The 559,082-nt window shown below is 43.1% G+C and overlaps 15 protein-coding genes and 1 long non-coding RNA gene across 48 annotated transcripts; 7 read left to right on the top strand and 9 right to left on the bottom strand.

Moving 5' to 3' along the window:
• Positions 1-24,417: 24,417 nt before the first annotated feature.
• Positions 24,418-37,564, bottom strand: mtpn (myotrophin). Its single transcript, XM_020092468.2, has 4 exons — positions 37,171-37,564; positions 33,179-33,292; positions 32,418-32,501; positions 24,418-25,748 (listed from the first exon to the last, which is right to left on the bottom strand). The coding sequence occupies exons 1-4, from the start codon at positions 37,240-37,242 to the stop codon at positions 25,662-25,664; spliced, it is 357 nt and encodes a 118-aa protein (XP_019948027.1). The 5' UTR covers positions 37,243-37,564; the 3' UTR covers positions 24,418-25,661.
• An 80,943-nt stretch (positions 37,565-118,507) lies between these two features.
• chrm2a (cholinergic receptor, muscarinic 2a) lies at positions 118,508-181,748 on the top strand. The gene is made up of 3 exons (XM_020092344.2): positions 118,508-118,667; positions 142,934-143,083; positions 173,913-181,748. The coding sequence occupies exon 3, from the start codon at positions 173,954-173,956 to the stop codon at positions 175,457-175,459; it is 1,506 nt and encodes a 501-aa protein (XP_019947903.1). The 5' UTR covers positions 118,508-118,667; positions 142,934-143,083; positions 173,913-173,953; the 3' UTR covers positions 175,460-181,748.
• A 43-nt stretch (positions 181,749-181,791) lies between these two features.
• Positions 181,792-216,549, bottom strand: ptn (pleiotrophin). Of its 3 annotated transcripts, XM_069519734.1 has the most exons (6): positions 216,124-216,549; positions 195,227-195,386; positions 192,758-192,852; positions 192,074-192,247; positions 189,249-189,410; positions 183,826-184,332 (listed from the first exon to the last, which is right to left on the bottom strand). In XM_069519734.1, the coding sequence occupies exons 3-6, from the start codon at positions 192,849-192,851 to the stop codon at positions 184,220-184,222; spliced, it is 543 nt and encodes a 180-aa protein (XP_069375835.1). In that variant the 5' UTR covers position 192,852; positions 195,227-195,386; positions 216,124-216,549; the 3' UTR covers positions 183,826-184,219. The 3 variants fall into 3 exon arrangements, with proteins under 3 accessions (XP_069375836.1, XP_069375835.1, XP_069375834.1); XM_069519735.1 differs by lacking the exons at positions 183,826-184,332; positions 195,227-195,386 and adding an exon at positions 181,792-182,641; XM_069519733.1 differs by lacking the exon at positions 195,227-195,386.
• A 17,065-nt stretch (positions 216,550-233,614) lies between these two features.
• Positions 233,615-236,466, top strand: LOC109643135 (E3 ubiquitin-protein ligase TRIM35-like). Its single transcript, XM_020108156.2, has 7 exons — positions 233,615-233,726; positions 233,920-234,356; positions 234,501-234,596; positions 234,682-234,912; positions 235,007-235,029; positions 235,113-235,231; positions 235,513-236,466. Exons 2-7 carry the CDS (start codon positions 233,928-233,930, stop codon positions 236,055-236,057), a joined length of 1,443 nt encoding a protein of 480 aa, XP_019963715.2. The 5' UTR covers positions 233,615-233,726; positions 233,920-233,927; the 3' UTR covers positions 236,058-236,466.
• A 534-nt stretch (positions 236,467-237,000) lies between these two features.
• Positions 237,001-240,172, top strand: LOC109646351 (protein mono-ADP-ribosyltransferase TIPARP-like). Its single transcript, XM_020112088.2, has 6 exons — positions 237,001-237,144; positions 237,502-238,346; positions 238,428-238,587; positions 238,662-238,849; positions 239,011-239,280; positions 239,387-240,172. The coding sequence occupies exons 2-6, from the start codon at positions 237,520-237,522 to the stop codon at positions 239,826-239,828; spliced, it is 1,887 nt and encodes a 628-aa protein (XP_019967647.2). The 5' UTR covers positions 237,001-237,144; positions 237,502-237,519; the 3' UTR covers positions 239,829-240,172.
• Positions 240,019-260,404, bottom strand: tulp3 (TUB like protein 3). 9 transcript variants are annotated; one of them, XM_069519346.1, is made up of 12 exons: positions 254,580-254,760; positions 252,667-252,708; positions 250,385-250,436; positions 246,740-246,902; positions 245,827-246,078; positions 243,287-243,420; positions 243,009-243,200; positions 242,797-242,909; positions 242,372-242,489; positions 242,193-242,291; positions 241,921-242,092; positions 240,019-241,748 (listed from the first exon to the last, which is right to left on the bottom strand). In XM_069519346.1, exons 1-12 carry the CDS (start codon positions 254,633-254,635, stop codon positions 241,615-241,617), a joined length of 1,527 nt encoding a protein of 508 aa, XP_069375447.1. In that variant the 5' UTR covers positions 254,636-254,760; the 3' UTR covers positions 240,019-241,614. The 9 variants fall into 9 exon arrangements, with proteins under 9 accessions (XP_069375447.1, XP_069375449.1, XP_069375450.1 ...); XM_069519348.1 differs by lacking the exon at positions 254,580-254,760 and adding an exon at positions 259,613-260,404 and having other exon boundaries at positions 241,046-241,748; XM_069519349.1 differs by lacking the exon at positions 254,580-254,760 and adding an exon at positions 259,613-260,404 and having other exon boundaries at positions 241,046-241,748; positions 245,827-246,075.
• An 18-nt stretch (positions 260,405-260,422) lies between these two features.
• rhno1 (RAD9-HUS1-RAD1 interacting nuclear orphan 1) lies at positions 260,423-261,960 on the bottom strand. The gene is made up of 3 exons (XM_020092312.2): positions 261,820-261,960; positions 261,499-261,686; positions 260,423-261,420 (listed from the first exon to the last, which is right to left on the bottom strand). Exons 2-3 carry the CDS (start codon positions 261,661-261,663, stop codon positions 260,710-260,712), a joined length of 876 nt encoding a protein of 291 aa, XP_019947871.2. The 5' UTR covers positions 261,664-261,686; positions 261,820-261,960; the 3' UTR covers positions 260,423-260,709.
• A 65-nt stretch (positions 261,961-262,025) lies between these two features.
• Positions 262,026-268,438, top strand: foxm1 (forkhead box M1). Of its 3 annotated transcripts, none has more exons than XM_020092309.2 (9): positions 262,026-262,256; positions 263,455-263,951; positions 264,036-264,184; positions 264,666-264,857; positions 264,961-265,089; positions 265,236-265,295; positions 265,646-265,694; positions 265,836-266,008; positions 266,164-268,438. In XM_020092309.2, exons 2-9 carry the CDS (start codon positions 263,498-263,500, stop codon positions 266,983-266,985), a joined length of 2,028 nt encoding a protein of 675 aa, XP_019947868.2. In that variant the 5' UTR covers positions 262,026-262,256; positions 263,455-263,497; the 3' UTR covers positions 266,986-268,438. The 3 variants fall into 3 exon arrangements, with proteins under 3 accessions (XP_019947868.2, XP_069375446.1, XP_019947869.2); XM_020092310.2 differs by lacking the exon at positions 262,026-262,256 and adding an exon at positions 262,877-263,058; XM_069519345.1 differs by lacking the exon at positions 265,236-265,295.
• Positions 267,920-276,338, bottom strand: LOC109632829 (cystine/glutamate transporter). Of its 3 annotated transcripts, none has more exons than XM_020092311.2 (14): positions 276,076-276,338; positions 273,210-273,292; positions 272,884-273,129; positions 272,436-272,562; positions 271,733-271,848; positions 271,489-271,614; positions 271,286-271,385; positions 271,100-271,144; positions 270,665-270,788; positions 270,466-270,569; positions 270,273-270,369; positions 269,922-270,071; positions 269,631-269,808; positions 267,920-269,238 (listed from the first exon to the last, which is right to left on the bottom strand). In XM_020092311.2, exons 3-14 carry the CDS (start codon positions 273,110-273,112, stop codon positions 269,174-269,176), a joined length of 1,461 nt encoding a protein of 486 aa, XP_019947870.2. In that variant the 5' UTR covers positions 273,113-273,129; positions 273,210-273,292; positions 276,076-276,338; the 3' UTR covers positions 267,920-269,173. The 3 variants fall into 3 exon arrangements, with proteins under 3 accessions (XP_019947870.2, XP_069375458.1, XP_069375457.1); XM_069519357.1 differs by having other exon boundaries at positions 272,884-273,122; XM_069519356.1 differs by lacking the exon at positions 276,076-276,338 and having other exon boundaries at positions 272,884-273,122; positions 273,210-273,414.
• A 437-nt stretch (positions 276,339-276,775) lies between these two features.
• On the top strand, positions 276,776-449,300 carry ppfia2 (PTPRF interacting protein alpha 2). 13 transcript variants are annotated; one of them, XM_069519339.1, is made up of 32 exons: positions 293,489-293,834; positions 343,227-343,482; positions 415,893-415,994; positions 417,228-417,392; positions 418,284-418,358; positions 420,443-420,553; positions 422,605-422,826; positions 423,916-424,062; positions 425,700-425,834; positions 426,517-426,600; positions 427,277-427,408; positions 427,509-427,571; positions 427,937-428,028; positions 428,515-428,647; positions 429,457-429,674; positions 430,541-430,781; positions 431,550-431,579; positions 431,694-431,824; positions 431,962-432,143; positions 432,259-432,349; positions 435,482-435,563; positions 436,078-436,278; positions 438,379-438,441; positions 439,290-439,322; positions 439,405-439,580; positions 439,703-439,800; positions 439,900-440,075; positions 440,633-440,701; positions 441,586-441,739; positions 441,990-442,046; positions 446,797-446,834; positions 447,953-449,300. In XM_069519339.1, exons 2-32 carry the CDS (start codon positions 343,234-343,236, stop codon positions 447,962-447,964), a joined length of 3,762 nt encoding a protein of 1,253 aa, XP_069375440.1. In that variant the 5' UTR covers positions 293,489-293,834; positions 343,227-343,233; the 3' UTR covers positions 447,965-449,300. The 13 variants fall into 13 exon arrangements, 10 of the variants coding, with proteins under 10 accessions (XP_069375434.1, XP_069375433.1, XP_069375435.1 ...); XM_069519336.1 differs by having other exon boundaries at positions 446,797-446,888; XM_069519333.1 differs by lacking the exon at positions 293,489-293,834 and adding exons at positions 276,776-276,919; positions 286,059-286,143 and having other exon boundaries at positions 441,990-449,300.
• On the bottom strand, positions 449,297-480,594 carry acss3 (acyl-CoA synthetase short chain family member 3). Of its 3 annotated transcripts, none has more exons than XM_020105463.2 (16): positions 479,776-480,594; positions 477,844-477,988; positions 477,016-477,204; positions 475,985-476,119; positions 474,048-474,188; positions 473,284-473,364; positions 472,869-472,964; positions 471,401-471,552; positions 466,249-466,352; positions 452,452-452,547; positions 452,144-452,207; positions 451,005-451,086; positions 450,520-450,642; positions 450,335-450,434; positions 449,860-450,035; positions 449,297-449,703 (listed from the first exon to the last, which is right to left on the bottom strand). In XM_020105463.2, exons 1-16 carry the CDS (start codon positions 480,048-480,050, stop codon positions 449,620-449,622), a joined length of 2,043 nt encoding a protein of 680 aa, XP_019961022.2. In that variant the 5' UTR covers positions 480,051-480,594; the 3' UTR covers positions 449,297-449,619. The 3 variants fall into 3 exon arrangements, with proteins under 3 accessions (XP_019961022.2, XP_019961023.1, XP_019961024.1); XM_020105464.2 differs by lacking the exon at positions 479,776-480,594 and adding an exon at positions 479,423-479,553; XM_020105465.2 differs by lacking the exon at positions 479,776-480,594 and adding an exon at positions 478,969-479,094.
• A 6,448-nt stretch (positions 480,595-487,042) lies between these two features.
• Positions 487,043-509,597, top strand: lin7a (lin-7 homolog A (C. elegans)). Of its 4 annotated transcripts, none has more exons than XM_020105473.2 (7): positions 487,043-487,231; positions 496,996-497,114; positions 503,030-503,101; positions 505,212-505,421; positions 505,595-505,806; positions 507,432-507,479; positions 507,611-509,597. In XM_020105473.2, exons 1-6 carry the CDS (start codon positions 487,195-487,197, stop codon positions 507,457-507,459), a joined length of 678 nt encoding a protein of 225 aa, XP_019961032.1. In that variant the 5' UTR covers positions 487,043-487,194; the 3' UTR covers positions 507,460-507,479; positions 507,611-509,597. The 4 variants fall into 4 exon arrangements, with proteins under 4 accessions (XP_019961032.1, XP_019961031.1, XP_019961034.1 ...); XM_020105475.2 differs by having other exon boundaries at positions 487,050-487,231; positions 505,595-505,810; XM_020105472.2 differs by having other exon boundaries at positions 487,044-487,231; positions 507,432-509,597.
• Positions 509,598-512,772: 3,175 nt separating this feature from the next.
• myf5 (myogenic factor 5) lies at positions 512,773-515,760 on the bottom strand. The gene is made up of 3 exons (XM_020105470.2): positions 514,437-515,760; positions 513,428-513,500; positions 512,773-513,272 (listed from the first exon to the last, which is right to left on the bottom strand). Exons 1-3 carry the CDS (start codon positions 514,890-514,892, stop codon positions 513,082-513,084), a joined length of 720 nt encoding a protein of 239 aa, XP_019961029.1. The 5' UTR covers positions 514,893-515,760; the 3' UTR covers positions 512,773-513,081.
• Positions 515,761-519,631: 3,871 nt separating this feature from the next.
• myf6 (myogenic factor 6) lies at positions 519,632-521,055 on the bottom strand. The gene is made up of 3 exons (XM_020105452.2): positions 520,470-521,055; positions 520,047-520,143; positions 519,632-519,963 (listed from the first exon to the last, which is right to left on the bottom strand). Exons 1-3 carry the CDS (start codon positions 521,034-521,036, stop codon positions 519,860-519,862), a joined length of 768 nt encoding a protein of 255 aa, XP_019961011.2. The 5' UTR covers positions 521,037-521,055; the 3' UTR covers positions 519,632-519,859.
• A 1,603-nt stretch (positions 521,056-522,658) lies between these two features.
• LOC138406815 (uncharacterized) lies at positions 522,659-524,516 on the top strand. The gene is made up of 4 exons (XR_011240212.1): positions 522,659-522,698; positions 523,348-523,508; positions 523,681-523,772; positions 524,087-524,516. It is a non-coding gene; the product is annotated as an uncharacterized lncRNA (long non-coding RNA).
• Positions 524,517-544,027: 19,511 nt separating this feature from the next.
• Positions 544,028-545,953, bottom strand: rps16 (ribosomal protein S16). 2 transcript variants are annotated; one of them, XM_020109105.2, is made up of 6 exons: positions 545,844-545,951; positions 545,702-545,753; positions 545,077-545,178; positions 544,641-544,737; positions 544,482-544,529; positions 544,028-544,214 (listed from the first exon to the last, which is right to left on the bottom strand). In XM_020109105.2, exons 2-6 carry the CDS (start codon positions 545,747-545,749, stop codon positions 544,069-544,071), a joined length of 441 nt encoding a protein of 146 aa, XP_019964664.1. In that variant the 5' UTR covers positions 545,750-545,753; positions 545,844-545,951; the 3' UTR covers positions 544,028-544,068. The 2 variants fall into 2 exon arrangements, with proteins under 2 accessions (XP_019964664.1, XP_069375562.1); XM_069519461.1 differs by lacking the exon at positions 544,482-544,529 and having other exon boundaries at positions 544,028-544,240; positions 544,616-544,737; positions 545,844-545,953.
• Between the last annotated feature and the right edge of the window lie 13,129 nt (positions 545,954-559,082).

Here is a 559,082-nt window from a genome sequence, read left to right as displayed (position 1 = left end):
AGCCTGGAAGAAACTAATACATGAAGTATAAAAAGCAGGGATTACATTAATCTTAGACCCACAGTTAATGTTTGCTTTTTAAAAACATAATCGCAGATAAACCTTTCCTTATTTCAAACGCTGTTTTGTTTAACAAACCTTTACTCTGTGGAAATGTGAATATTATCATTTCTGGGGCTTTACAGAATCGTCTAATATCAACTATCTGTCTGGAGTTTCTCCTGAAGGTCACTGGACTCACAACCTCAGTGTTTGGACAAACCTGGCTCCAGGCCCAGTTATTTGTTTGGGTAATAAATTCACCATCTGCCTTTATTTTGTACTTTTAGAAAACTTTCGGAACTCTGAATTAAGTGTAACACCCGAAGCTGTGGCCAAACCCAGAAAGATAAGCTGCGTTTTCCCTTCACCTAAATCACTAACAATGGAAATCACATCTTCCTCCCTTCTCTGTCGGCCTCGCTCTTTCGTCATTTTGACATTGTCCTTGCAGTTGTGCTCTTAAATTCCAGGTTAATTAACAAAAACAAACCCCAGAGGCTGGTTTGATCGCAGGTGGCGTGCACGAGCCTGGCGACGGTGAAACCCAGACGGAGGCTAGCGGCTTTGTGTCAACGAGTCAACTCCGAGAACGACCCACTCAAGAGCATCTCGATTCAAGGCTGTGAAGACTCTCCCCCTCATTTTTATAGACTCTCCTCCGCCGCCTCCTCTTCAGCTCTTTGTTGCCACAGAAAATGTGCAATAAACACACACAGTCCCTGTTCCGCTGCCAGAGCATTAAAAAGAGTGTGTAGGTGCACTGGGTTTCGCTTTCTTGGCTCGGCCTCTAAAGTTGCACCTGCTAAAATAAATCACAGTTAATATTCCTGTGTAGAATATAATTTAAAAAATAAAGGCCTATCAGAAGATTAGAGAGCAACAGAAATCACACTTAAACGTTTACTCTCACATTGTAACGCTAATACAATAATAAACGCTGACGTCCACTTGTTTAAAACGGAAAAGCCACAAAAGTCAAGTCAGCAAAACGATTCCCCACGTTGACAAAAGCGTCAGCTCCCCGTTTCATTTCAGGGGCGGTAAAAGTATTGAGTGCACATGTGGGAGCCGTAACTCTGTTTATCTGGACGCTCCCCGAACGATTTGATGTCTCCGTGTGACGTAAAAAAAAAAGCTGTCAACAGCGCTGCGTCCATTTTTATGACTCCATGTTGGAAGAGGAGGGATTTTACAACAAAACATGGCGTGATTGGGAGGTGTAAGAGATATTCCTGAAAATCTAGTTAGGCTCAAAGGTTTCATTGACCTACACAGCTCGGCCTGACTTTCATTTTCTTTGACTGACGCCATATGTTTGATTTGATGTTCGCTGCTGGCAGATGAGCGCCACACGGTTTGTATCCTGTTTTGTTTTTTTGTCGTCTGTGGAACATAAAACACATTTACATTGATTATAAAATCTTCATTGCAGATAAACCAGGTGGGATGAACACAAAACTTCACTCTGCACCGTAGACTGTTCATAAAGAAAAGCTCTGCACTCAACATCGAGCACATTAACATTAAAAAGTGATGGTCTGTTATAAAACAGTTTGATAAGGACTCACTAATGATGAGGAATAATTCTGAAGCATCGACACAGCAGCGAACAGCTCATTCCAAACAGGCAGGTTTACGAGGGCCCCTGCACTGGAGCATTATGATATACTACTGATGTTTCCTGTTGTGACCATGGGGGGGCAGTGTTAAGACACACATCCCGCCTGATGCACAACTGCCCAACTCATCCTAAGATCCTGCAGAGATTGCTCCGGCGCCCCGACTCTTTTGGTGATGCTGCATGAATTCAGAAATAATTGAATTCTATTCAGATAAGGTCTGGGAAATATGAATGCGGCCGCTTAGCAGAGATCAAAAGGCCTGTTTGGGTTCAAACCAGGTGGGGACCCTCGAGACGTCCTCTGGTTTAATTGCTTCTGTGCAGTAAATCACTGGAATGCCTCAAATATGCAAAGTGGACGTGAGGCCACTGTACATCTGAACTTGCATGAGGCTCGTTTAATAGTCAAATTGGTGCCAAAAACAAAAAGTCTGCAGCTGCAGTTTTATATCACAATGCTACGAGTCGGAATAATGAGTAAACACCTGACCCGATTCTGGCAAATAACAAAACGCTGAGATTTGTGCTGCTACCTCTTTTCAAGCCGAGGGACTGTGACTCATGCTTTGAATAATAACTTTAAGTTTGAGCTGATTATTGTTTCTGACAATTTACAGCCGAGGCTGCGTGTACTGGCTGTAAAACACTTCTTCCTGGAGCGATGAAGTATGAGCAGCAACATACAAAAACTGTGTTCTCTGTACTCGCAGTTCACTTCTGCCGTCTGTGTTGAAACAAGCTGTGGCATTTAAGAGGTTAGGCATTCGAATTTGTAATTATTTTAAATCCCCAAACAAAGCTCTGCTGAAAAGCTTTCATACGCTCTTTCATCGGTCCGGTTTGTTTGTTTTGTGCTTGATCCACAAGGTTGCAGGTTGCAGTGAGGAAAAAAAATACCAAGGCAAGTTAGAAAACACAAGTAAAGGAGAGAGAAAAGGCAGAGAGAGTCTGCAAGAGAGATTTGTAAGAAAATATGGACTTCTTTGTCTTTCAGAAAACCGGAGCAAGAGAGAAAAACTGAGGGAGAAGTTGGAAACAAACTATTTGAAAGTCGAAAAACCAGCATCTGTTGATTGACCACAGTCAGTGGCAGCATGGCAGCACACACAACAAGAGAGAGAGAGAGAGAGAGAGACAGACAGTCTGCATCATCTCTACCTGGAGCTGCAGCGAGGCGACATCACGCATCACAACAACTCAACAGAAATACTGAGCTTGCGCTACATTGGACCACAATGCCTAATAATCACACCTCCTGCAGAATAATTACCTCGACTGTCCATCACACCTCTGCAAACAATCTCATCACGGCTCATCTGCATAACAGCACCGTCACAGCCCAGCGCCGAGTCTTTAAATGGAGCTGGCATGTCTCGGACAGCTTGCATTATCTTGATTGGTCCTGGTGGGCGCCGGGCGTCTCCAAAATCTACTCGTCTGCCTGATTTATATTTATATACCCACACTCCACTACTGTCTAGTGCCGAGACGACAGCTACAGTCACAGTCTGGCCCAAACAGGCCTCCTGTCTCATTACTGTCCTGGTTTATTAGCACACACATATTGTAATCAGTCATTAGTACGAATAAAGATTTGGGTCACGTCGCTAATTTCCTGCTTCGTTCTCCTGCTGGTGCTTCGATTATTTTCTAACGAATTGTTTCATTGTACGTGAATATTTGTAACTTTCTTCTCGGCACGATGTTTCGATCGCAGTTGACAATGAGATGGTGGATTTTTATAAGATAGTCATCAGTGGAAAACATGAGGAGGCTGTTTAAAGTGCTTTATCACCTCCACCAAGAAGTTTTCATTCACGCTGAAATTTTGTTAGTGGGCAGGATTATACACAAATTACCGAGATGATTTCCTCAAGACTTGGCTTCTTGCCCACTCTGCACAGCTCCTCGGTTGAAACTCGGCTGCATCACTTTCACAGAGGATGATAAGACGGAGTTAAAAGTTCTACTTGATTTTTTACCTGAATCAAATTTTACCTCTTGAACTTATTATCTGGAAACTGACGGCGATACTAAAAGTTTACAGGCCTTGAAGGCTGTTCAGAGAATTCTCTTCTCCAGTGTCGGTCGAGCCAAACTCGAAAGGTTTCGACTGCAGCACCTGCGGTAAAAATTACACAATGGTTACATGATGATTTATTGAGGACCAGCATCAGTCGGAGCTCGTAAGGATTTAGTGTTTTGCTCAAGGGCGCTTCAGCAACGTAGATCCTTGCCAGCCTCCGGGTTTGAATCCGATTCAGAGCGTCCCTACGCATCATCGAGCTGCCAGTGACTGCTGCTCGATAATCAGAATAATGACGGATGTGTATACTTCATTTCCTGTGTAATCACTGCGCCGCTCATACTTGAGCTGGAGCGTTGGCGGGATTCTGCCCGTTAATGAAAGGTGCTTATGGAGTCGTGCCGCGCAGCGAACACACGGACAGAGCGATAACATCTGTCACCGTGAACATGACGGATGCATGATTTGGACTCAACGATTTCCAGCTACCGTCATCAGCTGGTCATGAGTCATTAGGGCGTGTTGGCCCGGCTCGATCATCAGCGCCTCCGCATTAGCGCGCTCCAGAGAGGGAGCCGTCACGACTCCAGCCAGAGGCACCAAAACAAGAACGGGCCCAGAGAATGTGAGCCTATATACAGGAAATGAAAAAGCTCTGGCTCTTGTAAATGCCATCAGATGTATATGCACACTGAGGGAGCGTCTGCCTTTTATATATTCCAGGAGAGAAGAAGTTCAAGGAAAAAGTTTTTAACAGGAAATATGATTTAGACATCAGTCTGGTTCTGTTTCTTCTGGTGTCTGTACATTTCCACTTGGTTATAAGTAGATACAATCTTGATTGCTCTAATTATCTGTAGATAATAGTTATTCAAGACCAATGTTCTTTTATCCTGATTCAGTTTAATGACATAAACACTCGAGACTGATTAAAACTTGAAATCGTGTCAATCAAAGAGTTTAAGGTTTTGAGAGAGAAGAGTTCCATGTCCCAGTTTTGATGTTTCATTTCCTTCACAATCGAAGTTTTGTTTTCACTCCTGTTGGTTGGTTGGTTTGTATTTGTGGGTTTTTTTGTTAGTTGGCAGGTTGAAATCATTGAGTGTGTGAAACATCTTTATTAACTGTTGGGCCTCGGAGGTGGCATGTGATCTGCTGAGTTTATTTCTTTATTTAACTCTTTCATTTCTTTCCAAATGCTTCTTCTCTGGATTGTTTTATGTCATTTTAAGAACTTTAAATTGCTTTTCTGTTGAAATGTGCTGGACAATGATAGGGGTGTGTACTTTTATTTCGTGGCTGTTGTCGGACTGAACAAGGAGCAGATTTTGTGAGCGACATATAAAGTCGGTGAAACATGCAAATGGATGCAAAAAGACGTAAACTTGCCCTGGGGCTGATGCAACGTGAGTTGAAGAAGCAACCGTGCAAAATGATGAGAATGTTTCAGCCTGAACTAAAAATTTCCCACCGATCCTGAAGCTGTATTCAGTAAATCTAACTGATGATGACGAGACGAGAGAGACTGGAAGGAAATAAGAGAAAAAACTAAACACTGCAATACAGGCAGCCACATATTTCATATACTACTTCTGCAGGGTTTTTATTTTGTTTCCTTTTTTTATTTTGTTTTCATCTCATTTTTGGGAAACTTAACAAAAAAAATAAAGGATTATATTTTCCTGCGTGTCCTTTCCTGGAGCTGTGCATGCATGGCAAGAGAAATCAAACCTGCACAAGACCTGAGACTCTGCATCAAACATCTGACATCTGCGCCTCTTGTGGCAGCTTCCTCCACCTCAGGGGACAAACAGTTAGGCCAGGCAGAGTTCATATATGGGATGGGTTGTTTGGTTTTTGCATTAGATAGCTGCACAGCGACGCCTCCTATGGACCACTTGATAGAAATACACTGACATAACATAGATTGAAAAGACAGCAGAACTATTTTAAATTATTAATAGAGAATCTGAGGCCCTGTGTAGTCGTATGATAATAATCACAATAGACTGGTAATAGTATTAGTGTGACCACTGTGCATGGCCACAGTTCATGATAAAGCTGCTGGCTACTGTCGGATTTGAACTTTGTTGACCTGCAGTCAGAATCGACTGCTGATATGTGACACACACACACACACACACACTGAGAATCATTGTCAGAGCATTGATAAAACCCACAAACATGACATGCCCCCTTTCTCTAAATCCAATTCCACCAGGCGACCTTGTCAATATTATTAATAAAAAAAGGAACGAGTCATTAAAAACATATCAGACAAGGAGAATTATTGACAACTTATCAATGTTAACCGTGTCGGTTTAATATCCGCAGCAAGAACGGGTGCGCCGAACAGCTGGGAACAAGAAAACCATTTTTCTCACACATCATATCTCGGCTTGCGAGCTTCGTCTTTTCAGCTGCCGTCTTTGCCTCGGTATCCGATTTCAAAACAACATCTAGAGGGAGGGAGGGATGGAGCTCGGCTTGAACCTGCCTTTCTCTCTTCATTGTGCGTGCGTCTTTTCGACTGTCAAGCAGTCACAAAGGCGACCAAATCCAAATCTCTCCCTTGTTAAAAATCGCACACTTCTTAGTCTCCCCAATCCTCTCAAAGCTGTCTACCGCAGAGCACTGTGCCTTGTTAGATCAGATCTGTTGCCGGTTCTCCTGGCTCACAAAGTCCGGATTATACAATTAAACTCCACATTTTTGCATTTCAAAGCTTAAGCTCTCCATCAAACGACACACACTCGGTTTTATGAGTGAAGGAACCTAAAACATGCCTACACACACTACATGAGACGCACACATATGACGGAACATGCATCTTTATCGCAAATGCAAACAACTGGTTGTGTGTCACAGTTTTGTGCCCGTAAGCCGTTCCCTTCTTCTCTGTTTTTCTCCTTTCAGGTTGTTTACTGTGAATGTGATTCTCCCCCTCTCCTCTCATTAGTCTCATTAGTCGTACCACAGTACAAGCCACCTCTCAAAGCTTCCTCCATCAAGGAGCTTCCTCCATCAAGGAGTTTCCTCCGGAGCAGCCTCGCTCTGGTAGCTTTGCTCATTTCCTCACATCCTCAGGACCAGTCAGTGACAGCAAATAGCCGGGGATCTGCTTCGCTACTCAGCTAAAGCTCTGCCACAAAAAAAGCAATAGCTCAGTTGTTGTGTCTGAAAGTTAAGTCTTGATTCCCTCTGCGGCGAATACCTTTCTCTCTTTGCTGCCTCGTTTAGACAAAACTAGGAACATCCGATAGAGCTGTAGACATGTCACAAACTAATGGGGACATCTTTGCAGAGACACAGACTCAGTGAATCAATAGAGAGTCACCACGCATGTTCTGGGAACTGTATATTTACTGGAACAAATTGTACTTTAAATGTACTTTGTTTGAACCGCACTGGCTGTTTGCATCTAAAGATTGAAGTATGCTTTTAACGAAGTCCCAGTTGGATCGTTGGACGGTATCTGAAACCCCTGAACCCAAACTTTTCCAATGTCAGTGATCGGCCAAATGTGCAGAGGTGATATAAGCAAAGATTACAACTTCTCCTTCAGGCTCTCGTTTCATTTTTTATTCAACTACCTCTTATGTTTTTTGTGAGTGCAACGCATTGAATGCCCGTAAGGAGAAACCCATCTTGCCCCTTCTCTGATAAAACTGTAGGTTTTTATACTACTGCGATTCAGAAGAGGCACGAACACATACTTAGTATGTTGAAATACCTCATTGTGCCGTCTATCCATTATCTATAGTGCTTATTCTTTGAGGATCGCCTCGGGGGCCAGAGGCGATGTGAGCTGAGATTGGCTGAGAGGCGGGGTTCACCGTATACCACTAACAAAGCTTGCTAATTAACCTACATCTCTTTCTCATAGAGTCTTTCATTCATTCATTTGTTCCCAGGCAACAGGTTATGACATTTTAATTGGAGAGATGGACAGAGTGAGGCTAGCTGTTTCTTCTTCTTCCATTCTTCTGCGAAGCTAACCTACGCTAACCAGCTAGTGGCTGTAGCTTCATGTTTAATGGACAGAATTGAAGTGGTATAAAAAAAAAACGTTCCGCTCGGACCGTTCGCTGCCTCAACGTCCTCCTGTCTCATCGCGTCAAAGAAACTTCCTCCTGGATTTTCTTTTTTCTTTTTTAATTCTGATGATCCAAACTGATTTAAAGGGCAATTGTGTATCATAAGCTTCCCTCTGACTTTTCGCCTTCAGCATTTCATTTAGCTTCTTCTACAATACGGGGGAAGGAAATAGCAACAGAACAAAAGAAGAGACTTTACATGCACTAAAAAAACTGGGATTTACTCAATCAAAATCCACAAAATGTTGAAGCTACATATTTTTCTTGAAGGATTATCTTTTGGATTGATTTTAATCTTTCTCTGCACCAACTCTAACCAACCCAGGCTGTGAGTGAGCTCTGCCCTAGATGTTCCTCTCTTCCCCCAGCAGTCCTTTCTGTTATTTATCTCCTCCTGGTCTCTATCTGCCCATCTTGCCTACTCATAACTTATTCCATTATGTCTCTCTGACTCTCACAGCCTTTCCCTTTCCGTTTTTCCTGCTGCCTTTGTCTTTTTTTCCCCATTATCTGTCAGTTTCCCTCCCTTTAATCCTTCCTCTATGTATTAGGATGCAAGCATTTCTCACTTGCAGCCCCAAGGTCAGTTTGGAGTTTTAATCACAGACGAGTCCTCACAACTGTGGCGGTGACCCAACCTGAAGGCGCAGCACCGTGTCAGGAACACACTGCAGATGCACGTGCACGTCAGGATTCATCAGAGTCATGAGGGGTCATTATCCTATGAGTTTGTTTGTTTATTTGTTTATCATCGTTTGTCCTCCTCTCTCTCCCTGACCCCTCCAGAGGTTGCATTCAGGGCCCCTCTGGCCATGAGTGTTCTGACCACAGCATCTAGGCACAGACACTGCAATCCAGCTGTGCATACTCATCCCTCATCCACATGTGTGCGCTCATGCCACATGCAGGCGAGGGATTTGCGAGCTGCAGCAAAGAATCTTCTGTGAATTCGTGCATGCTTGTAGGTCTGTGAATAGAGAGAATGAGGCCACCAGTGGGGCCGTATAGATTTTTTCCCTCCTCTCTCTGCAGCGCTCAGATGAACACTGACCCTGGTAGTTTGCTGGGGCCGCCATCGATCACCTCTTACACTATATAACAAAAAAACTCAGAGCACACCACAGACTCCAGGGCACAGACATGCAACGCTGGGCCCCACCCAGCTGATTGCTTTGAACTGATAACACTTGAGGACAACATACAAAATAAATCATGTAAGGAATTAAATCCGAGGGTATTATCAGCACACACAGCTTCAGCATCCTAATAAAAAGTGTTTTAGCAATAGATGAGAAAAGACATTAGGTTGGAGGTAGTGAAGATAAGGTTTTATGTTCTGGTCAATACAGTTGATAAGTTAAGATGATGAATCATGAGTTTTGAGTTGAGTCTTCACTTTTGCAGACGCATGCACCTCTCTCCTCATGCCTTCAACTCGTTCGCTTGTTCAGAAAAAGTTATTTCGATCTTCTGTATCAATGATGAAAACCTTTGCATTTGAAGAGACCAGGGTGGAGCGCCCAAGGAGAGGCCTCCTGACGACATCAGAAGACGGGAGGCTGACCTCCCAGCTTCTCCTCAGGAGCTCCCTTTGTTCAAAAAACTCCCAGCCAGTGATTCAAGCCTCCCACCCAGAGGTAGGCAAACTCCTCCCTGAAGACACCGCACTTTGTCCAATGCATAAATATTTAATTGTGTTGAGCACAAAGGCAGAAACTCCGACTCCAGCTCTGTATTCAGAACACTTCCACCCATGAGGACGAATTTGCATTAAAGTTTAGGAAAACTTTCTCAAAGATGGGAGAACTACAGATAAACAAAATACTCTGTATAATTAAACTCAGAGTAGCTACTCTGTAATTAAGAGCTACACTATATAAATGACACAAACCTTTTACTTTATAAAACGACACGATAAAAGGAGCCACGTTCTCTTTGTGAAGCTCTATTTCTGGCACGGAGGAAAATACAGTCTCCTTATTTGCCAGTTTCCTGAATTGCAAGTGATGTGACAAAGTTCTTTGTCTGCTCAATTGCTTCCTGGGTTGCTCATTTTCTCCTCTCACAGGGATGTCTTCCCCGGGATCAAGATGAATCTGAGAGAGAGAGAGAGAGAGAGAGGGAGGGGGGAGAGGCAGGGAGAGGGAGAGAGAAAGAGAGCCACCAAACATTATTTGCACTCGCGACTCTTCTGCGTTCGACAACATAATTACCAAAGCAGAGGCCTTGTGCAATTAAAAACCAGAGACTGGTGACAGCGAGGGCTTGTGCAGCGGGAGCACGGCAGGGATGAGACAGGATCTCAACAGAAACGGGATGTCCTCAGAGAAGAACCGCTCCAGTGTTTTGAAGCAGGTGAAGTTTTTTCGTCTCAACAGGAATAGCAGAAAAGACGATGATCCTGAAATGTCCCTGAAAATATCCAGTCTCCCAGGAACCTCGTTTGTGGAGTTGAGAGAAGAGGAACGAGTGGAGGTGTGGATTGCGAGGAATCTTGGAAAGGTTTTCCTAAAGTCCTCAGATTTATTGTTTTGAAGTTTACCTGTTGGGAAACTAGTCTTTCAGTTCTGGTTCTTGATCCTTCAAAGCACACCACCCTCAAACGTTGGTCCTCCAGAGGACTGAAGCCAAACACTCAAACCTGACAGAGCCTTAAATTGATGATGCCTTCAGGCATCTCTCAACAATACCAGGATTTTCCACTTGGAAACTGCCCTCTAAGCCCTGAGATATACCTTCTTTTAACTATGAGCATCACGGCTGGCTTGAGTGTCCTGTGTCCGTTCGGTGCTGCCGTTGTGCCTGTCCTCAAAAATGACACATTTGTCTCACACAGGTCTACTCATGTGCAGGGACAGAGGGAAATAACTGTCACCTGCGATGTGCGTTAAGTCTAAATAATTGTCTACCTGCGCCTTGTTTCCCTATGGTAATACGCTCAGCCCTTCTGTGCATTCAACATAAATCAAAAATATAATTTCCACTTTTTAATGAAGAGAAATTACTGTCGGAACAGCTTGTTAGACAAACAAAACGACCGAAGTTCCCGTCGAGCAACACGGTTCCAACCTTTCCAAATGAGCTCTCCATCACATGCAATCAATAACGGTCAGCCCTTGTTTCTGTGTTGGAGTGCCGCGGCTTTCACACAGTTCAAACTTGTTCCAAGCCGGTGTCAACCAGTAGCAGGTTACAGCTTAATCACTAATAATTTAGCTGTAAACTCTTTAGAGAAAATAAAACGAAGAGGAAATACTGGAAACAAAGCACCTGTGAACAATCACCACAACCTCCAAAGTTCACGTCGAAGCCGCTCCACGCTAATAACGAGAAAATATTCAGTATGCATGAGTTGCTGAAACCCTTCATCACAGTATTAACTCCTGTTTCCGTATAGTTTTAAAATCTAAAGCAGCGTTTGTTTAGATGAGAGCAGATCCGTGCTGCCACAGTGTCACAGCAGTCCTGCAGAAAACAGTCCGCCCAGAAATAATAGAAATTAAATATTTCACCCCCTTGAGCGCGAACTCGCGGTGCGGCACGGAGGAACGTAATAGCATTTTCATTAGCGAGTTTATTTGTTTATTGGCGGTTTCTGAAGAGATATGATATTTGTTTAATTATGAAAAAGCAGAGAATGGCAGTTTGTAGAACAGCTCATGAAATGAAAAGGGAGGCGGCGAGGCGTTCAAAACAAAATGTTCTGCATATCAAGTCTGCCATGGTGCTTAATCATCCTTGTGTCAATAGAGCAGCTTTCTCTGGGCGTGTTAACTGTTTACTTTTGTTCTTGCCTCTATTTTTTTGTGTGTGTGTCCAAAGCTGTCGTGACATTTCAAACTCTATAACTTTAAAGTCTATTCTCAGAATCTTTTCCAACAACACCACCAACGACTTTCTTTATCTTTAAAACCCGGCCGCTTCAATTTACAAATCAGGAACTGTTCAGACACTTCATCTATAAAAGATGTTTATTCGTTTTTCTTTCTTAACAAGTGGGTGATGAAAACCATTAACCGCAGAGCACCGGCGAGGACCTCATCAGTCAGACTGTGCAACAGTTCAGTGCGTGAGACGTCGCCTGCTGCTGCTAAATGTTGGAGGAAAGTTTGCCGGCGATAAACACAACAACAGATGACCTCCTCTGTGGAGTTAATAGAAAGAGTCTGAGAGGTGAGTGTGGTCAGCAGAATACAAAGGGTTTATTAATAATAATCATTATAAGAATGATAATGAAAAGGAAAACCCTGGTCATGAGTTGACTCTGGCTCCAAATGTGCAAAATGGCGTATCAGCTTTATTTCTGGACAGTGGGAGGAGGTGGAGACGCATCGTCCACATATTTAGGATGTGACAAATAATAATATGAATTTATGCAGTTTTCTCATTAATCTTTCAGACATAATGTTGAAACTTAATACATAATGATGCCCCATTTCAAATAGTATGGAACTAGTATTAAATACCATATTAAAAAACTAATTTACAGGAGTTAAATGATGCCGACTGTCTCTTCGATACAGCAGAATCCTCTCAGTAGTATTGAGCTGAATGTATTCCATTCATCCAGAGCAAAATGACCTTGTTTGAGGAATGTAAGCAATTTAAAACAAATGATCAATAGCAGGGTGCACCTAACGACGTATTGATTTAGAAACGGAGATATCAGCTCCGATGATTTCAGTGTCATTTATTGGAAATGGCCGAGGAGTAAATTACAGCAGTTTTTCAACATGAGAAAATCACACATTATGTGATTTTCTACAATTGGTGCCAGGATTTGTTTTCATCTCTGGAGATGCTGTATCTCTCCATTTAGTGATATTAACTTCTATTTTTAAACAGGCACCTCCTCCTCCTCCTCTTCCTCCCGCTGCCATCTTTTCTTCACTTCCTTGTGTTATCTCATCGTAGAGCACAGAATCTTAGCCAGTCGGAAAGAGAGGCCACTGGCCTCTGAAGCGAGGAGAGGGGAAGTGAAATTTCTTCTTTCATCTTTCAGCCACCCACTCCTCAATTTAAAAGTAAGACGCTGGCTGGCATCCTCCGCCTCTATAGGCGTCCGCTCCATCCCATTTGTTCTGAGCTGTGTGGAGGTTCAAGCACCATGTGTTTGTACATGATCCTGGGAAATGGAGGCCGGAGAGGTAATGACAGAGCTAAATGGTTGTAGTGATAAATGTGTCATCGAGCGTGGGGAGGGAAGGGTGCACGGTGGCTATAAGGCCTAATCGGCATGTTGTACGTCTTGCAGATTGGAGGGAAGGCTGAGCACCTCTGAGCTTCAATAACCTATAACTCCTCATAATATAACATGTTCACGGGGTCAGAAATCTGCATGATACCGACATGTTCCCATAAACTTCAAATGGCCACATCACGCGTCATAATCAAGGTCAGCAGTTTACATAATGGTGCATTTGTCATTGAATTAACCTCGGAGTAAATGATCCACATGATGAATGCAGACAAACTGAAACCGATGTCTGCCGCTCAGTTTTACCGAGCAGACAGATGGTGGAACCACGAGGAATTAATGTGAAGATATTTTTAGGAATGAATGATTTTAAAGGAGAGGGACGGGTGGGTGTCTCAACCCTCCTGTTGGTGGAAGACTTGAACCAAAGTGAGAGTTAGTTAAAGAAAACAGGAGGAGGCGGTTTGAGGACGGAGAGAGAAAACAGACTGATGCTGCTTTCAAAGATAAACAGGAGCTCAGATACTTTCCTGAGACTTTTCAGAATACGCAAACGTCTGAGTCAATGCTCCGGGACATTTCCTGGGACTTTCTCTTCCACATATAAATGAAATGTAGATGCAATAAAATGTCAAGAAAATTCACAGCGAGAGTGAAAGTGTTGACGTTGTTTCTAACCTGGAGAAAATGAGACTGAGGAGCTTTCATTGATAATAACCGATGCTGGTGTCGATGTGCTGTAAACACAAACACGTGATTCCTGCAGCGGAATGTAACCGTCATGTTCTGCCTCCTGCTGCTCTCCTCAGACGCCTGAATGTTCTGGAACAATTCCTGTTGTTGTGAATGCGTCTGAGCTGAATAATCTCCCGCTGCGTTCTTCGGATGTGAAAGACAAACTCACGACGGAATGAGGAGGTCCTGAAAGGTCAGCCGCTCCGCTGCGTGGGCAGCTGGGTGTCAGAGCCGTAACAAAAAACTTCTGTCACGCTCCATTCGTTTTTGCCGTTCATCTGCAAATATCAACACAGAAAATCTTCAGTCCTCAGAAGTTCGGTCTGTTTAAAAGTTTTGTCAAATCTCTCATCAGCCTGATTGTCCTCTGGTCATCAAACCCAAACCGTTTGATTAAAAACGCGGCTGAACTGACTTCTGATTTCTGACTCTTCTGTTATTTTATTCCTCTGGTCTGACGTTACCACACCAAACACCAACATGTCTCTGCAACTGAGACCTTGATTAGAAACCACAGGTCGACATATTTGGGCAATAGGGGGTGGAGCCTAACGTAACTCACAAACTGGACGTCGTGTTGTATTGAAGTACCCACACACTAAAGTCCAAATCAATGAAAACATACTTATCCATTATGATTGAGGGATATTTCTGGGATTATTATAAGAGCACCTCCATCATGTGACCACTGCGTCAGGTGTCCTCAATCAGCGGAGTCAATGTCTCTGCCCCATTTCACAACAAATCCTAATTCCAAGCTTCCTCTGAGTGCGTCACGTGTTTCCACTTGATGAGTGACAAAATTACGCATAATCAGAAAACTCAGCGTGCGTTCTGACAACGCTTGATGTTTGATTGTGTTGTTGAGTAATCTCCCACAATGCAGTGCACCGAAGACATGATGAGAGCCACTCACAGCTGCGCGGCGTGAAAACAAATGCGGATGGTGATGAACACGGAACGTCCTCGGAGATCGAATATAAATATATAAAGTATAAAGGCTCCAGAAATAGCATTAAAAACACAAAGATACAGAGCTACTGGTGTGATGGAGCACATGTTGCATCACTTCCTGTTTTTTGTTTTTCTTGATCATCGTACGTTTATCCAATTATCGTGGAATTAGGACACAGAACATGTCCCACAACGTAATGCAGTGTCACAGGAAATATCAACGTTCCAAATATAACCTGCAAAAATAAATGGAACCAGTCGTGCTCAGTGCAGAGCTCGTTATGAAAAAAGTGTCCATCCAGCCTCCAGAGTCATTTTCAAAAGCAACACGACTATTTTTAGCCCAAGTCCCGTCACTGGATGACGTGCTCTGCAGTAAGTGAATCGACATACAGATCTGATTCCGCGTCTGAGTTCTTTCAAACTTTAAGTTTCTCTTTTCTTAACACGGCAAGGACAATGAAACGCTCGTACGCTCGACTTGGATGCAGGTGACGCACCGTCTCTCCTTGAGCTCGGCGTTGGATTGCTTCTGAAGACAAAGTATAGATTTTACTCTGCGAGAGAAAGTCACATGAAGTTAATCTTTCCCAGTCGCCTCTGAACAGTGTTTAAAGAGAAGTGAACAAACACGCTCTCAGAAACACATTTCAAATTTGCATATGATTCATTAAAAAGTGATTAGTAGTTTTGAAAGCCACGAGCCTTTCACTAATAACACTCGTAAGCCTCAGTGAAGATAACAAGAGCAAAACAATACCAAAGAAAAAAAGCAATTCTTTAAAAAAAGAAAAAAGAAACAACTGCACGCACTGTGGTTTCAGAACTGAGAAACAAAAGGAGGGAATATTTCCATCAAAACGCCCAAAAATACATTTATTCTTTTGGCATTTCACCAAACCTGAGGCTCTGTGTGAAGCAGATGTGCGTTGAAACAACTGAATTGACTTTAATTGTCGAGCGAAACATTTGATTCTTACCCCGAAGACAATTACCACAAACGAACCCTGTGCAGATCCAGCTGTTGCCAGTTTCCTCTACAATCCATTACAGAGCAAGACGGCGATAAAGGCAAACACGGAGCATTGATATTCATAAAGTGTACAGTAGAAGACTAAGGTAGTGAAAAGGTTAATGGAGTGCACATAATCTATTCTTCTCCAAAGATTACAGCTGAATTACCCTCCGAGCCGGCGGAAAACGACAAAAGGGGAAAATGTACAGGTATTTGCACTGCAGCCACTTTGCACAAAGACCAGCGCGGCACGTAAATACTTCTTCTGCTCGCAGTGCCACCGCCATCAGTCGGGCCTGACGCTGTAATTCCAGCCCAGTGTTTTGTTAACCTGCGCCCGTGATGCACGAGTCCTGTGTTGTTCAGTCCATCGGGAAGTGAAAGGAAAAGGAGACAGATGTAAACAAGCATAATCAGCCCCCCTGAGAAGCTTTTTGCTGAAGGGTTAAACAAGTGCCAGCAGCTATTAGCCACTGCAGCTAGTGTCGGCGCAACCTGACAGCACACAGGGATGTTTAGGGTTCAGAGATAATTTGAAAAAACTCCTATAATTGGCTGCGATGGGTCTGACAGCTTTGAGAGGAAGTCCCCGGGGGCCTCTGTATCGATGAATCTCCCTGATTCCAGCCTGAATCCTCGCCACCGCCTGCCGGCGGTGTGAAGGCTGTTTCAGAAATCGAATGGACGCTGGCTGGAAGTTACTTACTCCTCGAGTCGCTCTAAACTTAAAGAGCCACTGTGTATCTAGTGAAGTGATCGGTTAAAGGAGCAGATACAGGAAATTCAGTCGTGGCTCTGTCTTCTCAACAGATAGAGGAACAGGGAATAATTCATATGGGAATCCAGACCACCAGTTGCAGTGTACAGCTCATCTGACTTTGTACGTCGCACAAAACACGAATTATCCTCAGAAAACATAACCTCCGGTACGGAATAATGAAATATCCTACGTTGCAATATTTAAGAAAGTTAATTTGATCCCCAACTAAGTTTAATGGGTTGTTACTCCTCCCTGTCCCTTCATGAATTCATGGTTCCACCCAGATCCAGTCCAAAATATGTAGTTTCCTCTTCTTCTTGAGCCCAAACCCTCGACAGAAGAAACTAGGAAAGTTGGTTGACAAACAGATAAATCATTTCTTAGATATTTCCCCAAATGTTTTATGTGCTTCCAGTTGTTATTGTGGATAATATCATCCACACTAACATACTCTGTCCCTCTCACTAGTGATTTAAAGTGCAAAAGAACACATGCATGCAGACACACAGAAACAATCCAGCTAGAAAACCACAGGGGAAACGTTAGAACCCTCCACAACCAAGAAACCGAGTCCAGCAACACAACGTGTGTTCCAACCGACTCTGAACGCTGCGAGACCGGGAGCCACAGAGAGTTTCATGGTGCGGCCTCACTGGAGCCGAGCAGGCAACTAAATGTGTGTGTCCCATGACACAGCATGATATCACAGTGTGACCCTCCTCTCACGCTCACACGGCTCCTGGCTGGCGTAACGGCACCTTGGCCTCAATATAATATAAAAACTTTATTAACGGAATAACCATGATAAACAACTCTCCACTGACTCTGTAATGACTTGATCGATGCTTTGACGCACGGCTTGTCCGAGGCCGCCGGGAGGACTCACTGCCGCCTTAGCGCGTCTGCGTTAGAGGAATAAAAAGAGCGCTCCACACTGTAGGTGAGCACTGATCAGGGGCTCTTCTCTCACCCCCTGGGGCAACGTATAAAGCTCGAGTATATGTTGATTTCTCATTTCTTAAAAATCCATTCTTCCTTTATTGTGTTTCTTGGGTTGCCATTACAAGAGTCTGCAGCCGCGCTGCTGGATAAAGGAGAGTCTCCGTGTCTGAAGGACATTAATGTGCTTACTGTGCTGCTCTTAATGAGGCAACACTCTGCCACTGAGGCCACAATGCTCCTTGATGATTAAGCTCTCTCAATGTCGCATGTCCTCAAGAGCGCTCCCTCTTATTAAGACTATCTTTTTTATTCTGCACCTAGACCACAGACATCAGAAACTCCTCCCGTTAACATGACAGGGAGGATTCTGTGTGTGTGTTAATGAAACAGGGACCATAATGACTTTCGGCATGTGTGTCTTCACCGTCTCCAAAAAGACACAGGCGGGAGGATGGAGACGTACCGTCACCGAGTGGCAAGAAGAGAGATGATCATAACGCATGGCGGTGCGGCAGATGCCGACATTAGTCAAAGGGGACGATATAAGTGGAGACATCAGCCCCGTCGTAATAGACTCAGTCTTAGCCTCAAGTGCTTCTTGTACGATTAGTCACCCCGTCCCCTCCGTCACTCTGCCACAGACAAACAGAGCCTTGAGAAAATGAATTAATCAATAGGAAAAACAAAGATCCCTCAAAGATTTCACAGCACCACGGGCTACAGGGCTACTCGCACTAACGTCCACCTGAGCACTCAGAGGGGGCACGCTGTCCTCATTCATCGTGAGGAAGAGGAACGGCAGAAAGAAGTGTGTCTCAAGTGTTTGCGAAGGGATGTGGTGAAACAAGTCAGACAGGAGAGCTCACAACTGCTGGAAAATAGCCTGAGAGGTGAGTTAGTTAATGGTATTCAGCATTTAATCAGCATTGGTAATCAGAACGAGGTCATCCTCAAAGAATAATATAATGATTCACATCTGTTCCTAGAGGAAAAAGGCTGCCTTTTCATTTTTATTATAGTTTAAACAAATATCAGAAAGAATAGCTTTCTGCTAAAACACGCTGATGGGTGAGTTAGGGATTCACGACTGGTTACGACAGAGGCTAAACTCTCAGAGGACACCGAGTGTGGAAAGTGCGTTCAACCCTTAAAGAAAGCAAATGACCGACCAACCAGAGCAGCAGGAGGATCGATGTATTTGACCACCATGTGTAAATCAGACTAATGTAGCAGCTGGTAACTGGTGGTGCAAAAAAAAAACATATTCTGCACTCGCACACAAACTAGTTTTCAAAGTGGAAGTTGTCCAAAGAGGAAGTTGTCAAAGTGGAAGTTTTCTTTATTTTAGACAAAAAGATCCATTGATTCATTTTGTTTACACCATATTCTCACGCTGCCATCAACACGTCACGGTAGAGATCGATACTTGCACTCTGTGGTTCTTCCCAGTGATAAATCTGTCACGGCACACCTCTCCCCAGAGATCAGACCACGGTCCTTTAACCACTGTGACACGTAGTTAAACAGCTGCTCGGCTCTGGAGTGAGAGGTAAACCAAAACTACCTGACTGCACTTTGCATCGGCCGAGCGATTGGAATTCATGGGGCGGCCTGTCTCGTGCTTTTGAACAGATTAAAAAACCTGAGCAGGTAGCTCAATGGTTTCAGGCGTTCGATGGAATGATGATTACTGAACGTATTTGTTATGACCGGATCGCTTGAGGTGACTTTGGAATCAGAGCAAATGACTATGGATTAGTTAAATTAGGAGCAATGGAGCAGGGAGACATTTAAATTCAACATTTATATTCTTTATATTTTAATACTGCATATATCCCTATGAGCTGTGCAGGCGTATGTAGAAAGTTAGAAACCAAATCATTGTCTCTAACTTCACACAGAGTTTGGGAATCTGTTTGTGGACAACAGGAACTTTTTCAAAGTTTCGAGATTCAGCGTCTTCAGACACAGTGCGCTGGGCCCGCCCCTGAGCCCAGCGGGTACACGCAGCCGTGGCCGGTAGTCATGCTGCAGTCAACCTACTAAGCCGTCACAACAACAGTAATAATGAATCTGCTTTTATTTCCAATTAAAAATGTTCCAAATAGCATTGTGGTCTCATTGATTTCTCTGCAAATGGTTGTTCGGGCTTCTAGAGGGATTTGGATTGGGCTCATCGCACACAGGCTCTGAGTACAAACAAAGAGCGGCTGATAAGTAAATAGCCCGTAAGAGATTTATGCTTATGCACGTGTATATGAGCATGTCACAGCACAAGTGTCTGCCGCTGTTTCTATAGCTGCTGCTCAGTGGACTTTGGAGACACTGATAATGATGTCAATCCCCAGCCCAGCATGTTCTCCATCCTTCTCTCCCCGACTCGTGTTTTCCTGAGGTACAGAGATGGAGACGGGCGAAGGAAGAGAGGCTCATATCATTTCTTTTACTTGACAGCTGCTGGAGCTGGCAGTGAAAATTTAAAACGCAAGAGCTATTCTTGATATGTGGACCTCCTCTATCCCATCTGCTCCTATCACCAACCAATCTTATGTTTCTAAATAGTTTAGTAATACAGAGAAAAGGCGTTTATCTAGAAATGTCATAGACACGTCCACCGACTTTGACATTTTTACGAGGTTTTAACTGTGGAGCTGGAAGGAACACCTCCGGAAAAATGGCCATAGCAAGTGACATGAAGATTTTGCATTCTCACATTCAGCCTCTCCGGATAATTTCAGGAGCATATCCAGAGTGAATCATATTTCTGAAAGCAGCTTGTGTGAGAAGTCTGTTTGGGGTTTCTTTTCTTTTTCCCATGTAATACCTGAAGATTATGTACTTTTGTAAATGTAGTCATGTATCATGTATCCCACAAAAGGGACGAGCCAGTTGGATTGACAGAAATGAAATATATAAATACATGTAATACATATAGTACGCCTTCATGCCCTTGTATATACAGAAGCAAGGACACAGTGTATACAACAGCTTGACACGATCACAACTGAACTTAATTATTTTGAGGTTGGTGGTTGATAAAAAGCTAAACTTGAAGTGAACAGGATGTTTTAGCTGTTGCTGCTACAGAATGTGATCATCTTACAAACAACCACAGGCTAAACTTCACTTAGTTTATACTCAGCCTGTCTTCCAACCGTGACAGGTGTTGTATTCATAACACAGTGAAAATCCTGCCATAAAATACCCACTACGACACTCTGCATCCAGGAAAAGAACTGCTTGGCACCCCCTCTGTTAATCTATCATTTACGCAGCCCTCACCATTTCCCTGCATACTTAAACTACACTGTTAAATACACACATACACACTTGGCTCCTGCGGTCGTGCAGGTTTACAGCCAGTTTGTGTCCACTTAGAATGAGTCCCATGCAGAGAATAGATGCTGTGGCAATTCTGGAGCCTGTTTGCATGTAGAGGCTCCGTACAGAGCTGATGCAGGGGTTCAGAGTATCTACGATAAAATCTGTGCTCATGTTGATGGGAGTCATAAAAAAACATCTGATATCTTGGTTGCAGAATTAATAACTTTCAGTGTATAGACGACTTTACATTTCTTCACCGTATCGAAGGTTGTGCGTTGGGTTTCGTGGCATCTATAGTGGTGAGGTTACGTGTTCTGCAGCGACCTTCAGCTAATGCAAAAAATATGTTGTGTTGGATTTGTCCATTGGGGGCTTCTGTAGAAATATCACGGTGCAAAATAGTGGACTCCAAAAAAGTAGACCCACTCCTGATACAGATATGAAGGTCAAATATCCCAGATATGCGAATGGTGCCATTTTGCTCTAGTCATATCCCACCTGCTAACATGGAGGAGGTAGGGTTTAGGACCTTTAGTGCAGCCAGGGGGTGATTTTGGCATCACTATGGTTCTGGGTGGGCTACTAGGAGAAATATGGAAGTGCAACACGGCAGATTCCATGAAAAAGGATGTAGATATATTCCTATATACATTCCAACCTTTATTTGTTGTATATTATTATGAATACTAAATATTTCATTTCAGAAACTGGAGGATTGACGACACTATGAACCCAACACGTCCACACCCCCCCAGCTACACTTATCTGTCCAAAACAACACACACCCACAATATGACCTTCATAACAAACAGTACTTTTCTATTTGTCTGGCTCCTTTTGATTTAATGGTTGATTTCATGGTCGGCTTACCCCCGGGTCACGTGACCGCTGAACCACAACTAAGGAAATAAGTTATAGATTTGTCGAAAATTCAGTCATAAGCTCAACTAATGCACGAGACGGGGAGTCAATAATAGATTAGAGAAAGAGAGAGAGAGAGAGGTACCCATAAGGCAATCAGTAGTCCATATTAATTATGCTAATGATTTGGATTTGCTACTTCATTAACCACCATTTTGAGCTGGTTGATCACAAGGGTAGTTCTGCATAAAGTCTCCGTAGCAACCGTGTACTGTGTGTGTGTGTGGGCACATGTGCCAATTATCTGCATGTGATTATTACTGTTGTGACAGTCAGCAATCAATTAGTTTCTAATCCCAGATAGACGTAAGGGGAGAGTTCTCTATGTGTTTCAATTGGCTGATAATTCATCATTTAGCCAGTAGATTATTTTTTACTGTAAGAGTTGTTTTGTAAATATCAACAGTTGCATTGATTATTTGTGGGAGAGACTCCCCTCGGATCCAGGAGATAATTTCCCCCGCAGTTTTCTTGGGAGAACAGCAGGTGGGAGCAGAGTTCAACTGAAGTGTGAATGACTTCTCATCACTCTCTTCTTCTCTGAAAACTCTGCTGGAACCAAAGATAAGTTGCATTCTGGGATGTCATCCGTGCATTTTTATGGATTAAATACACACTACGGGTTCTGGGAACGCCTGATCCACACAGAACGTAAACATGATTCTAAAGTAACGATCTAAGCAGGAATTACCCAGGGACGAGTGGACAGCCTGTGGAAAAGCAATTCACTGACTTAATGAAAATGCATGGCACAGAATCATTTCACATTTATCATCAGCCTGAATCGCAGGCTTTCCTCTGCAGACATCAAGATTATTTGCTGGCTCAACAAAGACAAAAAGGGGGAAAATGATTTTCTTTTTCATATTAGAAGAATGTCACTGTCAACCTATAGCAGACCTCAGCCGGTCCCTTTAAAAGCAATTTAAATGAGCAGAAGTCAGGAGGTACGGCCGATAGGAAGCAGGGAGACGAGGCTGTCAAAACGTGGCCAAGTCATTTTATCTTGATGGTTGCCCACGCTGCAATAATTGATTTGTCTTTGTACTCGGGCGTTGAGTATACAAACATGGCGAGTGGCCTGGAGAAGCATGTGTCTGTCTGATTAGCAAAGCTCTGCAGCATTCACCGAGACGTGCACGGACCTTTTTCCTCGTTGTGCCTCCGTCTGCAGCTTCCCTCTGGATGTGCTCATTTGACAGGGCCTGATGCAACTCTTCACCACAGACTACAGCTCAGTTGCAAGCCTCCATTGATTTCTCCCACTTGTTTCTACCCCCATAGACTTTTGGCAGGTCCATCATTACCAGCGCGAGTCATGTGGACAAGCCAGCGTGTGTGTTTGTGAGCACCCACAGTGTTAGAACCTCACGAAAGCTTATTTTGAATTCTGGTGAAGATCCCGAAGGTTTTTCCAAACACCCCAAGAACGTGTTGGACTGAATTACAAGGAAATTTGTGATGTGACGTACAAGAAATTTCCATTTTGATCCACAGAGGCAGTATTTTTTGGTTTGGATTTTAGATTCTGACTCAGTGCTTGAAAGAGTAGATACTATTAAAATATATATGTGAAAATATCCAACAGGAGAGGTTTTAATTAGAGCCACAGACTGCATATAAAGACGACGACATGACCACTCCCCAAAAGTGAAGCCAAATCTTTTTTAATCTCCATGTAAGATGATAGTACACGTTCATTATTTTTCCCCAAGATGGTTTCTGGAATGTATGTCGTCCTGATGCATCGTCAAATCTTTATTTACAGTCTATGGCTAGAACTGAATGACGACAACATTTTCCTCAGTCTCCTCGTCCATGTAGGGCAGAAAAATACAGCGTCTAATACAAATGTTTGCAAGTAGCTACTTAAAGTGTGATTTGATTGAGTTTTTGATGTTCGGCCTCACGAGGAGATAAATTTGTGACGTGGTGAACGCGCAAAACCAACTGATATAACTGACTGTGACAATTCTTGGAATGATTTCTGTAATTTCCTGTGGATAATGTCGCGTTTCCTGTATTAGAACTGACTGCTCTATTAGAAAATGGAGCTGATTTGACTGCAGACAAATCTAGTGGAAGTCAAAGTCAGTCTGTGATTCATAATAAAGCCGCTCGAGGCAGAGGAGACGTACGACAACAAAGATTAGTGCTGTTTTTGTTTGTTTGGGATGAAGTTGCTTAAGTTCACAAATACTGATTAGATGGCCCGAGGCTACGAGTGCAACAGAAGTGAAACTTGTCAAACAGCATGACGTCAGTTATTTATCTGGTACGATGGTACAGGGTGTGTGGAAGCACAATTCCACCACTTTGATAAGAAAAGAAATCCACTGAAGTCATTACAAGAAACAAATAAATGACCTGTTAACACAAAAATAACTTCTTAGTAATTCAAACAATTTGCTATCTCAAAATGATGACTAGCTATCTGAAGTATAACGACAACATAACGACTTATTCTCTCAAAATAATGACTTAGCAACACAACATAGCAACTAACTAGTATATGGACGTACCAGTCAGCAAGTTAAAACCATGAATTACTATCTAAAAATAATGTCTTGCTACCACATAATGAAAAAACGAGTTAGTATCTCAAAATACTGACTTAGTGCCTAGTGATTACAATCTAAACCATAAGTTTGATTTATTGACATCATCATTTTGATTTAGCATTAATCACTTTTCTTTCACTTGATGTTATTCACTCCTCAGATCACAAACATCTAGCTACATGAGTTCTGATTGGTTTTCAAAGAGAACTGTTCAAAACAACAACAGTTTTAGAGATATTTTTATTTCTATTTTTACAGACTTTTTGTCACAACAAAGTCAGCAAGAGCATCTTTTTTTTTCTTTTTCTTCCCCAATTACATTGTAGTAATTCTTTTGAAAGCAAACGAGAAGGGACAGCGAGCGTTTCATAGCGTAAAAGCAAGAGGCAGTTTTGACATGCAGCGATACAGGCGGCGGGGGGGGGGGTTTAACCAAATCCAAGGCGAGGGGAATACTAACACCCCCCGCCATCCAGTTTCAACACAAACCCCCCCGTTTATCCCTCAGATGATCACAGCCCCTTGGAGCCCGTCAATTACAAAACACACAGAGAAGCAGTAATGAAAAAGAATCTGAAATCTCACTCCAAGGGGCGACAAAATAAACCCAATTCTTAAAATTGCCCATCCTATTAAGTGACGTTAAGATTGCTTCGAAAAGGGATTCAGTAACAGAACTGCAACATTCAAGTCTTTCTAGTTAGCCAGCATGGTGATTGGTCAAATAATACAGAATATCTTTTATGCACTACCAACATAAAATTTGTCAAAAACCCCCCCACCATTTGATATGTAAGTGATATTGGGCCAAGTAGAAAAGAAGAGTCGAACCTCTGGACCTCTCTTACCCAAACTTCCCACAGTTTGTTCTAATTAAATGAAATGAACGTTGAGGAAGAGGCCACACAATGAAAGGTTAATGTAATTTAACTTTTAAACCTTTCTTTTCAATATATCTAGTAGAGTACAGTGCAAGTTACTGTTCATGAGATTAGGTCCTGGCCCGAAAATACTTAAGAGTGAAGTTGTCATAATATAAACACACGATTGATCTTTGTTTCCATTTGATTACTGCAAAAAAGTGAAGTGGATTTAAGTGCTAAGCTTTGCGTTGACATTTTATTCATATCTATTCAGCAGTGTTTTAGGAAGTGGGTGTAAGAGTGCTCCCCCAGTGATTGGTCCCCAAGGGAGACATTACTGTCTTTGTGTTAAATGACTACAAACAAGAGGCCAAAGGAAGAGAAAGTCCTATCCCAAAATAACTCAGGGAAAAGAAAATTTTAAAAAAAGGAAAGGAAAGTCACCAGACAGAGAAAATGACCCTCCAACAAACAGACAAAAGCAGTGTGGAGACAGAGGTTGATGAGGGTAAAGTGATGCGTCCGTCTTCTATCAGGGGACCACTGCGTCCATCTGTCTGTCCGTCCACCCACCTGTCCAGCCACCTCCCGCACTATGGGGTCTCACTTGAGCAGGGCCTTGATATCTTCGCACTCGGCAGCTTCAAAGGCACTTATGCCGTTGGGTCCTGTACGGTCTTTGTCAGCTCCCTGTGGTGGAGAGAGGACATGAATATTAAATATGCTGAGCAGGTGCGTCAGAGACGTATCTCACATCTGGTCAGGGGTTAAAGTGAGAGGCAGAACTCTTTGTGAACCGGGTACGTTAGCAGATATTCAGGGGCAACATCACAATCGAGACCTAAAACATCTTTTATAAAATTCCAGTTTGTGAACATTCCCATGAGGATTAGGCAAATTAATACTTTTGAATTTGCAAAGTAGTGTTATCTGTCATGTCAAACTTTTCATACCGATATCAGCTCCTTCTCCTTTTCTATCACATTCACTCTGCTTTTATCTTCTTTCAGTTGCCCTCATGTAAAGTCCCTGCCTGTATCTGTGTCGTGTGGAAGGACGTAAGGTGCCGTTCCGAGGATAAAAAGTGTTGCCATAAAGCACAATGAAAGATCAGATGAAACCACAGACATCTTTCTATTGTTACATAACCTCTGTTTTTGCAACGGCCTTAAATTAACACCACTTCCCATAAGCCCTTGACAATCATGTCACCAACTCTTTAAAAGAGGCGAGTCCAGATACCATAGTCATTACAGCAGCTGACTAGTACAGACAATGTAGATGGAAGTGATTAAAGGGAAGAAGAGGAATGGAATGAGAACATGTGGTAAACTAATAAATCCTTATTTCAGAAATACTAATAAAAGAAACTAAGTTGGGTTAAACACATCATGGCTTGAAGTTCTGGTTCCTCTGGTTAAAACACAGGTTCCTGAAATGGTTCTTGGGTGACACTGTGTTGGACAAACTCAGGGGTGCATGGTTCCCCTCGATATTTCAACAAATATTTCTCTTAAAGTGGTAAATCCTTCTTGTTGAACAGTTGAACTCTGGTAAGTGACTGAATCAATTAAAGTGAAGATCCTGTCACCTTTATTTTTCCTACAGTTAAGTCACTAAGCACTTGCCTGTCAGCTTCTCTTTATCTGGAGAACATGTGCAAAAAAAAGAAAAAGTAACAGAAGCAGAGACACAAATCCATTGGAGCTGTGAGGGATAACAGAGTGAACGTGAAAGAGAAGGGAGTGGGCGCAATCATTCGGATTAAACAGGACAAAAGCAACTGTAAAAAAAGAGAGAGGGATGAGACGGGCAACGTGTTGAATGTAGTGACAACAGATTTAATGGGCAGCAGAGGAGTGGAGGGGCATGTTGTGGAGAAACGTCTCTTTGTGTGGCCTGCCAACTTTAGCCTCTTAGCAGAGGGCTTACACAGTCAAGACAGAGAGAGTGTATTGTTGCGTGGAGAAAACGGGCTTCAAAAACAATGTGACCCAGTTCGAGCGCCTCAAAGTGTGAAGATGGTCGTCTACGTGCAAATTTCATGGCACAGGGGCAACAGAGCACATCCCGAGCAAGAGATTTACCAGGGCTGAGCGGGTAACCTGACAGATCGAACATCTCTAATGGCAGAGAAGGCGGAAGGCAAAGTAAAATATGTTTTTTTTGACAATTTACAAGTTGCCTCACATGTCGAATGAAGCCTGCACCAGTCAACACTCCAGTCATATTAGAGCCCTGCTGTGCAGCATTATGAACTTTGAAGTTGTTGGTGACCTCAAGTCCCTTTGTCATCATAGTTTCTTTCATATGACAATTGAAAGGTTTATTGGATATTGTTCATTTCAAAAGAACAAAAATCAACAACATCGGAAATACACTTGGGCTCAGAGTTAGATGAGAAGATTAACGTCACGCTGAATATCCCCTTTCATCGACTAACTCACTATCCTCTTTAATTAGTTTGTGGGGGGGAAAAGCTAAGTAGAAAGAAGTTTGAGTTTCATCTCCAAGATCTGTTAATCTTCTTGCCTATAATAAAAATGTCAAGTATTCAATGGAGTTGTAAGTAGTCTTAAAGCTAAGAGATTTCAGAAATCTCATAGCATAGATTCAAATCCACTAAACATGAGTAATTTGTGAAGGGTTACTAATGAAGTTTTTGGTTTCAAAAAATAAGCTATCATCCATCCATCATCTGCACCGCTTATCTTTCAAGGGGTGTGGGGGGCTGGAGCCGGATCATCCTCCCTTTAACGTGTCTATAAATACTCAGAGGGTTCCTTCAGGGTAATTTGTCTTGTCAGATACAGGACGAGTTCCTCTAGGAAAAACCTCAACACTTCTATAACCTGATATTGTTTCTCTGATACGAGCTGTCTCTAAAACAATGCTGAACAAAAGTATAAACCATGAATAAGTATTTACAGCTGACTCATTCATATCAGGCACCTGGTAAGTAATCATTGTGTGTGTCTCTGTACTGGGGGAGGGAGGTAGTAGGAAGCAACCCTTCTCTCCTTCCAGCTCTGGGGGAGTCATTAGGAGCTGGTTCAAGACTATACCTGGTATCCCAACTCTGCAGGCCTCAGTTAGATGGCAGAAAACAGCATTACACATTGACCCTCGGCCATTTTCACCATCACTATACTCAATCATACACCCACGGTATACGGCTGTTTCTGAGGTAAAACAGAATGATAATGATCAATGTCTTTTGGTTGCCACACACTAATGTTGACCTGAAAAGTATTGCAGGGTGTCTGCAACAGATTGATTCTCCCTGTGGGAATTTATGGTGGCGTTACAATAATAGCTCTAAATCTTCCTCCTCCCTGTTACTGCCTCTCAGAATTCACCATGATATCCCCAATGGCCATGCAGCTCAGTGGCATCCTCCTGACACCACTTACAGTAATGAGCTTTCCCCCCAACTTGAATAATGACCTCTTATGAACACCTCACTGTCCAAACATTACACAGTCAGAGAGAAGCTACTTGCCAAGTAAGAGGCAGCCTAATGAGTAAGAATAGACTCCCATGGTGTCTGCAGCCAAACTAAGATGCATCATCATCTTGGATTTGGATGATGGAGTCACACAAAGAAGCACTGGGTCAGTAATGTAATGCCACTGACCTGCCAAGTGTCCATTAAGTTTTCATTAAGCCACCGGTGAATGGAACTGAAAGGTCTCCCACACACAAGTCTTAAAATATTGGGCCAAACATTGCTTGAAGCCTTTTTGAATTGCAATGCATCAGACTATTGACCTGCTTGCAGAAATCAAACTACTGACCCGCAAAAGGGCAGATATTGTAACACTGTGCAGTAATGGAGCATCAGCTCTGGTTGTGGTTGAAATGATAATGAGTTCACCAGTTGAACATAATAATGCTGAGTAGAATAACTGATTAAATTATGATTTTGAATGTGGTTTATTTGAACGATCCTTACAAAACAAATAAGGTTTGTTTACCTGTTTGCAGGATTACCCAAAAACGACTGAACCCATCTCCATGAAATTTTGTGGAGGGATGGGACATGACTCGTTAAAAACCCACTGGATAAATGAGCACATCCAAGATTTTAATTTTTAACTTTCATTCTTTCTTTCTAGCATGACAAGACAGGGTGTTAGCCTTTGTGAAGGGAATGTGGTCTACGAGTGCTCTTCTGGTTTATAGATTGACTTCCTGTAAAACACAAATTGGCTTCTATAGTGCTGACTATCGAGCATAACTATAGTGCAACATTTAACAGTATAACTTTATAGCTGAACTCTGTTTTTGTTTCAGAAATCTAAAGGTGTTCTACCTGAATCTTTATTATTTGGGTATCATTATCCAGCCAATAGAAATGTAAGATGGTACCATAGTAGCAAAAACGAAAAGGAACTTGACAAAACGATGCCGCATTACTTCTTCGTAAACTGTGTGCACGGTTCCTCATAGAGTAGGTGTGTGTATTCATGAGTGAATGCATTTGTGCCCTTTCATTGTTGACTTTAAATGAACTGGCCGGCCTCCACAGGCTGTAGTCAGCACTCTTGGCCAGGATCTTGCGGTTAGGTCACCTATTGGGGTTAAGGGGCCTTTAATAATTTATTGACAAAAACAGCATAGCATGCAGTCGGGAGGCAGGGGGCAGCTCCCATGATGCAACAGGGTACTGAGCCATTTTTGCTGCCAACACAACAATGTCGGACAGTACAATAGCAACAAATCAGCGATCTCAGTGGGCTCCTCTTATCCACTGGGTGCTGCCAGACAGAGTGGGTATGCAGCGGCACAGTCGATGGTGTGGCTCTGGGACAATCTATTCATCTAATGTCATGAGCTGTCAGGGGTATATGTATTGAGGTATTGTTCTGTGGTGACTGATGACCTTTTGGCTGCATCTGGGTGTTAATCCTTGCTGGTACTTAGTGGAGATGAGTACAGAGCCATGAGAGGAGCAAACCTATGCCTTAGTTCACATGTTCTCATCCCACCATAATCCGTTCAGATGAGCTAGGGCTGCCTGTCTTGTGTTATATGATACCCCTGTTTTTTAAAGGCCATTTCATTTCCAGTGCAGGGACTGTTCTTGCATAGCTGCCTATTTCAGGTTTAGACAAGCCTCTGGCTTTCAAGAGAATGAACTGTGACTGTGCACGTGACTCGCAGCAGAATAAAATATAGAGGAAAATCAATGCAGGGTGCATTTTACAATCTACTGCAATTTGTGTTTTTCTTTTAACTCGAGAGGACAAATAATGAAAAATATACTTTGCATATGATTAATCACAATTCCAAGACTGCATATCACAGTATAGACTGCGGGACATTATAGAAGTTTTGTACCCTTTATATACAGTACAGTTTTAACTGAGTTAGATATAACACTGTACTATCACCAGGCATTTGTTCTAAAGAACCTGGCACATGTTGGACTTCCTGTTAACTGTTAAGACTTTCTGCTGACTGTCATCTGACAACTGTCAGCCACACCATGAGTATTTATTCACTGTGACAAACTGGTGACTTCCTGCTGCACTTTGAACAAACTAACAGCTCTCTGGGTTACTCACCTCTGCTAACAGGCTAACCAGCTAGAGCCCATGTTAATACACTTAAATATTGATTAAGGATATATATATATATATAATAAACCGAACAGGGAACAAGAAAAAGTTTAGAATTTTTTCCCTTGCTGAACCATTTTAAAACTTTTATCCTCTTTCTGTTGGCATTGGCTGCTTTCTTCAGTTTATCCCTGAGCCAAAAGCCCTGATGGCCAGCAGATTCAAGTAGCCAGCTGCAGTCCAGCTGCTGGCCAACTTCAAACTGCTGGTCAATCGATGCAGCGGCTGTGTTTATAAGTAAGTAAGCAGTTCGGTGTCTTTCCTGTGTTTCTTTCACACATCTCACTAATTCCTCTTTTTAAACATTTGCATTTAAGTGCATTTGAACTGATTGAAAAGGCTTCCTGAATAGAGCATTGCAGTTTTATAGAATGAACAAAAGGTAAGGACTTCCCTTCTACTGTGTGACTGAGCTTCTCTAGCCCCCTCTTCACGTTACTTCTCTTAAGCAAAGATGATGCTACTACGAAACAACTTTACAGAGGACCATTCATTTACACTGCCTAGTTTAGCCTGGCTGGGAACAGGCAGCTGCTCGCAAGCCCCATATATATATATATATATATATATATATATATATATATAACCTGAGTAGTACATATGGGGAAGATATACATATAGATATCTTCCCCATATGCACTACTCAGTTCGCAGCAGACTTTACTTTAAAGCACGCAGGCCAGCTACATGACATCATGCTGTGGTCTCCGTTGCAGACATAGTTCTCGGTGTAGTTGACCTTGTGCAACTATCAGGTTTCAAGCAAAAATTTTGACTGCTAAGGAAAACTAGCCTGCAATTCTAAATCTTTGCATGCTGGACATAATGCACGTTAAAATATATGCATCTTCCCTTTTATTTAAATGAACATAAACATTGCTACGCTCCCAATATTTTTCACTGCAAACTATTCCACTGCAACAGTACAACCATGCAGACAAGCTGGAGATAAGCTACAGATCAGCCACCCAGTGCACTCCTGTGTTATTCTTTTGAAACTTCCTGACTGATGACAGTTGAGTGTCAAACACAAATACACCAACAAAGGTGCTGAAAGACAAGAAGCTATTCTGGCCCTCTTGTGTGACATTGATCATCCATGGGGCCATGAATTCCACTGACTCATCTGGGCTACAACTCCACCGGCATAGATGAATAGATCTATCATTTGTGTGCTTGTGAATGGTGTGCTTGTGCTTCACAGTCAAACATTCAGGGTAAACACACAGAAAGAGGCACAGACTTTCCTACAGAAACTCCTTGGAACTGCAGTATGAGCTTGGTTGGATTGGACATTTATTATGGTATGCTTGTATTCCAGCTGCAAAACAACAACCAATGCCAGCTGTGCCTGACACAGTGTTGTATCTCAGCTCACAGCAGCTACTGTGAGTGCACATGCTCTTGTGCATCTCTCTGACAGATGCCGCATTTAAGATCGCTCCATAGCTAAACAACGAGGGGAGGCTGAGATGAAGGATGGAGTGAACATTTACATGGAGACCCATGAATGGAACTGCTTAAAAACACAGCACAAAACAAGTGAACTGCAGCAAAACTGTTTGCCACTCAATGAAAATTCCAGCAAAGCCTCCACGGGACTGTGTTGAAGGGCCTTTTGTCCGCCGAGTTACCTCATCAGCACTCATGGAGCCTCTGACACTTCACCATGCACTGTCAGGTGCAGATGCACGTATACATATGCAAAAATGCATTCTCAAATCAGAATACCAACCTTTTCTAGCAGGACCTTGACACAGGAGATGTGACCCTCTAAACAGGCAGAGATCAGTGGAGTTAACCCGTGTTTGTCAGGAGCCTGTGAAGGGAGGGGGAGGACAACAGAGGGACAAATTTAATACAGCTATTTGTTATCAAAATAAATATGAAAAATTAACTCCTGTGAGAAAAGTTTCTCTTACTCTCTTATCATGTCCAGACATTGTAAAAGAGGTGCTCTGCACTTCAACTCTATATCTTCCATGTTTCAGTTACTGAGTTACTGGTTAGCAAGAGTAATATACAAACACTTTTGGGGACAAATTTTACTCCTTGAGTTTGTGAAGACCAGACCAGTGGTGATCTTATGATGATGAGTTTTTGTGCTTAGCCAATGTAAGACCAGAGGTTAGATGCACCTCGGTTATTTGGGTGTCCTGAGTTAGGAAGCACACTGGAAACGTTTCAGAACAAAAGAGCTCTCTCCAAATTACAGATGCTACATCAGTCTACCAGCACAACACTAGAGCAGACTACTGAAGCTCAGGGAGCCAATCAGGCTAAACGTGAGCTCTGGTAAGCCTAGACAACTGTTGAATGAGAGGACGGACAATGACTGAAATAGCATATGACAACTGGTTTTAGCAGCCAGCCTGCAATTTGCTTAATCAAACTGATAAGGCTCACATGACATCAAGCAGTTTGACTGTGGGCATTGCAGGCCTGGACAGCAGGCAAAGTAATGCAAAAAAGGTTGTGATATGTTGTTGTGCTTACATTGATATCTGCTCCCTTAGAAATGAGGAACTCCACAACATCTGTCTGACCAAAGTCAGCAGCATAGTGCAGAGGCTTCCTCCCACCATCCAGGGTCCGGTTGGCATCTTCAGCCTGGAAAGAGAGATAAACAACACATTGACAGGGCTGAAAAAAAGCTCAGTGCTGTAGCAAACCAACACTGTGCATAACAATATGCACTGAAGGGGGATGGGAGGGCTCTCTTTCACCTAGAACAGGAACAATCACTGTTGATACATGCTCCCACTGAAATTTAGTGTCAAACAATTACATGCACACCCCTTCGCTGTTGTGGCGTTGTTAGATGTCAGACTGTCAGCCTCGCAGCCAGGAGAAAACACAGACACACTCAACGCCACCCCTTTTTTAATTCCCTTACCACACTAACCACACATAGGGCAGAGTGTGTACTCGGCGGCACTCCACTGACAATACCTAATGGAAGACACATCAATCACAGAGGTGGCTGTGAGCTCCAACTTTTCTCAAGACTGTGCACAATTAAATAACTGTCTGCATAAAGATGGAGAAAAGTGAGGGGGGAAATGTCTGGTCTTATTGGCTGAGGTAAGAGAATATTGGAGTGGAATTTGCTGTAAGTCCCAGCGAGGTACAGATATATCTTGTTACACAAGACCCTCGTTATACAACAAGTCTGCTCGGGAACTACCTGAGATATCTGGTTCCCCAGGGACAACTGAGAGATAATCAAATAAAGCTGAGATGCCAATGAAAGGAAGGAAGAGGCGATGGCAGATTTGATAGTGTATATTGTTAATATAATAGAAGAGGGGAACTTAATTATTTTTTCACTTCATTGTTGCATAAGAATTTGTAATAACAGTAACAGTGTAAAATACTTTTTAAAGCACTTCTTTGATGCATCGATCTTCGTTTTATAATCAAATCAGAAGGTGTCTAGAGAGTACCACCCCTCTCATATACTATTGATATGCTGTCGCACGTGATCTGGATTTCTAGTTATAATAAAATAATGTTCCTGTTTCTTTCCTGGTCTGAATTCAAACATTACAGTCAGGTGATACAAATTCAAAGTCTCAACTTATTATGCTTGACGGTTTAATAACACTGAATTCCTCAGACTTTTCGACATGTGGTGGCAGGAAAAGCATTTGTGACTTGGTTGTAACCCATCCCAGCTGACACTGAAGCTATGTTGTATTGCATGTCTTTACACTGCAGGAGCATGTAAGTGTACCCAGAGAAAAACCTGATTGGGATTCAACAGTGAGGACAATCACTGCAGCAGAGTGCCACCCAAAAATTAACATCCTTTGACCTAAAATGACCAAGCGTGTGTGGAACCTCTTTAATTAAGAGTCCAGCTTTACGTCCAGATATATTGAATCAGGATTTCGGGGACTTTTCATGTAACAAGAAAGACAAATGCTTTGAAATAAAGTGTTAAGTTGACAAAAATATAAACTTCACTTCTAACTTATCCTTTAAGTATTTTTAAGGTTGTTGAATCAATTTGTTTTTACACCTTCGGACAGTATACCCATCTTAATCAGTATTCCATTTTGTGTGCAGATGAATTATTGTATATATTCAATGAGAAATATTTTATATTACATCTTTTTTTGTCCCCTGCGTCTTATTTCTCTTTCCCCCTTTACCAATGGTCAAATGGATGTGATGACCACGCGCACACTGACTCTGCTCATGTCTGTAACTGCTCCACCGCCTGACTCTGATTGCCACTCACTCACCTTCATCACTAAATCCACTGAAGGTCAAGTACAACACACTGAAGACAATTCATTATACACTCATTTCCACTGAATCCATTAGCAATGATGGATATTGAACCTCAGCCCCCTTCTAATAGGGTTGAAATATTACCTGCAATGACTCCAATTCCGATGGCTGATAAAATCGAAATAGTTTCATTTCCACAATAGAACAGGGATAAAAAGCTGAAGTTGTTTATAACCAAACCTTTTTTCTAGATAATGAACTGGATATGAGATATAATAAAACTGTCAGAAATAAGAAAACCCTCCTTGTGATTGGGAAATTTCTCCATGATGATGGTAGAACATCAAATGCAACAATTCAGCCACTGTAATCACGATTTGATTACTTGTTTGTCATGGTGGTTTATAATTTAAATGAGCCTTTTCGGGGTCTATGCACCCATCTCTTACGTGCAGGTGTATCTTGTAATTGGACATCCTGTAGTGTAGCTTATGAACAACAACCACGGCTATCAAGAATATTTCATTTTCAACAAAATATGTATGTTTTATAATGTGGGAACAAGGAAAACTACACTAGGAAACTGTAAAAACACAACTTTTGAACCACCCAAAAAAATCTTTGATTGTTTTATGGCAAAAATATGAGCTTTTGTGTGACACTGAAAATGTGGATTAAGACAGTAAAAAGTTATAACACAGCTAAAATTCTGGAAACCACAGCACAGCCTAATACAGACATGAACTCTGGAAAATGTACAGAAAATTGGATGTGAACATTTCCAGTTTGCCTGACACGTGAAAGCAGCAGCAGATAGGTCAGAGGCGTTCACAACAGGAAAACATTAGGCACATTCAGGAGAGGGATGTCTCCTGGGTAGAGTAGCAGGAGGCATAACATGATGTATAGATTGTGCTATGGAAAGCATATTTAATTGTTTACAGCACATGGACACAGAGCGTTATCATCAACACCTCTTGTGTTCTCACATCTTCCCTCTCTCTGACATTATGCAGGCATTTAACAAGGGAGCTGGTGGGACATTTGCATTCACACATACAATTTTCTCTGGAAAATTACTGAACATTTGCATAAATTCAGTCAAAGCCTGCAGTGGTTAACGTGTTAGTCATTCAGGATTTGGGACAGACTGTAGAATGAGGAGTATGATTACAAACGGATATCTTGTGTGATTTGAGTTATTGAGGTAATAAGTGCTCTTTACAGATGGGTGCACATCACTTTGAATTTGGATAAATGTACAGGGATATCTGGCTTCGTGACTAACCTGAAATAAAGTGTAAATGACTGGTGCAGAATCTAATGGAGCATGACTGAGTGGAACTCCCATGTGCAAGTACACGTATCGAGTATAATCCAATGTCCAGCGTGTGTTGACAATAATTTAATGAAGGACTGTGGCCTCGTCCTTGTAGCAGCAGGGAAACAAGCTTTAATGTTTTAAAGAGAGACCATTCAAACCTCTGTGGTGAAACATGTGGGTCCACACAAAGCTCCCCATCAACAGGTTATGCTGCTAGCATGGTTCTCCCACCGGCTGAGAGACCCCCGCCCACCAGCGTTAGCTCCACACTGCCCGGGCCCGAGTCGTCGGGTTGACTCGCTAGCAAATTAGCAACACTTGTGTATCCGTGCGTTGGTAGAAACGCTGCCCCCTGCTAATAACAACCACATTGTCCAGCAACACAAGTATTGTTAAAAAAGTCTATTGTCGCTAACACAACAATAGACTCAGCTGTTCTGCGCGCACCAGCTGATGCTATTGTTGGCTAGCTTACCAACAGGTTGCTAGCTCCGGGGGGGGGAGTGATGATGCTAACTGGGCTTCACGGTCCAAACCAACACGTTTCAGGCACAACGCTAATGACTGATTATTATAAACGCTGGAGCCGAGCAGGTTAGCCCGGACCCTACCTGTTCTCTGCAGTGGCAGCTAGCACGGCACGCTGCTAGCTATGCTAACACGGTGTCCCAGCTTTCTTGTCAGGTCAAAAATATAAACGTGCTGCTGCAAACTGGTTTCACACAAAGCTAACGAGCCTAAGATAACGCCAATGATTCACATGCTACATTAGCTAATTAGCAATACATCACCCAACTCCAGCAACAGTTAGCTAACTAGCTAGTTAGTTAGCTAGCTAGTAGCCTACCACCTGGCGTTGGTTACCTCGGCTAAAAGGGTCGCACACAACTCGCGGGACAACCAGTCAAATCTTATCCCGTCTCACCGTCTCCAGTTTGGCTTTGACCTCGTCCAGGTCTCCGGTATTCAGTGCCCACATCAGCTCTTTGTCGCCCATCTTCTTGTGTTTGCTCCGGTGCTGCCTCTGTCTCTTCTCCCCTGTTGTGCTGCTGCTGCTGCTGCTGCTGGAGGGCAGTTGTCAACTTAGATGCTAATGCTAAAAGTTAGCTAGCCCGAGCTGGAACTGTTGTCGGTCGTTGGACAGGAATAAATGAGTGTAGCGTCGTTTTAATGCTTTTAAAATCTCGTCTAGCGAGTAGCTGGGACCCGTCGGTGATAAAAAAAATGGCTGTGGAGAAGTTGTGAGAAGTGTCGGTGAGGGATCCGCCTTTTTACAAGACGGGAGAATTTCCGATGCCGAACCCGGAAATTAGCTACATGTTGCGTTTACGCTCCGACGTTAAAAAGCAAGATTTTCCAGTTTTCAGCTATTCTTATTTCAAAAACACACTCAACGATCCAAAGCATTAATATTAAAGAGCAAGTGATAACTCGATGTTAGTGTTTCCAACCTCAGCTCAATAAAGTCAACGATTGGACACTATTTTCTCGCAGCCTCGATGTTACCATTTACTCACAAAAGTTGAAATTCCTACGCTCGCATGTGTATTTTAACGCATCGCTGTATCTAATAATGGTCACAACTTTAATAAAACATTTTCATGAATCAGTTTCTCAACAACCAGAGACACATCACACATATTTCATTTCTCTTATTTCTGTTTCATGTACATGAGGAGTGGGGGCAGAGTATAGAAATACATTCCTCCGTCTGAGAAAACAGCGTCGATTAAGTTTAGATAGTTTCCTGGAGCTGTAAACCACTTTTTTTAAAAGATAAATTATTCACATAATTATAAACTTTATCCAAAATGACTTTACAGACCACATTCTGCTGTATGAAACTGCAAAATTCAGTTTCATGTGTCTTTAAATACCTGTGATGAGTAGTTTTGATATTGTGGTCACACACTTCCTTTTTTATTTACACAGTCTGCTGCCCTGCATGTGCTAAATTATTTCCACATTAAAGGTTCAGTGTGTACAATTTGACATGACAGAGAACCTGTGGCAGCCCTCAGTTGTCATAAAAACTCAAAAGGTTTGAACAACTGTAGAAAACATGGCGGCCTCCGTAGAGAGGACCCCCTTGATGTAAATATAAAGTATTTCAATATAAAGGCCCCATTCTAGGGTAAAGAAAACAACAATTCATACAATTTAGATGATTAGATGACACAAAAGAGAAAAAACTGCTCTTCTCAGACAAGTCACAATTTGGACATTGTGTCATGTCAATAAAAAACAACACAATTTAGATGCACGCAATATCCACTGAGATAATAGTTGCAAGACTAATAATTAGTTCATTGTGTATATTGTTAGCCTTGTGGATATTTCTGAGACACAATTCGGCCTAACATAACGAGCTAAGACAAGAAGTTCCTGTATGAGACCCACTATGGGGTAATTTGTCATGTTGCAGCAGCGAAGAGGACAGTAATAATAGAAATGTCAGTAAAAGTAACAATATAATCATGAGGAAATGTAAAAATTTGAAATAAAAATATAGAATGTAAACAGAATATACACAGTGTGAATGGCAGTGTAACAGGATTGCACATATAATATTGAAATTGCAGGAAAGAAAATAAGAACTGCACAGTTCATTTCTTTAGTCGGATGACCTGTGTGTGAACCTGGTGACATCCTATTGTAACAAGACTTTATGAACAAGACGTGTGTGTTCAGCTTCTGCTCCTGAACGTGCACTTTGACCTCCCAGCTGCGATCAATGAGGAAGCCCATGTACATGCATATGTATAAGCGAGCAAGAGCAGAACCTCGAAGAACCAGTGGTCCTGATGACTGATGATGTTTTAGCCAAGTGTGGCTCGTGCACCATCATTTTCAAGGCACTTGGGAAATCAAAGCATTCAATGCAGGACCCATTGGAGGCAATCTGCACTTTCAGGGCCACCTCGATTGTCATCCCCCATTTGAAGAATTCCTCAATCAAACCCTGACGAATAGCAGATTGGTCGCAGAAAGTCAACGTGGCAGGAGGGGGAGGAAGAAACAATCATTTCTTTACCTTGATCTGTGAAGAGTCAAGGGCAGAACAAACAAATCCAATGCCAAAGAGCTGCCTTTTCACCATCGAGGCGCCACTGGAGTCTCCCATTCTCCATCCCTCCCCTCATATTCCTCCCTGCTAATCTCATCCTCCCATGAAACTAACTCTCTCCTGCCTCCCCTGAAATATAGGTGATGCCGCTATCATTACATGAAATCAGCAGCCCCCTGGAAACAACCAATCTGTCCAGAGGATGAAGAGGACAATAAAATACACCATTTCAAGAAAATTCAATATGGCAGTATGATGAAAAATAAAAATGCCACTAATGAGATTCAACCGCTCTCCCATCCTCCTCCTTATACAGCTCCCCTTTACAACACCCTACCCCGCCGACACCTCTCACCTCCCGCTCACACACACACTCATGCATTACACACTGAGCCGCTGAAGCACAGGTATTAAAACTCCTTTATGTGAGAATATTAAACTGTCTTGCAAGTGTATACTGGAGATTTTTACACTCTAATGGTCAGGACACAGACGATTACTGCCCAGGTTTCTCCTGCTTGTTATGCTAATGTGACATACTGTGTGACGGGGATGACTCCCAGAATGGGTAATTACAAGTTCATATGTGGCTTAAATCAATTGCAGCCCAACTATTCATGCCCGTTATAATGATGTCCGCATACAGATAGACTCTGGGCTTCTTAGCTTCAGGGATTTCATTAAGTTCTCTCAAAACTGTTTTGATCAAAAAGTGAATTACTTCAGGTGTTTACTCAACTGTCAAAAGGCTGAAAGGTAATTTAATGATATTTTCATCCATTGTTGAGTTGTTGTTTTTTTTGCCCCAGTCCGTTTGTTTGATTGCATTACGCCAAAATCACTTAATCACTTTATTTTACATTCCCAGATTGGATATTTTTTAAAACATTTTTTCTAATATGAACAAATTAAATTTCCAAGGCAATTTTTTACATTTTCCTTGATTTCTTAGGGAATAATTCTTGGCTTTTGATGAAAACAATAAGGCATATTTGCAGGATTTATCAAATTCAAGGGAACTGTTGGGCCTTGGTGGATACTGTTTGATACCTGAGGTCTAAAATGCACTTTTGTAGCCCGAATACATCTCACTTGTATCTGGTAATGTGGCAAAAATAAGCACCTGTTATGTGAGTGAGCAGCACAAATTTTTTTTTTTTTCATAAGCAGACACCAGAGTGAAAGTTTTTCGCTTGACAGAAAGGTTAGAGTAATTCTATCCATAGGCATGACAGCATGGCACCTCCATTTCTCAGTCTATTAGCGGCGCTCAGGCAGCAGAACCACATTATGCTACTGTGTCCATTAAAAAGTCCAGAAGGGGCTCAACTAAAACAGACTCTCCCCTCCCCGCGCTACTCACACACTCCTGAGCTGACAGCACACTCGTACTCTCCCATTACTCACAGAACATTCAGCCCTCACCGATGATTTTATGTAAAAAATAAAAGAACTGACATAATTAACTTCTGCAGGAAGTCAATTTCATATTTTCTCTGAGGATTGAGACCGTCCATTCTCTTCAATGAGACGTTATAATTGATGCTTCAAAGCTGAAATGGTAAATTTTGGATGTGAGTTGTGGTAATTGTGCATGAATGAGAATGAGACACGTTATTGGATGTTTTCCAGCAGAGAAAACGCTAAAGTGCAATTTTAAAAGTAGAGATACTTTATTAAAAAAGTTTGATTCTTTGAGGCTTCATTGGGAAATACTTTAGCTTTTCTGCGATGCTGTTATCTGACAGCTGTGATCGTCAATTACTCTGCAGATTAACATCTCACATGCTAAACACATAATGAGCTCATAAAATGTGATGAGTTTAATATAGCCGGCAGAACGTGGGGTCACTGGAGCAGCTGCACTATTAAAATACTACTCAGAGGAAAAGGTGGAATTACGTACAGCACAATTTCTGGCCCTGGAGTGGAAGGTTGAAGAATTTGTGCGGATAACACTCGATGTTCAAAGAAAGTGAATATAACAATGTGAAACAGACTTTAATTGACTGTGTTCATCTGTGTGATGATGATGCTCCCGCTACAGATTTCATGCTAGTTTATCTCTGTAAAGTTACTTAACGAGAAACCAACCCATCAACATCTCCCTTTAATAATACAAAAAAGGTTACGCAACCAAAATAATCGATCATTTCTTAAGAATAACTACAAACACACAACAGCTTATATTGTTTCAATCTAACACAACTTTTTCTTTTTACCCACAGTGCACTTGTTGCTGACATCTGCGTTGGATCACGTTTGGATCGAAAGAAGCAGGTTGGGGTTGAAAGTAATTTCCAGAACTCCCCCTGTAACACGCCAGCCGTGATTGATTCAGACCTACAGCTGGCCTGTTGTACCCAGATATTACACATGGAGCAAATATGGTTTCTAAACTGGGAAGGCTTTATGATGGAGGAGCGGAGCATCATCTGGTCTCTCAACGGCACGATTTCAAAAGTTTTGATAAAGGGGAAATAAGCACAACTCTTTCTGATGAATTTATGGAGCAGGGATTTCAAAAATAAGTAATAAAAACTGGAAAGTGCAGGAGAGCGTGTTGTGTTTTGAGGGCAGACAAAACATTTCTAGTAAATAATTTCCCATCCAATAGACCCAAAGGCTGCAGAGCACAATCTCAAGAGAAATCTCAATGCCTGCAATGCAGAGATAAAACAGCGTTACTACATGAGGACAGTTAATGGTGGATATAGCTGCAAACATACTGTAACTAACATATTGTTGGACAGATTGCCTGTGGAAACACCTGCACACACACACACACACACACACACACACACACACACACACACACACACACACACACACACACACACACACACACACACACACACTGCTGCCTCTGATTTCCTGGAAAACGCATCTTTAGAAATTGAACACACAAGCTGCGAGCGAATGATCTCAAAGAAAGCTTGAGGCTTTTCTATAAACGTAAACCACTAATTCTCAACATATCCGGCGATGTGCACTGATCCCTGCGAGGTCGACTGGTCTTTGTGGGCAGACACGCTGCCTCCCTCTAGAGGTCAGGCCGAAGATACCGTTCTCCATAATGGCTGTCTGGGCAAGAGGGGAAAAGGCGAGGCAGAGGACAGGACCTGTCTTCTCAGCCAACGCTCGCTGACATGAACCACATTCACATGGAGCGTGGGTTTCGAGGCACCGCAGTCCAGGAAATATTCTCTGCCGCTCAGAGAAAGCAGACGGATCTCTGAAAAAGAAATTCACTCTGCAGTCCGTGATGAAGTTGCAAGGTTATCACAGTAATTCTCGGATGCTTACAACCCCTAATAAATCGAGCAGGGACACCAGTGGCAGTCCGCCGTTCACCCGTATCACCCTTCATCATCTGGCCCTCACTCCCATCAGGCAGCGCTCTCTCCCATCATCCATCACTAAGAGGTGTTGTCTACTGCCGGCTGCCCCGATCACCCCTGACTAGCCCTGACTGGGGGCCTGTGCTTTCTGTAGTCGATGTGAGTCCTGATAGGATGTGACAACTTTATTAGGCACAAATCAGGCAGCGGCGGATTCATTCTCTGCTGGATGTGTGAGCGATGTGTGCCCCGAGCTGTGCTTTTCATCACCGGTGGGATTCTCCCTCTCTCTCTCTCTCTCTCTCTTTTTATCAATCTTTTTTTTTTTTATTCAAAGCCTTTCCCATGGATGTGCAGTCCCTCTGTCTTGACCCTTCACCAGAGCAGCCTTCAGGGGACGTAGCTCAGACTGTTCAAGTCCTGCCATTGGTCGATGGCGTCCAGCCCATCACAGAAATGACCACACGTGCCACATCTTACCATCGTTAGCTCCGAGTCACATCCAGTCACATGACACAGTTTATCAATCTGCTCATATGCTGCCAGCTGCAGAGGCTCGTCGTAAAAATACGTTTCGCTCCAAATAAATTCCTGCGACTGTCACGGATCAGAGGGAATAAATCTGAAGGCAGTGAAAACAAGATTGGCTTTAATGGTAATAAATGAGGACACAGATGAATAATGATTTTTCATATCTCCAGTAAATTCCGTTCTGCGTCAGGTGATGATTTATTTCGACGCAACGGAGGAAGGAGAAATCCCCCCCTCGTCAGCGTGTCACAACACTGTGTCAACTGGAGGGAATCCTGGGGAGATTAGCAAAGCCATGTTCCCAAAGCTCCGCACTTGAGGAGAGCAAAAAATGGAAATGGTCCAATTTCCCCGACAAAATGTTGAACAGCGCCGTGGACGGCGGGAGAATAAAGGATTTGGCGCATAAACATTTTCCCTGCACTCGAGCAGCATTCACTCTTTGTTAAGAGTTCATCCCTCTGGGGGGAGATCAGGGAAGAAAGACGCAAGGACAGAAGGCATGGACAATTTCCATAAGTCCCTTCTTCTCCTCTCGCATGTACATTCAAGTGAACGTGTATTGTTTGGAAACAGTGATAAGTGCCAGGGTGTTTTCTATTTTAAGATCTTGATGGATAGACGTTAGCTTGTTGATTTCAGCTAAAGCAGGAGGAAGAAAAAAACACAACAATAACCCTGTTCCAGGAGGAAAATTCATTGCCAATAAACAGAGTCTCCAGTGAATCTTGTAGCAGAGATTTACCGCATACCTCCAGGATTTTTTAATGCTGCATTGGCGGAGAAAGCACATTTCCTTTCCATGCTTTCCACCGCCTGATTAAAGCGATGGATCAATGCACTGCGATGGAGACCACCACCACCGTGAGCCCAGAAAGAACATCAAGTGTTCACAAGTATTCACACTTACCTTGTTTGATCCGGAGCTTCGGGCTTTTCAGTTTTGTCCAAACCAAAATAACAAGTGTGACAGATTTCCCAGAAAACCAAAGAGGTGGTCTTGTTCCGGCTCAAACTGAACCATGGTTTGGATCGTTCATTAATTGGATGATTGCAGGAAGTTGAGAAGAAAAAGAAGTGGAAGCAGCTTGTCTCACCTCCGACCTTTTAATGTTTGAAAGACAAGAACGGTTATTTTGCTAATATGGACAACATAATTACAGAGGCAGCGAAATCAACAAAGTGAATCAGTTAATTCGTTTTCTCCATTCAAACAGGAAGAACAATTACCTGCTGAACTCACAACACAGCGACATCAGGCGCACGCCCCTCTGTAGACCAATCGATATCAAGTATGGGTAGAAGCCGCCTACGCAGGTGATGATGACAGGACGTACGTATGTCGTAACTTAAATTACAAAGTGAAATAAAAACTAACCACATTAAATGTAACCAAGACAAGATGCTTTGTTCTAACTTCAGGGCGACTGTGAATGTAGACTTGACATGAAAATAGACGCAGGGTCCGGTAAGTGAAGCCACGTGAAGAGGTGCATGAAAGCTGCATCACATCGAATGACAAGCAGAGGATGAGAAGAAATCGATGCATTGGGGCGTGGATGCAGTGGGACTGAACAGCAGACTCCTGCAGGGAATAGTTTCTTCTCCCCGAACTCCACATCTGTGACGTGTTACCCCTCTTCTCAGGAATGACCTCCGAATGATGAAAACACAGAGCATCGGATTTTGAAAGGGTGCAATTACATTTTCTGTTTCCTTCTCCCTCTGTTTTTTCAAAGTGGCCGCTCCATTTTGACATTATCAGTCTGATTTTGGTGTTCGGGGGGAAAGAGTAATTTACGATCAAAAATATTCATTATAGTGAAGCACTTTATCATTTTCTCCAATCTGGTTGTGATATCAGAAATGCTGAGAGTGAGCGGATTGTGGATTTTTTTCCCACTCTTGACCTCCGTTGCCATTTTTTCAAGGTGACCCGTGTTGAGTTCTGCTCTGCTGATTCGGCGATGATTCTCAGGTGATGAAGGCCCCACGTAAGGGATAAAGGGATTGATTGGTAGATAAGGAGCGTTACCTTTGGAGACCATGAATGAAAAAACACCTCTCTCAACATCTTCACCGTCGTATTGTTGCGGAGATAAGTGAATCCAACCAGATTACACAGGTGTTCATTAGTGAACTGCGAGTGCGGCGTTCTCAGAGGATGTTTTCTCGTGTGCTGTAGATTTTAACAGCTCTGCATTGTGTTTGTTGGAGGGGGGAAGGCTTGTAGATGACTATCTGAGTGTGCAATTCAATGTTGTGCAGAGTGTGCATGTAGCAGAGGTGGGCTACAACTGCAGCAGACTTCAGAGCTGCATGCATGTTCCACACCCTGCAGCTGCGAGCACCAAACCGGGAGGAGACTGTCCAGGTGAGACACGTTCACAACTACAGAGAAATGTCCACAACACTCAGGCGTTGGGTGGAGTCTGAGGAGAGCTGCAGGAGGCGGGACATGATGTTAAAATTCTGCTGCGGAAATCAGGTGGTTTTGTCTTCAGCGCATCGACGGCCAAAAGCTCTCAAATCCTGTCTTCTTCCCAAGATGACGTCTTCGTCAGTGGCTTTTACGTGAATGGTTCCTCTTTTTCATCCTGAGATATTTGTATGTGGACTTTTTTTTTCAGTTTTGCATCCGTCATGTGTTAGAAAGTTCATCTACACGTTCACTGGTTGGCTGTGAATTCTTCTTTCTCACATGGGCTCACTCTGACATTTATGTGAGGGCGGGAAAAGAGCGACCAACTGAGACATTTGTGTTCTAACACGGCACTGTGTTCTATAAGATTTAATAAAAAGACTTGAGATGCAGCACTGAATCATGTAAATGTGGCTTAACGTCGTGTTGGGCTTGTTCACACTCCACGCTCCATCATGCTCCGCGGTGTCGTCACCTCACCGTGACTTTCTAATGAATTAGAAAAGAGAGCTGTCCTTTCATCACCTGAGCCTCACAAGGTTCCAGTCCAAAAGCTCATCACCCCGTCCCAGCATCCTCTCTTTCCCTCCTAATCTCCCACTCCCACCCTCTGCGGCTGAAGCAATCTAGTAAACTGATTCCGGAACAAGAGCGAGGAGATTGCAGTCCATTCAGAGGGTGAATCCCAGGGAGGACTCATGATTTCCTTCCTATACATCCGTTCGCACTGACCGTCCACATTGTTTATCGCAATGAAATGATGATTAACCCAACTATTGGGTGCATTAGCATGATAATACTCAGGGACCTGCTCTTGAATGCATTTGAATGTACAGGTGAAGCAGCTCCAGGCTCGCATACATGGGCATTGCTTTTGTTCCAGGGCCTGCCTGTGTGCTTCATTTGCATAATTGTAATTACCTGTGTGAGCCGTGGACCGGCTGCTGCCCCAGGTAACTATCAGCTGAGCCTGTTTTCCTCCCATCTTCCTTTTTCCGCGGTGAATCACTTGAATTGCCCGGTCTAAACACCTGGCACAATCTGGGTGAGTTCCACCTACAGAGGCCCCACTTTCCTTAATGGCACATTTAGCTGGATGCTGGTTTTTGAGGAAGGGGAGAAGATGGGGGCAGGGGGGGGGGTAGGCAACGTTTTTATTCCTGCTGACCAAACACTTCTTCCCTGACTTGATGCATTACTCCTGGTTTCCCTCCAGCCTGCTCCACTGTCTGTTCCCACCAAACATCCTTATTAGTGGCATGCACCGAGCTGATCTCATGCCAGGGCTAGTCCGCTCCCAGCCGCTGTGGCTAATGAGCAAAAAATATTTTCTCCAAAAGATAAATCATAGTTGTAAACAATGGCCTTTCTGGAATGATTGTCTTTGTGTCACCAGAAGATGAAAACAGTCGCTGGGGCCGTCGCTGAACCTTAATTCAAGCTCTGCAGCACGGACTTAACAAGCTTTTCATTTATGCCCTTTCTCCTGATGAAGAGGCTTATGAAAGAGAATGATTTAGATTTATTTTGTTTAAATATCGCTCACTGTGGGTGGAAATAACCACGCATAGTAAAAAACTACCAGCACTCAAAGAAGATCCCAGCTCCCTCATTTGATCCAACTTTAACAGAATGAGAAAAAAAAACGATTCAGAGGCAGATTCATCACAGCTGAAAGTGAAAATCGGATGAGAACAGCATTAACCTCGAGAATGCAAATCAGGAACTTTTTGACGTGAACTAATCGGCTGGAGCACCACAGAGCGAGTGTGCTCATCACTCAGCGGAGCTCGGAAAATGGAGATAAACACTGTCATTTTTTTTTCTCCTCCAGAATTCGCCCACCCACACTTAAGAAATGAAACCTGAGAGAGAGAGAGAGAGAGAGAGAGAGAGAGAGAGAGATCTCAAATATTTACTGAGCTCCGCGATGTCACAGATACTTGGAGATGGGAGAGGACGAGATGATGAGAGGAAGAGACGGAGACTAATGGACGGATAAATATGCAGGTGCATATTTCCCGTGAGGCTCTGGGAAGTTTTATCTGGAGAAGTGCTCCGCCATCAAAACACCTGAACTCGAAGATTTTACAGAACAGACTTCAATCCTCACCTCAGTTCATTCATCTCACAGACACTGAAGTTTCTGGACGTTCGATGCCTTTGCAGCAGGAGAAACCAAGAGAGAGAGAAAATCTTTATCAAACAGTTTTAAGCCTGCCAGGCTGACGAGCTATGAGATGAATGGGCGCAAATAAAATATTAGAAAATGGAAAAGAATCAAAAGGTATAAGACTGTGTCCTAATTATTTTAATTGAAGGGACTACGTATCCCATAAACCATTGCAAACACTCTTTTTCGAATTTCTTAAAACCTGAAGCACCGGTTGTGGTGAACATCCCCATGCTAACAGCACCAATCACAAAAGAAACGGCTAACAGAAACATAATAGCTAAAACCGAACGTGTGTGTAAACACCAACTTTGTGGAAGTCCGACATGTCTCCGTGTCTCCACAGGCTGTGAAGCGAAGCTGTGTTTCGCGGCACCTCCACTAGGAGGTTTTCAATGTGTTTGCTGCTTTGTCTGCTAAATTTAGCCACATGAGAACACCCAGCATCTCCACTCCCCCCCACATACAGTACATATGCTGCTTCTCTGTGGGGATAAAGCACTCAACTCCCAAGCAATCAATATTGGATGCACCTAAAGGGACTAACCAAGCAAACGGCTGTAGGCTAGACCCAGTCCCTTCCCACCCATGTTCTATATATAAAACCGGCCTGGCATATAATGAAAAACATTACCTGCCACCAGGGCACATAACTCTACCGGCAGCAGATGGAGGAGTTATGGAGTGCGGGCCAAAGAATGATCCAATTACACAAATAATATTTTTACACCGGAGCATCATTTATCACAGCGCTGTATAGAGATAAATCATCCCAGCGTTTTACTTTGAGATAAAATCCCCAGAAATCACTTGATAATGGGAGATAAAGAGTCCACAGTGAAATACCTGAACCTGGCCCCAGTGTCGCAGATTTGGAGTGTGAGTGCATTTCTCCGTGTGTGTTAGTATTTATTGGTTGAACAACATGCCCTGTGCCGTATGTGAGGTCTGTATGAAGCAGCAGCGGACCTGCTCCCTCCTCCTCCTCCACAGAGAGAGAGAGTGTAGGCTTCAGCTCTGTCACTCTCTGGAGAGCGGCCGTCTCTCTCCTGTGGCGTCGCCTTGTTCGCGATAAACAAACACACATGACAGATGTCAGCACGTTACCCACCAGCCCTGCCGTGCGTCTGTATCCACCCGACACCACGCTGCGACACGGCCACTGACAGAGGAGGGGATGTGGAAAAAAAAAATCTATACATATATATCTATATTTATATACATATAGGTATATACAGTATGTACTTCTGTTTGAAAAGGAAACTCTCCATCCACACGACCTCAGTTTTACAAAAACACAAAAACAACTACAAACCAGTAGGTGGCGATAGTACGTAGGACATTTCAACAAAGGCAAAACTTTTTGAAAAGAGACTTTACAAGTTGGTAAGAAACTACAGGTGTAAAATACCCATGAGGAGAGTCATGGTTGTGTCATTCGAAAATGACGTATTTCTTTTCATAAGTGAAGGTAGCATAAACAAGCCTTTACCTTTATTTTTTGTAGTTTGGGCCTCATCTCTGTAACAACATTGTTTTCTTTAAGATCCCCAAGTAACGTCCTGCAGGGGAAGAAGATGTAGGGTCAAAAGATCACACAGGTTTTTAAACAAACCTCTGGGTCAGTCTAACTCTTTCAAACTAGCTGAGGTTGTGCACAGTCCAGGGATGTAAACAAATATAAGAAATGTTGTTGGGATATGAATCGATAGTTTTTTGCAAAACATACAAACAGCATCTTACGGTAGACGAGCCGGAGTAAGAGATCGTCTCAAAAGAGCGCGAAGAACGAGATCTTCGTTTAAAAATCTTTCAATGGCTCCGATTACAGTTCCATGGTTGTTTTCCTGGCTCAGATTAATTCTTGCTTTTTTCTGTCATTGATTTTAAGTGACTCTAAATGCAAATGATCTTTTAATTTGGATTAATGTAGATACAGATAATTAAAACCTTGAGCTGTTTTGTATATTTTACTTGTACATATATGTATGAGGCATGTATTATCATTAGAAGAAATTAACCAAAGAAAATTAAATAGTCAAGATGATTAACGACTTCCTGTTTGCATACCTCCGCCACGGCCCAACTGCCCCTTTAAATTCAATCAGGCTGAACCAAACTGCACAGAGAGACTCAGAGGTATGAGTCCACTAAACACGTTGGCCTTTTTTCAATTTTAAAGTTTTGTTGAAATCGGGAATTTTTTGAATAATCCTTGACAAACAAACATACTCACAAAGGGGTGAAAAACATAACCTCCTTGGCGCCGGTGAATAAAACAAGTTGTAATGAAATCCAATAATTCTTTCATCTCATAAAAGCACATTTTCTGTCACCTTATACATTATTCATCACAAACAGATGTTGTTTTTCCTTTCATTGAAAAGTTGCATACGGAATTTCCTGAAATCACTGGGTGGTGTCTGCACTGCGGGAATAGAATCAGTCCACGAGTCAACTAAAGAGGAAATGATTGCCGCCGTATTACCCACTGTTAATGGATGATGAGGTACGTCTAATGGCCACGTCTCAGGGTCTAATGCAGTGGATGCTAATCAAGAGACCTTTGACCACCAAATGAATAAGTAATAAAGTTGTCTGGGAGCACAGATCAATACAAACTGATGTTTTTCCAGAACATCTGGGAACAAGAACAGATTTCTCCTTTACAGGACTGAAAAGAAGATTTAAGTGGAGCTCGATCTTCTTCAGCTGTCAACATTTTAGTCAAAACCACGGCTCTTTATTTTCCCTCCTCGGGGCAGCGGTGCCTTCACCGGATCAGCATTTCTTTGCCTTCACACGTGCCGCTCTCTCCGCACGTAGCGGGCGCCCCCATTGTTGAGTTACGATCAAGCCTCTGTAACGAGCAGGAACTCAGATCCCGTTGAACACACATCATTCCCCGACGAAGTGGTGGTGGGGGAGGAAGGGGAGGAGGGAGGGTTGAATATGCCACAGCGTGGTCCAATCTCGCCAGGCTTCAGAGAGTAATGAAGCGGCGCCGCAGATCCACCACATACGCCGCTATCTCCCTGCCTAATGAACGAACGAGCCGCGCCCAGGTGAAAAATGAGCTGGCTCAAGCAGCCCCCTTAAGAGAAAAAAAAACGGGAATTCTTTTCCACGCAAAACAGCCCACATCCCCACGTACCGCCGCTCGCTGTCCCCCTCCTCCGAACCTCTGATTTCACCAGGGGGTGATTGATTAAACTCAAAACACCCCCCGTCATACCCCAACCCTCCTCACTGCTGCATCTCTAACTAATTTGGTTTGTGCTGTTGGAGTGGGCCGAGTTTCCAGCGTCACGATCTCACCCACGGAGACGTTCATCCAACTTGGATAAACAGCAGATCAGGAATTCACTGGTGAGATAAACATTTAACATCATTAAGGCTCGGTCAAAGGTTTTTTTGACCGCTGACTCAGTGTCAAGCCGTTTTCAAACACTACTTCCACAACAAAGTCGGGCTTGGATATCATCTGGAGATTGTTCGGTTCAGACACATTCACGACAACAGAGAATACCAGTTGTTTGGGATTTAGTTTGATCAATAAAATGCAATAGGAGCCTGAAGGGAAATAAAGTATTTGAAGCAGCAAACAGGAAGAGAGAAAAAAAGAAAACAGCATCAACACAAACCTGGTTCTGAAAGTCAATGAATGCAGGAGTCAAGTCCCTGCAGCCTCAGGCGATGCCCACATGCACATCACCGGGCGTCGGCATGCCCTCTTGACATCCTGTTGAGGTCGGCGTGCAGCTGGGCAGTGGCATGTGACGTAACCTGTCTCTTCACGCTCTTCTTCATATGGGTGACCCTCACCTGGGGTCAGCTGACTCATTGTATGTTCCTGTGAATGGATGAAGCTGCTGAAAGGCTGAGGGGACTGCTGGTCCAGAGACACCAAGGCTCGTGGCCTATTATCAGAGTGATGTGTTGTTATACAATTGAATGCAAATTAAATGTAAATCTTGTATCTCGGTGCATAAGAAGCAGGAAAAAAGCCTTTATATTATTCAATGATGTAAAAATCAGCAGGAATAACTTTCGTAATATACTGAGACACCTTGGGTCCATTGCTTTAACTTTTTATAATAATACTTTGACATGATATTTTCCCAGTTCCCTGTTTGAGATCCTGTGAATTTCTAATCAGGGACACACGTTTAAATTAATGTCCCTGAGATATTCTGACCTTGTAGCTCAACAATGTTTGACTTTTTCATTTGGTTCATGTCCCCTCTGCTAACATGGAGGGTGCAGGGTTTATGACATATACTGCAACCAGCCACCAGGAGGTGATGAAGAAGCTTTCCTCTCATGTATCTTTACATACCTGGACAGCCCTGGGCTATTTATAAATTTACATAAGTCTCTGCCAGGAGACATGGATATATGGTCTTTTTCAACATTAATATTTTATTTTGCTGTACAGCATATTGAGCTGTTTTTAATTGGCATTGTGCAGACTGTACTCCCAGCAGCACCTTGGAAACCTGGGAACACCCCGTACCACTTTTTTCATCGATCAGCGGCGAGCAAACACGCTGTCAGAAGAAACTGCTCTGATACCCAGGGGGTGAAACCAGGACTGGACTTTAAAATGAATATGGAGTGGGGTTCTTCATTTACTCTTGCTTAATGGTATTGGATGTGCACCATTAGCCGAGCTGTGTTTTGTGGTGTAGCACCACAATGACAGGGAGCAGTCTCTATTGCAGCGCATGTCCTCCGACAAGTCACTGTGCTGAAAATGAATTGCAAACCTTCAATTGGCCAATAAATGTCCACAGAACTATAACTATGGCTTTTATAACAAGTGTCTCCTCTTCATTCTCTTTGGAGGCCAGATGATGGGATGCTTCTCTAAATGAGTTCGGGGAGCGAGTGTGCCGGTCACAAAGTGGAGAGGATGAGGCCGCTCACAGATGAGGCCATTCTTCACCTGAATAAGGGCAAAGCTCTGGTCTGCGTTGGGATGCGCTGCGTGGCCGGTGCCTGATGTGGGCCCATTATCACCACATGCTCGGTATCCGAGAGGAGAGGTGTCAACGTTCGGCACATTTAGGTGACGTGCTCGTTAGATTACCTGGCTGTGTACAGCTGCCTCGCAGGAACAAGGAGCAGTGACTTCTTGCTCACTCTTGGTTCACTTTACAAAAGTGTTGTTGGACACGCCAGTCACAGACTTTATGTAAACATGGACAGCTGCCCAAACATTCTTATCACACCAAGGTTTGTCACTACACACACTGAGTTTTGATAATATCGTCATTGTGTCGCAGCTTTTTTGGCAAATGACCAAATTTATAATGGACCGGGTTGATTATTTTGTGCCTTGTTTTCATTCCCATTTATTTTTCAATCCACTGTCATGGTTTCTTACTGAACTTTCACTAAAAACGCATGTGGTCTGTGGACAAATGCAAAAGTAACTCAGTACTCAAATACTGTAGATGCTGCGGATGTTTCCCCCCTTGCATGTTTGTGTGTGTGTGTGTGTGTGTGTGTAGTTGTTTTGTTACCTCTCTGTTGGACCTTTTCCAGCACAAACACTGATCTTGTCAGGATCGGAACAGGTCTGGGCAAATGGTTGGAGGTGAATTGTGGTTAGGTTAGGCTGTCAACAATGAGTGGAGGTCAGTGCAAACCTGTGTGTGTGTGTGTGTGTGCAAAATAACTCTAAGGGGTGTATCTCCAGGTGATTAACTTTTGGAGCTGGTGGTTCAAAGGTCAAAGATCAAGGTCAACAAAATGATGGTCTGGAAAAACACATTTTCCAAGATATCTCTGCAAAAATAGAGCCAAAGATAAAATCTGAGGTTTAATCAGATCATATATATATTATATAGATCAAGTTATTCCCCATCATTATGTCCATGAAATAAGAAAACAACACAACACAGTTGTTTCCCTGTGTAGATAAGCAACATCATGAAGAATGACCACTCTCATCAAACAAGAGTTGAGACTCTACAGATTCTGACAATCATCCATGGTCCCCTGAGGGTCAACAAACAAAGAAGAAGAAGGTGGAGTTTCCCTCAAGACAAAGAAGAACAAGTTCACTTTCCTGTTTTGAGCTGGAATGATTTTGTATGCAGGCTGAGGACACCCTTGGCCAAAGGACAAAGATGTTCGGTATCCAAATATCCAGCTTCACTGTATGGCTAATGTATTTATATGACAGGCATATCTTTCATTGTATTCATCATATAGGGATCTATAAGGGTCCAGGACTCGGGCCTTAGCTGAGAGGACGCACCACTGACACGCTTATCTGTGCCCTGGCAGCCCTTCTCAGAAACGCAATCACACTCCAATACATTCTGAATTACTCTGAACAAAACAAACGACATTTACCATTCGCCGAGATAAGCACAGGGGGCATGTGTGAAATAAACAAACCAACAAAAGGGGAGCCTCGCAGGCGGCAGCAGCAGAGTTAATCTTGGGCAGGGGCCATATTAACATCCATGCTTGCATTTTCTCAGAGAATTATCAAAAGGGTCCCGTCCGGAAAACAAGAAAAGAAAAGAGAGGCACTTCTGGCTATGGAAGCTGCAGAGAGTCAATGAAGAGAGAAATAACTGAGAATAAAGGGGACAAGCTTTGACTGGTTCAATCCACATTTTCATTTCATGGCCGGTGAGGGCAACTGCAGACTCTTAAAATCACGCTGAAAACACAAAGCAGAGGCTGATTTCATATCAGGACGTCTCAAACAGCCTCTTTTCTCTGACTCACAATGATGCATGCGTCTCTTTCTATTTCATTTCACCGTAGCCTGAATACTATTCTGTGAAAAAGACTTCTTTAACGCAGCCTGATTTTAGTTAAGCTCGAGCTGCCTGTCAACACCGCCCGTCCTCACATTTGCCTCCCATTTTGTGTGAAGCTCTCTCCGCCTGAGACTTCCCGATAGACCCCCCCCAAAAAATGGCAGCATCCAATCAGCTGCCATCCTCGGCAGCACGATTTCTCAGAAGAGCCACAGGAGGCGCGCTGATTAAGAGCAAGTCAGTGGGAGGAGCGGAGGGCCGGACCTTCCAGTCGCTCCAACCTGGAGGAAACATCAGTTCAAAAAGTGATGCCGGCTGCAGAAAGACAAATGTGGATGGCAGAGGAGCGAGTGAACCTCTCTGACGTTTGCTATTCTTGTTGTTGTTGCTGGCCTTGGTCAATGATCAGGTCAGAATCATAGATCTATGCTTTCCAGTTGATCGTTATTCCTCAGCGAGCATGGAATTACAATTAGTTCCTTTTCTTGGACTAATTCTTCTTTATGGCTTGAGGTGGTGGACAGTCCTCTCCCACCCTGTGTCCTGCAACACTTGGCCCCCATCAGGTCCTCATCTCCGGTATATAACCTCAGCTGTGCTCCTAACAAGCTCGGCTTCTTCTTCAGCTGACATAATTGGAGCCAGTGGGGCCTGCAGCTTAGACGAGGCTTCTGTTATACCCGTAGAATCAAGGGTCATGGTCGGAAACTAGCCCTCTATTTCATGTAGGCTTCATCCTCTAGGAGCTGTCGCTGTTGGGATACGACTGGATGTGGTCAATGTCCCACTGGTCCAAAGTACTGAGCAGCACTGATCACAAGCACCGAGAGATAAGAAGTATGAGGCCACTGCTCTTTCCTTGTACTGAGCGCTGTCTTAATAATCAGGGCAGTAACCTCTTGCAGTCACATAACATGTCATGATGATGGGGAAAAGGGACCAAGCAAGACTGGGAGAGAGAGGGGAAAGAATACACCTCCAGGTTTGAACCTGCAACCCGAGCATTGTGTTGTTCTGCTGCACACAAGAGGATTTTCAACTCTGATTTTAAAAACTTAAAATATAGCGACAGATGAAAGCGATTATAAATTTTAAATATTTTAGTCGTGAGAACACTCACCAGACGATCCAGACTAAATTATTTCTGACGGGCGACTCCGGAGACTTTAGAACTGATGGAAACTCGATTCTGGAACAGGACGTCTGGAACAGTTGGTGACACTTCCCGATCAGCTCGACTATCGTGGGTTTCTCCAGGGGACGTTTTGGCTCATCTTAAAAAAAACAGTTATCATATGTATGCAGATAAAAAGCAGATGCATTACAATCAATGTCGTCCGTCTCTTTCTCTCACCAGACACTTCTTAAATGTGACTGGTTGAACTAGAAACAGAAACCGGAAGACTTCCAGCCCCAACTGCAACAGATTCTCCGTATTCACCTGCAGAATGTGTTAACAGAGAGTAACTCCAGCAAATTAAATTTTAAGTTGGTAAAACAAGGACAGAAATATCTACACATGCGCTAAATGAATGAAAGAAAAATGCTCTAATGTGCAGCATCTTGAAAAGGAAAACAACGAACATTATGGAATTTCATCTCTTTTCTATCAGCTGCTCACAGACTTTGTTAAACACTTTCCTCATTAGCGAACACTCGCTGGAGCAAATCCCATTGCAGTTTTATTCTCCTCCATGCGACGAACGCAGGAGAAATTAATCAAGCGATGAACCATCCGCTCACCTCTTTATTCCTTTAAGTTGAGGGAAAACACTTTTGTGTCTTCTCCTTTTGCTGCCGTCATAAATCAAAACGTGTGCAGCGGCGAGCAGCCGTCCGGCGTGAGGTAATTAACGCAATCATGGCCGCCTGCGTACACCTTTCCTCTTGTGCGGAGCCGCTCGGCTTCTGACTGGAGATAATTACAATTACTCAAAGTGCGTCGAGCACAATAAACATTTTGCTGATGTTTGGGCGGCGGCTCCGATTCGTGATGAATCACAGCTCGGCCATATTGTTTAGCTTGGCGTGATTAATGGTGATTTAAATAAATCAACTTGTCCTCATTGTTGTGCAGTTGCATTCTTCCCCCCGCGCTGCGCCGGAAATTGGTTTGTAATACAAGATAATAAGCAAAATGAAAAATGCGTCAAATTGAAAAAGTGACTCTGACAATGAACGCGAACATTTTGCCTGTTTCTTTTCTGTTGTGAGGAATTGAAAGCCATTTGGGAAAAGCAGCGATGACGTCTGAACAATTGCGTACTCGCTAATGATGGTGATTCCAGTTCCCCGGAGAACGTCGTGTTGTTCGCTGAACGAGGCGCTGGCCCCTCCGAGCGCAGCATTTTTATTGATGATGTAATCTCTTTCGTGGTAAGTGATCGGACCTACACTGACCTTGGTGATAACAACACCTTTCATTCCTTCGTTCTCATTTAAAAAAAAGCCTCAGCACCCATCAGTCTGATGGATGAAGACCTCAGCGCCTGTACAGCAGGACGCCTGCAGCTCTGAATAAGACCTGACGCTGGCTAAACTGCGATGCAATAATCATCCTAATGCCACTAATTATGAATATTGTCGGCTAATGAGTGGATGAAATAAGAGAATTACAGTTCATCGCTAATGAGTGTATCTAATTAGGGTGTTAATTAACTGCAGAGGAGGTAAATTACAGGAGGGGAGCTTTGCTGCACAGGCAGTTTAATGAGGAGAGCCAAAAAAAGTGGGTTTGACATGAAGGGCCACAGCATGACGGGAGCGAAAAATATATTTTCTTGTCTTGAGCAGTATTAAGGATTTATCTTAAATTGAACGTGGTCTAGTTGTGTTTTAAGGGGCTTTGGGGGCCCTGGGCCAAAGATACCTGGGGGCCGTTCTACAAACCAAACCAAAGTTGTCCTTGCTGTGGACTAACGTCTGTCAGCCATGTGTCAGCCGTTTTAAATGTTTTGTTTTTATTTATATTTTCAGCAATTTTAACTTGGATCTGCACCAAATTTCCCTCATAGATATCAGTCACTTAAATCTGTTATTCATTTTATTATCAAGATCAATTATTATCGAAGGAATTGTCAAAAAGTGCCCTAACTCGAAATCTTAAAGAAAGAGATAAACGATTCCTGCAACTCGTCTAAAAATTTGAATGGGTTCTTTCTCTGCCCACGTCTCATCCTTTCACAAAGTTTATTATTATTATTATTTTTTGCGTAATCCTGCTGTCAAATCAACAAATCACAAAGGAGGTGAAAATAAAAAGGCTTCAACAGACAAGTCTGTAACATAATATATTCAAGTCAGTCAAACAGATTATGCACGAAGCTGTGAAACAGTTCAATTGATTAAATTACAATAACTCAACTCGTAAGTGACGCAATTCACTTGGATGCTATTTCCGTGCAGCTCCACCGCAGAAGAGCTTGTGAACTATCCCCCGTGTCCCCACAGACACTTACAGTAGAAAGCCAGATAATTGTCCAGGGACCGCTGATCGCCTCGGGGGTCAACGCTGCTCCACACCAGTGTATGTACACCATTACGCTGCCTTTAATTGAATTGCAGAAAGTGCTGGTAATTAAGCGATTAACGCAGAGAACATGCGAGCTATCAGAGTACAGACAGACCCCCCGATGGTGGGCCATGCAGCCGCTGACCTGGGTTCTGTATCTGCCTCAACTGTGATGATGCCACTGCTGTTCACGGAGTTGAACAACATTATATGCACAACAGTTTGGCAGAGGATGGCAGCTGAAATTGAAAATACACTTTATTTATATTAGGTTTTAAAACGAGAGGAGGCAGGATATTCACATCTACAGTATGATCACATATTCTTACATTTCACTTGCACTGTCTCTGCATTTAGATGAATCTCTGCTCCGATGCTCAGGGACCAGCTCCTGAAGTAAGACCAGCACCTCAGTGAAGTGATGTGTCAGAAGCACATCCTCACCCATCCTCGAGTCTTTTGAAGTCAGAGAAAACTGGAGCACCCAGAGGAAATCATCGCAAACCAGGGGAAGAACACGCCAACCCACAGAGGAGGGCCCCAGTGGGGTTTGAACTGGGGTCTCTCCCGCTGCGAGGTTTCAGTGGAAACCACAGCGCTGAGCACAGAACCATAAAATGACTTAAACTGATGCATTAAGAACCAACATGGCCTCAGCAGCAGTGGGAGAGTGGTGCACCAGCCAGTTTGTGGAGGGATATTTGAATATTAAAGCAACACTGTAACTCTCACTGAGTAACAGCGCCCTCTGCAGCCACTGATCTGCATTCAGCACAAAGCTTCAACAACCTGGTTCCGACACTTGACCCGTACCAGAGAACTGAGGCTCAGGGTGAAGAGCGGGAATGACAGATGAAACATTCTCTTTATTCCAAGTCACTGAACCGTCAATCCAATATAGAAGCTGCTATTTTAAAGTGAAGAAGTCGCTTCACAGTTTTTGAAAAGTTTCTTCTTCACACCATTAATGTGTCACTCTGCTAAAACCTTATACCTTTTTTTTCTAATTGCTAACTCATATCACTTCTGTTCCTCTCAACTCCACCGTTCGAGCACCTTGTTTCTCTGACAATTATTTTGGATTTATTGTCTGACTGCTGCGTACGTGATTTGCTGTCCTTTCTGACGGAAGTCAAAATAAAAAATAAATAAATAAAGCTTTTAGTTTCAATTCAATCAAGGAGATTATTCTCTTCACACTCTCGGGAACAACACAGTTTGTCATCGACTCAGACTTCCACCCGACAGTCCTGCTGTCAGTTTGTATTGAAATTGCTCCAACTGATACACAAGTTATTCATTTCACAGAGTGAGAAAAACTCTGATTTATTCCAGAATGTTTCAGTGAGACGGAGCCTCTCTTTGGCAGTAAAACACACAAGTACAAGGACAGTGTGATTAACCTCTATTAACAGATTCTACATGTGAATACCTAGATTTTTTTTGGGCCGGGAAGCTTCTGGTTTCCGTTTCTAGTTTGACCAAACACATCCACTACATATTATATTGTGATCTGTGTGAGCGAGGAGACGTATGAAACATTCTCCTCGCGGAAGAATCGCGGCGTGGCAAAAGAGCGGAAACAAATCCACCCAATCTTCTTTTTGATTTATCTGCTTTCATACGCAGATAACTCTTCATAGAGATGAGCGTAAAATGTCGCCTGGACATAAACCAACCTACAAAAACTATCACCGTTAATGTTCTTTTGTGGAGAAACGTTTGACTCGTGTGCAAAAAGAAAGTAGTTGGTCTGTAAATAGTGTGCAGTGAAGGGAAGATAAAGGAGTCTTGGCCCGGGTACCCACCATCTACACCGGAAGCCCCCGGAATATTGCCTGCAGGCCAGGCTCATTCATCATCAGACGTTAGCCGAGGTCCGCCGGTCACGGAGCAGCTCCACTGGAGTGGTGCTGGGTGGTTAAGGTCCTCCCTCAGTGGCCTCGTAATGAATGAGGATCGGGTTCTGCCTTTTCACTTTCCCCTCACCCACATTTATCCCTGCACAACAGGGAGTGAACCGACAACCTGCCGGTCACCAGCCGGCGTCTCTACCTAAAGACCCTCTCGATTGCTCCGTACGGGGGAATCATCCCACGTCAAATCATTTACGGCGTTTTTAATACCTATCAATTATTCCTGCAAGGGTATCAACAACGTAGCGCTCGCCTTGTATATTTTAATTAGCGTCTGAGTTTGTGCTCCACTTCCTGCGTCTCCTTTGACTTGATTCAAACTCCCCTGACAGAACACATTCACACTTTGTTGTTCCTATGACCGAATATGTTTGGCGGTTCCTCCGCTGAGGTTCGGATCATCAGATCTTCGGTGCCTCTCGGGTGCATCCACGCCGAGACTCCGCTCCCTCTGATTGCGATGATGCATTTTAAAACCAGGTGAAAGTGAGGTCAGTGAGGAAGATGTTTCAAAAAAGGAGAAAGAGGGCTGCTGGGAGATTTCAGGCTGGACACACACACACACACGCTCTCTCACACTTCCATACAGATTGCGCCTGTTGGCCGGCTGCCTGTCTTCATAATGAAGTATCTGGAGAGGGGCTGCGGCACCATTAGGTCGACATGTGAGGGATGGAAGGAGTGACACAAGGTGAGAATGAGACGGTGGTTTGAGAAGACGGGAGGATGATTGGCTGCAGTCAGAACAGGATCAAGAGACGCGGGTGTCAGAGCTGAAAGATTAGATTGACTGCAGACCATGCGAATGTGGGAGGGCAGGAAAGATGTCATCATGTGGTAACTAGCTGCAATCCTGCTGAAAAATGGCCGGTCCCTGTCTATATATACACACAACTGGGAGGAATGATGAAATCTGCCAATTACTGTTTGATTAATGAAATGATTGCTCAGTGTGTGAAACGTCAAAAAAATTGTGAACAAATGTCCATCACAGTCCGGAGGTGCCAAAGTGATACGTTTTAAATTAGGTAGAGAAACAGAAAATCTTTACATTTGAAAAGCAGGAGCATCAGAACTTGTGATGCCGCGCTGGTTTAAAATAAATGATCACTCATCAGACGAGCTGTTAACGAACTGATCCCCTCCGGTCACATTCAAAGATTCTCTGCTTGTGTCTGAAACTAAATAACATCAGTTAAAAACTCTGCTATATATCAGACTGTGCATGAAGATGGACAACACGATATCTTCCGCAAAAGTGAAGCCAAATTATCTTGATCACCCCCTGGTGGCTGGCTGCAGCAGAAGGTAATAAACCCCGCCTCCTCCATGTTAGCAACTGGGACTAAATTGAATTGGATTCAAACAGAAACTCCCCTCCACCGATTGTCTTTTCAAAAACACTTTTGCAACTGTCAAGATGAGAAATTTCATTTAGTTTGACGGCGTTATAAGTTGGTAAATCCCCATTTTTCAAGACTCCCTCCTCCTCTCTCGTCTGATGATGACTAATACGACTCGTCCCTCACCCAATCGTAATTTCAGAAATGACAAATGTGCGTTATACTTTTCACGCACTTCCGTCCGCCTCTCGCCGCAGCCGAGGGTGTGACAGCGACTGATGCGCGGTGACTTCCGGCTGCGACTCACCGGCTGTGAGTGACGTCTGTGTCATTCAGTGGAAAATTCAGTTTAGAATAAAAGCTGGTTAACATGTATAATTAATTAGGCTCATCTCTGGGCCGAGGCATGGCAGGTAATCATCAATGGCAACCGCTAGGTGCCTAAATGAGAATAAGTCAGCGGCCTTCACAGAGACTCTGTGTAGATAAGGTGCCGTTTTTGAAACATCTGGAAAATAGCCCAGACTTTCTCGCTGTCTGCTTCTCTTTCATTCCTCACCTCAACTTCTCACATGACTGGGTTTCGTAGATTAGACTTTTTAAGTGGGGCCTCTCAAGGTGGCCTCATCTCTTCAACCGAGGCGTCTCACGCTGCACGTGATGGCTGCTGCCTCATTAGGGACAGGACATCCTATTCATGTTGACTCTAAGCCGGAGCGCTCAGGCCTCTGCCTCCTGTGATCGGGGCAATTTCTCCATGCACCCTGACGCAGCCCCTCTGACTGCATGAGATGAAAAGACTGGAGGTCTTGACAAATTGCTGCCAGAGTATCAGAGCGCACGGAAGCTCCTCTCGGAACAGGTCTGCTGACTGACAGAAAAATCTCAGGGTCAGCACATAAACACATTAACCTGTCGCCCGTGGTCACGCCTCAAGATTGGCGTAATGAAGCAACATTTACCCAAACCTGACTCTGAGCCGGAGTGGGAAATCGTATGTGTTTTGATGGGGGAAAAGTCCGCTTTAGAAGCAGTTTAGCATAAAAACATATTTTTCTTAAGCCCGAGGCGGCTTTGAATAAAAGGCTGAATGTACGATGTGTGTGTGGGATATCATTCAAGTGGTAAACATCTATTATAGAGGATAAGCACCGTCTACACATTGCAAAGTAGTTTATACAAAATAGCCTCGCCGCCGAAATGCAGCAAATGGTAAATAAACCCCAGGGGCTCCAGAGGGCTACACGGGCTGCTAGTGCATTAAAATCCACTGAAACAATAATTGCCAGCATAAAGTAAAAACACACAATCTCTGCTCTATTTGTTTAAATAATTATGATGCTCCAATGTTTTTACTTTAATAATGTTTATCAGGGTATAATAAAAAATGCATTTCCGTATTTACTTAAAGTAGCCTGCAGATAAGAAAGATATTGAAGCTGAGGGCTGGTGGTTAAAGTGTGAACATCGCCTTATCATAACCTGCAGCACGGAAACCTGATCCTCGCTTGATGTCCTTCTGTACATGGGTGAAGCATGGAGGGTAAAACCTATACACATGATTGTTGGTGTCTCAGATGTACCGCAATGGCGTGACGTCTTCACGCCGCCACAAAACTTTGAAGCGAGGAGGATAAATGGAAACTTTAACATCCCGGTTCATCTCCTGCACCAACATTTAACATTGGTTTCTTTGAACCGTGCAGAAAATCTTTTCTGAAAGTGCCATGGTGTCGTTAGCGTCTGGTTCAAAGCACAGCCGGTCTCAGAATTGCCGTGGGCTCCAGGTGTGATACCTACAGTAGATATGGACTTAATGTGGAGAATAAACAGCAGGGAAACAGGTTTGGACTGTAAATAATCATGAACGTCACATCTCTGTTTCTTGTTATTGTAAAAAAATGAAGCCAAAATATCTACAAGTGTCGCCATGTTGCACCGTCAGTCGTGACGCTTCTGAACTAAAGTTATCAGAAACACAAACGTGTAAACTATATTCACTAAAAGTTGTATTTAACATGTACTTTGACTTTTTACTGTGGTACATGTCCCATCTGCTAATGTTGAGGATTTAGGACCTATACTGCAGTCAGCCACAAGGGGGCAATTAAGATGATTTGGCTTCACTTTGGGGGAGTGGTCATGTCGACCATCTTTGTAAACAAAGTGGAGTCTTCGTATTTCACAATAAAACAGGAAGTAATACACAAGAAAAACTAATTAGACGTTACGAGGAATCTTGATTTATTGAAGTCCAGCTTTTCTGGAGCTTGACCCACATATTGTTTGTTGAGCACATTCCTCAACACTTCAACAGAATATTAAACACAAGTGGAAGAGAGGACGCGGCGTCTTCTCCACGCAGGTGCCACCACATCACATACATGAGATGTGACCCGAAGGCGGTTCTCCACACAGGTTCCTCCCTCCTTCGTTTCCGAGCCGTGAATTCATTTCTTTGAAAACAAGGTTTGTTCAAGGTTACGACTGCTTCTTTCATGAATAACAGACAAGTTATTAAATGGCTGCTGTGACACAGAAAAAAAAAACAGCCTACTCATAAAGGGATCGTTTGAAGTCACATTGTGATGCTCCCTCATTGTTATTTAATGAACTCGCTTCGCTTTTTTTTTTTTCCTCCAGCAAAATCCATTAAAATCAATCATTCCCCCCCCGTCTTGTGTTTTTTTTCTATTCTTCTCTCCTGTAAACCAAACTTTGGTGAAAGAGATGAGAGGAAAATAAATCTCAGAAAGTAAATCAGCTAATCTAAGCGCAGCCTTCATTCAGATCCAATTCATTACCGCAGCGCATAGAGGAGAGGGAACAGTGCGTCCCCCGCTCATCGCCCGCTAATAAAACACCGGTGCATGTGTGAGCAGGGGGAGGCATTGAAAGAGCTTGCATTCAGATCACAGCTGCCCCCTACCTTTGTTGTAGATGGCAAACGCCATTCGGATAAACGCTTGACACACGTTGCTGTTTTAACCCAAATTGCCTCCGCGCCTCAGATCTCTCAATTGCCTCATTAACGGGGCCGGAGTCTGAGGCCTTTCAAGTTCTGCACTTAAAACAAAGCGACGTGGGGAGCGTGTTCTTCACTCCTGCACCTGGAGGGAGGAAATCACTGGTGATGTAAGAAAGCAAAAGGGTCATCGCTTCCCCTTGTTTCTCCTCCAGTGTCTGTGGTTTAATGATATGTGAGGTCTGAGGGTCCCTGAGGGTGCTCGAAGGGGCTGGAGGGGGGGAACCAGCAAAATGAGGGAGACATTTCTTTATATTGGATCACAGGACGGTGAGAGCGATACAGGAATACAATCAAATCAGTTCTCCCCATGTAATTTTCTCTCCTCCTCCCTCATCTGCCTCACGCTCCACATTTGTTGTGACACTTGAAGTAACACGACACGAAAGCAGATTTGATTTCACTGCATTTAATTCCCAGTGTTTTTCCATTACCTCGTCGTATTGTCGTAACTATTTCAACCATTCAATTGATAAATAAAAGAACAAATCTGTTTTTCTGTTACCTGAAGCTCAGTATGTCGACTTTTCTGTGAATGATGTATTTGCTCTTGCAGGCAGTTTACTGGTTAATAGAATAGAACAGCACAGAGTACTGATGCTGTATTCACACACATCGGTCAGTTATAAAGAATGAGATGTACACAAATATAAACAGATATTAAAATATGTATGTAATGTATGAACACATAGAGATAGCTGGTGGTATAGCTTATGTGAAATTTGTTTTTACCTGATTATACCTGTATGTAAAAATTATTATGACACAAAAAATCATTTTTCAACATTTAAAAGTACTGACATAGTTACTGACCTTTCATAATATTATATATGCTTTGTTTTAGAGCGAGAGAGCCTGAAAAAAAACCAGTCGACGACTGAGAGCAACAATGTGAGAAATGGCGGAAATCGATACGGCATTTCAGCTTATCCCCTCCTCAAGGATGTCGGGAGAAGAAAGGATGACGGAGAAGCAGCAGGAGTCTTAACACACGAGAGCAACCAGATAATTGAAGGGAAAAGAGCTCAGCGTTTAATTCTATTATCAGATGGTCCCTGTTGCAGACGCTGTGCCGCGTGCACGCGCTTATCAAGGAGAGCTGGAGGTGACGGAGAGAAACACGGCTCTGTGGGGTGTCGTCTTCAAACCGTCAGAGGCAGCAGCACAAAATAATTATTATATAAGAAAGTCAACAGGCAAACTTTTCATGAACATGCAGAATTTAGAAAAAAGTTTAGTTTCGGGTTGTTTTGGTTCATTCCACCTTCTGTTGGTCCTGATGTCGGAAACAAATTCTATTAATACAAGTTGAGTTTTACAAAGTTAACATTACTGAACATCTCTGCCCCTGAATTAAATTAAAGACTCTCTCAATCAGCAAACATGTGAATTTCCACTAAAGGCTTCATTTTGCAAAACAGTTTTTGTTGTTGCATATAACCTGGTTTAAAAGATAATTGAAATTTCCCTTTTGTTTACTGCTCTGCAGCGCAGGTCACCTCAAAGAACTGATAAGCAAAAAAAGTTAAAATAGATAAAAAAATAGTTTTTCTGTATTTGGAAGAAACAAGTAAATTTACTCAGAGAGTGAGAAAGCAAGTTTTTGGAGATAAAAAAAAAGTTAATATCCGAGCTGTTTGTGTTTCGGGAAGACAAATGTCTCCGATCGCAAACTGCAGGAAATTACGTGATTAAAATATGAAACTGCGACCGCTCACATCTCGTTTGGGTGAATCACAGTGACAGGTATCGTCCCCGATGCATGACGCAGGGATCATTATGTCATTACACTAAGTAGGTCTCGTGTGAGTGAGGCCCAACCAGGCAGAGTGATGACAAAGTGGAAACAAAATGTCACACAGAGACTTGCAGTGAGACACCATCTCTCCATCTCCACACACACGGCGAATAAATCCATAAGCACCATGTTGGAGCGCTCTGCCATTTTCTGCTGTCACCATCACTTTATCCTCCCGTTAATATTTCCCCTCCCTCCCTCCCTCCCTCCCTCTCCGTCCTCCCTCTCCTGCAGGCCTCCGCCGCCACATTTGCTCCACAAGCATAATATCCACCTGCTCCTGTCACGCCGACTGGCATTTCACAGCCAGCTTGGGCCAGGCACCGGGGCACGATTGAAATTCTGTGCAGCGTACGTGGACACAAACAATTACTGTACATGCAGGAGCTTAGGTGCATGTGTAAAAAAGGCAGCTGCATGTGGACTCCGTGAATGCACATTGCTGCTGTGTTTCTGCACACGTGATGGATCCAGTCATCACCCTGAGATACAGGCTCTGGATCCTAATAAGGCGACAGTTGACAAATATATGCGTCACCACTGTGGGTCACACTGGTGTCCCAGTTAGTAATGAGCAGGAGGAAGAATAAGGAGCGAGAGAGGGGACAGAAGTCACGATGTTCTTTACTCAGAAAAGAAACTGCCAGATATATTTAGTCCTGTTGAAAAATGTTTACAGCTGAAGGGAGCAGAAAATTGTGGAAATGTGCGTCTGTTGGGAAAGTCTCCAGATGTGGAGCTTCGGCAGCGCAGCACGAAACTAACAGTAAAACAGACACGTCTCCATGTCCTCCTGTTGCACAACTATTAAGGCAAAATGTCTCGGGTGCTGCCGTCCTGCGCTGGTCGTCGTTTGGATTGTGTGCAGCGCTGATTGTGATGTTGAGCCATGATATTTACTGAGGTCCCCACGATTCGTGCACTCAACAAAGTCTCATTCTGTAGTGGAGCCAGCCACCAGGGGGCTCTGGAGAATGTTTTGGCTTCACTTTTGGGAGTTACTTCCTGAACACTACATGTAATCACTGCTGGGGCTCGGTAGTTCTAATCCAGCAAACCCTTTTGTTCCCATGTTGTTATATATATATAAAGTAATCTATAATAACTAACTGGAAGATGGTGGGTAAAGACGGAGGGGAACGACTTTGCCTTGAGGCCACTTTACAGGTTAATGTGGTGGTTGTTAAAATCTATTTTTATTCTAATAAACATCAATTCTTCTTCTGTCTCCAGTTTGTCTGTGCTACTGGTAAAATACAATAAAATGCAATGTTTAATTAATTAAATTATTTCCCAACTATTATATCTAATATTTTGACAGTGAAATTCGTCCTTCCTCACACCAGTTAAAAAATTCTGAATGCTTCCTTTGCTTTTGTTGTCTTCCTGTTCGAACCAGGCTCCTCTTTATACTTCAGCTTTATGAAATCAATGAGCAAGGTTATTACAGTAAATGAAAAGAAAAACTAAAAAGGAAAAATGATAGAAAAAGAAAAATCCTTGGCATAAATGCAACACTTAGCGCACGGACAACAGTTTGTAGAGATGAGAGCGAAACTGGATGATGGAGGACGAACAAAGATCAGATTTTGAGTGAGTCAATTTGGTGACGCCACTGTCGGCTCTTGTCCTGCTGCTGTCAGTCAATCATCTGTCCTGCAGATCGCAGGAGACGACGTAAAGCTTAAGCTCCTCTCACGTAGAGACGCAGCTCGGGAGCGTGTTATAAGTGCGAGTCGACTTTTAAAAGCATCAGGGCCTGACCCCGAGGCCATTAATGCACTAATTTGACTGATAAGTGCTTCCGGCTGTTATCGTCTCTTAATCCTTATCGTCCCGTGCCCACCTGATTGTTTCGCAGCGGGTTGGTTGATCAAAGGGAAGAGGAGGGGGAGGAAAGGGAGGGACGAAGATGGGAGGGTGGGGGGGCTTTAAATAGACGAGCAGCCATACACGGCGTCCCATGAGATGCACCTTCCTCGCCATTTTAGGAGAAGAGGTGATGATGACCACTCAGGCACACTCGCTGCTTATTCAAGACTTGAGTTTCGTGCCGGTGAGTCAGGCGATCCCAACAGACTTCACTAACGAAACCGAGGAGGTGGAGAGGGAGGAAGAGCGACACCACCTCCCACGGCCGGAGGTGGTGATCATCAGAAAGTGGGGTGGGAGTGTTGAGGGGGTGGAGGAGGCGGAGCGATGGCAGGTTTTTTAGCGGAGGTGCAGCTAGTCGACATTAAAAGACTCCTTTCAACCCCCCCCCAACCCTCTCTCCGTTCCTCTTGTTCTCCATCTCGGCGTCTCTGTGGAGAAGTGTTGTTGGTGGCGGAGGGAGGGGAGGAGGGATAATTGGTGTTAAAAATAGTAACTTCGATAGTAGGTCACTGTATCACACACTGCCGCCTTAAATAATGCATAAAATAAACCCAGGAATGAGTTCAGTAGTCACAGTATTACAGCGCGGCCTCATTCTCTCAGTTCGTCCTCTCAGCTTTGGCTCGTTTGTTTTTAAAAGCATGAAAAAAACGATGATATAATCTGATGCGTCACTAAACGAGGTGATTAAGTATAAGAACTCTAGACTGGGGCGCCCGCTCTATAGAGAGGTTTCCAATAGTTTAAATTCTTTATTCAGCTCCAAAGCTCTGAAACTACTTCGGGCCAACTTTGGCACCTTTGGTCACTTGTGGCTCGTTCCCGGCAAACAGGAGCAGCCGTCATCCCTCTCAGCAAGTGGGATGTGGGACATGATGTGGGTTAGAAAACAGATTTATGAGGAGGGACGCCAAAAAAGTAATAGAATCAGCAATTGGATGCAAATCCATCCAGTCGATGTATTTCACTGAATATATGAGAAGTTGGACAATTTAAGAATTCTCTGGGCACCGTGCATGCACCACATTTTATGGCAATCCTGTGAAATACGTGTGTGGTGGTCAGAATGAACGAGGGACTGTCACTGCCCTCTTAGGCCTGAGCTGCTGGCATGGCTAAGACCACTGAATCAAAAACACGGAGCCATAACTATACATTATGTTCGATATACACAGTGGGGTCAAAGGGCAGAGAAGAAAAGCACTTGCAGGCGTGGCGGTTTTTCAGCTTCACTCTTCACGCCCGGGTGGAAACGGCCGAGCTAAATCGAGGGTCACGACTTCAAAACAATAACCATTACCAGTCAGAAACGGTGCGGACCCGCAGGAGCAAGGTCAACTGCATTAGCAGGCGTAAGCCGTGATATTACCGAGAGCTCTCCTTGAATCAAGGTCAGTGAAATACAGAAATACAGAAATACAGAGTGGCGAGGAGCAAATTAGGAGAATAACTTCTGGCCTGAGGAGTTGTAACCCAGAGATTTTCATATCGGGCACAGAACAAATTAAGAATAAATCATGGACATGCAAACACATTACGGTCTAATTCAAACATTCACGTACAGAAATAAAAACTTACGCTTTCTGTTTTATCTTTAACCATCCGTTCATTAGATTATTATTATTATTGACAAGTGAATGCATCTTCGATTGAATCCCATTCCCCGCTGCCTCGTCCGACGCCACCTCTCTGCAGCTCTCTCAACACTTGCTCCACTCAGTATTTATCGAAGCGCAGGAGCTCAACTCTCAAGCGGCCTTCAGTGTCTGCGCGCGCGAGAAAAAGGAGCCCGGATGACGAGTAAAGGAAAAAAAATATATGTCGACATCTTGTTTTATCCCTGCTGCCGTCAACAACAGTGTTTACAGTGTGAATGAAGAAAAGGACCACACATATAGTTGGGGTTCTCTTCCTCTGAGGACACTTGAGCTCAGCTATTGATCAACAGGCTGTCTGACAGCAGAGCCGCAGCCATTAAGATGTGTAGGTGTAAATGCTGTTGTAAAAACACCCCGACTCGTTCCTGTTGCATCAATCAGTTCTGGCTGCAGCAGATGATCTTCTCCAAGGAGGAGAGCATCAAAGCATCTGGCGAGGGATCCACTGACAGTAAGAAATAAAGACCACTGCAGTGTGCATGTGTGTGTGCGAGAGGAGGATTCTTCCTGAGGATGCCTTTTAAAGATCCAACGAATAAAAGTAACTAGAATGAGAGCGTGTACCTCAACCAAGGCAAATCAGTGTTGCAGCTTTTGCGTAACCCTGCTTACAGTCAGACAAACAGCAATGAAAACAACCTACTTGGTGGAGGCAATTAAACCATGAAACATATGGAAAATAAACATTTTCCTTTGCGTTGCAGATGCTCTCTGATTCAAATTGCCTTGGAAAAGCACCTAATTGTTGACTTCACTCCCTCGGGTGTGTGCTCCACCTCGGGGGAGGCTCAGCCACAGGCGGAGCTGGAGCGTACTGAATGTATGAAATCACTAATGTGGCAGTAAATGGCTCCGACTGGAGGAAGCGGAGCGCTCCTCTGTCTTCCATAGGTGCAGAGCAGGAAATCATGCAACATTAATTCCACGTATGGCTCAGCAGTCAATGTGTGCTTAAAGGTGTCACTCAGGGCCATGCCTCAGCTTCACGGTGTTACAGGTTGAGTGTGTGTGACAGTTCAGGTGAAAAAAACAATATACGATAGTTCAGTGACATGGGGATGGAAGAAATGTGGCTTCACGGTGATTGGATGAAGAGAAAGTTTTGTAAAAGAAAGTTATCGTCGTCCAGACGCTGCTGTTGATCAATCTCCTGTTGGTGTGAAGAGGAAAAGGCTGCAGACTCTGTAGCTTCTGTTTCTTCCCAAAGTGCAGACAGAATCACACGAGTGTTAAAATATCAAAATATCACGATTTAATTCTCTAACTCATCTGTATTCTTGCTGCATAGTTCCAGTGATCTATTTGGTGATGTATCCTCCGAATAGGAATTTTAATTTGATTATTCTGGCTTTATTATTGCTTTACAACTTGAATCTCATAACTTTATGTCCTTTTCCTCAATTAAGACTTTATTCACGTAATATCATGAATTTATTCTTGAAGTCTCATGTTTTTTCTTCGATATGACCACAAATACTCCGTATTTGAGCAGAGACACATTTCAAGCAGCGATGCTCGTGGAACCATGTTCGAAACCTGAGCACCTGTTTTTAATGGCATTGCATTTTATTTTTTCGGTCAGTTAATCAAAGTGATCCATTAGTTTGATGACATTGGTGACGTAGCTTCTGTGCACAAGTGACCACAGTTGTTTGTGACTTGGCGGCACACTGTAGAATAGAAAATAATAAAAGAGGGGGGAGTCGAACAGTGTTTTTCCATTTTGAAAATCCAGTTTGGTGCCAGAGTTTGCTTTGGCACTCAGAACAGAGCTTTACACAATCAAGCCTCCATTTGTTTGCTTGGCTGCAGTGAAACGGAGACGCTCGATGAGGAGGAAGTCGGTGGGATGACGGCTGCTTCTCCTTCCTCTGGTGACACACGCTTTGAGTGGAGAAGAAAGAAGAAGCATCTGTAAAATCATCTCAGGAGCCACAGGCACCAACGAGAACTTCAAGCTGTCTCCTGAAGCTTCATCCTGTTTGATACGATCGCTCATGTTGGCTCTGGAATTCAATCACAGGAGAGAGTGAATTTATTCTTTCATAATTCAGCTTCCAGTGGCTCCGCCGCCTCCGAAAGTCTGAGGCACTGGAGCATGTGTAAAACACCTCAGATTTGAAGGCCCTCTCAGCTGGATGACAACAGTTGTGGCCACGAAAGAGCGAATTGAGGCTCGCATGCTTCGGCCACGCCAAGCTCTTAGTGATGAATCCATACGGAGAGGCATTTTCTGCTTCCTCCCCCCCCCGTCATCACCCTGGGGCACGATAGCATTAGCTAAACGCCTCGAGAGCAAATACTGACACAAGTGCCAGAGCTCGCAGATGCACAGAGAGAGAGAGAGAGGGGAGCCAGCTGGAGGGAGAACACAGCGGGGAGTCTGGGAAAGGACGAAAGTGGCGACGCCGGTAGATGCGTGTCAAATTATTTCCTCGGACCCTGTGGAGCTGCAGCCAGGATGCTCCAGTATAAGCAGATGGACTCGCTGTGAGGCATATTTTCTGTATTTCACACCACAACTGGTCCAGTTTCTACGACAAGACGCCGGGTGATGTCTCGTGACAACACTCCGGGGTGTGTGTGTGTGTGTGTGTGTGAGCACGTTCGGCCTGAAAATTAAATGCAGGTCTTGAACTCACTTCCTGAGGAAAACACGACTCCTACAGATGTTCAGGAGACGGGTGGTGCAGCAGGCAGAGGCAGGACATTGTATATATATTCCCCTGCAGAGTTCACGGCAAAATAAAAATCCTTTTTCAAAATTCCAAAAATTTCACTAAATCAGAGCTTTTTTGCGGTTATATAATTACACAGGCTAACATTGCGATTGGGATTTGGATCAATCGTGCAGCACTAGCCTCCGCCCTGCCAATTTACCAGCTCCCAGGTTCGAGGGTGGACAGGTGGCTGGTTGGACGCCCGGCACCACAGTGGAAGATCTCAGCCTCTCCCACTGGGCAGATGTCAGGTATTTGGCAGGACTGGTACATAGACTCCCCGACAGAATGTCTCCAGATGGGCCACCGCTCTTCCCCAGAGATAAAACCGTCCTCCCCGAGTCTGTTTCACACACGTTCCTCCTCCTGTCTCCTTCCACTTGGCTGGTTCCACTTTTAATGGCTCACACAGTGGAGGGATGAAGGCAGACCGGTGGCCAAGTCACTGATCACTAATGAGGGGTAGTACTCTGACTTATCCACATCCTGCCTCTCCTGTCTGGATCACAGCAGGGAGCCTCTCAACTTGTCCTAACAATCCTCATAACGCCGTGTCTCAGACCCACTTTACTTTTCAATCGCCCACATCTTTTTTTCTCCTCCCTCCCTCCCTCCTGTGGCGAGATATTGTGTATTAAATCATTAATGGTTGTCCTAACAATGCAAATTCCCAGAGAGCACTCCCCCTTCTGTGGCAGCTCCGAGTGGAGGCAGTGAACGTCACACATCGCACCATCTCCGTGGTAATGAATATTTTCCACTTCTGACTCAATTATTTTCTCGAGAAGTTCAACTCCTCCGCCCGCTCACACTCAACCTACAAGCTTTACTTTGCCCAGTTCATTATCGCAATAATGACAAATCACAACAGTGTGTGTCGGTTTTTCACGTCGGTTCATCTCAGACTCCCCAGGTGGGAGACGCACCTCACTGGAATTTCTAAATAACACATATTTTGGGTCTGAGCAAAACTTCTGAAACTGTCATTGTGTGTTTCCCTCCCTATTAAACCTAAATAAATCCCTCGTGTGTATGTGCGTGGACCCTCGAGACGGAAACCCGCCCTGAATCCAAAGCTGCTCTTCCTGTCAGCGTTTTAGATTAGTGGCCACCGAGTTCATGCGATTTCAAATTGTGAAGTTATCACGCTACATTGGCTCTGTAGGCGCGATGAGGGAGAAATGCAAATTGTCAGCGGCGTGCTCTTCCTCGGGTTTCAGGTTCCGTAGGCAGCTTCCTCTCGCCATATGCTCAGCCAGCTCAGCTCCGTCCTGCAGGAGCCACCTCAGCCCTGCAAGTCTGCAGAGGAAGTTGACATAATAGCCCAAAGTTACGCATGACACAAAAACCTGAATCATAACAGAAACTCTGCCACAACCGCTTCCAGCTACACAGGGTGTGTGTGTGTGTGTGTGTGTGTGTGTGTGTGTGTGTGTTGTGTACACCAGGGTACTAATGTCTTAAAACAGGAGCAGCATCTGTTCAGTACCATTTTCTTTTTCACACGCAGTGAGCTGTGTTCAGTGATGAGGACCAGAGACGCAAACTGAGAGTGATCATCTGGCTCCTTTTGTTCTTAAACGTGACACAACGACAGCAATCACCATGAGACGGTGAAGATACTTCAGTCCTGAGAGGCTGATTGTTGGTTTGTTTGTTAGAAGCATTATTTTATTTGAATGGAATCTGATGGAGGGGTGGAAGGAGGAAATGAAAAATCAGAGCATCTGCATGAACGGGTGGATCCAGGTTTTTTTTTTCTCGAACATGGATTTGGTGTTAGTGTTGGTGGAGGTATAAGCAGGATTATGCAGAAACTACTGAACCAGTTTCCACCAACTTCTGTGGAGGGAGGGGGCCTGGGTCTGGAGAGAAGAATATTTTGCTGCAGATTACAGCAGATTTTTTAACTTTCTTTAAGGACATTTTCCTCAATAATTCACAGATATTGATTTAAAAAATATATTTAGTGGGCTGATACGAGATAGATGTTGATATTGGGTGTGTGCAATGATGCAAATCCAAATTAAATCAGAATCTTGCAGATTTTAATGAAGGTTTTATGAAGGTCTTGTCTTTTTTCTACAATTCCCATAATGCAAATGAGCATAATTTTGTTAAAAACCCATCACTTTTCATCTGCCTCCTTCCCACGTCCCATCTCCATCGACAGAAAACAAACTGCAGGACGAGGGCGAAGCAGGTGCCTGTCGGATCACGTCGGCATCATCAGCCGTCTTTCACTTGGAATTTACAACAGCAATATAATAAGAGAAGCTTCCTGCGAGAGTCGCTGGGCAAACCCCGAGATAAATTTGCTCTGCTGGCTCGGGGAAAAACCAAATCACAAGACTGACCTGAGCAAACAGATCAGTTCAGCTGCTGGAGGAGGGGGAAGACTTTAACAGGTGTTTAGTCGATTGAGTGAATGTAAATATAAATGTTACTCAATCATATCCAATATTACAGCAACCTGGTCTATAATGAAACTGTTATACGCTGATAAAACTTTCTTATTCAGTCCAACAACATCGTGACAGATTCTTTGGATGCAGGAATATTTTTCCTCATCACTTTCTTAAACGGCGTTTTTCTGTGGAGCTCCCGAGGGATCACAGCGATGGTGAGATTTATTTTGAGGTTTACTTTTGTGTTACCTTGCAATTCTTTTCCGCTCGCCAGAGAAGACTTTAGCTCTTAAACTGAATGTTGGGTCAAAGTGAACTGCAACCAGCATCGTAGCGCTACAATTACAACCATCTACAGCAACAACATTCAGAGCTTCTCCCAAAAAAATCATGGCTGGATTCTCTCTCTCACAGGGAGCGTGTGAAATGTGTGCAGCACAAAGCGCTCCCTGTGAGAAGGTGAGTTACAAAGGTGCACGGTGAGAAACTACCTGAGGCTGCAGCCCGTGGGCAAGGAGGGTCGGTGGGGGAGGAGGTACGGGGTGAGGCAGACAGTGAGAGTTGCGATCAAGGTCAAAAGGGATAAAAGAGAGCGAGGAAAAAGACGGCAGTTGATAGATCTGGTGAAGTGCGGAGAGGTGGGGTTTAACACAGATAATGTTAAATCATTCTCGGCAACCAGTCCTTTACTCCGAGTTCCTTTAGTTTCTCCCCGGAGAGCAGTTAAGAGTCCAGAGCGTGACCCACCCTTACAACGTTTGCGTAACCAACTTAGAGGTTTAGTCTGCTGCTAAGACAGGGGAGGGTTTTTACTGCTGAAGCAGAATATACAGTCATGTACACTGTCCTCCATCATCGTCTTGAAAGGCTAGAGTCTGTGTGGAATTAACTCTAACTGCTGTTCGCTAAAAACAGACTAATGAGGCGAAAGTGAAGACCTCCAGTGTTTGGACATTTGGATTGTAAACGAGGAGGAGATGGACGATTTAAAGACCCATGAGTCAAATAAAAGATTATTTCATCCTGAAGGCTTGAGATTCATCACAGGACGCCACCAGAGTCCGTCCACGGAGAACCTGTCCACTTCCCTTTAATGCCGTTGCACCATAGTTGTCTAAAATCGATCAAGAGGGCAGTCGCCAGGTTGTCCTAAATGAATTGTGTTTGATTTTGGAAAATATAGTATTTATTTGTCAGAGGTGAAATGAATAAACTCCTCATGACCCTTCATTTTCCAGAGGTTTTGTCCATGCTAGTATTCTGCCATTGTCTGAAATTCTCGGATGTGACTGAGGTTTTCATGCTCAGTGCTTCACCCCAGCTTTCTGGCACACCTACCAACTGTGGCCTAGAAATTTCCATTCTTGCATGCACACGTGAGCGATCTCCCTCCTTAACAGCCACAACGTGGATCAAGGGAAATCGTAATGAAAGTGGAAGAATCTATACAGGACTGTGAACAGACGAATTTCACCCAAGGCAGAAATCCTGCTCCCATCAAATATAAAACACAAAGGATTTACAAGGGTCTGTTTTATAAGGGAGTGTTGCAAGAATGCTTGGTGTGTGTGTGTGTGTGTGTGTGTCTTCTCTTGAATTCCTGTCCGACTGGACAGATGCATCGCAGGATAAACAGAAAAAAAAGAGAAACCGGCTCCGAGGCTCAGATGAACTGTTTTTGTGCGGAGGCCAGGTGGCAGATTGTTGGAGTTGGGAGATGAAAGCAGGAGAGGACCAGTGATCTACTCCTCAGAACACTGCTGCAGGAGATGGATAGCACCCCTCTCTTCTATTTTCTCCCTCCATGCCTGTGAGCGGGTGATGCATCAGGGTCAAGCGTGGTTGGGTGTTGGGAGGATCAGAGCGGACGACGCCCACTCGCCGGGGCTCGAGACACATGAGGAGGTCAGGAAAAAAAAAAAAAGGGAGTGATGAGTAAAGAAAAAGAAAAATGTGGCGAGAACAATTCAATACGTCTGGTATTTTTAGGTCATTCTTTATTTTCAGACAGGGATTTGTAATATTAATCAAATGTAGAAGCTAAGCGGCTGAAATCTGTCGAAACCTTTGAGCTCTCCCGTGAGCTCTCCGCTCCACGCTGCAGGACGACGGCCTCACCTGCGATCACACACATTTATACACCCACGCTCATCATCGTGCAGAAACGAATGAATGACAGGGGCTTCACTACAAGGTATCAGTAGTCTGCCAGTCAAGAGAAAACTTAAGACGCTGCGCATCAATTAGCATCACTGATGAGCTCTGGGGTATCTGGCGGGGCGGGCGCTTCATTTTCCTGTTTATCAGAGCTCATGCATGTTGTAAATTCTCACCTGGGATCCAGCTGTTCACGGAGCTCGCTTTGTTTCCACCCACTTCTCTCTCTCTCATACAGATGTACATTAATTCAGACTTGACATGACATGGAGTTTTTTTCTGCGTCTCTCATCTCGGTGTTAGTCATGACACGTTTTTTCCTCTGCTTCAGTTTGAAAAGTATTAGGCTGAAATAAACTTCATAAAAACTCTGACTGTGTGTTTTGCCTTTTCAGATTATCTCATTTACATTTGGCCCAAGATCAAATACCAAGATAAATCAATTTAAATAGGATAAGTTGAGTAATGATTGAGTAATGATTTCAAATTTCATCAATAGAATTTGGAAATTCTTCTGGTAATTAACTAAAGTGCAGTTTCAGTAATTAGAGGGGTGATTGAGTTCATCATTTTAATTTGTTTTCATGCTCTGACGTTCAGAAAACACGTCACTTTGCTCAGACTGTCTGATCGCTGCAGCTCCTCTTTTCAGCCTCTGTCTGAAACATGTCCTCCTGTTTCTTTAAGACCCCCCTCCTGATAAAACCCTCTCTGTTGTGATTGGTCAACTGCTTGCAGCGCGTGAAGGAAATGTCGGCCTCCACTCTGGCTTCACCCAGCTTTGTTAGATTTCTATGCAAATGTCTCGAAAGTGCAGGAACAAACAGCTTCAATCTAGTTTTCAGTGTTTTGACCAGCAGCCTCTTGAGACCACACAAACACGTGTCCGTCCCTTTGAGCACCTGACTTTAACACTTGACACCCTGACTGACTTGCATCTTAAAGACCATTTCTCGTAGTTGTAGTCATAAGTCTGTTTCCTGCTGTTCCTCCAGGTGTTAAACGTCAGGCACCAGCGCTGCACTTTGTTTTTGACCCAGTGTTTCAGTTCATGAGTCTAAAATACTGCTGGAAAACCAAAAAAAGAACGATAAATAAATAAGTGTGCCTTCTTTACTCTTTCCTGACTTCATAAACACTCACTCTGACGCTTTTCCAGACATTTTATAAGAAAAGTTCCAGTAAACATCTGGAGCAACTGACTCACTGACACTATTATTTTCTATTGTCATTTGGCTGTATGACGATTTTCTTCCTGCATTTAAGGACGAATTCAACAGCTCCGACTTTAGAAATCAATGTACAAAGCGGTGAAACGCCTGATCCCTCCTCTCTGACTCACAAGTTTAGTTCAGTGTTACATCACACGAGTGCACCACGTCTCTGGGGAGCCACCGTAAGACAAAGGAAGAAAAGGGTGAAAAAGATTTAGCAGGAGAGATTAAAATCTCAGAGGGGGTGCGAGGAAAACGATTTCTTTTGCTGTTCGGTTTAACCAAGCTTGGCAGGGAGACTTCATTATTTATATTCTTATTTACGGGAGGCGTTTGACATTTTTTATCTCCATTCCCACTGGCCAGGCACAGTCAGACCATTGCTTTCGACCTTGGAGGGAGAATTCCTCCAAACTAAATGTTTTCTCACAGCTCTTTGCAGGTTTTTTGGTCACAGCAAAAAAAAAACAAAACGGTGATCTGCTGTGCTTTTGTGCATTCCACTGACAGCACAAGAGCCTATTACACAGCTGAATGACTAATGCTTCATATTGTCAGAGGACAGGGGCGCCAGAGATGAGCATCACCATTGTCCCCTCCATTGTGCGTCTCAGCTATTGTCATCAGTCGCTAATTAGTAAATAAGAGCTGTTGACACGCCGCTGCACAGTGCTAATGAACACAAAAGGTGTTAAGCCACAGGAAAAGCAGCCGCAGCTATATTGTGGAGGTGGGTGGTGAAATAGCAAAATGGCTGCGTGTATTCATGTTGCTTGAAAAGACGGAGAGAGAGAATTTGTGTGTGCAGGACCAGCGCATCTCCTCTGATTGGACGCCACAACAATGGGCCATGTATAATGTTCCTCTGGTAAATCTGGAGCTTCAGACAGAGAGCTTATGGGATTCACGAGTCGAGCGCCCTCCCAGAGCTTTATGAGGTGGTGGCGATGTGACTTTGGAGAAGGCGCTCTGATTGAGACAATAACTTGTGAGCTGCGCCCACTGGCACCGTGGCAGGAACGGATGCCTCTCGGGGAGGGAGAGGGGAGGGAGGGAGGGAGATAGGGAATCTGTCAGGTATAAAAAGAGGCAAAAACAATGGTGCGAATGAGGAACAAGGCTGCCTGGGAGTTGACAGAGAGACATCAGTCCTCGGTGACAAGGACAGAAACCCTTATCAATGAGCTGCACTCTGCAGGGCTGGCAGAAACAGACGGGGGGGGGGGGCACTGAACTCCGAAGAGTTTGTTTGTCACTGATGAAGATCCACTCAAAACTCTGCCACGTCTCAACAGTATGGATTACGTCCAAAGAGTCACCTTACAGCGATACTACGGGAACAGAGACATTAAGGGAAATATGATTTTTGAGTGTTAATAATACGATTAATAATATATTTTCATGGAACAGGAATTTAAGCATGACCAACTCACTAAAATGTGGCATGAAAGACATTTGCACAAGTTACAACAGTCCTTGTGCATGAGATCTATATTTGCAGGGTACAAAATGACCCAGGAACATAAACAACCAAAAGATTAATGGTTGATAAAGTAATTATTAGCTGCAGCCCGAACCAACACTCTTCCAAAATGAACTATAACTCAATTCATATGTTCCACAGTAAAAAAAAGAAAATCATATCTGCAGCCAAAGCTGAGTGATTTGTGCAGCATTTTCATTTTCAGCTGAGCTCGGCAGGGGTTAACAGCTCTGAGAGTCTGGGTGACTCATCTCCACTTCAATGGTAAGATAAGCTCTGGGATACATCAGTCTTTAATGAAGGAAAGATTCCTGGCTAAAATAAATGTGGTAAAACTCCAGTGTAAAAATTACATATATTAGTCTGAATGCACATCTTAAATTCAGAGGTTTGAAATTGAACATTTTGATATATTCAGATCTCGGGGTGCGGACGTCCGGAGCTCAAATCACAGAAGCTGCACGCCGTCCGTCATCAGTATTCGAGATGGGTCCTTGGCCACTAAACTGAGGGCCAGTCGGCAAGTGTCTGTAATCTGCTGTGAAAGCTGAGTCCTATGAAGGAAACATCTCAAGCGTTCAGCTGTCTGCTCCTTTTGCTAAAGTCAATCTCCCGCTTGACTCTCCTCTCCTGCTCCGATGGATGTGTGTGTGTGTGTGTGTGCAGCAAGAAACACAACCACCCACACACCTACACACAGACAGATGGGAGCACACGCACAAACACAGAAAATTCAGGGAGTCATCCATGCAGGGCTTGTGCCCACGAGGCTGCCAGTGGGAAGGGTGCAGGTTGACGTTGGGAGGTCTGGGGTTGGGGGGTGGGTGGGGGTGGGATGACAAATGTCCTCTTTTACTTTCAAGCTCCTGTGAGCAGGTGATTGATCAATCCGAGGACGTCGTTCAGGGGCTCCGACAAGAACACGCAGTGAACGAACGTGGCCTGTCGACAGATTCGTCCCTGAGATTGTGCAACTTCACAGATTAACTGTGGCCTTTCATGCAGGCACCTGAGACCATGATTGTTTGACGTGTTGGACTGGGGACAAAGTGATAATCAGTGGCGCTCATAGGATGATATTTTTTCATTTTCAGCGATATCTGGTTCTTTTCCATTGTTTTGAAGGAAAATGAAGTTGTGTTAAATGAAGCAAGAAACACAGAAAAGATTGATGTTCAGTATTTATTTGAGAATTTATCGTGTGTAATGTGTTTTATCTGTTGAGTAACTTCTGTTTTTGCAGTTATTATCTGTTGAGCTAATGCCGACACATTTACACAGTTTTCAAAACGTCACCGTTGATTAATGTGCACTGTCTCTAAAAACAACAAGAAGAAAAAAATGCACACCCGCAGTAAAAATGTCTCGAAAAAACGTCCTCTGCACAATTTAAAGGTGCAGCTGAACTCGGCTTAATCTTGTGTTTACAAGACAAGTCGTGAGAATTCGTCCTCTAATTCTAATTCTCGGCGCAGGGCCGGATGCTAAAGACTCATTTTTGGAAAGTGAGATTGGTTGGCCATACCGGGGCGGGCTGGTTAGCATGCTAACTTAATTCGAAACTAGCAAAAGGCCAAAGAAGAGAACTCTTGGTGACGTTTGATGCTGAACTCACAATGTTCCTGCAAAGTTAAAAAGTTCATGCTATAGCAAAAAACCCACACATGGCACCTTTAATGCACGTCCATGACAAAGAGACTTGTAAATAAAAGTATTTGCATGTTTGGCTGTAATCTGAGCGAACCACTGACTCTATGTATAGATGGACGACTTTCTACAGCTTTCACAAGTGAGGTTTATGATGACGTCATGGAAACAAGGTGGCAGCATTTCTATTTGGGATATTCTGGATGGTGAGCAGTGTCGTCTTTTCGTCCATCTTTATATACAGTCGCTTTAATCCCCTCTACTCTCTAAGAAACCATCGTTCGTCATGAGCAGGGCGGAACAACAGCAGCTCAATCAGCTGTAGACACAGTCCAACTGCGGTATCAGGCTGTGGTGACACGCAGGAGGGAGAGGGCAAAACAAAAGGTCTGTGAATGACAAATACAACCTGCGCTGCAACTCAATTAGAAACATGGCTCCGGGTGGAGAGTGGCTGTCACAAGCCAACCAAGTCTATACGAAGTGTGTGAGCGTGTGTGAATTTTAGGAAACGCATCAATAAAACGGTAATAATAAATAAATGGCTCACCACCTGGAGTCTGCATTGATGGATTGAAGGTTTAATTACCCAGGCGGCATCGACAAAAGGTGTTGTCTGTCACTTGGGCATCTTTTTTTCTTAGAAGTGTTGGCTGCCACACAACAAACATGAGACTCCGTCGGAATTCTCCAGCGAGGCAACGAAATGAAGGTTTTATTCTGTGTCAAGGAGCTTGTCAAAGACTGAGACAGAGAGAGAAACATATAGAGGAAAACGTGCATGCAGGGGACACAGTGTACACACCATGATAGGAGTGTGTGCAGTGTGTGTGTGTGTGTGTGTGTGGGGGGGAATGTGTGAGGTGCTGGCTGACAGTGTGTGTCGGCGAAACCCAGAGGAGACTGACAGCTGGATGGAGTGGAGACTACTGTCTTACATTCACAGCACAGCACTGAGCAGCTGGCCACCTCTTCTCTCACTGTCACACACACACACACACACACACTGGCAGAGAGAAGGCATGTATGCTCAGACAAGCACAGTGATACAAGCCGAGGGATGGGAAAGCCTCAAAGTGCATTCTGAGATTTGAGGAGAAGTGCTGTCCCTCACCGTGCACACAGATTGGTACTGAAATACACCGCCCGCCCTTTGGCCTGCCTCCTCTGTCAGGTGAAGCCAAACAGCTGGAAAGATGAAGAAGACAGAATGGACAGATAATGGAGGGGGGGAAAGGAGGGGAAATATTGAGTCAGTCTTCCAGAGAAACTGATTCCAACATGAAAGCGGTACAGCGTCACACCGCATTAGGTTGGGTGTAGAGTGAATAGGACGTGCATACCAATATTCTGCACGATAAAAAAAAAAAAACCTGCCTGCCCCGAGGGTGTGTGCACGAGGCCTCTGCAGACCTGACAAAACTCCCCACCCACAAGTGAAATCAGCAAATTGTATGCTCTCATCTGTCATGCTCACATCAAAGGCAATTTCCTGTGTTCACGCCGTCTGGAACAATCCCTTTTTATTTTCAGCAACGAAGCGAGCGGACGGTGAGCGTCACCTGCTCTTTGTCCGTCTTCCTCTACCGTGGGCTGCCCTTTCCCATCAATGGGAACCTGAATAATGAAGTGGCAAAGTAAAAGGGTTATTTTGGTCGCCCCTCGTTCCTGGGGGTAAAATGTCCGATAAGACACTCGCAGATGACTGACAGGAAGCTCGAATGTAAAACCCATCATTGCATCATCATTACCAGCTGACCAGGAAGAGTCGTCGACCGGATGTTGTGTACTTGTGTTTAGAACATGAACATGGCTGCCTACAGCGTAAAGAGGACTTTTGTTTCCTGTACCAGATGGACAGTAGGAACAGGAACAAGAGCTTGTTTAACGTGTCCAAGTCTCTGGGATGCCGTGCATTCTCTCGACTAAAGGAACAAAGATCTGTTCCGTCTGTTCCGTCTGTTGTCCGTCACGTTTTTAACATCAGTTAAGATTTGATAATCCTCCGGTTGTGCAGCCAGTATTGGAGAAATCCCAGTTCTTTGATTAAAAAAGTCCAGAGTGCAGTTGAAGCTTGCGTATAAAAAAGAGAAAGAACTTAACTATCAATCCCACGGACCACTGCATTTCGAAACATTCAATTAGAGAGCTTGAAGGGCCTTTGTATACCCTGCTAACAGCGAGCTAAGCCAAGGACTACTCTAAATGTGAACACCCTGTTTGGAAGTTTAAAACACACAATTTAGCATAAATTGAAGAAATAGCGTGGGACTTATTATTTGTGATTGCTATATATGGCTGTGGCAGGTAGAGCCATTAGGGCAAGAAGGGTTGAAATAATCAATGGCCAGACTTTAGCCCTATACTAGCAATAAATTACCCAGGGGACATCCATGCTACTACAAGGAACAGCCAGCTTATCTTTAAGAGAAGCCTTTTAATTGTTAAAATGTAAAATACTTTCGGAGCACGTGGTTCTGCGCGCCTCGTTTCTCTATGGTCCGTGGTGTGTTCACCAAAGTGAGGCACATTTGAAAAGCACATTTTGTGAAAGATTACATAATCTCACAGAGCTTGTTGCAGCCTTCTTTGATATCTGGCCGCTCAGACAAGGGCACTTTCATCTTCCCCCATGTATCTAATTAGCAGTGGCTGGTCCCTGCGGCGGGGACTGTGAGGTGGTCTCACCATTGTCATTAATCCTCCAGTCCTCCTGCTGAATACCGCTGGACTAAACAGACCCAGCAGGGTCACAGGTCAGCTGCTGATAGCCGCCCCGAAACACACAGAGTCATGCTCGTGTGCAGACGTGCACACACACTCTTTGAAAACAGCATCTGGTCAAACACAAGGTGAATCAGGTCTGTTCAGTCTGTGTTTTTTTATTCTGTAATTGGGTGGAGCTGCCACTAATGTGAGGAGGTTTAATCCGTTATCACGACAGCATTAAAGAACAGGATGCTGTACTTTCACTCACAGGGTTTTAAGAAAGATGTGTGTACTGTATTGCTGACAGTATTTGGTAAAGGCTTAATCTACCAACTGGCGCCGCTGGCCATGTCACACATTGACACATTGCTGTGATTGGTTGTAGGTGAATCCAATCGAGTCCAGAGGCCCCTTGAAAATGGAAAATGAATTCAGAGTTTCCAGACGAATTCGCTTGGCGTCGCCAGTTTTCACCGTTGACTCTGATCAAATACATGCTGGGAGGAAAGAAAAGCTCATAACTGCACATTACTTATGTTAGATATTTTGAATCCTCTCCTTGTGCAATAAAAACCTTGTTATGTCTCTGAGACATTTCCATGAAGAATCGAGAATAGAATCAAGAATATCTTGGCCTCTGGCCGAAAAATTCAAGGTTCAACGCTAATTGGCGTGCAAGCAGTAATGGACAGATAAGCTGTGTGTGAACCAGGAGTGTAATTCAGGTATAAATATCTGGTTTATGTGGTGCATAAAGAGGGAGGCTGCAGAATGAGAATTTCTGGCAGACTCTGTGAAACTGATACCGAGCTGGAGGGCTGAGGCGAGGTGGTGGCTAAACTGTGAATCTGGATATTGCAAACACACAGAAATGGGGGAAGGGGTAGCCAGGTCGGACAGACAGACAGTAGAAGACAGGAGGAAGAGACGGGGGAGAGGCTGAGAGGAGACTTGGATGAAGGCGAGATGAGGGGGAACAGTGTCCAGAAACACTGCAGGGTAAAAGTGCAGAGGTGCGGTTAAGATATGCTCACAAATACAGCAGGAGCCAGTATTTTCTCCAACTCAGATACAGTGTGTGTGCATGTGTGTGTCAGACGGCAGAGCAGACCCCGAGGCTGTACCTGCTGAGAGCAGTTAAACCTGGAATCAGACGGCTCCCTGGAAACAGATCTGCACAGATCGGAAGCGGAGAGAGATTGTTGTATATAAGCCTCAGAGGCTGTGCATCCTATTTCAAGCACATATTATTAACACTCAACATCCAACGTGACGGCAGTTTTCTCATAACATAAGACCGGGCTGATCATACAATATACTGTTTGCCAGCTGCTCCCATCTCAAAATACAGCATCCACTGCACGTCAGGCAGCTTGGAGAGGGATAAAGATAAGGAAAGGAGACGGGACAGCAGGAGCAGATGGTGTTTTTGCATGCAGGACTGAATGTGTGTGTGCTCGAGTGTGTGTGACCGAAAAATTCCAGAGGAGGGTCATCGGATCTCCGAATGCATTATTAAAAACCTGTCGCATTAACACCTGTCGCACGGGCACAGCTAGAGAGTGGGTGCTCTCTGCTTAGTGGACAATCAGAGAACAATTAACTTTTGAGTAAGTGACACAAAGTGAAATGTCAAAAATAACATCCAGAGAGATTTAAATGGAGGATTCGGGACTCTTGCATCAACCAGAGTTTATTTGAAGGTTTTCTCATCAGCATGTTTATGAGTTGGTTCTGAAATCAAGACACAGAGCGCTTGTGAAGTTTTACAAACTCTTACACTGAATCCTTGTTAACATCAGTTAATAAAATTTAATCCATTTTTGAATATCCTCTCCTGGCAAACTACCTTGGGGTTGTCCAACTGTCAGAGAAAGTGCATAAAATGTTCATTTAATAAAGCATATCTATCTTAGATTTTTGCCCAGTCCTCTAAAATGCCTCAATCAATTATACATGGCTGTTGCCAGCAGGCTGAGAGCGAGTCTTTCCTTTCTGAATTCTGCTGCTCCCTTCCTCCGTGTGTGGTTTCCCCCGACAGAAGGGCTGAAATGGAAACTAAGTGGTGCCCTGTCTCTTCAATAGTCACCCATAGGCCATTTCATTAAATTCAGGTTTACACAGCAAAACTACAAGTCAATAATATTCATTGTTTTGTCTCTAAAAACCCCTTAAAATGACAAAGGAGTATTTCTTCTGTGAGGCTGCACAAGAGCTAAATGTGACAATGCGAGCGTGACGATGTTTATCAGGTCAATTTGTTGGTTTATTTGTGAGCAGGATTTCGCAAAAACTACAAAATTGATTTCCACCCAACTTGGTGGAGGAATTCTCCCTGGACCTGGAAAGAACACATTTGATTTTGGTGTGGACAATAAATCCTGTTTTGTCTTATATTTCTATAAGAACTAGACAAATTATCGTCGGGTCATTGGCGGAGGTTTGCCATTGTAGTTCTTCCATGTGGTGGGGCACAACATTTTGCCCTGATGATGGAATTACAGATGGAATCCACAATTATTACAACTCATTCTGAAACAGGCATGAAAATCTACAATATTTCCCATAACCTTATACATGCAGGGTTCTAGGGATCACTATAGTCGTTAAGATGCATCCTCTGGGGACCATGACTATCAAATTGTCACGGTAGTCCATGCAATCACTGTCAAACATTGTGGAACATCAGACTATATTTGACATGACACGCACAACAGAACATTCATATCTCTAGTGAAGATACTATATGTGGTTGCTCTTCACCTAAATCCACTTTTACCCTTTCGTTTTGTGAAGGAATACGAGGAGCCCCATCTTAGTTTAGTCCCGCCCTCTGTGCTGCCGTAAAACAAGCATCTTTAGTGTCCTCCACCGAGCCAGACCTTCGCTTTCTGTCTTAAGGCGCCATATGGTTCAGTATAAGAATTCTTTTATACAGAATCTGGGAAATGTTCCCTACAAACTATGATTTAATAGACACAGTGTTACGGGCTGGCAGCCTGGACAAAGATTTTATGAGTGTCCCTGCGGAGAAATATAACCGTCACCAAATGAGATAAATGTTAGCACTAATAAAAGTCAAAGTAGCTCCCTCTCTTCTTTATCTGCCGATAACGCTGCGCCAAATTTCTCCTGAAGAGGGTAAGAAATGTCAGCTTTGCTCCTCTGCTGTGAAACTGGAAGTGAAGTCATACTGGTTTATTACAAGCACCAGGCGTGAACAAGACAATGCAGATGGAGTTGAGGTAACAAGAGAATAAAAAAATGACTTGAGAGCTCTGGAGAAAAATATTTCTCCTTATTGCAATTTACAAGAATTTACAATTTAGACGCTTCACTTGAAAGGACATTGGCTGCTATTTTGGGTTTGGCACTGACGGAGGAGGAGAGTGACTCGTCACAGTGAGGACGTTTCAAAATTGAGAAACTCACAACAAAAGAACTTGCTCAGAAGTCACGATGACTCAATAACGTTAAGACCACAAACTGGACCCAGTCAGCTGCCATTTTGTTTGTCTGGGAAGAATTTAAAACCTATATAAAGTCAAGCAGCTGCACAGATTTGTTTTTATTGTGAAAGCCGGCGAACCTTTCTCTTCAGAGTTCATCAAAATAGATCACATTTATGTTGCTCGCCTCTTTATTGAAGAGCGTGATCCTTCAGTCTGAGAGCAGGGGACTTGAGACTTATTGATTTCAGATTTTGTAATTCTTTCACTCAAAACCCGGCACTCACACTCATATCGCTCCTGCCTGTGCTTCGATCTGCTCTGCCTGTGCCAAAAAGTATCAACTCTTGATTGAAGCTGGGCACGTCGTTGCAGGAAGGAAGGAAGTTGCAGGAGGAAGTTTGTAATAACGGAATCGTGCATCAGCTCTTTAACCAGCTGCAATTCTCTGACTTGGATCTGCACAAGAGGCGGTAAACTTTTAAAGGATATTCATATTAATATTTGTCAAAACAAGAATGCTTGTCTTCGGACTTTCGTTAATTTCTTCTGGCTGAGAGCAGACACAAGCAGCGATGTACTAATAAGCCAAGCACGTCATTGCATTTATTTTATCTGACATCACTTTGGGTCCACTGGGCACAAAAGAATTCACACAAAAGTTTTTTTCTGCTGCCCAAACCAGAGTTTGGAGAGCCTGTGGTACGCAGCTTCATCTGTTCTGTCACTATTAATGGATCCCAGTGGGCTCACTCATCTCACAATACAAAGGGCTCCTCTAAACAATGCATACGGTGGGTTGCTGGTCATTTCTAGTGTTACAGGGCATGAATTAATGCGTAAAGCACTGAAAAACCCACATATGACCAATCAACCATTGCGAGAGCTGTCTGCATGCAGAGGAACGCGGTGTCCCGGCTCTGCCGAGGCCTATTAATGGTGTCAGTTTGGTAAAAATCAGAATCTGAACTTTGGCCATTAAAATTGTTTAGCATAGGAAGTTTTGTGCCACTTGAGACTAAAAGAAAACATCAAAAAGTTTCGGAACATATATTACGTGTATTTGAGATATTGCTGATATATGCAGCGTTTTATTAAACACCCAAGTGAGTAGCAATCTTTTCATTACTACAGCTGGTCATAGACAGAGAGTCCATTATCTGGTGGAAACATTACAATGCAAACTTGTGTTTAATACTCATTGCTCATTTTGATATGCACATTATAGTTGTTATTATGCTGTGACTTTATTTTATGAGCATTGAATGTCTTGTGGCTCAGTGTTCTCCCCGTGTCTGTGTGGGTTTTGCAGATTTCCTGTGCATATGACAATAACATTTTTTTAAAATAGTGATTCAGTCAACCGTCTGCCAGCTCGTTTCCTCCAGGAGCACCACTTCTGCGGCTGTACACATTTCTTTGCCTTGACAAACCGGTGGCGAAGGTTTTTCCACAGTTCCCTACAGAATGACTTGTCTTTCCAAGCTTGTCTCTGTCTCACTCCAGGAGCCGTCTGAGAATATGGAGCACAGACCTGTCCTCAGTCCATGTTGTACGAGACGTGCCGGGTCTAAAAAGTTGTTGGGAGGTCTGACACGACGCTGTGTGCCAGAGGACTGGACGGGAGAGGGGAACATAAACGATCGTGTCCTTCTCATGCACCTTTACTTCTGGTCGGTTCAGGGGCGACTGCACTGGTGCTTTTTTTTTAAGCACAGTGTGAAATTTCTTTTGTAAAATCCGTGTTCTAAAAAAGTCTTCTCTTGCTAGAAGTACATGTACATTTTTACATGCGAAATAATCCAATAAGGATGTTACTCCTTCGGAGCCCTGGGGGGTGTCTCACTTTCAGAACTCCTCCCGCTCCGTCTCTGAACCCTGAGGTGAAGGAAAAAACTCTGATTGCTCTCGGTCATGAATGATTCAAGAGCTCCAACTGGCTGGGATTTCTGAGTCTGCAGTAAAAACTCGGGACTCACAACCGCCATTTTATTTCTGTTGTTAAAATAACTGCAAACCTTTGAGTGGTACGGTATTTACTTCACTGCGATGTCTTCTTCGTGGACATATTGTCTGATATACCTAACCCTCATTATTGCCTGAAACACCCTTGACTCATTTGTAATGATCCTCCTTCATCACTCTGAATGGGCTCTGTGCTGCTTGTGTATCCAGCTCTGAGTTATGAGAAATCCCTCGCTTCCTCCACATAATATAGTCCCCCGCAGCACTCAGGCATGGAGATTAATCTGTCAATTCTCACTATATTAACCTGCACCTAAATATGTAATGTATGAACGGAGGCCGAGCTGCAGAGACGTCTCGGCGGAGCTTCTCTGCATCGCAGCTCCATGACCACTTGGCCTCCGACCCGCGTGAGCCTTTAGGCTGCGAATGCTCGTCAATAAGAACACTGCTTCTTCTGCTGCACTAATGCTGAGCGGTTCCTGTCCCTGCAAGAAAACAGGCACTTTAGATAAACAAGCGTTGTCGTGAAGGACGTGGGTTTTCTGCCACGCTGTCACAAACACTTCAACAAGTTAATGGCTTCCATGACGGCTCTCTTCAAACGTCACAGGAATTTTCTGATGTCCATGAAAATCCATGAAAAGAAAAAAATTGATTAACATATACTTTTGTGTTTTTGTCACATCTACTAACATGGAGGAGGCGGGACTCATGGCCCATACTACTTTGAGTTCACTTAACAATTTGTTGTTTTTCTTGACGTTTTCCCATCTCACATCTATATAATATGTATATTATAAATATAATTCTCAATGATAAACATAAGAATCTACAAAGTGAACCATGACAGAAGTAAATCAAACTTTATGTTATTCTGTAGAGTCTGAGAAGAATCTTCTGGTCGTCAATTCATGCTACAAGTGCTTTGCTTTACATTCACTGTGTGAGCACGGTTTAGAGTAGAAAAATGCAGGATTCTGATGTTTATTCTCCTTTTTTCTAGCTTGTTCTTCCACTCTGTTGTTTTCCTCCATTGCACTCGCTCCACTTTGGACAGCATCTTCCAGTTCCCCCCTATAAATCGTCTTTTAGAACAGCCCCTAATCTGCAGTACTGCTGTGTCCGTGAAAACACTGTAACCTCATCTTTATAAAGGATGCGAGGAGGAATTTCCAAAGAGCGAGACGACTATTGTCTCCGTACCCCTGGGTTGTGTTTAAGCTGCTCACCCTCTGTCTTTCTGGACTCATAGCTGCTGCACTGGGCTTATATTAGTCCTAGTTTAGGGGACACTTGCTGACACAGCTCAAACAGCAGCACGACGAGGCGCTTGCAGAGAGGTGAGCATCAAATATCACAGAGTTTAAGGCTGGATATAAAGATAAGCAGCAGAAGAGAGGAAAAGCATTTAAAGACTTAGTGCAGCTTTATTTCTCCAGGTGTGTGTATGTGTGAACGCGAGCCCACTTTTCTGTAACTTATATCAACTTCTAATAAAATCTTCTGGGCACAGATGCCAGATTTAACCACCACTAGACTTCCCCAACTGGCACATGCAGCTTACAAAACTAAGCAAATGTGGGTCAAAGTAGAGACGCCTCTGGAAGATGAAGCATTTCCTACTTCTTTTTTTTATTGCTTACAGCTGACGGGAGGAAAGCCGCTGCAGCTGGTTTCTGATGCGACTTCTGCGGAACAGCAGGCGTCTATAACTTCCCCGTCTGAATTAGCCCCAAACACCTGCCAGAGGATTTTATGCAGCAACGTCGTAAAGTGACGCGCGAAGATCGTGATTTTGCATCAAAAACAAACCAACAATACAAAGCATCTGTCAGTTACAGTTTCACATTCAGACCTTATGTGTCTGCATGCATCCCCAGCCGTCTGTTTTGGAATCTAGTGGTTTCATGAGAGTTTAACTGCCTGTAACTACCAGTGAAATTGTGTTGCTGAAATTTTGGGCCTTGACGGAGGTATGCACTCCACTGAGTGCAATTCTAGTTTCATATACCTCAGCAGCAAACCCTCTCACCTAATAGCCTCCCTTGTCTTTTTTTGCAGAGCTGCCGTCTGACTTCCTCATTTTCTCTCCTGCAGGTTTACATTCGTCGCCACCCCCCTGCTGACAAACTAATGGACAGGACGTTGCCTCTTCGCTGAAATAAAGATAAAGGCCATTATCTCGTCATCGCTTGCACCAATAATTGTCAGATGTCCAACGACCTCCCAACAGGTGCAGTCCGCTTCCCCTCCCCTGCTGCTCCCGACAGAAACGCCTCGTTGCATCGGTCAGGAAGCTTCTGCAGCAGACAGCTCGAAATAAAGAATCTGGCTTTTAAAAACAAGGTGGTTTCTATTTATATGCAGAACCTGTGTTTTTTTTATGCTTCAGTGACAAAGCTGGAGGGGATATCGAGAGTAAGCAGTAAACAGTCAGAAGAGTGTGTGTGTGTGTGTGTGTGTGTGTGTGTGTGTGTGTGTGTGTGTGTGTGTGTGTGTTCCTTCAAATGGAAAATGAATCATTGCAATAGGAGGAGCTTAATTTAAGTGTTTCAAAGCTAATTCTTCTTTTGTTCTTAAGAGGGATGCAATTGAAACGGTATCAAATGCTGTTGCTAGGAGACAAACAGCGGCCGTCCACATATAGGGAGCAGGCGAAGTGAGCGGTAACTGACTTCAGACCAGTATCACCTGACAGAAAGTACGTGGACCAGAGCTGTGGAAAATATGTCCTGATCCAGAATGATAAAAAATAATGAGGAGAGTAAGCAGATTCAAACAGCTTCTAATGGCTGTTTAATGTACCTGTGTGATTTACATAAATAGGAGTCTATACCTTTGGAATTTGAACTTCAGCAACCTAGACAAGCATCGGCTCCCATGATGCACCACCTCCTAATAAATCCCTCACATATGGCAATCAAATGAGCATGAATTATTCAGCACTGCCAAACAAGTCTTACATAATCATTTAATGAGTTTCACTCCTATCTTTTTGCTCCGATATACTTGGATGGAGACGGCTTCCTGTCCGCGAGAGAACTTGGCCGGTTTGTCTTTGAACACGAGCGCATCACTTATCGCTCAGCTTCAAGACTGATCCGACTTTTCTGGGCTTTTAATGGAAAACACACAGATTAATGGAATTATGAGATTAGTCCGAACTCCAAACTGTAAACATTCAAGACAATTAGCTGAACACCAGCCACAGCGTCTGTTTAAACATCAGCCGACCAGTTAAGGTACTTCTTTTTTTTTTCCCTCCGCCAGCGCTCATCTCATTTGTCACACAGGCGGCGACCGGTTGGGATTCTGGGAGAGGAAAACACACAGTTATCTCTGGTGCTCGATATATCATAACCAAACATGACAAGATTTTCTGCAGGAGCGATTTAGCTACTGGTTTTAATACAAAGAAAGAAAACAAAGATTAGACTTTATAATATCAGCCGTAAAACTAGCATGAAAATATAATACATGCTACACAAGGATAATGGAAAATACTCCACCTCGGTGCCGTGAGTGGATTTTAAAGTTTTCAGTTAAGTGTTGCATCTGTACGCAGACTTGCAATAGATGCTTAGAAAGTAAAACTACAAATATTGCTATTGAAATAACAATAAGGTTAAATAATATTCACAGTTATTGCTATTTCATATTGAAACATATTGTGTTTGGCAGCTCATGAATAAATGATGAAGTGATCGATTCAGAGCGTCAGATGTTCGCTGTCAACTGGCCCCGACTGGTTTTTTCCGAAAAACTAAGACATTTCTTTTCTTCTAGGAAGACGGATTAGTTTGATGCCTTTAGAGAAAAAAATGTTGGAATATTAAAAACTTTTTTCTAAAAGAATCCTTTGATACATAATCATGGGGTGTTATTTTCTGTTGTGTAATGAAAACTGTGCCACAGCTGAAAGAGCAGGTCTCTCATCAGAACAGCTTTCCAACTCCACTCCCTCTAAATCAAAGCACGGCAGCTAAAGGAAAAGTGAAGGAGGTGGAGCCGCGCTCACGTTACACGAGTGTTTTTGAATTAACAGATATCGAACACGACAACAAACATTTTGACAACGACGGCGGGATCCTGGGGAATATGGCTGCTAATTAACTGGAAGTGTCGGGGATGCCAGCGTTCCCTCACTCTCAGCGTCGAGCCAGACACTGTTCTGTCTCACACCCTCCCTCCAACAACACAGTGCAGGTGAGAGGAGAGGGAGGGAGGCAGACGTTGTGTAACGCTGTTTTTCATGGTTTGAAATCACAACGAACGAGGATGACACTCGGCAGAGCGAGTAAACTCAAGTCAGGGCTCAACAGGCTGCACCAAGGTGCACACATTCACACCAGTCCTCCGAATATGACTGATGAAAATCAACATCGGTGAATTATTCCCTGAGAAACAATCAGAGAAATGTCCCAAAACTAAACTTTCTCACAATGTCTTAGTCCATGTGAATGATAATAATAATAATACAAACTCTTTCTCACTTGTCTTTGGAGAAGAAGGGCTAAATAATAAAGATAATAATGAGAAGAAGGTTAGAAGAAATAAATAATGGATCTTACAAACACACTGAGCACAAATAATAGTTCAAACATGATGTGACTTTATTATGGCTTCAGTTGGTTTGACTATGGGTCATTATTGTGGCAAAACTATTGACGAACGTGAATCTAAATCCGTCGCTTCATGAAATATGTGAACGTAGAAAGTGTTTGATTAGAAAATGGGAACTACACGTTTTCTAATGCGTTCACACACAGACGGATCGAGACTCACATCTGAGACGCCCCAGATCTGACAGCTGAATCGATGGATGAACTTTAACTACACGGCTCGGCTGTGTGGTTGTTTGCAGAAAATAAGTTCTCCAAATTAATTCAGGAGGCTTTTTTCGTGCCAGCTTCTTCTGTCTCTGAACCATTCCTGCTTTGTGGAGCAGAAACCAACGGCACGCAGGGTTAAATAAAAGTTAATGGTGCAAGGCAGCTAACAACTTCCTACATATTCTGGTGGATGTGGCGACTTGGGTTGATTACAGATGTTTGCCCTTGTGATACGTGTGTTTCCTGGTGTGTTCTGGCCTTTTTAAAAGAAAGTTCCACAAACTCTGAAGTCCCATAATGCTCCGTGAAGCCAAAAGCTTTGGCTCAACTGATAAAAACATTTGCTTCAGTGTGGGTTTTCTCCCAGTACCAGTATCAGTTCATCTGTTATTTCTTTACAAATTAGAAAGTTTAAAAAAGTTAAAGATTTTAATGTTTTATTTTTTCCTAAAACCTTTAATCTCTCACTTGCATGTAATGAAATTTAATCAATGAAATAAAACCATGTGGACGTTTGGAGTGCGTGTGCAGCTGTGGAAGCGTCAGTGCGGCTCTCATTAGTCGGACATTGCAGAGGCTGATGTGAGCGCTGGGGAGGGAAACTACTGGAGCTGCTGGAGCGGAGGAGGCAGAGCAGCTCTGCAGACAACAGACCGAGCTAACGGAGGATAAACATCATTATTTATTAATGGACTAATATGATAACGAGAGTAGAGCTGCACCGTTGCAAGTAACAGTACAGTCAAGGTCATTAAATTTCACTTAAGTAAAAGTATTACAAAAGAGGATGGCAGCGTTGCATAATAAATACACACAGGTTGTATAATAGATGACAGCCAGGATTATTTCTTCAGGTTATAAATTATGTATGTGACTGAAATATCTCTCGAATGTTTCTTTATGTCCTCACATCCACATGAATCTTTTTTAAATCTACTGTAGATCCAATGAAATCATGTTTGAGCGAGTGAAAACTATAATCTCAGGATGATTTAAACCAGCCTGTGGTTCATTCAGATCCAGGTTCTACAAATCAGAGGATTTTATGAAAGTGTTATCATGGCCTGCGGTGGTAGAATCAAAAATGGAACATCCTCGTCCGGTGGGGGAACAGGTATGTGCTCGGTAAATATTTGATGTCCTCTGTGTAAGTGGAACACTACATTTGAAATGTTCTGTACATTGTTCGGGTTTCTCAGATACCTGTTGGCCCTGACATGTTGTTGATTGTTAGGAATCGTGAACTCCAAGTCGTCCTCTGCGGACTGGGAGAAAACTCCAGTGTTGTCAACATGTCACGCTTGGTGATGGAAGGACGAACAGACCCAGCAGCTGACTCATCGTCCTCTGGTACAACTCCCAGCAGGAGGCAGAGAGACAAAAGGATAAAAACATTTAAAAAAAGGGAGTAAACCCACATGAACAGGAGGAGAGAGTGTCGAATCAGCACACACAGAGTGACGGTGGTTTCATTATTGTCCGAACATTCATCAGTTGACCAGTAAAAATCAGCTGATGTGAAAAGACAATAAAACAAAGTGAATGTGGGAGAGTTACATTTACCATAGTGTTATTGTGCTAAAAATAAATTAATAACCCAAAGTTTTTAAAAAACAAAGTAATCTCTCTCCAACCTTCTGTCCAATTCAATAACAAGCTCCACCAGCCAACACGTCAACTAACATGTCTGCGACTGCTGATGTGGAGTGAAAGTATTTTATATCACAGTGTGGGTTATTTTGGCTTTTAATTAAAAAAGCTGCTAAGGCAGAAAATACCACCTGCCTGCGTGATGTGACGTTTTCAGACAGGCAGCTGATTTATGACTCAGATACTGTTGTCCAATAAAATCCTTTCTCTTCTTTCCCCCTGTCAGAGTTTCTTTCTTAATCATTATTACAATTAGTATCTCTTATCTTATTGGTGTCAGATAAATCCCTTAAAATACACAAGAAACGTTCTTTATTCATTTATCATCCCAGAATTTTTTATTCTAAGAATAACATCCTAATTTTTCAGCTTATGTCACTTCGGACATCTTGTGCATTATTTACTATCTTATTTAATCTCAGGATTTTTTGAAGAAAATAGTCGGATCCCTTGAAATAAGAAGTATGAGACTGTGCTTTGAGATGTTTAAGCTTATTTTCTTATTGCAGGTAGCAGATTACAGACCGAGCATTTTTCACGCGTGTGAAGATCGGGGCGAGAACGAATCATAAATCTACTTATGTAACTTCCCTTTTGGACAAAGGGTACTTGGGGATTTAGCTGAAGCAGGAAGCGTTCTCATTCCTTACATCTGAAGGACGTGGTCGAAGCCACAGCACGGTGAGCGATAAGAGGAAGGATGGGAGGCACTTTATCAGTATTTTCAAATGGAAGTACATATGGTGTTTGGAGATGTACATATAGATGCATTTCTAATTGGCACACTGAGGACACCAGGGGCTTTGACGTGTAGTGGAGAGCTTTTCAGCGGGAGCGACACTGACATGATGGATACCGAGGCTGGCCGGGGAGATAAAAAAAAAAACCACACGCAAATAGATGTAGGTGAGAAAGAGAGCAGGAGAGTCGGGGGGAGGGGAAGCGATGATAGACGCTGTTTTGGGTGAAAAAACCGAGATAAGGCAACGGATGCATATCAGTGGAAACACATTAAACAGTGAGGAATAACCAGAGATCTACTTTGGCTGCAGAAGAAAACACTTGATTCTTAGAAAAAAAATGTCTTTGAGAGTTTACATTCTGAGCCCGATGGAAATTCCTATAGCGATATATCAGATATTATCATTATTATTAATGATAATATAATAATTATTATATTTAAAACAATCGAATGATTACTAGCTTCATTGCAGATAAACCAGGTTGGATGAATGCAAAGTTTCCAGCACCAAACAGTGTTTAGAACAAGCTCTGCACACAAACAATAAAAAAGTGACCGTAAAACTATTCGAGGAAGGACTCACTGGGGACGAGGGATAATTCTGAAGCAGCTCCAGAGCAGCTCATTCTAATCAGGCAGGTTTACGACAGACACTGCACCAGTGGTCATAACTGTGATTGACAAGCAAAGATTTGACCATGTTTTTATTTTCTGTTGTTAACTTTGACATCAAGGACAGCACAAAGTTGTTCAGCTCACACAGCTCCCTCAAAACAGTTTTAAAACAAAGGTCTGAAAGTACTCAGGTAAGTTTTCCGCCTGAATGAACCATCACAATCCAGCCATCAGTGATATTAGAGATGCAGGGATCAGTGCACGGTCGCCAGTTTGATATGAATCTATTTCTTATAACAGGACCGACTGATAAAACATTTCAATGTGAAGAATATAGGCCTTTTTTTCCTCAGGGCCATAAAAAGGGAATTGATCCTATCAGCAACAGCATGTAAGTCCCAGAAACACCAGAATATACCTCCTCAAAAATAATGGAATGTCAGAAGCTGCAAAAAACAACATTGAGAGAGGGTGACCTAGCCTTGTGTCCCGTCACAAAAACAAGAAAACGACCGTGCTTTCAGACTTAAAAACCTCCCAGCTTTTCATTTTTGCAGAATAAAAAAAAAAGAGACAGACAGAAAAACTGTGAATGTAAGCTCGGAGAATTGGATTGCATCCTCAAAAGCCCTTTGAACCTCTCCACTTGTGCATACAACACAGATTTTAAATAAAACAAAAACAGAGCCCAGGGCACTGCAGAGGAATCCTTGTGTATTGGCAGGGAGAGGCGGATGAGACTGGCACAAAGACAGGAAGAGAAAATATAAAAAAATAAATCCAGCTATTCAGTTTGTCATTGCTCTTTACGTCCATTCAGGAGCCATCCATCCCTAGAGCGCATGGTGCCGTGGCTCGAGTAGCAGCTACTGGAGATTAATTTATTCATCGGGGGGTTGAAGAAGAACCATTGTGGTTCAGAAGAAGAGAGCGATGATTAGTGTTCTACAAATTCCTGCAGGAGACAACACGTATGAGCGGAGAAAACATGTTCAACGAAGTCCAACTCCACGAGGGCAGAGGCGGTTAATGTGTGAAACCACTTTTACGGCCCCGTTCGCCTGCTGTACAGCTCAGAATGCACGTTACCTCTGGGCTGCAGTTGTTTTAACAGCCTATTCGGTACTAAAAACCATTCCAAGCTCAGTAAACAGCTTTACAGGATGCTTTCCAGGACAGTGCTGAGGAAATAGTACAGGGTGGGGATAATTAGAATGTAGGCGACTGGGGATAAAGCGGCATATTCAATCAAAGACCAGGAGAAGTCAAAGCAGGAACAGACGGGCAACAAAATAAACTGAATACAGCGTAATGTCTTTGCATGCTTTTAAATTTAGCCTAGAATGGAGAGATAAAGGAAGAAAGTCCAAACAGGTCGGACGTGGACGACGGCCTTTCACCTCTGCAGCCAGCACATCCTCATTCTGACATTTCTCTGCCTGCTTGATATTTAGTCATGACCCGGCCTTTTATCCATTACCTTTGAATGAGACGGATGAAAGCGTTAAATCAAAGATGTGAGCCCCTGACGATCCCATTATATCAGAGCTGTTTTCCCTTTTCTTCGCCATTGCCGTAATTTCCCTAAGCGCCTGCTGCGCCGTGTGCTCCGTTTGTTATCGTCTCTGACATTTCTCTTGCACCGCATTCATTTGTCAAATGAAAGTGGTAGCATCTCTCAGAGTTCTATTGTGTTTGTCAGTTTAGATTATATTGTTTGTCATCTTTATCTACTCCAGACAGCTTCTTTAATAAATCCAGCTTCATATATCTTATGTAAACAAATTGTCCCGTTTGCATAAGAGCCCGACCGATACAGCTGATATGAGCATCACGCCTGTAAGTGTCGATCTGACAACTTTTATTAAAAATAAACAATACAGGAAAGACGTTAACTTATGTTAATCGCTACGTACATTTACATTTTTTGTGTATTTAGTCATAATAGAGTTTGTTGAGATGTAAAATATCAATCCTCACTTTCATTTCAAAGTCATGAGGGTTTGATAACGACATCTTAAAAATCATTTTACAAATTATTTATATTTGCAATTCAAGTGATGACGATGTAGACTTGTTCTGCTGAGAGGTTAACGCTTCATTTCCAAAGCTCTGTGTCCAAACACAAGTTATTCTTAACCACAATAACGCTAACAGCCCCCAGAAATCCATATTGTACAAGCTGCAGCTCTGATTCTACAACAGTAACATTCTGAAGCCCAGAAAACTCAAGCAGGAAAACTCTCACCTGTGCTATACTTTCTAACACACCTGTCTTTTGTTGTGTTTCTGGACCTTTCTACGCCGGCCCCTCGTTCATGAGTCGAGTGAAAAGCCTCAGTTTCGTCCTCAAACATTTTCTGGTTCCTGTCAGCTCCAGACAGAACTCCCTCTAATGAATAATACAAACATCGGTGGCAAGTCATAAATATACTCTTTAACTTTTTAGCTGCTTAGGTTTACACATTCAATTATGTCTTATTAAGCACTAGCTTTATTAACTTCCATGAATATTTTATCACCATCCTTCATTAATGAACACAAGAGAGACCTGAGTAATTTGAAACAGCTGGTTGGGAGAAAATCAAATGTGTTTCACACTCGTGAGGGTCCCCAGCATCCTGTGTGATTGTGTCTGCTGTAATAAACAATTACATTAACGTAGAGCGAGGCTGGAGGCTGACAGCTGAAACAACGTAGGAGCTTGTATGTTTCCCATCTAGTTCAGACGTGACAACAGCAGCACTTTGTTTTTGTTGGTGACATCGAAGAGAGGATGCAGATTCACGGATACACTGGAGAGACGGTTCGAAGATTTTCAGCAACATGGCTGTAAAAGCTACTTAAACCTGGAGACATTTCATGTTGTAAACTCAAAGAAAGAAGCTAGGTATCTAAGGAGAATAGGATGGGGCCTAGAATGGAACCCTGAGGGACACCACATGTAAGTGGGACCGTCTCAGAGGCATAATCACCCAGGTGGACAGAGAAACTCCTTTCTGTTAGTTAGGACTGAAACCATCTGAGTGCAGCACCTTTAATTCCAACACAATCTTCCAAATGTGACAAAAGGATTGAGTGATCGAAGCAACAGTTAAAATCAGATCGTTAAAAGAGCTGCTCCAGTGCTTTGACGAGGTTTACTTTCTCCAGGACTTTAGGGACAGTTCCTTCTCCTCATTCAAACCCTGAGGATTCTCGGCTTCTCTTTGTCTTTGTATCCCTGTCCTTCCTGCAACTACCTCAACAATCATAAAACACGTAGACATTTAATCATTCATATCCAAAACCCATGGGAAGGTATACATGACATCTACTTCTATGTGATTGTACCTTTAATTTTATTCTACTCATTTTAAGTGTGAGTGTAAAAAGTGATGACTCTTAATCATTGCTCTGCAGTTTCATTGCATGACCCGTTTCCTCTGGAGACCAATCATGCGTGATTACCTAATGGAGCCAGATTACATTTCTAAATTTAACTCAAAAGAGCAGTTTGAAATGTCACTGTACTTTATGCTCACATCATTATGGGTCTTTCTTTGCTCGTACTACTCTTGACTCACAGTTTAAAGTCTCCAAAAACCTGTTTGGTGTAATCGTTCCATACATTAATGCATGTGAGCACGGTGTTACCTCATAAAGTTACAAATGAATTTAGTATTTACAATGCAAAAGGACACATTTTAGACTTTATAGGACATTGGCTCATTTTATGGTTGATAACGGTCGGCAATATAATAAATTGAATGTCATCTTGATTTAAAAGCTCAAATAAATAAACAAACATTTTATTGGCGCACAAGGTCAATTCATTCCCAATGGAGGAGCAATTTAATTTGTCCCTTGGGGAAGATAGACGTCGTTAGCTCGTGTAAAAGCAGATTAACTTGTGTTAAGACCCTTTAAGACGGGACGCGGCACTGCTACGCTCTCAAACCCTTTCTTTTCAATGGGCGGAGCCCTTTTCTGCGCTCTACCGAGCAAAGGGTAAACGCATTTCTCTGTCCAAATCTGAAAGTTAACTACCTGAACAAGGAAGAGAACCTGATTCAGTTAGTGTAAACTGCACTGGTACACTGTCCCGGCCTGTAGGGCGCCACTGGATCCTGACAGGACTCTGGTGGGTGTTTTAACTGTCGGGTACCTTGTTCTAGGTGCAGAAGAATGGTCGTACAGGGCTATGCACTGAACTCCGTGATAAGAGCAGTGCAAACAGGTTTTATATCCGAAGAATTTCTCGTTCAGGTGGGGGTGTTTCCCTTCATTACCACAACTCAGTATCGACTCCACGTGGGACACATCTGCCCTGTGCTCAAGTAAGCCAGGACCTTTCTAATTTGATTGCTGAGCCCTATCGAGTGGTCCGAGGTGCTCCTGCTGGAGAGATTACAAGTAACCTCCAGGGCAAGACTTCACAGATCGATGAAGGCAGCTTCTGATTCTCGTGGCTTCATAAACTGCCAACCAAGTGATCAAGAGATGTGATCCAGAACATTATCACCTTTTTATGTACAGCCAAGTGAAATTCAATATCGATTCTCGGCACAGGTCAGTCTCTCATGAACATGTGTACACAAGGGTCCACGTGTGCCGTCCACAGTAACATTCATCTTTTAAATTGAGCTCCACAGGGTTCTGCTGGTCTGCGTCAATGTGTGGAGAAGATAAAAAGGAACATCTACAGCCTTTCAATTTATTTCATTAAAACAGCATCTCTGTCTCTCACACACGTGTTCACAACCACCAGCAGTGAACATGCACACAAACGCATTGAGGAGAAACAGTCTGAATCCATGTGACGGTCACAGATGAGTCAGCTGCGGCGCTGTGAGGAATACAAACTCACGGGGAGTAACATTCTGGGGACAGATCAGAAGACAAGGAGTCCCTGAAAAAAAACCCAGTGGCCACTTGGTTTGTTGTCACATTGAATCTCTTTGTGGTCAGTGTGTGTGTCTCTTCGGGATTGTGTCTCATGTCACTTTGCATCTTTTTGTGGTCGTTATGCATCTGTTTGCAAACTCTTTGCATTTCTTTGTGTCCATTCTTGTGTCTCTTCGATGTCCCTTTGTGTCCCTCAGTATTCACTTTGCATGTCTGCACTCAATTTTGTGTGTGATCATAATTGCTGTGATGTCATTTGAGATCTTTAAGTTTGACTTGCATCATTTTGTCGACATTTGTATCTGTTTCACTTCATGATCATTTTCTATCTCTGTGGTTAATTTGTACCATTATGAGGTTATCGTCTATGTGGCATCATTTCATGCGTCTTTGGCAGTGCTTTGCGTCTCTTGGTGGTGGTATTGTATCTTTTTATGGTGGATGTTGTACCTTTATGTTCTCATATGTTTCTCTTTGTCGTCGTTTTAAGCTTCTTTGTTGTCACGTTGCGTCTCTTCATGGTCATTTTATGTCTTTGTGGTGTCTTCGTCCTTCTTTTGTGCATCTTTGTTGGCACTTTGCGTCTCTTGGTGGTAGTTTTGAATCTCTTTATGGTCCTTTTACATCTTTGCAGTTATTTTGTGTCCCTTTGTCGTCACTTTGTGTCTCTTGGTGGTAGTTAGGAATCTCTTTTTGGTCATTCTATATCTGTTATGTTTATTTGTATCTCTGTGTTGTCACTTGTGTGTGATTTGTTTAGTCTTTTAGTTATTTTTGTGTCTCTGTAATCATTTCCTGAATCTTTTTATGGTCATTTTACATCCTTGTGGTTATTATTGTATATTTATTGTCATTTGTTTCTCTTAGTCATCATTTCTCACATCTTTGTCATCACTTATGTGTCTTCTAGTCGGTTCTTTGTCCCACTGGGCCTGTTCAGTAATACAGCTATGACTACGAGCAGCAATAAAATACCAAGGACAGAATTTGTTAAATGTACCAGTTCACTTTCTATTCTTTCTTCTCTGTTTCTCTTTCTGTGGGAACACAACTTAATCAAAAGATTAACGATGTTCAGACTAATCATCATATTTTTAACGGCTATAAATTACACGTGTATTTGCAATGTGTCAGAAAGCTGAATTAGTTTATGCCATTTTGCTCTGAAACACCTGAACGGAAGAAAGTAATTGAATTTTGATGAATAACATGTATCTGCACATCTTTTCTGCTTAAACAAGCAGCTAGTCAAGTGCAATCAATAAAACATGCTGTAGTACTGTTCACACAACAAATTAGTTTCATGTATCTCCTTTCACTGGGCACAAGAAATCCATAATTTTACTGTGTCTTTTTACTCTTTAGTTTTCATTATTATTCGAGGGGAATGATGAAAAATGAATTATTTTTATGCACTGAACAAAAAGCCACACACCATTAATCATCAACTCAAACCTTGTGCTTTAATCTGCTGCTGATTTGGCTGCGCCTGTGATAGCAGCTGTCTCAACGGGACAATATGCATGAGTGGATTCCCATCAGCCATCTCTACACACGCACTCTGCTGGAAAGGAACGACAATCCCGGTCCCCAACTTCATTTTCCAAAAACACAACAGTTAAACTCGCAATTACTCGCTCCTCTAACAGAAAGCTTGTAGTATGAAAACTGCTAAAATGATTTAAACTGAAGCCAAACTGGCGTCAAACAGGAGGCAGAACCACTCTTATAGCGTTTAATTCAATAACAGTAACTCATTTAGTCTTTTATTAAAATTCATTTAGATGTGTTTCGTTGTATTTCACTCTCGGCCTCTGAGCTAAACGCCTGTGGATGGAAATATGAATTATAAACATTAACTGGGATCCATTTTTTTCCCTGAGCTCTGAGAGAATAAATGAGTTTAAGCCACAGAATGGACTCCACAGAAGCTTCAGCTGTTTGGGATTCAGTTGTTGCTGGTTGTTATTCACGTGTGTTCCTCTCCTCTTCTTTTTTTCACTGTCCTTCACGCTGAGAGGCTGCAGCACAATGAGGCCATCATGGCAAATGTTGAACTGCATTAATGTGATATTATCCACCCTCATGACAGAGCCGCAGGGGGAAACTCCGGCCTGATATGAAAATATTGCCCGGCTCGTAATGTCTCCAGGTAATTGAGTCATGTCTTACATTGTGTACACTTGCCTTTTGTACGGCGCTGTGTGAAAATTCGTTTAATGGTTTGGAACAATGTTAATGCATTTAAAGCGTCGGGTATGAAAAGGCTTCTGACCCATAGGACGCTTTCTGTGGGAGGATGAGAGGTTTTCCAGGAATGTGGTCATCCCAGGCCAGTAGTTAAACAGCAGTTACTGCATGTGAGTGTGGGCACACAGTGATGTGCACATGAAAAATGAAAGAAGATGTAAAAAGGGTTATAGAGATGAGAGTATATAACAATTTATGGCAAAATAGATATCCTGTCATATGGTCTTGAGTGACAAATCAGAGAATTTGGGGTCCGATGGGTCCAGATGGACAGGACTGGCTTGGTTTGGGTCGGGTTGGACACATATGTTGGGCTTATTCTTTACACTGCACGTGTCTTTAATCCAGGGAAATAAGCAATAGCCATGAACTTCAGGAACAGAGTAACACAAACACTGCATCGGGCTCGGGTCAAAAAACACAATACTTGTTGGCTTTGGGTAAAGCGACTTAAGTTTTATCTTTGTCTCTGACTTGTGGGGACAGAAAAGCTCGTCCCGCTCTTACTATTGTCATCATCGACTGTTGCTTACATCTGATGTGATCGTGCTTCTGTTTTGTGGCTTAGACATTTGTGTTTTCCATGAACGTGCTCGTGTGAGACGTCTCTGTCTTCGTAGCTCCCTCAACACGTACACGTGGCTTTAGGAGAGATTTTGGTTTTACACATTTTGAAGCTTTACCTGGTTTTGGTGTGAAACAGGCGTAGGCACATAAACATGCCTTTGATGGATATATAGAGCAAGAGAGATTTTTAATTACTGTGTGGGATTGTGCTCTGGAAATCAAGGTAAACGTCTGTAGAGACACATGATTGCAGAGGGGACTGCGGCTCGACACCAGAGGCTCTGCTCAGAAGGTAGAATAGTCTCTGTGGATCACAACAATTTTCCTCTCCAGCTTAAATCAAACCTGTAATGTGTGTTGAGTGGGTGCGCAGGAGAAAGTGAGAGTTCCACACTTTGAAATTAGATAAGACCGACTGTTGACTCCTTTTGTGAAGCAAGGACTCAGCATTCACGCCACGAAGCGACTGCTTCGCTTTGGTTTCTGTGGCTTGGCAGGAAAAAAATAAAAAAATAACAGAAGAAAAACACCAAAGAAGAAAAGTGTGAAAAATAGAAAATAAATGCATCAGGAAATAATATTTTTTTGTGGAAATGTGGAGCAGGATTAGCTTTCTCGCCTTCGCACCTGAGGAATGTAGCAAATCATGGATAAGTAAAATGTGTTGTGTTGTTGCAATTCAATTGCTTTTAGTACAAAGTGTGAAAATAATAATAATATTGATGGTAATACACGGACCTTCTGGATAAAAAACATGGTGACCAAATAATATGCGATGGGTGATTGTCATAGATGAAGTCGGAGTCCATCGGCTGTCATCTCGGGGCAACAGGCGATATTAAGAGGCTTCCGGTGTAGACAGAGGAGTGAACCCCGACCAAACTAGAAACGGAAACCAGAAGGCTTCCTGCCTCTTGTCCCTCGACTACAGGTTCTGTAAATTCACATGCAGAATGTGTTTACACCAGATTAGACAAAACACTAAAAAACGAGATAGTCATCGTGCACAACAGGAAAGGTTTTCCCTCGTGAGCCTGATTTACTCGAGCAGCGTGGAAAGACATGTTGAAAACACTCAGGTGAAAACACTGCAGGCCAACTGAAGCGGAGTTATTTAACAGGCTCCCTGGATTGTATTCAAATGAAAGGCGGTGTAATTTAACACATTGCGAGAAATAACATGCTGCTCAATGAGTCAGCTGGAGGGTAAAATGCGGCCGTCGGAGGATCTGTGTGCCTTCATGCTGCTTTATGAAGCACATAAACTAAATAAACACGGACGGTTCGTAATTGTTTTAAACCGAGCGGTCGGCCTCAACGGTTTCATGTTTCTCTTTTAAAATCCCCAAACAAAGAGAAGCTATTTTCGAGAAATGCCGGTTAAGTTGGCGTTTGTTCAAGAGGAAATTGGATGTTCTACAGTAAAAATAAAGAAACATGGACACACACACACACACACACACACACACGGAGCGAGGCAGCATGCAAACAGACCCAGCAGGCAAACAGACACAACAATGACCCCGTTACCCTTTTTTTTTGACACGGTTACAAAAATGCTCCGGCAAACAGTCGGACAGAAGGTCACAAATACAAACAAGTTATCTGAAAACAGTTTCACAGCACCGGGGAACAAAGAGTCGACAGATCATAATGTTTAAAAACCGTATGAATTTAGTATTTTCCAAATACTTCCAGGTATTTTCATCCTATTCTTTACATTTTTAATGTGCTTCACTTCACTTAAGTAAAACTCTTCAGAAGTGAGAAATGACTACTGCCGGGGGAACCTTTGTGAATTTTACTTTCAGGGGGTTCCTTCATTTTGAATGTCTTCTCATGATAGATCTGTTACTCTGACTCTCTAGCTCTGATGCTGCATTCACTGCAGATGTTCCACAAGTCTGAGCCACCGTCTGGGAGCTCGTGAACATCACAATTATCTGCCAGATTCAGTTTAACTTAATTAAGTGCACCTAAGAAAAAAAAAGAAAACAGGGAAAGTGTCTCAGCTGTATCTTTGGATGTTTTGAGCTGAAATGAGAAATATTCAGTTTTTCCTCTCCCTCAGGTTTACTGCCGTTAAATAATCTTAATTGGCGTTTAATCAAATGACAGGCCAACGTGCGGACTTAGGTCTTATGTTTTATTCATATTTATATTGTTTCTTATATAATTATAAGAGCAGCAGACACAGGCAGGACGTGTTCATTCTGCTGCGGAGGTCATGTGATTTTGTTTACTGCACATCAACATTGTTATTGGTAGATTTGTGAGGTCAGGGTTAATCAGCCAGAGTAACTTACCACATTTATGTGAGCGTACCGAGACTTTAAAGGATGTTTGATTTTCCCCGAAGGAGTCGATCCTGCAAATATTGGCAGCTGCACCGGTGGCGAACAGACAGAAAGTAAAGCTTAGCGATGAAGTGAATTCAAGTCACACTGGGAAAGTAAGAAACCTGGGTTTAAACTCACAAAAACCTTTTTAATTACCTTTTATTTAAGTGTAGAGCTGTGACATTATAAAGACAAGCAGAACAAAGCAAGCCGTAAACATGAGGTTTTAATTAAGAGAGCTGGGCACAGAAGCCTCAGTCCCTGACAGCTCAACGGAAAGTTTCTTGTTGTTGTTTTATTTTGGTTACAGCTTTGAATTCAGCACAACACGATGAGAAGTTTACTTGAATTCTCTCAGAGAAGCGTCTCCGCAACGCTTTCATGCTCTGTCCGCCTTTTTCTGGTGAACTTGATCGATCTGTGTTACCTGTTCCGAAAGGTCTCAGCTATCGACCGAACCTGACTTTCTTCCGTGAGCCGTGAGCCGAGCGAGCACAAAGCCGCTGCGTCTTGTTATCTCCCTCACGGTTCCCACAGCAAACAGAAACTCTTGTGTGAGTTCACAGCCACTTTTAACATTGACATACGGGGGAGGGGGCTCCATGAATCTCTTTAAGAGTCCCAGCACAAGCTCATTAAGAGCCTGTGTTCCCGTTTTCTTGACAGAAGAAGCTGTTAAAGTTTCCCAGCTCGCACTTCATCCGTACTTATAGTTCAATATAAGCAGCCTTGATCAGAGGTGATTACGGAGAAGAGGCCACGAAGCAAACAAGAAGAAGACGGAGGAAGAAAAAGGTGTGAAAACAAGGAAAAAGACGAAATGCACGATAACAGACAGAAAATGTGTGGAAGCGTATCTGGAGACAATAGGCGCTACACCAATTAACTTGCTGTAAGAGTTACGACTGTCTCCTGGGCGCTCACATCGGCTTCAACCTTTTGACCGCTCATCTATAACTTAGAGACTATTAAGTGCCTCACAAAAGTAAGCCTCTCATTATAATTGCTTTAAATATTTATGACTTTTACCAATCACCACTAACTTTCTCAGTGCGATGGGCTGTTTCCTGTCATCTAACACACTGACGACGTAAATCTCCCTCCCCCCTGAAGAAAATACAGACATTAGAACTTCTGAACTTCTTATTGTGACGTCTCAAAGTCGTGTGCGTGGAAGTGGAGGGGTTAAGTCCCGAGAACACCAGTTAATGCCTGGTGATTAACTCCAGTTTTAGAGCTTTATGTTCTCTGTCTGCTGCATTTAATTTCATGGAGCACATTCAGTTCACTCATAATAAAGGAAAAAAAGTCACTCTTCTCTTTATTTCACAGAAAAACCCTTCAGGTCTGTTGGTTCTCACCAATCTCTCTGAATACATCTGGATTTGAATGCTGCTCCTTCAGTTGCGACAGAGGATTATTAGTAACTATGAGGTTTAGTCGAGCTGGTTTAGTTGCCGAAGAAGAGAGCAACAAAAGGTGACGTTTTAAGATTCCAACAAAGGCTTAAAAATCATTTTTCAAATCCGACAAAAGCTCAATAAAATAAAGTCAAGCTCCCAAGCCGGGGAGAAACATTTTCGATTGTCGTGTTCACATGTGAACGAACATATTCTCCGCTACAGAACTTTCTCTGTCGTCCGACCGCTACATCCCTCCTCGTCTGCCAAAAACACAAGTGGGTTTTTTTTTCCTCAGCCACAGTGAGAGTTATGGCCGTTTGCCAGTTAGCTCTTCACACCTCTGCCTCCCCTCTTTCCCTCGGACTTCTGATGAGCTGTGAAAGAACAGCGACGGATTCCTGCAGTGCACCTCTCACCTCTGAGGGAGATCGTAATCACGGACACAACTTTGTTTTGTCACATCCGAGACAAACTTATTTATAGACGCAGCAAATAGGATCCAACAAGACCCTCCAAACGTCTGGAATAAAAATATGAGCACCTACAATTAAGGGCAACACATAAAGTGTCATGTTTGTTATGCTCTGGGATTATAAAACCTTCTGCCAATAAAAACCAGCTCCAATAGAATTTAACCAAATATACTAATCAATATAAAACACGGAGCTTGATCATCTCTCGCCCGGATTCCTAATTAATTATGCAGTAAAATGTCCCTTCAGATTTTATTGGTTATTCTTAATGTGACCACTCACATTTACATTGTAATTGCTGTCAAATAAGAGGCACTTCCATTGCTCTCCTTCTTCCTCTGGTGATTTCTTATTACCTTCATCACAGAGAGTGATTTGGACTCAATGTCTGGCACCAACATTTCTCAGCAGCCATTTTTCAATTACACTGTCACTGACCATATGTGGACATAAAACTCTGTGCGCTCGGAAACTGGAGGCAGCAATTAATGCGGACAGGGATTTACACTGATTAATGCAGCTTTGTTTTCACGACCAGCACCTGAAATGGTCGTAACTATACCGCGTATATACAGATTCAGCTCAAACCATTGCCAGCAACGGACTGATCACACTGTGGATTGTTATTTTGAGAAATGAATGATTATATAGCCCAAAGAAAAAGTTAGAAGTATCTACTTTTCCTTGAGATAAAGGGGCAGAGGTGTAAACATTGTATGTGCATCTCTGTGCAGGGGGATTTGCAGTTGCTGTTTGAAAAGAAACAAAGTTAGAGAAACTCATCTCTGGATATCCTGCAGGCTGATGAACACGTGCACGTTTGTACGGAGTGGTTTGTGTACACATGGGGATTGAAGCCTATTTACCTACCAACACAATGTTTGGTCCAACCCAACAATCAAAAAAAACAAAGATCTCCTTATTTAATTGTTGTGCTTTTGCAGCCACGAGGCAACAATTAACGATTTTAGAAGCTGAAATCAGGGAATGTTTTTGATAAATGACTGAGTGATGTGTTATTAACTATTGAAGAGAGACGGATTCGGCTGTCAACAGATTCAGCTGCCAAGAATGAAGGATGAGAATTTTTCCATCACTGAAATTAAAACTAGTTTCGGTTGAACAGTTTGCAGCTCATATCCACATCAAAGACAAACTCAGTGTCCTATAAATTACATGAATTAATTTGCAACAGCATCTGGATCTGGAAAGCACTCAAATGCACATTTACATTAACATGATGAGGAAGTTATACCTCTGGGCTCTTTTGTGACACAATGTCTGCTCATCGTGTTTTACATCCAGAGCAAGGTGGAACAAACTCGAGGGCAGAACTCTGACAGGAATCCAAAAAGACGAACTGGAAAGGAAACGAAAGGGAAACCAGACAAACGCAGGGAGCACGCGGCTCTGAAACGAGACTCGAGCGTTAAGTGACAACATTAAACAGTTAATAACTGAATGTGCGAGAGGAGCAAACAACCGAGAAATCCACAAACCAAACACGAGGAAAATAACTAGATAGACGTCCATAAACACAAATCGTATTCAGACAGAATCTGTTTTATTTTGTAGAAAGTTGCAGCACTTGACATTCAGGGAACATCATGGTCCTCTTGGTTACATATTGAAATGAGTTGAACTCTTCCACCTCGATCGCCTCCCTGTGACTCTTGTGTCGTACGTAAATGCAGTTATGCAATAATTATGTTTCTCTATTAAACCTAATCTCTACGAGCAGATTCTACATGTGAATGTGCAGAATCCGTTGGCGGCCGGAAGTTTTCTGGTTTCTGTTTATCATTTCGTGTTTGAACAGTCTGTGTGGAGAGCAACAGCCATCAGATTTTTCACTTTATCTGCGTTCATTCAGATTTGCCAAAATTTTATCTGGACCTAAAATAAAACCTTCACAAAGTATCACGGTTTGTGTTTTTTGTGGAGAAACTGTGATGAAAGAAACTAGTCGGAGTCTTAGACCTTGTACATTGTATTATTTGTCATAAATGTAATTTCTAAAAGGCAAAACCTGTGATCAGGCGTAAGATATCATTTCATTTTGAGAGGGCAGAGGTAATATTGATTGGGAACCACTCTTCCATTGGATTGGTCTATTAACTGGAGACGACACATGTGGTTTTCCTGGCTTCGTACCCTGTGTGTAAAGTCAGTGCATCTCTCCTTCTTCCAACCAGCGTCTCCCACAGTCACCAGCGATAATTTCCAATTTCCTTTGCTCTGTCTTGCTTCAGTTGGCATAATCAATTTCAATTTCTTATTGTTTAGAGACAAGAGGGGAGCCGCGCTCGGCTCAGGATCTTTGATCTAGCACCAGTTTACTCCACAGTCCCTCATAATTTGAACCACGAGAGGAGACCACCTCCTCATCCTCCTCCGGGCGTCCCCCCCCCCCCCCGCTCTCCACTTCATTTCATGCGGTTACCTCAGCTGATGGAGCTCATCCCGGGTCACATTTGATTACAAGAACCAGCCGACTTCAGCCAAAGTCGGATCTCGTTTTGCAAACTCAGCCGTACGCTCGTCGGCCGCTTGACGATATTCGCCGCAGTTCCAATTTCCAGCCTCGTTGTTGTTGTTCGCACAGTATAAGATGCAGTGCATGGAAGCAAATGAAGAAAAAAAAAAAGTCCAAAAGAAAAACATTAGCATTTTTATGACTCACACTATCTGTCTGGCATTTCCCATGAAGTCACTGTGAATGGTTTTGTAGCTTAACAACACACCAGGAGCATATACAAGTGTTTACGCTCAACTGCTCACTCTTATAATATTCAGTTAATAACTCATTGACTAACTTTTCCAAAAGAGCTCCAGCTGCTGCTCGCACACAGTTTGCGTGGAGTAATTTTCCATCCTGGTGGCTTTTCAGCATCGTCACAGAGCGACTGCTTTTGCTTAAATCATTTCTTACTGATATTTAGAGAGAGAGCGCCGTCACACAGCTCTTGGTGAAACTGCAAAGTTTTTTTGGCAAACGTCCTCCTCCAGGGTGGTTGTTGTAAATTTCTGCTGTCTACCTGCCAAAAAAAGTGCGGCCTTGTCGCGGCAGGAGACTGACTTATGGTTCCTCGAGTCCCCAAAAGCAGAATGGGCGGCAGAGCCGTCAGCTTCCAGGCTCTTCTCCCGTGGAACCATCTTCCTGTTTGGGTTCGGGAGGCAGACACACTCTGTACATTCAAAAGTTTTAATTCCTTTTGAAATTTAAGGGCTGGCTCAGTTCTGCCTTGAACCATCCCTCAGTCAAGTAGCTATGGGCGTCAGGCTGCCGGGGGACATCACATGATGCGCCGAGCTCCTCTCATCTGGACTCATTCATATCCCATTAATGCAAAACAGTGTCTGGATCTAACACTGCACAAAACACACCACCACTACTACTATTATTATTCTACTTATACTCTAGCTCTTCTTCTCTTTGCATGGTTCATACTTCATATCGCTGTATTCACAGATTTGTTTTAAAGTTCCGAGACGTCCTCCTGTGAGTTTTCTGCTGCCAAACCGTTTCACCACTGAAATCTCACCTCATCCAAATTAAACTAAATTTGTTGTTTCCCTCCAGAGCCCCAGGTATTTAAGAAATGTGTTCTGATCTGATTGGCAGAACATCGTTTGTCTGTTGTTTTTCTGTTTTGTGCCGTGAGCAGTTTTCGTTGAAATTACTTTTTACTGATGTAAGAAAAAAACTCCAAAGACGACGACAGAAATCTCAGAGATGAGAATCTCACAACCTCGACGATTAAAACCAGACACCACCTACTCTACATTCACTCATGTACGATTTGCATAAAATTGTGCATTGACCCTTTAATCTCAAATCTCAAAAAATGTTCTGTTTGTTCTGTATATATTCTTTCATCAACATGGTTCAGCTCCGGTTCACTGGGGGGGGGGGGGGGGGGCTTTCGTGACACCGAGGGCCGAATCCCGCAGCTATTTCCACAAAGCTCCAATAGCACATCTGCATCCAGTACAGAATTCATCTCCGTTCCAATTATCCCACTTATCTAAATAACTAAAAAAAAACAAAAGAAACATTTCAGGCAAATGAACGCACTGTTCATCTGAAGCTTCAGCACAATTAGGGGTTGTGGGGCTGATTCTTGAGTGTCACCATTAATGACATGTAGCCGATGCAACGCCCCTTGCAGAGGTTTTGATGCTTTGTCCACCAATCCACTAATACCATCACTTCACTTAATTACCCTCAATTAAGACACTATAAAAGAATTGCAAAGAATTGCTAATGAACTAATTTCGAGACGTGGAAACATTCAAAAGGGAGATCTTGGATTGAGGGCAATTAACCCCAGGCATGATAGATAAGCCACTTCACTCCCTCATGGCACACTCGCTTTACACGGAGAGAAAATGTGAGCTTCAAATGAAAATCCACCTAAAAAAGTACACGACAGCTCAATCAATACTTGCAGATTAATATTTTCTCTGTCGACCGTGATGAGGTGCACGACCTTGCGGAGTCAGGAAGCTCTCACATGTTACTATGTTGCATTGATGATATGTCAACTGGAAAATATGTCTATTTAAAAGTGAAATCTGCTTCATCCCCTTCACTGCTTCGGCAGATTTTGTCTTTCAAGCTAAACTGTTCAATATCAAACGTGAACTAAGCGATCAAAGCTGCGGTTTTAGATTATCTGGCCACTTCGAGAAAGGAAAAACTCAAGAGATCAAACATGAGACTATAATTTGCGTAAAATCGTCACACGGCAAACTTGAAGTGACGATAACATCCATTTGCAAACCTGCTTCAGTCCACCTGATGAATGTAAATAACAATATCAACCTCTTGCAGCTCTAATTTCATCTCCTCCCACCCCTGGGGGAAATATCTAACTTTGATAGTGGCTAACTACGAAATGTTGGTGCGTGGCAGGCGGTGTGCAAATTTGGTTTATCAGATGTTTTTGGTGCCTGCTGTGGAAACTGAACTGAACTTGTGGAGCAGAAAATGAAAAACCATTAGCTAAAAGTGGCTAAATTCTCTGTGGGGTGAAGGGGGAACTGCAGAGTTGGGTGATTTTTCATTTTGTTTTGTTTTTTTTGGTAGAGTGAGTGACACTTTACACATTAATGATTTTAATACAGAAGATACTTGGGTTGCACTTTAATGTGGAAACCATGGGAGTGTTATCCAGGCTGTGTCCCGGTTGGATACTGCTGAAACGCTGGATTTGCTTATGATAATGCAAATGCAGAATACAAAGACGAATAGCTCAGCAAATACTCACAGGCAGGTCACCAGATTTGTTGTAAAACATACTTCTAAACGCTGATGCACACAGAACAGGCTTCACTCGTTGTTGTGCCGAACTGTGAACAGGACCAAAAGCAAAATGAGCAAACGGGGGGAAGGATTGAGCGACATCTACATTTTAAATGAATGAACAAGCACGAGACGAAGAAAATGATGAAACGATCCCCTCGTGCTGATTTCTAAAGGCGAGTGGCCCGCGCCTCAAATTGTTGTGACAGTAGTTTGATCTGTTCCCTGGATGCAGATGCAGTAAATTGCCTTCCTCTCTATTGATTTGTGTATCATGTATTTCTGCTGCGGCCTCTCCTCTTCTGTTCTGGTGGCTCCCAGAGGTTTGCAGGAGCCGCTCGTCGTTAACCTTCCAAACCAGATTGTGACAAACTGGTCCCAGTCCAGTTCCTTTACCTGTTGACACGACACGTCCTGGATTTCTACATATTAAAGTTCTTATTAAAGCTCATTCAAGCTCAATGTTAAATTACTCTGCGTTCATTTCATCTGTCTTCAGAAAGCTGATGGATACAGACAAACTGGAGCAGTGCCACCAGACACCATAGGGGGCAGTGTAGCCGATAGTTCAAGCAAGTTGATCAACTTTTAAGAAGTTTATAACGTGGGCACTTCTGCCTCGTCCACCTCCACAGTCGCCATATTTGTTGCTGTCTCAACTCTGCACCGCCCCCTAGTGGATGCATTCCTTCATGCCGACGTAAAGGACACAGGGAGGTAAGTGGGCGGTGGAAGTTTCATTGTTTGAAATGGACGTGTCTCTTTCCATGCGTGAAGTAAATTAATGAACGAAGGATATTCTAAGACTTTACTCAGCTTCATTTGGGAATATCAGAACAAATTTGAATTTTTATGTTTCAATTTTAAGATTTAAAGATCCAAAGATCCAAAGTTCATTTTTAGAAATCGTTTTAATTCTGCTGGACCACCCTGACTATTCTAATCAAGCGATCAAAGTGACACCCCCCCCCTCACAAGACTTTACAAATGACTCCAGGGCAAAGAGCTGCTTCGAGGCAACAAGAGAATTATTTCATTCACCTGTGGCTTTTTTCTTTTTTTTGAGGTGAGTGAAGTCTCTCGACAGCCGCTCACATTGACTGACGGTCCAATCAATCGATATGCACTCGACTGCGGCAGGTTTCCACTGACTGCAGAAGGCAGCATTTAAGCAAAGAGAAGCAGTTATAAATGGAAGTTAATCAGTATTTTAACTGTAAGAGCTCGGAGAAGAGGAATCACATCAAGATGGAAGAAAGAAAAATACCATTTGGCCACGAAGACGAATCAATGCATGCACTTAAAGTCCAGGACCTGTTGCACTTTCACTTGCTCTAGTGAATGAGGCTATTTATAACTGTTCTGTACCTGTAACCTTTGCAATCACACAGTTTTATAAAAATAAAAAATGTCAGTGAGTGTTTGTTTTCTCAACTTTTACAGAATGGATCAAAATGACCTTTCAAGGATATCTATGTTTCAGAGGTTTTAAAAAAAGAAGTGTAAAGTCTTCCTTACTTTGTGTTGAAACCCATTTTATGTGCTGAACCGTTTCATTACTGTTTAATTCCGTCAATAGAAAGTTAGAAGTCCAAATGAAATATGAATATTGGTTTTTTTCTCTTTGTTTTACTATGAAAGCTACAGCTTGCAGGACATTCGAGCACTTTACGTCAAGCAGATAAACACAAATGTCTCACAGACGACGAGCTTCTTCGCTCTGAGCACAGGAACTAAATGCACAACAGATTTCAGCGGCAACACAGAAACAACGAGAGTACACGCAGGTCAATGACGTGACAGCTCCCTGCTGCCAGAAGAAGATTCTTCTTTTACATCCAATTACTCCATCGGCACTTTGATGCGTTTGCCTTTTACAGGACGACACATTAGACGACTTTGTTTGTTCGCTGCATCTTATTTTTTACTTCGGCGAGAGCGACTCCATTAAAAACTATGATTTTCCTCAACTAATTGCGGTGCACTCAAGACAGGCCTTTGAGGCTCGGCACGACGCATATGCTGCACTGGGTCCGCCCCTGGCCATTTAGGTGCCTGTCTACACACACACACACACACACACTCACACACACACACACACACACAGGAGTAATGAGCAGCATGTGTGCACATCCTGTGAGTCATGTGTTTCAGAATGAATAACTTTAGCATGCGGTGGGTGTTGTGACTGTCACCCAGCATGTTTGTTGGCTCAAGCCATCAGGTGTGATTCAGTCAAGAGAACATACGAGGGCTATTGTTGTGTCACGGTACCTGGAACATTCACATGAGCCATCAACACATTGTTTCTTGTCTCCAAGTTAAAATATGTAAAACTGCGTGACATCCGTCATCAGATGAGACGGAGACTCTCCTCCATCTTTACTTTCTTCTCAGAGCCCTGCTCTGCTTTGTATGCATGCGTTCCTACAGGAGCCATATTGTTAAATAATTCAAGTACAGTTCGCGTGCGTTTCCCAAACTCGAACCTGAGCCAGTTGATGCATTTTAATTGACAGTCAAAGTTCAGGATGGCACCGTTCACACTGTGCATAATGGCTTCGCTTTCTGGATTTGAAAAGTCTCGGCAGTGATGGGATGAAATGTGGAGCGACGGCACAGACGAGGAAACTGCAGTGGATGTTTTTTTCTCTTTCTCGTGAGAAGGGTAGTCATTAAAACAGAGTTGTTGTTACCTGCACATCAGTGTGGTGAGCGGACCCGGAGGAAGAGGCCTGATTGGTTTGGAAACTGGCTTTAACTCGGCCTCCTGTTTTGGGCAGATTGCTTCCCCCAGTAGATGTCAGTAAAACATTCCCATCCTCTCTTTATTTTCACAAACAATCTTTTCCCTCTGACAGGTTTTAAAAAAAATAAATCGAATGATGTCTAATCACACTAAGCCTTTTAATACCAGGCAGCCCGCTTTTCCAAAGCAGTGTCGTAATACATCACACAAGAGTTCTCCTGTCAAACAAGACTTAAAGCGGGTAAATCTCAATAAGTGCAAATCAGTCATGATAATAGGAGCCGTCCTCACAGAGCGGAGGCCTACATACACAATGTGTAGAGCCTGAGGAAGAGCAGGTCCTCCCTGTCATGTGTTCTGGGTTCATGTGCGGGGAAAGAAAAAGGAGAGAGGAACAAATCCTGGGCTATGTTGAAACATAAATTCAAATTCTTCTTCTTCTTTGTTTTCATTCAGAGTCTGTTACAACAAATGTGTTTAATTGAGCGTAAATGTTTGGTGATTCATTCTGTCGTGCTCCAAGATATTCAGAAAATGATTTGCCTTCCCTCCTGCTGGCGGGTCCAACCCCCAGCTCACTCCCTCCCCCCCCTCCCCCCCTTGTTTCACTGGAAATGGGATTTTCTAAGAATCGACATTATATTTGCACATTTTTTCGGCGGAGATGCTGCGCAGCTCTGTCTGTGGGGAGAGGATGAGTTTACTCTTCATGTAAAACGTGAAGCATGAACATGGTCGGTTATTAAATCTGTCAGAGGTGACTCCTGGGGCACGCCCCCTCCTCAGGTTTGCGCTCTCCTCGGTGCTGAAACCGTAAACTGCGCGTAAAGCTGCGTAAAGCTCGCACCTTTCCTTTCTGAATGGAAACGCGCACAAAACCTAGTTTTTGTGAAGCAAGTTCGAGAGCATGAATGAACTTGAGCTCTAAACATTAAATATATGTGTTTTTCTTTAAAGTGCGCACTTTGACTAAGTCCTAACCAGCAAAATGAGAGGATTCTCTTCGAGCACTGCGGGTCCGGTCCTGTGTGGTTTAATTGACGCATTGAGGAATAGATAAAGATAAGAAGCGAATGTTTTTATATTTGAAATTAAATCACGTGTTGCTGCCCTCGTGGTCAGACGCTGGAGCTGGTTTTCTCCCTGAATCTAAAAAGGCAAATAACGACGAATCATTAGCGTCAAAGAAAGTGCCTGCCTACTTCTTATTGCTCTCTCTCTCTCTCTCCCCCTTCCCTTATCTCTCTTTCTCACATCCACACACATACCTCCTCCCCCACTCTGCCTCGCACAGCCGAGGCGCTCTTCGTCTCCACAGCCCGTCTCCAGAAGCATGTCCCCAGACATGCAGCCGCGGTGCGATGAAGCGGACCGAGAGACACCACCAGCATGACCGCATGAAAGCAGGTAAGACACGGGAAGAATATTTTTCCTCTTCCTTATATGAAATGTTTCCTGTTTTGAATCAGACTGGAGATATTTACTCCTCGCACAGGTTTTTACCCGAAATCTCTCTGACCAGGACGCGGAGCGGGTCTGTTCTTAAACGGTGACAGGTTTTTTTTGTTGAGATGTTTTACTCACGGATCCTCGGACAGGAGGAGCTGGTTATTATTACCAGGGGTCGAACTTGAGACTTCTCAGATCCGGAGCTGTGTCTGTGTAACTGTTGCTCATATAAAGGCAGTGCGTAAAAAAGACCGAACATGTGAAGTAGATCCTCGCAGTGCGTTTGTGGGTGTGTTTTCTTCTAGATTTCAGTGGCAACAACGAGGAATTGTGCGTAACTTTCTGCTACAAAGAGAAAACAATAGAATTCTGTGCGGTTATGGTAAAAAGAAAGATGGAATATCGCGTAGAGGATGCGCAGTGGGGAAGCTTTGCATGGTGAGCACACGGGCTGCGAATTGCGTTAGCTCCGGACCTGCTTGTGCCATATGGCGCATCGTAGACAGAGGAGAGCAGAACTCAAGACTATTTGTGGTTGATTTCAAACTTTGAATTTTTTCCAAATGCCATCGTTGAATGTCATCGCCAGTTTCCCATCACCCACAGTTGATCTCGTCAAATATCAGGCGAATTAAGCGCTGTTAAGCATTAAGCTCTGGATTCTCTCAACCATTAAACGCTTCCAACAAATGTGGTTTGGTTATTTTTCCAAGGGAATGCCAAAAAATGGTTATCTGGTGATTTCTGCACCCGTGGCACCCACTCGTGCGCTTTGGATAAAAGCGTCCTTCACGTCGTTGCACCCCTGCCTTCATGTAATGGCAACTGGTTTAGTTTCTCAGAATCACTACGGAATCAAACTCCCTTCGTCTGTGTTGACACCCCTGATGTATACTGGTGCGTTTGGTGATGGAGACGCTGCAGATCTGTGCGAGTCTGCATTTGCCCAGAGGCACTTCCTTCTCTTGTCTCCTCATTTCGATCAATCGTGCTTGATTTCAGCGAACAGAAAAAAAAATACATGCCAAGAAAACAACCAAGTGATGCAATCATATGTACCTTAAGATCTGGAGACCTAAGAACGAGAGCTGAATTTGCGTCGCAGCCACAGACTACGTGCGTAAAAGCGCAACGCAACTGAACAGACCAGAGATTGCAGGTTGGTGGACTGTGTGGCTGTGCGTCTTATAGTTGGAGAGGTTTTACGCACAGAGTTGATCCCCCAAAACCATTCTGTAAATTGCGTGCAGTGATTCTGTTGCACAAAACTCAGAGGTAAAAGCCACATTTTCGATTTACGCCACACTCGTGGGATGCATTCTCCATTTTCTTAAAGAATCTGGATGAAAATTACAATTCAGTCGTCTTATTTGCGTGTGGGAATGAAAAGAGGAGCCAGAAACGCATGTTTGCTCCACCTATTATATGTGTCATGATAAATCAGTGCAGTGGGATGATGGTTTAATTCTAAATTTCAAGAGAAGGAGGGTTTTTTTTTTGCATTGGAACAGAGAAGAATTATGATGTGTATGAGGGTTGGATGGTGAAACAGATTATATGTTGAAGCCACATCTGTGCAGAGTGTTGTCATGTGGCTTTGTGCTGTGCAGTGGATGAATGAGTGCGGTGCCTTGACCTTGATTAAGTCTCTGGCAGTAATTGGTTTTGTTTGAGGAGATGGCAGGTAAACAAAAAGAGAGTCATGCTGCCTCTAGTTTCTGGTTTTGTTCTTGCACATTCATTCCCGGCTCCAACTTGCATTTGATTTGGTGTCTTGCCAACGAGAGGAGACACAGATTTGCTTCTTGCTTCTGTCTGGAATCCAGAAAGTTCGTCTTGCTTCAGACTTGCACTGCTGTTGTTGTTTTTGCTGGGGAGCAGCAGCAGTGATATAATCACAATCAACGTGACCACAGATAGAATTTCCACCTGGTGCTTTTTCAGTAAATGTTCATTTTTGGTGGATACTTCATCATCGGGTCCAATACCTGAACCAGAGGCTTTACACAAGAGTCATTTGTTTAGCTGTAGATAAAGCTTTGTGACAGCCTATTATGTTTCTATAGAAAACACAATTTGTGCGGCCACGAGAAAACCTTCTGGTTTCATAAATCACTCAACACAATCTCTAAACCTTTTATACCACAGCCAGAGTGAAGAACTACTTCTTTATGTTTGTGAACCAACAGTTATTAGTTGCAAAGAAACTGTGGAGTATATATATATATATATATATATATATATATATATATATATACACACACACTGAATAATCCCATTATAATCCTTGTGATAGAAAATGTAATCATCGTGTACAAATGGGAGAACAATTACAACAAGTTAAACAGTGCTCTATTTAGATTCATCTCTCACTTTCACTGTATCAAATTTACTACAACTTAACATCTTCAGTTTTATTTCAAGAACTGAGGCCGGTTAGTGAGAGAGCACTTTAATGACTTTTTTACATTACAGAAAAATATCAAGATCTTAAAAAGTGCTGGATACTAGTGAGCTCTTCATGAAACTGCCATATTCATCCATCCATCCATGCACCTGGGGGCTGGAGCCAATCCCAGCTGACATTGGGCAGAAGGGGGGGGGGGTACATGATGGACAGATTAGACTAGAGTATCACAGGGTCGACATAAAGAGATTCACACCTACGGCCCGTTAAGAGTCTCTCATCAACCTCTTTGGACTGTGGGAGGAAACCAGAGTTTTGAACTCGGATTCGAACCGAGAAGCACTTCCTTAGTTTCCCGCCCCGCTCCCTGTCTACTCTGGTCGCTCTCTTCTCCATGCCACTTCCCAGAAGTTGCTCAGACTTGTTGCGTTCCATTCCCAGTCGTCATCCTCGTTGACGTGCCGCTGTTGATGGATGAGGTTTGGATGCACTGTGACTAAACAGTTCTTTGATGGGTTTTTTCAATTTCTTCGAGGTTTACCGAGGTCAGACCTGTGGCTACGTCCTAACTATCGATATTACATTAGGGATGCAGATATTATACAGTGTGCGGGGATTTGTTTGTTGCACGTGGCCAGTGATTATGCGTGAATATTACCTATTGCTATGTTAAGTGTCGATCATCAGATTATGTGTCGCTCACAGATGAATTCAGTCGGTCGTTAGATTTGTTGCAGTTGTGTTTAAAAGTGATGTACGTCGCCCCCTGTGGTGAAAACCTGACAAACCTCACCGTTTCCTTTGACAGTGAAATAAACAGGATGTAAATCAGCTCCGTGCTCAACAGTTAAATGTAAATACAGGCCAAAATATTATTTACTAGCACAATGAGGATAGAGGGGAGTAGACTCATGTTTCGATGCCTCTATACTTTCCACCAGTGCACATTGCACACATGCTAAATCTATGTTTTTGGCAGCCGGGGAAACGGTGTTCGACTTGAGGTTGCTTATGTTTATAAAAACAAGTTAAATTTAGCCGGTGAGTTGCTTCGTTCCATGGACATAAGCTTCACGGATGAGCTGCACAGTGCACATTACTGAATCTGTGTAGCTGGCACACACAGAAAGGAATGTCTAATTATCACGCTTTCAACCACAGTAGGCGCCTATATTTGCACTGAGCTCCCGCTCTAATCGCTTTCTTTTTTTCCTACCTCGGCACACTTTTATTTATTTTATTCTTAAAATGCAATTAAAATGTTATTTTTTGCTCCGTGTGGGGATGAGCCAGGAAGTCCACGCACGCAGCGTCGGCCGCTTGTTGGAGAGAAGGTGTGATTGAGATGAGGCAGATGAACGGCTCTGCCAATGCGTGGAATGTTTTGTGGAGATGAAAAGAGGAGGGTTCTTACATAACGGGCGAACGTGTCTGGTACAAGTGTGCATCGGAGAGAAGGAAAGAGGGTCAGGATGAGGATGTAATTGACTAAATGCGGTTTTGAGAGCTGGAATGTCCTGTGAGAAACAGATTTTCACCTGCTGATAATGAATCTTCAGCTCTTGGGACAAAGGGCTGCTGTTCTGGTGGTTGTGCTGCTTATCAGATGCAGAGTGATTGCAGAGCTTTACAATAAGAAGTGTCACCGGACCACAGAGCGCATGGAGTGGCATTGATTGGTAAAGGATGGGCGGAGGGAAATTCCTCCTTAAGGTCATTATGTGGCAGACAGAGGGAGAGTTAGAAGAAACAAACCCAGAGTGAATGCATTTGTAACAAAAGGCCCAGAATCAATGGAGTAAGCACGACTTACAGCATCGAGTCAGCAGATTTCATCAACATACAAATGGATTCAGCGATTCCTGTAATTGCTCATAAAACCTATTTCTATGAAATCAGCCCAGCGTCTTTCTGAAGTCCACGTGGATCCACATCTCACGTGGTTCTGGAGTATTGTCCTGTGTTTGAAGAGCCTGACCTCTAGAAGAGATGGAATTGACATCTTTCATTCAAGTACAGATTTAACCACAGTGTTGAGCTCCTGAGTGAAGCAGCAGTGACGGCGTGAAGATAAAGTCACTCACGGCTCATAATAATAGTGGGAATAACGGCTCTTTAAAGGTGACTGGAGCTTATTGCTGGGTTCTTTTGCTGAGTCATTCAAAAGAACTGATCTGTTCTCTTTGTTTGTGGCTGGATTGCAAGAACTATATCTGTCCCTGACTGTCACTCGGGCCAGTGAGCCAATCAGAGACTTAAGGAGTGGAGGGTTCCAACAAAAAGAACCACTCAGTTTCCCTTTATTCACACAGAGGAGCCACTGGAACGTATTTGATTGTTGGCAAATGTGAAATATAATATTTCAGCACAATATGCAAACAAGCACCATTCCCATTGATTTGAACCTGATTTTACAGACGTTTCAGCCACTTGGAGGCAGCAGAAACAAGCTGCCAACATCATTTGGAGCCACAATGTTTGCTCGCTAGCTGCTAACTTTGTCTGTGTGTTTGGTGCCGGGCAGGTTTGTGGTTGGTTTTCAGAGAGCTTTTGCCTCTGAAACCACTCTCATAAAAACTCAATTAAAAAACTCAATTTAAAAACTCAAATACACATTAAACACACTGATAGGCCACGGCATTGAAGACGGTAACTGGTTTTCTTATTGCACAAGCCTCTGAATAAACAAATAAACTAAACTAAGCTCTGTGTAGAGATGTAAAATAGCAATGATAACGATAACAATGTAAACTATTGTAATAATGATAATATTTGTAGCAAAGAAGGATCACGGGGGATGTTTTCAGTTGTTCGGGAGGAGATGAGAAGACGCACAACTATGGGAGGGAGAAGATGCCAAGTTAGTGACATACATTAATATGATATGAATACATACAGATGGTGAGGGAGAAGATGGTGAGAGATGGTGCATCATGGGAAGTCCCCCGGCAGTCTCAGCCTATAGTAATATAACTATAATGACTGAAGGCGGGTTTGATCCAGCTTTGTGTTAAAGTGTCTTCCTCCAGGACCCAAACTGAAAGAGGGTTTCTCATGAGAGGAGCATATACGACTCTGCCTCCTATTCTGCCTCTGCCATTATACATCATTCTAGTAAATACATAGACTGTAAATCAATAGGAGTGCCATCAGCAATTACAGATCGTATTCATAATGCAATACATTAGATAACTACAAGGGCGCTCTGAGAGCACGTTCGTCCACCAAGGTTTATACCGCAATTAATCCCATTAATTATCCAGACTGTGGCGGCCCAGCGTTTTGTAATTTGTGCTGCCAGTTTCATAAAGAAGGCAAAAATGTATTTAACTCTTCTCATAATAACGTAAGAGATCTTTAACTTGGTGTTTGGCTTCATTGCTCCACTGTATATCCGTAAAGTTTTTACCATGCACAAAAACAGTCAGGCCTCATAGTTCCAGCTGCAGCTCTCTCTCTCATGTGAGAACTTTTCTTCCATTCTTTAGTTTGTGCACCTGTCGCCTGAGAATCTGTCATGTGAGAGTGACCTTCAAGGATTGAATGAATTTTGTGGGAGACGCTGCAGAGACAGTGGAAAGGAAAATTAAACTGTGTAAAACAACAAACTGCAGCTTACGTCAGCATTAAAGCAATCTGGTAGTGGCGCCTCATGTCAGGTCAGTGCGCCTGCTATGAAGCAAAACACGTCACCATGGTGATACTGAATTTCAGCCATAAAAGGGAAATTAAGATTTGTCTACGTTTGAGTGGCAGTGAAAGACAAGAACTGTGACATCACAGCCGGGCCTTGAAAAACACTCAAAAGACTTTACATTTTCTTTTAAATCAAGTTGCCTCTAAATTGTCCTTGGTGCTGCAGCTGAAGCCCCGTCCACCGCAGCATTGTTTTTAATCAGCAGAATAGAACCATACATTTCAATCAGTGTGGAAATCTGAACAGCAGCTGAACAGTTGTCGCAGCAGCGGCAGCGGCAGCAGTTGCGGTACGATTCTCACAATCTCTGGAGATCCTGTCGAATGTGCTCCGCTTCCAAAAGCCTCAGGTGCTCCTCTGTCTTGCCGCTCGATCATCCAGAAATAATGTCGGGCGGCCATTCCCTGTTCTTAATTACTCTCAGCCTCACTACCAGATAATTCCAGCCAGCTACTTCAAACTCTGGCTCTTCCGTTATCACCGGCTCCATAAAACATTCATTTTGCCTGTTTGCTCTTATTGGACCTTGGCAGGGAGGAGTCACTGTAGTTGCCAGTGGGTCTCAATCCTCCTCTATGATGGGAGATTTTAAGACAAATACATAGTGGGAATCAAGTTTTTCCTCTGAACTATAGCGTAAACATGCACACACAGTTAAGGTGCATGGAGAGAAAAGCAAACATTTTGAACAGAGTTTGGTCAAGTGATTCCTTTTGCACTTTAATCTTAATGCTCGGTGACTTTCCTGACACATCCCAGGGTGCAGAGACAACTTCTTGTGAGCGGCACCGACATGACAGGGCAGCTTAATATCTCACTGTGCTGCTGCAGATGCTGCGTGTGTGGGTGTTTTCTGAAGTAGCCCTGTGTGACTCTTTCTCTTCGTGGGTCAGGAGCACTAACAAGCAATTAGCCAACAGGAAGAACATTCAGTCTTTCAGGGGATGAAATCCAAGCTTACAAAGTTGTTCTGTCTCTCTGCTTTTTTAAATTCTGTTTTAAATAGGAGGATTTGCTTGTTCTGGGAAACAAATGTGCCACTGCAGATACGAAAGAGGCTTAAAATCATTTAAACAGACAAACAAGGCGAAGAAGAACATCTGAACTTTTCTAAAGATGGAACAGATAATGGCCAAACACCACAGGGAAGAGTTTGAATATCCCACTGAGACTTCTGTAAGATTTGCCACAGATAACTCTACTGTATGCGTGTGATGCATTACAAATAGCTGAGCATTAATCCATCCACTTTTAAGTGCAAGTCAATGAGCTGCTAGCTGCAGTCTTCTATTTCAATGGGCAATAAAAGTCAAAGTGTACTCCTGGAGGTATTGCTGTCCTAATTACAAACCTGCCTGAAGCTGATAAACAGGAATGATCGCCAAATGGAGGCACCCTGTACTTAATGCCAATAATGAATCACTGGCCTCTTGTTGTTGTCATTCTGTTGTTTCTCCTGGATACAGTTAATGATGCTCAGACCACTTTGGCCCAGACGAAAATAGCTCAACACACATCGGACGGTTGCTTTATCAGTTATTTGTGCAGGTTCTCCAACAGGATCGTCGCCTGAAATTGAATCTATCAGTCAACTTCGTTTAGTTTTTCATACTCAGAGGGTCTGTTAAGCAATCGACACAATCTTCAGACGCAACTTCACTTTATAAATAAAGGCTCTGTAATTCAGCTTGCCACAACAACATGGACCTCCAGTTGCCGGCCACTGGTGTAAATGATCCGAAGACGTGTTTAACTCAGTCCAGGCGCTGTTTGCCTGTTTACTCAAAGTGTATTAATAGTGAACGCAGGGTAAATGGTCTTGATCTTGCAGAAAGACACTTCAGCACAAGGAATATGTGACAGACACACAGTGGATGGATATAAGATTTTACCTCTGATGTCGTCCATTAGCGAAAGCCTGAAGATACATGAGCTTCTAAGGAAACAGAAGATGCTTCGTAGCATCCTCTTTAGAAACATGTGAAAGGTTTACTAAAGTTCAGATTAAGCCTCAAGCCTCACGACTCGCACTTTGCAACCGTCCCCAGAAAACCTCCAATTCTGCATTTTAAAGCCGATTCACGACTTTTCAGGATAGTGATACATAAACCCGTGCCTTATTTCTTTCTGTATTTAAAAGCTTGAGTCTGTGTTACATAAGCTCAGAGACGTACGAGAGAGACGTTTGTCCATTAACCTGCAGAAATGAAACGGCAGATTCACCGTGGGTTTATTTCACATTGAAGGGACGTCTCCTCGTGAGGCATTGACGAGGTATTCACTTCCTCTCCATGCCAATAAAAGGAAGGGCATTTAAACCCTCAAGTGCTTTCTTTTCTCCCACAGTTGTGAAAATCAGTCATTTAAACAAACATTCACTGGTTCAGCTCATGACGGTTTTCCGGGGTTCAAAAAAATGTCTTGTGTGCGTGGCGACAATGGGAGAAACATTTGTCCAGACAAGTCTCCCGGATTGTCTGCAACTGTATGAAAGGATTATCCTCTTCACATTCCCACAGAGAAAAAGAGTGGCTGTAAAATCAAAGCTGAATTACAGCTGCCGCAGAGACAGATGGCTTGACACAAAGCTCAACACTGTGTACACACTCAACAGATAAACACTGTTCCTGACCCTGGATATTGTGGATCAAATCAGAAGGTAAACATTACTCTGTACGCAGCAGGAGAGCCACTGTGGCGCTCGCTGAGGGAGTCAGCTGGCACATACAGCTGGTAGTTACACGTGTTTTCGAGTGACTGGCTTGCAATCGGATAGAGATGAAAGTACAGGTTAACTCAAATATCCTGCACATGAGTAACACTGAGCCAATTCTGATGAGACAGTTAATCATTAAAGAGGGAGAGCAGGGAAGACATTCTCAGCAGTCCTCAACTGTGGACGTTATTCAAGACACTTGTGGATGGAGTGAAGACCAGACCAGATTCTTCCTCTTCCATCTTTGTTCTGTCGGTATTCGGGCAAACATCATCAACGTAGCTCGATCTCAATGTGCAAAATGTAGATCTGTATCAACGCCAGGTGTAAATGTAATCAGACCCAAATCATTTGTTCCCAGATGTAAATGGAGTCAGTGAGGTGGTGGACGAGGCTGCGTTTCATCCCAACCTGAGCTGATGTTATTAAGTTTCGACACAATGATCGTCTGTTATTGTTTTTTGGATTCTCTGTCAGTTTATATCTGCTCCCCTGCAAGTGAAGCTCTGTTTATTGCCTCAGGTGTTCATCGGGTTCATCCTGTGTTGCCTTTAATGCCCCGAGGCTTTGTAAACTGCAGTTTTCTTTTATGCGGTCGGCCAATTTGATTTATGAACTCTGTCTGCACTGTCTTTTTCAAAAGTAAACGTGAGACGGAGCCCAGAGAATGGTCGTAAACACAATTGTCTCATTTGATGGCATTTGGTAGATGTCTCCTTTCTCGCCCTTCCTTAGAAAAGACAACTGTCTCGTGTCTCTGCAGCACCTTGGGGGCCGGTAGAGGAAATCACTGGAGTATGCAGACATGCAGTGTTATTGCAAGTTGCACAGGAAACAGGGTCATGAGATACTTCCACAGTATAAACATGACCGGGTTATTTGAGAGACAAAACATAGCCTGAGATTACATGTTCGCTCGATAAGTGCACCGAGCCGTCTGAGACCTGGTCGTCTTTACTCCCCCCCCCCCCCCCGAGGCGTCACTGTGAGAGAATGGACGTTGTACTTTATCCAAAGCTTTGGTTGGGTTTGGTTTGACATTAGCAAAAGAGGATCCCTGAAGGTCTGTGTGACTCGTTCAGGTGAATGATTTGACATTTGGAAGAAATGCCAGCAAGAAGGGTATTTGGACACTTCTGAGGTTATCCAAGCTTGCGTGCATTATGGGGTTGTGGAACTCATGGCCGCTTCCTTTGCATTCTGCAGCGGACACGGGACTGAGTTCTGCAAATTTACCAACCTCCTTTTCTTTTCTTTTTTTTAAAAGCCTCTGTGGCCTCCGCTCGCCGTGTCAGAGCGAGGAGCCAATTTGAAATGGTGTTATTTGACTTGACAGGAACAGGACTGCCGACAGAGTCCAGAGACTACACTGTGTCAGTGGAACACAAACAGACTGTGGGATAGATTCACTGTGTGAGGCGCCCGCCACCCCTCACACTCTCTGATAGTCCTTTTTGACAGCCCTCTCACAAACAGTCACGGCAGAGAAAAGACATGTCTGACCATATGAAGCAACTTAAAGACGCAGTGAAGTAAGAAGCATCTTTTTCAAGTTGGCTGAAATCTGTTGGGCTGTCACTTTTGAGTGTTTGTATAGTTTTCTCTACTTGTCAGACAACTTGTTTTTACTGACCCCTGCTGGTTTGACGTCTCCCTTTATTGCACTGATGTAGAAGTTTACTCTTGGTGACGTCAGTACTCTGTGACATGACGACAGATGCACGTGTGTGTGTGTCTAAACTTTCACTAAGTTGTTTAGTTGTGGTCTGATCTCAGCCTCTTGATGTAATGATGCTCTTTGAGGAGCAGTGGGTGGAGGTAAACTCCCCCTACAGCTGCAAATGGCTGCAATTCTCCTCGGACTCAATCTCATCGAGTCGCGCTCCTCAGAGTGATAAAATCAAATCCCTAAATAACAAGATTCTCTAAATCATAACCTGGCTGCACATAAAAGGGAACTTTCAGGATCTTTTTTTCAACTTGAAGCAGGGAGCATTGCTGTGCAGGTTTTTCTCCGCCGATGTCTCAACTTTTGTTTGTCAATCAGGAGACGAGTACAAGAGACAAGGTCATCCCTCCTCTCCAATTTTACACAGTTTTCCAGTCCAATCAATACTGCCCAACACCGCTAAATCAGTGAGGTCTCATTCCCCTGCTGCCTGATAATTGGAAGCTGTTAGCACAGACGACGGGACAGGAGTATCAATTGGCTTAGTCTCTCTCTTTTTTTGGAATGAGGCTGCTGCTGATTTGGTTTATGCCAAAAACTAAAGCTCCACTGTTGGAGGTTTTAATTAAAAATTGCACTCTCTCATTCTTTTCTTTGGTTAGTCACAGAATTTTTTTATTTGGGACAAAAAAAAAAAAAATCAAACTAAAGCCTCCAGTGCTTCAGGAGTTGGCAGAGTTTACGGAGCTGCCAAACGACTTTGCCAAAGTGAGTACAACAACACAACTCGCTACTCGTAGAGGTGGAACAGTGATCCATGATGATAATGAGAGGACATCCTGAACAACGTACAAACCCTTAAAAAAAGAAATTGTTAGTAAAAGAAGATGGTTTTAAATGTTCAGTGTGTGGAATTTATTTACATCTGGTAGTGAACCTGTGGAAGCTTCAGTTGTAATAAAAACTAAGTTTAGTTTGTCAAGTCTGGGCTACTGTAAAAAACATGGTGGCCTCCATTGAGAGGACCAGCTCCTGATGTAAATATAAAGTATTTAAATATAAAGAAAATTCATTCAGTTTAGATGAAGTGAAAACATGACTAGAGTCACACACACGCTAGACGATGCAGTCGAGACGCAGGACCACACACTTGGCGTTTAAACAAACAATTTGCTGATTCCAGAGATTTAGGAAACACGGACCGCCGGCGTCGTCAGCTGGCTGCTTTTGTTTGTGTAATATTTTGCACTGAACAAATTCTCGTATTGTTGCTACAAAGTTTGATCTTTTCTACGGGAAACTGAAGTCTTATTTACGCTGTTTCAGTTCCAAACACAACTCATTAACTATCACGAGTTTCAGCATCAGTTGACGACAGTGAGATTATGTCTGTAAACCTCTCACACTATTGCATCATTTGGCCAAATAATCTGTCTCATATTGGGACCTTTCACTTCTCAGAGTTACAACTTTACTTTTTAACGTCGTGACCTGACGCACACCTCCAGTGATCAGCGCTGAGAGTCCGATTTCACACTCAAACACGTATCTATTGTCTGGTTCTCGGCTCCTAATGAGACCCATACAGTAATTAGAGCTTTGATAAAAGGGATGTGCACAGAAAAGGTCAAACAGTTTGGTAAAAGCCCAGACTGTGGCAGCATGCATTGTAAGACAGTGTGTTTCTGCAGGAGCCTAGTCAGAGCAATTAAGGAATAATCCATTTTCAATTACATCCAGGTGGGACCCACCAAAATACAAAGACAGGTCTGAGAAGAAAAAGTGTTTCGAATTTATCGGAGGTAAAAATTATCAGAAAGAAGGAAAAAACATTGGACATTGTCATAATGTTCCTATTAAATTCCTTGTTGTTATATTAGTGCTGTAATCAACACTCAAAGCCCTTAATTACTTTTTCTTTATATCTCAGTCGAGGGAAGAAATACACATTTGCTTCTGTGGCTGAATGAACACAAACCTTGGATCGCTGCGATCCTATCTTTAAATTACTCTTCTGTGTACATGAGCGAGTGTTGGATGTAATTATGGTCTGGTCCAAGCCCTCAGAAGTGGTTGGTTGCTGAGGGTAAATGTCGACGCCACGTGTGGCTGGATCGTCTCGCCCTCGAGCTCGTTCTAACTGTCTCGGCGATACCACAGGACGAGGACAGAGAAGATGCAGCCAAAGCGTCTGTGAAGGATCCTCACCAAACAAACATTAAATTCACTCCGTCCTCGCCTGCAGCCCTGTCACCGTCCTACATGCTAATTGTTCTGGGTCGTTAGGAAGCCAGTTCCGTCCTTTAGGTCCAATTTGATATGATTTCTGCTTCTCAGGTCGAGACGTTTATTCCCATGAGAGGGGCGCCATCATACAAGTTAAATGATGATAATGATTGCTGCAGCCCAACAGATTCATTATGGCGACCATCTTGTCAGGTATCACATCGCAGGGAATTAATCCAAAGGGAACTAAAATCCCAATCCTTCTCCTGGAGTTAATTGCAAATCACGGTGTCACTTTTCCTGGCGCTGCAACTGTCTCTCGAGTGCAGCTCGTCCAATTATCTGCAGGCCAGTGATTTATTTGGTCACTTGTTTTCTCCTTCCGTCCTCATACCAGCATTCTTCATTCACACTCCCCTTCTTCCTTCCTTCCTTCCACCCCCTGCCCACTTCATCATTCTGCTTATCCTATATCCTCACTCCTCTCGGTCTTCCCTCTCTCCTCTCTCTCTCTCTCTCTCTCCGTCTCCTCGCCGCTCTTTCCTCCGGAGCAGTAATGGTGTGGTTCGCCCTGCTGGGGCTCAATAATGAAGCTGCTGCCCTAGAAAAGCCATGTTAATGTTGACTCTGGGATCAGACTCTGCTCCAAGACACACAGCGGTGACAAATGAATGTGCCAGTTTGAGCCGACCGAGCTCAATAAACAGCTCGTATGTATCTGTGGCTTTGACTGAGAGCTGGGAGCTGAGATTCTTCGCAGCCAGATAAAGAATATGAAATGTTCAAATCAAGGCATGTGACTGAGCAGGTCTTGTATATTTCTTTTAAATACCGAACCAGTCGAAGCATTTTGGCGTACGTCCAAGTAGACGCAGGATGTGTTAATAAACAGGAAAGTAGAACTGTGGCTCCCTAAAGTATTGGCTCATCCATTTGGTTGTCAACAGCATTGACAAGCTGTCTGCCTGCTCCCGCTCGGCCACTCTGACCTCCCTTAACCCACTCGCTCCGGTCTGACAGGCTGAGATGTGCTTCTGTTGGTGGAGAGAGGTGTGCGCGTACGTCTGTCTAGCCTTTCTGTGCTTAGCTACATCTGAGGATTGCTGTGCCAGTGACCCTGGCTGACGTACATACGCGGGCGAGAGGAGTTTCCCCTGGCTGCCGTCCCCACGTTTCTCCTGTCAGTCTCGGTCTGTCTGGAGCCTGTGGAGCAGCCGTGCATGGCTTCCCCTCTCCATCACGAAAGATGGTGTCTGTCTCTCTGTCTATGCTCGCTCGTGCTCCTGCAGCTCGATGTGCAATCTGTTTAAGTACCTGCAACCTGCAAACTATATTAGATCCATTTGAAATGCTTCTCCTACGGTGAACCGGGATGTGAAACCCCTGCAAGGTGCTTTTATGTAAAAAAAATAAACCAGGCCTGTCGGTTTAGATCCAACAATAAAATAATCACATTTACACAAGATTCTCAAAATACGTATTCTGCAGTTGATTTATGAGATTGGATATCGATGCATCTTTGTCCTATAGGTTAAAACATTGAAATCTGGATTCACTCCTGTCCTTGTGAGGCTGTAGAAAGCCTCTGGGGGCTTTTCAGTGGACGCTTGCTCATTCGCTGCTGGTTGGAAATCGTCTGTGTGGACAGCCGGTGTGAGGCAGGGTGAAGAGAAGATGGATCAAGCAACTCAAAGCCAAATTTAGAAAAACCTGCCAGAATATATTTGTTAAATGGAAATTTAATTACATTTCTTCCTACTGAAACAGTGGCTCTGTTTCGGCCCAGTATAGCAAATGTTCAAATGCCCCCAGTGTTTGTTTGCAGCCAGGGATTCACAGATGATGAATTCTCATAAATTGCAAATAAATTAGCAAATCCTTCAGGGCTCTGCGTGTTCATGCTCAGATCCTGGATCTGCTGTTTGTTTTTCACTGTTAAAATGAGCAAAAGGGGAAATGGCCTCATGTTAAGCATCCCAGATTAGTTGAGAACATGTGGATAATCATTTTTTTAGTCCCTCAGTAGAACAATGGACATGCTGTCTACAGTTAGATCATTTCTGGATATGGGTTTGCACTGAGGTTCACAAACACTGTTTAGTTGCAGCATTTTGTAAATCTCCCTCTAAAGACACCTGCTGTGGAAACATCTAAATTCCAGCATATTGCATTCAGTGATAAAACTCACATTGCAAAATCACACTCTGTATGTACCTCGCATAGCTCAAGAGGCGTAAATCTAATCGGCTTCACTCTGAACCTTGAATAAACAGGTGGACAGCTCTTTGTGCAGCAGCGGTGGCTTCAGGGTTTGCCAAACCAACAGCCCATTCCAAACGGACATGTTTAGAACATCCACTACATGAGCCACCGGTTTGAAGATTTGAAATACGCCTCGAAAGCACTGGAGCGGTGTTAAGGAGTTCTTCCATATCAAAGCTAGCATTCATATTGGAAAAAGAGGAAGTGAATGTGCTGGTGTCTTGACACCAGTGTGGATTTTGTTTTTTAGCTCTTGCAGGGCAATGGCACATGAAACACAGATATGAAGCGCAGCTCGTTCCCCGGCTCTCACCACTGTAGGAAAGCTGCATCCGTCATGCAAAGATCACCCTGTCGCTTTGAAGTGATGGCCCGGATCCGGTGAGAAAACATCTACGTGATTTCTTCCACAGAGAGACGCTAGTAAAGTGGACAGGTTCTGCTGCTGTAGAGCCGAAGGAAGGCTTCAAAGTCCCCATTGTGTGAGCGATGTGAAATTATGAGATCAGGTGTAAAACAATCAATTTCCAATCAAGTCACGCGTCTCAATCATCAATAAGTCTTTTATGCACGTAAGTGGCTTTTTAATCTTTTCATACAGGAGGTGTGACCCAAACACAGCCGAGAAAAACTGTTAACAAAGGCAGGAGGAATTAATTGAAAGAGACAAAGTGAAAAATATACTTCATTCATTTCCACTGACGGCCCAACCACTCATTTGCACTTCACAGATTTTCAGCGTCCCGTCACTCGTTTATTTTCTCAATCTCGAGCAAAACCCAAGAAAATGTTGTTTTCTCAGACAGTCGTTGTTTGTATTGTGTCTGAGTAGTTTCTCTTTTTTTAGTGTTGGGGCTGTTTCTTGGTCTTGACGTTGCAGAGACATAGCCGCAGATCGACAGTGAGGCATTACTCAACTCCGGGGAGATAAGGAGGCCTGGTTTTCCGAGTAAGAACTGTCAGTTTGCTCAGTGCAGAGAAAGTGATTGAGCATCTTACACCACAGTCATCCCCCCTCGATGTGTCGATTGATTAAGTCGTCTCGACTGGGTTTTCATTGGCCCGCTGCCCGTCCTGGGGCCAAAATACACCTGCCCGGCCTGTCAGCTGCTAAAGTTATGACATCATGAGGCCCCTCATAAGGCACCTCCATTGTTTTGAAACGAAGGCACATCAATTTCATGGGCTCCACTGCCCAGCGGATGATTTGTGAGTGCTATTATCCCCTGAAATCGCTCTGGAAAATGGCTGCAGTGAGAAGACAGGAATTGGTGAGGGGGGGAGGGAGGGAGGGAGGGAGGAGGGTTGCATGGAAATGGTTCGTTGGTTATAACCATAAGAAGAGCAAGGTCAGGGTATGGAGGAAAAACCAAAATGTCATGTTCACGTGTTATCATCATTTCAAACTTTCTACAAAAGCGCGGTAAACTCAAGCAGATCCAGAAAAACACTAACAGACTTATGGCAGAGTGAGAGGAAGCGGGGGGAGGGGGAAGAGAAGCCAATAACCTAGTTGCAGAATCAGCATGGAAGCACCTCTTTTTCTTCTCGTGGCAGCAGCAGGGGGAACCGGTCCCACTGCCAACCAGCTGACAGCAAAAATTTTCATTTCCAAGCTCGAACTAATTCATTATAAAGCCATTAAAGTGTCACAACCCTCTGTTGTAACAACCTGAACCTGAGAGAGATAAACTGCTGACACTTTGAAATGATTATTTCCAGCATGACCACAGTGGAGGGAAACACAAAATGCATCTTTTTAGGAATTCTCTCCGCCACTTTACTTGACGCGAGCGCTTCCATTCGTCTGAAGCATCGCGCCGCCTTCGCAACTTAGCTTGACAAAATAAGCAGATTGCAGATAAGGGACGCTCATTAATCAGGTCTGTGCAGCGACTGAACCTGCACGCCATCAATTTTCCTTTCAAGAGTTCCCCTCTCGTTTATTTATTTTTTTAAAACTCAAAAGTCGTGCGAGAACAAATATGGGAATCTGTTTGAAGGAAAGCATCAGCGGGTGCTTTCATGAGACCAGCTGCTGGAACACAATGCGTGGTCAAATGTTAAAGTTATCAGTCGAGAGCAGAAGTGAAGGAGCCTCTTCACTCGTCTGCTTTCCACACCTGCACTGAAGGATTTCAATTCACTGGCAAAGCCCTCTATGACAGCGCGGAGCCATTCTGCCGCGCGGAGATAAAACATAACACCGAGAAAAAGTTAAATAATCAATTCCATAGAAATGCCTGGGTATTAATCTAGAGCAGGCTGCAGCAGGGCTGCGAGATGATTTGCAGAGGGATTTAGTCGATGATTCACTGCCTGTGAGAGAATTATATACCAATATTTTATAAAATACTAATATTTAATCGTGTTTTTTTAATTTATTGTTAAATCTGTATAACGAATATGTGCAGCCCTGCGGCTTTGTTCATAATTATAAAGTACAATTGTCTGCAAATGGGATGAATTATTCTATTATCATTGCGCTGCTGCAATGTGTGGACTTGCATAAGTATGTTTGGGCGTAAAGATAAAAGGACGTTAAGGCAACATCTATAATACATATATCTGGAAAAAAGAACGTAGACTTGCTGATTGGGTCATTTCCTTCACTATGTAGCGTTTGCTGATTTGTCCTGCGTAGCATCAGTCTCAGCTATCAGTGTTGAACGCAACATGGATAATCAATTAAAAGTGTTGCTGAACCTGTTGTGCAGTTAAATTCTGTTTTTACAATGATGCAACTGTTTATATGTTCTGGAGACGAGCTGTTCTTCCAGCAATCTGCGACGAATTCCCTTGTCCAGTGGGAAATGCATGGTTACAACTAGCGCAGAGATCATTTTAATTTGAAAATGCCTTTTTCAGTGGTTGTAGTCTGACATTAGATGTGATCATTGTGACAGTTTGTGCAATCTGGAGAACGTGCTTGGGTTGAACAATGAAACCGGAGCAATTAGAATTGATGGTGAGGTCCCGGGGTTGGTTGAGGAGAAAGAGGTGTGAGGCTGAGCAACGTGAACATGTGTGCATGAGGTGTTGGTTCACTGAAATAAGGTAAAACATCATTGATTAAAACCATCAACCAAAATGAAATGTGAACATCGCAACCTGTCAGTTAAAAAATACTTTTTCTAAACTTTACTGCTTCTGTCTTAGTCTGTGTTGTCTCTTAACCAGTCCTCTTGTCTGAATTTGGTGGAGCAGGTTTTTCTTTCATCAATGTGAAGTGAACATAAAACTTTTCTGTAGGCTTGTGTTACCCCAGTGGAGGGAGCAGTAAATTGTAAACAAGAAATGAGACTGCACAGGTCTGCAGTATTTTCCTTTTCACCCTCATAACAATAGACTGAAGAATTTAACCATCTGCAATTATTTTTTAATTCTCAGAAAGTCAAAAGAAGAGAAATATCAGCAGAAGCTAATAAAGGAATTAATCAACCTGTTTTTAAAAGCTTCTAAATTAACCTCGACCTCATACTTTTTAACAAAAATCGTACCCATAATCCTCCAGTCGCATTATGGCTATGAAGAATACTATGTAAATGCACCTTTTCAGTTGTCCTACAACCCACACTGAATGTCCCACAAATTGATGTGCAAGAAGGATGACAAATTTACAAAAGGAATGACAAATTTAATCCCTGCCACTGTGTGAGCCGCCAACACAATTTCCAGAAAGAGCAAATAACTTCCATTAATGTCTGCTTAACAGGCATTTCTCCGCTCTCCTCCGTGGACATATTCCCCCGCTGTTTAACTAAAAAAAAGAAAATCGATCATTTAAGCAAGTCTCCCCGACAACAAAAAAAAATCCATCCCTTGAAATTAATTACAGTCGACACAGAATATCATGCTATTTTCACCTCTATCTTTAATGGAAGAGAAGGGACGTCTCTAACGGAGCTGCCCTGCGATTCCCTCCATTCCACCTCTTGACCGGAGCGTTTCGAAATTAGGCCCAGACATTCGCATGATTAAAAAAACCCACTGGTTTTGCATTAAGGGTTCAGACAGTTGCCATCAAGATTATACTGTTAAATCAAAGTGCATTGGAATTGTAATCTAATCTCCACATGAGGGATTCTCTGCAGCCACTTATTGGTTGTAATGTGCGAAGCTAACCTTTATATGATCCTCGACAGGATTGATTCTAATTTTATCTTCTGTGTAAGCAGATAACCTTTTGTCAAATTCCGATTCTGACCTGGTTGAGAGATGAACTTTGTAGATGTACTTTATAATAAAAAGCACGAAAGGCTGAGTGAATGATTGGATTTCTATAAAAATCTGCACTTGGTTTGTCAAGGGGCAACAAGTTAATTGCACTGCACGGTGTAAGAAACCGATCAATGTCTTAGTTTTGACATTTGAGTCAATTGTAAATCTTTTATTCAAAAGATCTCCAGATAAAAAACCTTCAGAGTTGATACATTCACACAACATTAACCTCAAGAAAAGACTTTTTAAATCCATCTAATCATTTTCTTCAAGGCTCAGTAGCTGTGACAAACAAGTTCATCCTATATCTGCTCTTTATTTTCACCCAGTGACGGCCTGACGAACTAAACGTGTATTTGTTCTCCTCAAAGAATCCTGGTGCAACGATTACTGGGGGAAAAACAATCCAGCCTCTCATAGGGAAGTCGATGGCCGCAACATCAGAGACTTCTCCTGGCAGAGAAAATGTTAAAACAATCAGCAGCCTCGAACCCATTATGATATCGTTATATTCTGATGGTATCTGCACAGAGATCATGCTGCGTTATTCAGATTAGCAATTAATAAACATGGCCGTGATAACCAGTGCAGTGACAAGAATGCATTTGGAATTGTAATTCCAAGAAGTGGAGGCAAAGATTGTACATCAAGATGGAGGAAAAGGCAGCTCCCTAAAAGTGAAGCCAAAACATCTGGATTGCCCCCTGGTGGCTGGCTGCTGTATAAGTCATAAATGATGCCCCCTCCACGTTAACAGATGGGGCATGGACCAAACTTGGTCACTGGTTTGGGAGCGCCTCAGGTTTTCCCCAGGAAGACATGGAACATGGAGAGGAGAGGGATAAGCATAAGACAATGGATTAATGGATACAATTAACAACAAGAAAGCACCATAAGAAAATACAGTTGGTGACATATAAAGGCATCAAAGCTTCAGTATTTGTGTGAAGCTACTAGAGATAATAGATTTAACAGGGTGCCTGGCACAGATGTCTTGTTACCGACTCATGACACGTGTCTGTTTGAACAAAACAGCAATGACAGGCGTTGTACCTGCAAAACCCCTCGTGCAGCTTATTTAAAAATAAATCCTCTCTGCCTCCTTAATTAGCTCAGTCAGCTCTGAGCGGGACAGCGTAGGGATCCAGTGCAGCGGTAGAAGAACTGCAGGAAGGCAGATGACAAATGCAAATATCCGAGTAAACTCTCCAGTCTAATAACACGATCCTCCTGCCCTGAGGTTAAACAGAGCCACTAATCACTCACTTTGTTTGGTTTGGGTTTTGTCTCCATCACAGCAGCAGGCAGAGAGCAATGTCTCCCGCGTCTCTCGAGCTAAAACATTCGGCTTTTATTGAAAGAAAATTTACAGAAACATCCATCCGCTGAAAATTCACCAGTTGAGCTATAGATTTAGTAAACGATGGCACTCGTCCGTGCATGTTTAACGACTTTGCTTGTTATTTCCTGATCAATCAGAGCAGACAGTAAAATAAATACTGCCTGTATTGGAAGTCTCAGATATTCTTAAAGAGACGCAGAGTCGGGGGGAAGATTGATGCATTAGCCTCTAAATAGGTTGACAGACAGCCTCTCAGACAAGTTACATAATCAAGGCTTTTTAATCCAGACACATGCCCCCCTGCTGGGACGATGCCTCAGCGCAGATAATGAAGAGGCAGTGTAGACGTCCACCGAGATCTACGACCAGGTTCTAACTTGAAGAAGCGTCTCCGCCCTCCTCCCAATCATAATGCTGATGTTGCAATAAAGCAGCGGCCCACACTTGAGGAGAGGGAACACCAAGTACTAGGAAACTGCATTACAGACGTCCCCCTTCGGAGTATTTGAAATGGAAACACTGGAAGGCTCGTTTTATTGCTTATGCCTTCGATGAGGTTTCACCAAACAGCTTCCGACAGTTCACGGTGGCGTGAGCATGTTTTAGTTATGGGACAGTTAAAACGGCTCTCGTATGGAGAGTGGGGGCGGCAGGGTTTGGACACGGAAGTCATCAGACATAGAACAGCAATTTCACAGAGGGGTATTGTGAGGTGAGGTTGGGATGAGTGTGAATGTGATATGAATGGTTTAATCTCTGAGGATATCAAATCTTCCTTGGCAGCCACCGCCTCACATTTTCCACAAGCTCCATCTTACTTCTGTGCACGGTCCTCGACTTAATGGAGGTTTTATTCATTTTGCTATGCAGAGGTGTGTTCGCTCCAGCTTTGGGCAAATCACACTGTGACATCACAAATTCCCAAGGAGACACTTTCTATCTGAAACTGTAAAAGTAAATACCGGCTGTTTATTCAAAGTTTGGTAAAACTCGACTCAGTACGCAGGAGAATCAGTTGTCACGATCAACGTCCCTTGAGTCTGAGTCCCAGATGTCGCTGCTACAGAGCTCTGGTTGTGTGTTTAGTTAAATTGTGTTAATGTTGAAGGTATCACGTGTTCAAAACATAAAAACAATCAATGTTCCACTTCTTTGAGTCCAACATGTCGAGTTTGAAGGCGATAAGATGAATGGTTTGAGATACAGATGATCAGGTTATCAAAAGATTATCAGAACAATTATCAGTCAATTAATAGACATCTTACATATCGGGAGGTAATTGTTATATTAGATAGAAAACAAAGAGAAAAAACTTGTTTTCATCTATTGTTTCCTAAACGCTGCATATTGGGGGAGAACAATTTCAACATTAGACAGCAGACCATCCTGGGGTGGAATAACAAAGACGTATGAAATTTGTTGAAGAAGTGTAATCAGATGTAAATATGATTTCGTTGTGCAGCTCAGCTCTGAGGCTTCTAATTTAATATGTTTCTTGAAGGAACCTGTGTGACAACAGAGGGGGAAAAAACTAAGAAAATCAGATTTTCCACAAAATCAGAATAAATTAGTTCTGTTTGGAGATCCCAGCCACAGAATGAGAAGTCTGTGATGTCGCACAGACACACACAGGTTCCTGAGCTACAAGCAGCAGGTTACAAAGCTCACACCGGCCTTAGACACATTTCAAACGTTATGGTCCACGTAGAGTCCGAGAAGTTCTGCGAGCGTTTTCTCCCCCAAACGTCTGCTGCTCCTCGGAGATGACCGGTGCATCAGGTCGCTCAGTGCATTTAATAAGTTTTCCACCCCCCAGAGGCTGAGGTAATTCTTTGGAGATTAAGATGAGAGTGTGGATAAAGACAGTGGGTCAAGCTGTGCCCAGGGAGCGCACACTGTCACACACACATATTCAGTTAGTCCAGTGTTTGCAGCGGTCATGCCACCCTCCGGCCATTCAGTGTGCGGCGTATCTCATCTGTATGTTAAGCCTCATGGCACAGTTATTCAGAGTTCTCAGATTTGCCAAGGGGAATTAACTGCCTGACGGCGAGCGAGATTGCAATCCACGTACAAGGCTGCCTACTGGATATTTTAAACCCTTATCATCATCTGACATTTTATGAATAATATCCATCTTCTTATAATGTGGCAGAATCGCCGGGAGCCTTCGAAATCCTCTTCCTACATGATTAGAGAACATTGAAGTACACTTATGTTTATGCAATGTCTGATCACGCTAACAGCTTTTCCTATTAGCATAATAAATGAATTAGAGCAGCAGAGAAAGATCAGTGGGCAGATTCTCACCACGGGGAAATCGTTTATGTATTGTCTAACTACGATGCATTTGTTAATAGTCAGCTTTCCCAAAATCCTTCACTCTCTCTGTACATCCCTGCTGGTGTTTGCAAAACGACCTTGGTTTCTTCAAACCAGCAGGGTCATTTCAAAAAGCGGAGCCCTGTAATTCCTCCACTGTCTTCGGCTCTGTGATTAGTCACAACAGTGAACGGCATGCCGCAGACAGCGGTGGTTAGTGTGTCCGTGCAGCGACGTGCCATAAAGTCGTTATCATGACACTACATCTCTTCAGCAGCACAGACCGGCTTAGTGTACAAAACACTGAAGCCTCAGGGTTTATCCTCCATCAGCTGCTCCTGCTCTCCCCCCCCCACTCTACTTCCTCAGCTCCGGGTATTTCTCTCTGCTGGCTTTTGCAAACGCAGGTGTGACATTGTGCTTGTTCCCCTCTCGCTCTTCATATGCTAAAGTCATGAACAACGGCGTGTTAAGAGTTGCTGTTAATAAGCGCACAAGGCTCGGTTAAAAAGATTTCTAAACCGCTGGTTCCTGCAAAAGGTGCTCGAGCACACATTTGCATTTCAACACGGACGTGTGCCCGTTAGTGGCTCCTCTGGAAATAAAAGTGAGTGCTGCAGCACTCTGGGATAATGGTCTCAGAGCGCCGTGGCTTTCATACGTGCACTGAACTTTGGCCACATTCATTTACATCGGAGGCAGAGCCACCTTCATTTTCTTTGATTGTCATGTGAGATGTGTACATTATGTATATTGAAGGTTACAGGTCTACAGGGACTGAGGACTTTATACTTTATGAAGGGAGGACTGAAACTGAAATCCATGGGGCCTTCCTACCATTGAAACTGCACAAGGAGTGAACTTTTTATTACATTCATACAAGAAATGTTACCTTCGACAAGGAGTTGTGGATGTTTTAATCAGCACTTGTGTGTTTGTTAGCAGGAGTACGCAAACACTCCTCCATGACATTTGGTGGAGGGGTGGGGAGTGACCACAAGAAAGAACCAATTCAATTTAGCACTGGATCTGGAATTTGTTCCACTTTCTTTAACATGTAGAGATAAGGCATTAGAACAGAAACATGCTTACTCGACCGTCATGAGTTATTGCATGTCAATCGGTGAACTTTAAAAAAGGTGCTGCTCTGTTATGTTTGGACAAACCCAGGTTAGCCGCTGTTTACAGTCTATAGGAAGTTAAGGTAGTCAACGTTTGACTGTAGCTTCATTTTCAACAGACAGAGACAGAAGTGGTGTCCAATTTTTACTGCACTGGATATTGTTGAGGAAAAACACAATCATGAGAGGAGAGACATTGAGGCACCATCTCATTCATATTTACCTTTCTCTTGTTCTACAGTGGCCATGGCGATTAACCATGAAGCTGGAGCCTAACATCCCCATCGCTTCCCTCTGTCAAAAAAAGCCTCTGCGGTGCTACATCGAACACACACTCTCTGAATATGCCATCCGAGTGCGGGAGAGCCGGACGGACTGCTTAGCACCTGCTGTAAGTACCCACTCTCTCCGACTCCGAGTGCTTACTCACGACACTCACACCAAGTCAAACATCAAACCAGATCAAAGCTGCGAGGTATCAAACTTCAGTTTGTCTCTTGAAATCTCGCCAGATCCAAATTTAAAGGCAGACGAATTAATTATTTACATATTGCGGGTAATTTGCTGTATGTATGATAAAGTGTCACATAGTCGGACCAAGTCCAACAAGGGCTCAATGCCAATGGCTAATTGAACCATGAACGCCTCGTGTGTTTGTGACCACAACTTATCAGTTGAACATTGGCAGTATTCGGGTAGGAGGCTTGAGAAACTGTTGGGTCATGGTAGTGCATAAGGAAAACAATCTCAGGTAAGTTACTCATGGTGAAACTGACTGAAGACATTTTATGTATTCCACTTTTCACTTGAGTGTTTAAGCAGTTCAATTATAATTCTGTGTGGAAGAGGCCCCTTTTCTTGGCCTGGTGATTGCTGCCGTTCAGAATAGCAAAAGTGAGCTGCAGTAATGATGAAGTAAACACAGCCCAGACTCGGTACACAGAACCTGGAACTGAAGAATCCCTTTTTACTTAAGAGCCGTCTGTCCGTACTCATCCGCAGTCGCCCACGTCTTCTGAAAGCTTGTGGATATGGAGGAAACAGACGACAGGAAAACATGGCTGAGCAGTGACGACTCCATATGACGTCAATTCATCCAGTCACAGGGACAAACAGTTTACAATATGGCTGCTTTTCTCTCAATCTAAGTCAGACGTTATCGCAACCTCCTCCACCGTCGCCATGTTTGTTGTCAGAAACGTGACTCTGCACTGCCCTCTAGTGGATCTCTTTTTTGTATGTAAAAGCAGCATAAATATATGTTAACGGTCCAAATTCGCATACTCACACACACTCATATAAAATAGTAAAACTGTCTTCTCAAGAGGTAGGAATAAAGACTCACTTTTCTGATTTGAATAATTTGATGTTATTTTTATTTATTTTTTTCTAAAACAACTCTAATCGATTTTTTTATATAAATATTTTCATTTAAGCTTCTTTCTTTCATCATTTTTGATTTTACTTCTTCAAATGGTCTTTTATCAGATTTCCAGCAGCAGCAGGTGGCTGTCTGAGAAAAATAAACCCTCTGATGAAGCCAGCGTGCCCACCAGCAAATGGCAGGCAGACATATTTAGCAACTAGGTGGTGAGGATAGAGCAACATTTAGCAGCTAAAGAGCAAGAGGATTCCCTCAGGAGTTTGAGGAAACCAAACCGAGGCTGTGAACAGGACCCTAAATTAATGCTCATGTCGCTCAGCGCGTCCTGGATGTGTAAATAACCAGCAACTATTTGTAAAGTGATCATGTGTCAATGTTGTGTTTGCAAATTATCTCCCTGCCCCCAAAATGCCCAAGAAAATCTATTAATGTCGCCTTAGGCTAAATGACTGAGTGCCATTCAAATGCACATTAGTGTTGTAAACACATTATAGAAATCAACTGCATCTCTGCTCTTAATGACCTGATGAAAGGACGGCGTCCTCACATCAGTGTTGGGGCCTGATCAAGATACCGGTTGGTTGTAGCAAGATTACACAATATAGATATATATATATATATATTGATTTCTGCAAAAGGACGTCGTGTGCAGCAACGTTCGAGCACTTGAAGTCAACAACCTCTCTCTGGGAATGTGTGTTAACATTATCAGCTGACATAGCAACTGCAAGCACACACACCCACAATTACTCACACCAGTGTTTGATGCCGTTCCACCGACAACACTGTCGAGTGCTCTCCCTCTTCATCGTAGCGAAGCTGTCCAGAACCATATCTCAAATGGAATTTCAGCTCTTTGAACTGAGATTGTGCAGATGAGTGCGTGCGTTTGCATTTCTCCGTCTGGCTGCACACTGTATCTGTGTCTCTCATTTATGTCTCTGTTCTTGTGTTAAAGTGACCCCGTATTCATCTCGTTTTCTCAGTGTTTGTTCACATAGCACTCCCGAAGGACGGTCAGGTCGGTTCTGTGTCAAGCCAGCCAAAATCCCTGGCACAGATTAAGAGGAGAGGGCAGTGCCAGCCTTTTGAGGGCGAGAGTATAGTGGGAGCAGTCGCACCAATTAGAGACCGGCAGCCGGACCACCCAGCCCTGCCGCGCTCACCCCGGCTGGCTCAAGATAACAGAGTCGACACACATGCTCAGACAGACAGGCACACGTGGGCATGCACTCTCGGCGTACCCACTCATAACTTGGTGCCTTATACATATGCAACACAACGCCAAACATCATCCATTAGCTGCACCAGGGGCCTGAGGGTGCTGCTTGAAGTGTCAAATATGCATGAGGGAGTGGAGGTCTGTGTCTCATAATCCTCAAGGCAATTAATATAACAGTTTCCGGGGCTAAGCACCTAGATGCACATATCAAATCTCTCCCTGGGCTTTTTGAATTTTCTAGGTAGGTTAATTTACAGGTACATGGGCCAGAGGCTGCCTTTTATGGATTGAAGCCATCTGGGAAGTCGACGGCCGGCCATACATTGAGAATTGTCCACAGTGATGTATGAGGCTGCAGAGACAAAACCTTCACTGCTGGAAAAGGTTGCTTTCAAAGTGTCCTGCTAATTGTGTTGCAGCGCTGATCGAACAGGGTCTGAGTCTAGTTTAAATTCAGGATTCTGTTGTTTTCAGAAAAATACAATTCCACCTCTGTAGAGCATTGGAACATGGTATTTGCTGCATTAACAGAGAATTACATTGCACAGACGCTCCTGCAGTTCCGTCGTCTCCACTATATTGAAAAACATTTAATTCTGCCAAGCTTTTTGTGGTTGCTTCTGCAGATGTTTTTAGCCTCCAGTCAGATATTGACTGAAATGTTCAGCCTAGTGTGACGAGAGGGGGGCTGGTATTCAGAGGCGTTTGGTTGGGGAGCAGTATTGATTGCACTTAAAGTGACAAGATTGAGGAGCCCCACTTGGACACGTTATCCCCGTTGCTGCTAACAGACAAAGTGCGGGCCGAAGGAGTGATGCCGATTGATTTTTTTTTTTGTGATCGTGAACGGCCTGACACCTATGAATCAGATGTCCGAGTCGTGCCGCTTTAAAATAAGTCAACAATTTTTCATAGGGCTGTGGTAATGTGAGGACTGACAGACTGCTTGATTTAAGAGGACAAGTAAATACTCGGATAATGAATATGCCTCATGCACATTCTGACAAGTCAAAAAGTCCTTGCAGCTCTGGCAATAATAAGCCTGCGTGTAGAGCACGTAGACTGGTTGTATATTCGAGGAGGCAGGTATTGCGCAGCAGCCGGGTTCGGGCATCTGAGGGATTTCATTGTGCATAATTCACTGGCGAAGGCAAGCAGCTGATATAGCCTCTCCCCCTCTTATGATCATCCATCAGGTAAAATAGCCTTTTTCTAACACTTGGCTGTCAACGAGGAATAACAAATGTAGCCATGCAGAGCAACACATGATTACAGCGTAATAATGCCCCGAGGTCAGAGGAATGTGACCTCATTCAGTGCAGCTTGGTGAAAGGAGCAAGTGAAATACTGGTCACATTAGAAGAAGAGTCACCGGGGAACGGTTCATCCTCATCTGAGGAGGCTGCGGCCAGGAGTCAGGCACTGGGATGTCTGTTTTTGACAGGAGTGTTACTGCTGTGTCATTTACAGTAATTGAAAACATGTAATTTTCACCTTGATGATGTTGTTAATCAAAAAACAAGTCCTGCAGCTGAAGCAACACTATAGGTTGTCCCTGTCCAGGAGTGTTCTATTAAAATATGCAAACTCTTCCACAAACGTGATATTGGTATATAGAGAAAATTGGACATATGTAGCATAGAGGGAGGAATATATGCTATCGATACTGTCAGCCACTGGATGTCACCTTTCACTAAAACTGGGGGGTTGTAATCGTAGACTGTTTATAAAACTGAGTAGACTCCGGGTCTTCTCTTCTGATTTCAAATAACCAAGCTCTTCAGCTCACAAACCAATGGCTAACGTCACAGTGTGTCGCCACGAACACGTACGACCTATAGGACTCGTGTTATACATAGAGAGTTATGATAGCATACTGGTGCCGGATTGAAAACATTTACATCCCCGTGTTTCTGGCGGACCCCTGCTCAGATAAATCTCTCGCCGGTGGTACAAGGCTACTTTGAGCCCCACATTTGCTCTGATTGATATTGTGAAAATCCATCAAAATAATCTTCCAGGAAATTGCGTGAGCCTTTCCAGGAGGTGAAATCAAGATACAGGCCCACTCCAGGTGTGAGAATGAGGAGGAAAAGACCTGCAAAGCTGAAGATGGATATTTTTTTAAATCTCCATGCTTCATGGAGGATGGTATGGGGGGAAGCGTAAGCACAAAATTAATAAGTACACAACGAGATAGAGTAATTGAATGGAGGTTAGAGGGTAGAAAAAAATGTTAGACACGCTTCAGTGATCTCAGTTTCTTCCATCCCCGAGTTCCCCTTTCTGTGAGAAGCCTGCAGGTCTCTGGTTCTGTGTGCGGCGTAGCCAATTACCCATGAAAATAAGAGAGGGAAAGCCAGTTGTGAAAGATTAACACAAAACAGGCCCCTCCTGGATTCTGTAGCAGGAATGTGGATCCACCTTAGAAGACTAATGTTCGATACAACTTTTCTAAGCTCAGTGTATATGTGTGTATTTTTTTTCTTATTCTTTTGTTGTATCCCAGCATTTAAAAAAAAAAAATGCACCTAATATTGTGTTAAGTGAGACAAGACGATACAAGAGCAACAATAAACCGGGAGTGGGGTTTATTGGATGTTTTTCTTTCTTTACTCCGAGTGCATGAGCAAACACATCATGGCATTTCATCACAGCAAGAGTTTGTCCATATGGTTGTCGTTGGTGGGGGGTGAAACTAATTGGAAGGTCTCTTGCAGGGAAGGACTCTAAGGACGTTTTAATGAATGGATCTTGGGTAACACAGTGGGATCAGATTTGGGACAATTAGAAGCTGCTCTCAGACATGAACTGGTCCGCACACTTTCAGAAACGTAATAAAATGCCAGAGTGAGATGTGAGAGAACAGCAGGAAATCATCAGGAATACTAATATCTCAGGAGCCAAACACATAGAAGACGAATAAAGACGTCAACTTGGAAAGATAACGAGATTCGACCTAAATGTTCTGGATATTCTCCTGTAATATTTCTGATGTTGACGTTACCTAATACTCCAGATAGATCACAGTCATTTCAATATTGCAGAATTTTATAGTTTTCATTTCCAGTAAATTTCATTTCCAGAGTTTTACTAAAATTGAAGCGTCAAAACATCACAGTGCCCTGTGCAAAGAAAAAAAAGTTCTTCCCTCAGCTTATGTCCACAGTTTCCAGTGAGATTGAAACAAGCGGCTGAGAGGCATGATGTTCCTACTTGACAAGTTAGATGTGACAGCCGACTCTGCTCAGCCTTGGGAAAGCTTAGCGTGTGTGTGTGTGTGTGTGTGTGTGTGTGTGTGTGTGTGTGTGCTGCAGAACAAATAACAGTTATGAGCAAATATATTCTAATAACAACTTTGTTCTGCTTAAAATTCCATCTCTGATACATTAAATTAGTTACCTCCATTTTTCTCTCCTCTCACAATCAAGACTTGCGAGGCAGCCGTGAATTTATGTGCATACATACATCTGTAATATTATGAGTGTGGATTTCTCCGACATGGTAATATATTTTAATCACCTACGGATTTCAGTGATTCAGTTGACCAGCTTTTCCAGATGGGTGGGATTAGCGATGCTCGGCTGAATGCGTCTAGATTAGCTAAATGTTGTCTCGGACGGTGTTGCTCATGCACATGCGTGTATGCTTTGCGTGTAGCCACCTGCGCGTAATGAGCATCTGACGTTACACGGATCATGTCCCATCCTGGTTTTAATTAGGTTGTTAATGTCAACATATGAACTGTTCTCTTCCACCGTGTGAAGCACGTGTGCAGGATTTGCTGTTTGCCGGTCGCACGACGTCTTTTGTCACATATTGACTCATCGGACAAATAGAGAATGTGGATGGCTCAAAGGAAGGGGCCAAGAATAGCTGCCTCAAGGTATCTCTCATTCCTCCCAAAGTGCATCACAACAGAAGCCGGAGATAAGCGTCCCGGCAACCACCAATTAAGGCCACATATCCTTCACATGAGGGCTATTGCTTAATCAAAGCTGAGAGAATAATGAGCTAAAGTAAATAGTATTTACTGAAGCCAGGTCATTGATTACAGTTCTGCCTCTGACTGGCCCCCTGGGAATTTGGAAGACAGGGAACATCTCCAAATATCCACTTGATAGCAACATGTGAGTTTACAATAAAATCCATTCATCTTCCTGAATTGTATTATTCATACCACTTACAACTGCATGAATGTTGCCAAATCCAGTCGTATGGATAAGATGATGGATGCTCCTCACTAAATGTATTCACACTCCATCGTTTATTGATCACCAACGTATTTATGGTGCCTGTATCGGCGATGTGCATTATGCATGTAATATGGATTCGCCTCCTATATGAAGAAGTAGGGAAAGACATGACCATGCAAGCTGCTATTGCATTTAACAGAGATCAGCATGGGCGGTTATTTCTGCAACACAACGGAAACCGCAACCCAAGAGGACGAGGTCAACAACATGGGTCAGTGTCACACAGGAAATAACAATTTTTTCCTGAATAGGAAAATGGACGATTGGGATGGTTATTAGCATCAGGGTGCATTATGCAGTCATTTTCCATCAGGCTTCTGCATTATTTTTTTGCCACGCTCATGAAGTTGTATCATTCACAGGAATGAGAAAACTAAAACACACGGTTGTGTTTGTGGTTCATAAAAAGACAAATGTTTGTGAAGGGGATATGAACTGAGCCCGACACACTCATCCACCACCCTGGCCTCATCTACCTCAGAACATACAAGGCAAACAACTTCCTATTAAGCACTGACACTGTAGTAAATCATGAAGTGCAGAACAGTCCTATTGTGGAGTTTGTTTGCTTCCTATCCTTTTCCCTCGCGTCAGTTTTTTCTAAACATTTCCTTTCAAGATGAATAATTTAAAAAATTACTTTCACACAAACGTCTTTAACTTTAAAGAGAACATCGGGACACGTTGTTGAGTGTACACACAATGCGACTTTGATCATCACAGTCCGTGCTTCTCCTACCAACAATTGATGATAGTCTCAAGAGACAGCCATGTTCGCAGAGGGGGAATCTAACATGGCCTCGCCTGAGAGCTGCTAATTTAACTGCGCAGGGGGAGACACTGCATTCCAAGTCTCCTGATTGTCTTTGGGGGGGTAGTGTTATGTTAAAGCAACAAGGGAAATACATTAGCATTGTGTCAATCTGAACACCACTGCTGCTGCACCGCAATGACAAAAAGATATTGAATTATCTGTGTTCGCTGTTTATCTGCAGGGGGTTGGGGACATTGTAAACAGTGGCTGGTCATTTGAGCATTAGCAGTGGGAACATGCACAACACGATAAGGCTGCTTTCTCAGATCATTACCATTCATCACAGCTATTATCATGAGAATAGATAGTCTCATAAACAGCAGACATTACCTCCCAGTGCACGCACATTATATATTGTACATAATCTACCATCACAAGCCATTTTGCATTCCAGTTTGTTTCGTCTTCCCTACGAGGCAGCGACTGAAAGATTCTCAGATGCCAGAATTTGCAAACATGCTACTGCCAGTCAGTGTGTGGGTAACATGAAAAAATGCAATTTTCTGCATGACTACCCACTCTTCAAGATGGCAGCTGTGTGCAGGAGACAGCGAATGCCACCTGTAATGGCACGACTGGTGAAGGTCCTCATGGTTTTGACTGCTGGTGCAAAAGCTTTAAAGCTATTGTAATTGAAAAAGGGTCTAATGTCAGGGAAATAAATATTTTACCGCAAAAAGAAATTCGTATAAAGTACAATGTGGAAACCAAAGAGAACTGGGGACCTTTGCACGATGTCAAAATGTTCATAAAACACACCACAAGCTCAGTCGTCTATTCCAAACCTTAGAATTTACATCCAATGGAACCATTCAGAGCTAACTGAATATGTTACAGGATTGTAGAGTTGAAATCATGGAATTAGATTTCTTGAGTTCTGGGAATTTTAGCCTTAATTCAATGAGACAGAATTAAGCCTGAAAGGCGGAGAGAGAATGGGTGAGACAAGTCTGGTGATTGGGTCGAGCAGCCTCATGGAAGCTGCTGGGCAATAAAATCATTTTGAATTTAGCAAAATAGACGTTACGTGGTAGAAGTGCATTCTACTTCTATGTACGTTAGACAGAGTGGGTGTGGGGAACTCGTCGGGTGTCCCACAGCCATCTCATATTGAGCTGGAGCCACCAGTGGGAGAAATCTGATGCTGAACAACAAATCACAACACTCACCATAGGCATCTACAGCAGGAGAGGTGTCAACTGAGGGTGTCAAGTACAAACTCAACTTTAGGTTGGTCTCATATTTTGTGAAAGTCTGTTCTCTGTGGGTAATATTCTCAATTTTATTTAGATTTATTTCAGATCTCCTGTTTCTCATGCTATGACTTCTCCTACAAAATGAAAAAATGGCGTGTGTTCAACCAACAGCACATTTCCTCTGACAGAGCAGAGGGAATGAAGGGATTTGTTCCAGGGTCACATCTGGCTCCCTACAGTTTTGTATCCAGATATTCATCCATCTGAATAATTCAAATCTTCCAAAAAAGGTTTCATGAAGCGCAGGAGTTAATTCTCTCTCCCAGGATGAATCAAACGCTTAAAATCAGGGACAGACTTTCTCAACGTTTTTTGCTCTACATAGACAAACCAATGGGTGCCTTCGTTAGATCAATGTCTTGACATGAGTATAGCCCTGTGGAGAGATTCAGACAGCCACACAGTGTTTAAGATGTTCAATTTATTTCAAGCATCGCCCCTGTGAGGGTTTCGATTCAGTACATCAATAGCTCTCAGTAATTTCTAAACAGAATGAATGAACGGTCAGCGGGGAGTCGAGAAGAAGAGACTGCAAACTCCGGCACAAGAAGCCCTTTCTCCTTGTCCTCCTGCATTTTCAGTGACAAGATTATTCCTGGCACAGGCTCACACAGTAGATTTAACATGTTCTGTCTTTGCTCTCTGCAAGGGGGCAAATGCTAAGAGCACCTCTGCAACACATTTGGATTTTCAGGGTATTTTCATTCCCCTTTCCACAAGAGTCCAGCACAATCCCCCTGCAGCTCTCTGATGTTGGCACAAAGCAACAACCCAAAAAAGAGAGTTTAATTCTGCAGCCAGCGCCTCGGCAGGACAATGACCAGATTTGGACGGGGAGAAAAGGGTACATGTCTCAGTCCTGAATGTGAGGTGTCAGCATTTGATTAATGTCTGACATCATTGTGCATTTCGACTTGCGCTGGCTGATAAACTGAAAGAAATCGCTGATGGATGGCTACCTTCCTCTGAGATAAGGCTCATTTCTCTCCTTGGAATATGGGCAATATGGAAACTAGAGATTTCTATTTTGACATTATAGACCTTGTCTATATCACACTGAGGATCTTATCACCATCTTTTCATAGTCGACCAACTGCATAAAGATAGCCTTGACTTTGTGCACTTTTCCCATTAAACAGAAAGCCGTCTCTTTTTCCCCCGACTCCAAGCCAAGACACAGCATTTCTTGCAAACTGGCTGAATGATAAGATGCCGGATATTGAAACACACGTGATATCTCCTTTAACCTAGTGTGCAGCGATGCCCCAGAGGTACCACATGGGCACATTAATGATTAATCAGTGTGTTTGTGTCACATGAAACATTGGTTCCGTTAACATTTAGGTCACAATTAATTTTCCCTCAGGGATGAATGTCGTTAGGTTAAACTATGGTTTATTTATAAGAGGACATAAACAAACACAGTATGACTCGTGTGTAACATATTCATTTTACAACACAAGACCCAGAGCTCATGTTAAAAATAACACACACCTACTTGACCCTGATGGACTGCTTCCTCAAGACTGACAGTTAAGACACATGTCAGCAAAATCACTGCGGTCGATTGTTTTCATATAACCTAATCAATACTTCTGATGGATGATGATTAAGACAGCCCGAGCAAATGGACTGGTGATCAATTACTTGAGGTTTGAACAGTTCGAGAATACAGATGTTTCCCTCCAAATCACCGAGCACCTGGGAGAAATGTTCAGGTTTCATTACTGTTTCTACCATTAAAACAAACATGCATCTCCTGGGTCTCATTTCTATGTTGCAGCTTGTACATATTATAGTCACTGGAAATTTATCTCAAGAGGCTTTCACGTTCAATTTCATTTACCCTCAGGGTGTTGCCTGTTAGGAAGATTTGCCATATCTTCCAGGTGGATGTGATTCAAGTTGATTCCCAGTGGATTCCAGTAAATGAACTGTCAACATCTATGTGACACGTGATGAATACTAATCCAACATGCAAGATCAGACAGTAAAAGTAAATTCAGCCTAGTTGGCTGTCATGTTTTGTGAAAGAGGATTTCACTGATCCAAGTAAAAAAATTATAATAGCACTTATTTTACCACTAGTTTAGACGTCCAACAGATTCTATCTAGCAGGTGGAGGAGACCAAAATAGAGCTAAAAGTATATTAATGCCAAAAGTGGAGAATATAGGACAGGCTGCACGGAAACAAATGAGTCAAAAAGAAGTGGACTAATCAGATTATTTAGTCATGCTGTTGTGGTTTAATAATCAACCCAGTTTAGTGTCTGAACACGATGTCGACAGGCGTCACTGTCGTCATCACAAGATGGTCCGTGGTTTTACCTCATGTCTTAAAGAGCAAGAGAATGTTAGAAACTGGGATGCACTGATCCATGACTTAAGACGAATGGGGCCAGAGGCGTAAAGCAGGGGGCTGGTAATTAATCATCATTCTACTTGTAAACCCACTGAGTGTTTTCAGCCGGGCGGGGGCATATTGTGTAGCTATGGCTCACTGGAGTTTACCTTTTCTAATCTCTGTCGTACACCTTCTTCATAATCTCGCTGTAATTACAGGCTACATTCACCACGCTCGATTTTCCAGCTCTGGTAATCGTATTAAATAATCCCACTACTGAATTGTAGCGTGAGGACATTGTTCAAGAACTTTTTCAAAGATGCTCAGGCTGAGGAAGATGTGACTCTATTCCACCACCCTCTCTTACTCCTGAGCGTCAGTTCACCTTGATCTTGTCTGAGGCTGTTGTCGGCTCAAGTCACAATTTGTGTCTGTTTTTCCAAACTGAACACAGAGCTGTAAAAAAGGCAAATCCACAATAAAATACTATCGACAGCTTTATTCTCCCTTTAAAGCTCATGCTCAGTGTGTCTGGACCAGAAACGTTGTGTAGCATTTGATCACATCAAGGGGATCACCAACATGATTGAGATGGCCGCAGGGAAAAACGAACCCCCCTCATAGTGAATTGTCTTCATTACATGCAAAGCCATGAAGACAAGAGATGGGACAGCATCCCTCAGGACTCATGGAATCTCCCAGTTGAATCTCATTAAAAACAGTCGTGGTTGTGACAGGCAGGTTGATCTGTGCTGGTAGGTCACTACCGCCATTTTAAAAGTGGGCAACTTCAGGCTCACATCCATTTTGTGCAGGGCCAAGAAAAGGGCAGAAGTGCCGCACCATTGCATGAAGAGCCCCACATCCGTATGCTATCTAGATTTGTACTAGATTTTGTCCCAAACCATCAGCAGAATAATCAAATAACATGCTGCGATACCAATTTGCCCCTCAGACCCTGGCAACTCGCAAAATATGCACTGCTGAACTTCTGGCAATTACATCAGTGAAATCTGTAGTGAGGAAAACTTGAATCACACCCTTGGATGGATAGAGGTTGGCAGAGGAAAAGACTTTGAGGAGCTCTCTGCTGAGAGTGTGCACTGACCCATTACTGAAGTCTGGCCTCTGTGGCTGCTCGCTACAGCTTCCTCAGCCTCTCACGCATAAAGCTGCTGCCTTTATTACTGCAGGGGTCATTGATAATGGTCCTTTCATGACTGTCTGCAAGTGCACAGAGCCCACAGACCATATGGTTGTTAATTTCCATATACATATTGATACACAGAGGGATTTGATGTGCATAAGGGAGCCTTTATATATATATAGATATACGCACACACAGGCTCTTAGTTGAAATTCAATGTGGAAGTTTGCTCAAGACCTTTCCCAAGAACATGTCTCCATACGCACAAAAGGACGACAACCTCCAGCCTCCGATGCAGCTGCTAATCTGGGGCTATAAATCAAATTGGCAAAGCCACTCCCCTCTCAGCCTCGCCACAGAAAGGCGGCATAGCTGAGTGTAGCATACTGATGCCAGCCCCTGGAGTGTAGCTGCGGCCGTCCAGCTGGACCGACGCCTGGCAGTGCTTCTGCTCGGCACACAGTGCTTAGCGGTGGTTTATCAAACCCACTGTGACATGAAAGCATGACAGCGTGAGGCCTGCAGATTAAAACTACTCAGCGCTCCATCACTAAAAAGAAGAAACGCACAACCCCCTATAACAATAGATTTGACTGAAGTCAGTCTGCATCACAGCCCGATGAACTTATCATTTCTATTGTGTTTGCCTGGGTTGAAAGAGAGAGAAAAACCCACAACATTCACGCCCCAAGCAGCTCATCCAAATTTGCTGAGTTTGGTCCCAGCAGCCTGATCTTAAAATCCCTGATTTAACACTGACACTCATTACATAGAGAAGCCGTGCAGACATCTCATTCTGGCATTTATAGCAGGTCTGCAGTGGCTCTGAGATCTCAACGCACTGCAACTTCAGAAAACACTTTTTTTTAAAAACACGTTGTCTCAAACACGCCTGTAGGGAAACTGAAACAAACATGTTTTACACTGTGAACTCCGTCTCTCAGGAACCCCTCGAGGGAATTCTCTCAAATTTGGTAGAAACATACAGTTGGGATTTAAGGAAGAGTTTGGTGGTCAAACTTTTGAATGCAATATCTTAAAAACAATTTCTTGGCAAGACCTGTTAGTAAACACCTGTCGATGCTGATGTTGGATATGTAGTAATAAAAAAAACCAGGTCATTTAAAAGAAAATGCACCTGCAGAATTATTACTTCCCTGAACTGGAGAGGAGCAGCTGGAATAATGCATCAGGGCAGAGCACGACCCTTTCAGCTCCTGCGTGGCGGCCATCTCCAACGAGTCCTGCAAGCTCGCATAGGAGTAAACAGATCAATAGACGCACCTGAGAGATGAATGCACACCTCCTCCGAGCAACAGTGATGAAGCAGATTCTACAAAGCCTCTCCTTTCAGCCGCAGCCTAATGACACTAATGGGCAGAAATGCTCTCAGAGACCCTTTATTATGCTGATTAATGCCTACAACCTGATCTCCTAATCTGATTAAGAGATGGACACAGCTGAACTGGAGAGGCACAGAACAGACAGCGAGAGGGAGCAGACTAATAGAGACGGGGTTTTGTTGTGCATAGGAAAAAAATATATGCATGTATTCTGGAAAGTCACCTGGGAGAGGTTCTGTGGTCATGTGAGACATTTTTCAAGTGCAGTACTAACAATGGCAGGAGTAGCCAACACACACACACACACACAGACAGACAGAGGCCTGGATGTCCTATACATAGAGTCTGCAGGTGTATCAGAGCTCCCACGTGCAGAAAATGACATGTGCTGAACTAGATATTATTGTTTTCTTGTGGATAATATTTGAGGTTGTTGCGACAGTTCATCTTTCTAAACCAGAAAACATTTTCAAATAGGTAGAGTGCATTTTATTCCCATTAACATCTACATATTTTATAAATATTGCACCGATTCCATGTTTGTTTGCAGCTTCCTCTCGATGCTTTAGCAGAACGTTCACATTTCGGTGAAGTTTTGATTTGGAAGTTAAAAAACGGCTGTTTGCGATTAAATTTCTTTGGCCTTGTTGGTTGAATATCTTCCAAATATTAACCAGCAAACAGGTGAGCTGCAGTTGTTTGTCATTCACAGTCAAAAAGCTGATTAGACCGATTCTATGTTTAGTCATTTACTGTAAACATTAAATCCAGCAACAGCTGTAAATTCAGTTCTAATGAGCATTGAGAAACAGTAAATTATTCAAATCCATCATTGCCTCAGTTTTCAGGACATGGAATGTGTGGGGGTTTTTTTCACGTGATTGCTCCGAGCTCAGTTTAGATTATCGGTTGCCTTTCGTTGCGTTTCCACTCTTTTAAAATGCAAAAGGACAAAATAAGGCGCCTCAGCTGTGAAATTTACCACATGATCCTCCCTAACCCAAAATCAATCATTTCATCTGGGATGAAACCTGCAGTGATGGATACCACCCCCCCCGGCTCACTGCGAGACAACAGTGCCACTTTGGGTTTGTTTGGGTTTGTGTGTGTGTTTGTGTGTGTGTGTGTGTGTGGACCACACTTCATTTAGCACTGCTCTACAGGGGAGCCAGGGGAAATCACACAGAGACACACAGAATGAGAATAAACAAACAAATCAAAAGCATTAAACTAATCAAACCCAGCATAGGAGGCTTCTTTTTTCTCTTTTTTTTTTTAAAGGACTGTTAAACCTCTGTTATCCACCTTAAATTAAACGTCTTCTTTAGTCTTTCATTCTGTGAAGGGTGGGAACATGGTAAGCACAGGCTTCAGGAGAATAAACAACCTGGCTGCCAAAAGCAGTGGCTTAAAACAGATAAACTGGGTATTAACTATAATCTCATTTTATCTTATCTCAACCTCTTCTCATTTTAATAACGGATGGAGAAAATGTGCTTTCCCCAAAACAGAGCTCCTTCTTCTGTATTTACTCTTGAACTGGCAAACATGGGGATTTAAACAGCACACACACACACTTCCACTCTGAACCTTCATCACCGTGCACACGCATCTTAATGTTGAGCGCCGGCCCAGCTCCTGCAGGTTAAATGTGCTAAGCCACACCCACCCCAGCTGCAGGTACTCTTCAGATGAGCCAATTAGACAATTCAAGCCACCTGCAGGGAAACTTCACCAGATCTACCTGCACCAGATTTCATTCACAGAAGTTATCAAGTTATAGAAAGAAATGTCAACAAGATGTGTTGAATTTACGTTTTTAAAGCATTCAAACACCTCAGTGCCTTTGTTGAATATGTGTATGATAATAAAGAGCAAAGAAAAAGGATCAGGTCTGACAGAGCGAACATGAATAATTCAAAACGTGCTCATTTTATGTCGTAAAATATTTGTGAAAAAGTGGTTTGGTGCTTGTGGGAGATGGAAATATACAGTTTGAAGTGACACAAGTTTAACATTTGACAAGTTCCCATTAAAAGCTGCAGTTCAGAGTCAATTTTAAATTATAATGTACATATTCATGGTCAGGAAGAACTTTTTCAATTAGTCCGACACCACGTAAACACTCAAGGTTGAATTTATTTCATTTAATTGAAGTATAACATTGTTCAGCTTGTTACTATAAGATGCTTTTTCTCTTTCTTATAAGATGGGACCATCAATACCATTCTCAAATCATAAGGGAAATATAAAACTGCAGCCTGGAAGACATGGGGCCAGGCAGTTTGGCTGGCGAGCATCTCTGAAGCTCAATTATTAACAAACATATAACTTATTTTTCTGATTTGTGTAAATACTGCAGTATATGAAAGTATGTATGGTTTAAGATGGGTTTAAACTATGTCACGTACTAAGATAATCCGGCCAAGTTCATGTGCAACAAGTTATTTTAAAGATTCACTGAACAAACACGAGAGTTGGATAAATCTTTTGCCAAAATTTTGGGCTTTTGCAATAGGAACCGGCTAAAACTAAAAAAACTACAAGTCAATTTTTGCTAAATCAGATTACATTTTGAAACGCGATCCTCCCAGCAGCATTATAGAAGTGACTTTACTTTGACATTTCAGTTTAGCCTCAAGAAAAAGAATTATCCATCAGGTTAATTAGCAAGACAACATGAATATGATTATAATTATGAAATAACAGGCCTCTCCCAAGGCTATCTGTTATTCTTAGGCCTGTATTACCTCTTTAAGATGTAGCCGTCACTCTGTCTGTGACTATTTATAAACCGAAGATTTTTATCTGATGATGGTTTCTGTCGGCACAGAGTATGAGTAATGGACTTATTTAGTTTCATCAAAGGGTTTAAACAGATTCTTTTCTCTCTAATTACTCATAACTAGGAGTTATTTCTCCCATTAAATCTGACCTTATCCAGTTCTAAATGAGCTGTTTAGGAAATGCGCATCTTTAAATCATCGCAAATGTGATTCAGCTCTTGGACGCCGTTGTTTTCATTCATGACAGGTAAACATTTTCAGGCGGCAGCTGTCTGCAGATATTTTAATAAAGGTCATTCCGGTGTTGTGGACAAAATGAACTCAGACTACGTCACATCTAAAATCCTCAAACTCTCATATTCAGTGTATTTGTGACTTCTGCAGCTTTTGCGGTCTAATTGAGACCCAATGAGTGAGTGTCTGCAGCTGGGAGTGGAGGGGTGGGGTCAGAGTTGATATATTTTGAAACTGAAGGAGCCTCCAGCATTTGCTCATCTGTGTTGAAACCATGTGCAACGTTTTTCTTGTGTTTGCGACAGATGCTTCACTTCAACTGCAAAGACCTGACGTTGGTGTTTTTGCAGCTTTGAGCGCAGTGATTCCTCTGAATTCCCTGCACCCATCCGTCACAATCTCCCCCCTGTGAAACTTCTAGTTCAGTTCGGCTCTGTGCATTGTGAGGTCTGAAATCTCTCCGAGTGCAAAGTAGAGGCGATATTCCAGGTTGACATTTCAGCTGAATGGATAGAAAACGGCTATAGAAATGGTGAAGGTTACAATCTAAAAATAGGCAAGAGAAGCCAGGTGGTGTATAGAAAGTGAGTTAAATGAAGAAAGAGGATGATGCAGATCACAACGTGAACTGAACTAAGCATTTTTAGCCACAACTTTTATTTGCATCACTCTTTTTAAAATGAATTTTTGATTGGGAAAAAAAGAAATCCATTGCTGTGGAAGCTGTAATAGTGCAAAAAAAAAAATATATATATATATAATCAAGATGTTTTCACCAAACTCAACGAAGTGCAATCCTCACTTTCCCTCAATTTCATCATGTCATTTTTCCCTCTCAAAACCAAACAAAGAAAATTATTGCTCGTGGCTTTGGAGTAAAAGTCACAGTGATACTACACATGCCGTCTGAAGCCGTCGCTCTTTTATTGCTTAGCTGATGCAGATTATGCAATTTATTGACACAACATATGGATGAACGTGGATTTAATGAAACAAGATTAAAGAAAGTGAGTCACACTGGAGCAAAGGAAATTCTCATTGTGATCACGCTGCACTCGTGCAAACAAGATTTTTATGAGCGTAGTTTTTTTAGCAAGTTGCACATTTTGCCTTTTTTTTAAATATAATAAGCTAAAAAGCAGCAGCTTCTTCCTCTTCGGCTCCGCTCTTCCACTCCCCTCCCTGGGCTGACTGACACCGTGATTGCAGCATAATGATGAGCCGAGACAGATTTTAATCTGTTCTCCAGAGACGAGGCTGCTCGCACCCTTTCACTCGGGTCAATTATCCTTTTTTTTTGTGTGTGTGTGTGTGTGTGTAACCAGCAGTCGCCTGAATCGAATTACAACAAAAGGGATCAGAAATCGTCATTTTTTTCCTCCTGTTAAATTATAGACCATGGCAAAGTTTGAGAGGGAATGTGGGATGAATTCACTGGAATTAATCTGAATTCATATCGTCGCTGTCACTGTTGCATCAGTGCTTAAACACCCAGAACCTGTGCTGAACCTCTGTTAGAATCACTTTGAAGACGTTCCCTTTTTGGATGATTCAGGTCGGATTTACCCCATTAGACTGGAGAACTGCAGAAAAAAGCTTTATCCTGTTTGTAAGACAGAATCACAAAGAGGTTTTTGATCTCTATTTGCCCTGTAACCGCCCCTCCTGCCCCTCAATCCTTCATTTCTAGATTAAAAAGGTTTAAATTGCAGCTACAAGGTTCATTTATTAGATCAAAAGGTAAGAAACACTGGATCAGTGAAATCTAAACTAGAACAACAAAGGTGGACCATCAGTGTAAAGCAGCTCTAGTGCATGTAGTGATTGGTGTGTGCCGTGGGGCATGTGCGCTGCAGCCGAGTGTCACAAGTCCAATACCACATCCATGGTACGTCCATTTGTTTACTCTTCCCTTGTGCAACTTAATGACTTGTTACCTGTTTGGCTGATAAGACCACGAGTGTTTATTTTACTTGTTGGCAAATATATCAGAGCCAGCTTCATTAACTCGCACATTTCCAATCAAGATAAGAGGGAATTACACCGAGGGAACAAAACAATGCAAACAAACATAGGAGCGCTGCAAACAGAAGCCCATGTTCTTGCAGTTTGGTTATCAATACGCAAACTTATCATATATCAATTACGTTTTTTATGGCCAAGGATCAGTTTTACCAGTGCAGACAAAAGCAGAAATAAACTATTTTACTTTCTTTCCATAAACTTCTTCTGTGCCTGCGGTGCAGATGATGTCACCTCAGCCACGGAGTGAGTAATGTGTGAATGCTGTCTTTTAAAAGAGACGACTCATCGAGAGGAGTGACAACTGCTTGGCTGACAGAGGAGGGAGTCTGCTAACACCTTATCTTTAATTCACAGTAAAAAGTTGCACATCGAAGCTTAAATGTCACATAATTACTCAGTTTTCTGAGACTGGGTCAGTGATTGAGTGAAACTTCTGCAGACGAGTGATAATTAGATGTAGGCTGGTGGAAAAAGCATCAAACGAGACTCTAAAGGAAGAAGAGTAGTTGTGTGTGTTAATATCAAACGTGCCATGTTCTTGTTTAGGGCAGAGCTGGAAAGATTGAACCATTAATATTGAGGTTATGTTTTATATTATTGTTTTTATCATTATTAACAGTTAAACATTTGGCAGAAAGTACATCCATCAGAGCACATGCAGACGTTACTGCGGCCTCATAATGAAACGGAGGATAACAGATGCAGATTCCTTGAGGTGCACCACTCTTGAAGTATTTTTTGTCAGAACCTCCTGTTGAATAAAACGGTTCTCTCAAGATGATTTTGTAGCACAGCAGCAGCGAGTGCTCCGACATTAGTGAGTCTAAAACAGCAGCGAGCGATCTCTGCTGTCACAGACCTTGTTAAACTCCGCTACAAAGCTCCTGTTATCATCCACTTGTCAGTTTTACTAAGCCAACTGTCAGTCAATCGCTCCGCGACCGTGCCTGTCCGAGGCCCGTCCCTGTTCGAAACTCGATTCAGATGATGTGTTTGATCAGAGCGGCCATTTGTTTGTGTGACTGTGCCATAAAATCACAATCTGTGACCCTCTTTTAAAATGGGTCAAAGATTGTCCTTTTCGTTGGATGTTGGCTGCAGGCGACGTGACATGAAAATGTACAAATTAACAGAATCGGACATGAGGCTCCCCTGGGCTGGTTTTTCTTCTGCGTGCGCTAATGTCAACAAAATGGCCATCATTAGTGCTGGGTCCGCTAATGACTGTGTACATGGAGGGATGTGATTGGCTCTGGGCACCATGTTTTGATGACATGTTGAGTTAGGTGCTCTGTTGTTGCTCCAGCAAATGTGAAACGCCAATTAGCCACATTTTAATGGTAGAGAGGGCTTTTTTTTTTTTCTTTCTTTCTTTCTTTTAAAGCACAAAAGTCTCCGTGACGTTCCTCCCCTGAAATCTAAAGCTGTCAGTCAGAGCACAAGGGAATGAGATATTGAAAGCAAGGGAGGGAAAGACTAAGGACTAATTACATAGTTGACACCTCTCGCCTTCAACCATCCTTTGCAAAACCTTCTTCCACTGTAATTTCACAACAGTGGCTTTGTTTGCATCGCCGTCTTAACGTGTGTTTCCATCAATATATTGAGAGACACCTCTGTAATGGATGGGCGGAAGGTGTGACAAATGTAAAGCACAATGTTGTTTGTGTGATTTCCACTGTAAATTCACATCAGCCACTTGGTTTGGAGACACATCACTGTCTTACCATGTGTTTTTGTCCAGGACGCAGCTGTGTTAGTTGGGCATAAATTGTGTGGCGTATGCAACGAGCAAAACACTGTGTTGTTTTTGTAGATCAATTTGGTGCAAACGCGTACGAGAAAGACAGATGGCTTTAATAAATCAAATATGATGCAGGGGCATGCCTCTTGTCTTTTGAAAATGCCTCTCGCAGCACACCAGCGACTCCCCCTTGTGCGGTCGAGCTTTTCCACAAAATTAAATCCCTATGATGGTTATTTATCTTTTTAAAACTTCGCAAACATAATTGAACTTAGCATTCTCCATTATGGATGGTTATTCCAGGCGGGACAGCCTCTCGAGGCAATGCAAATAAGAGGAGGGCAGATAGTGTAGCTGGAGTATTTAATATACAGCACAACATGTATAATTGATGATAATGGCTGGGGAAGCTAATTTTATTTTATTCTTGGTGGAAGAAAAGCTGAGTAGCCTCTGATAATGTGTCTCGTAGAATATTGCATAAATTTAATCCTTTAACTACCAATATTGGAAGTTATGTGAAAACAGTCAAAAACATTGTCGACCCCCCTTTAGAGACGTCACCGAGGTGAAAGGATCAGAGATGAGTGGATAAATCAGAAGCAGTGACAAGGTAATCAAATAGAGAAAGCCACATAAGTGGGTCCTGTCGAAATTGTAACGAGACGGCTTGACAGGCTGTCAGGTTTGAATGCTTTGAGTTTTGGTCATGCCGCATCTGTTATTTGGATCAAGGTTGACTCGCACGGATTAGCCTCTGTCAGCTTTATTTTCAGCAACACCACCAGGCATCAGACTGCAGATTACTGCCAGCGATGCTGATGGCCACTCGCGACTGGCTGCGGCACATTGCATTCCTGTCTTATCTGACACAGCCCAAGTTGCCTCTCTACAAGTGAGACAGATCCCTCTGCAAGCGAACAACCACAGCGAGCCTTCATACATCAGTGGTTCTTGGACCGCCAGTCCCACAGCGCTGCAACCAAATAGACAGTTTTTGCTACAGTCTCCTGAATTTTGGTTCAACTGCTGCATCTGAAGAACGTGGTGGAGGAGAGAGAATGCATACCGTTATTCCTCTCACTGTTTACACCGACTCAAGCAACACTCAAGCTTCATTACAGAGTGAGTCCTTGGAGGAAGCACTGATTACTGCATCTTTTCAACGAGACAAAATGAAAGGTTGGAATGTTACGGTGTCTGAGCTGTTGAGAGATGAATCTTTGAGGTTCTTGAAGAGAGAGAGCCCCCCCCCCCGCTCTGACAACCTTAATGAGTTCGTCAACGTGGCTTCGTCTGAGACGAGCAGAGATCCGAGTTGAGATCGTTTGGTGTGAGAGGTGCAGTTGGCTATCATCTGCGTGTGTATCCTAATGTCAAATATTATTATTATTATTATAATCTTCGTTAAAATGCTGCTCTGCAATTTAAATACATGTCTGGCCGAGAACAGGTACTGTAAATAGATCAACCTTTCCAAGGGTTCTGCTTTTTATTACTAAACTCTGAATCATAGGTGAAAGGCAGTAAAGCATGGGGGGGGGGGGGGTGAAACACAGAAACAATGAAGTGGAACAAATCCAACAGGCACACACTTATCTCATTCCCTTCCCTGACATTTTTTTTTTTTTCATTTTTGCTATCTTCCCCTATCTTAATGAGCACCACAGCTTTCTATGGAGGGATGGTGCCAGCGTGATTACATCACAGGCAGGACACATACAGGGGAACGAGGACGGGGTGACAGGGATGCGGGCAGAGCGATTAAGAGTGCTTAGACAGGCATGCTGATTCACAGAGTGTGAGCAAAAGAGCACCATCATGCTCGGGGGAAATGGCAGAGGCATCCATCATCTCCTCAGGATGGAAAATGTGAGGAGGAATTTTCATTTTGTTGAATATTTTTGGCGCAGGCGAGAAGTGAAGACTCCCTGGAAGAGGCCGATATATAATAAGTGAAATAAATATAATATAAAATTGTGATTACAGTGAGTTTTCAATTGATTTCCGTGAGCGAAGTGCTTGAAGTAATCAATGACACTACCTATTTTTAATAGTTATAGTCGGACAGAAAGTAAAGCCAGCGTCCAGTAGTGGATTATTCTAATGAGCTTCAAGTACTGCAACCATCAAATGCATTTTACTCGACTCAGCTAAACCTCGTGCTTGACACCGTTTTTAGAGGCAGTTAAACCTTTTTTGAGAGAGACACTTGCAGGTTAGTCCCACTGAACACACTCCAGTCAGAGGTGTAGCTGTAATTGCTCGTTGGCCTGAGTTAACGTGTCAGTCTGCACGGAGCCGGTGGCTCGATCGGAGCCGCTCGCTGTACAGAGCCTGAGAGCTGGATTGCATAACACAATCTCATTATTCAAAGGCAACCACATTAATATGTGACCTTTCCGTTTGTTTGCAGCAGTTGCTGCGTCACTTTTTAATTTTAATCCTCTTAGTCGTGCTGTCTCGAACTCTTCAGTAAATCTAAACTCAAGTGTTTGTGTGCGTGTGTGTGTGCACCTATCCATCTCTTTCCTTCAAATTTCCATACAAGGTAATGTGACACTATACACTTGTTCAGTGGTGGCAGCAGCTAAGAGCAGGGTTTAATTGAACAAACCCTGAGAGAGGAAGTCCCAGAGCAGCACCAGCAGAGCTCTCTGCTCCACCTGCGTGAAGCGATTACTGAGCCACCACGTAAACACACAGGCTCGGTGGAGAGTGCATCCATGTCTGTGCTCCGTGTGAATTCAGTAATAAAGCCAGCTACTGCCAGGAGAGACGAGCGGACCACCTCATTCCCATGCATGGTATGAAGAAGTGGGGACAGCAGGGGAGTCCCTGAGGCAATAAAGAAGGAAACAGGCTATAGTGTCATTCTAATGGAGGGTACATCACTGGGGAGATGCTCCGACCTGATAGCCACAATATGGTAAGACACAGTATTGCCAGATATAACATGGTGCGTTATAGTGTTCTTGGCCAAGACAGGCTCAGCAGTGACTCTGTTTCCTTGGCCTTATCTGAATCAGAGCCTCACATGCAGCGGGTGTGTTGAAGATGAGGTGCGGAGAAAGAAGCGCTCTGTATCATCCAGGAACTATCACCAATGTTCTATTTCTGCCCACATGAGACACAGATTAGATAATAAAAAGTGAACATATTTTTATGGAAATGTCAATGCACTTATTCCAGCTCAAAGGATTTCTCAGTGTTGGATCACAGACATTTACATCACTCACCCGCTGCAGCAGCTCAGCCCCACACATGTATGGAGGATATCTGTCGTGGGCTGGCACCGTCTCTGCAGAATTTCACCGGAGAAATGACTCACCTACCAGATGTTCCTTAATATGTCTGTCTGGTGATTATAGCTTGTGTCAGAGCCGCTGTCCTCGTGCCATCGTGACAAGTGTTTGTTATGTATCAGCTAAAGACACCTGGGACATGTGCAAGTAAGATGATTAGGCTTGAGATGTCTCCTCGTCCACATGAGGGTTCAATTAACATTGTTTTCTTTGATTTTGCAGGTAACAGTATTTTTGGGGCGTTAGAGTTCAGCACATGGTTCAAACCAATGTTTTACACTGCCAATGATCCAAACTGTGGTTCAGTTTAAATTGGAGACCAACGTTTGGTTCGGAATAAACTGAAAAGGTTCAGACATAAACAGGTCATTATGATAGCGCCCTGATATAATGGGTTGATGATAATGGCAGATATTTGTGGCTATTCGGCAAACATAGCTGATGTTACTGAAACTATAATAAGAAATTAAATCTCTGTTGAGATTCAGACTGATGAAATTGTTCTAAGTGGGGAAGCAGATAATAAAACCACTGATTCTCCTCATGAGGAGCTTGAATACGATTAGAAATATGTAAATCTGCAAATGAAAGCCAAATCAACAGAGGATACGTGTTTTTCAGTCTCTGCTCAGTTATTTGTGTGAAATAAAAACGATTAATGTGAAGTGAGAGGCAACGACGGCGAGCGTTTGAGGTAGGTAGCGTGACGATGTTTGTTGAGTCGAAGCTGCTACATGACAGGAGAAAATTGACTCATCTGCCACGAGTTCCCAGTTTGCTCGAGGACGTTGCTGCTGGCTGAGTTTTTGCATCCCAGAAGGCAGGTGATAGATTCCAGACAGCGTGGCCTCGACTGTCAGCCACGGTTAAGGCTTCACATGTAAGATCTTTCCATTGACCTGCATCTGTTCAAAATAAGTTGGCTCGGCTCTCGAAGGTTATTTAAATCAATGCTGCGGCTGAAGGCTGAAATAAGCTCCCAGTATCTGAACTGATCCCTGTTTTTTTATTTGTAATGTGGCAGCTTACGGTGAATGAGGAGTCAGCGGCTGAGGTGCTTTGCAGAGCGGCAGGGGTCACCTGTAAGGCTCATTTTTCACAGATGGCGTCGGAGGCTGCGGTAGCAAAGTACCTTCGGTATCAATAGGCTGATCTGAGTATTCTCTGCAGTGGGGGTGGGGGGAGTAGATGCACAGAGGGCACCTTAAAACGACACTCGGGCAACAGTGAGGATAATTTGTGGTAAATCAGTGTGTATATCATTTCTCTGAAGAGGCATCTGAAGGTCACGCTGCAAGAATTGTGGGCTTCTTGCTGTCAGAGCTGCAGACAGAAATAAGGAGGCAGCGGAGCAGCCACTCTGTTTTGATTTGGTTGACCGCATTAGACGGGAGATGGAAAAGGGTCTGACCGATACCTGTATTCATAACACCCCCCTGTCGCCCTGTTCTTAATCAAAATATGTGCATACACACAGACACACAAACACTTAAACTCCTTCCCCTCGCCTGGCGCACAGTGGCACATGGCCACCTACAGGTTCTCTGGGGAAACTCTTGAGCAGTCGACTCTGCAGATTATCACAGCTTGTTTTTCCACCCGCTTGGATGCCATTTCCTGCTCGTTAACTCTCCATTAACACGGCTCGCCTCCTGCCCACTTAACACAAGCACTGCCGGAGAGGTCTGGGTTTGAGAGGCTCTGTCACACCTGCAAAGGAGGAGAGGTGTTGGCTTTAATTACATCCTTTCACGCCGAATGCTATTAGTTTTGACAGTCGCCTTCTTGAATCATAACCTCGCGTTGGATGTGCTTTTGTGCCCCTGTGACCCAATGAGCTTTGATGTCAGGGGGCAATAACTCCTGGTTTGGCCTCTCGAGACTGATTGGTCCTGTGGATGAGGGGCAGAGATTAGCTGCGATTGCAAGAATTTAATGAACCTGTGAAACCCCCTCCTTCAGCCAGGACGGCCGGAGTGGGAGGCTGAGATGTCTATGGAACAAACAGTGACATTAATGCCATAATATACAACATATAACATGTCCACATCAACCTGAAGGAGGAGCTCAGACATCCAGAATTAGCTTTAAGCAGAGTGGCTGCTCTTTTAAGAGCCTGATGTTTTTACCTGGATGCCTCCAAGGGAGGTATTCCCTTTGGAGGTACCCCCTGAGTCTCCCCTCAGGTTGAGATCCAAGAGGATACTTTTTAATTAGATTTGCTAGGGGGGGGATTAGATGTCATTTCGGCAGGAAACACCCCAGGATTACCCAGGTAGAAGCTGTAGACTCGGGGAGGAGGATGCCCCCTGTCATCATGATCCAATACCCAAATAAGAGGCTGAAAATGGATGGATAAATGGTTTCCAACAAGTATTTACACTGCAGGCATCTGTCAAGATCCATCCTTCACAGGCTGATTCCCTTGAGACAGTGGAAAGGCCTTGAAAGTGAATGCAAATGTGTAATTATACTCCAGCTTTAGATTCGGATGGTTTTGATAGCCATGTTTCATCAGCACACTGGGACAGCGTGTTGCTTCGATGGTTATCGGGACCTTTTTCATTTCCTGCCAAACATTTCTTCCAATGTTTGTGTACATTTTCCTGTGTGTGTGTGTGTGTGTGTGCCTTGTCAGCAGTGGCAGCCGCTCTGTAAACAGTCATTTACGTACACTTGGAATGAAATGAGACAATATATACTGCGGCAGGATGTTAATCGTCCAAATGAATGTAGGTGGGAAAAAAAGACTTTGATGTGTCATATTATATCTCATTGCATTTAACCCACCTTTCCCACTTTGTGAGAAAGCATCTGTGTTTTTGTTTTGACTGTAGTAGGTTTGATTTATTTATTTATTTTTTAAACTTGCTTATATCCATGAACCGAAAATACCATTTGAGAGGAGCACTGAAAGGATCTGCACCCACTCGGTGTAATATAGCAATGATAGCTTTTGCATTCCAGTCATGCTTCTCTGCAAACAGCAAGTAAACGAAGGCCTAACCCCACACGCTCCCACAGAGAGGCCCAGCAATGAAAATGCATGTAATCATCAAAAAGCAGGGGGCAGGTGCCCTGGGCTTTACCTTGGATCAGTGCTCAGAGGTGGGGAATAGGATTCTGGACACTAGAGAGGCAGCTAAAAGCATCTACACAGCTGCCACATCTGAAAACAATGTTTTTCACATTAATCCTCGAAGCTGCATCAACAGAAATCCAGCACCTGTTGACTGTCCATGACAAACGCAGTGACCCCTGCAAGTGGTTATTTAGCTTCAAATGAAAGGCAAAGCACTTATTGTCATTCAAGCAAAAATGCAGTAATTGTTAGTTGTTTTTTTTTTTACTGTAGTGCTGTTATTTAGCTTTGCTCAGTGGACATCTGACCAGAGTGTGGGACAGAAGACAAAGTGAGGATGTAAGTTGTAAAGAAAGGGGTGAGGGTCGGCCCTTTGCTGTTTCCCAGAGGGCATAAGCAATTTTCAGCTCTAGTGAGCCAGCGCCAGGAATACGTAAGTCTGAACACTCAACAATACTCAAGCTCATTTATTCACTTCCTCCCATGGCAGCAAGTGGCCTGTCTCATTTTTTTTCTTCTAATACACTAAACAAAAAGGGCAAATTCAGAATGATGGAATCCAGTGACGCACGTTCACCTCAGATGAGTTCCGGACGGTGAATGTACAAAAACGATGACGTCAGGACAAACTTATTTAATATTCTTTCCTCTGGGGATAATGATGGAGGTGTCACTCAGGTTCTGATCGGGTTCCGTCAGATGCACCGGCACAGTCGTACTGAGACTCGCAGGGAAGATCTATGATGGATAGCTGCAGTTTGCTAAAAGTGCCACTGCTGCTCTCCCCAGGCGACGGCAGCAGCACTCGTGCTCAGCGGGCTGGAATGCCAGGATGTGTTACCAGTCAACACTGAAGTTGTTTTTTTTCCTGTTCACTGTATCTCAGGATATTTGAGCAGGAATCCTTTCAAAAACAAAAGCACACACTCTGTCTGTAATGTATAAAATGTCATGCGGTGTGATTTTTAGTCATATTTATCTTCGCCAACACAACAATTAGCTGCTCTATTAGCTTGCATGAAATACCTTCATTATAAAATGAACGATAAACATAATGCAAACGTTTTGCGCTGCTCGTCTCGATGTTGGTGTCTCGCCGATTCGCTCCGTGTGCAATTCAAAGCGAAAAATACTATTTGCAGCACCTCCTGTTCTGTGGAGGCTCTTCTGACTGAATCCATTCATTTCAATGGCTTTTTTTTTTTTTTTTTTTTTTAGTTCAAGGCTTTTATTGTGAAATGTTTACAGGACCTGAAGATGGAGCCTTTTTTCTGTCACAACAAAATGACATATATTACATCTTATTATAAATTCTATGGCCATTCTCAAAGGCAAACCCTTTGCAGCGGGCACGTAGCAGACACGCTCCCGGTGTGAACAACTGACAGGCACAAGATGCAGACCCAGTGCGTCCCGTGCATAAGAATCCATTGTGTGCATTGCCTTGTCTCAACCACAGGACAAACACTGCAAAAATATTTCAAGATTGAATGTGCCCTTGCTTTCCTGGAAAGCACACAAGTCTTTTTCTGCAATAGCTTCATGCTAACATGACTCAGTGTGGGTGGAGGCTTTAAAACCAACCCCGGCCTCCCATGAGACCTTTGAAAACCACAGCTGTCCACATTGAGCTAAAAAGGATTTGTGCATCTTTTCGTTGACTCCAGTCTGGGGTGCAGCTTGTTATGGCAGAGATGCAGGTGTGGGACGAGGCTTATGGCAGCAGGAGGTGGACAAAGAGCAACGAGGGGAGTTAACTGTCTCCTCTGTGCTATGACCATCTATTCTGATCCACTTTACTTCTCTAATCCACTTGTCTCAAGCGAGCCACAAGTGTGTCCCATCGGTATTGTTGGTGTTTTTGAATATAAAATGGTGGACTTGAACATTTTATGGGGATTAGGCCAGCTTAGCTCCATGCCTAATGCAATGATTAGGGATTTCTGGCGCAGCAGATAAGTGAATGTTCCTCTCGTTACTCAGCGACTCTGCTCAACTGTTTAAGACCTTAAGCTTGAAATGGCAAAGTCTTGGACAAGACAGCTCTCCGGCTGCAGTGGCGCGTCACCCGTAACACTTCATTAGCATTCACTGTGATGCGTCACTCTCACATCGTCTGACTTCTTTACATGGTCAATGACCGATCTATTGTCACCAAATCAAGTTGTGTAAATGTCATCCAAGTTATGAGAATTTTAATTATTGAGGCAAAAACAAAAAGAACAATTACCACACTGAAGGAATACATGTTAAACGTATAATTTTTTATGCAAAGGAGTCAAACAGATGTAATTATGTCGATCCTGACGAGAGCTCACAAACAGGGCAGCGGCGACTGATTTGGGTTTCTGCGTACGGAGGCGAGCTTCACTGAGCTTTGATTAAACAGGTGAACAGCTCTTTGTGCAACAGCAGCAGTGGAGCAGCTTCAGGATTCAGTGGCAGGTTCTTTACTTTGCCTTGACTCAATTACTGCAAGTCACTGTAACTGTTTCAGAAAGAAAGCTGCAAAAAGCCCATTCCAAACAGGCAGGTTTAGAAAGATCGCTGCACCAGTTTACCACAATGTCAACAAACTGCATTGATTTAGATAATAAGTACGAGTAAGAAGCAGAATAACTCTTTTTTCAATGAACCTCAGTCTGCATGTCGAGGACTGTCAAAGTACCTGGTGTCTCCTCGCAGACACGGAGAGAAAAATGCAAACTTCCTGCAGAGAGACCCCGGCCTGACAATATTCATGTCAGGCTGAGAAGTGACAGCTTGCCATACACTCTGAACCACAGCAGCGTATGAGGCAGCAGGAGTCGAGTCCCGGCTGAAGACGCGGAGCAGACAAACCACACTCGTCCTAATATCAAAGCTCTGTGCAGCACAGAAACTGAGCAGTTTACGAATCAAAGCGAGGTCTACAACACAGACGAGTGTTTAAGGTTAAAAACGAGAACTAGCGGGCCACTCTGGGATCAAAAGAATTTTATAGCACCGTACGAGGAGAATTTTTAAGTGCAAGTTGGAAATAGACCTTTTGAAGATAAAACGTCTGCTCCAATACTGTCAATAATTCCTTTTAAAGTTTTTAGTGAACCCTCGGTTGTGCGGACTCAGTGGTGGAAGGAAGATTGATCGCAAAACGCCCATCAGGAGGTTTGGATGTTGAAGACAGAAGAACAACAAGATTGTCTTTTTAGGGAGGATGTGGTTAAAAATGTGTCCTTTATAGCTGATAGACGGGCAAACGCCCAGAAGAAGGTACAGCTGTGAGCGCCGTACATATATAAAAGAACAAGGGGGAAATTACAGCAAAGGTGTTTTTCATCCATAAATTCCCTTTCTGTGCCTGTTTCGCTGTTACAGGTTTAACTTATTGGCTCAAACCTTTTAAACCGAATGAATCATTTTAATGAACTCGTTTGTCCAGAGAGGAACTAACATCTTTCCTCCACCGGTTTAGTTTGAAAGTAATTGCGCCTCATCTGTGTTGAGGCTATTGATGTGACGTCCTCATTTGACTTGTTTCCTTATTTTCACACCTCATTTTTCATCAGCCATTAGTGTGCACCGAATGGGTTTTTTTCTAACAAAGTAGGGGTTTAATGGAGAAGAGTTATTTATGTTCAGATATCTGTGTATTAAAATGTGTTGCTGGTATTTAAACAGACTAAAAACTGATGTAACACTTCACAAACTAATGGTTCAGAGATGAATATAGTGACATTTTAGAATAAACCCCTGCGTCTTTAATAGTCGCCCCTGACATCATTTCTTTAACATATTGAATATATTCTACTAGATGTGACTGAATCTCATAAATGCACATTCAGTGGTTTGTCATTTGAATCTTGTGAATGTATAAAGATAGACTCTGCGGTGGGGGGGGGGGTCATTTGCTGTCCAAGGGGTCGGTAGTTTGATCCCTGGCTTGTCCAGTCTGCAAGACACTGAAGCCCAAATGTCCTCTGACAGCCGAACACATAGTGTGTGAATGGTGTGCAATACAAAAAGCTCTGTGCATAGAGGCACTGTATGAATGTGCCTTGTTTGAGTGGTTGGTTGATAAGACTGGAAATGCACAATATAAACGCAGTCAAGTCCATTCACTTGACTTCTATGCAGAGAAAAGAAAGGGTTGAAATATTTCTGAGTGGAGTTTAGTCGCATAATCTCCACATCCCTCTATTATACATGCCGTGAAAAAATCTGCAATTGACTAAAAACCCTGAAGCTGACACAGTCCTCATCACAATTCTTCTCTTTTGTTTCTCTCTTTTTCGTAGGTGCCATCTGAGTAGGAGGTGGCAACAAAAGACCAAATGCCATGGATGTATTCAATTTCACCTACTGGAATGCCTCTGAAGGCAATGAGACAGAAGTCGTGAAAGAGAGCGAGAGCGCCTACAAGACCGTGGAGGTGGTGTTCATCGTGCTGGTGGCCGGCTCCCTCAGCTTGGTTACTGTCATTGGAAATATCCTGGTCATGCTTTCCATCAAAGTTAATCGGAACTTACAGACCGTCAACAACTATTTTTTATTCAGTCTCGCATGCGCCGACCTGATCATCGGACTGTGCTCCATGAACTTGTACACAGTCTACATAGTAATAGGCTACTGGCCCCTGGGGCCCGTGGTGTGCGATCTGTGGTTGGCCTTGGACTATGTTGTCAGCAATGCATCTGTCATGAATCTCCTCATCATAAGCTTTGACAGATATTTCTGTGTCACCAAGCCCCTCAGCTACCCTGTCAAAAGGACCACCAAGATGGCAGGAATGATGATCGCTGCAGCCTGGGTCCTGTCGTTCGTCCTCTGGGCGCCCGCCATTCTCTTCTGGCAGTTCATCGTTGGTGGGCGGACGGTTCCGGAGAAAGAGTGCTACATCCAGTTCTTCTCAAATGCCGCCGTCACGTTTGGCACCGCCATTGCTGCCTTTTACCTGCCTGTCATCATCATGATTCACCTCTACTTGCAGATCTCCAGAGCAAGCAAGAGTCGTGTGAAGAAGGATACCCGCAAGCCATCAGCAGCCAACCCCGAACCCCTGTCACCTGCCCAGAGGAGGAACAACACGCCAAAACCCAACAACAACAACGTACAAGGGGAGGATGCGGAGCGTTCCCAGACCCAGAATGCTGACGCTGGGGCCCACGAGCATGATGGGAAACTGCAAAATGGTAAAGGACCCTCCTCAAATGCCGAGGGAGAAACCGAAGGTGATGAGGTGGCAAGAGAGAATTGTGCTCCTGGAGAAGAGAAGGAGAGCTCCAACGACTCCACATCCGGGAGCGCAGCTGCATCCAATCAGAGGGATGAGGAGGCGGTGCCGTCCACAGCCAACTCCAGCCTCGAGACGAGTCAACCACCCCCACGTCAGCGAGCCAAGGCGGGGGCTTCCAAGCTGACATGCATCAAGATCAAGACCAAATCACCCAAGAGTGACTGCTACACACCGTCCAACGCCACCGTCGAGATCGTACCAGCCTCCGAGCGCCAGAATCATGTGGCGCGAAAGATCGTGAAGATGACGAAGCAGCCTCCCAACAAGAAGAAGAAAGCGGCGCCGTCACGGGAGAAAAAAGTGACCCGCACCATCATGGCCATCCTGGTCGCTTTCGTAGCCACCTGGACTCCTTATAATGTGATGGTGCTCATCAACACCTTCTGCTCCAGCTGCATCCCCAACACAGTGTGGACTATCGGTTACTGGCTGTGCTACATCAACAGCACCATCAACCCGGCCTGCTACGCTCTGTGCAACGCAACGTTCAAAAAGACATTCAAACACCTTCTCCTCTGCCAATACAAGAATATTAGGTCAGCCAGATAAACATGGGCCACATGGGAAGAGTTGTGTGTGTGAAGGTGTGTGTGTGTGTCCATCCCATCCATGTTTATGTGCGTCTGTTAATGGAGTTTGTGCGCATGATGAAGAGTATCTTTAAAATTACTTTCCACCATTTTATCTTTCGTTCACCACTTTCTCTCTCAATAACCGGTTGTAGCACTCAACACAAATTCAACTGACGGCAGTTGCATTGAGATGTGTTGTGCAGAAGCAGCGTAGATGAGGACGGTTGTGTGGGAAAGAAGAAGTTTTAAACTCCACAACAACGAGGGTGTGTATAGCAGAGAGCGCTCGGGGGTGACGCTGTAAAAGGGATTTAAAAAGATAAAAAAGCGGAGGGAGATCTATGCCGTACAAAAACATGAAAACTTCAAAAATGGGAAAATAGGGCTGACTGAATTTACAAACCTCAAAAGTTTGAGCTTCAGTGAAGATACCTGTAGATAACTGTACATATCAGTGTATACTCTGTGTGTGTGTGTGTGCACGTGTGGGTGTGTGCTGCTCTGAGTGCATACGTGCATACGTGCGCGCCCCTCTGCCTGCTTCCTTTCTGTGCATCTGTGATCACCATCATCACCCCGACACGTCCAACCAGCAGCAGGGAGAATAATTACGAGGCAGCGTGTGCAGTTTGGCCTCCGACTCGGTCACATTAAGTCTCGGAGCCAAAAAGTTACCATCAACACGCAGCGGATATATAAATCTATGAGAGCAGCACTTGTCAGCTTTGCACAGCGGTGGGACGAACAGCGAGAGATGAATTTAAATTTAAAGTGTGTGCCAAATTACCCAAAAATGACAAAATCTGTATCTCCTCACGTACTCCTGCAGACAGATAAAGAGAAATGTTTTGACCAGGTTTTAAAAAATGGCTCAACCGTCGAGGGGAATGCAATTTTGTTTGTGCTCACAGATTTGAAAATATGACATTTAGAAAAAAATTCAACAGCACAAACAGGGTCCTGGTTACATAACCTCACTGAGCACATGTATTGCCACAACCTTCCAAACAAGCTGTGGACAGTGAGAAAGTTTTTTATTAAGTGTGATCATAAATTTGAATTTAACTTGCACGCAGGATATTGATCCAAATTTTGCAGAACAGTTTTTATTAATAGGGTAAAGATGATGAAGATACCATCAGATGAGCCCTGGTTTTATTCCCAGCGTTAAAGAGTAGAACCATTACTCACTCTCTTCCTAAGACTTAGATGAGAGGATTGATACCTCACATGACCATAACCATGAAGCTTGGACCTGGAGGCTGTTAGCTTAGCTTAGCATAGAGACTGAGGGCAACGGCCACATCTGCTCCAGCAAACGGTTTAAATCAGAGTCAAAAATCAACCTGCCAGCACCGAAATCTCACAAATGAACACATCTCACTTGTTTAACCTGCAGCACATCATCACAGAGAATAACCTGAAATCTTTAACGACTAAAACGGTAACAGCCCCCTGAATGAAACCACATTTAAATTTACATGATCCACATTAGTTTTTCTGGGCTCTGCACCAAATTACACTCACTCCTCTAAATATGCCTGATTTTTTTTTCCCATAAAGATCCATGAATTATTCAGAGAAATCAAGGAAAACGTTGAAGAAAGCAAACTCATATTTAAAAACCATCATCCTTTCACAAAGTTTTGTGGAACTGGAGTTTTCGTGTAATCCCGCAGAGACAGAGATGAAAACATATTCAAATGTGGATTGTTCAGTGTCACTCTTTCCTCTGCACAGCGTCACTTCAGCTGGAACGACCGCTGACAGGACGTCTGTCTGTGTCACGGCGGCCATTAGGACATTTTGCTGTCCAGTGAGAGGAACCGTCAGTAAAGCAGGGAAACAGGTGGTCGGAGCTCGGAGCTGTGGGAAGGCCTTGTTTTTTAATTTCTCTTTTTTGGTGTGTGTGTGTGTGGCTTAGTGAAGGATGTGATTTAATCCTGGTGATTAGTGGAGTGATGCCACAGTGTGTAATGATGAAGACTGATGGTGTGTGTGTGTGTGTGTGTGTGTGTGTGTGTGCGTGTGCTCCAAGACTGGAGTTTACTTCTGATCACAGGTTGGCACCTCGTGATTTAACTAAAGGGCTAATTCTGCGTCTTAACATGTTTTTGTAAATCATCTCCTTTCTTTTGCGTGAGAGTTAATTACTTTAAAACGTGAAAAAACAATCCATTTCTGCAAAAAGAAATGAGAAAATATCAATTTACTGTAAGACATGTTCTGTGTGTTCATGCATGTCATCCATCATTCCACACTATTAGACAATTCTCCGTTACGTTAATGTACGCTCATCAGCTGGAGTGATGAATATGCAGGAGCTGTACGTTGCCGCAGTGGCTGGCAGCGAGTGGGGGGGGGGGGCAGATTCTATAATGAAAACCCACCATGAGGCTGATCAGATTATGGGACGACGTGGAACACCTACATCTGAGATTAAACGCGTCCCATTACACGCTCAGCTTGCGTCGTGCACGCTCGGCGCCCCTGCCCCACTTCGCGCTCCGCTCCGCCCCGATCCCGTTACAGTCTCGTTTGAGGTCATGAAATGCAAATTTGACATATACATTCATTAGCTCCTTCTATAATTAATTCTGTGTTTTTCTTGGCTCTGCACTCATTCTAGCTAAATTATACACTGTACAGATCCTGCGTGTGCAGAGTTGTGCGGGATAAACATCCATGCGTTCAACATTTCACACCTGTCACACGTGACATTTCAATCTTTTGCTTGTAACATGCAGCAAAATGCTAAATCTAAGAGTTAAATGCAGGAGCTCTCTCGTGTAGCCGTGCATCAGTGATGGAAGAAGTTTTCAAGTGGAGAGGATTTGTTGCTTCTCTCTGATTAATATGTTGTAAACTGGATTTTGGGTTTTAGACTGCAGGTCAGATCGAAACTTGACGTAGTTGACTTTGTCTTTAGCAAAATGGGAGATGGTGCAAAAATTAGATTTTAAGAGAAACAGGATATGAGTCAGTTGCAACCCTTGCAAACGGTAAGACCCTAAAATTCTGTTTGCAAAAGTCAATATATAAAGTAATATAAGACTGAAACCTCCATAGTATAAGTACAGTGCTGGTGTACTTCCTTCAACCACTGGTGCACATTCATGGACGCTCCACATTTTATCAGTTTCAGTAGGAACTCAGGCATCCATCCAAGTTCAGCATCCAACCTTCCGTCACGGTGATAAGTGGAGCCGTGTCTGTGTGACATCTGTCACACGTCTCAGTCGTGGGTAAAGAGCCTCCCAGAATATCTGATTAATCTTTTTGCTAAGCTGTCGTTTGAGTGATGCCAGCAGAAGAGTAAGTGGCTCGCAGCTCGAGCGGTGGTCCAGGGGTCCGGGCCTGAGCAGCTGCCTGGGTGTTTGATGGAAGGTGATGGCACTTTATCACCTCCTGGAACGGGGGAACAGACGAGATGCATCTCAGAAACAAACCCAAAGTGCTCACTGTGGTTATCTGCATGCCATTCACCGTGAGCAACAGGAGCAGAGTTCCCGTAAAAGCGCTCGCCTGGCCCCTTCCCGCTCTTGTTGCCGAGTTGTCAAACAGATGAGAACAAAACGGCGTTTGTGTATCAGGTGTTTCTTTTGTGTTGCAAAACAGGGGAAGTGTGCGATAGGAGAGAACGAGGGCTTATAATAGAACGAGAGAGCGTCGCGCGGTGACAGTGAAAGCTGTCATGCATGCAAGGGGAGGAAGGCGGCTGATAGACCCCAAGGTGAACGTATGAAACGGATAATCTTGGCTTTGTAGTCATGGTTACAGAGGGAGGGAGGATGGACCGGGGGGGGGGGGGGTCTGTTGGTGACAAAATCCCAAGCGAGAGGTTCAGGCCTGCGTGTGGACCATGTTTGGAGAAGTCACAGCGTTCGGGGCAGGTCAGCCAAGGGTTCTGCTGCAGGAATCTGAGCGTCCCAGACGAAAGCTGCCGCCGGGTGTAAACACAGCGTGACACGGCGCTGTTTACTGTCCCTCCAGCACTTTTATTGCATCTCATTTCATACTGTGCACACCGCTTCCCCAGTTTCTCATTTTGTTTTCAATACCATCACAACCCTCACATTTTTACAACCCGAATGCATTCCTGTACACGTGCAGGGCGCCCATCCCGATGTTCCTCCGTCTCATACGACCACTATAAACTCCATGGATCATAATGTGCCGTCAGAGCTAGCTGGGCTCCTCTTCATACGGCTTATGTCAAAGGGCTACGCTCCTTTTTTCTACGGAGCGCACACGACATGAAACGTTTAGCAGAGATTTGCTTCAGAATGAACGTTTTCTCTTCCGGCCTCGCTCTTGAGGGCGCGGCCTCAGAGGAGAACCTCAACGATCTTCCTTGCAGAGGTGAAAACGCAGCAGCTTGTCGATGCTGTGAGAAGTTTTTCGGAGATGGAAAAGCATATAGAAAAATATCTATATATCTATATATATATATATATATCGCCAGATTGTACAGAGCAATTTGCAGTGCCTTACTTGGAGTGACGTAAACAAATTGCTCTTCTCTCCTGAAATCCCCGTCCTGTCTCGAGTGTGTGATTCAGCCTTCCTCAATTATTGTCACGATTATTTCTTCTTTTAGTTTCTCAGCTCTGAGCTCCAGTTACTGTAATTTCCATCTTTAGAGCCACTGGCTGATTGCAGAGGCGAGGAAAGTTCGGACTGAACAATCTAACAATCATCCTCATGATTCCTTTTTCAAATCATTTCTCAAAAATCCAAACGGTGTACAGTCACAGCAGAGACGTGGTTTAAAACTATCCTGCAGGCATGGCAGGCTATTCTGGTGATTTGTTTCTTTTACCGTCGTGTGTGTGTGTGTGTGTGTGTGTGTGTGTGTTGTCATATGGGAGATTGTGCTTTTTCATGTCTGTCATTATACTGAGATCAGTGCCGTCATTTTGTTTTGTGTGTGTGTGTGTGGTGTTCTTACTTTTTTCCAAATGGCCTCCTCGGCATGAAGACATCAGATTGGACAAACTACCATGGCAGACATCAGGGAAAGATGCACACAGTGTTTGATTGTCTTCTCCGCCATCTTCACACAGTCTTTCTTTAAGCAACAAGCTTCCAAAGACTCACTTTAGACAGACACAGATTTGCGTGGTCCTGGATTTCATACAAATACATTATATTGTACATTTTCTATCACGTTTTATAAAAATCTCCTTCTTTTTTCTCATTGTAAAAAGTACAAAATGTATTATTGAAAATTAGAGTATTACCAGTGTACAGCCAGGGAGTTGATTTTGTTGTTTTAAAAAATGAATTATTTAAAGATGAGTATAAAAAATGTGGGCTTTTGAAAGTGAAAGTGATTATAATGGTAGGAAATATAAATACGTGGGTTTCTGGAGGGGTGATTTGCTCGGATGTGGATTCCTGCCTTCGCGAAACGAGCGACAGGATCCAGACGTTTAAGCTTCGGAGCGTTTCAGGCGACTTCCACAGCGACTTCTGCAGCCGGAGAAGAAGAAAAACAAATCTGGGAGAAGGATGAAGCCTAGAACTATCTTCAGCGCCCAGAGGCAGGGGCTTGAGTTTTTTTTTTTTTGTTGTTGTTATTATTCCACCTGTAAATTTACGAGGAAGCTGCCCGCCTGCTTCCACTTCATAACGTTTGCAGTTTGAACTTTTTCCTTTTCTTTGGCCTCGTCTGAACTTTAAAGGGTCACACGTGGATTTAAAACAAAATCAGCAAACGGAAAAAAAAAAACTGAAAAATGTACAAAAAAAAAATTTAAAAAAAGGAAAAACCAGTAGCCTGCTGCAAGTGTTAAATGTAACATACACGTGTTCATCTTTCACTTACTTCTGTATGTAGGTGTTCATTGTGGATTCACTCACTGTGGCTTGTGGCTTCTCTCGCTATAGGAGAAATAAATTAAAGTCTATTGTTTGCTTTGTATATAAGATAATACATTATATGTAATTCGGATGCGGTACATTTGAAATGTACATACACGTGTTTAATAGCTACTATCTGAATGTTTACCTCCCTCCCCCACAAAGACTCCCCCATTTATTCTCCTCTCCCCCCTCCCGCTATGATACTTCCTGTACAGTAACAACGGTATTGATTTTCCTTTTTAAATGCATTCTTGATTATTCGTTCTGGGTAATGAACCTGAGTGTTACTATCACCGAACACCTGCGACGCCGTAAGATGAACTGCATTAAGTGGTTACCTTTGTGCCATATTCTCTCAGAATGAAATTCAAATAAAAATATATGAAATGTGTTTGAAATCCTGGGGTGTTTTTTGAATGGAGACTCTGGATATCCTCTACGTTTTGTTTTATTCGTTTTTATTTTTGGAAATGTAACAGGGACCAAAAGGGGGCATGTTAAGTCCAACTGAGGACTACAATTGTGTGAGGGGTTTTAATTTTTTTTTTTTTTACAGCCGGAAGCTGGAAGAGTAAAAATCAGTGTATAAATTGAGGTACAACAGAGCAGCAGGAGGAAAAAACAAACTAAAAACAGTTACAACACACGTACAGAAGTTATTTCATGCAGCCTCCAGACAGAACTAACTTATGTTGTTTGTTCTTATTGGAAATGAAAAAAAAATATTATACCACAGAGTGATCGGAGTTACAATTAACTTTGAAAATTTGCAAATGCACAACTTTTGCCCAAATTAATTAAGCAAAGATGGTTCAGAGCTTCACTTTTCACAAACTGCCTCATTAAGTTGCCGCACGGACCAGATGAGAGTTAGGCTCTGCAGCTGTAATACAAATCCTATCCAATTTGTTCTTCAGAAAAATACTCCTAGCCATAACATCATTAGGTGAGAACACTAGTAAACAAATCTCCGCACTCATTATTTGTCCCTACCACTGAGTATTATATATATATCTCCTATAGCAAACACACACAAGTTGTATCTCATCAGGTGCTAGAAGGAAAAGAAGGAAAAGTAAAACACGTTGTCACTAGAAGTCATATTTCCACTGGTTTTCCACTATTGGCTCCTACTGTCAAACCTACAGGACGTATAAAGAGGAACCGTGTTGAAACAGGGCAGTGGACTTTTTTCCCACCCTCTTCTTCTTCCCTCCCGCGGGGAGACGACCTCATCAGTCCATTTGGGTGCGGTCTCGCTTCTTGCCTTCCTTCTTTTGCTTCTTTGCATCTGGAAGGACAGAAGAAGAAAAGACTTTTTGTCTTGACGGACTCAGGTAACGTCTGTGAGTGTACAAGCTCAGAGCCCATAGGTTGTCATCTCGCGGGGGCAACGGCAAATAATTGGCGCCCCTGCTTTACACTGTTCAGTCCGACAACTGTCTTTGAGAACACAAGTCGAACATTTATCCGCAGAAAACACAAACAACGATACTTCTTGTTGGTGATATTTTATCTATCAACAGCTGTGAATGCGATTTAATACATACAATTTAAAAAATATCCGCGTGCAATCCAAGCCTGTGATTGATCAAACTACAACAGAAACCAGAAGCCTTCAAAGTCACTATTACAGTTTCTTAATATTCACATGCATAATCTGTTTCAGTAATATTATTGTTGGGCCAGGGTGCAGTTAGTGGTGCCGGCCCTCACACTGTCTCTCAGGCATTGATTTGGTCGCCTGGTTTTTTGCGACGTGACACAAGCTTTATCAACTTCCTGCAAACGGCGGGTTGACACCTGGCAGCCATGACAAAACGCCACAGTCCACCGATCCCCTCTCTGCTCTGCAGCCTCTTTGCTCTGGTGAACAGGAAGAGAGTCCGACCGGCAGCCTCTCGGGCTAACTCGCTTCTGACTATAGCTGTTTCCTACCGAGATGCGTATCCGTTCGTCTGCACGCACGTGTGTCTGTCTTTGAATCCTCTGATCGTGCACCTACATGTGTGCAGAGGTGGGTTCAACACCCACATTTACATATGAGAGGATCTTCTGTGGTGAAATGAGGAACAGGCCCTTGAAATTCTCCAGCAGGAAGAGCAGAGATGGAAACTGCTGAAGTTATTTATGACTGAATTCGTCTTATAACTTCCTGGGTGCAGTGGAAGTGGGATGTGCTGTTGCATAAGTTGACATCTGCTGTTTGTGATCGCCTCGGTTAACGCCGGCTATAGATGAGAGAAAAAGAGCAACCGTCTTCCTCTGGTGTCGACTGCCGATGATTCAGTGCTGCTATATTTGTGTCTTTAAAGTGTGTGTGTGTGTGTGTGTGTGTGTACAGGATTTCACATGAGTCTGTATAATAACAGAAGAATGTCCGGTTCAGAATTGTTTTTTGCTTTGACATGAGGTTGAGCTCTAACACAAAATTATTCAATTTTTCGCTCCGTAACAAGGTGAGAATTAAGATATTATGAATAAACTTCATAATATTACAAGATAAAGTTTTATTCCAATTTATAAATCAGTTTAAATGCACTAGAACAAAAGTATAGTCACAAAATAATTTGCCTATTTCTTTAGATCGGCTCCACTGCTGTCTAACACACTGTGTATAAAGATGGACGATTTCCCAAAAGTGAGGCCAGCGTGGCTCAATCGCCCCCTGGTGGATCAGAATAAAAAAGTAAATAAATTCCCGTCCAGTGAACTTTTCTCAAATACGTTTCCCGTCATTTCAGGTCGATCTCATCACACTGATGTTTGCTGTTGAGCTTCTTTTTAATTTGATGCAGTAAGAATGAGGGTGAAACGTCAGGATGGACTTTTTCATTTCGTGAAACGTTGAACAGAGACGTCAGGCTGGCTAGTCCACGCTCCGATGTTTAGACGTGTGCATGATCCAAAGCAAGTCCTCCGTGCACATCCTGCTAAATACAGATCCTCCCACGTGACTTTGGTTCAGACTCACAGCTAAACCTGGTTTGCAGAAAAAGCAGACGTGTCAAATGTGAAATCATAATTCTTTCATAATGCTGGTGTCGGAGGTCGGGACGTTATCACTAATGAAATAAAAGGAGCAGACGTGATGTTTGAAATCTAATGAAAAAGAGAAAAGTAAATACGGATGACATGGTGTGTTTTGAAAGATATACTGTGCTCATATATTAAAAGACTGCCAATACCTGAATCCTGAATTAATTTCTGTGTAAGTGGATTAGGTTGAAATGAAACCTCCACAACTCACAGATCCTCTGATGACATGCGGGCGAGCGGTTCTGAACAGAGACGAGTTCTGCGTCGTCAATGAGATTTTAATTTGACTTTCCGCTTTTTAACATTCCCATCGTGCGTCTACGAGGAAATCTTAGAAATCTCGTCTCGTCGCCTCGGTTGCAAAAACTTCCAGGGGCATTTAGATTCTGACACGCGATGCGCTCCCGCCCATGCCAATGGGGAAATTGCTCTTCCGTTTGGTTTGTTTGCTTGTTTTCATCTGTGTGGATGCGTTCACTCGTTTTTTTTCCCCAACTTTCTGCCCATGTTGTGTTGTCAGCACGTTCTGCTCCCCGAGGAGAGACGGAGGAGAAGGATTCACTCCGATCGGCTTCGTAGACGAGATGGGGACTCTTTTCTGCAGCATTTGCACATTACATGAGACTGTTCACTCCCCTCAGTACCACTGACACACAACCTCACTGTTCATTCATTTCACAGCTGAATCTCACTTTTTTTAAATTCTCATTCAAGGTGCAGTGTATCGAAGTTCATTCACTCTGTAAAACTTTAATTTGATGCTACATCACTGTTCAGAGTTCAATAATTTACACAAACTCCAATACTTGACTCATTGAATTTATGATGCTCCGCAGGTTTAACATTTAAAATGTGGAATCACACATAAAAAATGTTCCTCTGCTGTCAATTAAACTCCAACAGCTCATAAAACTGATAAAATCAGCATAATGAGAACTTTAAGTACATTTTGCTCATAAAATAAAGAAGGACCCCTGCATTCATCTGATCACGTGAAACACACAGCATATTTTAAATCTGTTATTTTCAAGGTTCCCATTTTATCCACCAATGTATAACTAAAATGTTTATATCTTAAAGAACGTGTATAAACTTCTGTGTATCTGAAGGAGGTCATCATCACATACAAGTATCTGCACAGATTCTTTTGCAACAAACTTCATTCCCTCCTTTCTTAACTAAGTTTCTGCAGTTTTGGTTCCCTCCCTTCTAAGTATTGAGTATAATCATAATTCCGTCTCTGGCAGTGCATGTGTTTGATTTAAGAACCACCTGTTTGTTCAACAAAAACAAAATCCGGAGATGCCAGATTCATCTGCGCAAAGCCTTTTGTTTAACCTGAAATCAACTCTGGCATCCAAACGCTCCCCCGCGTGTTGCTCGCTCCCGCTCGGCTGAAAGAAGAAGGCGGACACCTCAAGGTTTCTACAGGTATTCATAACGTTTCAATCCTGTCACTCTTTGTTTTCTCCTTCGCTCCGCGGGGTCTTCTGTTTCACCCGGACCAGACAGCGAAGACACGCAACTCTGAGTCTCAGATCTCTCCCAAGGTGTCTCTTAGCATTGTCTCCTCCAGAATCTGCAAATGACAGATGCCGCCTCCATCACAGCAACCTGCTGCAGTCAGGGGAAACCTATCTCCCACACCCGGGGTGGCTGTTCAGAATTGCAGATTTGACCGGGCACATCTCGGCTCCCAGCCTGGGGTTAGAGAGTCTCTCCTCTCTCCATCTCAGTCAAGCTGAAGCCAAACATTTGTATTCTTTTTTTCATAAACCCTCTGATCCCGCTGCTGTGGACTGTATCGCTGCCATCCCCCTGGAACACACAGGGAAGCATCCACGATTCCCCCTCCTCACACAGCACCCCATCTTTCTTTTTCACCGGTAACCCCTCTGCTTCCCAGGGCTTATCTTCCAACTGGCAGACGTGGGAAATCACACCTCGCTCAGATAGCGGCTCTTTCTTCCCGCCTGCCTCCCTTGATCTCAGCCACTGTCATCCTCGCTCTGCTTCTCTTATGCCCTCAGCTCTCGCACCTCTTACGCTGTCACTCCGCATCCAAGCGATCGGGCCTTCATTAGAACTGAGGCGCAGGTATGCGGGCGCTGCACACGCGGCTGCAAACCAAGCACGTTTTCACTCACTCTCTTTATTTACATATTCTCACATGAAATGTTCATGACCTACATCGACAGAATGCACATGCACCTGCAGCTAGAACTGAATTACATTAGAGGAGCAGAATAATTAGCTCTTAAGGATTTCTTTTTTTCAGTATTAACTGAAATGGTTCAATCAATCTGAGCAGCAAAAGCAATAATAAATATATAATTTATAGTGTTTGTGTGTCCGTGTTTTCCAAAGACGTGCAGGTTCAGTATGTTGGCTGTAGGTGTGAATTTGAGTGTGATGGAAACTGACAGATTAGAGACCTGCCACTCTCTACCATTGCATTATGGGATACATTCCATCCCCCACAGCTCTAGCCTGCATAAATCAATGTGGAGGATTGATGGAAGCTATACAAGGCCTCTAAATTTAAATTTACATGATGTTACTGAGAAACAGCGCCTTCTGACTTTCTTTCCCTTTGCCAATTGTGGTGTTCGCCTTTTTTTTTTTTTCTTCCCCTGCACCTGAGGAACCTGCTTGAACAGCAAAAAACATTGTTTGCAATTTGCCCTTTGCTCCTCTGTGAATAAGTGAAACCCCCAAACATGCGTTAATGCTGCAACAACTCACGCTGCTGCTGCTCCTGAGCGAACAGTCCCACAGCAAACACAGACACCGACACTCATCCACACTCACTTTTAAAAACCATAAATCCATATTCGTCTCGCAGCTGGCGGGAACTACTCCCTGAACAAACTTCCTGTCGCAAACTCATCAATGATGTTCTGCCGAGTGAAAAAAAACAGATTTAACAGATTCCTGCTTTCTGAAAGTCAAATAAAGTTTGGCATTAAAATCCTCAGACAAACAGCAGACGTGTTAGAGTTGTCAGCGCTGCAGCCGCAGACATCCTGGAGCAGCGGCACCGTCTCAGATGTGTTTACACTGTCTTATCTTTATAATTTGGGGCCTCGTGCGACTCTGGTTGTTTGATGAAGTGACGGTAAGGTTACGCAAACTCCGCATGCAAACGCTGTGTGCACACATGTCATCTGCCGAGCGTGATAAGGTCGCAGTTTATGACCATTGGCAGCATTTCTGCACTCATTATTATCCTGTTTGGACAATGGGACACCAACAGTGGCTCCATCGCATCCTTGTTTGCACAATTAACAAAAGGGCATTGAGTCACTCTCCTCACCCGTTTTCACAGCGACCCCTCCGAGGAGACGGTGATATGCTCTACACGTGTCCACACATTATTCCATATATTCTCCTATTAGTTAAATTCTTGTGTCAACTCAGGTTCTCTGACAATTCCTCATTTCCCGGGAAACGTGAGAGGAAAGGAACATAAAAAAGAGAAGCTCCCTGACTTCAGTGTCTTTGACGTGACTGAAGAAAAGGTAAGAGCATGTAATTACAGCTGAATAGTGAGTTAACCTCTTCACCCCGGCCTTAACACTGTCACTCAGAGCTTCAACTTAGCACTTAAGTAGGTGGATTTCCATTCTGCTGATGGTGCCTGATGTGAATAAGGATCACGGCCACGTTGCCTCAGATTAAATCATTTGCAGGGGTTTGTCGGATTTAGCAGAGAGACAGTCGGACCGAGACGAGATAAATATGTACCGAACTCACACACTTATAATCACAAAGGGAGAAAGAGGTTGACGCACATGTGGAAATTATTCTGAAGTTGATTTATCTGAGTTAAAATGAAATTCAGACTCTGTCTTTTCTTTTTCTTTTTTTTTTTTTTTTTGGCCACTGTGTAAAAAAATATGAACATCAAACGCCACGAGATATTTGGAGCTCGTCAGCAGGAAGATCATGAGTTCAGCTCGAGAAACAGAGACACGCGACTGGTAAACATCCCTTCGGCTATAATTAAAGAAACAAACCAACTAATCTAACTTTCCCCCCGCAACTGTTTACAATAATTTGACAGTGCGAGAAAGTGCTCGGAATAATTCCCCTCTGAAGTCGTCAGTTCTGCTTCGGCACGGGTTTTTTTACTTTTGATCCAAATCAATCTCGTATCACGTGAGCGTAAACATAAATATTTCCAGCCTTCGAGCCGCGGTCCCAGCACAACTCCAGCTCCCCCCCGTGAGGCCGCGCTTCAACTTTGGTTTGTCAGAGAAAATACTGCGTTTTGTCTTGAGTGAATTTGAATTCATGAAAATGTATTTCAGCGTACACAAGGTTCTGTTCGGTACAGAGTGATGGATTCCTTTTAATAAACGTTATTGTGCCGACGTGTTTGGCAGAAGAGGCTTCTTCCTCCGGCCACACAAAGGAAGGAGACACATCTCCAGAGAGCACTGGCACACCAGGCACTTATTTTGCATCGGTGTTGGTCTGTAATGCATTTCACTAATTGTGTTTGTGTCTAAGAGATTACAATTTAAAATGAAAAGCATTGGAGGAGCGATGCAAAACTGTATTTACCCCAATCAGGCAAATGCAGATGTGTATCGTGTCTGTAATCTCATTGCCTGCAAAAGTTAATGCAGCGCTACACTAAGAGATGTAGTTTCCCAACTTCAAAGTGTTGTCATGCTCTCTCCTATCAGATGATCCTAAATTATTATCCGATCAACATTTGCTTTAGGTCGTCCTGACCTGGAGGATAGAGAGATGTATTGAAAGATGCTTTTTGGAACCCTGCTGTTGCTGACAGACTCAACATGCCCGGCGAGAGTTGCACTCTGGCGATCACTCATCCGCCCTCTGTTTACCTTGCAGCTTGGTCTTGGGGATTTTCCCACAGGGCTTGGTGGCTGTGACAGTGGTGGCGCAGGTCGCGTCCATGAGCGCTCGCTTCAGTATGCCCGTCCTGTTCTTCTTGCCCGTCGCCAGATCGCACTCCCCCCACGCCTGGAAGTCGTACTTGCATTCCCCTATAGCGCACAGAAAGAGAACAGACATTTAATTACGCTTTTGTTTTGGGGAAGCAGCTCCGAGGATTCTTGGTATAGACCCAACCGAGCAGAAAACCTGGTGAAAATGACACGTTGCAGCTTCTATATTTGTTTTAAACAGCAGCGAACTGCAATCAGTCAATGGAACGAGTCCATTGAGCCTGAGGAGCTGCGAGTCTTACTCTGTGAATGGCTGTTTGATGAGAATTTATAATTTATTTGGCTATTATCTGCATCCTATTAAATGAGAAGTGTCCAGGATCAACAGAGGGAGTTCTGCTAAAGCCCGGATCACGAGACGCTCTTATTAACGACAATATAAAAGTGCTGATTGCTGTTTGCCAACAGGAACAGATGGCAACTCATTTATTGATCTTATATCTCCTATACGATGGAACGTGCTAACAGATGAATGTAATCAAAACCCCCGCCTGGCTGCCGTTGAGCCTGGAAATAACGGACAGATACAATCTTAGCAGCAGAGCGAGTGGAAGCACTTACTGCAGCAACTCAAATAAATTTCACACATGTGCTTTCATTTGATATTGAATTTAATCCATCTTAAACTCAACCCCAGAGGATGTAAGATTGCTCCAGCGCGCAGCAGCAGTGGCTGTCGTATGGTAAAGAAATGTATTTTGAGGAAGTGTGCGTGTGTGTGTGTGTGTGTGTGTGCGTGCGTGCGTGCGTGCGTGCGTGCGTGCGTGCGTGCGTGCGTGCGTGCGCGCGTGCGTGCGTGCGCGCGTGCGTGCGTGTGTGTGTGTGTGTTGTGAACTGTCCCTCCATTATTTTGTTGCCACTCTAGCCAGGGCTCCCTCGGGGCCGTGACACTCATTCGCCATCTTCCTCCTACATGAAAGCGTCGGACGCCCTGTCACTGCCTCCGAGATCCCAGGGCGCTCATCAACAGGAGGAGAGAGGTGGGAGAAGGGGTGAGGAGAGGAGGGACGGAGAGTGGTGAGAGAGAGTGACAGGGCCATTGTTGTGGGAATCCTACAGGGACTTCATGAGCATCCAACTTAAAAAAAAAAAAAACAAGCCTCCGTACCTATAATTTAGCTTCCTGGCTGACAGGCAGCCCATGTCCTCTTTAAGGTGTCTCTCACACACACACACACACACAAGTAGTAAAAAGAAATGTACTCGCTCACTAACCAGATTCCCATCGGTGAAAATAACAATTCTCAACCGTCTTTAGAATCAAATCTAATGTTTCTTCAGGAATTCAACACAAACTGGACGTGTTACTGAGCAGCTTCACATTGTTATCTCACTCGAGACTATATTAAGATGGACAACACGTCTCCCCCCCGTCCCCCCATTATACTGAATGAAACCAAAATATCACGGAGAAGGGGGCCGCCATCTTGTGCTTCGGACGTTATCTGCCTCCAGAGTCTTTGGTTTGTCCGACTGTTCTGACAAATCTGTCTCCAAAATAAAAAGACACTGGATCTGGTTTCCAGGAAGCTTCATTTTCTACCGTGCAAGTGAGGCAATCATCACTCTTTGTTGTTTTTCTTTTCACTTTCCAGTCTTTTCCTTTCTCGGGGAACTTTCCACAATTCAGAGGCCAGGAGTCTGTAACTTCCTGCCACTTCCACAAAACTTGTGCTGCTATAATCTATATAGCCAGTTAGCTGGACCATTATTTCCTGCAGCGTGTTCATCACTCGTGACAGGCACATTGCAGAGCTGCAGGCTCCATGCCTGACAGGCCGTACTGGGGGAAACAAAAGTCCCTCAGGTTTGTCACTGTGAGACCTTTCAGCTTTGACGGCTGCACGCACTCCGAGTCCGAAAAGCAAATGACAAAGCGGGATGATTATTCCTGTTTTTTTATTTTTTCAATGACAATGCATCACGTCTTCGGCAGACGTTTCTGTAGGACCTCTAATTAGCAAGCTCTCTCCCTCCCATTGTGGAAGTAGGGCCATTGTTTGTGAGAATAACAGGCGACCATACATCATGTGGAGGTGTAGGGTGAGATGGATGGGAGCCAGCACAGAGAGAGGGAGGTCTTCAGGATGTGGGTGGAGGTGATCAAAATACTGATCTGACCAAACGTAGACGTTCAATAAGAGCAGCTTGTTTCCATTTGTCACCGCCTGAGTATCAAAGATGGACGATGACAGCTGACTGAGAGTGAAGCCAAAGCGTCTTGATCGTCCCCTGGTGGCCGGCTGCAGGATAGGTTATACTTTGTAAGTATAGTTTGGTTTTAAGAAGTTATTTGATGCTGTTTGAATTTCTGGGACTGACTAGTGACTGAAAATATTTAGAGGACCGATATTTATGAGTGTGTGTATTTGTTCCAAACAAGAATCCAAACCTAGTGAATTTAAATGTGTGTTTTAATTCTAAGGTGACATTTTAGTTCGATATTTGATGCTATAAAAATGTGATGACGACTGACACTGACTCACGATTGGTCAAATTCATGTCTCAGCAAGACCTTGATACCGAGACTCCAGTCCATGATCGTTACATCACAGATTCTGGCTTCACGAGATGGTGACCCCGGCAGCCATGATATTTTAGCTTCAATTTTTTTGTACAATGTGAAGTGTAAGGGAGTTGCACCAAGGTTTTGGAGACACATCATCCGTCGTTATAAACAGTTTGAACATTTTCTCTCTAACCTCCAAACTTCTTCTTCCAGTTGCAGGGGATCTTGCAGCGTTGGGTCTTGATGGTCTGCTTGCAGTCGGTGCCGGTGCGCGTTCCCTCCCTGGTGCCGAGTCCGCAGTCCCCTTCATTGGCTACGCACACACTCCACTGCCACTCGCCGCAGTCCGACTTGCGCTCCTTCTTCCCTGTACGACACAAACACACACTTTAACAACTGGAGTCTTATTGGACGGTTCAGGCTGTAAAAAAGTGTTTAATAAAACAGAACATAAAGTGCTACATGCAATGTCTGTAAAAGTATTTACTCTTGGACCTTTTATTAATATTACAAGGCAGTTCTAATGGGTTTTTGGTGCTTGTACTAATTTCCAATGCAAATTGACTTTTTCTCTTGAATTTAAATTAAACTACATGTTGTTCTCTTTACCCGAGAGGGATTTATCTGACTTATTTTCCCTTTTCTGCGAGATATTGCTCTTTGTTTCTGGTAAATTCTCAAAGGGGACAAATAACTTTAACCCCACAGGCATCCTCCTTAATTTCCTATATTTTGAAAAGTTGTGTCCACTTAAATAAGTTGTCACGAGGGACATTGTTCACGGCGGAGCCTGTGAGGAGAGATAGCATTGTGTGTCACTCCACTGAGGAAACAGTGCAGAGGTAATATGACAAAGTGCTTTTCCTTCAGCGTTTACCTTGTTTCTCTGCTTTGCCTCCTTCGGCGGCCATCACCGTCAGCACCAGGAGAGCCATCACAGCCACCCTCGTCCACTGCTTCTGTCCATTCATTCTGAGACAGAGAGACAAGGCGACGCAGTTAATTAGTGCGTGCTGTTCGGTGCATGTGTGCAGCGACTTCAGCGTTGTTGCATTTCAAAAAACTCATACATTTTGAGAGCCACCTAAAAAAACGCAGCAGAAGTGGACACATTGAGCTGCTGGGTGCAGAACAGAGAGGAGCAGAGAAAAGCAATACTGGTCTCATGAGAGCAGAGGAATGGCCTGAGGAACGTCTCATCTTGTGTCATTACCACTGTGCTGGATTCCAATATCAACATTGTGATGGTCTGCACTGTCAGTCACTGGTGTATTTGCTGTCAATCTCTGTTAAATCTTGTCACGGGTGGAAACAGTCGCCACACGAGTTCGATTTGACTCGTGGAAACCAGGACAGGAGTTTAACATGATTTGAATTCTTACGCTGCGGCCTCAGGAACGGGCTGCGCTGCCCAACACAGACTGGAAACCATTAAAAGTTCTCACGAGAAGAGTTTAAAGAAGGCCTCACTCTTTGATTCTACAAGAGTGACACAGAACTTCTTTGTAATTTGTGTTTCAATTAATCTTAACCTTCACTTTAGATGATAGAAAAGGAGATTACAGGTATCCAGTGTAGATTAATTGGATTGTGTATCCCAGATTTATGAATGATAGATTTTTTAAACTGAAAATAAGATAAGATAATAAGAGTGTTGATGTGTACTTTGACTTTTTGGTTTGGCCCATGTTTCATCTGGTAACACGGAAGAAGCAGCGTTTATATCCAGAGAATCTTTGGCTTCATTTTTAAGAAGCCATCATGTCCATGTCTGTCAACTGAGATCAGGCCCCTCATCACATAGACAAACATTTTCTGATCCCTCCACAGCATTCGACAGAAATTGGTTTGGTAGTTTTGGAGAAAGTGTGCAGACAGACAGTCGTGTTGAGGGCAGTAAATAACAGCCATTCTTATTTTCTGCAAAATAGCCCAAAGGCTTCTTATATTTTTCGAGTCCAAACAGAGTAAATGAACAGCACAGAAATGGCTGCAGAAAAAAAACTTGCACTTGCTTCACTGAGGCAAGAAAAGAGCAGAACGTCTGAGATGTCAAGTTAATCACCTGTCATGGAAGAAAATGTTCCCGGTTTCTCTCTTTTTCTACCATTATTTGCACAGATTCGATTTGAAAATTCAGTGTAGTTGGTTTAAAGGTTTAACAAATCAATCTACTTCTCCATATTGCACATCAGAATCCCCTTCATTTCATGATCCTCCAGCTGGATGTGGATCAGCAGCAAGCTGCCACTGTGATCCCCCTAATGCAGTGTGATTTAATTAGTGCCATGAACCCTCTACCTTCAACAACCCAGACTCCTCCATGTGTGTGTGAGTTTATTTATTCTCTGTGTTCAAATACCCGCATTTGTCATTTTTAATTAATCCCCACCCCGTTCCATTGTGTAACAAATTCACAATCCCAACTTTTCAGCTTCAGAAAAGTTGAGTGTGGTTTGTTAGAGGACAGTGAACCCCTCTGAAATTTAAATCAGGTATTCAAACCTTACATTTAATGATTAGATGTTGTAGCGGTGTCCCAGAAACTCGTTATGAGCCTCACGGCAGCGCCCGTACTTCATCACGGTTGTCTTTATACTCTTCAGACTGTGGCATTGCTGCAGACAAACCCTGTTTTTGATTAAATACTTCACTCCATCACTTTTGTGTTGAATCTTTAAGAGATTCCAAATCATTCATTTCCATAACCCCAAAAAAGATGAAAAAAAAGTTCATCCCAACCCAAAAGGAGCGCGCACAATGACTTCTAAGAGTTTCAGAGAGAAAACCCAATGAAAGCTGTGCGATAAGGATCGTTTTCCACGAGAAAGGCATTGCGGCCTCGCCGAAGATAAGAAAGTCTTTTCCTCGGTAAGTCACGCAGAGTGATGGGCTCCGGGTGCAGTGCTGGCAGAAAAGGGGGGACAGGGTTGATGACTTTGAATGAGCGCTTCATACAGGACGCTGAAGAGAGAAATAAATCTTCGGACTAAACTGAATTAACCGTTTCCTTTTGTAGCCAGAGGATCCTGCGAGATGACGGGTTCCTGAGGTCAGTAAATCAAATGGGAGTCTCTCACTCCCCGACCGTGTAGCTCCTATTTCCGGAGCACGATAGCTCCTATCATGGATGACGGAGTGGGTCGGAGCAGTTGAGTTGAGTATCATGTGTGCTGCCTGGTTAAAGCTCTGATCAGAAGCACTGGGGGGGGGGCCACCGTCCACTATGTTTAAATGTGTCATCAGAATATCTGCACCTCTCCACTTAGTGAGAGGAAGAAAAGAAGCTTTAAGAACAGTGATAATAACTAAAAGGGAACAGAAACATTTTTAAGAGATCTCTTACTTTGCCGATTGTTTAGCTGTGTGCAGAGATATTTTGTTTCTGTCCTCGACGTCACAATTTCAGCTGCAGTTCCATCAGGTTCTCTGGGAATCCATCTACTTTTTTTGTAATCCTGCTAACTAACAGCACGTGTCCTCCCGAAGTCTCAGCTCCAGGCAACCTGAGGAACAATAGAAGCGACCTGATATATATATATATAAAGAGAGAGAGAGAGAGAGAGAGCAGGGCTGATTGATGAATGAGGTGCACATGGGGAGAGCTCGGGTGACTGCAGCGCTGACGACAAGTGGGAACAGTCAAGTGGAGGGGGAGGGGAGTCAGGTGAGGGAGGGGACAAGTCTGAGGACATGGGTATGACGAGGAGGACAGGTGTGGGGGGGGGATAACTGGTTATCTGAGTAGTCAAGTCATTATTTTCAGAAAGTTTCTCCTGAAAGTGACTTGCAGGATTTGACCTTGCACCTTTTTTTGTACAGCGTACAGGACCGGGCGAGAAACGACCGGGTGCTTCTGTCTGAAATTGTGGTCGGCCGTCTTCAGGCTATCAGAACAGTTGTTAGAAACTTGAACCTCCCGACCTGTGCATAATCCTGGAAACGCTGCACTTTACTCTTTTTTTTAATTTCTTGATGGCGACTGGGACGTGAAGAGGATTTCAACATAGATGAACAAATTAACCGACCCTTAATGTGGAGGATGTGCAAATATGATCACATGTAACTTCTTATGATTAAGGTATAAATGGGGAAAGCAGAGGAAGTGAATGATTGCACGTGGGGAGCTACTTGAGCTGGAGTGTCTGTGTGGTCATGAGCTGGTGAGAATTAGTCCTATCAACTCCTCCAGTGGCCTCATCGAACCAAACGCAATTGTGAGTTCCTGGTGAGAGGAGTGGAGGGGATCACGGCAATACCAACCACAAATCAATGGCAAACAAACACACACACACACACACACACATAAGAAGCCCCGTAACTCCACAACACAATCACCAGATGCAAAAACACTCTCTCCTCTCTGTCTCATTAGGACTGACGTAATCCCTGCAGAGTATATGAAGGAGAATCTATTTATACTATCACATCCTCTTGCCTGCATCTAATACAAAGGCATGAGGCGATGGAGTCGACAGTGCAGCAATAAAGGAGGAACCAGTTTAATGAATCAATTATGAGGTCCAGGAAAAGGGAAATCACTTTGGTTATTAGTCGTCTGAGCCGAGTGAAAAGAGATTTCCGACGTTATCGTTCTGAGGAGAACAGATTTGTTTCTTTAAATTACACCATTAACCTCTCAGAAATCTGTTCTTGATCAGAGAGCTAATCCCAAAATACACAAGAGGAGGAGCCGCAGTGGCTCGGTGGAGTTCGAACGAGGGGCACAAATATTATCATAAGACACATGTTTGCTTTTTAATATCACTTAGCAGCAAATGAATTATAGATGTTTTTAAAAACTCTGCCCCTGGAGGTAGCAAATCAGAGAACGCAGTTTCTGAAGTGAAGTGTTTTCCTGCTCGCTTCAACTCCACCGTGCAACGTTCAGATTTGTGCAGACGGGAGGTGATCTCCCTTTGTTTTTAAATTTGTCACATACAAGGATTTGTTCCTGACTGACCGTGCAACAGGCTGGTGAGAATAAAGAAATGCACAACTCCTCGTGTGCTCCTAGGAAAAGCAGGAAGTTGGAGACAAAGCTTGCAGCAATAAGCATGTTTCATCTTGTGCAATAAGCTTTTCTTCACCCAAACTGTCCCTCTGGCTTTTCCGGCTTTTCGTGTCCATTTTCTGTTTCAGGTTTGAGTCGAAATAATTTGGCTTCACTACTGGAGAGCTCTCATGTCGTCCATCAGGCTGTCTACTGCCCCCAAGTGGCCGAAAAACTCTAAATTTGCTTTAAAGAAAAATTACGAAGTAGAAGGACGTAAGCACAAAAACAGATGCAATAGACTTTCACAAACTACTGTTCAGCTCGGTGTGGAGGTTATCTTAAAGGCACGGTGTATTTATTTTATGCAACGATTCATCTTGCTGCTTCAATAACAATTTGTTGTTGCTGCTACTTGCTTCTTCACCGCTGATGTTTCTTTCTTCCAAGGTTCTCGCTCTCGAGAACCTGCGCTGCATCGATGTCTGTCCTCCTTGTGAAGTCCGTGACCCTCACATGGTAAATAAGGTTGAAATAAATAAAGAAATTGAATTAAACAGCATCTCAGACTTGTTTCTGCTCCTATTAAGTCATTTTTAAGACGCTCAGAACAACAAAAGCGAACATGTTATTCACAAGTTTCTCTGTTTAGCTTTAGGTACAGACACAGAACTCTGCGTTGTGTCCTTGGGAAAAGTCGGGGGCAGAAAACTCCACTTCTAAGTGGCTTTCCCATCTGAGTAGTTGTGATTCAGAGGAGGAGCCGGTGCCTCACCGAGACACAGAGCATATTGAAAGGATTTATTTAGGACTTTCTCGCTCTGTGTGTTCCTTGAGCTGCGGCTTTTGAGAGATTCCAGCACAGATGAAATGAGAAGTGTATTGACTAGAGGAAGGAGGAAGAAAGACACAGGCGGGCAGACGAGTGTGTGAAGTCGGGCATGTAACGCTGGAATGCAGCCGCAAATAAACAGTGGATTAAAGAATGTAAAGCATAAGCGTCCGTGTCAAGGGTGACGGCGGGAATATGGATAACTATAGGATGAAGTCGTGTGATGGGAAGCTAAGAGGAACGCTGCCGGGAGCTAAAGTGCCTGCGGGTTAGATAACGACCGCCATTGAGGAAAAGTGATTCATTCCTCTTGGGGCCTTAATTGAGGCACGGCACCATTTCTCATGTGCTTAGGTGCAGATGATTAGAGGAAAATGCCACACATTTTCTGACTTGTGTTTCGTAAAGGTCAGACAGTGGGGGAGAGAGTGTGTGGAGAGGGTCCCCGCTATCTCTCAGAACAGCCCCCGGGAGGAGGCCCCAGGGAGCTGCGCCGGAACAAGAGCAGCGTGCGTGGTACTCTCTCTGCGTGTGTGTGTGTGTTGCGAAGTCTCAAACGGCGCTCGGTTTGAACGGCGACGCAGGATGACGAACTTGTTTAATCATAAGAACACAATAATAACGATGACAAACAAAAGCTTTGAGAGGGCATCGGAGCTGAAAATGCCAAAATTGAAGACTTATATTTACGCATGAATGCCTCCATTACACTGATCTTATTATATCTACGCCGCCAAACACCCACGCCGCGCCCCCTTTCCCTTTATCATTCACACACATATAAGGACATTATGAGCCTCACGCTGTCGACGCGACAATGAACTGCAGTGGTTATCAATTACCCTCCTTATTCGGATTATAAAACCGCACCACCACGAGCGAAGGCCGAGTGGAGTGCTCTTTGCAAATGCGACCGCACTCATCTCTCATCTCTTTATCTGTGACTCTATTCAGTCTGTTCACTGTGATATTTTAGTTTTCATGTTTTCATGTGCGGGGAAAAAAAGAGCTGCAGCCAGGGGGCCAGGGGATACAGTTCTCTCTGTGGAGGCAGGTTTGAGAATCACTGGCTCAGGGGGTAAAGATTTCAAACAAATATTAAAGAATGAAAGTGCAAGAAGATTGCTAATGTTTGATTTTTTAAAAAGTGGCAGAAGTGAATGAGTGAATGCTTTTAGTCTTGGACCCAAACATTCCTCTGTGGTGTTTCACGGATCGCTTCATGAACTTTAGCGCCACCTACTTGAGCGTTTGTAGGTTTGTTTTTGAGATTTTGTTCAACGAAAGGATGTGTGGACACAGATTGTTCAAAAGCTAAATTATCAGGTTCAGGTCCGGCAAGTACAAGAATAAAGCCGAACTGTAGACCAGTTCAAAAATACTTTAAAAGTAATTAAAAACCAGAGTTTATCTCCAATATTCAGCGGGGAACTTTTAAAATAGGAAGAATTCTAAACAGAGTTTGGAATCCAGGGATCAGTTAAGTTAATTTTGTACTTTTCCTCCAGGGTGCATGTTTTGCCCAAACAAACTGCTGACACGAGGTTTGATTTGAGCTGCACCCGAGTATCTGGCTTCTGCATTTACTAAACGTCAAAAGGGATCGCAGGCTAAACGCAGACGGATGAAGCACATTCTGAAGGAGGCAACGCGGTGTGAATGTTTTGCGTCAGCAGGTTTTGATCGGTTTCACACGGTCACCAGTTTGCCTCCTGACCATCAATCTCCATTTTTAAAAAGCTGCAGCCGATTCACCTGTGCGCCGCCTGCAGGCTGGGGGGGAGACGTCTCATCATCACACCTCACCCCTCTCTCCCCCTCTTCATTTGGGTGGCTTGAAATAGCCGGGCCCGATCCCCTCAGATCCCGGCTGTCTAACTCGTGGACCGGTTTCAGTCTGATCCTCCTCGCGGCCGCTGACAGCCCAGAAACGCCAAGAGCCTCCTTCTCTCAGGCGCCAGCTTCCTCCTCATAGGCCTCAATTTAGAGGTGTGTCTAATTGAACAGGCAACATTTGTCTTCGCGTGTGTGTTTGTCTCAGAAACTCGCTGAAGCATCTTGAGCCACTTGTTCATGAAAGTAGCCTTTGCACTTGTCCTCCTTCCTTCCTCTCTTTCACATCCTGTCTGCCCCTCGTTCTCTCACTCTCTCTCCCCGTCTCCGTTCCTCTCTCTCTTCTCACTCAGCGTATTTAGCTGCGAAGTATAAGGAGAATTTGTGTTTCTGTCCACTTGAGCAACGCAGCGCACATCTCAGCCTCCCTCTGTGCTTTTAATTCTGCTTGTAAACAGACTGTGGAAATGTCCGTATATATGCAGAGTAGGAGAGGCAGTGACAGCTTATTAAAATAAAGCCCCGGAAACACAGTGCTCTTGAAAGCGAGAACGCCCCTAATGTGTTGTGAACTGTAAGATGAAGAACGGTGCAGCAGATACGCCTGCCAGTCAGTACACAAGCTCATGAATAATTCAGGAAATAATGCAGAACAAAATCTAATATATATGAAGAACATGTTGATTTGTGGAGTTCAACATAATCGACAGGTTCGTCTCAAGATTTATTTCAGCTGTAATGAAGTGTTTGTATAAAATGTCTGCTGTGTGAAACCTGACGGGCTCATACATAAAATAAATCAGTGAGTCCAGACCGCTGATGACTGAGCAGAGTCAATTAGAAAGACGTGCATTCATTCCAGATTTATTTAATTTCCCCTCGACGAGATAGTCGAGTCTGTAACATGACTGAAAAAAGGGGCTCTGAGTTATTTCAGCATAAAAACATCATCACTTTTGCTACGAAACTGGAGGACGCCGGCAGGTAAAATGTTTCTGAGCGAACAATCACGACGCCAAAGCATCTGAGAAGAAGAAACTGTCCATTTATTTTATCCTCATGTGGCTCCTTCTCCGTTCCAAGACATGGCGTTCGGAGGTGGCGTCATTACCACGGTTACAATTAGAAGAAACACCTGCTAAGATTATCGCCCGATCTGATCTGCCCCCTGATACATACATGAAAATCATTTCAGGAGTTTTTGAGAAATCCCGCTGACAAACAGACAGATACCAATAAACACCTAACTTCCCTTGTGGAGGTAATAAAAACCAAAGGCTTTTATTTTTGGCTTGAACATGAATCAAAGTGTCTAAAGCACCTCTTGCCGCATAATCCACTTTTCTGCTCTTCCTCCATGTGCTCAGTGTGTTTCTAACACTCGTGGCTTTGCCAAAATCCATCTTTAAACTCCCTGCTTCCCTCCTCGGTCCAGATTCACACCTCTCCAAAGCCTTTTAAACCGATTGTCTTCTTTTTTTTCCCACCCACTTCAAGTTGACCACTGTTCTCCATGAAGGAGCGATTTACAAACTTTTAACTGCCACCTCTCGAGTCACGAGCAGGAGCAGGAAAACCACGGTTTGGCTTCCCACCCGCCCACTCCTCTGCTACGCTGCTGGAAGCCTTAATCCAAAATGATGGAGATCTGTGCACACTTGGATCTATAAAACTCTTTTATCACAGGATTACCTTATTTAACCTGTGTGTGGTTCTTTACTCTGCCACATGGTTGAGTTTGAACTTTACATTGATGTTTTTGCAAGTAAAGAATCTTTCAGGATTAATAAACCAAATAATTTAACAGCTTGGAGAAAAGGCTCAGGGTCATGGTGAAATAAAAAAAATGTCACTGAATAATTAAATTACAGAGGAAAACTTGTATACGAGTCGTTGGCATTGAGCTGGTGTAAAAATAAAAGTCACACTTTCAGACAGCGTCACACTGAAGGGGGAGTTTTGACTCATGATGAAGATGATGATGATGATGATGAAGATGATGATGAGTCGTATCGGGAGGCAAAGACAGATTCTGTGTCTCCTCTACCTGGAGATCGATGCTGAGAAATTGCTTTAAAGTCTGTATCCACAGATATTTACCAACCTGCACAGGTGTGATGTTTCCGTGTGTATGAGTGTGATAGCTGAGTGTAGCACCCCCACACACTGTTGTTTCTTATGATCTCCAAATTTGTTTCAGTGCCTCTTTTTTTAATCCCAAAAAAAATCCAATAATGTCATTTTAACAATCTCATATTTGCCTCAGGTGACATTTTAAATTTAAATTCCCCAAATTCCAAATGTTGTACCATTAAAATATCTTTTGTTGTTGTGCCCCCGAATCCTCTAAATATGTGACACTGCACCTTTAAAGCTTGAAAACAACCCACACGAGATAAAGGGCAACCATTTAATTTAAATGTGGGTTTCAAGGCCTTGATTTCTTTAAAACATCATGAAAAATGTAGAATTTCAAAATTCAAACATTTATTTTTGTGTCACTCTTTCAATTACGGCAAAACTGCATGGAGGGGGGCGGGGGGGGGATCTGACTTTGGAGCCCCCTAGTGGCTGGGCTGTACTAAGAGGTGCTACATGTCTGTGCTGTAGTGCCAATCTCCGTAACAATAACCGGTGCCGTCTCATATGTGCACTTCAGGGCCTCACAACCGGCGCAGGACTCCACAGTCTCTACACCACACACACCCTGAGATGAGATATTGCTCATCCTCTGGATTTAACCATGATCGCCCACCCACTCACCACGCCAACATCTCCCCACAGACCTTTACCCACCCACTTCCGCCAAGGCGGGCATCACGCGGCGAGGCTGAGACGGAGCACGACTCCGGCTGCCGGTGGAGAGATGACGCCCCCGGTCACCTGTAATCCCACACCGGCTTCTTACAAGAGAGCGTAGGACCAGATCTGAGAGCAGCCTGAGAATATTAAGACGTGCAAATGACCCTATGAATTAGTTTCTGTGGTATTTCTGCTCTCTTCTTTTATTGTAGCTTCCATTCTTGTGCTCCGTCTATTTCAAACAAACCAGATTCATGTCACCTGTTGGGATTTCATCGCAAATCTGAGCCAACACCGAACTGTACGAGACAATCTGCGGTTGAGAGCGAGAGAGAGAGAGAGAGCGAGAGACAGTGTCAAATCTTCTCTCAGGGGCCACGTATGGGATGATGGAGAAAATCAAAACATTTATTTATATGCAAATGTCACAGTTTATTATTTTGTTCACATTTTGTTGACACGGATCCTGCAGGGAGCCTTGTTTATTCCCCCCAAGCACGGAGTTTATGATAATTACATCGGGGTACAAATGTACATATGTTCATGTTCGGTGGCGAGTCTGGCTTGTTCAAATATATTAGTGCAAACAGAATACGAAATCAAAGCCAGATGTTTGTGTGTTGATGTCTGCAGGCAGAAGGGAGAAGGTGTGGATCTACACCACGCCCCACATAATATAACACAATCGAGCTTCAAGGTCAGGGGCTGGAAACGTTGCAGACGAACAAACAGAACCTGTGTCCTTAGGTTTTAGTTTTTTTTAATCCAAAACACATATTCCACAGTAGAAGATGAATGAGGTCTCGGGACGTACAGAAGGATCAGGTTGGTTGACCTCAGTGCTCCGGGCTGATAACTTGATGCCAGACCATTTAAAATGTAAAATCTTAGATGAAGAATTGTAATAATAAAATCTGTGTTTGCAAATTCAAAGACGGATTCATTTTCTTTGGCACCAATTTGTGTTTTTGTCCTCTTGAGAGTGTTGCCCAGTGACGTGCGAGACATGAAGACTTGAGTGAAGGAGATGCATTTATCTCATCTCGGTCGGAGGGAAACACATTCGCTGGGCGTTGCTAAACTTCGCGTTTGAGACGAGAGCGTTGTCCTGACATCACAGGCTTCGACGACAATGAGTGAGGGAGTGTGGGCAGATCCTGGTTATTCACTTGAGCAACACAAGTTGTTGTGGGCGGCTCAGACAGCTCTTCCCACCACGTTGAGGAGATGTAACGTCATGTTTGCAGTATTAGTGTCACACTGCTGGAATAGATCCTGCAGAATATATATATATATATATATATATATGTATATATATATATCGAGAAATACACATCTTACATGTCACAGGCCTTCGACAAGTCAAGGACCCTCCCTAACAATTTTTAACTTTAAAATAACAATAACAGTCGGACTCTCCCGCCCTTTGAGTCTCAGCATTACCTTGATATCCGTTCAATTTCAGGGATGACTGCAACAGAACCAGTTCGGCTCTTTTAATCACAAACCTGTGTGATTTGCTGCGGGGGAATCATCACCGGTCATTTCCTCCTCAGGCTCTCTAACCTGAACACATGTGCCGCAGAGGAGCAGGAGAGGCTGAAGGTGTAGATTAGTGCAACCGGATGTTTGATTCCCAACTCGTGTTTGTTTGATTAATATTCAGTCGCGCTGTGCTCCCAGGTGGACGACCCGCAGAGAGGCGGGAGGTTTAGGTGTTTCTGTGTTGCTTTGATTTGGGATTTGTTCCTTCGTGCACTTTTTATTTACTCACCAAATAAACCCAGTAGCCAAAAAGACAGTCTGACAGATTTAAGTTGTTCTCAGCGTTAGATTGCAACGTTCTCGTGAGAGGAAATAATGAATATTAAAGCTTTTTAACTAAAACGGCTTGAAGTGTAAAAACTATGAATGTAAAATCATCTGGATCAAACTTTTCTAGAACACCTGAAAACACGTTTAAACAATATGGTGAGAAAAGTTCACTTTATTTCTTTCTTGTTGCAACGTAACATAAAAGTTTTCCTGTTTCGTTATTTTTTTATTTTGAATAATGTATTGTTCTGTTATCTTTGTTTCCTATAATTGATTTTAATTTTAAAATGCAATTGCATTGTTTTCAGTTTCTGAACAACAAAAGAAAAGAATATGACCCCTGTGGGTTTGCGTCTCCATCTGTTTGTTGTTTGCAGGATTTTGCTGAAACTTATCCAAATGATTTACATGAAATTTTGCGGAGGGGCGGCTTGTGACCTAAGAAAAGAATAATTAATGGATCTTAATGAAAAAAATCAGGCAGGGAACTGATATTTATGATTATGCAGAAATAAAAGGAAATTTAAATGTGTTTTTATATGAGGACTGTTGGGCCTTGGCGGAAGGTAATGCTGGATATTAAAATCTGAGTGAAAGTGAATTTAAAATCCCCGTGTGAGGCTGAAACCCTTTTTTCACAACTTTAAATCATCATGTGAAACAACCGGTCACTCCGAAAGGCTGTTACCAATTTCTCCTCCTCCCCCTGGATCACTAAAACCGCTGCTTCATTTCTTTTACAGCAGTAGGTGGGTGTTTGAAATAAGACGTTAGAGCTAAATGATGATGAGAGTTTCCCAGTCTGGCTTCAAGGGAAGAAAATAGCAGCTAATTTGTGATGACTCAACCACGGAAAATAATCACAAGTCTAATTTTTATTTTCCTAATGTGTGGCAGAGGTTGGAAACAGGAGACGTTGAGCTGCTGCTGGTGGTTTCTTTTGATTTAACTGTCAGCAGAGGGCTCTCATGATCTATCCATAATGGCCCTGACCTCTCATCTGCATTTTGAGTGTATTCAATGACACCCACCACCATCAACGTCCTTTCACGGAGATATTGAACCCGTTGGCTTTTTTCTCTCTCTCTGCCGCTCAAACAATCGTGGAGATTTGCTTCAACGTTTACTTCACAACACCGTGTGTGTGTGTGTGTGTGCCTTTGTTTCCTGCTGCTTGATGTCCCATTGATTTCCTCCACATTGAGGCATGAAATGGGATCCGTGGTCCGTTCTCTTCTCATGTGACCTCCGAGCGAAGGCGTTGAATAGCCTTTATTTGTGCACCGCGGACGTCACAGCGAGCGGATGACCTCGTCAACTACACACCGGCCTCTACCGGGCGAAATAAGTTATCGCCCGAGGTAAACAAAAAAAGGGAAGCAGGGAAAAAGTAGAGATGTGTATTTGGGGGTGGAGGGAGTTGTGATTATTTTTGTAAGTGGAAGATGTCAGCTGCATGAGATTTAAAAAATATCATCCAGTGCCGGAATAAAAAGGCCACACTTCTCTGCTACAACCTGCGCTTCTTCTCATCTCCACAAAAACACTCTTTTGGCAGGCTTTGAATTACCTGCGCTCATCCCTGCCTAAATTGTTCAAATATGTTGGAGGTTGATCAAACAGAAAGGCTTTCCTTCGGAGCGCACGGCCGACTGAGCCTCCCCTGTGGGCTGTTGGGGATCAGACACGAGAAACAGGCAGAGAACAAAGACTTGTCGGGACTGTTAAAGACGCCCAGACCACGGCGGCACATCAGAATTCATCCAGTGAAACAGCCATGAAATACCCACCAACAGCAGAAGAGCCTCTCAGACACGTCTCTCAGAAAACTGTGGAGACACGAAGCCTTTACTTCACTCGCTCTTTATCTTTGAACACAAAACAAAACTCTGCAGGTTAAGCTTTTCGGCGTCACTCCCACATCTGCTCATTTATTTTTGACGTAAAAAGATTTGATGTACTTCTCACAAACTTCTTTTTTGACTGCTCATGGTGAGAGGACGGTTCCACGCTGAATTATCACCTGTCAGCCCACAGTCAGATTAAAAAAACATCATTTGCCATCTACCCATCTAACAGCAGAAAGACAACGTTAATGACTTTGAGTTGAACTTAGCAGAATGTCCAGCGGATAAACGGCTAAATGTTCCTGTCAGGAGTTGGAGGTTTTGATTTGTCGGGAGACCAGAAACTCAATTCAAACAATATTATCACTCCAGCAAAGATAATAACGCTGCTCCGGAGACCTGGAGCCAATCCCAGCTGACACTGGGCGAGAGGTGCCCAGTCCCAGGATCCCTTGTTTAATTTGTTTTTCATTCTTCTTTTTAATTTTACTTATTAAAACATAAGTCATTTGAAAATGCCAGAGATTCTACTACTTTACATGGAATTAGATTTTAAGTAAAAGTCGATTCTCCATTGTTTATTTTCATGGTTTCCAGGCAGCGGTAATGAGCGGCAGAGGAGTTCCAGAGCAACACAACATAATTAAGACGAAAGGGGTTGAAACTAATTATCATGACTGTACTTATTTGTGTTGTTAATATTTTGTGGTTATATTATAATAACCTGTTTGTCTTGCCTCTGTGTGCAAACTGTGAGGAAAACACAATTTTTTTCCACGACGGCTATTTTTAACTTGTTTACTCCCGTGTGCAGTGATAGTGTCGCTCAGCTCGTGCTCCGTCGGGCTCCTCGCGACCCTCGATGAATCAAACGCAGCTCACAACACACTACATCCCCGGACCCGCTGACAGTCTTATTTCCAGCCATCGAGGAAGCAGGGGGAAAGTTATTTACCTGGAGTGGTGGACAGAGGGAAGATTGGACATCCCTGATCTGTCAAGGACACGACTTTTGGCCGAAGCGAATCCGTCACTTTTATTGCATTGTCTTTGGGGCCGTTTGGCACGAGGAGATGGAATCGGACGGCTAGCAATGGTGCATCGCTTTCATCTCGTCAACCTGCTAGTTTGCAGGACGGAGATAAAGTCCAATCAAGAACCTGTGGATTCACTCCAATGCTTCTTCACACTCTCTGGAGCAAACTGCTGATCAGGGACTAACAAGCATTAGAGCAGCCAGAGCGGTGATGCACCGAGTCTGCGTCAGTGACTGTAAAAAAAAAACAAAACAACAAAGAAACAAAAGGCAACAGAAAACGTCATCGTGCAGCTTTGAGACATCTCACATGGCAGCTGGCTGAAAGTTAATTGAACACCTGTTTTCCCAAAGATCCTCAGAAATCTCGCCCCGACCCCGAACTTAATCAACATGGAAATAACTTTGTATGTGTGACGTCCTTGACTTGAAAAAGGGAAACATAGATAATAATTGTCATGTAATTGGCATCCAAGTCCCGTGTGTGTGAGAGTGTGTGAGTTTTAAGTGGAGAGCAGTCAGCGAGGAGGGCACGTGCAGCGGCAGCACCACAGAGATCCGTCGCCTGCGGACCTGTGACGTCAGCGGAGGAGGCTGATGGGAATTCAATACACAGCATTCACGCCACCTAATTCATTCCACAATAAAAATCGGCTGCAGCTTGTTTGTCTCCGGCTCGATTGACTGGTCCCACGTCACCAGAGATTCTTCTTTGTGCAGAGGAGCTGACGGCCCACTGACAAGAGGCGTGGATTCAAGAGTCTGCAGCAAAATTCATGCTGCTCTTTTACACACACACACACACTAAATCCTAACCTTATGGAACCAATATATCTTAACTTAACCAAACCTAAACCTAATCAAACCTAAATTCTAACATTGAACCTAATTTTAACATAATCTAACCCAAACCAACCTTTGATTTAAAACCAAGTGAAGCTTACCTAAACCTGTAGCTTGATTTATGTTATGGTGACTTGCTTTTTGTCTCCATAAGGACGACAAGTCCACAAAATGAGACTGTGTAAACAGATTCCACACAACCTGAGTAATACACACACAGATCCGTCCCATCACCATCATCTTGCCTCTGCAATAACCCATTTCCATCCATCAGGAAAACAGCCCACCAGATTCCCAGTGTGTCTGCTGCTGTCATTGTCTACATCCATCTGCACAAAACACTATTCGCTGCAGCTTTATTTACCAAACCATAAATGTGGCGATCCTATATATGTGACGCAATTTACAAATAAATAAGGGGGCAGCCCATTTGTGCTGGGCGGACAGATCCAATCTTTCCTGTTCAAAATGGAAACACAACTCAGAGCTGCTGCGTGGATGCCAGCGGCCCTGAACATGACTCTGGCTGTGCTCAGCCGTGGGGCGGGTTCAGGGTTAAGAGGTGGAAGTGGGTGGGAGGGGAGGAGTGACAGTGGTGGGGGTGAGGCTGCTCTTGCCCGCGGTCACAGCCCGGGGCACGAAACGTGACCTTGCACCTTGCCACTGAGCATTAGAGGAGTCAGAGGAGACGCTGCAGAGAGTGTCGGGGGCCACCGCCTCCTCTGACAGCCGCTCTTACTTCAACGTGCATCACACAAGTCGCCGCAGTCAAAGTGGGTTCACCCTGAGTGAAAAGAGCAAGTGACCCACAGGCAGGTGGTTTGATAACTGACGTTCAGAGCGAATGTTTCACATTCCGCAGAGAAGAGGAGCAGTTAGTTGCTGCACTGGAACTGACTGATGACGACTAAAGCAGGATGTCACATAGACGACTGATGAATCACAAATCCTTTATAAATAAGTGGAGAATTGTGCACAAGGTTAAAGCAACACTATGCAACGTTTACTGAGCAACAGCGCCCTCTACAGCCGCACGTTGATTCATTCTGTTGGGCTTTGTGGATATTACCCATGATCCCTGGCTTCCTGAACCAGAAGACCTGCCGCTGTGACAAACCCACCAAACTCTGTTTCTTCATATTTTAAAAGTTTCCTGCTGAATATTGGAGATAAACTCTGGTTTTTAAATGACTTCCAAGTCTTTTCTAACTCGTCTATAGTTCAGCGTTAGGGCACGGTCACACAGACGAGACAGTGACGAACCCTCGCCTCCAGTTCAGGGGGGCGGGGAGGGGGAATTAAACATCTGATTCCTGCGGCACTGCAAATCTGCAGCGTGGTCTCGCTTGGGGTTCAAATTTGGTGAACTTAAACCAAAAGCACTCGGTCGTCGTTGCCGTCACATCCTGCCCGCATCCAGCAAGCAATGATCCGTAATTCACCTCGGCAGACGATTATCATTTGCTTCGGTTCACACAATCGTGGCCGTGCCGGGCCTGATTCTGATGACTGAAGCTGCGACGTCCATTTAAACCTCTTTAAAATGTTGATTTTGAATAATTACATCACTTTTACTCTACTTTTTTTTCCATTTGATCTTACAAAGCAGTTTCTAACACTTTAGAGTGGAAGTTTGTGCCAGTTCCCCCTGATGTAAAGATAATCAGGTTAATAAATGTCACGTTATTAAAGTACATTAAGGCAGTGAACTGCTTACAGCACCAGGATGCAGAAAAAGAAACCAACCACTGAGGACTGAGGGTTTAGTGCCCAGCCGTGGTGCCATTAGCTGGTGAGGAGGGATCATGTCCGAGTCACGACCACAAAAAATGCAACGTAGAGAGAAACCGTTCATTTGAATTAAGGCACATCTGTATCCCCCAACGATAATGTTTAAAGGTCTATCGGGTGCATAACTGAACTTTTCAATATACAACTGGTGGAGTTTCAGAAACAGACTCACAGGTAAAGGGTCGTTGTTCGGGTGCCGCCCCGGGGACGAGCTTTAGTGCTGTGTAATGCTGTTGACCCATTTCAGTGAGAGCATAGAGGTCTTAATACATTTCCATCTACATGTTTAATGCCCATTCCTGCTTTGTGCATAACTTGAGTGAAAATGGCTGAAAATGCGTAAAAAAAAAAAAAGAAAAATCTGTAAAAGATTTACGCTCGGCCGAGTACAATGGAACACGGAGGCAATAAAAGAGAATATGCAATAAAAGCTGGTGGGAACTGATATTTCAAACACTTTGTGGTACCTGCCCCCTTCCTTTGCATTCATGTCACGGTGACCCCCAAAGTGCATTGTTCCACTTCACCACAAAGCCTTAATAACATGAGTGAAAGAGAGCAGGGGTGTTGGAGGGGTTGAATAAGACAAAAACATCCCTGGTTCAAGTCTAGAGCAGCCTATTGTTGAATATCACCTCCTTTTTTTTATCACTGAACGTTTTATTAAAAGGCTCAGAGAATGAATGCTTGAGTCCCCATGCCTCCCACAACATTTCACAGAACTCGATTCAGTGGTTTTTGCGTCATCCTGCCGACTACGACCGGTGAGAGGTGCCTCTGATCCCAGTCCAGATGAATCTGATCCACGGTTCTGTTTATTTACAGCATGGAGAGGTTGTTCTGTCATTCTGACTTGAGACATCAAACAACAGAAGAAGAGAAAGATCTCAAGGTGGTAAAACCAGAATATTACAGTGAATGAAATTAACAAAGTGAAACCAAAACTAACCAGATCAAAAGTAAACAATGAAACAAAGATATGAAGCTTGGTTCGAGGTGTGGAAACGTCCTTATGTATAAGCTACTTATTCTAATACTAATTGTATTATATCAGGTTAATGTTCATTTTCAAACTAAGATTTTATTGGAAACTTGGTGAAGCTCCTCTCGGGTCAGTTGATGGGGTTAGTGCCTCCTCCTGGGAGCTCTGGGGTCTCCCTGTGATCAACTGTTGAGAGGTGGAGGGGGAGTGGAGGCGTCTCTACGGACGCCACTTGAACCAGACAATACATGAGGAGGTCGGGGGCACGCATCCCAGACCCTCAGGGGATGAAACAATATGAATTCACATTGTGTTTTCGTGTTCTGTCTCGCGGGACGCCACCTTGGATCCGTACCAAGCAGCAGGTGAGATGTTGCTTTAGTAACCCAGCTAACAAGTCTAAAACACCGGCGGAGGTGGAGGGCAAGGCTGCGGCCCCGGCCTGGTGTTTATGGTCTGACGGAATGTGAACTCCGGGTGAAAAAGAGGGGGCGAGTTATAATGAGGCACCCCCCCCCCCCTCTGCTGGTTGTTTATTTGGACAGACCGGCTGTCTCACAGCACACGCTGTGGATGGAATACTAATGGACACGACTAATGATTCTCTCTCTCTCTCCGCTCTCCCTTTTTCCTGATGCCTTCCCACTCGACTCCCCCTTTTGCGGATGAAACTTTCATCTCTCAAGTCAGGGGTTCAAAATGCTAAATTAATTTACCGCTGACACGAGGGCATGACGACACGGACACACAATTTCAGAGAATTTGGGGCAAGAAACAAGCTCCTGACAAAGATTTCATCCTCGGGGGCTTTGTCGAACACACCCTCACTGATCCTGGTTTCTAAATCATTCACAGGCGGGTGGACATAAACGCCATCCTCGGTGTTAGCGATGACAGAGTGGGCCTAATCTAATCCTCCCCCCACCCGTTATAGATGTTTAATTTTCCAAATCATACTTTCTCCAGAATCTGGTGCCTCCAGGGAGGAAGAGGAGCTGCAAAACTCTCCACCGGACCCGATTAAAACCTGCTGAGATTTAACCAAGGATTAGAAACCCCCCTCTGGCATAAGGAGGCTGTATAAACTGTTAACATTATTCTGTTATGAAGTATTGAAGGTCTGGGCCTTTAAGCAGCCTGGTAATCACCATTCGGCCGAATAAAACGAGCAGCAAGAGGGAGAGGGCAGAGATCTTCTATCCCAAACATATAATTTCACTGAATGAGCTGAAGAGAGAGAAACTCAGTCTTTTCTTTTTTCTTCACGCCATCGCTGCACTTAAAACATGACTGGAAACCACGATAAACTGCACAGACCTTTCTAATCAGTTGAGTTACATTACCATTAGCAATCCAATTAGCGACGGGATTACAATTGCAACACTAAGTGGCAGATGCGGTTCCACAGTGTTGCTCGCCATCAATTTTACCTTCCATTCGGCATCAACAAATCCCAGCATCCCTGAGAGGAAAAGCAACCTGCCGCCGTGTTTTTTGTTCCTTTAATACTGATTACGTCTTACAAAAATCTAATTCTCTGTTTTGAAATTATTATGATATTGTTAATAACACCACTGGCCGTGGATATGGAGACCACTCCCGGATACAAAGCAGGCAGCTCTGAACAAAATGAGGTGGCATTGATTGAACCAATAGATTACAGCATTTAGGAGGAGCGTTGGCAGCCTATCGGCTGATACGGTATTTAATGGTCCCCTCAGGGTTTACCTTTAACAAGAGCCTGCATTGGGGAGAAAGTTTCCCAAAGTCGATAACACACTTTTATTGCTGCTGCGCCAGTAATCATCTGGAGAGAGATTCAAAGAAGGAGCAGTTGTTCATTATTAGAAAAGACACTGTGACAGCATTCATATCGGGCGACTGCTAATATCCAGACAGACTTTGCACAACTTCTCCTCTTTGTCTGCGTTTCTTTCTCGGACGACGTGTGTGTGAGATATGAAATCCTCCCTCAGTTCATGAGAGAAATACAAACACGACCCTGGACACACACACACTGGAGTTAAGGGAGCGCCCGGAGGACCTGAGTATTCCCTGTTTGACATTTGCTCAAGATACACAACTGCAGCTGCTTCTCTGTGCAAAGCTTCACACTGGAATTCATTACATAGTGAACTAAACTGTGATTAGTGAGTGATTTCGGACACAGCCCATGTTTCCAGATGAAAAGAAAAGTCAAGCAAATAAGCAAACTGGTTTTCAGTTGCAGTTTTCTAGCTTGTCCCTGGACCAACACCGAAATTCAATCAAACTCATCCAATTAATTTCCGGGAAACGGTCTCACATTACTGGATGTTTACTTTCTCAGTAGAGCTTCAGTTCCAGCCTCATGACTTTTGGCCTTTTTTCACCTATACACCGACAGGCCCTGGTACAGCTTGTGCATGTGCGTGTACAAGTGTGGGGGCGGCTGTGCCACTGAGTGGGACACTAATGAGCTGACTGATTAGAGTGGAACGCCTCAGGTTATCATTAGCTCTCTGAGGATCAAACATCGGATCAAGTCAACAGCAAAGCGGCAGAGATGCAGGCCACAGTTAGATATTTTTTTTTCCACTGGAAGAGTAGAAAAATCGTTTGGAAGTCGAGGGAAAAGAAAGAAATTTGCACCTTTTTAAGTTAACGGTGCAGAGTGAGATGTGCCAGGACGAGGCCACACGCCTCAACACCTGTGCACGGACACAGACCCAGACTTTGTGTATTTGAAATCACTCAAAGGACATTAGCGGTGGGCTTCCTCGCACAATGGGGACCAACGCAGCACAAGAGGAACATTCTCTGATCAGCAGCTCAGTGGTTTTGCAGACAGCTTTGATTGTGCCTGTAATGAGACAGCGGCTGTGCTTGACGTCTCTATGAGAACATACGCATTTCCACACGTCGCCATTAACCCAGAGAGCCTCTGGAGCTGGTGCTGCCGCATGTCGCCGCAGGCTGATGAGAAATTGGGTGAGATTTCAGTGGAAGGCTCAGGAGATGTGGTTGTGTTCACATCTGCATTTCCAGAGGTTCGTGAAAGGATTACTCTAGTTTATCACAACGATATATTTGTTTTATTTTTATTAGCTACTGACCAAGTTCGCTGCATCTTCTGTAAAAAGGTGCGACAGGAAAATATGGAGCAGTTACATCATTAAAAAAGATTAAATTGGTCAGTCTCAGTTGTCTATCATTACGTTTGATGTCATCTTTAAAGCATCGATTAACAAATTTAAACAAAACGTTACTTTAAAAAAAACACCCACTTGAACACAGCGGTGGGATAAGAACCAAGAATCACAGAAACTCTTAGAGAAAATTTAATGTAGACATTTTTAGTTTGGCCCTTGTCCCATCCACTAACATGGAGGAGCACTAACTGCAGCCACTAGGGGGCGATCCAGATGCTTTGGCTTCACTTTTGGGGGCCGCCATATCGTCCAAGTGTGAGAAAATACACTTGGAGATGATACAGCTCTTTGTTGTCATGGCAATGACAAGTACAATGTACTTCAGAGGGTATAAAAGAAACTATTCAGTTGCATTGTGGGAGGTGTAGCATCCACGTGTTTATGGAGCTTGACCCACATTAGGAAGTAATAGTGAGGATCCCTCGTCTGCGCTGCTTTACAACCTGAGTGATTGAGTAACGGCTCATGTTTCTAGCTCAGTTAACGCACCATTAAAAAAAAAGAAAACCATAAAGTTTAAATGTATTACACCTGATCGTCCTCTAACAGTCAGGTCTTCAGGTTTCCCAGCGCTAATCTGCTGCAGACTCTGCTCGCTGATGTCTGGAAGTGGACGTAATGAAGGATGTTGCCCTGACAGGCCTCTCTCCTGGCATCCCTCCCCTCCTCTTTTCTTCAACTCCCCTCTTTTATCCTGTCCTTTTCTGTGGAGGCCCTCCGGACCCCATCAGGGCTCATTCTGTTCATCCCACATGTGAGGGGTCAGTGCGTACCCCACAAGAATAAAACCAGCCACTCAATGTGAGGATCTTTGTGTATGTCCTCACCCCCCTACCCTCCTTCTCCCCTTTCTCTCTCACTTACTTGTGCCCTATAGATGAGAATTGGCTCCATTCACCGCAGCTTCCCTCCCCCCCGGAGCGGACTTCTCAGGGCCCTAACAGCGCAATTCTATGCCTTATTGCTCCGGCTCCTCCGTGGAGAACAGTCTCGTCAAAGCGTTTGTGAAGACAGAAGGAAATGAACTGGCTTTGTGCTCAGTCTTGACATATAGGCGAGATCACGTGGTGGAGTCTGCGGGGCAAGTGTTTAACAAGGGAAAAGGGCACAATGTGTAAAATGTCTCGTAAAGGCCTCCAAGTGGCCATCATGGAAGCAAAATGCCAGGGTCTACAGTATTTAGAAATGAAGAGCTGTTATGAGTTTGGCCTCCGCTGGCCGTCCTCCAGCGTAATCCACATTGTGCTCCGACTTCCTACGGACCAAAGCCTCTCAAGCTCATCTCCACCTCATGTTTAATCTCCCCCAGCTCTTTCATTAGGACCACACCATGTGTTGATTCTAAAGAAATGAAGCGGACACCTCATTTCGGGCAAGAATGAGCCGGGGGAGAGCTTTTGTCCGCGGCAGGAATGCCCATAACACAGAGAGGAACACTTGTTTGGTGTGACTCGGGTTGCTATACCGGGGCTGGAGAAAGCCATGGCAACGGAAGCAAGAAGCTCTGCCGGACCACATAGCGCTGACACAATACTGGCTGCTCCGGGGTTTGTCATTCCAGTCAGGCCTGACCCAAATTACGACATCCTGGGAAAAAGTGGCCCACTTCAACCAGCGACACATGCGCAGACGTACTTGATTGGGTTTTCATATATTTGGCTGATAGCGATATTAAACAAAGCATTATGGATGTTTGAAGTCTAATCAACCGAGGAGCGGAAAATAGACCCTGTTAATGATTTAACACCACAGTCACACCGCGGCTCATGGCTGCTGGATTATTGGGACTTTTCAATTGTTTACCCAACATGTCTACAAGCCACTTTTCCATCTGCGCCCATAATTCTCAGCATCTCAAGCTTAATAGTCTTTTATGTTTTTGTGTGTTTATCGTCTCCTATCGACAGCCCGGAGGGAAAATCTGCTTGGAATGGGAAGAGTAACAAAAGAGGCGTTTTCACTTTCACCGGTTCACATTTCACCAACAGGCAAAACAGGAGCGTGGAAATCGACAAATGCAAAACAATGTGTTGATCACGAGAAGAACTTTGTTTTCTTTGCAACTTTGCCCAAAGTTTTATCACACACACACACACACACACACACACACACACACCAAAAAAACGGCCTTCACACCATCAGCTCTCCTGCAAACACACTTCAGCTTCCAAACTTTTCTTCTTGCCCCAGCTGCTCAAGTAACCACCTCATAATCCCATCATGCCAACCCCACGGAGGACATGCACCGGTAAGCGTGCAAAAACAAAAATCCACTTACTTGAGTTTGGAGGTCTGGTAGTTGTATAATCTTGAAGAAGTAGTTTCTCTAGACTCTTTTCATCTGCACCTCTGCCCCGCTGCCCTGCCTCTTCAATGCTATTTCTCTTTGTGGGCTGAGCATACGATAGCTGTGTAGTTTTTTGTGTGTGTGTGTGTGTGTGGGGTGAGGGGAGGTGGGGTTGGGTGTTGAATGCCGGGTTTCCTGACTCGTGATCAGCAGCTCATTACCCCCAAGGTCACTCCAGGGACGCCCCGCCTGGCACTCAGTGAGACACCCAGAGAGGAGAAGTGCGAGACAGAGGATGGAGGGAAAGAGGCGGAGGTGCAGTTGGGGGAAAACGCCTGAAAGTGGTTTGGAGATCCGCCAGGAGGAACGAGGGAGGGAAAGTGCGGAGAAAGAAGAGACATGACAAACAAAAAAAACAAAAAATGGATGCATGACAGAGAGGTGCTCTCCACACAGAGCCGGGAACAGCGGCCAAGTCAAACCACACAGAGTTATATAAATTATCGTGTTGATCCATGGAAAAGTGAGCGCAACCACAGCAGTCGATAGAATATTGACGCAAACCAGCTGGACTCAGGGTTTGTTTTTCAGCCGTCTACATGGGCCAGAGCTGAAAAACACACACTGACTGTGTCATGTGAATGACATCAGATTCTATGAGACACTTTGTTTGCTAAAGTTTTTTAAAGATGGTTTGTTTGGGGGTCGGAGGTCCAACACATGATGTGAGGAGTTCATGTCAGTGCTTTGTTTAAAGGCACTGTTTGCAGACCTGCACTAACTAATGAAAGTCACGGAAAGAAATCAGCTGTAATTACTTTTGCTTGTTTGTATTTGTTGTGTTATTTGATTTCTCTTTGATTTTCTGTTCGACTAATGGATTAACCTGCTCATCATCTAAGCTCTGAACAAAAACTCAACCTGCTTGATTAGAAGTCTGAGTCAACAAGATGTATAAAACTGTCATAGTTAAAAATATGGGCCGCTTTCAACACTCAAACCTGAATATAGATTATTAATCTTTAAAGTTTGTACTGATCTATACAAACTGTTTCTCTTGTTCCCTCTCGTGATTTGGATCAGATCAATTCTAACTCTTCATTTGTTCCCTGATAATAATAATAATAATGATAATACTAATAAAATAAACTTTATTTGAGCAGCACTTTTCAAAACAACATCACAAAGTGCTTTCATTTCAAGACTAAGGCAAATGAATTCAGGAAATTAAAATGGTACAGAAAATAAGGAATAAAGCCCCCAACAGTAAAAACAATAACGATAGATGAGAAACAAAGAGGAGGAAACAATAAAAAACACAATAATTAATAATAACAGATTGTGCTAGAATTAAAAAAAGGCTCTTTTGAAAAGATGTGTTTGAAGAAGTGATGTAAAGGATGTCACTGTGGGTGTTGTGTTCTCTGGGTGTTTGGAACAGGGTGTTTTGGTGGAGACGACCCTATGAGAGCAGCTCGGGCCTCAGCTCGACAAACCTGGATTGACAGATCACAGCGCATACGATCAATAAAGTGCACCATTAGTTCTGTCCACTCGTGATGTCAGCTTGTCTCTGTAAACTCTCTGTAGTGTACACACAGAGAAATTGTCTCGTATGGCCGCCTCTCCGCTCGGGTTATTGATTCACTGCCGAGTACAGATTCATTCTTTAGAGAAAAAAAAATGCCCTGAAAAAAAGCAGCTCAAAGGCTCCTAATTATCAGATAAATCTTTCAGTGCTCGGGTCTGTTGTTAAGATGCTATTCACTCGTTCACGATGTGATTGTAATGCTCTATTTCAGTGCTTTAATGGTCATTTATAAGTGGCAGCATAATCAGAGACCATTGTGTCGCAGGCTCAATGATTCCATTTCAAAAGCGGTCGGATGAAAACCTCGTATCAGTCAATCCTCTCACTGGAGCTTAAGTCGAAATCTAAAGTCGAGTCTGAAGTCTTTGGAAGCAAACTGGAATTTTTTCATGTCTTTAAAAGTTTGGCCCAATGTTTACCACGTCAGTACTTAAGTTTTCTGATGCAGCAGCACAACAGCACTCGACAAGTCCCAAATCTAAGAAAATCGGCTTTTCACTGCAGCACCTCCTGAGTTGATGCGAAGAGGATAACAGAGGTAGAGCTGATTTATAGGTTGGCTGATAGAAATCGGCTGATATGAACCTTTCTGCAGGTATCTGTGTTCAGGAGGGTAGAAGCACAACGTTAGAGTTAAATTAAAGAAAAAGTTCCCTTCCAGCTCCCTGAACCAAAACCAGAAACACTGAGATATAATATATATCGACATAATATTGGTTTATAACAGAGTTGAGCAGATTTTTGATCCTTCCTTCTTGTGTACACACACTTTTGTTAGGTTCTCTCATGCGAACACGTACTCCACTTGGTTGTGGCTAAGAAATGACGCAAACACGATAGAAATCTGTTTGGAGGAGTAAAGAATGAGTCCTGAAAGTTGAACGCCTTTTACCTGGCAACTGAAAACGTGTGTTTAAAATCAATAACATGGAAAATGATGTTGAGCAAAGAGGCCACGAGCGAAATAATGGATTAGATATAAAAGCGCCTTTGGGGCTGTTTGGTGAATCTGCCTCAGAACGCAGGCCCTCGTCTAAAGTCTAAATTAAGACCGAAACTAGAAATGAAGGCATTGATTTTTGGAGAAGACCAAGATTCAACATGTTGATGGCTCCAAAAAAAGAACTGAGGTTTTCAGAACTTAGACGGTAGAGGTCGTCCGGATCTGGAGTTTTTTAATTCACGCTGGTCAAACCTTTGAAATGCAGAGATACGTCAGTGACAGAGATCCACAGGTTCGGCATCATGTTGCACTGTTGGGGATTTTCAGCATCAGCCCGAGTAATTAGTCTGACTCACCCCCCCCCCCACATCACCCCCCTGCTGATAACGATATACCATTTCTCTGCTGCCGCCTCATATTCAACTCATTAATAATACATCTCATCCATTTGTACTCCCCCTCCCCTCCCCCTAAGTGTGTGATAGATATGCTTTAGTGCCATCCACCAGGAGCTTCTCCAATGATATCATTCCCCTCGTTTGATTAAATGGGATATGACAAACGATGAAAAAGAAAACGGTGGAAATGGGATCTGCTCCGAGGGTTGATTTTCGTTTCTGCACAAAGCGAGCGCCACCAAAGAGTTTACGCTGATGTAAAAGCCGTTGGAGTGGGATATGATCTTTATTCTATACGTCCAGCAGCTCCCTCCTTATTTCCACTGGCTCCTGAACAGAGTCTGGGATGGAGTCACCGTTTAAGCCCCGCTTACCCCGTTCGTCGGGTGTACGTCCGGTGGCAGAACCAATCAGAACGCGACGCCGACCGGGGGCCATGCACGGCAAGCATCTGATGAAACCAAATGAAATCAGCCACCGCATTTATTTCCATCTCCTTTTTCCTCTCCTGTAACCACAGCCGCTTCAGCTCTGATCCTCCATCCCACCGCTCTACCAACAGATGAGAGCCAGGCGAGGGCTGAGAAGTCATTTTTCCCCCACACCTTGTTTTTTTTTAAAAAGGATTCAATTTGTGCAGCATGTCGGGAAGGAAATGGAGATGGAATTTATGGGTGTAGGAAAATTAGACAAAATTGCCTCAGTGTCTCAGAACATCCCTTCAAATCAAGTCAGCAACTGTTTAGATATAAGATAATCACAAACACACACACACACACACACATATATATATGTTACTCCAGGAACCCGCTGTAATAACATAATCCAGAGTCGGGGGCAGATACGCTCGCTGTTGCAGTCCATACATTTCCGTGGTCGTGTAGAGATACCGCATGAGGACAAAAATGCAGGAACAAAATGTCTCGACATTGTGATTCACAGGATGTACCCTGCAAGGCTGCGAGTCATATCAGACACAGGACAACACACACACACACACAGAGAGAACATCTGTGGGGCCGTGACCGCCATTACATCTGGATGGCATGATACTGGATCCAGCTGTTTCTATACACCAAATTAAATAAGCCGGGTTTATTTATATCGACCTTTATCACAAGTGTGTCTCTGAGAGGTTTACGGTGCAGGGCGGCTTCTCTCCAAAGCAAATACTCCACTGATAAAGACCTTATCAGGGAAAGTGGAGAGTCGAGAAAAGCTCCAAGGAAAAGCGACAAAGAGAGGAGGCCTCCTCCGGGATGGTTGTGATATAGCGGTGGTGTCAGCAATAAAAACACAGAAATATATATAATAACAGTGTGGAGAAAATGGAATATAGCACAAGGGGAGAAGAAGGTTATGTAGTATTTAATTACACAAGCAGTAAGTTTTGCAGAAGTTATAAATCAGGAGCAGAATTACAATCAGCCAATGAGGACGGACACTTAACATGTAAATTATTAAAAAATATAAAAGAAGAGGTGAGACCATAGACTGTGAGTAGAAATGGACTCTGCTTTTATGTAGAAATGAAGCCAAACTATCTCATCCAGCGAACACAGAGGAACATTTTTATCCATTTGTGGTTGTTTTTCTGCAAATTTGAGGAAAATAAATCTAAACCACCACCATCAGTTTTGATCTCCACCAACTGTTGATGCCGTTAGACGCTCCACTGCGTTGACCAGATATTTGCTAATGTCGCCAGTTTGACGTTCAGTTGAGCTTCTTGTGGCTTCATCAGAAAAGTTTATTTTCTTCCTGTGGCTCAGGACCAAGATGATGAGAGCAGCAGAAGTAACAGTAATTGTCTCGAGGCCGCCTTTAGCATAATCATCCGATCCATTGGTAATGTAAAAACACTGTTAAGCAGCTTCAAGAATTAAGGACGACTGAGGCCATTTTTCAGAGAGAGCTGATCAATACAAACAATAACACGCACACACACACACACACACACACTCATATAACACACACACCTCAGTACAGTTGACTCCCATCACAAATCAAATCCTTATGAAAGCACAATCTTTATCTCCTGACGAAGTTTATGGCTTCCATCTATTGCGTATGAGGTAATGAACAGTATCCCATTATGCCCCTTTCATTTCACAAGAAGCTCAGTTTCATTAATAAAGCATAAGCTCTTCGTTGAATATTAATATTTATGTGCCTGCGCCCCAGCTAATAAAAGTAAAGAGATTTTTACTTTCCAAAGAGCGTCCCCGGCGTTTCCCTCGTGGAATCCGATCGGCTTGTTTTCTCTCTCTCTGTTGTCGCTGAATGGCTAGCGAGTCCAGACGAGACTTTTTCCGCCACATGTTCACTGTGGGCGAAGCGACGGCTTCCGAGGCTGCAGCTGCATTTGCTATTCAGGCCTTAATGCAGTATTTAATCTCCATTTAAAATCCATTTGATGCTAATTAGTCATCATACACTTTAAGCGTCAGCAGCGCAGTCGTGAAAACCTATTGATTACCAAGATAATCAGACTGACAATGAATGGATGCTGATTTATTAGTCGGATACTTTTTTTTTTTTGTATGATAATGCTGCTCCCTCATGTTGGAATCCCGCGGGATCTGAGAACACGTCAAGTTTTGAGTTACTCTCGAGTGTCAGGACTGTACCAGTCAAACAAATGGAAATCTGATTCAGAGCCGGGTTCATTTCTCTGTGTACTGTGCCTCAACTTTCTCACTTGAATTTCAATGTGACACCGAGCAGATAAATCAAACATGTCCTCTCCCGTTCTCATCTATAACCATGTCAGTGAGGAGCCCCCCTGTCCTGGAAGCATTGTTTCCACGCCACAGAGTTTAATTTATTACTGACAATTAATCTGAAGGAGCAAAAACACTCCGGCGTGGCCAGCGGTGTGTGGCGGCATTTGGCGAAAACAGCTCAAACCCTGATTCATCTCCCCACCGACAGTCTGGCCCCATCGCCCTGAGTTTATCTGCCTCCATATGCTTCCCCCCCAAAAAAACTCATTAATCCCTAATGCCTTAATTCTGTGTTCCCAGTATGGCCTGCGTGTGCGCTCATTAATGGATTTTCAATCTTATGCTATAGAGAGGCTTAGACTGAAAAGAGAAAAATGTCTGTGATCCTTCTTGTCGTTATTTGAAGTTGAGCGCTGTTGATAATCAAGTCTGCGATCGGGTAGGAGGGATGATGACAGAAAATGAAAATGCATAAAAGCTTCAAGCGAGTCATAGTTCAAACAAAAATTAAGAGCTTGTGAAAGACGCTGAAAGACGAGGCGAGCCGAGTGTGTCGAGGGCGAGGGGAGTCTTCACCGCAGCGCTGCATCGCTTCAGTCACGATGAAAAACATCCGCAGCTGATGGGAAAAACAAACTTCTGTCAAATGTGAGCGATGACGTTTCATTGATGAGCTCAAAAAAAGGAGGATTTTCAAAAAAGAAACAACATTTTGCTCAGTGGGGTTTTTTGGGATTAAAGATTCTCCTCAGGTGAAATAAACCAAACTCTTTCCCAAACAGAAAAACACACTCCTCCTGATTTCCGGGGTCTCAAAGACAAGTCAACAATTCAAACTTTCAGGTGTCAAAACAAACCAAAGCCTCAAGAAAGTAAAAAAAAAAAACAGTATAAGCGTGTGCACCTGAATGCATCTTTCACGCCTGGCTCACAGAAGCTTTTAGTCCAATTAGTGAGGAAATTGCCGTTGAGGCGAAATGAGGGCTGGAGTGAGACGGGTGAAGGAAAACTCAAATGATGCATCATCTGCTTGTACAGTTCTGTGCTCGAGCTCCGAGCGTCTCACCTTTAACAATAGGATTAGAGCCGAGATGAGTAGCAAAGGAAAAAAGGGGGGAAAGAAAGGAAGGAAACAAACTGCCTGAGATCAGTGAGTGCAATCATCGATGGCCCCCGAACCCCTGAGGGACTCGTGCTCCTCTTTCTGTTTGATTTGCTCTGTCTGTTGATGCTGTTGTGACCACGTCTGATCAGAGAATCTCCTGCTATGTCGCTCGTGTGTGAAGAGGCAGACCGCGGAAAAAGCCTGAACCGAATTGTGCAGAGATTTCAGTTCATTTCTGAAAAAAGAGGTTTGTGATAGAAAAGAGTCGGGCATGTGATTCCTCCCCTCCGAACGCTTCACAAAGACGACCTACCCGTGGTACTTAAGTGAATTTAGATAGAAGTCAATATCCTCATAATAAAACAGCTCAGTCTCACTGCAGCTGATCACCAGTTGTCAGTGTCTGGAAGGGCCTTCAGTCCCAATCGATAGGAAAATAAATTACCCACTGGCAACAACACCAGAGGGCTGAGGAGAGAGGTGGATCCTCGGCTGCAGTTCGACCTCAGTCAGGCCCGTTCACTCCGTCCCAAAAAACTAAAATAATGGACTGAGAGGTTGAGGGAAGTTTTCCCTTCAGTTTTTGAAACAATCTCCGTCCACACAACTTTTATTTTACGAAATATCTTCGTCTGGACGAGAACGCAAAAACACCAACCACCAAATATAATGAAACCTATATAATCGCCACTGGCTCAAATAGGGTGTTAGTAGTAATGAGACAACATCTGAGCAGTAGGGACAATATGCAAGAAGCAGTGGATTTGCCTCGATTTCGAACTCTCCCTCTCGTCTTCGAGGGATTTAACACCACGGCCAAAAGTTTGTGTGATTGGCACCGGGCCCTCGGCCTCATTTCTCCAGTTGCAGACTCCTCTCTGAGTCGGCCAGGCGTGTAAACACACATCAGCTTAGCGGGGCGATGGTCCTGCCCTTTGCAGGTGCTCACTGTCAATCCAGGAGGTGGTAAAGTAAATAAAAGTCCATCTGACAACACAGCGCAGACCATCTGCGGCCGGAGCTCGGCTACGGGGTTTATGTTCGGCCTTGGTTACACCACAGTGCTCGTCATGTGGACGGCGTTATTGAAAGCAGCAGGGGTTTGAAGCGAGCCATCAGTCTTGTAATTAAACTTGGGGGGTTTGCTTCAGTCTACCTGCAGTATTTGATTTGCAGAGTTTGCAAAAAAAAAAAAAAGGGAAATCAATGTACTCTGTTTGGACCAGGAAAAGTGATCAATCCTGATTAAACGTGACTCACTTGTTTGTAAATGAGAAGCACATTTATCAAGTAATAAAACACGATCGTGACGCAGACACAAACACGGACGTCCAGCTCAAATTACAGACGAGGCAAAACAAGCTACGTTTAAATGGGCTCCTGTTGATTACCATCTATTCCTAATGAAACCACAGCTTTAATGGAAATGTGCTTCAACGGTGAACAATTTGTTGTGGATGGAAATGGACGTTCCTGTGGAGATAAAGGGTTCAATGCCTGCTGAAGACTTTTCACCTGTCAACAAGGTGCAGCATTCTCATTAGCTACTATTAAATGTGATGCGTTAAGGTCTCCGTTAAACTAACCGGTTGAGTGGGTTTGGAAGTTTAACTACAAGGCAACAACTTTTAATTTCCCCGAAAACTTTTTTTCAAGTGAGTAACTTTTCCATCATGGTTTTGAATCTTCCCCGTTTTCCTTTTTGAGGGTCTCACATTCTTTACATGCAGTCTATGGTCTCGCTAACACGGAAGCAACATGCAAATTCCAATTTCCAGCCGAACCTGGATTTGAACCTTCTTACTGCGACCACCGTCCACGTACAATTTTGCATTTCACAAGTTCTATTTTTTGTCTGGCGCCGTGTTTTGAACCACACAAACAAAGAGCAGCTGCAGTGTTTTATCTGGGCCGATTTCAGCCGAGCAGATGCACCGAGGCATCGACCGCATTGATGTCTGCATTAGTGTCTCCTGTCATATTGAAGGGAATGTGACTGCTCTCTGATTTCCACTTAATGAGGTTGAGAGCAGCCCCGGTCCAGGGAGGTGAGGCCAGACCGTGTTGACCTTTAGCGCCCTCGTAACCATCGGGAGCCGGACAGATGCAAATAACTGACACGAGCACTGACTGGATCACTCACAGAGGAGAGGCTTGAATCAGGGAGTCTGACAGAGATATTGGTGAAATCATCTCAGACTTACTCTTGAGCTATCCAGCTATTTATCTAAACAAAAAATCTGAATCTTTGACGCGCATCTAATAAGGAAAGGAAATGACATTAAGAGCGTTTTCACACCTGAAAGTCTGAATAAAGGTCAACGTGTCTCTCTCTGCTCTATGTGAACTGTCAAGTCACTGGTGGAAACATCTGAGCTGAAGCAGGTTATCGACGAGGAAACACGTCAGGAAGTAAAACAATCCGAAACGTAAAACAACAACATGAAAGGACAATAAACCAAATGTTTTAAATCACTAAAGCTCTTAGGTTTTTTAGTCTTGGACATTTTTGTGGATTTGAGATTTTGTGTTTACAAATGAAAAGTCACAAAACACAGAAGGTTCAGAAACACAAGTTCACACTTGTTCAGAGACTTAGATTTTGGTTTTGTCTTGTAATCCCTTTGGTCATTGTCTTTCTTGGATTGAAAGCTTTTGTTCCTCTCGTGTGTTTCTTACTTTACCTCCCTCCTGTGATTGTCATCACCTGCTCCAACATGTCAGACACACCTGAATTCAATCACCGTCTAAAAAGTCTGTGTGCTCCTCGTTCTCCTCTGGCAGTCGGTCTGCTGACGTCCCCTGACTTTCTTGTTCACCAGTTTTCCTGGTAGTTTCTTTTATTCTGTAGTTTTCTGACATTTTGTTTGCTTGTTTTCCTTCTAAATTAATTCTAAAGTCCATTCGTCAAGTATTAAAACTCCTGATGCTGCAAACTGCTGGTCCATCATTTAAATGATTAAATGTCAGTCGCACCTGATCCTTTTTTTTATCGTAACAATATTGAAGAGACGTCAATTTACAACATTTACAACGACTGAAATCATCAGCCTCAGCCTTTGGATTAGCTTTCACTCTACCTCAAGTTCTTCACTCGTTCTGTATATAAACGGCCCGTTTGTGAAATTCACCGTTCGAAGGCCACAAACTGCTTCATGATCAATATCACAACTCGTGAGAAACCACGTGGTGATACGGTCACAAATGCTGCCAAACGCTCAATAAGGCTCGACCTTCACGGAGGGCATGGCTGGGTCAGGGAGGGAACGCCAGCAAAACAATTATCGCAGCTTGTTTCCCCTCCTGCCCGCCCGCCATACATCATTGTTTTATCAAAATCGAAAAAGGCCTGACTGAATACAGCGACCAAGAGCTCCTCTGTCTGCCAATCGATGGCTGATTACGGCTCCGGCTGTGGATTAAACACCTCATCGAAAGCCAAGTGCAGCATGAGTCAATACAGATGGTCGCCATATTACAGGCCACATTAGCCATCGTATTAATGCGGCGGAGGCTTAAGGCTGAGCTATTGTCTCTCGTTCATATGAGCCTATTAAAAAGATGCTGCTGTTCAGAGGAATGAGAAAATCACGAGCGCTGAGCTTTTTGATGAACGGAGCTCGGCGCCTCCTCCGACTGGATGTGACATTCATTATATGTAGGGCATCGAAAAGTTATTAATATTTGAAGTGGGGGATAAAAAACGGACCACAACAAAGACTTGCATTGTTCCGCCTCGCCCACGCTAAACCTGTGATTTCTCAAGTTGAGAACTCCCAGCTCCAGGATGGTCTCATTATGCAATTGCTATCATCAAATGCTCTCAGTCGGGGCTTCACTTGAAGAGTTTGCTGTGTCTCCTCTTCTTGAAAGGAGCCGCAGCGATAAAAAGGAGGTCTCTTATCGGCTCCTTCCGCAATCCGCAGTTTTCTAGACCGACTTTTTTTTCTCTTCCCACTTTCATAAGCACATTAAAACATGTCAAGACATAAAAATCATTAGCCCTTGTACTCTGACATTTAAATGCAGCCAACTCTCTGAGTCATCTGGGGACGCAATCCTCCTCCTGGAGAAATGTCAGACTAATAAGGTACAAACAGCCGCCGTAATCCAATTCAGTGTACATCTTTTAGCGTAAGATGCAATCAATTTATTCAGCGCGCTGGTATCCCGGCAACATGTCTGTGTTTTCTCCGTCCGAGCCTCTAAATCTTCTCTGCTAACCCCGTGCGTGGGGGAGGAGGAGGGGGGCGGGGGAGACAGGCTGGTTACCAGGAGGAATGTGTGCTGGTCTCTGTTGTTGTCGTCCATGTTGAAAGGAGACGCACATGCATGGAACTCAGTCAATTTAAGAGGCCGTGACCTGAGGATGTGTCGGTGTGGGGCTCGTCTGACATCCACAACAACAACTGAACCCAGGCCAGAGTGAGAGACTGTTTCTGAGCATCTTTTCTGTGTTTGTTGGTTTCTTTGGAACTGGGAAACCGATCCAGACTAAATATATTTAGTAGATTACACATTTATCCAGGTTTTTCTCTCAGTCCAGGTTAAAGCTTGTCAAAATGATTCCAGATCAAGATCCTCTGAACAAGACTCCTCTGGTGCTTTCTATCACATCACGCGTATAAGGACGTCTCTATTTTTTGTTATGTACTATGATTCTTCATCTTTAAAAAAGCAGTTTGACATTACGTTACTTCTGAAAACATACCATGCAGCACCATGTGTACGCTGTCGGCCTCCTATCAGCTCCGCCTGCTCATTCTCGCCTTCATCCAATCACAACCTGACACACTCACCTTGAGCCAATCACAATGTCAAACTCGTAAATATTTTCTATTTCCGGTGACTCAACTGCATGACCCACCTCCCCCCCTGCACCACGAGGTCCTCTCCCATCAAACCCTCCAACCAGACGCCCTCCACGACACGTCCCATCTTCGTCCCTCCTGGACTTCTCCTTTACTGTGATCTGGGTCTCAGCGCCACATTCTCGTCCTCTGTTCTCAATAAATTGTATTTTTTATTCTAATGCGCTCACTCCCTCATTTGTTTTTCTGAGTTACTCCTGATTAAAATGCATTGAACCATAATAATACACTTTCATACATGTGCTGCATCTATGCATGTGCATATTAGCACCTACAGCAAATACATCCAATAAAAGATGTGCGAACAGCCAAATTAAAGATGTGCAAACAAGATTCTCCATCGAGTTAAACCTCATTTCTGAGACAATATATGGTCCTGACGCTGTCAGCAATAACCCTCCACTGTATTTACATTCAGTTAGAGCCTCTCTGTACAGTAGCTTTTATTACACATGTTTATTAGCCCTTTAAATCTCTTTCTACTGTGACAACTCATTCTTTTACTACAAAGAACCATCCCAGCATGAGGTCGGTTTATGTCGTCCTCTTCTAAACGCACCACAGGGGGTGAGACGGCTACAAAAGTGTAAATAACAAGAATTTAAAAGTGCATTTTTAAGAAAATCATTTCAACATGCAGGAAGAAAAGAGAAGCTCTCACAGCGACTGAGGACAAAGGGCTGCTGGGACAAAGTGGAGCAGAGCATGGTGGGATACGACGACAGACAAGATGTGGGTGGTGGTGTTGCTGTTCGCAGCTGTGGCCTCGATGGCACTGCTGAGTTTCTGAATCAGTGTGTGTCTGACTGTGTGTGTGTACATCCTGTACTAAGACTTCCCAGATTACAGGATCACTGCTGTCGTTGACTGTTCGATACCTTTTTTAAATCACCTGACAGCTGCAATCCCATTTGTGGCGATGGGGACAAATGCTCCTCGCGGCTGAGATAAAAACATTAATATCCTATCACGAAATTGTCAGAGGCTGAAGTCGTCCTGACGTTTGCCCCCTCCGGGATTCTTAAATCATCGCTCAGGTCACAAAAAAATCCAAATATCTGAACCATCGTGAATGTATTTGATTTATCTGCCAAGACAAACAGCCTCAAAAAAGGAAAAACCTTCATGTATCTTTAATGTGGCGTCTCTTCTCTGCTATTGTTTTGTCCAGGTCACGGCTATCAGGTCGTTTATCAAGCGAATTATGTGCATCACACACTCTGCGGTGATTTTATCACCCCCGGTAGCAACACATAGTGATAAACACACACAAATGCACACACGTAGAGGACTTGTAGGGGTCATTGGGGGATTCTGCCGAATCCATCCAGCAGTGCATGTCTTACATTTGCCCCAACAAAGACCCTCAGAGGGCGGGGTATCCGTCTCCCAGATCTACTTTTAATGTGCAATATGACGTGATAGAGGCCCTCTGGGGGTCTTAGTGGCAGGGCGAGCACATCCATCTGAGCCCTAAAGAGACCCCGGCCTCCCTCTGGTTGATGAAATGAAGGGGAGCCCGGGGCTTGTTCCTGCAGAACAAATCCACCCGTACGATGGAGTTTGATGCAGCAGATAAGATCCGCAGGTGATGATCACATTTATGTCAAACGTGCCGCAGGCTCCGAGCGCGATAGCGTCGCCCTCCCTCTCTGTAAGATCCCCGGCTGCAGCCCCGCCGCCTGTCATGTCACGCCACAGCTGATGTGACACATCGATGGTGACAGGCTGCTGCGGCCTCAACCCGGACCAAATGACCCACATAGCCATGGTCAATGCACGGCCCCCCCAGGCGCTCCATCACTTTCATGAGTTTGATCTAATTGAGATTCTTTTTCTTTTTTTTTTCCACCAACAACAGCAGTTGGTATCCCGCTTCTCCAATTTCAAAGATGACATGAAAGTGAAAGTGACTCAAGTCCTGCGGAAAAAAAGATTGGGAGCCTTTTCCCTGACACCACACAGACGCCATTTCCTGACTCTCTATACCTTCTTTTTTTTTAAGGCAAAAAATAACCTAATAAAGATTTGGGTCATCCCGGACGGCAGATTCATCCGGCTAAAACAAAATTGTCATCACTCTGCTTTTGCTGAGGCAGAGTTTAAAGGGAGGGGAGGAAGTCAGGAGGGGAAATGGGTTCGCAAAGAGATACAGAGAGAGCAGCTGTGTTGGTGTATTACGCTCCTGTCAGCCTCGGCTTATTGAATTGATGTCACTCCTTTTAAACTCCAGTGGTTTGGATCGCTGTGTGCAGGTGTGCATGTGACAGCGTGTGTGTGTGTGTGTGTGTGTGTGTGTGTGTGTGTGTGTGTGTGTGTGTGTGTGTGTGTGTGTGTGTGTGTGTGTATGAGGGAAACACTGATAACTGTGGGTTTCCTGTGAAGCTGCACAACCTGGCGACCTTCCAGAGACTCCAGGAGGTTTCTGAGCCCGAGGCTTTCTCCAGCAGCTCCTCCAATAAGAAATTCACCTCCAATCCTGAGCATGCTTTTTGTGTTTATGGAAAAAAATGCCGAGGTGTTAATGTGTAGGTTCTGCTCACGTCGGTGTGTGTGTGTGTGTGTGAGCAACATGCAAGTGTGTGTTTTCAGTCAAAGCCTCCTACACACACACTGCAAAAGGAAAGCAGGGGGAAGAGCTCGGCCTTGCAGTTTCAGATTGTCGTCAAAAAGTTTCTCAGCCATTATCAAAGGAGAGAAATCAATATGTGACCAGAAATAAAGGTACCATGGCTTTAGAGTGCCTCGCAGAACGTAATCAAATTGTGCATTTAATCCAATTTATATGGAGCCCTCAATTCATGTGTGAAAGAGGAGACGAAATGAAAAGAAACCTCCAATGGAATAGAGGTGCAGCATTTCCCTCTTTGATGCTGACGGCGACGGAGCGGGCTGCTCATGAGTCACCGTGTGAAGAGCATGGAAATGATTTGTTGACGCGTCACAAGTATTTTAATCTGAAAAGATCAAATATTGATACGGCAGAAAATCGCTTCTGGTGCCCTCTCCCCCTCTCTCGCCTCTGTGGCAGCAATTACAATTACCAAAGTTGGAGATTAATCTGATAATGTCCTCTGTGCACTGCACACTGACTCAGCTGCTGCCCACTGACTGTAATCGTTTTACTGCAGGGACTTCAACACGCGCTGGAATGTTATTATCCTGCAAATATCCTTCAAATTTTGAGAGATTCAAGTGAGGTAAGAGTCAAAAAGCACAGTGGCACACTCGAGTAGCAGAGAAGGATCTTAAAAATGTATATTTCTGTAGTTTATGAACACACGGTATGAACAAGTGGAGTATTTTATCAGCTATAGAACTAAATATTTCCCTCAGGAGGAGGTGGAGACCCAAGACGGAGCTAAAACAAGCGTGAATGTTGAGTGAATATCAATTCAAAAGGACAGAAACATGACTTTTTTTGTGGCCATTGAATCTAATAGAAATGCCACAATGAATAATTCGTATTACCCCTAATTTTTAAAAGTTGAATAAGAAGGAACGGGTACTTCAATGTTTAAATATTCTAATATTCTAATAGTTTTGCAGCAAAAAAAAGTAAACAATTGTGTCAACACGGAGCCAGTCATGAAGTGGAGGAGACGAAGACACCGTCAATCCATGCGATAAAACCTGTTTCTCTCTTTTCATTCATCCTCCCTTGTTTCTTCATTTCATGGCCTCTCTGTAAATCCACCGGCTTGAACTCACTTTTTATCGTCCAGCTTAACCACACAACACAGCAGCGTAATAGACTATCGACTTTTGGTCCCATACTTGCAAATAGGCTTGTACAAGGCTGAAATAAATATGAAAGTGTGATGCGTCACTCATGATGTTTGGTAATGCACACACACACACACACACCCCCCCCCCCCCAGCTGCAGTCATCAATAACAAAAAAGAGGGAGGGGGATGGTGCATAGATGTTTTTTGCAGTTGGGCTCCGTCAAAGCTTGGTGAGTGGTCCTGATGCTGTCTGTAAAGTATCATGTGGTTAGACAGGTCTGACTGAGGTTGTCTCTGCACCGTGTTCGCCCGCCTGTCCTCATTAGATGCTGAAAGATTGACACAACACTCTCTCCCCCCCCGCACCCCTTCTCTCCTCCTCCCACCCCCCTCCAGCCCTGATGAAGCCCTGAGAACACCAGCAATAATGAATCACTATTAGCCCGGGCCACAGTGGCTGACAACCAATTTGCAGGGCAGCGGGGGAGGCTGAGGCCGACCGTGACATCCAGGTAGATGTGCACGTTTAACTGCTCCATCCTCAGGTCACAGGTATTTTTTTTCTATCATGGTTAAAAAAGACAAATCTTATCTTATCTCCTGGTATTTGTCTGTTTCGCATCAAGTCAATTTGATGCAAAGCTGAGTCGTCTGCATGAACGCTCAGGAACCGAGGCCCACTTTTCTCAACGCGGGTAAATCCTGACATCTAGTGGCACCAATAAATACAACAGCAGGGGGAACATGTCACCAACTCTGTGTGAAGGTGGTGACACATTTTATTGCTCAGTGTCGTGGGATCAGACAAACTTGCATTAATCAGAAATGATGACTCCAGTATTTTTTACAAACCTTCTTGTATCGTTGTCTTTTGACACTGAAGCAATATTATTAAAAAAAAGAGGCACAGAGATTTTAAAAGGTAAAATAAGTCACAATAAACGTTTAAAAATAAGTTACAATGGGTAAATTCATAAAACAGATAAATGTAAAATAAAATGATGGCGTGTCCTTGGATTTTATAAATAAGTTTGGTTTAAAGCACTTGAGAATAAATAGGTTTGTGGATTTAAACACTGTAATAGATGGAACATCGAAGACCATCCACATGCAATGTCATATTTAATTACAAAAACATCTCTCCAGAATTCCCCAAAGCACAGAAACCACGTTCCGACCATAAATAAAACAACTTTGCTGCAAGTGAAAACTTAAACAGCTTTGTAAAGAACTTTTTATATATAATTTATGAACTAAATATCAACATAGGAAATGATTTATTGCTCAGATGAAGCAGAGCTCAGCACGCCTTTAAAAAAAAAAAACAACATTCTGAGTCGTTCCTGTGGAGGAAAAAAAAAACACACAACCTGAAACATCTGCTGGAAACTCAACTCCTCCGTGATAGATGACAAACAGACCATCTGTGCTGCCACTCTCATGACAAGACAGCGAGGAGGCTCCAAAGAAATCTCACTTAAAATCAACTCAAGGGGAAAAAACTGGCGTCGTGCTGGAGCTCCTCTTGAAGGTGACGGGACGGTAAAGGTCACTTCGTCACATCACCGGGCAAAGCTACAGGTTTTTCATGTCAGTCAGTTAAATCTTCCTCTGCAGCTCCGACTGCCAGGTTCTAACCAACCGAACCAAAGATGGACGACATGACGGCTCCTAAAAGTGAAGCCCAAAGCGTCTGGATCTATTAAGAACGAGGCGACACGTCATGATTGACAGCTCAGACTTGTATCGGTGGCACGTTGCTTCATGTATTTTCTCTTTGGCTGTTTCACATGTTTAGTGCAGTGTTACTGTTTTGTTCTTAAAGTTGAATCTTGAAGTTTTTCTCGACTTCTCTGGTTTGTAAATCTTAAAAACTGAAGCAGAATCTTGTGACACTTGATGAACAGAGTCACGAGCACGTCAGGCGACATTAGTTTCTCTATTTTCAAACAGTGTGGAGCCCGCAGAGGTGGATGTCCACCACAGTTCACGAGCAAATAACACAACACTGTAAAAACCAAAAACCTAAAAGTGAACATCAGTTTGAATTTGCTCTGCGTTGACGCTTCAAACATGTGAAAACCTCCATGGATTTATTCTGAGTCTGAGTCTGAGAGGTTGAGGGGGGAGTTAAGGGTTAAAGCATCGAGTCTCCTCCTCCTTTAAGTGACTCAACACAACAGGAAGTAGGAAGTGCTCACAGATCCGGACCTGCTGTCACAGGCTGTCAGGTATGTTTACATCCAGCTCCTCTTATGTGAAACTGACAAATACTCAGTTGATCCATGAAAGGTTAGAAACACTGCGTTAGAAACACTGGGTTGTGAGCAGCAGTTTAAAGTGAAAGTGCTTGTGGGTATAAATAAAAACTCTCCCTGTGTTTGATCATGTGTCTCTGTGTTTGCTCTGCTTTCGGTTTCCCAGGCGTCAGAATGGCCGGCCGGCTCTCTCTCCAGGAGGTGGACCTCACCTGTCCCATCTGCTACAGTATCTTCAAGGACCCCGTGGTCCTCAAGTGCAGCCACAGCTTCTGTGCCTCCTGCCTGCAGCATTACTGGAGCCGGCGGGGGCGAGCCCGCGACTGCCCCCTGTGCAGGGCCGAGAGCGTGGACGACCCCGTGCCCAGCCTCACCCTGAAGAACCTGTGCGAGTCGTGCGTCCCCGAGGAGGACGAGGGACCCGAGGAGAGGAAAGCCGAAGAGCTGCCCTGCGAGCCGGGGGAGATGTGCCCCCTCCACGGGGAGAGGCTGAAGCTTTTCTGCCTGTTGGACAAGGAGCCCATCTGCGTGGTCTGTCACACCTCCAGGAAACACAAGCAGCACGACTGCTGCCCCGTCAGCGAAGCCGTGGCAGACGTGAAGGTGAATTCTTCAGGATGAGGCGGAATATTGATGTGCTCCTTCTCCAGGCTGTTTATCTAAGCTCCCTGTGAGCTGCCGTGTTTGAGGATGTTACAATTATGAGGTTATGTTAATACGTTTCTCAAATTAATTCTCTCCGCTCAGGAGAAGATGAAGACGGTCGTCGGCTTGTTGCAGGAAAAGAAAGACGCGTTTGACAAAATGAAGAAAAACTACGAGGAGACTGTGGTTTACATTCAGGTGAGGGTTTCTGGCGTGAACGTCTTTTTACCACGTTGATCGTTTCCAAGCCTTCCTCTCTCTCATACGCTGCTTTTCATTCCAGGTCCAGGCCCGTTACGTGGAGAGACGAACCCGAGAGGAGTTTCAAAAACTTCACAGCTTCCTTCAGGCGGAGGAGGAGGCCAGGATGGACGAGCTGAGGAGGGAGGAGGAGGAGAAAAAGCGAGAGATGATGCAGAGAATTGAAGAGATTGAGAGAAATATAACGTCCGTGTCGGCATCGATCAGAGAGTTGGAGGAGGAGATGGCTTTAGAGGACATCTTTGTCCTTCATGTACGTTTGTAAACGTCTTAAAAAATCAGCTTGAGTTCTTTCAGTTTCTCTCTTCAGTTTTTTAAGCGAATTGCAATGTCTTGTTTTGTTTCAGAAATGCAAGGGGGCGCTGCCGAGGTAGAAAATCTTTTATGTTTGAAACTTTTCTTTTCTTTTTTTATATTTTGAGACACAAAGTCCATTTACCTTGTTTCCCACAGCACCGACAGTCCAGCTGAAGCTCCAGTCATGGCTCCAGCGGCGCTCATCGATGTGGCCAAATATGTGGGATCTCTGACGTTCCACGTTTGGGAGAAGATGCATAAAATCATCAAATACAGTGAGAACACGCTCGAGGTTTATTCTTTAAAGTCGACACATGAAGCTCTTTTACTTTGTCTTTCCTCTCGTGTGTTTTTTTCTATATGTCAAAGTTAAGTTGAGTTAAAAAGTCCAGACAAAAAACTGTAAAGTTCCTGAAACACTAGTCCGTCGATACTTCTGGGTAATTGTGACGTCATGCACCACACTTGCATACTGTGTGCAGCGTCTCCCATTATCTTGTGCAGAGAGTGTTTTGAATCAACATCTAACAGCGGCTGTCGATCTTGTTCCCTTCAGCCCCGGTCACTCTGGACCCGAACACCGCCGCCCCTTGGCTCACCTTGTCGGACGACCTCACCAGCGTCTGCGACAGCGACGAGATGCAGCAGCTGCCCGACAACCCGGAGAGGTTTCACCCCGACACGGCCGTGCTGGGCCACGAGGGCTTCACCTCTGGGAAGCACTCCTGGGACGTGAACGTGGGCGACAACACGGCGTGGGTCGTCGGCGTGGCCAAAGAGTCGGTGCTGAGGAAAGAGAAGGTGTCGTCGGTGCTGATGAACGGCTACCTGTGCGTGTACTTCTACCACAAAATGTACTTCGCAGGCACCTCTCCTCTGTCCCGCCTCACCCTGAAGAAGAACCCACAGAGGGTCAGGGTGCTGCTGGACTGCGACAAGGGCCGGGTGTCGTTCTACAACCCGCAGGACAACACGCACATCTACACCTTCAAGCACGCCATCGCAGAGAGAGTCTTCCCGTACTTCTGGGTGGGCTGCCAGCAGTGTCCTCTGACGGTGGAGCCGAAGGAAGTTTCCGTGAAGGTTGTTGAGTATTGTTGAGAGAACACAACTTTTACTTTTTCCAAAAAAGGGTGAGGAACATCTTTGAACATCACATGGAGCGAGGAGGCTGCTCAGAATGTGAAATCAAAGAGCATCAGATCTTTTCTTTTGTGTTTCTCTACAATACCCACACAATGAATGCCTTATCTGCTCACTGATGATTTCACTTGAACTTGATCCCTGCACTCTGAAGGTCCCTCTGTCTCTCCTGTCCGTGGTTCTTTACATTTTAATACTCTGTGAGCTTGAAAACAGCATTAAAGAGAATTATAATTTTATGAATTTAAGTTTGCATAATGATTCCGCACTTGCACGTCAAACTCTTGAGGTCGCTAAGCTTTATGTGCAATGACTAATGATGATGTTTGTGGAAACTAATGAATAATAAATCATTTACAAATATAAAGACTTTGCTTGTTTTTGTGTGTCTATGAGTTCCTTTGGTGGTGTGGGTGCACAGAAACCCCGGGCAGATGAATTCATGTCATTATTATTATTTCAACTTATTATAATTTTTTAAATTATGGGTTATTTTATGTTCCATTGTGTTTAAATAATGGGTTTGTTGCAGTAGGACGGGGCTGCGTTGTACTGTTCATATCTTATCCATATATATATATATATAATATGAAAATTAGCATATACAGCTAACTTGGTCTCTTTTATAATATTAAACAATGTTCCCAAATATTATTATTGTTGTCACTAATCATCATCATTAACAACAAGTTAAGATAATATTTTTAAATATGAATATATCTGGTTATGAATTGTTAATTTCTGTTTGTCAAAAATAACTAATTATTAAATTGAATTGAATAATGGGCTAGATAATGTGAGGATACAATTTGTTTATAGTCCATATATGTACTTTATTATTTAAGTCAGCATTTCTTATTTTAATTTGTTGGATTCCTTCACTCCTTCCTTCCTCCCTTCCTTCCTTCCTCCCATTCTGCTTCCTGCCTCCTCCTCCTCCTCTTTATTGAAATCACTTCAACACGAGTTAAAGTTCAGTTCACGTGTGAATCACTTTGTTTCTCTGAGGTTGAACTGAGCAGCTGCAGCCTGAACACGACTCCAGGTAAAGTTCTTCAGTTTCCATCAGTTTCTCCTGTTGATCAGTTGTTACCTCGCCTCATTAGCTGCTGTGCTAACAGAGCATGTGGCTCATAAAAGACGTATAACTGTGTTTTAAACACGTGTTTAAAAGTTCATGTTGTTTACTGGAGGTTCAGAGGCTCAGTGAAATCATGGTTTTCCAGTGGATGCTAATATGCACTTAAATATTCAGAGACATTTAAATTAATATGTTTATCATTCCCTTCAAATAGCATCAGCTTAGTTCTTTACTGTTTTGAATATATCTATAATCTGGTTAAACGAGTCTCACATGTTGTTATGTTGATTTTAACTCCGCGTTCTTTTTAATTTAAAAAAGTGATAAAGGAAATTCAAGATGGCCAACGTCTCATCCAGCCAAGGACTGAAGAGAAACATGTCAGCCGATGTTCTCGAGTTAAATCGAGCCAAATCGTCCAAGGTCACCCTCCCTCACCCGTCCCTCCTCCTGGTGGAGATCCCCCCCGACACCAACGTCAGCCTCCCCTTGTGGGATGCCCTGAGATCCCAGAGCGTCGACGTCGCCTGGAGCGTCAACGCCTACAGCGTCGGGATTCACTTGACCCCGGCGACCTCCAGGCGTGGTAAGGATGCCGCCTCCATCAGGAGTGAGAGCGCCTCCGCGTTTTCCTCTGTGACCCAGCAGCCTCAGGTGTTCATCCAGTCGGTTGCTCAGCAACAGGACGCCTCCCTAAGCCACCCCGGTGTCCAGCTCGCCTTCTCTCAAACCGGCATCCAGGTATCGCCATGCCAACCACAGAAAGATCCTACGAAGCCGACTACCTCCCTCATCGTCCCGCTGCCGCTCATCATCGCCCAACGCCAGCCGACCCATCAGCCCAGCGCCAGGACCAGCAAATGGGCCCTACCTGTCGTCCAGACCCCACCTCCTGCACCAACCAAGCCGCCAGCCCCTTCCCAAGCCCTTGTCCCCTTTCCTTTCCACACCAGGACCTCCTCTGACGTGGACATCTGCGACAGGTTCCTATTAGGAATGTGTCTCGCGGGGAGGAGGTGCAGGAAGCACCACACGCCCTTCCCCTACCACTGGCAGCTGTTTTGCACGCTCACCAAGCTGTGGGTCAGCATCTCGCTTCGCTCTCAGGTCCTGCTGGAGCGGATCTACTGCGACGCCGCCCAGGAGGTGGTATCGATCAGGGACGGGTGAGTCAGAGCGGCCTGAGTCAAAAACAACAGCTGCAAGGTGTGAATTGAAATCTTCTGCTTCTCCCTTTAACCCTGTAGACACGTGAGCTACACGTTGAACTTTGAATCGATGGAGCTGGACGACCTGTCGAAGTACAACAGAGTGAGACGACTCACCAACTCCGACAGGAACCCGTACTTCCCCAGCAAATGGAAGATCTACTGGTGGAACAACAGCAGCTGGGAAGAATACAAGAAGGTTAATGTTCTTCTTTTACTGTACATGTTTTTCTCAGCGGCGTCCTGTTCGCTGATTGGTTCCTCTCCCTGCAGAACGTGTCCGTGCTGCTGCTGAAGAAGATGGGTGAGAAGGTGCCCGAGTGTTCCTTCCTCATCGGCCTGCAGGAGTACAAGCTGGACTTCACCACCATGACCCAGACCAACGTCTCCACCGGGTTCCAGAGAGAAGTTCGCTGCCGGCCAAAGTACCGCCGCCCGGAGGCCATGCAGCCTTTCCTGCAGTTAATATCCTGGATCTTTATTCTGACTTCTCAGCCCATAGAGCTGGAAAACAGAGCTCACACTCAAACCCTCAGTCTACGATGAAATCATGATACTTACTGATAATCAACTCAAAGTTCCGTCACGTTAACATCCTTTCTCTCCTCTTCCCAAACACCAGGACTGGAATCCAGACCGAGCCCACCAGGCCTGATGGCGATCCGCCAGGGGCTCACTTCAGCGTGGACCCTCTGGAGGAGTTCAGCTCCTGGTATCCTCCGGTGTGGTGTCCAACCCCAGAGGAGGAGTGCAACGTGGTAGATGTCCCGGCGGGGACGCAGGCCCACAGCAGGGTCCGCAACTTCTTTTACCAGAGCCTGTCTGAGACCAAGGTGGACGTCATCAGCATCCATCAGGTCCAGAACCTCCTGCACTGGGACAAGTACCAAAGGTAAATTCAACAGTTGCACGGAAAAATGAAATATGAGTTTTTAGACAAGAACTGTGGAAAGTGTCCGCGCCTCAGTCCCCGTCTGAAAACAGCGTTGTCGTTGCAGGCACAAGTCGCACATGCAGAAGCAGCACACGTCCAAAGATCCTCTGGAGAGACACCTCTTCCACGGCACAACCAGAGAGGCCGCCGCAGACATCTGCCACAACAACTTCGACCCCCGCGTGGCCGGCGTCAACGGGACGTCCTACGGTCTCGGCTCCTACTTTGCCATCGCCGCCTCCTTGTCCAACGCTTATTCGTCCAGGGTGGGGCACGACGAGGTCCGCCACATGTTCCTGGCCAAAGTGCTGGTGGGGAAGGCGAGCGAAGGGAGGAGCAACTACCGTCGCCCTCCGCCGCTCTGCCCCACGACGAAGCACCTCCTCTACGACACCTGCGTGGACAACATGGACAACCCCACCATGTTCGTAGTGTTTGACAGCTGCCAGTGCTACCCATACTACCTGATCAAGTACAAAGACCTCCCCAGAGAGATCAATATTTGAGGAGCAAAAGGAAAAGTGTGTTCAAGCGTTACAGGCGTTCCGTCGTACGATGACTTGGTGCAGTTGCAGCAAAGGTTCAGTTTGCTCTCGTAAAAATGTCAAAACAGAGAATACGTGCAATGAAGTTCTACCTGAAAGACACATGAGCTCAAATGTTAAAATTCATTCCAAAACAAAACATGTCAAGCACTTTATTTTTTCAAAATGTCTTTTATTTTGGTTATTTAAACTTTTTTTTTTTTACGTTGATTTAAATAAGCACTTTTGTTTTTTCTCCATAAAGATGTTCTGAAATCAAATTGACAACTGTTCCATTTAGGAAAATAAACAGTTCACCGGATACATTCACGTCTCACTGTGTTTACTTGATCGAGAAGTTTTAGCGTCATATTGTCATCTGTTAAAATACAAACATATACCTGATAGTGTTAGTGTCAAATGGAGTCTCTTATTGTAAAAGTGTTTGAAAATAGCTTCTATAAATCTTGATTCTGTCTTCAAACCAACATTTTTAGGTATAAAACATGATTTTCTATAAACCGCTGGCACAGATATTTTGAAAATATCTGCAACATTAATTCCTTTAAAACCAGATATATGTGAGTTTGCGAGTTGCGCTCCCTGAAGAGTATCTTCAGCAGAAGACCCCGCTCGAGACTTTTTCGTTTAAGGATCCAGATGAAACCAAATAAAAAGTAACTGTGCGTAATATACAGTTCAGTATTAGTGATGATCAATGACAAAGTAAAGCCTCATAAACTAAACCGTCCCTTTTATTTTCCCTCATAATTCAAAAGAGAGAGATGAACGTTGAAACAGACGAGATCTGGACTTTAAATAAACGGCCTCCGACTTCATCTCAACTCAATAAAACATCACTTTAATCTTCAGTCGACTGTGGATGAAGTTTTAAAGTGATCCTGGGTAAATTCTTTCTGTGTAGCCATGAATATATGATCTATCAGCGATTAACTTAAATCCGTCATATTACATTGTCTTTTATATACAATATGTATATCTTTTCTTAAAATGTGCAATTCTGCGTTTGTTTTTTTGTTGTTGTTTTTTTACCATCATACAAATTATCTTAAAGACAAAAGGAAAAAGTAAGTAACAAAGTCACAGGATAAAAAAATGACACTTTCAAAAAACAGGTCTGTCCTGAATAATGCACCTTCCACACGAGAACAAATCAGAGGGATGACGACACAAAGAGAGGAGGTTAAACTGAGCTATAATTGAAGGCTACTGAAATCATACAGCCCTGTGTGAACAGGATTAAAACCAAACTAGAGTCATTTCACACCAAAGAGGAAAATGATGAAAAGCAACTTATTACTGACAGATATAAAGTTTGACCAGCAGGTGGCGCCAGACGAGTGTTGACATCTACAGTGACTGAAACGAAATGTCAAGGTGACACAAAAGACGATGAATACGCATGTCCTCAAACAGGGTCAGAGCTCCTGTCTCCAGCACAGTGTGTATTTCCCTTTCGCTTTGTACACGCGTGTATTTGTACACATTTACAGTACACAACGGGTAAAAACTGATCATGAAACAAACTAAAAATGGAACAAAAAACTCAAACAGGAACCAGGAGAGTTGTTGGATTCACCAACACCTGTGACAAACGTCTTCTTTTCAGTCTCATCACTGTTTTTTCTTTTTCATCCGTGTGAGTCCCGATGACGACCACGTGACAGCGGTGCTGCCGTCGACCTCTCCCGAGAGGAGATCTGAGGACGGACAGCAGAGGTTGTGCGTGCGAGTAAAAGCCGGCGGCTCATTCGCAGGCCAACTTGCTGTCAAAGCTCGACAGGCCGATGGCGAAGGCTTGAAGGGCGCACATGGGATAGTTGTAGTCCAGAGTGAAGATGTCTTCAGCCACTCGGCCAAACTGCATGACGATGTAGTCGGCTGGTTTGAGAGGAAACAGACTCGATTAAATATGCAACAAGTATGCAATTATTATTTAAATTTAAAACACCAAATTGAACTCACTCATAGATTCTGGTTCCCTGAACATTTACATTGAATAGTTTTTGTGTAATCCTCCTGACAACAATAATGGTGACGGACGTGTACTCACGGTCGTTGTCGTGAACTATTTGAAAGTTTTTCACTGAAGCTTGAGTGACGCGGCCGTGGAAGTTGAGCACGTACGACTGTGTGTCGTCGTTCCACACCGGAGCCTTGTTGTGCAGCTCTATCAGGTTGTCCAGGGTGTGATTGTGGCACCTGCTGAGGAGGCTCTCCTGCTCCTGTCACACAAATACATTCATTCTAACAGCTGAACAACAGGTTTGTGCAAAATAATAGTATGATAATGTTCTGAGGATCTTACAGAACCGTCACACTTACACTTTGAGGTCTCACAGGGACTCTCTCAAAGTTCATGTTCATGCCCGGGATGATGACAGTCATCTTACGTGGTCCTTTGAATCCCAGCACGTTGGTTTCCTGCCAAACGGTACGGAGAGGTTGGCTTCATGTAATGAATGAACAGGAGACACACTGAGCGTTGCTCGTCTTTCACTCACGTAGCAGATGGCGGCCAGTTCCTGTCTCGTGTTACTCTCTTCCAGCAGAGCCCCGGGGTTTTTGCAGGGATTGGTGCCGTTGTCGTACACGGTGAATTTGGTGCCCATGAGGTTGGACCTGTAAGAAAACACGTTGATGTTGGAATGTTCATAACATTTCACATTATTCTTCTGCTGGCAGCATTTTTTATTTTTGCTTCACGCGCACTGGCAGAAACAAAAAACACTGTGAAACACGAAAGCACAGAGGTTCAAATTTATACTTTGTACCCAGTTAAACCCAATCACAGCACAGAGCTGTACCTGAGGCTACGTCCTCACAGAAAACTGCAGAGTAAACAATCCGCTTCCTGTTTACACCTCATGCCCAATGTATGGTTTGCTATTGACAAGCAGGCAAATCTAAGAGGAGGTTGTGGTTTTACCTCAGTTTACCGATGAAGCTCTCTCCCTCACGAGACAGGTCCGTGGCGTCCACTGAAATAAGGTAGTTGGACGTCTTACTCTTCTTCCTCTTCCTGCCTGCCAACAGAAACACCTGGAAAAAGAGGAGAATTCACTCTGATCAGATAAACGTCTCTACAAAAACTCCACTAGAGATAAAATTCTATCTCACAATAACACGGTCCTCACTCACCTTCTTGCCGTCCTCTCTCTCCATGTGCATGAAGTAGGTGGGGTAGAGGCCGCGGTCCATGCCCTTCTTGTCCCGGGTGATTCGACATTTCACCGTGATGCCACGTGGAGCTGGACGGAGGACGAACTCCTCGAGATTCGCCACGTCGATTAGCGAGCTGTCTGGTGTGGGGGACCCTGGGGTCACAACCTCCTGGGTAGAGGGACACATGGACATTTGAGTCATTTGGCTGGGATTGGGATTGTGTGGTCTACATCCGAGGCTCGTTGGTGACTCACTGAAACGTCCTTGCCGCTGGCAGCAGACTCAGGCCTGGTGGATTCTGCATGAGGAGACAGTGAACGTGTCCGTTCTTCCTCCATATCATCCTCGTTTTCACTGGATTCGTCGAAGTTCATGCTGCCGCAGAGGCCTGGTGAGGAAGAGGACACAGAGAGGTTTGAAAGTATTCATTATTTTCCTGCTGTGATGTTAATTCACACAACACAGAAGAAGGAAAATGAGTCCCAGAGATTCAAACCCCAAACTACAGAAGAAACTGAAAGACTTGGTTTTATTTCTTCCCAGAGTGTTTCTTTACTTTCGGGTCAGAAGTGTATTTTAAACATACATTTCTCAAGAACTGATGCTGATGCGGATATTTAAGCAACAGTTGAAGCAAAGACTAACGCATTATATTGTTGTACTCACTCCCTTGTGTATAGAAGTGATCTTTTCACAGACATTTTACAGAATAAACTATATGTGCATGTTTATATTTATATTTTACATAAAACAATTGCATGTTTTCTTAATTTATTTTATATATATATTGTTTTGGTTTTATTTGCTTTGGTTTTTCTTTCACATGGAGGAGACTGACTTCAAATGTGAAGCAGCAAAAGAAGAAAATGAAAGAAAAGAGTCATCTCCAAATATGTTTTAATCAAACAGAACAAGATGATAATTCAGTTACGCTCTGCTCATCCAACCAACATTTTACAAGTGCACTCTGTACCTGTCACAGTCGATGAATCTTTTTATTAGTCAGTTTCTGAGTTTAATGTTGAGAGATGAAGGCCGACGTCCCTCAGTGGGGTCACGTGTTTTCCACAGAGACGGCTCAGTGCGGTCACAGTCGTGTAGATGTAAGAATGACTGCAGCCAATCTAGACTGCTTGAGAAATCTGTCTCTTCGCTGATAATTGGATTTATCAGACGGGACGCGGCTCTTGGCTGCAGCTAGATGGCTGAATGTGCCGTCACACAGGAAACATCTCGGTAAGCAGGGGAAACTGTTTACGATGTGTTAACGTTTGTGATTAAATGAAACGTGTGAATAGAACGCTTGACCAGAAATGATAATAAAATCTAGAGTATGTTAAAAACTCAGCAGATTTAAATGAAGGCGAATAATGCAACTGCCAAACATGATGTCACTGAACCATAGTTGTGCCTCTCTCCCTGAGACAAAGAGCGAGTCATTATAAATACAGATGGAGACTCTCTAACAGTGACTACAGGGCTCCAATTAAAATACCAAACAAAGTTGTGTGAGCCAGTGGCTTATGAAATCAGCCATGTGGAAATGTCAGAGCGGACTCACAACGCTCCAACCGACAACCTGCTGAACAAAACCAGATATAATGACAACACATGCACATAAAAAATGAGCACATGGCAGAATATTTAAATTTTAACTTCATGGACAAAAATACCGACTTTGACTGAATGAGCCATCACATATTTCCTCCATGTCCTCAGGCGTTGGGATAATAAGTAAAGACAGGACGCTATAAATACCTGATGGAAGAGGACATGTTCCTGTGTTTAACAGGGCTGACATTAACTATGAGCTCTTCCATTAATGAGAAGGACAATGACATCATCTACTGAGGCGTCGTCACACTGAAGCTCAGAAGACGATTCACTTTGAACAAAATATTATAACCAAATATATAGAATATACAGAACTCGAAATAAGATAAGCAACATTTTATTTTTCTAAAATGTAAAAGGCTCATATTGATTCTCGTGGAATGAAAGTCAGGATGTTCCAGACAAACTTTATTTGTCTACAGTGGCAAGTGGATTAAAAAACCCACAACCCACTCTGGTCTAGATTTGAAGACACCTTCCATGGAAAGCCCTGCCAGCTGGCGGTGTGAGTGTGGCTGGCAGGAGCTGTAGTAATGCTGTAGACTGCAGTGTGAACAATGCTCTGCCCTATTATTAAATGACCCATTTCTCACTGCGTCACCGTCAATCACACCAACGTCTGCATCTCTGTTCCACGCCGCAGCAGGAGAAGCTTCAGAGTGTGATCTACTGATCTGTGATCACATTAACTAAGAATGGATTCACACCACACACACTCATTAAGACGACTGCTCGTCCTGATCTGAATAACTTTCTCTCGTCTCTCCTCTCTTCGGTGTTTGTTTATATTTGAGCCTCACTTTTTCCACCTCATGTCACACTGAGCCTGTGTTGCACTGTCAAACATTGTTTACTAAAACTGGGAATGAGACAACAAAGCAGCTCAGCACCATGCTGCGAACAACTTGAATCGGATTCAACTTTTGCTGGGACGCATCTTGGCGGCATCTGACAAAACACAGCATTTGCCAATCACAAACATGGAGCCTAAGACTAAGAATCATCGAGGTTGTATAAAAATCTTCCACAGTTTTGTTGATTTTGAGTCTCTGCTCTCCAATAGTATACTTTCTTCCACAAGCCAGAATGAAACAACTTTTTTTCTAATATTGTTGATATCTATCTCGTATAGTCTAAAGCTTTGTCAAAAGCTGAGGGACTCGTCTCCGTCAGGACTCACCTTGTTTCTGCAGTAACTCGTGGATATCCGTCTTGGGCTCGAGCAGCGTCTCGGTGTCTCTGTCTCTCTCGGGCTCCTCAGAAGCAGGGGAATGAGGCTGGGATTGAAGCTGGAACTGAGGCTCAGACTTGGATTGAGGCTGAGACTGGGTTTGGGACTTGGTCTGGGATTGGCTCGCAGAGAGGATCTGGATTTTCGTTCCCAGATCAGGGGCTTCTGAGCCCATGAAGGCTGCTGGGCCATCAATACCTACTGAGAGAAAAAACAGCTTTAAGTCAATTGGATGTTGCCTTAGTTGTTAATGTTCTGGCTTCAGATTCAATGTTTTATTCAAACTGATTTAAGAGAATACACAAATTACATGTTAAGATCTTGAATGTCTGGATATCAACTACGATTATCTAGATAGCATTATCTAAATATCAGTGTTGTCCAAACTTCCAAACTGCAGTGAATACAGTAATCTCAGCCACGAAAAACTTGTTTTCATCATGTTGTACGACACAGCGTTGCCTTTAATGTATTTTCTACATCGCACTGTGAAGCGGAGCAGCAGTCACCAGAATATTGTTGCTGCTTGATCACATAAACTAACGCTTCTAAGTAATCTGGAAGTCTGTGATCATCCTACACTGGCAGGCAAAGATTTCCTCCTCCGTGGTATAAAACGGATGGAGTGTTTTAATCCTCAAACAGAACGCTCCACACTGAAGACAGTGAACACGACACAGCTGAAGAGTTAACGTTATGTAGCGTAGAAATTAAATGTGGCTCTCCTCTATGTGCAAACAGCAGCTAATTTTTTTTTTAAGACAAAATAATAAAAAAATATCCTTCATCTGTTGTTGAGTTTTGTGCAACATTAAAGAAACAGCATGGGCAGGATGTTTGATGACGAGTTGTTTCCCCTCACCGTCCATGATGACATCGTTTATGATGCTGGGTTGAAACTCCACTAGTGGCGCCTGCTCCTCCCCGCGCCGTGTCCTGGAGCGCCGGGGCCAGGCCTCCGTGTTGGGCTGGACCATGAGTGGTTCTTGACGCTTCCTCCGCTGCTTCTGTTCCAACAGTGCCCTCTGTTGACCAAACGGGGGAATAGAAGTGGCGTGAAACTATAGAAATGTGACTGGGAGGAAATGGTGACCGGTTTCACGTTCTGCTGCAGTTTTGATCTTTAATAACCGTGATTTCTGTTGTTGGTATTGTAACAGCATGAACTGCTCCAAATCGCGTGTGATGATATGAGACGTCTCCACTTGACGAAATGAGACGTCAACCTTCGCTCCTCTGTTCCGGCTTCGCTTCACTTGTTGAGCATGTTGAAAACATCTAACATTAGATTTGTTTACGTGTTTGTATTGTTCTTACATGCACATACTCTGTTCATAATGGCTGTGTTGTTTTTATATGCACATTTGATTTACTTACTTAAAGTTTCATTTAAACCCAGGGAGGTTTCAATGTAAAACAAAAAGCTTCTTTAGCTGTTAATTCATCTGATATGGAAATAAAGCAGTGCTCCAAACCAAACTATCACGAGGTAAGTCAAATACCTCTTAAGAGTAAGTAAGACCAAAGTAATGGATGCTATGGCATTAGCTTTGTTTACTGCATACATGACCTTGTCCATCACATGAAGATTTGGTTTCAGGATCTTCAAATTGTGACAAGATTTCTCCCTCTTCCTTAACTGCTTAATGACTAAACAGAATTGACATGTTCCTTTGACTCCTGTAATATGCGTATAATGACTTGATGTTGTATCCGCTCAACCCTGCACTCCGGCCTCTGCGGTCAGAGCAGCCGATGGATTACGCAAGCGCATTAATTGGCGTGTCAAAGGCACAACGATGAGTCCTGTTTGGTGATGCTGTTTAGTGAGCTGGAAGACACCGGGAGGCCTTGTCTCATATTTGTCGGGACTAAAAAGCTTTCATAACTCAGCGGTCATTGTGCCAGAGCTCAGGGTCTGTCTCATTGTTCCCTCCCCTCTGTACGACCACAGCAACATCACAGCACGGTTACAACTCATCTGTGAAAATCCTCATTTAATATGATCACACTTGTGGAGAAGTGTGTCTGTTTTAAAGAGATAGAGGGCAGATGGGAAAATGAGATACAGAAAAGGTAAGAAAGAAAATGTGCAAATGTGTAAAATAGTTATTTAATGTACAAGCTCATGATAAGTGTCGGAGCGTTACAATCCAGACGTACATTCATCACTTCAAAAGACGCAGGATGAATAAAACATAAAGTAGGATTATCATAACTAGGGCCAAATTTCAGGAAGCTTATAAATCTGGAAAAAAAGCTAGTGGTGAACGTCATGAGTTCCTGATTTCTTTGCAGATCTTTTTGTGTCCATTGTGTATTTAAACATTTTTAATTTTAAAATCATTTTAGATTCAGCTGGGGGAAGATAATGACTACAGAGTTAAGTGAAACCACAACAAGTTTATTCATATAAAAATAAACTAGGGTTGAGTGATAAAACAATATCAATAATTGTCGTCGGTAGCAATATAACAAAAGTCCAACATATCTGATATAATGCTTATGTATTGTGCACTGTTTAAAAAGTATAGAGAAGAATTTAGAATCACAATCTTCACAAAACAATCGGAGCCCTACACTGAACTTATTCTGCACACAATCAAAGTTTGACCAGTGTGTTCTGTCTTCCTCCACAGTGAACTATTTTAAGCCATCTATTGTAAGATTCCCTTCTTGTGTAAAGACTCAGACCAGGATGTGAGTCCTTCCTTTGTCTGACAAAACATGAGAAAAGAGACGGCGACATAAAACATACTGTATAATCATGTGTGCCCTTTCAAACAATCTGATAACAAATTATATATGGAGGAGAAGAAACAATGAGGGCACGCACATCATACACAGAAAAGTTGAAGTACAAGTTGCTTTGTAGGATATTACTGGAACGATACGCAATCTTATATCGAGACAGACGAAAAATGAAAATGTCAGAAGTTACAAACCCGTTCCATTGACATCCTGAACAAGCGTGGGGCAAAGTTTCTCTACAGAAATAACATCACAGGTCCTGTTGGTCTTGAGGTCAGACACAGCTAAGTCCAAACAGCAGTGTTTCTCCTGAGCATGACTTTCTCTTCCTGTCGCTCATTCCTTCTCTGGGGCTGAGCTGGAGGATCAATAAACCAACAGCCTCCTCTGGAAAAAAAACGCTCTGTCTCTCATCCAAACACTGAGCGCTGGAGTGTGTGTGTATGTGTATGTTTGTGTGTTTGTGTGTGTGTATACGCGTTGCTGTTGCTGACTGAATCAGTGGTCATTAGCACACCAGAAGGAGAGAGACAGAGAGAAGGAGGGAGGGAGGCTGTGAAGCGTGCTCGGAGTGAGATACGCTCAGTCACAATCACCCTGAATTTAATTTCTGAATGATTTTCATTTGACTCTTTGAAACAAGGTGGAAAATGCTAAAATGCCGAGTTCAAGCATATCTAAAAAATGTTCCCGATTATTATATTTTTCATATCTACCACAACTTTCATTTGATCTCCCCTCTGGGCACAAGTGTGTTTGTCCTCATGAGTTATGTAAGGACAAAAGACTCAAGTGAGGCTGTTTGGGCTGCAGCACACACACACACACACACAAACACACACACACACACAAAGGCGCCCGCACTAAATCCTCCTTACTTTGAACTCACCAGTCTGGCTCTCCTGTTTCTTTCCGCCTGACGTTTGAGATAGCGAAGCGCGGCTTCAAGCTCAAATCAAAGTGCAACGCCGCCGCTCTACAGCGACGTTTGGGGATAAAGCGTCAGGAAGAAAAAACGGATGAAAGGAGAACAAATGTGTGGCAGAGGAAAGGCTACATCTTGTCATGTACCAGTCAATCTTCAGCGTCTCTGCTTCAGCTGCTGCAACAAGCATAAAGGGAACATTTCTCCCCAATCCTTCGCTTCCGTTCCTTGCAAGCCAGTTCAATTACGGATTGATTTTAAAATTCGTTTGATAACTTTTACAGCTCAGCACGGTCTGGGCACCAGTTATATTAGAGAGCTGCTGTCTCCCTTTGCTCCAAAAGCCAAAATCTAAGATGATTTAACTGGTTATAATGGATGTTTGTTTTTCTTTTATTCAATCTTCTTTATCTGTGTTTTGTCTTGTTTCATTTCCATGTATGTTGTTAAGCACTTTGTACGTTTGTAATGAGCGACAACAGGGAGCAGTTCAGGTTAAGGAGTCAGTATGAGCATTAAAATTCCAAGTGATTGCGCAGGTGAAAACACTAATCAGTAAACTGCACGTCGCTGCATGATGTTGAATCGGCTCCTGCCAACAGCTGGCACCCCTTGGTGACAAAACGAGCAGAACACAAGGCTTTCTCCGCCCTTTCAATTACCAGTATTACGCAAAATCTTAGCTGGAGCCCACATGTAAGGCAGAGGTTTGCCCTCAAACTAAAACATTATCTTAGTGTGCGTACTGAAAACATCTGTGATCTACACCAGTCTGGAGACACCTTCTGTAGAAAAAAGAAAAGAAGAAGCAAACAACAATAATCTTCCTACCTGTTTTTCAAGCTTCTGCTGCATAAGACTGGCGCTGTCATCTTCGATGCCGCTGCAGAGAGAAGGAGAAATATCATAAGGAACTAGAGATTTCACATAGTTCATTTTGATATCTTTGCTCAAACCAGCAGAGGGTATGACTGCTGTTGCATTAATAAAGTAAAAGTAATTTACTTCAAAAGGCCTTTTATCGTGTATGACTTTTAATGAGCTCTAATAAACTATTTAAGGCGTTAAAGCATTTTCATCACAGCAGTTTTAAAAGGATAAAGGTGACACTATATATGGACTTAAACTTACCATAAAATGACAGGAAAAACATAATGACCTTCTGAGACTGTAGCTGAAACGTGGCACAGCTCACTCATAGAGATAAAACGGAAGAAAGCGAGTTTGTACAAGGAAGAAAAAGAAGGACAAAGCTCCAGCTGAGAGAATGCCTTGCACTCCGGGTCCTCTGGGCGTTTACCCTGGACACCTATCTGAAGGGACCGGGTCCATGTTGCTTAGCTACATGGAGGAGAGAAAAGGGCAACAGCAGGAGTCTGTACTGTCAGCGTCTGAGTCAGAGACCTACAGTATATCTCTACTGTCTTTCTCTGTGTGCACACTCAAGTCGGTCACATCGGCTGATTTAATGTGCAGCTCACAGACTCCATTTCTCATATCTTTCATCTTTTCCAGTCGAGTAAATCTTTAAATATTACATGTTCTGCTTGGCGAGAATGATTTTTTAATAGAAGGGGATTAAGGGTATATAGGAAGAGAAGTGTTATCTCCCTCATTATAAGCTAATCAAATCTTTGACTCATTCCTCCGTGTCTCTGAGTCACTCTCGCATCATTTCCAAAGGTCTGATGTGTAGGTCATGACACACTCGCTACTTAAGGATCTCAAGCCTGATGCTAGCTGACGTAACACATCACAGCTCATCTCTGGAGGAAAGTAGGTGAATGCCAAAAGGTGTCAAGGGCCGGAAACTCATTTAAACCAAGGCGTACACGAGTGCTTTAATAAGCCCGCTCCACTCTAATTGAGGCCACAGCACAACGCTGAACATAATCAAGGGCTGAGGACCGGAGGAGGTAAGACATTTGGGTGACAAACACACGTGTATGTCAGTGGAAGCTGTTGATGAGCTCTTTCTACTGTCACACATTCATTTTTAATCAATTCACACTTAACACTGAGCCAGTGAGTGTAAACGCCCCTTTGACATTAAAACCTGTGGATCGCACATGTAAGCCAGATAAGTCAGCCAATAAAAAGAAAGTTTTTAACCACAGGTAAGTTGAAAACAATTACACCACAACAACACTAATCCATGTTTGCCCTCACTGACGATCGCTGTCTTTGTTTGTTTTTTAATGCCTAGTTTGTTTTTAATATTTATTTTTAAAAACACATATGTGACGTGTTTTCAACTGAGTACCTGGTCCAAGGGGTAGTATATGTATTTGAGCCAAAATATTAATAGTTAATAAAATGAGTTGTTCAGGGTCAGCTGATGAAAACTAGCCTTTCAGCAAACTCATTTACATTTGTATGAATGCCCATTAATGAACATTGTCCAGTCCACTGTCGTTCATGTGTGTATAACATTGCATAATTAAAGACTGAAATCAACACACAAACAGCCTCTCTGGTTCTAAGCCCTTGTAAACATCTGTTGCCCAATTCCCTGTTCAGGCCTGAGTCATTATCTGACCATCCTTAGTCATCTGGTACCAGTGTCTCATATCATCACCAGTCAATCCTCCTTTGAGGATCCTCACGGCTGACATTGGCACACAGAGGGGAGCGGTCATTATGGCGTGTGGTGTGGTTTGTAGAGGCTTCAGACTTTAAGTCAGGAAACTTCGTACAGGGAGGCCAGAGAGACTTACAAACTGTTTTTCAAAAACTAATGTGAATATCGTACTATCGCGCAGAGGCATAAATAACTCTGATTAAAATGTTTACTAAGATTTCCCACTGAGCGGCGCCATTAAAATGACTGTTTCCATGGTACAAAGCACAGTCTGATTAATAACTGCAGACACAGCCTCTATATTATGTTACATTATGAGCTTTTGACTGATGTTTTCTACCTTCAGCACAATCTTGTCTGTGATACCGTTCACTCCTGAGGCAATCATCGTCTGAATGTTGTGATGTTCTACCAGATAAAGACCTGATACTTGGTTGTGACAGATGAAGCACATTAAGTTTGTTTCCAGCCAAAAGAGGAATCAAAACTGGAACAAGAGTTGCGTTTTGTGTGAGTGTGTGTTGCTGTTTACCTTGTAGTTGCGTTTGAGGAGAAGCTGGCAGAGCTGGAGGGTCTGGAACATTTGGCAATTTGGCACCAAGGCAGCAAGAAGCACCAGACATGTTGGAAATAAGAGAGTAACACAAATTAACAAGATCAATCAGTTATATTAATAAAATCGACAAATCCATTTTCCTATATGGGCTCATTCATTTGTTAATTGATTACAAGTAGAGGATTTACTGTAGTGGACAGTTATCACCATATTAAGTCGAACTCATAATGAAGTCAGAGGATAATTGTTGAGCAGGTGTCAGGTAAAATAAAACACAAGATCCCTCAGAGTTTATCATAAAGACGTCAATCTGCTGGGGGTCAAGACAATCTCCCCTGATACACACACACTTGGTGCCTCATCACAGCTGTGAGTGATCAATGTTTCATCAGTTCGTCACAGCTTGGGTGACAAGAGAAGGACACGCTGCTGTTGTTCCTTCCCTGTGTGTCAGACCAAGGTAACCATGGAGATTCCGGCTCCGTCAACAGCTCGCCTCCACCAGCATTGATTAAAAACCTGCAGCCAGTTCAGTACAGCTCCATTGTAAGTGGACGCATTAGCACTGTGCTGTAAAGATTTACTGAGTGACAGAGGAGGGGCGGCTGTACCAAGGCGTGTAATTTTTGTTCTGCTGCACATCTGAATAGAAATACTCAGGACTAATATGATTTAAATGCACCTTTGGTTGATCAGTGAATTATTTTCAGATAATAATGTCAAAGATATATATTTTTTTAAATTGCATAGCATTAACCAGAGTGATCTTATAATTGGAACATGGTCCAATTTGTCTGTTGTCAATTATAATTAAAAGCCTTCCACTTTGCCACTTCAAAAAGAAAATTTGAAAGTTGAATTAATTTCGGCCACAGGCAATTCTAACTTGGCGAGAATACAGAATTAAATGAGAGCTGATAAGATGAAATGCTTCATTCCCTGTGGCTGAGAGCACAGTGAGCACAAAGAGAAACGATACCAAAATGACATGCATGAAAGAAGGACGGCACAGTATCTAGTGCATTCACACAGAGGACGGTAAATTGTTTGTTTGCAATAGAGTGAGCATATAGGTGCTGTTTACATACACAGTGAAAAGTGTTTACTACTTAGAAGCATCTGCAGCTATAACGATAGTATATGGTCAGGGAGCGCAGGTTTTGCTGTAAGTCTCTGTTCAGACACTGTGGTACAAAACCTGATGACAGCACTTTCCCTGTGAAGATAAAATGTCAACAATTATTAAATTATTAAACTTCTGGATTTTACTGTGAAGCAGCTTCAAGAGGTGTGGAGCAAGGATCTGTTTCCCTGTCCTGCTGCATTCTTCATATGTGAAAGGCAAACTTCGGCAAATGTACGGAACCAATTTTGCAGACAGTTCTTGTCCAAAAACAGAGAGAGTAGTGATACTGTCATTACAGTAGCATCCAGACATCACGGAGCCTCAACAGAGACGATGTTAAGAGAACACATTTAACAGTCAGAGATAAATTCAGCTGTTTTAGAAATCACTGGCATCTAGTTACACGTTTTAAGTGTTGTGAGTGAGCCATTTAAGCAGCCAACAGCATATAAAAACAACTTGGAATAGACACACGCACAAATTGTCTCGACTCTGGTTACAGCACACACAGTCACAGCCTGATACTCTGAATAAGTAAAGACATGGTGGCGGAAACATGAACAAGAGGCACATCTTTGACTGCAGGTCGACCATTCAGCGGCTCTAACCTCCGTCCTGGCAGAGGCTGCTCTGCAATTCTCAATCCCGAAATACAGCTTGGACGACTAAAGCCACACATGTTGTGTCCTGTCGATGAATGAGTCCAACAACAGAGTGGCTATTTTCTAGTGCAAAGATCAGAAACATGCATGTGTGCAGCTACCTGTACGACCAGCGGCTGAAGACAGGCTGAGATCCCTCATTCTTTAATGTGTCCATGGATGCGGCTGCAGGAATTTCTAGTCCTGTTCTCTCCTATCTACACTATTACAAAAATATTCATTCACACTGGAGCTCAGAGTTACTGTGCAATCGTGCCCAGCAGTAAGCCCTGCAGGCACCAAGATCTCTGTGATTATGTCACTGCGAAAGAGTAGCTGTGTCCCACCCAGGGGAGTAACATCTAGTGTTGAGGCAGACTGAGGTTGAGGGGGTTGGAGCTGTTGTTACCATGACTTCACACTTCAGGCAATGCACAGGGATTCAGCTGGGGATAGGTATGAAAGTGACAGGCCTAAATGCTGACGTATCGCCTTATCAACATTATAAAGAGAAGTTTGAATGTTCTACCAACTTCACCAAAGTTATATGAAACGACAAGACAACATGAATCGAGAGGTAGCAGCGGGGGGGCAGGCAGGAAAAGTTCTGGAAGATGTCCACAGCAACTAACTCTGACATTTGCGTTCCCCTATGGAACATTTCAGGCAAATGTCGAAAGTAGCTTACTGTTTGACATTAAGCGACATCTTCCCTGTGACTGGAAATATTTCTAAAAATATCTGTTACATTAACAGCTATCACTGAAGTTCCTGTATTTTACAACTTTGCATAACTTTCAGAAACACTCAGCAATCCATCGCAGCTCATTTCCTCATAAAGGAAGACACTCCTTATTGTTCTGTCTCGAACCTAGAAGTTATACATGCAATTGTGGAAATTTATAATCTTTAAATAACCCAAATCTCCTCTTAACATCACTAGATCGCTCTGTATTGTCTGTTAGCATGTGAGTCAAATATTCCAGTCTTCATTCCCCATAATATGCCTATAGATTACCCTGTCTAAAAACAGACAGTGTGGGGGACTTCATCTAGTTGCTAGGAGACCTGAGCCTCCCAATCGTTTTTTTTTTCTGTGCCTATTTGCAAGAGCGGTGGAAAGAAAGCCCAGAGAAAATTACGAGCGTGTTTGTGTTTGTTTGTCCTGAGAGACGGTGGGATAATGACATATATGTCAATGGATGATGAGCAGGGGACTCATTCACCAGAGGGAGTAATTATTGAGCTCAAAACAAATGATGGAAATATGCTACAAGAGCTGGTAATAATACTATTTCTCTTGGGGACCAGAAGGGAGACACATGCCGCTCCTACAATGATGCTCTATCTTGTTAAGGCAGATAAGAAATGAAAGCTGCTGTTCGTTAAATGTTTGGCAGATGGAGTCTTCTTCTGGTGAGAGCAGATATTTAACATGATGCTGAAAACTCTACCTCATCCTGAACATACAGCAAAAACTGAACAGGCTGAAATATTTAAGTGTTTCATTTTTCAGTCTCTCAGCACATGAGAAACTGAGTGTGCTACTCGGGCCAGCTGGGCCATGTGTGTTTGGAATCCACGGGACAACCACAGCAAATCACAACTCAACCACAAACTATGCTTGAGGCTGCAGAGGTCAACCGCTAACCTTGAGGAGAATTTTTTTAATTGACTGATTTATAAGGATGGTGAAACATTGTTCATACAAGATGACTTGCTGATTTTAAATGTCATACCAATTCCTTTTTGGGAGGCCTACACCACATGCAGTTTGGCCAAACCCTGGTTGGTCAACTACATATTCCAACTGTGCTCACAATTTCTGCAAAACCCCGGGTAAATATTGTGCAACAGAGCTTTTGCTGACTCCTGCGATGGGAAGGTTTATTCATAGCCTTTCTTAGCTTGTTCAACAATATACTCTGAATGGATGGATGCTTTTGTGAATATGACGCTGATAGCAGACAATGCATGTATACAAAGACGGTGATTGGCCGAGTGTGTGTAACCTGCAGCTCTGGCATCAATGACAACATTGGTGCATTCAGGAGCAGGTTTTGACTTAATTTCTGGATAGTGGGAGGAAGTGGAGGCGCATCTTCCGTGTTTATACAGTCTATCGTTTAAACTTAATTTCTATGAAGCATCCAACACTCGTGAACATGCAATCGTGTTCACTATGGTTAGTAACAGACAGCAATGGACCTGTTATCTGTTGGTTATCATTACGTTTCAGCTGATATGTGTGACAGACTACACAGCAAGCCTGCAGTGTTATTACAGTGCAACAGAAAGAAGGAGACATTTTTATCAGCCTCCCACTGAAAATACACTCATGTTAGGGGGCTTTGCAACTTTACACTTGTGATGCTGTTATGAAAACTGTCTCTACTCAGTGTGTCAGCTCTTGACAGTTGTTGACAACCAGAGAACACTTCCCTCTGACCTTACAGTCACCAGTTCACTTGAAAGGGAGAAAATATTTCAAGAGATCTTGTTATTTGCACTGACGCACTTTCACGAATGAGTAATGATAATAAAATTAACAAGAATAATAAGATTAACGCAATTGTGAGAGATTAATGAGAAGTAAATAATAGAATACCTAATTTAACTGCCTTTCAAGGCTGATCATTACAAAAGCTGCGACAGACATCTGTGAACTAACACAAACTGTGTACATCACAGCTGGTGAGCTGATCAGGAATGAGACCATGGCTGTGTCTCACATTACTAAACCGACACAGTAACAAGGCCAAAACTTTTCCTTGGGTAAGATCGCAATGCTTGCAAGACATCTGGGGAAAACATAAATATGGTGGTAGCTCTACAAATTTGTTTTCTATTGCAAGAAGTAACTGAAGAACAGCGGCACCAATAAGCATTTATTCATTACAAAGACAATTTAACAAGAATAATCCTGGATAAAGCAAGAAACATACTGATTTGTGAAATCATTTGTAAAGAAAATAGCTTTTCATCATCGGTATAATGTTATAAACAATACTTTGAACTTTGAATACTTCTACGTGTGTGATAAAATCAAATAATCAGACTGCAACTGTAACAGGAAAAGGTGGGAGCTACTTTGATTTCTATCTCCTTGCAAAATGAAAGCAGACCTCTGCTCCAGTGTTTGAAATTGTGCAGCTTCCATCGTGCACACACAGAAGCATATAGGACCCTTTTTGTCCAACACCTGTTTGTGTGACCTGTCGAGTATATGTCAGAGGAAAGCTGCAGGAAGCACTGACGCCCAATGCTGAGGCCAATCTGTGTTGAGTGTGACTATACTAGCCTCTGCTAAATGTTACATTCAATCAGGGTGGGGGTAGTGTACAATATATCTCAAAGGTGACGTTTGCGTTCCCCATATTTGTACAAAACATGCAAAAAGATGTGTAACAACCCAATCAGATTACTAACACCCAAACATTACAAGAAGCACATCCTCACCTAAATCACATTCTAGCTGACAGTAGCTGGGAGTGATCATGCACCTTACATACAAACTCAACAGGTAAAGAGAGGGGAAGACCAAACAAAAACGAATAAGTACATAGGTACACAAGGCAAGTGCTCCAAACCGTGAAGCAAAAACAATTCTCCCCTTGAGCCGCTCAGTGAATATTTCAGTTTTTCAATTTTAAAAATATCTTTGAGGCATTGGGATACAACAGGAGTCTTGGCAGTAAGAGCTTCATACCACTGGCTATGACAGATGTGACTGCAACTATTGAAGTTAAGTAAAAGGGACATTCTTTTAAAAAAGAATTCCCGTAGGTATGAAGCTCTGGGCATAGCTCCATCCCCAGCTCCTGTTCACATTTAGTTCTGGCTTCAGTAGCACCACTATCTTTATATAGCATGGGGCAAGTTATAAATTTTAAAAATGAATGTACTGTCCGTGGTTGTTTTGGGGGAAGAGATGGAAAGCTGGGGACACATTCTGTGTAACTTTCAAATAAACAACACATGACAAGAAAAAATCATCTACTGACTGAGTTCATTTATGGGTCTATGGCTCATTTGGATGATGTGGACGCCAACAACTGTACAGGAATGCTTTGACACAGCACAGACAGCGGCTACAGGCAGACGTGCTCAAACACGACATGCAAACCATGTCGTTGTTTTCATGTGTGTTTTCCGTCTCACTGCATTCAAACACAAAGCTACACGGAGAGCAACTGGAGAAGCTGCTATACCTCAGCCTGTGATGCAAATCATTTATATCAAACAGTGATGAGGTGTCTATTTAAAGATAGATACCTCAAAGCTGTCACCGTGAGGAAGTATGTGCTTATGGAGATACTGACAATACAATATGCGGAGGAGATTGAAAGACACAAGAAGCCCAGGCAGAGTATTGAAGCCAAATATAAATACAGATTTAAAGATAACTAACAAAAAGTTGTGCATCAGACTAAAAGAGTCTGTTAAATGGTGGTGCAACAGTCAGTGTAGAGAATAAAGCGTAAAATATGAAACAGTATAAAACACCACATGTATTTACACGTCTACTAATTCCAATGAATAGATAAGGACATTGCTCTCGACGCATTATGTGTAATGACAAGACCATAGATGTTAAATAAAGAGATGTGACTCAACATGGATCGACATGTACAGAATTATTTACGGTGGCGTTGCGTTTTCTCAACTCTCATGGGACTGAGGACACGTACATTTAGCAGAGTGGTTAGTTGAGCTAGCTTATTGTTGTTACAGCTGAATGTTTCTTCTCCATCGTGTGGCCTCAAATGTGCAGTAGTTCCCCCCCACACATACACACACGCCGACTACGGCTGCAGTGTTACGGGCGTTAGCTGCCTCGCTGAGCTCGGTGTCCAGGGACCACCGCTAATCGTCGAACCGAGGGACCCGCTCCTCGCACGGCTGCTGTCATTTTTGTTTTTCGCCCGCCAGCTGTGGGACTGTAAGCAGCTAGCTTATTACCGTTAGAAGCAGCTAGCGTTAGCCGCCTGGACGCAGCGGCGGCTCGGGAGAAAGTTGCGGGCGAGAGTTAAGTTTCTCGGGGGAAGGAAAACAAAAACAAACCCAAAAAAAACCGGAAGAGCCGCCGGTTAGCTTCTCGAGCAGCAGTTTGACGAACACAACGAAACGAAAGTTGTATTTGATTTGTTTTTACCTTATGCTGTAGTAACTCATGTTCGTCCACGGTTGCTAAGGAAGATCCTCGTGCGGCGGTTCACGGTCTGCGGAGAACCGATGTCACCACGGTCCTTAGTTACCGAGCACACCAAGAAGACGCGCTGCCATTGGCCGGCCGCGATCTTAGGTGGAGGCTGATTGGAGGATGCGTTCGAGAGGAGGAGGAGGAGGAGGAGAGAGAGAGTACAGAGTTCTCTGTCTTTTTCACTGACGAGGATGAAAAGAAAAAAACCTATTGTCACAGAAAAATATAAAGATTATATTCCTCTCTATCTGCTGTGACCGGCAACCATGGCAACATGCAGCTCTGTAGGACCTGCAGGAGTCTGGTTTCTTAAAAGCATGACAGCCTCAAGTTTTTTTATTCAACAGTGTATTTTGCTTGTACGTGTCATTTTTACAAACGCATAAAAGCTACCTGCTGCCCCCTTACCAAAAATCCTCATCTTTCTCTGTACACTTATATTTACTCCACGTCTCTTCTGTTGTAACGCATGATGTTTATTTGACGTAATCCCTCCGCAGCACTCGCTCTTATCAAAACTACGACTGCATGTCATTGACAAAGCTAAGGGGATGTCAGTTATAGATCATGCAGGCATAGCCCTGATACGTATATGGTTATTTAAATGGGGAAGTATTTAAATAACTATTAACAGGGGTTCTTCTGCTCGAGGTAGCAATTTGAAAACAAGGCTTGCTTTCCATTTGCAACACTATCAGTATAAGTGTAATCTATGTAAACATATTCTCAGAAGAAAAGCTTGCTCCGTGGATACTGCAGTAATTAGACCTATAATCTGATTTATTAGGCATTTGATTTCACTCTTATACAGACAGGATGGGTGAGGCGGTTATTTCATTACCTCCTTGGCTTTTCATTTAATTGAATCAAAATAAATAGAAAACAGTCAGTAACGTCCTGTGGGACAAGCATTTTATGAGGCAGAAGCTCAATTCAGTTCAGTAAAATGCTTCATAGAGAATTCTGATCACAGAAGTTGTCCAGTGGATTACAGGTGTTTCTTCTCCGTTGACATTATTGCCTGATTCTCTTCTCACCAAACCTAAACATCAGCTGTGAATGAACACATGTGAATCAGAGAGATGACCTCGCTCTTTTAACAGCAGCATCAGACCCTTCCTCTTCCTCCATGTCACCTTCAAACCATAATCCTCCTCTGGTGTGTTAGCCACCAAAATGTCAGGTGGCTGATTACTTGGCGGTGAATGAGCCTGTAGCAAGTGTATGGAGGGGGAATAGGGACAACTGCTCCCTTCTTGTATCAGTTTTGGAGTGTCCACATCAGGTGCTGGACCGATGCTGCTAAACTCAGCAGCGGCAGGTGTTGAAGCAGCGTCTGCTTGAATTGTGCATCTCTCCCCTCGAACAGATGAGGCTTCAGCTGGGTCAACACATCTGCTAGTGGATGCTGCACCATCAGAAACTCTCTCCACTTTCTTTGTCCTTCTTGAGGCAGACTGTCTCTTTGGTGTGTCTATGTGCTGTGCACTTGAAACTGCCTTTTTGATTCGGCATGATCCATGTGGCTGATCTCCTGCATCAGACACAACAGCCGACTCTGTGGCTTTCTTTGCGCGTGTGCTCTTCGGTTGATGGTCTCTTGACCTTGTCTGGAACGATAATGAGGGGAACTTGCACACACTGGTTTTCCTGGACAGCTGACTGCTACGGTCAAGGATGCTTGTGGTAGAATGACATTTCCTCCTCCCTCTTCTTGCTGGAAGTGCAGCTGCGAGTGAGGTGTCAAATTGTGGGCTTACCTGAAAGATTTAAAATCATATAATATTCATATTAAGCGGTGAAAATGACTGCACAGAAAGCTCATATCAACAACTTACCCATGAATTAAGAGTGGAGCTGCTGTGTGCTTGAGTCTCTGTGAAGAACTCTTTGGGTTGAAGAGCTGCTCGCACATCGGGCACATTCTGGAGTCTGGCTCCGTTCAGTGGTCGCTCCAGAAACAGCAATGGAGGCTTCCCAGTCTTTGAGGCTTTACGGGGCATTAATAGAAATCATTCCCGTCCAGCTGGGTGAATGAAAACACAGATAAAAACCCCGTTAAAACATTTTGCACACCGACACAACACCGTGCGTGCACAATCAGCTGTTTACGCTGTTTACGTTTCCAATCGTAGTTAAAGCCTGAATATTAAACTTACCTTCGTTTGGTTCCTTACATGAGACACACGCGTCATCGCATGTCGCTAACACACATGCGTGTGAAGTGGATCACTCCGTTGTTGTTGTTGTTTAACTCTGTTTAACTTTTTTTTTGTTTCGCTTTCCTCGCGTTACAAATCATTTCCCGGTTTCCTGCATCCTCGTCTCCGATTGGCTGCGCCGCGTTCTTCCCGTCGAGCTGCCATTGGTGGAGTTCCGCGCCACGTGATCACAGCGGGACGGGGGCAGCGCCAAAATTCAAAAACGTCTCCGGGCTCCTGCAGACGACATGTAAATAAAAGAAGGTGCTTTCTTCTACTCATATCATGGATTATCTGGATTATCGGACTCCACGCTGAATGAAAACACAGACTCTAATCACCGGCAGCGGCAGCAGGTCGAGCGGAAGAACCCGAATCATCGCAGTAATGTGAAGGTTTGTCTCCGTTCGTCACAATAGCGCAGGCGACTGGCCTCCTTGCTAACGTTGCTAACCCTAGCATCCCTGTCACATTAAGAGAAAGCTGTAATGTCGGCTATCTTGTTGCAGCAGCTCGTAACCAGCGATTCATTCAGGCGTACGGAGACACGAGAGGTCGTTTCATGCATTCAGCGGCACGATGTGTCGCCGTCGTTCCACCGATTAATCTCGTATTGAATTCAATCTCCGAAACTTGCTATTTTAACGTTTTCGCCACATCCTACTCGCTTGTGCACGGTAATGCAAACATTTTGTGACGTTTTATCAACAATTACACGGAGTTGTGTGATTCGGCGTGGTTTAAGTAAACAATACATCACTCGGTGAGATTAAAAAAAAAAGGTAATTATGTATGATTGCACCGCCCCTCGTAGCCTACACGAAGCAGCTGCACAAACCGACACGTCCTCACATCGAAGGGTGTTTGTGGATCTCTTTGTTGTCCTGATTGTCTTTATTCAATGTGGGTTTTTGGCAGAAAACGTTAAACAAAACACGTCACTAATAATAACGTCTGTTGTTCTGGATCAACTGATTCACGGAAACAGAAACTTGTCCAGAGCCGAGGAGCTGAAATACGAGCGACGAGGAGCCGAGTCTCATCTCTGGGTCCATTTGAACCTTTATGTGTTTATTTCTTTTCCAGTGAGGATTTAGTTTTTTCTTCGTTTCTAAATCAATCAGCGAAAAGGAGCAAAGCTCTGAAACCAGGCTAGCAGCTAGCGAGCAAGTAGCTTCGTACCGACTCCACCAGCAGGTAAACGTTAATCTACCGGTTAAACTAGTTGGTGAAGATGAGATGCCAAGTTTATTTATTTAGCACATTTCATATGTGACTCGATGTGCTTCATGTTAAAAAGCAAAAACGTAGAATAAAATCGAATTAGACACAAATCATTATAGTAGAAATGGAGAAGAATGGAAATATATTGATTCAGCATCATGTTAAATGGAGGGATCAACTTCATTGTTTATTTATTATTGTGAGGACATGTTAACCTGCATTGTGTGTATTCAATGAGCATGTCAGTAATATTGTAGAGGAGTTAGGTCAAACATATATTTAGAAACAAGTTACTGAGAGTTATTGTTTAGCCGTCTTTGTGACAATATGTATTTCTGCGTCAACTATTTGTGCTTTTGCTTTGTACAGAATTCCAGTGAAGAACAAGCAGCTTTTCAATGATCTGCTGACCATGAGACAGAGCCCAAGGAGACCCCTGATCCTCAAAAGAAGGAAGCTGCCCTTTCAGCAAAATGATGCAACAACAGCAGCTGCATCACAAAGCCAGTTCGCTGCGTCGGGCTCGGAAGAATCCACGAAACCGGATGCGAGCCGGTGCTTCCCTGCCGGGGTCCGCATCATGAATCACCCCTCTTTGTCTGACACTCAGGTCGTCGTCATCTCCAAGACAGCCGACCTGCAAAGTGTCATCGGGGCCCTCACTGCCAAAGGCAAAGAGTGTGGCGCCCAGGGACCTAACAAGTTCATCCTTCTGAGTGAGAACAGCAGCTGCAGCAATGGATCCTTTTGTCAGACTGCTGCTGAAGTGGATGGCATCTCCACAGTAAGTCCAGATGGACAACCAGTGAAAGTGGAACCTATGCACAAATCCCCTGATGCTAAACCGCTCTCTGGAATTAAATCATGTAAGGATCTAAGATTATTTTTTCACATTATTCTTATTATCTTCTTTGTTTAAGCCCTAATGTTTTTAGTTATTTTCTTTTTAGTGAACAAGGAACTGGATTGTCGCCCTTTAGACGACAGCCTCACCAACATTCAGTGGCTGGGCAGAATGAGCACATCTACCCTGGATCCAGCTGCTCCCAAGCAGGTGACCGGCAAAGAGAACCGAGACCCAGATGTACAAGCTCTTCAGGTCAGCTGCTGCTTCTCATTAGTTAGTTAATGTTGGTGTGTCAACAGCTGCTTCTGTGGGAGGAACTCTGATCTCAGGCGTGACTCAACACTGTCCTTTAACTGTCTGCATCTGAAATGCTAACACAGCATGTGATTAACATTGGTCTGCATGGAATGTGGACTGTAGAAAATGCTGCTGCTAGATTGGATATTAATTGATGATCACGGAATTAAACGTTTTGTCTGAGGTATTTTATTTTCAAATGTTTAATATTTCAAATAGTCAAAAAAAATGTAAGAAAACCAACATCAGTTTCAGTTTTTATGGTGGTAACGAGTGAAATAATGTCCAGTCACGCAAACTAGACACCTACAAGTTTATTTTGCTCATTTATGAACCTCCCCGAGAAATCACATTTTACACGTGTGAGATTCAGTAGAAATCTCTGTTGGGCACCATTTTATAGTCTTCTCTGTGTTTTAATTCCTTTTCTCTACAGGCACACGATAAACCAGCCAATAAAGATGCTGTTCAACAACCCATGTCAGAGAGGCCACCATACTCCTACATGGCCATGATCCAGTTTGCCATCAACAGTCAGAAGAACAGAAGGATGACGCTGAAAGAGATTTACACTTGGATCGAGGACCACTTCCCTTACTTTAGAGAGGTGGCCAAACCAGGATGGAAGGTACTATAGAACTAAAGAATACAATCTGTAATTCAGGGCCACATATACCACAACGGATGACAAAGAAACATGCATTAAAGATTGTTCTTATCTATTATTATAGAATTCCATCCGCCATAACCTCTCTCTGCATGACATGTTCATTCGTGACACGTCCCTGGATGGTAAAGTTTCTTTCTGGACCATCCGGCCTGAGGCAAATCGATGTCTCACTCTTGATCAGATTTACAAGGTGAGCACAACTTTTCACTAAAGCGTCATCATTGTTATCCATGGTTTTGCAGTTATAAAACTTTATGTCACCTTCGACTAATTTTGGATTTCAATGTTTTCCATTGTCTGTATTTTCCCCTTCTCCCTTCACACCCCTCTCCACAGCCTGGTAGTGACCCAATGACGGCTCCTGTCCCAGTGCCAATGCTTTTATTTCCCCATCAAGTAAGACTGGTTTACTCTACTTTCAGCTCTCCAGGAACAGTTTTCAGCTTTTCAGTCAGGCAGCAGATGAAGAGACAGAAAAGTCAGAAGATCCAACGAATGCAGTGGAAACCTCAGAGTTTAGGAGAGAAAACTTTTTGTTGCAGGGGGAGATGGCATGAACAGCAGAGAGGCAGATTTCACAGTGATGGACTAGTCTGCTTTCAGTGGACATGCACACTGAAACATGTGCAAAGTAGGGACAGACATAAGAGAAGTTGTGCTCTTTTCACAGGTTGTCAGTAATGTATGGTCAAAAGTTAGAGGGCACAGTAAAGGGATGTAATTATTTTGTTCTTTTTTTTTCACAGCAACAGAAGAAGTTGCTTCCTGATGCACGAAAGACACAAAACGGCTCTGGTGAGTTAACACGGACGGACAGGACTTAAGTACAGTTAACTGGGGAGACGGGGACAGCAGATTGAAGCAGGCAAATGGACAGAAATGTTAATATTTTTAAAATGTCCTCCTCTGATTTGTTGCTGTCTTCTCTCCGTTCAGAGAGAAAGATGAAACCTCTCCTCCCTCGAACCGACTCGTACTTGGTCCCGATCCAGCTCCCAGTCACATCCTCTGTCTACCTGCCGTCCTCGTCGGCCCCGTTTCCCCTGTTATCCTCGCAGCAGAAACGGAACATTTCACGAGGAACCAAGAGAGTGCGGATAGCCCCTAAGGTAAAGTCTCTGCAGTGCACCCCAGAATGATGGATGAATCCAAACACACGATTTCAGCATTTAAGTCATATGGGAGAAATATTGGTTGGTGCGGGACAGATTTCACATTTCTCTGTTAAAACGTGTGTGAATTAAATGGTATGTTTGTCTGACAGGTGACAAAAAGTGACGCTCCAGCTGTGGTTCTGTATCCTGAGAAGAACGAGGACCATCCGAGGGAGATAAAGGAGGAGCCGGTATGTGTTCCGGTTAAATGCGAGACTCCCAAAGCCCCGCCAAAAAGTCAAGCCAGCCGCTCCAGGCGCAAACAGCGTCTGATTCGCTCTGTTCACGAGGAGCCCGTACTCCTCTGTCCTGAAAACACTTTCTTTGACTCTGGCGTCGCCTCCGATGCTTCCATTTTCCACGACATGCAAGACACTGAGGTAGACGAGCAGCAGCATGAGCAGCACAGCCCCGAACGGGAGTTCTCCTTCAAGACCCCCATAAAAAGTAACAGCCAACTGACCTCCTCCACCCCCAGCAAGCCCCCCTCTAACTCCATACCGGAGCCCTGGAAGGTGACCCCTGTGGGGAAAGGGAGCCAGAACCTCCTGGATTTCAGCCCCATTCGCACACCGGGTGGTCCCGCCGTCACCCCCCGCCACGACTACACCACATTCAGCTTCAGCAGCACCCCATTTAAAGACTGGCCCCTGTTTAACTCCCCCAGAGAGCTGCTCACATCAGCTCCCTCCAGAGTCACAGGACCAGCTGACTCTCCCATCGAAGGCCACCAGAGCAGCTGCTCCAGAGAGCTGCTCCAGGCAGGAGGTGGCACACCCGTTAACCGCTCGATCACAGAGGGTCTCGTCCTCGATACCATGAATGACAGCTTGAGCAAGATACTGGTGGACATTAGCTTCTCCTGTCTGGACGATGACGACCTGGGTATGGCCAACATCAGCTGGTCCGAGTTCATTCCACAGTTTAAGTAGCTGGAGGGCCGGAAATATTTTCTATTCATCACATGGCAGTAACACTATGGTTTGGATAGCTGCAACAGAAACAGCAAAGCAGGTGCAAATGTACAAGAAGTTACTAATTAACTAGAAAATTAAAATGTTCCACCTGGGATAATAATTTTTTTACGAATTTGGAAATATTTGGATTTAAATAACTGTTATTTATATGGTTTGAAGTTATTATCCATCGACTTGTGGGAATTTGACAGAGAACCAAAAAACCTTTACGCTGTTTGTCTGGTTGACAGCAGAAATTTAGCACTTGACTTTATATTTATTCTGCCTGATTTGATTTCACTGCAAAAACACTAAAGTATAACTGAAGAGAAGCAACTCTCCATGCTGCCACGTCTGCTGGAGTTCGATTGTGCTTAAGTTTACAAATTGCAGTTTTAATGTAAGGGATGCATCCTTCCATCCAGTGTCTGTGGTTGTTAATTTGAATTATCTTACTTTTGCAGCTGCTTTGCTTTTTTTGCCGTTTATAATCAGAACCTTTATTACAGAATGATTGACAGGGTCGCTTAGAATGTTAACAAGTAGGTCACATTTCCTCTCCGCCTCTGGCGCGAATCTCCATTTTTGCGTCATTCATTAACCTCCTCAGTGTCACTTTTAATTTTTCCACACAGTCCTGTTTTCTTTTATCTTCTATCCTTCCTGTTGAATCCGACTGTCCTTGCAAAGGAATCTAGAGAAGAGAAGTATGTCAAAGTGTATATGTATGTTGATTTGCACATTTTAATATATAATTTAGCTTTTTACATATGTAAATGTTAAGACATTTATATTACTGCTTGATCCGCCAGCGAGGCGGTTCAGTCGGCCTCCTGGAATCAGCTTTTAGACTTTTAGCTTGTGATGTAGAATTGTTGGTAATAAAAAAAACAAACAGCACAAACAGCAATAGGATTGTCTCTGTATGTTTATTGTAAAAACATTTAAATCTCAAGTCGTCACAGTAATGGTTCCTCAGTTTGTTAGTATCTATCTTCAGGGCACTTTTTATCAGCAAGAGGGATTTTTGAACATTTCACATCTTTGGAAACAAAATGCTTCATATGTTGTATCTGTAAAGCACAGATTGTGTTTTCAATAAGGACACACACTGCCTTTTTAAAATGATCATGTAGCACAAACAGGAAAACAGGGAAAATCAGTTTCCAATCATCTTGCAGAACCATCTTCAGAGGATAGAATGGGATGTGTACTTTTTTTGTTTGAAAGATTTCCCAAAATAATCACTAAGTATCAAGTGTGTTGTGTTTACACACGAGACTTAAATTGCAGTAACTTGATGTGTTTGCAGTTGCAGGAATCAGAATGTTGTGGCCTCGAGCAAACAGCTGTAAGAGCTTCATGTGCCTTCTTGGTGTTTGTATATGACTGTACAATAAAGCTGTGGGTGTTTATACCTGTGAAGGTTCTCAGTCTTCCAGATCATCGTGTCTACAGGACGTTGAACAAGTGGACGTTGACCACTGGACTTGCTTGGACTTACTTTTAACATATTTAAAAAAAACTAATTGATAAGAAAGTCCAGTGGCTTATGTCCACCTGCACTGTGATTACATTCAGCGTTTGCATCTCCACACTCACACAAAAACAAGATCCTCCACCTGATAACCACATATTACACCTAAAAACCAATCACAATCCAGCCATGCTACCTTTTTAAATATTGAAATAATGCCATTTCATTGTGATATATTATCAAGAATTTACTGGAAGTAGAATCGGAATACACTTGTATATATTCAAACGAGCTGCATGGAAGGTGAAGAATGTTTGGTTAGTCTAAAGAAGTTTTAGATCATGTCCAATGTCTCTAAAAGTTGTAAAACTTTCCACTCACATGATTAATAACAGGGAGTAGGTATTTTTCTCAAAGATGGTTTCTGTCAGTTTAGTTAGTTCTCATCACACTGTTCAGGTGTTTGATGCTATTATAAACTGGGGGAAATTTAATGATTGACAGCTGAGACTGACTCGTGATTGGTCGAGCGTGTGTATTGGCGGGACCTCACGATACCTCGTCTCAATCCCATGATCGCTACTTTGCAAGATGGCAGCGATAATTTGGCTTAATTTCTGGATGGTTGGAGGAAGTGGAGCTGGTCGTCCATCTTTAAATACAGACTATTCTCTAGCTCTAGTATCCTCAGTATGTCTGGATTTCCTGTTGAGCCACTTCCAGAAGGATCTGCAGCTGCTTGCTGCAGAAATCTGCGGAAGTAGAAGAAAGAGAATCTGAATTATACAAAAGCTGAGACGGCTTTTCATAGCTGCCTTTCTTACCTCTAGTCTAAATCCAACAGCCTCCAGTCTGGCAGCACCGAGCACAAGGTTAAAACAATGGCCTATTGTATTGTCTGAACTATGTTCATTATTGTTTGTATTTTCTTTAACAGAAAAGAAACCTGGGTACATTTTTCATCTCGACACAATATAACATATCGGACCTCATTGCTGAAGCATTTTCAAATTTGAAACTGTTAATTGTAAAACGGATAAGCTTAAGCAAAGCTTCTTTCATTTCTTTCACATATGTTAAAAACATATAAAACAACATTCATTCAACTCCCAGCAATGATAAGGTGGCAGATCACGTGACTCACTGAAGATGCGTCTACACCTCTTGGGCAAACAGAAGCGGTGGACGGTCACGTAGTAAACTGGGACTCCGGTCAGTGTGAGAATGCAGCTCCACCCTGTGTTCCAGGGGTCAGAATACAGAGACATACCCACGATGAAGAAACAAGCCACCGTGAAGATGACCGCGATGAGCACGGGCACCTGTGGGTTTGGCGGGAAAGAGCAAATGTGATGACAGTGATCGGTCGGGGTCAGGGTACAGAGAGGAGTGAAAGAGTGAAAAAGCTCTGCCGGTCAGCACGATGCACTCGAACCTTGAAGGGTCTCGGGAGGAGAGGGAAGCGATGACGATGGATGAGCATCCCCAGGGTTGTCAAGGCGATGAAGAACCAGCGAGAGAAGGAGACGAAGTTGATGAGCTGGTAGATCTCACCGTTGAATATCATCAACATCGCCAAGGGGTACTGAAGACAGACAACGCAGCTATAATGACATTACCATACTAAGTGTCATAATAATAACAGTAGCAATACTACTACTACTACTAAATTCAAAAAAAGCAGTCACAAGATACTCTGATGTAAATCGCAAAAATGTTACTTTTGCCTGAGGCCCCCAAAGTCCCTTGAAACCCTCCTGTGTTCAGTGCGTTGAACTCATTTTACCTGAAACAGCACAGCAGGCAAAGGTGTCCTCCTGCGGACGTGAATCATGGAAAAGATCAGGGGCCAGTGACCCTCCCTGCCTCCCACAAACAGCATCCTGCAACACAAAGAGCGAGCACATCTTATAATCAGGCTGTCAGCCCAAACACAGACACGAGGAAGGATAATAATCATCTCTCTGCCTCCAGATTACCTTGGTGATCCAAACAAGCCCCCATTGAGAGCTCCGAGGCACGACAGGGCCACAAGGACCGGGATCACGGGAGCAATGGCCTGGATGGCACGGTTGGCAAACGTCTGCAGAGACACAGGAGCAGACAAACACTGGTCAACAACGTACAACAGTTGATCTGTTTGGTCCAGATTTAGCCTTTCGATTTCTGATCACTGACCACAGCCACAGCGTCAGACAGCAGGAGCTCAGCGGGCGTCATCATGGTGTAGTACGCCACGTTAGTGAGCACGTAAAGGACCGTCACTGTCACCATGGAGCTGCTTATGGCCAGAGGGATGTTTCTGATGAGACACGATTCACACAGAGGACCCAGGAATTTTATCTCACCACAAAAACAGGTTCTGATTGACAGGTACACAACCAAGCTGAAACTATGAGGTCAGACTGTTCGTTTGGATGGTAACAACTTTATGGAAAATATGGCACATAGCAAATAGCGCTGCACACAAAAACATCAAGTTAGAGATCTCTGTTATTATGAGATGTGTAAAAATCTTTTTCAGGTTGATTATGAAACTGTAGTGACATGTGAATATGTCGTCCATCTTCACAGTCTCTGAACCACAGAGAAATTATGTTGAATGTAAAATACCTGTTTGGGTTAATGACCTCTTCTGTGACACAGTTCAGATAAAACCTGAAGGAGAAACAGAAAACTCAGAATCACAGAGTTCTGATTGTTGCGTCTATATCATCTTAGTGATTGTAGGTATTTTTGTACCTTATAGAAGTAAAATAAAAAAGGAATTTGGACCAGTGCACATGTCAGTGAACTTACCATCCACCATAGGCATATAGACCATTATAGAAGGCCAATGGCAACCTATCCAATGTTAATAAGTCGACCTCAAACCCGTTCTGGAAGTTTTCTGTTTGTCCTGGAAAGAAACAGACACAGAAGAAGAGAGAAAAGTAACTGAGTGTCATCGACAACTCATAAATCTGCCTGTATCCTCACAGGGAACAATTACATCCTCTCACCTTTGCCAATTGCAATGAAACCAGGGACGATGATGAGGACCAGAGCAAACATCTTAACGAAAGTCAAGACGACCTGGGTGCGATAGGCGAAGGTCACGCTCCAGCAGTTGACCACCGTGACGAATGCTGCGCAGACACAAAGACAAACGACTGGTAAAAGAAGAGTTTATGGATCTTTATCAGAGATCATTTAGAGCCGTATGATGGCATTGTGGTTAGAAGGAGGTCGTATAAAACCACTCACTCACTCCGAGGACGCTGATAAGTCTGATAAGCCCCATGGGAGGCTCACAAGGTTCAAAGAAGGGCTCCACCACATAGCGGCCAAACGCCAGCGACACGTAGGCAGCCACGGCCGGTCTGTGGGGGGAAATACATTTGTCACTATGTCAGCAGAGGAGCTTAAGTTTTATGTGTTTTGGTTGTTGGCTGTGGAATTATGCAACAACTGTTTAAGGGCTTTCTACAAAACCTTGTGGAATTAAGGAGGAGACATGGACCAAGAAAGAACTTATGTAAGGTTTGGTGTGAATCCAGAGAAAAAGGGCGGATCCATGAGGCACATTTAGGGGACTGCTGTCTATGAGTGTGTGCAATTCAAAACAAAATCCAGATCCAGGGTGAATTTGAATTGTCTTTCAGACCATAAGACAAGACAACTGCACAGTAGAGCAAAAATTACTTTGCTTCCAGCTCACGAATGCAAGTTAGAGTGCTATGTTTTCCTCAGAGGTTATTGAAGCAATCTTAAATAATAATAATGAAATAATAATTAGATAAATATGGTACAAACAGACATTAGGATAGACACCAGACATGGTGTATATGGATGAGTTTTTTTTGTTGAAAAAGAATCAGACATTTTCAGGGGACTTATATCTATGAGTGTGTGAAATCTGACTTTATTGAATTCAACGGGACGCGTTCTACTGTGAGTCAAAACTAACCTGACGAATAAGAACTCTATCCAGAGACGTAGGAAGGCAGGCAGCGGCCCCAGAGTCTCCAGCAGGTAAATGTATTGACCCCCTGACTTTGTAAAACTGGTGCCCAGTTCAGCGAAGCACAAAGCACCTGACGAAACAGACAAGAGTGAACTTTGTCACACACTGATGAGGAAAAATATCTTCTGTAAAGATGTTTGATGAGTAACCTGACACAATCACATTAAAAAACATTGTAGGCCTCATATAGAAAATACAGTGGAACCTATAGGATGAGTTTAATACTATACTTGGTACTTCTTGACAGATCTGCTGCCCACTGATGTAGAGGGCTGTTAAGTTACCGGTTGTTTACTGGAGGTTTTGTTTCTAAGCGAGATCAACACAGTGGATGGAAGATGTATGTGTCAAACAGTTTTAAAATACAGCCACATGTTTTCGCTTCTCTTACCAAACAGTGAGAGGATCCCGCTCAGCGTCCACACCAGCAGAGACAGTCCCACGCTCCCACTGTTCATCAGGACGCCCTTGGGTGCGATGAAGATGCCGCTGCCCACCACCGTCCCGATGATTAAGGACACAGCGGGCAGGAGGCCTATCTGTCTGCGGAGGTGCACCACCTCCTCATCCGTCTCCTCCTTCTTCCCGTCTCCCTCTGTCTTCCTCTGTGTCCTCTCCATCTCTGAGTGGCTGCACACTGACAATTTGACAAGTCTCCTTTGCTCCTCTGCTTGTTTAAACTTTTCAATTGGAGTTCTGATAAGATTCAGTTCTTACCTCTGCTTCTCTCTCAGCACCACTCTTCCCTCTGCTGCTTTCCCTCCGAACAGCAGCCACCGCTCCTCTATATCCTGCAAAGCCTTTGGACACAAGTTGGAATCAGTGTGAAGCTGCAGAAGGATGAGGTAACACCTGCCACAACATGCACCCTCTCCCCGACTGTTCCCCTCATTTTCTCCTGCATGTATTCTGCTCCCCTCATTGGCTCGCAGCACTCACCCACCCAGCTCGAGGAATCACAGAACAAGCTCCAGCAACTAAAAACAGCAGTTTAGAGGCTCGACACGTCCCTGATTTGAACTGGGGGTTTTGTGTGCATGTGCACTTGCATTCTTGTGCAGCTTGATAGAGGCCTTTTCGGGTACAGGGGGGGGGGGGGTCAGGGTTTTGAAAGAGGCAGCTGCACAGGCCGCAGGAGGGCGGCTTTTCACCAACACAAAACTCTGTAAAGCTCAACTTCTTTTATTTCAGCAACTCTTTTCCTCACAGTTTTCATATATACATGGACCCAATGATCAAACAGGCCTCAGGATAACAGAGAGAAGAATAACAGAGGAAACTCTATCAGCTTGTTTTTTCTCTTTTACACTTGACTGACCACTGCATTGATGTCAGTTTCACTTCATCAGACACCACTCTGCTCATTAAAATTCCTCCACGCACAAAACATAAGATGTTGGTTTGGTAAAGATTTCTGATGTTTGTATATCTGCAGGTTTTAGATGTGAGGACACAGTGTTGTGTGATGTGATGGCTAGAAGATGAGGGTGCATGCATTTGTATTCTCAACTTTTGAAATACAGAATAGAGACATATAGATTCAGCACTTTCGACAATTCAGAAAATCCTGTGGTGTCCTCTCATGATTCTGTTTTCACATGTGACACTTGACAAAGTTGATCATAAAATCAAATGTGAATCTTGATATACAGACTTTACTGTCATATCATGTTTTGTTTGCTTTTTGTGGATCATTTAATACATTCAATTATAAATGTATGCACTGCAGCAAAATATCAAAGTATCATACAGTTTATACTCCCGGTCGACCCATCACGCTTTGTTTGTCTCAGTTTTCTTTACCCATCCTTTTCTTTCCATCCTGCTCATCCCTTCATCCTTTTCTGTTGTGACAAAGTCCTTGACAGAGAAGTTGGAGAAGTTCATGTTATTGTGTCCAGCCTGCAGTTTTTAATAGGGGGATATTGTTCCTCCTTTGGCCAGCAGATGGGCCTCTTTTACTTCACTGTGCTTTCTTTCTTTCTTACTATTGATGCATTTTAGAGTATGACACTTAATCCTCTTTTCCCAGGTCTAACTCACTTATTCCCAAGAGAAAAGAGCACGAGATCAATCCATATCTGAACTCTGAAATCTCTTAAATCACTAGTTGCTAACTTTGGCCCCTAATTTCTTCTATAATCTGACTCAAGGTAGATGCAAAAATTCTCTCCAAGACATCCCGAGCATGCAGGTGTGAATCTACCTCCACCTCTCTCTCTCTGAGCGGGTGAATCTGCCACCAGCTTCCACACCCACCCCAGGGTACGTGAGCCCTCCTCCCCTGCCGCTTTCCACCTGACCTCCCAGGAGTTCTGTCCGGTGAAGTGGGAGGCCCGACCAGCCTCAGACACCTCACTCCCATAGGCTCACCTCACAAGGAGCAGAATACAAAGGGAATAAAGCCTGACATTCCCCATGAGCCATTTACCCAGGAGTGTCCCCAAGGCGTTTTTCCATTCTGTAAATCAACTGTTGTCAGAGTGAGGTTTCATCATGATTTAATATGATTTCCCTCAGTACACATGCCAATTAGAAAATGTATAGAAATAACCGTGTTAATTACAGGATTTATTCTCACCATGTTTTTGAAATACACAATTAAACCTTGACAGAATCTAAACATATGGCTCTGATTAAAAGATGAATCTTTGGGGGTGAGGATCCGACGTGACATGAAAACATGTGAGAACCATTGTAATGAAAATAAAGCACACTGAGGGGCAGGGGGTGCAGGGCAGGCAAAACAAGTGGCAGGGGCCCCGAGCTGAGAGGGGGGCCCTGGAGAATGGCTGCTTACATGAGTCCATAGCAACGACAATTTATACAATTTATATAAAATTCAAAGGTCATTTGAATTCAACAATAACAGAAAGTTAAGATAATAAAATATGTATGATCGACACTAAGATTTGACTAAAACAAAATAAAATAAGACAAATGACAAAGACAAAAAATGGATATAAATAATAAGCAGTTCATGAATAACAAGAGACTGCAACAACACCACCGTCGAAGGCCCCCTAATGAGGCCCCATGCCAATAGAACACAGTCTGCACTTGGTCTATGATTTTGATAATAAGAGAGAATCATTTGAAGAGTGGTTTAGTATCAAGCGTTTCCTGAGGTGAGGGTGAATTTTTGGTTTGGCACTTTTGCCCAGGGCCCCCAAAAACCCTTGATGCGCTCCTGCTGAAGGTTTAACATCAATCATTTCTCTCCTCATCAAAAATAATCATTCTTCCCTTGTGGAGACATCGCCCACGGCAACCAGGTCTTAGCATGCCTGGAACAAGTCCTGACGTCTCAAATTACAAACCCTGTTAGTGCATAGAATGAGTGTATGGGTGTGTGCGCTATAGTCCTGGGAATTAATTAACGCTAACACACACACACACACACACACGTATGTACACCATACATGAAAAATGCACCATGTAAGTATTATTAAAACTGAATCTCTCAAAGTAGAGCTTCAAAAAGAGGTGATAACAGCACCAATAGGTCAGGGGTCACAAACCTTTTACCTTTGAGGGTGATTCTAAATGATTGAACACATAATTACATATATATCACTCTAACCTCTCCAAGGCGTCGTCTGGAATTGCTTCTCTTTGGCGAGTCGTCTGATGTCAGGTGGTATCGATGATGATTGCAGCTGTATTTCCAGGTTTGGATTAGTAGAACCGAGTTTTTCCTTACAGATTGGTCCCAAACAGAAATGATAACTCCTGAATTTCCCTTGGGATCAATGATCTATCCATCGATGTGGAAAAGTCTCAGTGGTGCGGCAGCAGGGAACGCTGTTTAACTTTCAGCTGTTCAGTTTCTTGTTATTGAAGAACAACTTTATTTCCTTGAGGTGTCATTTTTTGTTTGTGTGTTTTTGCCAATGAGATAATGAGATTTTCACCCTGGTTTGTCTGTTAGCTAGCAGGACAAAGCAAAAACTACACGATGGACAACCCTCACTGTCCACAAGCCAAGACGCAAAGAATCCTAGTTTTAAATAAAAACGCGAGACTAGTGTCTATTACAGACACAAAGACTCTGGACATAAATGCACTTTGCTGTCATGACACTGTTTTAACATGTAACATCCCCCAAAGCTCAAGATAAAGTTAATGCGTATCATCCTTCATTTCCTGTTTTACTTTGAAATTAAGTTACTAAAACTTCCTGTCCTTTAAACTTCGCGGATTCACCTGCGCCCGCCCCTGCGCTTCCTGACCGGAAAACCCGTCACCGGGGCCTGAAACGTCACAAAGTTGCTTGATGAGTGTTTGAGTGTGCTCACACGTCACGTCACGTTAGCTTCATGATGCTAACACCCTTAACTTAGCGAGTTTAAGAAGTTTTATTGAAGTGGCTGCTGGAGGGACTCAACGCCTGACGTCACTAAGATCCAGGCTCCAGTGGACAGGAGGTAATTTGTGAATTATTTACTTTTTAATTTGCTCCATTGTGAAGAACAACTACACGAATGGAGTTAATCAGCTCCAGCTGTGTGTTTATACTGGAGACAAGATGGCCGACTGCTGCACACAGGTGAAGCCAAAGCCTCTTGATTGCCTCCTGGTGCCTGGCCGCAGTTTAATCCAACAAACACGATAAATATCTTTTCCTTGAACGCAGTCTTTGGTTTATACCTTTAACAAACTTCTCATTTGTAACGTCAATGTTCGTTGCTTCTTTAATGTGGTCTGTTTACCCGCAACACTATGAATTGTGGGTAATTAGCCTTGGAAATGTCCACGGAAATGCCTCCTTTATCGGTGTCTATCAGTTCTCTTAACTAAAATACTATTTTATAAAAGTTATATCAAAAGTCTGGTTAATGAGGTTTTTATATTCAATGCTTTATGTCAGCATGTAAAACTGTCAGAAGCCAGTAGATAAACATCTGTTGAATCGTAAATTATTTTACATTTCAGGGGAATATGAATCAAATTTAATAGCAAAACTACAAACAATGCTATATGTAGTAAACATGTTACATGTTGCACAAGCTACAATTTTATTATGAACAGGTTTTTTTGACTTTTAGGACCTGCAATTGTTTCATACAGTTTCCCACTTGTTCACTATTGTTTTATTTTTCTACTTCTAATTGTTATTGCCTAGTTTTTTTCTCTCTGGGACGTAACAACGTGAAATACACTCAAAATATAACACATCTCATGTTATTTTACTGCTTGTACGTGCAAAGGAAATGTTCCCATCATGCATTGTGTTCCTTAGATGACTCCCTTTATGAATTTACGAGAGCATTAAAGGAGGAATGAACCCACGGTGTCAATTTCGCTGCAACATAATAAGTTGCTCGTTAAAGCTAATTTTCATTCAGCAGATATTGATTTGGCCTGAATTAAAGTGTAATTACGTCGTGTTACTTCCTCTGTGATGGGCTGTGGGGCAGCACGCTCGTCTCTGCTGACGATTTCTAACGCTGCCGGTGCTGAGCCGTGGAGATAAGCTACAGTCAGTGGTTTAAATTCGCTTGCTCCATGTTGAGGTGTCTGCGTTTGCTGTAAAACACAACCATAAAAATTGACTCTGTCCTTTGGTGAGCTGTTGCAGGGGACGGATTAAAATCTGACCATTCATGCACGGTCAAAGCTTTTGTCCAGTTCCATCTTTATTTTTTAGGTGACCATGGCTGTGTTTAATCAGGTTGTTCTTTTCGCATGACCAGTTTTGTATCCTTAAAAAGAAATAGCTTTTGAATCTTCTTAAATGTCTAAATGTGATACTTAAGCATGAATTGTGGAGGTTACTCAGATGGTAAAGAAATTCTTTTCACACAGTCAGAAAATTATTTTTGTGAACATTATTGGTAAAGGTCATGTTCTTGCCTCAGGTTAGAGCAGAGCAGCTTGTGTGTGACTAATAATAATATTTAAGGCAAACATCCTGTAACAACCATCTTATACGTCATCAATCTAAGAAGCAGCTCACGTAACATAAACATATTTTTTACGTGCCTCAGATGCAATGACTTCAAGAGTCACCATGCAGATAATTAAGGACCTTTGTGAAAATGTCATGAAAATCTTAAGATGGCAATAAACTGCTAAAAATACTTTGGTTAATTCATGTCGCCTTCTGCTGTGTTTGCTATAGGAAGAGGAAAGACGTTACCATGGTGATGTTGCTGTGGTTTATTGCTATCTTCAATAATGAAGTTTAGGGTCCTAAAAGGTTACTTGTGCTTTATGCATACGCAGCCGCTTTGGCCGGAGGCATCGTGTTTTTGGTTTGTCTGTGTGTCCAATTCTTGTTGAGGTCACTGCAACCCCACAAACCCCCGTTATTTTGGCCCCTTGAATTTGATATGTGAAGAATGCCCTGGGGGAAATTTCTTCAAATTTAGCACAAACAGACTCAAGGTGGTCAAAAGGCAAGGTCACTGTTAGCCCATGTCCTCGTAATGAAATTCTGTATGGGCATTCTTGACATATTGAGTCCCCCCAAGAGTGAGTGAAAAGGTGTTTTGGTGGAATTGATCTCGAATGGTTCTTTCTCTCAGGGTTAAACCCAATTGAAACTCAGAATTTCACCCATATAACTCACAACACACTAAAGGAAAGAACTGAAATAGCATCATATGTCTCATAAATTGATGAAGACATAATGAATCCACTTTGCCTTCTCTGAAGTTTGCTGAGCTCCGTTTCTTTACATTTCTCTCCTCACACTGACTCCTCATATCGCTGGACTGTTTAAAACCTGGCTGACTGACTGGGGTGCAGCTGCGACGAGAGTCCGACGGGTCATTGATTGTGGCGTTTTATTGCCAGAAGGGGGCGTGTTCATCTCATCTCTGTGTGCTCAATCAATGTAAATCTGTCCGGGCAGGGAATTTACGCCCCACGTGATGAAGTGCTCCGCTTTACCGCGCCGCATTAATTTGACGGAGCTGTGATGTTGTCTACTAGAATGATAAGTGAGGCATAATTCATTCAATACAAAATCATTCTTCATTCTGTCAGGGTCTGTGTTCAGCTTTGCACAGAACACACGTCCCTTAACATAGATTTTTTTTTTTTTACAGTATTTTCTTAATCTTTCCGCACACTTGTTGAATTTCTGTCCGTCCTGCATGGGGACAGTTCTTCAGACCCACCACAGTGCTGAGCCAATGTCCTCCGCTCCAGAACAGGCCAGCTGACCCAATGCTTCAGCTGAGAACTAGTTGCTAGGAGACGCCTCCTCGCTGCCCGCCGGATGTATGGGTCGTTTGGATTGAAGGTGGAGAGTGAGATAGTTTTATGATTCTTATTGTAGTTTTATTAACATATAAAACCACAGCAAAAGTAGCGTCTCTGTCTCACACAGAACTGCCCTCTCAGTTTTTTACAGAACATGCATAAACATTTGCTATTATATACAGATAAAGATATACACCCTGTTCTACATTGGCAAGTAAAATAATTCAGCTGCAACCAAAACAACATTTATTGTTTTTGGGAGAAGAATCACTGGCCTCATAACACAGCAGCAGAAGTGAGAGTGAACATCTGGAGCCGAATCCATCGTTGTGACAGATGTTTGTTATTTTCGCTGCTGCGAAGCTTGGTCCATCAGCAGCTGTGCAGGTGGTGAGGAAAATTCTGCTTTATTAACATGAGCTCGACATCAACCTCACCAAGCCTGCTTGTGCGGTTACTACCTTATAATACACAAGAGAATGTTGGCTACGATTGCACATGAAATTTGGGTTTGTTTGTCTGTTTGTTGTCAGGAATTCGTAAAAAATTCTGAATGGATTCATACAAAACTTTATGGAAGGATGGCCCAAGAAAGAACCCAATACATTTTGCCGTAGATCTAGAAAAAGGGTTTGGACATGGGAATTATTTTAAGGGGTTTTTTTTGTGTGAATTCTTCACCAGTTCCCCAGAGAGAAAGTAGTGCATGGATCTGAGTGACTGTGTAATCTGGTGTGGATCTAAATGAAAATACAGATGTAGCAGATTCAAACCTGGTTTCATAAGAGGACAGTGGCTTTTGCGGAGGCACGCGCTTGACTGAACTTCTAGTTTCTTTCGAGGACAGACTCCTCTTGCGGCACTTTGTCTACTCTTTTTCCCAAAGCAGGACTTTAATTTTTCATTAAAAAAAAAATATTCATCACGTTGTTCTGAATCTTTTCTGAACACAAAGAGGACTTTGTTTTAGCTGTTTGGAAAAAGTGAGAATATCTGAAGGGGGGGGTAGTCATGTCTACTTTTTTTTATCAGCTCACCTTATTTAAACTTTGCACACACACACTCCTCCCGTGTCTAACTGTGTGAAAATCTTCCTTGAAGTCAGTTTAACTGCATATGGGAAGTACAAGAGATGCATAGTGTGTGTGGGAGGCTGCTGTCATGTGATTCCTTTTGATTCAGTCGTAACCTTACGGATGCACTCTTCCTTTTTGGCTCTCTGGTCATTTATCTGATACTGTATAAGGCACAGTTTAGTGTTTTTAACTTGTTAGATTTCTATGGTGCAGATTGAATGACATGCAACCACTTATTAGAGCGAAACAGGACAATCAATTGATCTTTGAACATGATGTGCAGTCCAGGTCACACATATTTCCACCGTGTTCCCACTGCGGCCCCTTATCTTGTTTACATCAACACACCAGAGGTTGAATAATCTTTTAGTTGGACCGAGACTGTTTATGAAATACGTTCCTGATGTCAGGGCCCGAGCTCATAAAAAGCCAGAGCGCCATCACACACACACACACACACACACACACACACACACACACACACACACACACACACACACACACCTCATAACGGAGATTAGATCACAGGCTCTGCGGCGAAGCTCACAGCAACAATTTCACAATTACACTGTTGTGGAAATCGTCTGCCTCACCTGAAACACTATCGATTAATCAATGAGATAACAGCGCTGAGCCTTTCACGTATGTTTGACTCAAGTATTCATAAACATCAATATACTGAATTATGATCTACTGCTGCTAGAATCAATATTCTACATTAAATATGGATTCATTTACAGTGTGAGAAGAATCGGCTATTGTGAAAAACCATAAAGGATTCGTCAGCTTTTTCTGCAGTTTTCCTTAAACCGTCTTTTCTTTGACAAAATCAGAGGTTAAACCAACTCAAACCTGGATGTGAACCAGGCTGTAACTTCTTCCTGGTTCCAGTTTCATCATGGCTCTCCAAGTCTTTCGGTTCCTTCCACCTACACAGAATGAAACCTACTTTCTTCCCCTGACCCTGTGCTCTGACTCACACAGTTGAATCACCCTCCACACAGAGGATGATGCAGAGTAGTATAGTATATAAATATATGTGAATAATGTTGAAGTATTGCTAGGATTCCTCATTATAACATGTTAAACACACGCCAACTCACCGAACCAAACACACCAGCGTGATCCCACCCCCCCGTGTGATTTTTTAGACATGTCTGCATTCTGAAATCAGACATGTGACGTGTCTGTCCCACCGTGCCGCTACATTCTGTTTTTTTATACCGTTTCATACAGAATGGCGAGGCCTTGAACAGGTTGTGTAAAAAGGACATCGTGACTAGTGTGCCACTCATGTTTGAGTCATTTATTTCAGAACTATAGAGACATTTTTCTCTGGCTGGTTTCCTCTTTAACCAGTACAGTGTTTCAAATCTTTCCCTGAAGTTCGACATCACAGACTTCCAAACACATGGAGGAAGATGCAATAAAATGAAAGTCATTACTTTGGATATAAAAATAAGGGGTGATGAGGAGCTTATTTTTTCAGAAAAATAACGCAGCCGTTTGAACTCAGTCTCTGTTGTCTGGGTTGATGGACACTCTGTCTGTCTACCTGTCCATCTTGCCAGACTCGCCGGACGGAGTATCAGACCAAAAACAAAAGTTCTCATCAAATTGGCTGAACTGCACCTTCAGGCAGAGGACGGTGTATTTTCAATCTGATCAGTGACATGATAGAGGAGGTTATCCACAGAGAAGTGAGATGAATACATTTGGAGGGAAAAGGGAGAGAGCTTTTCTTTCTTGTCTCTATTGATTCCCCCTCCAGGTCTTCCTGTGAGGATGGTCCGAGCAGAAAGTAGTCATGAATAAATCATGGCTCAGCAAAGCAGGAAAGAAAAAATTTAAGATAGAAGTCAAGTGTCTAAAAGTGAACACATCTGCAAATTATTTCCTTTTCCCTCTGTACACACTTGGGGATTTGGAGAACATAGCTCCCCCTGGAGGCTGTTTCTGTTTTTTGTTCTTCTGAAATCAACACAATCGTCTGAACTAAGGCGTTGTTTGAAGCCGTCCCACCTGGAATGATCGTGTTCAACAGGCTTCATTGTGTTCGCTGGTGGGTTATTAAGATTCAGCTCGACCACGGCGGCTGACCTTTGCTTCTCCGCGCGTTATTCTGCTGTTAATGAGGAGGAAGTCGATTTCATCCCGTTCCCAGGGCTTCAGTGTGGGTTTTCACTCGCTGAGCTGCAATCCCTGAATCACACTGGCCTGAGAGGATGGACGGCGGCCAACTGTTTGGACCAGCGTGCGGTCCGGGATCTCTGTCAGCCAGAACAGGAGCTCAAGAGGCTAATAGCTTCCTGTTACACGTGACTCCAGACTAAATGCTTCGGTGTAAAATAATGTCTATGCTAATTACAGTGGTCAGTTGCTGAAATAAGATCTATGATGATATAATCAGCATCTAGTCATAGATGTATGTAGCCTGGTTGCTATGGGACCAGGTGGGAGGCACCAGCTAATAGCTCAGGGTATAAATCCACTGGAACGAGCTCGACCCTGGTCGAATTCTGCCACAGGTCGATAGAGTCTGACCTGCCATGATTAAGTGGGAAATGTTCAGGGCTTTAAAATGCATTTAGCTCTCTTCCTGCTGTGTTCCTGGATGCTCTCAAGGGAGGGATACTGAACGACCTTCTACCTCTGGAGGAGATGCCTTTGGAGCCCATGTATCCAGAGGATTTGGTTCTAGCCTCATCAGCCTCAATTTGAAATTGCAAATCCATCGTTGTGAATCACAATCGATAGAGACAAAGGATAGCATTGAAAGCTGGCAACTGTTTATTTAAATGGAGATTCCTGCTTTCTATTCAACTTTTTTGCAACTTAATGACCATCAGTTGAACTCCAACAGATCACAACATCTATATTAACTTGGCTTGAAGATTCATTCATGACCTTAAATAGTTGTTTTATATAAATTAATAAGTAAATAATGTTTTGGGCTTCTTGTGCCAAATCTGGCTACAATGTAATCTTATGTGGCAACTGCGACAGTCCACAAAAGCGATTTTTTTCCCCTATAAAAGACTTTTATTTTTATTCTGGGTCTTTGCTAAGAGTCTGGCAACATCTACAGGACTATGGTGGCCAGGTTGAATAGTTGATAGTCCATGGTATTTGCATTTCCTCTTTGTATTGAGCTTGGAGCTGGAATAATTTCTGTGATCAATGAAAACATCTAATAATTGTTTTAATGTATTTAACCTTTCATTGTCAAGTTATCCTGTGCTTCGACCCACAAATATGCTTTTATAAACGACCCCATAACAACTCAAAATGAAATCATTTTCACCTCCGCAAACCAAATATCAATAAGCTCTGACTCCCAGCTGCCACCGCTGATCACCGTCTGCAGTGATATCTCTTGATTACACGTCGACTGCAGTTTTGCATGCATGCATGTTCTGAGTCACACATTGTGCAGAGGCTTCACTCTCATTTCATGCCCGATGGCTTTGGCTAATTAGCCTTTCTGTTTAATTCTAAACTTCTCCACTCTTGAGGAGACTTAATCAGCCTGCCTGGGTTTTTTATTTATACTTCCGCTCAGCGTACTAAATATAGAGCGTCCGGTGCTGCTGATGCTCTGTTCAGGATGAATTGGAGGGAAATGGAAGTTCCCAGAGATGAGTCACGATTATCAACTTATGAATTAATTAAGAGAATCGTGATTTGTCTCTGATGCTTTTTCTCAGTTTATTTGAGTGTTTCGATGCTGTGACCCACCTTCATTTAACAGTTTTATTTTTTTTTTTTATCAGTCCCTCGGGGCAAAGAAATTCTTTCATTTTGTTCATTTCAGTAAATGTATTTCACCCCTTTTCCCTCTCGCTGACGTAGGTAATTGCCTCCCTCCCTTTTCTATTTGTAGTGCCAAGCCGATATTGCATCTAGGATCTTAACCCCAGCCAATTACAACTGCAGTCACAGCTCTTACTCCATTTCTAAACCCCAGAGAGTGTCCGTGGTACTATTTTCAACTTGGGAATCATCCTGCGTCAAAAACCTTCCCAAGGCCTCGGAGGAAGACGTCAGAGCTTCTTCTTCACCTCGCTCCAGCCTAAATAACCAGTCCGGCACTGGTGCGATCTCTCAGGAGCCTGTGTGTATCCTGCCCTTGCAGCCGCGTGAATTATTTATGTCTGCTGCCTATCTGGCCTCTCAGCAGGGCCAAGACACTTTGCCTTTGAAATAGAGAGCACGAAACATTCAGCAGGAAATAATGCATTGTGCAGAAGACGACAGGATGCGGCCACCTGCACATTCCATATACGTCAGCTGTTGAAGGAAGTCATTTCCTGTCACATAGATGAGCAATGATTGGCTGTTTGAGCAGTTTTAAGATTTAATGGCTGTGGTGTAATATATATTTGTAGAAAGAAAATCAAAATGCTGTATGTTGCTTGGACTTTCACCACAGAGAATAAAGATAAATACCTCCACTTCCTCTGAATTATATCATGTGACTTCAACATATAACGATTCCTTCCCTCGCCGTGTAGTCCCATGATGCACCAGACAGGTGGTCCATCATTTCTCCGAAACATACAGTGGAAACCACAGCAGACGAGAATACAAGGCCCTTTGACACCGACCTCATAAAACCTTTATGGGACGCCATAAATCAGTTGTTGCCAGCAGAGAGAAAGTGTTGGAAGACCTTGACGGGAGGCTCTTATCTATCGAGGGTCCCGACGATCTTGTTCTTTTTTTCCCCACATAAGAAGATTCATTGTCCACTGGACAACGAGATGATGTCATGTCATGTCCATGGCTCAGATGGACAGATGAGCACATTGTCTCCAAAAGTGTTTATGGTGATATTTTGTCACTGTTGAGACTTGAAGAGAGATGATCATGAGACTGACGTTCAGGGAAAGGATTAGATTATTATATTATATTATATTTCTTGTGTCAAAGTGCTTGTTAATATATTTATTATAGTTTTCAGTTTATTACTGAGGATTAATGGCTTTGTGAAATGGGAGCGAAGATAAAAGACTTTCCTTTTGTGTTCTCACTAAAAACTGAGGCATCATCCTAAGACATCGTTTTTGATCCACCAGCAGCAACATCAACCCCAACCGAAATCTTTGAGAAGGGTTCATAAATGTTAACCAAAAAAGACATAAAAACAGCAGAGACCACTACTTTATGATTGTGAATGGAGACAACGTCAGGTATCACAACTGACTGTTGTCCTTTGTGACTTTTCATTATGTTTACGTCAGATATTCACTGTTCCTGTTCTTTTGTTTGTTTGCAGGATGATGCAGAAACTACCAAATGGATTTCAGCAAACCTTGGTGGAAGGATGGGACCCATTCAACTTTGAAAGGATCTGGGTAAAGGTACAGATTTTAAATTTGTTTCTCTTTCACATTGTGAGATAGGGTGTTTTATTCTTTCTTTCACATTTCCATCAATAACCAAGTGAACAATAAACGGATCTTGATGAGTATTGTCGATGCAGATCCAAATAAAAGTCTGGATCCAGACTGAATCGTGTGCTCTACTGGGTGTCATCCCAGTTCCCATCGAATCTTCTGTGAGTCCAAGCAGACAGAGCACGCTCACTGTGCAGGATCTGTATGTGTGACCTGCTCGTGCACGACAATCAACACTTTGCTCAGCGTGGCTGCCATCTGTGTCCTTACGCCTCTGAATCCTCCATTTTTCAAAACCTCTAAAAGAGAGATGTTGGCTTCTCTCTTTGAAACCTTGTGAGCATGTATAGAGCTTATGGATGTCTTTCCTACCACTGTGTAAATATTACTCATTGGGTGATGAGGGGGATGGTGATGGTGTAAGAGGTGGGGGATGTCTCAGACGATATTGCATTCAAGCAACTGACTCTGGCCCCTGTGGGAGGATGCTCCACAGGCACACACACACACACACACACACACAAACACACAGTGAGGAAGCAAATCAGCTGAGTGAGTGCTGGTGTGTGCACGGGTGTAGATACACACCCCTACCTTGGTGTTACAGGACCACAGGACGTGTGAGGCATGAGAAAAGAGGTCGGATAGCCCCTTTCTGTGTAGCGCACTCCCTCTACCCGCCACCCGGACTTCATTAGCAGCTGTCTGTCAGCTATAGGCCCCTTACACCGCTGGATGGTTGCCTGGCAACTGGGACCCTGCTCGGCCAATCGGGACCAGATGCAACAGGAGTTCTGTTCTCGGCGCACGCAAGATGGAGAATTCTTCGCCAGTGGAACCGATTTGGTTTTAGTATCATTCACTTCAAGGGCAGAGCAGACATGGGGTCCTGCCACGGAGCGAAGGGAGGCAGCTTGGCATATGTATTGTTAAAGGCCCAGAGAAGTGCAGTGTTGAATTTGGTTACTGAACTTTGGATAAACAGCTCTTTGTGCAGGGTCACTTTCACAGTTTCAGGACTGAAAAGCTGCAGCTTGCATCACCACAGACTAAAAAAACAGCCCATTTACAACCGGATCTGCCTAAGTGAATAAATAAGCACTTAAAAGTCCTTGAACATTTGCTGTGAAGAGGAAAATAAAAAAGGTATTTTAGAAATGTGGGAGGATCGGGTAAAAACTCAACAGTCTCTTAGCAACATCAGTGCAGGTAGACCTTAAAAAAACAAAAGAAGATCCATGCGTCTGCTCTGTGTGTAATTCTAACATCATGTATCACCCTGGGAAAACATCCACCGTGTTCAAGAGCAGCATGATGGAGAGGAACAACACGACAAAGAGCAGAATATGTTTGGTTCAATGAACTGAGAGGATAAGAAAACAATCATAAGAAAGAGAGAAATGTGTCTCGATATTGCTCCTTTAAACAGTGATGCAGAGTTCGAGTCCTACGACAGAAGATATCAAGAGAGAGAGAATCAATCGTCCTCCATGTTGTCATGAACTCAAATGACTCAACTCAAATTTGTAATATTGTAATTTATCTTCTTCTGATAAAAGGATTTCTTCTTCTGTGCATTTCCCTCCAGGCGTCAGAATACACTTTTGTTCGCTTTGGAAAGTACAAAATAATTCAAGATATTTCTCTATGCGTAATCTAACGTCTGTCTCACGCCTTGAAGATTCACTTGATGCAGTCAGATCTTTCCCACAAGACTCTGCAGCAGCTTTTAAATTCCACCAATTTGTATTCCATTTTCAAGATTTGAAGATTTGAAGCTCCCCTTTGGTGCATTTGAAACACGAACAGTAACTTCATTGCATCGATGTGGAAAAGCCCAGATGCATTAAAAATATATGAGAGTTTGAACAGAAATGTGGTGGCACACAGGACTGTAATTGCTCGTGGCGAACAATTCCTCACACCAGGGGTTACGGTTGTCTCAAAGCTCCACTGATGGGTTCAAGGCAGAGCTTTCTCTCGGCTCTCCCGTCCTACTGCACAAAGTGAATTGGATTTTCAAATTGCAGCAGAGCACACTGGATTAATACTTAATGGTTACAGCAGTAATGTTCGTCTTCCTGTCTGTGCAAGACAGTGTTTGATGGGAGCGATACACGTGGCCTTGCAGCTCTGACGCTGACCTCTGACATGCGATGTCTGCGCTGAATTTTCTGACGCTGTCTTTTCAGACTTTGTGGATATTTGTCTCATCAATGACAGAGAGGAAGATTCTTTTACATTTTACTTTATTCCCGCTTCCAAAGCTTTTGTTGCATTTAGTTCTCCCTCTGGTGTCGGTGAGAGATGGTTGAAAATGTTATGCAGCTGTAAATGCGGGACCAGCTGGTCATGCCGTTTCATTTCGGCCCACAAGGTTTACACGGCTGTCGGAGGATGCAGCCGATGCAGGAAACTAAGTATTGAGGTCCCAAACATACCACAATCTTATATGCGCTCAGCGATTTAACTTTTTGTGACTTTTCTCAGTGAAAATGTATCCTGTATGAAACTTATTTTCATTTTTATTTTTATCATCATTATTTATCATTTATTCTTAGATACTCTTCAACAAAAAAACAAAACAATGCAGCCATCTGTCCTTTATTCAAACAGCCTCACATGCTGGTTGGAGGCATTTTCGATACTGTCCCCGTGTTTGTCATCAAAAAATAAATTGCCACTCATGAGGACACTTTATTTTAACGTGGCCTTTAACTCAACCCTCTCCTTTCTGGATTAACAGCTAATGAGATGACTCACAGCTCTCAAGACACAGCAGCATATGCTGGTCGTGTACTAATTGGTGCGGCATGAATCAAGAGGCATCCACTAACCAGAAGGTTGGTGGTTTGATTCCCTGCTCCTCCAGTCCTTTGGCAAAATACTAAACTCCAAAGAGTAAATTAATAGTTTGTGATAAAGAAAAGTGCTGGGTATAGAGGTGTGTGCACAAATGGGTGAATGTGAATTTAACTGTCAAGCCGGTAAGACTGGAATAGCGCAATATAAATAGTATATTTATTATTGAAGAGTATTAACTCTCTTTAATGTGGGGACATGGCTCCTGTGTTTTGTGCCGTCGAGCTGAGAGACAGTGGAGATGTGCGATAAGGTGCAATAACATCACTTTCGCAGGGGAGGGAGCGGCATAAAAAGAAATGTAATTCCACCAAGTTCCGTCTGCGTAATGCATCTCGCTCCGTTAGCCGTGCATCAAGCAGCGAGAGGTCGGCCGCTTGCCTGAAAAACAGGAAGGTTCAGGGAAGTCGTAGAGTGATAGCAGACCTCTGGCAGCTCGGGCTCTGCACAGAGCTTACCTGATGTATGTCGTCGATGTGTTTTGGAGGGTGTAAATCGTGGGGAGCACTTTTAGCCCCTGTGGGAGAGGGACAGAGGAAGAGGAGGGTGTGATGATGGACTTTTAAAGAGGGAGGCTTCAAAAAAACATGTTAACAGAAGTGGAAAGTGTCAGACATTTTATTTGATCTCCTGTGAAACAACCCGGAGAGGCAGCATGTGCATCCCCACCACCAGTCGACACACCGTCGTCCCCTGAGTTCACCTGAGCATCTTCTCAGCTGTCGCCTCATATGGATGGCTGATTATTTTAACCTTTACTCATTAATATTAACCAGTGCACAATCATCCTGAGCAAACATTTGGAAAAGCGTTTCTTGCAGCCTGTGAGTGTGTGTGTGTCTTTCTAATCGGCCGTGAGGAGCTCAACTGCTTAGCCTTTCGAGATCATTGAGATTTTGATGTGAGATTTGCATGCATGAACCCGCCGTATGAAAAGAGGGGCCATTTGCGTGACGAAGGGGAGGAGAGGGGGCGGGTGACTCGTTTAATGACATTCACACTTTTAGCGTGTCAAGCTACGAGGAGGAGGATTTAGATTTCAGCGTCACAGGTCTCTTTTCTTTTTATAGCTCCCTCCTGATTTACTTATCGCTTTGATCATTGGCTTTTAACCCAGCACCCATTTTAGCATCATTTCAAGTGATAGTACAGTCAGATGATGCAATGTGCAAATCCCTGATTTAATCTCTGCCTGTGCAGCTCTCAATGAGACAAAACCAGTCGATATATATTTATGTGTCTTTTCAGATACGAGAAGGTTTTTCGTCACCTGGCTGCATTACAAGCATTCATATGCAGAGGCTGACGTTGACTGCTCTGGGGAAATTAATAACGACTGAGTGACAGGGCACTGTAGTGGCAGATGAGGCATATGGTGGGTCAATAAGGGTGGGTGGGATGTTATAGGAGCAGTCAGTTGCATGACAAACACACTACTATAATGGTTATTGTCGCTATAGTAATGAGGAGCATTTATTCATGAGTAGCGGCTCCATCAACCAAATCGAACCCTGAGATGAATCTTGAAAAATGAGTCTCCCCTGTGAACTGGTTCATTTAGTTTCTCCATTCAAACAAAGAGACTGCTTTTTTTCCCCCATGCACTTTATTCAAAAAAGTTAGTGAATACATTAGCCGAGTTGACAACATGCCAACATCAGACAAATGCCCATCTCCAAACCAATCAATGTCAAGTACAGGTAGCCCACGTAGGTGATGACGACAGGAACTAGGTATGTCATTAAAGAAATCTGTAGTTTCGCTCCCTATGTGATCAACACGAGACAATAATGTTGTTGTGTAACTGTTCAATAAACCAAATGAAACCTGCAGGTGAATCTCTGCAGCGTTTAACCTCGGGTTCTGGGTGCGCTCACACACCAGCTTCACGACCTGCTAGCTAGAGTATTTTTTCACTTTGTGGGACAGCCAGCGCCACTTTGCCATGTTTGTTTTGGTCATTTATCAGACAAGAGGCAAAGGGAAGCTGGAGCTGCAGCAGAGGACGGTGCCATCTGAAAGCGTTTTCCCCAGACGGGCCTTGGTTGCCGCTTAAGAGAAGAATGAGACAGGAAACACCAAACCAGTGCATAATGTCTGTTGATTAAATGGCGTAGCCGGCGACGGGCAGCGGGAAGATAAATCAAACAGGATGGATGTTTTCCCAGAATCCAGGGAGAGTAGATTCCTGTGAATGGAGATCCAAGTCCATAGATCTTACACAGTGATTGTTTTTTACAAAGAGACATGATGTAATTATCTAAGTGAGGACAACAAACAGTCTCTGAAGGACTGTAGTAAAAAATCATTGTTTTTCAACACAGTGGGACATATAGTACAAGACAGTACAAAGTATAGAGGTATCAGCACCATGGACAGAGACAACCACGACCACAGGCAACGATTTGTCCCATTGACATTAAACTCTACATAACTTTGTGAGATGAGATTTTATTTGGTTTCTGTTTAACTTCTCTTTATATATTTGTATTTTTTGATTTTTGCACTTATTTACTTCAGTGTCACGTCCAATGGAGTCTGAAGTTTGGTAAATTCACAAAGATATTTTCCCTCAAATGTCCCTCATATTGTATTTGGATGATGCATGTGTATATCTTTTTATCTCTGTGTTCTTGGTCCCACCTGCCATTAGATTTCCACCTTCTGTCGAAGAAAGCTTTGTATTTGCACAACGTTTTCACTCATTCAGTGCTCTGAAAACAAAATAACAGAGTGGCACTCTGTAGAGCAAATGACTGCGCCAACAACCCACCACACCATTGTCTGCTTCTTATTTTCGAAATATAAAATTGAAGTTGTCCTACAACGTAATTGATTTGTTGAAGAAAGTTCCTGGACCTGCTGTTTAATCCACATTTGCATATAATAGCTTGTTATTTTTTATTCGCTAGTCTTAGTCAGATTAGAGTAAAATTTTGGCCGCAAAAAATGAATCAGAGTTTAAAAATTGCTGCTTTACAGTCTGTGGTTTTTGAAATCTTAATTTCAACCGTACCATTTAACTGGTGCGCATCTAAAACAAGAGAGAGATGATTCAGTCTTTTCAAAACAATCTTTGCAGCTTCCTGGATATGCACACAGACTTTACTAAAACATTCATGCCTCACTTTGAAAAGATCCTTTTTTTATAAACCTAAATTATAGCAGGCTCAGTGACACTCATTCAAGCTCTTTAATATTTGATGAGCAGAGAAATGGTGTTATTCTTTCTGCGGGCACATCATCACTGAGCCACTGGGTAAGATTTCACTTTGGGTCAAAAGTCTAACCGTACAGAAAAACACAGGTGTCGTACAATTCTGAAGAATATAGAAGCTAAATAATGTCATATTCACTGAGACCTCTGTTTATTTTCAACAGTAAACAGATTCTTCAGGATTAAGATTCAGTTTGGACTCATCACCTGCTGTTTAATTTCCTTTGGACCAAAGATGATCTGTGATTGAAAGTTACTTTATCAGGAATCTATTTGCGAGTAATCAATCGTCTCTTACCCCAGAACAGAATTTACTTAAACAGATCAGAACTTGAAAAACATTTCATTTGTGGCTTCTAGTGGCTCCTCCCACTCTTACTTCTCTTATGAGGGAAACAGACTCAATCAATACACAGCAGCACTCACACAAGGCTGATCTTCTTTTGACCCAGTGTTTGTTATATCTTTAGATTCATGCTGGGTGGCACAGTGTTGGGTGTTGAAGGTGGTGCAGTGGTTATTGCTTCACAGCAAGAGGGTTCCTTGTTTGAATCCCAGCTTGGCACTTGGCACCCACTCCGCATGTTGGTTTTCTCAGGGTAATTCAGGTTCTGCACATGAATGCAGGTAATTAAAAAGTGGATAGCCGATGCATATGGATCAGTTAGTTTAGTTGTTTTTTTTACCTACAGAATTAACCAAATCTTCTTTAAAAATATTTTTATTGAATCAATGAATTTTCTAGAATTTTTCAAACCAGACTAAATGCAACAGTCTGAGAAACAGTCTGAGAACAATCCCAGTTTCAACAATTGGAAGCTGGCACAGACCAACTGTGTGACTGGAGAAGGTGAACATGCAGCAGCTTCCAGTTGTGGCTGCTTTAATGACCCTGGAAAAAAAACTGAATGGAACAACATCACATTCATAGAGTATGGACAGAAAACCAATGTATTTCTAACTCTTAGGACTCACATATATTAGACTTTTATTATTTGATGAATTTGTAGCCTGGTGTTTCCTCTCCTCTTTTTTTGAAATTCCTTGATTTTAAAAATGTTGCACCTTAAAATTGGAGTTATAGCTTCAGAAATCTGTATGATCAGTAGTAGTTGTAGTAGTATTTATAGTAGTAGTAGTAGTAGTAGTAGTAGTAGTATTGGTAGTAGTAGTATTGCTGTGGAAAGAATTGCACAGCTGCAACTTTAAGACTCCACACGCCTCCCCTCCGTCATCTCCGACAATGGTCTTTTCCAGCTCCGCTTGTCACAGCAGAATTTGTAACATGCCATAATTTCTCCACCGGTGTGTGTGTGTGTGTGTTGTCCCCGGAAATCAAATGTCATCACCCGACGCGGCTAATTTGGCGACCACCGGCCTTTTGCGTTTTTGACGATGCCAGCGGCGGGGACCAGCCGCACCTTCAGCTCCATCCTCGGATCCTCGGCGTCGCTGCTGCTGCCGCTGCTCGAACAAGCCTGGTAGGATCGTGCGCTCGGCGGCTGCGTGGCTTGCAGAGACTGCGGTCGTCACCGATCCGCTGCCGGAGCCGCTCCTCGTAGTGGAGGAATAAATTGTGAGTATGCACCCGCTGCTCCCGCCGGTGTTGCGGTGACCTACATTGCCCCGCTCCTGCAGCCTCAAGGTGATTTTTCTGCGGTGCCCTCCTCCTCCTCCTAAACATCCTCTGGGTTTTTTCTTTTTTTTTTTTTCTTTTTGCAGATGTGGGCTCCAGATGTGAATGGATACTGCATGCATGGTGTATGTGACATATGCATTGTGTGTGTGTGTGAGTGTGTGTGTGTGTGTGTGTGTGTGTGGTTGACATTGTGGGGGCTCTGCAGGAGGAAAGAGGGGAGAGAAAAGCAGAGGAGGAAGGAGAAGATGGGCCCGGCTGTCACAGGAGAGAGTTAAAGGGGGGCGGGATGCAGACTGAGAGACTGGAATGATGTAATGCACTTGAGACAATGGCCAAGGATTCTCCCCAATTAACATTTCACAGGATATGGAGATGTTACAAGACTGCAGTCAGTGTGTGTGTGTGTGTGGTTCATAACAATAAAGAAAAAGAGGAGCTGTCATAGAGAAACAGCTGCCCCTCCTATAAACGATATTATTACCAGCTATTATAGAGATGCAAAGAGGGAGAGAGAGGTTGTTGCATGCTCTCTCTCTATAATAGCTGTGTGTCTCTGTGTGTATCTCACACTTCTTATGTGGCCAATCTGTGAATGAAGGGATGAATGTGAATGAATGAACACATGCAACACATGCAGGAGCTGACTTATTTCCATGCCAGGAGGTTATCAGCCACAGGCAAAGCGATGATCCTGCTCTGATCTTGTAAATTAATATTCACATTTGCAACTATGACACACACACACACACACACACAACAGCCGGCTGAAGTTCTGGCACACAGAGGTGGAACTTTAAATTTAATGTGTTTTGCGTGCAGAGTGTGTGATTTTCCAGTGACGCTCCTCCGCCATGCAAATGCTGAATTTGTCTGGTGTGCAGTCAAAGCTTGTATTGTCCAGAGCAGTGGGCTACCTGTGGCAAGAGTCTCTTAAATGATGCAGGATGCAGGTTGTCTCCTCTAGGCCACTGGATGGAGCCTCCATAATGAGGAAGGTGAAATGTTGGCATTGGTGGTGACTGGTGTGTTCCAAATCACTTACAACCTGCAGGTCTGTTTTTTTTTTTTTTCCCATTCACCTCGATCTGTGCTCTTATTCAGTCTGTATCGATTGATGGTTTGCATGACCTTGCTGCAGGAGATTGTGGGCGATGGTAAAGGCTGCACACTGTTCTCTCATGCTTTCATGTGCATGCAGACTTTACTCTCAGTTCAGCACACACACACATCAGAAGAGGCTCACCCACAGGCCGAGGTGTAGAACACTCAGAGACAAATGGACACACTCAAGCTTGATGCACAGTCTCCACAGCAGCCTGGGTATAACTCTACACCCGTGCCATCTTCTATCTCCTTCACTTTACACTATGTGTGTCTACTATAGAAGATCATAGTTTTTGTGTGAATTAATGTTTGGTCATATCTACATTTACATCCTATGACATGGGTCCATAGGAATAGGTGATGCAGCCTAAGGGAATAAAGAAACAGCTATCACTACATTTGAGGTCCCAGGAAGGTGACTGTAAATATCTGGCCTCTTGCAGATGGGACATCATGGATGGAATGTGCATAACTAAGATAAAGCAGCAGTTTAGGTTCCTCCCAGTAACAGTGGGACACATGGTACTCTGAGTGCTGTGGGAACAGTGGTGTGGAGAAATACCAGTGCACCTGTGGCATGTATTCCAGATCAGGAAGTTATATACAGTAGGAGCAAGTATCACTGACATTTTAAATCAAAAGCTGTCAGTTAAAGGCTCATGGTCACACTTTTTCTTGGAAAAATCATATTTTACTTTTAGTTACCTTAAATTTTTCATGAGATTTACCTTGGTTGTCCTTGAAAATCTTTTTCCTCCCTGCCCCATTGTCTGGTGTCTGTATCCCTGTCCCCCACAGGAACAGTGAGATGCTTGTTGAAGGTCATTACTCTAAAATGCACTGAACTGAGCGCTGGCGCTCACAGATCCATGAGAGTATTTTTGATTTCATTATATTTTGACATTTAGGTGTCTAAAGTGTAGATTTTCAAAAACGTTGGTTTCTGTGTATCTGTGTAAAACTAAGCAATTGGGAACTCATGCTACACTTCACTGATGGCAACTATACCGGTTGATCAGGACTAAAATTCTGACACGGAAATTCTGAATTTTCCATTTTCCAAGTTGCTCAAAGATGATTTACAGAACAACTGAAATACCACCAAATAGAAAAATATATAGATAATAAACCACCAAATCTTGAATCAAAAGTACAAGATATTTTTTAATAACTTTTTGTCTGAAAGTCATAGAGACTTGGGCATTTCATGATTAGTAAAGGGGGGCCTGCTACGCATCCACACCGAATTTCAGCACATTTCAAGCAAGCAGCGCTGAGTTATTCACCGTAAGCTGATATGGGTTAGGGCTGAAATTAGGGTTAGGGTTACAATTAGGGTTGTGATTAGGGTTAGGGTTAGGGTTGTGATTAGGGTTAGGGTTGTGAACCCATTGAAGATCAAGATATTCTTGAATAACTTTTTTTCTGAAGGTCATAGAGACTTGGAAGTTGGTTCCATCTGAACTAATGTGGGGATGCCCGATCCATTGGTACCATCCCTGAGCTTCTACGACCTTCGGAAGGTGTCAAACCACCAAATCTTGAATCAAAAGTACAAGATATTTTTGAATAACTTTTTGTCTGAAAGTCATAGAGACTTGTGCATTTCATGATTATTAAAGGGGGGCCTGCTACGCATCTACACCGAATTTCAGCACATTTCAAGCAAGCAGCGCTGAGTTATTCACCATAAGGTGATATGGGTTAGGGCTGAAATTAGGGTTAGGGTTACAATTAGGGTTGTGAGTAGGGTTAGGGTTAGGGTTGTGATTAGGGTTAGGGTTGTGAACCCATTGAAGATCAAGATATTCTTGAATAACTTTTTTTCTGAAGGTCATAGAGACTTGGAAGTTGGTTCCATCTGAACTAATGTGGGGATGCCCGATCCATTGGTACCATCCCTGAGCTTCTACGACCTTCGGAAGGTGTCAAACCACCAAATCTTGAATCAAAAGTACAAGATATTTTTGAATAACTTTTTGTCTGAAAGTCATAGAGACTTGTGCATTTCATGATTATTAAAGGGGGGCCTGCTACGCATCTACACCGAATTTCAGCACATTTCAAGCAAGCAGCGCTGAGTTATTCACCATAAGGTGATATGGGTTAGGGCTGAAATTAGGGTTAGGGTTACAATTAGGGTTGTGATTAGGGTTAGGGTTGTGAACCCATTGAAGATCAAGATATTCTTGAATAACTTTTTTTCTGAAGGTCATAGAGACTTGGAAGTTGGTTCCATCTGAACTAATGTGGGGATGCCCGATCCATTGGTACCATCCCTGAGCTTCTACGATCTTCGGAAGGGGTCAAACCACCAAATCTTGAATCAAAAGTACAAGATATTTTTGAATAACTTTTTGTCTGAAAGTCATAGAGACTTGGGCATTTCATGATTATTAAAGGGGGGCCTGCTACGCATCCACACCGAATTTCAGCACATTTCGAGCAAGCAGCGCTGAGTTATTCACCGTAAGGTGATATGGGTTAGGGCTGAAATTAGGGTTAGGGTTACAATTAGGGTTGTGATTAGGGTTAGGGTTGTGATTAGGGTTAGGGTTGTGAACCCATTGAAGATCAAGATATTCTTGAATAACTTTTTTTCTGAAGGTCATAGAGACTTGGAAGTTGGTTCCATCTGAACTAATGTGGGGATGCCCGATCCATTGGTACCATCCCTGAGCTTCTACGACCTTCGGAAGGTGTCAAACCACCAAATCTTGAATCAAAAGTACAAGATATTTTTGAATAACTTTTTGTCTGAAAGTCATAGAGACTTGTGCATTTCATGATTATTAAAGGGGGGCCTGCTACGCATCCACACCGAATTTCAGCACATTTCAAGCAAGCAGCGCTGAGTTATTCACCGTAAGGTGATATGGGTTAGGGCTGAAATTAGGGTTAGGGTTACAATTAGGGTTGTGATTAGGGTTAGGGTTGTGATTAGGGTTAGGGTTGTGAACCCATTGAAGATCAAGATATTCTTGAATAACTTTTTTTCTGAAGGTCATAGAGACTTGGAAGTTGGTTCCATCTGAACTAATGTGGGGATGCCCGATCCATTGGTACCATCCCTGAGCTTCTACGACCTTCGGAAGGGGTCAAACCACCAAATCTTGAATCAAAAGTACAAGATATTTTTGAATAACTTTTTGTCTGAAAGTCATAGAGACTTGGGCATTTCATGATTATTAAAGGGGGGCCTGCTACGCATCCACACCGAATTTCAGCACATTTCGAGCAAGCAGCGCTGAGTTATTCACCGTAAGGTGATATGGGTTAGGGCTGAAATTAGGGTTAGGGTTACAATTAGGGTTGTGATTAGGGTTAGGGTTAGGGTTGTGATTAGGGTTAGGGTTGTGAACCCATTGAAGATCAAGATATTCTTGAATAACTTTTTTTCTGAAGGTCATAGAGACTTGGAAGTTGGTTCCATCTGAACTAATGTGGGGATGCCCGATCCATTGGTACCATCCCTGAGCTTCTACGACCTTCGGAAGGTGTCAAACCACCAAATCTTGAATCAAAAGTACAAGATATTTTTGAATAACTTTTTGTCTGAAAGTCATAGAGACTTGGGCATTTCATGATTGATAGAGGGGGGCCTGCTATGCATCCACACCGAATTTCAGCACATTTCGAGCAAGCAGCGCTGAGTTATTCACCGTAAGGTGATATGGGTTAGGGCTGAAATTAGGGTTAGGGTTACAATTAGGGTTGTGATTAGGGTTAGGGTTAGGGTTGTGATTAGGGTTAGGGTTGTGAACCCATTGAAGATCAAGATATTCTTGAATAACTTTTTTTCTGAAGGTCATAGAGACTTGGAAGTTGGTTCCATCTGAACTAATGTGGGGATGCCCGATCCATTGGTACCATCCCTGAGCTTCTACGACCTTCGGAAGGTGTCAAACCACCAAATCTTGAATCAAAAGTACAAGATATTTTTGAATAACTTTTTGTCTGAAAGTCATAGAGACTTGGGCATTTCATGATTATTAAAAGGGGGCCTGCTACGCATCCACACCGAATTTCAGCACATTTCAAGCAAGCAGCGCTGAGTTATTCACCTTAAGGTGATATGGGTTAGGGCTGAAATTAGGGTTAGGGTTACAATTAGGGTTGTGATTAGGGTTAGGGTTAGGGTTGTGATTAGGGTTAGGGTTGTGAACCCATTGAAGATCAAGATATTCTTGAATAACTTTTTTTCTGAAGGTCATAGAGACTTGGAAGTTGGTTCCATCTGAACTAATGTGGGGATGCCCGATCCATTGGTACCATCCCTGAGCTTCTACGACCTTCGGAAGGTGTCAAACCACCAAATCTTGAATCAAAAGTACAAGATATTTTTGAATAACTTTTTGTCTGAAAGTCATAGAGACTTGGGCATTTCATGATTATTAAAGGGGGGCCTGCTACGCATCCACACCGAATTTCAGCACATTTCGAGCAAGCAGCGCTGAGTTATTCACCGTAAGGTGATATGGGTTAGGGCTGAAATTAGGGTTAGGGTTACAATTAGGGTTGTGATTAGGGTTAGGGTTAGGGTTGTGATTAGGGTTAGGGTTGTGAACCCATTGAAGATCAAGATATTCTTGAATAACTTTTTTTCTGAAGGTCATAGAGACTTGGAAGTTGGTTCCATCTGAACTAATGTGGGGATGCCCGATCCATTGGTACCATCCCTGAGCTTCTACGACCTTCGGAAGGTGTCAAACCACCAAATCTTGAATCAAAAGTACAAGATATTTTTGAATAACTTTTTGTCTGAAAGTCATAGAGACTTGGGCATTTCATGATTATTAAAGGGGGGCCTGCTACGCATCCACACCGAATTTCAGCACATTTCGAGCAAGCAGCGCTGAGTTATTCACCGTAAGGTGATATGGGTTAGGGCTGAAATTAGGGTTAGGGTTACAATTAGGGTTGTGATTAGGGTTAGGGTTAGGGTTGTGATTAGGGTTAGGGTTGTGAACCCATTGAAGATCAAGATATTCTTGAATAACTTTTTTTCTGAAGGTCATAGAGACTTGGAAGTTGGTTCCATCTGAACTAATGTGGGGATGCCCGATCCATTGGTACCATCCCTGAGCTTCTACGACCTTCGGAAGGTGTCAAACCACCAAATCTTGAATCAAAAGTACAAGATATTTTTGAATAACTTTTTGTCTGAAAGTCATAGAGACTTGGGCATTTCATGATTGATAGAGGGGGGCCTGCTACGCATCCACACCGAATTTCAGCACATTTCAAGCAAGCAGCGCTGAGTTATTCACCGTAAGGTGATATGGGTTAGGGCTGAAATTAGGGTTAGGGTTACAATTAGGGTTGTGATTAGGGTTAGGGTTAGGGTTGTGATTAGGGTTAGGGTTGTGAACCCATTGAAGATCAAGATATTCTTGAATAACTTTTTTTCTGAAGGTCATAGAGACTTGGAAGTTGGTTCCATCTGAACTAATGTGGGGATGCCCGATCCATTGGTACCATCCCTGAGCTTCTACGACCTTCGGAAGGTGTCAAACCACCAAATCTTGAATCAAAAGTACAAGATATTTTTGAATAACTTTTTGTCTGAAAGTCATAGAGACTTGGGCATTTCATGATTATTAAAAGGGGGCCTGCTACGCATCCACACCGAATTTCAGCACATTTCAAGCAAGCAGCGCTGAGTTATTCACCTTAAGGTGATATGGGTTAGGGCTGAAATTAGGGTTAGGGTTACAATTAGGGTTGTGATTAGGGTTAGGGTTAGGGTTGTGATTAGGGTTAGGGTTGTGAACCCATTGAAGATCAAGATATTCTTGAATAACTTTTTTTCTGAAGGTCATAGAGACTTGGAAGTTGGTTCCATCTGAACTAATGTGGGGATGCCCGATCCATTGGTACCATCCCTGAGCTTCTACGACCTTCGGAAGGTGTCAAACCACCAAATCTTGAATCAAAAGTACAAGATATTTTTGAATAACTTTTTGTCTGAAAGTCATAGAGACTTGGGCATTTCATGATTGATAGAGGGGGGCCTGCTATGCATCCACACCGAATTTCAGCACATTTCAAGCAAGCAGCGCTGAGTTATTCACCGTAAGGTGATATGGGTTAGGGCTGAAATTAGGGTTAGGGTTACAATTAGGGTTGTGATTAGGGTTAGGGTTAGGGTTGTGATTAGGGTTAGGGTTGTGAACCCATTGAAGATCAAGATATTCTTGAATAACTTTTTTTCTGAAGGTCATAGAGACTTAGAAGTTGGTTCCATCTGAACTAATGTGGGGATGCCCGATCCATTGGTACCATCCCTGAGCTTCTACGACCTTCGGAAGGGGTCAAACCACCAAATCTTGAATCAAAAGTACAAGATAATTTTGAATAACTTTTTGTCTGAAAGTCATAGAGACTTGGGCATTTCATGATTATTAAAGGGGGGCCTGCTACGCATCCACACCGAATTTCAGCACATTTCGAGCAAGCAGCGCTGAGTTATTCACCGTAAGGTGATATGGGTTAGGGCTGAAATTAGGGTTAGGGTTACAATTAGGGTTGTGATTAGGGTTAGGGTTAGGGTTGTGATTAGGGTTGTGATTAGGGTTAGGGTTGTGAACCCATTGAAGATCAAGATATTCTTGAATAACTTTTTTTCTGAAGGTCATAGAGACTTGGAAGTTGGTTCCATCTGAACTAATGTGGGGATGCCCGATCCATTGGTACCATCCCTGAGCTTCTACGACCTTCGGAAGGTGTCAAACCACCAAATCTTGAATCAAAAGTACAAGATATTTTTGAATAACTTTTTGTCTGAAAGTCATAGAGACTTGGGCATTTCATGATTATTAAAAGGGGGCCTGCTACGCATCCACACCGAATTTCAGCACATTTCAAGCAAGCAGCGCTGAGTTATTCACCTTAAGGTGATATGGGTTAGGGCTGAAATTAGGGTTAGGGTTACAATTAGGGTTGTGATTAGGGTTAGGGTTAGGGTTGTGATTAGGGTTAGGGTTGTGAACCCATTGAAGATCAAGATATTCTTGAATAACTTTTTTTCTGAAGGTCATAGAGACTTGGAAGTTGGTTCCATCTGAACTAATGTGGGGATGCCCGATCCATTGGTACCATCCCTGAGCTTCTACGACCTTCGGAAGGGGTCAAACCACCAAATCTTGAATCAAAAGTACAAGATAATTTTGAATAACTTTTTGTCTGAAAGTCATAGAGACTTGGGCATTTCATGATTATTAAAGGGGGGCCTGCTACGCATCCACACCGAATTTCAGCACATTTCGAGCAAGCAGCGCTGAGTTATTCACCGTAAGGTGATATGGGTTAGGGCTGAAATTAGGGTTAGGGTTACAATTAGGGTTGTGATTAGGGTTAGGGTTAGGGTTGTGATTAGGGTTAGGGTTGTGAACCCATTGAAGATCAAGATATTCTTGAATAACTTTTTTTCTGAAGGTCATAGAGACTTGGAAGTTGGTTCCATCTGAACTAATGTGGGGATGCCCGATCCATTGGTACCATCCCTGAGCTTCTACGACCTTCGGAAGGTGTCAAACCACCAAATCTTGAATCAAAAGTACAAGATATTTTTGAATAACTTTTTGTCTGAAAGTCATAGAGACTTGGGCATTTCATGATTGATAGAGGGGGGCCTGCTATGCATCCACACCGAATTTCAGCACATTTCAAGCAAGCAGCGCTGAGTTATTCACCGTAAGGTGATATGGGTTAGGGCTGAAATTAGGGTTAGGGTTACAATTAGGGTTGTGATTAGGGTTAGGGTTAGGGTTGTGATTAGGGTTAGGGTTGTGAACCCATTGAAGATCAAGATATTCTTGAATAACTTTTTTTCTGAAGGTCATAGAGACTTGGAAGTTGGTTCCATCTGAACTAATGTGGGGATGCCCGATCCATTGGTACCATCCCTGAGCTTCTACGACCTTCGGAAGGGGTCAAACCACCAAATCTTGAATCAAAAGTACAAGATAATTTTGAATAACTTTTTGTCTGAAAGTCATAGAGACTTGGGCATTTCATGATTATTAAAGGGGGGCCTGCTACGCATCCACACCGAATTTCAGCACATTTCGAGCAAGCAGCGCTGAGTTATTCACCGTAAGGTGATATGGGTTAGGGCTGAAATTAGGGTTAGGGTTACAATTAGGGTTGTGATTAGGGTTAGGGTTAGGGTTGTGATTAGGGTTAGGGTTGTGAACCCATTGAAGATCAAGATATTCTTGAATAACTTTTTTTCTGAAGGTCATAGAGACTTGGAAGTTGGTTCCATCTGAACTAATGTGGGGATGCCCGATCCATTGGTACCATCCCTGAGCTTCTACGACCTTCGGAAGGTGTCAAACCACCAAATCTTGAATCAAAAGTACAAGATATTTTTGAATAACTTTTTGTCTGAAAGTCATAGAGACTTGGGCATTTCATGATTATTAAAGGGGGGCCTGCTACGCATCCACACCGAATTTCAGCACATTTCAAGCAAGCAGCGCTGAGTTATTCACCGTAAGGTGATATGGGTTAGGGCTGAAATTAGGGTTAGGGTTACAATTAGGGTTGTGATTAGGGTTAGGGTTAGGGTTGTGATTAGGGTTAGGGTTGTGAACCCATTGAAGATCAAGATATTCTTGAATAACTTTTTTTCTGAAGGTCATAGAGACTTGGAAGTTGGTTCCATCTGAACTAATGTGGGGATGCCCGATCCATTGGTACCATCCCTGAGCTTCTACGACCTTCGGAAGGTGTCAAACCACCAAATCTTGAATCAAAAGTACAAGATATTTTTGAATAACTTTTTGTCTGAAAGTCATAGAGACTTGGGCATTTCATGATTGATAGAGGGGGGCCTGCTACGCATCCACACCGAATTTCAGCACATTTCAAGCAAGCAGCGCTGAGTTATTCACCGTAAGGTGATATGGGTTAGGGCTGAAATTAGGGTTAGGGTTACAATTAGGGTTGTGATTAGGGTTAGGGTTAGGGTTGTGATTAGGGTTAGGGTTGTGAACCCATTGAAGATCAAGATATTCTTGAATAACTTTTTTTCTGAAGGTCATAGAGACTTGGAAGTTGGTTCCATCTGAACTAATGTGGGGATGCCCGATCCATTGGTACCATCCCTGAGCTTCTACGACCTTCGGAAGGTGTCAAACCAACAAATCTTGAATCAAAAGTACAAGATATTTTTGAATAACTTTTTGTCTGAAAGTCATAGAGACTTGTGCATTTCATAATTGATAGAGGGGGGCCTGCTACGCATCCACACCGAATTTCAGCACATTTCAAGCAAGCAGCGCTGAGTTATTCACCGTAAGGTGATATGGGTTAGGGCTGAAATTAGGGTTAGGGTTACAATTAGGGTTGTGATTAGGGTTAGGGTTAGGGTTGTGATTAGGGTTAGGGTTGTGAACCCATTGAAGATCAAGATATTCTTGAATAACTTTTTTTCTGAAGGTCATAGAGACTTGGAAGTTGGTTCCATCTGAACTAATGTGGGGATGCCCGATCCATTGGTACCATCCCTGAGCTTCTACGACCTTCGGAAGGGGTCAAACCACCAAATCTTGAATCAAAAGTACAAGATATTTTTGAATAACTTTTTGTCTGAAAGTCATAGAGACTTGGGCATTTCATGATTATTAAAGGGGGGCCTGCTACGCATCCACACCGAATTTCAGCACATTTCGAGCAAGCAGCGCTGAGTTATTCACCGTAAGGTGATATGGGTTAGGGTTACAATTAGGGTTGTGATTAGGGTTAGGGTTAGGGTTGTGATTAGGGTTAGGGTTGTGAACCCATTGAAGATCAAGATATTCTTGAATAACTTTTTTTCTGAAGGTCATAGAGACTTGGAAGTTGGTTCCATCTGAACTAATGTGGGGATGCCCGATCCATTGGTACCATCCCTGAGCTTCTACGACCTTCGGAAGGGGTCAAACCACCAAATCTTGAATCAAAAGTACAAGATATTTTTGAATAACTTTTTGTCTGAAAGTCATAGAGACTTGGGCATTTCATGATTATTAAAGGGGGGCCTGCTACGCATCCACACCGAATTTCAGCACATTTCGAGCAAGCAGCGCTGAGTTATTCACCGTAAGGTGATATGGGTTAGGGCTGAAATTAGGGTTAGGGTTACAATTAGGGTTGTGATTAGGGTTAGGGTTAGGGTTGTGATTAGGGTTAGGGTTGTGAACCCATTGAAGATCAAGATATTCTTGAATAACTTTTTTTCTGAAGGTCATAGAGACTTGGAAGTTGGTTCCATCTGAACTAATGTGGGGATGCCCGATCCATTGGTACCATCCCTGAGCTTCTACGACCTTCGGAAGGTGTCAAACCACCAAATCTTGAATCAAAAGTACAAGATATTTTTGAATAACTTTTTGTCTGAAAGTCATAGAGACTTGGGCATTTCATGATTGATAGAGGGGGGCCTGCTATGCATCCACACCGAATTTCAGCACATTTCAAGCAAGCAGCGCTGAGTTATTCACCGTAAGGTGATATGGGTTAGGGCTGAAATTAGGGTTAGGGTTACAATTAGGGTTGTGATTAGGGTTAGGGTTAGGGTTGTGATTAGGGTTAGGGTTGTGAACCCATTGAAGATCAAGATATTCTTGAATAACTTTTTTTCTGAAGGTCATAGAGACTTAGAAGTTGGTTCCATCTGAACTAATGTGGGGATGCCCGATCCATTGGTACCATCCCTGAGCTTCTACGACCTTCGGAAGGGGTCAAACCACCAAATCTTGAATCAAAAGTACAAGATAATTTTGAATAACTTTTTGTCTGAAAGTCATAGAGACTTGGGCATTTCATGATTATTAAAGGGGGGCCTGCTACGCATCCACACCGAATTTCAGCACATTTCGAGCAAGCAGCGCTGAGTTATTCACCGTAAGGTGATATGGGTTAGGGCTGAAATTAGGGTTAGGGTTACAATTAGGGTTGTGATTAGGGTTAGGGTTAGGGTTGTGATTAGGGTTGTGATTAGGGTTAGGGTTGTGAACCCATTGAAGATCAAGATATTCTTGAATAACTTTTTTTCTGAAGGTCATAGAGACTTGGAAGTTGGTTCCATCTGAACTAATGTGGGGATGCCCGATCCATTGGTACCATCCCTGAGCTTCTACGACCTTCGGAAGGTGTCAAACCACCAAATCTTGAATCAAAAGTACAAGATATTTTTGAATAACTTTTTGTCTGAAAGTCATAGAGACTTGGGCATTTCATGATTATTAAAAGGGGGCCTGCTACGCATCCACACCGAATTTCAGCACATTTCAAGCAAGCAGCGCTGAGTTATTCACCTTAAGGTGATATGGGTTAGGGCTGAAATTAGGGTTAGGGTTACAATTAGGGTTGTGATTAGGGTTAGGGTTAGGGTTGTGATTAGGGTTAGGGTTGTGAACCCATTGAAGATCAAGATATTCTTGAATAACTTTTTTTCTGAAGGTCATAGAGACTTGGAAGTTGGTTCCATCTGAACTAATGTGGGGATGCCCGATCCATTGGTACCATCCCTGAGCTTCTACGACCTTCGGAAGGTGTCAAACCACCAAATCTTGAATCAAAAGTACAAGATATTTTTGAATAACTTTTTGTCTGAAAGTCATAGAGACTTGGGCATTTCATGATTATTAAAGGGGGGCCTGCTACGCATCCACACCGAATTTCAGCACATTTCGAGCAAGCAGCGCTGAGTTATTCAGCGTAAGGTGATATGGGTTAGGGCTGAAATTAGGGTTAGGGTTACAATTAGGGTTGTGATTAGGGTTAGGGTTAGGGTTGTGATTAGGGTTAGGGTTGTGAACCCATTGAAGATCAAGATATTCTTGAATAACTTTTTTTCTGAAGGTCATAGAGACTTGGAAGTTGGTTCCATCTGAACTAATGTGGGGATGCCCGATCCATTGGTACCATCCCTGAGCTTCTACGACCTTCGGAAGGGGTCAAACCACCAAATCTTGAATCAAAAGTACAAGATAATTTTGAATAACTTTTTGTCTGAAAGTCATAGAGACTTGGGCATTTCATGATTATTAAAGGGGGGCCTGCTACGCATCCACACCGAATTTCAGCACATTTCGAGCAAGCAGCGCTGAGTTATTCACCGTAAGGTGATATGGGTTAGGGCTGAAATTAGGGTTAGGGTTACAATTAGGGTTGTGATTAGGGTTAGGGTTAGGGTTGTGATTAGGGTTAGGGTTGTGAACCCATTGAAGATCAAGATATTCTTGAATAACTTTTTTTCTGAAGGTCATAGAGACTTGGAAGTTGGTTCCATCTGAACTAATGTGGGGATGCCCGATCCATTGGTACCATCCCTGAGCTTCTACGACCTTCGGAAGGTGTCAAACCACCAAATCTTGAATCAAAAGTACAAGATATTTTTGAATAACTTTTTGTCTGAAAGTCATAGAGACTTGGGCATTTCATGATTGATAGAGGGGGGCCTGCTATGCATCCACACCGAATTTCAGCACATTTCAAGCAAGCAGCGCTGAGTTATTCACCGTAAGGTGATATGGGTTAGGGCTGAAATTAGGGTTAGGGTTACAATTAGGGTTGTGATTAGGGTTAGGGTTAGGGTTGTGATTAGGGTTAGGGTTGTGAACCCATTGAAGATCAAGATATTCTTGAATAACTTTTTTTCTGAAGGTCATAGAGACTTGGAAGTTGGTTCCATCTGAACTAATGTGGGGATGCCCGATCCATTGGTACCATCCCTGAGCTTCTACGACCTTCGGAAGGGGTCAAACCACCAAATCTTGAATCAAAAGTACAAGATAATTTTGAATAACTTTTTGTCTGAAAGTCATAGAGACTTGGGCATTTCATGATTATTAAAGGGGGGCCTGCTACGCATCCACACCGAATTTCAGCACATTTCGAGCAAGCAGCGCTGAGTTATTCACCGTAAGGTGATATGGGTTAGGGCTGAAATTAGGGTTAGGGTTACAATTAGGGTTGTGATTAGGGTTAGGGTTAGGGTTGTGATTAGGGTTAGGGTTGTGAACCCATTGAAGATCAAGATATTCTTGAATAACTTTTTTTCTGAAGGTCATAGAGACTTGGAAGTTGGTTCCATCTGAACTAATGTGGGGATGCCCGATCCATTGGTACCATCCCTGAGCTTCTACGACCTTCGGAAGGTGTCAAACCACCAAATCTTGAATCAAAAGTACAAGATATTTTTGAATAACTTTTTGTCTGAAAGTCATAGAGACTTGGGCATTTCATGATTATTAAAGGGGGGCCTGCTACGCATCCACACCGAATTTCAGCACATTTCAAGCAAGCAGCGCTGAGTTATTCACCGTAAGGTGATATGGGTTAGGGCTGAAATTAGGGTTAGGGTTACAATTAGGGTTGTGATTAGGGTTAGGGTTAGGGTTGTGATTAGGGTTAGGGTTGTGAACCCATTGAAGATCAAGATATTCTTGAATAACTTTTTTTCTGAAGGTCATAGAGACTTGGAAGTTGGTTCCATCTGAACTAATGTGGGGATGCCCGATCCATTGGTACCATCCCTGAGCTTCTACGACCTTCGGAAGGTGTCAAACCACCAAATCTTGAATCAAAAGTACAAGATATTTTTGAATAACTTTTTGTCTGAAAGTCATAGAGACTTGGGCATTTCATGATTGATAGAGGGGGGCCTGCTACGCATCCACACCGAATTTCAGCACATTTCAAGCAAGCAGCGCTGAGTTATTCACCGTAAGGTGATATGGGTTAGGGCTGAAATTAGGGTTAGGGTTACAATTAGGGTTGTGATTAGGGTTAGGGTTAGGGTTGTGATTAGGGTTAGGGTTGTGAACCCATTGAAGATCAAGATATTCTTGAATAACTTTTTTTCTGAAGGTCATAGAGACTTGGAAGTTGGTTCCATCTGAACTAATGTGGGGATGCCCGATCCATTGGTACCATCCCTGAGCTTCTACGACCTTCGGAAGGTGTCAAACCAACAAATCTTGAATCAAAAGTACAAGATATTTTTGAATAACTTTTTGTCTGAAAGTCATAGAGACTTGTGCATTTCATAATTGATAGAGGGGGGCCTGCTACGCATCCACACCAAATTTCAGCACATTTCAAGCAAGCAGCGCTGAGTTATTCACCGTAAGGTGATATGGGTTAGGGCTGAAATTAGGGTTAGGGTTACAATTAGGGTTGTGATTAGGGTTAGGGTTAGGGTTGTGATTAGGGTTAGGGTTGTGAACCCATTGAAGATCAAGATATTCTTGAATAACTTTTTTTCTGAAGGTCATAGAGACTTGGAAGTTGGTTCCATCTGAACTAATGTGGGGATGCCCGATCCATTGGTACCATCCCTGAGCTTCTACGACCTTCGGAAGGGGTCAAACCACCAAATCTTGAATCAAAAGTACAAGATATTTTTGAATAACTTTTTGTCTGAAAGTCATAGAGACTTGGGCATTTCATGATTATTAAAGGGGGGCCTGCTACGCATCCACACCGAATTTCAGCACATTTCGAGCAAGCAGCGCTGAGTTATTCACCGTAAGGTGATATGGGTTAGGGTTACAATTAGGGTTGTGATTAGGGTTAGGGTTAGGGTTGTGATTAGGGTTAGGGTTGTGAACCCATTGAAGATCAAGATATTCTTGAATAACTTTTTTTCTGAAGGTCATAGAGACTTGGAAGTTGGTTCCATCTGAACTAATGTGGGGATGCCCGATCCATTGGTACCATCCCTGAGCTTCTACGACCTTCGGAAGGGGTCAAACCACCAAATCTTGAATCAAAAGTACAAGATATTTTTGAATAACTTTTTGTCTGAAAGTCATAGAGACTTGGGCATTTCATGATTATTAAAGGGGGGCCTGCTACGCATCCACACCGAATTTCAGCACATTTCGAGCAAGCAGCGCTGAGTTATTCACCGTAAGGTGATATGGGTTAGGGCTGAAATTAGGGTTAGGGTTACAATTAGGGTTGTGATTAGGGTTAGGGTTAGGGTTGTGATTAGGGTTAGGGTTGTGAACCCATTGAAGATCAAGATATTCTTGAATAACTTTTTTTCTGAAGGTCATAGAGACTTGGAAGTTGGTTCCATCTGAACTAATGTGGGGATGCCCGATCCATTGGTACCATCCCTGAGCTTCTACGACCTTCGGAAGGTGTCAAACCAACAAATCTTGAATCAAAAGTACAAGATATTTTTGAATAACTTTTTGTCTGAAAGTCATAGAGACTTGTGCATTTCATAATTGATAGAGGGGGGCCTGCTACGCATCCACACCGAATTTCAGCACATTTCAAGCAAGCAGCGCTGAGTTATTCACCGTAAGGTGATATGGGTTAGGGCTGAAATTAGGGTTAGGGTTACAATTAGGGTTGTGATTAGGGTTAGGGTTAGGGTTGTGATTAGGGTTAGGGTTGTGAACCCATTGAAGATCAAGATATTCTTGAATAACTTTTTTTCTGAAGGTCATAGAGACTTGGAAGTTGGTTCCATCTGAACTAATGTGGGGATGCCCGATCCATTGGTACCATCCCTGAGCTTCTACGACCTTCGGAAGGTGTCAAACCACCAAATCTTGAATCAAAAGTACAAGATATTTTTGAATAACTTTTTGTCTGAAAGTCATAGAGACTTGGGCATTTCATGATTATTAAAGGGGGGCCTGCTACGCATCCACACCGAATTTCAGCACATTTCGAGCAAGCAGCGCTGAGTTATTCACCGTAAGGTGATATGGGTTAGGGCTGAAATTAGGGTTAGGGTTACAATTAGGGTTGTGATTAGGGTTAGGGTTAGGGTTGTGATTAGGGTTAGGGTTGTGAACCCATTGAAGATCAAGATATTCTTGAATAACTTTTTTTCTGAAGGTCATAGAGACTTAGAAGTTGGTTCCATCTGAACTAATGTGGGGATGCCCGATCCATTGGTACCATCCCTGAGCTTCTACGACCTTCGGAAGGGGTCAAACCACCAAATCTTGAATCAAAAGTACAAGATAATTTTGAATAACTTTTTGTCTGAAAGTCATAGAGACTTGGGCATTTCATGATTATTAAAGGGGGGCCTGCTACGCATCCACACCGAATTTCAGCACATTTCGAGCAAGCAGCGCTGAGTTATTCACCGTAAGGTGATATGGGTTAGGGCTGAAATTAGGGTTAGGGTTACAATTAGGGTTGTGATTAGGGTTAGGGTTGTGAACCCATTGAAGATCAAGATATTCTTGAATAACTTTTTTTCTGAAGGTCATAGAGACTTGGAAGTTGGTTCCATCTGAACTAATGTGGGGATGCCCGATCCATTGGTACCATCCCTGAGCTTCTACGACCTTCGGAAGGGGTCAAACCACCAAATCTTGAATCAAAAGTACAAGATATTTTTGAATAACTTTTTGTCTGAAAGTCATAGAGACTTGGGCATTTCATGATTATTAAAGGGGGGCCTGCTACGCATCCACACCGAATTTCAGCACATTTCAAGCAAGCAGCGCTGAGTTATTCACCGTAAGGTGATATGGGTTAGGGCTGAAATTAGGGTTAGGGTTACAATTAGGGTTGTGATTAGGGTTAGGGTTAGGGTTGTGATTAGGGTTAGGGTTGTGAACCCATTGAAGATCAAGATATTCTTGAATAACTTTTTTTCTGAAGGTCATAGAGACTTGGAAGTTGGTTCCATCTGAACTAATGTGGGGATGCCCGATCCATTGGTACCATCCCTGAGCTTCTACGACCTTCGGAAGGGGTCAAACCACCAAATCTTGAATCAAAAGTACAAGATAATTTTGAATAACTTTTTGTCTGAAAGTCATAGAGACTTGGGCATTTCATGATTATTAAAGGGGGGCCTGCTACGCATCCACACCGAATTTCAGCACATTTCGAGCAAGCAGCGCTGAGTTATTCACCGTAAGGTGATATGGGTTAGGGCTGAAATTAGGGTTAGGGTTACAATTAGGGTTGTGATTAGGGTTAGGGTTAGGGTTGTGATTAGGGTTAGGGTTGTGAACCCATTGAAGATCAAGATATTCTTGAATAACTTTTTTTCTGAAGGTCATAGAGACTTGGAAGTTGGTTCCATCTGAACTAATGTGGGGATGCCCGATCCATTGGTACCATCCCTGAGCTTCTACGACCTTCGGAAGGGGTCAAACCACCAAATCTTGAATCAAAAGTACAAGATATTTTTGAATAACTTTTTGTCTGAAAGTCATAGAGACTTGGGCATTTCATGATTATTAAAGGGGGGCCTGCTACGCATCCACACCGAATTTCAGCACATTTCAAGCAAGCAGCGCTGAGTTATTCACCTTAAGGTGATATGGGTTAGGGCTGAAATTAGGGTTAGGGTTACAATTAGGGTTGTGATTAGGGTTAGGGTTAGGGTTGTGATTAGGGTTAGGGTTGTGAACCCATTGAAGATCAAGATATTCTTGAATAACTTTTTTTCTGAAGGTCATAGAGACTTGGAAGTTGGTTCCATCTGAACTAATGTGGGGATGCCCGATCCATTGGTACCATCCCTGAGCTTCTACGACCTTCGGAAGGGGTCAAACCACCAAATCTTGAATCAAAAGTACAAGATATTTTTGAATAACTTTTTGTCTGAAAGTCATAGAGACTTGGGCATTTCATGATTATTAAAGGGGGGCCTGCTACGCATCCACACCGAATTTCAGCACATTTCGAGCAAGCAGCGCTGAGTTATTCACCGTAAGGTGATATGGGTTAGGGCTGAAATTAGGGTTAGGGTTACAATTAGGGTTGTGATTAGGGTTAGGGTTAGGGTTGTGATTAGGGTTAGGGTTGTGAACCCATTGAAGATCAAGATATTCTTGAATAACTTTTTTTCTGAAGGTCATAGAGACTTGGAAGTTGGTTCCATCTGAACTAATGTGGGGATGCCCGATCCATTGGTACCATCCCTGAGCTTCTACGACCTTCGGAAGGTGTCAAACCACCAAATCTTGAATCAAAAGTACAAGATATTTTTGAATAACTTTTTGTCTGAAAGTCATAGAGACTTGGGCATTTCATAATTGATAGAGGGGGGCCTGCTACGCATCCACACCGAATTTCAGCACATTTCAAGCAAGCAGCGCTGAGTTATTCACCGTAAGGTGATATGGGTTAGGGCTGAAATTAGGGTTAGGGTTACAATTAGGGTTGTGATTAGGGTTAGGGTTAGGGTTGTGATTAGGGTTAGGGTTGTGAACCCATTGAAGATCAAGATATTCTTGAATAACTTTTTTTCTGAAGGTCATAGAGACTTGGAAGTTGGTTCCATCTGAACTAATGTGGGGATGCCCGATCCATTGGTACCATCCCTGAGCTTCTACGACCTTCGGAAGGTGTCAAACCAACAAATCTTGAATCAAAAGTACAAGATATTTTTGAATAACTTTTTGTCTGAAAGTCATAGAGACTTGTGCATTTCATAATTGATAGAGGGGGGCCTGCTACGCATCCACACCGAATTTCAGCACATTTCAAGCAAGCAGCGCTGAGTTATTCACCGTAAGGTGATATGGGTTAGGGCTGAAATTAGGGTTAGGGTTACAATTAGGGTTGTGATTAGGGTTAGGGTTAGGGTTGTGATTAGGGTTAGGGTTGTGAACCCATTGAAGATCAAGATATTCTTGAATAACTTTTTTTCTGAAGGTCATAGAGACTTGGAAGTTGGTTCCATCTGAACTAATGTGGGGATGCCCGATCCATTGGTACCATCCCTGAGCTTCTACGACCTTCGGAAGGGGTCAAACCACCAAATCTTGAATCAAAAGTACAAGATAATTTTGAATAACTTTTTGTCTGAAAGTCATAGAGACTTGGGCATTTCATGATTATTAAAGGGGGGCCTGCTACGCATCCACACCGAATTTCAGCACATTTCAAGCAAGCAGCGCTGAGTTATTCACCGTAAGGTGATATGGGTTAGGGCTGAAATTAGGGTTAGGGTTACAATTAGGGTTGTGATTAGGGTTAGGGTTAGGGTTGTGATTAGGGTTAGGGTTGTGAACCCATTGAAGATCAAGATATTCTTGAATAACTTTTTTTCTGAAGGTCATAGAGACTTGGAAGTTGGTTCCATCTGAACTAATGTGGGGATGCCCGATCCATTGGTACCATCCCTGAGCTTCTACGACCTTCGGAAGGTGTCAAACCAACAAATCTTGAATCAAAAGTACAAGATATTTTTGAATAACTTTTTGTCTGAAAGTCATAGAGACTTGTGCATTTCATAATTGATAGAGGGGGGCCTGCTACGCATCCACACCGAATTTCAGCACATTTCAAGCAAGCAGCGCTGAGTTATTCACCGTAAGGTGATATGGGTTAGGGCTGAAATTAGGGTTAGGGTTACAATTAGGGTTGTGATTAGGGTTAGGGTTAGGGTTGTGATTAGGGTTAGGGTTGTGAACCCATTGAAGATCAAGATATTCTTGAATAACTTTTTTTCTGAAGGTCATAGAGACTTGGAAGTTGGTTCCATCTGAACTAATGTGGGGATGCCCGATCCATTGGTACCATCCCTGAGCTTCTACGACCTTCGGAAGGGGTCAAACCACCAAATCTTGAATCAAAAGTACAAGATAATTTTGAATAACTTTTTGTCTGAAAGTCATAGAGACTTGGGCATTTCATGATTATTAAAGGGGGGCCTGCTACGCATCCACACCGAATTTCAGCACATTTCAAGCAAGCAGCGCTGAGTTATTCACCGTAAGGTGATATGGGTTAGGGCTGAAATTAGGGTTAGGGTTACAATTAGGGTTGTGATTAGGGTTAGGGTTAGGGTTGTGATTAGGGTTAGGGTTGTGAACCCATTGAAGATCAAGATATTCTTGAATAACTTTTTTTCTGAAGGTCATAGAGACTTGGAAGTTGGTTCCATCTGAACTAATGTGGGGATGCCCGATCCATTGGTACCATCCCTGAGCTTCTACGACCTTCGGAAGGTGTCAAACCAACAAATCTTGAATCAAAAGTACAAGATATTTTTGAATAACTTTTTGTCTGAAAGTCATAGAGACTTGTGCATTTCATAATTGATAGAGGGGGGCCTGCTACGCATCCACACCGAATTTCAGCACATTTCAAGCAAGCAGCGCTGAGTTATTCACCGTAAGGTGATATGGGTTAGGGCTGAAATTAGGGTTAGGGTTACAATTAGGGTTGTGATTAGGGTTAGGGTTAGGGTTGTGATTAGGGTTAGGGTTGTGAACCCATTGAAGATCAAGATATTCTTGAATAACTTTTTTTCTGAAGGTCATAGAGACTTGGAAGTTGGTTCCATCTGAACTAATGTGGGGATGCCCGATCCATTGGTACCATCCCTGAGCTTCTACGACCTTCGGAAGGGGTCAAACCACCAAATCTTGAATCAAAAGTACAAGATATTTTTGAATAACTTTTTGTCTGAAAGTCATAGAGACTTGGGCATTTCATGATTATTAAAGGGGGGCCTGCTACGCATCCACACCGAATTTCAGCACATTTCAAGCAAGCAGCGCTGAGTTATTCACCTTAAGGTGATATGGGTTAGGGCTGAAATTAGGGTTAGGGTTACAATTAGGGTTGTGATTAGGGTTAGGGTTAGGGTTGTGATTAGGGTTAGGGTTGTGAACCCATTGAAGATCAAGATATTCTTGAATAACTTTTTTTCTGAAGGTCATAGAGACTTGGAAGTTGGTTCCATCTGAACTAATGTGGGGATGCCCGATCCATTGGTACCATCCCTGAGCTTCTACGACCTTCGGAAGGGGTCAAACCACCAAATCTTGAATCAAAAGTACAAGATATTTTTGAATAACTTTTTGTCTGAAAGTCATAGAGACTTGGGCATTTCATGATTATTAAAGGGGGGCCTGCTACGCATCCACACCGAATTTCAGCACATTTCGAGCAAGCAGCGCTGAGTTATTCACCGTAAGGTGATATGGGTTAGGGCTGAAATTAGGGTTAGGGTTACAATTAGGGTTGTGATTAGGGTTAGGGTTAGGGTTGTGATTAGGGTTAGGGTTGTGAACCCATTGAAGATCAAGATATTCTTGAATAACTTTTTTTCTGAAGGTCATAGAGACTTGGAAGTTGGTTCCATCTGAACTAATGTGGGGATGCCCGATCCATTGGTACCATCCCTGAGCTTCTACGACCTTCGGAAGGTGTCAAACCACCAAATCTTGAATCAAAAGTACAAGATATTTTTGAATAACTTTTTGTCTGAAAGTCATAGAGACTTGTGCATTTCATAATTGATAGAGGGGGGCCTGCTACGCATCCACACCGAATTTCAGCACATTTCAAGCAAGCAGCGCTGAGTTATTCACCGTAAGGTGATATGGGTTAGGGCTGAAATTAGGGTTAGGGTTACAATTAGGGTTGTGATTAGGGTTAGGGTTAGGGTTGTGATTAGGGTTAGGGTTGTGAACCCATTGAAGATCAAGATATTCTTGAATAACTTTTTTTCTGAAGGTCATAGAGACTTGGAAGTTGGTTCCATCTGAACTAATGTGGGGATGCCCGATCCATTGGTACCATCCCTGAGCTTCTACGACCTTCGGAAGGGGTCAAACCACCAAATCTTGAATCAAAAGTACAAGATATTTTTGAATAACTTTTTGTCTGAAAGTCATAGAGACTTGGGCATTTCATGATTATTAAAGGGGGGCCTGCTACGCATCCACACCGAATTTCAGCACATTTCGAGCAAGCAGCGCTGAGTTATTCACCGTAAGGTGATATGGGTTAGGGCTGAAATTAGGGTTAGGGTTACAATTAGGGTTGTGATTAGGGTTAGGGTTAGGGTTGTGATTAGGGTTAGGGTTGTGAACCCATTGAAGATCAAGATATTCTTGAATAACTTTTTTTCTGAAGGTCATAGAGACTTGGAAGTTGGTTCCATCTGAACTAATGTGGGGATGCCCGATCCATTGGTACCATCCCTGAGCTTCTACGACCTTCGGAAGGGGTCAAACCACCAAATCTTGAATCAAAAGTACAAGATATTTTTGAATAACTTTTTGTCTGAAAGTCATAGAGACTTGGGCATTTCATGATTATTAAAGGGGGGCCTGCTACGCATCCACACCGAATTTCAGCACATTTCGAGCAAGCAGCGCTGAGTTATTCACCGTAAGGTGATATGGGTTAGGGCTGAAATTAGGGTTAGGGTTACAATTAGGGTTGTGATTAGGGTTAGGGTTAGGGTTGTGATTAGGGTTAGGGTTGTGAACCCATTGAAGATCAAGATATTCTTGAATAACTTTTTTTCTGAAGGTCATAGAGACTTGGAAGTTGGTTCCATCTGAACTAATGTGGGGATGCCCGATCCATTGGTACCATCCCTGAGCTTCTACGACCTTCGGAAGGTGTCAAACCAACAAATCTTGAATCAAAAGTACAAGATATTTTTGAATAACTTTTTGTCTGAAAGTCATAGAGACTTGTGCATTTCATAATTGATAGAGGGGGGCCTGCTACGCATCCACACCGAATTTCAGCACATTTCAAGCAAGCAGCGCTGAGTTATTCACCGTAAGGTGATATGGGTTAGGGCTGAAATTAGGGTTAGGGTTACAATTAGGGTTGTGATTAGGGTTAGGGTTAGGGTTGTGATTAGGGTTAGGGTTGTGAACCCATTGAAGATCAAGATATTCTTGAATAACTTTTTTTCTGAAGGTCATAGAGACTTGGAAGTTGGTTCCATCTGAACTAATGTGGGGATGCCCGATCCATTGGTACCATCCCTGAGCTTCTACGACCTTCGGAAGGTGTCAAACCACCAAATCTTGAATCAAAAGTACAAGATATTTTTGAATAACTTTTTGTCTGAAAGTCATAGAGACTTGGGCATTTCATGATTATTAAAGGGGGGCCTGCTACGCATCCACACCGAATTTCAGCACATTTCGAGCAAGCAGCGCTGAGTTATTCACCGTAAGGTGATATGGGTTAGGGCTGAAATTAGGGTTAGGGTTACAATTAGGGTTGTGATTAGGGTTAGGGTTAGGGTTGTGATTAGGGTTAGGGTTGTGAACCCATTGAAGATCAAGATATTCTTGAATAACTTTTTTTCTGAAGGTCATAGAGACTTAGAAGTTGGTTCCATCTGAACTAATGTGGGGATGCCCGATCCATTGGTACCATCCCTGAGCTTCTACGACCTTCGGAAGGGGTCAAACCACCAAATCTTGAATCAAAAGTACAAGATAATTTTGAATAACTTTTTGTCTGAAAGTCATAGAGACTTGGGCATTTCATGATTATTAAAGGGGGGCCTGCTACGCATCCACACCGAATTTCAGCACATTTCGAGCAAGCAGCGCTGAGTTATTCACCGTAAGGTGATATGGGTTAGGGCTGAAATTAGGGTTAGGGTTACAATTAGGGTTGTGATTAGGGTTAGGGTTGTGAACCCATTGAAGATCAAGATATTCTTGAATAACTTTTTTTCTGAAGGTCATAGAGACTTGGAAGTTGGTTCCATCTGAACTAATGTGGGGATGCCCGATCCATTGGTACCATCCCTGAGCTTCTACGACCTTCGGAAGGGGTCAAACCACCAAATCTTGAATCAAAAGTACAAGATATTTTTGAATAACTTTTTGTCTGAAAGTCATAGAGACTTGGGCATTTCATGATTATTAAAGGGGGGCCTGCTACGCATCCACACCGAATTTCAGCACATTTCAAGCAAGCAGCGCTGAGTTATTCACCGTAAGGTGATATGGGTTAGGGCTGAAATTAGGGTTAGGGTTACAATTAGGGTTGTGATTAGGGTTAGGGTTAGGGTTGTGATTAGGGTTAGGGTTGTGAACCCATTGAAGATCAAGATATTCTTGAATAACTTTTTTTCTGAAGGTCATAGAGACTTGGAAGTTGGTTCCATCTGAACTAATGTGGGGATGCCCGATCCATTGGTACCATCCCTGAGCTTCTACGACCTTCGGAAGGGGTCAAACCACCAAATCTTGAATCAAAAGTACAAGATAATTTTGAATAACTTTTTGTCTGAAAGTCATAGAGACTTGGGCATTTCATGATTATTAAAGGGGGGCCTGCTACGCATCCACACCGAATTTCAGCACATTTCGAGCAAGCAGCGCTGAGTTATTCACCGTAAGGTGATATGGGTTAGGGCTGAAATTAGGGTTAGGGTTACAATTAGGGTTGTGATTAGGGTTAGGGTTAGGGTTGTGATTAGGGTTAGGGTTGTGAACCCATTGAAGATCAAGATATTCTTGAATAACTTTTTTTCTGAAGGTCATAGAGACTTGGAAGTTGGTTCCATCTGAACTAATGTGGGGATGCCCGATCCATTGGTACCATCCCTGAGCTTCTACGACCTTCGGAAGGGGTCAAACCACCAAATCTTGAATCAAAAGTACAAGATATTTTTGAATAACTTTTTGTCTGAAAGTCATAGAGACTTGGGCATTTCATGATTATTAAAGGGGGGCCTGCTACGCATCCACACCGAATTTCAGCACATTTCAAGCAAGCAGCGCTGAGTTATTCACCTTAAGGTGATATGGGTTAGGGCTGAAATTAGGGTTAGGGTTACAATTAGGGTTGTGATTAGGGTTAGGGTTAGGGTTGTGATTAGGGTTAGGGTTGTGAACCCATTGAAGATCAAGATATTCTTGAATAACTTTTTTTCTGAAGGTCATAGAGACTTGGAAGTTGGTTCCATCTGAACTAATGTGGGGATGCCCGATCCATTGGTACCATCCCTGAGCTTCTACGACCTTCGGAAGGGGTCAAACCACCAAATCTTGAATCAAAAGTACAAGATATTTTTGAATAACTTTTTGTCTGAAAGTCATAGAGACTTGGGCATTTCATAATTGATAGAGGGGGGCCTGCTACGCATCCACACCGAATTTCAGCACATTTCAAGCAAGCAGCGCTGAGTTATTCACCGTAAGGTGATATGGGTTAGGGCTGAAATTAGGGTTAGGGTTACAATTAGGGTTGTGATTAGGGTTAGGGTTAGGGTTGTGATTAGGGTTAGGGTTGTGAACCCATTGAAGATCAAGATATTCTTGAATAACTTTTTTTCTGAAGGTCATAGAGACTTGGAAGTTGGTTCCATCTGAACTAATGTGGGGATGCCCGATCCATTGGTACCATCCCTGAGCTTCTACGACCTTCGGAAGGTGTCAAACCAACAAATCTTGAATCAAAAGTACAAGATATTTTTGAATAACTTTTTGTCTGAAAGTCATAGAGACTTGTGCATTTCATAATTGATAGAGGGGGGCCTGCTACGCATCCACACCGAATTTCAGCACATTTCAAGCAAGCAGCGCTGAGTTATTCACCGTAAGGTGATATGGGTTAGGGCTGAAATTAGGGTTAGGGTTACAATTAGGGTTGTGATTAGGGTTAGGGTTAGGGTTGTGATTAGGGTTAGGGTTGTGAACCCATTGAAGATCAAGATATTCTTGAATAACTTTTTTTCTGAAGGTCATAGAGACTTGGAAGTTGGTTCCATCTGAACTAATGTGGGGATGCCCGATCCATTGGTACCATCCCTGAGCTTCTACGACCTTCGGAAGGTGTCAAACCAACAAATCTTGAATCAAAAGTACAAGATATTTTTGAATAACTTTTTGTCTGAAAGTCATAGAGACTTGTGCATTTCATAATTGATAGAGGGGGGCCTGCTACGCATCCACACCGAATTTCAGCACATTTCAAGCAAGCAGCGCTGAGTTATTCACCGTAAGGTGATATGGGTTAGGGCTGAAATTAGGGTTAGGGTTACAATTAGGGTTGTGATTAGGGTTAGGGTTAGGGTTGTGATTAGGGTTAGGGTTGTGAACCCATTGAAGATCAAGATATTCTTGAATAACTTTTTTTCTGAAGGTCATAGAGACTTGGAAGTTGGTTCCATCTGAACTAATGTGGGGATGCCCGATCCATTGGTACCATCCCTGAGCTTCTACGACCTTCGGAAGGGGTCAAACCACCAAATCTTGAATCAAAAGTACAAGATATTTTTGAATAACTTTTTGTCTGAAAGTCATAGAGACTTGGGCATTTCATGATTATTAAAGGGGGGCCTGCTACGCATCCACACCGAATTTCAGCACATTTCAAGCAAGCAGCGCTGAGTTATTCACCTTAAGGTGATATGGGTTAGGGCTGAAATTAGGGTTAGGGTTACAATTAGGGTTGTGATTAGGGTTAGGGTTAGGGTTGTGATTAGGGTTAGGGTTGTGAACCCATTGAAGATCAAGATATTCTTGAATAACTTTTTTTCTGAAGGTCATAGAGACTTGGAAGTTGGTTCCATCTGAACTAATGTGGGGATGCCCGATCCATTGGTACCATCCCTGAGCTTCTACGACCTTCGGAAGGGGTCAAACCACCAAATCTTGAATCAAAAGTACAAGATATTTTTGAATAACTTTTTGTCTGAAAGTCATAGAGACTTGGGCATTTCATAATTGATAGAGGGGGGCCTGCTACGCATCCACACCGAATTTCAGCACATTTCAAGCAAGCAGCGCTGAGTTATTCACCGTAAGGTGATATGGGTTAGGGCTGAAATTAGGGTTAGGGTTACAATTAGGGTTGTGATTAGGGTTAGGGTTAGGGTTGTGATTAGGGTTAGGGTTGTGAACCCATTGAAGATCAAGATATTCTTGAATAACTTTTTTTCTGAAGGTCATAGAGACTTGGAAGTTGGTTCCATCTGAACTAATGTGGGGATGCCCGATCCATTGGTACCATCCCTGAGCTTCTACGACCTTCGGAAGGTGTCAAACCAACAAATCTTGAATCAAAAGTACAAGATATTTTTGAATAACTTTTTGTCTGAAAGTCATAGAGACTTGTGCATTTCATAATTGATAGAGGGGGGCCTGCTACGCATCCACACCGAATTTCAGCACATTTCAAGCAAGCAGCGCTGAGTTATTCACCGTAAGGTGATATGGGTTAGGGCTGAAATTAGGGTTAGGGTTACAATTAGGGTTGTGATTAGGGTTAGGGTTAGGGTTGTGATTAGGGTTAGGGTTGTGAACCCATTGAAGATCAAGATATTCTTGAATAACTTTTTTTCTGAAGGTCATAGAGACTTGGAAGTTGGTTCCATCTGAACTAATGTGGGGATGCCCGATCCATTGGTACCATCCCTGAGCTTCTACGACCTTCGGAAGGTGTCAAACCAACAAATCTTGAATCAAAAGTACAAGATATTTTTGAATAACTTTTTGTCTGAAAGTCATAGAGACTTGTGCATTTCATAATTGATAGAGGGGGGCCTGCTACGCATCCACACCGAATTTCAGCACATTTCAAGCAAGCAGCGCTGAGTTATTCACCGTAAGGTGATATGGGTTAGGGCTGAAATTAGGGTTAGGGTTACAATTAGGGTTGTGATTAGGGTTAGGGTTAGGGTTGTGATTAGGGTTAGGGTTGTGAACCCATTGAAGATCAAGATATTCTTGAATAACTTTTTTTCTGAAGGTCATAGAGACTTGGAAGTTGGTTCCATCTGAACTAATGTGGGGATGCCCGATCCATTGGTACCATCCCTGAGCTTCTACGACCTTCGGAAGGTGTCAAACCACCAAATCTTGAATCAAAAGTACAAGATATTTTTGAATAACTTTTTGTCTGAAAGTCATAGAGACTTGGGCATTTCATGATTATTAAAAGGGGGCCTGCTACGCATCCACACCGAATTTCAGCACATTTCAAGCAAGCAGCGCTGAGTTATTCACCTTAAGGTGATATGGGTTAGGGCTGAAATTAGGGTTAGGGTTACAATTAGGGTTGTGATTAGGGTTAGGGTTAGGGTTGTGATTAGGGTTAGGGTTGTGAACCCATTGAAGATCAAGATATTCTTGAATAACTTTTTTTCTGAAGGTCATAGAGACTTGGAAGTTGGTTCCATCTGAACTAATGTGGGGATGCCCGATCCATTGGTACCATCCCTGAGCTTCTACGACCTTCGGAAGGTGTCAAACCACCAAATCTTGAATCAAAAGTACAAGATATTTTTGAATAACTTTTTGTCTGAAAGTCATAGAGACTTGGGCATTTCATGATTATTAAAGGGGGGCCTGCTACGCATCCACACCGAATTTCAGCACATTTCGAGCAAGCAGCGCTGAGTTATTCAGCGTAAGGTGATATGGGTTAGGGCTGAAATTAGGGTTAGGGTTACAATTAGGGTTGTGATTAGGGTTAGGGTTAGGGTTGTGATTAGGGTTAGGGTTGTGAACCCATTGAAGATCAAGATATTCTTGAATAACTTTTTTTCTGAAGGTCATAGAGACTTGGAAGTTGGTTCCATCTGAACTAATGTGGGGATGCCCGATCCATTGGTACCATCCCTGAGCTTCTACGACCTTCGGAAGGGGTCAAACCACCAAATCTTGAATCAAAAGTACAAGATAATTTTGAATAACTTTTTGTCTGAAAGTCATAGAGACTTGGGCATTTCATGATTATTAAAGGGGGGCCTGCTACGCATCCACACCGAATTTCAGCACATTTCGAGCAAGCAGCGCTGAGTTATTCACCGTAAGGTGATATGGGTTAGGGCTGAAATTAGGGTTAGGGTTACAATTAGGGTTGTGATTAGGGTTAGGGTTAGGGTTGTGATTAGGGTTAGGGTTGTGAACCCATTGAAGATCAAGATATTCTTGAATAACTTTTTTTCTGAAGGTCATAGAGACTTGGAAGTTGGTTCCATCTGAACTAATGTGGGGATGCCCGATCCATTGGTACCATCCCTGAGCTTCTACGACCTTCGGAAGGTGTCAAACCACCAAATCTTGAATCAAAAGTACAAGATATTTTTGAATAACTTTTTGTCTGAAAGTCATAGAGACTTGGGCATTTCATGATTGATAGAGGGGGGCCTGCTATGCATCCACACCGAATTTCAGCACATTTCAAGCAAGCAGCGCTGAGTTATTCACCGTAAGGTGATATGGGTTAGGGCTGAAATTAGGGTTAGGGTTACAATTAGGGTTGTGATTAGGGTTAGGGTTAGGGTTGTGATTAGGGTTAGGGTTGTGAACCCATTGAAGATCAAGATATTCTTGAATAACTTTTTTTCTGAAGGTCATAGAGACTTGGAAGTTGGTTCCATCTGAACTAATGTGGGGATGCCCGATCCATTGGTACCATCCCTGAGCTTCTACGACCTTCGGAAGGGGTCAAACCACCAAATCTTGAATCAAAAGTACAAGATATTTTTGAATAACTTTTTGTCTGAAAGTCATAGAGACTTGGGCATTTCATGATTATTAAAGGGGGGCCTGCTACGCATCCACACCGAATTTCAGCACATTTCGAGCAAGCAGCGCTGAGTTATTCACCGTAAGGTGATATGGGTTAGGGCTGAAATTAGGGTTAGGGTTACAATTAGGGTTGTGATTAGGGTTAGGGTTAGGGTTGTGATTAGGGTTAGGGTTGTGAACCCATTGAAGATCAAGATATTCTTGAATAACTTTTTTTCTGAAGGTCATAGAGACTTGGAAGTTGGTTCCATCTGAACTAATGTGGGGATGCCCGATCCATTGGTACCATCCCTGAGCTTCTACGACCTTCGGAAGGTGTCAAACCACCAAATCTTGAATCAAAAGTACAAGATATTTTTGAATAACTTTTTGTCTGAAAGTCATAGAGACTTGTGCATTTCATAATTGATAGAGGGGGGCCTGCTACGCATCCACACCGAATTTCAGCACATTTCAAGCAAGCAGCGCTGAGTTATTCACCGTAAGGTGATATGGGTTAGGGCTGAAATTAGGGTTAGGGTTACAATTAGGGTTGTGATTAGGGTTAGGGTTAGGGTTGTGATTAGGGTTAGGGTTGTGAACCCATTGAAGATCAAGATATTCTTGAATAACTTTTTTTCTGAAGGTCATAGAGACTTGGAAGTTGGTTCCATCTGAACTAATGTGGGGATGCCCGATCCATTGGTACCATCCCTGAGCTTCTACGACCTTCGGAAGGGGTCAAACCACCAAATCTTGAATCAAAAGTACAAGATATTTTTGAATAACTTTTTGTCTGAAAGTCATAGAGACTTGGGCATTTCATGATTATTAAAGGGGGGCCTGCTACGCATCCACACCGAATTTCAGCACATTTCGAGCAAGCAGCGCTGAGTTATTCACCGTAAGGTGATATGGGTTAGGGCTGAAATTAGGGTTAGGGTTACAATTAGGGTTGTGATTAGGGTTAGGGTTAGGGTTGTGATTAGGGTTAGGGTTGTGAACCCATTGAAGATCAAGATATTCTTGAATAACTTTTTTTCTGAAGGTCATAGAGACTTGGAAGTTGGTTCCATCTGAACTAATGTGGGGATGCCCGATCCATTGGTACCATCCCTGAGCTTCTACGACCTTCGGAAGGGGTCAAACCACCAAATCTTGAATCAAAAGTACAAGATATTTTTGAATAACTTTTTGTCTGAAAGTCATAGAGACTTGGGCATTTCATGATTATTAAAGGGGGGCCTGCTACGCATCCACACCGAATTTCAGCACATTTCGAGCAAGCAGCGCTGAGTTATTCACCGTAAGGTGATATGGGTTAGGGCTGAAATTAGGGTTAGGGTTACAATTAGGGTTGTGATTAGGGTTAGGGTTAGGGTTGTGATTAGGGTTAGGGTTGTGAACCCATTGAAGATCAAGATATTCTTGAATAACTTTTTTTCTGAAGGTCATAGAGACTTGGAAGTTGGTTCCATCTGAACTAATGTGGGGATGCCCGATCCATTGGTACCATCCCTGAGCTTCTACGACCTTCGGAAGGTGTCAAACCAACAAATCTTGAATCAAAAGTACAAGATATTTTTGAATAACTTTTTGTCTGAAAGTCATAGAGACTTGTGCATTTCATAATTGATAGAGGGGGGCCTGCTACGCATCCACACCGAATTTCAGCACATTTCAAGCAAGCAGCGCTGAGTTATTCACCGTAAGGTGATATGGGTTAGGGCTGAAATTAGGGTTAGGGTTACAATTAGGGTTGTGATTAGGGTTAGGGTTAGGGTTGTGATTAGGGTTAGGGTTGTGAACCCATTGAAGATCAAGATATTCTTGAATAACTTTTTTTCTGAAGGTCATAGAGACTTGGAAGTTGGTTCCATCTGAACTAATGTGGGGATGCCCGATCCATTGGTACCATCCCTGAGCTTCTACGACCTTCGGAAGGTGTCAAACCACCAAATCTTGAATCAAAAGTACAAGATATTTTTGAATAACTTTTTGTCTGAAAGTCATAGAGACTTGGGCATTTCATGATTATTAAAGGGGGGCCTGCTACGCATCCACACCGAATTTCAGCACATTTCGAGCAAGCAGCGCTGAGTTATTCACCGTAAGGTGATATGGGTTAGGGCTGAAATTAGGGTTAGGGTTACAATTAGGGTTGTGATTAGGGTTAGGGTTAGGGTTGTGATTAGGGTTAGGGTTGTGAACCCATTGAAGATCAAGATATTCTTGAATAACTTTTTTTCTGAAGGTCATAGAGACTTAGAAGTTGGTTCCATCTGAACTAATGTGGGGATGCCCGATCCATTGGTACCATCCCTGAGCTTCTACGACCTTCGGAAGGGGTCAAACCACCAAATCTTGAATCAAAAGTACAAGATAATTTTGAATAACTTTTTGTCTGAAAGTCATAGAGACTTGGGCATTTCATGATTATTAAAGGGGGGCCTGCTACGCATCCACACCGAATTTCAGCACATTTCGAGCAAGCAGCGCTGAGTTATTCACCGTAAGGTGATATGGGTTAGGGCTGAAATTAGGGTTAGGGTTACAATTAGGGTTGTGATTAGGGTTAGGGTTGTGAACCCATTGAAGATCAAGATATTCTTGAATAACTTTTTTTCTGAAGGTCATAGAGACTTGGAAGTTGGTTCCATCTGAACTAATGTGGGGATGCCCGATCCATTGGTACCATCCCTGAGCTTCTACGACCTTCGGAAGGGGTCAAACCACCAAATCTTGAATCAAAAGTACAAGATATTTTTGAATAACTTTTTGTCTGAAAGTCATAGAGACTTGGGCATTTCATGATTATTAAAGGGGGGCCTGCTACGCATCCACACCGAATTTCAGCACATTTCAAGCAAGCAGCGCTGAGTTATTCACCGTAAGGTGATATGGGTTAGGGCTGAAATTAGGGTTAGGGTTACAATTAGGGTTGTGATTAGGGTTAGGGTTAGGGTTGTGATTAGGGTTAGGGTTGTGAACCCATTGAAGATCAAGATATTCTTGAATAACTTTTTTTCTGAAGGTCATAGAGACTTGGAAGTTGGTTCCATCTGAACTAATGTGGGGATGCCCGATCCATTGGTACCATCCCTGAGCTTCTACGACCTTCGGAAGGGGTCAAACCACCAAATCTTGAATCAAAAGTACAAGATAATTTTGAATAACTTTTTGTCTGAAAGTCATAGAGACTTGGGCATTTCATGATTATTAAAGGGGGGCCTGCTACGCATCCACACCGAATTTCAGCACATTTCGAGCAAGCAGCGCTGAGTTATTCACCGTAAGGTGATATGGGTTAGGGCTGAAATTAGGGTTAGGGTTACAATTAGGGTTGTGATTAGGGTTAGGGTTAGGGTTGTGATTAGGGTTAGGGTTGTGAACCCATTGAAGATCAAGATATTCTTGAATAACTTTTTTTCTGAAGGTCATAGAGACTTGGAAGTTGGTTCCATCTGAACTAATGTGGGGATGCCCGATCCATTGGTACCATCCCTGAGCTTCTACGACCTTCGGAAGGGGTCAAACCACCAAATCTTGAATCAAAAGTACAAGATATTTTTGAATAACTTTTTGTCTGAAAGTCATAGAGACTTGGGCATTTCATGATTATTAAAGGGGGGCCTGCTACGCATCCACACCGAATTTCAGCACATTTCAAGCAAGCAGCGCTGAGTTATTCACCTTAAGGTGATATGGGTTAGGGCTGAAATTAGGGTTAGGGTTACAATTAGGGTTGTGATTAGGGTTAGGGTTAGGGTTGTGATTAGGGTTAGGGTTGTGAACCCATTGAAGATCAAGATATTCTTGAATAACTTTTTTTCTGAAGGTCATAGAGACTTGGAAGTTGGTTCCATCTGAACTAATGTGGGGATGCCCGATCCATTGGTACCATCCCTGAGCTTCTACGACCTTCGGAAGGGGTCAAACCACCAAATCTTGAATCAAAAGTACAAGATATTTTTGAATAACTTTTTGTCTGAAAGTCATAGAGACTTGGGCATTTCATAATTGATAGAGGGGGGCCTGCTACGCATCCACACCGAATTTCAGCACATTTCAAGCAAGCAGCGCTGAGTTATTCACCGTAAGGTGATATGGGTTAGGGCTGAAATTAGGGTTAGGGTTACAATTAGGGTTGTGATTAGGGTTAGGGTTAGGGTTGTGATTAGGGTTAGGGTTGTGAACCCATTGAAGATCAAGATATTCTTGAATAACTTTTTTTCTGAAGGTCATAGAGACTTGGAAGTTGGTTCCATCTGAACTAATGTGGGGATGCCCGATCCATTGGTACCATCCCTGAGCTTCTACGACCTTCGGAAGGTGTCAAACCAACAAATCTTGAATCAAAAGTACAAGATATTTTTGAATAACTTTTTGTCTGAAAGTCATAGAGACTTGTGCATTTCATAATTGATAGAGGGGGGCCTGCTACGCATCCACACCGAATTTCAGCACATTTCAAGCAAGCAGCGCTGAGTTATTCACCGTAAGGTGATATGGGTTAGGGCTGAAATTAGGGTTAGGGTTACAATTAGGGTTGTGATTAGGGTTAGGGTTAGGGTTGTGATTAGGGTTAGGGTTGTGAACCCATTGAAGATCAAGATATTCTTGAATAACTTTTTTTCTGAAGGTCATAGAGACTTGGAAGTTGGTTCCATCTGAACTAATGTGGGGATGCCCGATCCATTGGTACCATCCCTGAGCTTCTACGACCTTCGGAAGGTGTCAAACCAACAAATCTTGAATCAAAAGTACAAGATATTTTTGAATAACTTTTTGTCTGAAAGTCATAGAGACTTGTGCATTTCATAATTGATAGAGGGGGGCCTGCTACGCATCCACACCGAATTTCAGCACATTTCAAGCAAGCAGCGCTGAGTTATTCACCGTAAGGTGATATGGGTTAGGGCTGAAATTAGGGTTAGGGTTACAATTAGGGTTGTGATTAGGGTTAGGGTTAGGGTTGTGATTAGGGTTAGGGTTGTGAACCCATTGAAGATCAAGATATTCTTGAATAACTTTTTTTCTGAAGGTCATAGAGACTTGGAAGTTGGTTCCATCTGAACTAATGTGGGGATGCCCGATCCATTGGTACCATCCCTGAGCTTCTACGACCTTCGGAAGGGGTCAAACCACCAAATCTTGAATCAAAAGTACAAGATATTTTTGAATAACTTTTTGTCTGAAAGTCATAGAGACTTGGGCATTTCATGATTATTAAAGGGGGGCCTGCTACGCATCCACACCGAATTTCAGCACATTTCAAGCAAGCAGCGCTGAGTTATTCACCTTAAGGTGATATGGGTTAGGGCTGAAATTAGGGTTAGGGTTACAATTAGGGTTGTGATTAGGGTTAGGGTTAGGGTTGTGATTAGGGTTAGGGTTGTGAACCCATTGAAGATCAAGATATTCTTGAATAACTTTTTTTCTGAAGGTCATAGAGACTTGGAAGTTGGTTCCATCTGAACTAATGTGGGGATGCCCGATCCATTGGTACCATCCCTGAGCTTCTACGACCTTCGGAAGGGGTCAAACCACCAAATCTTGAATCAAAAGTACAAGATATTTTTGAATAACTTTTTGTCTGAAAGTCATAGAGACTTGGGCATTTCATAATTGATAGAGGGGGGCCTGCTACGCATCCACACAGAATTTCAGCACATTTCAAGCAAGCAGCGCTGAGTTATTCACCGTAAGGTGATATGGGTTAGGGCTGAAATTAGGGTTAGGGTTACAATTAGGGTTGTGATTAGGGTTAGGGTTAGGGTTGTGATTAGGGTTAGGGTTGTGAACCCATTGAAGATCAAGATATTCTTGAATAACTTTTTTTCTGAAGGTCATAGAGACTTGGAAGTTGGTTCCATCTGAACTAATGTGGGGATGCCCGATCCATTGGTACCATCCCTGAGCTTCTACGACCTTCGGAAGGTGTCAAACCAACAAATCTTGAATCAAAAGTACAAGATATTTTTGAATAACTTTTTGTCTGAAAGTCATAGAGACTTGTGCATTTCATAATTGATAGAGGGGGGCCTGCTACGCATCCACACCGAATTTCAGCACATTTCAAGCAAGCAGCGCTGAGTTATTCACCGTAAGGTGATATGGGTTAGGGCTGAAATTAGGGTTAGGGTTACAATTAGGGTTGTGATTAGGGTTAGGGTTAGGGTTGTGATTAGGGTTAGGGTTGTGAACCCATTGAAGATCAAGATATTCTTGAATAACTTTTTTTCTGAAGGTCATAGAGACTTGGAAGTTGGTTCCATCTGAACTAATGTGGGGATGCCCGATCCATTGGTACCATCCCTGAGCTTCTACGACCTTCGGAAGGTGTCAAACCAACAAATCTTGAATCAAAAGTACAAGATATTTTTGAATAACTTTTTGTCTGAAAGTCATAGAGACTTGTGCATTTCATAATTGATAGAGGGGGGCCTGCTACGCATCCACACCGAATTTCAGCACATTTCAAGCAAGCAGCGCTGAGTTATTCACCGTAAGGTGATATGGGTTAGGGCTGAAATTAGGGTTAGGGTTACAATTAGGGTTGTGATTAGGGTTAGGGTTAGGGTTGTGATTAGGGTTAGGGTTGTGAACCCATTGAAGATCAAGATATTCTTGAATAACTTTTTTTCTGAAGGTCATAGAGACTTGGAAGTTGGTTCCATCTGAACTAATGTGGGGATGCCCGATCCATTGGTACCATCCCTGAGCTTCTACGACCTTCGGAAGGTGTCAAACCACCAAATCTTGAATCAAAAGTACAAGATATTTTTGAATAACTTTTTGTCTGAAAGTCATAGAGACTTGGGCATTTCATGATTATTAAAAGGGGGCCTGCTACGCATCCACACCGAATTTCAGCACATTTCAAGCAAGCAGCGCTGAGTTATTCACCTTAAGGTGATATGGGTTAGGGCTGAAATTAGGGTTAGGGTTACAATTAGGGTTGTGATTAGGGTTAGGGTTAGGGTTGTGATTAGGGTTAGGGTTGTGAACCCATTGAAGATCAAGATATTCTTGAATAACTTTTTTTCTGAAGGTCATAGAGACTTGGAAGTTGGTTCCATCTGAACTAATGTGGGGATGCCCGATCCATTGGTACCATCCCTGAGCTTCTACGACCTTCGGAAGGTGTCAAACCACCAAATCTTGAATCAAAAGTACAAGATATTTTTGAATAACTTTTTGTCTGAAAGTCATAGAGACTTGGGCATTTCATGATTATTAAAGGGGGGCCTGCTACGCATCCACACCGAATTTCAGCACATTTCGAGCAAGCAGCGCTGAGTTATTCAGCGTAAGGTGATATGGGTTAGGGCTGAAATTAGGGTTAGGGTTACAATTAGGGTTGTGATTAGGGTTAGGGTTAGGGTTGTGATTAGGGTTAGGGTTGTGAACCCATTGAAGATCAAGATATTCTTGAATAACTTTTTTTCTGAAGGTCATAGAGACTTGGAAGTTGGTTCCATCTGAACTAATGTGGGGATGCCCGATCCATTGGTACCATCCCTGAGCTTCTACGACCTTCGGAAGGGGTCAAACCACCAAATCTTGAATCAAAAGTACAAGATAATTTTGAATAACTTTTTGTCTGAAAGTCATAGAGACTTGGGCATTTCATGATTATTAAAGGGGGGCCTGCTACGCATCCACACCGAATTTCAGCACATTTCGAGCAAGCAGCGCTGAGTTATTCACCGTAAGGTGATATGGGTTAGGGCTGAAATTAGGGTTAGGGTTACAATTAGGGTTGTGATTAGGGTTAGGGTTAGGGTTGTGATTAGGGTTAGGGTTGTGAACCCATTGAAGATCAAGATATTCTTGAATAACTTTTTTTCTGAAGGTCATAGAGACTTGGAAGTTGGTTCCATCTGAACTAATGTGGGGATGCCCGATCCATTGGTACCATCCCTGAGCTTCTACGACCTTCGGAAGGTGTCAAACCACCAAATCTTGAATCAAAAGTACAAGATATTTTTGAATAACTTTTTGTCTGAAAGTCATAGAGACTTGGGCATTTCATGATTGATAGAGGGGGGCCTGCTATGCATCCACACCGAATTTCAGCACATTTCAAGCAAGCAGCGCTGAGTTATTCACCGTAAGGTGATATGGGTTAGGGCTGAAATTAGGGTTAGGGTTACAATTAGGGTTGTGATTAGGGTTAGGGTTAGGGTTGTGATTAGGGTTAGGGTTGTGAACCCATTGAAGATCAAGATATTCTTGAATAACTTTTTTTCTGAAGGTCATAGAGACTTGGAAGTTGGTTCCATCTGAACTAATGTGGGGATGCCCGATCCATTGGTACCATCCCTGAGCTTCTACGACCTTCGGAAGGGGTCAAACCACCAAATCTTGAATCAAAAGTACAAGATATTTTTGAATAACTTTTTGTCTGAAAGTCATAGAGACTTGGGCATTTCATGATTATTAAAGGGGGGCCTGCTACGCATCCACACCGAATTTCAGCACATTTCGAGCAAGCAGCGCTGAGTTATTCACCGTAAGGTGATATGGGTTAGGGCTGAAATTAGGGTTAGGGTTACAATTAGGGTTGTGATTAGGGTTAGGGTTAGGGTTGTGATTAGGGTTAGGGTTGTGAACCCATTGAAGATCAAGATATTCTTGAATAACTTTTTTTCTGAAGGTCATAGAGACTTGGAAGTTGGTTCCATCTGAACTAATGTGGGGATGCCCGATCCATTGGTACCATCCCTGAGCTTCTACGACCTTCGGAAGGTGTCAAACCACCAAATCTTGAATCAAAAGTACAAGATATTTTTGAATAACTTTTTGTCTGAAAGTCATAGAGACTTGGGCATTTCATGATTATTAAAAGGGGGCCTGCTACGCATCCACACCGAATTTCAGCACATTTCAAGCAAGCAGCGCTGAGTTATTCACCTTAAGGTGATATGGGTTAGGGCTGAAATTAGGGTTAGGGTTACAATTAGGGTTGTGATTAGGGTTGTGATTAGGGTTAGGGTTGTGAACCCATTGAAGATCAAGATATTCTTGAATAACTTTTTTTCTGAAGGTCATAGAGACTTGGAAGTTGGTTCCATCTGAACTAATGTGGGGATGCCCGATCCATTGGTACCATCCCTGAGCTTCTACGACCTTCGGAAGGGGTCAAACCACCAAATCTTGAATCAAAAGTACAAGATATTTTTGAATAACTTTTTGTCTGAAAGTCATAGAGACTTGGGCATTTCATGATTATTAAAGGGGGGCCTGCTACGCATCCACACCGAATTTCAGCACATTTCGAGCAAGCAGCGCTGAGTTATTCACCGTAAGGTGATATGGGTTAGGGCTGAAATTAGGGTTAGGGTTACAATTAGGGTTGTGATTAGGGTTAGGGTTAGGGTTGTGATTAGGGTTAGGGTTGTGAACCCATTGAAGATCAAGATATTCTTGAATAACTTTTTTTCTGAAGGTCATAGAGACTTGGAAGTTGGTTCCATCTGAACTAATGTGGGGATGCCCGATCCATTGGTACCATCCCTGAGCTTCTACGACCTTCGGAAGGTGTCAAACCACCAAATCTTGAATCAAAAGTACAAGATATTTTTGAATAACTTTTTGTCTGAAAGTCATAGAGACTTGGGCATTTCATGATTATTAAAAGGGGGCCTGCTACGCATCCACACCGAATTTCAGCACATTTCAAGCAAGCAGCGCTGAGTTATTCACCTTAAGGTGATATGGGTTAGGGCTGAAATTAGGGTTAGGGTTACAATTAGGGTTGTGATTAGGGTTGTGATTAGGGTTAGGGTTGTGAACCCATTGAAGATCAAGATATTCTTGAATAACTTTTTTTCTGAAGGTCATAGAGACTTGGAAGTTGGTTCCATCTGAACTAATGTGGGGATGCCCGATCCATTGGTACCATCCCTGAGCTTCTACGACCTTCGGAAGGGGTCAAACCACCAAATCTTGAATCAAAAGTACAAGATATTTTTGAATAACTTTTTGTCTGAAAGTCATAGAGACTTGGGCATTTCATGATTATTAAAGGGGGGCCTGCTACGCATCCACACCGAATTTCAGCACATTTCGAGCAAGCAGCGCTGAGTTATTCACCGTAAGGTGATATGGGTTAGGGCTGAAATTAGGGTTAGGGTTACAATTAGGGTTGTGATTAGGGTTAGGGTTAGGGTTGTGATTAGGGTTAGGGTTGTGAACCCATTGAAGATCAAGATATTCTTGAATAACTTTTTTTCTGAAGGTCATAGAGACTTGGAAGTTGGTTCCATCTGAACTAATGTGGGGATGCCCGATCCATTGGTACCATCCCTGAGCTTCTACGACCTTCGGAAGGTGTCAAACCAACAAATCTTGAATCAAAAGTACAAGATATTTTTGAATAACTTTTTGTCTGAAAGTCATAGAGACTTGTGCATTTCATAATTGATAGAGGGGGGCCTGCTACGCATCCACACCGAATTTCAGCACATTTCAAGCAAGCAGCGCTGAGTTATTCACCGTAAGGTGATATGGGTTAGGGCTGAAATTAGGGTTAGGGTTACAATTAGGGTTGTGATTAGGGTTAGGGTTAGGGTTGTGATTAGGGTTAGGGTTGTGAACCCATTGAAGATCAAGATATTCTTGAATAACTTTTTTTCTGAAGGTCATAGAGACTTGGAAGTTGGTTCCATCTGAACTAATGTGGGGATGCCCGATCCATTGGTACCATCCCTGAGCTTCTACGACCTTCGGAAGGGGTCAAACCACCAAATCTTGAATCAAAAGTACAAGATATTTTTGAATAACTTTTTGTCTGAAAGTCATAGAGACTTGGGCATTTCATGATTATTAAAGGGGGGCCTGCTACGCATCCACACCGAATTTCAGCACATTTCGAGCAAGCAGCGCTGAGTTATTCACCGTAAGGTGATATGGGTTAGGGCTGAAATTAGGGTTAGGGTTACAATTAGGGTTGTGATTAGGGTTAGGGTTGTGAACCCATTGAAGATCAAGATATTCTTGAATAACTTTTTTTCTGAAGGTCATAGAGACTTGGAAGTTGGTTCCATCTGAACTAATGTGGGGATGCCCGATCCATTGGTACCATCCCTGAGCTTCTACGACCTTCGGAAGGGGTCAAACCACCAAATCTTGAATCAAAAGTACAAGATAATTTTGAATTACTTTTTGTCTGAAAGTCATAGAGACTTGGGCATTTCATGATTATTAAAGGGGGGCCTGCTACGCATCCACACCGAATTTCAGCACATTTCGAGCAAGCAGCGCTGAGTTATTCACCGTAAGGTGATATGGGTTAGGGCTGAAATTAGGGTTAGGGTTACAATTAGGGTTGTGATTAGGGTTAGGGTTAGGGTTGTGATTAGGGTTGTGATTAGGGTTAGGGTTGTGAACCCATTGAAGATCAAGATATTCTTGAATAACTTTTTTTCTGAAGGTCATAGAGACTTGGAAGTTGGTTCCATCTGAACTAATGTGGGGATGCCCGATCCATTGGTACCATCCCTGAGCTTCTACGACCTTCGGAAGGTGTCAAACCACCAAATCTTGAATCAAAAGTACAAGATATTTTTGAATAACTTTTTGTCTGAAAGTCATAGAGACTTGGGCATTTCATGATTGATAGAGGGGGGCCTGCTATGCATCCACACCGAATTTCAGCACATTTCAAGCAAGCAGCGCTGAGTTATTCACCGTAAGGTGATATGGGTTAGGGCTGAAATTAGGGTTAGGGTTACAATTAGGGTTGTGATTAGGGTTAGGGTTAGGGTTGTGATTAGGGTTGTGATTAGGGTTAGGGTTGTGAACCCATTGAAGATCAAGATATTCTTGAATAACTTTTTTTCTGAAGGTCATAGAGACTTGGAAGTTGGTTCCATCTGAACTAATGTGGGGATGCCCGATCCATTGGTACCATCCCTGAGCTTCTACGACCTTCGGAAGGGGTCAAACCACCAAATCTTGAATCAAAAGTACAAGATATTTTTGAATAACTTTTTGTCTGAAAGTCATAGAGACTTGGGCATTTCATGATTATTAAAGGGGGGCCTGCTACGCATCCACACCGAATTTCAGCACATTTCGAGCAAGCAGCGCTGAGTTATTCACCGTAAGGTGATATGGGTTAGGGCTGAAATTAGGGTTAGGGTTACAATTAGGGTTGTGATTAGGGTTAGGGTTAGGGTTGTGATTAGGGTTAGGGTTGTGAACCCATTGAAGATCAAGATATTCTTGAATAACTTTTTTTCTGAAGGTCATAGAGACTTGGAAGTTGGTTCCATCTGAACTAATGTGGGGATGCCCGATCCATTGGTACCATCCCTGAGCTTCTACGACCTTCGGAAGGTGTCAAACCAACAAATCTTGAATCAAAAGTACAAGATATTTTTGAATAACTTTTTGTCTGAAAGTCATAGAGACTTGTGCATTTCATAATTGATAGAGGGGGGCCTGCTACGCATCCACACCGAATTTCAGCACATTTCAAGCAAGCAGCGCTGAGTTATTCACCGTAAGGTGATATGGGTTAGGGCTGAAATTAGGGTTAGGGTTACAATTAGGGTTGTGATTAGGGTTAGGGTTAGGGTTGTGATTAGGGTTAGGGTTGTGAACCCATTGAAGATCAAGATATTCTTGAATAACTTTTTTTCTGAAGGTCATAGAGACTTGGAAGTTGGTTCCATCTGAACTAATGTGGGGATGCCCGATCCATTGGTACCATCCCTGAGCTTCTACGACCTTCGGAAGGGGTCAAACCACCAAATCTTGAATCAAAAGTACAAGATATTTTTGAATAACTTTTTGTCTGAAAGTCATAGAGACTTGGGCATTTCATGATTATTAAAGGGGGGCCTGCTACGCATCCACACCGAATTTCAGCACATTTCGAGCAAGCAGCGCTGAGTTATTCACCGTAAGGTGATATGGGTTAGGGCTGAAATTAGGGTTAGGGTTACAATTAGGGTTGTGATTAGGGTTAGGGTTGTGAACCCATTGAAGATCAAGATATTCTTGAATAACTTTTTTTCTGAAGGTCATAGAGACTTGGAAGTTGGTTCCATCTGAACTAATGTGGGGATGCCCGATCCATTGGTACCATCCCTGAGCTTCTACGACCTTCGGAAGGGGTCAAACCACCAAATCTTGAATCAAAAGTACAAGATAATTTTGAATTACTTTTTGTCTGAAAGTCATAGAGACTTGGGCATTTCATGATTATTAAAGGGGGGCCTGCTACGCATCCACACCGAATTTCAGCACATTTCGAGCAAGCAGCGCTGAGTTATTCACCGTAAGGTGATATGGGTTAGGGCTGAAATTAGGGTTAGGGTTACAATTAGGGTTGTGATTAGGGTTAGGGTTAGGGTTGTGATTAGGGTTGTGATTAGGGTTAGGGTTGTGAACCCATTGAAGATCAAGATATTCTTGAATAACTTTTTTTCTGAAGGTCATAGAGACTTGGAAGTTGGTTCCATCTGAACTAATGTGGGGATGCCCGATCCATTGGTACCATCCCTGAGCTTCTACGACCTTCGGAAGGTGTCAAACCACCAAATCTTGAATCAAAAGTACAAGATATTTTTGAATAACTTTTTGTCTGAAAGTCATAGAGACTTGGGCATTTCATGATTGATAGAGGGGGGCCTGCTATGCATCCACACCGAATTTCAGCACATTTCAAGCAAGCAGCGCTGAGTTATTCACCGTAATGTGATATGGGTTAGGGCTGAAATTAGGGTTAGGGTTACAATTAGGGTTGTGATTAGGGTTAGGGTTAGGGTTGTGATTAGGGTTAGGGTTGTGAACCCATTGAAGATCAAGATATTCTTGAATAACTTTTTTTCTGAAGGTCATAGAGACTTGGAAGTTGGTTCCATCTGAACTAATGTGGGGATGCCCGATCCATTGGTACCATCCCTGAGCTTCTACGACCTTCGGAAGGGGTCAAACCACCAAATCTTGAATCAAAAGTACAAGATATTTTTGAATAACTTTTTGTCTGAAAGTCATAGAGACTTGGGCATTTCATGATTATTAAAGGGGGGCCTGCTACGCATCCACACCGAATTTCAGCACATTTCGAGCAAGCAGCGCTGAGTTATTCACCGTAAGGTGATATGGGTTAGGGCTGAAATTAGGGTTAGGGTTACAATTAGGGTTGTGATTAGGGTTAGGGTTAGGGTTGTGATTAGGGTTAGGGTTGTGAACCCATTGAAGATCAAGATATACTTGAATAACTTTTTTTCTGAAGGTCATAGAGACTTGGAAGTTGGTTCCATCTGAACTAATGTGGGGATGCCCGATCCATTGGTACCATCCCTGAGCTTCTACGACCTTCGGAAGGTGTCAAACCACCAAATCTTGAATCAAAAGTACAAGATATTTTTGAATAACTTTTTGTCTGAAAGTCATAGAGACTTGGGCATTTCATGATTATTAAAGGGGAGCGTGCTACGCATCCACACTGAACTTCAGCACATTTCAAGCAAGAGTGAATGTGCGCTGAGTTAATGTAAAATGTTTTCTGTATTTGATGTCAGAGAGGAGTGAATAGTTCACTCTATCTATTCAGTGGACTCCACTCTAAATGTGATTTTATGATCCTGTGGCTCTGATTAAATAAAATAGACTTGAATTGCTGTTTTCCTGGCAGCTCTGTCTCTTGGTTGTCTCTCTGGTGCAGGGAGCCATATGAATGGGATTTCTCTGAGTGCAATCTGGCTCGTTCCATTCACAAAAACGCTGCGTCACTATTTCCCCCAACTGCCGGCCTGTTACGGATGCCAAAGTGGGAACGAGTGGCGTGCAACAGCTTCTCCATTACCCTCTGAGCTCATCAATACGGCTTGCAGGTGCACTTTGTGCTCAGCGGCATGCCAAGAAATCAAACACAGATGTTATTTAAAGGTGGAGTTTCGCATTAGTCAGCTCCCCTGGTTGGCCACAAAGCAACGCATGCTATCAACTTAGTGCTTCTGATACTGATGCGGATGAAGTGCATAGTCACTCGTAGTCGTGTGGTGAGGAAATGAGCTTGAACAGAAGAGCCAGGGTGATTTAAACTGTCTGAGAAGTTGAACTCACGTTTGATAACACATTAGCTCCTTAATAGGTTTTTTTCAGGCCTAATTTGTCTCGTCTTACTCGTGTCTAAATGACCATCTCCCTGCTTAATGAGTGAAAGAATTCCATGCTTGATGAAAACAAAGCTTTAAACACACTATTAAGTAACGTTGCGTTTCTGTTTTAGTCCCTCCACAGCCGGCTCAGCAAGCACACGGTATAGCGCTGCTTATCTCCAAAGCCGCAGAGTGTCATGTTCACTCCGCTGCCCGTTCTGCACATGCTTGCGCTCCGTGTGACTTTTGATGTTTCCCAAGTCGTGGATAGCGCTGAATGTGCCCCACATGGCTGTGCACAGCCCAGGAACATACTGCTGTGCGTTTTCTACTCACACGATTGTTCCCATTAATGAGATTAACTGAAGACATTCAGGGAATTAGCTGCCGCTTGCTGATTTCTCTTTTGGCCAAAATGGAACGGTTCTACACAAGTGGCAGAATTTACGTCCTGTCCTTATATAGACAGTTCACTGCCTGTTCATTTTGTCCATTTCACTGAATTGAATTATAGTTGAGTTGATGAATCAATAGTCTTATGGAAAATAGAATCAAGTTTTTGGCAGAAACTCTGATGTAGGCAGCCGTCTGAGGAACTTTTTGTGCCCACCAAAAGGCCTGTCGTTGACCAGAGTTTGAAACCTTCCTCCCTCATACCCATCTGTTGTCAAAATAACAGGAGATATATTACACTCATATTCAGGCTCATAGTTTTGATTTGTGTTATCACTTAAAAAGGTTTACCTGCTCTGTAAACTCTGTTTTGATTGGTTAACTGCTTCCTGTGCATGTAGGAAATGTCAGCCTCCGCTCTCCCTTTACCTGATGTATGTTCACTACAGAGTATGAATGGTGTGTGATTGTAAAAGTATGTGTATAGAATCATTAATCAATGTGTGTCAATGGGTAAATGTGACTTATTCTGTCCAGTTCTTTGAGTAGTTTTAATAAATGGTATTTATTAAAGCTCTATATAAATACCATTTACTTTGTGCTTGGGGTTATTGTTAGGTGTAGTGTTGTACAATAGGCTCTTGTGCTATATTCTATACTTTGCCAAGCGCGTTGAGCTGCTGAACAGAACTGACTGCACATGTGATAATGAGTTAGTAATTTCAGTTCGATCTCTTCATTATTGGATCACTTGAAGCTTTGTACTCTGCTCTTGTTCTTGTTGAACATTTGCTCAGCAGGTCTTTGCTGTTGGTGAGTCTTGTGTCTGCAGCCAGGTGTCTTTGTCCAAGGTTGGATGAGGCTATATGCAGTAAAAAACGGCTTCTGGATTTGTTGCACTGATTGGGAAGAAAACCTCCCTCCTACCCCCCTGAATAATTCATTGATTGGCATCTGGCACGGAGAGAAAAGCCCAATGATCCCTGCCTGTCTGTCTATGTGCGTTTCTCACTGCATCTGCGGCTCACAATGTGCTCGATTGAGCGTGCTGCTGTTCCTCCCTCCTGCGATTCCAGCATAATTTTAGCCTCAGATTTAACATCTTTAACCAGCCGCACTAAATTCAGTCACTTGAGCTTCATCTTGTTTATACAACAGTCTTAGTTCTATTACTACAAGTACCAATTTCTCTCCATGAGGATCACACTGACAGATAAAATCTTACATATTCATTATTAGACATGCATTTATGCAAAGCCAAAGCCTGGCATGCTTGTGGAGTTCGAGGGCAGATTTCCCGCCGTACGTTATCATAATGTGCCGTGATGTTGCATTGCAGAGGGAATGTGCACAGACTCTCTCAGTCGTCGTCCTGTTGACCATTTTAATAGGGGTCAATTTGACTGTTCCGTTGAGAGGAAGCAGTATTGTCACTGTTGGCGAGCGCAATCAAGACAACACCTGCATCCCGGCTGGTAATGACAGCTCAGACTGCACGTTCTTCACACTGTGGGTGATTAGTGTTTATCTATCCTGGAGGATCACAGTAACTCTTACCTGTCACCACCACAGCCTGTCTGCACTTCACTAAAGAGAAAAGAACGACTCGCTCCTGAAACACTATAAAAACAGCAGAGGAGCATTTTGGGGAAAGCAGCGACTCCATTACTTTTCCATTACATTGCGCGCCAAGGCTTTATACACAAGATATTTCTGTCCCTTTTCTGAGTCTCAAGATCAGCCAAACAGCCTGTTGCATTTTGAATTTCACAATTTAAGTGGATAAACATTTCATTGAGCGATGTTGTTTTTCTGCCTTTTTCTTTTATTTCTGAGGGTGAAGACAATAGCAGATCAGTCAGTCCACTTACCCTCCGTGTCTATTGATTTTTCATAGACAGCAGGAATGATTTAAGGGACGGTCACGGCACGATCAAAGCAGAAGGTGCATCAACAGGACAGAGGGGGATTGTATGTGCCACGAAGCAGAAAAAAAACCCTTCTCAATGCACTTTGCTTTCCTCACAGATTAAAGGAGAAACAAAAACCTTTTTAGACAACAAAAATTGTGCCTTGGATTTTGAGGACAGCTTTGTTGGTGCACTGAGGGGACAAGTGCTGAATGTATTCAAGGAGAAGTTGACCCCTGGAAAAACTTAAAAATCTGTCCTAAGTTGCCATTTTGGATGTAGAAATCGACAGAATAAAATAATAATAAAATCAGGAATCTTTTCTCGTTGACAATTACTCAACGCGGTGCATCACTAGTCTATAGTTTCTTCCCGTTTCCACTCCTCGATGCCAGATTCATGTGCATTTTTACGCAAACCAGCACCTTTACAAACATCGATTGAGCCACAGTCAGGAATAAAACTTCTACTTAAAATGCAACACCGATGTCCCAGTCTGTCCTCCGGGTGGCATGTGCAGTGTGTCCAGCCAAGCTGCATGCCGGGCCCGGTCTCTCAGATCTAAGCAGCAGCGGATGGTGGCTGAATGGTGGACTGATGGGGGTCTGGCCGGATGCCTGCAGAAGATATGGTAGACCCCAGTTTAGTGCCAGAACATGCTGAGGCCCAGACCTGCCATTTTAACTCACTCAGGAGGAACCAATGCCTGGTCAATGGGTTTATTGAAATGTCCCTAAATAAACCTGGCCTAGGTCAACATGGAGTGACAAAGGTCTTCAGGATAATTCATTTATTTCAGGGGAGTGTTGAATCAATTTGTCCGAAATTGTACGTTTATCGTGCCTGCCTACATCTTTATAATCTATTACTTTGTGCATGTCCTTGCTTCAACACATAGCACCAATGTGTGATGACGCAAACCCAGATTTCTGTTGTGATGACTGAGGCTTCCTGAGGTTCCTCTGGGAAGCTGGAACATGGCCTCACATTTCCACTATAGCATAGATATGGTGTATTATGTAACTCAATCTAGGCTGGCCCATTATCAGCACAAGCATGAAATCTAGGGCAAAATGCCCAGCCTCCCAAGACGTCTCAGCAGCTTTGAAACGATGGGGTGACGCTCAGCTGAGCTCCAATTCTCTCAAGCCCAGTCACATACATGAAGCCATACAAACAGTGACAGTGGATATTTATACACCTACTGAATTGGACACATTTGTCTTGCAATGCAAAGATTAAAATTTTTACCTACAGCCTGAATCCAATTTGAATTTAAAAATGTCATCGTGTCTATTTCAGAAGTTTGAAATAAGTATAGAGCAGAGCATCCAAGCCGAGGTGTTAAAATCCTCCTGTGGATAAAATCAGAGGTTGCACGAGGCTACAAGTTAAATAAGGTAGAATAACAAAAAAAGTTTCTGTTTTGCAAAATTAGTAACTTTTCTGCTACTTTTAGATCTTGATAATGAAGTTTGCATTCTTATCTCAGATGAGCTACATTATACGCTCTGCATTATAACATTCAACAACATCCTCATTAACCCCTGTTCTTCCTTCCTCCAACAGAGCCAAGATGATGTGCGAGGTGATGCCCACCATCAGCGAGGACACGGCGCTGAGCCAGCGCGGCTCTCAGAGCAGCGCCTCGGACCCAGACTCCCACTTTGAGCAGCTGATGGTCAACATGTTGGACGAAAGGGACCGGCTGCTGGACACGCTGAGGGAAACCCAGGAGAGCCTGGGACTGGCCCAGCAGCATCTTCAGGACGTCATTTACGACCGCGACTCACTGCAGCGGCAGCTCAGCTCCGCCCTGCCACAGGTAAGAAACACTTACGCTGCTTGATATGATGTTTGTTCCTCCAGATGTAGATGGGAAAGATGGGAACACATGCAACTAAGGTCCGTGGCTGGAATTGAACCTGGGATGTTACACTTATACGTGTGTGTTTTAACCTCTTGACAGTGTGGACATCCACATGTTTTGACCTTTGTCTCTTTGGTATTTTGATTGTAAGCAAGATTATGCACAAACTACTGGACAGATCTACTGAGTGACATTCTAGTTTTATCTGTGTGGATCTAATTTGCCTGAAACATTTTGCGGTTTGTGGAGACATTAATGTATTTTGGCCTCAAAGTACATTTTAACTTCATTGAATCTTCCTCCAATCTTGTTGCTTTAGTATCTTGTTGCATCCAGTTTGCGGTTTGTGTGAAATGAGATCTGTCTATGTATCCTGTAGTGATGTATGAATGCTGGTATTTGATGAGTGATATGGGCTCTGCTTTGCCAGGAAACAGGAAGTTTGACCGGCTGTTTTCCTTTATAAGCAGATGACCGGCACACAGGTTGTGAGGATGAAAACTGCATCACTTTGTTCCCATTTTAATTCCTACAACACGTCTCACATCATCAGTATCCCACACTGAAACTGTTTGTACTTTTTAATTCACAGTACATAACTTGATTGAACATGGCTCAAACTTTGTGTCTTCCAGTGGCTTTACTTTGACAAACTTTCCATTTCAATGATTCTCATTATTTTCTAATTAAATCATGCAAGAGAGTTTTAAAAATGTGAATTTAGCATATTTGCTTGCTTCCATTAATATCTTGGGAAGTGGGCCAGTTAGCAGTTGGACTCCCAGCGCATGAAGATGAAAAATATATTTTAAGCTGTGTTACTTGTTGTTTGTATGATGCTGCAGAGGTGCCTGTGTATGCAGCCAATGGAATATAATGGAAATCTTGAAACTTTGTTGTGTGTTTCGTTCATGTTTTAAAACATGTGGGAAAGAGAGAGAGTTTTATGTAATAATTCCGCCAGTAAGCAGAGATTAGCACTTTCTACAAGTGTGTCTGTAATTCCAGTCACATGCTCTCTCACCCTCGTACCAGCAGACTCTGGAGGTTTTGCTGGTGGAGAGAGGAGGACTTTGTTCGCAGGCGGCGTCCACCGATAGCGCAGTAATCCGCATGGTTTCACAGACGCAGGCGGGGCACACACTGTGTCTGCATTAGCTTTGGTGTCATCTCACATTAAGGCTTAAAGGGGGTTTGAAACGTTAAAATGATATTTCCTATTTTGAACTAAACCATATCAATATCTCTTTTCTGTTTTTGCCCCATGGCCTTTGGAATAATTTGAATTAACCCACTTACACCTCTTCATTCTGGAACATATTGTCGGAGAATGCGTGCTGAGATGTTATAAATATACCTTTTATCAGTGTCTGCATTGGCTGTGGATTCATGTAACGCTGCAGTTCTGAACTCGGGATGATGTGGTCTCAAGCTCACACTGTAGCCTCAGGGCTTTTCTTCAGAAGTTACACAGTGGACATGATATACAGTTTGAGAGTACAAGACAAAAACGGGAAAACACAAAATGTTCTTCATATATATATATTTTACAATATAATCTTGCATGTCTCTTCCTAGTTTCGTTGGAACTGCAAATCCGAGTATATCCAATCCTTCCATTCTCACAGAAATCATCCAGGGCTGTCGACGTGAAATAACATTTCCATTATCAGACAATTTCGCTGATTTCCGCGGTGAGGGCTCTGTTGTGGTGATGTATTGGTTGTCATTGTGTAATGACAGAGCTGACATACTGTTCTGGTGCTTGGCCTGGCACCCGGTTTAAATTAGATGTCACTCTGGTGATTGGGATCCTCCGAGCGGCATCCTGGCACAAACGATTCCATTAATTAGTCTGATGGAGTCTCATTGGCCTGTATGATATCAACGTTACTCTAATGGTTTGTGAAGAGGTTTGTTAGTCCTTGGTAATTATACAGAGACGTTTAGGTAGTCGAGGGAAAGTGCTCCTGCTGTGATGCTGCTTAATATGCAGCATGATGTGAGTTTTGCTTGCAGCTTCTTCCTTTTTGGAGAATGATTTCATTCTGCAGATGCAGTCATCACCTTTGCATTTGATTAGTGTGTAATGATTGTACACTCCTTTTAGGTATTAAGGTATTAATGTAATGACACTAATTTAAATTACGAACCTGAATATGATCATTGTATGTCTCCTTCTAATAAAGATGTAATTATGCCGCATTTTCAGGGGCAGAACATTTTGGAACAACACTGGGATAATGATCTGTAGATGATAGATAGCTTCCAGGTCACATTTCAGTGGAGGTTGCAAATGAGAAGAGAAGCAGCAGAAATTCCCTTTAAAAGAAACAAGTGGCCTCATTTAAACGATATGCAGCCTGTGAGTGTGTCTTCACTGATATCACTCTGTTCCTGAAGCCCAGAGCACTGGCAGGATAAGGCGTCGGCCCACCACAAACTTCCCTCCCCATCTCGTTCGCCCCCACCCGTTCCTTCTCCCTCTGTTTCTGCTGTCGCTGCCTCTTCTGTTATGTTTAGGCTTTGCTTTGTGTCTTCCTCCTCTCCTCTGTCCCCCACCCCCCGCCCTCCATCCAAGGTCACGGCTCCGCTTCACATCATGACACTTTCGACCGATCAGAGTGACATTCGCCGTCCCCGCTCGATGCTGCCAGGCAACACTGAATCCCCCCTTTACATGCATAACAATCTAACTGTCCCTTCCCCAGCCACTGTCCCTTGTCTCCTCTTCCTACATTTCATCCGTCCATTTTGTGACACAGCAGGCGACCATTAGCTGTATATGTGTCATACACCCATTCGCTGCATGACATGCCTTGTGCACATAGATGCTACGAAGCTTCTGACGTAAATGTCACAGTTAAAGGAATAATCATCCAAAAAGTTTGTTATTTGGCAGGATTCTAAAAAATGACTACTGGACAGATTAGCATGACACTTGGTAAAGGATGCAATATGGGTTGGGGAATATTTGATAATATTTTGGTGCAGATCCGGATCAGTTAACATTGAATTCTCTGAGAATGATTTATTGATCTTGGTGAAAAATATCAGGCCTGTGTCAGGGGACTGACATTTATGAGTGTGTGTAATTTGTTGCGGCTGGATTGAATTTCATTAATTCAATTTTGTGGAAGTATACGCTCAGAGTGCCCTTCCAGTTTTCAGTGGTCACACATGACATTTTCTTCACTGTTATTGTCTAGTTTATCTGGTTTTTCATTCCTAAAATGTTTTAAGATCAACAGGATATAGTTCATTCAATTATTTTTTTTTAATTAGCCTCTTCTCAAGCCCACAGGATGAAGGTTGTCATCGGTGGAGTCAAGTGCATACTTCTGAAAGCAGAAATATACGGGAACTAGAATGGCACTCATTAGAGAACATACTTCTGCTTAGGACCAACAATCTCCTTAAATTCAATCAAGCACTCATAGATATGACTCCTCTCGATATGCCAGATATATTTGTAAATCAAGATCCATGAATTGGATACATTATCCTGGCTTGTTTCCTGGAGCCGCTCTATTCGGAGAAAAGACTCCATGGACTCAGTTCAGAGAGCGAGAGAGAGCTGAGGAAAGACATGTAGAGCATGCAGACAACCCGAAGCCTAAAGCGCCACGCACATGTGACCATCCTCCCATCCCCCAACACCACCCCTGTATCGTGCAGGCGAGCTGGCAGACAGGCAGCGTTCTCCGCAGCGCTCAGCTGTGCGTTACTGTACTCTGAGGGTCCCGAGGGGCTGCGGGAGCCTTCTCCTCTCGCTGTTTATTCACTGTTGCCAAACATGATCTCATGGACACTGTTGCTGATGCTCTCCACGGCGGCTCATAGAGATTTCTTAGGGAGAACATGCTCTGGAGACCGAAATAATTCAGAAACATGACCTGGAGGGTCAGCAGGTGGATTTGTAGTCAGGGAACCCCAGAAGTGCATTTGTCGTTTTAAATCTTGCAAAAGGAATAAAATCACATGACAACTCGTCAGGCTTGTAAGGTTGAGAAAGTGAGGCACTGTTTTTTTTTTGTTTTTTTTTTATTCTTCCAAAAAGACATTATGAGACATGTGAGTAGCCTTTGAAATTAGCGGGTTTGCGTCACAGTTGCTGCTTTAGGATTTACAGCAGTTTGTGTAGTCACAGGCAGACGGACACTTTTATACCCCTCAATCTGATTTATCCTTAATAAAGATCACTTTTATCTTAGACAGGATGATGCAAAAAAACTATGGATTCATTTCCACAAAACTTGGTGAACTAATGAGCCATGAAAGAACACTGGATTGTGAGAGAGGGAATATATTGACATTTTCACCAATCATTTCTCAATCTTGATAAATCAGGCATATTTAATTGGACACAAGTGTGTGAAATTTGGTGCAGCTTGATTGGATTTAAGGAAACAGTTTTCGGGGTTTAAGGGGGATTATGTTTTCATCCGTGTTTCTTTGCTTGGTAGTTAGCAGGATTACGCAAACACTCCTGGACAGATTACCACGAAACTTGGTAGAAGGGTGCAGCATGGGTCAGGGAAGAACTGATAAAATTTCATCTGCTGCTAGTGGATTTAAATGTGGTTTCATAGCAGTGTGGTTTTTTTCAGCTGCTGTGGTAAAAGGTAGAGCTTGAAAGAGCTAGATGAGAAATGTGACCTTAGCTACAGGGCTGCAGAGGCTTGTTTTAATTTAAGTGTCCTTGGCGGAGGTATGCTCCCTGAGTGCCATTTTAGTTTTATTCACATTCAAATTTAGAAATGTGATAATAACAAATCATGAATTCATTTTTCTGTCTCTGTGGATGTGTAAATCTCAGCTTCTGGACACTCAGGACCAACAGCACGACCTCAAGTCCCCAGACGCTGATCCGAGAGCTTTCTCTGCCCGGCCACACAGTAATGAGATACCAGGCAATTGATCACACACGCACACTGATGTTGTAATGAAAGCTACGTCTGCAGCAGATTACTGTACAGAGCAGCCAATTGATCTGTGGTTTGTTCATTCATGACGATCCCAATGGCTTCAGCAGGCATTACAAGTGTCGTTCTCGTGGCGTCTCTCATACAAAGTGGCTGATTGAGCCTGGAAACATGCTCTGACTTCACACAGCAATTAAAGTTTCATTTAAAGATTAGTAATTAGGGCAGTAGTGGATTCATCTGAAGGATAAGTGCTATGCACAGCTCTGGTGTCTGGTCATTAGCAGCATGCGTTCAGTCAATGACCCCCCCCCATGCCATCCCCTGTGTTTATTAATCATACATGACACAGCCATTCGTCAAAGGGTCTCTCTGCAGCCGCACAGCCATGTCCCTGCATTCTTCTTCAAGCTCCAGCCAATATTGCCAAATAATCATGGAACGTACCACTCCTGTACGTCCATGGGGGTGAGTCGAGAAAGGCACAGGGGTTTGGAAGGAGGGAGGAGGGAGATGGTGAAGCTCCCCGACACGGGCAGAGCGTGGAATCGAAGATGACGAAGTTCGTCGAGGAGGAGGAAGAGGGGGATGAGAAGGCGAATCCTTCTCTGATGTATCTTTTTTTTTCCCCCTCTCCTCGCTGCTGCCCTTCCTCCACCCCTGATTCTCTGTTGCTTGTACAGGAGGCCCTCTGGGCTCCAGCAGTCAGCCAGTCAGCTGGTCTCCTCCGCCAGAGCAGCACATGATTTTCCATGATTACTGTTATTGTTTGTGCCCCAGTTCACGCCGCCTGCAGGCTAGATGTGCAGTCGATGTGTGGTGGGAAGAGGAGAGGGAGGATGAGATCAAGATGGTCTACAGTGCATCATAAATAGCATCATTATATCTGTAGATTGGTACGTGATAAGGAAACAGGGTTCATTTATAGATGTCCTGAGCACGGCCATCTTTTGCCCGATACACTCTGTGTTAGTTCCAATCTTCCCGTCTCACAAGTAGATTTGTGAGTGAAAGCCTTTCTTGTTGTTTCCTCTCAATTTTCCCCGAAAGCCTGGCTTTTCCTCCCTTCCCCTAATTCTTCTCTCCCTTTAATCTTCTCCACATCGACAAAAACAGGGATGGACCCTTGGCACACGCGCCGCTGTCTGCATCAGTGTGTCTGTAGCGTCTCTGACAGAGATGCTAGATCAATAACTCTGAAAGGTTAGGGTCTGATTAGGGAGAGGGATCTAGTCCTCCCCCCAGATGAATCATCCCGGTGCCAAGCACCAGATGCTGGGTGACCGGAGTCTGACAGTGGGTTGGCGATGGGGGGGGAAACAGAAGACGGAGTTAAGATCAGACGGTGCGGGAGGATCTCCTGCAGATGTCATTATCTCTGTAATGAACAGCACAGCAGGGCAGCGGGTGCCGTAAAGTCAGAAAGTTAGGAGCAGTGCATCAACCTAACAAGGAGACAACAGCTGCTTGTATACAAAGACTTTCTTATTTATTAATTTCTTCATCCAGTCGGTGTATTTACATCACACTGTAGTTCACGTCAGGTGAATAATACCACACATTTTCCTGCTGCATTCACACCGTAGCTTCAAAGTTTAATTTAGTTGCAGTTGTTTTCCTGAAGGTTAAACTGTTTAACCTGCAGAGACTAATGCAGTCATTGTGATGAACTGTGTCATGTGTCTCGTAAAAATGTTTGGAATTTACGACTGTAAGGAGGAAAAAAGAAATTAACTGTTAAAACTGCTTTAATATCAGAATAAACAGTTCATGAATAAAATATCACATTTCTAAAAGTCCAAAATAACTAAAGGGGGATGTTAAATTTAGTTTAACGGCAACAAACAACCAGCTCGTTGTTTTAAAAAGAAGAAAACAGAATCCATTAGTGATCATGACGTACATAAGAGATAGCGCATTGTCTTGGTAGTGATGTGTTGACCGATATAAGCTATAGGAATGTGTGTCCCTCTGCAGCATCAGTCTGTCAGACAGTCTGCAGCATTGATGACTTCTCCACAGACGGGAGGTAACTACTGAAGCATAGCAGACCCAGTTGCAGGATGAAATACTTGGTGTTGCTAAGCTATCGCTTCTGTTTGGCTTTTGTAAAGTATTAACTTTTTATTTAGGTTCCTTTACATCAATTTTTCTGAGGCATCTTTTGTAGGATTGAAGAGCAGGAGCAAACACACGGGGGTGGGGTGGATCATAGAAACTTTCAACGTCTTAGAATCATCAGATCGAGTCAGAGACGGAGCTTTAAATGATGAATCTTTTAAGTTGAGTTCACAGTTGGATGCAGACAAAGCTGCTGTTGGGCCATAGTGTTTGATAATAAGCAGGAATTCGGACGTGGAGATGCAGGATGTTGTTTAAAAAATGTGCTATCAACTCTGTAGCTTAAAACTCTTTATGCTCCTCAAGTCTCGTCAAAGCCCAGGTAGCTTCTATACTCAGCTACCTCACACACAGGCCAGAGACACAGAGGCACGACCCCTCCCTGAAATGAAATCAGTCTGTTAAGAGACATAAAATATAAAAACATACGAGCATGTTTATTGTTTGAGGTGACTTAACGCAGCCTCTTGTTCGTGTGGACGTTCACATACACGAGTCCCTGGTTTCCACTTGTGAGTAAGAAGCTAGATGGATTGGAGACTGTCCTGGGGATTTTTTTTTTTTCTCTTCTTGCTTTTCAATTTTCTACACAAACATTTGATGATCAATCATGTGCACAGAGGAAATGACAACGCTCAGGCAGACGCACGCCAAACACTTTGATGTCATCTCCTCCAGCGAGTGGATCCACATACGTGAGTGTGCATGCAAGTGGGCGGGGGAGTCGTATTTGAGTTTACATCACTGTGAGGAAGAACTGTGGCATGACTCAGACCCTGAGGCGAGAAATACATAATTTTTCAAGTCTTGGTCCACACACACACACACACATACATATTCACACTGCCTTCTTGCTTTGCCTGAATGAATTAGAGAACCGGTTCCCTTGAGAGCCACTTAAGTGAGCAGAGTGAAATGAGGTTATGACCAATACTTACTGCTCCTTGCCCGTGCTGATCTGCAAATGTAATCCTGCCTCCAAAAGCAATTACATTTGTTTATTTTGTCTCTGCCATGGATGGATACTACCTCAGTTTTACCAGTTGCTCTGTGCACTCACTGACACTCTTGAATCAGCTGCTTTTTCCTTTGTTAATTCCCAAGACATGATTATTTAACTAAAAACCCCCAATATGCCGAAGAGACAGACTGTAAATAAAGATGGCCGACGCGTCTCCGTTCCCTCTGACTATCCAGAAACGAAGCCAAAACATCCCGGATACAAACGCTGCCTCTTTTGCCGATGATGTCCTATCAAGGTTTAGCCAATACACATGCTCCACCAATCACGAGACAGTAGTGACTGAAGTTTTATTCACATATCGCAGCAAATAAATAAATGATCGTACAAACAGTGACCAAAATGAAATGTTTGATTGAATAATAGTGGGTATTTCTCTAGATTTGACAATTGTCTTATACTTTGAGTGTAAGTACACAAGTCATTAAATAACATCATATATAACATAGGTCTAGTTGTTTGAACGTGTACTACTGCAGCCAGCCACCAGGGAGCAATCAAGATAGTTGGGTTTCACTGTTGTGGAGCTGTCGTGTTGTCCATCTTTATTAACAGTCAATTATATATATATATATATATATATATATATATATATATCATCAGAGGAAGGACACTGTAAAAAACCTTAAGAGACTAAAGCATGGATGACTCCAATATTAAGATGTACAATTTGTCTCATTTAAATTTTTAACATATCTGACATTGTCCAGAAAGTGCAGTCTTCATGTCAAGGTTAGTAGAACGAATAGTACGAGCCTCTGACGGCAGATGTCCCCCTCTGCCCCCAGCCACCTCCAAGGCCACATATGCATTCACTCAAATGAGCTTCAGTCCAACATTGGAGCTTTTTATAGCAATAACACTCGACCTATATATGATTTTCCCTCCCACACCAACAGCGTAAGCTTGATAAGGACGGATGTGGAATCCTTGGTTTTTGAAGGTGAAACATAATGACTTGTTCACGCTCTCCGAGGAATTGATCCCCACGGCATCTCCATATACCTGCATCTTACCAAAACCAACTTCTACTACCTTCTCTGTGGCAGATGTGCAGCCCACTGATGTGGCTCAGGTATCCAGCTGCAACAAAACTGCACAACTGTAGACGTGAAATCACCTCCAGGGTGTGAGAGGAAAAAAAACAAAAACCTAAACTGTGAATGACATTCAGGTGTCAGCCTCTTCAAACTCAAATAACGAGCGAGACACATTGTTTTGCACTAATATTCAGCACGTTGAATAAATCATAGAAGCAGCAGCAGAGATATCAATTTTCCAAGTGACAGCGGCCTCGATGCACAGTGGCGCTTCCTGACTTATTGCATCTTCAGCTGAGTTTTCTCAGGCTGTCTGGCTCCTACCACTGCTGTCACTGTCTGTGTGTATAGTTTACAGCTGGATGCAGCAGGTTTTCACTGGTTCAAGGGAATGTGGACCTGTAGTTTATCTCAGAACACAAAACACACACAGCAGGTTAATTCTAGTTTGTTAAATACATGGACACACAGACGTCTGTTTTCCATGACGACACTTTTATTTGGTGACAGAGCTCAACCAAGAGACATTCTCAGATAGTGGAACCACACGCTGCTCTGTGAATTTATTAAATCCTGCAAGAATTACTCGGTTTAGCATTATAAACCAGCAAACCTTCAATCCATTATTTCTTGAATTGTAATGAGAAGAAGTGTCACTCAAAATCCCAGAGAAACATGAGGATTTAATGGAGTTTCTTGAAAATGAAATTAATTTCATGCAGCAGATGGAATTTACTTTTCATTTTATGTTTGTTTTTTTCCCCCCCAAAGGTGAAATTTATTGTTTGAGCAGCTGAGCGCCACGACCCAGAAATTACATCTTGATGTCTGTTTAAACAAACTACTTTAGTGGATTTAATGACTATATTTTAAACATAATCACAGCAAACCTAGAGAAATCCCTAATTTTGAACATACTAATGGACCGTCGCATTTGCTTCATCCCCCCTGTCTTCCATGTGTCGGAATTAACTGAAGTGTGACGTGTATTTTGACTTTATCTTTACACACAGTTTTAATCGAGAGACCCCCTTCTGTCCTGATGTAAGACGAACTAACATCTCACTCAGCGTTGGAGTCAGAATGAAGCTGTCGGCTGCAGGTGTCAGTGGTTAATTAGCATCAAGTGTTAGCTCGCTGGCCTGGTTATATTCACAGCTTCCCGTGGCCCCGCTCTGCACTGTGATAATCACAGCCTGTCTTCCTTTTAAAGACCGGGCCGTCTCACCCACCACTCCCACAGCTGCTTGTTTTGTTCCTCGTGCCGAGAGCAGTCATCTGGTGCCAACCTCCTGTGGCCATCTGCTGCTCGTCGTGCTCCTCTCACAGGTATTCCACAAAGGGCACATGGTGAACTGTGCACGGCCACGTCCAGCACGGAGCCGCCAAGTTCTCATGAGCTGCATTTAAACAACGACGCAGATGTCGTTCTATGTGATTGATTAGAAACACGTCCAGCATGTTGATAATGGTGGAAAAGGGCCTTTATTGGTTAAGCGGTTATAACACATATTAGGGTTAAAAGTTGTCGTCTGTGCAGCCGTCTGTCTTAGAATCTAGGTTTTCATTAAAAATGATTATTTCAGTGTTTAGGACAGCAGATGTAAATTACCCTCAGCTCCTTTACACCAGAGCATCAGCGTATTTACAGTCTCCCTGCTCGTTAATGAAACAAACAAATGCATTAAACTAAAGCGACTGTGTTTAACCTGGGTATCTGGGAATAAACAGTCAGCTACACAAACACACAAAACTTTCAAACATCAAAAGAAGGAAATGGATGCAGTGAATGCGTAATTTGTTGTGTGAGTCAGTGTTTGTGCGTCTGAGTAACAGCATCACTGTGCACGGAGCTTCTCGAACGCTTGAACCTAAATAGAAACAGGGGAGGCGGGATAATGAAATAACAAGAAAACAGATGAATAAGATAACATCACATCTTGACACACATTGCTTGTATCAGTGTTCACTTTCCTTGTTAATCTGGTATGATTGTTTATTTGTATAGTTTTTAGAGTCCTGTTGAAGCAACACTTTCTGGTAAAAAGAAAGAAAAGACAGAAACAAATTAAGACCTCTAAGAGGGACTATCGACGTAAATAAATAAAGATAAACGATGCATCTCATTTCCAGAAATGAAGCCGAATGTATATCTGACAGGAATGCAGTCATCTTGCACCGATGACGTCATTTGCGGCCAATTAAGGGACGGAAATTCTACCCCTCACACAGTACAGACTCTGTAATTGCTTGTACGTTCACTGCAGTCATTCTCTGTGGCTTCATGCAAAGAGGAACGAACAGATGTGCGTCCAATCAAAGCCAATTTTACCCCTGTTGGTGCTTAAAGGTTGATTTTCACATTCATACCTCTTTTTTGGAGATTTTCTGTAAAATTGTAATCACCAAACAGCTCCCTGCAGATTTGTGTGTATCATACCGGAGTATGTTGAGACGGTGTTGAAATGCCCCAGTGACCACTTACTGCGTTACTCAGACTGTTTCTCTGTGTATGGCAAAATGTTTCCAACAAAGAAGCGTTTGACTGAAGCCGTTTGGCCGCAGAGAGCATCGCTGCTGCAGCATGTGAGCATCACAGGTCTCCTGATTTATGGCCGCCTGTAAATGAACGATGGCTTCAGGCGACAGCAAACTCCATTTTATTGAACCTCTCCTCGTAGTGTATCGCTCCGTGTACATTTTCGTCCCCACCTCTCAGAGTGCACGCTGAATATAGATCAGCAGCCGTTGATGTTGATCTGCTGCCGTCGGCTCCGGCTCGCCGCTGAAATGCCTCGTGCCGCTAATTAGCATCTTGATTGGCCAATCTGGGGTAATCTCCCTCCATCTCTGACAGCATTAGTCATGTAATATGCAGACAAATGCTCGGCTGATCACTGATCCCCTGGAGTTCGGATTAGTAACCGAGTATGGTTCGTGTCAGTCACTCTGTCCGTATTATGGGATGTATTTATAGGCCTGTGTTTGGACTCCTTGTGTTGAGATGACAGCGCCGCGCTGCTGGCTTGATGAATTCTGTCTGCTCACTGTTTATCTTCGCCAACCGCGTGACGATGTGATCAACCGAGGCATCCGTGATCCAACTGATTTGCAGTGTGATGTCATCGCTCCTCTGTTTATTGACTAAAAGGCTGTGTCTTGTTTTTATTTTATATAAACGCAGCAGTGCAGTGACGCAACCGTCAGACAACAATTTCTCTCCTGGTCTGAATCGATGCAGTCAGAGCGCTGCCTGAAAAATGCTTTGGATTTTCCACGACCGGCTCGATCACTTCAGCTCTGAGCAGAGATGAAGTGACCGACGCCCCAACCTGAATATGACAACATTAAAAAAAGCACAGATTTTTCTCCAAGATTTCTGTGGTGAAGCCTCAAGAGGTTTGAGGTTATTTATTTCACATGATAGAATGATCTCGGCAGACCTACAGTATAATGTAATCTATATTCAAAGGTTATCAGTGAGCCTCAGGGATTTGATCCGGTGCAAGTACATGTGAGGGCGGAAATACGGTAAAGCTTTGGTTGTTTGAGGTAAATATACACTTCATACACTATGCATATTTCATTGCATTGTGTTTCATTGTATAATATGTGACATTTAAGACATCAGTATGTTTCTCAGTAGAGCGCTTATCTTTGCCAAGGCCCAACTTTTAAATTCAATCACGGTGCTCCAACACTCATAGATATTAGATATCCTCAAAATATGCCAGATTTGTTTTTTCCCATCAAGATCTATGAATCATCCTTTGCTAGATAGGGTGTTTCTTTATAAACAATACAAATCATTCTTGGATCTACCTCAAGTGGATTCTCTGTGGGCCCATGTCTCATCTCTCCGCCAAGTAGAAACTAACAAACCAACGGACAGGGACAAGAACGTAACCCTGAGGTAAAAATAGGGGAATAATACAAATAAAACATACTAAAAACTATTTAGAAATACTAATATTGATGCTGCAGTGTAGAAGTATAGAGTTTTACACTCCCGAACACTGAATAAGTAGCAGCCAATATTTAACAATTGCAAATTATGTCATAATTCCAGGAATCTCAATTTGTCTGCATTTGTCTCACGTCTCTCGAACTGTTTCGTGTTATCAGCTTCACACAGAAAGAAAACTGCAGCCAGCATCACCACAGGACACTGCACTATATTAAACTGTATTAAAAATACCATCAATATCTTGAAATGATAGATGAAATAATTATGTGGTGATGCTCCGAGCTCTCTCGGGCTCGTCTCTATTTTCTTTTCAAATAGCCGTTGTCTAAGAATACGATTCTACTTTGACTTGACTCATGTCACTGAGCATGATGGGGTCACATGGTCTCTTCCTGTGTTCTCCTCCCGTTCACATTCGAAGAAAGTTTCCAGTGTTCACACAGTCCCTCATAAAACCTCCCCACAAATACAGTTTTCCTCCCAGGTTGCTGCAGACGATGGGCGTAAATCGCTTTTGACTTTTTTCAGCGCTCCAGAATGAAATGAGAACTCTTCAGTACTTTATTTCTGGTATTTAGTCCATGACAGCTCCCAATAAAAGTTTCTATCAAGTGAGAAAAGAAATTAAAACTTCTGAAGTAAGGCTGCATCCGTACTAAATGACGTCTTCAAACTAAAACGATCTCTGTCCACACAGGCGTTTTAGTTGTGTATCAGTTTGAATCCCCGTCGATACCAACGCCCATGAAAACACATCATGTGCGACAGCGCAAGTTTTGAAATTTGGAATCATTAAGTGATCACAGCCTCGACTTGAGTTCAATAGAAACATTAACAAGTCTGTCGACATGATTGCAGCTGTAGGTAAAAGAAATATCGAGTTGCAGTCGTCTCCTGCCAGCAGCTTTCTGTTTAGTAAACGCATTGGCAGCCTTTCGCCCAGTTGATGGACTCCATAAATCAGCCATCACTTATTCCCGACTAATGGATGTAAACACCACCTTCCTGTGCTAATGGAGCCACTGGATGTGAGGGTGGCCACGATCATCTTTTACCTTTTAAAGGGGCCACTTGAAGATCTCCAGACATCCTGCTTCTAACATTACACAACATGGCTACTAGCTTGTCTAGATGGAGTTCCAATCCCTGTGCGTTGTTTATGGCAAAGAGACCCAGAGGGGTAAGAGCAGGAAATATCATCCGGCGTGGAAGCTTTGACTGTGGCGATGGAGAGGGCAGACCGGAGCGAGGCAGCCGGATCCTCTCGGCAGCTGGTGACGCACAACTGCATGACTGACAGCCCCAGTTCTGCTTCGCAAAGTAGGTCGCAGCCAACGACCCCCTCTGGTGAGACGCTGGCACATAGGGAGACCCAAGGAAGGAGATGGAGACGGGAGGAGGTGCAGCAGAGAAGGTGCGCTGATCAGATTAGTACTCAGCTCATGTCCTGTTGATTCAACAGCCTGAAACATACAACGGTGTGTGGGTGATATTCTCTGGATGTCAACAAATCAATTTTATTGGTTTATTGACATTTAGCAAGTGTGATGTAACTATAACTATAGTATAGTATAACATAATATAGCATGGAGCGAGAATCACACACCAACATGGATGAATAAAAGAAATGCACTAATTAAACATATCTATGAAAAAAGAAAGAAAGGAATAACTAGGTTGGTAATACTGCTATATACTAAATATTGATATATTGATTCAAACACACTCTATGATGAAAACTTGTTTATTTCATTTTAACATGAAGTAGAACTGAGGTGAAATAGTGTTGATGAAATGGCACAAATCTGCAGGAACCATGTACATTATTTTCTTTTTTAGTACTAAAACGCACACATTGATTTTTCCCAGGGCTTGAATAGTAGGAGTTGTGTACTAATCATCGTAATGACAAATCGTTGGACATCGTGTCGACTGATCGAGCCTCTGCTGGGAGGGGAAGCTCAGACTCGGTTCCGGTGGCTGAATAAGTGAGAGAGCCGCTGACGAGATAGATGGAAGAGAAACAAATTAAACATTTCTCTGTCTCCGTTGATGGAGGATGTGTGTCGAGCTTTGTGGATCTGTTGATCGTACTTAGTCAAGTGTCTCGGTGAAGTCATTAAACACTGCACCTATCAATATTCTTATATTAACAATGGATTAAGATTACTGTGCATAGAAGACGTCTTTCAAATAATTAAACCCAGAGAAAAATGCAGCGGGAGACTCATGTCTGCAGCTGCTCATCTTGCCTGTAGGTGTGAGTGTGACTGGTTTGTTTTAATGTCGGCCCTCGGATGGACTGGTGTCTAGAGTCTCGCTAAACGTCAGCTGGGTTTGGATCCAGCCGCCCTGCAACTCTCAAAAGAATAAGCGCTAAAGATAATGGATGGATTTATGATTTTATTATTAGGCTCTTATCCTGGCTTTAATAAAATAGTCTTTTTTCTGCTTTTCTTACACAAAGAAGGCTAATGAAGGATGGCACAAAGCTCACACACACACACACACACACACACACACACACACACACACTCTCTGTATCGAGTTAATGTGCCATTAGCTCATCGCGTCTAAACACTTGACAAACTCAGATTCCCCATTAGGTCGTATGGCTGCACGTGGCATCAGAGATTTTAAAGCCACAGTGGATTTGATGAACTCATTAGCCTTTCAATATGACTTGTCTCCACACAGCACAGTCACCAGTGGTTAGTGCACAGTGAGTCTTTGACTCCTATCGCACACAGCACATCACCACGTCTCATAATGGTCCTTTAGCCACATTAGCTTGTTAGTTGAAGCTACTGTTGCAACATTAGATGTCGGCATTGTTGGATGCGTCAAAACGGCATCTGGAATTTTACTCTCAGCTGGTTCTGTCCAATAGAAGCAAAAGATTGGATGCTCATAAAACAGCAAATTGATCCAAACCAGCAAAATAGCTTTGGCCCAGATTTGGCCCCCGTAAGTCATATATACCTAATGTCAAGGTGCCAAAGGCTGCCTGGGTTTGTTTTGAGCTATTTGGGCCTTATTCAAGATTTACCACTCGGGCCACTTTAGGCTCACATCCACTTTGCCCAGGCCACTAGACAACCAGAAGGGCCGCATCATTGCCTGAAGTGGCCCACATCCGCATGCTGTCTGGAAAGATGGGTGAGGTGTGATCACAGGCTCATTTACAGCAGGAAACTGTAAATTAAATAGAAAGAGGAAACGAAAAACCAAGTGTTTGGATTGGACAGGTTTCAGGGCAGCATGTGAATATTTGTGTACGTCGAAATTCCGATGCTTCCTTATGTCAGCGAGTCAGCGTGTGAAGGTCAAGGACGCCCCCCCCCCCCCCCTCTCTCTCTCGTCAGTTACCCAGCGGCCATCTGTGCCCCAGTGTTTCTCTGCCTCTCTCCACTGACTGACCGTGTTGAACTCACACTGTATGAATAAGCAAGAAAATCTAATTTTGAAAGTGTTGCCACTCTGGAGCAGGTTAATGAAAACACACAGGAGCGACACCCTGCTGGAGAAAGTGTTCTGAAGCATCAGCACATGCAGGAGGGGACAGAGACGTAGTCCAGTCCTTGTAGTCCATCGCTATACTTGTCTTTATAGATGGATTATACATTTGTGCACATGAAAGCATCACGTCAGGGGCAAAAAGACGGAACACACATGTCAGCACACACACATGACCACACACTGTACTCCCATTACTTGTTGTGGTTTGACCTACCACTGTTTGATTAAGGACTAGCTGTGGGAGGCATGTGCTGACTGACCTGGTCACAGCATGCCCCACACACACACACACTCACACACTCTCACACACACTCACACTCACACACACTCACACAGTGGCTCATTTTCTGACTGGATGAGCGCACGTCCCTGGCTCAGGCATCACGGTCTCCCTGGAGCCGCCTGCCAAGAAGTGATGTCACCATCTCTGTTTAGACACATCTCGTCTCTCCCTTCAACAAGGGCAAAGCACAAAGCTCTGCTCTGCCTTTGTCTCACTCTCTCTCTGTCTCACACACACACACACACACACACACACACACTTATGCAAACACACTCGCACCTTTTTGTTACAGCCCGGATATCACCGTCCATATTCTGGTGTATGAGAACGCGGGCTGGAGTGTCCTTTCTCTTGTTTTCATCAGGTCACCTAAAAACTGTGCAGCCTTTCCGCTTCAAAACCTCACATTCCCCGTCAATGCCTCCAGTTTTGCCCTCAAGCAAACACAAAACCACTCGAGCTGCTGCTAACACGCGTCCGAGGGGAGCGGTGCAGGAACGTAGTGGTCAAAGACGTGACCTTGTGGCTGAGGGGTCGCCGGTTTGACCGACCGGCACAAAGTGGGTGGGCAAAATCCTCGACTACTACTGTCATGCAAGGGAGCTAAACTGCAGCTGCCCCAGTAGAGGTGCACACAGTGCTGGATGGTGGTATGGAGTTATTACAGTGATCCTCCTGCTGCTGCGCTGTCATAAGAGTTTTTCTCTTTCCACATCTGCTCAGATCTGCAGATGAGAACCTCTGATCAAAGTCTGTTATTGTGCAGCATCAGAGTCACAAAAGCAAAAATCTCATCTGCCAGAATCAAACCTTGAATTTCTCGAGATGGTTGAAAAACGTTTTTTTTCCCGACACATACTTATTTTTTTATTTTTTGAAGTATTCACAGAACCTTCAAATTCTCTTTTGACAATCTGGATCAAATATATTTTCCTTTATTTCTGACACGGGACAGTTGGATGAATTTCTGACATGTCAGAGGTTTTGGTTGGACGACTTCTTCTTCTTTGAAAATAGCCAGACAGGTCCAGAGTGTGAGAAGTCAGATTCCGGTCACACACCGTATACTACAGTTGATTTTCCTTTACACGTGATTATCTTATATTTAGTGAGCTGGAAATTACCCACAACATTTGTATTTAAGACCATGCTCTGTCCACGCTTTCGCTCATGAACTAAATTGCATTCCCATCCTTTAACCTCATCATCAGCAGGTTATTCTTTTTACCTGTAGAAACATCAGTCGTGATAATAATTCCCTCATGTCAATAGAATAAGTAAATGTCATCTCATGGAGTAGTTTAATCTGTTTGTGGAGCCTTACTCAGATAAACGGAAAGGGTCGTGCAGCACTTTCCTGCATAAAAAGATAAAAAAAGATTAATGCGAGTACAAGGTCAGTGTGTGAGATTCATATGTTTAAAGCACGGTTACCAGCTCGTTACAACCACTCTGCGGCCTTAAATCTTTCATATGAACTGTGCGTCTGAAGCACCTGGCAGCCGACGCTTGAGCCACGCACAGCATTGATGTATTCAAATGCCAAACGGTGCGGCATATGTGAGGCGATGTATCTGTGGGCAGGCTGACATTTCTGAGGAGGAGAGGAGGGCTAATTAGAGGGATAGAGAGAAGGTGAGGAAACTCAGAAGTGGATTCATGACAGACGAGCAGAAGTGAATATGTGCTTGTGTGGTTTTATCTTAAGTTGGTATTTGTGTTTGCATGTGAAAGAATGTGACCGCCTGCCAATGTGTGACCTAGAGAGCTCGTCATGTGACTGACAGCAGCGGAGACAGAGGAAGTCACGCATGTCATGTGTGACTGTAGAACTCACATTGGTTAGTAAAGAGCTGACATTCTGCATTATTAAGGCAAATACTGTATTTTAAAGCAAAAGTATACACAGCCCGTTGATGCTGATGAATATTTGGGCATATTGTGTTTTTTGAGGCCTCTGTGAGGAAATGTCAGGATTTTGTATTTTACTGCAGCAACAATGACATTTTTTTTGCAATGGAAATCCAACAGTCCTCAGAACTCAGCCTCTCAGAATCAAACAGACACTTTTCCAGCAAGCAGGGAAGTCAAAGAGGGAGAGATAATATTTTGTTTCCACCGTTGTAATTCCCTACGCTCCAGATCGCCGTGTGGCCACGGGACATTTTGTGTCCTGTGTGCAAGTAAAGAAGCTAGAAAGGCACTCAGAGCACATACCTGCGTCCTGAGTTGCACACACTCATAGATATCCTATGAATACCTCTTGATTTTTGTCATTAAGATCCATGAATTCTTCCCTGGGAAAATACACCCTAAAATAAATCCTGGATCGGCCCCAAAATTTAAAGAGCTCTTTCTTGGCTCGTGTCTCATCCTTTCACCAAGCTCCGTGGAAATCTGTTCAGTATTTTTTTGCGTAATCCTAAAAGTATTAAAAAAACCTCTTTTCTTTTCAGCCCCACTTTCTCTGTGTAACAATATTTCTCTCCTCCTCTGGATGTTTCTGAAAGTCAGTGGTAGAAATGCAGGAAGTGGAGAGAAACAACTAGACCTATATTTTGTTTACTTGTGTACTTATATTATCACGAAAGTTTCCGTTAAATTTTTGGAGCTTTTTAATTGTAACGATGCCATTTAACTGTCGGCTGTTTTCCTTCCACTGTTGATAATGTATTGGTAATTGATCATGATTAATTGTTGATGTTTGCTGCGTAATACGATGAAAACTTTAATATGTGACCTCGTCCGTGAACGTGATCTGTGCCTGAGGTCCCACTCCCATGATCCCACACTGCTTCCTGACATCATCAAATTAGGTCTTTTGTTATTGCTTTAAATGAGAGACCCCTAGAGGCCGAAGTTAGATATTTCACGTCCAAACAAACCTTATGGTAACTGATAGAATATCACAACCTTTTGATCTATCACTGTGAAAAAGCATATCATGCATATCATATCTATAAATTAAAAAATATATGTTAAAATGATTATTTAAATGAAAAAAATATAGTCTCCAATTTCTTTTCGGGTTTTCTTCGGAAAAAATATTAGAATTATTAAAGACTGATGGAAAATCTGAGCAGAATGAGCAGCTGCAAGCAAAAACTATTATTTGAAAATGCAGCAATTGATCTAAGCTTCATATTTATTGTAATTTGTTTATGTTTGGGCCTGTTTATTTTTTTGGGTTGTTAAATTGAAATATTGCCATTGCTTTTGTCTTTGACAAATCTTAGCTGAACACTTAATAAAACGATCCAGACACAGAATATAGTCCAGATTATTTTACAGTACATTTGAATCGTGTCCTTCTCTTCTCCCAAATTCCCAAAACGATCAGTGAAAGGGATGAGAGGAGGAGGAGGAGGAGGAGGAGGAGGAGGAGGAGGAAGGAGAGGGAGGAGAGTTTGCGTGACAAACAACAACTAAAAAAAAAAAAAAAATCCCCATGTCTTTGCCCTCAGAGGTGAATTGGGTTTGTGCTCTTCTTCCGCTGGGTGATTCTGTCCTCTCCATCCCTTTCCATTTCTTCCACTCCCGTCCCCTGTGGACGTGGCCGCTCTCGTCCACCGCCACACATACCAGCACTTACGAGACATACATTTACTGAGGAAGAAGAAGAGGAGGAAGAAACAGGACGGCAGATTGCAAAGTTTGCTGTGAGGAAGCAGAGCTAGTTAGTTGTGAAAACACAAGAAAGGAGTAAAGACTCTCTTTCATTTCTCCGTCTCACAACCCTGAGCTCAGAAGCTTCATCCTGAGTTATTTTTGGAACCCGTGACAAACTCTCAGCTGATCCCTCCCGTGTGGAGCGGCATCACAAAACGCTTCTCCATGAGATTCATTCACGTGCCAGCTATCAAAGAAAAGAGAGGAAAGACGAGGAGGACAGAGGGTGGGGGGGGGCGACAAAGAGGAAGGGGTGCAGGTGGCTGAGAGAAACAAAGATGTCGCTCAACCGGAGGCTTGAACAGCTTCACAGGAAGTGTTTGGTTCTCATGATCGTCGGTAGCGTTCTGTGTTCAAGCAGCAGAACAGGGTCGTTTGTGCAGCTTCATTCTCCTCCACGATTAGTTTTATTGTTATACCTCCCCGCTGGTGACACCCAGTGGCCGGAGGCATCAGCTGGACTCAAGTTTGAATGAATAATTAGATTTTGGTTGGGAGAGGTCAAAGGTCAAGGTCGCTGTGTCACTTAGGTCACTTTGACTGACGGATGAACTGATTACAGTTGCATGGTCAAAGGTTGTTAAAGGTCACCGTGAACCCATTAATCCAATATGTTGATTTAATTCGTGTAAATTAAGTTTTAATTGTTCCCCTGATCACGTTTGTTCTCTCTTCCTTTCTCTTGGTGCTTCCTCTCACTGGATCCTGGCCCCTTGTTTCCACTCCTGCACCCACAGGTAAAAAACTTTCAATCGTTTCCAAAGAGTGTCGTGTTGAAAACGCCGTAGGCTCCATCGGTATCATCCACCAACACCGATATTACATTTGCAGCAGCGTTGCTTTGCTGCGTCACAGAATGAGTGTCGATATGTCGGCTCAGTGCACGACGGAATTACCAACAGGGCAAAGTTGATGCCAGAATTTCTACTGATTTAAAGTTGATTTTTTTAGTTTAAAGATGCTTTATGTGTCCTTATCTATTTTTTAAACCTTCTCAAATACAGTTTACAAAGAATTCTCACCTCAAAGTCCATTGATTGATTCTTCTGAGGATTGTGATCATACATAGTTTACTCAGTTGTCAAATTTCCATCATTTTCTTTGCACTTGGAGCCTAAAAGTGGATTTTTCTTGAGCTTTTGGTCACATTAAATTATCTTCATCATTTCAGTTTGGTGCTTTCATGTTGCATAATCCTAAATGAATAAGTTTGATCAAAAACACACAGCAAATCTGGCACCAGAGACGAGTCTAGAAAATTATAGAGAAACGCAGAAAATCTCATGGAGGAATTAGAAAAGAGCAGAGATGAATTTTTGACTTTTTGCTTCTTCAGGGATTAATTCTGGCTTGTTTAGATGCTGGGAGACGTTTGGCTTCAAGGCTTTGTTGCCAAAAAAAGAGAGTTTGTGGTTTTTAATTTTCAGTCATAGTTTGGTTAAGTTTCGGCGACAAACCGCCCTGGTTATTTTGAAGAGAAGGTCGTGCTTTGGGTTGAAATAGACACTTTTACATCATGTGTGGAGGAGTTCTGGCAGAAAAAATTGCTGTTGTTTGCTGTTTTCTACAAATGGACAAAATCTGGTTTTGAGTTCTGCTGATTTAAACGTGTAAGTGGGAAGAACCTAAAGAGACTAATGATGAAATATGGTTTAAAGATCCAAAACGTGGTTCAGTACATTGACCCACATGCAGACACTTCAGGAAAGTGCTCAGCATCTTGTCACTCTCTCAGCTTGAAGTGACTTAACCACTCACCCAATGTATAAAATGCAGTTTTGAGTGTAGACAAGCTACAGATACTCAGCTGGTAACAGAGGCCGATACCAGAAGAAGAATTCAGTTCGGTCTACAGCACAAGTGTGAATTTATGAATCTACATGGAAGAAATTCAACATCAGCCGGGGGCCGAACACGAGCCCAGCACGCACAGCTCCTCTCCGTGTTGTCCAATAGCAGCAGCCGTGAAATGTCACACAGCTAAAGGTTATTTCCTACTTCAGAAGTGCTGGCGAACAAAAAAAAAACAAAACAGCGATGTCTGGTTTCTTCCCGAGCAAGTTTCGGTTGTCAGTGGGTCAAGGACGGTGTTGGTCAGAGATAAAGGGAGAGAGAGTCGTTCTCACAGCAGGTAAATGTGTGTTGAGACTGTCGTTCATTAGCTGAGAGGAAAGTGGAGTTTATGCAGGGTAAACATGTGATGTTGTTGAAGAAATATTCCACATATATTATATTTATTATGTTTACTTACACCGAGGAATCCTATTTATTTATTAATATGATCTTATATTTTGAGGATTTTTTTGTCCTATAGAAAAAGGTTTTTCTTTTGTCCAACGTCCATCTGTTCTTCAAACCAAAGATACGTATCTTATGTATCTTTAAATGACACTCAGGCCTTATACTGACACTCAAGAGCACCACACATCCTGCTTAGTCAGAGAATAACCAGTCATTACCGGGCCTGTCTTTCTGTGGCGTGGGCCGAGCACTGAAGATTGGAGGCGCTGGCTGCAGCTGACTCCGAGCCGCCCTGCTGCTGCAGGGGGGATTATAGTCGCCGCTGTAATTTGCTGCTCTGACAGGGAGCCGCTTCCTCGAGAGCGCCTCATATGGATTGCGTGTTGTGAGTGTGGGAGGATGCTTCATCCTGATTGCTGACACGAGGGGCCTTGTGATGCCCGGTGTCTCATCGATTGAGGAGGATCTGCGGTGCAGACGGCATCGCTTCCTGTCTGAATGAAAGGGCAAGACTCACGTCTGACTCCTGGAACCAGACATGAGAGATGGTGCCGCTGGAAATGCTACAGACACTTAAGGATGGAAGACATTGGGATTTTTCTGAGAAGAGCTGGACTGAAACGACGCAGTACAACACGATAAAGACATGTGACAAATAGTTTAAAGAATGAACAGGACTCTTTCATTCAAGCTTCGAGAGGAACTGATGCTGGAAAATGAGCTGATAGAACTTCATGAGCGGTCGACTTTATTTTCTTGTATTTATCAGCTTATATCACAGAGAGCAGCTTTCCTAGAAAAGTTTATTATTCACGTTCAACTGAAGATGAGGATGTTTATCTCATATTTGAGATATTCAGGAAGTTGTTCTCTCTCTGAATCATACTGCGGCCAATTTACTGTTTCCCGTTGTAGGATTCTGCCATCTTGTGGCCAAGTCATGCAGCACAGTGAACAGAGATGATCCGTCCATGATCTATTCCATCCATCTGTCTGTTATCTTTACCATCCATCTATCCACTATCTATCCTTATCCTTTATTTTTTATTTCATTTTATTAAACAAGGACAAAGCACCAAAACATCAATCTCAAAATGAGAAGAGATGATTTATGCCAATATTGATCCATCAGCTAATTTCCATTGATGGTGACTGAAACATGGCAGTAGTATTTTTTTGGGCATCTCCGACAATAATAATAATTATTGTTTATTTCCGTAGTCCATTTTAACACCAGAGTTACAAGGTGCTTTTCAAAACAAAGTGCAGTTATTGGATAAAACAAAACGGATAAAAGAACAAAAAGACAATCAAACAATATTGCTACATGCAGAATATTTTCCTTTAGCTTTATTATTTATTTTAGGGAAGTGAGCTCATGTATTTATTTTTGAAGCAAGTCTAGTATTGCATCAGCTGTATTTGCCCAGCAGATGGCGCTGTTTGACAGGAAGACAACTTCTCCTGCACCACAAACTCATCATGATTCATCAGCTCGTTTCTTCTCCTTCACTCCTGCACGTGGAGCTTTTACTCCTCATCCTCCTGAAGCTTCTAACGTATCTATTCACTGATCTCGACAAAGTGATGCTGCTCCTGCTCCCTTGATCGTTTCCGAGATATTTCTCTTGCTTGCGTCCCCTCGGTGGAATATGAATTGACTCCCTGGCAAAGTGTGAATCAAAGCTGTAGATCACAAGTCATTTGTGTCAGTGCACTCGCTCTGACTTCATGATCAGGTAAAAAGCAGCAGCAGCAAATTGTCAACAGAGAGAAAACAGATGGTTTTCGTCTCCTCTTCACTTAAGGAGACTGAGTGCGGGAGGAACATCTCATGACAACACTGACACAGATACTGCAGCAGAAGCAGAGATGTGATGTCCCATGTGTGTTAACTTCTTTCCAGAAGCTTCATTTCTTAGTTTGGTGGGTTTATATCTATATAAGAGTGTGTTTGCACTGTCAGGAGGCCAATTAAGGCGTTTGATCCAGTGCAGGCCTCTGCTGGTCGGCAGCGACAGGCCAGAAGACGTAATGCTCGGAGTGCACGTCAGGGGAGGATGGATGGTGTGTTTGGAGACAGTGTTTGTTCTCTCAGTAAAACAGTCGAGGCAGCTTTCATCTCCATCCATCACCTCCGCCCTGATGATTTGGCCTTTAGAGAGCAAGAGGCAGTCGGCCCTGTTAATGAACTTTTTAGTGGATTCACTTTCTTAAGTTGATAGAGGAGTTTCGTCTTCGCTCTCTGCACCATAATTGTCCCATAAATTCCCATTTTTCTGCCTTAATTGAACAAGATTGGAAATAATATTTCTGCTCATCCTTAAGATGTATTGTTTGTTTTTTTTGAGATTGCATCCAGTTTTCATCTTAAATATTACACTTGCTCGGTTTAAATCTTTTTTTCCCATCATCATGAGAACTTTAACCTTATTTACTTCACCCCCCCTTATTGGGTTACTTAACGAGTTTCAGCATCAGGAAGCAAAAGCGCTGCAGAAACAGTATTTCGCCTCCCAAAAGCGAGGTTTGTTGTTATCTCTGAGCAGCAGCAGTATTCTTCACGAGGCCGGGGGGCGGTAATGAGAAAGTTATGAGATTGTTCCTCCCCCCGGTGCTGCTGGAGAAGACTGATGAGCCCGAACTTGCAAATGAAGTAAAAACAATCAGGGGAGAGGGCGGTGAGGAGACAGACGCACACAGACACACATGAGCCAAATAAAACGAGATGTGGTTGTATCCTCCTGGAAGATTGATTGGGTCAATATCCACTTCATTTCTATGCCGCCTATGTCTCCTCACAGATTTCCTCCGTCGTTGTCAGCCTTCAGCTGCACGACAGAAACTCCACCGGTGATTGAAACTTTTTAACTTCACTCTATTGGAGTCTTGTTTGTAATGGAACTCGTACCCCTGCCATTAGATATTTATTTTTATGTCACATTTCGAGAAAACTGATTGGTTGATGTTTAGCTATATGAAAACATTTACATTTTTAACAAAAATGGTTAAAGAAAGTGATAAAAGAATTCATGGATCTGCCATAAGCTTAAATGCTGTTTTTCCGACGACACCACATTTAAAGTCTTATCTTGGACAAAGACAAACACTAGTTTATATTCACGGATTCAACAAGACAAATAAAAACATTGGAGGATTTGATCGCAGAGTGGATTTTCAGATTAACACTAATCATGAACAGGTCGCGTCTAACAGTTTTAAAATAACTTGCATGCACACGCAGCAGCTTTTCATTATCTGCGCACAGTCAAGCTCACGTGTGAGCACTCACTCAACCTTCAGAATGACTTTCAGACACACTGGAGATGTTCCCAGACCTGCCACTAGGGGAGGTTTAGTCATATATGTCAGTGGAGCATAATGTGCAGGATGTGTCAGTTGTCATAGTTTTTTCAGCGACATGAGTAATCATATTGTAGTCCGTGGTCGTGGCCTGTTGGAGGAAGTGTAATCCCAGCCTGCCTGACGGCAGCAGAATCCCTCGCATCCCCAGAGGAGCTGTAAGCTGCCATCTTGTCTCAGCTCAGGTGGAATCAGAGGTTCAGCTCTGGGTTTTGATCCGGCTTCAAACTGCGGTGATGCCCAGCGTGAACATCTACAAGTGATGCAACGTCTGTTTTATGTTTTTGAACTGAAGCTGTTTTTCTATCACAAAGATCCCTATTGTTTAACATCAACCCACAAACAGTGGAAATACTGAAGCTTAACTGAAAGGCTTCATCTATTGTTAAAGTGTTGAGTTACACAATTAAATATAGTTTGACAGTTTCTCCTTTAATGTGGTTACTAAGCGATTTGTGCCTCCAGAAAGAGTTTCTAATGAGAATGAGACGTGGGCAGCTTCACTTCACATCTCTGCATTTTGTGACTCAGCCTGTGACTTTTTTAAATTCATCCTTCATACACATCGAAATAGCAGCTTCATGAATGAGTTTTCAGGTCAAAATTCAATATTTAGACTCTTTCTAAGTAGTTTTGCACATTTCTATTATGATATATTTTATTGTAATGAAAATGCATCAACATTTGACCCCAAAGACTCCCCGCAGCCACAATTGTTCAACTGTCATGTCGTCCACCATTCTTTGAAAACAGCCTGTCAGTAAAACGCAGTAAATGCTTGGATGTGTCTGGTAGAATCCACCTGTTGGAGCCTTCGTTTCCCTCAAATGCAGCCTCCGAAGGATGCAGCCCCCTGAATTGAGACACAGCCTGTGTAATGCAATGTTAGCTGTGATACAGATGCTAACAGCTAGCACCGTCACTGCAGTTATAACAGATCATTTCCTTTCTTTAGGCCTATAGATACAAATCCAACATTTATAGTAATTCATCTTTCAGCAGATTTGTGTGCGTTCACAGAGAAATAAACTCCAGCCAGCGTAACCCTCGTATGTTTCCCCTTCAGCGTATGCACATGAAGTACTCCGCTGAAAAATAATGATTGACAGCTCGTATTCCCGAATCAGCATGTTTGTTCAGAAGTGCTGAGCACGACGGCACGCGCCATCGGGACGGTCAAAAAGTGGCGTGATTGTAATGCAGTGTTGTTTCTCTCGGGGGATGATTGAAAACCTTCTCCGCTGCTCTGCGCTGGCTTTGCGTTTGATTACTTTGCCCGACGGAGTCTCCAAGTGCAAGCTGGAATTGGTTTTGTCTGTTGTTATTTTATGTATGAGTAATACAAATACCTGTCATCAGTAGCAGTGGTGGAAGAGCTAAATATAAAGTATGAGCTACAAAGGGATCATTTGAAAAACAAGGGCTGTTTCTCCCCTGTTCTTTTTGTGGAACGTGACGATTAAGTTTGTTTTGTGCATGTTCTGGTTGCGGTAACATTGTTTTCTTCGTTGTTTTGCACTGTGAGCATTTCTCTTCATCCTTAATTTTCCATATTCACAAAAAAAACCATCCTTAATCACCCCTTATAAGATTTCTCCACAAACTCGGTGGCCGTCTGCAGGAAACGAGAGTGTTGAAGTGAGAGCTTTAAAATGGGAAAGTCCATCATGGTTAAGGAAGCAGGCTTCTTCAGTGACTGCTGTCAGGAATCAGAGGAGTGGTCGGTTGACCACAGGGATGAAACCTCAACTCCTCACTGGCTCCATTTCCTGTATATTCTTCAGGGTTCATCCTCAGACTGTCTCTATGTTATAGCTGTTGTGTAGAATAAGAGAGATTTCAAATGACAACCTCCTGACAAACTCTTCTTTTGAGATGAACCTCCAAGGGAACGATGTCAAGGGCTGTTTCAGGCTCCCGGTGCAACTGTGGAAAGAAGTAAAACAAGTCGACTGTAAAGAAGACTTGAAATTTCCCAGAGGGAGGCGAGCAATACTTTAACTTATAGCCTGGTCGACTGCCTCCGCCTTCTTTTTTCCCAGTGTCGGTGGAAGTCTTACACGAGTTGCTTTGAAATCTTGCAGATCAAAAATGAAAAAATAATGGCTCCTAGGATTTCATCATCCGCCCATTGCTTGGAAGAAATCTCACAGCAGTCAAAACCGATAAAAGACGACACGAGTAAGAGCTTTAAAATGACCACATAAGACAGAGGCCGAGAGACTCAGCGGACTAGAACATGAAAGATGCAGTCACATGAGTGATCCTGTGCTTCAAAGCAACGTTTATACCTCAAATCTGCAGATTGACATCCACCGTTCAGTTCAGTTTTTTTTCTCTGCATGAAAACCTAATAGCCAAACATGATTAATCACCATGTGTGGCTGCAGAGGGCGCTGTTGCTCAGTATAGGTTAGTGTTGCTTTTAAATGTAAAAAAAAAAAAAACACCTTCCAGTCCATTACGTGCTCCATTTCATTTATCAGGTGTTTAAATGATAAGTGAGCAGTTGAGCAGCTTAGATGAATCCTGGGTAGTGAAGTCCTCAAAATATGAACACTTATTTATTTTATCACTGCTATCAGAAGCAGCATGAAATGTGTAGTGTGTGTGTGTGTGTGAATATTAAGTTCAGCAGCCTCTCTATGCCAAAGCTTCCTCCTCTATACAGCGTACAGTACTGTGTGCAAACGAGCCAAAGACAAGAGCGTCTTTCCTTTGACTTATCATATTATTCTGAGATATAATTATATAACAACACAAGCACACATACATGCAAATCTTTGTTCGATCAGGGCTTTTGTCCAAGATGTTTTACCCATGAAAGTCCTGATTAAATCCAGGCTTCAATTTTACCACCTACGTTTTTGTTTCTTTCGTGTAACATCTTATTGACGAGTTTAGGTTTTACACACACACACACACATTCAGTCACACCATACCCCTGATAATGTTTTAGCCGTGACTCGGTCAGTGCAAAGTCCATTACACCCGTCTGCCCACACATGACTGTTGACACGATCAATACCCCTTTCGCTGCCGTTCCTCTTTAGACCTTTGTTTTCCAACATGGCTTCCGTTCAGGGAGGGACCCACAACCTTCACTGGCACCTGAAGATCACGTGGGAGTGTTGCTTGTTAATCTTGTAAGATCCGTAAGATGACAGATATTAAAAAACATTGGCTCTAGTCACATTGAAAACCTGTTGTTTTAGTGAGCTCTAGGGAAAGTAATATTCTGGTTGTGATGACAGATCGGTTGCATTTGAGGAAATGAGGCCACAAACTATTTAGAAGGAATAAGATTATTGATGCTAATAACAGCCACTTGACTTTTAGCGGAGTATTGCAACAGGGAAAATCCCAATCAGGCAGTGACAAGTGTGATAATGGAGGGTGACAGTGTTGTGGAGCCTGGAGGGGCCCGTCAGCTGTGGGCTGAGCTGTCAGGAAGTTGCATAGAGAATAAGAGCGAGGACCACAAGCTTTCCCAGCAAAACTTTCTTTCAGGAATGAACGACTAAAAAGATCTAATTGCCTTCGATGATTTGTCCTAAAAATGTCCCATCGCTTATTATTTTTGAAATTCAGTGAAGTCTGTTCTTGAGGTTCATAGATCCTTGTCTCTCTCTGTGTAATCTAACTCTGCACCCAGAGGATGAGTAAGGATTTGCCAGTTGCTCCAGCTGACAGTTGAGCTCTTTGGGGAGCTCCGTAATGCAGCGGGTACCACAGCACATGACAACATCGCTTCAGCACCTTAAAGGGCCTCGTCTCCACTCAGCTTGTTAAGGGTGCGTGTGCCAGGCGCGGTGACGACAGGGTATGCTAATTCTAACACGCCGCCATCTTCCCCAGGTGCCCCCCTAATCCGTGCAGTCCCACAGTGATTCATCATGTGCTGCATATCAAGTGCGCACCTTGGCATGTAGTGGAAACAGGGAGGAGTTGCCTCTGGAGCGGTGCTATTTACAGCCCGAGCAACTTGAAGCGAGAACACAATGATTGAATCACAGTATTGTCTTGATTTTCGTGCTCCTTATCCGGTGGCAGAGAGAGCTCAACGCTACGCAAATTAAGAAAACAGCTTCATCAATATGATAAGTGATGAAGCTGACGGTAGTTCAATGCTTTGTGAGGTTATTGAAGTCTGCTCGTCGTCAGTGGTGATGGAACTTCACAAAGAACTGAACTACAGCGAGGTTCATCACTTTTTTGGGTCCCCTGGCTGAATGCTCCGGCTGCTGGCATGGCTGTATCCTGAGAGCCTCATTTTGTCCATAAATCAGCAATATTGCCAATAGTTTTACGTGACTTGACGTTCCGTGTAGCACTGAAACAATCATTGATTGGTTTACTGACAGAAAATAATTGTCTAATGTTAGGAATCGATGCGTCTCGATTTTCTACGACAGTCTTTATCAATGTAAAATTGAATTTGTTTGGGTTTTTGGGTAATCATACAATTTAAGGATTTTACCCACGGGCCCTGTTGACCTGGAGGCGGTTTATTGATCAGCGATTGATTAATTAATTAATGATCAAAAGAATGAAAGACATTTTAGTCGTTGGGTGAGAACAACAATTAAAATCAAGAAGAATGGCTTTTGAAAAACTGTCATCTCACAAGCTCCAGCTTCAATGCTTTTGACAGCTCTGGCTGCAAATGTGTATTTTTGCGCTGCATGTCAGGACAGACCCTCATGACTCATTCCCAGAATAATTGTTTTGCGTCATATCATTCGTATCCCTTGGGAGAATGTGTACGAGTTTTTCATGTCGGAGAATAATTTGAATTTTCTCTTGTTTTCAATGAAAAACTCTGTCATTGATGTCATGTTGGTGTTGAATGCTTTCGAAACAATATATTCAAAGCTGCAGAATTTTTGCCACTTTAGTTAATGCTTGTTGTTCCTCTGCTGGTTCAGCTACTACGTCTTGAGTGATGGAGCTGCTCTCGTCAGATCCTCACTTAGTTTCTTTACCTCGTTTGCAGCTCATTTGCAGTTTGAGTGTTGGTCTCTTCGAACCAAACTGACTCACAACAAAACGCTCGGTTACAAGCTTAGCACAGCCACACTCTGTTATTGTTTATTCAAGTGTTTTATGTGTGTTCACTGAACAGTTTTTGGTTTTATGAGATAATCTTACTGTGTCTGTCCCTAACAATATCTCTCAAAGCAGCTCTGAGCATTCCTGCACTAAATGCATATTAGCTTTTCTCTGCAGAACTACATACAGTACATGCCTATCATATTCCAATTTGTGTATTTTCACTACTACTATGTGATATATCAGTCAGAGGCTGCAGCTTCATAGATCAGAGCCGCACACTGATCCAACACACGCTTTAAAATCCAAAATCAATTTGTTTGAGCTCTGTGATTGATAAAACATGGGCTGTGTGTTTTTCTTCTTATGGGATTTAGATGGACAGAGGGATGAGGAGGAGGAGGCGTGAAGGCCAACATGAAAACACACAAATTCAGTACATGCACACTCATTCAGGTGTTGGTTTAATAAATATCAAACAGCGTTTGCACAGACTGCCTCAGTGGGCCCATGTGAAATAAGCCCTTTGATGAAATATTGATTTGAAATATAATGTTTTAAACACCCTGCTTTGGTTAAAAAATTCAAGCCGTTAAACGTGTACAATAACGTAACATAATGAAAATGTAATTTTCCTGCTGAAACACAAACAGGAGCGTGAATCAGGGAGAAAACACGGAGAGGATGGAGAGGCTGCAGCCAATCAGCACTCAAGAGGCACTAAACCACGCCCACTGCACATCTGTACAATGATGTCAGAGGCCAGTGCACTGCAGCACACAGGCCAGTCTCTTACTGTGACTGATGTGCAGGAGGGCTTAGTGCACGCCCACACTTCACTGTGCACAAGGCTGCAGCAGCAGGAGTTCCGCTCCAGAGACAGAGACGTAAAACAGGTTGATTTTAAAGACGTTTCCTGTTGAGAGCGTCAAGGCTGAAGTACAGGTCCTTTACTCATCGTCATTCATTCCTCGGAAACTTATACTCAAATACTATCATACCTCCAAAAAATATCGTTTTCATCACTTCATGTCTCCAACCTGAACTCTCGCTGTTACAGTGAGACACGGGGGCTGGATGTGTCTGAAACCTACTTTCACTCCCCCCAGGATTCCTCCGGTTGTGCTGTGCTCAACATTCTATCAGCCAATCAGATGCCTCAACTTTGGAACCCATCTGGAGGTGTCTGCCTGGGTCAGAGGAGCGTGACTCACTTCCCAGCATGCCTCTCTCTTTAAACAACAGGAACATGAGAGAGGATGATTTCCTGCACTTTTGGGGGCCCTCTCCTTTAATTACTGCTAATCTTTATTCCTGGAGGTCTTATCTGTTTATTAAAAGCATTTATTCCCACACATGTAAGGTTAAACCCGTGGTGAATATAGAGCAGTGTTGAGGACAAACTTGAGGACTGACTCTGACTTAGTTTTTGTTCGTATTCCCCAGGTCAGGTGCAGTGTGTAGCCGCGGCTCATGTCTGGTTAATGGGATCTGCTGCACCACAGCTGGAAACTCTGTTAACCTGCGATGTCGGGAGCAAATACTTTGAAGTCTCTCCGATCCAAATCCCTGCAAAGAGTGCAAGGGTAGCAGTGAGTTCAACCCGCTCTGCTTAATCAAGCTCGCTGAGCCGTGTCTAACGGAACAAGATCCGGCCGGGGCATGAACCACTGCGGCAGTTTAAGTGGATTTCATATCTGAATAATAGCTCAATACTTTTTGATCCAATTATCAGTCCACTTCATAGAGATAAAACGTTGAACACTTGAATGCTGGCGCTCAGTTCAATGCGACAAATGCTTTCGCTTATTAAGTTTTTTCAACAATAGATTGAGAATAAATTGGATGAAACTGGCCAATGTGGCATATCCTCATGAAAAGGCCACTTGATTTGAATAGAAACATGTCTTTCCTGTGTGGAAGAGGTTTTCTTCAAATCAGTCTTAAATTGGTTGAAGCGGTTTTATTTGGAGGGAACCTTAAACCTTGTGGAAATGTTTCTCAAGCGAGATCACTGGGTTTCTCCGTTTTAAGCAAAATGCAGAGAAGATTGATTAAACACTCAGTCACTCAAACTCCCTCATATCCATCGTGTGGACGACAGCGACTGAACCAAATCAGAAATTTTTTTAAACATTAGTTTTGAATCTCATAATAAATCCTTAAGCAGCACGGTGAGAAATCCACAGGGATTCTGCACCACAGTCATTTCACCTCTCGCTCTCTTAAGGAGCAGAAAAGGCCATCTTTCATCCAGTGTGTTTTACATGGTGACAACCTCTCATCTTGTGCCACAGAGAAAATTGCCTCAGTTAAGGAATTCAAGCATCCGTCCTCCAATCGATACAGAGCTACACTGCAAAAAAGTCATTTCAAGTGTTCAGCTCCGAGCCAATAACCCCACCCACTGCATATTGTTGAAAAATGCCTGTGCAGGGGCCTGAGGAGAGCGAAGCAGAATCACAGGGTTTTGGAAGAGAAGGGCTTTTTCCTTTCAGAACCCCCTGAAGTGGGCATTAGTGTGGTGGGCGACCGTGGTGATGCCGAGCCACATCATTTCGGGCTGTTTGCTCCAGCCTTAGCTATGTTCAAAGCCGATGCGAGATCCAGAGAGCGTGGTGGCCGCCTCGTAGTTGAACGTTCGAAGGCTACGTAATCGCCATAGAGGAAACAATACCGCGTTCGTCCACAGAGGCGCCAAAATCAATGGAATCCTGTTGATATAATTTCAATGCAAATCATAAATATTTAAGTAATTGTAATTTCAAATACTTTATGGAAGCGTATTGCATTTGAATATAATTAAAATTATAATTTAAAAAAATATCAATCAAATCAAAATCCTGCTGGAATGTTTATTTAAATTAAAATTTAAAATGTTTCTGTTTCTTTGAATTAACAACTTAATAATCTTGCTTTTTGGAAAAACAGCAGTTTTTGTTTTATCAAGTGAATGCAATATGCTTCTGTAAACTTTAATTTTAAATTCATTTTTATATTTTTACTCATTTAATTTAGTTTTAGCACACCCAGCTTGAATGAGCTGAAATTTTACTTTTCATAAATAGTTTCTTCTTTTTTATTTTTTGTATTTTTTTATTTCTAGCAGTGTTGCACACTTAGATTTATAAAGTCTGAATAAAGCCAAATGCAATGAGCTGGATGTTGTTTTTAAGTGAGTAGAGTAGAAATCACAGCGATATTTTTTACAGTGTAGAAAAAGAGACAACGTGCGTCGCTGCTGCTGCTCCCCGTGCGCGTGTCTCTGTGCGCGTGGCTGTGATGCTCTGTGTGATTATTGGTGAAGCTGGAGGAGGAGGAGGAGGAGGAGGAAGGTGATAATCCGCGCACACACACGGACGCATCCGAGCCGCTGGCAGAGCCGCTCGCAGCCGGTGTCGTGGGACCATGGAGTCGGTGTCTCTCCGCGGGATTCACTCTGCAGGGGAACCGCTGGAAAGACGCATCTAGTGGGCGTCTGTGTGCGAGAGGACGCGCACGGAGAGTTTCCACTTTGGTTTCCTCCACATTTCACCGGAGCGCTGCACCTTCTGATGCCGGGGGCGCAGCGTCGGGTCAGGGGCTGATCCCGGTCCTCGCCTCGGTGCAGGATCAGTTATTGTGCAGGACGCTGCGTTTGGCTGATTGATTTTTGAAAACAACAACACACGGATTGTTCCAGTTGTGGATTGTTTACCCATCACAGAGATTATGATTTTCTCAGACATGAGCGCGGGGACCAACTCCCCCAAGGTGCATCCACCCAACGGGACGAGGTTTTACACATTTCAGGCAAGTGGACGTGGGTTTTCCAATTTCCAATGCATCTGTTCATTGCCACATTTCTCCTTGTGCAGTTTGTTGTGCGTGATTAGAGGTGCGTGATTGTCTGCAGAGCTTAGAGTGTTGGGTGTTTCCTAACGTGCATTTTTTGCAAAATCCTAATTTCTCACACTTTATATTGGATTTGCACTGTAACCCACGTGTGTCCTGCATCCCAGGTGGTGAATTTTAGTCAGATTATACTGTGTCATGATGTGTTTTGAGTGTAAAGCAAAGGAGGACACAGTGTGTGCATATGCTCACTGGATAAATAACATAAGGGACTTATCCCTCACTTAAGGATCTTCAGCTAAAAACCAAAGGGAATATTGGAAAAGATGGTTTCACACTGTTAAATAAATCATCTGAGAGTGAGATCTGGAGAAACTGGCATTCAGAGTTCACCTCTTCATTGTGTAATGATGTACAGTTATTCCTGCTTAGCCCACTGTTTTCTATATCTGTATTCGAATCATGCCCATGCTCTTAAAGAGGAATATAATAAGGATGCTTGTGCACGGTGCCCTACATTGATTACTGTACCGTGCATATTTCAGCTTTGCCCAGAGCCTGTGCATTGCAATGAAGCAGCGTCAGTGCGTATCGATCGAGTGTGTTCCACATGACTCCTGTAACAAAGCCAGCTGTGTTTTTATTCACTGTGGGTGGAAGAAGGGAAGGAAATGTTTCAGTAAATTAGTTTTTCTTCCATTTTTTTTGCATTGTGGAAACAGGGAGGGGAAAACTTTTTACATCCAGGTGCAGTCTGCATGATTTCATTACTGAAGACGAGCGCAAAGTGGTTCACGGGTTGTTTCTCAAGTGCTGCTGGGAGCTCGTGTTTCTGAGATGACATGTTTATGCAGAAACACACCTGCACTTATCAGTGTGATCACAATCGAGCCCAGTGTCTCATCCCTTTGTGCGAGTTCAAGTTCTGCTTTTTCAAATTAGTTGTCAGTCTGTGGTGATATTTTATGACTCCTTGTTTTTGCAGTAAACAAGGAAGAAAGGCCAGAGGCTGTTAAAGCCCAATAAAGCATGATATCATTATCTCTGCAGCTTAAATCACCTCCATCAAATATCTTATTTTCCTTTTTCCTCGAGCCTCTGACTTTCACATTTGTAGATTTTCCCCCCTTCGGTGTTTGTCCGGGGCGTCATAAATCCGAGCTTTGCCTTTTCATGTCAAGTCATTAGTGAAGACAGGTTCCCCGAGGGCTTGTACTTGTTGGAAGGAGAAGCTTCATTGATATCACAAAATCAAAGGGACCCTCACAGATTACAGTTCCAGGAAATCCCCATAAAGAAGAGAATTGAAGGGGAAAGTTGGTATCAGGCTGCATCAGTGCCCATAAATCACAAAACTCTTCCTTCCACCCTTGAGGTGATATAAGACCCACCATGCTTGGTTGGGTAAACGCATGCATCACTGCACAGAGCAGCACCAAATCAGTACTTTCTCCATTTTGAACACACTTCCTCTCAGATTGTTTACCAACTCCTAATGATATTCATTTTATCAGATTGCCCTTCCCTTGTTTGCAATTATAAACCAGCGAGGGCAAATTGAATTAAATTGCAAAGTAGGGTGCCTTTTGTAGCCTCAGCAGCTCGGTCAGGGCGAAGAAGCTATTCAGATCCTTTAGCATTCACCGCCAAGCTACGCAAACAAGGACCCAGAAGTTTCATAGTTTGCTCAGGTTTTGCGGGGCTTCGCTCGACTGTTGCACAGCTGTGTCCACAGTCTGAAAGCGATATCTCTTTCAGGACATTTGGAGGCAGGGAAGTTGGCACGTTAACATGAAGCACAAGACAAGAGAGGAAAGGAAAACAACACGTCCCACTTGCTGTCGTTTTGTTGTTTAGAAAGTGATGGATGGTCTCGTAATTGACTGAGGTGCTGTACAGACTTGCACAAAGAGCTTATGCTAACATGTTGATGTTCAGCAGGTAAAGTTTAGCTTATTCTCTTCACCAAGAATGTTGTTTTTGGTTGGTTGTGCCATTTGTCAAGATTTGATTACCCTTTCTAAGTGGATTTGCTGGTATTGGAGTGAGATTCCACATATTTGTGAGTCCTTGCCATGAGTGCCTTGGATGTGATCCATGTTCTTCTGCTCAGAGCAAAACCACGACTGTTGTTCTGCTTTATAACTTCCAACAGATTTGCCTTATACCCCTGCTAGCTGCTGTTATAAAGCCCGACAGTGTTTGTGTAATGTCATCAGCATGCAACATTACATAGAGTTTGTTCTGGGCAAAGTCAGCGGAAGAGACAATGCACACAATCTCTCGGCTCCCTGGGTAATTTCCTTTTCTGGTGAGATGAACGCACCTCTGAGATTTGGGCTTTCATGAAACACTGAGTGTAAAGGTTCAAACAAGCAGAGTCAAGTGTTGTGAGTCAGAAATTTCAGAAATCACGAAACAATATTGTTTTTAAAAATCCGATTTTCCACGTGTAGTAAGAGGAATTCAACCCTGGATCTTTCCTCTATTAGATTATTGCTTTGTCCTTGTTTTTAATGTCGCCTCGTTCCCATCCCATAATACCCTGCCAAGCAGTGTCAGGGCTGAGCTACCTGGAAAAATGAGATAATTGTTGCCTAGTATTTGTCCTTGATTAACAAATTAGCCCTTCATGTGATTAGTCTTTTCAGCTGTAATGTCTTTACCCTAAAGGTTTCTGTCTCGTCCCTTCTCTCTCTCTCTCTCTCTCCATCTCAGCCTGAAATGTATTGTAGAAACTGCGATTACAGCAAGACGCTCACGCTGAAGCGCTAATTGAGAGAAATTGGATAGCACAAACGAGGTAACACTGACGACCGCATCTAATCAGAGCTCCGGCAAAGTCGCACCAAAGTTGGCAGCCAACTTTTCTGACAGATTGTCAGATACATTTTTACTCGTCCCTCCAGCTTTTTTTGTTTGTTTAAAAATATCCCTCTGGCCCCTGTTAAAGTGGAGAGGAAAGAAAATTAGCTGCTTCTCCCTGCACTCCTTCAAAGTAATCCTCCCTTCTTCTGCAGTCAACTGGCATTCAGGCAGTGTACGGCAGTGTGGCCGCAGTGGGAATTTGGCTAAAGAGCGGCTGTTTGGAGTCGGGTTTGTCTGTGAGCATCTGTCCTCTGTTTGAAAGCACGGCCACGGGCCTTCCCCCGCTCAATCAAGCCGTTAAAGCGTCGTCTGGCTCGTTCTCCTGACAGTCCGACCAAGGGCTCGCATTCAGGGCCTGACAGAGAAGACGGATGACACGGTTACAGGCGCTGATTAAAAAGTGCTACTTCTCATTTAGCCTGGCGCCTCCCTCCACACGTGCAGGGACGTTCAGGCCAAGGCTCAGAGCGGTTGTGCTCTACTTAAGAAGGAGAGCTGCAGTGTCTCTTACTCACGTCGTTAAATAAATCAGTGCAGACGCTCAACACCTTCACACCCACACCTGAGCGTCCTCATAAGCCCAATCAGGCTCATGGAGCAGAGGTCTGCGAGACAGGATGATTCATCAGGTATATGACAAGAAAGCTCCTATTTTTACTGCACGGAGATGCCTCAGCTGTATTTCCTCTTCACTGCCTTAGTGTTTATGCTCTTTTGGACATCAGCGGAATTTTCCTGCCTTTATTAGTAAAGTAGAAAGTTTTATGTGCTCTTGGTTTGTTGTAAAATGTAGTGTTAAAACCTAATTTAATTTCACTGGATTTATATGAAGCAGAAATGTCAGATGACTCTTTTTATTACTTCCTCCAAGGACGGTATGTTTTCGCCCCTTGTTTGTTTGGCAGCAAGAATTCACAATAACTGCTGAACGGATTTCCACGAAACTTAGTTGAAGGCCCTGAAACAAAACGTCATATTTTATATAGATTGACTCTTTTCCATTAGATTAAACTACATGTGGGTTTTTGACATTGGGTCTGTTGTTGGGACTACTGATAATAAAAATTTCATTATTTTCAGACTTATACTAGTCAAGGGGAAAACCGCTATTGCAGCTTTATTAATGCACTTCCTATCATCTTTGCTCAACTTGCTGTATTAGTGACCTCCCGCTCTCTGCTGCACGTCAACTCTTAATCTTGGAAATCCCCATTTGTGCAGCGTGACGACGGGCTAAGTGCAGGGTCCCGCCCCTTTGATGATCTCTGTGCATGTATCAAAGCCGTGTGTGGTGACGCCGCTCGTCACATGACCAAGGACAGCGATGCGGGTGCAGCCGGAGGGAAACGTGTGGAACCGCTGCTGCAGGATGAACGTCTGCAGTGTGAAAGTGTGCATCCACAGCAACATGCAATTATACATGAAAACACACGGGGCTGCAAAAAAAATATATAAATAATACACCCAGCTGTGGGAGCAAGCTTATCCCCAGTGGTCTTACACACACACACACACACTCCCCCTCCCCTTGTCCGCTGTCCCACCCAACCTGTGTCATGTGCTGGGGGAATGACAAAAGGTGGCCGTATGCAAATTAGCGCAAACACAGCAAATTGATGCATGGCCGACAGAGTGAAGTCGAAGTGGTTGACCTTTTATTTTTAACACTGACATGTCGTAATTGCTTACAAATACGTCCGACACCCTCACTAACACACATGCAAACACACAGTCCTCCCTTTGGTATCCATTTCCTGCCACTGGTCTCCTGAGCGGTGTGTTTGTGTGTGTGTCCGTCTGTGTGTGTGTGTGTGTGTGTGTTGTAGGCGTTTGCCCTATTTTCTTGGTCTTTTTTTAATCAGCCCTCATGCATTTAAAATCTGGCCAGGGCAGATGGGGAAGGGAGTTTGACCCACTTTAATGGATTCCACACCGATTAAAAGGATGAGTGAGCTTTCGAAAGCAAGAGGCCCCTGTGTACATGTGTGCGTCGCTGTGTGTCGGTGGGCGTCAACAAGGGATGGAGGGAAGGAATTGAAGACTATTTGTGTAATCATGGTGTGTACTGTATGTGTAACCATGAAGTAACTCTGCTGCTGATTCCTCCAGGAATATGTGAACTTGCTCAACTCAGACTCTTTGACTTTTCGTGAAGAACTGGACAAACTTAGTTTTATATTTATATCAAGGATTCTGAACTTCCCTCCAGGCCATGTACAGCGAGTTCCCCCAGTATCTTTATTTTTCTAACCATTTGGTTTCAGAATAATAATATTTTACTGTCTGGTTAGTGGTAACTTGCAGAAATCTCCATGATCAGTGCATTCTTTAGATCACGCCAGGCCGTTAAATCATTTCTTTAAATAGCCACCAACAAATGTCCTTAAAAATATTAACAATAATAATATAAATAATAAAATATATTATCAAGATAAAGATTTTTGCAGGAACGACAGCAGCAGAGATCTGACGGCTGCTCTCACTCATGGTTGATGCAGCATTAGACTTTTCAAAGGCTTTCGTGACAGCAACAAAAGTGTTGAATATTTCCAGCCTCATCCTTTAATGTGACACACAGATTTCTTCCTCCCTTTATCAAACATCATCCTTTAATCTCCCGGTGCAGTGTCAGCCGTGGTTCGCACGTGCCGAACACTGAAGCATATTTGATAAACGCGTGCGCACGTACACAGCACAGATCCCACAGAGATTCTAAATTGGAGGAGGCTGAACACACAGGCCGGGTCGCTCACTTCAATAGGCTCTAATGTGGCAACAACCTCTCGTCATTGATGTAATTATGGCGTAACCCTTTGTCGTGGCTCACCGCAGGAGCCTGATCCCATTCATCCAACAAGTTGAAAGGTGGAGAGTTTTTAGTGTGCGGATCGACGGAATATGAAGCTGTCGGTGTTTCGTTTAGTCATTTCCAGGGTGGAATCAAAGTCAGTTTTCAAGTGACGGAATCATTTGTCTGTTATTGAGAGTCACGTCAACCTTGGAGGGTCCAGGTATTAGAGGTGTTCGCTGTGGATGACCAAAGAAAATGAAGTTAAAGTTAATCAGGACATATAGGTTGTGTCTGAAATCAGTCAGTAATCACTATATTATGAATGTTTTATTATATAGTGGACTCCTTGTATCCCAAAGTGCATTGTGAAAAGTTGTGTTCAGCTGATGGTCACTAACCTAGCAATATATACCATCATGCATTGCGGAGATGACAGCACGTCCTGGCCTTTTATCTCTGCTCCTTCATTCTCATTACCAGTGTCTGAATTATCGGGTTTATGTTTGCTGGGACAAATGAAAATGAAACGATCAGTTTTACAGTATATGTCTCTAATATATCCAACGGTGTGGTTTGTTTTCTTATGACCTGCTCGTTAGTTGTGGCCGTGAAATATGTAATGAAAGCAGAGCAGCGCAACACAGCACAAACTGCAGCAAAGGTTTTTATGTAAAATAAACATTTAAGATGTATTATGGGATTTCTGTAGTATTCCTTATACCGATGAACTTAGTATATAAGTCCCTATATGCTGAGTAAGGGGACATAGCCATATATCCCCCAAAAAAACCTGTTTACAAATGGGCCAGTGCTTCCAGGTGTGTCGCAGCACCTTCACAAATGATTCTCATTAGACTCACGTCAGCCGGAGTAAAGTAGCTGCATTCTGGCTGGTTTGTTGGGCAAAAAAATAATGAGAGAGGAAGATAGAGGAGCAGTGAATCATGGGTAGTAATAAAACCAGCACTACCTCAGCGCTGATCGCCTCACTAGGGACTCATTCAGCCATTGACGTTGTGTCATTTCCCACCCAGATTCAATGCTCAGTGACCAAGTCAGCCGATAGAAAATCACAGTGGAAATGATGCACAGCCGTGACATAATAACCGTGTCCATCCATCACTTGACCTCTCTGTCCCCGTCACATTCGCACCTGCACGGGCACGTAGTCCCACATAAGGTGTTCCCATCCTCCGACTGTCCTGTAACGCAGAACAGAACAGGGTCACGTCTTCGCCCAGATAAAGAGCCGCATCGTCAGCGTATTTGTCTCAGCTCCGAACCTGCAGACACCACCTGCAGCACCAGCTTGTTTTTGGTTTTTGGGAGTTGGAAGTAGTTGTCCAATTCTTTGTAATTGGATTATGGATTTGGATTATGGTGCTGTGGCTGAGTCCAGCTGACTGAGAGGTGATGGTGACAATGCAATCTTTAGATCGCCCCCTGCTGGAATACAGGATCAAACCAGTGGGGTTTACATCCTATTCTGCAGACAGCCACCAGGGGGAAAACAAGACGATTTGGCTTCCCTTTTGGGAAGCTGTCATGTCGTCCATCTTTATACGTTTGTGGTCCATTGTTATTCAGACAGGCCTCACTGTGGCTGACGACTCTAAGCCTTTATTGTGATCAGAAAAAAAGGATGACGTGATGGAAGTCAGGAACGGTCTTATCTTTATTTTATCTATTTTTCCATTCATTCAGACTGAGCTGATATTTTCCCGTAGTCAGATTGTCCATTCACAGTCCATGATGCTCAAACCGGACCCGTTCCATGCCGCTCCCCTCCATGGCCGTTTAATCTTATAGCTGCTGTGTGCTCCATAATGGGAGCAATGCTGAATGTCTCTGACTGTGATATAACTCTACACCCCTCTGTCTTTTTGTCTCTCAAACCCCCTCACTCCTTCTCTCCGCGATCGTCACTTACATCCCCATCCCTTTAACGCTGCATCACTGTGAGGATTTCATTCGTCCAACTTTTTAAATCGCTGCATCGGTGGAGATTCATTCATCCCGAGCCGTTTCCGCGGCCTCAGTGCTTCCCTCACCCACACTGTCTTGTTTGCAACATTACATTTCCCCCCGCAGTCATTCACACGAGGCGATGCAGTATGCAGTGGCCTTTGTGAATAATGCAGTGGCAATAAAATCCATGCTATGTTCAATTACAGCAGCTTTGGCGCTCTCCTGTTTTACTGCCACTCCCCCCTCTGGTGTGCGTGTAACTGTGTCGGCATGTGTGTGTGGCCGAACCTGGCTATTAGATGCAACAACAATAATTTCGCCTTCCTATATTTCTCTATTAAACCTCAATGGTTTTCCAAAGCGGATTGGCCGGGTGTCAAATATAGTTGTTAAAGGTGAAACAATCTTCCTGCTGGTCAGATAGGAAATGTCCACTCGCTCCGCTGTGACCTTTACCATAGATTTAACATGTTGTCTCGCAGTCAATAGACAAATGAGGGACAGTGAACTTAATTAGCAAGACATGCCGAAGAGAGTGAACCCCCTCTCTAAGAGAGGAAGTCGATGCATGGTTATTACACGTTCCCTGGCCTCTGACCCTCATTGTTCTCAACCAGCACAACACAAGAGGATGTTTTGGGTTTTTTTTTTTTACGTCAGAAGCTCTATATCCTTGTTAGATAAAGCACATGGAGTAGATTTAAGCTTTAAATGCTGATATTTTTTAAAATAAAAAATAAAAACAGGCTGTAAAAGCAAATCAATCTGGTGTCTAACCCAACAGGGTTATTAAGTTTACAAGGTCGCTGGTTGTCGTTTATGTACGTCTGGATCTATATATCTCATTCTGTTTGCTGTTCACATGAGACTGTAAAACAGGATGTAAAAAAAGTGGATCATAAACAGACAGAAGCAATTTTGTTGCCAGTAGTTCTGTTCTCCCGCTGCTGCCGCCACCCTCCCATAATGCACTGAAATGAAAAACCCTCCAAAATCAATACATCCGCTTGCAGGCTCGCTTGGGATAAAGAGCGAGTTCATCCAGCAGCAACACGGAGGCTCCCTGCTGAGACAACACCAACTCTGCACCTAATGTTTTCCATAAAGGCTCCATCACTGAGGGCCACTGGTGAGCATGTGTGTTTAGATAAGAGAAGCTGATTATCTGAGATCTTCATTGTCTGCACAGAAAAACATCCTCACCTGCTGCGGCGAGTTTCTCTCCCCTCTGTGTCGAGCTGCAGCCAAAATGAAGGCGCGGAGAACGTTTTCCTTTTTTTAAATATCTTTCTTATTTCTGAGGAGATGATTTGTGTTGAGAGCCCTACAGGTGAGACCGGAAGCGTCTAGCCATTCAGGAATTTTAATGAAAGTGTATAATGTCGCAGCAGGCAATAAGACTGGAGAGGACTGGCACACGGGGCATGAGGGAGTTTACCAGGGGCGCTGCAATTAACATGCAAAGATGTGGAGGGACGGATGAGATTGGCTAACTCTATTATAGCAGGAGAAGATAATAGTCATTTCTTGATTTTTACAGGCCAATATATCCATCTATATTATTTGGAGCAGGAAAATGAAGGCAGCCGAATAATTGGCCACAGCCATTTGCTAAAGTTCTTCAGATTATGTCTCATCTGCACCAATTAACTGGACCAACAAGTAATTGGTTGAAGGCTAATTCTCACTTTAATGATAGTTGCAGCTTCAATGTAATAATTATATGGAATAAACATGCCCGGTGGCTTTCCTACATATATTTGCACTGACGATGTGTCGAGTTTAGTTTGTTTATATAACAAAAACAGGGGATGAATATAAAATACATACATTATTATAATAATGTTGTAGAATAGCAGAAAGGTGCCTCTTTTTCCATCATTTTAAGTTGCTGTTAAAATGTCTAACAGGAGTTAGCTCCCACGTTGACTCACTCAGGTCAATGGGACACTCAAAGAAACAGTAAAGGTGACATGTTCCGTCAAGTACCTCTCGCTGTACAGATACCAGGCTTTAAACGCTGCACTTAACTTCTGTTGAATTCATGCAGCTCTTTGAGGATTCAGTGTAAAACTGAAGCTCAAGTTCGATCTCAAACTTTTTCATTTCAGCAGTTTGAAGTTGTTCCCATTAGGACGCTTGTTATAAATTAGTTTGTGAGTCAAAAAGTGTGCAGGAAAGTTAAGATTGCGTTCATTAATCTTCTGTTCACGGGAAGCATGGAAATGAAAGAAGGTCTCATTTTCTGGAGGGTTCTTGCTGGAATGCTTTGAGTCCCCGGACCCCGACTTCAAGGACCTCTTCACGCAGGAGTCGCCTGTTGTTCCTCTGTCTCTGTAATAAGTCTGATGCCGACACAAACCAGGTCTCAGACTGGCGTTAGCTCTGTGATCTGGGCTAATGTGACCTGACAGCTAGCCCAGCATGGCACGGCTCTGTCCAGGCCTTGTGGCCCTGCAGGCGATACTCCACTTGAAGAGCGGAGCACCACCTGCTACATGACAATCACTTTAACGCGCGGCAGAGGCATCGTCCGCCCTGCAAAGACCTCCGCATCCGCCCTTGGTTGCCGGGGAGATGGTGGCTGCAGCTCAAACTGGAGGATCGGCTTTTTGCCACACCCATGGGTCTGTGGAATGAAATAATGGGAACGTTTAGAGAGAAAGTAGGAGATTAGAGCGAGAGAAGAGCATCAGACACCAGACGTCTAATCCAGAAATATTACTGTATTAATCACTTGTAGCCAAACATGGCATCTCATTTTCTTGTAAGGATCAATTGGGGCATCAGGTGTCATGGGAACCGTGCGATTGATGGATTGAAATTAATCCATATGAAAACTGCAAAATGTGCATATTATTGACAAATTAACTCTTAATCAGAATCCTTCAAGGAATAATCAATTTGTCATTTTTAGTTTAGTGATCTGCAGGAGAAAATCAACCAGACATTTCACTGGCTGCATGGAGTCAGTTTGTTCATCAGCGTGCGTGTGTTTCATGAGGTGTTGCTGCACGAAAGCACGTTCTAAAAACAAGCTCACAGTTTGAGACACTGCAGGACTGTGAGATTCTGAAGGAGAACGAGGAATGATGAGGAGCTGATGATGCATTTGGTTCAGTCAGCTGTAAGAATAAATGGAATCATAAAAGATAAATTCAAGCAGAATGATGTATTTTTAACATCTGTCTCAAAATCTAACGGCTTGTTTATGCATTTTCATTCTTAAATAGATAAGATTCGTTATTTATTATATTCTATCACATGACGATACATTAAAACACAATCGGCAAATGTGTTTTTAGACAATGATGCATGTGTTCGCTTTGCAAACAGGGTTGGAAAATGACATTGCAGTTATTGTTTATATTCTGTAGCTGGTATTATTAGCAATATCACTGCAACGCATCTTATTATCCACAAAATCCAGGACAGAAACCTTGTAGGAACAGCCTCAGGATAACCCTGCATGTATGTTGAGCTTTCTGTGGATCTACTTCAACATGTTATTATATTGCTCAGGAAAACCAATGAAGGATCGTAGGTGAATTTGAAATAATGATGGAGCTATTCTGAGGAGCGGTTGTGCCAAAACCAGATTATTGCCTCCTTCCATACGAGAATCACGTTCAACATATACATACAATGTGAATATATAGAGAGAATATTAACTTATTCTCAGGAGGCGTACCCTGACGTGCCATATGGTGTTTTCCGAGAACACATATTTCCGTTTGTTGTACCGCCTTGAATTATTCAGTGCAAACTATAAAGTTGGATGTTATTTTAAAGAATGCCATGAATTATTAATGCGGTCGGCTCAGGTACGTTAGCATTCACGTTAGATCATGAATGCATCCTGTGTGTTCTGAGGGAAACCTTGTGGATCTTTGCTGAAGGTCATGTGACCTAACAGGAAATGTAGAATTTGGCCAGAACTTTTTTTTCTCCGATTGGTTAAATGTTTATTCTCAGCAGAAAAAAATATCAAGGAAGTGTTTTATCTTTTTCGACTTAAATCACAGAAATGCTGACGGGCGTCTCTTTCTGCTGCGTGTTGGCTTTTCACAGTTGGAGTCGAATTTAGTTTTGAAAGTGAAATGAAAGATTTGGCCAAGATCAACACACATGATCCTCTTCTTCTCTGCAGTCATCTGCTTTCTGAAAGTGTTGTTAATTCTGAGCAGCTTCAGCAAGCGGAGTGTAGAACGAGCCGCTGACAACTCGACGATCAATTTATCCATGTTCATTAAATGATCCCATCACATGACTGAGTCTTAATGTTGTGTGTTACGGAGCATTATAACGTGGGGTCGTCATCCCCCAGACAAACAGATATAAGATATATTGTCGGATCTGAGGAACGGCAGGAAGTGAGTGCAGCGTCAGAAACACTCGCTTCCCATTGATCTTCATCTTGGACGGACCTCAAGATATTTGCGAAGCTTGATAGAAGGTTCTCAAACGTGACACGTTTGGCTCCTCGGGGCTCAGCTAATGAGAAACCTGATCCGGGCCCTGTGACGGGGCGTTGTCTCCCAGAGTCTAATGGATCCTTCAGGTTCATGTTAACACAAGTGCCCCCACTTAAAGGCACCGAAACGTCTGTTGTGTCAACCCCATCTACCTTTCAGCGGATGGATCCTCCGGTTCGCCGGCGGTTGAACTGCACGCCGAGTTGAGCTGAGGCATTAATGGCCAGGCTTTTAGTGCACCATGGGACAACCACTGAACTGCTACAAATACAGTTTCCTCTCCGCAGCTTCATCCTCTTCCTCACCCACGAACACACTCAGAGTTCCTTCCCTTCGCTTTGAGAGACGAGTAATAATTTCCTTTCTGTAAAGTCAGAATACTTTTCATGTGTAGCGGGCCTTGTGATTGAAGGAGAAACCTGTGGTGGAAAATTGGATCATCTCAGTTGATCAAAGTAAATATGTTGTCTCACTTCACTCAGTGATTTTTTTTTTAGCGTTTGTTCTATTTCAAGCCTGGATGCTGAATCCTATCAGTGTCTGTTCCATACAGTCCTTCTCCTTCCAACATGTGACTGTCGCTCTTTTTCTTTTCTCCCAGAGTTTTTGTTTACGTACATCTTCTGTCTGTTTACACCGGGGATCATCAAGAAGAGACATTTCAATCCCGTCTATGTCCTGCACATATGGCAGAATTGACAATAAAGTTGGCTACTGCTCTTTTCAGCATTTCTAATCCAGAACTCATTCATCAATAGTTGTGGTCTTTTCCACCTGTGTGCGTGCGTGCATGCATGTGCGTGTGTGTTTTGCCGCCTGTGTCCACCTCCCTGATGAGTTTTCACACTTTCACGGCAGCAGTGATTATTTTATCTTTGAGTAATCCTGATTTCATGCTTGGCGTACGCCTTGTCACAGATGCTGCTCCCACTTTTCCGGCACCATTCTCTCTCTATTTTTTTGTTTAAGCCCTTCGGTGTGACTCTTTTTGCTCTCTGTTAATCTTCATTAAAACTCTCAGTGGGAGTGAATATAGAGCACGTTATCAGACGAGGTAAAAGGAAAAGGATATTGCTTCGACACACATCCTGACTGAATCCAACATTTTCTTTTTTTGTTTTAACGGTCGTTTGCTTTTTTTTTTTTTTTTTTAAATCATTGAATGGCTCTGATCTTTGAAATGTTTATTTTTAGACCTAATGTTCCAGAAAAGTGTTTTTCTTCCGTTTTCACTTAACATTTCAGAACAAAAAATGTTTCTTCGAACTGAATTTTCTTTATCAAAGCATGTATCACCGACCCTCAGTTCTTTTATCTACCATGTGTGTGTGTGTGCAGGTCGTAACTTTTATGTCTCGATCACCTCTCCCTCTACTGCTCCATTGAGAAAAATAAACGTTTCTCTGAGTAATTTATTACTTTGCTTTCCACAAAGTTTAATTCCTAATGAGTCTCAGAAGACAACATAATGTTATAATGTTAACTTTTACTGTAAGTTCACATTATCTTGAGTAAAGTCAGAAGACAGTTTATCATTATTTCACAAAGCTCTTTTGTTCACTTCTCGTGGAAATAACGCTTTTAAAGAGAAAACATGATGAGATTTTCTTTCTGGTATTTTCTAGATTGGTTAACAGTATTAGTTGAGTCTCTGTTGAAAAAGTGCACAGATGCTCCATTCACCGTGCACAGCCTTCTCATTGTCGTGAGCCGAATCTCTTTTGGCTGTAATCTCATGAGAACTGCAGCGGTTCTTCTTAATAAGTCACTTTTAATAACTTCATCAAGTGGGAGCACAGCTCAGTGTGTAACCCATTAGTGGCTGCAGCCGCCGGCCATTCAGAAGTCACGGAGAGGCTCGCCGGATAATTTCTTGTTTTTGTTTTTCCTCTCGGTTTGAGTGGTTGTTAAAGAGTGGGGGTTGTTCAATAGTTGAAGTGGGGAAGTAATGGAACCTGGTTTCAAATCATATCAAACGCGTGGAGTAGACATGTTTTAACACCGATACCAGATATGAAAACCACAAATCTATCCACGGATCTGATATCACACCTTGTTCGTCACTCCCGCAGTTGCTATGTGCTGCCACTGGTTACGCGGTTTGACGGTAAACGCTTGAAGCAACCAAACCTTATGCAGGACTTCGGTTTTGAAGGGTGATGAGTGATTGTAGATTTATTTATTTGTGTTCTTGATTCAAACTAGATTAAAAAAAAGACGTATCCCTTAGTATATTAATCTATGTATTTATTTTTCAAAGGGTTCAACCTGATCCGGACCATTTGAAGCATAAAGCATAAACACGTTATATACAATTGGCTTGAGAATGAAGATGGAGTCCAGGGGGGGGGGGGTCTGTTTGGTCTGGGGGTCCTTTGACCAACCAGAAGCAGAAAGTCAATTTGATTAATGTTGGATGGAAATTGCAGGGGTCTGCCTATAGTCCCTTACAGTCCTCTGTAATTACACTCGACTAGTTCCACCCAGGGAGCTCCCTGCTCACGTTTGCACCATCTCCTCTACGATGCTGTACACGTGTGGAGCGGAGCCGCCACATACGGCTCGGCGTGCGTTCCGCTAGGTTGATGGGATGGATGTGTGATGGGAGTAGAGATGATGGAGCGGGACGTACGGCAGGTTATCGTGTGGCGTTCGGCAGCGGAGCGCGGTTCTCTATGTTCATTTCCTCACAGAGGCCCCCAAACGGATCCACTCCATCTCGTTTCCTCGTGATGCTATCCAGCTAACAGGAAATAACATGTCACTATATTTCCCATCAGCCGTCCTGCTCTCTACGATCCGTCTGTCTGCTCATGTTTGCTGCAGTGCTTTTGATATTTGTCATTCCCTTTTTCATGCTGGTGTTTGCTTAATTTCCCTGCATACATGTTCCTAGTAGTCAGCTGTCCATCAGCAGGTTCTACTCTATTTTTATCTCCGTCCTTCCACGGCTGTCTCACGTCCATTTGATTCCTGTCACTGCTCATTTGAACTCTGTGAAAAAGCTTCAAAGACCGAGAGCCGTGGTGTTTCCGGATCCCACTGCTGCACTTGTGATGTGCGGAGAGAAAGTGTTTTGGTGTTTGAAGCCACTCAGTCGTGACACCAGTGAAGCTGATCTCTAGAGGAAATTCACTCGGCTCCGTGAATGTCCCTCTCCCGTCCCCTCCTCTGTTTTAGCCTCTTTTAATTAACTATTTAAGCCCTCAATCAATCAATGCCTTCTCGTGCATTATACATCCACCCGGAGAGTGATGGGGTTCTTTTATATGTGCTGTAATTATTGGAGTAAAGTAGAGATGTGACATGAAAGCCATGAAGTTTTGCCGGCACGTGTGGAGCAGCGTTGGTTTGCAGTATTCGCAGTCGGTCGGGCGACGCCGAAGTTTCACTCTCACACTTTGATGTTTTTCACTCGTGATAAGCCGCAGAGTCTCGGAGGCATCGAGGCTGAGCTAAACACCCAGGGAGGATCCACACTGTTTGTGTGACCGTGTGAAGTCGTTCTGAACAGCTCACAATCTAACACTCTGTAAAGAGATGGATGATGCGTAGCAACTTCCCCCAAATGTAAAAAAAATAAAGCCAAAATATCCCGTATTCTCTTTCACTGTTGATGGAACATGGAGCCTATTCACTTATGAACTCTTGACTGTACATCTGTTGATTTTTAGCTTGGTGTGATGGTGTTAATGTCACACAAGACAATTGTGCAATGAAATGGTTCAGAGGTTGATGACTTGAGACCAGAAGAATGAAGCCAGCGTGTTTCAAAATCCATATTTCAGCTCTTGTTGATTAATGGGAAGAGCTCAGTGGACTAGAATGGAGCAGGATGGAGTTTCATGTTCCAGTCGATACGTAATAGGATTCAGCTCGACATACAAATTAATTAACACACCATCAGAAGTTTAAACAAGGCCACTGGACTTAGTTTCCACATTCAGCTCATGTAGTGGCTGAAAATACATCACATGGGGAGAGCAGGACTTCCCCAGTGCGTGTGAACAGATAAATACGACAACAGTTTCTACGTTATGTTTTCATTTAAGTGTCTGACCGGTAGACGATGTGGTGGATTAGAGGTTTAGGATCCACACAGGTTTGAAATTGAGCAGCTTTTGAGATTCCCCCTCAAAAGAGTTCGCTGTTGGAACGTTTTGAAACACTACAGGTGACGTTGTGAGCCATGTTGGTCCCATGAATGTAGGTTTTAGTAAATTCGGCCCCCGGGAGCATGTTGTTCTGGAAAGATCCACATGATAAGAGTCTGAATGACGGACATTATACAGGTGATCTGAAAGCCTCTCATCACAGGCAGTGTCACGTGAACACAACAAAGTGAAGAAGGTTAAAAAGAATTGAAATGAAGCTGAATTTCAATTAGTGCATCAGATTTCCATAATGCAGAGTGTGTGTGAGTCATCACGTCCCTCTTCTCTGTGAGTTGCTGCGTTTGTGAGTAAAGATGAAAAGGCTTGTTTACTTTCTGACGCTCCTCCTGGAGTTTGTTCGTGGACACTTTCCGAGAGTGCGTCTTTCAGAAAAAACTCTCCGACCTCCACGTTGTTCATCTGAAGTTTGTTTACGCAGAATCCGTCTCCTCTCTTAACCTTGTTTGCAGCGGTGAGGTCCAGTGAACGGATTTGTCTCTGGAAAAGGCGGAGGCGCTATTGGAATATTGGATTTGCAGCCTCAGCTCAGTTCTGCATGAATGAGCCACTTCTGCTGCGTCCTGGAGGAAGCGCTGCCGGTGACCTGCCTCGACTGAACTGCTTTTACGCTGCCGTCACATTAATCGCGCATTTTTGCGTCTTTTTCATTCCGTACTCAAGGAAACGGCTGAAGGGAATGTGCCGTTACTCTTCTTATTCTGAACTCTAATCACTGAACTAAAGCTGTGAGCTGTTCATGTTGCATAACAGCATCTGTAGTGGAGTCAGTGGAGGAGGAATTCAGATCCTGAATGTAACAATGGCACAATTTATTGTCAGGCCATTAAATCTTCAGCACTTTGTCATATTTTCTAAAACAGCAGTGTTGTTGAAGGTGTTAAATGAATGGATTTACTTCTTTAAATGGTTTTGAAGCTACAGTGTTCCGCAGTGTTGACGTGGACTGTGTTATACTGCGAGGTGTTAGTATTTAGTAATCGCTGTGGTGAGATCCAATTCATTTGTTCCCACCAAACAAGTTCAACTAAATATAATCGATCACAGAGAGAAGGTTTCATCTTCAAAGTGCACATGTGGTGAGGGCTCTGATAAATGGCGCAGATGCTTTGCATTACAGTTTTAAATCACAGCTGGGTGTAAAGTCGGACTTAACAAAGCTGGGAAACCTTGTTAGTGTCAAGATTCTCAGGATTTCACATTACTGACCACAGTCGTGCGACGCTGCGAGCAGGGACGAATTAATAATAACGTATCCAGGCTGAAATGTGCCACGGACTCACTTTCACTGACTGTCCACCTCCCAGCAGCAGCTGAACTTCTCCACCCCTGAGGAACCGAACATCATGTTGATGCATGACTCCTCCACCGTGTCTCCACAGTATTGAACCTCCTCTCCCCTCGTCCTCTTTCAGCACAGGCCCCGGAGCCGATCCTGACCTTTACTTTGCTGGTGAGGAAAGACAGAAGCACACGGCAGATTCTGTTTTAGCTCAGAGTGTGTTACTGTGACGTTTGCGTAGCACGTCTGGGGTGAAAGGACGGCGCTATTATTATTCATTACAGGTCCAGACTATATAGATTTAAGTGATGTTTTATAAAACATTGATTCGGTGACTCTATTATCTCAAGGCTGTCATGGAGTAGGTCAACGGCAGACACACACAGGCTAAAGCAGTGTCACATGATCATTATTACATGTCCACTTCACTCTCGAGGAGAAATTGTCCTTTTAGCAGTTGAAGCATTTGATTCTGAATTGAAAATGAAGCCACAGGAGTTCAAGGACGTTTCACTACCTTTTTTTTTTTTTCCCTATAACCCACAGTCACACTGGTTACTTGATACACGTAATTTGATTCAACTTGAGATTTGAAGTCGGCTGCAGAAGCCAAAATACTCAAGAAATTGATGACACAGGCGATCAGTGCAATAATCATCCCTTAAAGTATAGACCCGTTATTTTCTTTCATTTTCAGCGTCGGGTTGAGTGTTTCTGACAACCACAAAGATGGCGACAATGGAAGAGCTTGTGATGAAGCTCTTACGAGGCAAAAGCTGCCGTGTTGTAAATGTTAAAATTAAGCAGAGGTTTTTGAATTGCTGTGTCTGTGTAGTGTCCTACAAACTTTACTTTCTTAAAAAAATTAAGTATATATCAGTTTTTAGAATAATTCCCGCAAGACGTCAACTTGTTTTTAGAAATCTCCATAAAAATGGACATTTTGTTTTGCACAAGAACCATGAAAAACTAGAAAAAACGAATTTGCAATCGGTAAAATATTAATTCTACAATCGTAGGTTTTTTCACGGTAAGACTAGATTGATTCAAAAAACTGAGATTTTATCCCACTCGTATCAGTTTTTTGCCGAATACCACAGTTCCTGTCGAGCAGCACACAGTGTCCTAATATAGAAAAGAAAGGAAAGAAGTGGGCTGCCACTTTTAGAACATGGTTATTCAGAGATAATACTGACATGAAATATTTAAACAGATGAGGACCTGTGCTCACCTTCTGTCACACCTGACAGGCAGGGGTCTTCTTCTGTATCAGCCTGATTCTTTTCCCTGTAGCTTAAATCATAAAATGTCGTATCTCTTGAATCTTTGAGTGTGTGAAGTTTCCTTTATAAACCACAGGTGCTTAACCCTTTTTTAAAACCACCTCCTTTCAATGTCACCTTGAGCTTCAGCACATTCATCTCGTGCCTTTTTCTCCTCCAGACTTTATTGTGTATTTCTCAGTTTCACGATTGTTGTTTCGACCTCACTTGTTATTAGTTAATTCCTCAAGCACGACGACTGAATCAGACTCTGCACGTGTAATTTAAAGCTGCCTTTTGCTAACGTTTGACTCTACATGTGGGTCACGGCACAGAAAAGCAAGTTTCCAAGGAAACAAACAATTGAGATTCTGTGTTCAACAGTGAACGAGCATCATTAGACTAAAACACTGTTAAGTGCTGTTAGTTGAAAATATCCTGAGGGACTATCCCTCTTCTATCCTTTTAAATAACAAGTCTGAACAAGTAATAGCTTTTTCTGAGGGCTGGTGTTGAAACTGGCCCGATGACACTTTTTAAAGTTTCAGCCTTAATCTACAGCCGACTGCTGCTTTATTTAATGAAGCTATTTCTCTTCTAATGAACGTCCTTAGATTTGTGCTCAAGTACATTTTGTGGATAGTCGTGGATACAAGAGGTTTTAACAAAGATAGACAAAAAAAGTTGAGGCTTAATGCTAGTGGTGTGACTTTGTGGAAAGACAGCAAGGTGGGACAGCGTCTCAGTTCTTGGTATATTTGTGACGCTGAACAGAAAGGCAAACAAATGATCCATACACATGCAACATGTGACAGAAGCTCACATGTCGACGTTGCCTCATTTTGGCAGATGGAAACCCAAAAAGCCTGGGAAACACTGCTCCAGTTTATTTGCCACAGTGTAGAACAAATGTGTGTGGGCGTCGAGAGGTTCATTCGAGCAGAATCTCCTATTTTCTTCTGCCAGTTTGTTTCTAAAGATGTCAAATCACCCATGAAGAAGTTTTTTTATTTTTATTTTTTACGATCTTGCAGGGAGGCTGTCACCTTTTTATGAACATTGAAGCTGGAGTCACCTGGTGTTTATTAATCCAGTGACGACTGAGTCTCAGCAAAGGGAACAATCACTTTTATCTCCTGCACCGTGCCGCAAGCAAACCTTCGCAGCATATCGGAGGGGAGAGGTCACATGCTTTACTATGGTAACAATGCTCGGAGAAGAAATAATACTTGTTTCCAAGGTGACGCGTGTTGCCACATTGCAAATGTGGGTGGAGAAGATGCTCAACCTCGAGGCGGCCTCTATTTCATAAACCGTGTTCCATCAAGTGGTGTCATTAGCGGAGTGCCGCTCACTCTTCATTTCCTCTGATTGTGGCGGTTTTTCCTTAAAAAAAGTCTCCTTCAGAAAATCTGCTTTTTTATACATGCATCTGCAATTTGTGGCTGAATGAGTGCAGCTCTCTCAGGAAGATTATTTTATCCTCTGCACCAATCAGTTCAATACAGAGAAGGGCAAGGAACATGAAGCCAAATATAGGAAGAGATCATCCCCAGATTCATGGAGTTGTTTTTTTTCTTTCAATCCCTTTTCCTTGTTTTAATCTCAATCACAATCGTAACAATGCTTTGTACAGTATTTTAATCCAGAGATCGTGAAGATTAAATGTGTGCCAATGGGGTGGGGGGGAAGCAGAATACTGTACCTTTTAGAAAGGATGTGAAGCAAAGTACTCATTGATGGGGGGGCTCCTCACATGCTACAGGTTCTCCCCTTTAACCTCCTCCATGCTGAGGTCTCTTACTCATAGTACGTTTGGGCTGCTTCTGCCAAGTTCCTGGTTTTAATCAAGGATCTTTTGTCTGGGGAAGCCAACATCAGTGTTAATGACAGGGACAGGCAGTGAGAGAAGTTGGATTGGGTGTTGGGGGGGGGGTGTATAAATAGCAGCTTTTGTAGGCTATGGATTCCCTGTTGGGTTGGAGCCAAGCTAATAGCAGATCACGTCAGCTGAGTAGCATAGACACGCTCCTGTGGCTGTGGATGCAGATGAGCCGTGGTGATGCTGTCGACAAGATATGCTGAGGAACAAGTTGTTTTTTTTTCCCCCATAGCACAAATACAAGGCTCTCATTTGCATTGTGTGTGTTTGTGGAAGTGCACACATGCTCAAAGAAACGTCAGAAAAAGTCAGGCTCGACGGAAGATAGAAACCCAACTTACAACACTCCATCTGGTGGAACATGTTCGTAGGAGAGTAGTTCAAAAACATGCAAAAAGAGCTCCGGCACACTGTCCAACCTGCAATCAGTGATTTATTATGCTGGTAATATAGGTCCACTAAAACGCTGCGGCATAATTAGATTATTATTATTCAAAAAGAGCCTGGGATCAGTGTCTTCATCGTGCAGACTGGATGAGACAGGGGTTCGAACCTCCAACCTTCCACCATGCTTTTTAGATAGATAAAAAGTAATTCTCCGATTGCATTCAAAGGTGGGCGATGTTGTTTGGTTCATTCAACGCTTCTGTTTCTTCTCGCAGCCGCGAGTCGCAGTGGTTCAGATTGACAGGATGTGCGATTTGTGGGTCACCACAGGGATTTGGTTTGACTGGATTGTTGTGTACGTCCTCCCCGTTCTCTCGATTCTTCTTTCTTGAGTTAAGGGAAAATACAGTCGCTCAAGGTCAATTCAATCATCGCTATAATGGATTGCTCGTCTCCCTTGACTCGTTTACAAAGCCTTTGTGTCGCTGCTTGTGTGTCCAACATTGTGTGTTAAAGCACGGTGAATAGCAGCTGTGTGTGTTTGAATAAAAAAAGAATAATGAGGATTATAAGTGAGAATAAACTAGAGACTTGTATGTTGACTTGTAGCCTGGCTTCCCCTTTATCAGCAGGTTTCTGTTTTGAATTACGCTTCTTCTTCACCTTGTACTTTTGCACATTTGCTTGCATCATGCTTCAAATAGGAAAAATGTAGTGATAAGAGCAGATGCATAAAGCTTTTAGTCTGAGCTTTTCTAAAGAGCCTACGTGGATTGGTACACAATTTGAAGTTCAATTTGCAATTCAAATCTTTTTCAGACTCTGATTGTCAGTTTTCAGAAGAAATGCAGGAGCCCTCTATTCTCAGCATCAGCAGCAGACTGCAAATACATGAATGAAATGTAAAAGCATGTGGGGGGTGTGGTAGAAACCAGTGAAGGCTCATAAGAGAACCACACCCGTAAAAATAAAATCAGACAGAATCTAATGTATAGTCCTTGAAAGCTTTTATTTTTGAAGGGAATATATGCTGCTGCTATACTGCTCCATCCATTTCTAATAGGGTTTGATCTAAAGCTAGAACAAACCCTGCTGTTGCTTCAGGAGCTCACGATGTGCGGCACACTTCAGATCTCATGTTTCACCTTCTGAGGCACATCCTGCAACCCAACATCACACGAGAGCCTTTGGTGCTTATCTGTCAACCTGGTCACGCTCGCTATTTGGGGCAGAGCTGGCAACGCTCAGTCACTGTCGAGGTTTGAGGTGGAGTTGGCAGATGTCTAACCCTGAAGATTTCTGACACATATCTGAAAACCCTGCAGTAACCCATGGGATTTTCAAACACGTAGCTGGCAACGCTTCACGCCACCAGGGCTCGTTCCACATGGCGCATCTTGATCTGGCATCGCAGACGCCTTGAAGAACTGCGGGGGGGTGGGGGGAAGCAGGCTGGTGCAAAGGATGGAGCTGGCGAGTCACCAGAACATCTCATGTGCGGCCCTTTGGAGACTAAAGGCTACTAAAACAAAGATGTGCACTTAGAGTGATGCATTTCTTGAAATATTATTTTTTCTCTATTTTTAAAGAAGCAGTATTGTGACAATGTGAAAACAGAGAAAGTTGTTGTACTGTAATCTTTATCTATTAAGTTTCCCTCCCATCTTGGCCTCATAAATGAATAGAGAGCAACAGATAGATTATAATAAACAGGTTAATCGCAAAATTACATGAATCACGATTGTTTGAAAAAGCACATCATTCATATTCTCGTAGAACAGCATTTTATGGGTCAGAGAAGTTAGAGGATACCGGAGGATCAAACTACCGACTTTCTGTTTAGTGGATGATAATTTTTATTTCATTTTGCATTTATTGCCGTTATCAAGGACATTTTAATAACTCAGACTTTGTGTTTTTGAAGGACACGATTACTGAGTGTGGGAGAACCAGATTTCTTGTTGAATCCTTCATCCCATATCTTGTTCGCACCAAGTTACGCAGGGTAACTCCAGGAAGTTCAATGTGCATCATAACATCGTGCCAGAGAAGGTGTAGCGTCATCGTTTAGACGTATTGTAGACAAAAGCCAAATGTCAATGGTTGTTAGTGGGGTTTTTTTTAAAAGACAGTTTTACAACTGAGGAAATACATTCAATACGTTTCTTAGACCTGCAGGGTGCGTTTCAGAGATAAACTGCGAATGTAAAACATTTTGTTTTGTAGTGATTTGACTTTCAAACCATCAACACAGAGGAATCACGATGAACGATTGTAATTACAGTAACTCTCATAATGAGCAGAGTGTTTATTTTTGCCTTAATTGCACAGATGTACGTCCTGTATTTTCATCAAGGTCGCGAGAAAATAATAATAATAATTAGAAATAAATCTGTGTGTAATTATTTCTTTGAGCCTCGTGTTGAGTGTTAATGTTCGGGGGACTGTAAGACAAGAGGGAGTATTCACACAATCAGCAGCTGTTCACTTATGTCATTGTTGCAGTAAAAATACATAGAATGAACTCAGGAGGATTTCAAACAACCACCATCATCGTCCCATTTTCTTGGAGAGCTTTCACTCCGTAGACCCCCCCCCCCCTCCTCATGTATTATTGAGGCACGTTCCAAGTGTTTTCTGTGATACTTTTCCTCGACGGTGCATCATGTGGCAGGTCACTTCTCGTCTACCCTTGGCGTGACCCTGACGCCACATTAAGACGCCGCAGGGGAGCCTCTGCACTCGTTTGCGTCCTGAGAGGAGGCTGTAGTGCTTCTTGCTCTCTGTAGTCATTCTTCTCCCACTGCGTGCTGAAGGGTGGTGGGGTACATGTCACCATGCATCACAGGTCTATATCTCACAGGTGGAGAAAGGTAGTTGTATTTCGCAGAATGTCTCACTTGTCTGTGAAGGGTGAGATTTACCTGCTTGGAGATTTCAGTAGATACGAATAGACTGTATCTACACTATGGAGGAAAAGCTGCAGGGTGAAGCAACTGAAAGGGCTGAAACATGAAAAACTTGCTCATCTCAGAAACTAGAATATTTATATCAGATTATCCTGCGATAAAATCTGTGGACCTTGTTTTTTCTGTCTCCCTCTGAACGAGTGACTCAGGACTGCAGCGCTCAGTCATGCTGAACCCAGAGAGCGATTGTGCTCAGTGGGCATTTGGGGCAGGTGAGGAAAGCGGGAGGTGGGGGAGGCTGCTGTGTGGTAACTCCTTCTTCACCAATACCAGCTTCGGCCAGAGCACGGTTTACTTCATTTCTACTACTGCACTGTGGATTCTGCATTTTATTAAACATTTATATTTGTAATAGGTTAACAGTGTCTCTGTGATTCCCTGAGCTCTTTCCAGGAAACAGCTTGTGTCCTTGAAGCAGATCAAGCCTCTGATTCTAGAGCAGAAAGCCTGCATGCATTAATTTACTGAATGTATGGCTCACTCTGTGGCAGCTCAACCCTCCTCCTGTCGCTGTCTGTCAGAAACAAGATTGAATTAATGTGTGCTGCTTGTTGTCATCTTTAAAAACAGGAAGTGAATCTAGTATTGAGCTCCATCAATTTAGTATTTCGCCTCCTTACATTTGTGGGATTGACACGTATGTGCAACAAAGACTATCACGTATGTGGAGCAATCATCAGTCCTGCGCCCATCTTGTTTTTTTTTAAACCAGAGGTAACCACAATTGGAGGAGCAGGGGGTGGAGCCTCAAGAACACTGCACGCCCACCCAAACCCTGCGACCTTGATCCATTGGATGGCACAAGCTGTCAATCACACACCCCACTACGTACGTTGCTTTATCATCTGATTCTAAATACAACTATAATTTATAAAATGAACATCGACCAAAAACTTGTTAAGAAAATCAAGAAGAAGAAAAGACTTTTTCTCATAGCTTCTTTTTCCAACCAGGTGTGTCACCCTCTGCTGGTTGTTTGTGAGAATACATGCACTTCTGCATTGGTTTCACTTTCTAGAGACAAACACTCTGTGTATATAACCTTTAATGATGGACGGTTAACGTTTCACACATTTTAGATTCAGATTTGCTGATTCTGCAATTTTTCTCTTTCAACTTAAATTACGCTACGAACAGCAACATTTTGAAAATGAATGTCGAAGCATGACTGCACAGGGAGTTGTTGTCTTGCAGCTTGTGAGCTTTGCGTTGTCGCGTGTGATGGATGCGACTTGTAACGAGGCACTGGGGCCTGAACCCAGGAAAACAAAGCAAAACATCTGGCCACTGCGCCCGAAGGAACTGAGGGACATCAGCCTCCCAAGGACAGTTCTCTTAGCCTGTGCACTCCACATTCATTTGTTCTGTGTGTGTGTGTGTGTGTGTGTGTGTGTGTGTGTGTGTGTGTGTGTGTGTCCTGCATGTTTGCCACACTTTCCATCAAATCTCAAAGTCCAGGCCAGAAGAAAGAAAAGTCATCATCAACAACTAATGATCATCTATTATCTTTAACTCCTGCTGGAACCAACCACAGGTGTTTTATTATTCTTAGAAAGGAAACCGATCACTCCTTCAAGTCATTGCTCAAACGCTGAATGTATGAAAATCGTCCCACACGGTGCCAAACTGCCTGTTCCCTTCCTGCGAGTTGTTTGTGTTGAGTTTCCCTGCAGGTCCGATCCACGTCTCCTCATCTCAGCACCTCTGCCTGCTCTGCCTTTAGACTGCATTATTATCCCATTCTGCCTCAGCCTGTGGTTAACGCTTGGACGCTCTCTTTCCCCGCCGCATTACATTGGAGGAGACGGGGGAACTGATTATAAGCTCGGTCTGTTTTCTAAACACGCGGCCGCGTTCTGCTCAGACTCTCCCGGTTATGTGAACTTCAAATTGTTCATTCATACAAAGAGAGAGAATTGTTTTGATTAGCGAGTGCACTCTGAATGACGTTTCCTGAATGCGGGCTGACTCTCAGGTGGTCGCCTCCGTGCTACAGACCTTTCATGAAATGCCAGAGATTCACAGCACCAGGCCTTCAGCACTAATTCGTTTTGAACGGCGCCAGAGGCCAGTTGACTTCCAGTGTTTACCTACAGAGAGAGAGGGGGAGGAAATACTCGTGTTTGACTGTGTTTGTGTAGCAGAGTTTCTCCCGCCAATTGAATATGTACACACTTGTACATATATAAATATATATTTATAGATTACTGATATGAATGCTGTTGTTTGTGTTCTGTGAACAGTAGCAATGTGACATGAAAACCTTATTATCCTGAGCGGTTTGACCTTTAAAAGCCAAACGCTGCAGCTTCAGCACAGCTTGGATGTTACGGGAGTATTTGGCATCGCTCGGCGATGATGTGAACAGCTATTTGTGGGTCAGTTTTTGAACCGGCCTCAGTCACGCTGCCTCATTGAGAACCTGTGGGGCGCTTGGATACCATCTCTCTCCACGTCCAGGACGGTTATTTTCATTCGAGTCCATATAATTCATGTAGGATCCCTGTGATCTGCTGCCGAGTTAAGTGTCCACGAGGCTGCGCAGGAGAGAGGGCTGCGGGGGAATGATAACGCTGGCCGCACACACAAAACAGAAAATGTCTCAGATGACTTGAGAAGACGGGATCGGAAAAAAGGAGGCGAAGCTTTGTATCAGATGGTTTGTAACGATGACCTTAAAGGTATCAGCCCTCTGACCATTGGTTCTCTCCAGTTTCCTCGACGTACTGTAGCTACTTCATGAGCTATTTCTGTTTGGTCTCTGTCGATACAGCTCAATACGAGGTGGAGTAGATCCAGGCAGCGCGAGTACACAACTCGTCTTAATGTCATGTATAGTATCATATATATTTTTGGATAGTAATACACCTCTCGAACTTTGATTTAAAATCTGAGCTCAACAGTTTCTTCTTCACCTCAGTTTTGCAAAGCTTAAAGAGGCAGGAGCTTTAACCAAGTGTTTTTTATGAAAATAGGAGCTGCAGCAATGGACAGTCTGAGGGAAGAGATGTTTTCTGCACATTTTTTAAAGTTATAACACAAATTAAAATAAATATGAGGCTCCTGTGTCTCATTTAAACATATCACATGCTCCTCATTGGCAGATTGAGTTAATCCACTTATTGCTCCATAGACGGTGAAACTGCACCAAATCTTCAAACCTGGATATCATGAGACGCATGTGAGAAAATAAGTTGTTTTTTATTTATTTAGATGCACAGAGCCTTTTAAAGCAATAATACATAAAGCATGAATGAAAGGCCACGGCTGCTGCTCGCTCTAAAATCCTCTGTTCAACGCTCCGAGACACTAATTGTTAATTTATGCTGTTTGATATTTACACGCAATTTAACTTGAATGCTGTGTTCAGGACTAAGTAGACAGTAAAGCTACACCACACACAGCTTTCACAGTCAACCCTGAACTGGTATCAGAGATTATATTACCACCTTGATGGTTTGAAGTGTGGTCAGACGATGATGCAGCCTCTCCCCTGTTGTAAAAAAAGTAAATGTTAATGGACAAGCCGTACGAGCTCTATAGAGACACAGAGGCAGTAAAAAGTTTTTATATCCCTGTTCAGTTTTAATGTTTCCTGGGCGTCACACAGCCAACCTATATGTTCTCCTTTATTTGCATGGATTTTTCAGTTTAATCTTTGGGCTCCAGAGCGCCGTCCTTTCAAGGAAGCTGCGATAAATGGAGCCAAGGTTCAGGTCAGTGGGGTCAGAGCTCCCTGGGGATTAGAGATCGCTTTTCAGCTTCCAGTGTAGACAAAACAGCCAGGACACAAAGACGGAGAAGACGGGTAAATGTCAAGGCGGTCAAGAGAGAGCAAATATTTCATGTCAATGCTAAACTATAAGATTTAGAGGGGATCTCGCTGTGTCTTTGGAGCTTTGCAGCTTCCATATACGTGGTACTCCCTCCCTCCCACGCTCTCTGGTCAACGTCCTTTGTTACGATTCCTGTAATGAAGCTTTAGATTCTCCTGATTTATCTCTTTCATACCTCAGAGAACCGAACCTCAGACGGTGCGTTACTTTGATGCACAGAGGGGGTTTTGTTGATTATGGCTGTCACTGGACGATGTTATCTGTACGGACAGGGATTGAATCATCATTGCTCCAAAGCCCACATTCTCCTCCTCCTCCTAATCTTTGCAAATCCCACCACTCGTCTGATGAATTTTCTACAAGTGGCATCTCGCCCGCACCAAACGGCTCCGCTGCTCAGTTGTTGGTTATCAGCCTTTAACTAAAATTGCCTCAGTTATCTGGTAACAGGACTTTGATTTACAATATTACACCGGAGCTCACGTTCTGCGGCTTTCATCTCCGCTGGGTTCATTCATCTCACGTTGCAGGACAGAAACAATGTGTTTGCTTTCAGAAGGATTCATCTAATGTCGGGTGCTTGGCGCTGGTGAACGTGGATGTACCACATTGGATCTTTGTTCACAGTCTCAACTCCAGAACGCTCCAAACCCATGGTTCTGACCAGACTTTGATTTTTGTACCGTGATAAATTTCATGCGGGAGGGAGGGCTCTGCAATCTCAGCTATTTTCCATCTTGCCCCATAATCTTTAAATTTAGACTTTCCTAAAAAATAATGGGTGGTTATTTTCCGTGCATCCATTTTCATGGCAAGAATTAAGCAAAATGTAGGTTTTATTAAAAACTGCCAGGGCTCAGGTTTATGTAAACATCTGACTGATAGCGAATGAAAAGTTTAATTGGAGTAAAAATCTGTATACATTTGCTCTGTATATTATTATGTGTTTCCTCGCAGTACTAAAGTGCAGAATCTTAACTGTACTACATTTTCCTCCGTATACAGATATTTGTTAGGTGCTGAAAAACCTTCAATGAAATGCACACAAAACCCAATCAATTTAAAAATGCCTGGAGCTTTTATTTAATGCAAAGTGTCCCAGTGAACAGTCTGGTACCGACAATGGAGACTTTGCTTTTACGTCTGAAAATAAAGGCTGTGAAAACTCAATAAACCGCCCAGCGTTCGAGGATTTGTGGAGAACCATTGCAGCCTCAGACTAAACGGTAAAACCATTTCCCCACTATAATGGAGAATGAGAAGGCACAGCGCCATCAGCCATGGGAGCCATCTCCTCCTGCTGCACAAGGTGAACGACAGTCACAGCACATCAACCGAGAGCCGGCCTGCTGCTGCTCTGTCCCTGAAATAAAAAACAAGACACACGGAGAGCATTTGTCTCGTTTTGGTGCGTTCTGCTCTCCGTGGATAATAGATGATGGATGGTGTGACATTTGCGGCCATGCTTGTTTGGGTGTTTCACAGCGATATACTCGGTTGCTGCCTGGATGCCCGGCGACATTGGGACCAAATGAAGAGTGTGAGAGAACGTTACATGTGGGAAACAGAGAGTGGGGCTTCTCCTCGGGGAAACTGTAAGCTCTCCCCCTCCCTGACCTTTTTAAATATGGACGCTGCATGGCCATGCATTGCAGTGGCATCAATTTATCACCACTCTGGAGCTGGATGTGTCAGGTTGAGAGTGTATGTGTAGGTGAAGGGACACTTCTCTCACAGCCTCGTTTCCCCCAATGAAAGCCAAATAATCCATCTTGAGATGAGGCTCGTTGCGTCTCTACCTTGACCTCGACCTCCTCACAAAGACACAAGGCCGGGTGGATCACTTATAAGGGGAGCTGGGGTCTCCTGTCTCCTCTGTCTGTAACAGTTATTCCAATTGATTCAATGCCTTAGAGACGAGGAGATGGAGATTGACTATCTAAACTTATTACTGTATGTATTACGTTTGTGCTCCCAAACATAGTATTTGAATTACTTTTCCTGTCAGACAGCACAGGGCTACTGTGTCTGCTCTCTCAGGGCTTCCCTCACCTCTGGGACAGACGCCATTCACTCTGAGATTTACTCAGACAGAACATGTTCGACAGATTGGAGTTTGATATAAAACCATTTTATTTTCTGAGACACTTAACCAAACAGTGGGCAGAGTTAACAACGGTCTAAAGAAAATAATATTTGTCTATTCTCAGTGTTTTTCAGGCGAGATATAAAATGTGCAACATTAAAATATTTCTCTTTTCTGTAATCAGTGTGACTTTGAGGCAAACACACAAGATATATTTCTTTCTTCTGCCGCTCAACAGTTCTACAGAGTCCATCCATGTGAAAACATTTCCACAGTTCTCTTGGATTTACACTCGTGTTGTGATGGGACGCTGGAGGAAGGCGTGGCCCTGTCCTCACACAAGAGTTCAAAGGGATCAAAATTAGTTATTAGGTGCTGGAAGGGCAGTAAATTGTCAGGCTGTAATTTCCACCCTCAGATTTACGATTTGGCCTCAAGGGGCCTTTACAGCACGGAGACGACCCCTCTTACCTCGGCAGCCAAAGGTTATTGTAAATCACACCCCTGCTACCCTCAGCGCCATCACACACACTCTCTCTCACACACGTGGAGTCACACAAACATCCTGACCTTTCATTTCCCTGTTTTTTTAATCTGTTGTACATGCCCGCTGTGCTGTACCTGGAATAATCCCATCTACAAGTTGATTTTAATTCTTTTTTTTTCGGTGCAGTGACCAGTCCGCCGCTGACCCGAGAACACATCACAACAGCGTAACACAAAGTCCATTCAGGGCCAGCGGTCATTGTCCTCCTCAGGACCCGTCTCTTGTTTGTGTATTCAGCGTCGCCTTTTGTCCCCGGAGCTCATTTATTAAACTGTTCAACTCCCCAAAATAATCACAGCTCCATCAGGCAGAATAGAATCAATGCGTTATTCAACCAAAGAGAGTTCACTGGTTTCCCCTTTACTCATGGCTGGTTCAGTTTAAGTTAGTGGTTAATTGTGTCCATTGTGCATAAACGATCCTCCTCTGGAGACTGCAATCAGAATTTTTTTGTGGATTTTAGCAGAGGACGTGTACGAAGAAGATCAGACGAGCACGTTCGGAATTCATGTGTTGAGGAAGCAATAAAAATCCAATCCTGCCTGATGGTTTTACTCTTACAGCTTCTCTACATCTTTCGTTCTTTTACATGCTATTTATTTGTGCGGCTCTTTGAAGCTGTGACGTTCTACAACCTGACAATCTCTCTCAGCGGATATTCATGTCTCTCAGGTTCTCTATAGGTTCTGCAGGTGCTGTGCAACTGCATGACAGCAACAGTTCAATTGTCAGCTGAGTAGTTGTGCATCCTCTGTTCTGTGTTTTGACAGAAAGACAGAGATGTTTTATCTTTGACAGAAGCTCGCTGTGTGCCGTTGTAACACTTATCGTCTACACCTTCAGCTCAGCGATGTGAAGCCATGTAGAAGAGGAGAGGCTCGTCAGCGCGGATCACCTTCTTGAATATTTAAAGCAGCGGAAATGAGCCTGCTGCTGGCTGAGCAGTGGCCTCTTCCTCAAGGTCTCTGTGGCTCCTCGGTGTCCGAGCCAGAGACGCTGTGATGGATTTCTTTATCAGCACGATGTTGGCCAGGAATCGAGCTGCTGCTGGTCCTGGGTGAACTTCTGCTGCTGCTGCTGTTGTGTGGTTGATCTTCTTTTTGTATCTGACAACTCCAGACGAGTTTTTAAAAAACAAACTTCTCTTTGCGTTCAGGTGCTTCAAAGAGTTTCTATATGATCTGATCAAATTAAAATAAAGGACACCTCTCTTCATAGATTTGAGATATACAGTAAAAGAAAAGAAAGCCGTTGGTTCCATTTATCTGATCTCAGTGTTTGAATGTGATCATAGTGATATTTGTCCACTTTGTGTGGGGATCTAACATTCGTATTGACAGCAGCAGGCTCGTCTCATCACTTATTCATCAGCTCCCTCTGTCCTCTCCTCCCTCTGGTCCCACGCTGTAAATATAACACTGTTTATCAAATATTCAAGATCCATGCTGGAGCTTTCTGAAACTCCGACCTTTGTAAAAACAACAAAAATCACAATAACGGTTCCGTCTGCGCTCACTGGTCATTTGTGTTTTCTTCTGGTCAGAGTTTGTCTATATCAGAGAATTTACTGCAGGTTTCAGATAACATTTCCCATCATGCATTCCTTTCACAAAGATTCCCAGAGCCTGGCTGCTGGAAATGAAGCAAGCATCATCACATAGAGGTGTTTATTTTTTTCTTTCGTGAGTCAGCATCACCGTCAATCACTCCTCCGATTCTCCTTCTCTCCTGAGAGTGATGCGCAATCGGCAGGATTTGTTTTTAGCCCGGAAGCTTGAATCTCCTGCAGAAGCACACGACCCGTTTCTTAAAAAATAGAAATAAAAAAATAGCTGCAGCTGTAATTTTGGCCGACAGTTGGACCACTCAGGGAGGAAACCTTGTCCACCATTTCATTTAGAGTTCACCTTCCAGGCACACACACACACACACACACACACACACACAACCTGACATATTGCAGTGCGAGGCAGTTTGCCCAGGTAATGAGAAGTGGGGAATAGAAGGAGGTATTGGGGGGGGTAGTGGTCCAGCAGGTCATGGGTAAAATAGTGCTGCAGAGAAGCTCGGAGCATAACCTCAGCTCAACCCAATGGAATTTTATTCTTCGCAGCTGTTTGAATGGACTATAAAATAAAGCAGTAACACTTCATCACACTCATGATGATGACATTTTCTGCAAAAGCGCAGACGAGCCTTTGAAAAACAGGTTGTCTGAGACTTTTTTAGGATCCATGTCAGGTACAGAGGAATATCAGAGTCCCAAAAACACTGCCACTGCTCCATTATTGATGATATAGTAAAAAAGAAGTCTTGGAGAGAATAACCCGCAAAAAAGTCTTTCCCACAGACAAGCTGAGTGAAAAATCCTGACCGGGGGGGTTCGTAGATGAGAGTGTGGATATACCCAACCCAGAAAAATATTTAATATTTTAACCTTTTTAAGACTTTTTAAAGCCTTGGATTCAGATTATTACATTTTTTTAAGATCCCTGAAAAAGCTCTTAAGCAGCATTCAGCCCAACTATCTGCAGCTTTCGACATCTACATCCTTATTTTCTCATTTATCTGTCGATTCGACAATCAAAACATCCTAATTATCACAAACTGCCACTCCAGCTCCGCTCACAGTTGGGCAGCAGTTGGCAGCTTGGAGGATGTCAGCGTTTCGCTCATCACTTTTCCCTGAGGGAGTTTGCCAATGTCCACAGGCCCTTTAAGTCTAGTGTGTGTGTGTGTGTGTGTGTGTGTGCTTTTACAGCACAATCTGTACATCGGACTTGTAAAACCGCTGCAGAGGTGAAAGTCCACTTAACTGCCTGCATTAAATATGCTGTCACGCAAGGCCCCGGCATGTGCAACTTCACCTTTTTATTTATACGCCTCGACTCGACTCCTCTAGCCGTCTCTCCGCTCTCTGAGTCGTATTTCTGCAGCGGCGCATTCAACCATTTGCAGGTTATTTATGAGAGCAGTGCCAGGAGGCAGAGTTTCCAGGGAATACAAATTCACCAGGTTGTTTCCCTTGAGAGACGGAGAAGATGAAAGAATATTGAATGGAAACAAACTTTGATTTGATGCGTTTTTGTGTTGTGTGTTATTCAGCATGGATGTGGGATGTTAAGTGTCGGCACCGGGTTTAAGCATCATACACCTCATATGATTTTTGTAACTTCCATGTTGATGTTTGTACGAAGGTTATGCAGTTTTACATTTTCAAGCTAAACTAATCATCCCAATCTCTATTTTTAACATTCAGATATTAGAATGATATAGATCTGGGCAAGAAAGCTTTAAATTTACAAATGCAAATCTTGGCGTATTGCTTTTTTGATTATTTACCGTAGATATAAAGACGAAGCTTCTCTTCCCTGTCTAACTTTCCCCTTTGAATATTCTGAAATTATTTACAAATGTTTTTTAAAACTCTCCTGTCAATCTTCGCAAGCCTGTTTGTGTGAACAAATTTAATCCTGACTGCCTGAAAGAACTTGCAAGTCAATAGGAAGCTGGTTATGTTGTTTCAGCGGAGCTCATAATCTTTCAAGGTCCTGACAGCGTGGCCTTTAGGAAGAGGCGGTCTTAAAAACATTTCCTCGCCCCCCTGGGGTCGCAGCCTTCTCCTTTTAACTCGGCTCTGAGAGGAACAGTCGCCCTGAGACGGCTGCTTTACAGAACGGCAGCGGAGGGAGGGTGTGTGCTGTTGCTGAGGAAGCTTATACCAACACTGTCAGGGCAGGAGAAGAGAGGGGGGGATTGTTTGGGTCCTTAAAGCAAATGATGCAATTTGTGGAGGTGACTGTGATTAGCTGCAATCCTCTGGGAGGGAGATCCGTGAGCCCTAAGCTTCTGAGCTGCTGCACATCCATCGACTGTGAAAGTTTTGAAAAACGCAAAAGCGAACTCTGTCCTATAATGACCCTGGAGCTTAATTTACAAATGATTCCCAAGATAATTTAGCAATGAAAGGGGGATGATCTCGGTGGGGAATAGGGTTTGATACAGAATATTTAACAGTTCATAATATAACCTGCAATCACTTCAGTATTTTAAAAAAATCCTAAATCCATTCAGTAAATCTCACAGACCGTCTTCCTGATGTTTCACTGGGCCTATATTTCCTGTTGCCATGGTAACAGCCGTGCCCCGACAGTTGACCCGCTCTTCCTCGGTAGATAATCTAGTTGTTAACTCGGCAGTCTTCTCCCACACGCTATAATAAACACATTTGTCCCGACAGGTCAACCTTTGTCTTCTTGATTTGTGCTGACAAGCTGCAATTAGACGTTGAGAAGGCGTCAGAGGAGCTGGTCTCTTCGGCCTGTTTTGGTCTGTGTGTGTATGTAATTAACGATGTAACAGCAGGTTGAGGTATAATTAATGAGAATGTCAACATTTTCTTTTTCATTACAATCATCGTAAAAGTTGTTTGCTCTTGATGCAGACCTGGTGTTTTCTTCGATGAGAAATCAGTGAAAGCTTTTTGATTCATGACAAGTTGTCATAACAATATCTTGATTTATTTTACCCCAATAATTAGAACTGAATCATAAAAAAAGACCTCAGTTAATTAACATCACCTCATTTTTTTTTTTTTTTATTCTGTCTCGTCTTCATTCCTGAAAACACAGAATGACATTCAAAGGGCTTTGCTCAATGGAAGGATAAATCAAAAGAATATAATTAAATGATCTCATGTGATTAAAGTCCTGTTCTATATTATCTACACAACATGTCTTTAAATCAGGATACACAAAACATTGCTTTTAACAGAATGCAGTCCAGTTCAATAACCTAAAAATGTAATCCTCAAAATTTCAGTTTTTCCTTTACTCCCTGAAATACGTGCAAGGAATCTGTATAATATAGTACAAGTTATTAATCTCTAAAATATTCATTCATTAAGAAACAGTTTAGTTATCGAATGATTAGTGTTAAAAAAGCCAGAAACATTAAGATCCACACTGTCTTGGCTTCTGCACTTCTAATTTCTGAAACAGCTGCAGTTTTAATTAAAAAAGTGGTTTCTACTTGAAATTGAATCAGATTTAAAGATGCTGCAACATCCTTCAGGCTCTGATCCTGAACCCTGCAAACTGATTGGCTCTCAGGTCCAATTAAGACCTGAGACAAACACGTCTGAACCCTGCGGGCGTGCCATTCCACACCGTCCATCTCTCTTAATATTTACACCATAGACATAAAATCTCATGTTTGAGTTAAATCCACTTCACTCCCGAAAGTCAGAAGGGATTTGGGAGGGTTTTATAGTGAGCAGGATCTTTGTGCGGATGATTTGTCGCTCTATAAGGTCTGTGAGGATTTGTTGTGTTGGTGCGAGACGTTTGCCACACTCCCCGGAGTTCGTCTCTTACCCTGAGTTATCGTCCTTGTCTCCTGAAGGGCAGATCGTGCATAATCTTTGAATAACAATGTGTACTCAGATATTCAGATCACAGTGATTTATCATATTTTCATTTTATTATAAGCTCATTATCATTTTACTGCAGTGAAATAATACGAGAGGTGCAACTAGTGATTATGTTTCATATTTTTATTTTGAATTATTTGATTGGTCCATGAAATCTGATATGGAGAAAGGTTAGGGTTCTTGACAAATAATGATGAAGGAACAATTATTTCAATTATTAAGCCTTAATTTTGTGTCTATCAACTTCCAGAACAATCTATTTTTGACATTTTATGGTTTTGTTGTGATTTTTTCCGTAATTCTTCAAATATAAACTGATCCCCTTGATATTTTGAAGCAGGACATTGTTTGTAAGATTTTCCTGCTCTACTCTGCAGACGTACATTCAGATAAATAGTCACGTTTTCCCTCTTGTGATTCATAAATCCGACACTGTGCATGTTAGTTTTTGAGTTGCATGGATTTGAACAAAGGATGCCCCCTGTCAGACTTCGACAGTCGTCTCTAACGTCACCTGCGTGTTTCTGTCTTTGCTTTATTCAGACGGAGGTGACAGGGACAAAGGTTTGAAGTCGTCCTGAGTGACGGGCTGTCTCTCCTCCTCTGATGCTTGTTTACCACAGCGTTGTCAACATATAGCTCAAAATCCCCTGAGTGGATTCGTGAATTAGAAATATGCATCTCAGTGCTGGTGTTTCTGTGGCTGGAGTTCAGGGGTGTGTGTCTGCAGCAGCAGCAGCAGCGTGATCAGGCTCTAATTGGTGTACAAATGTAGTTCAGGCTTATTTAAACCTTTTGTTAGTATCCATCTGCAGAAAGATGGAGTGAGACGGATCGAGAGGTTTGGCAGAGGAGAGCACGGCACTGTTTCAAACTCATGTTTATATAATGTTTCGGCCTTTTTGTTTTCTGTGAATTTCAGTTTCACGGTACGTGATCTCTCTGACCTATAAGGTGCTGCAGCCTTTCACACACGCTGCTGCGTCGCAGCCTCAGCGCGTCTCCTCAGCTGTTGTTCATTGTGTCGTTATCAGCTTGTTGTACGACTGCACAGCCAGGACGCTCCACAGGCCTCAGTCGTCCTGCCGCTCTGCACTGCAGGTGTAAATCCACGACACCTGAACCACGAGTCAATCCCCAAAAATGGTTGTATGTGAACGATTATAGCGTTAAGAATATCAAACTTGATTTCCCCAGTTACATCAGAAGTTGTTCATGGTGATTTTGTTCTTTTGTTGTTGTATTTTCACTTTCCAGCACACATCTGCCGAGCTCGGCTGTTTTTGAAGTATTGCGTCACTGCGCCGTGCACGATGCAGGGCTGCTGCAGAGGGCGATGCTGACCCTTCTCCCCTGTTTATTGTTGTTGTGCAGGAGTTTGCTGCGCTGACCAAGGAGCTGAACGCCTGCAGGGAGCAGCTGCTGGAGAAAGAGGAGGAGATCTCTGAGCTCAAAGCGGAGAGGAACAACACCAGGGTGAGGACGACCTCCACACACATCCTGAAAACATTCACTAAACTCTCTATGCTAATCCACCATAACTTGTGCCACTGATTTAAAGAAACACTGAGCTTTCTCTCTGTTCTGAATGGATGCAGACCAAACAAATGAAAGTCACATCACAACCAGTCAAACTGTTGTTTTGACCATTTTCATGGCAGAAATGTTGACGCCCGATTCTTCCAAATTCATCCTCCATGGGAAACTTGTGCAAACTTTCCCAACTTGCCCCAAATTTTTTATGTCAGCTGCAAAAAAAAAAAAAAAAACCCTGAAAAACCTGCTGCACACTGTGATAGACGGCATCCAGAGGAAGCTTAAGCTATCTGGTGGGTTCCGGTTTTTCGGCTGCAGACGCACTGAAGCAGCCATGCACACAGTGTGTTTCCAATGCCCAGACACAACTCATTAGCTCCCCACATTCGGAGTCCCCACTTATTTCACAGCTTCACATGAACGACTGCTCAACAATGAAACGTCCAAATGGCATCGATGCTCCGCAGCGTCCAGTTCACAGCGTCTCCAACAACTGAAGACATTAGTGGCTCAGCTTAATTTTGTGGGGCTGAAGTCCTGTATCTTCAATGACAAGTATTTATTTTATTTTTGAAGCAGTAGGCAGACTCTGCTGTTCTGCTCTGCACAGATAAGACCCTGTGTTCCCTCCCTGTGCTGATGAAGTGAGGATTTTCCTGCACCGTCTCTCTTCACTGGGTGTGAAGGCAGGAGATTTAAGCACAACATGGCGTAAAAAGGAGGAGGAGAGGGAGGTGAGGCGCAAGGAAACAAGGACAGAGTCATTCTCACTGTCTCACTTTATTATCACCTCAAATCCTCAAATGGGCAATTACCAGGCAAACTTTAATTAAGCCTGGTTCTCGTGTCTGGTAGGTTTTAATGAATGTTGGAAGGCATGTGTGGGCAGTGAGCGGACTGAGGAGCAGTGGAAACTATATGGTTGTTTGGGACAAGCACGTGGACTGAATATAAAGATGGACGACATCACGGTCCCACAAAGCCTTTTCACTGCCCCCTGGTGACAGGCTGCAGAAGAGATCATCGACCCGACTCCTCCATGTTAGTGGACTAGATATGGAACAAACTAAAAAGTCAAAGCACACGTCAAATCAACTTTTCTCAAAAGTGATCCATGTGTTGTAAATATTTCTATTAAGTCTATTAAGTGATCTCTCCCGTCTGTGTCCTCAGCTCCTGCTGGAACATCTGGAGTGTCTTGTGTCCAGACACGAGCGGTCGCTTCGTATGACGGTGGTCAAGCGTCAGGCTCAGTCTCCCTCAGGAGTTTCCAGCGAAGTCGAGGTCCTCAAAGCTCTTAAGTCCCTGTTTGAACACCACAAAGCCCTCGATGAGAAGGTGAGTCTGCACGATGCACATCCGTCACATGAATCACAACAGGCAGGAGCTGAAAGTGTTTCAGGCAGAGGCTGAAAAGAGGAGCTGCAGCAATGGACAGACTGTGGACAGTGACGTGTCCGAACATTAGATAAATCATGTTAACTTTCAAAAGTAAAAACACACATTGAAAGTATGAATATGTCTTTTCATATAGATGGATCGACCAGCTAATACTTAAACGTGGCAAACATTGGCGCTGCAGCGTTATCTGTGTCCTCCTGGTATCTGTTGATGCTTTTAGCCTCCACACGTCCCAACCATCATTTCACCTGCCTCCTCACAGTCTGCAAATTTATGACCTCCGTCCCCCGTGTGATATCACCGCCGCCCCTGTTATCCATTCAGCCGCACCCGTAAAATCATGTCCACAGCCTCTCCACTGGCAAGGGAATAAAAGCTGTCCCGTGGAGGTGGGGGTCCCATCACACCCCAGACCCTAGCTAACTTCTAATCCTGGAATGCAACTGGGCCGCAGCAGTGATGGTGCGGTGCAAGTAATTGCTCCATCGCAGCAGCAGCAACCCTGGAAGAGGACAAATATGATCCGAGTTCACAGGCGACGAGGGGAGAGCGCAGGAGGGGAATCTCCTCCCAGCAACCGGTGCTTTAAAAGAAATAACAGCCTCATGTCGCTGCTTTGAAGCCACTGTAGAGTGTTATTGTTCAGATACGGGAGGAGGAGCGGACACGCTTTGCTTTTTCTTTCCGCTCTGTTCATGCTCGACGACCCAGACTGGAATTTAAACTGTGAAAAAGGAGCTGTGTGATCCATCTCAGAGCGAATATAAATAGATCATACATATATGTACAAGCTGGTCGTGATGTGTGTTTGGTTGTTTTGGGTTTCAGGTCAGGGAGAGACTACGGGTGTCACTGGAGAGGGTGTCCGCCTTGGAGGAGGAGCTTACAGCAGCCAATCAGGAGGTAAGAATTACCACAAGGTCACAAACGTTATGATATATTTTAATCATGGATGGACTAACTAACAATAACTATACCAATCATGAAACAGGGAGAAGGAATGATAGAAACATACATGCTATATGAACGGGAACAACATCGAAGACGTCTAACTTGGATGGAAACAGCTTTGTTGTCCTGATTGTCCGCTCAGGACGACCTCCTTGCTGATGCATTTCTAGATTGTAGATTCTAGATTGTAGATTTTGAATTCAAAGGTCAATACAGTCAGAAAATGAACTTCTGTCCCTAACTGAATTCTAGTGTTGGATTTAGTTTTTTAGATCATGCACCACAACCACAGCAACATTATATCACTTGCGCCTCTTAATCTTTTCAAAACACTGAAGCACCGCGCCGACAGACGAGTGGTCACTTCCTGCGGTGGCCTAACTTTCCTGTCAGCCTCCTGCTCGGCTGAAGTGCCAGAGCTGCTCTCACACTGCGGACGGGCTGAGAAAAAACCCTCAGGCTGGCACTTCACAGCCAGTCAGACACTGAACGTCTGCGAGAAGATGGGCAGAGGAGGGACGGAGGGAGGGAGGGAGGGAGGACTGAAAAGCAGAAAGAGGGAGAGGTTGGGAGGTGAGTGGACAGACAGGTAGTGAAGAGGGATAAGATCTGTGAGACAGTGAAAGAACAGGAACAGGTTTTTAAAAGAAAGGTGACAGACGTCTGACTCCTTAAAACTCTGCGTCTTATTTTAACTCTTATGTCCCTGACACACTCTCTGCGATGGACACTTGAAACGTCTCACATCACAGCAGCCAAGGTTAGAAAGACAATGCTGCACATCTGCAAGGCCGGCGCTCTTAAATGGTTAACACCTCGCTCTTGTCAGCGCGGCGGACCGATGAGTGATTAGATTGTTGAGGCGGCAGAGGTAAGGAGGCAGTTAAACCGGCTTCGCAGAATAGACATGTCCACACCTCGGAGGCTCCGGGGAGCCGGGAGCTGCTGCGAGCCGGGGAACTGGTAATTGATTTGGAATAGAGCGCTGGTACCAGTCCGTCTTTGGCTGCCGGGGTAAAGACAACAACATAGAGCCGAACGTCAAGCTTAGCTCAGGAGCGTATACTCCATTAAATCTAGTCCTGAACATTATGGTCAAAAATAAGAGCAAGATAAGAATTTTAGTTTCAGTCGATAAATACATAATAATAAATAATAGTAAAATAAATATAACATTATTATTTCTTTAAAGTTTCTTCACAGAGTGTGTGTGTGTGTGTGTCTTTATAGTGTATGATCGATTACAATTTAAGCGCAGTGCACCAGCGTCCTGCACGTCCACATTTTTCACCTTGACAACATCAATCTTTGGAAACTCCCCCCACCTCCCACCCATCCCTCCTTCATCCCAGAGGTGCTGAAGAGAGATAAGGAAATTCTGATGCTTGCATCCTGTCCTTTCTTTTTCGTCTGGCTTTGACGGGAGGTAAATCAACAACATGAAGAAGGAATGAAAAAAAGAAACAATAGGCACCGTGTTTATTTTGCAGCTGGCAAACTTGTCCTGTCTCAAACTTCACAGCTGGAGCTGCATCTGTCGCGCTCCATTCATTGATAGTTGTCACCTTCCTTCATGTCGCGGGCGGTGTTTGATCCCCGAGCAGCAGGAATTAGACAGTTTCAGAATAACGGCGCGGAAACGTACGGAGGCATTGTTAAGCCGTTGTTAAAATAATGAGATATAACTTTATACTGTAGGAGTATTAAGTATACATATGGAATTCTATAATATATATATATAGACATTAAAGTATAAACTCAGATGTGTCATCTCGATTTTCACAAAACATTATTTCCATGTAAGTTCATGCTGTGTCTGAATTTATCAGAATTGGGGAAAATGCAAGCAAACACCATCCAAACTCGGAAACTCTGTGAAATGTTTTTGAATGTAAATCACACAAACACGCCGAAGTGGGATCAACGACTTCACAGCTCAGTGAACTGGACCTTCTCAGGAGCATGTGAAGGCGCAGTGTGTGAGAATCCTGACTTTACTTAATGTGTGTTTCATTTCTCCCCCCCCCGTCCTGCAGATTGTGGCCTTACGGGAACAGAATGCTCACATCCAGAGGAAGGTGGCGTCTGGAGACGGAGCAGACGACTTACTGGAGGGGAGTGAAGCTCAGCAGAAAGTCCACAGCAAGGTGAGCAACTGACATCAAAATATGAAGAGGAACAATTTTTACAGTTTTCAAATCACAAGCCCTTAAAGGTTATTTGAAGTTACCAGGAAGAAATTTGGTGGTGAAAGTATATTTTAGTTTGTGTTTATGGAGTTAATATCCGATATAATCATTAAACAAGACAAATTGTAAAGACGTTATTATGTACAAGCTTCTCCATCCTCAAATATAATATGACTCATATTGGTAAATTTATCATGATATTAATCATGTGCATTATACATGATTTACTTTTATACACTGATCTCAAATATTCAGCGTCAAAATCACTGTTTCGTCTCCTCCGCTGGATTCTGTGATATTATAAAAACTGGTTCCTGCTCATGTACAGTCTGTTCCCCCTGCTGCTGTAATCGCAAACACACTTATTATTCAAATATGACAACGTTTATTGACAGGTTTTGATGACACATTTAGCTCTGCAGGATTCCTGGAGGGGCTGTGAGAGCTCTCGCTGTGACCTCCGCTCCTCATTTCATGCAGGAGCACACGTGCTTCTGCATAGTTGAATACAACCCCCTCCCCCCCTTTTTGATTATTAATTTAAAGACGCGGGGGGGTGTAACAGCGTCCAGGTTCACTACACGATGCGATGCTGTTCGATATCAGGAAAAAAACATCCAACCCCCTGAGCCCAAAGCAGCGTCTCACAGAGGATACCTGCCTGGATATGAAAAGATGAAAAGTGTGTGTGCTAATGAGGAGACGGCTATCGGCTGCTCTGGTCTGTGAAGATAAAAAGCAGAGAATATTTTCGTTTAAGTTTGCAGAAAGAAATTGCACTCTGCTGCAACGAGTGTTTCTTCTGGTCAATGGACTGACAGACCTGTAACCTTGTTGTGAGACGGAGGAGGGCTTAGTTATTCAATGTCACCGCAGTCAGACGGGCCGAGGGAGCGGAGCGACAGCGCCGATGTGACAGGTGGGAACGGGGTCAGCGAGGGGGGGGGGGGGGGCGGAGGAGTCGGGACGAGTGTGGCTCCTGAAGTGCATATTGACCCGCGGAGCTCTCAGACCCTCAGCGCAGACCTGGATCTTCCTGATAAGCAGCTAATGCAGTTGTGACACGTGAGGCTTGTTGCTGCGCCTCTTTAAGTTTTCATATCGTGGATTAGAATCATTTCCTCTCACTCGTCAGATGAACTGATTCACTCAGTTACTTTCTACCTTCGTCAAGGAGGTTGTGTTTTGGTTTGACACAAAAACTACTGAAAGGATTTCCATGAAAGGATGTGGGTCACGGAAGAATCCATTCAATTTAGTTGTGTATTCTTTCTAACGTACTATTTGCAATTTGTGCAACAGTCTTTCTAAGATTATTGATATAAAGGAAATTGAGCTGCGTTCAGTTCTCTCGACTGTGTTTATTTATTGTCAAGTTGTTTACTGACTTCATTCTCGACCCTGTGTGATTTGCGTCTCTCCGTCCTCCCCCTCATTAATCTACCTCATGCAGAGAGAACCCAGCTAAACCTCATCATATCACGAATGTCAGTGTCAAAGCAATTTCTCCAATTGAATCCGAAGCGGTTCTCATTCCGAAAAATCAAAGCCTTGAGAATTTCAGAAGGAGAAATGGGAGCTAGACCTGATTTGTCAACGCCCACTTCAGTGCACGGCAGGAAACCAGAGCATGATGGGAAATCAGAAGATTGTTTTTCCATCTGGTTCAGTTTTTAATTTGGATAACGTCAACATTTTACTGATTTTACAAAAGAGGTCAAAACAGTTTATTGAAAGATTTTTATGTACTCTATAAAGTGTCCTACACCAAATGCTGCCCAGCTTATATGAGTTTATAAAACACTAAACAACCACAAGACAATAATCAAAGAAATTTAAGATCTAGTTTGAATTTATCTTTATGATTTTAGTCAAGTCCCAAACTTTAATTTCTCTTCTTGTCGTCTTCTCTTGAACCAAATAGTTCAATAACCTCAGTATTTCTTCTCACAGAGAGGAGATTATATTGATTTTGTTATCTGCCCTCCTCACCCGTCTCTCCCCCTCAGCGCCTGTCCAACGGCTCCCTGGAGTCGGCCCATGAGGCGAGTCAGGTGGTGGAGCTGCAGGACCTCCTGGAGAAGCAGAACTACGAGCTGGCCCAGATGAAGGAGCGCATGTCGTCGCTCTCCTCCAGGGTCTCCGAGGTGGAGCAGGAGCTGGAGACCGCACGCAAGGACCTCATCAAGTCAGAGGAGATGAACAACAAGTACCAGAGGGACATCAAAGAGGTTACAGCGCACACACACACTCACTTAAACACACAAACACACACACACACACTCTCACAAATATATTTGCAAAGGGAATAACAGTCGCAAGAGAGACATCAAAGAAAGCAGCGGCCTAAAAAAAGCTTCTATTAGCATCCACACTCACACTCTCCCTCCCTCTGTGTGTCTATGATTCTCACACTAACACACACACACACACACACACTAACACACACACACACACAATTCAATGCACCCTGCTTTGTTTAAGTACAAACAAATAAAAAAGATTTATAGAATCCTAATTATTAACATGGATCATCATGGTAGAACAATCAAACACAAGCGAGTGAATATTATAAACACACTATAGATATGTGTATATACATATTTATATATTGCAACATGCAGATGAGGAGACCCCAGGAGGTTTTATATTATATGAACACTTCTCAAGGACGCACACCAACATTATGATGTAGAACCTCTCACACGAGAAATGCAGCTCGAGCTGCTTCACGACAAAATAAGAAGAGAAAAATAAATAAATAAACAACAAAACAAATCACGAGAACAAAAAAACACATCCAGAACAAAAGAACTTGTTTCTCTCTTGTAAAATGATGACTTGCTTGTTATATTCAGACTTCATTCTCGACCTCTCTGAATTTTCTTTTCCTCTCAACACAATACTCCACCAGTTGCTCTTTCTCAAGCTGGAGAACGTTTGTGTGTTAAACTGAAAATAACAAGCCCAATCATGAGTCCACTCAATACTTGTATATGTGAGGTGAATGCTGCTGAAGTGGACTGTTTACAAATATAAGCTGATCTCCTCAGACCCTGAGCTGAAATCATTATTGATTGCCGACAGACCGGAGCAGTGATTGTGGGCTGGAGAACGTGGTCTCATCAGAGCGGCTGCATGTTATTACTCCTGCACGGTTTATTCAGCTCTCGATGTGTAACTCACGTGTATAATATTGTTCTGTGGTTTTTATGTACACGATCACACAGGATTTCTTCAGATGTATAAGATCACTCACTTGTTTGCTGTTGTGTTTTGCCGTTCCTGAAATGTGCGTGTGTTTGTGTGTGTGTGTGCAGGCCATGTGTCAAAAGGAGGACATGGAGGAACGGATCGTCACGCTGGAGAAACGCTATCTGAGCGCCCAGCGAGAGTCCACCTCGGTGCACGACATCAACGACAAACTGGAGAATGAGTTGGCCAATAAGGAGGCGTTCCTCAGACAGGTCGGCAACTTCTGTGTTTTTTATAATTTGCTCCTAGAACTCTATTGAGATGATTTTGTGGTCTTGTACCGTTCACAGCCAAACGTTCTCCAAGAGTTTCACTGGATTCAGGAGAATGAAGCGTCCGTGCAGCGGGTTGTGTCAGTGAGCGGAGGCCTTCAGAGCTGCTGCTCTGAGAGAAGCTCTTGACATTGTGTCAGATAATGTCAGAGGAAATTACTGCCGGGGAAGGAACTCTGATAATTCAACCCTAATGTTTACTTTGAGCAGATGCACTCGGCTCAAACCCGTCCTCATAATTGATGGAACGCTTAATGATGAGATCGAACCTCGGCGCGGATTCATTCCTCTTTTTTTGATGATTTCTCTGTGAGTCATTGCAGCCAATTAGATAAATTGCCCGTCCATACACGACTGAATGATGTTTTCATTGGCACAGGCTCGAGCACCAGCTGAGCTCTGGAGGGAGAGAAAGAATTTCACATTAACGTTAGCAGAAGAAATCGTAGATGCCACGAGACGCAGGAGCAGCGTTCACCTTTGATGGAAAGGAAGTAGACACCAAGCGATGATCTGTTGAAGGAGACGTGGGATGTTTTTTCGGTTTTATTTCCTCCAGCGTATCATGTAGGTTGTTTGTGCATGTAAAAGTTCTGCAAAGTTAAAAAAAAGTCCAAAGTCCAGGAACGGTGCACCGCAGGGGAAGAAAGGAAAGTTTGAGGAAAGTGTTCACCACACATAAACACTCGTTGGTAGCGTAATGAGTTTACTTGCTGTTGTGCCAGCGGATGAGCCCCAGGATCTGGCCGCCGATGTTTGAAGATGACTCGTTCGGCGGGTGGAAGCTTGGCCGTCGGTACAGAGGGACGACGAGATGAGATGAAAGAGTGCGGACGGGAGGGCAGCTTGGGAGGATGGTGCAACAAAAACACACTGTGGTGCTTCCACCCCAGTGTCGTCTCAAACACCGCTGGCATGGTAACACAGGTTCAGACAGAAAATATAAGTGACACACAAACAACACGACGCAGCTCCAGCCCGGTCCAGTCTAATCGTTGGATATTGAGCTGCCAGGCCCGGAGCTTTAGGGAGCAGAGTCACTGAACGATTGGTTTTTTCTCCATCTTTTTAATGGCAGGTGCTGTATCCGAATGTATAATCGGGGCGATCGCCTTTCTCTGCTGAGTAATAGTTGCCTCCGTCATTCTTGGCGAGTGCAGAGCTGCTGCTATTCTCACTGTCACGGTGCTATTTTGAAAGACGGGTCGAGGCAAACTGCCAGCAGCCGCTTCTCCTGCTGGAGACGGATATCTGTGGTTCTGTTTTCTACCAGGAGACCTCACCAGGAAAAGAGGGATGAGATTCACAGAGAAAGAAAAACTGTTTGTTCTTTTGTTGTTGCCATATTTTGTATTTTTGCACCAGCTGCACAGACTAGTTTAAGAACCAGATCTTTATTTCTACAAGTACGTTTTAATTCAGTTTCGTTGTTTCAGCCACCGCAACATGTCCTTCATCTCCTCCCGTCGTCTCAATTAATGCACATTCTCCGAGCTTGTTTTCCACCATGCACAGGAGGAAAGGATGAAATACAGATTGTCTTGAAATAACTTCATTCCGATGTTGCTCCTGTGCAGATGGAGGAGAAGAACCGGCAGCTCCAGGAGAGGTTAGAGCTGGCGGAGCAGAAGCTCCAGCAGACCATGAGGAAGGCCGAGACGCTGCCGGAGGTCGAGGCCGAACTGGCCCAGCGGATAGCGGCCCTCACAAAGGTAGGAAGACAAACACACACACACACACATATATCAACGCACATGATGTGACACATGCCCTCCTCTCTAGATTTGTTGTGTAAGTGTGCACATGGTGTCGTGTCATGACGTTTCAACGTGTCCCTCTCCTCTTCCTCGGCCACGTAGTCCGACTCCAGCTCCTCTTCCTCCCCCGATGATTATCACTTTGTTATGGAAGCTAAACTCCAAGACATGAACTCCATTCTTAGGAAGGTAGACCCACAGGGCATCACAGCTACTGCCAACTCCTGCAGGGAGCAGATTCCATTCATTTATCGAGTGTTGTGTGGCGAGCGTGTTTACTGGGACTCTGCTCTGGCTGTTCTACCAGCATAGGACAGCTGCATGGCTCTTCTGGCTGGAGCTCATCCTTGGCAGTGCTGGAGCGGCTCTCCTCCTCCTCCATTCTGTCCTTTGGTGGCCTCGTTCTCCATCTTTCCTCTTGTCACTCTTTGTTTCAACCAGCTCTCTCTCTCTCTCTCTCCAGTTCTGCTTGAAATAATAGATCTCCATCTTTGAGTTTGGGGTAGAGGCTTTGGCTTGTGTCGTTGCCACTGCTTTTGTTTTGTATTTGTTTTTTGTTGTCGCCCTCTCGGCCGTCAAACAAGGCAGATCATCGTACCCTCTTTTTGTTCTGTCTATGCTGTTGATCCATGTGTAGGCGGAGGAGCGTCACGGGAGCATCGAGGAGCGCATGAGGCACTTGGAATGCCAGCTGGAGGAGAAGAACCAGGAGCTGCTGAGGGTGAGTCACTGCGGAGGCGTCATGCCAGGCAGCGTTAACCGGGCAGCCGCTCCGGTGATGAGCGGGACAGCTTCAAGCGACTTTGATTGTTGGCACGCCGTCATCGATGGAACTTCACAGATTCATTGTCTGTCACACTCTGCTGACAGAATGGTTTCACACGATCACAGTCACGTTCTACAGCATCATCTGAAAATGTCAGATAAGTTGATCGGCACGGTTCAGACTCATGCTTTTCTCTCCGTGGAGCTGGGTGACGGCAGAATACACAAAGATAAACACAGGTTTCACAACACAGAGTCTAAATAAAGATGGACGACGATTCTGTCATCTCGGGCTTCTGACGCCAGAACCACGGTAGCGAGGTCCAAAAACAACATTGAGCAGGTTAAACAGATGATTTAAACTCTGAATAAGAAAAGTCAGACTTGTTCTACGCTGAGAGGCAGTTCAGAAATAAACACCGAAACCATTCACCCAAGACAAGACATTTATTTTTCCCTTTTAAAGCAGCGGTGCCCAACCTGTCAGTCTTTTTCATGAGATAACTGATGGGAGTATAGAGCCGTAAATATGATTTTTACTGCACTAAATAATATAATAAACAGTTTTCTAATCATTTCAGGTGTTTTTAAAGTCTTTATATATTTGACCCTTGTGTCATTTCTTCCTTCAGGCCCGACAGAGAGAAAAGATGAACGAGGAGCACAACAAGCGACTGTCGGACACCGTGGACAGACTCCTCACAGAGTCCAACGAGCGGCTGCAGCTTCACCTCAAGGAGCGAATGGCAGCTCTGGAGGAGAAGGTTCAATATAAGAAACAAATAAAAATCAGTTCTTTAAAAAACGAAACGTCAGGGATGGATTTCCTCACCTCTTCTTCCGTCTCTCCGCGTCTCTTCACAGAACGTGTTGATCCAGGACTCGGAAGGTTACAGGAAACAATACGAGGACTCGATCCACGAAAAAGTAGGTTGATGTTTTATCAGCATTTTACACAAGGTTGCCAGTTTAATAACAAGGAAGTAATGAGGTTGGTTTGCTTTAGTTAAATTTTTTATAAACCCGCTGCTGAATATTTATGAGCTCTCGCATGGGGGGGGGGGGGTAATGAGATGAATTTTATGAGCAGCGCAGAAAGAATCAGAGTGTCATTTTCATCAATATGAATTTAATCAGCTCCACGAGCCACGACACACTGTTGACGTGCACTAATGACTGCTGGGTGACGCACTGTAATCATTGTTCACAGGGCACGTTAACGTCACACACACACACACGCACACACACACACACACACACACACTGACTTGTTGTTAACCTGTTATTCCCAGACGCATCTGGCAGAGGAGATTGAGAAACTGAGATCGGAGATCGACCAGTTCAGACTGAGGGCAGGTTCCCTCACAGAACCCACCCTGTCAAGGTAGACTGTCCGTGTGCGTGTGTGTGTGTGTGTGTGTGTGTGTGTGTGTGTGTGTGTGTGTGTGTGTGTGTGTGTGAACGAACTCTCTGTTTTATCTCTGAGCTATTGTTAAAAACACTTGTGTTACTGACTTCTTTCCCCTTTTTTTTTCTCGGATGTCTCCCGGCTTCCTTTCATGACGCATGAAGTTCTAATACTACCACACTGATGTTTTTACTGCGGTAATCTCCACAGTTTGGATAATTAAAAACTCTGATCCCTCCAGAAGTACGCACTTGAACAGTCGTGTTCGCTTGAGGAACCAGAGAAAACACCAGATTTAATTGACATCACTGTGAACATCACAACCTCATCTTTTGTCATCAGTTTCACAGCTCAGGCAAAATCCACGTTTAGGATCTGAACACGAATTTGACTTGAGATTCAGTGTTACTTAATAAAACGTGTCTCTCTCTCTCTCTCTCTCTCTCTCTCTCTCTCTCTCAGGTCTCATCTGGACACGTCCACCGAGCTTCGATTCTCTCTGGGATCTCTGGCTGAAACCCAGTCGGACCACTATCGCTCGGCAAAGGTCATCCGCCGGCCGAGGAGAGGTCGGGTGGGTCTGCGAGAAACCAAGGTGAGGCGGCGGCGGCGTCCGTTGTGTCTGCCCCTCCATCGCCGTTCTTCTTCTACTACCTCTGATAGTATAACTACATTTTTAAGTCTAGGGATGGTTTATTGGTTTTATGTTTTGGTGCAGCTCGTAGAAACCGCCTCATGACCCTGAGGCTGTAAGGATTAAACTCCTGAAAGGAAAGTCGTCGTTATGGTAATATCATTAACCTTTGCTGAGGTTTCTACAATCAGATTAACATCTTGTCCTTTGGTTTAGTTCAGAATCCCTCCATGTTTTAAACCACTTTTAACTGAAACATAGTAGAGACTATATGGGAGGAGAGAAAACCACCCAGAGTCCCTGCCTAAATGATAATGATAATAACAATGAACCTCATTTATATGACACCTTTAACAACAGAGTTACAAGGTGCTTTACGAGATATAAAGGCAAACAACAGGAAACACTAAAAAGCAATTTGAAGATCGAACAGCACAGATACAGAAATAAAAAAAAGTTACAGAGGAGAAAAGCGTAAAAACAAGAAGATAGAATAAAACATTATAAAATGATTAAAATAGATCAGAACGAGGAGAAAGCTATAAAAATGTGTCTTTGAGAGAGATTTAAAAGGAGTTTTCGTTTGTTACCTCATCCTTTCACCAGGATTCATGGAAATCCACTTGGCTCTGACAAACGAAATAACAAAAGTGAAAACATATACTTTCAAATTGCAGTAATATATATATATATATACTACATAAACAGGATTGCGCAGTTTATTTATATACTGCGATGTTCATAATCTGTCCGTGTTTGTCTTTGGTCAGGCTAAATCTCTCGGGGAACACGAGTGGCGCTCACAGCAGCTCGGCGTTCTGGGCGGTCACCACTTCGAGAGCGACACCGAGATGTCGGACATCGACGACGACGACAGGGAAACGTTGTTCAGCTCCATGGACCTGCTCTCACCCAGCGGCCACTCCGACGCACAAACTCTGGCCATGATGCTGCAGGAGCAGCTGGACGCCATCAACAAGGAGATTCGGTACAAATTTAAGATATAAAATCATCATCGCCAGACACATCGATCTGCTTCCTTCACTTATTGCGTTCTTAATCCATTTGACTCCAAATCCACTTAGCACGTGATGTGGTTTTAAGATGGTGTCCCAGAAAGCTGAGCCCTTTGGGATTCATGTTTCTGACATTGAGGTTTTATTATGTCTTCGCAGTACTTCTAACTCATCCTTGGCTTCAGAATGTGTATTTTATCAGAAAGAAACCTGCAGCGTGATGGTCATATGTTCTAGAGACGTGTATTTTCTTCTAATATCACATTTCTTATCACTGTTGAACTCTGAGTTTCTGGAAATCTGATCTGCTTCTTGCTTGTTAATGCTGTAATTATCCCGCGCTGCTACGTATTCATAACCTCAGGCACAATTTCACAGAGTTCTTTATTTCAAGGGTTCTTAATGTGCCGTTTGCGCTTTCGCTGATCTACAAAGTGTCACATTTCTTCCAGGAAGCTTTAATTCAGACTATAGTGATCATGCAGCTGTGGAGCCGAGCGCTCAGCTAATTACGGAGCCGGACCCGGGGCAGGGTTAAAAACTAATGACCTGACTTTCAGCCCTTTTATTTTTGTCTGTGGACTTTAATTAGTTTGTCTTATTTACTGGAATTAGATGCAAATCTCCAGAAATCTGTATCCAAAGCCTCTCGTGGATCAAACTCTATCGTGGTGTCACTGATCAGTCTGAGTAATCCAGGATGATGCACAGCTTTAAACCACATGAGATCATTTATATTTGAGCTGTTCAAGATATTTACAATAACACACTAGGCAACAAAACCCACCAGCAGCTTTTCATCGCGTCTCCTCCTCCTCCTCCTCTCTCCATGTCCCAGGCTGATACAGGAGGAGAAGGAGTCCACGGAGCTGCGGGCGGAGGAGATTGAGAATCGCGTGGCCAGCGTCAGCCTGGAGGGGCTCAACCTGGCCCGAATGCACCACCACGGAGCCTCCATCACTGCCTCGGCCACTGCCTCCTCCCTGGCCTCCTCCTCCCCACCCAGCGGACACTCCACCCCCAAACTCGATCCCCGGAGTCCTGCTCGAGACATGGAGCGTATGGGGGTCATGACACTGGTGAGTTTCACGTCACAGTCGTTCTCCCAAAGTGGTTTTTTTTGACCGACGATCAGAATCTTCTTCAGGCTTTCGATCCTCTTGGATTGTGGGGATTTAAGGAGCCTCCTGCTCAACCATCACCACAACAAATAAAATCCTTTCACAGGATGTGCAGATCTTCTCTCTCCAACCAGTACAACGAGGAGGAAGGTTGGAATCTAACGAGTATCCCTGCGTGCTCGGCTGTACAGTAAACACGTTAATCTTTGAAGACTTGCTGCATTAAATTTGCGTGCAGAGAAAAGTGATGACAGAAAGTGTTCTGCTCCGTCAGCTGACATGTGCAGGTGTCACGGGGTGGTGGCCTACACACACACACACACACACACACACACACACACGTCTCAGAATAGACGATCAGTTGAGTTCCTCTCTACAACGACCGGAGGCTCAGACGCTCCAGATGAGCCCAACAAAGTGGAAGACAAAAATATTCACACACGCCTCCACATCCCAGGATGTGAGGGGAGGACTTCTTTATTTTCTTCAGGCGCTCTCACAGGAATGTGAATTCATCGATTGGTCAAATGATTTGTTTTCTGATCTGCGTCCGTCCCACTTGTATCGATCTGTGAATTGATGCTCTGGTGTTAGTTAGAGGCTCACGAGCCGCTAATGGTTCATGATGTTTACACCAACGAGTCTTTCGTTAGTTACCAACGTGTTTCTGTCCATTCTGTCACATGAGGATATTGACAGTTGTCTTTTCCTTTTCACATCCAACAGCCCAGCGATCTGAGGAAACACAGGAGAAAGGTTCGTCTTGTGATTTTTAATGTGACACTAACTCACTGGATAAATAAGAAGCTTCTCTCGGCCTAAAGCATCACGTTTCATGTTTTTTTTTTTTTTTGTGTCTTCGTCTTCCAGATAGCAGCGGTGGACGAGGACGGTCGCGAGGACAAAGCCACCATCAAGTGTGAGACATCCCCCCCTCCAACGCCACGCACAGTCCGAATGACACACACACTGCCAGCCTCCTCGCACAATGACGCTCGAGGGTAGGTGTCAGCCGTACGGAGGAATAAGCTCATTTGTTTTAGAACAGTGTGAAACATGAAACGTCTGTTTTCATCAACAACGTTTTGACCTTTTGAGAAATCGTCTCTCAAACATGCCGTCTTGTGGCGTCCCTCAGGATCGTGGCCTCCCTGGAGGCTGAGGCCAGCGCCCTGAGCAGCGTCGCCAGCAGCCAAGACTCCCTCCACAAGCAGCCAAAGAAGAAGGGAATCAAGTCGTCCATCGGGCGGCTGTTCGGCAAGAAGGAGAAAGGCCGACTGGCTCACCTGGCACACAGACAGGTCATGGTCGATCCACAAGGTGATTGGTGCTCGGAGAGGTTTTCCTTCTTCGTGTGTGGTGGAGTTTTAATAACATATTGATTAACGCAGCACGTCTCAAAACAAAGTTACGACTTGCTTCTTCCGTTTTTCAGCAACCATGATGGACCCGGACATGGCCGGCCAGGACATGGGCGTGGGAAAGCTGGGGACTCAGGCCGAGAAGGACCGCAGGTTGAAAAAGAAGTAAGCTGTCTTTCAAACGGACCCCCGCCCCTTCTCAGTGGTCCTCAGAACAGAAATGTCACCCTGGCAGTATAGTCTCTTTAATAGTGGCTCATCATCAAATGACCACATCATATCCAAAAGTCTGGAAGTCGTCCGGCTGGAGGATGTTTAGATCTATACAAACCGTAGCGTTAGCGTCCGCCTCCTGCACCTGTACTCTACCACATGTAACACCACGACACTGGGAGCCGGATCGATAGAGCGGCCGGATCAGTATCCAGGAGCAGAGATCAGCTCCACTGTGTTCAGACGCACCGGCCAAAGTCAGAGTATTGATCCGAGCAGAAAAGCCAATTAATCTCACAAAGCTTCTTCTTCAATTTGGAGGCTGTTTCCCAACACACGCCGTCCGTAGAGTACGCTTCACTGCCAGGCTGGGTGTGTTCTGCCCTCTAGGAAAAAACGGGGGGGAATATCTCTTCTCTATCTTTCAGACAGAGTGTGTGTGTGTGTGTGTGTGTGTGTGTGCATTTGCCATGCCCCAGTGCCAAATGATGGATGTCATTCGCTCGAAGTGCACATTGACTTGTCATGACGAATAACTTTGCCTCCCCCCCCCCATGTAATCGGTCAATAGCGAGTATTGTTCGTTCGTAATGTTGACAAACGTGTTGTTTTCTCCTCCACCGCGCCGACTTCCTTCATAGCAGTGTCCGGGGATTAAAGCCACGCCTCCTCCACCACCACCGCCGCCGCCACCACCTTGCATCTTGGCGCCTCCTCCTCCACGCTGCATGCCATTAAGCTGCCTGCACTATTTCCATTTCAGCATCTTGAGTCGATCAATGCCGCTGTGGTCTCGTTGTGGGTTTTTTGTTTTTCCTCCCTAACGACAAATATGTGAATGTAACGGAGCATTTGAACGTGAGGTCATGGACGGCGGGTGGGGGTGGGGGGAGGGGGGGTGCATTTCTCATTTCCTCTGCTGCACGAGATGTGGTCAGGACTGCATTGTAGAAGACAACGTGTTTGGACTGGTCTACAGATGCTCCTGCGAACGAATGCCCTCCATTGTGAAGTCTACGTGTGCGAGTGCGTGTTTGTGCGTTTTTTTTTTGTTGAGATCCACGCGGATTAAATGCCAATTAACTCATTAACATGTGTGTACTTTTGTCTCCCCCCCGTCGCTCTCTCTTTCTCTCTCTCTCTCTCTCTCTCTTCTTTGACTCTCTTCCTCTCCTCCCCCTCCTCTCCCTCTCATCACCCTCTGACTCTTACAAAGCGGGTAAGTTGTGAGGATGTGAAACTGAGCTCCTGGATAATGAAAACTGTCTCAGCCATACCGCCCTGTCTGTCATCTCTCCTGTCTGTCCGCCACATCCTGTCGCCACGCCCCCCCCCCTTATCTCCTGAATGACCAGTGCCAAAGCTGACGTCTCTTTATCTATTTATCTCTCTCTCTCTCTCTCTCCTTCCTTCATGGCTGTTAACTACACCATTGCTTTCTTTCTTTCCTTCTTCATTTACCATCTGAAGACGTTTCTTCCCCCCCTTTCTACAGTTCAGTTTCAGCAGCTGCATCCTTGGCTGGACAGAGAATGTGCCGCCGCTAAAAAAAACAAAAAACACTGGAGTCCAATTTTTCAAACCCGGAATGTCTTCCTCTCCTTATACGTGTCTCTCTCTCTCTATTTGTGTGAAATAACCAGCTGCATTTTCTGGTTATGGGAATGTTTTGTTGGTATGATTTTATCATAACTGTTTCCTTACTTCCCTTCTCCCCCAGCTATGTTCAGTGGATGTATTTCTCCATGCATTAGACCCGACCTGAACATAAAACATGAGCTATCTCCCCGCGATAGACAGTGAATGTACCCGGTTGTGTTTGGATGAACACATTTCTCCTGTCACCTGTATTTAAGTGGCCTTTCACGGCTGCGGCCCTCGACGCTGTTATCATGTTATTACGAATCCCACTCCTTCCATTTGTCAAGATCTTTGACAACATACTCAGGGAATGGGTTGTTGACTCAGTTTTTTCTTTTTGTTATGAAATGTGTTCACTAAATAGAATAAGAAGTGGCATTGTTTTTATGTGTGGGTGTGAGTGTGTCCTCAGCTTGTCAGGCATTTATTTATTTTTTTTCCAAGGCCGTTCTCCACGAGTGTGGGAGGATTCGGCGCGACCGACCGCGAGCGTCCATTCGCCGTCGAGCGGGTCGGCAATCGAAATCGACCCCTCTCCCCGGTTTCATTTCAGGAAAACGAGAGGAAAAGTTACTTTGAAAAAATAAAAATAAAAATGCCCTGCTGCATTATTCACAAACTGCATCAAGTAAAGTAACAGTGCAGAGAAAGAAAAATCTCTCTCAGCAGAATAACTCCTGAGTGGATGAACTGGGATGAGAGGGGCAGCGGTGCTCAGATTAGCCGCTGGAGTGTCCGACTTCACCGAGCGGCTGCTGTACGACACAGAACTTCAGCCCTTTGTGTATTTATGTGTAGATTTTAAAAACATACATAGAAAATACGAGAAGGGCACTCGGAGAGCACGTACATAGATATTAGCTTTCTACACATGGCTTATTTCATTCATAAAGATCTCTGCATTATTTCACTACTTTGGCAGAAAAGAGCCTAAATATTTTTAAAATCTTACAAAATGAACAAGAGAAAAATAAGATGACTACCTAAGAGAGTTAGAAAATTAATAATGTGCAAAAAAAATACCATGAAATAATGTTAATATAAATATCCAAGGATACACATCTTCTAAAAGTAAATATTAAAAATACAGTATGACAGCGACGATGTAGTCAGTGACGTTTAAATAAAGCAAAGCCTGTGTGAGTCTGTGTGCACGTACAGTGTGTGTTTGTGTGTCTGAGTGCAGCTACAGTGTGTTTCTCTCGAGGGATGGATGATAAAACAATGCCCCGCTCAGCTCTTATTTGTGAGATGTTGTGGGTTCGCTCCTCGGTGTGGTGTGAACAAACGCACACACGGTGACGACAGTGTCGCTGCAGCGTCTCACAGTGTGCAGGGACGAGGGTTGAAGATGATGTGGTTTTATATCAGAGTGAATGTGTTTATGATGACGATGCTCAGCTTCACGTGTTCACACCCGGTCTCCTCTGTCCCCGCCCTCAGACACGAGCTATTGGAGGAGGCCAGGAGAAAGGGTTTACCTTTCGCCCAATGGGACGGCCCCACTGTCGTCGCCTGGCTGGAGGTAAGAAAAGTAAAAATCCACAGGACCGTTCTTGGAATATCTGAAGTTACTCAACTGTTTTCTAAAAGGCTCTTTATTCGTCACGGCTCTTTTATATATCGCTGAGTCAATTATTCAGTCGTTACAATGATGAGTGTTGGAACTTCACTGATCTTAAGAATAAACAACTTGTGATGAGTTTTGGAGGAGAAAAAGGAAAAACATGTAGGAACACTACTGCCCCCTAATGTTTAGAGGAGGAGGTACAGCCACAAGCCAAATCTTGACCCCTCTTATCTCCCACATGAATGTTCACCAATCAGCATGGAGTTAAAAGAGTCATGAAATTAATCAAGTGTAATATTTTCATCTAATGTAGGGTTTTATTTATACTTTCTTAAAACCTAAAAATACTTTCTGCTGAAATTTAGGATGGTGTTAAAAATATTTATTTGTAACTTGTCTAGTTTCAGTCTCGCTCAACTCAACGTTCCGTGTCTCCCTTTTTGTTTCCTCTCCCGTCCGTGTGGCAAAGCTGTGGTTGGGGATGCCGGCGTGGTACGTGGCGGCGTGCCGAGCCAACGTGAAGAGCGGCGCCATCATGTCGGCGCTCTCCGACACCGAGATCCAGAGGGAGATCGGCATCAGCAACCCACTGCACCGGCTCAAACTCCGCCTGGCCATCCAGGAAATGGTCTCCCTCACCAGCCCCTCAGCCCCGCCCACCTCCAGAACCGTGAGTCCAATGGAAAACGTGACGGACACAGAGAGAGAGAGACAGTTCAGTCTTCAAGAGACATTTACTGGAGACGTTTGGAGGAAGGACAGTTTTAATTTGAGTCTTTCAGAGAATTCATTGGGAAATTTGCTCGTTAGATGAACAACGCTCTGTTTTATATGAAGCTACAAAGGAGCAGCTGATTAGCTTAGCGTTAGGAGTGGACGAGGAGGAACGGCTCTGTCCAAACGTTCAGTAAAAATCACCACCTCCTAAAGATCCCACATCTTTTTTAGATTTGGTTTATTGACAATTATATAGTTATTAACTTTGTCAGGGAGCGATCGATAAAGTACAATCACTGACCTCCAACCCACATCAAGACTTATGAGTTTTTAACTATAAAACTCAAGGTCAATCGATGAAAGCTCAAGTTAAGATGGATTCATCTGTTTAATCTGTGTAAAAGAGTAAAGATGATTAAATCATGTTTACTTAGTTTGCGTTAGTCGTGTCTTAGACCGGTCGGTGCGTTAAGTCCCACTGACGGAGCCTCGTTAGCAGTTTACCTTCTTTCCTGTCTTCATGCTAAGCTAACAGGCAGCTAATGTTAAAAACAACAATTGAATTTCTTCCTCCAGAGCAGCTCTGCCCGAATGTTATGACGACTGAACATCCTCTCTGCTCACATGCACGACTCCTCCACACACGGGTGACGCCCCTGTAGGTGGGTGACAGGAAGTGATTGGCGCTGCACCGACATAATAACAACAACAACAATAATAATAACCTCCCCGCCCACGTGTCAGTGATACTTTTATTTATATCCCAGCATTAAGGGCGTGTGTGTGACAGTGGGAGTCGGTGACGGCCTGATGTGTAAAACATCGCACCAGCTGTAATTTAGCTCGTTGCTCCCTGTTGTCATGGTAATTGCACATGGTCTCTAAGGACGCTGCTGCTCCTGAACGATAGACGATGTGTTTTATACTGGAGGTGCACAAACTACGCAGACCGTACATCACAGACACGACAAGTTGTGTGCTCAGAACTTCTATACAATAACATCTGTGCATGTAGCCGCCATAACTCATAAGCTCCTGGTTCTCTCTCATACATCCCCCCCTGTGTCCCCCCTCTCTTTACCTCACCCTCTCCTCTGCCACTTGGCTTCGCTTCATGAAATTTTCATTATGGAGCATGCGACAAACTCCCCCGACTGTGACGGAGCTTCTGCCTGTTGTCACGATTAAAACCCCCGTGCGTTTAACGGAGGGAGTTAACTGACCTTGTTGTGTTTGTCCGAGTAGAAAACTGAGAGAGTGAGAGAGAGAGAGAGGAAGGAATCACTCGTTCAATAACCCCTCGTGCATTAAGTCCATGTTCAAACCATTGACTGTAAAAAAAGATGACAGTACAGCAGCCAGCCACTGGGGGGGGGGGGTCACTTTTGTGAGTCTCCATGTCGTCCATCTTTATTTACAGTCTTGACCGCCGCTACACAACAACACGGACAATAATTATAGTGGAATAAGCATTTAAAGGGTCATTCACACAAATTACAAAAGAGACAAATCTGACTCTAGGATTTTGCAGCCATGTTTTAGAGACCTGTCTTATATCTGTCTCTCATGATGTGACGTTAGTGTGGTGGTTATTTCTTTATGAACAAAACAAACATGACAAACATCTGCAGATGGAGATAATATGATTTCATGGCTAACGCTGCTGGAGTCAGGGTTGTTTCCTGTGATTTGACTGATTTGACCTCTGCAGAGGAACATGTGTGGTTCACGTGTGTGTTGACGTTCATGGTACTAACTCATTCACTCTGTCTTGTCGTGCACGGCCACTGTCTGTGTTTTCTGTGTTCGTCCATCACAGACTGTAGCTGAACATGTTCCCGGTACTGTTTGTGGTTTTTGTTCTCTGTATTTGCCCTTTGACCCCCGGTGGGTTCAGGGGCCAGGTCATCATCTGACTGTGATGCTTTAACACTATTGGCTTACAGTGGTGCTGCTCTTCTTCTTTAACACTGCTTGCCCCTCCTGCCGGACCTCTACTACCAACCCTGCTGCTGCTGCTGCTGCTCTGTCTCTTGGGCTCTGCCCCCTGTAGCCGTCAGGCAATGTATGGGTGACCCATGAGGAGATGGAGACCATGGCAGCCCCGTCCAAAACGGTCAGTCCCCCTGTGTCCCTCACCCCTTCTCTTTCCCTACCAGTCGTGTGTGTGATTAAATGACTGATAAGAGGAAGCATGCGTTGGTTTACTCCGTCGGGGATCTGTGGACGTGGATCTTGTCTCTTTTCCTCCTGAAGAAGTTAGATGTGAAATGCAGAATTTAACACAGAGTTCTGACGTGCAGTGAACATCTGTAATAAGAGCAAGAAACTGTCTCCACGTTGTGTTTCAGTGTTTCCTCATAAGGCTGTCGCTCCCGTCGTATAGAGATCAACATGTATTATTGACGTACAGGGATATTCTGAACCTCCTATCTGGTTCCAGGGACAACAAACCTAAAAGCCAATCTTGAACCATTTCTTCCAGGGACACAATTTTAGTCCATTAGGATCCTTTTTTTCCCCAAAATGCAAACTGTCGGGTCAGGCAACATCTGAGAGTAAAAGACGCCCCCTGAGAGCAATTCAGACGCCATTTAGGTTTGAGCTATTTCTGCTTTTTTCCTTTACTCAACCGTTATCTCGAGCTATTTACTGTGTCTTGAAAGCTGCTTGTGGATTTTTCAAGGTTTGGGAAGAGGAAAGTCTCTTCTGCCTTCTGGTTTTCTTGTAGACGTAGGAGTTAGACAACCGACTGGACACTGGGTAACTTAAGAATATTGTGCAGCATTTATCAGACAGTAGCAACGTTAAACCCGCCCTGCTTGATTTGTCCATAACTTTAAATTCAGCATGTAATGTCATCGGTTGGTTCGGCTGTACTTGTGTTATTCTGGTTGCAGCTGCAGGATTTGTCTCAGAGCGATCACATGGCGTTGTTTTTTCTTTTCCTTGTGTTTCATCCAGAAATCAGACTCTGAGGAGGGGAGCTGGGCACAGGTACAACACTGGTTCTGCTCAAACATCAGCTAAGAGTTTTCTTTAGAGGTTCTGAATGAATATCGTGTCCTCCTCCTCTCAGACTCTGGCCTATGGCGACATGAACCATGAGTGGATAGGGAACGAGTGGCTGCCCAGTCTAGGACTACCTCAGTACCGCAGCTACTTCATGGAGTGCCTGGTGGACGCCCGCATGCTGGATCACCTCACCAAGAAGGACCTGAGGGTGCACCTCAAAATGGTGGACAGCTTCCACAGGTACTCAGGACAGAAAAGCATGAGTGGATTTCAGAGAGTAGAAGTAACTCGTGTAAAATGAGGATGAGGGCGTTTTAATTCTGTGAAGTTATTTTCAATCGCATGACCTTTTGTGACTCCAGAACAAGTTTACAGTACGGAATCATGGGTCTGAAGAAGCTCAACTACGACAGGAAGGAGCTGGAGAGACGCCGGGAGCAGAGCCAGCATGAGATGAGAGGCGAGTAGAACCGAGATTACACAATAACGTTGCACCTCCAAAATGTTTAAGAGGGAGATTCAAATGGTAACGTGATGATTTTCTTCCTTGTGTCTGCAGACGTGCTGGTGTGGAGCAACGAGCGAGTCATCCGCTGGGTGCAGAGCATCGGCCTGAGGGACTACGCCAACATCCTGCTGGAGAGCGGCGTGCACGGAGCACTGGTCGCACTGGACGACAACTTTGACTACAGCAGCCTGGCACTGCTCCTCCAGATCCCCAATCAAAACACTCAGGTACTAGAGTCACGTCAGTCCGGGGATTTTAAATAATGAATTACCTTACGGGGACTAGTTAATACAGTTGCCGGTGACAATAGTTAGAGCAGCAGGAATTTCATTACATTTCAAGGTGAAAATAAAACTTGATTAACTGACGTTTCTCCTTCATGGAAGCCGAGAACATCTAAAGTTTTTTTAATTAGATTTTATTCACAAGATAAATAAAAGTAAAGTTTGGAATTTTGACTCATTTTTCTATCACCAAACAGTGAAGGAGTTATTTTTAACATCAGCCACATTTAAGGTGCAGAACATGGACAGAAATATCTTGTCAGCACCTCCAGTCCAGAAATAGAGGAATGTTATCAGCCTTCAGAAGCTGCTGCAGTCGAAATCAGAAACTGAAGATTTGCCAACTGTCACCGTGGCACTCTGCCCTGCGAGTCTTCGCCGCTCCTCTACCCTCGGATAAAATGGATGCGCGGTGCAAATAACGTAATGTGTCGGCAGCCTGTGCTAAAAATAACCGACGCTGTGTTCAATGTGTTTTTATTTTTCCCTCCTTGTCTCAGGCACGTCAGATTCTGGAGCGAGAGTACAATAATCTGTTGGCCCTGGGCACCGACAGGAGGCTGGACGAGGTAAAACGTCAAAACAAACTGAGCCTGTGTCGATCATTCCGGAGCTTTTGCAAATATTATACATCCACCAACCTTATTGATATTCAAGAGGTCAAACAATTTATTAGCTCACACTCACAAGAATAAATTATGTATTTAAATGTCTCATTTACAAAACCGGAGTCTGCACACTCTTTTTTTTCCTACATGTCCAGTCGGTGTAATAGTTCTGAATTATTCATGCCCTTTGTTAAAGATGCTGAAATCCTACTTTGCGTCTCAATTAACTTTACAGTGACCTCGGATTTCTATATTAATGTTTTGAAAGTAGACAGTGAAGCTTTTTACAGTTAGTATCAACAGTAAAACAAAGACCCTGCACTCAAACCTGCCTGGATGAGAGATTCACCTCCAATGGTTCTCATTAGAGGACAAATCTTTCTTTTACTGAAAAACAATTTGGCCCTTCAGAAAAATTCATTTAGGACAGAAGCTGATGCATGTTTCCAGAAAGACGGGTGATAACATACTTAAGCAGGGACTGTTTGAAAGGTCTTCTACAGAAACCGTAAATGAATCTACGTTTCCACTAGGAAAAGATTTGCAAAGAAGAGTTAGTCCATTTAATATCTGACTTTATTACAAAACAATTTAAAACTGCGAAATTATTCAGCCCAACATTTTTCAAGAACATTTTTCACACACACACACAATACAGAGTAAAATCTTGAAATTCTCTGACCTTCACCTCACAAAGTTGTGGCGCCATCGTAAAGCTGCAGCGAATTGTCAAGTTAACACGTACACTCAAAAAGAACAGAGGTGAAACAACACGCTGGCTGTATTTATACATATACATATACATTACATCTGAAAACAACTGATTTCCTTTTTTTGTCGCTCAGTGTGACGACAAAGATTTCCGTGGTCCATCATGGAGGCGACAGTTCCCGCCCAGAGATGTTCACGGTATCAGTATGATGCCCGGGTCAGCAGAGACTCTCCCTGCTGGTTTCCGTCTCACCACGTCTGGTCATTCTCGGAGGCTGCCCCCTGAGGGTGAGTACCTCCATCTGCACCTTTTCAGTTTAGGTCAAATCAATATGTAGGTGAGGTTTGTTGTAATCTTATTGTGCACGAGTTAAAGCTGGTTATCTTCTGCAGTGTGGCTTTCAAAGTTAGCAACAACACAAAGGTTTTGCTGCTCGTGTAGATGGAAGCAGCACAGCTGAACTCAGGAGAAGCTGCTCCTCGCTGTTTTGTGATCATGTCTCTTGTTCTCTCTGACTCTGTGACGGCTGCTCTGCAGTCCTCTATGAGGCGCTGGATGACAGTCCTGACGACATGTATTTGGACTGGTATCAAGGTCAGATATGTCCCAATGAAGGTTCTGGGCGTGTTTGCCCTGCGTGTATTATTAATATTCTACATATAATCCCTCCTCCTCATGGTCTCTTCCAACCACTGTCCTGCTGTGTCTTTGCTTTTCTCTCTGGTCTCTCACCCTCATCTTTCTTCTCTTACCCGTCAACTTCAATCTCTCTACTCATGCAGAGTTGCAAAAAAGTTGTTGTCTAGTCCCCCTGGTGGTAAAAGCTAGTGAGTCAAGTTATGGATTACGACCCATGCTTGCTGGTGTAACCCTTGAAGTTACAGAAATTGAGCAGCAAAACAAACGGTGGCTGAGCGGTGCTATGTAAGTTGGCCTGAATCAGGAGGTTTACATAGGTGACGTCTTGGATGTTTCAAGAACTCAAACGGAGCGTTTGTGTCGTTCCTTGTTTCCCTGCTGTTAAGAGAACACTGGCTGAGAGGGCTTGGAATAAAGGATCATTTGAGATTTATTACAACTAAGTTCATTTTTCTATTTTTCCAGTTCTTTTTGTCCTCAGAGCAAAGCAACCTTGATTTAACAGACAGAGCAAGAAACACAAGCACTCAGACTGGAGGTAAAACTGAGAGTCGAGCGTTAACACGTCAAGCAATACTTTAATTTATGTTCATGTTTCTAGATTTTGAAGCCATGTCGTTTTTGTTTCTAGATTTTGAAGCCATGTTTTTGTTTCTAGATTTTGTAGTTTCTAGATTTTGTGGTTTCTGTTTCTAGATTTTGTAGTTTCTAGATTTTGTGGTTTCTGTTTCTAGATTTTAGTTTCTGGATTGTTGTTTCTAGATTTTGAAGCCCTAGTATATTAGTGTCGTTTTTGTCGGTTTTTTTGTTTCTAGATTTTGTTTCTAGATTTTGAAGCCCCATTATATTAGTGTCGTTTCTGTTTCTAGATTTTGTCGGGTTTTTTGTTTCTAGATTTTGAAGCCATGTGGTTTCCGTTTCTAGATTTTGTCGTTTGTTTCTAGATTTTATAGTTTCTGTTCCTGGGTTGTTGTTTCTAGATTTTGAAGCCCTAATATATTAGTGTCGTTTCCGTCTCTAGATTTTGAAAACGACAAAATCTAGAAACAAAAACGACAGTAATATATATCGGGGCTTCAAAATCTAGAAACAACAATCCAGAAACTATAAAATCTAGAAACAGAAACGACATGGCTTCAAAATCTAGAAACAAAATCTAGAAACAAAAAACCTGACAAAATCTAGAAACAGAAACAACACTAATATAGTATAGTATGACTTCCAAAATCATGAAAAATAGTATGGAGTCCAAAATCTCCAAAAAACAACATAGTATAAGTATGACTTCCTAAATCTCTAAAAAAACGACATAGTAAAGTATGATTTCAAAATCTAGAAACAGAAATGACACAAATATATTAGGGCTTCAAAATCTAGAAACAAAAACGACAAAATCTAGAAACGGAAACGACAAAATCTAGAAACGGAAACGACACTAATATAATGGGGCTTCAAAATCTAGAAACAAAATCTAGAAACAAAAACGACACCAATATACTAGGGTTCAAAATCTAGAGACAGAAACCACAAAATCTAGAAACAAAAACATGGCTTTTTTGAAGCCATGTCGTTTTTTAGTATATTAGTGTCAAAAAAAAAAACAGTCTAGAAACAGAAATGACACTAAGGGGCTTCAAAATCTAGAAACAAAATCTAGAAACAAAAAAAAAAAACCGACAAAATCTAGAAACAGAAATCCAGAAATTATAAAATCTAGAAACAAAAACGACAAAATCTAGAAACGGAAACGACAAAATCTAGAAACAAAATCTAGAAACAAAAAACCCGACAAAATCTAGAAACAGAAACGACACCAATATACTAGGGCTTCAAAATCTACAAACAACAATCCAGGAAATCTAGAAACAAAATCTAAAAACAGAAATGACAAAATCTAGAAACAGAAACGACACTAATATTATGGGGCTTCAAAATCTAGAAACTAAAATCTAGAAACAGAAACGACACTACTATACTAGGGCTTCAAAATCTAGAAACAAAAAACCCGACAAAATCTAGAAACAGAAACAACACTAATATACTAGGGCTTCAAAATCTACAAACTACAATCCAGGAAATCTAGAAACAAAATATAGAAACAGAAACGACACTAAGGGGCTTCAAAATCTAGAAACAACAATCCAGAAACTATAAAATCTAGAAACAGAAACGACAAAATCTAGAAACAAAATCTAGAAACAAAAAACCCGACAAAATCTAGAAACAGAAACGACACTAATACATTAGGGCTTCAAAATCTAGAAACAAAAATCTAGAAACAAAAACGATAAAATATACTAGGGTTCAAAATCTAGAAAAAAAAAACACAACAAAATCTGGAAACAAAAACATGGCTTCAAAATCTAGAAACAGAAACGACACTAATATACTAGGGCTTCAAAATCTACAAACAACAATCCAGGAAATCTAGAAACAAAATCTAAAAACAGAAACGATACTAAGGGGCTTCAAAATCTACAAACAACAATCCAGGAACAAAAACAACAAAATCTAGAAACAGAAACGACACTAATATACTAGGGCTTCAAAATCTAGAAACTAAAATCTAGAAACAGAAACGACACTACTATACTAGGGCTTCAAAATCTAGAAACAAAAAACCCGACAAAATCTAGAAACAGAAACAACACTAATATACTAGGGCTTCAAAATCTACAAACTACAATCCAGGAAATCTAGAAACAAAATATAGAAACAGAAACGACACTAAGGGGCTTCAAAATCTAGAAACAACAATCCAGAAACTATAAAATCTAGAAACAGAAACGACAAAATCTAGAAACAAAATCTAGAAACAAAAAACCCGACAAAATCTAGAAACAGAAACGACACTAATACATTAGGGCTTCAAAATCTAGAAACAAAAATCTAGAAACAAAAACGATAAAATATACTAGGGTTCAAAATCTAGAAAAAAAAAACACAACAAAATCTGGAAACAAAAACATGGCTTCAAAATCTAGAAACAGAAACGACACTAATATACTAGGGCTTCAAAATCTACAAACAACAATCCAGGAAATCTAGAAACAAAATCTAAAAACAGAAACGATACTAATATACTAGGGCTTCAAAATCTAGAAACTAAAATCTAGAAACAGAAACGACACTAATATACTAGGGCTTCAAAATCTAGAAACTAAAATCTAGAAACAGAAACGACACTAATATACTAGGGCTTCAAAATCTACAAACAACAATCCAGGAACAAAAACAACAAAATCTAGAAACAGAAACGACACTAATATTATGGGGCTTCAAAATCTAGAAACTAAAATCTAGAAACAGAAACGACACTACTATACTAGGGCTTCAAAATCTAGAAACAAAAAACCCGACAAAATACAGAAACGACACTAATATACTAGGGCTTCAAAATCTACAAACTACAATCCAGGAAATCTAGAAACAAAATATAGAAACAGAAACGACACTAAGGGGCTTCAAAATCTAGAAACAACAATCCAGAAACTATAAAATCTAGAAACAGAAACGACAAAATCTAGAAACAAAAATGACACTAATATAATGGGGCTTCAAAATCTAGAAACTAAAATCTAGAAACAGAAACGACAAAATCTAGAAACAGAAATGGCTTCAAAATCTAGAAACAAAAAACCCGACAAAATCTAGAAACAGAAACGACACTACTATACTAGGGCTTCAAAAAACTGTCTAGAAACAGAAACGACACTAATACACATTAGGGCTTCAAAATCTAGAAACAACAATCCAGAAACTATAAAATCTAGAAACAGAAACGACATGGGTTCAAAATCTAGAAACAAAATCTAAAAACAAAAACGACAAAATATTCTAGATTTTGAACCCTAGTATATTTTGTCGTTTTTGTTCCTAGATTTTGAAGCCATTTATATTGGGGCTTCAAACGACACTAATATACTAAAAAACAAATCTAGGAACAAAAACAACATTAAGAAACGACACTAATATACTAGGGTTCAAAATTGAGAAACAGAAACGACACTAATATATTAGGGCTTATATATATATATAGATATATCTATATCAAGACAAAATCTAGAAACAAAAACAACATGGCTTCAAAATCTAGAGAGGAAAAAATGCAATGGCTTCAAAAATCTAGAAAGAAAAATGACACAATCAAGTATGGCTTCGATATCTAGAAACAGAAACAACTGACAGAATAAATAGTCAAACTCAAGACAGAAGTTGTAATAAACTGGAAACAACCTTTAAATGGATGTTGAGTGTATCAGCAACTGTGTCTTTACAAATTGAATCCACACAAGTTGTGATACATGGATATAAATCATCCAGCAGTTCTGACTGGGCCAGTGCTCTTCTCTAACAAGGTGTCCCCCGTCTTTATTCTCTGTGCTCCCTGGTCTGTGATGTCCACAATTAAACTAAAACTGTGTTGCTGGTGGTGTCCACTAGAAACTAAAACCTCCTTTGAGTGTGATGCCTGGTTTTCTCTTCTGAAGGTGTTTCCATGAATAATCTCTGTTGTGTGGATGAAGTGTTTTGTGTTTGTGTGTGTGTGTGTGTGAGATCTCACTCATTCTGTCGAGGATGTCTCCTCTTGTTTGAGGTGGTAACAAGGTGGAGGAAGGTTTCCTTCTCCCTGAGTCCATCTGATGCGTAAAAGCCGTAACGCTGAAACTTAAAGATCTCTTTTTCTCGCTGTCTCCCCCTACAGTCGGACCCTCTGCGGTGCAGCGGCTGGACAGCTCCACGGTGAGAACCTATTCCTGCTGAGAGGAGGAGGAGAGGGACCTTAAACTGTACACTGTATGTAACATCACACAGACTCTGTCCAATACACAGCTTTCCTCTGAACTACTGCACAGATTCAGGAGAAAAGAGCATGTTTGTATCATCAGTGAGTTCCTGAGGTGTTTGTGTCAGGCAGCTGTGATAAGGTGATGGAAGACAGACGGGTTAGCGCTGAGTCAAGAGTAACTCCAAGCTTTAGAAATCTGCTTCAGATAAATGTGCATCGTTAACAGAGGCTAGTTGACACAGTTCATTAACATGGTTACAATAGTTCAAGGCTCCTTAAAACAGGCAAACAGGCATTGTCAGGACTCTAGAAGTGAGACTCCCCAACCACCTTTTGTTCTGCCAGGAAAAAGAATTAGTTCTCAGATGCTGTTGGACTGTGCTGTCACTCTGCATCTGTATTGTAGAACTAGATGGCAACATTTCAGTTTTGCCTTATAAATTCTTAAATAGCAAATTGCAGTTTCTACAGTACTTTACATATCTGTACCGAACCGGAACACAATCAAACGATAGAACGTCTAAAAGAATTCTGAATCTACTCACAATTACTTTGTTGATTGAGATGGTTCACATGTCCAGCTCCTCCTTAGGGATCCTGGGGCGTTCCGAAGTCTGTCCTGGGGTCTCCTGTTAGTTGGAGCCTCTCTTCCAGCATCCCGGCTGAAGCTCTCCCAGGAAGACTGAGTAGTGTGATACCCCCTGAATTGTCCCTCCAGTCCACACACAAACACATCTCATTCACACCTAACACCTCACCAACTCAGGGAGGACTTCACTCACCGGTTTTTCTCTCTTTCTGCCTCATCTGATGGATGATGCAAAACTTCCTTGAGGCCCGAAAGGCTCCCATCTACCACTCATGCCCAGAAGGTCTTTCTTACCTCGACTGCCTCCCTCACCACTTGGCATCTTGTATAGAGAAAACGCAATTTAATCAAAAACATGCAGTTGTGTTACTGTGTCATCGGTCCTGATGCTACAACTAATAACGAGCAGCAGCTACCACAATCTAAATGACTTTCCTATCGTTTCTTTACTTTCTCATTAAACGTGTTTGTGTTTCCCTCCAGGTACAGTTCTAAATGGAGTCTTACTTGGGGAGCTGCTGGACGGGCCAACCCGCCGGGGAACAAACCATTCTGACGACACGCACTGCCAAGAAGCCCTGCTCTCCTCTCTGATCCCCCCGCCCCCCTGCCCGCTCCGTCCCCCGTGGTGTAGGCACCAGCTGCCGGTGCTAAACTGTCCCGCAGGCTGCTGACCCCCCCCCCCTTGTTCTCCCCATTTCTAACCTTTTACATGTACAGTAACTTGTCAAAGCATAACGTACTGTGTATTTCTTCTACAGGAGATGTGTAGGTTATCTGTAAATTAATATAAATACGCCATTTTTTAAAATATATATACACACATCTATGTATAAAAAGATATTCAGAGTTTGTGAAAAAAATGTCCCTGCCACCTCATTTAGTGGACCATAGATTAATATATGCTGCTCTTCAAACTGTCTCCATACTCCCCCGTCCCTTCCTAGATCATTTTGTACATATGGTTTTATTTTTTCATTGTGCTGATGATGATTATGACGAACCTGTGCTGCACCATTGAGAGGAAGAGACTGGATGTTGTGTGAAAACCTGCCCTCTAGCGGTGAACAAAAACACTACATTCCTGGCACCAACAAACTTCAACAACCTTTCTTATGGACTCGCCGTCACACGAGCATTTTAACGAGGACGCGTCGAAGCACTGGAACGACACAACAAGCACTTTGATACAACCGCATCAACTCAACGGACTCTTTAGTAGCCAAGGACAAAACAAAGAGATGCTGTTGCTCTCCGAAGTTGCACAAAAACTTCCTCTCAGAACAAAAGAAAAAGCAGGAGGTCATTTGTAGAACCTGTCACTTGTTGTACTGTACGTTTCGTCAGGCGATACAATAACACAAAAAGGACAAATACACAAACACTCAGCCAAGCTGGCCTTCTCGCCCGTCCCTCAGACAGTGCGTTCACAGAATAGATGAAATAACTGAAAGACAGACCGCTTCAGCTCATAGTGTGCGTAGAGTGTATATGACCATGTTGAAGTGAGGTGTCTTTTAAAACGAGAAAAACCTGTTTCTTGCTGTGACTTACATTGGTGTAACCGTTGACTCTTTGTTTCTGTCGGAGTTTCCAGGGCAACCTATCGTACGGCCCTGTTATCTGTCTTTTAGTTATTTCTGATGGACGACAACAAAGACAAGTCTTACGCTCTTAAGTTATTTTTACATGTTCGATTTGCACGAATGACGAACCATTTAATTTTGTCTCCATGTTTTGTTTTTTTTATTTATTACTTCTTGTACTTTGGTCAAAAACTAAGTGGTGAGCAAACAAATTTTCATTGTCAATAAAAAAAACTGTCAGTGAAGGAGTCGTCCACTATTTTTCATTCATAATCACAAATGTTCAGTATCAAACTGTCCAAACAGCATAGTTTACATTATTATTCAGATTACATATAAAACGTTGTAGTTCATTGTTACAAACAGAAATATTGACCCCGCATCATGGAATTGGTCAAATCAGAAAAGAGGGTACCGATTGATACTGATTAAGAAAAAAATGCATGTGTCAGCCTGAGTTCACGTTTGCGTTAGTGTCCCTGTGACATGAACATGCTGCGTGGCAGACGCAGTGAAACCAGATTGATCTGACCTCAGTTTTCTCTGTCGTCCCTTTAAATGAATTCAGGCTGCATGAGGTCTCAGGGATTTTTCCACCTGCTCCACGATGTCCTTGAAAACTTCTGCGTCCTCGATGGTCGGAGTTATCTGTGCAGAGAATACAGCTGGGTTTTTTTTTATGCTACCAAGAAAGTGATATGAGGCTACTTTGAAAACAAAAGCAAATGAAGCTAGCATAACCTCAAGACGAGCTTTACTCTGAACTGTAAGGCACAATTCTTTTTATAAAGAGCTGTGTCGTACCTTGAAGGGTTTGCCGTTGACCAGATTGGCTAAAGAGGATCGAGGGATCTTTCCGGAGCGCGTCTTCGGCAAACTTTGGACAAAGAGCACTTTCCTGAAGGCAGCGACGGGTCCGATGTTGTCTCTCACCAGCTTCACCATCTGTTTTACAATCTCCTCCTCATTCTTCTGCATGCCTAACACAAACAGACACGTCATATTATACATTATGATTATAGTCATTTTCAAATCCTGTGCTACAGATTAACTTTCATGTGGGGAGATTACTCTAAAGCAACGCTGTGCAACTTTTTAAGCTTAAAATATCAGCCTCATTAAGATGAGTTTGACGGTTCAGTCACTGTGAATATGGAGAAGGTTTCCTTCACCCCAGTTGGCTGCAGAGGGCGCTGTTGTTATAAGACTTAGTGTTGCTTTGAAATAAAAAAATCAAAACAGTGCTTTAAAGCTACACTACACACTTGACAAGCCTCACCTTTCTTGAGCACACACAGGGCCAAGGGAACATGACCCTTCAGAGCGTCCTCTAGACCAACCACAGCACAGTCTCCCACTGCAGGGTGCTGCAGCACAGACTACAAAAACACATACATGACAAGACGTAGAAGAAGCATTGTGGGGAAAAGCTTTACGTCACCTCCTCTGCTAACACTCTCCTACCTCCTCCAACGCTCCGGCAGACAGCCTGTGACCTGCCACGTTGATGACGTCATCAGACCGGGACATGATGTAAAGGAATCCCTCGTCATCCACAAAACCTGCATCCATAGTGTCGTAATAACCCTGATGGAGAAACAGCAAGGAAGATGTTTCATAACTTGGCAGCAGGTCTGCACTTGGATTCGTGCTAAATTTACATTCTTCAGTATAAACAGAATTAGAATCTGAAACATTCAGCTTCTTCTTTCAAATCTCTCACAGATCCTCACTAAGACAGGAGTTCTGCAATGGAGGATTTCAACACTAGAGGGCCACCTTTCACCACCACCCATTCTAGTACAGTTTACATCCTGTAAAACAACTGTTAGATACAAATCAAGCTTCAATTTCTTTATTACTTGGTAATAAATCAAATCAAGTCACTACTGTGCAAGTTATTTAACGTAATAAACACTGGATTGTTAGTAAGTGATTAACCAACTTACTGGGAACTTGGTGAAATAGAGTTCCTTAAACAGAGTCTGGTTCTGCCAGAGGGACAACGCAGCACCAGGTGGTAGAGGGAGTCTGAGGGTTAAAGGACAAATTTTATTTAATTCAACAAATGAAATGTTTTAATTAAATATTGCCCTTTTAACTCCTGATATGTTAATACCTCTCACAGATGGCAACGCATGAAAGTAAATAATGTTTTCTATCCATAAAATGACAAACTGGAATTATAAATACAAGATTTTACTTGATGAAGCCAAAACATTGTGTGAAAATGGATATTTCATTGTTTCGCAAAACTGCTATTGGTCTACGTGCCGCCTCCACTTGAGAGACACACACACACGCACGGCAGACAGGAGAGCAAAGTCGCTCAGTTTTTGTTTATCCAGGGACAAGTAATCCGCCCTCTTCTCGACCAGACTCTTATCCGAGACGTTCCATTTCCAGTGTGAGCTGTAGACACGTCTCTGCACAGACTGATTTTACTACAAATAGAAAAAAAAAGCGTGCCTGCTTATCATTTTAGTAGTACTAGACAAAATCAACATTTAGTTTAAAACAGATGAACCTTAGACGCTGTGACACAGTCGATATTTCCTCCGCTCCACGCTACCTTGCTCTTTGTAAATACTGAACATGACTTCATGAAACGTTTGATAGAGCTTTGAATCAAAGAATGGGGGTGGCACAGACTTAATGGCGACTGGGAGGACGTACAGTTAGACAGCTGTGTCCGTCTGTTTACAGCTCTATTTGACGTTATCCCTGGATGCACCCTACATGTGGATTCCCTAGAAATCCCTCTTGTTGGCACAGACTCAAGAACAGCAGCTGGAGAACAGATAAATCGAGTTGGGGAATGATAACAGAAGGGAAGCAGGCGAGAAGATATGGCGGCAGAAAGGGCGGGTTCACACATTTTCTCCTTTGACATCAGCAAAAAAAAAAAAACAACGCGTGATGCGTGAGCGTGATACAAGAGTGAAATATTAAGATTAATGACTGAAAGACAGGAGTTTAAATTTAATTAATGTGCAAAATGCTTCTGTGTCACATTTTAAATGTGAGTGCATGTGCGAGTGACAGAGGGAAGGCAACAGCTAGACTGTAAAACATCCACTCAGCTTACCTCACCACTATATTTCCCAGGGTTCTTGGCTTCACCTCCTGCATGTCATCATCGATCACCGTGACTGCAGGGAAGGGAAACAGCACACTGTTCATATTCAGAGGTGGTGTTATTACACACAGGCAAACTGGAAGAGCGAATTTATTAAGTTCCCTGCAGGGAATTACACATAGTCATTTTAGATTTATGTATATATATCTTTAACTGGGGGATTTAAATACATTTAGATTATGACTAGAAATTCACATGCTGGACGTTCATAGGCAGGTTTTTGTTTAGTGTGTAAAGCTGGGGTTTGTTATTCTTACCATTGTAACCTGGAACAGGTTTTCCAGCCTGGCCTGCAGGTGGTGTGAGTGAGTTCCCCAGACCAATACATGTGGAGGTGATGGCTGAGCCGGTTTCTGATGAGAGAGACACAGACAGAGAGGTTCAATGAAACCTGTGACGTCACCCTGTGTGTCCTGCTGTTTTTGAAGCCTTAGGTTTGGCAGGTCGACCACCACCTTAAGATCAGAAGTAACTGTATTTGGAGGGATGGCGCCTGACAGAGCTTGAGGACGCTTGTTGGTTTCGGATGTTTTCTTTACTGTACATGAACCCCTCAAGTGGTTGGCTGATCCAAAGAGCGTGTGCAGCACTGGGGTGCACTGCCTCTGTGAGCAGCATTAACCTACTTTACACAAAACTGTGGCAGCTCCTATGGGCTCTCAACAACTCCACCACCCAACTGTGCTCCACATGCAGCAAACGCTCGCCTGTTTGTGAGCTCTGCTCGCCCACCCAAAGAATAAATCACATTCTTGATCCAGCTCACTGAGCAAGATTACATCAGAAATGACAGAGCAGCGGACCAGCCCGGGATCAGCGTCTGTCTTCTATGTTTAACTTTCGCTTAAAAACCCTGGAGAAACGCTCCTGTGTTTCAGTCAGTGGGTGTCCATCAGTTTCTCTGCATGAATTAAAGAGAGAATCTGTCTTGTTTTCTTTTTCATCAGACTTATTTAATCTACCCATCTGTAGAGATAAAAGTGACTGTAAAAGGGATGTAAATGATCAGGGTTATCATCCAATACTGTAGTGATACACACACTGAAATCATTTTATAATTATTTATGGTGTCTCATAAAAAGAATTTGTATAATTTTTCCTCCTGGAACACTTTTATAACCAGTTTGACGACGACGAAAGCTCGAATTTACTGACAAGCTATTAGAAGTTCACCTCATCACGCACTGAGCCAAAGTTTTATGAGTTTAGCTTTTAAATTGTTGCCCCTATATACAGCCCCAATTTTCTTTCTGTATGGTCTTTAGACAAAATGACCATCTTCTATCGAACTCTGTTCAGCCCTCAATCAATCATCTTTTCTAGCCCATATTCACAAATCATAATTTGCCTCAAAAGGGATGAACGATGTGTACGAGGTGCAACATCCTCTGTCCTCAACTAGAATGAGGAAAAACCACCAAAAGTCAGGGTCGAATGTAAGCCTGAACATATTACAAACTCTTATATGCAAATGTGGCGCAAGCTATTCAAAAACATAATCGGATCATCTTGCAGGAAGTGCAGACAGCATAGATAATGCATGTGTCATGTTTCGTTCTGACATTACTGCAGCCCTGAGTGTCGTGGCATTTCGACCCGTTAATATGCAGATTTATGCAGCAAGGTGCACGATAACAGATCATTTACTGCACAGGGAGGAAGTTTACAGTTTTCTGTCAGGTGCTCCTCTAAAATATATCGATGGGAATGTACCCGATGCTTCGCCATTGGCAAAACGCCAATGATGTCTGGCATTGGCTTTCTCTTCTGAGAGCGCCAATGGCAAAAGATTCAAGGAAGCAGCAGCTATGCAAATGACAGCTCAGTTAATATGGTGATGTGCAAAAAGGAATCATAGATTTTTATCAAACCTTGAGGGAAAGGTACAGCAGAAGAAGACTTCACAGAGGTTACATACCTGTCGGCTACAAAACAGAGAGACAGGACTGCAGTGAGAGCCTGACCACCAAATAACAGAGGGACAGAATGGAGACCCACTCTTTCAGAAAAGTCTATAACCAGTCAAAACCACCTCGGGGTAACTTTAAATTGCAGCATGCTGAATGTTGTGTCAGATTGTGGGGTAAAGAGCATCAATCCATGAGATCCCAACAGAGTTCTTTGGGGTACAACGAAGCACAGGATGTTGAAATCATGATGTACTAAAAGATGTTGAAACTACGAGACATGAGGTCAGTGCGGACCGAGAAAAAAATTATCTCTTGCAGAGTTACAAATTCTTTCAGCTAAAGTGCCTCTACTACTAATCAAACAAGTGCACACTGCTCCAGAGCTGCTTCCAACTTCAGCACAGCAGGCTTCAAAGACCTGAGCTCAGGGGCAGGAGGCTGCAGTTGGTCGAGGAAAGGATTAAGTTAGCAAATAATGAGAACTAGATGGAGAACGGTGTAGAGTTTAACATATTACCCAGCCGCAGCGGCCTCTGAACTGGCAACCACGTATGCCTAATTCGTCAGTGGCAGGTTAGCTGCTCCCTGCAGGGTTCAAAGCCCCGTCAATGTCAGGAGAGACCGCGCTGAGCAACAATGATAAAAAAAAAAATGTTTTTTTTATGCCTTCAGGGGAGCGTTTAGTCCCGCCTACCTGGTCAGAGAGCAGGGTCATGACAAAGTGATGACCCAGACTTTGCTTTCCTCTCTGGCGTGGAGCAACGCATGACTCAAGGCAACGCAACACTTACAGCCGTCACATAATCAGAATGGAACCAGAGCAAAGGGGAAATAACGTAACTTGGATCTTTTCATTATGACCCGCTATGTTGGAGTTATTTAACTTTGCAGACTTTTTCATACACTGAGAAAGATTCATGCGACTCCTTTAAAAAAACAAATTACACCTGCTTACACTAAGTTTTATATTATATGATAAATAATAAACAGGTCATAAAACAGCAGCATAATGTCTGAGTCAATAATGAGCAACTATATTGGTCTGCTCATGAAGGGCACTTTAAGAAGCACTGCTGAATTAGGGCTCGACAAAACCACTGAACTGTGTCGGCGTGAGTGGAGTGTTTGAACCTGGCTGTGTACAGCAGGAGCCAGGGATCACTGGCCACAATTCAGCCTCTGAGAGTTGATTCAAAACCCAAATGAAAGCAGACAGAATAATTGGGTCTTGATATTTTACAGGCATGCAGGAAGACAGGATTGGCTGTGCCGCTTTCAGGCATGAAATTAAACCTTTACAATAAGGAAGTGCATCTGTACTTCACGGAGGAGGATGTGATGCACGTCTCGATGCATCGCCAACCATCCAGTTCGTCACAGACACATAAGAAGCCACTAATGGTTCGAAGCCAAAAAATTCACACATTGTAATGTGATTCAGAACGATGGGACGCAAGTTTAATTTGGTAGTTTGGCTTAGTGCTTTGGTTCTTTTTCACCCGTAGCATTCCTGGCCATTTTTTTTAAGAATTTTTATTTGGATCAGCATCAAATTGCACAAACTTGCAAATATCAGTCCCCTAAACCAGATGTCTTTCTGCTAATAAACAGATGCAGAAGAAAACTCATTGACAGACGCTAATTATAACATAGAAATAAATCCAATTTCACGAATGCAAAGATGTTGGAAACTAACTCGTTTATCCCAAATAGTGTCTGATGGACATCTTGAACCTTTTTGATGACACACAGATGTGAATTTGTGTATTTGTCTAAATGAAAATAAGTTGCATCACCAAAACATTTGGTCCTCACATTTACATGAAAGATGGTGAGCTGACAAGAATGGAACGCAGTCTCCAAAAGCTGACTCAGATGTTTACCAAAAAGCCTCAGCCCACATTGTGAAGGTATAATAGATCATCACACAGCAGTTGTTGTCACATCTATTCTCACATCTTGCACCCCAGAGAGAACAGATACAAGAATTATTAAAACAATATTAAGACATCAGGATTACCTGGAAACATTTAGTTGCCACGCACGTTACGATTCACCCCATTCTATCAACAGCTGAAATAAACATGGTCCCTCCACAGCTTCTATTTTGGTCAAATATTTGAACACACTGAATAAGACAGGCAGAAAGAATAGACAGGTGAGTGAATGCCCAAAAATTGTTTGTGGGCTCCATCCCTCACGGCTCTCTCTCTCTTACACGCACACACAAAGGAGTTGAGTGGTTGTCTATCTGCTTGTCTGACCGGTGATGTGAATCTTTGGCAAACACACATTCAGTTCACAAACACACACCTCGGTATCAGTCGTCTCCTACTCCCACCTCAGTCTTTTCCTTTTCTTTTGCTCCGTCTTGTTCCCTCGCACTCTCTTTTCCCTCTGTACACAAACAAATCAATCTTCCTTCGACCTGTTGGAGATGAGCTTGGCTGGTGAGAGGCATTCTGAGTGGAATGAATGGGTTGGGGCGGGTGGGAGGTGGGGTTGTTGGAGGTTGCATTGGAATTGCAGGCTGGGTGATGCGGTGGCGTACTTTCAGCTGAGAAGGTGCCATTGAACGGCTTTAGTCATTACAAGTTACTTGATGGGAAAATCAAAGATGGCTCCTGGACTTATATATATATATATCCGCAGCTCCACTATTACTTTAACAGATGAAATAACTGTCTTCTCCTCTATCAACATAACACTGCACTTCCATTCTGTCTGTGGATGTAAGATCAAGCCCTCAGAGGCAGGAGATTTAAACACACTCCTCACTCAATGCAACCATTTTTGATTGGAAATGTTCTCTAGTCAGTAGTCACACTGCCTGATATTTAGCAGGTCTTGCTCCATGTGTATGCGTATGGATTTATTTTGCGAAGACGGACAACTACCCTTCCCATGGTGTTCTTACTTTCCCATGGAGCGATTTCTGTTGATGTAGGGTTAGCAGGGAGGCTAATATACAGCAAAAACAAAACAACACTTGTCACTTAGTGTGCCAGGTCCAAAAAACAACAAGCCTGTCAGAAAATAGCCGTGGGGGGTGCTTTCTGTACATCACATATATGCAAAGCAGTGATCGTGGTTGTCCTGGTGACGTGTGGTTGCTGGGGTAACTCAGTCAGGTGCTAAACAAGATAGTCGACCTCAGGTCATTTTAAAGGACGGTGTAACGTAGGAGGATGAGGACAGAAAGAGAGCGAATCGATAGCAAGCTGCTCAGTCAGACTTTGAAATATAACGTTTTTTTTTCTTTTTGCTGTTTTCTTAAACAACACGCGTTTCAATGTTGCTCCCTTAAGACAAAACCAATAACACAACTACCTCATTTAAAATGGTTGTGAAAACACTATGAAATTTTGAAATAGGAAGCCATGAATAATGCTTTTTTGCTTTTTGCAAAATACTGCAGCACTGAAAAGACCAATGCACACCTTCAAAAGTATGGTGGACAGGTGGGTAGGAGAAAAGGCACATGCAGGTGAGAGAAGAGGAATCCCACAACACCCTGTACTTCAAATAAAACTTTATTAAGTGTAACACGTTCTGGTCCTGTGGAGGTTGACCTGATGAAGGTCGAAACGTGTTACACTTAAAGTGTTCTTTGCCAGTACAGGACAGTGTGTGGGATTCCTCTCCTCTCACCTTCAGAATTCTGCAGAAAAACACATTAAAACAGAACATGTTTGGCTTTAGAGACAAGCTTTCATGGTGTGTTTTTTCTCTGAGAATTTGAATCACGAATGAGCGAGAAGCAAATCTTACTAGAAACCTGTGGGATTAGTTCTGCTTGAAGTCTGTGTTGGACAACACAACTTGGGCTGCTCAGACTAAGAGCATCATTGGCAGTCTGCTGAGAAGCCGAACACAGGTAGAAACATAAAGGTTGGTTAGCCAAGCTTCTCTGATTGGACAGAATGTTAAAATCCAGGAAAATAACAACTACAAAGAACTGAGAGACAGAGGGGACACTCTAAAATGTGTGTGTGCGTGTGTACCAAACAGAGATGAAAGAAAGATGAGTAATCAAGTGTAACTTGCACGCGCATCTGCACATGCTTTCCCATTTACACTCAGACTCTTCAAGGGATAATTTCATTCCATCAGCTAAAAACACAGCCTCCCTTATCACTTCTCAGACACCTCGGCTCATTCGCTCCCGAGCCGACTTGATGCATACCAATTCGCTGCTTAACTTGCTAATGAAAGATTCCCATCTAGTGCCTCAGAAACCTCAGTAGACAAAAGCTACAATGGCTAGAAATGAAAGCAAGATGAATTTCCAGGTTAGAGAGACTACGAAGACAGCAGACGCCTCTACCCCCCCCCCGCCCCACTCTAAAATAAACAAAGAGGTAACGCAGACGTGGCACCTCGGCTCTTGGAGATGTAATTACATGATCCGAGACATCTGCGCTACTGTATCTGCCGCCATGTAATGAGACCAAGTGAGCAGCTCTTTCTTGGTGTTGAAGGCGCGAGGCACGGAGCCAGCGCTCCCACGCCCGGGGGTGGGTAACTCCGCACGAGGGTGACATGACTCAGAACAAATGAAATGCATTCATTTTGTTTGGGGTTCTGTTGTTATTTTTGTTTTGCTGAGGGACCAGTTTATACGCAGAGATGTGGCAGGAAGGCGAGGGCTCTTTAATGATTGTGTTTATACATTTAGTATAGAAAATATGCACAATGGGTTTATTTGTTTTTGTGTCATTTATCATAGAATAAAAGTACCACAATATTAAACCCATTATTTGCAATTGTCTCCGAAGGCTCTCTACTATACTTTGGAATCTAGATGCAGGGACTATCTCTGATTCAGCAACAACATTGGTGAGGGTCTGGCTCACAGCCAGACAATTTCACTTCATGATGAAGGTGCGTATGGTCGCAGCTGAGTTCACGGGTACTGTCATAATAAAACAAGAAGGGACCTTCCCTCAAACTAATGCCACAAGGATGAAAACACACTATAATCATATACACGCCTCAACTAAATGACATAAAAACAGCCACAGACCTTGAGTAAACAACAGGATATAGTCCAGACTTCAGGCTGTATAATTTTAACTTCAGTAAGTACAGTTTACAGTTGCACTATGAGGGATTGCAGCACAAGCTTACTTTTCTGCCTGACTGACTGCAAACCAATTTGCATATTCAAATGGAAAAGATCACACTGTTAACAACTTTGAATTTACACTGTTAACAGTAGATGCACAAAGAAGACACATGATTTTGACATTCTTCTACCCTAAAAAGATAACAGTATGTAATTCACATAATTCTTATGATTTAGGGTTTTGCATTAATCTCACTGGACACATTGGAGAGTTTTAAGATTTAAAACAGCAGTAAATAAAAGGTAAATTAAATGTACAGCTTGTTTAAGGATGAGTTAAAAGTTTCACTGCCTTTTAAGGTGAGTTTCAACAAAGAGCCACGTTGAGCAAGAAATAAAATTGTTCTATTGTCTTTTTTACAACTAACTTGCAAATATAAAATAATCCTACTTCAGTGACTGCTGGTGTCTTAGCATCTTAACAAAAACTGTTAAATTTTAATCAGCCTTAATCTAAAAACTACTTTTCTGCATCATTTCCTGTGGGATATATTCTGCATCACAGTGGTTTCTGTTCTACATCAACAGTCATCACAGACTCCGGTATAATAGGGTTACAACGAAGAAGTTAATAAGCTGCCCACTGAGAAATATCTTGTGAAAAGATAACCTGCAGGTGCCGATATGTTTGCATTTAAATAAACACTGCAGAGGTAATATTCCCGCTGAGCTCTTTGGTTTCGGGTTAAGATACCTTATTAACCCCTGCTCCGCTGTGGTGCTTCCCGAGTTACTGAATGCTGGAGCTCTTGAAAGCCTTTGTTTCTCATCAGTGAGCGGGTGGTTTTTTGAAAAGGCTGTAAAACTCCCCTTCACAGAGCTTGTGAGGGTATGACTGTTTTCCAAGTAGGAGTAGGATGTGTGGAGAACAATCCTGTGCCAGCTCAGTTTTTGGCAAAGGCCAGAGAGAGAGACTGTCAATTCTAGCATTTATTTGACAAGGCAGATGCTTTGAGGCACTCCACTTCTTGTGTTAAGGATAGTTCGATTCTGTGTATAAAGGCATCTGTTGTCTGTCGGAGGGAGTCAGAGAAACTAAGACAAACAGAGACAAAAATCCCTAAAACACTACTGTTAAAGTCCATCCACCACCGCTCACTGGTGAGGCAGCCAAACCCTGCCAACTGGAAACACACATTTGTTGCCAGGCAACACCAGTGACATCAGCAACCTTCATCACCCCCCCACACCCCCTGCCAGTGGTACTTGGGCTTAAAATAGCTCACAGATTATTATCAGCCTTCAAAATGGAAGGCGTTTTCTCATATGCACATAAGACAGTGAACTGGGCTGCAGCTGGTTTCAGGTGGCATGTTCAGCATGCGTGTGTGTGTGTGTGTGTGTGTGTGTGTGTGATGGGTGAGTGAGGGTTAGGTCATGTTAATTCACTGCATGTAAAAGAAGAATAAACAAATGATATAATATATGTGTAGGTAAAGGAGGAGAGAAGGAGCAGCATGCCGTATCTGGGTTGATGAGACAGGATGAATCAGCACGTCGGATGACAGCAGCAGTCTGAGAAATGATGGAGTCCGCTGCACATGGGAATAACGAGCACACCAATCACTTCCACCCATATCAGAAAACTAATCACGCCTGCGGCAGTCGAGCACTCCAGAATGAAAAACTAATCACAAACTAAATTGGTCAAATTAGTCAAATTCTCTGCCGCGAGCTTGTCAGCACAATCAAATAATTCCGGCAATCATTCGGCATTGATCAAAAACTGTACGTTTGACAAATAAAATGCCAGCGGGTGTTATGCAGAATAAGCAACTCTGGATGATATTTCACAGAAAACACCCTGAAACCCAAAGCTGCTGACAATATTGTTTTTAAACCTGTGAGAGCTTCAATTCGTGACCTCATCTCTCCTGTGCTTCACGCTGCTTCTCTCCATGGCACCATCACCCTAAAATGCCTGTTTTGTGTCAGCTAACTCCCTTTGATTTTTTCCAACGGGACCTTGTGCGGATCTAACAGAGATCCAATAGAAGGAGAGGCTGCTGCTGGCTCTTTTATGCGATGCAACTGTTTACCAATCAGCAGTTATGCATTGTTGGCTGCAAGGTAGAGGAAGCCTCCACGGGACAGATGAGGAAAATGATGTGGAACCAAATCCTGAGCCGCTTTTCAAAGGTGTGCGCCTGGCAATTAACTGCTATAAGGGGGTAATGTCCAAGAAAATAAATTTGTTAAATCTTTCAACAGGAGCTGGAAAAACTTTAAGCAGTGATTATAGAGCAGCTGGAGCTGGAGATTACATTTCAGAAATGAAAGCATGTTATCAAAAAATGTAATCCAGTGACAATTATCTTATTTAATTTAGTATTGATTTACCCAAGATCATTGAACTTTCAGCGAATTTAAAGTAAACTGCATGTTTTTCAGCTTTCAGTGACAAATCCTGGCTTGTCAGAAAGCAGCAGGAGCTGAAACAACATATTTCAAAAATAAATTTGAAAATAACCTTGAGTAAGACTTTCATCTTTTTTTCTGTACCTTTGCAATTTCAGTTGGATATTTCTACATTTACTTGGTAAAACCTCTAAAGGTGACCCCAACTCAACAACTGTTTACCACAGTTATAGCCATAATTCAGAAAAAACACACCAATGGCCATAAAAATCTAAAAAAAAATATGTATAGAGGTGATGTTTTTATTGCACGTCTCAAATTTCATTAAATTTTCTCAGCCTGTTATTAATATTATCCCGTTTTATTGACTCTAATATGTCTTATATTTAATGTTCTTGTTTTTTTATTGTTATTTAAGCTTTTAATATCTATATTACGGGATCTTATTATTCTTGGCTCGACAGTCAATTGTGAAGCACTAGCCTGTATGAAAGGTGCTATACAAATTAAGTTTGATCGATTTTAGATTTTGAATAAACAGATCTAGTTAGATAGCTAGCCTGGTACCCTAACACCAGAGGAACTCTAATTTAAAATGTTGATGTCTGCTGTTCTCTCAAACTACTCCCATTCAATCAAACATTCTTTCATTGTCTCTGTTTCTTCACCATGGACTCCAGCTTTTTGCTACCTCATATAACATTCTAGGATTTCACGCAGGCAGCCTGAAAGATTAATGAGCAAATGCACTTATGATTGACTTTGTTAAATTTCTATCCATATTGCATGTGACTGCAAAATGCAAAGCTCTGTTGTAGAAGTAGGACAGATCTACCATTATATATAGATGAAAACCAAATGTGGGAGAGAGTGACAAGTTTGAAAAATTACTTGCTTGGGAGCTGGAAGCCTGAAGATACAAACAAACTTTGTGTTTTAGGTGTTTTGACTATAATGAGTTTCTCGAGGAGGAGTCTCGCTCCTTTCCGTGACACACATTTTGGATTAAACTATCCTTGAATGCTAAACTGTTTGGCAATGACGAGGTTGTTTCTCTTCCATTGAAGGGGAAGATGAAGGAAGAGTTGTCAAGGCCCCCGACAATGTTAAAAGTCGCTTGATCGATGTCCTGTCCCCCAAAAGACAGTCGAACGGTAAACTGTGACACTCCCAGCAGGGTGACTTATGAACTCGATACAGGCTGGAGGAAATTGTACAATTATCTTTTACAACATTTGATATCTGGCTGCCAATATAACAATGTTTGTAAATTTGAATAAATACAGCCATAAAGAATCACATTGAATGAGCAAACCGATAGAGTTTGGACTGGAAAATAACTAAGAAACAGATTTAGATTATGAGGCTGGGATTTCTTTTTATTATTTACCACCAAAAAGGTCATGTTTTTAAATCAGCATTTGTTTGTCAGCTGGATTAGGAGTAGGGCATGACACAAGGAAGATTTCACAAGAACTCTTACTCCACTTTCTTTTTTCCCCCACTGGTACTTAAGATAGAAATCATAAACTAACAATGTTTCAATGAGTAGTTCAAACATGACCCAGTACTATTTTTCCCCTACACACTGCAAGCTCAGGTGACCCACCCTATGTGAAAAACAAACACATTCGGTTTGCACCGCTGGCCGCCAACTGCCAATTATTGAGTTAAGCAAGGGGGCGAACAATGCAATGGGATTTACACATCTAGACAGAAAACAAGAGGGCCCCGAGGTGTTCTCCAAACTCAATAAAAAAATAATAAATAAATCACAGACAGAGTATGACAGGATTTTGTTTTGGTTCATGAACATGTAAGAGAGAGAAAAGAAGTGAAATCTAAACTAGAATAAAATGTTTTCTGACATAACACTGAGGCTACAAAGAGAAAGACGGAGAGTCTGTCACGCCAGTCGACCGCAATGTAAAATGGAGGTGCATGTTGAGAGCAGTGGAATGTTTTATAAATAGAAAACTGGAAACAACTGGGTCACACAACACCAAAAGACTTGCAAATGTTAAAATGTTGTTTGCCTGTGTGCACTGCTGCTCATATGAACAGTGGAAAACCTTAACAAAACATCAGTGTGTGTGTTTAAACTGAGCACAGAAGCAGTGAGAGAGTTCAGCACCGTTATTGCACTTTGACAAAATGATTGATTTTCACTTTATATTAAGCCTCATGCTACGTACAAACCCACAGTTCATGGACTGGATGACCAACAGTCAGGAATGTGTCTCCATCAGTAAACTTGGTTGACATTGGGCAATAGGTGGGGTACATCCTGGACAGGTGGAGTTATAAAGTCTTCAATCTTGAATTCAGATGCAGCTTTGAATTGAAATTCAGCATACATGTGATAAGCCTGAGGTCAGATCAGCAGCTTACACTACACATAGGCTGAGTTGATAAATCACATCTCAAAAATATTTATGCCATATTGAGCTCTTCACACTCCCATTGAGTCTGGACCGACCAATTAGCCAAGAGGGCTAATCTGCGCTCAGATCAGACTGGAGGTCGATGGATTTCCAACGGTCCAACAACAGTATTGATTCCATATTTAACACAGATATGTCGTCTTGTCCAGCATCGATCCCACATTTGCAGAGGCAGGATATTACAAAACAAAAAAACATTCAATAGTGCTCTTTTGCCATCGCTGGCACATTTATCATAATTCACTAGTTCTTGGGGGAGGACAGCAATCAACCTGAGAGGGGGGGAGGCACGGCATTAGCATGGTGGCACGCTGCCTGGACTCAAGTCTCCAATCCAAGAGGCTAATTGGGTCTTATCCATTGAAGACTCATTAGAAACCAAGGTCTGAGAAACAATGCTGCCAGAGCTAGGAAGCAGACATTCCAATTACATTTTTTATCATCCAGCTCCACAACAGCCATGTTGTGTAATATTTTAATTGTGAGGAGAAGAAAGAGTATACACACTTTCTTTAGGACTCCAAACTTCCCCCAACTTGTTTAATATACAACCAATGACCTGTGAGTTTAAGAAAGTTAAAGAGCATGAGCTAGGAAGTCTTTAAAACCGTGTCTCTGTGAGCATGGCATTAATCTAAAATGCAGTGGGACAATGGGGTATTGAGATATTGACAATGTTAATGGGATTTTAAAGAGTAGACAAAAAGTCATCAGTTACTATAATGGTGTTTAACTGAGGGAACAAAATGAACATTATCATATTCTGAAAAAAAAAAAAATCCTGGATCCACCCCCTGATCCAGATCTGCACTCAATTGAATGGGTTCTTCCCTGACCCATACCGCATCCTTCCACCAAGTGTTGTGGAAATCTGTTGTTTTTGCTTACAGACAAAAAAAAAAAAACACTGAGAGGGATGAAGGTGACACAGTAAAGGCCCATCATCACATAATCAACTTGCTTCTGTGGGGTAGCATCTTCAACTTCCACTTCTAAACAGATGGACAGTACCTGTGATTGTTCTCTCTCTTATCTCTTCACTGAGACCAACTTAGTCTCCTCACTCACTGCCCTATATAGGTGCAAAGCCAGTAAGTGAACTCAATGAAAGCTAATGCCAATCAGATCCACTGAGCTGTCCAGGAATGTGTCCAGTTGAAGAAATGCCGTCTGGGAGTCTTCCCACCTGTCTATGGCTGCATATGAAGTCTTTCAATCATGTTTCTTATTTTTGACATTTCTAAATCGGTAGATTTTGACTCATCAAGAAAAATGTCTTTTCCTGAAAGATACCTCTAGTGATGTCAGCCATCTGCCCTGTCTACGTGTGGTGGAAAGGATGACACACAACTTTGAGTGATGAGCAGTTTGCACAGAAGGTTTTAAATTCAGACTGTGTGATCTTTCCCGTCATAATTACTCCTGTAGTTTTGTATCAAGGACCAATTCCTGGGTCGACAATACAAAACATAGAGGGGATTAATCAAAGAGGGATGTCAAATAAAATGCGCCTCATAACGACAGCAGGTTTGTGGGGAGTAGGGGTTTTCTGTAGTTATCCCTGTTCTCAAGGCCAAGTTAATGTCAGTGGGTTTATCGAGTATAACAAAGACCACATTTATATTCTTCTCACACTGATAAGCTTAAGACGAACGAGTCATAAAGATCAAGTTAAATGAAAACATCATATATGGTGCACGCTATTAAAATACTAGGGGTCCTTGAAATGCCTTCTCAGGATCTATATCCTAAGAGCGTAATCCCTGAGGTTTTAAGGGTGAAGTATATCTCAACCTGCTAAACTGACATAATTAAAACAGCAGTTCAGCAGCTTCGGGCATATCATATGGTCAGGGATAAATGTTTGTATAATATTTTAGCTTCGACCAACAGAAATCTTCAAAGATAAAAGACAAACCGGACCCAGTAAGCATGTGTATAAATGCCTGGAAATTTTGAAATGCTTTACACTGAAGGAAAGAAAGAAACAAATGATGCAGGAGAGATGGACATATGCATGTTGGCCTGATTTTAAATGCACAGTTAAGATGCAGTTATTTAAGAGTCCGTTTATAGTTTTTATTAGTAACCTCTTGTCCAATTGCTTTAACTGGAGAGGAGAATGTATGAAATATATGACATCAGGTAAAGTGGGTGCCTATATTTTGTATGACTGTACAGATTGAGATCTTTCCAAGGTAAAACATTTCCTACCAGTCTGCCACCAGTGGTCCAGGACAGGAACGCCAAATTTTTTCTTTGCCCAATCCAATGTCTCCACATCACATCGCTCTCCTGCCAAGAATAGTGACCGCAAACTGCAATGACACAGGAATTGTCAAAATATGTCAAAGTCAATTCAATGCAAAATATCGGCAAATGTTTATTCAAGTTAATGTTCAAATTAAATCTTTTTAAAACCCTTATAAGGATAAGGGCTATAGATCATGGATAAAAGTTTGAAATGAACAGAAATGCACTACCTTGTCTATAGTTTGTCTGCGGACAAAAAAAATGCAGTGATTCTATGAAATACTTTTCCCTTTTTATGTAAATTACATGCATTTTCCTCATTTCAAATGCATTTCGTGGAGGATATTCTAAGTCTCCCAGCAATAAACCGTGTCAGTAATACTCTTTTTTTTCCCCCCAGGAAAATGCTGTCCTCCAGATGGCCTCTGAGTCAATATTGATGAGACCCTGAATCGCAGAGTACCTAGAGAGAAAATATTCTTGCAAGGACGACATCTGAATATGTCAAATTCCACCCTCCCTTGCTAGTTCTTCCTTATTTAAGCTTTTGTTTCCTCCCAGTCCTTGGCTTCATGAAACCCTCCCCTGCATGCCCTACAAGTGACCCAGAACACTGCAGTCTCCATCTTCAGCCTCCCCAATTTCTCTCCCATCATTCTTTCCAAAACTCTTTCTGATGGCTGCCCATGGCTGCTCATACCTAATTCAAAACTCTGCTGGTTGCTCGCTACAAGGCAGTGAGGGGAACCGTATCGCCCTGTAAATCCAGGCCACGGTGCAGCCATAGATACTCGTCTGATCAGTGTGTTTTCCCCTCAAATGACTGCTGGTCATCACTCATCGGTTGTAACTCTCCAATGGAGAAATGACATTCCAACTCCAATCAAACTTGAAGTCACATCCCATCTTTTGTAAAAGGCAAGACAAAATTTCATCATGCCACTCTCTCCCCACTGAAGCCCAATTTTCCATTCCCGCTCTCTCCCAGGGTGAAACTCTTGTCTCTTCTTCAAGCAATAGTCTCAAACTTGATTATCTTGTAGTCTCTGTAATATTTTTTTTTTGTTTTCTGTAAAACTTTGCTGGCACAGTTCATGTAAATAAACAGAAATTCCAAATGTTCCAACTGTAGCTATCACCACAAAAACATCACTGAATGACGCCTCAGAGCCTCTAGTACATCCAGTTTCAAATAACACCTCCCATAATGTTTTATTAAATTTTCTATGTAGAATTTTCGACAAAGAGGAAAATTGCACCTCTTAGGTGCTCTCATTTTAGAGGCAATTCTTCTCCAAAGCTATTAACTCACATTCAGCTCTAGGTTCTGTAGCTGTTATAACATGACCAATTGTGATTGTAATTTTTATAAATGTATCATCAACAGATATTCCATCATGTATTATTTTATTAAAGGGCAAAAAATTATACATAAATGAAAATTGTTTTTGTTGCAGGAGGTGTTGGAGCATTACATTCATCTTTAATTGGATGATAATATTGGCCTATATGAGCCTTACGCAGAAATATCGTATTGTATATGTTTATTTTTACTTGTGTGAAAATAATTATGATACATGTGTAATAAATTGTGTAATAAATTGAAATGGCAAGACAAAATTTCATTATGCCACTCTTTTGAATTGAAATGAAACCAGTCCACCACGAGTGGAAATTCTGTCCTTGAGAACTTTGCACAATAACAAACTGAATAAAAAAATGATTGACTCATTGTCCTGGCAGTGACCTTATGTTTAAACTAATCACACTTCAGCTATCATTCTTCTAGGTATTCAAGGACAATATAGATTCCCTGTGGTATTCAGGTTTTTCAGGGGAGTTCACAGTGGAAGTATTCACTGTGAGATTTACTGTGACCTCAGAAATAAAAGTGGAAGGGCTGTGGTTTGGCCGCTGCCCAAGCTCAGGGACTATCTAGCACACTGAGTCAGTAACAGTTAGTGTAAACATCCGTGTTCTGTTTTCAGGAGGAAGAACTCTTGATAAAGCCCAACCCTCCCTTTCTTAAATCATTCTCAAGAATCAACTATATATACAAAAAAATATAAAACCCTTAAAACTTCATTATGTTCCTGGTGTCCACTAGAAGTTAATGGTGAAGGTAAGGTACAACGACGGCAAATGTACTCACTATATTACTGTTGCTTGGCTAAAAAACTAAGGAAGAAAGGATGTTAATGCAGAAGGCTAATATGTTCACAATTTCTCTCCATGGTAACACTGTCCATTCTGCGGCCAATAAAAACTATTTCTATGATAGTTTGTAAAGATACAAGGGTACGCTAATCCCCACAGTACAGCCTTGAAGTTGGCCAATAAAGAGAAAAACAAGCAACTCTTAGCAGTTAAGGTTATCCACATGATGGCCTTCTGTCACATTGTTAACATACTTTAAGATTATGTAAGGTAAGTGTGGCAAAGTTGATGTGAGAATAAGGGAGGGATGTGGCTGACGTTGGTGGAAGTGATATTTTCTACACAGATGGACATTCACTCTTATTTGGATACTAGAGTAGTTTCACTAACAGCATCAGAAATGCTTCTGATACTGACGAAATTACCAGGTCAGGCATTGAAACCTGTATGGGGAAGTTTAAAATGGAGAACATGCTGGTCTATTCTCATGAGTTTAACAGCTGACAGGTGCAAACGTCACCCTCTTTAAACAGCAGTGGCCTCGACTGTTCACAGAAGAGGAATCAAAACACTTTGTCATTTGTTTATGAGTGAGGCTCTCAACATTTAGTTAGTTCTCCTGGCTTTAAAAACACTAGTGACAGATTCTCTGCCCCTTTGTCACGCCACATTTATGCAGAGCACTGCTGCCATCACAGGTTCAGACAGCCCTGCAGCCAGACTGTCAATGTAGTTTTCACATCCACAGTGAGCAGAGTTATACGGCTCACGCACACTGATAAGGGTCCAGGGCTATTACAGTTGAGCGGGCCTTAGAGGGAGTAAACGTCTCGCAGTGTCAATAAAGCCCAAGCTGGGCATTTGAGCTGTATCAGATTATTGTTGGATGTTGCTCTAGCATGAAATCATGTGTTTGATAATAAAACAGAGTTTTCATAAAGATTTTACTACTTCTATTAACACAGTTAATAAAAAGTATACATTTCTATGTGTTACATCACCAAGGAAATAAGATAAAGACCTCTAAGGGGTGGAGAAATGCACATTTTTAAGTTTAATAAAATAAAAGATTAGCTACGATGTTTTTGTATTGTGTTGCAGAGAGATCTACTGAAGTAAAATTAACCAACTAGCCTCAAGAAGCATTATTGGGTCACTGTAACATCAAGTGTGTCGAACATGAGGATGAAGAATTGGTTAAATGAATTTTGTGTTGCATCATCCTCTCTGACCTCCAGCTCAGCTATTGATTCTGCTGCTCTCCCTCTTTATTCAAACTCTAGTGACTTGTCCTCTAATCCTGCCACAGCTACATCTTCACTCTTTCTCTGACTGGGTGTTATCATTGTCAGTGTCAGACAATAACGTACGAAAACACTTAACAAGTTACATAATCAGACAGCAAGGTGACCCTGTGTGAAGAACATTATTCCAAGATTCATGTTGGTTTTTGACAAAAGAAAACTCCAATATCATTAAAATATCACAGATTCCGAGTTTCTCAACATTGTAAAGTGTCTTTTCAGAAGCTCAAGTGAAAGGTTTGACCAGACACCTTCACCTAACCACCCTGTACTAAAATTAAACCATGTTTCACCACTGCTTTTGTACTGCTGTCACCACATCATGGTGGGATGTTTTGCTCAGCGCCAAACGAAAAAAGCAGTAATCATTCACAAACCTGCCTCCTCCAAGGGTAAAAGACACATTAAGAATACAAGTAAGCGTACACAGAAACAGCATGACGCTCAAATGACTGATTGTGGCAGAGTCAAAACTGAGGGGATAAATGTCAACAATATTTGATATCCTAGAAAATAATCTTGGGATTGCGAGAATAGCATCTAAAAAAGGTGCTGTGCATTCAACATTACGACCAAGCGAAGATTGTCAAATTCAGCACACAATGCTAGAGTTGCTGAATGATTCACCGGGGCCATAGGTCATCCACACTCAGGATTGCTTTATGATTGTATGCTTAGAGGCCTTTACAGACTGCTGAACAGAATCAAAGTGGAGAATTGACACAACAACCCCTCAGGTCCAGGTTTCTTCAGTATTCTCCACCAAACGATTTACAATTCTGATAATCTCAGCAAGTATTTGACACACAAATATTATGAATGATGTTTATTTTTTAACTGAGACACACGTGACCTTTACGGAAATAGTGTGACCAGAAGAGCTGTGGAAGCAGGTTCACACAGTATGATTTAGTACAGGTGGACTGTTATCCATCCTGATTAACACCAAAGCGGCTCGAGCTGAGGGTTCAGACTGTGAAGGAGGTGTGAGAGGGCTGTGCATCAGCAGATGGCTGGAGACTAACCAGAGGCTGGACACGCAGCACAGACCACCAGCAGCCATGAGACACTTCAGCACATCTTTCCTGAACTCACAAGTGGCAGTTAAAAGTTTAAGCCTTCATAAACTTTTCTTAAAAGCACAACAGATGTGCATTGTGGGACGACCGAGCCTTCTCCAGCTGCCGCCTTCCTATACACTGAAATTCAATCAGTTCATCTTTGAGTTAAGAAATTGAAGAAAGTCCCTAAAGGCAGACTTGAGATATCACGTTCAAGAGGCAAAAAAAACATGTTTTGTGAGGCCATTTGTGCCTAGTTTGAAAGACTCTCGCAGCGTTCTTGAGATAACATCTTCAGGAGGCAAAACAAGAGCTTCAGTTGATTACTCATAAATAAATCAATACCATTTTTGTCTATAAAATGTTAGCGCTTTCCAGATGCCCAGTCCAGACCCCAAAGATATATTTACAATGCTGTAAGAGAGAAAAGCAGGAGATCCTTGCACACAAGAGTATATATAATTATTCCAGTAAGACTCTGGCACAATATGAAAGGCACTGGTTTGTTTTGCTGGATTCTATAGTAAACACTAACAAACACTTTGTCTTATTTCTAGGGATTTTGCTTCTGTGTCGAGTGTTGCTATCTACCTGGCCAGGGGGTATTTTTTCCCAATTTCAGCTTGTGGGTCTTGCTGGCGAATGGCTCGGATGGCAGTGGGTGCTGTGAACATGGAGGAGGCTCTGTGCTCAGACAGTACACGGAAAAATGCTCCAGGGTCTGGGGTCCCAACAGGTTTACCCTGTAAACAGAGATATAACTCAGACAACAGATTGCCTACAGTGTGAAACTGAAACATTTCAACAAGATTTTCACACAGCTTCATTATACATATTCACTGCAGATGTCATTTAAAAAAACATGAATATTCACAGAAGGAGCTGCTTAAAATGGATAGCCACATTGAAAAGGCTGCTTTACAGACAGATGGGCCCAGGAAATCCATGGACTAGAAAATACAGTGAGTATTGTTTGTCTTGAGAAAAAGATTTAGACAAAAGAAACCTGCAGGCAAATAACTCCAACAGCATTTTCCTCTATGTTGCATTCGACTAGCCTGTCTCCTTAAAGCAAGACAACAGGTGCAGATAAGTGACAATGAGCAGCAGTGAGTTCCAGTTGTCATTTTTGCTGTGGGTAAATATTCTTTCAATGTATAGATCAGAAAAAAAAGATTGACAGCATCATGCCTGAATATATAAGCTGCTAAAACGAAATCTACACTAGACAATGAGCGTGGCAGGAGTCAAACATTAACTAAAGTTGAGATTCAATTTTTCAGCATGACCCTTTTCCTGCAGGTGAGAGAAAAAGATCTACAGAATTTGTTATATGCTGATAACCCTCCACATAAACAGTTGGCACAGTCTGTGCTTCACTAAATGATGGGTAAAGGACTCGAAAAACAAAGCTGCATAACCTGTAATAATCAGATGCATTAATATTGAGTAGCTGTTCGAAACACAATCACACAGAAAAAGCTTGTTATTTGTTTTTCTTGTTTGAATACTGCTGCAGCACTACAGCAAATGCCTGAAATGAAGATTGTATATCTTATATTTTGGCTTAATTTCAGTGGAACAGGAGGAAGTGGGGACGCATCATGCATGTTGATTTACAATCTCTTGCTAAAACCTGAACATTTGAATTGAAACATTAAAATCTTCCACCAAATGGATAATTTATGCTGGTTGAATTTTCTTTTTATCACCAATGTGCAGGTAAAAAAACTGACTGTAATTACTCAAGGAAAAGAAATGGAAAGAAGGACTGGAACAGAAGTTGCTGCAGTCTCTCTCAGGAGACTGGACCACAGCAGCCAGAGTTAAACATGGAAACAGGGTCAAGGAGTTCACATCTTAAACTGAGTCCCAGTCCACATTTACTGAAGTCATTAACCAAATATGGAAGTATTCAGCTTGCAGGGCCATCGAGGGCAGACACCCAACCTGACTCACGCAGCTTGTTGAGTTGAAAATCTCAAGTTTCATAGTACGCTTCTATGTGTTGTTGTTGTAGCTCTTTTTAGGACAGTAAATCTTGTTGACAGGGACATACCTCATAGAGAATTGTGCTGTTTCCATGGAGCAGGGGACCATAGCAGATATATGAATGGCCGACCACCCAGCCCAGGTCTGACGCTGCCCACCAAATCTACAAATGGTTAAGAGTGACAGGAGAGAGAAATTCATCCACTATGTCCTCAATAATTCCCTCTGCAGCTTTCAATTCTAAAAATTTAAACGTTCATGGGTGCAGTAAACGTAAAATCAAATGTGTTGTATAGACGATAAATGTTGATCAAAATAAAAAAAGGAAACACTAAATTCAGAACTTGTGTCTCTTCAGTTCACGTAAACATCACGCTGTGATTAAATCTTCTTAAGAGTGGAGAACAATCTCTTGGCTGACTGCACGGTCTTTGTTCTCATGCACAGCATTAACTCAGGAGGAGGATTCTTTATTGCCTTACATCTCCAGGACTGAGTCCATAAATATTTGACATGGTCCATTTCAGCATCACAGCATAGCCAGCAGTGTCTCGCACCACACCCTGGGGGACAAGAAAAGACAAACACCAGGCAAGTGACAGGCATTAGGCAATAATATTAATCTTAATATCGCCATTTATTCATTCTGTACAGAAGGAGATGGTACTTTGTTTTCAAATGAATGCCTCTCAAACCAAGTACAGCTTTTATTAGTTAATGGTGCTGCACAACCATTTTTGCACAATAGTTTCAACAATTAGAGCTTTTTTTGGAGTTCTGCTCTCCCTATAGGCGTAACAGAGAAAGTCACAGATGCTCAGACAGAAAAAAAAAGCTGACAAGAGCTGTGCTATTAAGCTCACGAAGTAGCCAGCAGGTGGATATTCTTTTGTCATCTGTTGACCAAAGACAAAATCATGCCGTTTTAAAAAGGGAGCCACGGTTTTTCCATCTGGAACTGCCGACAGGCAATGCCTCCTCCGTGAGCTCCAGCTCCTGCTGTGGAAAAGCTCCATCTTATTTATGTCATGTTGATGGTGTTTAGATTGAGCCCGGATTGTTTTGCAGAGTCAAAGAGCAGATGAATCACAGGAAAGCTCCGCACAGAACCGAAGGCACTTAGACAAACAGCGCCAACAGAAAATCCTATAACTCATGTGAAATGTTTACATGGTGTCTGTAAGTCAATGCATGAGGTGATGATTTACATTTTTTCCACTGTTGCTGCTGCTGTAAGAGCCAGTACCTTTGGTGTTCCAGTGGTCCCAGAGGTATAGAGGACATACAGTGGATGGTTGGAGGGAAGAGGAACACAGTCGTGTGGCTGAGCAGTGGCCATCTCTTCCTCCCAGTCAAGATTCAGCTCCGGACTCACTGATACTTTCTCCTAAAAACACAGGAGGATATTCGTGTTTGCATTCTGATCAGTGTACAACAACAGGAAACAGTGTTGAAGGTCGTCTTTATTATCCCACCAGGGGATTTCCTTTTGTTTGCAGAAAGGGTTGTCATACAGAGAGAATACAGGAGGACAATATCAACAGTGAATCACAGAACTGGCCTCAACGACAAGAATACCAATAAATTATCTCCACCAATAACCTACTAGTAACTATAAAGTGTGACTACATCAAATATATACAACTATCATAAATAATACAATTTAAATAACAATAATGGAAGTGAATTAATAAAAATATGGGACTCGTATCAGTACGTTATAAAGATAGAAAAATATATGTATCTCTGCATGTGGTCTGATCTTTTATTTCAGTTGTCAGTGGGTTTCTTTGAAGTGACAAGGGACAAAATGTATAAATATATATTTTATACAATTATATAATATTTATGCAACAGACTTAATGTGGAAAATCTGTTCCACCTCCACTCTGTCATTAAAATTTCTTGTGCCAACAGCAGTCAAGGTTTAAGACCCTTACATTTTCTGTCTCACGCCACATCTTCGTGAACCTCTTTGATACTTCATTTCTTTAACATTTAATTTTCCCGAGAGGGTGAAGAAAATTCTCTGTCACATCTTTCTCTTGTTCTCAGAAAACGAGCTCAAATCTAAGGCATCGTTTAGTATCACGCTCAGATTCTTCAGGCAGAGGACAGACATCCCATAAAACCTCTAGCTTTCTGAAATGCATCTTTGTTTATCCACTGAAGCAAAGCCAGGGTAAAACTTGGCTGCTTCAACGAGGCTTTCATGTTGGTTGGAGGCTGTGTTCAAAAAAAATCCACAACCTCTTGCTTACTGAATGTGGGACGTGATAAAGCAGCTGCATCAACTGTCAAAGTGGTGTTTCACATGATCTTAAAGGGGTTGAGTTTCCACTAAATTTCCTGGGAAAACAATTTCACAGTTTACTTACAACAGCCTTGTTACTCTTCCAAAAATAATTTTCCTTACAGCAACCTCTTAAATCTCCGGGGAAAGACCTGAGAGATGATAATGGAGATAAAGTGGCAGCTCACTGTGACGTCACCATTTGTTTCTGAGCTGCTGTTACCAAGCCTAAAGTTTGCTTGAGGTCACTGCACATCCACCTATTCCTGCAGCCACTCATAGTAAAAGCCTGAGACAGGTTAAAGACATCATGAATACCGACTGCAACGCAATTATTTCCTTAATCTCAAACTTCGCTGTGCCTCTTTTATTACCCGAGTATCAGCAAATCAAGCTAATTTTGACTTGTTGTAACAATAATAATGCATAATTGTTTGCTTTCTGATTACACTAAACAGACGTCTTACAAATTGTCTAAACAAGGCTGCCTGTGAAACCTCAACCCCTCAGCTGCCCACATTCCAGGTAAATTTTTCACTCCCGTCTCATCCAATTGAACGAGCTATGCATCATTTCATCATTTGATTCAGAGGCAAGATTTGTATTAAAGTTCCTTACATACATATTTGGATGATTCCAGGCGATGATCCCTCAAAATCCAATGTTTTAGATTCAATTGAATGAATAAATGCACTATTATAGGTTGAAAGCTGCAATTCTTCGCCTCGGGAAATCTTTCTCTCCCAACAGCAGCTACACCGTGACCGCACTTGTCAGCTTTACATATGGCAGCCATATTTCAGATGCACTTACAGTTTGTCACATCAACAGCAGGTTTACAAATGACACCACACAGTCAATTTTAGTTTTGCGGCGCTCGGGTTTCTTACCATGTTAGGCCTGTTGTAAATGAGAACTTTAGAGGGCTTGTGAGAGCTTAGCTCCAGGGCTTTCTCCACTAGAGGGATGTACTCGACTCTTCTGCCAGGCTCGATGCCAAATGAGGACGTGACCATCAGCTTGGGCTGAAAAACACAGAGAGAATGTGATTGGGATAAAATGTCAACAACTCACTTCATAATTTTTATAGCTATATTTGAAAAAAGAGCAGTCCACTCATCATACTTGAAAAAAAATGATTTGCTGCATTTTTAAAAAGGGTATTAGTGTTATTAGTCTGTAGCAGCACTGCAGTGTCAAGTGCAGTTCACTTAAGCCTATTTAACATGCATGTGATTCCAATTCCAAACAAACTAACAGGATTAACGCGCACACACCTGAGCTGTTCCTGGAGGGTAAATAGCATTTTCTATAACTTTTTAGATTTTAAAGTTTGAGGCACATACATTCAGAGGCCACAACATTGAAGCAAATGTGACACACTCTGTCATTGTTGTTTTATTTTGCCATAGAGGCTATTTAGGGCCATTACAATGTCTATGGTAATGCTGAGTATGGATCATTCATAAAAAACAGTTCAAACACTTGGATCAAGTTAACTGGGTGCAATACTTGAGACCATTGTATTTCTTCAAATATACATTTGTATAAACACATCACTCGGCAGAGTCCATTATTGTCAGACACCTGGCACTAACATCAATTTCAAGTGTGTGGTTCTGAAAAAGAAGGCAAGCCAAGTGCTTTTCACTGTGAATGAATCATTTTGAGCTTAACAAAACAAAGAAGCCTCAGGCACCTTTTGTTTTCAGTGAGATATTTTTTGCAGGATGAATGGTGCACATTACTAATGGTGCTAGACAAATTTGAATTGGAAAATTGTTAATTGCATCAGTGTTATTGGTCTGTTTAATACCATATGGCCAGGGTACTGAAGAGTGACAGTTAATAAAGATTATATAGTTTTATCACAGCTCACAAAAAGAAAAAGCTCAACCACACCGGGATAACATTTTCTAACCTTGGCATGATTGATGCGTACGGAAAGCTCTTTAGCGGCAAAGCCGCCAAAGATGAGACTGTGTGGGGCACCGATCCGTGCACAGGCCAGCATGGTGAACATGGCCTGGGGCACCATGGGCATGTAAATGACCACCAGGTCTCCTTTGCGAACCCCATTCTTGACTAGGACTCCTGCTAACCTGGACACCTGGATTAAGACAGAGTACAAAGCATCAATTTTAGAATATATACTTATATGTAATATCAATAATTGTCCATGGCTGCTATAATCAACATACCAGCTAATAAAATAATGTCAAAAATACACATGATGTTTATGAATTTGAGCATGGTTTTAAGGTAATATGAGAAAACAAATATGAAGGTGTACTGACTGAATGTGAAAAATGAAAAGGTCTCAATATTGTAAGTTTAATTAAATGAGGTGTCTTTTTGCTTTGGGTTAAAGGCCAACAAAAAGCTGTAGCAATACCATTGCTCATTTAAAACACATTCAATTATAGTACATGCCACTGAGCCTTGATTGAACTGGAGCGTCTGCCCAAATGTCAATAAAGTTAATTATTTCCCTCTACCACTTATTATGTTGTATGCTGGGTCAATCCAGCTGCCACAGCAGAAAAACAGCAGAGAAACGTGGCCAAGTAACTCAGCTGAAGGATTGAAAGTGAATTTATTGTTATGGAAACACATTCTAATTTCAGAGGTAAAAAAATAATTCCAGCCAGCTTCACGATGCATTTCAGCATCATGATCAGCCTTTGATGAAGCGACTTTATGCAGCTCTTTATACTTTCCCATTCGATGACCTCTGTGCATTACTCACCTGGTCCTGAAGTTCCCTGAAAGTGATGATCTGTTTAATTCCAGTCACTGGGCTGTCATAGATGATGGCAGGCTGCTCGCCGCGGCCGCTCTCCACATGTCGATCCACAGCATTGTAGCACACGTTCAACTTCCCTCCGACAAACCTGACAGTAATAAAACATAACCACTCACCACTGCTCAACAGTCAAAAATATACATGTATTTAATTAATTATTAATCAATATACAAAATACTGTGAATGAGGCAAAGTTGGCTGTACAAGCACATTTTTATCAGTTTTTAAAAGGCAACCTGAAATAAAAATGACCTCTTATATAAAAATCTATAGATAATGCATGTGCAGCATACATACTATCCATATTAACTGCACCACAAACCCATGATTAAAACACTATGGCAATAATAAAAATAGTTATAAAAAAAAGACAAACCGTAATTAAACACTACATCCAAAGAAAACAAGCAAATAACCCATGATTAAACTACATAATAAAAATCAAACAATACTGTACATTTTTTAGTAAATACACAAGTAAAAACACATACAATGAACAAGATATATCATATAGCACCTCTTCAAATGTTTAGCTGGTAGGGTGACTTCCTAAAACTGAAGACAGACAGCACACAGCCAATCAATGCACTTGATAAGGCCTCACTTGAACTAAATCTGCTGCTGTGCATATGGATGAAGAGCAGCAGGCAGGTGGAGCAGATGGTGCTTTAAGAGCCAGAGAGACACGGTGCTCTGTGCCTTTCATTTCAATATGTCTGCAACACATCCAGGCGGCTCTGGCTTTTTTTTTTCTTGACGTGCTATAAAGTGCAATAGTCAAACTCAATCACCGAAACAAAACAAAGGGATTTTTTTCATTTCCCCAGTCACTGCAAGAGGACGTGTGTAAAATGATAAACACAAATAAATCTAAAATATATAATACGAATAAAAGTTAATAAAAAGTTAAGCTTCTCTCAACACTGTGCCAGGTGTTAGCTGATTAGCTGACGTTAGCTTAACGTGGCTAACCTAGGTGATAGGCTAACGTCAGCTTTCTCTCAAAAAAAAGCAAAACAATGAATAAACACAAGAGCAGCTTTGATGGAAAACTAATGAACCACCTACCAACATGTAAAGAAACATCTTCACAGACTCTTCTAGTCAGGAGGAGAAGAAATAAGTGAATAATTCAACCTGCTGCAACTTGTTTAGCTAATTAATGCAAATCATGGCTCAAAATGGCCGGCGGAAGTGACGTATTATTGTCTGCTCAGGTGTTTCCTGAATTATTAAATTACATTATAATATAATATATTGTATATGTAATGCTTAATTATGCTGTGCTATATTCTATTATATTACATAGTATTTAACATTATATTCCATCATATTATATTATATTATATTAATGACATTCACTTGTGAAGGCTATATTCAAATATATAATTTTTTGACTATTACTTTTGTTTTGATTTTTTTAATAGAAACATGTGATTGTTTTTCCTGTTCATTTTCTTAACTACCGGTGAATTTAGATTTGAAAGAGGCCTGGATGTATTCCAAGGATTCTGTGACTTACATACAGGCAGTGGTGAAGACTCCTCGAGGGCTTCTTAAACTCTAACGATGGTTGTCATGTAAATAAAACTCACGCTTTCTCGTGACCAGTTCCCTCTGAATGAACTGATGTGTTTTTAATCTTAAAATCTCTATCTCTCCAGGGACTTTCATTCATTCAGAAAGTGCACGAGGGTCTTGCGCAACTTTCCTCAAAGTTAGGAGGAGTTCAAGGTCCAGGGCATTATGGGAATTGTAGGCTTGTGACTCTTAAGAACTGAGGTGGAAGTGAAGCGACAGATGGTTATTACGCATCGTTCTGTGCAATAAATGAAGGGTTTCACTGCGATACACGTGCTTCCTGTTGTAACCTACCAGTTCGGGAACACTGGGTCCTCAGCGTGCAGAGTTTTACTCCACGGCTCAAACCACTGGATGTCCCGTCCCACCTCAGCCCAGTAACTCTCGGGTTGGTCCCTGGCTGAGGCGAAGGTCCTGCGGTACGCAGCGTCGGACGCGTAGTTCCTGCAGCCACGATGTTGTTGTTGTTGTTGTTGTCGTGCAGCTGCAGAGACAATCCGAGGGTTCCTCCTGCACGGCACCGGAGCGCACCGAGTCAAGAGCAGGAGGTGCCTCACGCGTTGGTGCATCGCTGCTGTTGTGGTTAACGTAAGGAGTGAACTTTCACAACAAGCTTCCCACTTTCCTCTTCCCTGAGATCCTCCTGCAGCTCCTTCGACGCGTCAACGAGGGGTGACGTCATCCGGAGGCACCTACAGGAAGAGAAGCCAAAGCTTTATCAATACCCCTCCTCAAGGAACGCGAACTATGAACTGGATGTGGTTGGTGCAGGAGGAGCTTTGAACCACATTCAAAGCTGTTACACAACCACCTAAACCGGGAGAACGGTGCCATAAACCACCCAGAGCTGTTACATGAGGAACAACATGGGAATGATGCTGTGCAAAGAAGAAAAATTAAAATATTCAGATTTGCAGTCTGTAGTTATAAACAGAGCCCATAACACTTTTAACAGATGTGACATTTATACATGTGGCCCTGTCCATTGGTTTGTCAGCAGGATTGTGCAAAAACTACATTAAACATGAACATTCCTTGAGAAACAACATGGGAACGATGCAGATGCAAAGAAGAAAACTCAAAATAATCAGATTGAGACAACTTTATTGATCCCAAGGAGGACCCCACTCCCGATAGTACAAATAACATCCAATATGATACGTGTCCAAAAGCAAAAGCGAGGCACATCAAGATAAAGACTAAGGAGGAAATATAAATTATAATTGTATAATAAATAGACATTTGTCTCCTGTGTTATATCATAAAAGGTGTCATTAAAAATTTAAACTGTCTGAGTTTTGCAGCCTGATGGCAGAAGGACTGAAAGATTTGGAGTGTTGGTTAGTTCTCCTCTGAGCTAAATAAATAAAGGCCTCATCATTGACATTAGATCTGTACCCTGTAGGTCAATTATCATGCAAAACAAAAACTTTATCGTTTATTCATACGCTCAAAGCTCAAACAAATCTTTGTTTAATAGCAGCAGGCATTAAACTTTCATGGTCCTCAGGGTGTCATCATGAACACCTCTTCATTTACAAGTCAAATGCCTTTGCTTAAAGTGATCAGCGAAACCACTCTGGCTTGTTTTGTGGATATTTATGAACACAATTATATGGACTCAAACAGAACATACACCCATATACTCCACATACTCAAAATGTCTGAGCCACTTGTTCAAGTCTTGTGCTTGTGGCTTGTACAATCCTGTCATACCAAACATGCAGCAGCTCCATGTCCCCACCTCTTTCATCACCGCCATCATCCAAGCTGCCAGTAAATACCCATAATCCCGCTTGACCCCCTGTACATGACCCCTGCACGCCGCTGCCCCTGGTTGAGTAACTCATCCATCTGATATTTCAAGTCATCTGTTTCTTTTTATACATGCACAGCAAAGCTTTCTGCTGGAAACTTGTGGAAGTATTAAGGTTTTTCCCGGGAGGCTTGAGAAAAAGAATCTGGTATATTCAGGGTACTGATATTTTTGAGTGTGTGCAATCCAAATAAAAATCTGTGTTTAGCAAATTTAAATGTTCCAAATGGTTCCACAAGGCTTTGATGGAGATAAGCCCTCTACTGAGTTTGTAAGTTTCCATATGTTTTGAATTTTCGTGGTATTCTTAAACCCATCACCTCTGAGTTATCCTGCTGCTTTTCAGGCTTGATGAAATTATTATACTTTCCCCTGATATTGATTCAAATTTCTTCCCATTTCAACAGAGCATGCAAGTTACAAATCCATATTCATGCATAATCAAAACCCTGGTAGTGAACGGATGCCTCTCCTATCCACTAATGCTTACATTTTTCTGGCCAAAAGGTCTCTGCTAGATCCAGACACTGCCATAACTCTTTTTATAACCACGCAGATGCTATTGGCAGAATATGTATCATCAACCGTACTCTCTGGCACCGGACGTGCACTGAACACTAACTAAACAGTTGCTCGCGGAGCCCGATCAGAGCACAGTCCAAGATGGCTCATCAAGGCCCCTCCACCGCCGCCTTCATCTCTGATTTTATGAGACGAGTGTGAATCTTTTGAAGCACTAATCAGTTGACCGCTCTTCAGAAAACAGTCAGCGACAAATTAGTAGAGTTTATCTGCACATGATTAATCTCCGAGCAGTGTGTGTTTTTTTCTCTCTTCCCACGGAGTGTCTGAGTATGGATTATGATGAAATGAGTTTGAAGATAACGATTGTCATTTTACATCTGGAATAGGCTGTGGATGCAGCAGTTGTATGAGAGGCTGGTGGATGATTTCAGACATCTTTATTCATGGTTTTAAAAGAGATGATTAATCACAGTGGAGTGATATTTCTGTAGGAGTTGCCAAAAACTGAACATACAAACTACGAGGAAACTTTCATGAAGTGCACTGGTGATGTAAGTGCAGGTAAAAGCCATTATCCCTGTTGAAGATTTCTTTTTTTCAATGTCCGTGAAAGCAGGAGATGAGGATAAGAAGTGACTGATGGATACAGGAGAGCTATTTATTTATATTCTATTTAGATGTTTATTCTATTGAAGGTTCACACATTCAAGACGCCTAGAAGCATCACCAGCTCAATATGAATACAGACATCTTAATATTTCTTACTGTCGGTCTGAAACTGAAATGCCAGATGAGTTTGGGCGCAGCATCAATAATGTTTTTCATTTTAAACCTCTTTATATTGTGACAGGTCTGAATATGAACTTCAACTTGTCGCATCTGCTCAAATGAAATGAGATTAAATAACCCAGCAGCTAATGGATGTGACAAAGTGAACCAGTGTACAATATCATTACTTTATGTGATGCATTATTTCCACCTGACAAGGTGGCTGTTTCTCAGAAGGGGATGTCAATAGTCTCACGGTTTAATGAACGTTGTGGAGGTGGTTAAAATCTAATAGCAAATGCAAAGTGGCTGACTCCGTAAAGCAAGACCATGTAACTTTTAACTTAAAAATGTTATCTTTAAAATGAGTTTGATGGTTCACTGACTTTGAATAAGGAGAGTGTTTCCTCTTTCCTTGCCGCTCCTCACCCTGAACGTCTGACCTCACTCGGTGTAACTTTGGTGAGTGGGTTCGATTTCCTGTGAGAAGTGTGGAACTGACTGAGAGTTGCTGCTTCAACTGTCAAATTCAGGTCCAGCAAGTTGAAGAGTAAAGTTATTTATTTTCAACATCAGCAGGAAACTTTTAAAACATGAAGAATACTTAACAGAGGTTGGTGGCGATCTGTTACAGCTGCAGCTCTTCTGGTTCAGGAAGCTTGGAATCATGGGTAATGTCCACCGTTCGTGTTTCAGTTCAGTGAGTGAGTCAGAGCTCCAGTCAATATTGATGGACGTTGTTTTTCACCCTTCTTGAAATCGCTTGGATACGGAACCCAACAGAATTAATCACAATGCGTGGCAGCAGAGGGCGCTGTTGCTCAGTTAAAGTTACTTAGTGCTGCTTTAAGTCGTCTCAATAAAATTTAACTGAACAGGAAGCCATGAGAGTTCTGTGGACGGTGGATCTACTTAAATCTATCCACTTGCTTCATCAACTTGTCTTGTTAAAAGATGAATAAAATGTTTTACCACACACGCTCATATGATCATGCACATTCATGATCTGTCAGCTGCTTCCTGATGGAGCTTTGTAATAAACCAAGGTGCTGCTGTGGGAAAGCAGCCTGTCACATCATGCAGGAAAACCTTAACACATGTATCAGGATTACATATGAACATTGTTCTGGAGATTTATCTTTCCCCAGTGTGACACGCCATGTAGATCACAGTCAGAGCTGCACGGAGATCACAGTCAATAGTTGTCAAAATGTATGATCCACTGTCCCTTTTTAATAAATAAAAGATTAGTGACGCATTTCTGCTGTCAGTCAAAGAATTACAGCAAAGAGTTGGGAGCATCCCACATTATCAATGCAATCCTCATAGAGGGGGCATGAAAACCTTCATTGAAGTTGTGCTCCATCTTCATTTACTGTGACCCAGTTACATCGATAGTGTTTTTTATATAGATAATATAGATCCCAACATTATTCATATAGACGCTGTAGTGGCAGAGATGTTCTCTATTCTTTTTGGGAAAGCATCATTTTTAAGCAGGGGCCTGGGAAAAGGCCACATGAAAAAATAAAACTCTTATTGCATTCAGCTGAGAAATATCACAAAACCACTATTTACACCTTTAGTATGGATTCAACAAACCATATATTAGATGCTGGGTGAGAGGTTCTGCTAAACAGAGCCAGGTGAGCTGCTCCCCTCAGTTTCAAGCCTTTGCTCTTTGCTGAGTAAAGCGGCCGGCTGTATTCTTGTGGTTTACCATGCACACTTGAAAGTGTTATCGATCCTCTCATCTAATGCTCAACAAGAGCCGTTAATAAGTGTATTTCTCCCAAATAAATAATTATACAAATAAATCTTGATGTAATGAGCTTTCATCCACCGTCCAATCGTCTGTCTTGTGCATTTTCTTCAGGCCTCTCAGAAATCAATTTATTTGCAGTTTGACAGCTTTAAGAGCACTGCAGCATAATCCCACCTCTTAAAAAAAAAAAGCAGAACTGTATTCTGGCCCATATGGATGGGAGGCTGTAATCTCTCCCTGCCCTCTTTCTCGTGCTCTCTCTAAGCCCTCACCCTCTGCATCCATCCCCTTCAGCTGCACCACTTACAACCTGTTTACATCTGCATGCAGCCTGGTGGGAACGTGGACGGCTGGAATCATCAGCAAGTGTGTGATTAAACATGTGCAGGTTTAGCAACAGTTTCAATCAAAGGCAGAGATTACCTGATGCCTTAAAATGATGGAAAATGATGAAAATTCCATTTAAATAGAAAACTAACTTCTTCCCAAGTGGGTAAATAAAGTGATTTTATTCTTGCAAGGCAAAATACATGAGATTAAAATGACTTTATTGTCGTCGTGGACTGTGTAGACTACGAGGCCGAACCAAAATTAGACGATCTGGTTCCGCAGAGGATTGATCAGCGTCACCAGCTCATCCTGCCCTAATTGCTGCTGCCTAGAAACAGAGCTGAAGTTCAACAAGAATGTTCTCCTTGGTTTTGTATAATGCGTGTGCAGGTAGCTGACTCTCAAGCATATGGACATCTCTTTGCTTGCCGGCACCATTACCTTATTGAAAAGGCAGCCTCTGAAGGATGCAGCCAATGAACTGAAACTCAGCTGATATGATACTGAGAATTTTGTTCCGAACACCTTGTCTCAGAGTTGTATTTGTATTTAGAGCATGCAGTTGTCACGGTGAAGTCAGAACCACGAGACCCATCATGCTGCTGCAACATCTGCCCAACCAGGAATTCTCCACTTCTGTTGTGAAGTGAAAGTGTTGTGACTGTCCAGGTATGAGCCGACACCATTAGGCAGCAGATCTACAGTAAATGAAGCGAACCACTGGTCTGGCTCTGTTCTGCGGTAGCATATAAACATGAGGATTAATCCTTAAGCCCTTCAGCTGAGGTTCACTACCATCATTCAGTCCTTATCAGGCCGCATGCAGTGCGCGTAGCCAAGAGAGGAGATAACTGCTGGCGTGGCTCAGCGCTTCACAATAAACCTTAATGGCAAGCGTGCGCGCAATCAACTGATCTGTGAAGTGCAATGGATGAATGGATTATATGCAGCTAAGCATTTACACGTGCCGGCGCAAACAAAATACACACATGCCCGTGATTGTTGGATTCAGAATGCGGAGCGCAGGGCTGCCGATGGGGGGTGTGTTACAATGATTCACGACTGACTTTTTATATAGTTTGTGATATAAATGACTACACAGCGAGTTGGAGGGGGTGCAGGAGCCCGATGTTATTCTGATTTATGAGATACACTACATGGCCAAAACTATGTAGACACAATATTCATGTGTTTTTATGATTTTTCTTTCCTCTTGGGCTTTTGGAAAATGCATGTTTATTACATTTTTTTGGGGAAATATTAATCCCCAGCATTCAACAATATTTTGGATGATAGTTTGCCTCAAGCTTTGTGGCAAAAGTTTACAGAAGGCAATTCATGCACAAAGCAACTTGGACAAAGACTTGCTACACAATCTTATGGACAACCTCTCCACAAGACAGACGACCAGTTGCCCATAGTACAATATACAATAGTACAATGTACAATAGTACAATGTACAATAGTACAATGCCCACGTCTTTCAAATAAGATGCTCAACTCATCTTGGTCGCCCCCTGATGGCTGGCTGCAGTACAAGTCATAAATGCCACCTCCTCTATGTTAGGAGACGGGACACGGACCAAACTAAAAAGTCAAAGTAAGTGGATACAACAGCTCCATACTCAAATACGCAAGATGGCTGCACTTGTGTGTGAGATATTTTGGCTTTGAAAAGTGCTTATTATGATGATTGCTATTATTGTTCAGCTGATAGATATAGAGCAGATCCGTGCCTTATTATTCATCGATCCACTCAGTGACTCAGCTGAAATATATCCTCACAAACGAATAAAAATATTTTACCACTTGTATTAGTATAATATACTTGTGTCCATTACAAATGAATTTCACGTCATGTCATGGTGTCTATACAATCTGTATCTTCTATGGTGCTGGATTGTTCCGCCTCTTTGTTGAGATGGACATTTTTATTTCATCGTTGTATTTAAAACACCAGCTGATGAGATGTTATGAGGATGGAAGAAAATAATTATGAATATTATTAATATTGTTATTATTATTATTATTATTACTTTCTCCCTGTCTCTCCCCTATCTCTCTCTACTTCCCTCTCTCTCTCTGTGATGATGTAGTCTCTCTTTCCCTCTCTCTCTCTCTGTGATGCTGTAGTCTCTCTCCCCTCTCCCTTCCTCTCTCTCTCTGTGATGCATTAGTCTCTTTCTCTCTCCCCCTCCCTCGCTCCCTCTCCCTCCTCCCCTCTCTCTCACTCTGTCTCTCACTCTCCTCTCTCTCACTCTCTCTGTCCCTCCCTCTCTCCCTCTCCCTCCCACTCTCACTCTCTCTGTGATGCTGTGGTATCTCTCTCTCCCTCTCTCTGTCCCTCCCTCTCTCTCTCCCTCCCTGTCTCTCTCTCTCTCTCTCCCTGTGATGCTGTAGTATCTCTCTCTCCCTCTCTCTCTGTCCCTCCCTCCCTCTTTCTCTCCCCCTCTCTCCCTCTCGCTCTGTGATGCTGTAGTCTCTCTCCAGTCTCCAGTAAACAGCAGTCATGGCGACAGTGGTCCAACCGCTCACCCTGGATCGAGGTAAGACGGAGCTTCGCACAATTGTTCATGTTTTATTTCTGTTTTCTCGTCATTTAGAAAACTTGGGAACACGCAGAACCTCCGCGCTTCATCCAGGTGTTTGTTTCTCTGCTCGGATCTTTTCCCACAACGCTTCGTTATTTCCGAAGCAATCTGAGCTAAATAAAAACCAGTCAGTCGGATGCGTGCGCGTATTTTTTTGCAGAGGCAGAGCGCTGGTTTCCTCTGCAAACCCTCTGGATGCTCGCATTTAATCAACCTCATTCATCTGTTATCAAATCATCTTTTATTCCCTTCTTTATTATGTAACCTCCTCGGTGGTATTATTCCATGATAGTGCAGCGCTTCTTTTTCGTCATGTGTAAACAAAACGCCCCTGAAAGGCATGAAAATCTACTTTGGAGACAACTTTCGTGTTTGCATTGGACAGGTGCATGGGACAAGGAAATGGACATGATGTTGTCCTATGGTTGTGCACATGCAACTTGCAAGAATGTGCAATTAAAAGCTGTGGTGATATCTTCAGATGGCAGCCTGTGTTGAGCTGACTCTGGTCATGCAATTGTAGCCCATGTGACTGAAACAGATATTTGGGTATCCTCTGACCTCATGTGCCTCTAGCATGGATCCTCACGTAATTAATAATGTCACCGATGTGGAAGCAGCTTTAATCCCTCAGTGCATTTGGGAGAAGACAGCACCAATGTTCCTGCAATCTTACAAGTCCCCGAAGAACACTGCCAGAAGATTTAAAAAAACACACACACACACACACAAAGCGTCCTATATACACTCATGAGAAGCACTTTAAATCCCCATACTTTCTGGATAAAAGTGTCTATTTTTAGATTGCAAGCAAAAAGATTCCCCAGTCTTAACATCGAGATCAAATGCATATCCGCCGGTGAAACGTAATATTGCACAAGCCTTGCATAGGAAATGGATTCTGTCAAATATAAAGAAAGGAGAAACCATAGCTGTTTCCTCTGTGCCAAGTGAAGCTGGCATTGAGCCCCCAAAGCCACAAGAAGAGATTATAAATACACTAAATCTGGTGTGAGCATGAATTATGGTGCAGGAAGTAATCTGACAGGTGTCACAATTAGCCACAATTGATCATTTTCTGAAATGAGGAATTAGATTTTTGTCCGCTCGCTCAATTGCAATTTGTTCTGCACTAAAGTTTATTGCTCTGGGGCAGTCAAGCTTTACTGATGCACAATCTGTTGCGTGCATTTGCAGAGTTAATATAATGAATAAGATTGCAGCAGCAAACAGATTAGACCATTCCCCCATCCACCACACAACTGATTGAATTAAATAAAGGGACTAAGGTGTTCTGATAAACATGATGCTGAACACTCAACTGTGAGAAATGTCCTTGTCTATTAAAGTTTTATTTGATCCTAGTCGTTTGCTTTGACAGTGACTCAGACGTGACCTCCGCCTGTTTGCAGCGGATCCATATTCACGTGCCGTGGCATGAATTTGACCAGTCAGCGGCTGGCAGCTGTAATGGCCCCGAGCTGTTAGTAATGATAGTTTCACACTGGAACTGTCAAGAGGGAGAGGCAGCATTACAGGATCCCTTTCTCAGCTACTAGGCCGTAATTGCTGATGAAAAGCTGGTTTTCGTCTCATGTTGGGAGCGGCTCTGGTCGCTGAGTTTGTCAAACACACACGGGGAGGAAACAGACAGAGATGTTTAATTTTCAAAGCTCCCACTTGTCTTGTCGGGTCACAGCAGGATGAAAAGATCTTACATCACTGGTCTTCCTGTTATTGTCGGAGGAAATGACGATGATAAGAAAGCACCAGTGCCAAGGACAATGGATTTGAACCTCTCTGTATATATAATAAAAGCATTCAACCATAAATACGAATGTACCAGAGATGATGACAAAGCATCTAATGTGAAACAATGAGTGTAGAGGTCATTGGGATTGTGTCACAGTTGTGGTTGATAAGAATATTTTCTGAAAAAACTTCTTCTATGGATTTGGAAAGAAAAGTTGGACACTATCGCTAAAAAAGAGAGTTTGTGTGCAAGTTGACCAAAAAAAGTAGAAGGTGAAAAAGAAATGCATGGATTCTTCCTTTGCCATAGCTTTTACCCTTCCACCAAATTCGGTGGAAATCATTTGTTGTGTTTTGAGCTAAATGCTAATGCAGCATATTCTCAATGAAATGGCTAACATGCTTATGTTGAGTAGGTATACTGCTGCCTTGTGCACACACTTGTTTGTCAAATATCGAGGTCATGGCGGCACTAGACAAACATTTTGAGGCTCACCAACGTCTGTATAAAATTTCATCCAGTAGCTTACCTGTTGAGATAATTCAGTTTGGATTGAAAGTGGTTGTCAAGCTTTGCCACCCCATGCAGCTAGTGAGGTTAAAACATCAAACAGGTAGAGGTTAACTCCAGCAGTATGCACCTTTTGTTTTCTGTGGGGAGTTAAACCCTTTTTTTTAATACAATTTATATCCTCCTATCTTAACAGATCTGAGTCCTGCTGTCCAAGTCCTTGTTTTCTCGAGAGACCTTACCCCCATCACATGCTCAGTCACACCAGCGAGTTGTGAAGGATTAGAAGTATGCTGATTAGCTGACATTACTCATCGCAGGTTGATATTTCTCCCTCACCTCTTTGAAATACAGAAATAAAGGCTTGCAGACTGATTGTCTTGCAGGGATTCTGTCCAGTAATTAGACAGGATGAAGAAGACGTTAAGAGTAAAATGTTTTTCCGTCTCGGTTTGCACCTCAGGCTCCTGCAGGAGCCATTAGCCCTCAAGGAGTGATTTATTTGCTGTGCTTCAAGGGGATGGAGGCAGTAGGGCGATTTAGAGCTAATTCACTTGGCTTGGGGACATGACTTGTTTGGTAAAAGCTTGTTGTCTAATTTTACTCATTCATAGTGTGATTATTTCAGTTTTTATCAGCTGGAGTTAGAGACAAGGCCACCAAGGACATCCAGGTCGAAGTGGTAGTGGCAGATGGCAAGGCCCTTTCAGGACAATTTATTCCAGCACGCATCCACAAAGCATCTCTCCAGGTACAAAGGTAGGAGCAGAGACAAAGAAAGGTCACCTGAGCCTTTTACCGTCATCTGCTGAGTTGGAAAGTGACATTTCAATCAATAATCAAAGTCAGAATTTGAAAAGAGGATCTTCAGGTTGCAGAGATTTAATCAAGACCCCACAGGAGGAGAATCAGCCTCCGATGCGGACGTGTTTATTTACATCACTGCAGTTTTGACAAAATGACACTGTTAAGCACTGAAAATACTTAATACCATGTTGCCCGGTGCATCCCTGCAACAATGCTGTGGAGCCTCACAGAGCGCCGAAGCCTTCATTATGTGTCACTGTAGGTTTGCTCAGCCCGGTGCATTTCCTCTAATCAGCGAATGATGAGGATGACCTTTTCCAGTCAGCCAGTCTGATGTTAGAAAAGCTCAGGGAAATGAGTTCCCAGGGTGTTCGGCTACACAGACGATAACATTTTACAGAATGCCTCGTTTTGGATTATTTTATTATTCTTGTAAAGTGGAATGACAAGAAGGAACTCTAAAGATCTGAGGAGTATAATTTATTTCCTGTAAAATCACTGCACACCAGGGACACGATTGTTTGTGAGAGATCATTCGCTGTATTAGTCCATCTATATATATATATATATACATCTATAGAATTTACTTTTCCATCCTTATTTTATTAGTGATAATGTTTTCACCAAGGAGGAGGCATGGGTCAGGGAATAACAGATTGAATTTTGGTGCAGATCCAGGAGGCACATCCAAGATTTGTTCTCATCACTTCCTTCAACCCAAACCCTGATTTCTCAGGGAGTAATTCATTAATCTTAATTAATCATATTTAGGGGACTGATTTCTAAGTGTTGTGATCCTCCTCTTTTCTTATTTTGACTATTTCCAAACAGAAATAACGATTTAAATATAAATCCAAGTCTTTCAGCTACTTTAATACAGAATGTTTTGCAAGCTGCCGTATTTCTGTTTTTCTCACGGTGCTGCCTTCAAATTGATGTCATGAGGTCATATTTTCAACATGGGGAGACACGTACGTTGTATGTTTGGCATTCAGGTGATGAACACTGCAGCTAGACTGTCAAGAAAAATGGACGTTGTTATTAAACAGCAACAAGTAGGAAATGCCGGCAAACCTCATCACTCATGAGCCACGGGAAACTTTTCAATTACTTCTCAGTTTATCCTCAGTCCTCTGGTGCTTTTCCTCAGTGGACGTGATGACACACTCACCATCTCTCCATGTAAAGTGAGAAACAAAAGGAATATTTCATGAAACTCTTTTGGAAAATCTCTCGTATTTAAATTCTGTTTGAGGCAGTAGAAATACATTGACCTGCTGGTGTGTGAAATATAAAAGTGAGGGGATGTGCCAACATTAAAATCTGTTGGGCAACAGAAAGTTTTAGGGACTTTAATGCTGCCTTTAACATTGTTTGGCTTTTTCTTTTTGAGATTCATTAATGAGCCTCCTTAAAAACTGAGATTGTATCATCAACACATCATGGAAACTTTGTTCAAAGTCTTGATAGTCACGTAATTAAAAAACAAGTTTCATCAAACTAATTTAATCACTAATGAGAAAACCCTCATCCCTAACATAGCAGAGGGAAATTAATTGCCGACAGTATCTCTGCCGGTGTCACATTCTGCTTAATACAGCAGCAGAGCATTACACTGTCACTGTATCTTGATGTCACTCACGTTAAGGTTTTCCTGGTTTGGTACAAACCTTCTGACTTTTGAGTTTAGTCTGAACCAAAATAAAAAGTGTGAAAGGAGCCTCGGACCACAGTAATAAGTTTTGGACTTTCAAACCAACTGCAGGAAGTTGAGGGAACATTAAACAATAAAATACTTTGCCTCTGACGATATGTTTGAACAACAAGGACGCTCTTTCTGCGCATTCAAACTAAAGATTGACCATTAGAGGATTTATACAGTCGATGTAGGCAGATGATGTGAGAGAAAGAAAACCTAAAACTCCTTCCCCCTCTCTCTGTGGAGAACAATCTGTCAAAGTGAGATGACCTAATTGCGCACAGTCTGTTTTCTTCAGAGATTCGCTAAATTTGGCAAAGTGAAAGTTGTCACTGTTCAAATTTGAGCTTATTTGTTTTGTATATACCGACTGGATCACAGAAGCAGACGTAAAACCCTGCACAGATGTTGCACACATCTGGAATCCCCCAGGGCGCCAAGCTGTGGTCTCTGGGTCGAGATTAAAGTCAATACAATACAATAAAGCCCCCGAAGGCAAAAGCTAATTTCCCACTACTGCATTTCAGTGAAGGAGTAATTAGGTCAGGAAGCCTGCGAAGCGTAGCTCTGGCACGAGTGTTCAAATGTTTTACTCATGAAACAGCTTAGTTTGACTGATGAAAGACTCAATTGCATAACTCAGAGAAAACAGGTTGGGTAGAAGCAGCGTCCAAACACAGGAGGTGGGAAACACGCAGGCTGTCAGGACAGAAAGGTCAAGTCTGGAAGGTAGAACATTTAAAAAGGGCAGTTTTAAAGAGACATCACAGACGTGTGGTGGAAGCTAACGCTAGTGGACGATTTAAGGATAAGCTGGAGGAGGGTTGATGGGGAGACCGGGAAGGTATTCAAGTGGAAGTGGTGATGATCCGAGGTTAGAAACCCGTATGTGGTGAGAACAGATTAGGAATTGGTGGATATTGTTGAATATCATCACTGATGCCCTAGTTAATCTCTACTTTTTACCATCACAGGTCGTGCATGTAAAACCAGTAACGACATCTGTATAATATTGTTCTCTGAAATTCAATGCAGCAGAAGCACACGGTCGAATAACACAACGAAGTACTGGTATTGTTTTTTTTACACGAGATTTTGCAGAACTTGAGTTCGTGCACGTTGTTATCACTCAGCAGAGTTGGTTAATCAAGTGTGGGATCACGTTTTCCTGTGTTCCCCTCCAGCTGAAGCTAATCATAGGCCGTGCATACAACAGGCTCCATGTGGTGTTATCTTGAACTGCGCTTCATTTGTTCTGTCTCTCCTCAGACGAGGGTTTAATATGAGTGTGCTGTTTCACTGTGGTTATGTCAGAGCTATCAGAGAGCACAAGGTCATCCAGGCAGTTTTTCCCTCCCTCCCTCCCTCCCTTCCTCAATCTCTCCGCTAGACTATTAAGCAATGTAACACGTCATTTATCTGCACATCTGACTCTGGAGTTATTTCCCTGCAGTCATCTCAGCTGCACCGTCATGGAACACAATCACCTTTCAGTGCCTCGTCTCCACATGATCGGACACGGCTCAAGCGATGCCCCTCTTCCACGTTAAGCATGTAGATAAATGGAAAAAAAATGTGTCCATATTTGCTGAAAAGTCTCTGCGCTTCGTTTGACAATATCGTGATTTGTTGTGTGAATGAAAAAACAGCACGACAGCAAAGCAGAGAATCTTCAGACGTGTTTTTGGCGTCTGAGATTAGACATCAGTGCAAAAGGTGAGATGTGCCAGCACGGCGCCAGAAAACATTTCATTACCTGTGAGCGGCTCAGTGAGAAGTGGAGAGCCACAGTATATCATTTCCACTCGTTACCATTCATTTCCGTGTGGACCCCTGCAATTACACTGTCTTGTAATCACTGACTCAGTGTCTCTGTGCTGTTCACTCTTAAGGAACATGATGTATATTTTCATTTATTACAATAGCCGTCACTTTCGTTAACGCTGAAACACTTAATTGGCTTTAAACTGTGCGGCTCTTCTCCTTAATGTAAAGCTGAGGATTTTTAAGTTTTGGCCTCATTCAAATAAAAAAGATCGGATCAGGAAACGGGCAGACATCGCTTCTGATCAGCGAGATGAAAACCCTGGCAACGCCCGCAACATCAATCTTTGAAGTTAGGATCCGATTGCCGAGCAGAAGTCCTTGATGTGGATAAAGAAAATGGTGCTAATGAGCATGTGAAAAAAGGAAGTTCTCTCCTGCGTGGCCCTTGACCTCCACTTAATGAGAAAGAAATGCTCATAAACCGCGAGACGCCCTTGCTGCTTGGAAGAGTACCAGCTCATTACAAGCTATTCAGAATCTGTGTTTTTATGTTCTGGCACACAGGTTTAAAAAAAAAGACCCATTATTCTCGATTGAAAATACTGATACAGAATACTTAGCGCTATATCAGCCTTTTAAATCCCCATATGGTGGATTTCAGATGAAAGTGGATCAGTGAATAGATAAATGCTATCACATGCACACAGCTGTCACTGAAGGTCACTTCACCCACATAGAGGAGCATACTCCAGAAATCTGACCAAACAAAACTTTAACTGCAAACACAAAATCTCAAATCTTGAATAAAGAGAATCAGAAAGCAAATAATTAAATACAAATTGAAAACATCCCTCTATTACCTCCTAAGTTACAATTCATTTTATACCATTCATAGAAACTCACAAATTGATTTACCTGACACAAAAAAAACACAACAAAACTTAATTAACACATTTCATTGTATTTCCTCAACAGACTGGCTTTAATGAAATCTTATTTAAATCACAAAATGTATTTCTTTAGAGATTTCAGCTTCCAATCAGACCTTTGTTGGTGAAACAGAACAAAACATGTCCTTGTTACACTGCAAACTCAAGATTCAAACATCTCTCTACAGAAGAAATTGCTCCTAAGTTTCTCTTGAATTTGTTTAATGTCATTTATCAACGCTGTAACACGCACAAACAAAAACTCCACTCGCCGCCACTGTTGTGAAGCAGAAGTCCCTGCAGAGTGAAGAAATGTTGTTGGGTAATGACCACTCATTAAAAACTATAATTTGCCAACACAAGTCAGAAGGAACCTCATTAAATGCATCAACCTGCACTCGATGCTCTTGTATCATGATGCTATATTTTCTCTGGCACATGCATCTTATATTTTCTTTATAGAATTATCACATCTGTAGCTCATTTTACAGAACACAGGCTTTAATGTGAGTCAGCTGGGACATTACAAAGAACCAGTCAGCTGTATAAATTAAAGTAAGACATCGTTTTAGCTGCATGGTTGTTATTGTAGATTGTATGTAAACCCTCTTTCCAAATGAAGCGAATGACTCATTATTTAAAATCTGCGAGTATTATTAGTGTAAACGTGATGATTTTGATGTGATGGTGAGTGAAAGTGAACAGGAAGGTGTGTAGTAGACCACAGCTCGGGGTCAGGGACAGTTTTCTGTCTGAACATGTTCTCCTCTTGTCTTCTGGGTACATCGGCTTCCTGCCACAGTCCAAACACATGCAGATGGGTTTAAGTGGAGACTCTTAATTGACTGAGTGTGAGAGGGTTGTTTGTGTCTTGGTCTTGTGATAGATTGACGACCTGTCCAGCGTGCACTCGCCTAACGTCAGGTGGGATTGGCTCCCTCCACCTTTGAAGGATAAGCGTTTTAGATCATGGATACTTGTGACCGTCCTGACATGTGCACAGTTGTTTGATGACTGATCGATATCGATGGGAAATGAACATACAGTATCAAAACAGACCTCAGTACTTGTATTATTATTAAAATAGAAACGGCTGCATTAGATTTCTCAGTGCCCACTGTTTTTATGTCGAGTGTAAAAGAAAGAGGAAATAAAATTTTACAATCTTTAGTGTTTTTCACATTTCCTCTTTACGGCCCTGATGCAGTATTCACACTGTCAGAGTTCCAGACGACTTCTTCTCTCGTGTCCCTCAGGTCTGCAAGCTCCTCTGTCTGCTGTCTGCTTTATTGAGTAACTCCATATTCCCAGAATTCAATATCAGGGTGTGTGTTTGAGTGTCATGTCTCCAACTACAATTTCTGTTTATCTCTGTGAAAAGAGACACTAGAAGTAGGACGACAGCCTAGAGAGAAAATGATTCGGTTTCTGTTTAGAGCTAAAAGACCCTTGTTCCTGAAGGTACTTTAAATCAACTTTAAATGTGTCGCTGCAACATATCATACACAACAGATGCACAAATAACTTGTATAAAAGAAAACACATCATATGGCTCCTTTTAAAAACTTAAAATATTCAATATGTGTGTGCTTTTCCAGGTTTTATACCATTTAATTAAAATGAAATATCAGCATTCTGATAAAACAAACAACATTTTACCCAGTTGATTAATCAGTAAATAATGAACAGGTTCATCCTTTTGTTGTTGTGGTTCATGTAACAACAAACCAAACTCATCTGTTTTAGGCTGAAGGAACAATCACTTCTCTCTTTCTTCATTATTTATCTCTATTCAGCAAGTCAGTTTCAGAGGGCACGAAATTAATCAGGCATGCCGACGGACTTTTTCAGTGCAGGATAATTAGGGGAGGAGAGCTCAGAGGAACCCCGGAGTCGTGGCGTCTAACTTAAGAGTTACGGTTTAGTGTAAATGCTTCCTAATGCCCGCTGGTGCATACTCGTACCAGGGAGTGTTAACCTTCCAACAAATGAGTGTCTGACTTATTCCCTCGCTTCCTTATTGTCATGCACAGAGCTAAGCCAATGAAAAAGATCCATGGGTTGGATTGGTATTCTATCTTCCCTTCCACTTCTGGCCCTGACTGAGTCTATTTCCATTATCCTCCGCATTGATTAGCTCCAGCACGTTTCACATGGCTTAGCTGTTCGTGTAATTGAAAGGAGCATTCTGTCCCTTTGGTGCGTGCATGCATGTATTCATACCCATGTTCTCTCTCTGCGTCGCCACCGCCAGATGTTGCCAGAGCCATCGAGCTGCTGGAGAAGCTGCAGGAGTCGGGCGACGTCCCCGGTCACAAGCTCCAGTCTCTGAAGAAGGTGCTTCAGAGCGAGTTCTGCACGGCCATCAGAGAGGTGAGTCACGGCCCGAGGAGGGAACCACCGGTCCGTGAACACCGACATAACTCATGTCTTGTGATTCTCCTTTTTTTTTCCTGTGGGAATTTCTGACCTTGTTTTCTATGCAGGAATTATATTTGTGTTTCTGTAGTGAAAGTACAGAACCCAGCAGGGACTCTTTTCTCTGGACTACCCTGGGAAATTAGTTTTTTTTATTTTCACTAACTTTGTTTCTAATTTTGCTGCATTGCATTATTTGTGAAGAAACCATCCAGTAGGCACCATGAGAGCGACAGTTTGCTGCAGTTATATCGTCCTGTGTTTATGTTTATCGTGAAATCTGTACTCACCGCTGGCAGTGGAGTCGTGAGACCCAATCAGGAAGCGAATGCACGTCATGTCTACTACAACACAACCCCCAAGTTCTCAAACAAAAACATGGCCGATGACATTTCAAAAACACCGTGGAGTGGCGTGGACGGCCGGTGTATGGTTCACTTCAGTGATGATGCAGCGAGGACAGTTGTTATTTTCATGACTTCTCCAAAGGTCAAAGACAACGCTCCCTGATGATGCTGTTGAACTTGGAGATATTACAGCAATAACTACGACATCAGAGATCGTTTGAGTCATTGTTGTGTTACATCAATCAGCAAAATCACCTCCACAGGATCAAAAATGTCAGAGTTTATTGCTCGGCCTTATTACTGCCGGAGCCGAACACCAAAACTCAGATGCACAGCGGATTTTTCCGACCGCCCGTGAAACTCACAAAGAGCTTTTTTAAATGATCACAGGGCCAAAAAAACATTACAAGCATTTCATTAACTTGAAAGTTTGATAAGCTCGTTACACTGAATTTTAATTAAACAAATCGCTGTTAGAGATTGGTTTTAATCACATTTTACAGGACGGGATAAAGTGTGCATCATAAACGGGAGCCCTTGTTTTTCTCCCCTCGCTGGAACGCTTTCATTCACACGCTCGCTTAACAGTCACCCGCTGATCCATCATCCTGAAGTCATTCATCAGCAGGACGGAGTACAACAGAGCGTTCACTCTATGACACTGCTACACAGGCTGATACCAGCAGATCTTACATATTTTAGTCTCCTGTCTGTTGTGATATACTTTGGCGTTGCCCGGTGTCGTGCATTAGTTAAGAAAAGAGGATCGGAGGAGCGGGCAAGCAGATGACAGATTCCACCACAGCCTCCGTGTTACAAGTTAATTGTAAACAAAGTGAACATGTAATTTATCCCAGGAATGAAAGCAGACAATTAGCCGACTTAATCAGTATGTCACAGAGACGCTCCACTTTATTTTCTAGAGGGAGTCACGTTGTAAATTAAAGGGAGAGGTTTCACTGCTGCAGAGAACGTGACATCGCCACGGTACGTTTTGTGAATCATTGATCTTGTCCCGGATTTCTGGTCCAGCTGCTGATTTATCTGGTTCATAAAGCAAAAGTTTCTGGAATCTTCTATCTGTAACTTATGTTTTATTTATTTATTTAACACAATCACAGAAGGTCTTTAGATAACTTTTACGAAACCCCTGACATCATACAAAGTGGCAGAGAGGTAGAAAGGACCACTCCTCTCCTCTCATGAGGTCCCTGTAGGGGCGACTGATCACGGTGACAATGAGCTGCTGCTGCTGCTGCTGCTGTCCTTTGCCTAGAGGCAGAGATGCAGACCACTTCACCCAGAAAGCTCAGTCACCAGGGAAACCATCAGAAAGGCTGTGGGTTCAGCGGGCCACAGCGAGGCTGAGTATATTGCGGTCGATTATGGGTTTGTGTGCCGCTCTCTGCGGTGCTGAGCCAGCTGCAAGAAGGGGCTGTAAGTGCTGGCCACTGCATACTGTATAATATTACTGTTATTACGCTGTGGTGGAATATCACAGCTCTCAACAGCTGCGCCCTCCGATGTTCTGTCTGCATCAGGAACAATTACGAGACGGACTCGAGAGGGAGAGCGGCAGTTTGCAGGATTTATGGCCTGATATTGCACAAGTCTTCTGTGTTTGTTTGTGACTAAGGAACGTTTTGTTGACTTTGCTATTAGACTACGTGTTCATCTCAAACATGCACAAACACATGTTTCACTGTTAAAGAGCCACATTGGTGGCCAACATTGTACTTCAGGCTTCGCTGGAAAGACTCGGACTCTGACCCCTCCGGATATATTCAGGAGAATATTGAGATGTCTGAAAACAGGACTCCATTCTTTTCTTCTTCCTTTTTAATTGAATACTTTTGACTTCACGACTCACGTCTCGCTCCTGTGCATCGTCCATCAGTGTTAAGTTGTTAAAACAGCCACTGAGCACAAGTTGAACTGTAAATTCAGTCGTTGGTCATTTGGTCAAACTCACTTCTTTGGACTTTCATTAATGTGGGAGTCCTTTCTTTCTCGTGCAGATATCTCTGAAATGACGCCGTCCTCTTCATGATGTAAAACATTTCAGGGTCTGAAAAGACAAACATAGCACAAGAAGCAGACCGTACGTCCAGCTCCAAACCTGAATCCACCACTTCACGTCAATAGAATTCTGCGAACATGAATCAGCCTTGTTAGGGATGACAGGCTGGCTGTCAATTTGAAGAATGGACGTCAGGGGAAAGAGCCTGTTCAGCAGTGCTGGGCTAAATGACAAAGGGACAGAGTTTGATGAGCTGGTTATATTTCTCCGCCACGTTCATCAGCGGCGAGAGTGGGAGGGTGGGAGAATCCTGCGTGTCCGTGTTAGTCTCACTGCATCAGCCTGAAAGAGTTGTCAGGGTCAATCAGCCTTGCAAATGGGAAAGGAAGGACACAAGACGAGATGACTGGAAGGTCTAACCAGCTGGAAATGATGGAGAGTGGGAATTTGCAGTATATTGGGTTAGAGAGTCCCATCTGACACGCGCAGGAGGTACAGCGCAAAAGAGAGCCGGAGTGATCGAGGCTCTAATGTTACAGCTGTTTTTACGCTTCGGTGGAGATTTTCAATAATAGACTGTTCTATCAAAGCAACATTCCGTCCTCAAGCTCCCACGTCACATTACGCTAACCGTTGGGAGGTGCTTCAAGTCGGACCGTGCAACTTCAATATTCCCACATGCATTGTCGAGTTCTGGTTTTCCAAAAAAACCTCAACCACGAGGCTGAGGTCTCTATTTACCCTCCCCCCTTCTCCTCCGTCTCTCTGACTCAGTAGACGGAGCAGGAAGCCGAAGTTACGAGCAGCATTGTCACGTCAGTCCTCCCCACGAGCATCTCACGCTCTCTCTTGTCTCAGTCGTCACTGTGATACAAACTATTTCTGCGTAGTGTGAAGAGGAGAATTTTAAAGCTGCACCACTACATACTTTTTACATTAAAAATTCCTGTTTCCTTTTCACCAGGGAACGACAGTCGGGTCGTCTGGCTAGAAGAAAGGCGGAAGGGGAATTTAAAAAGATGCCTGCAGGTCAAGTGGCCTTTTAAGAGCAAAGTGCAGCCTCGATGAGAGAAGACTGACAAGAGCTATATTTGTTCCATGTTATGGCTCCGTTATTCAGGGCAAAGCACTCGGGTTTAACATGAGGAGCGATACTGTATTAAATGTTGTATAACACGGCCTTCTTTTGAGCACCATGATACATTTCTGAGTCAATAATACTTTCTTGTGCACAAAGAAAATGTTTATGTCTGACTAGAATGGCACTCAATCGTGTTCTCGCGTCAAAAAGAATCGGCCTCTTTGTCCGTTTGCGTGCCAACATTTAATGGGTTCTTTCTTTGGCACCCTTCCACCAAGTTGACCCTTTCAGTAGTTCTTGCTTAATCCTTTTGACAAACAAACCAATCTGAATTATTTCCAGGGAAATTCCTCAATCTCTTCTTTCTTGGCCCAAGTTCTATTTGTTTGATTGTGGGGTTTTACATTATATATTATATACATTGCATTTGTTTATAATAAAGTTTAAACTGTAAACTGCCACCTGCCAAGACCCAACAGTCTGAAGGTAAATACGATTTCTGTATCCTAAGGGCTTGATAATGATATGTTAGAAATCATTGCATCAAGGTCAATTTCTTATTTTACAGTCAATTCAATCTAAAATATATTTCTCCTTAAAAAATGGGATCAGGCTCTATATTTTATTAATAAATGAAACTAAATTGCTCAGGGATGCTCAATCACTTGTAAAACAATGGCCTCCCTATTCTCTTGATGGTCATTCATTAAGCCGTCAGCTGCCAAAAAATCCATCAGTCACACACACTGAAGATGTTCTTCTTCCCTGGAATGATTGTTTTCCAACGCAGCGCTGTGCCATTATTTTCCCTCTATTACCAGATGCCAAATATCAGATGAGCACTGCAGCTCTATGTATGACACTCCTGTCATGTCTGGAGAAAAAACAATTACCAGACATTTGCATAACACAGTCCGATGTGTGATGGCCCGTAATTGCTTTTGTGAGCATTGTTTTTACAGATGAAGCATTGTTATAGATCACATGTGTGTAAACGTGGCGCCAGTTGCAGAATAAATGGGTGTAATTAGCAGTTGCAGTCATAAAGGGATAACTGAGGGAAAGGGAAGCCACTCTGCAGACACACAGAGGCAAGGAAACCTGTCATGGCATTAAAGAGCTGCGCTCAGCCTCGAGGAGTGCAGAGGTGGAGGAAGTCCTGGGGAAAAGGTGTCATGTGGGAATTCAGTGTGTTTGCGTTTGTGTGTGGACTCCAGGTTTTCTTTTATCCACAAGCATCACTGCAATAAATTTTACAAAAATGTGTTGCAGTCTGCATCGGGGAGCCGCGCTCTCAGAGGCTGCTCATTTTTATTCTTTGAGATTCATGAGCAAGCAACATAGCATAAGCTCGGGGATATTTCTTTCTACCCACACTGAGATCTCTACATACAAATATCTCGCGGTCTGGAACCTATCTCTATATATATATAGATTCTTTTGATGTTACAGGAGAGGGCTTTGTAATGTTGTACTGTGATATATGAAAGCTTCAAATTCTAATTTGACTTGCTCACTTGCTAAATGAACTTAAACGGCCACCGTTTAAAGCATTGGAGGGGCGATGCACAAGTTGCACAAGCAACTATAGAGAAACTTTATCTACAATAATCGTCCTGCCGTTGTTTTACAATGATAAAAAGGGGGGGTTGCATATCTGACATTTAAAAGTCTAACAGCTGCAGAACAGATGGCTTCAAGTGCTCGCACAGAAAAGTTTTGTTGTCATTACAGTATCTTAACTTTACATCCTCATTCCACTCTGTCTCTGTCTTCTTCTTCTCTTTTATTCTTTGAACGAGTTCGGTGGTAAGTGGTCTTCACAAGACAGGTCTTAACTGGAAAGGTCAGCTGTCGGCATTGATTCTGTCTGCCTTGTTTTTCACCCAACTGGATGTACAGCAGTGCATGTCTGGGCTCCAGTTCAGGCACCACAGTATTGTATTTCTGCCTGTCCTGACTCTCTGTGCTGCTTATGAAGTCAGGACCAGAGCGTGCCTCAGTCTCCGGAGCTCAAGACTCTTCTTTAGTGTGGGAGCACAAACGTAAAATAACTCAAGGACCGAGTCTGATGTGTTCTCCATCAGTTGCCTTGTCAAGGATGTTTATACCCCTCCCCATTTGTTGGTGATGCAAAACAGATTGACCACTGAACAGATTTCCTCGACTGTCGGTGGATGGTTGAGTTAAGATGTAGGACATTCTCTCTGAGGTTATGTTTTTTTTTCAGCTGCTGTACAAGATAGGGCGAGAAATCTGGAACAACCACCAATGTGTAGCCGAGTTAATGTTTATTCAATTTAAGGGGGAAGTTGGGCCTTGGCGGTGGAACTAGTTTGAAATTGACAGTTTGAGCTCAGGTGGTGGTTTCAGATTTCAACAAAAAATTATTAAAACAACTGCCTCTCTTCATTTCTCTCAGGTGTACCAGTACATGCATGAAACAATCACAGTGAATGGCTGTCCAGAGTACCAGGCGAGGGCCACAGCTAAGGTAAGAACTGTCTCTTTTCTCAGAAGCTAGTTCATATGTGATCATGGAAATTATTGATCCTTTTCCTGTGCTTTAGCGAAACACGCTGTTGTAGGCTAACAAGGTCAGCACTGTCATTTCCAGGGGTTGAAAGTATAGAATTAAATGCGCTAATCTAATTTCCGTGTGCAAAAGAGGCGAGCTTTACCCGGCAGGACATTTAATCAGTGCCTGCAAGAGACTACAGGTCTTTATGATCTGATGCTTTCATGTGAAGAGGACAAAGAGGAGGATGTGCATGATGACAGCACCTCTCGGCCCTTTAGCGGCTTCAAATCATGACCAGCTCTTCTCTCTGCTGCCGGCTCCACCGACAGTCTTTATGCTAATGGTTGATAAACATACTTGATAAACCTCCTTGCTTGGAGGGAATCGCTGGGACGATCGCTGCCTGCATCTTTGCATTAATGCAGCAAAAGTCAGGAGATGATTTGCTTGATTTGATATAATATATAAATATAACAATAAATCTCGTTAAGTGCATGGTATTCTCAAATATGTCGCTCCTTTGAACAGAGTGCACAAAATCTTAGCCTGAAAAATCCGGAAAGAACATTTTATTGATCTTTCATTTGTTACTACATTTGGAATGTCTCCTTTTTTCATCAAGTAGGTTCCATTGTCTAATCTGGGAGAAAAAAAAAATCTTTATTTATGACTAAAGTCGAGTAATTTCCCTCCGCAAAGACACTGTGACTAAGCCCGGAGCAACCATGAAGACATGATTTAAGCAGCTTTAAAACTCTCCTCTACTTTCTCTTTCTTTGCCCCAAACTTTGAGAAGTTTCTGCTCCTAAATCTGTATTAAAATTGCATATCCACCGGGAAATTAAGCACACGGCTAATGGCCTGAGCTGGCTTAGCCGTGGGGGCCTCTCTCAGCTGGGAGGACCCGGTCTGTTCAAAAAGTTTTTACTCTCCTAAGAGAAATTCATGAAGCCAAGTCACGGTGCCAGTTTCATTTAATCACATGTGAAAGGAAAAGAGGTGTGTGTACAGTAGCAACGATATTGAAAATGAAGCAGCAGCAGCAACAATGATGAAATATGTGAAATATGTGACGCTGCCTCTGTCCGAGTGTTTAGTTCATGAGACGGCAAATCTCTTTACGATCAGGATTTGTGTTTCACCTGAACAACTCGATTCTCCTTGATTGCTCCATTAATGAAATTAATTCAGCCTCTGAGTCCTGGCCTGAGGCTTCTAACGCTGATCTTAATAGAGACATGGAGTATCAGGGCCATGTGGGAGGGGGGGGAGCAGATGATCAAATGACTGTGAAGTCATATTTATACAGTGTGGCGTGTCTGACCAGGGAAGTATCTCATAGTGAGGTTTTCATAAGACGGGAGGCGCCGGGCCATCTGCCAGCTTGTGTTTCTATTCGCAGAATCCAAGATAAAGTTGTGAAGGTCGATGTGCCGTGAGGCCGGGGGAGGCGACGGCGTGCATGCTGAGGAGCTGCCTCCGGGCCTCACGGTGGGACGAGGAGGGAGGGAAGAGGAGAGGGGACAGAGAGCCGATGGGAAAAGGAGGAGACACAACACAACAAAACAAAGAGTCGGAGAGGAGATACAGATGAGCAGATTTGGCTGAAATGAATGTGGATATATGAATATGGAGGAGAGATGCCGCCTGCAGCGAGCATCAAAGGACTGAAAGTGCCAAGATACTCAACTGCTCCTGGGGAGTTTGGATTCACAACTCCAGCAGAGCCTCCCTCTCCTCTGCTTTTTCCTCCTCCCTAAATGTTTTCAATCAGCGTTTACTCAGCGTGTGTGTTAATCCCTGCGCTTAGAAATACAGAGAACTTCTCATGTGAAGTCTAAATCCGAAATCCCTCCGTTGTGGTCCTCTCTGCTGAAATAAGAAGAAGCAGCAGATGAGTGAAACCTGCCTTCCTCAGACTCGCCTCTGAGGAAAAACATGTTGTTCTTTGGCTTCTGTAAAATCAAAGATGTTCAAAGCATCTTAAAGAGTAAAATGTTGTGCATACTCAAATTCCCAATGTGTAGAAATGTAGTAGGAGTTACTGATGAGATGATGATATCTCATCGTTCCTCTTTTTCAGGCCACGGTCGCAGCCTTCGCAGCCAGCGAGGGTCACTCCCACCCACGGGTGGTGGAGCTCCCCAAGACGGAGGAGGGGCTGGGCTTCAACGTGATGGGAGGCAAAGAACAGAACTCGCCCATCTACATCTCCCGCATCATTCCAGGAGGCGTGGCAGAGAGACACGGCGGCCTGAAGCGAGGGGACCAGCTTCTGTCCGTCAACGGCGTGGTAAGTTCAACCAGACTCACGTTTTGATTCAGGGCACAGGGAGAGGGGCTCGACATACAGATTAAATACTAGATAAACATCTCACCAGATAATAAAATGGAGTCAATATTATTTTTTAACCAATACTCAAATCAGCTTCTCCTCCCTCTCTCCGAACCCCCCCCCCCCCGCAGAGCGTGGAGGGCGAGCATCACGAGAAAGCGGTGGAGCTGCTGAAGGCGGCCAAGGACAGCGTGAAGCTCGTGGTCCGCTACACGCCCAAAGTGCTGGAGGAGATGGAGGCGCGCTTCGAGAAGCTGCGCACGGCCCGGCGGCGCCAGCAGCAGCAGCTCCTCATGCAGCAGCAGCAGCAGCAGAACCTGGCGTCTCAGCAGAACCACATGTCGTAGGTGAGGCGCTTCATTGCTTTAAGCGTAAAGGATGGGGAGGGGGTGATGGAGGACATACAACATGTTCTCCTTTATGGCGTCATAAAATAAATTCATACAGATCCATGCAGCATTGTCTAGAGAGGCAACTCTAGAGATGTTTACTATTCCTCTGGCCGATGAATTAGTATGAAGATGAATTTATATACGTTTACAGTTTTCTGAGAACTCTTGATAAGGAACCTAACGTTGGAGCGTTAGCTTCTAAAGTCCCTGGGAAACTCTGCTCTGGTGCTTTATTTCATCACACAGTCTCAGTCTGGGTGAACGACTGAGGTCAAATGGAGATGAGCACAGATTATCTTTGAGCTTCAGCATGAGCTTTATATTTTTTTTTGTTCTGGATTAGAGGTGTCTGCTATTTTAGGACTCAGACGTTATAAAACAAAATCAGAGGAACACATACTCACACGCAGTTTTACCTTTTTATCATTTCCCTTATGAGCACGTGCTCCGCCTCAGGCTTGAAAAACTTCAGCCAGAAAATCCTGAAGCAGAATTTTTAGCATCATCAGTAAACCTACTTCTAATCTCCTGCGTTTATTCCAAGATTTACTAACTCAGATGCTCAAAATCATTAATTATGGAGCATTTTATGACTTTGTTTTTTCAAGTGTGTAATTATAAATACTGTTTACTTGAGTTTTCAGTAGCTGAAGCCAGGGAACATAGAAGGAGATCTGCTCGTGTACGTCCTGGTATGAAGCCTGAAACCTCAGTGGTATATTTAGCAACCTGCAGCAGCAGCTGGTAACCTCTGTGAACACATCAGCGCTTCAGCTTTGTTCTGCCAGTGATTCTGTTGTAAGGGCAGTAAATTATTAAAACCTAAAACCGATTACATCTGCGGCTCGTGCTTCGCAGGTATGTGGATAAGTAGATACAGCCTGCAGGGTCGTTTCTTGGTACAGCTACAGCCGAATGGATCAGCTGCACACCTGCCCCAGACTGTTTTTACAATTTTGACTCCAAATTTAGACCAAAGCTCTGCGCTGCCACTCAAACTGAAGCAAACTGAGGGGAAAAAACAAGCAACTTTTCAGACCACGAAGTGAAATCACATCATTATTCGTCTAATTCTTCTCAGACTTATCAAATTATTACGTCTCCCCGGCGTATTTGGAGGCGGGTGTGTGTCCAAGTTCTCCTTGGCTCTGCCTGTTTGATGCTAAATCCCCCCAAGCGTCTCTCTTGTCTTGCTCTTGGCACCGAGCAGCTTTGGAAGGTATTTGGGAGCTTGTAACTGTGTGTTGCGGTGGAGCCACAGACAGGGAACCGAGCAGGGATCGTGTTTTATCAATGCCGACACTCCGATCGCAGAGATTTGCTTTGGCAGCAGAGAGTATTAAGCTTTTCTGTCTGTGTCTTTTCCTCTCTCTCTCTCTCACACACACACACACACACACATTTTTATAGAAGCTAGTCGTGGTCAAATAACAGAGAGATGTTTTAAATATATGATATAATATTTCCAGGTCATATATGGATAGATGGATGGATAGATAGATAGATAGATAGAAGAACAGATGAGCTTTAACAGAATCACTCTCAGCTTGTTTCTCTTTTTATTTTCTGCACGCAGGGTGTTCCAAAAGAAGAAGAAGGAGTGAACAGGGGGGAGAGCGGAAAGGTGCATCTCAGAGACCATCTGTTTGTGTTGAAGATCCCAAAGGAAAAACTAACAAGTGAAAGACTCTTTTACTTCCTCTCACTCTCTATCTCTTCTCTCTATCTCCCTCTATCTCTCTCTGTGGCTTCCAGCGTTCCACCGATAACCGAGAAAAAAAACCAGAGAGCCGTGACACATCCTGAAACTGGTGCTTCGAGGGAGGCGAGCGCTGAACGTCGTCCGGTTTAACTTTGTATTCCCTCTAATAAGCTGTTTCCCTCTGATCTGGTTGTGGCTCTGAAACTGAAACTCCCTTTTCTCTTGTGTTTGTCGGTTTGTTTATTTTTTGATCGCTCTTGGACGTTACACCGTCTCTCGACATCGATATCATTTGTACAGTGGATGTTTCTATTGATTCTTCAATTGGTGCTTGTGTCTCTGTATGAATGACCATTGATTATTGATTTCTCTATTTTTTTGTCCTGTTTTGGATGAACCTGAACTTTTCTACCTTCCGAACTGTAGCAAGAAAACGTTTTATTTTATTTTATTTGTAATCTGGTAGATTTAGCAATAACAGAGATTATTTTCAGTTTCGCATTTTAACACTGACTTCATCGCCTCATTCATACAGACGGTAGATACAGAAGCTGTGTCTCAATTCAGGGGCTGCATCCTCTGGAGGCTCCTTCAAACGCGTCCTTCCAAGTCCCAGAGAAACAAATGCTCCAGCCGGCGGATCCTTCTTGGCCCAACCTGTCCCAGGATTCATTGCACTTGGGTTATAACCATTTTTCAAAGGCGTAATGGCGCCAGCAAGCACAGAATCGTCCGATGCTTCAACTCAACCGTGCAGCTAACGGTCCACATAATAAAAAAAAAAAACCAAGGGGCATTAAAACGTTCTCGTCATGTCCAACTTTAACTCTGTTGCCAGGTAACAGCAATAAGGGACAAGAGCATCTCACTTTGGTTCGGCCTCCGTGAAGACTGCCTCGTTCTGAAGGATGCAGCTGAACTGAGACACAGAGTTCACGGGACGGGTGCAAAAATACAAGCGAACTGGGTCTAACGCACCGAACGGCAGCTTCTGAGTCCAAATCTGTGCCATTTAAAGAGATTATTGATGTACAGGAGGCAAAACATGTGCAATAATAATTATTATTATTATAATGGCTACTCCCAGATGAGATTTATCCAGAAAAAGAATAAATATAAGCCTGATCCGAAATATTATTCATGTCCTGCAAACTGATTCAGCAGTTTCATTAGAATGAAACCAGAATAATGTTTATTTTTCAGACGCTTCTATTGAATAGTTTATGAGATGAGAGATTTTAACACAAAGTTTTATTGTTCCTTTAGAATATTACGTGTTCGATTATTTTATTAGTTGTATAACAGCAGATCCAGTAGTTTCTGTTCTGACGATCATAGTGAACTATACGACGAGACTGTGTAGAACCTTCTTCTTTTCTTTTTCTCGTCTCAACCTGTTTCTCAACCTCCAGAGTCAAAGTGGTATATCCACCAGGTCTGTGTTTACTTCTCCATTTTCTTCCTCCCAGAAACTTCACTTCTCTGTTGATGCCTGTGTTTCTCACACTGTCCCGTGTTTTTTCTTTCTTTTGTTTTGCCAAATCATGCAGACTCTAACCCTGAGGCTGTTTTCTCTTTATCCAGAGCAAATACAAAACACAAAGCACATAATTTCTTGTTTATGCCCTGGGACTTTTATGTTTTTCCTTTGCAGAATGAAAAATTGCAGATTATTTCTTTGGTATCATGGATTTATTGATCTAATGTTAAGGATTCATTCTATCACGTGCCACACGTTTCCTAAATAACCTGTTTAGCGTTAAGGTCGCTCAGCGCCAAAGCTTTTTTCGTGTTCGGTGACATTAAGGTTTCAGGTTTTATGGGAAATTCAAAAGTTTTTGTTCAAGCAGAACATCTGAATACGACAGATCCCTTTTTGTATCTTTCAATCACAGGTACTTTTCTTAATTGACTTGCATTTTTGAAGCTGATGGTCCTGTACTTAACGTAAAGATAAAAAAAAGACAACACAACTGTTGATATGCAATTGTTATACATACTATATTTGTATAAATAAATCTATGTGCTTGTGTACAGTGACCATGTGTCCGCGCTTCCTTTAAATCTCTGATGGTCTCACCATCTACATTATCAGCGTGACATCCAGAGGTCGGCGGTTTGATCCCTGTCCCCCCAGCTCTGCATGCCAGAACACTACTAACACAAGATTATATGATAAATAAATCATTGAGACCGCTTCGATTTTTCTTTTATATTTCCACAATAAGAACGAGACAATAATGTGAAGGATGGTTCGGCCTTGGTGGAGGTATGAGCTCAGAAAAATAAAGGGAAAATGCTCCGTGGCCTCCGCCAGTTCACACGTGTTAGTATAAATGTCTGATTATTTCATAAAGATCTCTGAGAAAAAAATCACATAATAACATTGAGTCACTGATGATCGTTCTGTTTTCATCATGCAGCGTCTGGAGGTCGAGTGATTGAATGTCATCAGTGGCCTTTTGTCAGCTCAGAACAAACCAGTCTCTGAAACTAACAACGAGACTCCTTTAAAACGTACGACACTAAACTTTGCTGCTGACGGCAGAAGTTGTTTTTCTTTAGCTGCAGTAAAACGTCTCCTCCGCCTCATAACCTCTCGATGAGCAGAGGCTGAAGTGACAAAGCTGAGGAGCGAAGGTGACGTCGCTGCAGGTGACAAATCCCTCACCGGGGTTTTAATCAGGAGAGGCTGAACGTGACGCCTCCTCCAGGATCACAAGCTGAAACTGTTCATCTTTCACTCTGACAAAAGGCAGAAGCTCTGAATCCTTCAACCTGAGGCACAGATGATAGAATAATACAAATGCTCTCATTTGTTTTTGTTTTTAAGCTGGAGCTGAATGACGAGATCACTTTAAATTCAGCCTGAACAAAAACAAAGTTATTCTCCTCATGATGTTTTAATTTGAATAAAGGTTTAAAAAACATAAAGTTAGGAACCTGGTTATCCATTACACACGACTGAGTTATTCAGATGCCTTATTAAACCTCTCACATTTGGTCTGAAGACTTTAAATATAGTTCGTAGGTTTCTCAGTGTGGGATAAGTTAATATCTTTACGTCCCAACGTTTCTCTCAAGATGCTGGAGCATTTTAAAACGACGGCAGCAAAAGAAACCTCTGACTCCACTCGTTCTCGTGTAAATCATCAAAGAATCAGCTGATTTCATCGACTTGTTCAGAATTGACTGAGGTTTAGATTCACCCGGTTTTATTTCATGTTCCTGCAGCTTCTCGCTCCGTCAGCTCCTCCACATCACTCGTGCTGCCTGAGGCCACAGTCGACTCTCCACAGAGTTATACTCAGTGTTCTCCTCAAATCTGAGAACTTTGGTGAATCCCTGTATCTTCAGTAGATGCGATGTAATAATAGTGATGATTTAACTTGTCAAAAAACAGAAGATAGGCCTCAGGGGTGAGACGATTAAAGTCCAAACATGGAGGCTAACGTGACTAGTTAGGCGATAATGTGGGAAACAGAAGAAACACCTCTGTCTTGTGGTTTAAACTGGTACTACAGTAATGGCTGGGCGAGGGGTGAGGGGTGTGACTCCAGGCTGCCACAGAGTTCTTTTATAAATCACTTCAAGATTTTAATACAAAATTATAAAGGTTTAATAACCAAATGTAAATTTTCAAACTCGTTTATTTTAATTGAATTATTCATTATTATCATCAGTATTATTATTGTATAGCACCTTTCAAACTAATTAACAACATGAGAACATGTTCAACACATTGAGAAATCAGGAACTAATGCAGACTGAAGCAATCCATGATAGAAGCAACATCAACAGCAGGAAGTGAAGATACAACATATTTATTATGAGCACAAAAAGTTTTAGGAATAAAATGATTAATAAATTATTATGAATTTGGATTTAAAATTATACATTTTGAAAATATCTATATTTTCATCTCGTCTCTGATCCTCTGGAAGTAACGTCACCAGATGTTTTGATTATTTGTTGAGCAGCTAAAAAGAAAAAAATCACTGTTTAGTTGTGAAAGAATAAACTTTTCTTCTGGAATGTGGTGAAGCAGAAATATGAATTATCATAAAATATAAATATCTGTGAAGTGAAGTGCAAGTATTAGTTAATACGTATTATAGCGACAGTAAGAAAATTATATTTTCATGAGATGTAATGTTTAAAATACAAATGGAAGAGGAGACGCTGTTGTCATCATGGCACATTAGAGGAAGTACAACAGAGCATGATGGGGACTATAATCATAAAAACAATAACCATTAAAGAAACACACATTTTCTCTGCATGTGTTGTGATTCAAATAAAAAAATGTTGCCTCTCAACAGAAAAATACATGTGACCGACATCCTGATCAAAGAAAGTACAACAGATGTGTGTGTGTGTGTGTGTGTGTGTCCTCGTCCCTCACCGTCACACTATAAGTACAATTAGAGGCCATTTGTTCTCAGCTCCGGTGCTGATGGTGTAATCAGTGTGTTAATGATGACTCACATTTGGCTGCGGAGAACAAACAGGTACCCCCCCACCCCCACCCCACCCCCCCACCCCGCACAGAGAAGAGAGATGGACAGAAAGTGGATTCTTTTTATTTGGAACCTCAATGCATCATTTTTATTTTTGCACACGATTTTAATTTTCTCTGCTGTGGTGAAGAAATATAAATTTTTTCTTATCGGGACAAAATGCTTTTTCATCGCTGCAATGACTCAGCAAGCTCCGTGACTGATTGATTATATATGATTAATGTTATCGGGTGACCTCCATCAGTTTCTGATGTGATCTCCACATCTTATGAGCTGCATGGAGACGGTCCAGACTGTCCAGCGACGGCCGTTTAGTCACGTAATACCTAGTTTGCATTGATTATTATGCAAATGCTCAGGAATCTGCAAACTTTAAAGATTAATGAAGCTGTTGTATTATCTCACAATCCGTTGTAACTATAATTAATCAGTGTTATAATGATGTTTTGACCATTGGATGATGTGTTATTTTGTCTGTGAAGCTCATTTTGATGAATAGAGGTTGTTAGGGTTCTTTAAAACTAAGGAAATTGCTTCGTCACATGGTTTCGGTGTGTCATGTTTTTGGTAGTTTGGATTTATGAACACGGCCACCATTCATTTTTCATTATCTTAGCTAATTCCAATGGATAATTAACGAGATGCAGCAGCGTCACATGGAAACAGGAGAAGAAGAAGAACACAACAAGCTCAAATCTTAATACATAACAGTGGAAGATTTATTGTTCACAATTTGAAAAGTAAGAAACACTGCATAAATACCACTTAATGTTGGGAATAATGAAACATCACATGAACTGACATTATTAAATATGTCTCACTGGGTATAACAGTATAGAATAAATGGGCATTTACATTATTTACAGTCTCATGTACAATATAAAAGCTTCTGGCCACAGGTCCTCCGCCTCTGCTCCTTCACATTCACACAAAACTCATTCTTATGGCGTCTGTCTGTTTTGGTGAAGGCACACAGCGACGGCCTGTGGTGACATATCCATATTTCACAGGACGTGGTAAACAGGCCTGGCTCCGGGGCTCTCCGGCGTGCAGGGCTGCGAGTCGGTGCTGCCGGGGGAGAAGGTGGCCATGTCTCTCAGGGCGGCCGGCCCGCAGCTTGACTCCACCGAGGAGAGGCGGTCCACGATGCTGGAGAGACACTGGAGACTGGAGGCTCCGATGGCTTTATCGCTGTCTGATAAGACGAAGGGAGGGTCGGGATCAGTACAAGGACGTTCTCAGATGTTTTAAATTTTTTATATTTTTCTTATTAAAATCCAGGCAACATGCAAGACATCAAACATTTAATTCTAAAACACAGAATTCCTCTCAGGCTGCGAAAGGTCTCACCGTTCTTTGCATATGAATAGCTGCTGCTGTAGTTTGCATTCAACTGGTGCCACACTGGACTGTTGCTGTCGGCCTGTACGAGGAAAAAAGCGGAATGTGAGAAAATGACAACTTCACCCTCGATTCCTTGCAAAATAAAAAAAGTAACACAGACAGATTCGATGTGTCGTGGTTGCATAAACAGACATGGGACGGGAAGAGGCGGGAAAAAAAAGTGCAAAAAAAAAACAACAACCAATGCCCTTCACGATATCCAGACAGGCTAATAAATCCTGAATTCCAAAGTTATGGGCTTCTTCATTTCACGTACACCTTAAAGCCAAAGTGGCAGCGAGCACCCCCCTCCCCCTCCTGCGCGGGCTCGGAGCATGGCGAATCGATTGTATCAGTGGAAGCAACACCAGTTTGTGCAAGATGACACTTTCTCCCAGTAAATCTGCAGAAAATCCTGGCAGCGGCGCAGAACATGCAGGCAGGATGGAATGCAGAAAAGTACCCTCTTTTTCCTGCCAGACTTCAGTATGGTGGATTTGGCTCGGTTTATTAGAGCTATAAAGTGTCCGGTTGTGGGAAAGCTATTACTCCATCCAGCATTTACTGATGCACGGTCACCTTCAGTCGGCCGCAGAGGGAAAACCAACCCAATCTAAGCTGTGATGATAAGCATCAGAGCAGAGAAACATGTAAGACCACAGAATAGTTGTTTGTATTGAGGAATAACGGGAGAGGAGGTAATTTAAGGTCTTTGGGCAAAACCAACTTATTTGATCGACATGTTTTTTAAATTGTAAATCCAGGTTTTACTTTGAAATAGAATATTCTACATGTTAATACGACAGTAAAGACTTAAATTCAAACATTTCCTCACAAACAAAGGTCTTTTGGGGTAAAGACAAAGTCCTGTCTCACATGCGGGAGGTCTCGTTTCTCTGATGGACATGTTTTTGGGTTCGCAGCCACAACAAGACTCAACCAGATGTTAGTTGAAGCTGTGGATGAGAGGTCTTACCATGCCGTCAGAGCAGCTGGAGAGCGGACTCCCAGGTTCCGAGCTGCTCTCTCCAGGCAGACCGTAGTAGTTTTCCACCTGCTCTCGCAGCAGCTCCTGCAGGCTCTCGATGTAGTGGATGGCGTTGCGCAGGATCTCCACTTTGGGCAGGCGCTGGCTGGGGTTCGCCGAGGTGCAGCGGCGCAGCGCCTCAAAAGCATGGTTCACCTTCTTCAGCCTCCGGCGCTCACGCATGGTGGCGGCCCGTCTGCGGTCCACGAAGCTGGACTTGCGCTTGCAGGCCTTGCAGGCCCACTGGAGGCAGTGTCCCGGCTGGTGAGGAGAGGATCCGGGGACCCTGACGTGCTCGTCCTCATCTGAGCCGGCGAGCTCCATGCCGGGGCCGAACTCCAGGCTGTCTGGAGAGGAAGCACACGCTCTGTCGTAGTAGACCTGGGAGGGTGAGAAGACGTCCATGGCTTGTTGAAGAAAGGAGTTTCAACGGATGGAGTGATGGGCGCAAAAGAAGCAAGAAGGCTAGAGGAGTGGGGTGAGAGAGAGGAGACCTCTGAGTGATATGAGGGGTCTGTTGCCCCGGGGCCCCCCTTATATGCCCCCAGGCCACAGCCAAGGGCCCACATTGGCCAGATCTAATTACCATGGCCCATTGGCCCAGCCAGAAGGCAGGCTGGAGTTAGCTCAACTCCCTCCCTGCCCCATCCCAAACCACTGCCTCTCACCCCCCAGTACCCTGCAGAGTTTCCCACATCTGCACTTACTGGTGTTTTCCCACTCATCACCACCCTCTCCTCCCAACAGCCCTCGACCTGCAGGGCCACGATGAACACAATGCATGGGAATGTTTCAGGACTTTTGCAGCTAGCAACACAACATGACCTTTTCTCTAACAGTCATAATAAGCGCTTCATTTCTTTGCCTGATTTATCTGTAACCGGCCTGCGGGTGTCACGTCACGGGGGCCGACAGTGAAAGTGACAATTTGCCATGAAGATATAAATATTAAAGATCGTGTTTTGTTTGGTCAAACAGTGCAGAACAAGAGGGTGACCACTCACAGTGAGCGTGAGGGGCAATTTTTACGGTGGAGACAACAGCGTTGCAGATGCAGCCCAGCTGCAAAGGAAGGTGTAACATTTCAAGCCCAGTGAATTCACATTACAGCGGCAAGGACACCCCCACCCGCTCAAACACCTCCAGCTCGTCACTGAAGGTGCTGCGTGAATGAGGCCATCCATGTTTGCCAAAGCTCATTAAAACAGCAATTACACAACTGACACCGCCGCGCAATCCCCTCCGACCATTCGCCTCCGACGGACAAATTTTAACCATTAAATGTTATTGACACAAGTTGAGTGCTTCAATTCAAACAGATGGTCGTTACAGTGCAGTCGTTTTGATTCAGGTGGGGGTCTGGGGGGGGGGGTTAGACATTAAGATGAATTTAATGCTGTTTAATCTATCTATCTATCTATATGTGTGTCTTTATCTGTCTATCTGTCTATCTATCTATCTATCTATCTAATACATGAAAATGTTTTTTAAGCACAAATTCCATCACTGCCTTTTTTGCAGTAAAGTAAAAACAACCTGTATTTTTACAGTGCGCATCAAATTGACTGATTTCTTTTCTCTATTTGCTCAGTTTTATTCCTGAAACCTGATGAACACGGAGACATTATAAACTGCACTGGGGTTGAATTGAGTCTCTGTACGAGGACTTGATTTCCTGCAGCAGGTCATCATACAGAATGTTGTTTTTGTTTTAGGGGGTGATTGTGTCGCTGACAGCTTCCACGGATACAATGCGGATATTTCTCACAATGTGTCAAAACGTTTGGCGACCCCCTCCTCATCTCTCTGTGCGCACCTAAGAAAACACGCGTCTACCTGCTGCCCCTGAATTGCTCTGGGAGTTTGGATTAGGGCACAGCTGAAGAACGCATCGCTGTGTGGCCGCTGCGATGATCAAAGGCTGTTTGTGGCTGAGAAACAACCGCGATGAGAAAACCCGCGGCGGCCGACGGAGGCTGGAGGCTCCGCTGTTTGCGTTGCGTGGCGCAGCCTTTACGCACAGGCCCCAGAGCGCATGTGATCCGTCCGCGCCGTGCGCTCTGGCCTCGGGTCTCCTGGGAACCGGCTGAGTTTGCTTTGGTGTTGTTCTCAAGGGTCAGAGACGGAGTTAAGTGAAGGGCAGGAGGTTATGCTTTATGTCCACGTCCCGCACGTCTGAAAACCTTAATTCTTCCAAAGTGCCTCGTGCTTTGACCCAATACGCTGCTTGTTTAATGCAACACCAGGCTCCTGACAGAGAGACGATTCATTACGTGCACTCCTGCAGAATAGATTCCTCTAAATAACTCATTGTGACTAAAGTGATTTTTTTTATTTCTGTGCAAGATTTAGCAGAAAAAAAAATAAAACTTTAAAAGCATAACTTCACTTCTCACAGGTTCACTTAATGTTAAATTGGCATGTGGACACATAAAGTCAATAAAAACAGAATTACAATCTGATTGTTTTTCTCCTTTGGTATTTCATATGTTGTCTTTTATGTTTTTGCAAAAATATTGAGAAGTAATCTCTAATTCCTTTGAGGTTATTTTCCTCCAAGTCCATTTCCCAATCCCCCAAAGTAGTAAAACCAAAAAAAAGAAAATTTTGAGTGGCAACAGCATTTGTTTGGCATCAAGCAGAGAGCGGCTCACTGTCAGGCCTGCACTGCACTGAACCCTTATTCTTAGCAGGATATTCGAGGAAGGGTCCGGATAAACCGGAGCGTTCAGCAGCCCCCGCCTGTAACAGCTCGCCTTTCATCAGCTCTGACGTTTTTTTTAAAAACACTGCCTTCACAGCCAAATGAGAATTATATGGTGCCATCCCTAACACCAAAATCCCCGTAAAAGTTAGACAGGAGAGAGTCGGGGCTCGGGGAGGGAGTGCATGCTTGCAGGCTGATGGTGTGAAGCACAGCTTTTGCAGCAAATACAACTTTACCACCAGTTTATAACCTCACAAAACCTTTATATTCCAAAGAAGAATAAGCAGCAGCACTGAACCAAACAGACCTTTTTTTTTAAAGACAAATTATGATGCTTGGTGTTGGGTCCATTTCTGGAAATAATATCCAGTAATCACCAGAAACAGAGATGGAATTGGCAGCTACACTGTGGAGCTGCAAATGAAGTCAGAGTGAGTGAGTGAGAGAGAGAGCAGGGGCCCATTAAAGTCACATTACTGTTTGGAGATATCATGTTTCTGCAGAAAACAGGATATTTGGTAAAAGACATGAATAGTTGTGTTGAAAGGAGCCAAATAACAGCCTGGGATTACTGTGTTATTCAGCTTTTTACTCAGCTGTAGTGAGGAAGAAGTACTCATATAATTCAATCAAATACAAGTGTACAACAACTTAAAGAAAAAGAATAAATCCTGCATTCATGTTTTTACTTTGTATAGTTGTGTTGCATTGCGTTGCATATGCAGTATTTTAAATGAGTGAAGGAGGAGCTGACTTTATAAACTGAGCATCAATGTTTTATCTGAAATATAAAACGGCGTCAATTAAACTCAGAGTTAAAAATAAGTAGAAGAGAAATAAATGTGGTGGAATAGATGCGTATTAAAGATTTACTAATAATGTTATGAGTTCGGTCGTCCATGCACAGTGATGGATCACAACAGAGACGCACGTAACAAACATCAACACATATTTCAGAGGGACGTGGTTATAGCCACCAACGTGAAAAACAAGCAAAACACTAAATGTAAGCAGCGAGAGGACAAATAAAAGAAAACGAGGTTCATAAAACAGGCAATAAATGTAAAAATAAAACCCTAAAATTAACAAATCAGATCCAGGGAATCAGTTAGTATTGTATGTTATAAAAAAAAATTCAACCCTGTGACATCAAAACATCTTCAAAGTCATTTTGCGGAACATGTTGGAGTTTATGACCGGCCACTCAATTCTCTATATCAAACACTAACAACTCCAGAAGTGAGATAACTTTCAAATTTAAGTAGTTTGAACTCTTTAGAAGTAGAAAAACACAAGTAGACACAATAGTTCTAGCGTGTGTGTGTGTGTATGTGTGTGTGTGTGTGTGTGTGTGTGTGTGTGCAGGCCTGAGAGATGAGGCCAGCTCCCAGAGGTCAGCAGGGCTCTGTGTCATCCACAGAGATCTGAGGGAGAGGCCAACGCACCCCAACGTCGTTGTCAAACACCCCCCCACCCCAAACCTGCCTCTCATGTCAATACACGACAACAAGACTCCATGGATCTCCGTGCCGTTAGCGTCCTGTCACACATTTTAACAGCTCGCACTGCGGAGGCTCTGACGACACAGCGAGCGATGATGAAGCAAGGCCCTAATGGCTCAAATAACTTCATCATGCCGCTGGGCTTTGCACTCGTGCCTGCCGCCCGCAACTTTCCATGTCCCCCAACATGTGATAGGAGCAGGAGAGCGGGGGTGTTTGCAGTGGACTCGAGTTACTGTTGTGGGATCAGACCTGCTGGAACAAAGAGAGGCAGCCCGGCGTCACACTCTCTTTTATGGGCCTCTAATAGCCATGAATGTTGGGGGGACCTGAACCTGGAGCTTGAGGTTGAGCATCACTTCGTTTTCACTTGAGAACAGCGTTTCCGAAGTAAAACGATCTCTGTCCACATTTGGGCTCCGTATCAGTTCTGATCTTGAACCATTTTAAACCTGCACGTCACACGACCACTCACACACGTTGGACATGTGTGCGTGCCGCTGTAAACAGGATCTGGGCGAACAATAGCTCGTCTCCTGCAAATGTAAACAGTTCACTGCACAGCTGTCAGCAAAGAAAACAGGGTCCGCAAGACTCGTAGTTGATTCTCCACGTCACGTTCTACGCTGGTAACTGAGGCTAGTGTCGGTGGTTTTGTTCTGGGAGGGGCTCATGTGATGGGAAATCATCGAAGGCTAAGTCGTGATCGAAAAGGCCCAATCAGCAAGCTGTTGTGAGGGTCTACGTCATCCAAAAATCTCTGTTTCTTCCGTCCAGCCCCGGGGTTTTCAAACTTTTCTGTATTACCGGCTCTAAAACTCAGGAGAGTGTGGATGGCAGGCGTATCCACAGCAGAGCTGATGCGTGTTATGCATAAGGAGGTGGATGAAAATGAACTTTCACACATGCCCCTGAAAAATGAGGATTACAGTCGATTGCTGAAATGAAAAAAGTTTATTTTCACGGTCAGTTATGTACAAATATTTAAATACAATATCAATTTTCCAGCCTTTTAATACAAAATAAATAAATCTTAATGTCTCATTCTTAGAAAATATGTACAAAGTTGTTGCTCCTGCCAGAATGGCCGACTCATGGAAACGATAATGGAAGTTTTAGAATTTGAAATGTTGTCGTCGGGTATGAAGGTCGTCGCCGATGCCTCAGTTCTCCGGGGCGTTGGAGCGGCTCTTCTCGTCGTGGGTGATGCTGTCCACGATGGAGGACAGACGCAGGAGGCTGGAGGAACCCGAGGACCCGCCGGTTCCTGTGACACAAAACAAACTGACCTCTAGTCCCCACTTGACCGCTGCGTTTCCTGCCCGTCGTAAAAAAGAAAGACAGCTTTACCTTCTCTCAGTGTTGTCATTGCCGCGGCGGTGGAATGGTCAGCAGAGGTCAGCCAGGGCTCGGAGGACTTTTTCCAGAGGTACTCCTGACTGGCAGCCTGTGCAGGAACACACATCACATGTCAACGCACACGTTCTGATGCGTGCACTTTGCAGAAAAGCACTTTTTTAAAGATCCCAGGGAAATACACATAGAAAAAGATGTGGGAAGTGACATTAGGGATGTCATTACTGAATATATCCTGCTGTTAAAACCCTGCTGGAATAAGAATATCACAGAGACGCTGAGACAAACACATCAGAAAACCATAATAGGCCCCACAGATATATTCCAGCAGGGAGTTCATTATGAAGTCATCATTATATCCCTATAAAGCCATCTGACTATCACAAGGAATATTTAGGGGAAGGTTTATGAGCTTACACTGTGTTCTTTAGAGTTATGTGTTGATCCGTGTTGGGATTTCTCCTCCTGCTCATCCAGCGTTTGCAGCAGCTCCTGCAGCCGCTCAATGTAGCTGATGGCGCTGCGTAAAATCTCCACCTTGGGCAGCCTCTGGTTGGGGTTGGCCACGGTTTTCCTCTTCAGCGCTTCGAAGGCCTCGTTGATCTTCTTCAGCCTCCTCCTCTCCCTCAGCGTGGCGGCCTTGCGTCGGTCCGTGGGCGCGGACCTCCTCTTGCAGACCTTGCAGGCCCACATGAGGCACTGGCCCTCGCAGTGCGCACGGAGCCCCGGTGGCGCAAGGACGTGTTCCTCCCCGCTGCTCTCCCCTCCGGTCTCGGACGGAATATTAGGGTCCTGGCCCGGAGACAGCGGGCTGTCGTCGCCGTTGTACAGAGGGGACACCCCCGCCATGTCCAGGTGCTGCAGTGGTCCATGATCCCCCTCCTCCAAATAACGCAAATCACTGAAAAGATAAGTGTTGGTCTCAAAAAGGTCCATCATATTGTTGCGCCCCTCTCCCTTGTTTTGACAGTGGGGCTGTGGCATTTAAATAGAGCAGCAGGGACACAAGTCACCAGGCTTATATATAGAATGTGAAACTCTATCCAACAGTTTGGCTGCCACACTGCATCAAGCATCTTCCTTTTCAATGGCTCTTTACAACCCACTGACTTTGTGTGTACGGGAAATAAATATGTGCATTAAGGCCTCCGGAGGTATCGAAGTGTCACCTCAGGTTTCATGACAGGTGCTTTAGATTTCTGCATAAAGTGAAGCGCATAAACAGGCTCGATCCACCGTCAACAAGAAAACACAGAGACAAGAGCAGGTGAGATAAGACTCACTTGTTACAGCAGCAGGAAGTCAAATGTGATAAAAAATAGATAAATACAAATGCATGAATATAATATAAACCCTTCACTATTGAGATATTGTTTGTATGGAGATAAACTTGAGTAAAGTTCAGAGACTCAAACTGTATTTGTTCATTAGTATAAAGATATCAACATATACATATTAGACTGTTATAGGCAGGTATAAATATGAATATGAGTTTAAAATGTGCTATATATATAATTCACTGTAGTATACTAAATACCAGTATATTGTATATAGTACAGTTAAACTATATTTAAGTATATAGTACCATAACTATAAGTGATATTTAAGTCTTAGTATAACTTGGTATTTGTGCTTTAGTGTAAGGCGATGTTAAAATAGAAGTACCCATACATATATATATATATATATATATGCATGTACAGACTGTTTATACCCATATAGATACAGATACAGTTTTGCAAAAAGAATATCAGGATGAAATTCTGTAAGTATACATATATATATATATAAATGGGTATAGATACAACAAAGTATATCAAATCGCAGTGTGTTGTAAATAGTACAACCATAAAAAGATGTATATAAAAACTATATCTAGGTATAAATTCACAATAGCAAACAATATGATATAATATAAAATGGATAATGTTCAAGAGGACACTAATGAGCTAAATCACATACACATTAAAAATAGAGCATGTGAACGAATATAAAGACACATTTCTAATAGGAGGTTTAGTAGTATAGTTTATAGTATCACTTCTCTGCTGGTTTGTACTTGTACTTGTACTCTACTATGCTCTACCGTCTATCTGCTTCTATACTATAATATTACTATATTGTCGTCCATTATCTTAAATAACTCCCAGTGAGATTACGATGTCCTCCACACACAGGAGCCATCGAGTCCCTCACGCACCAGTTTGTAACGTGTAGAAAACCCCATTATAAATAGACTGGAATGTGCAGAGTCAAAACACATGTGTGTATATGATGGTTATAAATAGGACCCCGGCTCATTCATCTCACATTCATAAAAGAGATTCATAAAAAGGCTGTGAGGAGGTGACGTTGGTGATATATGGCCCGCTGCATTTCTCCCTGTACCCTGAAAGGTCCACGATTGGAAGCTTCACAGGCAGGAATGTGAGGGATTCCTATTTTTGTACGGCGGCGTGACCTTGTGTTATGAAATGAAACGAGACGGCGGCAGAAAGGCACACACGCCGGATGTTTACCAGGTAGAGACCAATGAAAACCTCCTGACTTTTGAGTTTATTTACTGGTGGAAATGTCAAGAGTGAGTTTTAAATTATTCTGATTTACAGGAACCCTTCGCGGGAAGAGAGAATTACAGCTCGGCTTGTGAGTGGAGCAACTTTTTACCTTCACAGACGGTTACTGAGAGTTAGGGAAAGTGGGAAAACGCTTCACTTCAGCCTCTTACATCAGAATCTCCTAATTAAAATTAATTTATGGCCCCGGAGCCGCCATTACTGACAGTCCTGTAAAATCCCACAACACCAATGCAATCAATTCCGGAGCAGTTCAGGAGATTGTTTCTGTTTTTTTCTTCCCATGTCAAAAATAATGAACTCCGATTTTAATTTCCAGTCGTCTGTTGGGACTGAAGGCTCACGGGAGGATACAGTTATAAATAATAATAAAAGTGTCATATTCATCATAATAGTTATTGATATCAAGTGAATCAAACATTTGTAATGTGATACCATATTCAACCATACTGTCCAGAACTAGTTTATCAGCTTCATCATATCATGTCTGTGTGTTTGTGACCAGGATTACACAAAAACTGCTGAACTGATTAACATGAAACTTGGAGGGAGGATGCGCTAAGGGTCGAGGACGAACCCATTAAATATTGGTGCAGCTGTGGATTAGGGATTTTCAATCCAATCTAAAAAGACAAAATGTTTTACTGAAATTTCCAATAAGACTGTCGTGTTGGTGTAAAGACGAGTAACTGTTGTTGTCATACGTGTTTTTGGTTCAGATGCTGTTTGACTCCGAGCGTCTTTGGAGTCCAGACAGATTTACACTTCCCACGGTCAATCCTGACTCCGCCTCCTCCTTCCCTGAGAGGCCTGAGTCTGTATCCCATGATTCTCCCTGACAGCTGAAGCGTCAGGTCCTCGTCACTGACCGGGATTTACGGTGCGTTCAGGATGCACAGTAACTCTGGGGGGGGGGGGGATAATACACAGTCAGGACACGACTCCATGTAGAAATGTGTTTGTTTCATTTCAGGCCAATTACATTTGGAGTCGGGGTTCATTTTTTATTTTTCCATTTGTTGCAACAATTTATCTCATGTATTTATCATCAGGGTTGCTTCATCTCCATTTGTCACTTTGCCCTGTGACTGTTTGTTTCCATGAAGCTGACGTGAAGTGGCAGCGACAGAAAATGCAGGACCAGGTCTGTCCTGATCTTTATGGCGAGCAGATGGAAAATGTGCTGTGCTGCGGCCAACCGGTCAAACTGCAAACAGAAAGCATTCAGGCACACACAATACTTATGAAATAACATAAGGCAGTTTTAGGTAAAATAAGATAATCGAAGATAAAATGAGGTAATAAAACCTGTCAACAATTTATAATATAGTAGAATACATTGAAAACAAAACAGTATGGAGTCTAAAAATGTTTTACCATAGTTTTTTTTGGGGGATATTTTTCGTATTTAACTGATCTCAACTTTCTGATGGTGTCATGTGATCTTTCTCCCTCCAGGTGTCAGAACGTTGATCCAGTTAGGACTAGTGTTGACATGGGGGGGGGGGGGGGGGTCACATTCAGAGCTGATAATGAACATGAACTGCAGGACCTCTCCTGTCCTGGCTCTCCTCCCCCATCGAACACCTCCCCCCGCGGTCTAACTGGACCTCCTGCCTCCTCAGACAGACTCACCAGGCTGTTTCAGAGGAAACCCTGAGCACCGTGACGGACACACCGCATATAACCCAGCTCCACACCTGGGATATGAATTAGCCAATCGGGGGTTAAATGCCGTGGCCGTGGGCCCGATGACAATGCCTCACCTGGGATCACGACCCGTCGACCTCCAGGATCACCGCTCCACTCACCCTGCTGCAAAGAGGCTCTGATGAGTGAGTGGAAAACAAGAGCTCATATCTCAATAAAGGTGACGATTCTTAGAGAAGATGTGATGGGACAGTTCAATATTTCATCAGATTTTCATCAGATATTGATCCAGAGAAAATTAAAGATTGATGGTCCTGCAGTTTATAGAGTGATAAACCATCTACAAAAAAAAACATTGCATTTTGGTGTGGATGTGGATTAGGTGACAGATATGTAAAAAAAAAAAATAGTTCCCTTAGTATTGAAACACAGGGCATTTTTCAACGCTAATATAATGTAGTTTAAAACTAAAAGTTAGTCATAGCCGGAAGGTTGAATGGTGGAAAAATGAAGTCATTTCAGTGCCATGGAGGGTCAGAGGCCGCAACAGGTGGAGACAATAAGCACAAATTCCTTCTGTGTGTGCTGGAGTTTATTAGCCAGTGTTATTACCAGCCAGAAATAATTTTACGCCACAGCAGTGCATGCTATTAATAGCATCTTGAAAAAGTAATCTTCTTTAGAAAGCAATCCTCCCTCTCTCTATAGACCCATCTACTTTCTAGAGATTGCTTTTCCATCAGTGAGGCCGGTAATGACATGCGTTACCCAAAAGTTGTGCTGCTGCTTCTGTTCATACATCACAACTATTATTCAAACTGCAGCTTCAAATTTACGAGAAAGAATATGGATAATTTGTCACGTCATTACCTCGCTACACACAATGATCATCAGTCTTTCTTTAAGACGCACATGACGCACAAAACACTGAGAGTTGAGAATCATGCAGGTTTTCAGGGTGGAACTCACAAAAATCAAGGAGACCACACTCCAAGAAAAAGCTGTGAAAACTTTTATAGGACTTAAAGTGCCACACGCTGTTGCTGCTTTCAGACTTGCACCAAATGTATGTGAGGACGCCAACGTCCGAGTCAGTTGCCAGGGACATTCTCCAAAGTTTATCCTGTCAGTGCCCGAGTAAAAACTCTGTAGAATGTCAGAGTGACCCAATGTGAGAATACAGAATGTGTGATACTAAAATAATTCAAATATGTCAGGATGAAAAAGAGGAGCCGTACACGTAGACGAAGGCGTCAACTTGGAATGACAACAAGATTTAAGAGTTTTTGGCGATAAGGGGCCGACCCTGTTCCACAGTGGAATTTGTCAGGACCTGACGAGCAGCTGTGAAAATGTTCTAGTATCTATTGTCGAGTTATTATCTTGATGATGTGTGGTAACAAAACTCCAGGCCTAAAGTCTGAGAATCCCTCAGAGCCTTATTGCACAGAGCTGGAGGAACGCCAGTCGAGGCTAAAGTCAAACAATGGCTCCCGTGCTCTGAGGCCGAGCATCACAGGCCAAAACCGCATGTATGATTGCATCTCCCACCGAAAACACAGCTAATCTTTTTTGGCCTGGCTCCCTCAAAACTCACAGGCGGGGGAATAGCTGTCTGTCCTGAGCTAAGCTAACAGACGGCTCCTCTCACTCGTGCCCCAAGCTGAGGGTTAGACGGGGGGTTGGGGGGGGGGGCTTGGGTTTCAAAGACAAAAGGGGAGGGGACACTGATGGCATCTGCCTCCTCTCTGGTGGACGACGCAGGGATTCAGTTCAAAGAGCGAGCGGCTGGGGCGCATCAATTAGCGAGGGACCGAGCTCGCTGACTCGCCCGCTCGCCGGCCAACTCTCGATGACCTCAGAGGGCTTTACATTGCGAGGCACGATGAGAGCGTCGCAACACTGGCCGGGCGATGTCAATAGCCCCTCGCAAATGGACTGGTATTGATGGACAGGCTTAAAGAGTTGTTCCTGCAAATGGATGTGAAGAATAATAAGCGAGTGCTCGGTATTGACAAAAGAGGAAAATAAAAAAATGACGCCTGAAGGGGGGGGCACAGAAATGTCCCCAGCTGTTCACATCCCTATTTTGCCATCCTGAGTTGTAGTACACTCTCTGAGAATGGCCGTCTGCAGCTTATCACCTGACAGCTGATGGTGATTTAGTTGCGAGTGATGTGAAGGTCCCTCCTGATTGATTCTATCCTCATTCTGGGGAGTGATGGATTAGCTGTGTCCAGTGTGTATCCCTATCTGCCTTCCAGACACAGCCACTGGTGGGGACTTAGTGGGGGCACCGGCCTTGACCCGGCAGCAGACGATAGGAGACCCTCGTCTGGCCAGCGAAGGTTTGACGTTGACCCCGCTGGCCTCTGTCTGGCCCTCTGTGCTTCGCTGCAGCTCTTATTCTTGTACTTTTCTTTTGACTCATCGCAGGATAAACACTAAGTGACTTTCACGGCACAGCGCCGGAGGAAATTGAGTCCAAATCAATAGAGTTGTTTTTTTTTTTTAAATATTTCGTATTTTTTCTTGCACAGCGTTGCTTTGATGTCGCAGCCTGTAAGCGATATGGTGGAACATCGCTATCATTAATATCACACTGCCTCTGGGAGTCGGGTGGGGCGGGGAGACGTGGTCGGCGATAACACGGAATGAATCTAATCATCAGCGAGTGTGACTGTCGCCATGGCAACGTGGGTGACAATGATCCACCAGTATTAGTTTTTCCTGAAGCGTCTGAGCCGAGAACAAAGCGAGTTTGGTTACATGAATGAATTTTAGACTCTTGGATAACAACAACACCAGATTTCTTTAACTTTGGATGGGTGGTGGTGCCGGTGCTGGTGGTGGTTGGGGAGGAGGGATAAAACGCCGGGCTCCAAGAGAAACTAATAGGATATTGATGAATGTCAGTGTTGACGAGGGAGAAAAGGGTCACTGCTGTGCTGTATAATTGGTTATATGTGCTCCATTGTGGAAGCAGAAGATAGTGAAGGGAGAAGCGAAGCGTTGGCAGGATGCAATGATAACATGATAGCCATAAAGCCGCAGTGGGTAAAGAACACAGCCTTGTCTGGCTCAGACTTAATGGGGAGACCTTTGTTACCCAAAACCAAAACCCAAAACCTGTTGATTCAAAATGAACCTTCTTCCTCAGGCCCGTCATCCAAAGTCAACATCATTTGACATGAACAAACCTTTTTCTACGACTGGTTGTCGACTGATGGCTGTTGTCTATCGTCTTGCTTTCACTCCTGGAGTCTCTTAAAGCCTCCGAATTCAAAAATCAATACAAAATAACGAGGTTTGTCTCGTTTTCCTCTTATCAATGAACTCTGTCACCTGATATTGAGTTGCATCTCCCTTTGAAACCATATCTCAAGCCCAATAATGCTTAATAATCCTTTTTTAGATTAGAGATAGAGATAAAATGATAGGAGTCCTTCAGAAGTGAAGCATGAATAATGAAGGAAACTGACACTCTAAACTTCAAGTGCAAAGAAAAGATAACGAGTAACAAGTGTCTTAAAACGTGAGGTTTGATTACAGATAATTCATCTTATCAATCAATTTAATAATATGGAATATTTTCACATATCACATGCACATTCCCAAACAATTAGCCACCCAGTTACCTGCAGACAACAATATTTATGACTCGGCTGAAAGAAATAAAAGAGATGAGATTTACAATTGATCCGTATAATGTTGACAAATGGGCAGAAGGTGGGGTCCGTCCAGACGTGTGTGGCCCACAAAGTGTAAGAGAATCCTGAGATTCCCACTTTTGACACCCGCGTGAATTATTCTCAACAGGTTGCTCTCCACACCCAAAACCCTGAGGACTAGCATTACTGTCCAAACACAGGAGAGGGTAACTGAGCATCGATGATTGTGTGTCTGTTGTAGCACAAGTGTGTGTGTGTGTGTTTGTGTGCATCCTCCCTCTACCAGCATGGATTGAAAGCATGTTATTATGTTAAAGTGTTGTTGGTGCATCATGCGCCTCATGCAGGAAACAGCCAACTAAAAACAAACCAGTGTGTGAGAGTGAGAATCAACTGTCCAGTGCACGTGCATACACAAACACCAGTCGTGCCTGGTGCCGTGCATCTCACCGGCCCTGAAGGTCATCGCCACCTGTTTGATACAATAAAAAATCTTGTGTTACTGTTGTGGAAGTTATTGGAGGTTGGGTTTCTTTCAGCGTGTGTGCAGGTGCATGCAGGGAAATGGTCAGACGGGTGAAGTATCGCTGATGGGGAAGCATCTGCACTTTGCAGCTATTGTCTTACACCCAGGAAGGGATTTATCGAGACAATGGTGATGTTTGTGCAGAAAAAGGAAGAACATGATGAGTTAATGAGGAATATAATGAGTCAACCCACTGGAGGAATTAATTCTAAACCCAAACTAAAGGAGAGAACAGGCCGACCAGCTCCGTTCACAGATAAAAAGTTGAACGCCGTGAGAGGAGAATATCTTTTTACAGAGAAAGTCTCTGGCTGAGATTTTGGAGGATGGTTTCTCCTAATGACTTAATCCAAGTTCAGTCTCAGTGGCCTCAGCTCTTTGTGTGTGTGTGTGTCTCTGTGTAATCCTCGCTGTGAGATGGGAGCCCAGAGGTGACCTCACTGTTTAGTTTCACAGGGTCTCCGGGGGCCCGCGGAGGTTCTGGGCCTGGTCCTTACAGCAGAGGGGTCTGAAACCCTGACATGCAGGCCCGGGTCCGCAGGGACCGCCAAGCCCCGGCTCTTGTTACCGCCGGGGTTAGTCACGCTCTGTGAGATTTATGTGTGGAACAGTAGAGAGGGTTTGGGTTGCACGATACCACCAAAGTGTCGCGATATCAATCCTCTGCAGAAATTAACTGGTAATGCCAAGGATAAATATAGTTTTGTATATTCACAGAATCAAATATTATAGTTTATCTCACCATCACTGAATAAAAACTAAAACAAAATCAATAAAATACTGCAGCTTATTGTTGTTTAATTCATTCAGTCCCGGCTTCACTTTTAGTCTACATTAAATTATTTCAAAGAAAGTACAGTTCAATTTTATCTCTGCACTTTAATTAACACTGTGTCCGACTTCTGCCCCCAAATGGCCTTTTGGTAATAAAGAAAGGAAATTATGCAAACAAGTTGAATTCTTCTCCTGTGGTTTGCAGCAGAGGACAAAATAAATTAAATGCGATATATGTTTCTAGTCTCAAGGACCAATCAAATCTTTACTAACACTGTCTGCTCAGCCGCCATGGGACTCTTGGTTCAGTCTCTTGCCTAAGGGCACTTTGATTAGTGGGCTGGAGGAGCCAGGGATTGAACCACCAACCCTCTGAATAGGAGACGACTTGCTCTATCTCCAGCCTCCAATCCTAAGATCAGTAGATACAGAAGAAATGCTTGAGTAAATACCAGTACTATTAAAAAACTTTGAACCCATTTCCAACTGAAGTTGACTTGAGTGAAGAATTCTCATCGACCAACATTTCAAACAAGAACGCTTTGCTTCAAGCTTCTGTCTATTTGCAGTGATGTCAGTGTCGTCTCCTTGACTTTGTAAATAACCTGATTCCACATCACAGACTGAACAAACCCTGTCGTGTTTTCTAAGCACAAATGGCATTGGCAGGAAAATACGCTCAAATAACTCAGACGTCGATGTCGACACGTTGTCAAACACCATAAATTCCTGTGTTAAATTTTGCGGGCATCGAATCCCCGACACGAACTTCTCCTCTTTCTTTTATCCGAATCTGAAATTTCTCAAAATGTTGCACTGATCAGTGATTCAGATGTTTCTCATCAGAGGTTTTTCTGCAGATTACGACAATGAAACAAAAACAAAAACACGTGACAACACATCTTCACGAGGAGACCACACAGAGAGATAACGGGATGTGTGGCGGTCGTCTTTAAAGCAAGCACTTGTCCTGGCTGACATTTGGACAGGCCGCTGGTTATTGTGTTGTTTCACACTGTTCAGTGTTGATAGGGTGGGCTGCTCCTGGTGTGGATGGAGCCAGGCAGGACCACCTCTCTGGTGGCTGACCCTGGGTGCTCGGGGCATGGGGACAGGTGGACCGGGACCCCCCATACTTAACAATGGACCTCCAGTAGAGAACACTTAGTCCCGTCTCCCCAGGTTTATTATGATTGCAATTAATCCATTTCATATGAGGATGTCATACTTTTAAATGCACATTTTTTTATATTGTATGTTCACTTTGTTTCAAGGAAGATTTTCATGCACAAAACCAGCTTTTTTCCATTAAACACCTTCTGGTAGCTGCATTTCTCTGCCGAAATATTGGCTAAACAAAAGCTGTGTTATTACACCTCGCTCTCTCTGTAGGCGGTTTTAGCGTCCCTGTGCTACATATCAGAGACATAAGGGCTGCACACACGCCCCTGCATGGATGCAGACCACAAACAGGCAGCACAAACAACACTGAGTCTGCCTCGTGTTTTATCTCCTTGCCACCCACAGTTTACGCCAGCGGGGAGCTGAAACCTTGCGCTACCTCGGGTTCATCCGTAAGCCCCCGAGCTAATCACCGTACCCCAGCCCATCACAGACCATGGCTCCAGGCCATTAGGACTAAACCACCCCTCTGGCTCCCAGTCAAAATTATTAAAACACAAACTGTAACCTTAAACTGCTAAAAGAAATTATTTCAGTTTCCCACCAGTCCAGTTCCGCCGGCGGCTGAAAACCAAGCCAGCTTTCTCTTGTGTGTTTCCCCCTTTGGAGACTTTCAGACATTGTTTTAAGAGAGAGCAGCGCTGGTGTCTGAGAGCCTCTTGCTCGTTTGGACATTCTTTGAGAGTGAGGAGCTCCTTTGGGGCCGATGTTTGAGTTTTGAGTCATTTCTTCACGCTTCTCGAATGGAAAGAAGACGCTCAGGGATGGTGAACAATAGGAGGGAATGGAGTCATCTTGGACCAGTGATTCACACTCTTCCTCCCCCTCCCTCTGCGTTTCTTTTGGCACTTCGACACACCAGTGACCAGGACTGACCCGCTTGACCCGTTCTCAACAGCGCTTGATGAAGGAATGCACATCTTTACTCTCTACAGTAGAACACTACTAGTGCCCTGAATTCATCACAGCAGGCGTGATGTCGTCCTGCAAACGAGAAAATTCCCCTCTGATTCCCGAGCTGTTTTGAATTCTGCTCCAACCCCCTCTGTGCCGGATCGAGGCAGATGAAAGGCAACATCAGCCGTTGTTGGTTGTGTTTGTCGGACATGTTTTCTTTGATTCCCTCTCCCCGTGTGGTCTCCTGCAGCCTGCTTTCAAAAACAGCCGACTGAGCCCGGGGAGAGGTGGCAACCAGGAGGAAGGAACTCAACATGGCAGCTGAGTCTGTACATGTCAGGAGGCTGATCGCACTGGGAGCAAAACATGAAGAAGAATTCTGAGTCGGAGTCTCTGCTGCACAGACCCACTGTCGACTGAAACACGAAGCACACAGAGTCACGTAGTGTCAGGAAAACCAACACTTAAAACTGAATTACATCTAACTGAAAAGACTATTCAATAATACTGTTCGATATCATTTCTTTGAGTACTTTTCAAAATGACCCTGGAGTCATGAAGCTCAGTATTGTGGCCATGTCGCAAAAAGATGTTCATTTCATTCATTTGTTCATCAGCTGAAGCAGCTGCACAGTGACAAACACTCCAACCACCATTTTCTCTTTCTCTATCAAAATCATCTCAATGCATTATTTCATAAAGTTATATTTTATGTTCCATTTTAAACGCATTATTAACCAGGTACCAGCAAGTTATACTTATTCTATCTATAAATGCATCTCCTTAATGTGTACAATGCATCATTTACTATTTACTGTATGCTCTAAACTCATTTCATCTTCGACTTAATGTTTGCTGTATGTTTGTAGACGATGTAAGTACGTTTACAGCAGAAAAGCTGATTCTAATATATATAATATTTGCTTATACTCAAAAGAAGTGTGTTGACAACCCTGTAAAGGCCCGGGTCAACTCCCTCAACATTTGTCATCCAGTTCAGGAAATATTTTGCATGTCAACAAAGGTCCTCACCTGGGAAGTGGCTGATGGGAGTTGGATGGAGGAGGTCTGGCATGGTGGGTATAAAGGGAGGAGCTGCAGGACAACCTGGGTAAACACAACAGGGTCATCCAGGGTTCGAACCACAGAAAACTAACATGCTGTCCCACTCGTCTTCTCTCTTTCTTTTCTTTAATCTATCAAAGCCACAGAAAATCTGCAAAATCAGTTCATCCTCCTCCACCACCTCATTTAATGCCGACAAGTCTTTCCATTTCAGTGATACAGTATTACCCTGCATAGCTGAGTCTGATTGATGACGAGTGTATCTGCATATCATAAACGTGCATATGTTACCGACACCACTGCGCCAGGTACGAGCTCTCCACGGAGACAACCCTCGGACAGAATGTGAAGAATTTCAAAACCCATCTCCCCTTGCAGCGAGCGCAACGATGATTTGCACCCATGACGCCGCAGCTTTATATCACTTGCGAGGAAGAAGAAGCCCTGACTTCACTCTGCCGTGCCCCTGGAGTTAAAGTTACATGATGAATGACAGCGCAATCAGATCAACTTTCCAATGCGGCAAGACACTGCCGCCCTGGAGACAGCGCAGGAGGAAGAATTGTTTGGCTGCGAGGCCGAGAGGACATCCAGATAAAGAGGAGGCGGATGTGTGAGTGCGAAACTTAACAGCAGATAACAACTGATATGATACGTTTCCCTTTAAACGGCCGTTCTCTATCTCTGCGGAATGAAAAGATCTTCACGACCTAATTATCCTGAGAATATGAAGAAGTGTGAGGAAGGAGGGGTTCGGATGGTTGGGCTTGAGGGCCGTGGGGTTAGAGGGGATCAGGGTGTCACTGCTCTGCCGAGCCTCCATTGAGCACTTGATGGATGCTCTGTAACCAATGGAGATAGAGTGCCCCCATAGCCGGGGCGAGCACACAATCTTCTCAGCAGATTAACTCGCATTGATTTATAGAGATTTACCTCAGGAAAGAAAACAGCTGGCAAAAGGACAAATACCAGAACTGGCAAGGCATAAATTCAGCCGGAGAAAAGCCAGCTCATTTGTTAAAAAGATGATTCTTATCAGCGTGGAGTAGACGGAGGATTAAATTACTGAGGAGGCCGTTTGAATGACGGAGAAACTACAGGGTTATGAAGAGGAAGAAAATGAAAATCACCTCAAGATATAATATGCGGCAACCATTCATTGTAATAGTTGACAAAGTTGTGTTATTCATTTTGCTGAGCCACAGTTTAAGACATAGAGCACATCTATATCCCAACCATTAACAAGGAGGGGGCGGGGCTTATACAGGCTCTATACAGCCTACCTTTTTTTTTATTAGTGTCACTTCAAACTGAAATGTTAGAATAAGGTTTATTCTTATCACGGGTGAAATTGTTCTGATTCCCCAACTTTATCAGGGACGTTGATAAAGATTAGAGAGTCTGTGAAGGCTGAATAATTCAGACTGTGAGACGGAGCTCTTAAGTAAAGATTATCTGACAAGTGGAAATAATGTTGGAGTTAGTCTGAGCTATTGAGGAAAGAACCTTTGCTTTGTTCAGCCAAACGATCTCGTCTTTCTCGCTCCGGCTCGCTCCCCCTGCGCTCACCCCCACTTAACACCCGTCCATTAAAGTGAAATATCAGATGTGGTCGAACATGAACATTAACACAGCTCCCATGACATCAGCTCCATGTTTTGGCCAAAAAAAACTGAATCTTTGGCACGAAAACCTCCACTCGACGAGCGTCTTATTTCTGTGGGTTTAGAGAAAGTAAAGTTACAACACAACACGTTTCTGTGGCTCTGTAGCTTTTCAGAGATCTGGCTTCGACTGAAGTAATGCACATGCACGACAGACTGACTCTCCATTCACATCTGACACTGGCAGTTTAATGCTTTTGCGACAAACACCAACTCGCCGTCACTTTCCTTTACTTTTGCTCCTTTTAATTATTGTTTTTACCTTTGCTGTATTTTCTATCATCCTGAAAAATGAGCTGTGGTAAAAATCTTTGCTTTATTTTGTTATTTCTTCCCTCTCGTTTTACTAAATAAATGTGAAACCACGACATGTTAAAGCAGGTAAATAATACACATTGTATCAAATCACGCTTGTGTTTTTGTTTTCCTGATCTCCTGACAAGCCGGGGCAAGTCCAGTCATGTCTCCTGCCACTTCAGGGGACTTGCAGTGAGTCAGATTACTTCTCCTCACACACTGAGATCATGTATCATCAGTCTATCGTCATATTAAACACAGGAATCTTATATGTTAAATCATATTCCTCAATATAAAGTGTTATATTTATTGTCCACCATTATTAGGTTTTTGCATTTATTCATGATATGACGCTCTCAAAAATTCCCACAATGTGTAATGAATATAAAAATAAAAATACTGTGAGCAGGGCCGGGATCCACCCGTTTGAGTCTTCGTTTCTCTGGGATGGGAGGACGCGTTTGTTGTTGCATTTGAATGAAGTGGGAGAGTCTGCTGCGATGCAATCGGTCTTCAAATGTGGCCTCCGAAGGATTCAGCCACTGAATTGAGACACAGTCTATGTTTCAGTCATGTCACGTCTCATTACTTCAGTCTTATGACGTCGTCTTATTCAAAATCACCCAACACACTGAGCCTTCAGTGGTTCACAGGGTCCATAAAAAACTTAAATGGAGAAAAACACACAGGAAACAGCAAAACTTGACTTAAAATACAGATAATAAATCCTTCAAAAGAAGACATGCATTCACATTTATGACTGCGTTGGATTCTTCGAACCTTTTACTGCCTGTACTCGTGCACAGTAGTTATAGACTGTGTTCTGGCCCGGAGCCGTAGATCAGACGTCTGGAGGGACGTAGTATTTGTTCAGCAGCAGCAGCTCATACAGTAGTTTCCTCCTGTGGATGCAGCCGTGTATTAGATGCAGCTGTAGTTGCGTTTAGGTGAGATTCAGTGGACCTTGTGTGTAATAATGTTACACGGATACTGCTCAGCAGATGTGCACCTCTCTGACTCACACACACACACACACACACACAGTACATACGTATGTGCATCGAGTGAGAGAAGAGAGGAGTCTTTGCGCCCCTCCTTCCCTCTGAATATCCTTCCACACCTTGTTGATGGGACCGGAACTTTCCTGTGTTTCGCCGGGGTGGGCCCTGCTTGACTCATGGGGCTGAATGAGAGGGGTCATGACCCGCGCCATGAACTGCTTCCTGTTTCTGTTGAAGGGGTCTTCCGAGGCCTGCGGTGATCACAGGAGAGGCGGGCCGGCAGTATCCGGTTCGAGGGGATGCTTCCACACTAAAAAGACAAAAAAACATACATCAACGGAGCAGTAGCTGGAACAGGACAGAAGGGAGATAGTGAAATGCTATTATTTACTGCTACAGGCAGATATATGCTCAACTCTGTCAGATGTGGAGGACGAAGGGAAGGAGAGACAGTGTTAGCCTGCGGCTCCGTGCAGCTTGATTCATAAATTACAAGAATGGCTCCCAATCTTTATTTGCCTCGTGATCCCATAAACAATAATTCATTACAGCTTTGTCGTTGGGCCATTATTTCTAGAGGTTATGATAAAACTCACCAGGGTAAATGCTGAGATCTAGGAACATGTCATAACGCTACCAGGGGGCATTATGGGACACTCGTGGTCTGACTCACAAACCATCCAGATGTTTTCTAACTTTTATTATCATTGGCATTTTTGACATTTTCCCTGATTTCCCAGGGAACAATTCCTGGATCTTGTTAAAAGATACCAGGCATGTTGGGGATTTCTTTGGTTTGAAAACTGGTTTTAAACGTTTTTGGAAAATAGGTCGGACATTTAATCAAGAATCGTCACATATTATATCTCGATGAGGACTGTTGGGCCTTGGTAGAGGTTTGTGTTCCACTGAGTGTCTTTCTCAATAATTCAACTAAAAAGACTTAAATGTCTTGAGACCTCTTGGGGGTCCCGACCCGCTGCCTTGTGGTGAGTTGTGCAGAGGTCGAGACCCAAATATACAAGTTATTCATTATTTAAAGATTCTTTTTTTTGTTTTCCTCATCACTGATGCTCAATGAAAGATGCACGAATTTGCCAAATGTGCTTTAAAATATGTTAAACTTGTTCTCGCGTTAGAATCTCAGAAACCGAGTGTCATTAATCCACCAATTCACTGTGTTTAAGGCCATAATGGAGCAGATTGCAGCGGTTTACAGATTGCATCTTTAAATACACCGTGCGTATGAGGTTTATATCTTATCTAACAAACACAGTCGCCTTTTATGCGATTAGCTTTTCCTCCTGCGTCGATGGTGCCTCTGACCTCCTCCTGCCCTGCTGACAACTGTCACGGGCTGATTTAGGATTATTTTTAAATCAGGAGCTGTCGAGGTTTGACAGGACGAGGATGGGGTATCTGTGTCCCTGGAGGCCTTGTAAATCTGGACAGTTTACTGCAGAGAGGGGGAAGAAATGGCCCCTGCGCTCTCGTCGTCCGAGCCCGGCGTAATCCCACCACTTCCTCTCCTCCGCTCTGCGGCCCGGGCTCAAGCCGTAATGCATTTTCTGTAACTAACAGCCGTTGTTTCCCGATTGTCACGCTCCCATCCCTTTCTCTTGGAATGTGTGTATATACTTGTATGTGTGTGTGTGTGTGCGTGTGCAGCAGTAGGCAGGCGTGTTAGGGTTTAGAGCTGACTGGGGAGTGGTGGAAATGGAGGAGAAAAAAAACCCAAAAGACAGACTGGTAGAAGAAGGTCTGGAATAGCAGTTAATATTAACACCACCTTCCTCCTCCTCCTCCTCCTCCTCCTCCTCCTCCTCCTGCCCTGTGCCTGAGCCCTGGCAGCCAGACAGGGCGCTGCAACCTGGGCCTCCAGCTTCCGTCACGCTTGCCCCGTCCCTCTCCAGAAACAAGAACACATGGGTGTCAGGTCCTCTCGTGCTGCCAGTGTCCAGCCCCTTTCAACAGCTTTTACTACGTTTAATTAGCCATGTCCCCCCCTATATCCACATATGGGGGGCATGACAGGCCGAAACACACACACACACACACACACACACACACTCTGCTCAGGATGGCACAGCGAGTGCGTTTTGGCAGCAGTCGGAGGGCAATCAATTCATGCTCCTCTCTCTCGCAGTAACATTCTTCACGACACTTCCTGACAGGTCCGAGTCGAGCGGCTCATGAGCGCCGCAGCACTTAGTGAAGCTGACGGAGCAGGAGGTCAAATCCCTCAAAGGAAAGCAACAGGTTTGTGGGAGATTCGCCAACGTAGCCCCGAAAGTGATGAGAGCATCGGCGATAAAATTCACCCGCCCCCTGTGGCAGGGTTTTAGCACATGCTTTAACCGGAGTGATAAAATATTACTCGTCATTAAATGTCACTCAAATAAAAATTCTAATCAAATGTGATTTTTGTATAAAAAATGTAAGATAAAGATGTTTTATTATGTGAGAAGCAGTCATGTGGTGAAACATCGACTCAGTTCAGCTGATTTTGCCAAGTTTGTATTTGGAATTGTTTCAGTGGAGCGATTATGGATTATTCGTTCAGCTTTAAAGTTTTATAGCTGCACAAAACCTCCGTCTGGCCACAACTCTTACTCTACACATTAGGCTGCTCCTTATAAATAGAATCAAAAGCAAAGGATTTTTGTTCATAAAAACTGCAACAATTATGATGGAATTTGGTGGAAAAGTACAAATACACAGTCTTGCATGGAGCTTTGTAGAAGTTCAGGCAGGTGTGATGGTAAAAGTCACACGTTCCACACTCAGTCATGTATGACCACGAGTGTGGTGAGTGGGCAAGTTGATGACGTTTCTAACACTTAACATTATTAAAAATAATACAAATATCTGAAGAAGACACCGACAAAGACGTAAACTTGGAAAGAGAAGGAGATTCAAGAGCTTTTGGTAATAAGAGCCGATTCAAATGTCGATGTCCAGACATTTTCCAGACTTCGAGCACCCTTATAGTTTCAGATGTTAAAAGTTGTTTAGTAGTTTTTGTTCAGATTATTCAGCAGCAATTAAGTAATACTTTAATTTCACATCTGTAAATCCTTCTTTAAAGCTGGTATATTTTTATTGATGATCTAGAGCCATTGAAAGGAACATGTGGACGATGGTGCTCTCGTCTCCTCACAGGTAAGTTGACCTGTTGCTTTAATAAAGACGCTAAAGGAAACAACAACAAATGTGGCAGGAATGAAAGATAACCTCTTTACTTCAAAGCTGCCTGGAATCTCATCTCTGAGCGTCGTGAACCCTGATAATCTGCTCGGCCCTCGCTACGCAGGAGGTGAGGCGCTCTCGTATGAACTGTGTGTTTTCACTAAAATAGATCCTGACCCCTGAGGAGGAGGGGGGTCACCGCAGGTCGTCGGCAGGTTGTCGCAGAGGAATCAGAGCGTCGCTGCTGAGGCTGAAGGGTAAAAGGTTGGAGGGTGTGTGAGGTAGCCTATGACCCTGCGATTCGGCTCGGACGTAACACCCGAGCTCTCAGGGGGGGACACCCCTGCGTGACCCGGCTCACTCAGTGTGCAGGGCCACGTCCAGGGCCGCAGACACACAGCCTGGACAAAGATAGAGTCGAGGGTAGAGGCAGATTTAAAAAGGGAGATAAAGGTTCTGAGAGGTTCCGTGAGTGCACTGAGAATAATTCCGTTTTAAGTCTAGGTTAAATGTGTTGGGAGTGAGTCAACGCTGGCCGTCGAGGGTGTGACTAATGGAGCGGGTCAGCAACGGCCTTTTTCTGGCTGCTTTCAGACCAGAAACCCAGGCTGAGAGCAGAGCCAGCGGAGCCTCCTCATGCAGAGTGAAGCAGATGAGATGAATCCATCATCAGCTCCATTTTCTCCTTAACGGTGACTGGGGCTACTTTAAGAGAGCGGGCGGGGGTGTAGCTAAAGGGGAACGCTGAGGAATAAACAGAAAAGGCTCCTCTTGATCGCTGTCATCAGTGCTCAGAGCTCGGAAAGGTTTCAAACAGTCAGGTGGCCGCTCGTTTGAGATCATCGTCCTTCACAGCCAAACTATAAAAACTCGACACGCACGGAAAGCAATTTACACAAAGCTGCTATTTGACGGAAAGACGGAACAATAACCGTCGTCGTTAAACTGGAACCATCAACAGACAAATATTCAATCACTGTGTCTCCACAATGATGATTCTGCAAAGAGAGAAAATGATCCGTGAGACATTTAATCCTCAGAGACGATTCCAAATCCAGCATCTGTCAACACACACACACACACACACACACACACACACACACACACAGTGCTTTAACCAATACAAAGTATACGAACAATACACCCACACAAGTATCATATAGACTCTTGTATGTCTGGTGATAAACTAAATACAATGAGTTTGATTAGCAAACTTTATTTTGCCTTGCAGTTACAGCTTCGCCTGTCTGTATGGAGAATGTGTAGCTGGAGCTGTTAGCTTAGCATCAAGAATGGAAACAATGGACAGCTAGTTGAGCTCCGTCCAGAGGTAATAAAATCCACACAAGAGGCCAGAAAATGCCACGCTGGAAAACATCCATCACAAGTTCCAAGAAAGTCAGGTCGAGTTACTTGTTTAGTCTGACTGAAGAGTCCGAAACCCAAATTATTACCCACAATCCACTTACGATGAGAAAACAGGGGAAAACTCACATTTAAGAAGCTGGAAGCAGAAAATATTTGTATAATTCATGAAATAGGATCGTCGTTATTTTTGATTGTTTATCCATCAAATATTTGTTCAAAAGTCAATAACAGCTAATTAATCATGAGGTTTGCTGAGGTCACATTGGTAGAAACACATGTTTATTTCCTCAAATCTAATTATTGCCTCGTTTCAGTCTTGATATTAAAACTCACTGACACGTCAGCGACCCTCTCCTCCACTGACACTCATCCACTCGCTCACAGTCACATGCTCTCAGAGGTCACCTCCCCCAAGGACAGTGGCTCAGATCAGCAGTGCAGCTCCTCATTATCACCCACCATCATTACCACAAACAGCGGCGTGTCGCTTGGTTAGGCTGCACTTCCTGTCCACTGAAGCCAACATTTGTTGTCGCTGCCTGCTACTGTCCCCTGATCCTCGGCCAATTGTTGTTTACTCACACGGGGCAATGAGGCCTGACGAGGAGGGGAGCGCTGCAGGGAGGAGGAGGAGGAGGAGGAGGAGGAGGAGGAGGAGGAGGAGGAGGAGGAGGAGAGCAGTGGTCAGCGTGAAGTCAATGAAGATATACCTCCAACTGTATTTTTGTCTCTTAACATTATATAAACCTGTGCGGTCTGTGAAGTTTATTTTATACATGTGGGTGTGGGTGACTTGTTCATATGCTCTCATGTGTTAATTGCAGTGTGTGTGAGTGTGTGAGTATGAAGGCGTCGTGGGGAGAGGTGGGGATGAAGTGCAAGTGATGACAAAATGCATCCTGGCCTCACACCTCAGTGTTATTTTATGCTTTGGAGACTCAGAGAGTCAGACGTGTTAAAAGAGGAAAGGCAGGTGTTAGGTTCAGCAGAGTGTGTGTGTGTGTGTGTGTGTGTGTGTGTGCAGAATAACCCCTCGCTATTAAAGACATGATTTAAAAAGCAAAACAATTACAGGAACTTGTGCAGAAAATAATTGCGACACCTTCATGGTCCAAAGCTAATTGACCTAATTCACCAACACAGCTTCTGAGTCAAAGCAACAGAAGATAAAACCAACACAGGCGCCGACATGTTGCACTCACACAATCAGCCAATAAAGATCAAACTGAACCACACAACCTTTGACATGTTCGCTTATTTCCTTCATGTCCTGCAGCCGTGCACGGATTCATTTCACAAAAACACACCGGTGAACACTTTCTGCTCGTGCACTCTTCATCAATGGTTTGTAAGTGTTAACAGTTTTATTAATGAATTGAGCAACTTCAGTTAATGTGAGTGATTTCCTTACAAATAAGCCATTAAAGCTTTTTACTCTTTTATTAATGACTTGTTGCGACTCCAGTTTTTCATTATCATCAATCCGGAAGAAATAAACATGATCCATGAAACATATTTTGATAAAAACTGCTTCTCTTGTGTCCTTGAAGACGAGAGAACATAACAAGAAATTACACAACAAAAGTCTATTTTCATCTAAACCGTCTCTGAAGGGTTAAAGGTGATGTTCCCGAACGCAGCTGTGCACATATCATTGATAAGTGTTCGGTTTCTGATCTCATCCACCGCTAAAAGAGTTTTACAGAAGTAGTTTGCAGGACACATTCACACAAACAGCACAGAGCTGTTATGTGCTGAACTTCTTAAGGAGACTAGAGGAGCGAGGGATCAAACCACCAACCTTCTTTTTAATGGACGACCACAGACGATCTTCGTCTTCTTCTTGAGACATTACACTTAATAAGCGGTCTGTGCATTGACTGTCGTCCTTTCTATAAAGGTCAGAGGTCATGTAGTCGGTTGGATGGGTCCACCTGATGGACGAGAGACAAAGAAAAAGCGTCAGGATGAATAAAGGATTTTTCACAACATTTAACATCATTTAACACGAACAATAGTTTTTCTTCAACCTTGTGTAAAAGCTGCCCGATTAAAAACATAAATTCGTAATTTATTCAGAAATGCAGTTTGCAAACTCAAAGGTTTTTTTTGTCACAGCCCGGTTTAATTTACTTTGCTCTGTTATTTCTTCTGCTCCCTGCAGCTCGACACATTATCCTTATTATTCTCATCCCTGCTGCCAGTCCTCACTCACAGCCACTTCCACCGGGGCAGACTGTCGCCGCTGCAGCATTACGGCCCTGCGAGGTGAGGCAGTGGACAGGGGCAGAAAATAAACAGCAGTAAACAACAGTAGCAGTGGGGAGTGGGCCTCCCTGCTGTGTTGATTATTGGAGAGCTGTAAACAGGCCTGATTCCTCCTCCTCCTCCCATCAACCCCACCACCGACCCCTCGGGAGCTCACCGAGCGGGAACGGCTGCTGCTGGCTGCCCGCAGAGAGGCCAACAACATCTGGGCCTCAGCTCAGCCCGGCTCACCTCATCACGCTCCTGTGGAGTGGTGTGTGTGTGTGTGTGTGTGTGTGTGTGTGTGTTTGTCCATCGGCTCTGGAAGGAAAAACAAGGCAGGGTCAACAAGGAATCAGCAGAACATTAGGGAAACGTGCTGCAATCTGATGTAAGACCAGGAAGCTGGACGTCATTAACAGACAAGAGGACGTGTGCTGGTTCAATGTTGAGGAGATGAGGAAGATAAGGTGTTTTTTTATTAAGGTTGAATTTGAGAAATCTGAGTTTCAGCTTTCATTGTGATAATTAATGAATAAGCCAACAACAGAGTGCATCAGTGGGTCTGTGTAGGTATATTGTTTGAGCTCTCAGACCATGACACCCATTCTGAAATGGCAGCAGGCCAGTAGAACACGTTTTCTAATGGCTGCTGGTGTGGGAGTCATGTGTTGGAGTTGTTTCTATTGTCTTAGAGCGCCACCTGTTGTTAGAATGTGGTAATAAATCGTTTTTATTAAAGTGACTTGCTTGATGTAGTAAAACGTGTTTGTTTCATCATCAGTGTAAGTTTGTTTTTCCCTCACACAATGCATTCAGATATGTCACAGTCATAAATGCTGCACATAATAACTTCTAATGGCTGTAATTAAATTAGCTGCTTCAGTTTCAGGTATCACCATGCTGACAGCTAAAAGAAGCACAGGGACACAGAAAATATATTTACTGCACTTTTTATACAATAAATCTAAATGTGCAGTTCACAGGGGCTTTAACTTTTTAAACATCTGTCCTTGACTCTGGACAAGAACACCCAACTGCTAAATTATTCAAACACAAATATTACAATAACTCAGCCAAAGATTTTAATAAACTATTTTTCAGATGGCCTATTAGCATAAAGCAGCAGAGTCCTCTCAGACTGTATTTTTTTATTAGATGTACCCATCTTGTACAATTTCAGGGGAACGTGTTCTTCATCTACTGCAGTTAATTTCTTGACCTGGTCCGAGAACAAGAAATCAAGTCAGAATAAATTTGCATGTATCGTGTATCTAAGAAATAATCAAAATCTAGTTTAGACCTTGAACATTGCCTGATAGCGACAGTCACAATGAATATTTGTACATTGTGATTCACTATTAAGGCCTGTTCCTTTGACGATACCTTACATTATGCGTTTCGTGACAAATGCATTTAATGGCCAAGAAAAATAGCTTTTTAATTAGAATAGTACACCATAGACGGCATCTATCGACCAATCAAGCTGCACCACTCATACACATCAGTAGCTTATGTCTGAATTTCTTCATCTAGATACAAATTTCTGTGGAATCAAGTTAAATGTACCTTGAGCAACTTTTGAGTGATCCAAAATTCCTGGATGTGGATCACAACTAACATGTAATGGGTTTCTCTCCTGATCTATTTCCACATCCTTCCACCAAGTTTAGTGGTTATCCGCCTGGCAGTTTTTGCGTTAATCTATCATACAAATGGAGATGAAAACATAAACTCTTAGGTGGAGGTAAGTACTACATTGCAGTAGTTGAATCCGACAATTTCATAAAATGCAAACATCACTGATGAAAGAAGGTAGAAGAACGGAGCAAGTCGCACAGAAACACTGATTAAAAGGACAAATGAAATGATTTGTTCCTCCAATTTATTATGAAAATGTACAGGGCAATTAACGGTAGGACTTCTGGTAGCGGGCACGAGCTCCAGGTCCACCGAACTTCTTGGACTCGCAGCGACGTGGGTCGGCAACCAGCAGGGTCCTGTCGTACTGGATCAGGATGTCCTTGATCTCCTTCTTGGAGGCCTCATCGACATCTGGTGCAACATAAAAACAGTGGACACTTAGAAAACTTTTAACAAACACATAAGTGGTTCCCTGTTCCTCCCAACTTGAGTGTGGGAGCAGCAAGGCACGATGGACTGTAGATATGCAGAGACACTTCTGCCACCGGCCAAATATATACCTATCACCTTTAAATCTGTCACCTTTCACTTTATGGCAGTTTGACTAAAAATATAATGGACCAGTGTACACAACATGAGAAAACACATGACATGGGACTGTGACATTGGAATACTTACACTTCTGGTAGTATGCGACCAGGGATTTGGAGATGGCCTGGCGGATGGCTGAAAAACAACAATTTGTATCGTGACTGAACAACTTTTCATCACTCATCTCACTCATGTGACTGGTGAATAGAAAGAAAAACTACTCAGAGAGAACAGAGGTGAGCTCACCATAGATCTGTGCCACATGTCCACCACCCTTCACTCGGACTCTGATGTCAACCGCAGCAAAACGCTCCTTACCCAGCAGCAGCACGGGTTCCAGAAGCTAAGAGACAATACAGATGTTCACTTTATGCTCAGCAGAATATTAGGTTTATTGAACAACATTAAGAATGGATGATCTTTTGTTTGGCTGATTTGAGCCTTCTACAGACAGTATCAGCATTTACGTTGGCCGATATGAACAATTGACAATTTGGTAAAATGTACACATACTCACTAAATTGGTCTCTGACGCGTTTATTCCCTCATATCAGTATAACAGCTTTTAAATTACACAATATTAAGCAAGACCAGGCAACAAACATGCACCCGCTGCCTCCATCAGTCTCAGAGGTCACTGCCTCGCTGCACCCCGGGGATCACCTCTCCTCCCTGGACTCACCTTGTACTGGAGGGTCGCAGGCTCCACAGTCTCCAGGGGTCTGCCGTTCACCTTGATCAGGCCATTCCCCCTCTTACAGTGGGCGACTGCGGTGGCGGTTTTCTGCGACACAAGAATCACCATTAGACACCAAGCGCATCAAGTATCTCAAGTATTTTCACTTCAGCTTCTACACACATGGAACACACTCGTTTTCAATGAATGAGCATCACCCGGATGGACATGGTGTCTGACAGTTTCCGAACATGTGCAGGTTTAAGTGACGTACATTTCTATATTTGTTCAAGTTGACGTGTGAGCTAACTCTAACGCTGTCACCCTCTGTACACCGAACAGCAGCTAGCAACCGGGCTAGCTAGCGTAGCTAAATGAGCTTGCTACAGTAGCTAAACTCACACAGGAGCGTTGCAATCACATAAAACAGCAACAGATAAAACACGCGAAGCTTCGAGACGTTAACAGAACGACAAAAAGCCCCCGCGTTAAATAAAGTAACGGGGAATCGTCGGTGTGAAACGGCGTCACGCCACATTTTTCGTGTTAGCATCTTTAGCTAACGAGCACCCGAGCAACACAAGCGTAGCGTCAACACCACACGTGGAATAACTTCGGTGTATTTACTCACTTTGCGTCCAAAAACCTGGACAGATTGCAGGGGACCTTTCGCTGGCATGTTTCTACGACACACAGAGGAACACAGGTACTTTAAAAACCTCGGTATTAGTGTATTTTTGAGGTATTTTCGCGGAACAGGATGAAGAACTCACCGTCTTCAGCCGGGGTGCCGTACGGAGAGATCGATGGGGTTTCACACGGCGAAAATCAGGGGCTGTTTCGCGACACGGGAGACGGTCTTTGCGGCAGCGTTTGCGACAGTTGCTCCATTTTGCATGTAGAAGATGATTTAGACCAATCAACCGTCTCCTGGCTGATTTTAATAAATACTGTACACTATACTATAATTTGTTTATACCATACTATATATTAAGATGCTTTATTTAATACTGATAAAGATTTAGCATGTGAACTTTCCCCAAATTGACATTAAAGTCACATTTAGCATGTGTAGCTTTCTATGCACCTGCAAGTTTTTGTAATAATTTAAACTTCTTTTTTTACTGTAAATTCTTCTCATCATACTAAAACTGCTGCATCTAATCAATGCATTTTTGCACTGTTCCAGTTTGCACTACTCTCATCCTTTTCCCTGTGTTCCTTGTGACTGCCCACTATATTGCACCGTGGCTGAGATAGCTCAACGCAATGCAATTTAAGAAAACACATGCTTTTAATAAAGAAAACAACTTCATCAGTTTGACAACACATGCGCTGCAACACTTCAGTCACAACACTTACAAGTAAAGAAACGCGCTGCAAATGGATATGTTTCCAGGGGACTCAAAAAAGTGATGAATCTGGCCGTGATTCCATTACCATGTTATTAATCACACTTGTTTATTTCCTGTTTCTGATCTGCAGATTTAAAACCAATATCCTCAGGAGATACCATACAAACAACAAATCATTGCTTTTTGGAAGAAGCTTTTGGCTGCAAACACAAGTAGACCCAGTGTGATGCGAGGATATCTCAATTGTTTCCCTGACGGATGAGAGAGAGAGCTGTGGGACTGAGTCTCCTCGGACATTCGGTTTGCAGTAACAGGAAAAGCAATTAATAAAGACTGAATCCCATTTGTGTTTGATGGATCAGTGGTCCTGGGGAATCCAAAGGAAACAGCATCACTATAATAAGTCACATCTGTGCTTTTCCTTCAGTGGCACATCAAAATGTCTGCTGTAACATCAGCTCATTTTACACATCATATAATAGTTCACATTGGACCAGAAGAAGCAGCAGCTCTGTTCTGCTGCCTTTTGACAAGAAGGGTCAAAATACAGTAGCTGTGTTATTTTTCAATCATCTCACGTTTCTGTGAAGAACCACAACCAGCCTATAAACAGATAATGATTTGACAGTAAGTAAGACTGCATCTACTCCTCCTCATCCACTTTAATAAACCCCTACACAGCAGCACCCTCTGGTGTTGGTAAAGATTGAGGCTGTCACTGCAGAGCTTGCATTTGTTCCATGTTAACATAACTCACTGCAGCTTGAGTTAATCAGGCCTAACTTTGCAGCCTGTGGTGGGTGGAACCACAGAGATCATTTAGTTCAGCGCTGCTTGGGGGCTGAGGAGCTGAGGTTAAGGGTATGGGAATGGGACATGACATGGGAAAAAGGAAGTGTGGGATCTTTTTGGATGCTGATATCAAACCATTGTCCTACACAGAGACAAGCTTTGATTTAACCACAATGTAAGGACATGTAACCCAACTAGATCCTGCACATGAGGGTGGAAACAGGCATCAAATGCTCCCCTCTCTGCTCATGATTCATCCTGGATGTGCCGTTGACAAAATCAAATGTAGCCTTCGTGGTGATGGACTCAACAAGGTGAAAGATTGTACCAGGCGCCTTCTCATCAAGACTCTCGAGTGCACACATCCTGCAGTCCGACACAGAGAAAAGATTTTGCATGGAGGAACAGTCTTACCCTGAAAGGAGGGGAGAAGCAGAGCCGTGCAGAGAAGGACTGAAGACAGATAGCGTCTTGGGAATCTGTATACATTGATGTGAGTCATGTGCGGCGTGCAGTGCCTACCTATGCCTGACATTTACTGCAGCGACAATGGTGTTTATGGTGTCGGCCACAGGGGAACGGGCCCCTGGCTTCTTTTATTGTCAGAGGGAAAGTGAACTCCCATCAGGAGCTGCCTGCTAATGAGGCAGATTTCAGCCACCGCTTCAGCAGGATCAACCATGTTGGTTGAAGGGACATGGACCAAAATAAAAATATCAAATGTTATTGATAAGTTTAATTAGTTCTCTGATGCAATAAAAACAAAACATCATGGTTGACAGCTGTAGGCTGACTTGTGATTGGCTGAGTGTGCGTATCAATGTTGTGGCTCCACACCACCATCACTACGCATAAGTGATCTGATGCACAGACTTGAAATTATGGATAATGGACATATGCGCCTGTACTCAGGATATTTTAGAGAAGGAAGTTGAGACAAGTTGTTCATCTTTATATACATTCAATTCAGGGGCAGCATGAAGGCTGCATTTGAAGACCGATTGCTTACCAGAAACTCGTCTGTTCTTTTCTGTAGAACACTCCCTTTTCATTGCCGTTTCCCTTTCATTTTAAAATTTTACTTCTAGGACTGCAGACCAAGTGTGTGTCGGGCAGACAGAGGAAGCAGTGTGCGGGGACCTCAGGCTGCATGATAAGCGTTCAGATAAACCCATGTTTGTGTTATGGGTCACTAGGGGCCCGCCCTCCTCAGCGTCTGCATAGGAAACATGTTAAGGCTGTGGAATCGTCCCTGATTTCCTGCTCTGATGGCAGCTCACTAAAGCATACAGTCCCTTTGTGATGCTGGCTGTCAACTGCATCTTACAGTGTCCAGGCCGCTCAACCATTTGAAGCTAAACACTCTCACGTTACTGCTTTGGGTAGAGCTAGTTCAACGCAAACCTCACGCAGATACATCATATCTTATTCTGTTTACATGTGGTAGATGAAATGTAAATGATCGCAGATTTCCCATTTCTTTTTGGATCTCATTTTTTGAAAAACGCAGAGCTCCATTGCTGGAGAAGAGGTGCAGAGCTTGCAGAAGGAGGAGAGTCTGTAGTCGTCCAGGAAAAGAGCTGGCAATAAATAAAGACCACACCATATATGTGCAGTTCCTCTACTCGGCCTTATGGAAACACATCACCTGGAGGCACGACCCTTTGACCTTGTCCTGTCACAGCACCCTGAGCATGAGACAACGCGCTCAGATTTACAGGGGAAGAGATGCGGCTCCCGGGCCGGCCGCAGCGTCTCATTTGACCATAATAGGGCCTTGAGGTGGTTTGAAAAAGTGTTGCCGGTAATTGAAGTTTCCCTGAGCAGAAGGAGAAGATCATCTCAAACCGGGGAGAAGGCGGAGAGGCACCGGGAGGAGGTGCAGGGAGGTTTTGTGAGGTACACAGAGGCACGGTCGCCATGGCAACGTGGGAAAACCTCAGTTCACCGGGCAGAAAAGTGTCTTCCCTGAAAAGCAGCGATGAGTCTGCAAGTCAAGAGAGATATAACGAAGGCCTTACCTTTTATATCCCTGTGCGAGGAACCAGAAATGGCTTGTTTTAGCTCATCAGCTTCTACAGTGAACCGAGATTCTCAAAAAATAGATAATCTGTAGGTTTGTTTTTTCATTCGATTATTTCTGACACATTCAGGCAGAGAAACAACAATCCTGACGTGCTGCCACAAAAAGAGGATTTTCCTTAATCTGGCATAAAGTCATAGTTCAACGTAAGAAGAACCAAAATGGCTGCCACCGCCCCCTTATTTCTGCCAGTTGCCGTGTCATGGCAGCAGTAAATATTGACGTCTGCCTGACTGGATGACAGCTCATGGCACTAAAATGTAGCCTGGTATTGAACCCCAGTTTGGACTTGAGCCCCCTCCATTAATTTGGCTATTTCAGCGCGCGTTTACCACATAGCAATGGGCCTCGCAGCTGTCCCACGCTCTGTCAACTTCCCTGTGGCCTTGAAGTTGGACCCACAGGATAATGCAGAAGTGAGTGGGCTCAGTAGTGCAGCGGACATATCGTCTCTCCTCCCAGAATGCAATAGCAGTGCTGGATCTAAATAGCGTAGAGGTGTGTTTTATTTTCCTTTTCCAGCATTTTCCATTTACCTATTAGGGCAAAGAGTCAACATGTGCAAGACTCGGAAATGAAAACACACTGAAAACATGAGCTCTGTTGCTATGGAGATGCAACATGAGCAAATTTATTTACTCATAAAATGTTATTATATTACATCCATGTGAGCCATGCAACGTTTCCATTTGACAACAAAAGAAATAAAACATAAAACATTAAGAACTCTGGAGATCAGTGTTCAGCATTAGTAATATCTACCTCACTAACTAATTAATAGAAAAAAAAATGTTATGTTTCAAGTAACATAAAAACTAACTAGATTTCTAAGGCTGTTTCAATATCTTCAAATGTATGAAGTAACAAATGTGGTTCAGGAAAACAGAATAATCAAACTCATACTTATTATCAAGTGCTTCAGCAGGTTTTATTGTTCATAGAAGGTTGAGGAGCTCAGAGTTCATGAAGCTCATGTAGAGCAGGGCCACACTTGTCAACCTAACAGCCTTTCACTCAGCATTCATCACAGACACACACACACGTGTCTCCTCGATCAATCTCAATCAGCTCGCCCACACAATCTGCTACATCACCCTCCGCTCTCCATCTTGCTCTTGGTCTCCCCCTACTCACACTCTCCTTGTGAGTGAGTGAGTGTGTGTGGGTTGACTCTCGTCAGGGTTCACATGCGAAGCAGTGGCAGTGGGGTGAGAACGGGGCCATGTAGGGTCTGGCTGACATCGGCAGCGATAGAACCAGAGAGGGTCACCGCCACACCAAAGCCTCCTTTATACTCCCTCTCTTCTATTCTTCTCCTCCTTCCCCTCCTCTGTGTCTATCTGATGGGCTGTGGAACACTGAGCTCCAGCTCTGCTCTGGCCTTTGACAACATCTGGAAATACAATGATGAATATTATCGCCACCAGCAACTAGAATCCCCCCATGTCTCCCCCTCACTCTGCTTGTGCCTGCACACGTATTAAAACGTCCAAAAGATGATGGAGTGTGACCTTGACAACTTACAACTTGTTACAACTTGTGCTGTATTTCTCTCATAAGTGCACATGACAAATGATCGCCACGTCATGCTGGTGTCTTTGTTGTGTGTCATTTTTCTTAACTGTGTTTAAAGCATATTTCATCCATATTGTGTTTCCTGGTGCTTCCTTAAGTCCGTGCTCAGTCGGTCTGTGCTCCCAGGGGGTGAGGAGACGAGGCTGGGAAGCTCTGATGGGAAAGTGGGCCAGCGCTCCTCAGCCCTCCACTGGAGAGCTCCTTAAAAGGCCTGGAGAGATGATGTCGTGGACTCTTTCCTCTACCCCCCTACCACCAGCCCCTTATGTTTTTTTTCCTCCCTCAACAGCAGTGTGTGGAGAAGCCCGGCAGCAGGAGCAGAGTCGGGCTTTGACCAAACTCATCATGCACATCAGAGCAACACACGACACTGATGACTTCATTCAGCTGAAATAAGTCTTCAATCCATCAGACACTTTCTTTAAGAGATAGGAGTTATTCTGTTGCGGTCAGGCTGGATTTTTTGGACTTAGTGTTGCACACAATTGCAGAACTAAAGCAAAGTTCACTTTGTCTGCAGTGCAAAAGCAGAAATGGGGAGGAAATGCAATATCACGACAACAACAAGAGATGCAGAAGTAGACTTTTGTAAGTTGAGCTTGCGTAACAATGAAACCAGTCTATTTAGCCACTTTTCTCATGTGTCAGGTGGATATGTTGCAGCCTGGCCAATGAGAATGCCGCAAACACACAATAAATAGAGGATGTCTTCACATGCAGCTGCTGGCCAACTAATTTTTTCCATCACAGCCTGCGTGATAGGGGTCAAGTAGCACTTCATGTACACAATGTGTGTAAGGCCAGTAGATCCCAGTGGCCCCTGTAACCCCACACAGTCATTCTAGAGCCCTTTTCCCAGGTGAGCCTCCACTATCAGATGCATCAGATGTGTGTGTGGGTGCAGCAGCTCCTCACCAGGCTCCAATCTACGGGACATCTGCTGTTATCTGCGGAATGCTCTCCGCACACTTCATGGACATATATGTACCAGCGCTTTGACGTCTTTGCTATTTTTAGCGCTGGGCCGCCACTGGAGGTTGTTATGATGATGTCATGCATGCTTTCAAAATAAATCTGATTGTTTATCTTGGGTTCCACTTCCTGCCCGCTTTTTTTCATGTCGTGTGTTTGTGTTTATCCGTCCGTAAAAGTGGATTTTTTGGGGGTTACTTCAGTGTTGGGACCATCGAAAAAGTCAAAGGCAAGGACAGATCAGTTTTTAAATCTATTCATGCTGCGTTTCGGCCGAGAGAACCTGCAGCTACAGGGAAGTAACATAAACTCTTTCCCCAGTGTGGGATGAATAAAGTCTTATCTTATCTTAAAGATCGCGTCTTATGAAGAAGAGGAAGGTCAGTCAGCGATGTCCCAATGATGCCCTGCCCTAGTTTAACTAAGCGTAGCACAGCCATTCACAATATAACCCTCCATTAAACTGCAGTTTGACATTTTAGCACAACATGTGTCAATTGTTGAGCGTTTCTACATTTGAAAAGAACCAGGCCAGCTGTTTCCCACTGGTCTTGCTTTAATTTGCTAAGCTAACCAACTACTGGCTCCACCTACATATTTGCCATACATACATATGTGAATCTCTGCTGAATCTCAGTAAGAAAAAGCAAGCATGCATATTTCCCAGAATGTCAAACTAATCCTCGATGGTTCAGGATGAGTTTAGGGTAAGATTGATGACGGGGGAACATACAGTACTTTTAAGAGTTTGGGAGTCAGGACACGAGGCAGAAAAAAGTCAGTACACGTTGAGGGCAGCACAAACATGAATCCTGAACATTGTGGTATGTTTCCAGCGCACCAGAGACGAAAAGGGATCGCACCGGAATATGCTGATCCCATGAGACAGGTGAATTGTGTTCTGTCCTGTCTGCGTATGGAAGCTCGTGGGAAAGGAAAAATCACCCTCCAGGTGTTTTGAGGGGGTTCAGAAGACAACACCTCTGACACTGCAGTCCCTCCCCTTCTAACGTCCTCATCTCCAGCTCAGGTGAGAGTGATGTCGGGCCGTTGACAGGAACCACGTTTGATGGACAGCGTCATTCCTCACCTTGTCATCCACACCTCGCTGTGGGGCCTGTGTCTCATAGATAACGCAGATGAATCAAACACTACAGTAGGTCACTGCAATCGACTATTCTCCCTAACACCAGGCTCAGTGTGACACCTCGTCCACAACGTTAATAATGCACCTCATTTACATTCCTCCGGTCACACAAGGACAGTGAACATTGGCGTTAAAACTGTCTTGACCCAATTTATTGTGCACCATCAGAGCGAGCACTTTACATATATTACAATAAACAAAATGTATTTTAAATGTTCACAAGATAGTGTCATGAGGTTAGAAGAGAGAGGTGGAGGCAAATACATTTCTTTAATTAAGATGACATCAAACCACAAGGAGCGTGATTTATGTTTCTTCTTTTTTTTACACCACAAAAAATACAAATCACTTTACATCTCTGGTCATCATGCAGAGGATAAACCATTCAAACAATCAGTCTCACTAAACCTGCTGGAGATGGTGTTTTACCTTTTCGGAGCAGGAATTGACCACAATAAATTCACTCTGTCCTTTTTTTTTTTACTTTTATTTTACTTGCATGCTTTAGTCAGGCTTGTTCAGTTTGCTGCTGAGGTTAGTGTGGAAATACTGTCAGATGGCTGCATAAAGGGTAATAATCATATGTGGGTGGCACTGTGCGAGGGAGGCAGAGCAGCACAAGTAACACTTATCTATTTTTAAGCTGCTGCTCGAGGGCTTCGTGAAGTGTGTGGATGGAAGTTAACTGCGTTTCTGTAATAATGGAGGAAAGTTAGCAGCTGTTGGTTAGTAATTCAGGCATGTGGTGGAAAATTGATCTTATGATTTCTAAAATGGCCTTTAGAAATATACTTCATGTGTGTGAAGACGTCCCTACGTTGAGATTTTGACCTGCAGCCGAGATAAACGGAGTGTGATTGATGCTGGTCGTGGGAAAGACTGTAGCCAACAGATAGTCATTGTAACTTGCTGTAGATTTTAGGATTACAGAGGCCGTGGGAGATGAGGACAGTTAGGAAATGAGATATATGACACCTGTTAATTGAAACATGAACCTGTCCACATGTGAACCCAAGTGCCTTGAAGTACTGCTCATGACAAATGGGACGGTCTGTGACCTTTGACCTCAGAGAATGCACCCACCGGGCCCGCACCCCCTGATCATCCACGGGGTTGAGCTCAGTTCACAATGCGTATTTAAACCTGATAGGGCTGCGGCTTAAAGACTGAACGTGGCTCTGTTTTTCCACTCATGCTTCTTTTCATCAAGGTGAATGGAAATAATGAGGGCAGAGGGTTTCAAACAGCTAAATGGAGAACTCTAAAAACAGGTGAACCCGTGCCTTAAAATAATCTGAGAGATAAATAGTGTCACTGGAAGCATGAGTCCTGTTCAGCTTTCGTCGAAACCGCTTTGAGGAACCTCTCCAACTGCACTTTATTAGTTTATTAGATTGGTCTTTTAGCACACTTACTGATGTGACCTGAGCCTTATTGGGAATGTGCTTTTTGCATTTGGTAAACATTCATTGGTCAGAAGCAAACACTCTACTCCACACTTGCTGTTGCTTAGTTAGAGAAAACATTCAGAACGAGAAACAACAACAGTGAATAGTAAGATGAGGAATTTATTTTCTGGACAAGATGGAACTTTTCCTTCACAGCTGGTTGTGGAGTCATGAATGATAAGAACCAACAAGAAGCAAATAGTTGATGGAGACCAGAGATCGACGGAGATTTAATCATTTATATGTATTAGTCACCAACATGACTCTGAATAATAACTAATGCAAATCAACTTTATAAGCTGACAGTGTGTCAGTGTTGTGTCTACAACTATTTGAGCGGCCCCCAAAAGAGAAGCCAATACTTCTGAACTTCTAACTAAAACAATGCAACCACTTAGAATTAATTTGATCATCTTTGCTGCTGAAACCTCCCACAAGCTTCAGATAAAGTTTGGAAAACATGACACACAGATGAGGATGGAAGGATTGTCTTTGTCCCATGTGTCTATTGCATTAAGAAGGGAACTCGTCATGAACAGTATGTGCAGAAGGAAATTATTACAATGGCCAATAATTTGAGGTCGAATAATACATGTTAATGTATATTATAAATCATTTCCTTGCAGGCTCCCTCACAGTCTTCATCAGTAATATAAAGATATGAAACTCGCTCGTCTTCATCGGGCTGGACCATCATATTTTGTTTTTGACATCATATCTTGATGATCTGTTTTTTCCATGGCTTGCATGGGATGATTCATTTTTAGCTTTTCACACTCACTGGCTTCACCACAGCTCCAGATTTTGGCCTATTATTAGTCTCTTTTCTGCAGGAAACAAGGTCACTTGTCTTATTAGGCTGTCACTGCTCATCTGGCCTTAAAGCAACATGCCACCCAGAGTTAAACCGAGTCTGCATCATGCACTAAATCCCCTGTTCATTTGCACATATATCTGACATAACATTGTCAACCTACATTTGAATTGAGTTAGCACAATCAAACATCCATTGTTATCATGCCAGCGTAATAGGCCTGGGATTGAAAGAGCAGAATCAAGGGATGCTCCGGCTGCTCGGCCCCTGCTAAGTGAAAGCGGCTGCCCTATTTCTGTCCAGCGTTAGAGCTCAGCTGTCGTCTGGGAGTAGATCACCTCACGAGCACTCACCGACCCTACGCTATTCTCTCTGCCATGCTCTGACGCCCAGAACTAGCCACGGGTGCACCCAAAACTTGAGTGAAGGGTGCTCTTAATAAGATATCTCCTCTCCTCAGGCCATTCAGACCACCAAGTGGCACAGATCATTTTGCCAAGCTGGTGTTTTCGAGACACTTCTGTCAAAATACTGGACCAACCACAGGCTGTGTTAATCAGACGGAGCAGGATGGGTTGCTCTTTCAACCCATTCAACCCGTTCTTATTTGTGCGACAAGTCACAGTCACCAGTTCTATCCCACACGGCACAAGCACAATCTGGGGTCCTGTGTGTTGCTCAAGGACACCCCCGCTATACCTCCTGAGACGCAGCTGCTCATTTTAGGTTAAATTTATACCATACTACACACTGCTGAATAGTTGCATTACAGAGATGTACTGATATTTTTGAAATACAGCCAGTATTTGTATGCAAATCATACCTGCAATACACGAGGTGCTGCTGCAAGGCTTAACAGATGTGGTCCATATTGTTAAAAGACTGAGTGCAACAGAGAAAGAGGAACCTACAACCATGTGTGTGTATATAGAGCAGCTGAGAAGAACGCCGCAGTGTGTGACCACCGTCCAGATCAGGTATCTATTTTTATTCATCTTGATGAGAATGGGCTGACACAACCTCAGCCCTCCACCTCCTTTATCCCTTCTGCCTCTTCCGGCTCCCTCACTCTCTAACTCTGTGCCAATCGCTCCTCTTCTTCACCGCCTGACAAACGATTGGCCTTGGACAGAATCAGAATCTCATTCCACTCTGCCCCTAAATACTTTGACAGTTGAAGCCCCGTGGTGACATTGGATGGAAGGTGAAGTTCTACACATAGTTAACATGCAGTTAAATGGAGGTCTGTTCATCGGTGGTGGACGGTGGGTCGAGTTAAGTCCAGCACATGATGTCACCTTGGTGCTGTTCGTTCGTGCATGAACGATTCCAAGAAGAACGTTTTTTGTTCCATAGAAATCAGGCCTCTGTTGACCTGCTAACTCTCACCTGATACCACAAACCACAACGAGATTTTCAGGGTCTGAAAGGTTGAGCGAGCACTATCAGAATATTTCTCAACATCACTTTTCAGACGTCCTCCGATAACATCAAAGCTCGACTATTTCTATCTGCTGGATAGCGCTGCTGTCCAGACCTGTGAGGTTGGGAGAGGAGATGAGTGTGTCAGTGTCGCGGGCGCCAACATCAGACTCTGGGTGACATGGGAGCATGGGAGCAGGGTGTCTGGCTTCCCTCAGATGGGACCAGGTTTTCCACACATCAGCAGTCACCCCGCTGTGAGTGCTGCTCGTCTGGGTCAGCAGGACGGACAGGCTGCTGGATGTGACGGGATAAAGTTACTGCACAAGATCTGAAAATAAAACATCTTCCCTCTCTGATCTCACTGCTGTGAACTTCGGAGGCCTGATATCATGACCAGTCTAGACTGACACCTCTGATTACTGATTATATTGTAGTAATGTTGAATATTATTTTCTCACCAAGATACAGCGTTTGTCCAGATTGTTACTATTCTTATTTATTAAACAGGGATGGTCTTGAGAACAGCATCTAAGCACGACTCATCAATACTGAAAGCTGAACAATAAAATAAATAACATAAAAATAAATACAATTTGATTGCTTGTGAGTAGAAATTGGTTTTCAGAGGATGTTTCTAATCAGTAATTACAAAGAGCTTCACTGTTCGAGCTGTTCAAATATTAAAATATCAGATCTACAATGAGACAATATTTGGGAAATAAGCTTATTTAACTGAGAGAGTCACATTAATCTCAGCAAAACTTCTGGGACTCTGATACACTGATATTCCTTCACATCTGTAATAATTGACATTGGTCTTTTTCTAACAAGACTTAAATTTAACTTGTTAAAACCTCAGGAAATTTTAATTATCTAATTTAAAACAACTTTTTGAAACCACTCTAAGTTTAACTAGAGTGGTTCTAGGTTTAACTAGATTAAGTTCTACTCGTTTCTGTTTGTGCTTGAAGTATTGAAACATTCTGCAGCTCTGTAACTTCCCCCTCGCTCTGTGCTGTCAGTCCATCCCACCAAACAGCAGCTTACACATCACTCCTGCCCTCCTCATATCATCACACACTGGAGCCTCATGGCCAACAGCTTCCTGACACTGACGCTGTTGGTGTTCCACCATCTCGATGACTCAGTGGAACCACAGTCACTTCCCATAACATTTGTGTAGCGCTGAGGATCCGTCCTCTCGTCCTTTGAGAGTCTGAACCTCCTTGTTCTCCCTCAGAGTCCCGTGTGTCTCAGGATGAGTCTCCTTCTCTGCATTTGCAGACAATAAATTATTCAAATACGTCTATGCTCAGTGTCGGTGACATGAAGAATGAGAAAATTGGGGTTGGTGGCGGATTTAACACAATAACTCGTGGTCACAGTTATGTAAATGTTTTGGGTCATGATTCTGCTTGAACAGCTTGTTATTCAGGATGTCAACCTCAGGTTCAGCGGGTGGGTGGTATCTGATCCAGCACAAGCAGCATCATTCTCTTTTTTTTAAATGTCTTCAAACACAGAAATAACATCATTATCTCCTGTAATGACACCTGAATTTATATATGAAAAGGCTGCTGCCTTTAAACCCACAACTTGAGTATGAGGAGCCGATTCCGCACCCCCTGCTGTGTACACATGGGTGTCTGCCAACAATAACACATGACAGAGCCAGAATAAAAAACACTTTATGCCGGGCCACCATGTTTTTACTCCAGGTTGCGTTGGACCACCCTGGTTCTTAAGTCCACTAGACATTCCTGGCACTTGAAGTGTTACCCATCAAATCATTACAGGTACTTTGTGGTGAGATTTTTATTTTCCCTCAGTGAGCCATGTGTTTTTATTGGATGGAAACTAAACATGTTGGACATGACACGGTCGGAATACAAATTTCATTTGATGTGGTTTTGTATGGAAGAAAGCGGAGCATCCAAAATAAAAGCTGATTTATTTAGCATGACTGAACAACAAGTTATTGTTGGTTATGTTCTGAATATTTTTCTTAAGATTATTGATTAAAACGCTGCGTAGTTGATCATTTGATTTCGCAGATGGGTTAAAAAAATCTGGATAAGGACTAAAAAAAATATTTTTGTGAAAATAAATATTGAAGATTTGGTTGGACCCTTTATCTCTTTATATTCAGTGCTGAAGTAACTAATCATTCCACGACTATCAAACAAACAAAACACGTGTACTATACATTCAATATACTAAGTAAACTCATGATTTTCAGCACAATACAAACAAACAATATTTCTTATCATAAAACAGGAGTCAAGATTCATGATAATCCTTTATTAGTCTCACTGTGAGGGAAAAGTAAAAATAGACGCCCAGTAAGAGTAATAAATGAGTAAACATAGAATATAAACACAACAATATAGTATGTGCAAAG

Source organism: Paralichthys olivaceus, chromosome 23, assembly GCF_024713975.1.
Source record: "Paralichthys olivaceus isolate ysfri-2021 chromosome 23, ASM2471397v2, whole genome shotgun sequence".
Classification (NCBI taxonomy): Eukaryota; Metazoa; Chordata; class Actinopteri; order Pleuronectiformes; family Paralichthyidae; genus Paralichthys; species Paralichthys olivaceus.
This window is presented reverse-complemented; position numbering and strand designations above follow the sequence as displayed.

Coding starts and splice junctions, on each gene's coding strand:
- mtpn (XM_020092468.2), bottom strand. CDS start 37,242: ATGGGCGACAAAGAGCTGATGTGGGCACTGAATACCGGAGACCTGGAC. Junction 33,293..37,170: donor TCAAAGCCAAACTGGAGACG/GTGAGACGGGAT, acceptor CTCTCTTTCCAG/GCTGAAGATGCCAACCGGAC. Junction 25,749..32,417: donor TCAAGGTCCTGCTAGAAAAG/GTTGGTATTCTG, acceptor TCTCCACCACAG/GGAGCTGACAAAGACCGTAC.
- chrm2a (XM_020092344.2), top strand. CDS start 173,954: ATGGATGTATTCAATTTCACCTACTGGAATGCCTCTGAAGGCAATGAG.
- ptn (XM_069519734.1), bottom strand. CDS start 192,851: ATGAATGGACAGAAGCAGTGGACGAGGGTGGCTGTGATGGCTCTCCTG. Junction 192,248..192,757: donor AGGCAAAGCAGAGAAACAAG/GTAAACGCTGAA, acceptor TGTGTCGTACAG/GGAAGAAGGAGCGCAAGTCG. Junction 189,411..192,073: donor CTGGAAGAAGAAGTTTGGAG/GTTAGAGAGAAA, acceptor TGTGCGCTATAG/GGGAATGCAAGTACGACTTC.
- LOC109643135 (XM_020108156.2), top strand. CDS start 233,928: ATGGCCGGCCGGCTCTCTCTCCAGGAGGTGGACCTCACCTGTCCCATC. Junction 234,597..234,681: donor AGACTGTGGTTTACATTCAG/GTGAGGGTTTCT, acceptor TTTTCATTCCAG/GTCCAGGCCCGTTACGTGGA. Junction 235,232..235,512: donor GCATAAAATCATCAAATACA/GTGAGAACACGC, acceptor TGTTCCCTTCAG/CCCCGGTCACTCTGGACCCG.
- LOC109646351 (XM_020112088.2), top strand. CDS start 237,520: ATGGCCAACGTCTCATCCAGCCAAGGACTGAAGAGAAACATGTCAGCC. Junction 238,347..238,427: donor GTGGTATCGATCAGGGACGG/GTGAGTCAGAGC, acceptor TTAACCCTGTAG/ACACGTGAGCTACACGTTGA. Junction 238,850..239,010: donor GCCATGCAGCCTTTCCTGCA/GTTAATATCCTG, acceptor CCCAAACACCAG/GACTGGAATCCAGACCGAGC.
- tulp3 (XM_069519346.1), bottom strand. CDS start 254,635: ATGGACACATTAAAGAATGAGGGATCTCAGCCTGTCTTCAGCCGCTGG. Junction 243,201..243,286: donor CCAGCGGCAAGGACGTTTCA/GTGAGTCACCAA, acceptor CCCTCTACCCAG/GAGGTTGTGACCCCAGGGTC. Junction 241,749..241,920: donor AATAGTTCACGACAACGACC/GTGAGTACACGT, acceptor CTCTCAAACCAG/CCGACTACATCGTCATGCAG.
- rhno1 (XM_020092312.2), bottom strand. CDS start 261,663: ATGCCCCGTAAAGCCTCAAAGACTGGGAAGCCTCCATTGCTGTTTCTG. Junction 261,421..261,498: donor GCTCCACTCTTAATTCATGG/GTAAGTTGTTGA, acceptor TAAATCTTTCAG/GTAAGCCCACAATTTGACAC.
- foxm1 (XM_020092309.2), top strand. CDS start 263,498: ATGAGACAGAGCCCAAGGAGACCCCTGATCCTCAAAAGAAGGAAGCTG. Junction 265,296..265,645: donor TGCTTTTATTTCCCCATCAA/GTAAGACTGGTT, acceptor TTTTTTTCACAG/CAACAGAAGAAGTTGCTTCC. Junction 265,695..265,835: donor AAAGACACAAAACGGCTCTG/GTGAGTTAACAC, acceptor CTCTCCGTTCAG/AGAGAAAGATGAAACCTCTC.
- LOC109632829 (XM_020092311.2), bottom strand. CDS start 273,112: ATGGAGAGGACACAGAGGAAGACAGAGGGAGACGGGAAGAAGGAGGAG. Junction 271,615..271,732: donor TATCAGCGTCCTCGGAGTGA/GTGAGTGGTTTT, acceptor GTGTCTGCGCAG/CATTCGTCACGGTGGTCAAC. Junction 270,370..270,465: donor GGCTTGTTTGGATCACCAAG/GTAATCTGGAGG, acceptor TTTGTGTTGCAG/GATGCTGTTTGTGGGAGGCA.
- ppfia2 (XM_069519333.1), top strand. CDS start 343,234: ATGATGTGCGAGGTGATGCCCACCATCAGCGAGGACACGGCGCTGAGC. Junction 431,580..431,693: donor TGAGGAAACACAGGAGAAAG/GTTCGTCTTGTG, acceptor TTCGTCTTCCAG/ATAGCAGCGGTGGACGAGGA. Junction 435,564..436,077: donor CTGTCGTCGCCTGGCTGGAG/GTAAGAAAAGTA, acceptor CGTGTGGCAAAG/CTGTGGTTGGGGATGCCGGC.
- acss3 (XM_020105463.2), bottom strand. CDS start 480,050: ATGCACCAACGCGTGAGGCACCTCCTGCTCTTGACTCGGTGCGCTCCG. Junction 466,353..471,400: donor AAAAAATACCCCCTGGCCAG/GTAGATAGCAAC, acceptor GTGTCATTGCAG/TTTGCGGTCACTATTCTTGG. Junction 450,036..450,334: donor CCTGTGTGTGCTCAAGAAAG/GTGAGGCTTGTC, acceptor TGTTTGTGTTAG/GCATGCAGAAGAATGAGGAG.
- lin7a (XM_020105473.2), top strand. CDS start 487,195: ATGGCGACAGTGGTCCAACCGCTCACCCTGGATCGAG. Junction 497,115..503,029: donor TCTGCACGGCCATCAGAGAG/GTGAGTCACGGC, acceptor CATTTCTCTCAG/GTGTACCAGTACATGCATGA. Junction 503,102..505,211: donor AGGCGAGGGCCACAGCTAAG/GTAAGAACTGTC, acceptor CCTCTTTTTCAG/GCCACGGTCGCAGCCTTCGC.
- myf5 (XM_020105470.2), bottom strand. CDS start 514,892: ATGGACGTCTTCTCACCCTCCCAGGTCTACTACGACAGAGCGTGTGCT. Junction 513,501..514,436: donor CCAGCTGCTCTGACGGCATG/GTAAGACCTCTC, acceptor TTCCTCGTACAG/GCCGACAGCAACAGTCCAGT. Junction 513,273..513,427: donor CTATTCATATGCAAAGAACG/GTGAGACCTTTC, acceptor TCGTCTTATCAG/ACAGCGATAAAGCCATCGGA.
- myf6 (XM_020105452.2), bottom strand. CDS start 521,036: ATGCCACAGCCCCACTGTCAAAACAAGGGAGAGGGGCGCAACAATATG. Junction 520,144..520,469: donor ATAACTCTAAAGAACACAGT/GTAAGCTCATAA, acceptor GTTCCTGCACAG/GCTGCCAGTCAGGAGTACCT. Junction 519,964..520,046: donor AATGACAACACTGAGAGAAG/GTAAAGCTGTCT, acceptor TTTGTGTCACAG/GAACCGGCGGGTCCTCGGGT.
- rps16 (XM_069519461.1), bottom strand. CDS start 545,749: ATGCCAGCGAAAGGTCCCCTGCAATCTGTCCAGGTTTTTGGACGCAAA. Junction 544,738..545,076: donor CTGCGACCCTCCAGTACAAG/GTGAGTCCAGGG, acceptor ATTGTCTCTTAG/CTTCTGGAACCCGTGCTGCT. Junction 544,241..544,615: donor CTCACCTCTGTTCTCTCTGA/GTAGTTTTTCTT, acceptor AAGTTTTCTAAG/TGTCCACTGTTTTTATGTTG.